At 38.4% G+C, this 576,716-nt stretch overlaps 2 protein-coding genes and 1 long non-coding RNA gene across 8 annotated transcripts; 1 reads left to right on the forward strand and 2 right to left on the reverse strand.

The window, feature by feature from the left end:
• Positions 1-151,036: 151,036 nt before the first annotated feature.
• ALCAM (activated leukocyte cell adhesion molecule) lies at positions 151,037-268,812 on the forward strand. Of its 2 annotated transcripts, XM_027648714.1 has the most exons (17): positions 151,037-151,411; positions 232,817-232,917; positions 235,680-235,899; positions 239,891-239,955; positions 240,360-240,447; positions 241,308-241,490; positions 246,121-246,248; positions 247,889-248,018; positions 253,774-253,886; positions 254,741-254,876; positions 254,952-255,085; positions 256,555-256,687; positions 257,395-257,433; positions 257,749-257,866; positions 259,704-259,760; positions 264,648-264,762; positions 266,489-268,812. In XM_027648714.1, exons 1-16 carry the CDS (start codon positions 151,309-151,311, stop codon positions 264,733-264,735), a joined length of 1,836 nt encoding a protein of 611 aa, XP_027504515.1. In that variant the 5' UTR covers positions 151,037-151,308; the 3' UTR covers positions 264,736-264,762; positions 266,489-268,812. The 2 variants fall into 2 exon arrangements, with proteins under 2 accessions (XP_027504515.1, XP_027504516.1); XM_027648715.1 differs by lacking the exon at positions 259,704-259,760 and having other exon boundaries at positions 151,054-151,411.
• Positions 257,743-286,106, reverse strand: LOC113949741. 4 transcript variants are annotated; one of them, XR_003528544.1, is made up of 7 exons: positions 286,002-286,106; positions 279,892-279,949; positions 268,873-269,006; positions 264,828-264,915; positions 263,618-263,759; positions 261,078-261,155; positions 257,743-257,848 (listed from the first exon to the last, which is right to left on the reverse strand). It is a non-coding gene; the product is annotated as an uncharacterized LOC113949741 (long non-coding RNA). The 4 variants fall into 4 exon arrangements; XR_003528543.1 differs by having other exon boundaries at positions 261,078-261,160; XR_003528546.1 differs by lacking the exon at positions 264,828-264,915 and having other exon boundaries at positions 261,078-261,160.
• A 3,957-nt stretch (positions 286,107-290,063) lies between these two features.
• Positions 290,064-423,559, reverse strand: CBLB (Cbl proto-oncogene B). 2 transcript variants are annotated; one of them, XM_027648732.1, is made up of 19 exons: positions 423,424-423,559; positions 422,355-422,513; positions 411,975-412,225; positions 356,805-356,951; positions 343,855-344,011; positions 339,884-340,005; positions 337,405-337,542; positions 335,735-335,822; positions 333,289-333,420; positions 328,616-328,819; positions 321,461-321,646; positions 318,562-318,927; positions 316,142-316,236; positions 308,498-308,641; positions 303,971-304,059; positions 303,740-303,871; positions 302,341-302,478; positions 299,758-299,877; positions 290,064-293,948 (listed from the first exon to the last, which is right to left on the reverse strand). In XM_027648732.1, exons 2-19 carry the CDS (start codon positions 422,499-422,501, stop codon positions 293,686-293,688), a joined length of 2,919 nt encoding a protein of 972 aa, XP_027504533.1. In that variant the 5' UTR covers positions 422,502-422,513; positions 423,424-423,559; the 3' UTR covers positions 290,064-293,685. The 2 variants fall into 2 exon arrangements, with proteins under 2 accessions (XP_027504533.1, XP_027504534.1); XM_027648733.1 differs by lacking the exon at positions 303,740-303,871 and having other exon boundaries at positions 423,424-423,536.
• Between the last annotated feature and the right edge of the window lie 153,157 nt (positions 423,560-576,716).

Genomic DNA, 576,716 nt, shown 5'->3' on the forward strand with positions numbered 1-576,716 from the left:
ACAGAACTCTCAGACAGTAATCAGAGCCTCCAGCCTGGCAACCAGACTCTCAGCTATGGATAAGAGTTTTGACCTTTGTATTCAGAGCCTGAGTAGGCTATATAGTAATAACTGCTCTTCAGGGAAGGTAAACTGTAGGTAGGGTGATCCCTGTCCCTGCTCCACAGGTAAACTGCAACCTGAGAGCTCTGTGACATGAGCATTATCCCTCTTATAGGAGAAAGATTTGGCTGAAGAAATCCGGAGTGCCCCCTTCCCTTGCTGTAGTTTTCTTCTCTGCTGATTTTTTGTCTGTGTTATCATGAAAATTGGTCATGGAGCCTGCATTACTGAGACAGAACATTAGGGCAGCAGCACATTTAATCTGACTGAGGATGGCATATATTTGCACTCTCTTCTTGTTTAAACTGTGTTGAGTCGTTTGTGATGAATAGCTCTAATGGCCCATTTTCAAATCTGCAGATCAACTATACTGCTGGGTTTTGGTGTTCCAGAAAGGTAGGGTAAGGATTATTGAGGCTTTACAGAGTTAAAGAGGAGATTAAGTGTAACCCACATTGAAGGTATAGTAAAGAAAGCAGAAGCAAAACAGAAAAAAAAAAAAAAAGGAAACTTTAAATGAAACTTTTTAAGTAGAAAAAGTTTGAATTCTTTCTTTTCATTTTGTGATCAAGGCATGCTTAAGACACCTTATGATTACAAATTTTACTTCTCATTGGCAGCAAGACTGGAAACTCTCTGGGAAACTCCTGTGGCCTGAACTGTGCAAAATACACCAATAAAGGTTACTAAAAGGCCTCACAGTACTTGATCAATTTAAATTTTGTTTCTTGTGACTGAACTTTTTGTGTCACTTGATATGTCACACCTGACATGCATTTCCTTTTGCTATGGTCTTTCTGTTAACGTTCAAGTTGCAAGCAGAGGGAAGAGAGGTAGAGATGACGGCAAACAGCCAGGAGTCTTAGCCTTTGAAATGACCCTCCCAAGAGCTTTAAGTGAAAACATATGTAGATTTTTAAAAAATGTAAATAAATCCTTCGCAATTGTTCTAGAATTCTTACCCTTTTTGTTCAGCTTTGTTTCTAGCCAAGAAACTGTCTACATTCTCAGTCTAAACATATCTCCCTTGTCTTTAATTTTTCATAATTAAACACACTTTCCATAGTGTGTAATCCAACTGGGGCAGGTCTAGATGATTGCCTTTCCATGTTGTTATAAATCGAGGCCCTTGCTGCAGAAAGAGGGGAGAATTCTCTGAACATGCCCAAGCAAAACGTGAGACAACACAAGACCCAAAACAGATTTAAATGTCTCTGCAGTTTGTCAATGCCTTCTCTGACCCCGCAGCACTTGGCTGAAACAGCAAACAAGCACAGGTACATCTGGTGCATTCGCTGCAGTCCTGCATGTGCCGGGAGGAGGTGCATCACTTGCAGGTTCCGAGCAGCCTCCCTGCCTGCAGTGCATATCTCGCTGCGTTTTGAGGTAGGTGGGGGTGCCTCCAGAACTTGCCAAAAGAGAAGGGTGGTTTGCAGATCTGCCTTCAGTTTTTCCCGTGCGATCTTAGTAATGATGCAGCTTTCTTCTACGTTTTGCTGGCAGCCTACTTATGTCACAATTTCATAGTAGTCTGTGACAGAGATGTCCAAATTACTAAAGCATTTCTTGTAACTCAGGAACAGCTGAGCCATCCTCCTAGACTGAGGTAAAGGAAGGCTAGAATGAGAAACCTTCATTTGCCTGCAGTACAGAACGGACTTTACTCACGGACCATAATTTGAGTCTGAGTGGAGGTCTGGTTAAGGTTTGGAAAAGTTGTGCAGCACAGACTCTTAAAATCCTGCCAGTTGCCAATGATAGTTCCTCTTTGCTGTTAGATAACTTCAGTGTTTGTAATATTCAAGGAATTTCCTGTAGTAAGCAGAGAAAAGTACAAATGATACTGAAAACTCAGAGACAGTTGTATCTGCTTATCTTAGGTAAAACTGAGAAGCTTTCAAAGAACACTGCTCTTTGTGCCTCTTTACTTCTGGTCACCTAAACACAGAAGTAGCAAAATAAAGATTTTCACTGATAACAAAAAGGGATGTTTGTGGCATTTCAGTTTTGTCTGAAAGTAGTATCAGTTCTGCAATAAAAATTTCATAAATATTTGAATAATTGAGTATCTATATAATTTTCAAAAGTATTTCTATTTCAAAAAGGACCTTTGTCTTGGATCTGTTTATCTTCAATTGAACAGATTCTCTGCATTGCTTTTAACCCCTTTACTAGTTAGCTCACTCTCTTTTTGAACTTAATTACTTTGCTGACATAGAAGATGGTCTTGTGAGTGAAGAGGTCTGGGACCCATTCCCAAGTAGTTACTCATTTCAGAAGCTCCTTCTTTAAAGTCATTATGTGTTTAATTTGTAGGATCATAATCCCCTGAGGAAAACAATGCCAGGCAATGTTCAGTACCAAAATTCCTTCTAAGAGAATGAGTAGTGCTCATCCAAGTGTCATGACACAAGGAACCAGAGTCTCTGCTCGGGAAAGACGTATGAGGGACAGATCAAACTTAGACAAAACCCACTTCTTCAAGTCTTTCACTTACTTAGGACAAGCACAACAGCAGGTCTTCACATATGTTTGCTGTGTGCTTTGAAAGTGCCTGCTCACCCCTGTTGCGACTGAAGAGCTCTGTGACCAATGTCATGGTCAATGAAGCATCTAAGTACAGATCATGAAAACGTAGACCACCGTCCTTTTGAGTTCCTTCTGTCTTCCATTTCTTGTCTCTCTTTCACAGATGCTCTGCCTCCTGATATTTTCTTTGATTCCTGAGTTTACACCTGCAGAATTACAGAGATAATTTTCCTGCTGACATTTCTTGGCTATTTTTCCTGTCCCATTCTAACTTTCAACCTTTCTCTTGTTCTACTTCTGTTCTCTGAAACTATGGTACGTAGTTACAGAGCATATTTCTAGTATTTACCAGGTGTATCTTCAGAGTAAAGGACTTTGACTTCTAAATTTTGGATTATTTATATTATTCCTTGCTTCTCATATGTCTTTTATGGTTTCTTTAGGAAAAAAAAAAAGAAGCATCCATAATGTACAGATTGATACACTGTGGATAAGCACTGGATTTAATCAGGGATTAAATGACTCAGTGTTTTAAATTGGGGAAAAAAAAAAGACAACAAACTTTGTAACTGGAAAGTTTACCATCCATCATGATGTCTATACACAACTGAAGATGTTATGTTAGTCCTGTTAGCAACGCTAACATCCAGCAAGGTAGAGGTCATCTCTCTCTCACACTTCTCAGACTTAAGACCATATTTGAGATATAGTTCATATTTGATGTCCCTGTTTGCATTGTGCTTTCAAAATTTTCAGTGCAAACACAAGTTACAATAAGTGCCTTTCTCTACATGCAGCTCCCCTTTTTACCCGAACAAGCTGCTAAGAAACCAAACAGCCACTCCTTTACCCATGAAAGGGGAAAATGCTGTTCAAGCAGTCTGCAATTGTGTGAGAGCAAACAGGATTGACTCACCAGCTGGTGTGGGTATGCTGAGGCAGAGGTGATGTAATCCCACTTTGACACCAGAGAGACCAGACCTTTGTAGATCCCCAGGTCATTTCACAGAAAAGCAGGGTAGTTTCCACCCTTGGTGTAAGCTAAGCATGCATCTAACTGTGCTGAAACACAGGGGGCTTTTGCTTAGATCCCAGCACTGGTCTGGCTTCCTTTCATCAATGGTGATTAAACTGAGCACAGCCTCCACTGCAGGAAGTTCCTAAATTGCAGAGTGGCAGCAAAGGTAAGTGAATACCAGAGAAAAGGAGCCGTCTGTTGTGCCCTCCTTCTCATGGCTTTTCATTAAACTGGTCTAACATTAATTACATGACGCAAGGCAAGACCTAGTATGCCATTCCTACAATCCATTAATCAAAACTACATGAATCAGGTGATAGAATAGTCCTCTTGGCCACTGTAACTCTAATTTTACCCGTGTAGAGGACAGAGTGAAAAATCAGGTCCACTGACCAATATTTAACTTGGTTTGCTGATCCAAAAAGACAATAAGGAAAAATACGGGTGATGAAAGGGTGGAGAACAAACAGAAACTTAGAACAAATGCACATGAATAGAATGTTTTCCAGTCCATCTTTCTCTCTGCAGGTGTTGGGTGTTCCCAGTTTTTATTCTCATGTGCAAACACAAGAGTTACCACCTCCAGCTCCACAGTTGCCTCATGTTCTTTGAAATGTCCTCGTCCCATAAATGCTGAGCTGCTTCAGAACGAAAGCTCCTGAGTCTTTCAGCGCACCACTGGAGGGGATTACAGGTGGCTCCTCAGAGGAAGGCAACATCACGGGACCATTCTTATAGACACAATGTTAAAGCCAGTACTAAAGAACCCTTAAAGACAGAGTCTGAGTTCAACATTTGAGAAACTGGCTGATAATGTCATTAGGCAGTACTAGCTTTGCAGTCCAGAAGGAAATGTAGAAAGATGAGTGAAAAATCAGAGAAATACAACACAAACACAAAAGGGGGGGGGGGGGCAAGCCCAAACCAAACAACCCCCCCCCCACACAGAACAAACAAACAAATAAGTAAACAAAAAAACAAGAAGAAGGTGTCAGAAATCTGAAAGGCTCCAAATGTGATCTTGTTAGAAATATAAACTATGATTCTGTTTTCTTTGGAAGGGAAACTCAGTAAAATCTCAAAGACATTCAAAAATTTCTCTCCTTTCAAAAGATTACCCACAAATTCCAAACAAATACAACATGAGTTTTGATTTCATTTGTGAGCCGTAGCTTTCTTTGTCCTTTCATTTACCTAAATCTTGTCTCTTCAAGCCCAATTTACTGGATTAACCTTGTTGCTCAGATAGTAAAGTTTAAATCCAAGATAAGCCCCACAAGGGGATTTATGTGAAAAATAACTTTTCAACCTCCAAAGCCTCCCCCATCTCTGACTTAGTCATGGAGAGTCCATACCAGCTGACCTGAAGGCCATACTGGCTTGGTGCCTGGCAATAACTCATGTGTTTCTGAGCAGTGGCCAAAGGAGACTGTCAGGAAACAAAACATATGGAAGCCATTTTTCTCTGAACTGTGGGGCCTACATATTGAAGTAAGAGGTCCAGTAAACACCGATATGGCTCGTCTTCAAAGCAGCAAAGGAAATAAAATAGTGTCTCCTCATGCCTGAGAACTGCTGCGGTAGCAACGATGCAGAGAATAAGCATCAGGAGCTTTGTGCCCATGCAGAAATTCACTGGCATCAGGTTGGTTTGTTCACTCAAAAGGCCAGGCTGCTGAAATGAAGGTGAACATGAGTGACTGTGAGTTCTGGGTGGGTGGCAACGCAAAACTACCACAGGCCAAAGTGAAATAGAATGGACATTGGAGAAATAGCTCTCACAAAGACCAGAAGTAGGAATGCACAATTATGAGGGTATGTGAATTGAATTTTTTAGCATATGAAATATCCCTGAACGTCCTTGGGTATCAGTGTTCTGTTATGTCATGGCACAGCAGCCTACAGATGCTGGTTTCGGAGAACTGGTTGTTACTAGCCAATATTCTGGCTACAGATGGTCTGATTAAGATGATGTCTGCTTAAAATTACGAAATTTTGGAATGGGGAGGAAGCACAATGACCTGCAGTTCTACCCGACTCCAGCATTCAGAAACCTTGAATAACACCTTCCCTTCCTGACACCCTCTCCTTTCTCAATCAATCACAGGACTGACTTAACACCATGAAAGCAGACAATTTCATTTTACAGTCTTTTTATGTGTGTTCTGGTGCTGGTGCATTTAGAACTTTCATTTCCAGGCACTGTGGGTGAGAAACATACTCCTTTAAAAATAAAGTGAGATTCTCAGGCAGTAATCTCTGTGTGGCAGCTATGGTTTTCAGATAAAATTTTTCAGACTAAAGGTGCAAAGCCTGCGACTCCTCACAGACTCCCTGTCTGCACTGGGCCTTATGCAATAGAGCCCCAGTCTGGCTGAGACCCCAAGACATTCACAAATTTTAAGTGATAATATGATAAAGATAAATTATAATGGTTTTCTGTCCTGTTCAAGACAACCCTGCATGAGGACAGTTACCTCACTAAATACATCTGTCTTTAAAAACAACAAAAAAAGACAGTGACTCTCCTGCACACTAGTTGCTAACTGGCATCCTTCCAGGCTCTCTAACTTCACCAGATAACAGAGCAATAAATGGGAGATATTTAAGATTTTAATTTCTGCTAAACCCTGACCATGTGGGATATAGTCCTATTTTTTCTGTGATATATTCCTTTTATGTGAGAAAGTAAGATCCAGTTAGTGCTGGAATCTTTGCAAGATGAGTGTTCACTGGTGAGCAATTCATATTTGCAATATCTGCATGATATAAAAATACCATTAAAAAATATACCTCCTTAAAAAGAGCAATTGCCAAATGCTGTCTTATACATTGCCTTTGGGCCTAGCTGCTTTATTTAGGTTTTGTAAATGTTATTTAGCATTTGGTCTACGCTGCTGCCACAATTCCATTTGGCTGTTACTGTGACTTTAGGTGATGCTAGCCTGAGCTGTCCCATTGCAGCTACCCTGTTGAAGGTGTACCATGGCCCACTTTACAAGAGAGAACAGATCAGGTAGCTTGATGCAAACTAAGGATTATCCCCAGTACAGGAAGCCAAGCGAAAACTAAAAGAAACATTTCCTGATGCCATCTGCAAAGCTATGGTAGCAGAGTGGTTTCCTTGCCCTATACAGGGGGAAAAACAAACCCTTGTTATGTAAAGAAGAAGACCTAGAACCCTCTGTGGTCTAAAGAGTATTTTTTTTTTTGTTTATTCATTAGTTTTTTACTCTGAGCATGTAAAACAGTATTTAAAGTTCAATACAGACACAAGAGGTTACTGCTGGTCAGGGTGTTAATAGCAGCAGTATCTAGCTGTGTGGAAGAGAAAGGCAGTGCTTAGAGAAATAGTGACTCACTGATTGTTCTGGTTTTAGGCTATTATTTATAAAATGTTCAAATTTGGTCAAGGTTTTTCATCATCCAAATCTTTGCTAATGAGGCCCAGAAACTAGCGGCCAGCTGAGTTGCTTTCATGCACATGTACTTCTCAGTGCCTCCCAGTGACAATCAGTGAAAGGGTGAGGGGGAGAGATGAATGAGGGAGTCATTTATTTCTTTTTCTATTTGAGTCAAAATTAGAGTGGATGTGCACTGCACATCAATGTTGTTCCTCTGGAAGGCATGCCTGGACTCTGCAGGAAGACTCTGTGTGTGTGTGTGTGTGTGTGTGTGTGTGTGTGTGTACTGGCACTTCTTCCATGGGACAGAGAGAACAACTATGTTATTTGGTCATGGGTGCTGGGGTTGAGTGAAAGATGCTGAGCGTTAGTGGATTAGTGGGTTATGCTCAGCATCTTTTTCTTGATCAGACGCTTTGTGAGAAAAAGAGACAATAGGGAGAGGGAAGGTATAGATTCAGATGGGAAAATCCCTTTTGCATCTTCCTTCATGTTTAAGCTTACTTTCCTCTTTTTTATTCTGAATGGTTTGAAAGCTATATAGCTGAAGGAAAAATCAAACTCTAGCCAAAGCAAAGCTTTCTACAGAATCACTTAAGTACAGAATAGTCAAAGTTGGAAGGAGCCTCTGGAGATCATTTGGTCCTACTCCCCTGCTCAAGATGGACTCTCTTCAATATATCCATGTCTCTCTTGCACTGGGAGCCCAGAATGGGGCACAGGGATGGCCTCACCAGGGCTGATTAGAGGGGAAGGCTTATCTCACTTAACCAATATTTTGCCTGACGTAGCCCAGGATACCATTAGACGTCTTCACTGCAAGGGCACATCACTGGCTCATGTTCAGCTTGGTGGCCCCCAGGATCCTCTTTCCGCAAACCTGGAAACAGTTTACCATTCCAGAAATGTAAGCTACTTCTCAAAAGAGGGATTTTCATGGGCATGAATCTTTGCAAAATAAAAGCCAAACCACCATTCCTTACAAAGAGGCTTTAACAGTTTTTCTTTTGTACTTGACCCTGCTTTACTGTCATCATATACAATCCTGCTGTTTTTCTCCCTTGCTTTATCGTTAGTACGGGGTTGCAAAAAGTCCTGAGTTCTACTGACCAGAAATAGTAAAATATAGCCCATAGCACAAAAAAGTGGGTAGGAGTATTGGGGGGGTTGAAACCTGTCCTCCTAGGCTCCCTTTCCTCTGGGAAAAATCCAGTCTCACAGAACTGCTACAGAAAATATTTGGCAGGCATCTTGTCACATTTGGAAATCATGGCAGGTATCAGCTCTGCAGCTTGGCATGTCATCATTTCTCCTTCTAAGAGTGACAGTCTTCCCAACACTCCAGTTGCCTCCTAGGGGTTAGGAGAAGGACCATGCCCTGAATTTCTCAGCAAGAAGGAGCTATGCTCACAGCCACATCCAAGGGTACTTAATGCTGTGCCCCAACTGGACACCCACGGCACAGTGCTCCTCTTGGTAAAACCAAGCCCACCTTATTAGAAAGGGCAAGAATTCACAGTTGGTTTGATGAAAAAACTCTTGAGAATTAGGAGTGGAATTTGTCTAGTGCTGTTACCGGTTGGACATTCAGGAAGTGCCTCCAGGAAAGGCCAGGTTGTGGTATCTGATCCATGTGCAGATATTGGGAAACACTGGCTGGAGGATAATGCTGTGAGCATCCTGGCTCTGGGAGCAGTTTCAGGTATTGCCTGTGCTGTAGTTATCAGGTATGTGGCTGTTTAAGTATTGGGGGAGAAGGCAGGAAAATAAAGGTCTTGCAGATACACACAGATACATTCATATATGCCCATTGCAGATCTGTCATTGTTTTGTTTTCCCAGCATATCCATGCACATAAAATACACAGTGCAATTGCTACAGAAGCTCGCAGAGTTTGGTGTTCAGCTATTGATGCTAACAGTCTTGCCTGGTTTTCTTTAGAACTACTGAACTAATAAAGACAGGCTGAGAGGTCTAGCTGTCCCTTCCAAGAGTGCATATGTGTCTGTGTGTATTTTATGGCCAGAAATTTTCTGCAGTGTCTCATTTACTTTTGTGATGAGTTCTAGGCCAGGATAACTGTCTACCTCCAACGTGTATGAGCTTATAACTTTATGAAACATTTTTCACTGATGCTTTGTGGATGACGGAAGTGGACAGGCTGTCTGTGCAACTCCAGAGGCCTCCTAAGTAAGGACTTGAGCAGCTCTGAGTGCCTGCATATGTGTGCTATATATATAGGATTGGTTACTCTTTTTTTTTACTGCATTAAAGCAATTTCACAGACTTACAAGGACAATTTTAAGAATATATGTTCCTTTGAAAGGGGGAAAGAATGAGTAAGCTTCTCAGTTTTCCTTCTGTGCCTGAAGAGCCTGAAGCAACCCTGTGGCCTGTTGCATTATTTCCCCAAACGTAGATTGTAATTTATAATGTTATCCACAGATCCTGACAACAGGGCTACTAGATTGCATCACTAAATTAAACAATGGCCCGTTCCCCAGCAGGCAAATTGATGAATAGAGAAAAGGGCACAGAAGAGTAAAAGTACATAGGAGTTTTGCTCTCTACCCTTTGCTATTTCTTCCATCACAGGTAGGTCCCTTTACAGCAATTTCATTTTAAGAAGGCATCCACTTCAGCTTGACTCTACACCCACATCATTCACAACTATTTAAGCATATCCAGAATGAATTCCTTTGTCTTCTCATACAATAAATATAAAAGAAAAGATATTTAAGAGGATGTTAAAAACCTGATTGAGGTAAAAAAAGTAGGAAAATTTGAAGATAATGAGGCCAGTCTATTCTTACTTCACCCAGAAGATTATAGAGATCATTTATGGTATCAACTATTACAGGGTAATGTGCTGCAATAAAAGAGAATGCAAGATGCATTGGGTAGTGGCAATGGATTGATTTAATCAAAAAGTCTGAACATTTACTCTGAATTTCATTCCCTTTGGCAATTTATAGAAAGAACACAGGACCTCCAGCCAGTTTTCCTCTCTATGCTGTATGTACAGAGTTGAGGCTGTCTCTTATCTATCATGTCTTTTAAACATCAGATGTCTACCTACCTGTCTGCTCAGGACTGCCAAACCCAAGCACTCAAAAATAATTTGTGGACTCTTTTTGGCTCACCCACATCCCACAATGACAACCAAGATACTAGGTTAAAGATCACCAGGGTTTCTAAATTATATTTTTTATCAACCTTCTGTCTCCAGACTAGAAGTGTGCACCCATGTCATAGGCTGTTCTCTGAGATCTGAAATACTTGTCACTTGCTTTGAGAAAAAAGGAAAGCAAGCTGAATTTCCCACTCAAGTTGCCTTCTTCCCACAGCTGGAGCCTAAAGAGAACTCCAAACATCATGGGAAGTCTTGGAAGTCATGCTGCGTGCTTCCAAATCTGCAGTCCTGAAGGGTGTCCAATACAGAGGATTTCCCAGAAGCAGCAACAGACATATATCTATACAGACAACTTCTCTTCTTGCCCCCTGTGCAACTTTTACTTTTGTTATTCAATCCAAAATTAAAAAAAAAAAAGAAGTAGTATCAGGCATATAAAGAATATGTCCTGCTTTTGTATGTTGAAAGCTTAACAGCAAGCAGAATTATTAGTTCAACGGAAAAAACAATTTGACCACACAGAAAGCTCTTGTGTGCTTAAATAGGTCTTAGTGGATTTGAGGGAAGTGAGGGGAAAGGAAGTTTCAGCTGCAAATGACTGTCATACTGTTATGTTTCCAGCCTAAAAAAAAAAAAAAAAATAAAAATAAATAAATAAATTATTTTTCTTTCACTTTAGAAACATAAAAGCAAGAGAGCACTAATATAATGGCACATTTTAACATAGAGAGTGAAACATAGGATCATATTTGATGAAAAGTCACATTCTCAAATCCTTAGCTTACTTCTACTAAATTGGTAGCAAGAAGGGAAGCTAACATCTGATTTGAATTGACAGGTTTGCAGCCAATACTATTTCTCTTCCCACTACTACTTTGTAACATATTTTTGTCCCTGAGAGTCTTTCTATAGCAGTAAGCTGGCAACTGCAGAACCCAGAAGAAGAAACTTGGCTGTTTGCAGAAAAGGATCATTCTCATTAGAAGATGTCAGCTGCCGGCTGGCTGCTGAGATTTAGAAGACCTGGCTCCAAAACTCACATGCTAAGTGCCTCTTTCTCTTTCCTCCATGCTATTTCAAACTAGACCAAGGAAAGTGAAGAATTAAAATGGCAGAAGAAAACTCCTCCAGTATTGATTTTTTGAATAGAGTTGAAAGCATAAGCATAAACAGACAAGTCTGTTTTGCCCTGCCTGGTAGCATCAAAGGAAATATTCACTAAACAATATCTTTCTTCATAATGGATTCACAACAATCCTTGCTAACAAGTACTCTTCCTGGGGCCACATCTACCCAAGTATGTATGCTTGTGACCTTGTAGCCTGTGTGAGTCTGGTTTTACCCAGGACTACTCATTCTGTGAACTCATATGTCTCTTTAGGCCATTGAAATAATAAGGTTAAGTTTATTATGTTGAACAATAACAACAAAGAAATCATTCCAATGGGTTATGGAACCAGAGTTTCAATGACACTAAGTATTAATCCCCAAAAATATCTGCCAGTTTTGGTCCCCTGAATTCAAATAATTTTTTATAACCAGATCTGAATGGCTAAGTGCCACTGCTGAAGTTTTTATGATATATGCATTGCAGTGTGTCTGTCAGGCTTTCAGTGAGACTGCAGATTTCTGCCTGGGAATGAGCCAGCTACTGTATACCAGACTTATGCTCTTTGGGGGTTTCCTGGCTCAGAGGCACACAAAGTGCATCCTGGGGCTATTTCCAAAATATTACTTATAATTTCCCTTCCCTCTGGGTCCTGTAATTGGACTGATGTTAGTAAGGTGCCTGGCTTTTCAGGAAAATACTTTAGAAGACATAGTCTAACAATAATTTTCAGTTTCATTACCCCACCACCATGACCCCATGAAGCAGGGTTTGACTGTATAGCAAGAGGATTTTGTTCTGACTTGACAACGGGTTTATTACTTGTCAGGTAAAAGACTGAATTTTTATACACCTTTCCAAATGCCAGATCACCAAACATATGCACACAGAGACACATTAACAAATGCGTTTTCTGTTCTGGACATACCATACTCATGTATATCTGCATCTTAAGGCAGATATTTTGTCCAGCTAATCTGCCTCTACTTACAAAACCCAGTGTCTCCAATCAAATTCAGTGGATGAAGTCAAAGGCATACAGATTCTCTTTCTGTTCCCCTCCTCAAATGATTTCTGGTACCTCTTGGAAATACACAAAAATATGCTGCAACTAGTTATAAAAAGTAACCACTAATCTCTGTACTCAAGTGAGAAAAACATTAATAAACCCAGAAGCTGGAGGCCTGTTTAGCTTGGACTCACAGACACGCTGCTATGGTATTATGCTTTTGTGTGACCCTACATTCATGAGCCACAAGAGCTGTTTTCCCCCAGAATCTTGTAACCATCATGCAAAATTACCATGTTTCCCAACAGCTGCTAATGATACTTTCGAGGGCCAGGTCACTGCAATGGTGAAGATCCTGCTGTTGGAGATCCCCAGTGAGGCTGTATGTGAAGCTACCTGTACCCCAGTAGTGCCAAAGGCTGAAGTTAAGCTCTGTGGCACTGTCTGCCCCTGTCAGCCTCATTTCCTTTTCCAAAGCATGCAGGGTGTGGAAGGGGAAGTCTAATATAATGAACCTCAGCAGCAAAGGACTACTTTGGACAAGAAAGTGAAGCACAGACAGAAATCTTCACTTGGGAGTCCCTGGTTCACCACCTGGGTTTCAGATGTCCTGAATTAGGGAACTGACTAATAAGCCATGAGATGCTAGCTCTTACAACTACACATGCATTTCCTGTAGGTGAGAGGCTCGACACATAAAATGCACTTTGGTGAGCCAAGAGAGAAGGAGATCCAGAAGTACACTGATATTGTTGTCTCCTCACATACCCACCTTTCCAACAGAGGATGGAAATGGTTCAAGCCTGTAGCCCTGAGTGCCTGGGCAAGCTAGTGATGGTTCTCTTGGGAGCCTCTGATAACAATTTTTCTCTCACTGCCAGGTATATAGACTAAACATCATCCACTATTGGGAGTGGACCTGGCAGTGTTAGGTTAGTAGTTGAACTCAATGATTTTACAGGTCTTTTCCAACCTTAATGAATCTACTATGATTCTATAAGTCCTATGGCTTCATAATATAATGAGTTCAGGCCTAAGGTTGCATTTGAACTGTTAGCCATGTTTCCCTGGCTGCCTCTGACCCAGGATACAATGTACTAAATGCCTTTGAAAATTCTGGCTCCAGTTGCCAAACCTGTGACAGAGGAATTGTCCTTTATCTCACAGCGTTGCTCTAACTACCCAAAAGATTGTGAGGCATTCAGATAAGAGCACAATGGCAAGAAAAATAACTGGGAGTAAACACAAGCATTGCCAAATCCTCACAATAGGATGGAAGCACAGAGCTCTTGAGGTCCCCATTTCTCTTGCTGGGTGGAGGAGTATCAAATGCTGATTCTGCCACTAATCCAGTACCTAACATTGTCTTGAAATTTTGAGGGGAAGAAGAGGTGTCTCTTTTGGGAAAGGAAGGAAACTCTTCTTTGATGGACAGCTTTAAAAATGACAGCTGTATGACACTACCAAGATGTCCAGGATGTTTGAGTTGAGCAGGGGAGATGGATTAGTGGTCAGGGTTTGATGAGCCAGCCAAGAGCGTTTGACAGATTTCTGAACTATATGATGAAAAATGTATACTTTACACATTTTCTGCAATGTATATCACTGCTTTTTATACTAATATAAATGAGGAGAAGGGAGCTCTTGAAAATTCTGTAAATATTCATCTGTGATGATCAACCATCAGTCCAGTCAAGTTCACTGTGATGTGAAATTTCTATCATACAACACTGCTTGCGCTTGGGTTGAACTTAATTAGAGGTGTGCAGCAAAATCTTTCATGCTGCTTTTCCACCACTGGGGAAATTAGATGTCTGTTACACAGATGTTAATAATAACAATGTTATAAATAAGTTTACAGTTGGATCTTTCCAAATTTTCAGCAGCATTTGTCCTTTGAAGAGTGTCACATTGGATATGGCTCCATTATAGCTCAAGAAATCTGTAGTCTTTAGTTTAGCTCCTTTTATAACTGAAATTTTTAAAGTTATCACCAGATGTGTGTAATTACTTAGAGTTGCTGTAAAATCAGACTCTGGGAAAGGAATCTATTATTATGACTGTCATTTTTTTTTACAAGATATGGGAGTAAAATTATGCTTATAAGGTTCTGTTCTGTGATTAATCTCATTGCTGACCTATTAAAGAAATTTAACTTTTTTGTTTACATTAATAGTTGGATTCTGTTTCCTTAAGCCAGGGCCCCAAACACTAGATTTTGCCAGTTTATTCTCTTGGATGGTGAGATCATAATTTTGTTCTCTCACACTCAGCTCACCAGCCCTACCCAATGATTAAGCTGTTTTACTTTGTCTCAAAAAGCTAACAGAATGAATTCCTTTATGGTGGGTTTGGTAAGAAGCTTGCATATTTTTAGTCCTCTATATGAGTTCTATAGTTAAACCAGTGGATCTTAATTGTAGAAGACTGGAAAGTCCGAGGTTTGAACTTCTTTTCTTATCTAAGTTTTTCTTGATAATACCTGAAGTTGTTACACATATAGCTCTGTTCCAAAGCATTTTCATGGAGCCCTTGGAGGGTTTTCAAAGGCACTTAAAGTGGAAGGGGATAAGATATTACAAAGAGCTATTAAAAATATCCAGACATGATTATCTAAAGAGCTTCACTTGCACTAAAACGAGATTCTCAGTATGACTACACTTCAAGAATGGTTATTCACACAAAAGATAAACACTACTGGACACATGTTTTCTCACTTTCCCTGTAAAAGCTCAACTTAAAGGCATGAAAAAGTCTCAAATGCTCTGCAGTGTTATTACTCAGGCTGTATGAAATCATAAAATATCAACTGAACACAAATGGTAAAACTTCTATATTTTACTTCTGCTTCACAAATGCTGTTTCCAGGTCCTCTTTGACTTTCTCCTACTTTGCTGTAAAGTTCTCAGGAGTCTGCATTTCATTATCCCTTCTCTATGAGCTTGGCATTAAAATACACACACTTCTGAGTTGTTGCACTGCACATAAACCAGACAGTATCTCTACCATAGATCTGGAGAATGTACGCAGTGTGTTTTACATATTAAAGATCACTTATCAACTCATACACATTTCCCCTTTCTATTTAACACTCTGGAGTTTAATATATGGCAAAAAGGCCAAACGCATTGCTTTCCTTTTCAGATGAGAAAAGATAACACAAAACTTATAAAGAATGTATGAAGCTCTAAATATAGAATTGGATTTCAGCTATTTTAGTGCTGCTTCCTGTGCAATGGAAGTGTGTTTTACCTCTGGTATGCAAAAGCATTGTGTACTCAGCACGGAGATACAGCATTCAAGAGCCAATGACTAAATGCCAGGCACTGGAGAAGCATGGCAGCACTTCACAAAGGCATTAGCTTGGCTGTTAATGGCAGCTTTACTGTTGGCTTTGACCAATATAAAAATAAAGTAGATCTCTGTGGAATATTGCACTCAAGCGTTCAGAATCTGGTGCACTTAGGGACTATTTTAATAAAATGACGACAATAATGAACTGTAGTTTGACACAGTGTAGGCAATAAACTCAATGAAGTCTGAAGCAAGCTTCCAGAAATGAGGCACCCAGAGCAAAATACATTGACTAACTGTTACATGACCAGAGCAAAGAAAACTTGGGAATAGATTCCAGTGCACTCAGCAATGGGAATAATTCTGGATAGAAAGGATTCTTTCATTCAAATGTCAGTGAACAGACCCAGGTATCTGCTGAAAATCAAAGCAAAACATAAGGAAATATTAACCCTTAAATGAAAAGTACACAGAAACAACATAGAGAACAGAAAGCCAAATAGGAACAGCTGGACAGTCTGTGGGAAGAATCCATGACCAGATTTCCAAGGGTTATTTTACCCTGAGTTCCACAGGCTGGCCCACAGACTTGTGGCCAGTGGGTGCAGCGTAAATGAAATCCTGAGAGGCAGATTAACACCAAAAAGTGAGAGTGGCAAAACACGAGACCCATCAAGTTGTTACCCAGTTAACCATTACCAGTTTTCACATTGGAAATAGGCGTAGCAAAATATAGCTCCTACACCTGGAGAAAACTGTGACTGTTTTTTCCAAAAAAAGTGAACTTGCACAGCACACTAAAGAATGAGGATCTTGAAATTTCAGAAGACCACTTAAAGGGAAAAAAAGGGACTGTGCTGTGTGTCACCATCCTAAGTTTATGAGCTCAGCATCAGCACCCAGACAGACTTTGTCACTTTAGTGCAATAACTTGAAACAAAGAGAGAAACTGGGGGACTGGACTCTGATCATTGTATTCTGGCAGCTAAATGGATCTCCTGTGCTTGGGAAACCTCAGAACTGGATTCCTTTTCATATAATTTTGAGGGGACAGGGCAGTAGCTGGATCTTTGCAAACAGAAAAGGATAAAATAGTACTTTTCACTTAAATCTCACTCTTTGCAAAGAATGCTGGCATGCAACAAACGCTGAAGAGATACTCAAATGAACCTATCAAGCTTCATTCTTAATAAGGTTTTAGTTTAACTCTTTTCCTCAACACGGACTAGCTCTGCTCATCGTGCTACTGCACTCTTATTTTCTTGTGTTTTGCTATTCTTTTCAGAAATTCACTCCCATGCAAGAACTCCCTCCCTGTAAATTGTTGCAGCCATCTGATGGCAACAGCCTCTTTTTCTGAAAACATTTTTGTAACCGAATAATCTTATGTATGTTGATGTTCAATGGCAATACAACCCAAACCAACTTAGTCAGGCCTGAGAATGGGTTAGGGAATCTAAGCACAAGGGTCAGCAAACTAAAAAAATGATCAGCCAACCAAAAATCTTTAGGAAAATCTCAATAGGAAAAGGGAAGCCACTGAAATGGACTTACACATTTCAGACAGCAAATACCTCATGCAGGTTGTCTGCGAGAGTTGGGTGTCTACAGAGATATCTATCCACACAGATATCATATCCATCTACATAGAAATCAATATTTGTCTTTCGCAAAGAGTACCCTCTGAAACCTCCTGAGCATGATGAAAGAATTACTTCATGCATCTGAGAATATTTGCATCTTATTTCCCCCTTCCATGAGGGGCCCTTATCCTGGCGACAGCATCACTGGGGAGGCCCAGTGAGCAAAGACTGCTTGGAATCTTTATTTCACTGTAACAGAAAACAAGGTAGGATGATTCTTTCCCTCCTAATCCCGTTTTTCTTTTTTTTTTATAGCAAAGGAAGAAATACAGTATTAAGACATTGGACATTCCATCAGAAAGCAAAGCGTGAAAGCAAAAGGGATACCAGCAGTGGGGTTCAAAGGAGCCCAGCTTCAAGACTACAGACCCTACATCCAGCCATACATAATGCAGTGTCTCTCTATAGAAGCTGATGCTTCTGACCCCTCAGTAAACATCATTCTAGGACAGAGGTGTGAGCTGAACAGTACAACACCTAGCTAGCACAGCAACAGCAGTTAAATTCTATTACTTTGTCTGTAACCAAGAAACAAAATAGTCAGCAGATTTTTTTATTTCAGGACTGGACTGTTTATACCAAATCCTGGCATTTTTAGATACCTTTCTGGAAATTAAAGGTGCTATTCAAGAAAAAAGACCTTGACATACGAACTCACAGTGGCAGGCGTGACATAAAGCATGGAGCAGGGAAGAAGCATCTCCAGCTGACCATTCACTCATCATATTCCTACCCCTCCGTATCCCCAGAAACGTGCGTGCTCTTCTACTACATGCCATGCTCTGGAAGAGATGAGGTTATACACCAACTCAGGGTAGCCACACACACTCAGAGCAACCAAATTCTCTCAGATATTAAGACTCTGTGGATGAGTGATGATGACTAACTTAATTGGCAGCAGGAACCTGATTTCCTGCAAGCAAAGCATGTAAGTGAGCAACAGGGAATGTATTCAAGTCCTGGAGCTGTAAACTGTTCTTCTGGATCAAGTGAAGGCTATTCTTGGTATAGACTTCAGGATAAGACAGAAATTGTATTCCACTTTCACCTATGTCCCCAGTCTTTAGATTAGATTTGGCTGCTAGCAACAATAGAAGGTGGTTTGAGAGGAGGCTGAAATATTGCACTGCTTGTTAAAGGAGAAATAATGGAAGCTGATATTTATTGTCTGCATTCTTTTCCAGACCTCAGAACAAGTGGTTTGGTTCTTATCTGTACACAGTGACACTAACTAAGGATCAGGATATGATGTCAATTTCATGCTTCATATTTTTTTTCACAAAATATTTCTAAAAGGTCATTCAGGTATTTTGACACATATTTTCCCTGAACTGGGCCATAACAGAGAGATCTTTCGGTTTTTTGCTTATTTTGTCAAAGTTATTTATTATTTTAACGATAAAGATATATTTTGGCAATGTTGACTACAAGGCTTTGTTTAAAATAGATTTCGTTGGCTTGTGGTTCATTTCTGTACTCAATCATGGAGGTGATAGAGAAAATTTTGGCAGCTCTTTACACTGAGACAACATGAAGAGCAATCAAGAAGTGTTTGTAGTCTTTTCAGTTGCATGAAAAATTTCATCTTCTTCTAATCCCTTTCCTAAAAATATGAAGCTTTTTTATAGAAATCAGCTTTTTCCATGAATACATAAACTTGCTGAAACTCCTGTTTTCTATCATTAAATAAAAGTGACAGAAAACTTTCTAGCAGACCTAAGCTTTACCTTGCCTTAAAGCGCGCCAGAGAGTTTTGTTCTTACCCTTCATTCGCACGTACCAGCTTCCCCTGTTTTCAAGAAAATATGTGTGCTGGAGCAGCAATTTCCCTTCCTACAATAATGTGATATTGCTTCTCACAAGCTAAGGCTGCAAATACAAGGAGCCCCCCGTGCCAGCACACAAAGTGCCACGTGGGACCAGAGCTGCGAGGCTGCAGCCCTATAGCTGCATGACCTCAGCAAATGGTAGGACAAAGCTCAGCAGAAAGCACATTGACACTGTCATTGCTTTTGGACAACCTTCTTTTGATTTCTTCAGTCCTTCTTTGCCGAGTCCTCTTTCCTTAGGTTATATGCAAAACAGCTGAACCTCTTCACCTTCCCCTGCTCTGTTTTTCAGGAATAGATGTGGGCTGCACGTTCAACTCCTTTCGCTCCTGTCATGCCATTGCATTCCTGTCAAGCTGCTCCTTTGAATTCCTGCTCACTAGTCTTCCATCAGCAGTGACCTCTGCACTGCTTAAGTCAGCTAACACTTCATTTACTTTCATGTGAAGTACCTCCTGGGTGGAGGATATTGCTAGTGGCAGGTGAGTGAACTCCTGCTAGTCAACTGGTGTGCTGAGGCTGTCAATCTGCCATACATGCCCCCTCCCCACACCCCCTACATGCAACACAGTCTACTAGGGTCTATTCTAAGAATGTGAGAAAATGCATCATAGATTTGTGGGCAGTAATCTTGAGTAGAAAGGAAGTGGTTTTCTCACACTGACTTTGAAGAGCTCCTTCAACTCTATGTATCTGGATCTTGTCACAGCGTCATTTGAGATCCTCAGGCTAAGATACTCTTTTTTGGCCCTCAGATCTTTTGTTTCTTCCTTATTTCCTTGTGTTTCCTCTCTTTTTAGATCTGTGTTTTAGTATATAAATATACAGTGTACAAAATGCAATCACTCAAGAGAGTGCATTTTTCCTCTCTTACATTTCACTTCAGTGAGGTCTAAGTTTAATGGCTCGTTTATAATTTTTTGTTAGATGGAATAGCCTGGTGGTTTGTAGCCTTAGGACAGACATTATGGAATATTTACCATATTCACCTGGTCTATAATATCCATATTTTTAAATAACCCCCTAAGCCTCATTGAGAGCCTAAGAATGCCTAGAGACAAAGATTTCAATAAGGTTCTAACTTGTCTCAAACAAGTTAGAACAGTGCTCTCAAAATTATTTTATGAATATACCATTTGTTTGGGATTGCAACTTCCTTTCTGGAGGTGATTGAACTTTCCATTGCAGTAGACTGGGAAAGTACATGTAGTCAGCTCTGCTGAGGGAAAACTGAATTTCCAGCCGATAAGGGGCAATGTACTAACTTGATTGAAAGCAGCCAGTTCAGAATATGTTGACTTTCTCTGCTACTGCTTCTGTCTTTGTATTTTCTTCTTTAATTTTAATCAGCATAGTCCCTGAAGCTTGTGATTGGTATCCTCTGGAGGAGTGTTTCCTGTGGAATTCAGAATATGCAGTATTTGTTTGACCTCTGCCTCCTGTTGTACACACAGTCATGCCTCACATTTCTTGTCAGGCTTTCTTTATGGCTAATAAATTCAAATATTAGAGAAAATTATTCTTTCTTTCTGCCAGTTGGTCTTGCTTTATGCAAAGATGTTTGTGATGCCCCAAGCATTGTGCTTCTATGGATAATGCCTCAGGCTTCTTGTTGATGTTATGCTAAGTAATTCCTAAGTTATAAAAAACTGGCCTGCAGTTTAACACCAATCTGGCAGTTCTTGAGTGTATTACACATGCATACACACACACACACACATATGCACATGCTCATGTACACGTACACACAAACACACACACCAGGTCTGTTTGCTGAGCATTATTGCTATCTAAACTAGTTTGTTTGTACTGACTCTAGATCAGATTGATGTCCTATTCAATATCTCTCTTTGACCTCAGCTTGCTTCTTTATACATCTAAAATTACATGACTATCGGACACAACAAAATGATCCCTTTTTCCCAGTCATATATATTTCTTCCGACTTCCATGTGTGAATACATGAATGTCTAAGAATTCCTTTATCTGTTTCTTATCTGTTAGTCTATTCTGAGATACTTGGCCTGATTTTTTTTTGTCAAAACCACATAGAGTCAATTTTTTTTACGGCTCATGGCTAACATTACAAGCTCACCTGTCATGAACTTCCCATATAGTATCCTTTACAGTGGCCTGATGTAGTACAGCATTTTAGGCAAATAAAATCCTAGATTTGAACTCGGTTGAAAAAAACCCAGGACCTTTCTTCCTTGTCTGCCTGGATGCCTACGGAAGCCAACTGGATGCCTATTGTAGCATAGCAAGTCTTCAAATATCTTTAATAGAAAATAATAATAATAAGTAATTAGGTTTTTTATGTATGTCTTTTTGTAAATGTGACAGCCTTTTATCATATACTGGCTACTGAATTTAGTAGATTGTGGAAAAATAAAACTGCATGAGCAGCACAAAGAATGAAACCTGCCTGTTTCTGGCTTTGTTTCTCAGCGCACCCTACACCAGTACAGATTCACTGACACCTAATGCAGTTTCTCCTCATACTGCAACAAGAAGACATTAGCAGGGAGTTCTCTATCAAACTGTCTATATGCACTAATTATGTAGGAAACTAGTGTGTCTAAGGCCTCTGTTCCTCCATCAAAAATCACCAGTTTAAAAGGTAAGGCATGACACCAAAAAACAAGTAGGTTAAACAAGATGTTTAACCACAAGTAGATGCAGTTAAACAACACTTCCCTGGAAAATCCAGCTTGAAAACAAGACCAAGAAAAAACATCACTGCTAACTGTAATATTTTATTTGGGATCAAAAATATGCTTTAAAGTAAGATTTTTTGGTAGAGATTTTCACTCAGCTAGGTTAACTTATTCATTGAACTCCCCTATTTTTTAACTTCTCTTTCACTTCTTGCCCAACTCATATTTGATAAACTGTACAGTCTTTAAGTAATTGACAATACGTCTATTCTGTGTCCTGCAAGCATCAAAATGATCGACTTCCATCTGCTCTGCTTTTAAGAAACATTTTGCACTTTGAAGTCCACTAGCAGTGTTTTCCCCATGTTGTTAACAAATTGCTTTCTCATTTTACTTCTGACCCTTCCTGTTGCCTTTCAGTGATGTTTTCCTCCAAAAAAAAATTTCCAGAAAGAGTTTTTTCTCTGACTACCGGCCTAAATGTACCCCTATGCCTGGCCTTCCACTTGCCTTCCTAATGTAAGTTCTGGCAGCTGTGTCTAAATGGGTCTGATATATCCAGTGTGCTGGAGGTAGGCTGCATTAATCTGGGGGACCATACAACTAGCAGGACATAAAGGAATTCCACATTACCATCTTATTCCTAGTTTTGCTGAGTGTTGATTGTAAAAAACATCTCAGAAAAGCAATAAATCTTTGTTTTCCTTCTCATTGTGTACCTCAGCACAGCATTAATATTGGCACTCACGTGGAGTTGTTAAATGCTAGTATTATATGTAAAGCATAGCTGCTTTTACTACTTTTTTAACCCTTTTAAATGCAGTGAACCTAATTTTTTAAATGTATTAGTGAAATGAATTTAAATCAGGGGTTATCAGAAAATCAAAACAAAACCCTTTGATCTTCTCTGTTGTAGTTTATATTCTTAGTATAACTAAATACATTTAAGGGTTTAGCTGGAAAAAATATAGGCTAGGAACCTGAACCCTTCTGGTATTTATGTTTATAAACTCAGTGGAAAGCAATGTCGTTGAGTTTTTTCTTTTCTTTCTTTCATTCTTCACAGGAAAAAACCACACCTTAGAAGCACTGAATCCTGCATGAGTAATACACCTCTGTCTCATGGCAAGGTGTGCAGTAGCAGAAGGCATACAAGGTATCAGAAGCAGATCTGTTAAGTGCTTAACTCCTAGCAACTTTCAGTAGGATTCGGGCATCTCTCTGAAATTTTTTCCATATATACATCACCTGACACTCCTCCCTTTCTGCAAATGCTCTGCTGCCCACTGCTAGTAAAGTCTAGTTCACCGGGGGCTCTTGTCTTTGGAATAAGAAGCTTGTACAATTACACTTACAGCATAAATATCAGAGGACACCTTGCACTCTACACTTCTGGGGACCACATGCTAGAAGAAGTTGGCTGGCCAAGGAGTAAGTAAGTTAAGGGGTACACCCACTTTCCTCTGGGAACCCCAGCTAATAGCAGCTTCCTCAGGCAGGCTGTGGGGTGAAGGGAAGAGAAGAAACCTGAGAAACACTGACAGAAGTGTGGCTGTCATCATATTTGAAAGGATGTGATAGTTTTGGTTGAGCTTCAAAATATATTTCTTTTCTTCTTGACCTAAAACTGGTGGCTTTGCTGATCAATTTAGTTGCCTAGAACACCCAGGAACACTCTTGTTTTGAAATAAAAGAGGAGAAAACCACCCCTTGCAGCTTGAGAATACAAATTTTTCCCCACTTACCACTGGAGAACACAACTCATTCTTGCAGCTCTCATGAGCCCATTGCTGCTGCATAGCTGTCAAGATCCAGAGCACTTTCACCTTACCTGAAAGCAGAATATGTAGTCAAAAATCTCTGTGATGGTACTATCTGTAAATGAGAAAACTAGGGGTATAAATCAAAGGTTTCTGACTTTCATTTCAGTGAACCAGAAAATAGAATTGTCCAGCTTGAAAACAGAGAAAAAGAAGAACAGAGTGTTGGGTATAAAGCAGATGGACAATAGATTAGTTTAAGGATTTAGAGAATCACCACAGGAGATCACACATAAGGCTTTTCAGTACGCCTGTGTGTGCTTGGAGGAATATCCTGCTACACAAGTATTCCCTACCCCCAGATTTCAGTAGAGCAAGGATGAAAATAATAAAGGGTTCAGATATGAAGACAAAAAGATAGTGCCAAGAGAAGCAAATAATATTCTCTCACAATACTAATTTCTCATTTTGCCTTTCCATCAGTCAAGAAACAGACACCTTGTGTAGCCTTTAACCTCATTAAAAGCCAGTATTGTATGAAGAATATCAAACATGCACTTCATATTTAAAAAAGTGTAAGAACAAAATTTTTCTTTTATATTACATCAACAGTGATATTAGCTTTTAAAACTCACTGGAAAAGCTGAGAAGTTTTGCAAAAGCTACTTTAATACAGTTATACTGTAATACGCTTTTTCTTACATACATAGCATGAACTCTGATAGCTTCATACACCATCAAGGTTACTGTAAAGAGGTATTTCTCTTTGGTCCAGCAATAGCATTCTGATGGGCTTGTGGTAGATTATAAGTAATGCATAATAAGTCCTGTCTCCACCCACACACATTCATGATAAGAGCTTTTTTGAATCATATTTCTGAACCTCCCAAAGGAAGAAAAAACTGTAAGACATGAAGTCTGCCTATGCTACCTTTGACTTCTGAGCTCATGCTTTCATACCAGGTATTTTGAGTGTTATAAATCTGCCTGCCAACAGCTGTCTTCCTTAATCCTTCAAGTTAAGTGAGAATATACATTATTAATTGGTTGTATCAGGGTCATTCACTTAATCAGTTCATGCATATCAATAGAAATAACCTCTGTTCTGAATTAAGAAGGAAAAAAAACCCAAAACAACAAGTAGTATAGAACAAAACTCCAGTGTATTTGGATATACATGCATTAGGCTTAGAAATTAAATTCAGCTGTACCCAAAGCCTAAGCATTGATTCCTTAGAGATGTTGTAGTAAAGGTGTCCAAGAAAAAGGTACAAAACTGTCTGAACGCACTCAGGCACGATTTCTTTCCCTTCGAAATTTGTCTTTATCAAACATCACTTATCACTAGTGAAATATAACTTATGACTATTAAATCTGCAGAGTACTTTGAATCTCCATTGCCAGCATGAGTCATGTTTCGCCAGGAAAATAGCTCCACTCTTAATAAGTGCTTAGTTTGTTCCCTCATTTTTCCTTCCATTTAGAAGTCATAGCAATACTTCTCTTGAAGTCCATGTATCGAGGACACAGATGGTGGAAGGGTTCCAGTATCATGACTTGAAAATTAATTACAGGGTTCATGATACCTGTTGTTGCAACCAAAGCACTCTATGCCTCACTCATATGATTCAGCCCACTCCTTAAACACTTGTGAGGAAACTTAGAGGACATTATTTAAGTCTACCCTAACTGCTCACAAGCTTAAAAAAAAATAAAAAAGAAATATAAATTAAAGCAATAGAAGATGAGGACACAAAATTAACTGTCTTAAGGAGCTTTTATTACATTTGGAAAAAACGTACAAGGCAGAAGAGATCAAAACTATCAGGCAGTCCCTTCTTAGAATTATAGAATGATTTAGGTTAGAAAAGACCTCTAAGATCAAGTCCAGCCATTACCTGGCTCTTGGTCTGACCTAACTTTGGATCTGGCTGAGAGTGTCCCATTAGGTTATGGCAAAGGAATTTCAACTGGTCATACAAGACCACAACAAAAACCAGATTATAGTTGAGTGCATAAGGCTACTTACAGACATCAGACTGTTGAATATCAATGGACATGATAAGGGACTTTCTCTCTTGTTAAATAAATAATTAAGGTATTTAGTGTGGGATTTTAATTGTTCTTTATGAAATCAAAGCAGATCTTGGGCCTCTCAAACTGATAAGCAAGCATACTGGACATTTCCAAAACACATTTGTTAAGGTTCAGGCTTAACTATCACTGGGAGGAGAATAATGTTTCCAGCACACAATACGATTTTTATACTGCCTAATATCAACGTAGTTCTACGATGGCTTTTTATATTCAGTCTCTAAGGAACTGAGCTAGAAGGGCTTTTCAGGCTCGCTTGTCAATATAATGGTGCTCAGCCATGCTATAATGCATCTAGGGATTAATTTATTGCTATTAGCAGATCCACCAGGGAAACTCAGGTGGATAGGAAAAAAATTACCTATCAGAAAAGGAGGAGCATCAAAACCTTTTCAAGTAATGAAAGGAGAAAATAGATTGTAACTGAAAATGACAATACTGCTGGAGAAGACTGTCTGTTATGGGTGACTGCTGATGAGCAGGAGAGTGATCCAACCAGTGATGAAGCAAAGCCAGACAGAGATATATCTCTGATTTAAGGGATGAAATCATATCACTATAACACAAGAAACCTCTAGGGAGAGTAACTATGTCTATACTGGAGTGATTTCAACTTGTGTAACCATAAGTAAACTAAAATTAAGCTAACAAGGGCAGGTATTTGTAGTAATGTAACCATGGCAGCAAAAAACTCAGCTCAGACTAAAAAAAGCCCACCTGCTCAAGGACTTGCATAAATACTTACCATTTGGCCCCAAAGAGCCCTGTACTACCATAATTACACCTCTAATAATATCCAAGTTATATATGCTGCACATAAGAACTGCAATAGAGATGCTTATTCAGACTAAAATTCCCTTAAAAGGATCCAAAGCCCCTTGTTGTCCCTAGCAGAATTTCCATTGATTTCAGTGAACTTTGGCTCAGGCCTTTTAACGTTAAAGATGAATGTAACATATTAAATTATTGAACAGAATACTTGGTCTTAATAAGAGCAAATTATTTCTTCAGGGTAATAAAACTGATCCAGCTATAGTGAGATAACTGAGAAAACAGACTCAGGGAAAACTAATTAAAGCATCTTGAGTACAAGAACTAAGTTTCTCCCTCCCTGACATAAGAAATTATTTTCAGAACTTTTAGAAAACATTTATTCTCATATAAAGAAGGTTATAAAAGTGATATACTGTAGTCTTCTTCTCTAGCCAAGATCAGACTACCCACCTTCTATGAAAGGGAGCAAATTGCCCAGAGTGTGCCTCTTGAACACAGAAAAAAATTACTTGCTATTGAAATGTGAAAGTCTATTAAGTGTAGGGCTGTGATTGCTTTCCAATTAGCTCTTAGGAAGTTCTAAGAAAAAAAAAAAAAAGGTGGATCCCCAGGTTGCAAGACAGCTAGTAGATTTCTCACAATCAAGGGTTACCAGAAGACTGTGCTTTGTTTCATCATCTAGACATTTTCCTATTAAGGAGAATAGGATTTCTAGGAGAAATCGAAGGGCAAAGCTATAGAAGGTGAGTTGTTCTTTAATTAGTAAAGGTCATGCTGGCTTTACTGAGGGTCAGCACTCCCCTGCAATGGACACAGGCTATTGTAGTAAATCTGTGTGGGGATTTACACCAAAGTGTTTGAAGAGGTTCAGTGGGGATGTTTAGATGTGAGATTGAGAGGGATGAGTTTGAGACAGAAAAGCTTTGGAGCCTGAACCAGAGCAGTGTGAGGTAAGCCCAATGAATTTGTAGGAAGAGAAAAGTAACTTGTTAACATGATCACCAGGAGTATGACGCAAGGCCCTCCCTTACAGTGACTACTGTGGGTACTTCAAGGCTTAATACAGAGGGGTTAGATCTAAATAATTATTTATGCTGATATTTAACTGCAGATATGTGAGAAGTCCTGCTGACATCGCCAAGCAAATTTCAAAGCGAAGAACAGATTTAAGTGCTTTGCTGGATGAGGGCCAGAGACAGCTGATGTTAGCACTAAGATCACTTTGGAGAGATCTTTTTATTTCTGAATTCTCAGAACATCCGGATCTCTTCCTGGATAGTCTTGGGGAGGATTATCAAGGTAAAGCAGATTTAAAACAGTCAGTTTTAGAATCAGTTAGAACAGAACTTAAGACACTACTTGAACCCCTTTCCATAGACAAGAGAAAAATTTCCTTTATCCCTTAAACAGATATTTTGTATTAGACTTTCAAACAGCTTTATGGGCTGTTTGTTGATTTAGAGGCTATTTGTTAACTGAGACTTTTAAAACAAAACATCTGTGTCAATTCTTATTTCCCTCATTGGAATTGCTTTATAATCTTCCTGATCTTTTTTTCAGGTCAGAAAAAGAACTGTGCCCAAAAGCAATTGCTCAGAAACTGAATTGTAGTAATAAATATTAGTCAGGTATACCAGATGCCCCTTTTTTTGGGTGCCATCCCACAGTGTTTTCAAAAGGTATTTGAAATCAATTATCACACTGGAAAGGAATGTAAAGATGGGCTTCAATTCAGAATTGACTTCAGTACCTTCTAATCCCTGGAGAGAAATTTTCTCCATGGTTTTGTAAAACTTTCTTTCAGGCTATGCTATTTGTTTCAAGTTGTTTTAGACAATCAAGGAAATCCCACTTTAGCAATGGTAGACTACAAAAGTTCTACTGAACTCACAGGAGTCAAGATTTTTTTTCCAGTAGTGTCATTTCCTAAACCCTGGGTAAAACTAATAGAAAAGGAAAAATTCCCAAACTCTAAAATGGTCTGAATAGTTATGGATAAACTGTTGAGAACCAAAGGCCCTTTTAGCCATACAGATAAGGAATGATGCACATTTCCAGTGTACTAACTTTTGCAACTTGAGAATATAATGCAGTGCTAGAACATCTTTGTTAGCATTCATATTTCCTTGAAAGTGTTTCAAGGTCTTACTTGGTTGGAAATAAGGACTTTTGCTGCTTTTTCTTCCATTTCTTAAAAAATAGGCTTCCACAGGTTCTTACTGAAAATGAAGCATTCAGTACAGACTTCACAAATCAATTTTTGTTCATGACTTAAAGACCAACACAGGTTTGTGGAGGTTTTTTGCAACACTAATGCAGCACCGTCTGTTTACTTCTGCTGTTTATGAAGAGTTCAGGACATGGATGGTTCATATGCTCAAAATAAACTCTTGTACAGAGAAAAATGTAGTACTCTTATTCTCTGATACAGATTTAGAATATATTGAAATCTGTTCTCCATCACTGCTTAACTGGGACTTCAGCAGTTCTTAGCTAATTGACAGTGATGATTAGAAAGAATTGCATTATTTTATGTTTAGGGGAGCTACAAAGTTCCAGAGAGAATGCCTCAGCATTCCTGTGACATCTGTGTGAGTAAACAGGAACAACAGATCAAGAGTGGCTCTGGGAACCTGCTCTGAATATTTGTATATTGTATATATGGTTTTGACTTGAGTTTATCTTTGTGTAATGATGAAAAGCTGAGTGATTAGGGTGATATTCTTATCGGGGTACTATTTCTTACTGCTTGTTGCTGCAGTAAGTGTTCAGTGCCCCAACAGCAGCACAGGGGAGATATCTTTGCACAATTCATTTGATCAAAGGGATGGAAGTTGTTCCTTTGATTGGTTGAATTTCCACAGGCATTGAAAAAGGCTATCTAGAAGTACTACCTAGTTTGTCCAGACATTAAAGTAAGATAAAATTACCACAATTGTATTAATGTGATTTTACATTAACAATTAAGTTATAAAATAAAGAATTTCTTCTGAGGTGGTGTCTCTTTGGCACTCAAAAATTTTGCATCTTACCAAAGATCTTAGTTGTATATTTCTTCCTGACTTAACATCTGAAGCCTGACCATGATTTGTCCCTAATGGACTTGGCACCTGCCAGTATCTCTTATTGCCTTACAGTTTACAAATGTTTCTGACAAACACTCTTTCCTCCCTCTGAAATCTGCAAAAAATATAATAGATAGGTACTTACTTTAATTAGTGTTTTTAATGCATCATTTTCAATTTTTTTGTTGTGTTACTTGGTTAATATTTTCAGTGAATTTCCTTTGAAACTGTTCATTTGGAATATTTTGTTCCTCTGGAGTGGGTTTATCCCTTCACTTCTATGACTCACAGCTCATGTCTGTGGGCAACAACAGTGCGTGTACATGTTCTCAACACCCTGGGAGGTAAGCTTACACAATTGTCTTTCATCACTTGGATCAGTGCTTCAACTGGGGTTTCTAAATCCATTCAGTCTCCAAGATTTTCCTTCCTCGAAGAGCTTCTCTAGGCCTGGATCACTTCAGTGTTTATTCTCTTTAAAATAATAGAGAACAAAATTTTAAGAAAGATTAAGGTTTTGGATGAAAGTGAGCATTGTGCTTAATACAGAGTTTGATATGTTGCAGGCATTTTGTGAGATGTTATGACCTACAGTGAGGCATCACCTTTAAAAACATAAAAAATCTTCTTAATTTTCAAAAGTTCAGAGCACTCCTGGACTCCAGCAGCTTTGATGAGAATGTAGAGTCAACTCTGGCCTTCACTGCAGTCAGGAGGATTTTTATCACAGAGTGAGTTTTGGCCTATACATTTAAATGGTATGATCAAATCACTTTCTTTTTGAGCCTAGGTAAGGATTTTAGTTCCTCAGTTTAATGCACTCCAGTTTGAAACATGTGTTCTTGGCAACTGTAAAAAAAGGAAATGTTCATAAGAAAGTTGTACTTTATGCTGAAGTTGAACTTGAAGTGATCTCCTGAGATGTCTTTTATTTGTCTGTTAAGCAGAATGCACATTTATGGTGCTGTATAAATAATAATAATAACGCTATCACCTCTCTGTATTCTGTTTATTGTAATCTGTTTATTCTGCAAAACTCAGCAATGAAAGTAAAAATAGCCTCACTATGTGTTTTCAGTGAAAATCCATACCCATTTTTATTTCATACAAACTTGTTCTTTCTTCCCCAGTTATAAGGCACTTTATATTTAAAGCTATTAAAGAAAAACAAAACCAAAAAAAGATAAAATCTAAAAAACCCAGCCCCCCCCAAAAAATGGAACAAGAAAAAAAAAAAACCCACACCAAAAAAATCCCCCAAGACTGTAACATCATTAAGTAACTGAGCTCCATAAAAGTATGAGGCCATATTATCCAATAATGTTTTTAACTACTTCACAATCAAATCAGTAAAGAGTTCTACCTAAAAATCAGTAGCTGTCAATGGCCCAAGGAATTTAAAAAAATGAGGTGAAACCATAGAACTAGAGGAATTAGTCATGAGACAGGGAACCTTTTACCTATAAATCACAGTGTGAAACCATCTCAGTTTCAATAAGTAGCCACACTAGTTAGGGATTGATGGTCTATAGGGATGAACATTAAAAGGCAATAGCTACCACTTTGTGGTATACAAGATATTAAAGCTATTTCCCGTACCTAAAAGAGGAAATCAAGAAAGTATTCAGATATTAATGTTAGCCAGCATTTGTAAAATGAATAGGCTTGACCTCAGTCCTCCTCTTTTCTAGCAAAAAGAAGAAACTGCAAAAAGCATGTTCTTATTTGTGACCTTGAAATCACCATCTCTGTGGATATTAGTGCAGCAGAAGAAAGAAGACAAGTACATTGGTAAAGAAAAGAAACACAGGGGAGTTGTTCATAACATACTGTTCATAACTATACCCTTTCCATGGATAAATAGTTTTTTCAAAGCTCTCAGGCTGCCAATCCTGCTCCTTTATCACCTGTAAGTATACTTATGGCATATAAAAAAAACTCCTGAAATAATTAAGGGAGAAAACATGACCTGACAGTCTGGGCATTAATCATGGTATTTTATATCAATCTAGTATGAAAGTCATCACCTTTAGAAACTTTCATTTATCAAATTTCCTTTTCTTAAGCAGTTCACAAAGGATTTGCAATAGTTTCCTCATTCCAAGTCTAGAGAATTGCTACAAATGCAATAATCAATATTGGAAACCCCTAACAGCACAATTTTGAAATAAATAACTCTTTACTGTTGCATGAGTTTTTAGTGTACTTTAATGTTGACAGAGACCAGTGACCAGCCTTTGACTGAGTAATGAGTCAGGGGACAGAAGTTTACTTTGGGAAGAGAGTGGGATCACACATGTTTTTAGTCTGGCCATATCGATAATTGATCTCATCCAAAATAAAATAGAGAAAACAGTGCTATGCTTCATTAGCACCTCATTTTTATAGGGATTCTATAGATGGAACGCAGAGAGCTGAAGGCATGACTTCCCCCACTGCAAGCAGAGTCACTCAATGCAGCAACAATCTTGATATCTCCAGGAAAAATAAGTTGATGTCCATCCTTGAAAAGCAAGTGCTCTGAAGCATCTCTCAGGATGCTTCAGCTGTGATCTGGGGGCATGGAATGGCCTGAATGTGAATGTCCTGGGGCGGTGTAGGTGGGATAAGATGCTGGACTGTGCTGGACTACAGCTTAGCAAGCCCCCCTTGGTAACCCAGCCTCAGTATGACCCTTCTTAGCCCCAAAAGCTTCATTATTGGTCAACGGTGCTCCTGTGGACACTACTTAATTGCTGAAACAGTTCATCCAGCATGGAGGATGTCCGGGCATAAGAGAGAGGTAGCATGAAGCCTTATGAACCATTCCAAGACCTCACACCTAACTGGTGCCTAATGAATGGCTCTAAAATTAAAATGGATTTCCCTGGGACTAAGGGAGGTGCTGTTCCTCTCCTGTCATTATGCTGTCATCCATCTGTCTCTCCAGAGTGATGGAGGAGCTGGGTGCCCTGTCTTTTTGAGTGCCAGCTTCTACATGGTCAGTCTCACACAGTGTTGGCTCTTTTTAGGTGCCACATACTGGCACATTTTGGGGAGATAATGGGTTATTTGCATGAAGACTTGCACATTGCAAGCCCTGCTTACATGTAATGCAATTGCTGACCTGCAGTGTCTTTTTTTCCTTCCTTATTTTTCCTCCATAAGCTAAACATAGCAAGACCACATCCCCCCGCAAGACCAGAGCTAGTTACTGAATCTTGTAGCATCTGTCCAAATTCAATACCTGCATCACTTCTGACAGCTTTTGCTATAAAGACCTCTGAAGCCTTTTTGTCCCATTTAAGACCTGTCAGTCCTGCTTCTGTCTAGCCCTTCCTGGCCCTGGGTTGAAGTAAATTATTAAAAATTCCTTACAGACCTACATTAGTATAAATTAAGAGGTAGAGGACATTATCCTGTACAGAGTGTGAATTTTTATTCAAATAATTCTATTAGCATAATTATCTTTTTCAGAAATTAAATGTACATTATTACACTTGATGTGCTACAAATTATAAAAGCAAAATTTCACTTGTAAGGTTGCACAGTTCTCAAGCAATTAGCCATATTGCACCCAGCAAACCAAAATTAAACACATAAATTAAACCAGCGGGGGGGATAATAATGTTAGAAAGGGGGAGTAGACTTTATGTGGTTTGTTGCTTCTGAAGCTCCAACTAAAAATAGTTCTGATGGGAACGGGTCAGACAAGTGGGGTTAACAGGTTTCCCCACATTTTTGTAACTTGCAATGTAAAAATCTTACTTGACAGAACAATTACATGAACTACTTTGCCCTGGGATAATAACATAATCTAAACAAGTCATTTCCTTATATATTCCATGTATAATCTTGCAATCTGTCCCTGATTTTTACAATACGTAGCAGTTATTGGCATTTTAATCAATAGACACATTGGATCTGAACTCAGAATTCATATTTTTTTTATGATTATTGAATGTGTGGTTGCATTTATGTGCAGCTACCTATACAAAAGCATATAGCACTTTATAGACACAACTTTTATTCATTAATTACTACAACCACTGAAATTTATCAACAAACAGAAATATTTGGAGGATTGCTAAAGCATTTAGATAACAGCAGTATATTAAACTGCTTGGAGAATCATATGTATGCTACTGAATCATCTCCAAACGTGTCTTGCACTCACAGGGTTTGCTGAAATTCTTCAAGACCAGCTTCAACATAGAAAATGTCCCATGTTTGAAAAATACACATTTGTTTTACCAAACTTACAGTTATCCCAGTCCCTGAGCTGAGGAACCTAGCTGTCCTTTGCTGTACAAGTGCACACCATAATGATGTGGTGGAGCACACCTCCTTTGCTATCCAGTAGGTCACAGCCAGCAGAGATCAAGAGCAGATACAGCATATTCTTCTCAAGCTACACAAGGGGAGGTTTAGAGTGGATATTAGGAAAAATTCCTTCACTGAAAGGGTTTTCAAGCACTGGGCAAGGCTGCACAGAGAAGTGGTGGAGTCGCCATTCCTAGAGGTATTTAGAAGATGTGCAAATGTGACACTTAGGGACATAGTTTAGTGGTGGACTTGGTAGCATTGGGTTAATGGTTGCACTTGATGATGCTAAAGGCATTTTTTTAACCCAAACAATTCTACAGATTTTCCCTGAAAAATTGTTAAAAAAAAATCCTTTTTTTTTCCAGCCTGTTGTGTAGTGCTTCTAAAAAGAGGCAGATGACAAGTGTTTACCATGAAATGTTCTGGGGTTTCGCTAGTTTTCTAGCATACATCAGGTTATTTGCTTTGGCCTGAAATATACTGAATTGTTTGGATGCTGGTTGCTTTAAGGAGTACCTGTCTCCTCATGGTGCTACAGTACCATGGTGATATAGAAGAGATTTGCCAATTAGGGGAGATTTCAAGAGAGAGGTCGTTTACTTGCTTTTTCCTCACTCCTCCGTCTTTTAGCATGCCAGAGTTTTTGTTTATTCAGGTCCTTACGTCACACACTTTGCTTATTTTCTTTTCTCTTCATCAGAGAGCCTATTCTAATAGTCAAGAAGAATTTGATTTATAGGGAATCTTTTACAAATTAACATTAGGTTGTGAGTGTTGTCTAATCCATACTAAATGCATGGAGTTCTGTATGTAATTATATATGCATCTGGAGAGGAGAAGAGGAGCTTCTGATAAAATGCAAGAAATGCATTTAAATAGCTTAAGTATTTTTGCTATGGTTGGTGGCAGAAAGGGAAAAAATCAGTGCTTTCCACTGTCAAAACTGAGCATAGGAAGAAAGAAAAAGGAAAAACAATTCAGAATTTCTTTTAAATTCATCTGAATGGGATTAAATCCAAGATTACACAACATAATTGAATCAAATTGATCCAGTAACATTTGTATTTCTTCTGTTTTCCAGCATAAGGAGGTTTCCAGCCTGTCTAGAAATAGAAATGCATCATTGATTCAGTTACACACTTTTCTGGGCAGAGAAGTGAGTAGAACTAGCCTCTCCCAGGTCACAGGGCCTGTGCAAGAGAAGCTCAGGGATTTCAGAATATGCCATCATTTCAAATCCCACTGGATCACTATCATGACAAATATGAGCCATTCCGTGCTGAAAGGTTCCGTTTATTCACCTCCTAGCCCTTTGGTCCTCTATAAGTACTGGCAATCTCCTCTGGCAGTAGAAGGACTTTCCCTTGGATTCTCTTTACGCCAAGGCTGGACATATTCTTCCAGCACAGACTTCAAATCTCAGAGACTATAAGATTCAACACCTTAGACTTTTCTAGGTGTAGACAAAGGACAACTTTCCAGTATTTGGGAAACCAGATGTCTTCTGCAAACAATGATTCCAAAACGAGAGGATTCAAGGTTTCAAAATTTATTGGGTTGGTTCCTTAAAACACCTGTGCTCTCCTGTTGTCCATCAGTAGCTCCCTACCAACGCACTGCACTGGAGAAATGGGCTACACCCACATTTTCAAGGGCTGCAGGGGGATGAAGGCATGCCTAAGACATGCTATTACCACTTCAGGTTTCTCTAGAAACCCCATGTGACAACATGTGACAACAACAAGAAGCTGTTGAATCTCATTAGTGTAGTGATTTCCCAAGTGCTGTATAAAGGGAATGGCAATAGGGGTGTATTTGGTTGTGACTACCCCAATTTGCCCACATCCCTAGTAAATCAGCTTCCAGAAGAATTAATTTAGTATTTCCCCCCCATATTGGTGTAGTTATTGTGTCTGTCACAGTCTATTATCTTATTCTTTATCTCTCCAAAGCTTCATCAGCACCAAAGATGGTGATGTATTCACTTACAACACCTGTCTCAGCCCCTCTCTTCAGCAGTGACATGTATTTCACCTGCTCAGCAGCAGTAATACCTCCCTGGACTAATACTTCCCATCAGCCTCCTTCCACGCCTGCCTCAGGAAATAAAAAACTTAAAATAAATAAATAGAGGAAAGAAAGGGAAAAGTTTTCACAACAAAGAGAGGAAAAGACCTGAGACATTAATTGGAAGTTGTCTGGATTGAAGTAATAGGAAGAGACAGGGATGGTAGCAAGGATAGGGAAAGAACAAATATACAGCAGCATTAATGTGAAATCAGAGGTGGTGCAATTTTGCTAGAGTGTCACGTATGTCCACACAAAATGATCAATGACTCAATGCTCAAATGACTCAGTTCTACAATCTTTACCTTTCTACTGTGTTTTATGCAGATAAAACTTGAAGACCTTTAGATATTTTTGCAAAGAATCCAGTGCAGTGTTGTGGTTTGATCTATGCATTGAAGAATATGGGTTTGAATGTTCAAGGGCTCTTACTTTACTCACTATTTGGAGAAGAGCACTTTAAAGTCAGTCTGAAAACTGTATCTCAACCATGGTTTTGATGATCAAAGCATTAATGGGCCTAGGTAACACAAGTTTAATGCAGCAGGATTTCTGTGTTCCTCTAACATTTTTTACTGATCCAGTACAACAAAGAAAGAAAACCAGATAATAAAAGGTGGTTTCATTTGGAAAGCATGCGAGGGAACTCACCAAAACCATGAGTTCAAGTAATGTAACTAGTACTTAGAAGCCATGATAAGGAAAAGGAGAGGGGCAAAATAATGCATACCATATATAGATGTCTCACAACACTTTTTCAGGTATAAATCTTACATCATATATAAAGAAGCTGTAATACAAAGCTTAGAAGATTTTCTGAGGGAATTTTTGTCAGATGTAGATTTTCCTGGCTCCTATTCTATTGCTTTGATCATTAGTCTATGCAAAGTTAAAGATGGTCATAGTTTCCCAAATTCTAACAGGGCTTTAACAATCTTTTTTTTTTTTTTTAATAAATAAATGGAGGGTATTAGTGACATGTTCATGAAGTTTTGCCCAGGGCAGCTAGAATTGGCGCAGGAAGCAAGAGAGACTTTCAGAGTAAAGACAGAGGTGAGATGAAAATGAAAACCATTAAAACCAAAAACCTTAGATAATAATACAGTTTCAAAAATATCAGGAGAGCTAGAGAGAAGGGGGGAGTCTTCTAAAAACTCATTTCTAGCATGTGATAAAAATATTTAGGGCATTCACCAGATAGAGAATTTGGGAAAAGTCTGTATGTGGCTGCAAAGATGACTCCCCAAGGTCCTTTTTCATTACAAGTTACAAGTAAATAGTAGGAGGAGTGTTTTACACAGAGGTTAATATCTTGCTCAGAGTGGCTGAAGAATTTTCAGGCACCCTGTGCAAGGGCAAATAGCCAGTGCTTGTGATTCACATGGACAATACAGTCAAGCAGAAGTAGCAGATCACAGCAGATAAAGCAATGATCCCATTGCCCCACTCCCTGTGTCCTTGGAGGGCTTTACTCCCCCCACCCTGCATGGTTTTCTGAGATTAAGCTTTTGGTGATTTAGCTGCCTGTGCCACCTAGCCATGGTCCCAAATATGGCCTGTGGAGATGGGAAATTGTGGAACTGCGGAACTATTCCTTTTAGCCACAAGTAGGGTTACTCTACTCTTAGCCTTTCAGACACTCTCTCAGCTGTTAGAAAACTCTTAACGTCTTCCAAACTTGTTTTATTCACTCCAATCATACAAAATTTACCTAGTGGTTCCAGCACCAAATGTTTGATTATTGTCCTTAGCTTGACCCTGTGGAGGTGGCTCACACTGGGGTGGACTTGTAAACGCATTTTGGGGGGTCACAATGACTTTGGTCTCCATTTACCCACAAGAATCTGGGTCTTTTCGCATAGTTCTCAAACTTGGGAATGTGACTGAGTGATAAAGATTTAACAAGTTGGGGTTGAAGGTCCTGAGAAGGAAGTACAAATATAAGGAACCAACCAACAGAACCTTGTTTTAAAAAAATGCCTTCATGATGCATTCTCCCTCAGGTGCTAATTTTAGGAAGAAGAGTGATATCCTGTAGTCTTATATATGTTATTTCACAGCAAATTGTGTATATCTAGGAATGATACATCTTAGACATACCAGTTTTTCTTTGCCAGTTTTTGTCATCAGTTTAGATTTGTCCAGGAGTGAAGTGATTAAAAGCAGCAAGAGGTCTAATCATCTGCATGATACTCAAGTTTCTCAAGGCAATTCACTACTAAGGCTACATTTGAAGATTATTTAATTATTTTTCAACAGAACTCAATGCTGAGAAGATGGCAGAAGTATAAGTTTGGCCAAAAGAGCTAGAAGAGACTAAAGCACTGCCTACAACTTGAAAAAAGTTGTTTTAAAAGTAATCTTGAGTGTTTTCTCAACATATAGATTCAAAGGACTTTTTATAATTAGTATCTCTAAAACAATGAAAATCAGTATTATATGAGTGATGGTACTCCCTTATTAGCCAATTATTGTTCCTGTAATTAACTGAGAGCAACTAATCAAACCGATACATCTTTTGAATAATTGACTGATTGACGTAATGACTAGCTTTCAAACGTATTTGTCACTAATTCGTAATTCACATAGGTGAAAACATGCAGTAAAGTCAAGGGCTGCTTGGAATCTGAAGTAAGAGAACAATCCTCTCTTCATGTCCATGTCACGCTGCTGTGATGAAGCAGCCTTTTAAGTGGTCCTTGAGGGAGTTTGCACATTTGCCATTTTGTCATTAGTATACTCAACTCTCTTCCCTCACAGGAGATTGAAGAAGGTGCAGTCAGCATCTTAAAAGGGGGAAGTTACTCCTCTGTTTATTTGACATTTGATTCATATGATCTCTGAATTCTCCATTGGTGAAAGATGCCAAGTTAACAGCCTGGGAAACTGGAGTTTATATTTATCCAAAGACTATGGGAAAAACAAAAGCTAGCTCCTTTAATCTATAGCTGGCTTTAACCTTGAGCATTTTACCAGCAGACTGGTTACTTTACTACAAAACAGTGTTCTAGGGCAACAAAAAGCCCTTCACAAAATTCATCAAATACAGTAAATAATTTTAGCCACAAAAATAGGGGAAAATGCAACAAAATGGAAATATTGTCTATCAGTATTTTTAAACTATCAGAGCTTGCTTTTTCCTTTGATCAACATGTTAGAAAAGGATGAAAAAAAAAAGGCAAATAACTGGCATAAGAGTCACAGAAGTCTGTCATGTTTGTGTTCAGGTGACACCAGCACTAAGAGTTCATAAGCCTCAACATAGCTAACCCAGAAGGACAACTCCTTCAGGAGGTGACTCAAATTTCAGGTGCCCCTGCAAAAGGCTCTCTGCCTCCACGGATTGTTCAGCAGGGCTATGTGGACAGGTTAGCCAAGTTATACATCTCTCAGCTGCCTGAAATTCAACAGTGTGCCCTCTAATACTGTACCACTCTGCTTGAATTAAATATTGGAGACTGATTAAAAAATAGGGGGGACAGTTGTCTCACTGAATTTGCAAAAGTATCTCCATTCAACACTTTTTCTTTATTTTGACACCGAATTAAAAAAAAAAAAAAAGTACTTACAGTGTAGTCCTAATATCCCATTGAAGTTTTAGCACTCAAGACAGTTTTTGTCCCACCCAGATCTAGGTTATCACCACTGAATATTTTACCAAAACCAAAACATATGATGGCTCCAACATTTTGATTACATCCATTGGCTTACCACGGATATCATCAGGCTATTAAATCTTTTGGATGAAAGAAAATTTACTTCTTCATATCATGCAACATGCTACAGATCTGAATCATGACAGAGCCAACTGCTGCCTTGTGGGGAAAGGACCTTGTCATAGATTTCAGGTTTAGATTTGCAACTACAAAGTTAAAGGCTACTCTTTTTTTGGGGACAGGAAAAATAAAAAATGGGATGAGTATGGGGTTATTGCTAACCTAGAGAGAAAAGCAAACATTAACCAGGAATAACTTTAGAGGTGGTTTCCTCATTTTGGTATGTCACTCCAAAGGCAAACCCAAATTCACAACAGAAACACCACTTGAGCTATGTCTTCCAATGCTGGATGAGGAAAAAAAGCAAAGAAGTTAGATTTGAGATCCAGTCAGCTCTACTGACTTGAATATTATCATTGTGAGCAACTAAGATTTGACCTTGAAACAATTTTCATATTTGCACGGAGTGTTCTGATTTGGAACTGCAGATACACAACTTGGGCAGACATCAGGGCTTGACTGTGTTAGTGTTGACTTCTTCCTTCCCTTTTCTGCAGAGATGATTCCTGTGCACAGTCTCAGGGTCGCTGTCAGCGCCATAACACCGCTGCAGATACAGAGGCTCCTGCTGATGAGCAAAGCAAAAGCCAGTGGCCCAAAAGCTGACTCATAGCCCTGACCACCACTGGCTGGTGGGTCCTGCAGCCAAGAAACAGACACTTTTAACTACTCACTCACCCAGACAGGACATATTGAGCCCACATTTGGTCTAGACTTTGTGTGCTTTTTCTCACTCCCCGTGGCAAGTGCAGCTTAGCCCTCACTACTTTTCTACATTTTGTCTGCCTTTGGGACACCGGAATGGTACAACCTCTCTCAAGCCTCCAGTTTGAGCAGTCCTACCGGTTGTCAAATCCGTTTTCAAAATATAGAATCTAACGTATAAAGATCAGAGGAAAATAACAAACCCCCATCTGTCTAACCAGACATCAATGACTGTGTTATCTGAGCACCTTACAAATAAAACATGTCACACAGAACATTTGATGCCGTTTATCTCATGGATGGTGTTTGCAAATCAGCCTTTATCTTAGGATTTTGCAAATTACCTAAAGGTATTTGAGTCAAGGCACAGAGAACAAGGTGAGTAGTAATTGCAGTCATTCAGACCTCATGACACTTTCACAACCCTCAAATAACAAAGTTAACTAATGAGATAGTCCACACTTGTGAAAGGATTCATAAAGAAAAAGGACTCTATTTTCTCTTCCTACACTAACCTTTCAGTTAACTGCTGAAAGGCTCCAGCTGACCATCACAGAAAGTCAATTCTATGTGCCTTAGAGTACCTAAAGCAAAAAAGCCCAACCTGCCATTAAGACAATGTAAAACTCTGCACCCAGATGGAAATAACCACACTTGTTTTACTGCCATGGACATTGTGAAGATTTTTTTAAAATCACTTTAAGAAACTTGATAGAAGACATTTCTGAGTTTTCATTGATCAAAAGCACTTTTTTCAGGTAACAAGACAACAGTGATGCAAAAGCAGTAGGTGGTAGAAAATGTTTCAAGTTTGGATTAGAAGTATGTAGGATGTAGACCACTAAGATGAGCCCTCCTGCGGGAGGTGTTGCAGAAATATTTCCACTTCCAGGGAACATGCTGTACTAGTGCAGAAAATTTCACTCCTTACTCAAACACTGACCCTTTTTTTCTCTCTCTGACTAAGTTGCACCCCAAGGGGCCAGAAGTCTAAGTGGTTTTTTTCAAGCAATTATACATAATTACACAGTGATGCAAAGTGCCATAATATGAATGAGGGAAGACATTTGCAAAGAAGCGATTTTATAATCCTTGCCATGGTGTACGTGGAACATTTTATCCACACTCAATCTTCATATTTCCCAGATTTACGTTATACATCATAGTCATATTATAGGCAATATAATCTATCGAAGTATGCATTAGTTAGTCTGGCTTTTCTTCTAAACAGAGGTCATATAGTTAATTATCAAGCAGTCAAAGGAGTCAGAGAAGTCCTTTTTATCATGTTCTGCTCCATAATCTTCATAGTGCAATATCATCTAGGGAAGGTGCAAGGACTAGTCTTAAAGGAAACAGATAGGCATATTACTATTGTCCAAAAGTTACCATCAAGGTAGCTCTTGCAGCTTAAACAAGGTCTGTATCTGCAAAGACTGAAGCTGTGCAATCTATTCAAAAGGGCAAGCTTCTGTGATATTGATGATACTTTATATGGCAATACTGTTGAGCTCTGCAAAGCAAGGACGAAGAATTGGAAGTATCATCATCCAAAGGAGACACATTACTTATCCTGTAGGCTTGGCTACTCACTGAAGTAGGAAGGATAAGAAAGGAGACTAATTTATATAGCCTGACCTACCTCACATTAACTGTACAGCCACATTTTCTTATTCATGGTAAATGCAAGGTAATCTTTTCCTACTTGTAAATTTATATTCCATCATAACCAATAGAATCTTGTTTGTAACAATTCCCCAACTGTCTGTTCCTTAGAGGAATCCTCTCATCCCATGTGGTAAACAGCCATGGGTTGAGGCTCTTTCTGGGAACCCTTCTATGTCCCAAAGATATGTACGTTTCAACACATTAGTAAAAATCCCACCCCACCACAGACAGAAAACTTATGTTTTGTTCAGAAAATAAAAGAAACAAAAAAAGGACAAATCAACAACTGATTCACAATTTATGACTTGTTAAGAATTTCGCTTCATAACCACAGTCTGTTTCCATGAATTGCTTTAGCGCAAAAGTCAGAAAGTTAATTGCTCAGTTGCAGGAACCTTAGATAAAAGCTGGTTCAGTAACTATAATCACTACAGCCTACCAGAGGTTTGGAAATAAATAACTTTACACCAAAGTAATTGTACTGCCCTCTGACGACTCACTAGTAGCAGAAGGGGTTTGAACCAAAAGGAACCTGTCTTAAGAAAGCTTATGTTATTGATTGCAATTTATTCCAATCAAAACTCCCAAGCACTATAACTTCTGAGCTCTTTATTTCTCTGAGTGTCCATTTCAAGAACATCCTAAAGCTCAGGCCACGGTTTTCAGAAAACAGTGCCTGTGCTGATCTGCTCCCCAGCCATATTCATGAGAGATATACCTTAAATGTCACTACTGCACTTCTAAGAGGATGTTTTTCTACATTCCACTGGAGTCCAGAAGCCTTTAAGATAACATCCACAAGTGATTACATCGTGTCCTTCCTTATGCTTCCCATAAAGTGAAATATCATCTCTAAAAGCTTCTACTCCCTTTTAAGCTCTCTGGGCAGCATCTCGCTCACTTTGCTTCAGATCAAGGGTCTGCAGAAACAGTAACTCCCCAACAGCTCTCTGCACTTTGTCAGCTTCTTGTTGCCAAACCGGACAAGGACGGTGGAAGCTGCAGGATGCATCCCACGAAAGCTGCATTGATGCATAAGGTGGCATGGAGATAAAGCCCAAGCCCAGGCAAGCAGTCCTGATACTCGGCTTTCTTCTCTCTCTGTTTCATGGTTACGACCTTTTTCTTCTCTGCCCAAGAACAGCCTTTCATGAGGACCTGTGGGATCACTGACTGCACAGGGTGGTTTCCAGCTTCCCCAGCAGCCCCCCTTGAAGCACACACTTTTCACAAAGCCAAGGCCCAGAGGCCTCCCTGTACTTGCAAGGGCTGGTGAAGGGGCCTTGAATTACCACGTTACAAAGATGTCACTCATATCCTCTTTGCCTTTGTAGCATGTATGGACTTTGAATGGATCTAGAGAATTGATTTGTCACCTTAACTTGGTGCACTTTTGTCCCTTTACAAATCCTAGCCACCTCTGCCCTGGCATCAATGTGAAGTGTAACAAATGTATTGCAAACCTTAAAAATAACAGTCTAGGTTTGTTCATGAATGCCTATTATGGATATTGAACTCAGAACACAGGTAACTCTCACTTGTATTTGCCCTTTCTCTCTGGCTTCTTTACTTTGACAGACACATTTCCAATATCCTATTATCCTGTATGTTTGTACTACAGTAAGCAGGTATAACTGATTTACCTTTTCTCTAGCATTCATTGCTTTCTGTACTTCCATCCTCTCCCTTCTTATTCATCATTTCTTCTAAACTGAACAAAGTAGTTTGTTAAAAAAAGAAGATTACCTCTGAAAACTACTGTGAACCTTTCTTCTCTTCACTGCACAGACTCTACCTAAAAACCTTTCCTCTACTTTCTATCTCCCATTTAAAGAAACAGCAGCTTTCTAAACAGGGTTTTTTCCTTTGTCTTCCCCAACACTGGCTCTATGGGACCACAGAGGCAGTTGACTTCCAGCACCTTCATCTTTGCAGTGACATCTCACACCCACTCTGTCCCTGGTTTAACAGCCTTGGCCAAGTGGATCAACAAACAGCACAACAATAATACAGATAATTATTCACTAAATATTTTCACATTTTTAGTGCACTTTAGCAACAAAAAAATCCCCAAAAATGTCCATATCAAGTCACCAGTGAGGTCCCACCCAAAACTGTCAACTGACAATGAGGCTATAGGTTTAGAAAGCCACATGTCAGTGAGATTTTCACTACGCTCATGATGCTTCCCTCTTGTTATAAAAAGAGATCTTTTTCTTTGACTTCTCTAAAGATGCAAAATTGCCAAGCCAGGAATGAAGAGTCTTAAGAGATAGAGAGGGTTATAATCACAGAGTTAGTACCATCTCAGAAGTCTCCAAGAGCAACTGCACTTAGGAAAAGAGTTACTCAGTAAACATATGAATCTCTGCTAACCCAAGAATACGATTCATTAGGTACCAACTGACTGTCAATGACTACTCTCTGTTTGTTCTCAATTTTTATTTATTTCTTCTAACTCAGATAAATAAATCTTGTTTTGGCCCTAATGCATGACTCACTGTTCTGTAAAAAAAGCAGGTTAGTAGCAGCGGTTGCCTCAGCTGGGAAGTATCAGGCGCCTCTCTCTATCTCTTGCCTCTTTTGTAGTAGTAACTACTTGGTGTGGTGAAGATAAGAGAAGCGCTATTCAAGAGTTCAAATGCTCCCAGTGAAACTAAAAATTAGGGCCAAGAACAGCCCCAAATTGAAGAGCAGATGTCAAAAAGTCCGCTTCAAACTATATGAAGGGGTAGAATAGAAGCAGAGGAAATGAGAGATAGGAAGATGACCTGCTTTTTCTGTGCTTTTTAACTGAATGATTCCAATAAGCCTAAAGCTTTCTTTTTTCGGTAGTAAATAGAAAGTTACTTCAATGAAGGCCATCCCCTACAGCCACAGGATTCATTCCCTTAAAAAAAAAAATTAAAAGTTACAATTTCCTTTTGCCAGTCTATAAAAGTGAAGGAAATTAAAGTTACAGGGATTAAGCCTGCTGTGACATCTATGCATTCATTCAGTCATGTTGCAGGGCATGGCTCAGCATGAAATTGGGAACTTGTCTGAGAAGGGGACAAAGTGGTGTCCCAGCTTATTTCCTGTGGGGAGCATTTTTTTAGCCAAAAAGGGCACCATTACTTCTCATGGTGACCAGAGATGAAAATGTTAAAACCTGAGGCTGTTGGTGAAGATTATATTGCCCATAACTTGAATGCTTTGGTTGCTTGCTGAGCAGCTGAGGTTTAGCAGCCACATCTAGATCCCAACAATCTCATTTGACTCACATGTGTGTGCACTTCCAGAGTATCCCCTCCCAGTAGTTCATGGAAAAAAATGTTGGTGTTAGAACAGGGATGTAGAGAGGTTGTATAGGTTCTTGACACTACAGCAAGATTTCAGCTTTCCAGCACTGACAGTGGTTCTGCAAAGACCTCTACTCTGGAAGCGAGGTAGCTGCCTAATATGAATCTCAGTATGGACCTCAAAAAGCATGCAACTAAGGAAGTAATATTTTTCACAGAATATTCTGCGCTGGAAGGGACCCACAAATATCATCAAGACCAACTCTTAAGTGAATGGCCTGTATGGGAATTAAACCCACAACCTTGGCATTATTAGCACTATGCTCTAACCAACTGAGCCGTATCACTGTATCTAGTGAAGGATGGAAAACCTTCAAGGGTTTAAAATTGACTTAGTTAATGATGGAAATCTTTGTGCTCATATGTATTCCTCAAGTAAATATGACTTCTCTTAGTTTAGTATAACTGCTTCTTCATGTGTGTTTGTGTGTGTGTATGTACATATGTTTATGTATATATAACTAAAGTAAATTGCATCCATACAGAAATAATAGGTCCTCTTCCCTCACAGAAGCTTAAAACTCTTTTATTGGTTGAAAGAAAATGAACAACAAATCAAGAGGGTACAACTTTACACATACACAATATTTTGTATTTTCAAACCTTTAAAGTACATCTTTATTAGCAATGCACTTTGAAATTTCTGAAATCCTTTCATAGATGGAAAAGTTCTTGAGGACTTTTCTTATTTTAATTTGATCCACAGCCTTATGCACAGAAAGAGAATACGCAGAAATTTTTCTGTGAGAACAAGGAGATACTTCAGGCTGTACACCCGAGAGAAATACAGCTGAGGTTGGTTTAGATTTGTCATTTTTTACTGGCAGTTTGTTTCCCATATGCTGTATCTTTACCTTTTTGTGAAGGTAATGGGCAGAAATATTTCTACAAACCCCATTGTTCTAGGTGATTTGGAGATCATGACCTATTTTAGGACTCTTCTCCACAGCAGGCAGTACCTGGATTGCTTATAGCTTTGTGAGACTACAGTTATTTAGTGGAAGTGTTATTCTTTTGTTGGTGGTGTTTAGTGGCTATCTTTATTTGTGGTTAATATGAGTACTCTTTATCTGAGAATAAAGTTAGGGGAAAACACATTTTCCCTTTTTTTCCCCTTTCCTTTTTTGACATCTTCTCCCAAACTCACTTTGAAAAGTACCATATTTTAAAGAAACTGTGGTTTTCATGTCAGAAATGTAACTTTTCCTCTTCCCACAAATGAAGTTCCCAAATATCATCTTATTGTGGTCTATTGGAAGAGAAGAAGGGAATCTCTCAGTTCATACACATAGGGAAAATTTAAGTAAATGTCAAATAACTTTCAGCATGTTCTCTCTCAGATGCCCCCCTCCCCTGCTGCACATCAGCCAACCCAGGGCCGAGGTGTGATTCTTGCAGTTACATCTCTGAGAAAGTAGTGTAGCTGAAATGTTAAAAAGGCCATAGCAAAATCTTAGATGAGTTGTTGTTTGGGAAAAACATATTTCTAAAACAGAGTAGAGATGAAACTGCAGGACCAGAGGATAATTCTGTGGCAAAGAGACCTAGATGTTCCCTAGTCCAAATTCCTGCTGAAAACAGGGTTAGTCAAGAAGTCAGATCAAACTCATCAGTGTTTATCTATTTAACCTCCTTCAAAACCTCCAAGGATAGAGCCTGCTCAGCCTCTCAGCAACCAACTCCACAGCCTGATTGTTCTCACTAGGAAACAGTTTTGCCTTATATGCAGGCTCATCTTCTCTCCTTTCACTAAATCACCTTTCACTAAATCACCTGCCTCGTTATGCAATGGTCTCATATTTTTCTTGTTCATCCCTTTACTGCTAAGTAGTGCAGAATTTTCTCTTGTTTTCCTTGACAACCCTCACCATTATCAACTCCAGCTGAACACTGATTTTCCTAACACCATGCCTATCTGCCCAGGCAAAGTTTCTAAATCCCTCCTTCAAATGCCTCCCTGCTGTCCACCCTCTGAATATTGCCTTTTGCATTCCCCAGTCGTCTTATGGCTGTGCCTGACTGTGGTTCCCCTCACCAGGCCTGAGAGGAGATAGGGCAGTAGTCAGAGACAGGGGAGGGGATCAGGGAGAAGGAATGGATTGGGCAAGAAATCAGGAATAACAAAAAGTGAACTTTCTCTAGGCAGAAAGTAATTTCTGTGTATTTTATATTCTGGATATCTGACTTCATACTCTGGAGCTTGATTTGCTGAAACGCTGAGTATTCCAGCTGCAGCTGAGCTCAATAGGACCTGAACTCTGCTTTAAACAGATAAAGCTGAGAGCACTGGAAAAATTTGGCTGTAGGTGCCTCAGAGTGGAAAAACAGAATTTTGTCTATGAATCTGTAAAATAGGGCTAATAATATCCCTTATTCTCACAAGGGTCTTGTATAAATAAATGCATTCATTCCAAAGTGATCAGATACCACAGGGATGAGCTCAATAGAAAAGCCCAGGAGGCAACTGAAAATTCTGTCTTTAGAGAAGGGTTTGAACACTATGCAGTAAGTAAGGTTTGGGGCCTCTCATCTGTACAATATGGAGTAAACAAGAGACTGAAAAACTGCTGATTAAGTGAGCAGCATCCATCCTGCATGATGAATGAGGTACAGTCCTTTGGAAAAAATCTGTATGCAACTGTGTCATTAACAACTGAGCCATGATACATAGACATAATGGAGGGGACATTTATCTCCTGATAATAATTTTAATTCTGACATTTCCTGTTTGTTTTGGTGAAGTGACTCTGCAATCTTAAAATTCTTCTTTTAACATAATTTCTGCACACACTTCTTATTTAAAACATTGTGGTTTAATACAGCTCCAAAATGGGTCTATTTTTGGCACACAGCCTTGTTCCATAATGTTGATAAAGCAAGAAATACTGTCACAGTTTACATTTTCTGTTTGTTGTACTTCTCCTGGTGCACAGGAATCCTTATAGCCTTATCAGTGATGGAAAATTAGTTTCTTCTCTGTTTTTGTAGTTTCCATATTTAATCCATTGTATCAATAATTGCATTACAAATGTATGTGTTAAATGTGTATCTGGTATAAAACAGGCAATTCCATTACTTAGGGAAGCTGTATTCATGTCTCCATACACAGAAAAATCCTGGATGATATTATGACAAACAAATGTTTGTCATGAACATTTGTAATGAGAAAGGAAAATTGGGTTGTGGGTTGCTAGAAGGAGTTTAAATAAATTGTTTTATTGCTACAGAAAATTTCAAAAATAAGATACTTCCTAAAGGAAGGTGTAATACTGCTCTCAAAAAAGTAATTTTTTCTTCCTTTAAGCCAAAAGAATTTTTTTAAAATTCCATTCTAGTTTGATCAGACAACTGCATTTAAAATATATCCTACTACAGAAATAGAGGAATTTATGGCTTGCTTGCAGTCTGGCTAGTCTTAATATTAGCTTTTGTTTGAAATGGCACTGTACTATCCTCGTACAACTTTTTGTGAAAAGACAACCCACTTCTGGGGATTTACCCATCAGTTTTTGGACCAGCTTCTCTAGGCACATTAGCCAGTTTGCAGTAAGACTTTTTTTCTCCTTCCTATTCATAGCTGCCAAAATTGAGCTGTGTTTGCTGTGTCTACCACTTGGGAACAAGGTAAACAGAATGCCGAACCAGCAGGAGAGTATACTGATGCACCTGAGAACTAGGCATCAGGGTCCATCAAAACCCTTCCAGAAATAATTCAAAACCTAACCCCTAGTGTCTGCTATTGTGTGTTAATTACCACATCACTAAAGCAGACAGGTTTCTACAAGGGAAAGTAAAAGCATGTTTACATGAACGTAAAATGTCTGAAGACACAAAGAAGCGTCACCTACAAGAAGGGCTTTAAAGTTCGTATCCGGTCAAGTCTAGCATGAAGAAGAGCAGATGGTATGCCAGCATCAGAAACAGCAGCAATATTTTGGGATTAACCTGGCTTTTCTGTAGCCAATGAAGTACAGGGATTATCAGCTTTTAAGATTTTGTTTTTCTTCCTGTGCTTTAGTGTCATACAATTTCACAGCATCTAAATACGATGCTGGTATCCCTCCTTCAGATTTTACACTGGAATGTTTTTGGAAAATTCAAGAAAGAGCTGAAGGTGGCTTAAGCTTCCAACACCAATCTTGTCATCAGACCAAGAACTTGTGTAGGCACAGGGGGGAAAGGAACATTACATTTTCGGAGGAACAAGTATATTCCTATTTTGCTGTCCCATAACTTTTGTTCCTTGGGGTCTTGCCACGCATTTACTGTCAGATTGAAATCCTGCTGCTGAAGTGATACCTACTCTCTCATTGTCCACTTTGCCACCTCCTGAAAACTGCCCCTGTAGCTGAGGTGGCTGGGTGGTTTTTGAGTTACCTTTTGATCATCTCATTTTGCAGGGCAGTATATTGCCATCAATCAAAATGGATTAAGGTTTACTTTAATAAGCCTGGCTGTTAACTGTGTGGGTTTAGGAGAGGCTCCATCGTCCATATTGTGGGGACAGATGTTTCCTGGAAAGGGGCAAGGCAGAAGCTAGAGGTGGAAACTGCTTTGTCTGTCACAGTTCAATCTGCTGCTGAATGTACATCAGTCTTCAGTGGAATATGATGAAAACATAAAAAAAAGATGAGGAACCTACCCAGAATAATAAGATTTATGTGATAACTCAAGACTAATATAATCTAGCCCACAAGATCTCATCCCTCCCAAGAATTATGTCACTTTTCCCAGTGACACAGATCGCATAAGAAATCATTGCTTTTGTGAACAAGGAAATGTCATTTAAATCTAAGCATTTAGCCTGTTGAGGGGAGGTTCCCAGGGACTAGATGAAATTAAAAGGAGGATAAAAGAGTTGAAGGATTTTATTTCAATAAAACTACACTTAGTACTGCATAGTCTAAAGATTAATTTCCATTTTAAAAATTAAAAATTAAACAACAAACAAGCCACAAAACAAGGAAGTGAACCAACCCCAGGTAACACCTTCCTTACTCACTTTCTTGTCTTTAGGTTGGATAAAGGTGCAGAAAAGAAAGAGAAATGTTTAAGCTAATAGGAGACAATTACAGCAGTCAAGCTTTTTTCACACCCACTTTTCATTCCCTCCCCGAAGTACTTGCCACCCAGACAATAGCAGGCAAGATGTGCCATCCATTGTTTCGGTAATGATACAGGTGGGTGGAACAGGGGCTGCTGCCATGATCCCATGACAGAGAAAAATTTCCTATCACTACACTGTCTAACAGCCCTGTCTTGTAGGATCCCTTCCTGCTTCAGCCTCTCCCTCTCAGTACTGGAGCACAGAGGTAAGGCACCACTTGGTCTCCCCTGCCAGGCTCCCAGCTGGTGGGAAGTGAGCCCTGTGCCCTTCTCCCACTAGGGCAGCACTGCAATCTGGACGGAGAAAAGGGGTCACTCTGCTGCTTGTGGACGTGTTTCCAAGGTCAAACCACCTTCCCTTTCCTGGCCCAAAGTGGCCTCCTCTCTGCTTGAAGCTTTCAGTATGGGACTGTTCTCTTCCGAACATAAACCAGAGGTGAGAAAATGCTTTAAACTCTTCAGTCCTTTTCCAGATCTGGGATCCCCCGGGCTTAGCTGAACAAAAGGGGGGAGAATCTCCCAAATGAAGCTTCCACATGCTCCAAATACCACACAGTTTGCCGTGATTTATAGTTGTCAGTAGCGCACCAATGCAATGCCTGAGCCCTGACAACCCTTTTGCTAGACATATGTCATTGCCTTGGCTGCAGCAAGAAGCACCTGTTTGACTTGCAAGGACAGCTTTGGAGGTCTGGGGACCACCAATAAGCAGTCATATCCTGTGGTGTGGGGGGTACCCAGCCATTTGGGGAAGATTTGTCCCAACTAGGTTACACTATTGCTGTGAACAAACCATCTACCAGCCCTGACCAGGAACAGTCCTGCATGGCTTAGCAGAGATTATTGAGATATATGTCACAGGAAACCTCTTTGTGCTACAAGAAAAGGCAGAAAAATCAGCAGAATAATGAATAGATGGTTTCCAGCTTGTTTTGTCAAGCTGTATATTCTCCCGACCCATGAACCACAGGCAATGGAAAGTAATTGGTGAGGTAGAGGTTTTTTAAAAATACATATAGCTTAGAGAAATCTAAGTACTTCAATTGACATCTTATTCAAAAAACCTGCACCCTTTTCCCCTTGCATTGTAAAGGATTCAAACAAGCAATCCTCTTATCAGATAGATTAATCCTAAAATAAGGAACACATATAGCCACAGAATTACATAGGGTTATTGGAATGGAAAATAGCACTTTACTCCTAGAAAATTCATATCTTTGTTGTTGCTGGTCTGTAATAGAAAACTGCATCTGGAACCCCTGGGGTTTTTTTGTGGCAATGTCTAAAGGGAAGCTTTATTTCTTCAGTAATGAGACGCAAAGCCATGTAGCTTGCAAGCGGCTGCATATTTTGCATGCCCTGTGCAGAGGCTGCTTTTGGAAGGCACTTCACCTATACCAAGTGCTGCCACAGAGCAACAGCATAATGGAAATTTTAAGTCCTCTGCCCCTTGCAGGACCTTTCTGGCTGCACAGCACAGGGTTCAGTAAGCAAAGATACAAGCCAATAACAAAAGAGAAAATGCTTTTATTTATTTTTCTCTGATCTCTAGGGTGTCGGTGACACTCAGAACATACTTCCCAAATGAATAATTTCAGTCTTTATGGCTCATTCAATTTCAGTTTACACACTGCGTTTTATCCAGCTTGGGCTCTCTCAGTATAATGCAAGAGATAGCCATTCGAGATACTGGGTTTCTATTCTCCATATATGTAACATTGGCCAGTATTCAAGCCTGGAGACATAACAGAGGCTTTTGTGCAGATATTTTTGGCTGATATTGGGAACTGCTACGATAAAGAGGGATGGAAGCCATCTGCAGAAAACACACACACACACACAGACAAAAGCAGTTTTACTGGTCAAGAAATCGAGGATCAATGCTTTGCTTGAGCTCTGGATATTATCAGAGCTATGCAGAAGCCAGAATTTCTCTCTCAGAGACAGTCTGGGATTTTGAATCTTTCCATATTAGATCAGAACAGAATGTTTATTTTCAGAATTGGCCACACAAATGTTTTTAATTAAAATGTTACTTTCTATTCTGACATTTGTCGTTTATAATTTTTCATTTAAAAGCAAAATTTGCAGCACAAACCACTCCAATATGAAGCCAAGGAGTTCCAGTCTGATCAGTTTCAGTCATTTCAAAACACTGCCTTACAGAAAGTGAGAAGGTTGTTTCACTACTTTCCATTTTGTTCAAAGTGAAATATCATTATAATCAATATTTCCTGCAAAATGTCTCAGTTATAACAAGCTGATACTATCTAACATAAAGCTGCTTCCACCAAACATTTTTTGACCATATTTACTAAGAAGTACTTATCTACACAGGCAGAATTCAGACACCTGATATCCCTTCTGTGCAACTGTTCTTGCTTCTGCCTTCCTCAAACTCATTTCTTATTAAAGCCGCAGGAGGAAGTAAACTAGAAAAGCTGTAGGAGAGGGGAAAAAGACCTAGTGGGAAAAGCAACAACAAATAGAAGGAAATGCCTTATTAGGGACACCACTATAGCAAGCACTCTCTTGCATGTATATTCCTCGTTCCCAAAGATCTGGGGCGGCAAGTGCTGTCTTATGTGGGAGGCATGAGCTGAGCCATGCTGAGATGAGCTCAGCTGAGTTTGCCTCTCACTCATGCAGACTGTGTTTAAGGGCTCTGGAGCCAGTCTGACTGAGCCCTGAACTTGGTTCAAATGAAATATTTAGTAGGAGAGCCAAAAAGATCATCTCTGCACCAGGCACAGACTGGCATTTTGCTTATCCCTGTCCTAGCTGTGCACTGCCAGAAGTGGAAGCAGAGGCACTGTGCTGAAAACACATCCTGCAGGACATGTTCAGCCAGGCTTCCTGAGACATGACGGGGAGAAACTTTCCTGGTGAGAGGCTTCAGCTTAGTTTTCAGCACAACAAGGGTTCACTCAGCTCCTCCACGGCAATGCTTTGTGGGATCAGTCTCTACTTCTCTCTGCCCAGCATCGCCAGCAGCAGCACTGAAAGGGTCAGATGTCAAGAAAGAACTGCTTAAAATTAAGATGTAGGCTCAAGTCCTCACAAGAAGCATGGGAAAATTAGGCACTACCAAATGCCCTTCAGAAAAAAGACAACATGTTGAAGTGGTCAACATACATATTTAAAACTAGAAAATTAATACAGGAGAAAAGAGCAAAACATTAATTTTAGAAGCAATGATTTACAGAATTATTTATGTCCTAGTAAAGCAAAAGACGTAGTCCACACTCCATGAGGATTTATGCACAGCTTTCCTTCTACTGCTGTATCACATGCACAGTTTACTTCAGTCCCTCTTTCCTGCCCCAGTCTCCACCGGTGGACAGTCTGCCCTGAGGGGCTGGAGAGCTCTGGGGGCTGCAGGACAAAGCCCAGCATTCCTTCCCCTGCCCCTGCTGCAAGCTCTACCTGCCTCTCCTCGAAGTCAGGTATGTCTGGATGGAGGCTTAAGGCATGTCTGCGTGGCAGTGAATTTGTAACTGCTTCCATACTCCTTCCTTTTTTCTGCTTTCCCCTTCCCTCTTTTCCACAGTCTGCATGAGGACTATATAAGCAGCACCATAGTGTGGTTCATATATTCAGTAATATATTTACATCAGCTGCAGTGAGGTGGTGCCTCTTGCTGCACCAGAGCTTGTCTGCAACAGCATGGTAGTGACAGTTTGATTCAGACCCTTATGGTGTAATAGCTGTTTATGTTTTGCATCTCTATGAGTTCATGCTGCTCTGTAGCAGCCTTTGAGAAATTCAGGGCAGACTTAAAATTTTTTTCAACTATGGATCCCACAGTCAGGATTGCAGGTTTGGCATTGCACTGCGCAAGGGCAGTCTGATATTAGCTCTCAATTCATACCTCAAGTATCTCAGCCTTTCAAAGAAGGGTGTCTCCAGTGTTTATTCAGGGCATGCTTAGTGCTTCTTGGTAGGACAAGAAGAGTAAGGTATCAGCAATATTGTCTTTGGCTTTACTTTTAAATGAAATACTTCTTGTATGTACAGTCACAGAATATTCTGAGTTAGAAGAGACCCACAAGGATCATCAACTCTTACGAGTACAGGGACTGAATCCGTGACTTTGGCATTATTAGCACCATGCTTCAACCAACTTAAAACAAAGCATGAGGACTGTTGCCTCCCTGTCTCAGGTTTGTTTTGCAGGGTTTCAATTCAGACTGGGACTTGTATGGTGTATTAATAACACAAGTTATTAATAACACAAGTTATTAATAGGAGTTAATAATGGAAGCACAGACACTTTAGGGAATGAGATCATTACAATTAAGAATAAGAGGAGCTTACACAAGAAAATGAAACCTTATATTGGTTAAACAGCTTTAATAATAACCAGTGAGTTTCCACTCATTAAGATTGCTTTAAGTAATCTGCATCAGAGAGATGGTCAAAGAAAATATATTCAGAGATAAATGGAAGAATAAAGCAGGGCAATGAATGGAGAATGAGGTCAGACTTCTTTCCAAATATGCAAATAGATAAACATCGGAACAATAGATTTTCTTCTGTTCTGTTCACAAAGGTGCAGTTTCCTTATCTGAGATCATTGTGGGACTGGTAAGAACACAAGGCTTAATACAAAATCTCCCAGAGGCAGACAAACAGTTTGGCCAGGCTGGCTTTATTGTAGTAGAACCCTTTGTATATATACACACAGACACACAATATATATGTACGTGCATATGCAAAAGCAACTGGACTTATTTTTCTCTCTACCTGCTGTTCTCTTTATACAGAAATATAATTACACAGTTAGAAGAGTGGAAATGGGAAAACAGTAATTTCTTTGCTTTAACTTAATGGGATGTATTATGTGTTTATTTATATGTATAGGGATGTCGTCTGTGTGACATGGAGAACTACTTTTACAGACCTTCAGCCTTCAAGTAGCTTTTAGGTGTCATCTTACTTGTGGTGATGATAAGCAAACCCATATTTCTTTGCAAATCCAACACTATCTAGTACAGGCAGTAGCTAAACTCTAGACAGAAAGAGCACCCAGGTGCTGCAGGTTTTTGCCTCTCTCACCAGTCCCATACAGAATAAGTCTACAAGTACAGAAACATGCTGAGCATCTACTGTTGTTTGATAAGGAGGCCTGAAACCATGTTGTTGCAGGAGAGCTTTGATGGAAGATTGTATTCCCAGGCTTTTTTTTTGAGCTGATAATGGTTCAAAATCTGAACCACGAGCTGTCTGGTTGGAGCTCTCCCTTTCCTTCCCATCTACTCTCCATCCCTGTGGTCCTTCCATTCAGAAGAGATCACCCTTTGCAAGCTTTGTCTGAGTTCACTGCTGTCTCCTTTCTCTTGTTTTTGGGGGTATAGCTTAGGTATTGGGCCTGTATGGAAGAAAACTCCAAAAACATTACACAAAGCAATATGTAAGGGTTGCTGGTGGTGACAGAAGGTCATACAGTCAAGGTCTTCCCAAGGGAGGTCCTGGGTGACCCTGCCAAGTGAGCAGAATTTTCTACCTTGAGTAAAGACCGTGGAATTGGTGCAAGCTCAGCACTTTTCACAACTAAAATCTAAGGTGCCTTGCTTTTGTTAAAATCTGCTGGAATCTGGGTCTACAGTTTCTTACATGCCTTAGAAAACCCAAGTCTTGAGTGTTTCCTTCCATCATACCCTCAGAGGCAGAGTATCCAGGCAGAAGCAGAGCCTACTCTGCATGACACACACTTCAGGTTGGCATCATTTCACTGCCTCTGAGGGTGAGGGGAAAATGAGCACTGGGAACGGCCCTGCCACTCAGACACTCTGTCTTCTATTTATGGTTGGTTACAGCTTCCTCTCAGTATGTAATCACCCACAGGACCCAGGCAGTGAAGACAAGGTGACATGAGCGTTGCTATGAGCTGGACAAAGTTTCCAGGACCCATTTAGTGCCAAGGTCTGGACTACCACATCTCCACTGCCATTTGCTCCTGTGCCTGCTAGACTGATTTTTTTCAATTGCACCTGCCCATTCTGGGCTCATTCCTTAAGTTACAACATACAAAATGAATGCAGTTATGAGTCCAAGTTTTCCATTTGGTTCAACGAGATGAGACAAATGGTCCCTTCGTTATACCCCTTCCATGCAAAGTTTACTTTAGAATTTTTTCCTAGTGCATATCAAATTCTTTCAGAGCCTGAAAAAGCATAACATACAACCATACAGCAAACCTATGGTCCCCTTTTAAAACTATGTTCAAATCCATGCTGTCATCCTGTTGAAGGCAGGACTATTATCCACCTTTCTGCCTCCCTCATTACATCAGCTTCCCTAACAAAAGCAGGGAATCAAAGGAAGCTACAATACAAAACAGCATGTCAAGCTTTTCAAAACAGAAAAAAAGCTAACAGAACTTTCAGATTTTCACTATATTTTACCACCATTAACTAAACCTGTTTCTGAGACAGATGTATTTAATAACCCAATTTCTTTAATGAAGAGTTCAAATCCACAGATTGTGATAGTGTCTGGGACTAGAATGGGAACTGATGACTGTGTCTGTTTGACAAAAGCTAATTCATAGGAATCATCTGTGTGAAAAAATAAACTGCAACACTATTCATAAAACACATTGCCCATGAACAAACTCATGGCAAATGTAGCCTGAATAAGTTTTCACCATTGCTGTTTCCTTGGAAAGACACATCATTTCTTGAGAGGTACACTGAGAACTGCAGCACAAATGCACAGTGACTGGGTGCCAACAGTTCTACCAAAATATATTCCCCAGATAAAAGTTGAAGTTGTCATCCAGAAACGCACAGTCAATATAGATAAAAAATTTGTTTTAATAAAGGAATTGGTGTCACTAGAAAACAATGAAAAGAATGAGCAAACACAAAAATGTAAACAGGGAAAATGTGTATTACATCATTCTGTGTTACTTAGGTAATGATACACGTAATCACAGTGAGGGGGAAATGGCCTGAATGACCAAGAGAGGAAAACTCTGTTCAACTTTAAAATGTCAGTAGTGAAAAGGAGGCATAAAAACCTGAGCCTGAAGGGACCTACATAAATGAATATCTGATATTTCATCCATATGGTTTCTTCCTGTAGGTATCTCTATCCTTTGCGCTAATTAAAAACTTGGTTTTCATGTACTTTGTCTCCCTCTTTCTCTTTACTACTTCACTCTGTTCTTTTTTTTCTGTCATCTTTTATCTTTCCAGATACCTTTCAATTAATTATTTTCTTAAGGTGTATTTTTTTTCCATCCAATGCAGAAGTAATTGACCTTTGTTCTTTTTCTTTCTTTTCCTGTCTTACCTTTTTCCTTTCTTTCTTCATCCCTGTGTTTTTCAGCACTTCTTCTCCCTCCTTTTAGAGAATTCTTCTTGCTTTCACGCTTCCCATTTTGTGGCTCCCTGTTCTCACTCCCTCTCTGCCCCACTCCACCTTCTCTCTTACCTTATCTCTTTTATCACCAGAATTCTCACAGAATCCTTTTCCACAGCCACAGAAATGTTGATTCCTGCCTCTTCTCAGACACACTCTTCTTTCTTGGCAGCCTTTTCTTCTCCAAACCTCTTCCAAATGCATTACTGCCTTGTCCCAGAACTTACAACTGCAAACTTCCTTTTCGCACAATTTACTCATGCTCAGATTCATATACTTTTCCCTACTGTCTCTAAGCAGAAATAGGAATTAGATGCTCTATCCTCTGCTATTGTAATTACACAATTACAGAGCCAGGTTAGGTCCTCAGAATTGGAGATTTCTATTCTGACTATCTGAACTTCTGCTGTCTGGGCTACAAGCTCCGGATCTGTTAGCCAAGATATGAGGCACACGGACCTCTGTCTCCTGCTCCTCCTGAGAGATAGATACTGACCAGATGCCACAGGAGCATATGGATAGACAGGTCTTACCTATGCTGCTGTGTGTATGAGTCTTATCAGCAAAGCCCAGTGAAGACCTCATAATCTTTGGCAAATATTTCTTGGCCCAACAGCTCCCCAAAATAGGGACATCAGAAGTGGGAAAGTAATGAGAAGACTAAACAATATGTCTTGGTCCCTACAAAGAGCTGATATTAGAGCCAGGAACTCAGTTTGTCTCTGCTTCTTTGCCCTGCTGTCCTTCTTCAGCCTGCCATCCTAGGCCATGCAAACCTTCTCCAGCTCTCACCAGACAGTCCTGATCTTTGGAGACACACAGACTCCTGTTTTCCTCAGAAAGACATGTAGCTGTACATCCCTCAAACACATACAGACTTCTTTGCTTGTTTGTATACAACCCTCTCTTACAAAAGCTCTTTTCTACCTCTTGTCATTTTCTGTATTCATATTCCTCCACATTTTTGAGTGCCACTCCAAGCTCACTCACCATTTCTAGACTCCTTTTCTCACCTCCAGCTTTCCTGTACTAACTCTAGCATCCAGAAAGAGTTCAGTCTAGTAAACAGAGCTCAGTGTTGGGCCAAAAAGAAACACATAGCTTGTCCTAGCCCTGTGAGCATTGTGATCTCTGTAAAACTGGGCATCTTGCTGGCAACAGCCATCAACAAGGAAAGGTAACCCAAGCTGGATTCAATTCACTTGAATAAACTATGAAGGTTTGATTTGGGTTTTTTAGGGGGTTTTTTTGTGTCATTATTAGTAATGCTATGTGTACAGGCACCATATGTTGAGGTCAGGTCAGTACTTTCTGGCCCCAGTATGCTTTCAAGGCACCTGTATACATGTTTTTAAAAGCACGGTTTTCTAGGCCATTTAAATATACATTTGTATGTAGAATAACACCATGTAGTCTGTTTTCAGCCAGATGTTTTTTAATCTAGAAGCAACCTGTTGAATAGTCAGGTGAAATATTTTTGTGTTTTTTCATGATACACCTCCACTCACTTATTTCACCCAGATATCATGAAGTGCTCAGCTACTGAAACACTTTGGTCTGAATACCAAAGACCTGGAAATCCAAGGGAGCGATTAAGAAAACCTATGGCAGTTTCTAACATGCCTTTATTACCTCAGTAATGAATTTTGATTGATTTGATGCTAGCAGGTGATTATGAGTGTTTTTAAATCAATTTGCAGCTCAGAAATACTGGTGGAGCTGGCACGATGACAGAGTACTGGGTAACCACGTGAGGTGGTTGTGCCTGGATGCACCACACGGTCATGCTGTGGTCTCACACCGGGTGTATTCTTCGGTTGGTGGTTGCTCCCCATCCACTGGCTGCAGAAACAGTCACATGCAACCAGAAAGACCTATCTCTACTTTAAATGGGAAAATGATCCTATTCCCACTTTTAAAATGCTGCTGTGGGTAGATGTTCAGATAAGGCAGGCATTTTAACTGGTTAGATAATACTAACATTTGCTTTCCCTGCTGCTTTTCTCCCCTTGGTGCTTTGATCCGTAGAGGACTAGTTTGTTTCATTTCAAATACCAACAGCTAAGTGATCACCATGGTTTCTGGCTAATAAAGACCAGACTCAACCAACTGACTTAGTAGGTTTTTTCACTTGCCTTACTTGTATTCTATCTCTCTCTTTTGCCTTTTTCCCTTTTTTTTTTTTTTTTCCAGTGAAATCCTTGCTTAATTCATGGGCACAAGGTTAATTCCAGCTGCTCACTTCCTTAATAGAAATCTTCATCTATAGTGATAGATCTGGAAAGATGAGGGGAAACAAAAGGAGAGCCCTGATGCAGTACATAAATCAGGACATTAGTAAACCAGCCAGGGTTTGTTTGTTCTTTCTCGTTTGCATTCTTTCCCCACCAGTTCAATAGGGAATTTTAGCTGACTGTTCCTTTTGAGATGAGGCCCCCAAAGCCTTCTCTCCTGCCAGTGTCACGTTACTCTCCTAGCTTTTCTACCTCTACTTATGTAAGCTACTTTTTAAATGTTTTGAAGGGATCAGCAACCCCCAAAATCAGACCTCTCATACACACTACCTTAATGTTCATTTACATCTAAAATTCATTCTTAAGGAGAAAAATAAATATTTGTCAGCTCAGGAAAAGCTATGAAAGCAGTCTAAGTGCTAAATGGAACCTCACTACAGGGGAATTAAAAGTTTGGAGGTGTGCTGCTGCTGCCTAGACTACAGTAAACTCATACTTTCCTTGTGTCTTTTTTTTTTTCCCTACTTATGGTTATTCTTTGTAACTATTCTCTATTTACTCTGTATCAGTATCTAAAACCCCAAACAGGGTAGAGGCAACTTCTGTGCAAGACTCTTGAAGTCAAAAAATTAGAGCTACTACAAAATAACTTAAGGGAGCACATGATGATCCTTTTAGTTTGACAGGTTCTGAAGAAGAGCTTTGAGTTTGAAAAAAAATTTTTTTTTTTTTTTTGACTTGGTAAATTAGAGGGTTTAATTTTTTCCAGAAATAAATGTTTTGAGGCTTGGTTTCAAAGTAAGTTTATATTTGAAAATATATTGCATATCACCATATGTTATAAAAGTGTAGCACAAGGTAAAATAAAAAGGCCCAAATTCTTGCACAGTGCTTCAGTTTTAGAAAAAAGAATAGTGTCATACCTAACTTAACAATGAACTTTGTGTAAGTGCCCCTTTTCATTGGGGATTTTTGAATTTTCAGCTCTTTACTGCACTTCATAATAGAATTATAAAAATTGAGGCTTTCAAATATGGGAATGTAAAGTTTCTATGTTTTAGGAAGAGAAAAATACTTTGTGTTCTTGAGTGACATTTATGGGTCAGGAAAAGACTACTGAAGTTATAAAGGAGCCAGCTACTGACTGACTGACTGACTGACTGATGTGTTATCTTGTGTCATGTTTGCCTAATTAATATTTTGCTCTGATGCATATATTTGATTTGAAGAGTTCCCTGCTCTGCAGATTTCATAATTACTCAGATATAAAGATCCAGATTGAAAGAAATTATATTTCTAATGTTCAGTCCTGTTCAGCCAGAGCTTGTCATCAGCCACGGGGAACACAGCCTCTAGAAAGATCTCACTATTCAGTAGATAAGGACAGCAACTCTCAATTACAGTATATTTTTTTCAGTATTTTAATTTCCATTATGTGTTTCAGTGACATTGAGAGTAATAGTCAGGACAAAACAAACCTAAGCAACAGCTCCTTGCCATTGCTCCCTAATAAAAAGGAATGTATCACTTGCTATTGCTTTGACCTTTTGCAATGAGATGTAATGAAGTGACATGAAGAAAAGGGGACATGTAACTACCGAGTTTACACTTGAAAGACTTTATCACAATGCTCAATTGACATCTGTAACTTCCTTCCAAACAACATGTTTGCTGAGGTCAACAAAGGATGTTCTCTTGACTTCAATAAGTTTTGGTGAGGCCCTTCAAAATTATTGCACTGACTACCTGAGTACTCCCTGTGTCTAATGCTGAATAAATACAGAAAATGGATTAATGCGATGGCCATGTGAAAATAAGAGTATGATACTTGCAAAGATTTGAAATTAAAAATACAGAAGGCAAAAAACAAAGACTAAAACTTGGATTTATATTTTTCTTAAATAAAGATTCTTGTTTAATTCTACAAGATGCTATTGGATTTTACCTGAATTTAACAAGCAATGCAATCAAAATGCTTGTTAATCCTGTATTGTTCATTTTGTCTACTGTTAACACCACCCGGAGTCTAGATGTATGTAACAGCAGACAGAATTATTGATTGGTTCTGTTTTGCATTTAACAATGAAAAACCCCCAACATTCAGAGTTCTTTCACAAAATATCTAACTATTAATGAGCACATAAAAGGTAAGAAAAAGGAAATTGAAAAGCTCATCTAGACATCTTAGAAATAAAGACACTTTCCCATCTAAACAGCTTTTGGCAACAATAGTTGGCAGATAACTCTTCTAGCTTCTTCTTGTCTTTGATGTTCTTGCTGCTGCTGTTCTTGACATTTTGATGACAATTTGCAGTGAATCAACAAGTTCAGAAATAAAAAAGATCACTTAATATAATGTTTCATTTTACCCAAACCAGGATTTTTAAATTCCAACCTGAGAACTTTATAAACTTCTACATAAATCTGAAAAATATTTCCAAATGAATATTTAATGGGAATTAATATTTTAAAAGATTTTTAAAAGAGAAATGTTGATTAAAATGTCACAAATAAATATTTATTTCCAATATACTTCATTATTGATACAAAAAAATATTTCCACGTACTTTTGATGTCATAAAATAAGTCTCCCCCTTTACAAAAAAAGATGAAAATATTACACATCTCAGTAAAATAGTGAAGTCATTTTGAGTCAGCTATCAACTGAAAAAAAGTCATGGTACTGATGGATGTCATCTATGTCTTCATATTCATGCATGTAGTATGGATGTAGAGGTCATTCTTAATTACTTTCTAGACTGGACTTCCAGTGTAATACAAGGGAGAAAACTGCCTTTCACTTCCTATTTATGGCCCTGTTATCTGTAAATTTCCTGAAGAACTTTTCAGCTGCCATTAGTAGAGATTACTGCTATTCTTCTACCTCTGCAGCTGAAGTGCCTGAAGTAGCCAGATAACTAGGGGAGTGTTGGGCAAATAGGTAGAAAAATTATCGAGTATGAAAGTGCATCAACATTATTAAGCCCTTACAGAAAAGACTTTAAAATTACACAGAAATCCTACAGGATCAGAAGTCTTCTACACAGTAAACAAGGATAGGATACATACAGAGAAATCTAAACTTTTTTTAAAAAAGACACATAGTCCATTCACTTGTGGAACAGCTGCATACTGGTGTGGACACTTCAGTTTCAGAATACACAAACAATGAAGTTAGGGGACCCTGGAGATGTGATGCCCAGGCCCTCTGACAACATGCCCTATTGCAATGGTTTCTAAGACAGGGAAGCTGCATAACCTTCATGTTTCAAAGGAGACAACCTACATGCTCCAAATGACCAAAGGTAATTGGAATGACTGGAGTTGGAGATCATTACTTTCATGCACTAGTGCAAATAAAACAAAGTCATTATTACAATCTATCATCTTAAAAGAATTTATGACAAAGCAAAAAACACAGAAAAAAGTGGAAAAGAGGTGCTCATTTATATGAGCTTCCCCATTTCCCTCCTTTGGGATAGATGTACAGCTGTGTGCAGTACAGATGTCTCTGCTGTGCACTTAATAGTCAAATATGAGGAGATTATCTGAAGTGGCTAATATAGTTGTAAAAAATATGTAACTTGGTACCGTATAAAAGCATTTTTCATTTGGATTGTTTCTGAGCCTCAGCAATTGCAAATAGGTTCCAGGAAGAGTTTAAAATTATCTCCAAATTGTATATGTAGTGTTTTAATAGGTTTTCAAACAATCCAAATAGATGGTAATTTAAAAATAGTTCCTCCATTCTACTGTGGCTTAGAAAGACTGGAGAAGAGAATTGTCTGATAAAAGGTGGGCTTCCACTCTGGAAAAACTTGAAATAAAAGGGCGGGAAAAAAATATGCATACAAAAAGCAGATTATTTGCCATCACTTTATGGAGTTTTTTTCCCTACTGAGCTTGCAGTTTTTGAAAGAAATGAGATTATTTTCCCAGCTTATGCTTGGAGTGGATTTCACATTGAAGTCACACTCCGGGGTCTACAACCACAGAGATCAATTACACAGGATGGATGTCATAAGCCAAATCTCTCTTAGGAGATAGAAAAGGTGTAAAATAATAAATGGAAAATGAAGAAAAGCACTGGGAAGAATAAATGGTCAAAGGATGATTTCCTTTAATAATACAGAAGCTGCCACAGCCTTCACAATGTCTCATAAAGGCAAACAAGACTTCTTGAGAAAAAAAGTACTTCTTTTCTTCCAAAATCTTCAGTGGAAGGCAGTGTGTATTTGTGCACAGTAGAGGATGTGCCATAGACTCCTACCAGCACCACTAGAACAAGATTGATGATTTCTCTTTAAAGAACAGATTTATTTAAAGCATTCTACATCTATCTCATAAAAAACTTCTATTGTGGGTTGTTTCATGTCCACATGCACAAAATAATAATTACCCTTCTTCCATTGTGTCCTTGGGAAAGGTAGCCCTGACCTCTCCCATTTTTCTCAACAAGCCAGATCAAAATTACAGAAAATACAGATCTCCAATGACCACTTTTCCCATCTTGGCAGACCACTCTCCCTCACAGTTGTCTCGCCCACCATTCCTCTAGCCAGAACTGAGCTGAAGCTTTCTGGTGGCTGTGGCACACATTTCAAATCAGTGAGGGTGTTCAGGAGAGGAATATCTTTCAACCTAGGGAAAAGTAATATAATTTGTCTGGCCTGGCCCAGGATTTTATGCAGAACCCCTAGATCAAATCATCCATGAGGAGGTGAGGAAGTGGGGAGGGTGTTTAGACCCAAACAAAAACACAGCACTCCAGGGAAAAAAATAGCATGTTAAGCTTAGATTAAGACCACTTTTCCATTTCTGGAATCTTCTTCTCTTCTTTTTTTTATTTTTTTTTTCCATTTCCCACAGGCTGCTGGCAGCTGAACCCCCCAAAGCCTTTTGGAGATGGATAGCTTCTCACTTCAACCACTCTTTGCTTCAGGGAATTTTGCACAGGGAAGCACCTCAGTTCACCTCAGTGTAAACTGAATCAACATCAGATATACAAGCTTTGCTGCATCTTTCCTAGGGGCTTGCCTTTGGAGGCTGGTACGTTGGAAGGAAAAAATCAAATTAAACATTTAATATTCTCTAAAAACTCACTAGATCACTGTTTCCACCTTAGTGTCTTATTAAGGGAAGGCTGCTCCTGCCCATCAGCATCAACAAGCAGTGCACCACTCAGACACTAATGCTCAGAAATCTCAGGGAAGTGGATAAAATTAGAGGGAGAAAATGCCAAGTGAAAGTGGTCAATTCATAACACTGGCATCCAATATTAGTTGGTTTAATTAATTGAATGTTCAATTACCCAAACACTCTGCCTTCCATTCTAATGCTGTTTCAAATAATAGGTAAAAAAAAAAAAAAAAAAGCGGCCATCTGAGGAAGCAAACAGAGAAGAAAAATACCCTTTGGTATAGGAGATAGGAAAAAATCAGACATTTGTTAAGGAAATATTTCCCCAGGTAACATTCAGTTTCACATATGATTATTCGCAGAAGACATAGGGTGGCAGTTCAAATGTACACATTGTTTTTCATCTCTGGTTTAGATAAACAATGTGCTGTCATTAAATCATAATGGACTCTATCTGAGGGCTCTCTCTGCCTTAAATTCTAGCAAATTTCCGTATTTTTCTGCTCCAGTGTTAAGAGGAGATTACTGACTTTGAAGCTTCACATGAGGAATTCCTTCTTAGCATTTTAAAATAATTTTTTAAAATTTATTAAATTTTTAAAAATTTATTTATTTTTCTTCTCAATATTTAAGTAGGTTGAATAATTTAATGATGAAAATAATCCTCTAAATTCACTTTAATGAGGGTTTTGTAAAGTCAAACCCTGCAGAAATTTTAGAACTGTGTCACAAACCACATGGACATTAAAACCCGGGCATGGGCATTAAATATAGCAATGATGTGGCTGCCAAGGCACCTCACCTTTGGTTAACTAAATCACAGACAAGTCACAACAAGGGCTTCAGTGAAACGTGATTCCAAACTCAATAGGACCTACGTAAGATTAGGCCCGAAGAGTGAAACTACCCAGATCCTAAAGTATTCCTGCCAAAACCAAGAGGATATTCAGCACTCACTACGTGACAGATAGATAGAAGTGTTTAGTCCTGGGGCAGTTCACTGAAGGCAGCACAAGGCTGTTCAGCAGGAGCTGTGTGGAGGCTGTGTGTTTAACAATACACAGGCTGTGTGTTTAACAATAACCATGAGAATTGAGATCAGTAGACTCCAACTTTACACTGACATTAAACACACCCCAAAAGGCTGTACTGAATGACTACCTCCAAGCTCATGTTCTGTCACCTAACAGAACAACTAAATGCACTGTGAATTTTGGGCCTGGACATACAAAACTTTCTTAAGCACAACCCAAACAAAAAAAAAATTCCCAAAGCCAACCCACCCCCCAACCTACTTACCCAGACAGTATAATGACATGCATTCCAGCATAGTTCTGCAAATCTGTTATGCAAGAACCATGTACCCAAAAACAGCCTCTGGCTATAGCGGTGCTGAAAATATGTTGTTGTCTTTTTTATCAACAAAAACAAGGGAAAAAAACCTTATTTGTAAAAATAAACGTCCAGGTTTTCATTTATACAGGAATGACTTTGTTGTGTGGTATGCCCTTCAATAAAATTATAGCTTAGGTCCACGACTGTGTGCATGTTTTGAGGTCTTATACTGAGTCTTATTCTTTCTTCATTTTAAAGGTATTCAATATTGTTAACAACCAGGAATGTAAATTACAGACATATATCGTCATGTACATTGCCTATCTAATTTTACAATTCCTATTAAATGCTTTAATTACACACAATGGGTTATAAATAAAAAGCCAGAAACACATCTTAATATTTTTACAGAACACCAGAAGCTATGAAATGCCTTAGAATATGAAAGGTCCTCACTGAAAAATAGCTTTCAAAATTTACAAATGAAAAGTCTTTAAGAATTCAAACCCTTAGGTAGCATAGTATTTTTTTCCCAACTTTTAATCCACTTTGCACCACATTAACAGAATTTTAAAAGGTTTGTAGTTTAAAGTCCTTGGTGTTATGCCAGTGTGCTCATATATTAAAAAATACAGTAGAAAGCCATTTCTTTTACCTAATTATGAAGAGAATTAAATTATTGTACTTCTTTATAATAACTCAGAACTTCCCCAAATGCACATATTTTCATTATTTGGTTGCACATTATTTATTTCTATCCTTTTGACCTTATTTTTTTATAAATACATTCTAAACTTCTTCAAGAGTATGGAAAGAATATTTAATACAAAGCAAAGTAATTGTAGTCTGAAGGTTCTGAAATATAACTGAATTGTATCCCTGGGGCTATTTCCTGATAATTAGGTATGGCATAAATAATCATGATTAATTATGTTTCTGGATAGTCATCTGCCTTCAATGAAATATTGTTATCCCTGATAATGCTCAACATAAAATACCCCACAACTAAGTGTATTTAAACAGAATATTTTCTTAAAATTCATGTGCAACTCAGTCACATAGGCTATAAATGGCTTTGATGTTGCTCTGATACATTGTGCCAATGGAATATCAATTCTTCATTTCTGAGCACATTAAATAATATTGTCTGGCAACAAATCAAAACCTAGGAGACCACAATTACACCAAATAATTTGATGAGTTTTTGTTAAATGGGTTTTGAACATGATCTTGATTTTTCTTTTGTCCAGTTTATTAAAGATGTGACAAAGTGTTTACCTATTTGTTACAAACCTTTGATTACAGATATACCAAGAAACAGTACAGGCACATGTATGGATTAGAGCTTGGACAACCAAAGATGATTTTAAAGAAACTTTTTTCACAATAAATTTGTGTGGACCAGCTGCGGTTTTGAATCAAAGCTGAATTTTTATTCTTTGAAAGAATGCCAAGGCCTGTCCTAATTGTCCAACACCTCCTTGTAATGTTTTTAATACTGCCCTGAGGCTCATGTTAAACTGTACAAGACAGTGCCCTGACAAAGGAGTTCAGAAATAAAAATGAAAAACAAAGAGCACAATTAGCAGTACTTTGTACGTGAAAAACCAAAGGGTGGGGGTGGCTCAGAGCTTGACTGTAAGGACCAGACTTCCAGGTGATTACTGACCCTACCCAGTGCACCTTGATCAGACTCGTGTGCCCAGCAGCACACTTGGGCTGACCCATGGCAGAACCAGCAAAGCCAGCCCTCACAAGCACTGGTATCCTTTGCTGTCCTTGAAAATGGAGTGTGGGCAGGAGACAGACTGTGATATGCTGCTCGGGACAGATCCAGAGATCCCTCTTTCAGAGAAGAGTGGCCCCCGCCAGAAAGATGATGAGTGTGTTTGTTGGGAAGAAATGGTCACTGCCTGAGCTGGGCTTCCCCTGGGTTATCCATGTGGGTTTTGCTCACAAAAACACAGATAGACCCTCCACAAACCCAGAAACAGAAGCAAGTGTCGATTCTAGTAATTGATGGCCAGTCCTTCTTTCCTTCTTTGTGTTGGCTCTTTCAGCTGTGACTAAGGTGCTGCCCTCTTTGGCAGAGACATCGGGGACAGAGTCACATTTAAGCTGCAACAAGCTGCAACCAGCACAGTTGAGATGAGCAAACATGAAGATGACTGCTACTGCAGCGGGGTGATCCCTGGAGACCCACAGCTTCAGCAGGCCGGCTGCTGGATGCACAAATCCCCAGAGTTAATGCAGAAGAGGTGGAGGAGAAATGAGGAGCACTCAAGTTTAAAGCAGCAGTCTTAACAAGCCACAAGGTGGAAGCAGAAAAGCCAGAGGGGACAGCAGCTGTCAAGATGAGAAATAAAACGAGTGAAGAGAAGGCTCAGTTGCAAGAAAACAGCAGGAAAGAAGGGGAAAAAATCTTAAAATCCTGCCATGGACGTAAAGAGGGGAGAAAAGGACTAAAAGTGGGTAAAATAATAAATAGGTCATAAAAACCCCACCTGCCAAGAGTGTCAATAAAATGATAGGAGCAAAGGCAAAGGACATTTTCTTGGCAGCAAGAAGCACAGATGGTCAAATATAAAAACCATGAGTCTAATCTGTTTTTTTCATCTGTGTTACATTTTCCATGAACGAGTGCACAGGAAAAATGTGTACCTGGATTATGTTAAGTGTGAACAAACTATGGATTTGTATTCATGAATATTCTCACCATAAAGCCACATTAAAGTTTTTTAAATCCTGTTCAGTTACATCTGAGAGAAGTATCGTAGAGTAGCAATGTATTTGGTGAGGTGTATGCATGAAAGTATGAAGAATTCTGAAGAGATTTATTTTAAGTATACTTACGTTTGCCACATCTTCACATCAGGAGCTGGGTAAAATAATACCCAAGTTTGAAGAAAATCATGGAGTTAGAAGGCTTTATCAGTCACTCTGTCATTGGCTAGAAGGCATTTGTGTATTTAACATACAAATTTGTACTATTGTCATTGATATAATCACTGGTTGTGCAAATGTTCAATGAATATGGCACAAAGTTTCTGCCAACATTCAGTTCCCAGGCTGCAGCTGAACTCTGTCCATGTTCTCAGTGACTGAGAGCATTCCACTTTTAACACTGCTTGAAAAATAATTTACATGGCAGATGTAACCAAGCCAAATAATTGTACCTGACTTCTGCAACTGTGCCTTAAAACCTGATTACAAAATAGAAGAAGCATCTTTCAAGGAGACAAGATTCTGAGGACAATGAAATAGCAGAGTAAAGACCACGAAAGGGACCACCTCTGCACCCTATAAAAGTGGGGAAGAACTGAGAAGATTCTGCTGCCTTTGGAAAGTACAGAAGGGAGCAAATCCCAGCTCTCAGGTCAGCTTGTGAGCCTAGACTTGTGCCCCTATCGACTCTTTACAAGCATCCTGGCCAAAAGCCCATTGCATATCTTAATATTGATGCTGAAAAAAACTATTTGCTCAGTTTTGCTCAGATTCCTTCTCAGGGAGAATGAGCTGTTTTGGGGCTGGGAAGATAACCAGGGGAACCACAGTTCAGGACTGAGTATGGAGTGAATCAAAGTGACACTGTAAATACAGAAATGCAAACCCAAACCAAGCAAAGTAAAGAAGTATCAAAACCTATCTCCATTTCAGCTTTGATGGAGTTATTAGAAGTAATTTGTATGCTTTTTTCAGCCATGGGCCGCAATATGTTCAAGCATTGTACATTAATTAAAAAAAAAAGTTGTGCAAGCGCATCTATGATATGAAGTTGCCCCTTGAAGGTAGTTTGAGCTTTCTTTTCAGAATAGAAGCTTCCTTGATAATTTTTTCCTTTGTTGTGGCTCTGTACCCATTGGCTTGGTCAGCACATACTTGCTTCCTTCTTTGTCATGTTGTTTTGTAACACACTCCTATTTCAGCATGGGGCTGCTTCTCATTCTGTCTTATAACACAGGCATGTGATAATTGGCTCCAGGAAGGAGCCAAGGCATATGTTTCCTTATGGCACTAATTAATTAGTCATATGCACACTTAATACTTAATTGCTCTTGTACACTCTGGCCTGGCTGACTTCTGTGAAGATATCTGACTTTGCACCTATCTCAGCTGGAATGCAAAAGTGAAAAGTGCCAATATTTTTTATAATTGAGAGAAGCAAAATTTCACTAGTCAGACTATTCATTCCTAGCACATCTCTTACTTAAAAAAAACCAAACCTTTGCACTGCATATCTTCTAATGTAAGCAAGCCTGGAAGCATAAAGCATCTGCACTCTACTTAAAACTGCTGATATGACAAAGAAAAACCTCTTCCTCAGGACTTCTACTCTTCTCCTGTAGCATAACAAGTGCTAGTCAACCACAAGTGCTCCTAAGAATGGCTACTTTTAGTGCTTCTTACCAATAACAGGCAGAGGTTTTGCACATTAAGGGTTTTATTTTCCATCTTACAATAGTGACGACCATTTGGAGTTTTGCCCATACTTCTCTGTGCTAATTTTTAGGTATTTATAACATTTCTATGGCACTTACTGCCATATTACCAAAGCCCCTCACACTCATTAATCTCCCATATAAATTGTTCCTTTGTTCATTTCTTAAATTACTTAGAACAAGACCACAGCCTCTTAAGCAGATATAGCAGGAAAAAAGAAATTGAAAGTAAATTAGATATTCTTATTTTCTCATTACTTTTCCACTTTAAGTGTTCCTGAAATAGCCAGAATCCTTAAAACAAACAAATAAATAAACAAATAAGCCACAGGGCTAAATTTTACCCTAAAAAAACGTATAGGTAATTGTGAATTTGCAGCTATGGAGACAGTCTAGCAAAGGGTCATGAAGAGAATTAAGGGACTGGAGCACCTCTCCTATGAGGGAAGGTTGAGAGAACTGGGACTGTTTAGCCCAGAGAAAAAAAAAGATTCCGGGCAATCTCACCATTGTCTACTAATACCTGAAGGGAGGATGCAAAAAGGACAGAGTCAGGATCTTCTCAGTGATGGTCAGTGACAGGACAAGAGGTGACGGGCACAAACAAAAACACAGGAGGTTCCCTCTGAACATCAGGAAACACTTTTTTCCTGTGAGAATGACTGAGCACTGGCACATGTTGCCCAGAGAGGTGGTGGAGCCTTCCTCCTTGGAAAGAAGACATAAACCTGTGCAGTGGGCTCTAGATGGTCCTACTTGAGCAGGGGGGGTTGAACCAGAAGAGATCCAGAGGTCCCTTCCAACCTCAACCATTATGTGATGATGTGAACCCCATAGGATCCAGGTCTGAGTGTGTTTAAAAAGATAGAATGCAGATAAATTTAAAACCAGGGCAAAACATTGCATGACATTTAGGTCATTGTGCAAGCTTATTCTGAGAGGTGAATGGTTAAATATAATCATTAGAGCAAAGTTCTGAGGATTTGTAAGTGATTCAGTGTAATAACTTTACTAATAAATTAATATCAAACTAAAGTTTTTAGATGCACTGGATTTATTAATAAAATTCTGGATAAATGGACAGAATAACTAATGGACTCAAAACAACTAATGACCTCAAAATACACCCAACACGCAAGGACCTGATAGCATAAGATGGTTTACCAGCAAAGAGTTGTGATTGCCATCCTCAGCTGTCTCTCTCTCTCAGGTCCCAGTCCTCCATATCTACACAAACCTCGTCTGCTCTCAAAGCTGATTGACCTCAGTTTCTAAGCCATCATGGTGAATAGGCTCCCATTTTTCTATCAGGTTTTTATTTCCATGGCTCAGAAACTGGTAGGTGAGCAAATGAATGCCCCCTTGTAATGAGGGAAGAAAGGTCAGCTGAGGTGAAAACTTTTCATAACAACACTACTGACCTATGTCTGGGAACCTACAGGAGACTGACTTGTTTATAAGGGCAATATGTACAGAATAGCAGGAATTGTTTGCAGCAAAATCTGATATTTCAAAGACAATATATTGCCCAATTCATTTACAAACTTGCATTTAAATTCATCCTCATGCAGAGTTTGCTACAGCACAGAAATAAGTTTTGACTGTCAATCAAAGTAAGATTTTATGCTATTCCATACCATTGCACAACTGCACAACATGAAAATTGATGGTTTCCAGTGTTTTCTGAACCTCAAATTGCAAGCATAACTCAATACCTGAGTAGCTTGAGCCAGACCTAATTCCCAACAATCTCATATCTTGTCTTTTACACCTGTGAAACGAGATGAGCAAATGGGGCATTGAAGGGTGCTATTTCTTTCTCACTCCTTACAGAGATGTAAGTGAATTCAGCAAAGTGAAGGGCAGGGAAGACAATGGTGCAAATTCAGAGAAAATGAGACAGGAATAGAAGCCCCTATATTACTGCAGAAGGGAAATTATTGAAGGAAAGCAAATCAATCGGCAAGTGTACAGAAATGTCATTGGGAAAAGAAGGGAAAGGGGAGGACTGCAATTTGAAAATAACCATAGCAAAAGTTCCTTATGAATCAGAGAACCCAATGAAGATCAACAAACAGTGAGTGGAACAACTGACTCTCATTGACAACAAGTCACAGCTATTGTTGCTGGGATATATCTGAGATGAATGTAGCCCATAGTATTTTTCCATAGAAAGTTGTTTACAATGTTTCTGCAGCTTAGGAAAAAGAAATCGGAAATACATTTTGTGAAAGATCATTCCGAGAGTTAATGTCTAAAGAAGATATATCCCAGAGAAATCTGTGTAGAAAACCTGTATATTTTAAGTGATGAGAGAGAGAGACTTACCGATAAGCTTAAGTGATACCGACTTCATGTAAAAATCTTTTATCATCACATTAGTGGCTCTGACCCTTTATTGAGCCAAGTCATAAAATCAAAGTTAAATTTTAGAAGGTGATGTGTCCTAAGAAAGTGATCTGACGAGAATTGAAAACGTTCTGGTTTCACTACACTGAAAAACCGCCCTGTCTGGAATTTCATTTTGTGTTTCTGGTACCAGTGGCCAAATACGTGAGATAATCAGGTTGGTGACCGATGGAAGTCTGGCAGCATCAGTGCTGGCATGTCAGTTTACATCATACTGCACAGTATGAGGATTTGAACTGGCACAGACTTTTTTTTTTTTAATTTTTAAAGTTAATTAACCTTAAAGTTTGAAGACCCCCCTGTGCATGCTTTTGGTTTTGATTTTTCAGCAGATCTAGAAGTCAATTGATCGACAGTGCCCAAGTAGCTGGACCTCTGTGTACACTTTTATTGTTCTTATAGTGAAGGAACCATTATAATAAGGACGTTGGGAGAGATTTGCTGTTACACAAAGGTGAAATGCAGTAGCTAGATTCAGCTGAAATGGAGGTAACTTCCTAAGTGTTTTGGAAAACCTTCCTCCCAAAAAACCCAGCCTAATCATATGTGCCCACCAATTTTTGTGGAAAAGTAATTTGTTATACTTCTTTCTAAATTCACTTAGCTTATTGCAGATTCAGGGCTTAAACACCTTTCACACTGCAAGATGACAGCAGAACACCTGTTGGCTTCAAAGGAGCCAAAATTTCATAAATGAGAACTGCGCTGCTCTTTGATTGAAAGAACTTGCTTCATGCCAATGACTCTCTCAGCAGGACTATGCCTAGGGTTTGACTCTCCCATGGGCACAGCCTATGAAAATAACTTCCTGAGGATGTCAGGAAAGTGAAATGCTCTCTGGGGGACCACACCACCCTTCCAAATCTAGGAGTGTTGCTAAATATTATGTCCTCAAAGTGCTTGTATTGCACCACTTTCCAAAGGGCTAAGGATCTGCTCAGCTTTTAAATGTCTCCTTGAGATGCTTGTTATCCCAATGCAAAATAATAATGTTTTAAAGTCACTTCAGCACTAAAATGAACATTAAAAATATACTTACATTCATGGAACAACATTGCAGCTATTTATGACAATGATGATTCAGCACAGAATGAAAAGAGCCTGTTACTTTCCTGAGTCCATTTGCCTCATGAGCTAATTAAGAATTCTCAGCAGGGTTAATACATGAGGAGAAACTGATACTGAGTTTAGGGTTAGGAAGACATAAGTCTTTTTTACACCCTTGCTGAATTTTCTTACTCAGGTGAGTAGAGGAGGACTTGGAGGCTACGGGTGACAGATGTTTAATACAGGATTCCTTACTGTGCTGCAGGAGAGACCTCAGAAGCCAAAAGTTTGCTGTCTTTTGTACTTAGAACTCACCTCACAGAAATTTAGCTCCAAATATTGTGAGGGTAACAGAGGACCAGAAAACAACTGCCTGAAATCTTGTTTTGGGGATTTTGCAATATTTACTGATTTAGGCCTTCAAACTTTCCAGTTTCATTAAAATAATATAACAGTACCTGATGTTCAGACAGAACTCTATCTCTCTTTATTGTCCCCCTGTTGAATCAGTCTCACAATAATTATGTGCAGAGATGCAAAGTGAAATTACTGTAGCAAAGGTGCAAATTCAGCCCAGAACGAAAAGGGGCATCAATTTCAAAGTCTATAACTAGGTATATTTCAATATCAAATGCTCAGCAGGAGGCCAAGAACTTCAATATTTATTGAGCACAGTATGCTTTCTCATTACATAAATACAGTCTTGTGCTACAATACAAACATATTGTTCTTACAAAAGACTTCAGATGATAGTATTTGAAACATTGCATTAACATTCACTTGAGCGTTAGTAGCCAAAACAAATGTATTAATACCTGAACTCTGAGGTCACAAGTTCTCCTAGAAAACACTCACATTCACTACAGTTGTTTTAAATATAATATTTGTTAAAAAAAAAGAAATAATTTGATATTGACATTTCAAGAATGGATAAATTGGCAAAATAAATGTTCCCAAATGATCTGCTAACCTCTGATTGTGCCAATTACCCTTTGCAGAAGTAATTAAAGTAATTTGCAATGATGGAGAAAGAATATGAAATTCATTTCCATTGCATGGTCATTGAACAGTGATAAAGTAGTTGCACTGGAAAAGGATACCCTCAACATGACAAAAATGAGAATTTTCATCATATGGAGCAATTTAGCTTTTCTGGTATGTTAAAATGATCAATTAATATTACATTTAGCCTTTTTACACTTGCCTGGAGTTGACAAGGAATTTATGGTAAGCTGACACATCTTTTGCTTTTGGCAGATGTCGATTGCTCTTATCACTATTTTAAAACGCAAAAGAAATTATAAATGAAGGGAGGAAAAAAGGAAAATTACATTATTTTCAATCCAAACAAAAATATATGCACCTAGCTAGCAAATTCTTGCTAGCTTTATGCCACTGTTGGCTGTTCTTCTCCTCTGTTTATATTATTTATTCAGAAAGTTTATGTTGCTGTTGTGGTGACTTCTAGAGGTAAAAAGTGCAACAGATACAATATTTTCCTTTATGTTTCTGACTAAAGGATGCAATGTTTTAATGTACATTTCCCTGACTCCCTGAACAGCTGGTGGAAAATAAACATTCACAGTGATTCTAGAAAGTCAGGCCACCAGTCATAGTGCCAAGTTATACCAACCCAGTAAAGAATTCAGCAGTAACAGTGGGGATTTGTCATATCACTGTGGGCAGCCAAACTTAGTCTTCCCATGAATGGGGACATGAGCCAAGGTATGAGCCAGCTCTGAATTAGAAGCCATTTAATTAAAGTTAGCACAGTGCTGAACCCAAATTAGCAAGGTTTACTAAGAGGCAGCATATATTCACTTGAGCTCAGCATGGTGATAGAGCTATCTGCTTCCAGCCAAGTTTGCATAGATGATAATCTCTTAAAGCACAATGCTTAAAGAGGACTGAGCCAGCCAAAGAACAGGCAAGGCTGAAGGAGTAAAAAGGAAAGTTCTACGTCCTCTTTCCTTATCTATCATCCTTACGCGAAAAAAAAAAAAAAAAAAGAAAAAAAAGGGAAATACAGCTCAATGGTTACATATATAGTTAGTATTCCAGACCTGTCTCTATCTAGAAACATGATTTCAGGTTTTTTAGAAACATTATTTTTGTTTTATTGAACGTATGCAAATGGAGATCAAAGGAGTAGCAGACTGAACAACTTTCCTCTCCAGCCCAGTCTTTACTGGGGATAGTGGCAATCCCCCTAATGAACTGAATTCACTGGCCATCAGGATCTATATCCATTTGTTACAGAAAGAAAGGGAACTCATGCAAGAGTATCTTACACTCAAAACCTCCACTACATTACAGCTCCAGGTACCAGCTCTTCTAAATTCATATATTCAAAGCAGAGGAAAGAGAACGGGATGTGGAAAACTGAAGAAAACATCCTTTCTTGTCCCAGATGAAGTATGAAAAAATTGTGGTCTTATGCTGCTTTGACAGGCATGTCTGGCTGTTGCCATTAAAATACCACATATGGCTGAAATACTTAGCATGTAGACAATTCTAATTATCTGTTAAGTGCTGTGAAAACATCAGAAACAGCCATGATATTCCCAATTTACAAAGATGTAAATCAAAGCAACAAAAGTTATTGCCACTTTAATACAACAGGGAACTATTTGGCTTTTAATTGCTCTTCTTGATCATTCTCTTTTGGTTTTATTTCTTTTCATGTACTTTGCAACTTGGTTCGGGAACAACTATATCTAGATGCCACCTCTAAAGTCCTTTACATTTCATTCAAACAAGCAATCCAAATTTGAAGCTTTATCCAAAATTTATAATTGGTGTTTTTGTAAGTGTCCAAGTTGTTTCTTGAATCTAGGTAGCTTCAAACATTGGGACCTGTCTAGCTGGATACTCAGTTTTTGACATGCTACAGATTCTCTTTGGATGAAGTGGAAGACAATATGAAAATATAATATGAATAAAATTATGTCTGTGAAGATAACCCCAGAGAAGAGAATTCTGTATGTAAAAGGGCTCATTTACAACTTCTACTAAGAACTAAGGTAAATCAACTCAACAAAAATATTTTTATTTAGAAATTGTCCTCAGAAAATTTATGTAAAAAAAAAAAAAAACCAAACTCCTAAACTTCCCCTAAATATTAGATAGTACTTTTTTTACTATGATCCCTTACTGTGTGTAAAGATGAGTAGATACAGGTCTTCTGTATCATCGGAAAGGAATTGATCAGTAGTCCCAGTAAATGTTTTTCATAAATATTGTTTATTAAAAAAAGAATAAATGCTTCAAAATAAAACTCGTGTAAATGCTACTATACCTGTGAAACAATGACAGGAAAGTTTGACAATTCAGGGTTTGAAGTACCATATTAAAGTTACCTTTGCATAGAGAATGGACTGGCTTAGGGAGTGGAGTTCTGCATCCTGCAGCGTGGAAGTCAGCAAGAATGCTTTCGCTGACTTTGAACCACATAAGATTAAGCTCCTGGGGGAGAGATTGGAGAATTTTCTATTTTTAAAATACTGCAACTTTCAAAAGATAAAACTGCACATGGATGCATTATTTGAGTAGTAACACATGATCACCCGGTTAAAGACTGCAACATGTGAAGGACCAGAGTTATGATTACATGATGTACCTCAGCTTCTGAAATGTTTAACTTCTGACTGAATAATAGTAAAGCCATAATGTTCTATAACATATGGTTCTGTATTTCTGTATTTCATGTTATATTAAAGAATGACTGTGCACATAAATTGTATATATGGGGAACATATAGGTGGATTCCTTCCTATATATATGGGCACACACACATAAAAATTTATATGCAACACAGTCTTGTATGATAATAAAAAGAATAGGTCAGGCTACAGAAGTCTTTCTAAAGAGTTCAGCAGGAATTAACATTTTATCTTCAAGTTTTCTTTAGTATTTTGTCGTTCAAATTTCTAGGGTGAAAATGGAAAATATGCGTCAAACTTGATTTTTAAAAATACGCTTTCAGACAGAGAATTTCAGCTGTGGAATCAAATACCTGCTATTTGAATTTCCAAAGCAAAAAAAAAAAAAAAAAAGGAAAGGATTAGACACAGAACTGGTTGTGTCAAAGGAGAGCTGAAGGTTTTCAGAGTAATGACAAAACGGATGCAATTTTCCTGTTGCAAAGACAACAGAAAGGTATTGAGTTAGCAGGAAACTCAAAATAGGAGCTTCTAAGAAATGTGGAGTACAATTGAAACTATAATCCAAGACTACAATACATTCTCACTTGTAGCTGAGGAAGGTAAAGGTATTGTGAAATGTGAATTCCCCTGAATTCCACCATTCAGTACTGCAAACATTATCCTGCAGGACCAGTAATGCACTGCTAATTATCAGTGGTAATAATTATACATGTAACAAGTTAGCATTATAGTTCAAAAAGTTTGCACTAATGCATGATTAATTATTGCCCTAATTAAGCATCCAATATTACATTTACAAACAAAACTAATACATTAGTTAAGAGTGTGACAGTGCTTTTTACGCTAGATAAAAGGAAGAGGTAATTTGGATAACTAATGCCGAGACTGAATTTGTTGCACACAGCTCACAAAAAAAGGAGTAATTTCTATCCTTCAAAACATTTTAAGAGCATATTTTCCCCCACACCTCTCTCTTTTCAGTACAATATTCAATTGTACATCCTTTTTTTCCCCAAAAAAGTGAAATCACGAAGAAACATTGGGAACTCCAGAGGCCTGAGGAGTTTGGGGGTAGATGTTTTTTTGGGGGATGGGAGGGGTCATGTGCAATCCCCCTACACTGAGAATATATCAACTTTTGCATGTTAGAGCTTAGGGTGCCTTGTGGTGTTTCAAGTTGCAGGAGTTGATGAAATCATACAGCAAACAAGAACATCTCTTAATTAGACACAGACATACACAAGTGTGAACATGTAGAAAAATCAGTTTAGGATGCAGCACATCACAAAGAATGGCTATTCATCCGGTTGTTACTTCTGTATTAATTTTCCTCCTACCATTGCACGAAACATATAAAGCCAGATGTTGTGATAGTGGTAATTTCTTCACATTGTCATTTGGGCCTCAGCAATGAAGGACAGCAAATTGCAGGAAGGAAGACGAGGCCTCCCTACTCACCTACAAATGCCATGATTTCACAGTTTTCCATTTTTAATAATATGCAAATGAGTTTCCTCAGCCAAGATTACTAGATTTTATCAAACACAGTCATCTTTGCTCGAATGTCCCCTCATTATTGGCCAGTGACAGAAAATTATACCTGCATAAGAGGTAGGCTATTTCTGTGACATTTTCCCATCCTTGCTTTTCTCCCAACCCATGGCAGAGTTCCCTTCACACTAGACAGCCCAAATAGTTCTCCCATAGAGCCATGGAGCCTGTGAAAAATATACTGTCCCTTTTGCTATAGCTTCATAGTAATGCCTAAGTATTCAGGAGAACTTATTTGAACATAAATGCAAAATAGTATGTAAACATAGTCCTGAGGCTGCCAAACTGTAACCAACCTGCAAAGCTCTGAACTGAACTGTGCATCTCATAAGTGTCTCTGTGTGCAAGACCTTGAGACAAATATCAAGATTTGCAACATTCCAGTGTGAAACTACTTTAAAAGTACCACTGATGTTTAACTCATTGTACTCTGGTCCAAAAAATGTCATTATACCACAGTCCTGAACCCCTGGATCTCCTGTTGTTGTGTTGCTTTAATATACGTATATTCAAAAGTCTGTTTTAAAGTGTCTTTGAAAAACAGACTAAAAGCTTTATATTGTTTTCAATTAGAATTTGCAGGACCAATACTGAGGCCATGTGCAGCCTTAGGTACTTTTATTGTACAATTCCCTAAATACGCACATCTCTTTTGCACCCTTGGACCAGTGTCCAGCAGGAATTTTTTCTTTCCTGTTTCTAAAATGAAAGGGCATTGAAAAGACTGAGAGCCATACCTCTCTTGCACTCTATGTGCTACATAATTGAAACAACATCATTAAAGCCAAAACTGAATTTTTCCACACTTGTATATACAGATCCTATCCATTAAAAAAAGTAGAAATTTTAAATTACTTTTTCTCCCTACACCCTTCATTCATCTCCTGATTATTCAGTACCTTCCATGGGCCCCAAAGGTGATCCTGGAATTGCTCCTTTACCCCACATGTGGACCTGGATGGTGGTAGCAGTTAGGGGTTAGGGGGAGGCAGTCTCCTGAAATGCAGAGAATCTGGAGAGAAGCAAGACTCTACATACTATAGGACAAAGAAATGTAGGGAAATGAAAGATACTCCTCTTGCTGAAATGTACTCCAAAATCAACTTCTAATCCCTGAGCAAAATCTAAGCTCAGGGTACAGCACAGACTGCATTCTCTCTATTTTTTTTCATCTGAATACTGCCCTGCCCTTGTTAGGAATACATTAGAGAGCTGTGGAATGAACAAATGAATTTCCCCATTTTAGCAAGTGCTCTAAATAAGGGTCTGTCTGGTACACCCTCTCAGGTATCAGTGGGCTTTGCATCACCCTAATATTTGCTTAATGCTGATGAGTTTGGATGCATCTTTTCTATTCACGTCAGTACAACTTGACCACAGCTTTCAAGCTTAGTATAAGCTTAAATGCTTTGTGTAGGGACAGGCTTTATTGAACACACAGTTTAAATTCAGGCGTGGATTTCCAAATGCTTTTCAAAATCATGAAATAAGCAATGCTGAAAGGCATGCTACCCAACCCACTATGTTTTCTTATGCCTACATTTTAATCATGTATTCCCCTGCCCTTTGAATATATCATGTCATGTTTCCATATTTTCAAGCTGGGCTAAGGGTAATGCAGGAAACATGGGTAAATTGCAATCTTTGTTTTTATGGCATTAAAAATATGACATCAGAATACACTGTTTTTTTTCAAATAAAAGTGTCAGATGGATATGCCACAAAATATCCATCTGTAGCAGCAACTCCTGATTTTCACTAGTCTTTCAACTAGTCTTTTCACTAGTCTTTCAAAGTTAAATATATTACTGAAAGAAATATCTTCTGAATTGCAGAATGAGTCAGCAATACCTATAATTTTGGGAAGACAAGCTTTACAGAAGTTGCTTTTGCTTAAGCCATTAGCACCTATTAAATTTATTCTCTTCACTTCATGTTCCAGCTGATGGAAAATGTAGGGAAAAGGCAGTCTACAAGGCATTAACCCCTTCACTCCACAGGACATTTTTTGTGCTTGAAAGGAATTTGATGATTTCAGCTTTCTTCTCCTTCTTAACTTTGCCTCCATTAGGATTGCTTGCATGAATAAGGGGTTGCAGAAACTGGCCCTTGTATTGTAATGTAATCACAGATTGATTCAGCTCTGCAATCAGCCACTCATCTGTGATGATCATTTCAGGGTCCTGCCAAGAGTTTCTGGAAGGCTCTGTGCTAGCTCTATACTGATGACACAAATGACTAAAAAAGTTCTCTATATACTACTTTGCACTAATTCAGATCTCTGTTCTGAGGGAGGGAGAAAGAATCATAAGGAACCATAAAGAACACTGCTTTGCATTAATAAAATATCCATGCATACCATCCCCCAAAAAAACAAACATCGAAAGACTGTAGATAAAAATAAAACCTGTTTGTTGTGTGTTGAGATGTCTGGGTTTTTTGGTAGCACAGGGGGGTTACGTAGGGTGGCTTAGGTTAGAAGCTGCTAGAAGTTTCCCCCCCAGTGAAGCTAATGATAGCTGGCTACAGGAGGGACTTCCTGCTGCTGGCCAAGGGAGAGCCAATAATTGCGCCTCTGTGATAATGTATTTAAGAACAAGTTTGTTGCACAGAAGAATTTCAGCCAAGGGAGAGCTGACTGAAGCCCCCGGGTGGCCCCTCTGCCTCCCTCGCTGTCGGGGGAGGATGGGGGCTGCGGCAGCCTGGCCTGGGCCTCTCAGTACCTAGCCTGGAGCAGACAGCAGCACACCAGCCAAGCCGCCCATGCTGCTCTCAGCAGTGCCAGCTGAGCTGAGTGGCGGCCCCTGCAAAGGGGCGGCCGGGGCCAGGGATGGGGACGGGGTGTGTGGCCCCACAGAGAGTAGCCCCCCAGCCCACTGGGCCTGTCCCACAAGCGACCCGTGCTGGAGCCTGTCCTCCCCAAGGAGCCAAACAACACTGGCAGCGCCAAAGCCCCCAAGGTGAACTGTGAGGAGTAGGGCTGTGGGGGGGCAAGGGGGGGTGCCCTGCAGGCTAGGCAAGGGTGACAGAGTGGTCCCTGCTGGTGGGCACTGTCCTCCCTTCCCCCCCAGCTGAGTTGAGCTGGGCTGGGGCTGGGGCAGCCTGCCATGGTACAGCTGAGCCCATGCTGGAGCAGATGGATGCATGGAAAATGGCCATTACCCTCCATGGAAGGCCCAGGATGGAGTAGAGTCCTTCAAGAGACTTGTGGTCCATGGAGAGGAAAATCCACACTGGAGTAGGCTATTCTGGGGTAGGACTCATGGCCCTGTGGGGGATCCACACTGGTACAGCTCACCCTATGAAGGACCATCGAGATGCAGAGACCACTCCCCACACCTTATGGACCCTTGAGACAGTAGATGTGGAAGAACTACTGCCTGAGGAGTGAACCCACGTTGGAGAGGTCCATCAAGGACTGTTACCCTTAGGAGGGACCCCATGGAGCAGGGGAAGGACTCAGAGCTGTGGCCACTCCTGTAACCCATGGTGAGGATCATGGTGAAGCAGGTTGTCCCCCTGCAGCCCATGGGAGAGTGACCTATGGGACAGCAGATTTGGTAGATCTGTTGCCCGAGGGGTGGGCTTGTCCCCCTGCACTGCTGCGGGGGAAGGAGGGAGAACATGGAAGGAAGGAGGGGTGGGTGGAAGCATGTTTAAGACTGTTTTATTTCTCACTCTTTAGATCTTATCCTATTAGTCATAAATTTTATTATTAACCCCATACTGAGTCTGTTTTGCCTGTGTGACCTCTCCCAGCTCAAAGTGACTTTAGTGGGTGCCTAGAATCCGGCCAAGGTCAACCCACAACAAATTTTGGTGGCCTGTACGGGGAAGTCATGAGGATTTTGAGATAAGGACAGTTACTGAGAGAAGTAACAAGCAAAACAAAAACTGAACGATATTAGAGAATGAAATGATCGTGGGGAATTTTTGCTGTAATTGTGGCAAAGGAACAAGGCATGGATATTATGTTTTGATAGGTTGTGTGTTGAATGTAGAATTTAAAATTCTTAAATATGTGATTCACAGAGGTGAGGAGTAGAAAGAAAAGTAAATCCTGAGGCGACACGGTGCCCCAGAGCAAATTGAGTCAGAAAATGGGGCTCATTTCAAAAACAGTTTAGTTACTACTTGGGCAAGGGAACATGGCATTGAATGGGTATATCACATCCCATATGCACCAGCCACTGGAAAAATTGAGCAGTGTAATCGACTGTTGAAAACTACTCTGAAAGCATTGAGTGGGGGGACTTTCAAAAATTGAGATCAGCACCTAGCAAAGGCTTCATGGCTAGTCAACACTAGAGGCTCCATCAATCGAGCTGGCCCTGCCCAACCAGAGTCCCTTCACACTGTGGATGAAGACAGAATCCCAGTAATTCACTTGAGAGGTATGTATGGAAAAGCAGTTTGGATTAACCCTGCTTCGAGCAAAGGCAAACCCATTCGTGGGATTGTCTTTGCTCAGGGACCAGGATATACTTGGTGGATAATGAGAGAAGATGGAGAAACCCAGTGTGTGCCTCAAGGAGATTTAACCTTGGGAAAAAACTAATTCGTATTCTGAGTTGTATGTTGCAAGAAGTAAGTCACCAGACGAGAAAGATTCGAACTAAGCTGACGCTGGTGCTCAACGATGAAACAGCCTTAGAAGAGAAGACCTGTATAAGCACAGGATATAGGCAAATATGGGATATGAGTGTGACATAAAATGGTATAGAACAAGGGGTGGAGATTGTAGTGGGTTTGTTACCCTACCTGGGAGGAAAAAGGCACTAGGATAGGTCTCCTGATTTATATTTTACCAGTGAGGTATTCCATACCATATTACGTCAGCTCAAATATAAAGAGGTGAGAAGGAAGCAACTCTGTCCTTCTCTTCTGGGATAGCTGCGTAGAATAGATGGCTGTTCTTTGGAGGAGGAAAACTCTTCTCGTGGGGAAGTAGTCTTTGTTGTGAGTTTTCCCTGTATGTGTATAGTGCTTATAGTTCTTTTTTTCTTCTCTGTGTACGTATAAACTACTTTTTCTTAGAAACCTTGGGTTTACGGGGTTTTTTTCTGCCCTCTTCCCTTTCTCTTTGGAGGTGGGGGAGGTTAGCACAGTTTCAGTGGACACCTGGCGTTCAGCCAAGGTAAACCTACCACACTGTTGTTTTGTAAAAAAACCATAAAAATGGAGGGGTTGAGAAGGCTGAAAAAGTAGGACTTAAAGAAGGGCATGTTGTTTGGAATGTGCATTTGGAGAGAAAAAAGATATCCAAAGATCAACATCTCTGAGAACAGCCCATTTACCAATGTCTAAACAGCTAGCAACTAAATGTAAAAGTGTCTACTCAGTCTAATAAAAATGTACTATTATATTATTTACTACAGCATAAAATTTAAAACATTAACATGAAGAAGGTAAACAGAAAACTGAATATTTACTGTGTCAAAGACTAACATTACTTTTCAAAGTTCAAGTCAAATATTGCTACTAATAATACTGACAAGAATTATTGAGTGAAATTATTCTGAATCAAAGTATACAGAAGCACTGAATTTGGCCATTTGTTTCGTGCTTTGTGATATCCATTTCCACTGACTGTCTCATGCTTTGGACACCTGGAAAGAGCCATGGCCTCTCATGTTAGCTAATGGCTAAGACTCTCAGTTCTATGTACAAGGTGACACAAAATCTTTTCATTTCTGGTATGTCTACCCCTCTGGAAGTGCCACTGCTATTTATTTGTTCAGTGGCTTGTATCTGGTACTTTCAACAAATATTGCCCCCACTCTCTATACCCTAAAATGATAAATGCATCACCTGGTGGCTATCCACTAGTTTCTACCTAATACTTCTCTCTTAAAAGGCGACAGAAGTGGAAAATGATTTTCCACTTCAGAAGTGGAAAATGATCATCCCACAAGGAATTCTGAAGAGAGAAGAAAGGACATGTGTAAACGTAAGGATGCAGTGAACCAATCTTTAACCACAAAATGCCCATGTACTCTTGAAAATACAGATAAACCCTACAATGAAGCACCAGCTAAACAACTAAATATAAACCACACAAAGCTGCCAGTGGTAGAGACTCCTTGTATCTGCTCAGTTAATAGTTTTTCTGCAAGCTAGAGTGATTTTCCAGGGTGCTTATAAGAACTTCTGCTAACACGTTTTCCATACGCTTGAAATGTAGCATCAGTGGAAGTGCCAAAGGCTTCATTAACACTGCTAATGGTACCCACCTTGGACAGGTGTGGATGGATCCCCAGGTAAGTAACGGAGACTGGCCCATGTCCCTCTGTAGATGGCTTGCCTCTCTAGAGCAGACTGACTGCACACATGCTTCAGAGCATTCAGCCTAGAAATGTTCAGAAAGAGAATGTCATCTACAGCAGTTTTGTCCAGGGCTCAAATGTAGGGCAAATGTAGGACAGGAACCCCTTGCCCTCCTCATTCTTTACTCTTGACATGAGAGAGCATCCTTTGCAGGACATACTGGTTCTCTATCAGCTCAGGTATCCAGAAAAAATTCATTACTGTGAGGGTGGTGATGCACTGGAACAGGTTACCCAGAGAAGCTGTGGATGTCCCATCTGGAAGTGTTCAAGGCCAGTCTGGACAGGGCTTCAAGTAATGTGGTCTAGTGGAAAGTGCCCTTGGCGGGGAAAGTTCCCCTGGTGGGGAAGCTGGAACTAGATGATCTTTAAGGTCCCGTGCAACCCAAACCATTCTATGATTCTATGGTTTTACTCTGGAAGGTAGAATGCGATTGACGGGTGATGTGGTTGAGGGTAAGGTGAAGTGTCAGGCACTGTCCTGCAGTCAGGATATACCATCCCAGAGCTCCTCTGGCTGCAGCACAGGTAATGCAGTGCAGCTGCAATACTGGTAACTGATGTTCCCACATCAACATCCATGGTCTTTCCTGGAGAATGTGTTCTCTACCACACCTGAGTATAATTTGGTTCTTTCATGAGAAGAAAACTCGCTCCAGCTGTGTACTGATTTGCTACTCAACCTGTGTTAACTTCACTGAAAGACAAACCTCTTGTTAGTGTGAACTAGAAAGGTGATGATATAATTTTCATAGATTATGCTATGATTTTCTGGATGTCCTAGGAACAATTTTTGGCCAAAGAATCTAGACTGGCATTCATCCTGGAACTTGAGAAATTCCTTGCACAACAGGTTGGGTCTTCTGTGCCTAGAAAAGGCCACAAAAATCCCTTAGAAGTATTTTATAATTGCACTCACTCCTTACACAGGTAACTATACCAGCTGGAAGCTGAATTTCATACCAGTGGTAGCAGTGTACCTCCTGAAGTGAGAAGATCTGTTTTACAGACAGAGGCACAATATGACCTATAATTATTAAAGACCAGAAGAGGATTCAGCTCCCCTTTGTGAGCAGTATCACCGACTATTTGTGTGACTTACTGCTTCTCAAAAAGGGAGGTAAAACACTTACAATTCTTTTTAACATCCAAACCAAACAGCAAACTCTCATATCCAACTAAAGTTCCAACAATATTTTCGTTACAAATAATTCAACCTGTTTTTCCTCAAAATAGTGAATATCAATAATTCTCAAACTCTGGAAAGTTTTTCAAATTAACCCACTTTATTGTTGTAAGTCCAGACTTTAAAAATCTAAGTTGCATTTTACTGTCCAAGTATGTCCACTGATCCTCTGAGACTGCTCTTAGTACATGTTATCATTTGGTGTGAGTAAATCAATATTCAGCTGGCCATAAATTGTAGCAATAAATCAGATTTTATGGTGTAAGTTCAGAGGTGAATTGTATGGGGAAGTTCATCCAGATTTGAAAAGTGAAGCAAGATATAAAGGTATTAAAATACAAGGCTCCTTCTCATCACCCTAAAAAACGTCTGAAATTTGGAAAACACTCAATAATTTGTCATTATTTCTGTAGATTGCTCATAATTGGATCCAAGAATAAAGAGGAAAAAAGTCAAGCCAGTACTTAACTTGAAGTATTAACTACACATTGTTCTCCTGTAAGCACTCAAGTTAAAATTATGGCAAATTGGAACAGCAGTTCCCTTCTGAATCAACATTCATTTCTCTGCCCTTCCCTGCTGAAGACTTTTACATTTTGAAGTCACAAATGATTATTTATTTATTCCCCTATAAAATGCATGTATGGTCCCAAAAGCCATAATATAACATTCTGCAGTACCCACAAATGTAGTACTCATTATTAGAAATTATTAGATCACTTAATCTTCTCTGCCAGTTCCTTCTTCCTCTTAAAAAAAAATAATTCACAGTCCCCCAATACAAGCTCACGAAACAATAAAACTAATAGCAATAATAATGATATGTTTGTTTGGTCTTTCATGGCACAGAAAACAAATGTCTTTTGACTTGTATTACAGGGATATACAAAATGGATACAGGACTGAGTCAGTCAGTTCCTTACCCTAAGGATGCTCAGTCTGATAGGAAATGTGTGCTTGCTTTTTGGGATCTGGAAACAACTACAGTAATGGGAAAAAGAAGACACATAGCTCCTGCTCTGAGTTCTTCCCTTTAAGATGAGAGAACAGTTTCTCATACCTTTGACTCAAAAGGCCTCTCTACCAAGAGTGGGATTTGGCTGGATTTCTTTCTTTTGCACAACCAACTACTCATTGCCTGGAGTATTGAAACAGGGCAGTACCAGCTTTCAGTCTGATGCCAAATACACTTAGGACACTCACCTTGTCCTACCTGTGTAGCTAGCTTTATCCTGTTCCTCAAACCCAGCTTTTTCTCCAAAGAGTTATTCATCCACTTGACCTTTCCCATTAGTCCTTTGTGTGTCAAGGACTGTTTCCCTCCCATTACAGTCAATGAGAGTGACTGATTACAAAGGGAATTTCTGAGCAAGAAGAGACAAAAGCAAAGGCATCCTCTGCATTCTCAATCACCCAAGTCATGATATAAGTAACACAATAAAATACAAAATCTCATTCTCCTGGAAAGCAATTATGATGAGAGGTGACGTAAAAAGAATACGAGTTCTGCATGTCCTCAAAAATCCTTACAGTGGTGATGAAATCAAATCTCCTAAGACATCCTGGAGTGAAATCACTTTATCTACTTAGGCTATCAGTCAGCTGGACCTGAATTAGGTGAGCTCTGAAGACTTAATTTTTCAGCTCTGTTCGCTGACCTGAAGTAACAAATTCCTGGTAGGTGTAGATAGTATACTCCAATCCTTTTTCTCAGTTTGGACATCTGAGAATTCTTTGCATAAAAGATAAGATTGTTTGAAATAAAAAGCAAGTACAGGTCTTCACATCTCAGGAAACTCTACTACAACTCACGTGGTGACATTGGAATCTAAGTCATCTAAAACCTGATTGATTCTTGGTTTTTACCAGTGTTAACACCTAGGCTTTTGCCAGTGTTAACACCAAGTATAACTAGATTAGAGAATCACAGTTTGTTATGATTTATTTTAGTTGTAGCAACAAGAGTACACACATGCACAACACCCCTGGGCAGCAGCAATCGTTATTTCATTATTTGATTGTATTGTTGTATTATTTATTACCACACCTGAGGGAGTCCAAGTCAAGACCAATGTCTAATATGGCAACACAAACCTGCAGGTTTTCACAGTATGGGAAATGTAGGTAGTGTCTGAGTCTTTGGACTTAAATTCTGCAAGAAGACCCTGGGCGACAGTGACATCTGCGGCATCTTCTAGAAATATTTCTAGAAAGTATCTCTCAGTAGTTGCCTTCTCTATCTTTATTTTACTGTGAAATGGAGTAAACTTCAGGATTTCAGCACAATCTATTTTCTGTCACCATTGTGCTGCAGAATCACCTATGAAAAACAGGTAAATCAATTTCAGAAGCCAGAAACTGAAATGTTGGATCAGACGAATCAAATCAGAACAAGGTAGGTGGCTTGATCTTCAGGAAACAGTTGAGATATAGCTTCTCCTTCTACCTCCTTTGTCAGGCAAAGATAAAACCAGATTGTTAAATAGGCTGAAATTCCTAACCTGTTCTTTCCCTCCCACTCTTTCAGTACCTATTAGTGCATCAAACAATTACACAGAGACTCTAACACAGGCTATGTAACATATATTTGGAACATACAGTAAAAGAATCTTATTAGCTGGCTCTATTAGTTGAAATGAGCAGGAGCAAAATAGTTAGTAAACTGAGTTTTAGCGGTAGGGCATTACACATCCCACAGAGATAACAGAGAAAATTCACACCTCTTTTAAATGCTGTCAGAATGTAGGCTGGGAAGCATAATACAGCTCCAGGTTACCAAAAAAGGTGGAAATTTAAGCAAAACCACAAAAGCTTAATTCTTCAAGCTAAATTTTACAACAGTGTCAGATTCCCATGTCACTGGGTAGCTGAAGAATCCCTGAAGACAGACAGCCAGGCACAGGGTGGTTTCCTGCGTGTCTTTGCAAACTTCCCACAGAAATCTGCACTGAACAGGGAGACTTCAACCCTTGCGTGCCTCGAGATTCCTTTCACTTGTTCATTTCCAGAAACAAGTAGTAATGGTTGTGAAGGACCAGCCACAGAGATGCCATCCCTTCCTGTCCCATTTGCCGTCTGAGTTACACTGAAATCCACAGGTGCCACAGGTTCCTATTTGGATTTAAATACAGTGGTAAGAAGGAATTAAAAGCAGAGACAGGGAAGATATAGCATCAAACTTTCCTGAATTGAATATGAAATATGGAAATGAAATCTTGAAAACTGTAAGAATTCAAGAACAGACTTTTCGGCTTCTGTGTTCAGATTGGGAAATGGAGAAAAATCACAGAGCAGGATACATTGGCCTGATGGTCCCAGAGTCAAAGCTCAACACAGGGAGAAGTTCTATGCAGAGTTTGGTGTGTAACTATTGTTTATCTAGCCATTGAGGGGAAAAAATCATAGAATGGTTCAGATTGTAAGGAACTTAAATTATCATCTAGTTCCAATCCCTCTGCAATTAGCAGGGACACCTTCCACTAGACCAAGTTGCTCAAACTGCCAGCCAACCTGACCTTGAATACTTCCAGGGATGGGGTATCCACAACTTCTCTGTTAAACCTGTGCCAACGCCTCACCACCCTCACAGTCAAGAATATCTTCCTAACATCTAATCTGAACCTACCCTTTCTTAGTTTAAATCAAATGCTACTCTTCACACTTGGGCACACTTTCCTCATGAGTAGGCAAAAGGAAGGAATTTGGCAACCTGGACAGGACTGTCACCCCTGCCAAGACTACTGAACCACAAAACAACTTCCCCCAGGGATTCTCAGGTGTTTTAAAATTGTCTAAACTGAATTGACAATACCATCTGTACCATTCAAAACTGCAAAAAGCCTTACAGTGTCTAGCCATTTACCAGCATCCCAGCACCCCATTTTTCAGAAATGAATTTGAATTGAATGAGAGTGCATTTGAGAATGCATGTTTTGTGCATGAGAAATCTAAACTTGATTAGTTAATAACCTAACACTGCTTTGTTGTTACAGGAAAACAAGGGATGGGTTGGATGGGTGTGTGTGTCCATATCCCTTTTTGCACAGAGTGAATTGATAGGTCTGCAGACATGACACGAGCATGAATACATTTTAATTTTTGTTACAGCAGCAAGTCCCTTCATACTCATTAGGTCCTTCAGGAAACAGCTTGTCTAAAATTCTACTTGACAAATGTATTCTCAAAAGTGGTCTCGCAAGTTTGTTTCATCTTCGTTAGCAGTTCAACCATCTTCAATACTGATTTTGAGGACAGGTGAGAAGGGAGGGATTCTCTTGCTGACAACTACTGTTGACAATTGTCCTAGTTAGAACAGCTGGGACCAGTTCATCACTGTGTGGGTGTAACCCAAACTGTGTATTCTATACCCTCTGTGTCACTTCCCGGGAATTATTAAGAACAGACCATTTGCAGCAGCTGCACAGAGCACACCTGACCCCTCAGGCTATAGTTATGGGTGATGTTAACTCCCCTCCAGGGAGTCATTAGCACCTCCACACACAGCCTTAGGGGTCATGTCTGCTAACAGGCCACCAAGGATTCCAGAAATATCTCATCCATTGTGGAACTCCCTGCCCTGGAGGAGATACTGGGCATTCCCACTCAAACCTGAGGGTATATAATCTTGGGGTCTTAGGACTTCTGGTACCACTCATGGGATCCAGAGGAGGACCAGAACCTCGACCAGACTGCAACCATCACTCGCACAAACAGGTTTTTCTTCTCCTTTTACTTTTGTACTCAGGAAACCACATGGGGCTCGGTATTGGAGCCAACAAACAAAATTCTGTTCATGCCCCAGGGTGCCAGGTTATACATCTGGGTTTTGTAGGTTAAAACCAATTGTTCATCTGTATAATTGTATTTATTGTATTATTTTTATTAAATTGTTATTCTGACTTAAAATCTTGTTTGAGTTGGGTTCATTTCCCCTGCTGGTTTACCTTTAAACCAGCACAACAATGAAATTTTTTTGTGCGTGTGTGTAACGAGTTTAACATGGACCAAAGCACATGTGAACCAGTTAAGAAGAAATGAAATCTCTCCATACAGACACCTATACTTGTGACTTAGAAAAATACCACTTTGACCAACTAGTATATAAAGACAGGCACAACATGGCAGCTACTAGTGTCAGGTTCTTGATCTAACAACTCAGGTGAAGAAAAAAACAGGAATCTTTTGTTTTCCTGGGCACAAAAGCAAATGGACTGTGTAATTCTGCTTATATAGAACAGAGATTTTTTTATTCCTATCCTATCTGTGGGACCAAATCCTCATCCCTGGCACACTTCACCCTCAATAGATTTTCTGACTGCATAAAGCCATCGTAAATGACCTGACACCAGAATTCTCTTTCTCTTTCCCAAAGTACAGAGAGAATTCTGGTATTGTGGGAATACTAGGGGAACATCTGGTATCCAGTCATCACAGTCCTAAATAAAGCAGCTCATGGTTTAGACAAATTGCTTCCAGGAGTCAAAATAAAGAAGGAAGAAAGGTGACAGAAATACACTCTTGTCTGTCTAACCAAAAGGGTAAGAACATTCTCCAAATACACATGCACATATTTTAGATTGTGCAGTCTAATACACTTTTGCCATGTATATGGAAGACCTTGACATAAATTGATAGAGAGGGTGACTACACATACATACGGAGGGCAATTTTACTCTAGAGCAGTTTTCACACATCTCAGAAGAGCACCACGCAAAGGATGCAGAGCCAAGGGTGTGCTAGCTAACTCCAGAACCAAAATATTCACAACCATCAGGATTTGGGTTTCAGTTAATTCACTCAGCTTATTTTCTCATACATGGCACGAGATCTTGCTTTTGAAAGCAAAGTTACTGTACTCTTTGCCAATCCTCCCCAGAAGGATCAGCTTCACTCAGACTGTTTCTTACAGGTACGATATTGCTCTTTCACTCCTTTAAAGTAAAGGCATTGCTTGAAGAAATTGACCTTAATTTACTTATGAAAACACAGTACTAAGTCAGAATCTGGTACCTATTCTTTGGAAATAACCAGAATTCCTCTTACTTTGCAGAGAGAGGTAAATACTTTATTTTCCTTAGCTAATTAACTTCAATTAAAAAGTCTACAAATCACATCAGATTAATTAAGTAGTATGTGAAAGTACAAGTACATATATTTTGCTTTTTAATGTATTTCATTTGCACAACTCTGGTTATAAATATTGATCTGTTTGGATCATTAACAGAAGTGCAGCTTTAAAAATAGAATGATTAAGTTCAATAAAACCTAAATTTGAGAATAGTAATTTTAGGCTTTTAATACAGCAACCATCAGCTTAGCACAAGCCAGATGCATTGCAGAAGAAATAGATATAAGGCTGTTTCCCACAGCAGCTTCTAAAGTAGAGATTACAAATGTATCTTCAGCTGTTAAGAAGAATCATGGTTTCTTCTGCTAGTTTACCAGAGACAAATTGGCTTAAAAGAGTCACTATAAGTAGATAACGTATGGTAACTTGTGAAAAATATGTTTATTGAGTTAAATGAGAACATTAACCTTAAATGCAATGTGAGCTCTTGCCCGCATACAAAGTCATTGCTGTGAATGGTACTTACTGTTACAACTCGATGATCTCGGAGGTCTTTTCCAACCCAACCCATTCTATGATTCTATGATTCTATGAACTGGGGTAGATCTTGGAGACCTCTGCAATCTGAATCGTCTAAGACTTGCAGGCATTGTACTCTGCCCATGGTCAATCAAACCCTTAAAGATAACAAGGGCATTGAAAGATTAATCATTATCTATCTGTCACTATTTTGCAAAGAAGGTAGTAGAAGTAGTAGAAGAAGCAGGCACAATGAAAAGCTGAAGGAATAAATAAATTATATTTTTCTAGCAAAAAAATACATGTGTGTGTGTTGAGGAGCATTGCAGCAGAGAAAAAGGCCTTGGTGTATGTCCCCAAACTAAAGAGAATAAGGTGTCCTGCCTGAGGAGCCTCTCCATCTAGAATATGGCATATTAAGAAGTCCTGTGCCTCTTTCCACCTTCCAGCCTCTGTTGTGCAGGTACATGCCATGTATGGTCTAGAAGACATGACCTGGCACAGCACAAATTAGGTGTCTACTGAAAACAACAATTTAAAGCAGTCTAAAAGGAACCATCATATCAAGATAGGACTGAACGAATATTTTTCTTGAGTTGACCAAAATTTACTGACATTGACTATAATGTCTGGAAAGATGATATGCAGTTGGAAATTTCACACATTCTTCTTCTCCTTGCCAATGGAATTTCCCACCTTTCTTGTGGATGTACTAGTGATACAGTATAATTTACATATCCTGTATTCTCCTTAAGACTTTGGTTTATCAGACCACAGTGCCTACAACATCTAGAATACACAGGATGCAGAGTGATAGCAAAGTTAAGGGTGAAAATAAGAAAGAAATAGGTATTTGTCTAAACTTTGTCTGCAGCAGAACTTACATTGATGCTATAGTTGGCAAAGAAGACTCTAGAAGAGCTTTGTTTATGATTTGTAGGGTGGATGGCTCAGAATAGCAGGAGATGTGAGCAATGTCCAGCTGTGTAAAGAAAGAATGTAGGACTAAAAAACCCCCACACTGGCTCTCTATCTGGTAAACAAGGGTTGCTGAAATAGTTGAACATTCCCTTTTACTCAGGCTGGAATGAGAAAAGTCAGACCAGCTCAGTTTGCTCTCGCATTCAGCAGCTGGAGGCTCACGAAGTTTCCTACTTGCTGAGCTACTGTCCCCTTAAAACAATCCATTGCAAGTAAATGCTATTTAAATCGATAGTGTGCATTCACAGACAAAATTGGTTTAAAATTTATTACGTGTTGTGGCTCACCATGTCAAGAAAGAACAGAGCACACATCTTAAAAAACAAGCAGGTTTTCTTAAAATAATCAAACATTCAATAAAAGATGTTTATTGTTGCCATTTTTATTTGTTAGAATGGGGAGTGGATTTTTTTACTCTTCCTCTTGCAAGCTAAGCAGTGTTGAATAACCATGAGGAGGATACAGAAATTTGCTTTTTTAACTTTAGTAATAATTTGAATTGTCTTTGAATTTATTTTAATCTTGATTTAAATGTGTAATGCAGTGTATTTGTCTCTGCAGTTCTTGAATTTCCCACTTGCATAAGAAAATACACTCCAGAACATACTTATTAAAGAACATAATGGCTTTGAGGGATTTTTAAAAGCAAAGAGATATTCTAATCTTCTTTCATTGTAGTAGTTGCATACTTCAAATGTAGACAATGTTTGCTTTACAGTTAGTAATTATTATGGCCGCCAGATACAACTAAAAAGCAGCTTGTGCTCTTCCTATGGCTTCCTTCAAGCATTCACTATGTAAGTTGTTACTGAAATAGCTAAATTAAGAAATACTAACAGCTACCATTTGTATGATCTTTCCTCTCCAAACCCCTAAAACAACTTGCAAAAGAGGGGCACTATTGACCTATGTTGTTCTGAGGAGAAGAAGTGAAGGGCAGAGTCATTTGGGCACAAGAATTTGCCCATTTAAGGTGGTTACACTTGTAGGAGTTGTGCATGGAGAGTACAAGCCTTTTCAAAGGCTTTTCTCCACACAGCAGAGGGACTTTCAAAAAGCTTTGAACAAGCTTTCTCTTAAAGGGCTTTTAATAAACATACTCAAAAATGTTCCAAAAAAAAAAATGAGAGAAGAGTGAGAGGACAAATTTGTTAATGCTAAATTATTTAGAAGAGTGGAAAGGATGCTGTATAAAGACATACAGAAAGATGACAAAATAGTGGAGAATAACATGAAAGCTGAAATGCAGTGTCGGTAAATGTGCAGTGATGCATTTAGGAGACCCAATTTAACCCGATGTGTGCAAGAATGGGCTCTGAACTAGCTGCTGCATGTCTAGAATGAGAACTCCCAGTTACAGCAGCTGTTTCCACAAAACATCATTTGGCCCAAAAAAACACCAGGATGCTTCAAAATATCAGGGAGGAAATAGAGAACCAGTCTAAAAACGAAATTATTATTTTGTATAAACCCATGGTGGGCCCATAGGTCAATACTGCACGCAGTTCCAAATTTCTGGTCAGAAAGGTTGTACTGAAGTAAGAAAACACACAGAAAAAGGTATCACAGAGAAAAGAATAGCATCCAAAATAGAAATAACTAGGTTAAGACTCTTTTGCAGAGAAAAGAGATAACCAAAGGTAGATGTGACAGAAATTAATAGAAACATCAATAACATTGAGAAGATCATTATGAAATTATTTGATTTTTCACAATGCAAGAAATAGGGGCAACAAATGACAATATTTTGACAGGCTGAAAACAAACAAAAGAAGGCACTTTTTCAAGCAACACAATTAAACTGAGAAATTCCTTGCCTGAGATTATTTTAAAAAGTGTTATTTCTTACTGGTTCAAAAAGCAACAGGGTCAATTCACGGAAGCAGGTCTATCAAGACTGATAAAACCAGAAATAGTGTTTATAACCGAGTAATTTGTTAAACTACTGACTGCTGGAAGCAGGGAAAATATGTCAGGGAAGCACCATTGTACACTTACTGTGTTATTATGCATTCAGTACTTGACTACTACTGAAAACCAGGCTAAATGGATCTTACTGTCCCTCAAAAATGCCTCAGAGGTCTGAAGATGGCTTGCCTCTAAAAACATTTTTTTGGTCAGTAGGCTTGTCCAAAGAAACCAAATGGATCCTGAACAGAATTTGACTCCACAGACAATGCCAACATCTACGAACGATTTCATCTTGGGTGGAAGGATGAATATTGACCATGTTGAAATCAGCAGGAATTTTGGCACCTCTGCAACAGAAGTAGCATCTCACCTCATGCTACCTGATTCCCAAGACTCAAGTATTCCCAACACATCAGGCTTCTTCCTGGTGACTGTCTGAATAGTCAGCATGAAAGGCAAGAAGATTTTCACAGCACAGAGCATTGCAGCATGCTGTGCTGGTTTTGGCTGGGGTAGGGTCAATTTTCTTCACAGTAACTGGTATGGAGCTGTGTTTTGGATTTGTGCTGAATAAAGTGTTGATAAGGCAGAGATGTTCCTGCAATTGCTGCTAGCACAGAGTGAAGGCCTCTCCTCCTGCTGGTACTGCCTCACCAGTGAGGGGCCTGAGGGTGAACAAGAGCTACACAGCCAGTACAGCTGTACCCAACTGATCCAAGGGACATTCCACACCATATGGCATCATGATCAGTGTATAAAGCTGGGGGAGGATGGTATGAGGGGGTGTTCAGAGCAATAGCCTTTGTCTTCACCGTTAGACATGAGGCAGCCTGGATTTTCTGTGTATGGCTGCACACCTGTCTGCCCGTGAGAAGTGGTGAATAAATTTCTGGTTTTGTTTCACTGGTGCACACGGCTTTTGCTTTCCCTATTATCTCAACCCATGAATTTGCACACTTTTACTCTTCCAATGCTCTCTCCAGTCCTGCTGCTGGGGGAGCGAGCGAGTGGCTGCATGGCATCAATTACTGGCTGGAGTTAAAACAACACATGCTCTTCAACGCTACGTGAGAGAAAGAGCTTAAGAGCTACAAGACTCTTTACTAAAATCGCATACAAAAATGTACTGACACAGTGACTGTGGAATTGGTCTGCTACAGTCAGTCTTATCAACACATCGGCTCTGTTTTAACATTCTGATAGCTGAGGTTGGAAAGCAAAGCTGATTTTGCATCCTAAACAGAGGCATGTAAAATGTTTTATGGGCTTTCACGCTTTATTTGAAGATTATCATAAAGTGAGAATTTTCATACTGCAAAGAGTCTAAACCATAAAGCTTTTACGACTGCTGACAGTTATCACAATTTTTTCAGAGAATGATCTGGTCTGTATTTTCATCAGAATTGAAAGTATCAGAACTTAAGTAAAAAGTCCACATTTTAAAATGAACTGTCCCTAACTGAACAAAGCCTCACTGAAAAAAATTGCATTTATATGGATCTTGTAAGCACATTTTCTTTGGCTTTTTAAAAAACATTTGATTCAAAAGATTTTTTGATTTTTAAAAAATGAACATGTTAGTGGATTTCAAAAAACATTTGATATAGTATTACTCAGGGGCTGAAACATAGAGTTATGAACTAGAGAATGAGTAATCAACCCCATGCAGCAAGGTACATTTACTTTATTAATATTTTCTTGATCCATACCAACACAATAACAGAATGAAAACAGAATCACTGCTTGCTAGGAAAACCTCTCCATAAGGCAGTGTTTTCTGCACATGCCTGATATGGCTCCATTTATCAGTGAGAATCATTTCAATATTTCTCTAGGAACAGCAATTTGCTTAATTGTGGCTGAGCAAGATGGTTGGAAGCTGCTGAGATACAGAGAGATTTTTAGCCATGACAATCCATGAAGTAAACTGATCTCTCCTTGACAGATGAATCAAATTTTTGGATTTTAAGTCTAAATCCAACAGATGAAGCTAGTCCACTGAGGGTTTTAATAATAAGAAAGGGGAAATGAGACAAACTATATAGCTAAATCATTGTAACTAGACAGTTGGAAAGGCAGAGACAGTTTGCACTTGTAACGAGTTAGATCTCATGAAACTATGTAATGGAATAAAAACCTTAACAAAGAATTAAAACAAAGATGGAGGACTTTAATTGAAAACTTGATCAATTAGCACAGAGGCCATAAGAAGGAGGCAACAGAGCATGAAATTTGATTAAACTGAACCATACGTCCTACTTCATTTTCAGCGATGTTGCAAAACTGATGACCTTGAAATGAGAAGACATTAGAGGAGTGTAAAATAGCAGTTATCTCAATGCTGGCTAAAACAGAGAACTGATAATAAATATTGTACTGTAAGGAAGCCCTAAATTAAAATCACATACATATTCAGAATGAAGAGATGGGTAGTCATAAATTGCAGTAATTGACATGCAATCCAAATTTATTACAATGGATCTAGGCAGAGGGAAAGCAAGGAAGTGCCCCTAACTTCACAGATTTGACAAACGGAGCAGATCATGCTCTAGCCCACTGACTACTCGGATTACTTTTTGACAGTTGGCATGTTTCTAGTGCATTAAATGATATTTCGTAGTTGGTAAAGTAGATTAAATTCTAAAGATGTACTCAGCATCTACAGCAACATGGTACTGGAGTCACAGTTCTGTTTTGACCCAAAATTAATTCACAAAAAAAGATACTCCTTCACCCACATCACACTGCCATAAACCTACCAAGACCCTCTCACTTTTTGATAGATGAAATAATAAGTCAACCTGATGATACACTGCTTTGAATACAAGGATGTCTTTGTTCCCGTTGCAAATAGGTGTGGTTCTGCCATCGTTCTTACAGATCACTACAGCACATGCCCATCCAGCTACAAGCCCATATTCTCCTAGGACTAAGTGCAAGGACTCAGACATGTTTCTACCACTATACAGAACCACCAACAGAAGCCCCAGCAACATGGGGCTTACATCTTGAGCTGCATTTCATCTTATCCCAGCTATGAACAGACAAATTATGCCTTTCATCAAAAAAGCCTGCTACAACAAAGGTTCTCCTTTAGTATTTTTTAACTGCTTGGACTGACAAGGAGACATTGTACAGGTTCAGTGTTTTATGTCATGTGACCATGGTGTTTTGCTTCTCTACAGTGCTCTTTAAAATTAGATTTACTGTCATGTGGAAGTACAGCTTAAGTGATTCTGAGACGGATTTTTTCCAATGTAATGCCAGTAAGATTTGAATGAGATCATCACAGATTGCTTTTGAGAGTCCCACTTATTACGAATTCCAAAATAAAACAATAGCAAATGTATACATATATATATATATATATATATATATATATATATATATAGTGTGATGCTTTTGCCATCAGTGTTCTTCTGAGGAAAAGTGTTATGGGTAGAATTTCCTTATGAGAAATTTGCAAGAGATTTTATTATCCTGAGGAGGATTTACAGCTTGTTCATGCACACTACTTATCCCCTCAGTGTAAAATAACCCAATTGCAGGAGGATAATGTCAGTATTGTGTCATTTTCTGCTACATTGTCAAAAAGCAAAAAAAAGAATATTTAATTTTATGTATGGTGGCAGAAAGTGAAAGAAATTTCAACACCTCATGTAACAGTAAATATTGCACTATACTGTCTTGAAAAGAACTAAATCAGTTAAACACTATAAAATAGGTTGTCCACTAATCAACCACATCGATGCTTCTTGCTTTACTGGTCTACCTTCCTCTGCAAAGAAAAAGAACAGGACAAGCCCTGGTGTAATACTGATTTGCAGTGGTCAGGGCTCCAGTACATCCTGTCCTGGGATACCAGTGCAAAGTACATGGAACACTTACAAGTGTTAAGAGTATTTAATTCTTTCCAAACCTTTCATGTGTAGTTTTGCTTTTAATCTATTGCCTTATTTTTAGTTCCCTGTTGAAGAATCTACCAAATATTTTTACCTGCAAATTTCACAGTCTGACTTTCTTAGATCCTTCCTAACTCACTGTTCTATAATTCCGTGAGAAATGGAGAAAGAAAGCTTGCAAACACTGGGCACTTGTTCTCATACATTTGCTTACAGTTTCCTTGGGCTAAGAAAGTACTAGCAGAGGCTCTGATATTCCATTAAGACTGTGGGGGTTTTTTATGTTCTGTTTTTCTTCAGCGTGTGTACGAACTTCCCTTTCCAAAGAAGTGAAAGACACCAGCATCCAGTTACATAAACACTCATCTAAACAATATCAACATGTAAGGAGAAGAGGTATTATTTATGCAAACTGATTTTCTTTCCCTTTTGTTCCAGTGAAGCTTACAGCAATTTGCGTCAATCTGGTTTATGGGTGTCCATGGCTATTGGTTTCTTTCTTTTTTTTTTTCCCCTTTCTTTCATTTCCTTATAGTATCTGGTTCCTTTCTAAATTTTATATCATGCATGAGAGGCAAAATGTATTTATTCTGAGATAGTTCTACTTTAATACATTGCACTAAATGGAGTGTACTGCTAAATACTACTTTTTTGACAGTCAAGTGGGATATCAGAATAAACACGAAAAATATCAACATTCATGGGCTGCTAGGAGGAGGTGCAGTCTGTTAATGCAACATCTTACAAAAGAAAAACCCAGGTAAACAAAAAGAAAAATAACAAAAACAACAACAACAAAAATAGCCAAAATAGATCAGTAATTCACCTTCCTCAGAATTCACAGGCACCAGGAAGAGACCACCATCATGTTTTAAATGTGCACTGATGATGAATGGGCGGTAGGGACAGAAATAGTCCAACAGTCAATTCTTAGAAGGCACTTTTCTCATCAAGCCCACCCAACTTCTGCACTGGTCAGCAATGGCTCACAGGTAGCAGGGGAAAGATGGCAAAAGATGCAATAAGAGCATATAAGAAAAACCTCTACAGAGATTTCTTTGCTAGCAGAAATCACAAAGTGAATAGAGCCTATTCAAGGTAGTTCAGCAGGTGAACTGAGTCGGCACACAATCACCGCAATCATTGTCTCCACTGGCCAGGTATCTATAGAGACTTTGTGCACTCACAACACCAGAGTGTGAAGTGGGAAGCTCCTTCTTTGTGTCAGGCATGAGAAGTACCTTCCTCTGCCTTCAGACAAAACCTAAAGAAGAGGAATCATCAGTATTTCCCTCTGTAAATTGATACAGCCAATTCTATTATTTGTTTGTTTACAGAGGATTCCTTTCATTCTTAAGCCACTGGGACAATCCTTGCTGTGGATTCCACATGCTGATTCTGACATAGGAACATCATATGGACTTTTTTACAACACCATAGGGATATTCACTAGCACTGGTGAGGTTTGCTAAACACATTAAAGTTTTTATTAAAAGAAAATAGAGTGCTCCCCTCTTTTTGGGACAACAAAACCCTGTGAGTCAATGGAAAACCCTTTTTCAGAGAAGACAGAAGAGGAAAAAGCTGGGCTTGGGAAAGAGAAGAGCAGGGAGAATAACTGTAGGAAGGTCCCTTCCAACCCAAATGATTCCGAAAAGTCCTTCAACCCTGAATTCTATGTTGTGCATCCTGTGAAAGACACATACGATGAACAGTCATATCACTATTTTTTTACCACTTTTGTGATTTGTACCAGCCAACCAGTGATCACTCTTTTGCTTTAGCTTCAGTGGACATGTGGGTCCTAAAAACTCAGTGCAAGACCACCTGGAGCCAAATCAGAGATCCTCAGTCTTAAGTCAACTGCCTTTTGAACCCCAACTTGCCTTGCTCAATGAAAGCTATTGCAAAGCTCATTTTATCCTCTGCAAGCCCCTATAGAGCAAACAAGTCTTAGGAGGGTCTTGATGTTGCATTTAGCCAGGCACCACAGGAATTATAGGTAGCCTAGCTTACAGGCAGTCTCCAGGCAGCAATGCAGATAATCAGACAAGCTCTGTCTACGTTACCAAGTAACACAGGCCAATAAGAGAAGATTTGTAGACCTGAACAGATGGTGCTTAGGAACTGGTATCTGCACTAGTTGCACTTCAGAGAGCATTTACTTCAAACTACTTTTAGTCTGGCCCTATGCACTGAGCCCATTGCATTTGAAGCATTACAGGAGCATGTCTCCTGGTTTAGTTTCATCCAGAGAAATCCACTTTGAATACTCTCAGCCTTGTTCATGATGTAAAAGTTTGCTAGGTGTGGACCATGAAGAGATTTATTCCAAAACCAGTCTGAAGTAAAACGCTAATGTGGTTGCATCCATGAAATTTTTAGGAGAAAAGTCAGGGATCTTTCAGACATCTCTGTGGCATGAACTGATTTGGGTGTTATCTCACTGACTCTGGCAGCTTAAATATTTCTTATTTATAAAGCTTGATTAGAGGAAAGAGGGTTTCCTAGGCCTGGAGCTGTTGTTTTACAATTCGCATGGCATAGGTTGAGATATGCTATCTAACTTTAGAAATACTCTTAGTGATATCTGACACCAAAACAAGCACCAGTATAAACTTAGAAATGGGATTATACCTCACTATTTGTTTAAACTGTGTTATTGAGTAGAATCACATATCTTGGCTGTAAAATATGTGATAAGCCTGTAGGATCTTGGGTAAGAAACGAAAAGATGAAATACGGTAAATGAGGTATTTCAGTTCTTAGTTATTTGCATTGTGTTTTTTTCTTCGGGTATTTCCATCCCAATTTACCTTCTACTGATGCTCAGCCTTACTTGCAAAACCCCCAGTAGGTTTATCAACCATTTGCTGTTTTAACCAAGAAATTTGTTCATTTTACTATTTAGTGTGGTGCCACGCTAGCTGTTGACCTTGCACTGTAGCTTCACTTAACCAATAATTTACTAATCTTCTTATTATTTCAAAATTATCAACATTGCTTTTAAGATGTTACTTGAAACAATTAGAGTGAGTACCATTCATATGAATTCTCTTTTTCGAGTGGGTACAGCAAGTCTTTTGATTTTTCCTGCTTATTTTTATCCTCTATAAGGCTTTAATTCTAGTAGTTCTTATGAAAAATTCAAGAACTACAGTTATGTTTGCAACTGCAGCTTCTAATTTATGATTCACCGGTTTTTGAATACCAGACTTAAGATACCTTGCAGCTAATTTTCAGATGTGCTGAATGTCCACATCTGGTGGCAGCTGCTTGATGCTAGTCTGTCTTGAGAATGGCAGAGGGATGGCATGTTATGCATTAGGGTACACATAGCCACAAGATAATATTGCCAGTGGTCCTGTGTCAACCCTGAACTGAGGGAATTAGGTCTTAAGAGTAGGTTGCACAAGCTAGGAAGTTAGCATGGGTTTGTACACATGCCATTCCACTCTCACTCTCTGCGAGAGTTTATTAATGCCACAAATATGAATGAAGCACTTCAACATGTCTTCAAAGATATTGAGCTTTCAAAATAGCTTTGAGAGCCAAACAGCTTCAAAAACGCATTTCTTAGTAAGCTACCTCTCTCATTGCTCATAAAAATGTCTACACAAAGAAGTACTTTGGAGTACCTAGCTTAGGGCTGGATTTACTGGCAAGAAAATGTATCTGTACTCTTAGTCATTGTTCTGTACTCTCATTCTACTAATAGCACTCAGTGTGGTACTTGTGTTTCCAAAACATATGACCAGGCAAGGCTACACAAACATTTCCTTTTTCTTCCTTAGTGTAGAGTTGTGTACACCACCACATTGCCATTTCATACTCTGACTTTGCATAGCAGTAACTTTGTATGAAGGATGCAAAAAGAGCTTGGTTGCTACATCCCTCTAGACCTGCATCTAAGCCAAGCAGAGTTTCTGACACTGGTACATAGCCTGCAGGACTTTGCTGGAGAGATGTTTCCTCTACAGCAATTAAGACCTGCCAACAGTAATGCTTTGCAGGCAGAGTCATCCACTGTTACCAAGCAAAGACTTACTCTGATGTACCTGTTTTCAAGAATTAATACACAGTCAAAAGCTATTTCACATTCAGAAATATTGAATTAAAATAAGACATTGTCAATTTTCATCCCAAAATTGAGAGGAAAGTATAACATTGAATCTTGTTTCACCTTTTGCTTTGATTCAGTTGTACTGAAACCTTGTGTTTTCAGAAGTTGGAGGCATTTAATTTCATTTTGTTATTACCATTAATTTATAAGGTTTCATATTATTTGCATCCTATTCTGCTTCAGCATGATTAAAATAAATTTGTTCAGAGTTTCAGAACAATGTACATCAACATTTCTAATCTGAGATTTTCCTTATAATTGAGAAAAAAAGCACATTTTGAAACTCCAGAATATCTTGTGGGACACTACTTTCTCACTTGCACTGGGTCCTTATTAATGGTAAATGTAAATAAGAACTACAAGCTAGTACCTCTAGAGGATGACAATGAAATCTCTAAATCTCGAGTCAGATACTATTTCTGTACCTTCACATATGAAAAAGAAGCTGTGCTAGGTACCAAAGACCAACACATCACAAAATCATGTCAGTAGTCATCATACAGCTTTTCTTATTTCCTTATTCTATTGCTCTAAGAGAAGCGTTGGATGACAATCCTATCTGCAGTTTACAATTGCTTTTCATCCCAGAAGATCCTAATATGCTTTAGACACCTAAATGTGGTTTGTGGGGATTATTCAATCTGCCACTACCATTCAGGTATCTCTGGCATGAAATTTGGCAAATGTTCAACAAGTTTATTGCACAGAAAACTAGAACTGAATAGGCAATTCACATATCAAAATATAATCATCTACCAGAGATGACACCAGAATTTCAAGATTAAGAATAATAATAACATTATCAGAACACAGAAGTTAACATCTATGTCTGAGGCATTAATGTCTTTTAAATTAGTCTTTCTCCATACCTTCCAAGTACTTCTGGAAAAAATGGAAAAGTAACAGGGCTGTGGGATGCCTCTTCCCTATTATATGACAGTACTACTCTTCAAGAAGGGCTTCTAAGGACCTGTCTCACCTTACTCCGTAAGTTAGAGGCTTCCCCACAGAGCTTGACCTTTAATGAACAACAGTTATCAAGACAGTGTCTTTTTAATATCATTCCATTTCATTAATGTTTCATGCTCCACTCATTGTCCACCACCTGCAGTTATTTATACACTGCCTTTTCAAAGGAACTACAAAACACCCACTTGAAACACTTATTCCTAAAATTTCCAGGCTATGATCCCTGAAAGTGGTCCTCCATGCCCAGTAATGGAAGTTGGTCATTCCCAGGACTTCAGAACATATATCCACAAGCAGGACTTTGGGATCTAAAGCCTTGCTGCAATCTTCCACCTCCCACCTCCTTGCATTCTGTCTTTGTTGGAATAGAATTGAAGATATTTAGTACAAAGGAAAATGGTAACAGCCTGTACATTGCACCCACCCCTGCAAGCAGAGCACAAAGATTCTTAACAAAGAACCTGGCAGAGTTTATAGAATTTATGCTACACTTGCTACTGTGAGTGAACAGACTGAGCCTCACTTGTCACGTACAAAATGCAGGTGGGACCTTTCCTTTCCTCTTGCCAATATTAGGTCCTGGCAATTCGCAGACATGGGGCCAAATAATTATTGGATATTCCAGTTGCACCTGCATTGTTCAGGACCTTGGCTCCAGACCACATCTGTTAAAAGAACAGAATTTGATGCTGCTCTCATTGCATGTATGAACTGAGTCTGCACTGAAAACAGACTGAGCTGTGCTTAGCTGATTCCTCACTGACATACTCATGCGGTATAAAAGAAATTATTTTTTTTTAAAATATAAGTCAAAATCACATCCACCTCAGTTTCTTCATTTTTTGATTTAATTATTTAAAGTGACAAGGCTTAAATGAACTACTGAAAAATGAGGTATAATTCTAGCTGGAACACCATTACTACACTGAAAGTTAATGGCCCACAAGTATTGTCATACTGACACCTTGTTTTCATGTGCTCAGAAATTTCCAAGGAATCATGCTTTGAACCACATTTTTTTCAGATTTGGTGACCTTTCATGTGCTCATTTTGATTTTGTATTTTACTTTTTGACAACATGAACAGAAATGTTTCAAACATTGCTTTATTAAAGGGAGAGTGGACATAAAGAGAAAATTATCTCATATGGCTTATTTAAAAAAAAAATATTTGTACCATTTTTGTCAGTTCTGCCACCAGAAAGACTTAAGGGTAGAAAAATTACAAACGTCTTCATTGTGTGGTCTAGTGAATGAATGTCTTGATGTAGATGGGACCTGGCTGTAAAAAGTGCTCTATGAACATACATAGAATAAATACAGTTTTATATAGGTATAAAATCTTCAAGACATTAGGTTCAAAATCCTGCCAAACTAGCAGCAGTCTTTTCAGTCATGATAAAAGGCTATAGGTTGAGCAGAAATATATATTAAGTCATAAGGATACCTGAATTTTACAGAACAAAAATGTTTCCATTCTTCAGGGCCTCCAGGGAGCTGTCCCTCCATACAATTTCTTCCTCAATAGAACCTGTCTCTGGATCTGCTCCATGCCTGTCAAAATGCAGCACAGGCCTTGAATATGTCTCTTGTGCTACTGTTCAACACAACTGCACAGCGCAAAAAGAAAACTCCAGTTTCATCACAAAAGAGATTGGAAACCCTTGTTTTAGCTTCTAATGTATCTGTTTTCTACACTTCTTGCTTAAAGAAAAGCAAGATTTAGAAGTTGCTGGCTTGAATGGGAACAAGTGTCCAGCTGGTGACTCCCTGGCAGTATGCACAGTCTGCCAGATCTGCTCAGCATCCTACTGAAGCCCCAGGGTGCTTTCTCACCTTACAATGTCTTTCCTTTACAGATTCTCACTGGGGGCTTTCTCCACTCCTTCCAGAGCTACCAGTCTCCTAGGGAGGGACTGACCTTGCACTGCAACTGTTCAGTGCCCAGCAGCAGCCACCTGGGTCAAGTACACTGCTTGACTTTAGCTAAAGGTCCACGAGTGCTTCCTGGGCCACAGTGCTGTGTTATCCTCTGATACCAGGGCAAGAAATCATGGGCATGTGGATCAGTAAAGAGGCAGCTTGCAGTTTGCAAAATAGCATCTGGGGGGCTGTGCTTTGCATTAGCCTTACACACTGAGCAGAGGAACAAAATTAACTCAGTGTCTTAATTTGTTGTTCTGGTACAGCATAACATTTAGCACATTTCCATTTGAAGTTTGAAATTTCTTCTGGTGAGATTAAATGAGACTATCAAGGGCAAATTTTTCAATGCAAGAAATACACACTGAAACCCCCATTACCTTTAATGGAAGCTGCACAGATTTAGGCTGCAACTTACTCCCACATGTTGTTTTAGAAAATCCTTTTTGTCTAATTTTCATCAAGTTTTCAACAGTAGGGTCCCTGCATACATATTAGGAATTCACAATGGAAACTTTCAATTCAGTTTCTATGAACCTTGATAATTATTGGGTGTCTTTTCCATTTTTAGCCTCAAAAATCTGACTTTTTTTTTACTTGTTTTTTCTCAAAGGTGATCTGATAATATGTTGTACATTCAGAAATATTATTTATTAAAGTTAACAATGCACTTTGCTGTGTCACAGGTTATTGTTGCAATGGGTTATGTAGATTAGTACCATTCTTAGTGTGACACTTGATAAGGCATCTAATTTAACAAGTGTTACCACTCTTCTGTTTGCATGCAGCCACTGGGATACATATATCTTTCCCTGAAATGATTGATTTTCTGTTGATGAAAGTTTATTGGAAAACCTAAGACTCCAGAGGCTGTTCAGCTGATGGCTCCGAGTCCTGAATATGGATTTACAAATACATTATTTCTTTCTTTCAATTTGCAAAAGAGGTGCAGAGAATCAGGTCTCCTTTTAAAATGACACAGTAAAAATGAGATACAAACTTAAGAGTGGTTGATTATGAGAAGTAATTCCATTTGAGACTTTGCACATGATTGACATAGTCTATGCTTTGATAAGATTAAAAAAAAAATCTCCAGAGATAATCGCTCATAATGAATCATTTATTATGTATATCTCTTAATTCTAGAGGGGTTGAGGATGAGTGAGCATGAAAACCAGGGACAGAGCTTTATGCATCCCATAAACACTCCTTGCAGATATTTATGTGTCCTCAAGCACCTCTGCATGAAATACAGGAACAAGGACAATTACTACTTTCCTTAAAAGACTTCTGCTGCACAGAAAGTGTTGGTTCTCTTGAGTCTGAATCCTTCCATGACCCCAGAAGGCAAGGTGGGCAAGAACAGGGGAAAGACCAGTAGCATACTTGCAGAGATCAAAAGTAAAGCAACCCTTTCTTTGTCCCACACAACAAAAGACACAGGAGCAGAGCAGCTGGGCTGTGGCCTTCACACTAATTTACCTCAAAGCCAAAAGGAAAGCACATTGTGCAGGGGGCTGGGAACAACTACTGATGGTGATACGCCAGGGAATGCACATCTTCACATTTCTGCATCACCTCTTCTCATTATATGCACACTTGGAGGAGTATTTCTGTTCTGTAGGGTTTGACTGGTGGCTCAAAGCACCAAAAGGTGGTTTATATCTAAATACAGCATGACGTTTTTAAGAATATGGGCCTAAACACTTCTGTCCTTGAACCAATTACGCATTGGGTAAAGGTGTTCTTTTTCTTGGAAAAGGACAGGCTCTTTAACTACTCCTTCTAGGGTCACAGATCAAAGTTCAAATTTTTTTCAACAAACATAAAAGTAAAATTTTGTAGCTAAGTTGTCTGCATACCTTTTTTACAAACTGGCATATGAACAGTCAGCAGGTGCCTCTCCAGAGTAACAGGCATGATATACAGCTCTGAGAGCCATATAATATTAACCATCATAAGCACAGCATGTTTTACAGGCTGCCTGATGCCTTAGACAAAGATCCATCACAATGACTTCCCTGTCTCTGTAATAGCTCCATTTACAATTAGTGTTAGGAGGCAGCACAGCTCACTTTTGTGTACAAAGCTGATACAGGTTTAGATAGGACACTGTGGTAACAAAATATGTCTGAGTGACTGCCTGCAGAAATTCATGCCCTTGTTTTACAGTGCTGGCTACTTGGATTGTTGCAAAAGACCTGCATGGGTATTTTTGTACCTATATATTTTGTTTGTAAAACACCTGAAAATTCCTGACTGTGGCTGTTGACTTATTTTAATATCCACCTTTTGCTATCTGAGCTGCATAGATGAGACTGAAGAGTGGATTGTTTCACCTTCATCAGGGGGAAAAATGCCAGTAGCTAGTGAAGGAATTAGGTAAAATTGGAGCAAAGGTCTGCAGGGAACTTAGCAGGATGGGATACAGGGAGATGTCACATCCACAGCCCACTCCTGGCCATTAGCCCATGACTGGGTTTTCACTATTTGGGGTAAAAAAATTATGCCTGGGTGATGGCAGGAACTTTCCTTAAAAATGTGTGAAAATATAGATCATAATCAATAGTAATTTTCTGTTAATAGAAGCATTTTGCTTGGGTTTGGTCACAGATACCGGACCACTGAGGACACACCACGGAGGTGTTTCCTTGGTGGTCCATGACACATTACCCAGCAGTGCTTCCTAGGTCAGACCTGGGTGTGCTGCAAATTTCCAATTATAAAACAGCTTTCAACAGCAGCAATGTTCCAAACACATCTGATACAAGTGGTGGTGCAAATTCTTTTTTTCTGCTTTCCAGTATTGCAATGTTTGGTCATTACTGTTTGTTCTTTTATTTAAGCAATATACACTGTCCCTGTTGTCTTATTTCTTTGACTTCAAGATCAGGAGAAACCTATTTCCTAAAAAAGCAGAAGACTTCACTGAAATACACACAAAAGTATAAAATATTTCAGTTTACCAGAAATTAGTGAAAGGAAAACAGGAAATTGTTCCTGTTTATCTTTTGTTCCTTTTTATTTAATTGTTTGTTTATTTGTTTTACAAATTTTATAAAACCCTCTTAAAATGATCCTCTCAACCTGCTCATTATTTAAAACAAATCACAGATCACTGTTAATATCATTTAAAATAGTGGAGTATGCAGAATTATTCTAAATGGTGGTTAAAATGTATTATCTACTATGAAAAAGCAGTGGAAAGATACATGTTGAATATTATAGGGAGGTCATCAAACTGAAAGAAATCTACTTTTCTTCTAAAAACAAAATAAATAAACAAAAGAGAAGTATTTACAAAATAAATACACTAAGCACACAACTGTTAGTACAAATCCAAATCTTTCCTAGTAACACAATGGAAGACGTTAAAAATAGACAGAAGCAATGATGAGAACATTTTTATATGTATCACATGAGATTACAATCTGTCTGTGTGTGTGTGTGTAGATTACAGGATATTTCAGGTATCTTAAGCCAAACATTTAATCATGTGAAAAGTCCAAAGAGCATATTTCAAAATAACTTCTAGAAAGAGAGGATACCTGTGGACTAAAAAATGGGTTTGGATCTCTCTCACACTGGCAGAACTGAAGAATGGTAAGCATAACACAGAACTGGAGCAGTCTGTGTCAAATTGACATTAAAATATGATATCTGGTTACTTCACAAGCCCGGGAAGCCACTGGTACTATGTGAGCTTGGGTTAGATTTGTTTTATGCAAACTGCTCTAGTAAATTAAAGGGGTCTTTTAGCAGAGCTCAGGACCGAAATTACCTTCCTCAGCAATAGGCAGGAACTGTTACACTCTTATCCTTCAGTTCTTCTTTCCCTTAGCAAACATTCACCCTGACCTTCACCACCTGAAAGGTCCTGTCCCTGTAACTTTTAGGCCCACTGACTCATGATCTACCGTTGTTGTGCCAGGGGCTACAAAAATTTTGAGACTCCAAAACTGAGACCACTTGTGCAGGAGGGAAAATACAGGCGCACATGCACACAAGCATTTCCATTGAAGATATGCAAAAAATTATTCAGGTGCAGAAACCCTAGATCCTTTTCCTAAAATAGCTCTCAACATACTTATCTTCAGGGACTTTTCACCTTGTGGATGTAATTCCTTAATTAATTACTTCATCTTCTGTCTACAGGCCTGTAAACCTCTTGGCAGATCTGTTATAATACAGTTACATATTCATATGATCCAAGCTTTGTCTCAGTCAAATGTGGTTTTTTATTAATAACAATATGGATTATAATCACAGTTCTTTTGAAGTATTAGTTCAACACACCTAGGCAACATAGATAGCTGCTTAATAAAAAAAAGATAGGCTGAAGCTTCAAAGAAAGACATATTTAAATGTACTTCCTTTTAAAAGTACCTCTGCCTAGTCATGCAGATGCTGCACTTCATTCATAATTAGAGTACGCTTTTACCTCCCTAATGTAGTTTACAGAAGACAAATATTTATGCTTTTCTACATTCACTGAGATAGATTCAGCCCCTATGCTGGTGGTGAAGGGTTCTGTGTACAGTCCAGGGTACATGGGAAGGATACTCACTGTCTGTCCAGTAAAGCTTTGCTGTCCAAATTTGTAGCAACTAAGTCAATCTCCTAGGTCTTCTAGAAGCATGATTGAAAAACAATTTTGCCTATGTACCTATTTAGCTGGGAACCTCTTTGGAAAAGCGGGCCTGTGAGCAGCCATGAGCCTACATGGGCATGCAGATGCAGATGTGGGTGCATGCAGCAAATATAAATAAAAAATCAAGACGCAAATGGAAATCTTTTCAGATCAAAATTTCAAACTGGAGAAGATGGGATGTAAAAGAGTTTCAAGATGACCAAATGACATATTGTAGGAACAATGAGTTATATTTGATATAATTCTGTCCTATATGTTCTTTTTTATTAATCTAGTTGTGCATATTACCTTTAACCCTATGCTGTTCAGACGTGGGATGATTTTTAAAGATATAATGATTTCCCCTGCATCTTTTCTTCTTCTTTCTTCTCCTTCTTAGGCTTGGGATTTGGAAAAATCTGTTGTTGTTGGAAAGCTAAATCAAAGGAACAAGCATGTCTGACAGATCTCCCTGGGCTGATATTCTAATTGCTTGCTAAAGCAAGTTTTGCAACTGACATAGAAGAGTATGCTACTTCACGTCCTGAGATTAGAAACTTCATTATTATGCTAGAAATTCTTATAAAAGATGGTGTTTGTAGAGAAAGATGTGCCTCCTTGGGTAGCTTTGGCAGCCAGTGTGATTTGGCTGCTATGAAACTAGTGTGAATGTCACAGACTTGGCTCCATTCCTGGCTTGTTTTGTGAACCTGCCCAAAAGTTATCACTCAATCTAGTCCTCTTGTTTTGTTTCCTCATTGGTGCCAGGGTAGGGACTGCCCACATATGACTTTGCAAACTACCTGATACAGTGAGTCCATATTACAGCTAAGGAAAAAAAAAAAGGCAAGTCCTCTGTAGGCTTTTGAGCATAAGGCAGAAATCTTTAAGTTCATTCTGTATTCAGTGGGTAACCAATGGAGAAAAGATCACTAGGGAAATAAATTTAGAGTTGCCTGTATGTTTCTAAACAGACAAGTTGCCACATTCTATCATCTTGGGCTGTTTTCAGTCTGGGTAGCTGTATTTACAGATAATGAGGTGCAATTTCTTCAAAGCAGCTTTGAATCCTGCTGCATATGAAGAAATGTTGTAATGCTTTTCATTTTCTTGTTTGTGGTCTGTAAAAAAACAGGAGAACAATAAAAGAGAGTTGATTAGAAAGATATTGGGGGCTATCAGGTGCTCCAGAAAAAAAAACCTCAAATCCTAAATATGCTAATACCTACAGTTTCCTAAAAGAACCAATTTTGTGTCATTTACTTTAGTGCACCCTCTTCATTCAAAAAAATTTTATGGGAGTTGAACTTTAATGCATTTTTTTTGTCTGTGTTGACAATTTGAATGGGTCTTGGGATTTGTGTGTTTGTTTATTTATTTCCTCTTAATTGGATTATAAATGGTCACAGAGCCAATTTACTCTCTAGAGTCTATGATTTAACGATGTTCTGAATCTGTCTCTGAAAGTTGCCCACAGGGGAGCAGTACTGAGAAAGATGCCACCTTCTCTTTTCACAGTGTAATTAAACTTTACATAGCTACCAACAAATTAATTTATAAGGTCTTCCTATCATTTAGATGAAATACAAAATTTATCCCTTCTTTGACATATTTTCAGGAAGCTGGATTTGTTGCTTTCAGATAGCTGACCTTAAAACCAACTCCAATTCCTTACTTTCTCTCCTTTTCTACCAAAATTATTATACTTTGTATAACTGAAAATCCACCAATATTTTGCTACTACATACACCCACAAATATAACAAACGCAGATCAAAATCTCTTATTGGTGAGTTCTTAGATATTAGTCTTTCTTCTTCCTTATATTCAAATACAGCTTTTTGCAAGATGCCAGATTGGTGGTCATCAAAAATAAAACTCAATCCATAAATAAGTGCAGATTCAGCACATGCAGAAGCAGCACAGCTGCAGCCCTGCCAATATTGCCTAATATATTCAGTCCAAAGAGAGACAGAGAAGTTTGTCATGTAGTATGTCACGTGGACTAGGAGACAGAAAACAGGCCCTGGACCATTAGTAAGAATGAAGACTTTGAGGCTATGTCATCTCTGAAGAAAGGATAATACCCCTGGATAATACCAGTGTGAGAAGGGATTTCTGGTACAGCAGAAATCAGTACAGAACAGTACCCAAAGGAAGTGATTCCTCCCACAAAGCTCTGCTGACACAGCCTGTGAATTTAGACCCAGCCTCTGGCATACCCCATCAGTCGTCTCCTCTAATGCTGCAACTTGTAGCTGCCAGCATCTAGTCAACTTATATCATGCTTTAGCTCTCCTACACAGGACTTGAGAAGACCATCTCCTCACTGCTGAGGTCAGCCATTAGAGGAAAGGTTTACATCTCTGCTTTATTTGCAAACTATTGCTTTGTTAGTGCCCTCTATATATTCTATGCCTCAGGATAGGCAAAAGTATTCCATTCAACTGCTTGTATTATTGCCTTTAAGAGGAATGGAGTTAGCCCACAGCATGCCTGGTTTTATTGACTGAACAAATTCCCTAAACTGCAGACACCATGGTCCAACCCACAGTCACGTTTTGGACTGCTCCTGTAAGAAAATTTTCAGGGGTGGGTGAACTGTAAAAACAAACTCCGAAAGCCACAAAGCTGTATTGCTGTGCTGTAACTGAACTTACATATTAGAAAGGAGATTTCAAAAGACTGAAGGATTTAGGGTCTCATTATACTGAAAATAGCTGTGACTTTTATGCTCTTGAGTTTCTGAGGAGCTTTGGAAAGTTTTCTCCTCAAACTTGGGGCTTCTATGCAGTATAAGCAAAGCTGAATCAAAGAAATGAGTGCCTGGGTCAAGACAAAGCCATAATTCCCAAGATGTTGGAGGGAAAAGAGATGAAGACAGAACTGGGTCAGAAACCCAATGTTACAGCTCTGCTGTATCATTTTGGTATCCAGGGAACAGGGAGTAGAAGCCTTGTGCTCACCTGCAACAACAGGTACTGCCTCCAGCTTATCAACCACCCATCAGCTTCATTTAAAGCTGCAGCTGGTCTGATTTTGCAGTGCTCTGGTGCAGGCAAAGCTATCAGGTCACCACCACATGACTGTTCAGATCAATCTGCTGTCTCAGGCAACTATTTTTGCCTATACAGGCACTTCGGCATTCAGGTGTTAGTGAGAAATGGTTTGCAGAAACAGAAATGCTGAACTGGTGGCCACCAAAACCACTGAAATGAACAACTCAATTTGCTGTAAGTGACAGTGCACTGCCTTACCATTCTTAACTGGTCTTATTATTTTAATTCAACATTAGACAGCTTTGAAGCTGAATAAAAATGAAGGCAGAACACAACAGGAAGATAATGATCAACATAAAGTAAATTGTCAAATCAAATTGCAATCATATGGTACAAAATATGAGTTTTACATAAGACCAAGAAAGCGGAGAACAAGGGAATAAAGATTCTTATTATATTGGTTATTAAGGGTACCTGAAACTATGATATAGGTAAAGGACAAAAAGATTAGTATCTACCTCAAATGACTTACATTTCAAACTGAACAGAAAACCCTAAAGAAGTTTTCAAAAAGGAGAAGCAAGTTCTTTATTTAAAAAATAATGCAGGTGACACTGATTAGTTATATGACTATAAAAGATGGGCATCCAAAGCTGTTTGCAGAGTTCAAAACCTTGCCAGATCTGTTGGCTGCACATAACAAGTCTTTAGGAGTTTAAAAATTAAACAAGAGGAAAACCCCACAGAATATTACAGATTCTGTGGATTTGGGGTCTCAGAACTTCTAGGTAAAACTATGACTTGCCTAGGAACCATTCATATTTTTAATGACACTTTTGATCTCATAGATGAGGTCAAGCTCAGTGGAATCATAGAAGTTTTTACAGAGGTACAGTCACTGTGAACCAGAATTCAGGCTATTGGGAGAGTGACAGAAGTTAAGCCACAGAAAGTCACTCCTTTATATTCAGAATATTTATTTAGTGATCACCATCTATGCCTTATTTCTAAGCCACTAAACACAGCCACATGCTTTATGTTACTTTGTGTATCACGCAGCATCACACTAAGCCCTGCTCAATTCCCCTGCATCCATCTCTCACCTGCTGTAGTAACTTGCAGTGATTCTTTGTCTGCTCTGTCAACCCCACGTATTGCATCTGCCTAAGACTGAAGTTTCCTCAGCCCCTTGGGAATAGCAGATGTGTCTGCAGTGTTAATCTGTCACACAGTACATCTAGCTGTAAGTGAAATACCAGCCCGACATGTTTCTCCAGTCTCCAGATCTCCTTGTAAAAAGTTACTATATAACCTTGTGGGGTCATTTCGAAGGACTGTAGCAAATTAACGGATGTTGGCAACCGAGCTGAAAGTAAGCACCCTCAGAAATATGCTGATTTTAGAAGTAAGCAGACTTGAGAAGGAGAACCAACCTGAGAACATAATGCGTAATCCAATGAGGGTATTTTTGTCGATTTACTTTTAGAGGTGATTTGTCCTGTACCATTTAAGTTAGCAACAGTCCCGTGGGATAAAGACCCAAATACAGAATTTAACCCGTTCCTGTTCTGAACCTATGGAAAGACTAAACTGAATTTTGCAAAGGTTATCTGTTTACACAAGGCCAAACTAATGTAAGAGCTGCACACCATAACGAAGAAGACTCGGATAGGTGGTTGAACTGAACAAAGGCAACGGGAATGTTTGTCTACACTGAAATTTCCAGCAGCAAACAGGAGTACTTGAGACAAATTTTTCAAACCAGGTGGTCTGAAGTTAAGCACCCACATTCATATGTAGGCAGTGATGTGACTGATCTGAGCCATGAAGGTTTTAGACAACCACTGCTTACAGCGGAATAACTCATCAAAAATCAGGCCACACAATTCTCAGCCTACGTATAGATTTAATGCCTAAATTAGAAAAGAAATTTGAAAGTCTTGACTTTAGGATTCTGAATCTTAAAAATACTAGAAAACTTTAACATAAATATGGTGGCAAGTCCTCATATATGGAAAATCAGCATAGCCCTACTGGCATAATGAAAAAACACTGATTTTTTAATGAACTGAAGATCTGGCTTTGCAGTCTACTATGGCATTTTTGTGTCCATGTATGGATAATAACTCTATATTGGCAGGAAGAGCTGGAAAGAAACAAGGGAACAGTCCCAGAAAGCAGGAGTTACGGGTACATGCCAAGATCTGCATCCAATCTGCTGTGATATCTTGCACACATCACTCTTATTCTGTGCATTTTCCCAAATAAACATTTCCCTCTAGATGCCTGTTTAGACAGTAAAACTCTTGTCACTGTATAGTCATATAATGCTAAACAGAAACAGATTCTTAACTTGGTTTGTACCCTCACCTATTATTCCAAACACTATCAATGTTAAATATACCTGAATTTATAAAAACAACCCAGACTCTCTGGTTTGGCTTTGTAAAATCTGCCCCGACTCAGCAAAGAAAAAATACACCTGACAAGCCTTGGATCTGCTTCAGCCTAAGTTTACACAGACTCCATGTAATGGATGTAACCACACATGAAATGTTACAATGACAATAAATACACATAAATCTACTAAATTGATGAGCATTCAGTCAGACCTGATTAATGATGCCCTTAAGAGCAGCACCAAGCTGCATTTTCATCCTTAAAAGTGAAAAGAAACAGTTTTAAAGGACATGAAGCAATACAGAGAGCAATTTCTCTTCTGAGCCCTTGAGAAATATTTCCAGTGTGATTCAGCCCATCAATACAAGAGCACTGAATGGCAGCTAGAACTTCAGGAGGTACGAAGTCCCATCAGCTACTCCACCTGCTGGAGGGACAGCAATAATCTCTGCTCCATGGTAGTAAAGGTTACATCTAGTACCTGAAGAGAGACTTACAGGAGAACTCCACATGCCCCTACAGGAACCCTGGAGCAGCTCTGCTTAGCCAGAGGTGCCTCCTTCTGCCTTTCAGATTAATACACCCAGGCAGGACATTTCTCAAGGTCTGAACCAGAGCTGGTTTTCATCCCAACAATGCAAAGGACCACAAGTTCTGATCTGCCTGTGCCAATTCATGTCCTGTCTAAAGTGAGGCGATGAGACCTGCAGTTAGCTTGGAAATGAGACTTGTAGGACTCCTATAACTTATCCTGTGCTCAGACAAGCAGCTCTCTCTGCTAGTCACACACAAGTTTGTGCTGCCAGTGTTATTTAAATCAGCTGAATTGGTTTTCAGAGTATTTAATAAATATTGCCTGCTGGCATAAACGGGATTAAAGAGCTGGAGATCTGAAAAAGCCAAACATCCCTTTTGGCACCTTTGCTCTAATGATGCAACTGTGTCTCTGCCAGTCTCTGCCAGTCTCAGCAGACTAGCATTAATGTGACACTTTGCACAGGAAAAAGTAAATAAACAGATTATGCTCCATCTGATCCACAAAAAGTGGGATCCTATGAAAAGCCACCAAATGCAACTGCAAACAGCAATGCATTGTATCCTATGATTAATTTGCAAACCACTGGCCTAGCCAAAAAAATCCGTCTTTGTGAAGTATTTTTATTTTAACTAATATGTGGAAATGGATTTCTAATTGTTTTCTTCTGGGAGGACAAAGTAGTTCTGATAATTAGGCTACCTAGTTAATTACTAATCCTCTTCAAACATGGCCAATAGTCTGGTTTGTCAACATAGCTTAATAGAGATGGAAATGAAACGTGTCTAATTTTCCTAGCCACAGTAGTTCCAGAAATGGCAGAAGTGTTTATCCTCCCTTTTCCTACTGAGGAGCAGACAGGTCATGGCAAGACCCTGGGCACAAGCACAGCTAAGTTTTGATACTGAGTACCATTAGCCTTCCTGGCTTCTCCCTGCCCTGGTCTATGCCCTTGTGAGGTAATTGTAATACTACTTCCAGGAACAAATATCAATTAATTTCAGTTTGCGAAATCCTCATTGTTACACAATCTCATAAAATAAAAACATGCAAAAGTAACCCCTAAAATATTGGAAGCTACTTGCCATGAAAGGGACTTTACAACATGGTAGATTTTTAGCCTTTGTTCTAAAGAGCCAGCTTTGGAGATTTTCAGCATGACAAATAACTCAATTTTTTCAAAGCAGTGTACAGTGTTTTTGACATAAGACTGACCTCAAGTCATGTCTCTTTTCTGGTCTAAAGGACAGTGCAATGGGCTGGGACACAGATGATTTTTGTTCTATTTTCCCCATTCTATTGTAATCCTTAAGGTGTATCACTTTCCTTCTCTGTGCTGTGGTCACCAGCTGCAAAATTCAGGAAAGCTAAAAGATTCCTTTGTGAAGGAATGACATTGCCACACCCTGCCCCTGCCAAATTACTACAGAAAAGTTAGGCGCTATCATCCACACTAAAAAAAAAATAGAATTAACATGTTTGTTCTAACCATATCATGGAAACACTGATTGCTCTTCAACTCATACACATGCACTCATATTTAATCTGGCCTTTGCAGAGACTACCACCTCCCTTTTGATCATCTTTTAGTTTAAAATGACTAGTGAGGGAGCTAAAATGACACTCCAAACAGTAGACTTACCTAGCAGATTTATGTCTTTGCTCAGTGTAGCAAGCCTTGCTTTTACTAATTCTACAAGACAGAGTGCAGAATACAGGAGTTAATTTCTAAAGAGTTTAGCCCTTCCTCCTCTGCTTCTGTTCCATATGTTCAGAGTCTGAGAAAATCCGGCTTAGTAACCTGAAGAAGGCTGGACTGCAGAACTCACTGCAGAAGGATGCCATAGCTGTGGAGTTGGGATGGCAATTACAGGCTGTACTAGAGAGCAGGGAGACAGGAGTTGAAGATAAGGTGGTGTTGCTGGGATTTGGCTTTTGTTGAATATGTTTTCATGCTTACTAATGTGGCCATTTTTAATTGCATCATAGAAATATTCAAGAAACAAGAGTTGCCAGCCCCAAGCACATAATCCAGACACACTTGTTGCAAGCCAGCAGAAGATCCTCCTCTGAAGAGCTTAAAGTTCAAACAGACAAACCAGCCAAAACCTGAGCTCAACACAACTATAGAGATGTGACATGTCACCACACTGTAAACTGGCAAGGTCAAGACGGAAGGTAGCCCCAAGTCTTATTCTAGTAGTGCATCTAGAGAACTCTTCTCACCTTCCTGCTTTGTATTTTAGCACAATATCAAGCATAGTATAAAGACCAGTAAGGCACCTTTAATGAATCAGAAGGAAGATAAAATAAAATACTGTCTAATGAATAGTCTTCTTTCATCATCATTAGAGTCTCAGAAATATCACCCTAACTTTCTCTTCTTTTTTACATTCTTCTAACTCCATACCTTTAATAAGTTTTAAGGATAACATTTCACAGACCTAACTTTCAGTCTGCAATGGATGAGGCTGAGTACTTTTATTACAGTTTAATAAATTGTTAATGTTGAATATGAATAATGAAATAACTACTGTCATATAACCCCCTAATAACCATTACACAAATATGCATTCTGACAAAATTTAAACTTATTACTAAAATATATAGACTTGCCCTATGCATACAAAAGTAATATTTCTGACACTATTATTTCTAATAATAATTTTATTTAAAATAAAACTTTTTTTTCTAAGAAATGCCAGCTTTTATTCAAATAAAACACACTCAAAATAGCAGCATTCTGCTTCAAGTGTAGCTCTGAAACTGCATCCATCTGCATGCTGACTGGATGCCCATGTACGTACCTCAAGTACAGGTTTACAAGATCTGAAGAATTTCGCCTTGACATTCTGGAAGTGTGCAATTCACACTTGGAATTTTAGGAGGTGGTTTTTGGGGGACTTTTTTAAGTTGTTTTTCCTTTTGTAAGTTAGCTCACTAGTAGCTTTTAACCTGACTTAAAACTATATCAAACCAAAAATGCCTTTAATTAGACAAGATATTCTGTAAAATGTGTTTAAAAGACTTTGCCAGGAACTAGATTTTTACAGCTCTCAGTGTCCAACCATTCTTAGAGATAAAATAACGGAATGAAACTTTATTGCTACAGAGCTATGTTTATAGCTTGACAAGGCCATGTTTATGTCAATGCCACAGAGACTGTTGACAGAAGCCAAAAAACACCAATGAGCATAGTTATGGCCATCCTAGACTTTACCCGGCCTTCAGAGCCTCCATCAAACTTACAACTTTCATACCAAAGACTCACTTTGCAGCAGCTTCCCGGTGGCAAATGTGTAACTCCACACTGGGTTTTCTTTAACATTACAACCTCATTGAACTTGCACATTTAACTTGCTCCAAATTAACACCTGAAGTGTCCATCAAAACATGCTACAATTTTACGAAACTCTAGTGCAGTGCCGTTAGTCACTGGCATGTTTCATCTCACTCTCCATCTCCTATTTTTCATAGTTAATTTCAGGGGAAAAAAGCAGTCCCATGACTGCAGTATAGCTATTGCTTTCTTATGTGACAACCATACACAGACACTCAGCAGGATCTGGGCTGATGTAATGATTTCTGAAAAGTTCCACATTTCACTTTATTAAGAATGTTTGGAGAAACAGCCTCGTAGTTTTACAAAGGATACATTAAAACTGGAAAATAAGACCCACTCAGCTACAGCTCTGTTTCTGTTGATAAGACATCTTTTCTTCAGCCAGAACCTGATTGGAACTCCTTTGTGGGGCTGCCAGAGCCCAGATAGAACCTAGGGAATCCTCATATTTCAAATTTATCATTTTCTGTAGAATTAAGCAGTAACTACCAAAGTACCATATTAAAACAAACAAATAAACACACACACACCCAAACAAAACAACAACAAAAACCAACAACAATAAAAACCGAACTACCAAAACCTAGGAATACCATCTGCTTTGTTTCCTCCTGCCTCTGCCCTGACATTTTTTTTCATATACCAGGCTGGTCTTTTTTTTTCTTGAGGGCAGTTATCATTTGATTATCATCTTGCTGCTCTGCTAGCAACCTGATTAATATAAGCACATCTTTACTTTAGGTCCTATGTGTTCAAGATTAAGCAAACTGTTATAGATGCCCTAAAAATGGTTAAATAAATCAATTTTACAGTAGTTTCATGATTTGTCCTGAGGCATTGTAACATTTCAGGCTGCCAAAACATGAGCCAGATCTCAAGGTTCCATTCATATCAATGGGAAATAAAATGAGATTTAACAAAGACAAAAACTGAGCTGGAAACCTTTCTAGCAGAAGAATCATTTGGATGATAAAAAGATGTGAACTGGGAATTCTTACAAGAGATAATTGAAGAAAGGAATGATTTATCAAAGGCAATTTTTCTTATACTTCTTTACAAGAAGTTGGCAAAAACAAACCAAAGTATACTTTAAAGTGAACATCCTATGCCCTGTGATGTGAATTTTACTGTGATCTCATTCAATCAAGAAGTTTTTCAGAACAGGTAAAATCTGGATTTTTTAGATGTAAAACAAGCAAGCAAACAAATAAAGCAACCAACCCAGAGTTCTTTATACAAGGAAAGGAACATGATTTTCATCTTTGAAAGAATAACAAAGGACAAGGGGATTGGAAGCAAATATTTGATGAACATGGGACACAATGTGTCACATCAAAAGACTACATTTTTAAAGGAATTGTAGAAATCACTGAAAACTTCTAATTGCATATACTAAGAGCCTTACATGTTCCTTGAAAACACTATAATTGCATAAAAATGTAAATGTTCTGAAGGACATTGGCATGAGGCCATGCCCTCTCTTAAGTCCAGCCAGGAGGCAAGAAATACTGGCCAGGGCACACTTTAGGATAGTAGTTTGGAAACCACCTGGTGCACCTGGTGATCAGTAAAGCTCAGGGTCTGAATTGGAACACACTGCTCCACTTTTAAGAGCTTCCAATATCCTAGGACATAACACAGTACACACTAAAGAAAAAGCAAGCTGAGCTCTCATGCCTTTTTCATAACTTCCAGGTGGAGAAAGGCCAGAGTCTCCTTCCTAGGGCTTTCCTTGGAACAAACACAGATGTCTGGCACAAAATGCACATTTGTGTTTTTGCTGGATGCCAAGCTGAAGCTCAGCTTTGCTTGATTTCTCTTCAGCCATTCATCATACAAATGGTCAAGCAATTTCTCTCTCAAGAGCTCCTTTATCAGTTTAAGAACACCTGACCTCTGCTCAGCCCACAAATCTAAGAGGGGAAGAAAAGTGCAGACGGAGATGGTTGCTATTTACAGGCTGAGCCCCTCGAACCCTCATGCACAATGGGCAGCTCAGCCACCACCACCCTGGGCATAGAGCCTGGGCTCTGCCACTCAGCGCCTCAATTTTAGTCACACCAACTGCAGTAGCAATGAAATCAGCCACTCAAGTGACCTCCTGCTGCCTTCACAAGTGGGCATGGTCTTAGCCATCAACTTCTGTGTACCAAACACTTCTGTTTTCTGAACTGAAAACTACTGGCGGAGTAGGAATATTTAGGGGCAACAGCACCTGTGAAAAAAATATGTGGAAGCAGCATCTACCACCACATTCTGTTCTGCTACTTACAGTCCCTCTGCCAAGAACCTCCAGCAAACAGTGTGCATGAAACATTTCTGAATTCCCATGTGAAAGCTGCTATTTTTAATTTCTCATTACAAGATATACAATAGTTACAAACAATTATCAGATCCTGAAGTCTTAGCCAAAATGCCTAAAAAAATTCACATTCTCATTTCCAAAAGAATTCAAAAGCTACATGCTGTATTTTAATATAGCAGACACACCAAAAAAATTTACTGTGTGTGTGCATCAGACTTAACTAGAAGTTCTTGTTAAGCACTAAGAATTGAAATGAAACCTACAGAGCATTTACTTGCAACAAAATGTAAGCAATCAGTATAATAATACTACCTTTTCTGTATTTACATTATTCACAGAAGAGCTGTGTTAACAATGTCAAAGAAGTAATTTGAAGAAATCTTGAAATAAAAATTCCTAAACATGAGAAAATAATAAAATAATATTCCTAACATTTTATTAGAAGCTCCAAGTGAATTGATACATTGAAATTTAGTCAAATATCTAAGGAGAGAATAGCCACTGCACATTTTAATAAAGGTCTCTCCAACATAGTTTAATACTCTCTGCAATACTTCAGCATAATATTTTGATTGCAAAATGTCTGAGTTCTCCCTACAACTCTGTGGAGAGTCAAAAGCTCACACTTCAATCCCATCTTCCCCATTAAAAAATCCACCCAGATAATTTGATTTTAATTAAATCCCTGAAATTCTTCTGAAAAGAATAGAATCACTATGTAGAATTGCAGACAAAATTGAAGATAATTGGTTTTTATGCATGGAAATTTATATTAAGGCAGCTCATGTTTAGAGTGACAAAGAGAAGTTGAGTTAACATGTTGAGTAATCATGTCTGATTAGACACATCCAGATTTGTATACAGGGCTAGCCTAAGATGGCCCTTTTGGGGATAAAACAAAACTGAAATTTGTCCCAACATTTTACATCCCCTCACATACCAAAATGTGTTCTGGCTATTGAAAAACCCAAAAATTTTGCAAGAAGATTGTTTCCTGCTTCCTATTCCTCTTGATTTTTGGATGAGTTTTAATATTATATATACAAAAGTTAAAAAAAAAAAAAAAAGAAGACGGAAATATTTTCCCTAGAAAAGCTTAGACTGTGTTTCATCATTTTAAAAACTTTACTTCAGGTTTTGCTGAGTGTAAATAAAGAGCTTCAGGTAAAAATATAAAACTGTGGTCTACACCAGTATATGACTGAATCCCTGAAACACCTCTCAATTTGGACTATAGGAAAGAAAAATATAAATTATCAGACTTTAAATGTCACAGAGCATCAGAACAATAGACCAGTGATGGCCAAGTCACGTCAATCTACCCCCAAGCCACTTTACTATTAGATAAAATCTTGCCACATTTTTATGTTGCTATACCTTTCTAAAACATTGTTCTGTTTTGCAATTGTAAAGTCTTGGTTAATGGAGAAAAGGGTAGGAATTTTATAGAGACTTCAATGGAATAAGGAAAATCTAATATACTCTTCAAGAGCTTTGTGTCAAGGTGTACTAGTGCACTATGGCTTCAAGTCCATAAGAAATTGCAACACGGTGCCTTCTCTGCTGTACCTTCAGATCGAAGAACAACAATTTTGGGGTTTTTTTCCCCAACAAAAAACCCACAAAAGATGGAAAATACATTCACGAAACAGTAGCACAAGCTTACCAAAGCACCTAAGGTACTCAAATTTTTATTAAATACATACAATAATCTGGAAATGTGAATACGACAACGCAGAATCAAAATGTTAACATTAAGAGAAAATACAGCAAAAATATTCCCAAAACAAAAAACAAAAAATGTATTTTCCATTCAGAACATTGATTAAACAGCTTTTTCCCACAAAATATTTTTATTCAATCACATAAACATATGCAGTAGTCCATCTCAAACTATTTTAACTACTGCTAACAGTAAATGTACATGTGAAAGCTAAAGCAACATGCTGGCTTGCTACACTGACTTTATATAAAAGATATGCATCTTTGCCAGCAACTTATTTCTTACTCTGACTCTTCCTGGAATGTGACTTGTCCAACAAAGCATAACTGCAGAGCTTTGAAGCAGAAGGAAAGAGAGGAGAAAAAATACTAAAATAGCTCAAGGGCACAGAAAATGTGGTGCTCAAGCCAATGGCACAACATCTGCGCAAGCCAGAAGATCAACAAGGCACAGAAACATTTTCTTGTGGTGCAGGGGTGAGCTGGAAGCAATTAGGAAAAAAACAACCACTCAGTGCTACTTACAAGTGTAAAGAAACAGTCATGACTAAAGCCCAGTGAATCAGTGCCTGTCACGGCCAGCTCCCATTTCCAAAGTAATGTTTAAATACTGGTTTGTGGAAGGAAGCCTATGATGGATAAACGTCTCCAGGAGCCACAGGGAAATACAACTGCTCTACAGACATTAAAAACAGCAGTGCGGATTCCTGCTCTGACAACATGGCTAGCAGTAAGGTCTTCGGCTTCCAAGTAAGTTACAAATGGATACTAAAAACCTAGGAAGCCCCTTTAAGTCTCACCCTGGGCCAGCCAGGTAGACCCCACAGGCTCCGTGGCTAGGAACTGAATGCTGATGCACAAAAGCAAGAAGAGGGGTTATGGTGTGGGGATAAAGTAGAAAATGAATTTGCTGAATGGAAAGATCTGCTTGGCCTCCTTAATCCTTGCAGGTTGGAAGCAACTGCAGTGATTCCATAAAGCTCTATCACAGACGGTGCAGTGGTTAAATGGTCATGTCTTTGGCAGGCAGTGGTTCATATTAATAATGTTCCAGGCTTTCAAGAGCAGCCTCTATGTCTAAATCAATTAATTCCCACAGCCCTTGTGTGTGGTAAGCAAGCAATGCTATCTCTCTCTTTTCTGAGATAAGGAAACCAGAAAGAAGTGAAATCTCTACAACAGGAATGTGAAGCAGACAGGACAAGGACCCCATATTTCTTTTGTTTAGAGTTGTGCTTTGAAGAATTTCTCCAGCCTGTTTCTCTCTCCCCTTTTATGTTACTCAGTGTTATCTGTTCAGATCTCAAAAGTGAGTTAAGCACTAGAAAATGTGCAGAGCTGCCGAAACGCCACCAAAAAGGGCTTTCCTACAAGAGAAGAGTTTCATGCCTTGGTCTTGCCATTTAAAAACACCATCAGGTGATATTTGCAAAGAAAAACATGAAAAACATGCAAAATGCAAACTTTTAATTAGAACGAAAAGCTGATACTCAAACATGTAGCTACAGCAGCTGGAACACCAAATAAAGCATTCAAGATTGACATTAATTTGATACATTATATCATTTTATCTGAGAAAAATATTAAACTTATTTGAAAGGCTTGTTCTATTAATCTTCAAAACTACTTCAAGAGAAGGAATTTAATAATGAGGAAGATCTGTGTGGCTGGACCAGGGTAAGACTTCCCAGGGGGCTTCCCAGGTTTTTAGTATTCGTTTGTAACTTGGGACCAAAGATCTTTCTGTTAGCCTTCTAGAAGCAAGTGAGATGTGTGCTGTCTAAGGGGACTAAGAAGATTTATTCTCTTGCTTCTGAGCAGCATGATTTGCTAAGAATTCCCACTGGACTTGCCCGTGCTTGCCCTTGCAATTTATCCAAAGGTATCTTTACTAAAAAGCACAGTGGATGGAATTCCAGCTCTACTGACGCTAGTGGCAAAAACTCCCAAGTATTTTGATGAAACTTCTCTGGTATTAATTTCCTGAGTCACACTACAATTTTGGTCATTATTTGGGGAAAATATCAAAATCTACACAATACTCTTTACAACCAGATGGGAAAACTTACAATATAGGAAATACATCTGTTATGGGGTGTCCATGCACGCAGTCTATAACTCAGGGGCTTTATAGAATAGTTCTATATACTGTGGAGATATGTGAATTAGCATAGAAGGAATTCAACTGTAGTAGTACCGGTGCCTACACAGTCAAGAGAGTTTAAAACTAGATCAGATTTCTGTGTGTTTTGTGCAATATGCAGTGAAGCCATTTCTTCACTGACAAAAAATTTTACATTCAGCACCTTTTATCGGGATGATATGTAAGCTAAATTATAACAAACAGAACCTTATGTTTTAACAAAGACTTCCAATTGGATGTTATAAAAAGACTTCTTATACTGGTTTACTAAAAATCTGTTCCACCTCTTCTTAGTATCTGTTCAACGGTGGCAGCAGATAACTAAGGTTTTTTTAATAGTAATAGGATTTACCAACACGTCTCTCAGCCCAGCATTATTTCTATTTTAAATCAGAGACCTACAGAAAGAATTGAAAGATGAGGATCTGTTCCATACCGTGACAAAAAGCCATGCTAAAAGTATTGATAAAATAATAGGAGAAAAAATAAATTAAGAAATATCTCCAAAGTCTATCATATAGGGTGTTTCACTGTTCCAATAAAATATATAGAGCAAGCTGGTACAGAGCCCAATTATTGCCTTAAGTGCAGTATCAATATTGCTCATGTCTTCGAAGAACTTTCTGAATTTTCCAGTAAGTTCATAAAGCTATTGCAGGCTGTGCAAGAACTGATAAAAAACCTTCACTTTCTGAGGCAAAATATGATGTCCACATCAGAAAACAGCTGTGTTAGACTGACAGACTCCTGTTGTCCCCAGGGTCATTTCTTGGTGAGGTACATTTGTCACTATCACTGTAATTCTGCAGGCAGAATCCTCAGCTTGCACAGATGCTTTGTGCAGTGTCATCAGGGAGAAGTGTGGGCATCCTAATCAGACCTTAAATCCTAATTTCAGGAGAACAATGCAAAGCTATTTACCCACCATGTGGTTCTGGAATCTTCTAGCCTGCAAGAGTCCTTGAGCTGCTGAAGGTGTAGGTAAATCCAAGCAACCAACGTGTGTGAGTGTGTGTGTGAGCTAGGAATACTACAGAGGAGGTAGAGTCAGAGGGACCCATTCTTGGTGTCCTGATTTTTTACCTAGTCTTCTGATCTTCGATATCACTAACTGCTGAAATTAGGGAGGACTGCTCCTTTGAACTGCTGCTGACAAAGGATGAAATGTGACAGCGGCACAGCACAGTAACAGAGTGGCCAGTGCTGGCATGAATTACAGACTCGGTTGACTCTACAGGCAGCATTTGAAGCATAAATAGAAACACTTAGCATTTAGCAGAACAAGGTAAAAAGGTGAGGGTTTCAGACACGAACAGGCAAGGTGCATAGGTCGAGACTCAAAGATATATTAATATCTCTCTATGAATTGACTTATATACAACGTCTGGAAGGGTGAAATAAGCATTCCATGTCAATACTTCTGCAAGTATCACCTGGAGCATCTGCATTCCCATTTTGGTTTCTGACATTGATTCCCTTTGTGCCCTTAGCAAGGCAATAAGCAGTACCAATTACACCACCTGGATTCATGCTGCATAGATCCTTATTCTGCAAACAACCCTACATTGATTCCAACAGGAAAAGATATGAAGTGACATGTTAGACTTCTTGAGGAAGAAGGTTTGCAACCTGTTTTAATATTTTCACTCATAAAAGCAAGAGATTATAAGAATGATATATGTCCTTCCTGCTCTCAGTTGGGTTATGAGATTTAATGTTTTTCCGGTAAAGATTGACACTGAAATCAAGTATTTTAGATAAATTGTTTATATGCCATAAAGGCAGAATGATAATTGGAGATACTCTGCAAGATGCCCCATTACCTCATCTTAGTATAATTTTTCTTTAAGAAAGTGTAGATTATGTTGTATAACTGAGTGTCAGAGGAGGAAACATAGTGGGAATATTTTTGGATACTTCTATATCTGGCAGATTATAAGCCAAGACCACAGGTAGGCAGTGTCTTCCTCCTTGTACTGGTCCCATCACTTTGGTAACTCTCATTCAAACAACCCTGCACTTGGATCATCACCTCTAGCTTTACCTCACTCCTGTACTACTCTACTTAAGCAATAAGAAATAGACACAGACTTTAGGGGACTTTGAATCACATTGTTTAAACTGCAATGATTCTCCTGAACACATGAGAAAGTGTAGCCTTTCTGGAACGACATTCTCTGCTGGGTGAGAATCTTGCATGTGTACATGCAAGCAAAAACAACAGACAGTGTTTCTTCTTCCCTAGGGTCTGAAAGCCTATCACGCACAATTGGCCAGCCTGATTCCACCTAGCTTTTGTGCTTCTGCAATCTTATTTTCAGATATCCACATGTGGGGATAAGGCCCTGAAGTCTTACATCAGATGGTTATGAACCACCATCCCCCACACAAACTCAAAAATGCTGGCACTAAGATATGCCCAGAGAGCACTAAATCTCAGCTTTGAGAGCAAAAGCAGGAATTGATATTAAAGGATTTCAGTATTTGCTACTAATGTTGTGCAAGAAGTTAATGTAGTCAAAGTAAGAAAGGGAGGGAAATGCAATGGTGAACTTATGGGAACCTAAGTTCTAGGCTGGAAAACCTGACTCTTAGCAGTTTTCTTCTGAAAGTCTTACAATTTTGTGATCTATCTCCTCTACTCTCCATTCCACATCTTTTCTCTCCTCAACGATGAATTTATCAAATTTCTTGACTACAGTCTAGAATAGCCCCTACAACTTGCAACCAAAAGTTTTGTTTCCTTTTCCCATCTGTCTGAAATGCTCCATATGTAGAAAAAGAGATTGGAAGAGGCTCTGTAAATCTGAATTCAGTACTACTGAAACCCTTTTAACATAATGTTTAAAAACTTTGTATTATTTTTGTAAGAAGAGCCTTGCTTCCCTTATGCAATTTCCACAAGACTCCAAGACAGAGTTGTTACTACAACAGGTATCAGGTTTAAAGAGCTGAACATAACTGCTACAAAGGAAAGCATTATCCCTATGCACAAATGTATGCACACATAGGGGTATGTATAGATGTGTGTGTGTGTGTGTACCTTCATTTATCTGTAGATATGCCTGTGTTTGTATACATGCCTCCCTCATCCTACCCTCACAGTAGCAGAAGGTAATGTAGAAGCCCATTTCAAAACAAAACAAATTACCTGCTGGCAATTCCATTTTCAAAATGTTTCAGTAAATTGTTTTGTTAAGAGTAACATCATTTCCATCTCACCTAATCATTATTCTAAATACTGTTTTCCTTTTAAAAATACACTGCTTCATACTACTAAGTTTTGCTGATTTATAAACTTCACTGTCCCTAAAGTAGTAATATTGCAGAGCATGGTGATTACATGACTAGATTGGATGTTGCTATGCCTGAACTTCTTTCTGAAAATGAGGTCAGAGCTACAAGGTTGTATTGTCCTCACCTTGAGCAAAAACAAGGACACAAATAACACAGAAGTTACCTATTTATTGCTCACTTTAAAAATGTGTAAAATTACCTCTCCAATAAGACTTATTAATTTCTTTTCTTAATTAATTTTTTTTTTCTCTAGGATATCAAGAAAGTAAGACTTTCAGGAGGGGAAAAGTGAACACTGCTTTTGTACACTTTCTGTATGGATATGTTAAGAAATAGGAGTTCACTGACTATGGCATATTGCTTTCAATCCTGCAAAGGCAAACACAGTTACCATTACTTCCCCAAGCCTGATTCAAACATCCACTGAAGTGACTGGAACTCTACATACTCACTTCTGCAGACTGTGAACCAGGTCCAGATATGTATTTATGTTAATTGTGCAAGGTGGGGCACCAATACTTGTTTCAAAGCTCTTTCTTTCATACTGCAGCTACATCAAAAGTAGAATTGCAAAAGAGCACAGAAAGGCACAATTCAGAAACACATGGACTCTCTTCTCAAATTCATAGGCAGATGCAAATTATAAGCAATGAAAAATAGGAAGTGCTGGATTCAGCTTTCTACCCTGGAACACCACGTAGTAAACTCCCAACCACAGCAAGTGCAGCACTTAGGACTGTGGTTTCTGCAAAGTTTGAACTGAGCTCTTAGTCAGATGTGATATCTGCAGACTCTGTAAATTCCATAGATGAGGTAATCTGGGTCAAACTATGAAGAAAAAAATCCATATTAATTTCTCTTTTTCCCAGCTGCTTTTTCTTCTGCTTTAGAAGTTTTATTCCCCTCATAAAACTATACAGTAGTTAAATTCTTCACAAACACGATGTTTCATAAATATAGCTAAAGTAATATATTTATTAAGAACCCTAACAAATTATTATCATGAATGTATGAACAGTTACAAAAATAATATTAATAAAGAAAGTGCATACACATTTGTTCACCCCAAACTCTCACCTCTGGATTCAGTCAAGCACAAAGTAGAGTCTTCACCACTTCTCCTACCTATGTTTGCAAAGACCATTTCTTTGTACTTCATCACAGGATTTTTGGAAGCATATTTTTTTTCCTACTCAGGTTAAAAAAAAGTTTTCACTGAACATCTGAGGGACTCATCCAAATCTTTGACTATATGTTCCTAAAAAGCTGGATATTTCACCTAAGTCAAAGATGATATAATGCCTCAGTCAAATCTCACTCCCTGTCACCAATGGGTTTGCGAGTAAGCAATATGGACTACAGCATTTTAAGTAAAGACTTTCCATATACTATCACATTCTGCCATATCACAGTTATCTTGTGGTTTATCTTTCAACTGAACAGCAGGCGTGAGTTGCCTTCCACTTGAATTACTTGCATACTCAGAATGCTGTAAGAGTCTCTGACATGGTGTGTATGTATTTCCTTTTCTTTTTTTTCCCTGTTTTGAAGGGATAGCTGGAGACATCATTGTCATTCACAGCATCTAGCAGCTTCTAATCTGACATAAAATCATTCTTTGCCAATATGAAATATCTGCTGGTCATGATGCATGCTGTGTCTTATCTCTGAAGATGTGAATGTGTGTGCCAGATATATACAGCTATACCCTGCTACCTCTTAAAGGTGAGTTTCTCAAAAGGGCAACAGATAGCAGGTCAATGGATAGAGAAATAAATTTTTTCCATAAGATTTGTTGTAGTAAAGAGAAGATGCATTCAGGCACTTAATATATACAGATAGGAACTGTACTCTGCATTATAAGATCTTTCCCACTCATGTGCCATTAACATTAACCAGAAATGTAAGATATTAAAGGCTCAGATGCAAAAGGAAGATGTTGCTTCAAATCACACACTAGACTCCCACACAGTTTTAGAAGCATCAGTGTGATACACAAACAATATTGAAATAGTAAAAAAAGATTGTACTGTATTCAGGCACATCAGTTTTCTCAGCACTTTATATATGTAAATATCGTATTGAAACAAGAAGTACATTCATCAAAATATATGGAAGAAAACATAAATGCATAGTTTACAGCAAAATGCAATCCACATGTTAAGGTAGTTCTGTGATGCCTGCTGCTGCTTGTCAGACCCTCTGCAATACAACTAGGCACCTCAGAGAAGTTTTCTACAAAAGATGGGTGGTAGAAGAGGGAAAGATAGAAAGTCAGGGTAATAATGATGGTTAGCAGGGCAGAGTAGTAAGTGGTTGACAATGAAAAACCAAGACAGCAGGTAGACAAGTACAGAAAACAAATTCCTACTGTCTGCATACATTTAATGCCTATGTGTGGTGGAGGTATACACATACAAGTGAAAGTATTGGCCTCAGTTTTATGGCATGATAAGCAAGCATCAAGGTTAAAATATATGTTCTTTACAAAATACATATTTTTATAAGCCTTATAAGATGCAAATAATTGTTTCTACCTCGGAATGCTTAAAATGAAATGAATGACAATTACACTTCAGTAATGGTCAGTATTCTACTACAGACATTAAAACCAAACCTGTCCATCAGGGAAAAAGGCAGGTGCTACATTATTTACATCGTGCTTCAAGTGGCAGTCACCTAAATGATTTCCAAAAGGTAGAAATTTTCTCAGTGATTTACTTGCTAATAAGATCTATTGGAGTTAAAATCTATTTTCTTGTTGGTACCATCTGAAATTTTATTCTGCCTTCTTTGGAGTATTGCTACAATAAGAAAGACTTTGGAATAATAGAATGTGCAGTAGTTGAGCTTTGAGATTATAAGTGTTATTTGGAAGTCTTGAAAAAATTGTTAACTTCTCTCAGTTAGAATAAAACACAGTAACTTCTCTTTCCAGAGATTTTAGCTACAGATGCAGAAGTGATAGAGAGGTATCATCATTTCTATTCTATAATGTTTTTGCTGTCCTTCCCTAAAAGTCTATGTTGATTTAAGGTTCCTTTCCCTCACAAAATCTTTATGGTAGCTAGCTAGCATAGCTTTCAGATTTTATCTTGCCATATGTTTCAAGTTGTGTGCTTCAGTCTGCATCTGCTGAGTGTCTGCTACAGTATGGCTACAACATCAACACAAAACAATTGGGACTACAGCCTTTATAATAATTACTCTCTGCAGCTGTTGAAAACAGAATATTTTAAAAAAGAATCTAAAAGCTGTAGCTTGTCCCCCCTCTCTCTCTTTCTTTATTTTTATCTAAAGCAAAACCAAGCACATTTTGATGGGACTTTTTGAATCAAAAGATAGAAGCAGATTTTTTTTTAAGGTATTATATAAACACACATCACTTTAGACTATGGAATAAAGGTACATCTGTCTTTCACCATGACAGGTGATTTAAAGAAAACCCTATGTGGAAAAAAATGTTGTAGCACAATACATCTTAGGCGTTAGAAGTCTCATTTGAAAACAATATTAACTAAGTTCTGCTTTTCAAAAAAAATTTGCTCGTTGTCAGAAGCTGAAAAAATTTATTAACAGCCCTAGCAATACAAAGCTCCCCTATCTTATGGTTTATGAAGGCATTGCCAACCTCTTTATCTCAACAGCTAGACAGCAAAAACAAAATCAACCTGTCTTTCCAGTAAATCTATTTGAGCACCTGCGTGTCGTTAGATGTGGCATCACTACGATAGTTCAGAAGCTATAAAGAAATGTACTTATAGTATCAAGTAAGAGTTTAGTTCTGTAGTTCATGCAGAACTGCTTGATTAGACTAATTCATTTTCGATCTGAGTGCAATAACCATTTTTAGCAGTTCCAGTAGTATCATGTTAAAACTTCTGTGATTAAAATGGCATGCTCCATAAGATCATATAAGATTCAGTTGTAAGGGACCTCAGGAAGTCAAATGCAGAATCTCTGTTGAGGGCAGACCAGGTTGATCACAGCTTTGTCCAGCCAGGTCTTGAAATCCTTCAAGGATAGAGACAACACAGCCTTGTCAGGTAACCTGTTCTGCTGCCTTACTGTTCTCTTGGGGAAAAAGTTTTCCTCGTATCCAATTTGAAACTCTCTTCCTTAGACTTCTGTCCACTCTCTCTTGCCCTTCCACACAACGTCTTGATCACCTTCTCTCCTCTCCATATAAAGCTGCCATTATGTTCTCCCAGGCCCTCTCTTCTTCAGATGTAACAAGTCGTGAGTAATAGCATAAATGAAAAAAAGAAAAAAGGTTTTATACACATATGAAAATAGTAGCAGTGAGGGTACAGAGTATTACTACTGCTGCTAAAGCACAACATAAGTTGGCATACTGTTCCATTGTTAAATAGGGGAGAGAACATTTCTGCCCCAAATGATTGAGAGTGCAAATTTTCAAAGGTATTTGAGGTAGCTAATTTCTATCAGGTTTGGTGGAAGCTAAATATCTAGATAGTTTCAGATATTCAGCCATGAGACTCTCAGAAAACATCTTACTGTCATCACAACCAGTGCCCTTAAAGGTTCAGCAAACACAGCAATTTACTGTAAGCATTTGAGCAGCCACATCTGGAACACTTTCAAACCTACAATAAGCACATGCATAAATATTTTCAGACTAGTAGCTAAAGAAAGATAGTCCAAGAAAAAAGGTAGGAAGGCAACAAATACAGGGACAAAGGGTGTGTATGTGATGCTCAGGAATACATTTCAATAATAAACCGAGCTATTTTCTTTTTTAATATGTTAACAAGTCTGCCAAATGAATCCTCACTACTGTGGTGGTGAGAAATTTCATTTCTAAATTTCAAGACTAAATCAAGGAGCAGTGTCAGTGCTTCTGTGAATCCACTGTGCTAAACAATATACAAGGAGAACTGCTCCTTGTATACAGCTGGAGAATTGAATCTCAGTTCTTCTGCTTGTATGACTTTTAAGTGTCTGCAGTTCAGGACATGAACTTTGTCCCTTCAGCATTGCATTAGCAATGGCTTTAAGGTTCTTTTTCAATGACTTCCTCAATACTACTAAAAGCCACCCCTTTCCTTTGTGCATCAGGAGTTGACATAAGGTTCAAATTATTAGAACAGTTGCTATAGCAGCATTGGGAATCTTTTTCAAATAAAATAAGCCTTTTGGTTCATTTTTTGATCTACCCAATGATTTCATCTCATTTTACAAGGATGCTGGTTTTGGTGGGGATTTATTCCATTCTCAGATATGTGTCAGAAGCATCTAGAATGTTCAGACAGGTCTCTTCCTGTTACTTTTGTGCTATAAATATAAGAATTAATAACTAGTAAATAAATGCAAATTATTTCCAGGTCATAAAATGTTATATCCTCATTTTATGAACATTAATGACAATTTAAAAAATGTTGAGGTTCAACTGCCTAGGCAGAATCTAACTTAACAATTCTGTTACCTAATTACATCTTGATTACCTACAAAATCAGCCAGCCAACATGTCTATATGTGGTGAAGTTACTTACTTTCTGCAGAACTTGCACCATGTATTACAAGAGCAAGCGTTGAGAAGATAATTTGGAGAAATGAAAAAAAGAAGAACGCACAGGAAACATTTTCTTTAAATTATTAAACTACTACTTGTTTGAAATATTGGGGAACGAAAGATGTACCGAAGTGAAGCTGATGTGCTGCTAATGTAAGGTCTAAAGGGTAGGTCATTAAACAATGTGTTCTGATAATCAAATTCACCTGAACTGAGTTTAAAAGAAATTATAAGCATTTTCTTACCCCTTTTTTAAGAAGTATCCCTCTCTCTAAGTACATACATCTATATCAGTGTAGATAAAATCAGTGAGAAAAATTTACTATGACGTAACAAACAAAAGTATATCTATCAAAGTAGTGCTATCTTTTTTCTTCTAGTCCAACATCAGAAAAGCACGTGGAAGTGTACTAGGTCTGACCTGTGCACTAGATCCAAGGAGCATCACTTATGAAAAATACATATAAATACTTGCAAAAATAGAAGCAGTTGATCCCACTATGCTGGTAGCTATATTTGAAGTCTTTCTGGGGCTCATTGCTGCTTTTTCTAATTTTCCAAAATTTCACAGAAGCTCCATGGTGAAGACACAGTGGCTGTGCAAGAGGGTCGCTGCAGTTTTTCTGTTTCAATGAATGAGTCTCCAATTCTTAAAGCCAGATAACAATCAGGTATTTAAATAATTAGAGGATTATTTGTTCTTTTTCAGGAACAAGGTGAAGATGGTAATTTCATGAAGCAAGTCTTACTCTGTCAAGGTTACTCCTACCTACTCTGCCTGTCTGTGTTTTCTCTCCAAATAAATGTAGACTGGAAGCACATGGAGAATAATAAATTATGGATAACAACTATAATTCATAGCCTTCATAACTGAGAACCCTCAGTAATCTGCACTTACTCTCCTATGCACCAGCAAACAAGCTATAAATCTTCTGAATGTTGTTACTAATATCCCTATCTTTTCCAGTAATCACAAGCAATATCTCAAAAAAATAGTTGCCTTATTCACTCCCACAGTATTGTGGTACAGTTTGATAACCACAGATTTAGCATTAGTGGAGAGTTCAAACAAAGTTTCAGTCTCAATGGAAATAGGAGCTTATAGTTGGTTACTAGAGTATACACTCATCTAAGCCCTTCGCTTTGCTTATATTCTCTAGCTATTCTTTTCCAAATTGAAGCTGACAGCATAGGAAAATGGGGGGAAATGAAACTAGAAATGTTACCAAAATTAATACTGAATCAAACTCTTTGTATCTTAATTAAACCATAATCCTGTTTAACAGGCAATTTACTTGGTTAAAAACCAGCAAAATACAGCCATTACTTGGGGAGTACGGGAGGCACACTAAGCAAACTATGCAACAAAAAATTTCCATTGAAACTTGCTTGTGGCCTGCTGGCAGCACAGCCAAAAAGGACATCTCTTGAAAGTAAGTGAATACCAGTTGGACTTTTTAGAATCAGCATCTTGCCACCAACAAGAACATGGCTAAAGGAAACCAATTCTGTTATGCTGTGCGTGTGCCTACAACAGCAATGGCTGGTACTAGTTAGGGTACTGAGAGCAATATAATAATAGAAACTCAGAGCAGGTCAACTCACCATGTATGTACAGTATTTCATTAAGAACTTTTGCAACCTATGATAGCTGTATTTAGGCTAAAAGGTAACGAAGATATACTACGTATTCTTCCAAAAACCTATTGCCCTGAATTAGCTAAATTGTTCTCTCACTCTTAAGACAAACAGGATAGACTTAACTAAGTGCATAAATAATTCCTCAGATCACCAAAAATTGATGCAAAAATACTGGTGTCTTTTGACAATCCAGGAAAGTTTTAATATAAATAAATGACAAGTAAAAATCTCAATTTCATATAAACTCTACAATGGTCTGTTTAGTAAGATCAGCTTGCATATGCTGCACAAGTTTGTTAAGACCTCTCAAACATGCCATTGGAATAAATTTGAATAACAAAAATAAATTAGCCCTGGACAGAAGTTATTGAAAGATAATCCTAGTAGGCAAAGTTTTATGTTTAATTTTTTTCTCTAACTTCCTATACTAAAATAAAATAGTTTTAAAGTTAAGAATAAAAAAGACCAAAACCAAGACTATGAGTTTAACTTGTTAAAGAGTGGTTTAGTTCTAAAGCTAATGTATTGTTGATTAGAACGGGAAGGAATTTCCAAAATTTGTTCTAATCTAGTCTGTCCCTCATATACATATATATACAATCATGTGTAGCCAGTGCTGCTGTGTTCCATGTGTTCAAGCAGTAGGAGTCATCAGTAACAGCAGCTGCTCTGCATGGGGAAGACAGTATCCTTCTGAAAAATCAAGACCAAATTCCTACAGACTATCATCCATGAACAAATTCAACACTCTTGAATCACACTGAGTCACACATTTCTGTCCATCTTTTCTGATGAATATTCAATGAGGACGATATTGCCCATCTTCTGACCAGGACTTATGGCCTCGTAACGAAAAGGTCAGAAGTGCAAGTAATTATAATGCCCATTGCATTAACTGCAATAGTCACCCAAGCAGCCAAACAAGAAAAGTACCTCTGTCTCCCATGTTTTCCACACAGTTTTGTCTATCTTCAGTTTATCTGGAGATAAACAGCATATCCTAGAGATTGCATATGTAAGATCCCAATGATGTTTTTATCAAAATAAAAAAAAAAAATCAAAATCACCTAATCATAATTTATTTCATTGCAAGCAGATAAAAATCACATTTAACCAACACTATCTAAAACTTCATGTCTCGGAGGGAGTTTTCTTCAGTAATGTCTTTGAACAAATACCTTGAGAGGGCAATCTGCTGTCACAGGAGGACAATGCACCCATTACAAAGACCTTGTGCCAATGTATTAGCTCTCCTTCTGTCATCTCTGGCTCAGCCTTCCTGCTGCTCTTCATTCTGGTCCTTGTGTTTGGCAGCTATTGAAATAAAGAAGACCACAGTATATGACCTGAATGCAAAGGAGATAAATCAGCATGCTGCCTGCCTCCCATTAATATCATTTTCCAGATTATCCATGGCTTCTGCAAAGGCTCTACAGATACTTTGGGAAGGACACGAAGGATTCAATACCAAAGAGGCATTAGATTAAAAAAAAAATTTTCAAATTCAGACTTCTTAAGGTTTCTCAAAGAAGTCAAGTGGCCCACTTGAAGAGTTTCTCTCAAGGACAGCCTATTCTCAAGCAAAATTCCAAGGAAAAAACAGGATGGTAAAGATTACAGGACATTATTAGCATTTATGAGACATTGTAGCTCTTCCTGAGTCTTTTATAAATCTACTGATTGATTTAGGAATTCAGCACTTCATCTCCTGCCTCAGTTTCCCAATCTGCAAAGTGTGAATAATAATACTGACATTTCTTCTTAAAGTGCTGTTGGAACTGTGTATCATGAGCTCTTCTTAGAAGCTGTGTGTAAGTACTGTTATTCTCTTTTTTTTCCTTTTTTAATATGAGAGGCACTCAGCTATGAGTGAGATAGATGCCATCTCTAAGAACCTCTTAAGACGTCAGAATTTGGTTCATACAATATAAGAATTCATGGTTTTAGCATCCCCCATGTCAGCAAGCAGCAATTGACAATGCAACATTAATTCAGCATGAGCTCAATTATAGGCTCAAATCCTTCTGGTTGCCTTTTAGAGGGTTTTGCTTTTCAAGGGGTTCATCACTGTCAAAAGAGATAGGATTTGCAAAAAAAGGAGCTCACAATGTATGCACAAATTAGTTGCAGTGGTTCAAAAGAAAGTGGAAACCTTTCTACCTATCAGCAGCATTCACCTCAGTAATCTACTACTACATTTATGCCTCTACAGCCTCACCTCCATTCTCAGAAAACTGAAACTGTGTACACTGCTGCCTTGTTTCATTGAAGCAAATTTTAATTTCCTTCCCCATCTAACCCGTAAAAGGACTGTTATAAAATGTCTATATCCTTTTCCCAGTTTCAACTTCTCTTTCTTTTGTTTTGACCTTTATCAGAGTGAGAAAGCAATAATGCTGAAAGATTTATACTTGAAGAACAGGTGAGTGAATGTGAGAAAGGTGCAGAGAACTGTGATTAATGCACTCATTTTGTTTGTTTAAATAGATTTTACAAGTGTCTTACAGAAGAACGGGGGGGGGGGGGGAAGTTTAGTTTGAAGATCAAATGAATCTTCACCATACATCTTACACTTGTAAACATCCTTATCGTTGTGCATATGCATCTTCATATCTTGGACTACATATTGAATATACAATCTTGTTGGTGAATATGTGGCATGACCGCTATTCTGTGTATGTCATTATCTATTAATAAAGTCATATAAAGCCATAATAAGCCTGTTTACTTGTAGTGACTATATAACACCCTTAGCATAGAGTGAATTAAAAAAGAACAAAACAGAAAAGAAATTCAAACAACGAGTCAGACGTAACTCTGTAAGGGACAAGATCTGTTGTAGGTTAGCCCAGAAAGTCAGCTCAGATCCCCACAGCTGCTTGCTCACTCGCCCCAGTAGGATAGAGGAGAAAATCAGAAGGGTAAAAGTGAAAAACCTTGTAGGTTGAGATAAAGACAGTTTAATAGGGAAGGTAAAAGCTGTGCATGTAAACAAAGCAAAACAAGGAATGAATTTAACACTTCCCATGGGCAGGCAGGTGTACAGCCATCCCCAGAAAGGCAGGGACCCATCATGTCTAACATTGACTTGGGAAGACAAACACCACCGTTCCGATCATCCCCTACTTCCTCCTTCTCCCCTTGGCTTTACACACTGAGCACGATGTTATACCGTGTGGGATATCCCTTCAGGCAGTTGGAGTCAGCTGTCCCAGCTGTGTCCCCTCCCAGCTTCTTGTGCACTCACAGTGCACTCACTGGTGGGGCGGGGTGAGAAGCAGAAAGGGGTCTGTGCTCTGCAAGTACTGCTCATCAGTAACAAAAACACCCCTGTTTATCTGCACTGTTTTGGCCACAAATCCAAAATCTACAGGAACTACCAGGTAGAAAAATAACTCTGTGCCAGTCAAAAACAGTACGAGGCCATAGGTGAATTTCCAACAGGAGAATCCCATGCTGCTGAGATCATCATCCAGTGAGTGACTCATGGCGAGAATGAAAACCAGTTAAGGGGTTCTTGATCTTCCTCTTCTTCACAGGACAGTGCACAGAAAAAAAGTGGGGAGAAGAACTGAATAGCAGGTCAAAGGCTTCTAGTCTGCAGACAAGCAGACAGGTAGAAACCTACCTGTGGACTAAGACAAATGGCTTAGCATGGGGGGACAGGCCAAGACATAGGCACACACAGGGACTGAGAGTGACAGAGAACAGCAAAAGAAATAATGGGATGCCGGAGAAACATCTTGTCAATGAGATTTGAACAGCAAGTCTGAAAATAAATTAGAACTCTGAATAGCAGAATAGAGGGAATAAATTGCCCTCTGAAAAATGTCATACACTTAAAAACTTAGATCAAATGCAAGTCAGAAAAGCAGAAAGATCGTGATAAGTCTGCCCTTAGCAAAACAGGTAGACTCTCTTTCTTGTTACTAACTGCATTTTTTTCAGAACATTAATGCCAGGAAGGTTTGAACCTTTTTTGACTGCCATCTCTAGCAAAGAACCATTACACATATACTGACAGAATGTGAATCTGACCTTGAATCTACAGTGTGCCTCTGAATCCACCTCTTGCAGAGCATGATTCTGAGATATCTGATAACAATTGTCTTCCAGCCTTTGAGTTGCAGAGTGCTACTAAACAGATTGGTAAAATATTAGTTATCCATCCTTATCAGAAACTCTCAGCACCCTGTATGAAAAAAACCCCTTGCAGCACTACTTCTATAATTGCACTGATTATTTTAGCCACTGCAAACATACAGGGCAGCTACTCCATTAGCCTCTCTCATAAGGATGCATCAGTAATTGGTATTACTTTCTAAGATGTGACTCAACATGAGTCCCTAATTCAACAACCTGTGGTTACATCTTCTGCCAATATACTCAGTGCCATAAATCTCCTTTCCAATGACATATTTACAGTTTCTTGAAAGTAACAGCAAGGTCATTTTTATGAAAATACATCTCTTGCTATAATTTCTGCAAATAAAAAGTTTCTTCAAGTTTGATTTGATTTTTTTCTAAAATTTTTTTTTTGCTTTAATGTAAAAATGTAATGTGTACAACATTGTAACCTGTTAAGCTGGACCAGAATGATATATTATTGGCCATATTTTAATGTGGATGCACTTGTATTTGCTATAGTAGATTGGTAATATCTTAAAAAAATCTTTCTGGATGGATCCTAACAAATTATTATTTCTTAAGGATGAACTGTTCTGCAAATTTTTACAGAATATCTTTCCTGTGATTTTTGACACATGCAAAAACACAGACTTCAGGGCCACTTATGTTTCAAAATTTTTTTTCCAGAGAATCATGTCAATCTCACAGTGCCTTATTGCCCCATTTGTAAAACAAAAGAATGCTTTTTTTCCCCCTCAAACCACCCTTAGCTCATCCTGTCTACTTAATCTGTAACTACCTGTAGCAGGAGCTTTTCCCTGCTCCAGAATAGCAAAGCTATTTAAAGGGAGTCCAAGCACTTCAGAGCCTTTTGTTCTAATGCAACATATATACTATATAATAATCATCATTTCTAAATGGCTAATTCTTACAATCCATGTCCTTTAGCTCCACATCTTCAAGCAAGTTGTCACATTTCTACTGATTTCATAAAATTCCCTGTTCTCATCACTGTATCCTTCTTCTCAAGGGCTACTTTTACTTTCTGACAAACCAGCACTGCGTACATAAAGGAGATATTCCAATACTCTTCCCCTAAATTGTGCTGCATTCCAAACAGTCCGGTCTTAAAAAATCTTTCCATTTTCAAGCATTTAAAAAAATATTTTGCAAATCTAGCCTTGGCACAGGTATCCAGTTAAAGGACAGAAGATCGGATACATCTTTCCAAGGACCTGCCAACATGGCTCTAAGGAACATGTGACCAACCTTTGGCCTTTTCATCCCTTGAGGCAGGCCTATTCCTACCTTGTGTAACTGGCAGACTGGGAAGAAGCAAATCCATTTATTTACTTCAGAATTGTTCTTTCAAATATGCAAATGCTGATGTAGCACAGTCAGGGCAGACACACTGCAGTGAAGGTTGCAAGGAAGAAATTGCAATGCTGGAACGCAGACAGTGGATTCATTTTAATGGTTCTGCATATATCTAGATTTAAAAAAAAAAGGCATAATTGATTTTCTGCTGACCCTCTCCTCCAAGTTAATAAATGAAAGCTGCTCATGTTAAAAGTCATGCAGCATGAGAAGGTCTGCTACTACCACCAAGAAGGAAAAACTGATTAGCAGGGTTTGAGGCAATACCTGTCACACAAGGAAACTGCTCGGGTTGGGGATGTGCGGAATCCAGTGTGCTAGCATGGAAAACCAGTGTGAACCTGGTACTGTCTCTTTATTTTCATTCCACCTTTCCAATTCTTATTATGTTGCATTGCTCAGAGAAGTAGCACTTTGAAGAAGCTGAACTCTGTAGTGTGGTGAAGCAAATAAAAATCTACTCTACTCAACACTAACTCATCAGTCTTAAATGCTTGATCCAGGTTTGTTGGTTCACTCAAGACAAAAAGGGAAGGAAATTGCTTCTGCGGAAGAGGTAACAAATTTATTTTTGTCCAAGTAAGTCCTGGGCAGGCATGAAAGGCTCTGAGCTGTCTGTTGTCCTGCCTGTCTTCCACAGAGACCTATGAGTTGCTCCAATTTTCACCGGGTTTCTTTAGCCACAAGCAGACCTAAAACCAATTGGTCTCAACTTAGGTGGATAAAGTGCAGGCTAATACCAGCCAAGGATTTGTCCCAAGTCACTTAGTCTTCCATCACTATAAAATTATATTCTGCCAAGAATCCCACTTAAAATAACTGTACTCATTGTAATGAACAATAATGAAAACTGTGAGAATAAGTGGCCATAAGTAGCCCTTAAAAAAACCCAACCAAAATAAACATTTATTTTTCTAAGTTTACATTTCCTCTTCTTTTCCCCTTTCTCCTGCCCTTTTTTTTTTTTTTTTTTCAGATTTTCACTCTTGGATTTTGCTTCTCTTATCATTAGTCCTTGTGTATGACATTATCTCCTTTATCATAGCTAAGAATTCTGTGGAGATGAGACAGGACCAGAGGACTGTTTTCTTGCTTTCTCCTATGGACACAGCAATAGTTGGTCAGGATGAGTTATAACCACTTCTTGCATTCCAAACATTCTATTCAATATGCCTCATTTCTTCCCATCCTTCTTTTTACTGATGTTTTCATAATGCAAAAGAGAAAATACATAACATGCTTTGAATGAGTTACTTCCACTTTTCTCCCCTTGCTGAGGTTTGAAAACTAAACATGAGCACACACTAACTAGTACAGGCAGGCACATTTCACTGACTCGACTATCAGCCTTGCTTCTGATCTTTACATTTGTTTTTATTACCTTTCTCTCACCAACAGAAGTATAAACAGAGAGTGGTTTTAGATTTGGGGTTAAGGATGAAATCTCAGGAACTCTGAATTTTATTTTTTTTAATCACCATTGGTTTTCCAAACAGAGTTGAGCAAATCTGTTCATATCTCTAGGGTTCAGTATCTTCTCTAATGTTGCATGCTGCCAAGCACTTAAAGTTCTCACAGGATCCAAAATCCTCAAATGAAAGGCAGGATGAAGGTGAAAGCTGTTTGAATACCTACCTTACAAAGTGCCACGATTTGAGGCTTAATCAGACCCTCAGATTAAAAATTGCACAGTATCAGTACTCTGATTAGATTTGATCGAGCAGATTTTTAAAATTACACAGGTTATAGGGAATTTTTTTACCAAAACCAGATATACCCTCTGTAAAAAGGAAGATAAAATAAATTTTTAATACAGTGATTTTTAAATAGTCTTTCATTGTTGACACAGGAGAAGCACCTGTGGCCACGTTCATTGCTGCTTTGTTGGATTGCTCCCCACTAGCAATCCAGCAAGGGCACTCTATGAGGAAGGACCCATCTCTTGATGCCTCCAGAGCCCCGATTTGCACTATTTCACATTTCAGAAGCTGTGATGCCACTCCTTATGGAGTGTAGGAACACTAGTTCCTACCCCAGCTCATCTTGTGCCACATAATCCCTGACCAATTACGTACTGCTTCCTGACTGACAGCACGGCAGCAGAGATAAAAGCAGGATGCTGGCCTGAAAGGGCCTCCATTCTCCTTTGTAGCTCTGCCAGGATGCTGTCTGCACTTGTATTGGCAACATGAGTAGAACAGGGTAACAGAGGCCCAGATTTGGTAGCTGGGCCAACTTACACCAGAGCTGACCTTGCAAGAATCGAGCTAGTCAAAGTCTCAGCCACAAGTGACACCGATGGAACAGATGGGGGGATGCTTCCAGGTAAAGCTGTCTCCAAGGCCAATCTCACTCCACTCCTTTGTTAACAGCCCTGTGGAAAGGCTCCTCTGCCCAAGAAGCAACTTCACAAGTCAGGAGTAGGCTGAGCTCTTCTGAGAACTGTGTTCTGTGCTGCTTGAGACATAGGAAAGTCCATCCTGCACACAGGCAGACCAGCTGTGGGGAAGTGTAAGGAGTTGTCTGGACCCATCAAACAGGGCAGAAAACTCAGTGACATCCTAATAGATCATATGACACTATGCTCCCTCTTTTTCTTTCACAGCACACCAATATTGCAAACCAGATGTTGGAGAAGTGCTTGCAGGGTATTTTTGGCAGAATGCAACATCCTGTCAAGGATGCTTCTTAGTACAGGGGGCCCATCAGTTCCTATAGTATTAAGATATTTTCCTGTTACAGTCAGAGACTGTCAAGGACTAGAGAGCACAGAAAGTCAAAGAATTTCCTTCATGGATGCTGAGAAAAGGGGAAACAGTATAGGCATTTTAGCAATGCTAATAATCTCATTCTTTTTATTACAGCTATTTTGCATCTCCAATATATTATCAGTGCTACTCTTCACACTCTAGTATTGTGTATCCCACTGGATTTTCAAAGAAAAATAATTCCTTGCCCTCAAAAGAGGCATTTGTAATGAAAAAAGGAACCCGAAACCTGAAAACTACTTACTCTTACCTACCTTAAACCTGTTACGAAAAAGGCAGAGGAAAAAGGCACCTGAGCCTTCACAAAAGGCAAACAGGTGGCCAGCAAAGTTGATATATACTGGTCCAGCTTAAAGAACTGGATTGCTTTTTCTCTTTATGCACTTTTCAGTTAACATGTCAAGCTATTGTGGCTCTTGTATATTTTGTGCATAAGATCTGCTTATAGTTTAAAATTGTTGTTTTCTTCATGTTTGTTTTTTGTTTGGGTTTGTTTTTAAGGCAGAACACAAACTTTAAAAGACAACAACCACCAGCTATTCCTCCGATTCCTTTTTCCCACGTTCCACTCATATTTTATGAAAATTTCATTTCAGCTGAAAGCATTCTGGGTATTTTGTATATAATACAAATATAATGTTATTTTAATGAATGTTTGTACAGTACTGGTTCTTTAGTTACATTATGTAAAAAACAGGTGTACTGGACATGGGTAATAGGAAAATAAGTTTGTTTCAGAAGCCTAATTGCTATGCTGATGACTATAATAACAACACTGGCAGGCATTTGCTTATGTTTTTGAGTAGGATCATTTTTGCAGTGAAGAAATACTGGAAATGCAGATTCCACCTAGTGTTTTCACTGTAATTCATCAGGGTTTTTTATTTATTCCAAACATATGGGTCTCATTTACTTAGATCAGAGATAGTCAGATTTGTAGATAGCTGCAGAAACCCCACTAAGCAGGTTTTCTTCTTTGCTACAATTGGTCACGGTTCATTTTTAGCCCAACTCTGGTTTTTGACCATTTTCTATGTGTCCTGCATTGAAATGCGTTACAATCTAGAGATGCTGCACCATAAACAGTTGATTTAATTCACAAAGACTTTGCTACCAGTTATCCTCATGGGCCAATACTGAGAAATCCAAAATAAATCCTGACAGATACAAGTATTCTTCTACCACACCTTCTATCTTAATCAAGCAAAATCAGTGAAAGACTCTTCTTGACTTCAAGGTGCTTTGGCTCACATTTGCAGAGCCTGGTGTTTAAAGGTATTTAGGCACCCAAGGGGGCAGGAAGCACCGTGTGGATTTCCCAATTGTCATAAAACATGACTCCAATCCTAGATGATTCACTAACGATTCCTGTAGCTATTTTGTAATTGGCAGTATGTATTACATACATGCTTAACCCTTGGCGTTAGATAACATTGCAATCTGTATTAATAAAAATGACAAGAATCTAAACCCATGTAGATGTCTTCTGAATTAACACCTTTAACTTAGCAGTGCACAGCTAAACTAACAAAATGAGATTTCCAGAAATGCAAGGCTGGATGTTGCATTTAACACTTATCTAATGATTCATGGGCAGCTTCAACAACAGAAGGCTTCCATTTTGCAGACTGTACTGTGGAATGCTCAGCCAAAACAGCATGCACAGATTCACTGACACAATATTAACTATCATCCACTCACTATTAACAATGGATTAAATTACCAGGAGCATTGAGCAGTGCTCTATTCAACAATATTCTCTATAATTCTTGCTAGAAATTTGCTTCCAAAGTGAGTATTTTATGCACCTGTTGTAAATGGGAAATGATGTTTCAGTTTAACAAAAAGCCTTTGTTATTATGCATAACCATTATTAATGGATTACATTTTTAATCCACTTTGTCACATAAATAGAAAATCTATGGTTTGATAGGATTACATATTTATCAAAGATTTTATTGTTATTATTATTAGTGCTTTTCAAACGTTATTTTCTACCTAATTTTTTGTACTAGTGTCTTAACTTCTTCAAAATTAATGTTTACTTTGAACTTTAAAACCAGGCAGTTGCTGCTTTCCCAACAGATCAGTGCCTCACTCATACTCCCATTAACTTCAATGAGAAGAGGAGCATGACCCAAGAAAATAATTTGTAAAAAAATAAATCTATATTCTATCAACCCAATAGGCATTAAAGGAATTAATTACAAACCTCAGAACAGAGGACAATTGAAACGACAGAGCATATAAAGATATCTTTAATAATTATCTTAACAATTTCTAATCACATTTAAAATCCCATAGTTATCAAACACCTGAGTAATCTGAGCTTGAGATGTTTTCTGTTTACTCAGAATTCAAAGAGCTTCTTTCAAGTAAAAGGTAGAAACAGCTTTGAAGATAAATGACAAAGGAGTGAGGGAAACCCTAAACAAATCATAGTTCTGATTTAAGTATTATGTCCTTAATGTAATCTCCCACATTTCTCTTATTTCTTATAGACTTCACACATTCAGAGCAAAAAAGTGCTCAAATAACTTTTCTGAACGCTATCTTAAGCATAAACTGTAAAATTACTTCATATGTTTTGCCTGCTTGAATTGTATAGTTCTATAGCTTGCCTTTTAATCCGTGCACCATGCCACTGGAAATTATTTGCAATATTCACAAAGACTTCCTTATCCCCACTCCCACTGAGAGAAAACATATACTATTCATTATGTTGATGCAAATGAGGCAGCAGTTAATCATCTGCTTTAAAACAAGGTGCTCGGGCATTATTTAATTTCCTAAACCAGCAAGCCATGTGCTTGTATTTATACAAATTGATCTTGCCATTGGCATGTTAAAAAAATCCAACCGTATACTAAATGCAGAGTGAATTCTGGCCTGTAAGCCTTTTCTGTATTTATTTGCACTCAGATCATTTTTAGAGTTGGCCTTTTCTGTCTTTTTTTCCCAGCCACAATCCTACCAGCTTCAACAGGCCTTGTCCATATCACTGAAGAAGGTAGGATTAGGCCCTTAACTTGTAATGGAGCCCAAGCTGTTGCAAAACCAGCACATACTATTAAAAGCACTAGAAATGAAAAAAAATATAGCAGGAATACAACTTTGAACTGTGTTAGATGGCCATCTCAATGTCATTCTATAGAAAGCCTCTCTCAAGATTTTGAGTGGGTCTCCAGGTTTGACAGCAATAAAAATATTAAATATCCATACTAATGAGTACCATACCGCTTTAAAACATGCAAGAAAAAAAAGCAATGAATGGGAAATACTAATTGGCTTCAACAGGAAAAGAAAAAGACTATTGATCTTAAAAGTAATATTTTTTTGGAATCTGCTTGGTAATATGCCCATTGAGAGAAATCTTCTGAGAAAACAAAGGATGACAGAGCTCTGCTGAGCAGCAAGCCTAGAAAGTAAAATATTTTTAAAACTGATTGTATAGTGTGCCTTACACAATAAGAAAGATAATAATAATGTGGAAGAACAGAAGGACTTTTTGAAGTAAAGACAACACTTCAGACTTAAAGTTCTAAAAGTGAAATATGCTTACTCCACTTTACAGAAAACAAGCATGATACTCAAATATAACAAGGTGTGTTATTCTAAACCTACTCTGCGTCACAGTAATGGTTAAGTATTCTTAGTTGCTAGCCATCATGAAAATTGTTTTGAGAATAGTAAATATATTTGCACGACACGCTGGTTAAGTTTGTCTTTGATTTCTGGGACTTTTGGGGAAGTTCCCGTCCAAGAATTCAAATTATCACATGGTGAAGTGAGATAAAGCACTTGACACTTTGGATTTCACTACTAGAAAGTCCCTCTAGAGACCACACGATGTGCATTATTCATATTTTCAGATTTTGGACATCAGTCTTACTTCACATGACAGCGTGGGCTACATGTTGATCACGCTGTACTGCTAGCTCAGAAACTTGCTGTGTGACTTCAGGGTGCTTACTTCCCTCTCTGTGAAACAACACTGCTTACTCAGACCGAAACAGGAGGAGAATAGAGTACTGTGCATGAAAGCGCTGCTTCTGGATTACATTACTTTGACGAGGAATCTTTTTGACCTTTAGGGCAGCCGACTTCCACAAGTGACAAAGGATCCCTCCTTCAACCTGCAGCGCATTTCTTCATGCAACTAAGCGTTGTGAGCTCCCTTCCCTTTACTCAACCCTCTGCTATATTAATTAAATCAGATTAAACTGATCGCTATCTTTTTTTGCTTCCCTTTTTTTTTTTTTTTCATTTTGGTTATGAGGAGGACCCATCACGTTTCTAATAGACACAGCAGAACGGGCACTGCCATTATTATAACATTTTTTAGTTCTGGATTTGAAGTACTGGCATCCAACACGCACCCTGAGCACAGCACCAGAAAACAGACCACGCAAGGCAAAGGAAGGGTAGGTGAAGGGGGGGTCGGGTTGCCCCTTCGCCGAGGCCCCCCGGCTTTCACGACGCCGCTCTTCGCCCAAGGGGCCGCGCTGACAGCGGCGCATCCCGCGGTGGGGCGAGGGACACATCCCGGCAGCACGGAGGGCACATCCCCGCAGGTACCAGCGGCTGCAACCCCGCAGGGCGGCGGACCGGGGCTGCCCGGGGGGCTCCCGCACCCCGCCCGTGTGCCGGGACGGCGGGGGGCGGGGAAAGGGGGGGCCGGGCCAGCGCCGCCGCCGCTGCCGCCCGGCTCCGCCTCTCCCGCCGCAGCGCTCAGTCCTGGAGCGCCGCTCGGCTGCCAGAAGGAAGCCGCCACCTGCTCCGGTGCGGAGTCGCTCCTCGCTGCGCGCCGAGAGGGAGAGCAGCCGCCCCGCCGCCCGCGCCCGGGAAGTTACCGCTCCTCCCGCCGCCGGGGGAAAGCCGCCACCGCCGCTTCCCGGCCTCGCAGGGGGAGAAGTCGCCGCCCCGCTCCGCTGCGAGAGGGAAGAGCCCCCGCGGGCGCGCCGCCCCGCTCCGCCGCTGCCTCCCGGTCCCGCCGCGGGCAGGCGGGATGATGGAGCCCCCCGCCGCCGCCGCCTGCGCCTCCTGCCGCCGCCGCCCGCTGCCGCCGCCCCTGCTCTGCCTCCTGCTCGCCGCTCTCTGCCTGCCGCCAGGTGAGCGCCGGACCGCCCGCCTGCGGGAACCGGGAAGGGGCGGCCGCGCCGTCCCGGCCGCGCGTAACTTGTCGGAGGGGAGGCCGGGGCGCAGGTGGCGATGCCCGCCCGCCGCTCGCTGCCGCCCGCGGGGCCGCCCGCCCTTCTCCGCAGCGCCCCGACACCCACCGCGGGGTCCCTGCGCGGCCCCGCGCCGGGGGTCGCTCCTGCCCGGCGGTGCCCGTCGCATCCCGCTCCGCCTCGGAGGGGATCGGTCCCCTCTTGCCCTCGGGGAAGGCGGCCGAGGGCGGCCGGTCGGTGCCGTCTCTCCGGCGGGAGAGGCAGGAGCTGCCCCAGTGGTGAAGGGGGACCGAGGGGCGGCGGGAGGTGGCTGTCTCACCTTTCCCCGTGGGAAGCGGCGGTGGGGTTCCTCCGGGGCGTTGTCACCGGGCACCGGGCGAGCAGGGGCGGCGGGCGCTGCCCCCCGCGGGAGGGGGAACCGAGCCTCGGCGCCGCGCCAGTTTCACTTCCAGGCACAGCGAGCCGCCTCCAACTTTTAGGCGGTTCAGCCTCTTATGCCCTCCTCGCCTTCTTTGCCGCCCGTGGCCGTGCCCGGCTGCCCGGGGGCCGGCAGCTCCCGCCGCCTTCGCTTTACCGGGGGCACCCGGGGATTGCGGTGGGCGCGGTGCCCGCGGGCAGCGGGTGCGGCCGGAGCAGCCCCGCAGCCGGGCTCCCCCTCCCAGCCGGGCTCCCCCTCCCAGCGGGCAACCGGCTGGGACAGCGCTGCGAGGCTGAGGCTTTGCTCCCGCGGGTCGGGTTCGCGCGGGCAACTTCTCTTTCCCTCCCCGCTCCGTAAAAAGCGCTCTCGAGGCGTTAGGGAGCTAGGAAGGCGCAGAAAGTGCTAAATACCCTAATTGTTCTGGGAATATTTTGGCCATGAGGTGCTTGTAGGCTTTGTTTTGTAAATATTGAGCGTGAAAGTGAAGTCTGAGGGAAAAGCTGTGAAGTGAGTTCTGCATTCAGCGTGGAGACCGTCTCATTATTCTTGTAGAAAGAGCGTCAGCCTGTGGTAAAATTTTGTATTGCTTTAAGAAATGGCTTTGCCTCTATGCGCCTGCCTTTGCAACAGCGGAGGGTTTGCAGAAGTGTTGGAGTTGGTGGTTTTTCATTCCTGGCCCCTACCTGGTTGTTACGTGCTCTCCAGTTAACCATTTACGGGCAGCATGTTCTCATCGACACGAAAGATAAGAACAGACCTTTTTCGCTAGGTGTATTCATGTTTGGTTTTTACAAGCTCTAAGAAGGAAACGAACTACAGCAATAAAATAAGGCTTTTGAATCTGTAATTTCAATTAGAATAGTAAAAAAGCCCCGAACAGAATCAAAAGCAATATTGGAACCTAAGCAGTATGTCAGTCTGTGCTGGTAGGCTTTTGCTTTGTCGAATACAGTGTATAATTACTGTGGGATATAATAAATATCAGTCTCAGTGGCACAGCTTACAAAGAATAATGGTTGCTGTGATGTAGAGGAAGTCTTCAGGAAAGATTGTCCATTTTATGAAATCTTAAAGGCTTGTGGAGTATCCGGAGGGATAAGCACCTCAGCTTCTTAACTAGCAAGACTTGGACCCTGTGGAGAGATTTATTCCAGTAAATACAAAACAGTCTTGCTGATTGTGTGGCTGTCTACATTTTCCCGTTGAAGAAAATGTGAAACCATAAAATGCATTATCTCAAGGGTTGTGTTGAAGGGTTGTATTAAAAGATGGGACTTGTCCAGCTAAATAGGTTGGCAGCAAAACCATTTAGCTTGTTCTTTCTGTTCTTCCTTCGTTCCTTGCTCCCTCAAGGAGAAGCTCAGGCTAACTGTAAGCAAATACATATGGGTAGAAACCAGCCCCACCTCAACTTAGAAACTTTCCCTGCAGTACTGAAAATGCCTGGAAAGTCCAATAGTAGATTTAAGCCTCTAGTTCTCTGTTTATTCTGAGGAATATAAAAGATACGTAAATATAAAAACACCTATAAAAAGGTCTTGATGTTATTGTAGTTTTCCCATTTCTTTCTCCTTGCTATCTCAGCTATTTTAGATGATAGCTAGTTTGCTGTCATCTACAAAAAATTCTGGATGTATTACTCTATCATGGTGGTTGGCTTTTGGGAGTTCCATTTGAGGTTTGGATATGGAAAGCAATAGATAAGCTATTAAAAATATATTAAAATTTTATGTGTCTCGGGTGTAAATATCTCCAGCAATATTCAATCTGGACTGGGGTTCCTTATAATAAAATTTGAGTTTGTTTCATCACAGAATTATCAGCCTAGAAAGAAAGGTACTTATCTTAAAAAAAAAAAATAAAAAAGTCCACATTTAGTACTAGGAAACTAACTCTAGGTCAGACTAAGTGAGAAGACCAATTACATATAATCTCATATTTTTCTAGAGGAAATGGCTGTATGTGAAAAGAAAGTGAACTCTTAATCAGGAGCTAATGATGACCTTTGTAGAGCTTCCCCCTCCCCCTGCTTTCTGTTGAATTATGAACAATGAAGCTCAGAGTCTCTCATACTATAGTTTATTACTAGACTTGCTACACAGTGCTGTATTGCATAAGGGTAGTGAGACTGAAATGTGTAATCTTATTCACGTGACACTCGCTGTATTCTCACTCCTGATGACGTTTTTTCCCTGGTATATCTGGTGTGACTTTGAGCTAGAGAAACTGGATTTCTGTATTAGGATCTGAAGTTCACATGGGTTTTCTGAAACTGAAGTCAGGAAACATCTGCACCATGTGTATGTTTAGGTATGCCATGTGTCTGTGGTCTAGTACAAAGGTAGCAAAGCCAGACTCATTAAGTGAGTTACAAATTATTAAATCAGTTGCTTTGGGAAGTGTTTGATATGTTAGTATTTTTTTCTTTTGGTAGAGAAGTCTTCCAACATAAACTATTTTTTTTGTACTCTCTCCTCCTCTGTTGAGTTTCTAGCACTCAGAAAGCAGAGGGCAACAACAGAAATTATCCAGGTCTGTAAATCCCTGAAATATCAGCCCAGTAATTTTTATGGAAGAAAATACATGTTGTTATGTTCAAGAAATAAATAGGTCTGTTGCAAGTCATGTTTAATTCCAAGATTTTCACTTTTCAACCTTTATAAGAGTGATGCCCTTCCTTACATTACCATCCATTCTCCTTCCTGAAAGTGACCTAGAATGTTAATATGTAATCCCAGAGTAAAATAGCTTCATCTTTCTTTGTAGAAGTTAAGCTATTTTTTTGATGTAGAAACAGGGGGAACAGAATCTCTAAATATTTACGCAAGATGACACATAAAGGGGAAAATAAAGAAAATAGCATTAAGTGGTTTGCATAATGGAAATTAGATCTGTGTAATCTGGATAAAACTGTCTTCTGTATTTTCTTGAAAAAATACTACTTCTGTAGCATGTGGTTGATAGTCTTAAACTATAAGAGTGCTCATTGCAGATTTCTATGACGTCATATCTGATTTCATATGAGGTCCTTCTGCACCATATATAAACAAACATTGCTGTAGCAGCAATAGCTTTAATGTGTTGGCTGGTCATACCACATCGCACCACCATGGGCTTTTCTTAGGTTCCTACCACAGGACTTTCTGGAGAGTTTTTTTGTTTTTTTTTTTCGAAGTGGTTTTGGACTACTTGAGTGAAACAAAAGCAGATCACTGAATAGGAAACCAACTACAGAGGAGCCAGACCTGTCTGTGTATACTTGGAAATCACAGAAATCACAAAATATTCTGAGTTGGAAGGGACCCACGAGGGTCATCGAGTTCAACTTTTAAGTGAATGGCCCGTACCGGGATTGATCCTGCTCTAACCCACTGAGCCAATTTAGCATCAATACTTTGAGATACAGCATTACTTGAGAGACTGAATGTGCTTATTTTGTAGGGGCTGTCATTTGTAATTGGATCTCCTAACACTGGATGATCAATATTCTGTTTCCCCTTGTTGTGACCTGCACTACATGATGATCACAGATAAACTGGCTCAAGGTCTGGTCTGCAGTGCTTGTTCCACTGCTGCTTCACACATGGGAGGTTTGTGGGTTTTTAAATACCATGCTGATTGTGGAAGCTCTTTTTTTTTTCACATCACTAATAGTATGGTTTCTTAGTATGGTCTTATTTAGTTCTGCCTGCTCTGATACAGGGCTCGACTTTATGTATTGGCTTTTGAGAGATATGATTTTTGTCTAAAAACCACACTTTTCAGACTCTCTCTTCAGTGCTACTCAAAGTTCTTCTGAGTTGACTGTGTATAGCTTTTTCCTCTGGTAATACAGTCAGTTTTTATTAGAAAATGCATGTAAACTGCAAGGCCACATTTGTAAAAGAAATGAGGACCTGTTGCAATATGCTAATTTTTCTCAAGTTCCTCTACCTTCGAAAAAAATAGTTACGCTTCCATGCACTGATGCTCAAATGAGAGACTCTTAAAGAACTGTAAATGCTGTAGGGTGATAATTAGAATTGACTCAAGTAGAACGTGATTTTTCCAGGAAAAACTGAATATTAACAGCTCCCCTCGATTTGAAATTGTTGACTGTTATCTTCCCAGAAGACAAGGCTTTGACCTCCATGTTCTTTATCTTGGTATATTTTCTTTAATGGGAACAGGAAGAATATTAAAGGAGGCTGTACATTTCTGCCTCTAATATGTTTGAAAATGAATCTCATCATTTAGAGAGGAGATTGCAGTACACCTATTATTCTGACAGTCCAGTATTCTGGCAGTATCAGATCAAGTTTCTTCCTTTTTTCTTCTCTGGTTTTGTTTTTTCCCCCCCTAGTGGGTTTTACTGAGGATAGTTTGAATTGCAACTGGCCTTACAAGAGTGGATGTTAATCTACTGCTCCAAAGTGGTGACTCTTTTGAGGAAGATCTGCCTAGCTTAAGATCAAGTTGCATTTGTTATCATGTATATAAGTCTCCAGTAACACAAATAAATATTTACTTACTAGAACAACTGCTTCTTTTATTGAACTGGTATATTTATTGTTGATAAGAAATGCCTCTTTTGCGAGGTAAAAAAAAAAAGGGAGAAAGTGATAAAACAGTGGAGAGAGCAAGACAGAGTGCCTTCAGCTTCAGGGTATGATTTTTAGAGGTTATCAGGGGTTAGAACAGTTCTGTAACATTTGGTTAGGAAGCATTTGAAGTGCTTTCAATAGCAATGGAAATATTACGCTTTTGCCTTGATAAGAAGCAAAAAGTGCATTCGGTGATTTAATGAGTGTTTCAGCAGTCTGTTTTCAGTTAGGTTATACTCTGTATAGTTAACCCCTGTTGTGAAGAAAAACTTCAAATGCTTGAACTGCATTCATGAATTGTGTTTTGTGCTGTGGTAGCACCATCTGTAGTCCCTCCTGGCGTTGTTAATCATGGATTTTGGTCACAGCAATTTTGGACCTGAGGGAAAACTCTCAAATAGCAACCAAGGATAGCAGAAGTCCCCGGGGCTGGAGCCCTGGCAGGCGGTCACATTTTGGCATGTGTCAGGAGCTCTGTGTGGCGGCTGTCCCTTCCCTCAGCTATCTCTTGCATACAGTGTACCTGGTGGGTGTGTCCCAGCTGTCCAGGCTGGAAGGTGTTGAGCTTTTAACAGAACCATAGCTGGCATCTTGTAAACTTTGAAGAGATATTGGCAGCTAATTCAATAGAGGGAGCTCCGCTACCTTACTGTTAGAAGCAGCGTGTCTCAGCTTTTCCCAAACCTCTGGCTTCAGCTTGGAAGTTATATTAAGTCTTTCTTTCTTCACAGTGTTCTGTAGTGCCAGGCTTTGTCTCTGAAAGCATCTTAGTTTTATCACAGGCTTCCTGTTGTATGAAGGAGAAGGAAGGATGAATCTGAATCACAGAGTAGGCAAACCGCATAAGATGACTCAATTAGAGATACTTCTCTTTTGCTGCAAGGCTTTGTGTGTGTTTTAGGTGGATACACTACAGAATCAGGTTTTTAAGTGATGTTTCCGTGTCTGAGTAGGGGGGTGGGGGAGCAGGGAAATTGATGGAGAAGCTCAAAAAGAATTAGAATAAAAAGAGGGTATTTCCAGGCATGGAATCAGGCAAGAGCGGTGTGGCATGAAATAGGGTACAAACAGGGTAAGGGAACGATTGACCTAGACTGATTGTTGTAGTGAGAAAAAGCTAGAACACTTCCAGTAACATGTATTAGGTAGAACCTTTATTTAACAAAATCTGTTTTTTCAATAAGTTCTTCTAGGATTTTTTTAAAGGAAAACTGGAATATGTATGCCATTCTGTAAACAAGGTCATTGGGAAAGAAGTCAGCTTAGATGTGCGCTAAATGTCTCTAAATACAGAAATAGGTACATACAGAAAGCAGATAACTGCTCTGCAAACTTATGACTTTGTTTTCTTGAATCCTTTCCTTTTTAAAATATTATTTATTAGATGATTTTTAAACTAATTATGAAGTCCCATTTAAAGGCCACCACTTCTAAAAAAAAATCCTTTAGGTCCAGTCGCCTTCAAGTAAACTTGTAATGAACTCAACATTATTCTTCAAGCAGATGAATTCTGCACAAGTGCCCTTTATCATTTAACTTTCTGCAGAAATTACATTTTTTTATCCAATTTTCTCCAATTTAACTCAAGAAAATAACCATAAATATTGGAGAACAAAATAGATGTAGCTTGTTTACAGCTCGATTTAAGTGTGGTATTTTATACAACTGACTTATATTGGGGTTTGGTTGTTTTGGAGTTTTTTTATGTGAGTTTTTGGGTGGTTTGGGCTTTGGTATTGTTCTTGGTTTATTTTAGAAAATGGAACAACTATTTTTTCAAGAACTCATTGTTGAGTTGAGTGAGTTTATCATGCTAGCCAGGAAGAATTGAGAAGGCTTATGTTTTAGAGAGTTAATAGAGTTCATCTGAAGAGTGGAATAGTAAATGTTCACCTAAGTGTCTGTAACTGGGTAGTCTACAGAGAATGCCGGGGTTGAACTGGGCTTAAAAATGGACAGTTAAATGCAAGTATGATCTTGATGTTATTTGTGAGATGTGGTTCTTGAATTGCAATTTCTGAATTACTTTGCTGTTGATTAGATATCTAGAGTATTAATCTCTGTATTGTTCCCTTTTGGCACAGAATTTTGTAGAAACGAGCATCTGTTTAGCAAAGCAAGTTTTGTGACTCGTCCAGATAAAATCATGTGTGTTTGTTGGCTTGTTCTAGTTATTTTAGAGAGCAGAGATGACTTAACAGCCTTTACCTACAAAGCCATACATGGAACAGAAAAAGGACAGAGAATGGAATATTGAGGCAAGGTTTGAGGAATTTCAGTGTAGCCATGCAACTTCAGAAGAGAGACGGATGCTGAATCAATTCCTTCCTTCTTGATACAGCATATGAAATGCTTGCATATGGAGAAGATGATAGGGTAAATGTTATCTTAAAATTCACACAGTAACATACCATTATGGGATTTGCTTTCTAAAATTGGGGAAGCTGAACTTTTCTGACACTGCTAGCAAAATAGTTCGCTGACAACTGGTGATATATATCCAGAAAACATTTGCATTGTACACTTGACAGCTTTAAAGGTTAGCAAGGGGATAATTTTTCCAACTTTAATTCATGACTGAGATTTTTGTCAAGTGTTTTTAATATTACTCCTCAGTTTTCAAACTTCTCTGCAACTTATTGCTAATCTTGAACCTTACTTACATACAGAAGCAATAAGGAAGTCAGTGTTATGAATGTCCCACCAGCTTCCAGTTTATATGAGTGAATTATGTTTTTTACTGTTTCTGCACAGACAAGAACTTAGTAATGCAAAGTTTTATGGTTAATAAAGTAGTTCTAGTAATTATGGTTAGTAAAGCAGTTCTGCCACAATATATTTTATTGTGTTAAATATTTAGTGTTAGGTAGAAAATATTTTACTCCAGTAGTTTAGCTCTTGACATGCATTCTGTAATAAGACTTTTGGAGGGGTAACTTTTCATAGTTCAGTTTGACCTTGCTCGTCACGCTGCTGTTGAATGATGCAATATGTTCTGTGTTAGCTTTGAAGTTTAAGTCCTTTACTCTAAAGGTTTAACCCCAGTTAATGTAGGATGCCCCACAGCAGCAGATTCCTAAGTGTCTACGTGAATCTCTGATATCAGAGTGGGGCTTCTGAAAGTTCACCTGCAGGCTTGGTAAGGGTCAGGTTCTGGTATTTCATCCAGACTCAGTTGTGTCTGCAGGTCATTTCTTGTCATTGCTTATCACTTTCTTAAGTATTCTGCAGTGTTAAATCCAAAACTTCTGCACAGTTTCTGGGGGCAGCAGGAGGAGTCTAAAACTTCTGAGATAGGAAGAAATTCTTTACAGAGAGGGTTATCAGGCATTGGAATGGCCTACCCAGAGAGGTGGTGGATTCACCATCCCTGGAGGTTTTTAAAAAGAGATTGGATGTGGCCCTTAGTGCCATGATATAGTAATTGGAGTTGGATCAGAGGTTGGACTTGATGATCTTGGAGGTCTTTTCCAACCCAATCTATTCTATGATTCTATGAAATAAGTGGAATGTTGCAAAGATGAGTACCATGGATGTAAATGCAGGTTAACCATTTTTTAGTAGATTAATGGAATTTTTTGGCATCTTTTATGCATCTTAACATAGTGTATGCCTGCTCTGTAAGAAAGTTCTTCCCTTATCCCAAATGAGCCTTAAGCCCTTGATGTCTGCAGGCACAAGGAAGACAGACTTTCTGGCCTGTGTATCAAAATGCTGGTGTATCAGAGGGCTGTAAGAGATGTATTGTGTCTGCCTGAGAGCCAAAGGCTAGAAGCAGGGGAAACAAGAACTGTGGTTTTTTGAGGCTCTTGTTGTGGAAGTGAGAATGTAGCTGGGTGTTGGGGCGTACTGGCAGTGTTAGGCTCTGCAGAGCCTGGGGACTTGGTGTGCTGCTGCAGCCACCATGGCAGCACACCTTGGAGCAGGCAGCTTTGGAGTTACTCTTGGACAGCATGCAGCTCAAGAGCCAGCAGGCAGAAACTCTCTGTAATGGTGGTCACCTATAAGTCCATGGTGGCTGTTTCATTTCCACTACGTGAGAGGGGAAGGGTCTGTATTCCTCCTAAGCAAGAGAACTTCCTACCTTTTGCTGGGGTTATGCTTACTCTCTGAACTGCTGCAGAGAGGTATTTATTTACTTACTTTAGGAGCATCCCATTGTTCCTTCTGCTCTCAGTGGTACACAACACTCTGCGGGTCACTTTTTAATCATTATGTCCATCTGCGCAAGTACAGCAGTGGTAAGGAAGGATGGGCTTCAGCACACCTTGCTTGTGATCTTTGTCTCTCTTTCCATTGTACCAGTGGCACAGGGCACAGAGGAATGAATAACACAGTGCGTTTCTTTAATGAATGCTGAATGGGTGAGTGTGAGCTGCCAGAAGCTTTATCTAGAAAAAAGCAGGGTGTTAGGAGGGGTGATACCTGCACCCGGAGGAGGAGAGGTGGGTGAGTTGTTTCTAGCTGGAATTCTCAGTCCAGTTTTATTAGATGTGGGAGTAGTTTTGAAGACTGAAGTTGATTTTTCAGTCCAAAAGCTTATTAATTTTTCTGGACAGAAGCAGTGCTTTTAAACTGTTTCTCAAAGTGAATTATTCTTGGTTTTACATGTAGTTACTCCTGAGAGCCACATAGAAGCTTCACATTTGGAAGTTTTGAGTGATTGTATATAAAAACCTAGGTCTCTTGGTATGATGGGGTGCGTTCGATATGGATTCTAATTTATAAAAGCTACGTACATAGCTTGTTTTTTGTTGTTGTTTCAGCTGGTTTATAGTCTTCCTGTGAGGTGTCAGCACTGGTAAACAGCAGCGATTGTTCTGAGGAGCTTTCCATGTAACTGTGAAAGAGCAGAGCGCTGAGCGTGCCGGGGACCATTACTCCTTGTGAGGAGGCTGTCTTTGTGCAATAGAGTCAATATCTGTTACTTTTTTGGAAATACCGTACAGTACAGACTTTTCTTCATAACCACAGAAGGAGATTGGTGGTTCATAGCTGCAAGTTTTGTGACAGAGTATGAGAAACTACATAAAACTTGATGGAGCCTTTTAATTAAAAGTGGTAATAGAAGCTTTAAAGGGAATATTGCAATGTATATCTTATTTTGCTAAAGCTTTTCATGAAGTTTGAATTGGATTTAGTTGGCTTTTTTTGTTGTTGGTGGTTTTGGGGGTTTTTTGTTTGTTTGTTTTTGTTTGTTTGGGGGGGTTTTGTCGTTGTTTTGGTGCTTTTCTTTCTTTAAAGCTGAACTGTTACTCTCTTTAGGAAAGGAGGGAAGGATAGCTACTAGAAAACCAGAAGTTTTATTGAGGCTTGCATTAATTCCAGGTGTGAGGTTAAGACCTAAATCTTCCATGTGCTAATAAAATGCTAAGTTCAGCAATGTTCCGCTATCTTCTTCAGCAGCAACTTGAAAGTTAAAAAAACCTCCAGAGTTTCTTTGATTCCCTCTGGTCAAGGAAGACTTGAGGACTGCATGTTGCTTCAGGGTTGTGGGTTTTGTTTGTTTGTGGTTTTTTTTTAATTTAAATATAGTTTAATGAAAGAGGAAGGTGATCAGTGTTCTCTGGAGTAAGTGGCACTGTATGGCAGGGATTTCAAACAGTGGTATTTGTAGACAGAAGGAAGCTGTTGTGAATTGGGACTGATGGTGGCTTGGGAGAACTGCTTCCTTGGACGTGTCAGCACTCCTGGGCTGTTAAGTCAGGGTGGAAGTACCACAGCATGTATTTCATTTAAAAGGATTTGGGTGGTCTAACCTAAACTCTGGTACTCTAGTGGTGAAAAAATTGAGTTTTATGTTTCTTGTGGCATTTGCTTGAGCTATACTTCAAACATAATGAACATGTTATGGCCTCTGGCTGCTTGTTAATACCTCAGTTGCAACTGCAAGGCTACATAATTTTATATGGTCTTCTTCTGCAATGGATTCACATCCTTGGTAGCTTCTATTGCCAACAAGCTGTTCGTGAGTCTGAAATGCTTAATCTTGCTGAAGTTATATTTGCAAAGGTACCAGATGAATTGTATGTTAAAGAGTTCTCCCAGCGTGAGGAGTAGCCAAACTTTACCCTGCAAGGCTTGGAACGGGGAAATTGCCTTATGATCTGAACCTGAACAACATGTGTCCAGGTCAGAAGACTCGGGGAAGTCCAACCTGCACCAGGATTTGCAGCAAGAGTAGCAATTCTGTGAGACAGTATTTCGTCCCTCTATTGCAGGGGGGGACTAGGCTATATTATGACTCTAGAGGCAGCCTGGCAGTGTCAGCCAGCACCACCAGCTACTCCTGCAGCTGAGAAGCATCAGTGTCTGTGTGATTTAGCCCTGGGGCTGAGCCTTTGTGTGGACTTTAACTATGCCTTCTAGGTGGTGTATTTTGTATAGCACCACATGTGATCTCCTCTATTGATGACACACGAGTGGAGGTTGAAAGTTTTGTGAAGTGAGTGAGTCTGAGTTCATCAAATCATAGGAAAGGGAAAAAAATATAAAAATGGAATACCGAAGTTCTTACCCACCAATTTTTATTCTTTTACCATCTGAGATTTAAGAAACAAGGTGTAGATCTCTGGTTTAAAGAAAGCAAAATAACATAATGGAGGAGCTCTTGATTTATAAACAGCATTTAAACATCAAAAGAATATTTGAGAACATTTCAGTCCAATAAAAAAATATATTTTTGCTAGCATATTGTTTGCTAAACTTCACTGTGTCATTTACTGGTATATGTCTCTGTAATATGTAGGCTTTGGAGAGTGAAGACTTTGGAGGTGAGAACAATTAAGGAAACCTTGGGTATTTAGGATTGCAAGAGCAGCACTTTAGATCTTTGACAGGGTATATTAATGTGTATAGTTAAAAATTCAGTTTGCTCCCACTGCTCTGTAAGCAAATATTTATGACTGGAGCATTTATGAAATAGCTGAAAGAGAAGTTTGCTGTCAGTGGTTGGTGGTTGGGCCAAAGATGCAGATCAGCATCTCTGCAGAGAGAAGCATACACGAATAAAAGGTAAAGCGCTTACTTCCACCATGTTAAACCAGGTTTATCCATAAAGCCTATGAAAAAAAAGTCAAAATCATGGAAAGGGGTCTTGGCAACAGAGATGGGGAAGGATGCAGTGTCATTTGGGAAGGCCTGCAGAAGGATGCTGCTGGGACAAGGGGGACAGTCATTGTGGTGGCCAGGAGGAGCTGTAGCTGGTATGTGTGAGGCTTGTCCGGAGAACAGTTGGCTGAACCTGAGGGGAGCCCAGCTTTTGGATCTGGCTTGTCACTTCCTCTGAAGAACTAGTGGGAAGTGGTGTCTTCGGTGGAGAGCCTGGGAGGTGGGGGGAGCAGGCAGGCAGTGGCAGGAGGAAGGAAGCAGAGGGCCCTGGCACAGCCGTGCAGAGCCAGCATGTGCTGCCTCTTCCCCTTACATTGATGGAGGAGGTCAGTTGTCTGCACAGAAAGGGCAGCTGGATTTTGGCTTCTGAGTGAAACAAGTTGCAATGGGACAACAGAAAGCATTCTGGAAAATAGAGGCATTGAGGAGAACCCCTGGTCATAGTATACTGAGAGAGAGGCTTAGAACCAGGTAGAAAAGACACCCCAGGGAGCAGGGGAGAATACAAATTCAAGATAGGCAGTGCCTGCCCTCCCCTGTCTGTATCACCACGTGCTCCCCTGGGTTTGGCAGTCACTCTCCCTCCTCCCTTTCCTTTTACTTGCCATAATTTAGCAGGCTGTCCCCCTCAGTAAAGACCACGTACTGCCACGCCACCATCTCTGTTGTTCCTCTTTTGTCACCCCTACGGTTCAGTGTTATTTCCTGTTTCAGGAAACCACCTCTGCTTTCCCACAGGGATTTCTCAGAGCTGAAGTGTTCTTACCCTGGGCAAATGTAACTTGTGCTCATAGAGTGACCGCCTGGGCTAATGCACCCTTTCTAGGCAGCCTCGTTTCTCCATCTGGAGGTCAGTACAGATAATCTGAAAAGCTGTTCATACTGACAGTCTTTCTGGGGGGAGGAAGAAAAAAACCCTGAATGTTTTCTTCCAGTCCTTGTAAGAGACTTGGTGTATGAGGTAATGTGTCAGGGAAAGGATGTCGTGTACTGAGCATAATCACTGGGTGACCTGGAAGTCAGACTCTGTCCTGTTGGGCCATCAGATGTTCTCGGGGGTGATGTGCACCTTACGCTGGTCATTCAAGATGATCAAGAAGCTCTCATTTCTGGAAAGAAGCAGCCCATGTTCTCACACTGTGTTTTTTACCAATTCTGAAGAAATGACAGATTCTGTAAACTTACAACAGCAGTTTTACTTAGTCACATAATCTAGAAAGTAAGCTAACACACTAGTTTGGGGCCATGATCCAGCATGTGTTTGAACACACAGCTTTGAATCTGAGTATTTAGATTCTTAAGGACCTGATTTTCAGGCTAGAGATCACAGGGCCCATGCAGAGGGGGCACAGGATACAGTAAGCCTTAAGTGATGGTGTAGAGGCTCTTAAGATGCTGAATACTGTCTGTGAGTTGTAGTATCTTTCTGCTCCTTGCAAAGAAGTGGTTTAGGTAGGGAATTGGTCTAGTTCAGTTTTCCTGAGTCTGATGCAAGTTCACCTCTATGGCTGACTTTTTAAGCCTCTGTTTCTAAATTGCACACACATGATTTTTCCATATATAAAATATAATATATGAGAATGGAAATATTTTTTTTTGTGCTTGTCAGCAGGGAATATGCAGCTTACTAAGCTTTCTTGAGTATAATTTTAAATGGAGAAAATGCTTCTATATAAACTGAGATTATCTCATCACAATATTTTTATGATAGTTAATTAAAATGTGAGGAAATCCTTTAGAGCAGATTTACAGTTTTGTGACTTTTATGAGATTTAATATGAGAGATCTATTTTTATAGCTATGCCTTCTTATTAGTTTTGGGATTAGTATATGTTTAAATGCATGGCTATCAAATCCTGTGATGATTACTTGTTTATTTTGCAGTGTAGACTAATTCAGTTATCGTCCCATTCATGTGTTGTTTGTGTCCCACTTTTCAGCAAGATATTGTAGCGTTTTATTGTTATTTCTATTTAAAATAAACTCCCGGAATAGTTTTAATTTCAGCTTGCATTTTTTTAATATTATATTTTAGTGAAGCATATTTTACTAGATTATTGTGAATAATGACAGTTTAGGTTGTTCCAGCTCCTGGACGTCCATTTTCTTTAAACTGGAATATTGTAAAACTTAAGTGAAGGGAAGGATCACCGCAATTAGCTACAAGAGAGTTAAGTAATTAAAAAGTTGTCTTGGCATAAGTGCAATCCTGTAAAATCTTGACTCACTGTGCATAAAACTGTGATGAAGCAAGACCTGTAGAAAGTTTACTGTGAGAAAATGGGTGTTATTAAACACTGCTGTGTGCTCTGTTCTCTTTGCAGTGGACAGGCACGTCAGTGGAATATTGATCTTTAGGCAAAGTGCTTTCCACTTGAACTTGTGTTTAGGCTAAAGAAAGAATTGGAATGAAGATATGAATGGGATATGAATGGACCTAACTATTTTTTTGTCCTACTTTAACCCTGCCTATAATAGCATGACAACATAAATCTTTTAATCACAGGCTCATCTGTCATCTTAAATAACACCTTGGAGTTGTTTGATTGCAGAATTTCCCAGTCTAGGAATAACTAAGGCATGGAAAAGAGTGGTTTGCTGTAAATGTGAAGAAAGTCAGAGTCCATCAGAAGTGAATGTGATGAGGATTCAAAGTCATTCGCCTGGACCTATTTTTGTGAGTGACAATGTGGAGAGACTTGTGCTCTAGGCCAACAGGAGACTACGTAAAGGAATAAAGGATGCTGCTCTTTTCTCCCTGTAGTTTATCAAACACAAGCTTTGGGGTTTTTTGCAAAGATCTAGACAGGAGATCTTTGCCCTAATTATCTTACAGAAATTGCTCAAGAACATAATGTATGTTACTCTGATGCTTCTATAACAGCCCAGGTGCTAGCATGGATGTGCTTACGTGAGCAGACTGCACTCTCGAAAGCAAAGCAAGGGAGAGGAAGGAGGGAGAATTGTTTGTTATGTTGCCAGGAATACACATGCTGATGAGAGCTGTGTTTATATTAGCAGACTATTCAGATACAGCTAATTAATCAGACTTTGTCTACCAAACTATGCCTTGGAGACTATAGTCCTTTTGCAGGTTTTGAAGGAGAAAACAGTGGATGAGTGGAGTCTCATTGTTTATGGTGTTTAATAGAGAGAACGTGTTAAAGGAGCTATGGCTTTTCTTTTTCCATGAGCACATGAAGAAATATGAGAACAGAAGTTAAAACAAGAAGAAAAGAGAAAGGGAAGCAGAAAATCTTTGGGAGAATGAGTGGAAGAAACAAAGGCTAGAGTGTATTTTGTGTGTCTTCTGAGAGAAAAACATTGAAAGGTGGTGGAGAGTTGGATATCTGTCTGTCATCAGAGCTGTGGAAGTAGCATACCTGTTCCCTTTTGGTCCTACCAAAGCTTTGAGTGCTCTCTCTAGTGATGGTGCCAGGAGAAACACAGAATTACAAGATTTTTCTGTGGCACAGATCTTCTTGGGAGACTTTTGAAACAATGACCAGTAATTGTTCCTGACTTGTAGATTCCCTCCCAGAAAAGTAGTAACTTCTGATAACCTTTCATCTCATTTTGTCTCGGGTCATTTACCCAGCAATAACACTAAATACCTTGAGTAGTCCATATAATTTTTTTATGGCAATTTGAGTTCAGCCTTCATTCATAGAGGGAAAGCAGGCAGTGAAACAGATGAACTGTTAAATAAAATACCAGTGTTTCACATACAGGCTTTCATACCGGTGCAGCTGGATGAATACTGAAAAGAAGAATCAGTTATATAGCTGCTGCTTATCAGAAGTTAGCAAATAGTAAATGCAGTTTCATTTTTATAATCAATTACCTAACCCTGGAACTTGTTAGCAAAGGTTAGAAGCTGTAATAATTTTTGTTAAATGCCTGCACATTATCTCAGTGTATTTCTACATGCTGCATTTTAGGGAGATGAGGGAGAAATGTTTCTCTTTCCTGAAGTCTTTTGAACTGGCTTGTGAAAGATGAGGATAAAGCCCTTTGATTTCTAAGCTCAATTTACATTCATCCCACAACAAAGATGATGGTGTGTATTTTCTCATTAGTCAAACACCTTTTTTTTTTTTATTTCACTTGTAAGCACAGATTACTTTCAGCTTTGTGAATTTAAAGAATGTTTACATCCCTGCATGGTTAGTTTAGCCACATCATTGTTCAGAATTTACAGATAAGAGGGATAGTAACAAAGGATAACTCCTCTTTTTTGTTATTTCTATTTTCCTCCAATTTTTCTCAACGAGGATCCAAATTTCCTTGTGTGCAGAAGTTATTTGTTGCTGGTGACCGGCTATGAATGCACTGAGCCATAAAATTGCCAATCTTTCAGTCCTGCTAGCCCATTCAAACCCATATTTGCTGTTCATACAACAGCAACCTTCAGTGTTCTTATTTTGAAGTACCTTCTTATCAAAGATAACTTTGTTCAAATGTTCTAGTATCAGTGTTTGATTTTTGGCTCTCTTCTATGATGGTATTTCTGGGGGCTTCTGCAGGCTTTGCGTCTGGTTTTCTGCTGGATGGCAGCACATCCTGTCAGAGTTGCATACTTCTGCCTTGTTTATTTCAATGAAATATTTAAAACAAAAAGATCTTGTGTGCAATGTAACCCTCAAGTTTTTTTCTTTTTCCTGAAGTTTCTATCTGAAACTGCAGCTATCAGAAATGGTTGGATCATGCTGGTCTGCTAGCCAGATCACCAGAACAGGCATTATTTACCAGTAGGATATTTAATTTTTTTCCTGCTTCTTGGTTATTTTACTTGAGGTAAAATTAATTGTTGGTGAAACTAAAGGTCTTGTACCTCTTTTTTAATGGTAATATTTGTTTATTTTGCCATGAGCATGGTAAACTCTGCTGAAACTGCGTAGTGTTACCTGTTGAGTATTTACTCATTTTTAATACTCTTTAATTAAGAGAAAAATATTCTTGCTCTGTTGATTTTTGTAGTTATTTGTCACAGCTGTTTATTTCTTCTTCAAGGCTAGCTTTCATAGATGAGTTAGTTTCTGAATCACACTGTATCACAGGCCTCCTATTTTCCAAAGAGCATTTCATTGGCATTAGTCAGGCTCTCATTAATTTCATTTGCTGTCTCAGTATGATCTTTTTTTTAAACTGACTTAGTGTTCTGACTACTCTATTTTTAAGTGATAGATACCATCTATTTGAATGTCTCGTCAGTCATTTTAAGTTTGTAGAATTGTCATTTTCTTCTTCCCAGGTCCTCACTGAGAAACTCCACTGCCAGCTGCAGATTGCAGCAGCAGTGAAAATGAAAGCATTTCTAGGTACGCTTGATATCTTTATTTAACCCAGAAATATTTATTTAACTGGAAGCAATGCTAAAAATAGCAACCTCCTGTAGGCCAACTGGCTCCATTGTCACTCAGGTTTCAATATCTGTACTTAGTTGGGCTGTTTTTCTGTTCTCCAGGATCATGCATGTGTTCTCCAGTTGCCCCAACTTCTTGCACAAATTGTGGCAGGGAATCTAGATTGCATAGATGGTTTAGCAAGCTCTGGTGAGCAGGGGATTACAGGGTGAGGCAGATGTCTTCTGGCAGTGGTTTCCTGAGATGCTAAGTGCTGGTTGGGCTATGCAAGGAACCTTGAATGAGCACAGCACTCTGGTGTGGTAAGATGGTAGCTCTGTGTGTGGTGCTATGCTAGGAGTTGATTTATGGATGTTCTGCTCAGCCGCATTGTCAACAAGGCAATTTTCCTTTTAGTTTTGTTGCTGTGTTGTGGAACATCAGCTCAGAGCTGCCTGAGCTATACAAAAGACTTATAAGACTCTTTCTCAAAGTCCTCTGCGGAGAGGAGAAGGATATAAGAGTCAGCTCAGCCCTTAGCTGAGATGAGAGGAGGGGTTTGGATTTTACTGTTTGCCACCGTCACTTTCTCATCTTGGCCAGATGGGGTTGTCCCACTTACAAATGCTGCTGCTGCACTTGAAACAGTGCTGCTGCAGGGTGTCTGGGGGAGCAGTAACTGGCTGACTTGCTTCTGGACAGCTAGAAGACTCAATGGAAGTCATTCCTGACAATGAAATAGTTTAAGTACCCTGAGAAGGACTCTGTTACTGGATGACAGGAGAAATTGGATGGAGGTGAAAAAGCTAAATGAAAGATGAAGGAAAGGGAGGAATGAGGGCTGTTGCAGAATTCTTTTTCATAAATAGATAAATAAATAATCTCTCACTGACATTAAGCAATAAAACCCAGGAATGGTTTCTTTGCTTTCTATTTTATATTTTTCACAGCTTATAAAAATGATATAACTGCACTTCATTTATGTCTATCAATAATTGAGTCTGTAATTAAGGCTTTTATTACCAATAAACTTGTGATTCTGTGTGTACTGGATATTATTAAAGCCCATTTTTCATTATAAATTTTTCCTGGTGATCTGTTACTAAAGTGGGATTTTTTTAATTTTAAAATAAATGACATAAAGCATTTAGTTGGCAATTCGTTTTTTTGAGACTGTGGAGTAGAATACAGCAATACAACAGATAATGATCCAAATGCTGCTATCTTTATTATTTTGTCTCATTAAGGAAATATAGAATTATTTTCTTTGTCAACCGTTAATATAGGTATTGGGGATACTGACTGAATGTGCTTTAAACTCTCTAATGTTACTACATGCCAGTCCTTTGTTTTGCTTTATTCCTCAAAAGCTGTGCAAGTTGAAATGCAAGGCAAGGAAGGAAACTCTAGCAGAGAATTTTCATAAACTGGTGCCTACAGATTAACATGTACTTCTGCAGGTACCTTTTTTCCTTGTGCTTCCAGGAGAAACATTCTACAGAGGGGAAGAATTTAGTGGTATGAGTGGACTCCTGATCACTGTATTTTCATATAGTGTGTGACTTATTTCCTTATAATAAGGAAATAAAGGTACTACTTACAGTTTACTATTAATGTCTGCATTTTTATATTGGAAATACAAGTTAGATAATGTTTTGAATTGGAACTTGATGAAGGAGAGCACACTGTACTGCACAGCAATGGTTTCTGCACCAGCATGATCTGTTTCTTGACATGCTGAACCCTTTTTTCTTCCTACTAAGTGACTTGTTGCTGAAGTTGGACCTGCTGCTTTGAAGACGTTTGTCCTTAAGAGTATATCTGTACTTCAGAGTTTTTGCTCTTTTCCATAGTTTGCGAAAATTGATGCCTGACTTTTTTTTTTTTCTTTTTCACTCCTCCCTTCCTTTTTTCCCCTCTCAATCCCTGACAATCTTGCTGTCATATTCCCCTGTTTCAGTACAGCTCTCATATAGCCTTGCCTCATCAGCCAAGGTAATGAAGAGGCACACCAAGCTGCTCTCAGGATGCACAGTTTCCAGCTAATTGTGTGCTCTTGAATTGTCCTCTTAAGAGAATTATTTCCAAGATGGACTATATGTCCCTTCACATGCGGTTTCAAAAACACCTTTGGGTGTTTGAAGTGCTAAGGCAGCTGTCCAGTACCTTCCCTGGCTTTAATTCATTTACATGCTGTGAAAGTGGAGCATCCTAATTACACCTCATCACTTGGAAGGTCACTTTAGCAGCTCTTCCAATTAAGTTGTCTATATCAGTAAAACAGGATTATTATTTTTTTTTTTCCTCAAATTTTTATTTGACTAAGGCTGAAGTCTCATATCCCTTGGGTAGTTACTGTAAAATGTCAGGAAGTGAAGAAAAATGTGATTTCCTCATGTCATGTACTGTCCTTTCAAAACTCCTTTGATATCAGATTGCAGGGCTTGTTTATTGTACCATTGCTGTCCTTAGTAGAAGTCAGGTCATGTGTAGCTTCTGTCAACTGACATCAAATCACCTGTTCTGCTGAGGTTTTGCTTGCTTACTTTGTCTTAATTTCTTTCACTGATCTTAGAAAGCATTTAGTTTTTTTAGCAGTGTGAGTCTTCACGGTGGAATAACTCATGCAGACATGTCAGTTAAGTTTCACTGTTGCAAATAGCAGGGGTTCTTTGTATTTCTTATTATTAAATGTGCTAAATAAACAAGGAAGTCCCTGAGTATTTCTGATGCTGACGAGCTAATTGTGTTCCATTATGAGGTGACAGCTCTGCTGCTGAGATTGGAGGTGGCAGCTCAGCTGTCGAGATCGCTGTGGCCTGATATCTGCTGTGTGTGTTGTGTATGTAACTTCTTTATTAAAACATTGAACTAGTGAAGTTCTGTACTGGTGTATTTTAAACACAAAATGACTTTAAATTATGCATTTTTACAATTGTGTCTCTGAGTCTGGCATGACAGCTCTCCTCTGGGATTTTTAGTGCTTATAGCAGGAAGCAGAATGGCCTGCTCTAATACATGCAGGAACATGTCTTGGTGGCTGTGAAAGCTTGGTATGTTTGTGTAAGATTGATCGCTATACTTCACTCTTGAGTTTTTGTTTTAGTTTTGCCCTTCAGAAGTTTTACTAGGTTAGTTTTTAAGTGCCAATATAATACCTTAAGTGGGTGTGTTAGATAGTCTTAGGTGCTATGTTCCTTATTGATGTTTGCAACTGGCACTAAATTTTGTTAGGGAAAAAGTATAAAGCTAAGCACAAGGGATCTTTATGAATAATTGTATGCTTTCAAAAGTGTTATGCTTAGCTTAATGCACACTTTAATTCTCCAGAAAGCACCCAAGTGAAAGACACAGTGCAACAAACTTAATCGCTTTCTCTTCTTTACATCTGTCACAGCATCTCAAGTGTTTCTCCTGTTTTTTAATGCCAAAAAAGTGTAAGCAGATCGTGGAGCTATGGAAAAATTGAAAATTATCATATGGGAAGACTTGTGGTAAAAGGAAGAAAGGATAAAATGACAGAAATAAGGAATAAGATGTTTATGCATATACATAAAGTATGGAGAGTAGGAGAAAATACCTTAAAAGAAAGTGCATTCATGAAACTGCTACTCACATAAATGAAAATTTATAGGAAAAAGTATATCTAACTGTTTAAAGGAAATCTGGACCATATAAAACTCTCTTCCATGAGAGTATAATTTATTAAAAGCTTGTATTCAGTAAGGAGTTTGGCTTGTGATAGTGATGGGCTAAATGGAAGGCTGTGCTTAGCTATTTAGTCTTACCCAGGTCTGTTGATAGATTTTTTTTTTTTTTTTTTGGATGATGTAAAGCTAAACTTAGGCTCATGGTGGATCAGCAAATACCATCCATTAAAAGTCTGTAAGAAATTTTTTCCTTACTTTTCTGTTTTAGGTTTAACCCTCAACTTTGAAAGTTCACCAAACTCTAACAGTAAGTTTTTATGGCTACAGGTCAGCTGAGACAGTGAAGTCCTTGAAATTCAATCTTTGGATAAAACTGTAAGGCAGGAGTAAGATGAGTATGTGTGTGTGAAGGAAAGAGATGTATGTATTTTGCTTTTGATTTGGGTACCCCTTCTGAAACAAAATGAGACAATATCTGTATGCTTCCAATGGAAAATCAAAGCATCTTTTTGGGAACCTAGTGCTGCATATTGACCTCTGAACACACGTCATGAAACAAGATTCACACATTTTTATGAGAGAGGGTAAGAATGGATTATTTAAACCACTGCATTAACTAGGCTTGCTTCTGTCATAGCACATAATGCTGGCTCCGCTGTCCATCACTGGGTTTACAGGCAGATTGGATCAGAAGTGCTGATGCACAGACCTGTGCAATGCTGGTTTAAGTAGGGTGAGAAGTATTGAGAGGGCTGGCTTTCTGTGAATCACTGTATTGGTTTTGTGTGGCAAGGTTTTGGTAGCAGTGGGGCTGCAGGGGTGGCTTTTGTAAGAAGATATCAGAAACTTCCTCCATGTCTGATAGAGCAAATTCCAACTGGCTCCAAGATGGACCCACGGAACCATCAGTGATAGTGGTAGCACCTCTTGGATAATGTATTTAAGAAGGTGGAAGAATCTGCACAATGGAGATTGAACAGGAGAAGGGGGTGAGAGGATGTAATAGAAATAGCTCTGTGGACACCAAGGTCAAAGAAGGAGAGGGAGGAGGTGCTCCAGGTACTAGAGCAGAGATTCCCCTGCAGCCCATGGTGAGGCAGGATGTCTGCCTGCAGCCCATGGAGGTCCATGGAGAAGCAGATACCCGTCCGCCTGCAGCCCATGGAGGAGCCCACACCGGAGCAGGTGGATGCCCAAAGAAGGCTGTGAGCCTATGGAAAACCCACACTGGAGCAGGCTTCTGGCAGGCCCTCTGAACCCATGGGGAGAGGAGTCCATGCTGGAGCAGGTCTGCTGGCAGGACTTGTGACCCCTCAGGGGACCTATGCTGGAGCAGTCTGTTCCTGAAGGACTGGACATCATGGGAGGGACCTTCCATGCTGGAGCAGTTTGTGAAGAACCTGTGAAGGTCTCGCATTGGAGAAGTTCATGGAGGACTGCCTCCTGTGTGAGGGATCCCATGGTGGAGCAGGGGAATATTGTGAGGAATCTTCCCCTGAGGAGGAAGGAGCAGCAGAAACGTGTGATTAACAGATTGCAGCCCCTGTTCCACATCCCCCTGCACCACAGTGGGGCAGGAGGCAGAGAATTCAGGAGTAAAGTTAAGGCAAGAAAAAAGGGAGGGGTGGGGGAAAGGCGTTTTAAGATTTGGTCTTATTTTCTTATTATCCTACTCTTATTTGATTGGCAATAAATTAGATTAATTTTCCTCAAGTGAAGTCTGTTTTGCCCACGATGGTAACTGGTGAGTGACCTCTCCCTTTCCTCATCTCAACTCACAAGCCTTTAGTTGTATTTTCTCTCCCCTCCCCAGCTGAGGGAAGTGACCTGGTATCCAGCCAAGGTCAGTGCACCATAACCAGCCATTCAACCCATGGGAAGGATCTGCTTGGTCTTGAGCTGTGGGCATCTGCCACAATGGGATATATGCTTGCACTTCTATGGGATTGGATCCCCTGAGCGTGGTGTTTAACTGCTGGGGCGGGTCATTGTGTGGAACTGCTGCAGAGACTGCTCAGTTCTGTGGAGGGAACAAGCCTCACAAAGTCCTTTGACTCAGGTGTCTGCAGGAATGATCATTCAAAGAACTTCAGCTCTTAATTAGTTGAAATTTGAAAGGTGTTAATAGAAGCTCAGAGCATGAAGTAATTTGTAAGTAGAGTAAAAGCTGCCATAGTGTTCAGATTAATGATCTCTTCTATCCTTTAATCTACCTGTGCTCATACCAGGAATACCAGTCTGAGATCATCTCTCTGTACTGATGCCTGGGGTTGCAATTCTTTCGCTAGGGGGAAAACTCTTCACAAAAAGTGACAAAAATGGTCATACCTGTCTCTTAAAGATGAAAAAACTTAAAAATCCCAGAGTTCCTATTTGTGTGCTGGGTTTTTTCAGCTTGTTTTAATTTATCATATGCATCAAGGACTATGAAGTCTTGTCTGCATATGCCTCATCAGGGTTGTTTTTTCTGTCTAGATAAAAATGTAAATATGTAAGTATAGAAAAGCATCCATATTAAGAATTCAGTGACTGACTTCTTATAATTGAATTTGTCTCAGACTGGGCATTTCTGCTTTAGCTAGTTTAATTTGCATTTGAATAAGTAGAAACTTTGAATTGGATGCTCAATTAGGAAATGGTATGTAGGTACATACTTTCTTACTGTATTCTCCAGACACACTTGTAAGTCCAATTCCTAGTTTTCTTATTCAAAATTTAGATTTGTATTTAAAACGTTTTTTGGGGGGGTTGTTAGTTTTTTCTGTACCAAACTCAAATCTAGAATTGCCAGACTTTAATTAGGACTTCATTTTAGAAGTGTTGGGTTTTTTCTTTGCACTGAAGAGTAACAGGTTTGGTATTTTACTTGCTAGTAGTCTTGAAAAACAGTAGTATCTGGCAAGAAAAATGTGAGTTAAACAGAGTTGGTGCACTGACAAGTCCCAATCCACAGAATTAAATTAGATTAAATTTACTCCAACTGAGCAAAAGAAATATTTCTGTTTATATTTGGGACATGTAGGAGAAGGTATGTAATTTGGAAGTTAGTTTAGTACCACTTTTTTGGGAAGAAACCTTATAGCTTGGCAACACCAGCATTAGAGCTAGCAAATTGCATGTGGGAGATGCGGGCAAATAAATACTTGCTGTTAAACTGGCTTATTAAGTGCTGAAAAAGCAATGGCATGTCACTTCTAAAACATAACTTCAGAAAACTATTCTTTCAGAAATGTATTGTGAGATAAAGAATGAAGAACAGGAAAGGGGGAGGAGAAGGCAAAGTGTGAAGTATGACCAAAGATTAATCTGTACCTTCTCAGGCTGGTGGTGTATCCCCTCTGTTGCATGGAGAAGTGTAAGGGTATCAAGCATGTATGATGCTCCTGGCAGCCTCTAAAACTTCTCCTTGACTCACTGGGCTGCACCATGTTGTTACAGGCCCAATAAAATCAGAGGGGAGAAATGGCTATTTTAAGCGGGAAACAGCAAAAACAGAGGAGAGAGATGCAGAAACAAATTTTCGGTAGATCTGTATTAGGTGTATAAGGGGCAAGGCTGCAAGAAGCTCCTTAAAGGGGAATTTGTTTATAAATTCAGCAGACTGGAAAATTGAGGTAGGCTCAGAAGAGTCTTGCATTTCCAGTTCATCTTCACTGCTAATTTCAGGCCAGAGGTCATGGCACATTTGGGTGAAGCAGGTGGTTTATGTCCACATTGGAATTTCCATTGGGAAAATTTATAGTGATTTTAGTAAGAAAGAGGTGCACATTTAAGACTGGAAGGGGCATCTTGGATCACTAAGTCTGTGTTCACACAGTTACAGATGATAATATAAGTTCCATTTGTGAATTGACTGACTCCCTTTAAAAATTGTATTTTCTGTTATTGCTTCTTCCATTCAGAAGGCAAGAAAACTTCAGCTTTTCAGAATGTCAGTGGCAGTATCTGAACTGTAAATTGAACAGTTTTGTCTCCAGTATGCTTAGATAATAAAGTCTTCTCTGTTAGTATTCCCTTATATGATAGAAATTAACAGAAATGAGCTGTTGAGTTGAGGCTTTACTGTGGTCATTGTACACTGACATTAATACTTTTTCCCCTGGTATAATTCCTTTTTCTATTTCTGTTGAGCTGTCAGGCCATAGTTGCTGTGTCATTATCTGTCATGCCTAAGCTTGTGCTGTACAGCACTTTCAAGTGAGATGTCCTGGAGAACTTGCATTTCTATAACTTTTGTCCTGTTTCTATTACTCCACTCCTAAGGCAATCTCAGATCTTTCCATGTGGTGTTCTCATTTTTCCTGATGACAGCATCACAGCATCTCTCCACTGTGCTCATCCTGCAAGTCTCATTAGCACACTGCAAAGAGCATTGGTGAGAATTGAAATAAAGAATTTTGGTGTCACGTATTTTGAGAAGTCCACTGATAACCTCCAATTTGTCACTGGGCTTAATTTTCTGTGCAGTTTAGTTAGTATTCGACCCTGTCAAAATTTGCTTTGTGAATGAATACAGTGACAGGAGTAGTAGAGGTGTTGGCTTGGTTATGAACTGTATAGTCTCATTGTCTTGACATGAGACAATCTGTAATTGATACAGAATTTTCTTCATATCTTAACTCTGAAGCATGTCTTAACTTCAGAAGGTTAGTTCATTCTTCTAGTATCAGACTCTAAGTACAAGTATAGTGGGGTATTTTGGACCAAGCCTTTTATTAGTGGAGAAAATGACTGAGCTGTGAAAACATAGTGAATAAAGCAAGATGGATATGAGACTTGATGCTTATGTTAAGGCACATGAAAGTGTTGGACTTTTATTCTAAAAACTTAGTCATATCTGTTTATAAATTATTTTCTTACAGCTCTGCAGAAGTGAGCCTGGTTCAGATGTTACTCTTTATATTCTTCTGTTCATCATCAGAATATTCTTTTTCTGTCAGTTTGCATGCATGCAAGAATATGTGCTTACTACAGCTGACTGAAAGGATCCTATAAATGTACATCTGGCTTTGGATAGGAGAAAAGGGTTTCTTCCTACTGCAAAGCATCTTGAGATCTAGGATGTCTTGGATCTCAGAATCAATGCCTGACAGTTTAGCTCACTGTCCTTGATATTACGATGTCTAAGGTGACCCACAGCCTCCCTTGATATTTTTGTTTCCCTTACCTTCTGTTTATTGAAAATTGGAGAAGAATTCGTATAGCTGGAGATACAAAGTTTGGGGAAGTTTTGTGAGGCCTAAAACATAAGAGAATTTTGGAGGTAAATGTGGAATTGCTTTTTACAGCATTTCAAAGGTAGGACATAATTTAATTGCTCTGACTGTATCATTAAAACAAGTTCTTTATGCTTTAAAATATCAATTACATTAAGGGATAAAATTAATGTGTGTTTTATGGAGTGTAAACTCAGTAGAAAAAGTAATGTAGTGAGAGAGAAAGGAGGTAAATGAGAAAGGAAACATATGTGAGAATGGTGAAAAATACCACATGAAAATTCAGTATGATGTGGTTTCCTATATTCAGTTATTGATTTTAGATCTGGTGATTTCAGGCATAGATAACAGCATTTTTGTAGTACAGGAAAAGGAGATCTAAGTAATTTGGAAAGTTTGATTCATTGCAAACTTCTGAATTGAGTGAAGAAACCAAAACTGATATTTCCAGTGTGTCAGTAACAGCTCTGTGAGAAGACATGCTTTTTTCTTTTTATGTACATCCAGCTTTCCCCACCACAAATTTAAAAAAGTTGTTCCTTTTGCTGCTGAGTAACTAAACCTCGAGGGAGCAGAGCAGTGAAGTCCTGATAAGAGATGGGGTGGCTGGACGATTTGTAGAAAAGAGACTGAACTGAAGGATGCCTGGCTCCCTAGAGTCTGCCTACTCGTTTTTGTATTTGCTCTGATACCCTGTATATTCATCAATTATTTTGTTCTTAGTGCTACTGAAACCAAGCGGTTGTTTTTCTGAATGCCCTGCTATTTCTCACTTAGCTGGAAGAAAGGTTGCTCATTTTATGCACATGTGAACCAACATGAAGAGCTGGTTCCAAACAGCCAAGATCTACTCCCCTGTAATTATGAAATCAGAATTAATGATTTTCTTTTTTTAACATGCATCATTTCTTGCCACTACCCATGCAGTTAGTGTAAATGCAGTGATGAAATGAAAAGAAAGGGGAGAAAATACCCTGTCCCCTAATAGACTTAAGTAGAGAATATGCATAATTCTTTGAAGTGACACACAGCTGGACTTAACTTCCAGAAACAGCATTGTAATGAGACTCATGCTAGCTTTAGGTTTGCCTGCCTATAAATTACGGCAAAATGTTTATCATATATTATTTCTACTAAACATTAGCTACCCCAGGCTGCTTTAGTGACATAATAAATTACAGAGAAAGTTATTTCTTTTTTGAATTTACTCAAAAAAAAAAACCAAACAAATCACAAAACCTCAAGAAATAAACAACACAGGTGAACAGCCCAACCCCAAACAATACTGTAACAGGGTTGTAAGGCTTACTGCTTTGGAGTTCAGTGTTGAACTTTGGAGTTAGCAATCAAAACTCTTGTTTTTTCATAAGGCATAGCAATATGGAAGATGAACCAAGATAAGTAGACTGTCTTGCTTTTGTATTCATTTCTTCACAGCAGAAGGAAATTGGTGGTGAAATGATAAAATAGCAGGCAACCAGTGATGACTGGTCCTGCTGAAATCTCATCCTCCTTGGTTATGAAGGAGTTTCCTGCAATAGCCTATGCGTGTAGTATTTCTCTTAAAGCACAGAATGTGCAGTCTTAAAGTGCAAAAACTGGTTTACTTTAGCTTGTTTATTCAATTATGGATTTTTGTTGGCTTGGTGTGTTTTCCTTTTTTTCAAAGAATAGAGATAGATCTGAAGACAAATATGAAAAATATAAAAATATTTCGAAATTTGCTACATTGACTTTACTGGGAAGTGGTAAATAACACTCTTCATGAGTAAAAATTATACAGTAGGGTTGATGGTTTTGTTTTTCCCACTAACAGGTTAAGAAAAATACCATATTAGGCTTTCGGGAAAAAATTCTTAAATCTCTATATTTTACATTCAGATATTAAGCAATAACATGAGCTTGTATGACTTTCTAGTTTTTAGGACTAGCTGATAAATTTGGTAATGGTATTTTTTTCTTATGCTGCAGTAAATCTTCAAGAGACAATGGAAACATGAGATATATACTGAAATTACATCTAGCTGTAAAATAAATGTAACATTAATGTGCTAAACTTCCAAAATTATGTTCAAATCATAAAATCATAGAATGGGTTGGGTTGGAAGGGACCTTACAGATCATCGTTGGAACGACCCTGCCATGAGTGGGCAGGGACACCTTCCACTAGACCAGATTGCTCAAAGCCCCATCCAGCCCAGCCTTGAACACTTCCGGGGATGGGGCATCCACAACTTCTCTGGGCAACCTGTTCCATGTCTCACCACCCTCACAGTAAAGAACCTAAACCTCCCCTTTGTTCTATCACTATATGCCCTTGTAAAAAGTCCCTCTCCAGCTCTCTTCCAGCCCCTTTTGGGTAGGCCACAATAAAGTCTCCCTGAAGCCTTCTCTTCTCCAGGGTGGACAACTCCAACTCTCTCAGCCCGTCTTCATTGGAGAGGTGCTTCAGCCCTCTGATCATTTTAAAAAAAATCTCTGAAATGGAGCTTAAAACATGAAGGGACAAAACTGGGCATCTTTGACATCCTTCATGTTTAATATGATTGCGAGAATTTTTTGAGAAGTCCTACTCAAATAGCGAGATTATTAATTGTGGTGTTATAGTTGTGTGGGAAGAGACTGTTACAAGAATAAATGGCATGTCTTGCTGCCTTTCTCCCACTCCCACCTTCAGTGGGAGTAACGTGGAATGAAAGGATGGATAAAGTGATCAAATAAAACTGGCAGAAAGCATATGTAACAAAATCGGGTTAGAGACTAGCCTGCTGAAAGTAATATATCTGTTTGGTATCTGTGTTGATGAAGACTTTGGACTTCAGCTGTCTAACCCAGAAGCTGAAAAAAAATCTTGAATCTTTCATGAAAATGAAAACTAATGTACTGGAAATGAAACATTAAATGTGAGCAAATGCAAAATAAGTGACTTCACAAAGCAGCTGAAGATGCTCAGCTCAGAATTAGGGCGATTGCTGTTTGCCATGGTGTGATGTTCTGAGGAGTTGGAGACGTGAATCTAAATCCCCTTGGCCAGTACCCAACTTGCAGAATAGGGAGGAAGATCTGTACAGCCATGCCATGTATATTCATAAGTGTTCACTGCAGTAGAAGTGGAGCCTGCACATGTCAACTCCTAGGAAGTATCTCAACCCCCAAAAGAAATCATTTTCTTAGAGGAGAAGCACATCAACAAGAAAGACAGAGAGGGTCATGGCTTTTTGTGATTTTTTTGGTCTCACAACTGGGCTTGCTACTGTGATGTGCTGGCACTGCTGCAAGTCAGCCAAAGAAGCTGAACCTGAGTGTCTGAAACGCTCCTAAGAGTTGAGGGAGAAATAAAAGTGCATGTTTGTACCTATTTTGTGGTTGGTATTCTTTGTAGTGTGCATGTAAAAAAAAATTGGTGGGTAGTGTTTTGGGGGTTTTGGTATATTTTTTGGGGGGGGGGAGTGGATTTGGTGTTGTTTGTTTGTTGGTTGGTTGGTTTTTGTTTGTTTTTTTTTTGTTTGATTTGTGTGTGTGCATGTGTTTTTTTCTTCTTTCATTTAGCAAAACCAGCAAATTTGATTGGGGGAGTGTTTACTTGGAGAATTGGTTTCTACATGAAAAATTATCAAAGCATGAGACAGTTACTGTCCAGCCACAGCTCCTCTCTTTCAAACCTTTTGTTTGTGCCCAAACACATACTGTTCTTGTTTCTGAATTGTGGATTATGGCTGTGGTGTGCAGCACGCTTGCATGAATCTGACATGAGAAAAGAGATTTCTGCTGGAAGGAAAGATCCTTGGAGACATGAGCCCTATGGCTTAATTTTTTTATTTTTTTTTTTTAATTTAAACTTCCTTGCTTTTCTCTATGAGGAGAAAAGGGTGATCCCTTGCTTACTACACTGATAATACAATGTGGAGGCTTTTTTGCCCCAGGAGAGCTGAAGGGCCCTGTATGTTCCTATGAAGAAACATGTTTTGACCTAAAAAATGAACGGTTTATTGTAGTCAGTATTAGATTAACAGATTGCTGTGGTTTTCTGATCTGTTGTTTCAGTGTCAGTTAATTGTCTTGGCTGTGTTTTATAAACAAGGAGCTTTTGGAAGTTTAACCCACAGTTGTATCAGAAGAAATGCCTGTTCACTTAATTTTTTTCATCTCTTGTCAGTGGGTATGCAAATACTAATTTGTGGATGCTGTTACAAACTGATGAAGGAATGTGAGGATATTTCTTTCTCTGCCACCTGAAAGTTGAAAAAAACCCTTTTCCTAAAATTGGAAGCCCTACTTAATTCTTAATTACTTAACCTCCATCCCTATTAGTGAGCAAAGAAGGGAGGAATTAGATAAAATTATTTACTTACTGCTGAGGATTTTTTTCTCTTTTTGTTTTTTCAGGCTTCAAATTCAGGAGTTGCTTAGATTACTGTTTGAAAGTCCAAAGATGTAATCTTTAGAATTTAGGTGGGGTTTTTTTTGCACACCGTTGAGTAGCAGGAAGAAATAGATTGTATAAAGGCGATGTCAGGATCCAGAGCATTAGACTGTTTTTTATCCAAAGTGTGAAGTTTTAATAGCCTTTTTAAAAGCTATTTTGAAGCACTATTCCTATTCTACAAAGGTTAAATTTTACAGCTTTCTGAAAATGGCGTGTGCTTAGGTTATAAATGCATTTTGAATTCTCTAGCACCATCTTAAATGTTAGTGGGGTGAAATCTGAATGGATGTTTTCTGACCAGTGACCAAACCAGTGAAATGTATTTCTTTTTCTCAAAAGACAGTTTCCCCTTTTTTACTGTAAAAGTAATATATATATATATATATTTTTGAATAGAGGAAATGGACATTGGTGTGCAAATGTATCAAGTATACTGTGTGCTATGAATGAAAATACTTGAAGCCTTAAAAGTTAGGTCAGTGAAAAATCCTGAGGGAGAAGAAGATTACAGGCATCTGGTGACAGCTTTCTGACAGACATGTGGTCTGATCCCTCGACATCTGTATCGGACTGAGCAGGGATTGCATTGGCCACTTCTACCTGGCGAATGACTTCAAAATTATCAGGAGATAAAAAAGGCACATAACATCTGTCTAACAAGGAGATATTTGTGTATCTCAGCAGTTCCTTGTGTGTTTTAAGTTTGAGGGTGCATCTTCTTGTGTTCTTGCAGGGGGATTCCCCTAGGCATGAGCTATGACCTTGAACAAAGACAAGGAATTCTGGCTTTTGTCACTTAAGCTTCTCGTTTAAGAAATAAACAACTTTGGTTATCATTAAGGGGTTGGTTTGTTTGTTTTAACTACACACCAGTGAAACATCAGTCTGTTTCTAGTTATTTTTGCCATTATTTCCAGTATTTTTCTTAGCATATATATACAGAATATAAACAAATGAAACTGAGATTGACATTATTTAAAGAGCTTTCTTGGGCAGAATGTGCTGAAAGCCAAAACAGTTCTGGGTTGTTGTTTTTTGGTTTGGTTTTGTCTTTTTTTTTTTTTTTTAAAGGTAGATAATGGAAATTACCACTCTTGACAACCTTGAAGAATATTTGTGACTTATCGTGCTTCATGTCACTATTCTTCTAGTAACTACAGTAACTACAAGTGGCTTCACTTATCTAAGGCTGTGCAAAAAAAAATGGGCTGCAGAATGCAAACAGGCACGAGTGATTAAAAATAAAATCTCATCTATGTGCACAATGCCTAATTTGATTAGGGAGACTTTTCTTGGAAATGTTACCCTCAGAATGTCATCAGTCTTCATTTAGTAGTCAGTGTTGTTACCTACCCTGCAGTGTGTCTGTGCAGCTGATGGTGACTGCAGAAGTGATCAGCCCTTCTGAAGGGCAGGGTAGCAGTAAATGATGGGAACTTTTTTTTCCTCTCTGAACATGAGTGTGTCTAGAATCTGACAAATTGTGTGGCAGAGACCAAGAGAGGAAACACTTTCTCTTACTTAGAAACGGCTTTTCTGGCACAAAAACGTGACAGCTTTTGTGTCCACTATTGGCCCAAGTCGAATGGGCTGGAGCAAATATGCATAGTGAAGGATGTCACTTGTAACACAAAAATAGGGAAGCAAACTCTCAAACTGTTGCTGGGCTTCCAAAACAATAAATGCTGCTCTTAATTTTCCTATCTCAAGTGTTTTTTAATTAATTTTGTAAGCTGTAAATAAATCTGTGATTTAAACTATCCTGCTACATGTTAAGAACCTTCCATGCAAACAAAAACAGAAGCAAAACCACCATTTAAACTGGGTCTGACTTTCTGAAAAGGAACTCTGATTTTATACTGTAGCTACAAATGTCTGTGAATAACCATCTGTTTTAACGGGTTGTGTGTTTCTAACAATAGATCTTTTCTTTTTGATGGTAACCATAGTGAAATGTCATTCAACTTTACTTGACTTCAGAAGAAACCTGGCAGAGAACTTTAAATGGCTAAGCCATTTGTTTAATATAATCTTATGAACTGAGCAAAAATAAAATTCCTATTTATCAGTATGTTTTGTGATGCAAAACATGCTCTGGAAATTCTTGTGAGCTTCTTGATGGTTGAATTCATGTAAGTTAGCATGATAAAACTTTAAATATATTTTCATATGTGCTCTGAACAGATTCTGAGTTCTTTTCTGTGTAATGTCTGAAATTAGAATTATTGCATAATTGCACGGGCTAGTGCAAGCACTGGCAGGGAACTTTCCTAGTTTGGAACTTTCAGATGTCTGTGTTTCGTCGCTATAATTCTATGTATGATAGCAGTTGGCTAATCACAAGTATATGAAAGTGCATGGTTTATTAAGAAAGACAGACTGGTAATAAGACCTGAGGTTTTTTTCCTGTATGATTCAAATTAAAGTAGCCCTTAGAGTTCTTACTGTTTGATAAAACTGTGAATCGGTTTTCTGTGATTCCCTTGTTAAAAACTGTGCAGTAATTAGTAGAACTACAAAGAGAAGCACTCAAGCAACGTAACATTTAACGGGAAGTGTTAAACATGTAAAGGCAATAATACATGAACTGAGTGTTGGAACATGCTGGCAATTTTGTATAATTCTGGAAATGTGGGGTCATAGATTACATTTTTGGGTTTCTTAGCTCCTTTGAAACTTAAAAGTTTTCCATCTCAGCCCAGTGAAGTATTTAGTCTTTCCTTTTAATTTTTTTTAAGTTATGTTATAAAAGAAACATAAAAATGTCATCTACTGAAAAGTGAAGTACAATTATTATCATGTCTGTAACAATTGGGGGGGAAAAGTCTCATAAGCATGTGAATCTGCTCCATAATAATTTATGCCAAGTGTAGAAGTTCAGTAAGCCCTGTTTATGGGGATACACAAAAGATAAAGTGGTCCTACTAAGATGTTCACTGTTGTACTTATGAAGCAGCAATTTAAATTGCAAAGAAAATATGCAGGTTTAGTTTATGGTTTACTACCAAAAAAAATTAGTTCCATGCATCTACAATTCACAGCTTGTTTTTTTTTCTTTATTAACTCCTCCCATCCCAAGTCGGAACCAATGAGAACTGGAGCCATTTCTTATTCACATGAAATTAGAGTGTTGCTGTGGTAGACTTCTCAAATTGGATAACACCTATTTTTCCATTTAAAAACTCAAAGACCTGGATGGATCACACTACTATTAGTAAAAATCTGTAAGATTATTTTCTTTTTTTTTTCCTGAAAACTGGATTAAAGCATTAATGTGGAGACATGGGGAAGAGGAGGGGAGGCTTTTAATGATCTTTAATGTCGAAGACTAAATGTTTGAGCTCTGTTATCCAGCATTTTCTCATCTTTCTTTTTCACCTCCTTCTCTGAGGGTTCTGTTGTTTTCTTCTATTGTGTCTTTCTGCTTTTCCCCTCGATCCCCATTAGGTTGTTGCAGTAATCTCTAGTCTCACTTGACTCCCTTCTGTGTCTGCATCCATACCAGCCAAGGAAAAGGGCAGGTGGTAGAGCATGGTGCACATCCATCAGCCATACACCCTGCTAGGAGCAAAGTCTGACTGGTGTAGCTGTGCCTGAATTTACCTCAGCATGGCCGTGTTGTGCTGGAGCACATGTGGAACTGCCAAACAGCTCATAGGCGTGGGAACCTGTGGCCCTGCCCTGCTTTGCTCACCAGTGTAGACATTTGAATACAAGTTGTGTGTTTGCAATGGTGGCATTGGTGTCGAGTACTTTTTTTCGTTTTGGTTTTTTTTTTTTTTTGTTCGTACAAACCCATCAGTATACAGTCCTGTCAATAGAAAAAAAAGGAAAATACAAGACAAAGTCGAAATTTCCAAAGATGTAAACAGCACAATTTACTCACAAACATGCCTTGTACCCAGGGCACTTAGGAGGTTTGCAGAGGTTTCCTTGATCAGCGGAAGTGTTTCTCACTCATTAATATTTAGTTCAAAGTTGAAAACATAGCAAATTCTATCAGCAGTAGCAGGATTTTTGTTATGATTTCAATCCTCCATTGCAGAAGATGCCATGTTGTTTGGATTTTTCTGCAACTCTTGTTTACAAGTTCTTTTGCAAATGCCTTCTGACTTGTAGTGGGAATCTGGCACCAACATTAGAAGAAGGGGAGGGGAATAAAAAAGCTAAAAAAGCTAGAAGACTTATGTGTTTTCCCTGAAGTGATCCCACTGCTTGGACAGAAGACAGTTGTAGGCAACAAAGAAACTGTGCTTAAAAACGCAAATGCTGTATGGTTTTGACATTGTGTTGAACACTTTTGCCCAAGAGTAATTGTCCTGATCATCTTTATGGAGTCGATAGTTACTTTCTGAGGCATTCATCCTGTAAACCTTTAATTAGAGCACTCAAACACTTGCACTGATGAAATTTAGCAATGATACAGTAAAGATAACTGTATTAAGGATAATTTTGCATTCAAAGGGGTTTTTAACTGAATTTCATAGGAAGACATATAATTTGATCATTTGTTGCAGTAGAAAGGTTATGGGGGTAGTGCCAGGTTACAGGACACTGAAATTCAATAATTTTATGTTTCGTGTCATTTTTGGTTAAGGAAAACCAGAAATCTTGAGCTCACCTGTACCTTTTTCTTAATAACTCTCTTCTCTTTATGATACATAATTTGTCAAAAAACTCCCACAGATATACTCTTTTGAAATTTCAACATGGAAACGTCAAAACTTAAGTACTTTAGCATAAACAGTCTTCCACAAAGTTCTGCCTTCTGATCCATGTGAATGTCATCGTTAATGTTCCTCGGATGTACTATTTGGGCTTTGCCACTGGAGACTGTTGAGAAGGTATGGCTTTGTTGCAGAACAGTGACAACTTCATTGCTGTTCCTCAGGTGAGGATTGTGAAGAGTCCATGCATATTGTTAAGATTGTTGAGATTACTTACGCTTTGTGCCTTGTGTTGGTTCTTAAATACCATTGCCATCTTCTTAGTACAAACCCCTAAGCAGGGGATTATTTTACCTACTTTATTTTTTCCTGATTATGTGCTACAGGGATAATAAACTTTTCAGTCATTCAGTGCATAGCAGCTTAACACTTACTGCACAGCTCTGTCTCATGCATCATAAAACATGCACAGAACTTGTTTCTTGTTAAGGTCTTATCCGGACAGGTTTGCTGGGGAAGCTTAGGGCAAGTCAGATGAACAGGTTAGCTCAGGAAGTGAGAGGCGTTCTCTACCCCAGAATGAGAAAAATACGTGGAGGTTTGCAGTTGTCCATATCAAATGCACTCATTCAGTTGTTTCACCATATTTTTCTGGGAGTGCAGTTGCCCGTAGGAAACAAGTCTTTAAAATGTGCTTTGAAACCACAGAGCGTCACCGGGCATTTGAAATACAAACGACTGCTATCTGACACATTTTCCAGGGTTGTACTGACAGAGGAAAAAGCTCTGTTCTTAACTTAGTCTCCTGACTGCACGTCTGTGCTTCAGCAGTACCTGGGTATTATTTGCTGAAGCTAACTCTTACCTGGCTACTTTGAGATACCATTGTTTTGGCATGTATATTACTTCTTTCAGCTATAGGGCATACTAATACAGGCTCTTTAAAGACCCTTGGTTGTGTGAGCAGTTTGAATGGTTACGTGAAGCCCAGATACTTTTAGGTTTTAGAAATACTCTATGACAAAGTAGGTGGAAAGCTACATGTAAGACTTGTGGTGTTGCAACACAGCATCATGGAAAAAATGGGAGAAGAAGGTAGAGGGTCTTATTAGCCACAGAAATCTGGAATATAATAAACGATGAACTGGAATAAAAATTGCTATATGATTAAGGGAATAAGTAAGTGTGTTTAGTTACTATTAAATTAGCTTACTTCTCTGCATCAAAATTAGGACAATCAGTTAAATTTGCAGTATGGCAATAGCCGCTATACTACTAGTAGTAGAAACTAAATACCAATCTGTGAGAAAAATAAGGAAAGAAACCCATATAATCTCTGCATTTGGACTTGAAGCAAACATACAGTGAGATTTATTTTTATAATGTACTAATTTATTTTTTTAATAATCTTTTTTTAATGAGTGAGGACTGAAATTTTTCTGTTGTGAGAGTGGGGACCACTGAACATCTTTCACAAGCAGCTATTACCTGCCTTTTTTGTCAATTAAATGTTTTCTTTCTGCAAGAGATAACAGTTATTGAAGGTCCAATACCTGCTTTAGCATGTTGCGTGTAAATATTAGCATGTGCAGAATGGGTGTTCCAGATTTAAGCTTGATCTAAAATGTCATGGGAGGCCACACACTCTCGTGTAGCACTTGGAAGCCCAGGGTGCTGAAGAGATCTGTGCTCACGTGGGTCGAACAGTGGGTTTGAGAGTACATGGTTGGAGAAAAGTTGTTGGTTCACCGGCATGAGGCTGATCTTTGCAAGGTTGGTAAATACATGAATGAAGCTCAGTATTCTTAAAATGTTACCGCTGTTCTTTTTGCTGGTTGGAAATTGTTTTCTAAAGGAAACAAACTATTGCACTTTTATTCTTATGAAAATTAGCCTTCCAAAAGACAGTTCTCAAATGTTATATAATTAACCACTTTTGGAAACAAGGAAAGGCAGATTTTTGAATGTATAATTTACACTGATGTCACAGAATCCATAATTCAGGAGTTAAGGGATGGGTTTGTTTGCTCTTGATTGATTGTAATTGCAACCAGATTTCAAAGAAAAAAAGGGTGAAGAGAAATTCTAACGGTAATTTTAACATGGAAAAAATAGACAATGGCACTAGTATGAAAATCGTGACTTTTATCAATGTAAATTGTCTGAATCTTAATATTTTATTACAATATTCAGTGGTGACATCAATCAGCCTTTGACCTTCTCCTTTATTTCGTGCTGATACACTCCTGAGGCTGTTAATATTTTCAGCCCCCCTGAGCAGCTTCAAAGAGTAGTTACCTGAGAGTGGGGGAAGATGAGCATTTTGGAGCTGTTAGATCTCATGCACACCAACTAAACAGAAAAAGGGGAATTCATGGTTAGCTGTGGATCTTGTTGCAAACAGTGTAATTAGAGGGCACAGGATTAGCTGCCACAATGTGCTTGAGCTTCTTGTCTTAAATCAGTCCTGTCGCAGGAAGTCCTTTAAAACTAATCTAGTATAGATGGGAAATGGGACTGTTTAGGTACAGAAGGAAGGTCTGAACCCTTGCCTTCATAGCTGAGAAGTAGTTTGATGGCAGATTGATTGTGGTCATCTTGAATAGGTATACAGTGGCTTATAACAAAAGGGAAGTACAGGAGAAGAATAAATATTTGTACTTCAGCTGTTGTACTGACTATACTGAGAACAGACTAACAAAGGGCTTTGCTTATTAAAGTGACTAATAAAACTCTGCATGGCACAGTGGAAATTCTGGGGAAAGTACCAGGTGTTGACTTTCTCAGTAATTTTTGCCTTTTTTGAGAACGGTTTTTTTTTGTTTTTTTTTTTTTTTCCTTCGGAGGAGGACAAGACAGGTGAATGGTGAACACAAACGGGGCAGAGGCTTTTCATTGACCTCTTGGTATGAATCAGACAGGCTTGGCAAATCTGGGAGAACTGATTACATTTCTGCAGGAGGCAAGGTTGTTTTCAGTGACTTGGGGGGAAAAAAAAAGAATTATTCCAGAGTTTCCTTCTTTCAGAGCCCTTCTTGAAGCTTTTCCTTCAAAAGACCTATGTAATAGTACATAAGCTTGCCCCAGTGTTTACAAGGAAAAATATTCTTTTGTGGTATATATGGATAACACAGGAACTAAAGAGTGAGGACATATTTTAGTATTCATCTCGTGATATGGAGAAATGAGTTACCTGATGGATTTAGAGAAGGCCATTAAAATAGCATTGTTAGGTGAAGAAGTATTACGATTTGGGATTGGAAATTCATACATTGAAACAAAAATCTCTGCAGTGAGAAATTTTCTGTTAGATAGAGGAGCTCGTGAATTAGAGGAAGAGCTGTTGGTCATCTGAGTCTAAATCTTCAGGAAGGCTGTAGTATTTAGAGTAGGTTGCTTGCTTTCTCTTAATGATGGCTGACAGCTGTTTGCAATGCTGAATTAAAGCCCTTGAAGACATGCATTAGCAACCAATAGTACTCAAAAATACATGATAAATGAATGTGGTATGGCTGCTCATTCAGCATATATGTCTGTGTGATGACCATGCATGAAGTTGGATTTATAGTAATACGTTTCACTTCAAGGGAAAACAGCCATAATAGCCATCTGGGTAATACAGTAAGTGATCCTGATTACCCTCCCCAGTGTTTATTCAGGTTAAAGTTTGCTGTATGGCAAGCAACCAGTTAAAAATAAAACTATAAATAATGGTGTTAATCACTGTATAATTTATCTTTGTATTTGTTTATTGCCTTGGGTACTTGATTAGACAGCTCTAACATACAATTAATCAGTAACCTTCAGTGTTAACTTCTCAGCACTGTTTAATTAATCAGTTGTGTTGCAGAGGCTCTGCTGGCTTGGAAGCCAGGAAGTGTGCCATGTAAACACTTTTGTTAATGTCAAGTGAAGGTTGAGATATGCTTTTTTTTTTTTATTAGCTTAATTGAACTAATCAGCTTTTCAGGGCCTAGGTGCAAGTTCTAGAGGCAATTCCAAACAACAGACAAGAAACATGGAAACAATGTGTTCTGTAAATGCTGGAAGGGTTTTGTGTCTTAACCATTACTGTGAGTCTTTTCAAATGTACTGATCATCACACGTTAAAGTACCAGTACAAGGTAAAGACCAAAGTGAAATTGATTATAATAGTTCTGTATTTCATTGAGAGTGACAGTGGGAGGATTGATTATTACTTTTTCTAGACACAGAAAAGGTACCTGCCGATCTAGTAAGGAGGAGTTTCATCTTGGAACTGCAGGTAGTAATGTAAATGCAGGTACCTGATGCATTTTGGATTTTGAATCATATCATAGGATTGTAAAATGATTTGGGCTGAAAGGGACCTTAAAGATCATCTAGTTCCAACCCACAGCCATGAGCAGGGACACCTTCCAGTACACAGGTTTCTCAAAGCTTCATCCCACCTGGCCTTGAATGCTTCCAGATATGGAAGGAGATTTTATAGTTCTTTGGCAGGTGTTTAGAAGAGAATGAAGAGGCTGAGATTTTACAAAGAAACCAAAGTTAAGCCTTGCTCTTTTACAGTGTTATTCACACCCTCAAAATAATATGAATGGTTTTAAAAGTGGCAAGTCCTTGATTACTTGTAACAGTTACATGAACTCGAAAGGAAAATAGTACATTTGAGTCTTAATACTTCGAATTTAGTATAATTTATGAAGATTATAAATGAAGCACCAATGGAAGTGCTGTGTCTATGTGTTTGTATTTCTGTGATAGCACCAAAAGAAAGAGCAGGATAAGGACTGTAAGCACAGCCTGTCTTGATAAGAGCAGACTGTTTGAGGATAGTATTCCCGGGACACCATTCCTAGTAGTAAAATTGAAGAATGTACAGTTTATATTGAGACCAGAATGCTCAGAATACTCTGCTCAGACCTCAACATCGATGACTACTCAGAACACCATGTCTTCTTCTGGCAATAGGATGATGACAACAAGGTTGTTTTTTTTCCTGTTAGCTCATGAGGGAAAAGCAAACATATTTCAAACAAACAAGGAGAAATGGCCAGCAAACGATGACCTGTCCTAAGATTTATGAGGGCTGAAGTAAGCAGCACTTTGAAACAAGGGACAGTGCCATAACAGGTGTTGACCTCAACTGTTCACATGAGAATGGTAATACAGGATGATACATTCAAATCAGTGTCGGGCACAAGGGATGCAGCCAGACCATTTGGGCACATAGGTTTTGGTATTTCCATGTCTGGGATTGCAGGAGTGTCGATGAATGAAATCATTGAGAAAATGGATCAGGTAGAATCAGCTTGGAGATATGATAAATAAATATCACTTCCCTTTTCCATAGAGATCTCTTACAGAAATTTTCTCATTATATTTATCAAGGGCAGTCCTTCCCAGAAGTTACAACTCAGGGCATGCCACTGTGCATCTTGATCATGTTGGTTAGAATATACTATTTAACATATATTCCCAATTCAGTGTGTTCATCTGAAGACAGAAGAAACAGTGAAGTCCCTTTTATACTGGCATTGTATTGTCTATCCCACACCTCCCTTCTGCCTCCTCAAACTGCTGAAACCTTGAGATCCTATCCGTGATATCCCTGACTCACTTCCAAGGAGAATCAGACAGACGTGACTTAATTTCTCCAAAGGGGAACAAGTTTAATATATGGGTTTACTTGCAGTCCTTATCTCTGTTAAGTGAGAAAAATGTAAGTACTGAAGATCTTTGAGGCTGGTAGCTGTGTATCAACTCTGAGCTATTATCGGTCCAAAGTAATTAGGGCTCAGCTGATGGATGGACAGGTACTCAGCTCAGTATGTTTACATAAGCTTTGTTTCGATAGGACACCAGGCTCCGTATATGACTACTGTGTTTATTGTAGATGAACAAATCCCATTGTGGCTTTCATCCAGTGGGATGATAGATGGGGATTCTTCACAGAAAGAGAATGAGAAATAACTGGCAGTACTGACAAAAATACCAGACTGTGAACTGAAACAGTGAGAAGGTGGTATTGCAAAATCAATGTAGCTCCAGTACTGGATAATATAGAGGGGTCATCTGTCTTCTTGCTAGCAGACAGTCATCTACATCAGATACAGCTGAATATGTTAAATGGAAGCCTTATCCAAAAAAAAGTATCAAGGATGACACCACTGAAAAAGACTGATGTTACTCCTTCTACCTGACAGTTAGATTGGGCTGGTCGCTTTCCATCACACAAAAAACCAATGCTGTCTAGAGGTGGGGGTGGGCGAAAGCCTTCTGCTGATAGTAAACTAGTTATAGAGTGCTTTAACTGTGAAGGAAATATTCTCCTTCAGCCTTCCTCATTCAGAAGTGCTGTTTATTAGAAAGAATAATTGAGCACTTTTTATGTTTGTTCTTTGGGGGTTAGCATGACCTACAAAACTACCATATATACAAATTCAGACAGAGGATTCCCTCTGCCAGTATTTAACTTGTGTACTCAAGTGTGTATTTTTCTAATATTCACTGGAATGCTGCAAAGTAGGCATTTTTATTTATTGCACGCATCTGGTTGCTTTAGATAAACTAAGTAAAAAGAGCTGAAATACTGATGATAGTATTTTTCAGCTCGGTCTTTATTTTCCTGTGCTTTGCCGTAAGCTTCAATATCAAACTATTTCTTAGCCTGGAAGTTCATATTACAGTATCTTTTTAATAGTTGGACTAATCTCCAGACATTGAAAGGCTCATTACTGCTGTAAGTCTGGATACAGTGACCACTGCTATCAAGTGCAGCTCTGTATCTGAATTCTTATGGTCCCAAGTTTATGACTAAGAAAAGTAGGTAAACCAAATCACTCAAATACTGAGAAACTTTAAAGTCTAGAGACAGCTTAAATTCATTTTTCACAAATTCCATCACTTACACAAGACTTAATACCTTAAAATTCTAAAATTGATATTGAAGTAGACTTAGAATTACTTTTTTTGTTGTTGTTGTTAACACAGATACTAATTTACCAGCTAGGGGTAATATTTTGTGATCTGTAGCTCATGAACAAGGAGAAGCTCTTTGGTGGTGTAATCAGTGACTGCAGCAACCATGAAATGATGGAGCTCAACATTATGAGGGGATCTCAAGTGACCTGGCATATCCTTAAGGCTGATATTCTCCCCCCATCTTTCCAGCATGAAAATGTTTCAACCTGTTATTTAAAGGAAAAAGTAGGTAGATCACAAGTGAGCTTCAGTTTGAATGGGTAGTACTGAAGAGGTGGGAATAGGGGAGGCTGCAAAGGAGGGATTCAGAATTGTTGCACAGACACACGGTGATTGTGTTAGGAAAGCCAAAGCTCACCTGGAGCTGAAAGTGGAAAGGGACATCAAGGACAATAAGGCCAGCTTCTGCCACTGCTTGAGCAGTAAAACAATAAACAAGGAAAATGCTGACCTGTTGCTGAGCAGGACAGATTCAGTGACAGTGGACACAGATAAGAAGTCCTCAGGCAGACCAACTCCTCAGAGCCTTCTTTCTCTGAGTTTTCATTAGGATCTGTCCAGAGGTCTTGATAGACAAGCTGACCACAAGCTAGCAGTGTGCCCTTGAAGCAGACAGCAAATACTGTCCTGGGCTGCATTACCAGGAGAATAGCACATCTGCCGATAAAAAGCCTTGAGGAGCCTGATGTGATCTCATGGCTGACCCTGGTTTGAGCAAGGGAGCTGACTAGAGACCTCCTGGGATCCTGTCTGACTTGATTTACTCTGTGATGATTCTTTGAAATAGGTTACTTCCTGGATTATTGTCCTTCCTTTACTTCCCTTCTTCATTCGTAGTCTTGATAGTGGATATTCATGAAGGTTACATGAAACGTGTTGTAAGAGAAGAAAAAGATCTTTTGATACCTTGGTTCGGGGGGGCTGTCCAATAGTAAATTGTGTTTGAAAACTAAGAAATATTAGTGCAATGCGATATGCTTGGAGTTAGTCTGAATTGTGAGTTTTTGTTCCTAATGGCAGCCTGTTAGCAATACACAATCCTAGCACAATTCAGTGATTTCCTTCCTTGTTTGGGGAATGTACTGTATTCCCCTCTGACTCTTCTCTCCTCCCAGACTTTACTACAAAGGCTTGTGTCACAGCATACATTTCTTGTTGACACAAAATAGCAGGAATCTAATACCATGTACTTGGTAGTCTGTGTATCAGAAGTATTAGATACCAGACACACTGGTGCCAAACTAACTAACAAAATCATTTATCAGATCACTTTAGGGGGGTTTTCCTGCATTGGCTTTACCACTCTTTGAAGAGTGATGTAATAGGCTCTGGATAACTTCTTGTCAGCAGGGAATACACAATACAATGTCCAGCTTTTGAAATCAAACCTCTGAGGGTCTCTGTGCAGAGAGCTGTAATGTGACTCTAGAGTTCTCAATATAGACAAGTCCACTTTCATAAAAAGGCAGTTTAGTATGAACGACATATGGAAAGCACTAAATCTTCATGTTCAGCACTCCCCCTCACCCTCATTTATTAAGAAACATTTCTCAATTGTGCGTTTTTCAGAAGAGGAAGGACTTAGGCCAGGTCACTTGAATCATTGGAAGGAGACTAGGTAGACAACGCATGCATACTATATATATTTATACTATATAAGAGAGTTGTGCTATATCAGGAGAATGCTCTAAATTGTTGATCTTTTATTCAGTGTGGCCTCTATTTTACATGTGAATTACAGTTGTAATGGTGTTGCTCCTAGCCAGCCATGAGTTCTTTGTAACCCCTTCCAAAAACATTCTATGAAAACATCAATATAAGAAAAAGCATATATGCCTTTCGATGTATTTGGTATGCATGGGTCTTTAGAAACCCTTACTTTCACTGACAAATAGCCCATTTAAGTAGGTTTTTTTTTAAAAAAGCCATTATACTTGCAGGTATCGTGTGCTTTGGCCTTCTCAGAAAAAAGTATACTGAAATGCCAATTTCTTTCGTGGGTTTTGTGTGGTTGATTGTTTTTTTTCTGTGGGTTCATGACCAGAGACTTCTGTTCTTCGACTACATCTTTGCCAGAAGATTTAGAGGGTAGAGTTTAAAAGTCTGTATGCTAGAAAGCTTGACAGGTCTTATTTACAAATCTGTAATTTTTCAGTTGTTTGATTCCCACTCCTGAAACTTTTGTTATTTTATGATCTTCCTGAGAAGTTGTTGACAATTGCAATAAGAAATATAATCAGTAAAGACAGTAGTACTCAACATTCTCTAAATGTGCCATTAATTTTTACCTTAATGTTCAGGGGTATTACTTTGAAGAAATTCTGTATTTCAGTTCTATATTTCTGTATTCCTGCTTGCTCGTCCTGCAGATGTCGGGTTGATGACCTGAGATGTTTGCAGAAATGTTTGTGTGTCTCTCACGCTGTGACCCTGTACATAAACACCTTGAACTGGAGTCTGATATGACCTTTTAATGTTCCATGTTTGGTTGCAAGTTCATTATTCCCCTAGATGTGAAGTCCAGGCTCTGTAGGCTCAAGTCTGTGTTAAACAGTTGATTTTTCGCTTTTATTTTGTTCAGCTTCTGTGCTTGAAAAACAGAAATGGTAAAAATGCTCTTTCTGGGTAGCTTATATTGATGTAGCAAAAATGCCTGTAAACTGGTTCATTTTAAAAAAGTCTTTGTTATTTAAAAATAAAATAGTATGAAGTATATATCAAATACATGGGGGTCCTTACGTGTGCAAATTTTTATATTGACTTCAGCATTTTTACAGCACACCGGTACATGTTTTGCAATTAATTTCAAATGGAAAAAGGATGAAAAGGCAATTTTTTCCTCTTTGTCAGCTAATTTGTTTTCTCCAGCATTGTTGAAACCAGTGTAGCATATGTGTCATGTTGTCTGCTGGATTTATAAAGCAGGATGTAATTAATTAAGATGAATATCTCCAGAGCTAGTTTCTAGATCGGGTGGAACCTCTGGCCTTGTCCTCTGCTTTGAATGTGTGTCTGTGCTTTTGGTGGGTGGAACAGAGACATCTAAAGAAGATTTAGTGGCTTTCATTTTGTTCGGAACATCTAGTCTGTTGCTTGGGGAGGGCAAAGTACAGGAGGAAAAAGTGGCTGGATGAGCTGTCTGGTTTTGCTTGTCTTTGCCGCTCTAGTCTTGGTAACTTTATGGTGAGGAAGTATGGCCTGAGCTCCTCTACAGAGAAGAGAAGAAGGTAAATCAATATGATGTAAGGAGCTGGAAAGCAAGATGGGGAACCAAGGACTTCCTGCTAAAGCTCTTGATGCTTCCATGACCTAATGCTTTTCCTCTGTCTCTTGGAGCGCTGATCACTCAAGTAGTCCCATTGCATGAGAAAATTAATTCATGTTGGTGAACCAGTTAGTATGCAGTGTCTTTTCTTCATTTGCTTGTTGGCATCTGTGAAGGAGCAACCAATACACTGAAAATTACCCCCAAATGTATTTTTTTAATTGCCACATAAAGTTAGATGACTTTTAGTCCAGAGTTCTTATGATAAGGGAATTCAACTGTGTCCCAAGTCTCTGCAGAGTACTGTCTCTTTCCTTCTCTGACTTCTTTAGCGTTTCCCATGATATTGGAACTGAAGGGCAGGGAAGTGGCAGAGTTAGCCTCCAGTCTGTTTGCTCTTATTTTGTGTTCAAGAGTATCTCAGTTTTGAAATAAAAGGTTTCATTTTAATGACCACAAAGAATTGACTAAAACAGTTGTGTATACAACAAAAAATAAAATCCTGTGCAAACCCACTGTATCCGAGTGTGTCAGCCTTTGTGATTATCTTCTGTGCCGTAATCAAGAGATTTGTCCTAAGCATAGGAGAAAAAGCCAAATCCTCTCTATGCATCTAACCCTTCTGGAAGAAGCTGGTTTTCTGCTGCACCTCAACTACTGAATTCAGAGTCTGAATATGGCACTGGAAGACATCCAGGGTAAACTCACAGTCTGTTGTCATGTGTCTTAAAAAGACAGCTTTAATACTGACTGAAGAAGGGATGTAAAACATTGGTTGTAACAAGGATTTGCTCATCTTACAATTCTCACAAAATAACTGCAAAGAAAATAAAACTCTGGAGAGAATACATGTCCAGAGAACTTTAATACAATATGTTGATATAATTTGCACCAACTCTGCTATTCTTCAACCTTGATTCTTGGGTGGCAGTACAGATTATGCTTCAATAATCCCATTCAATTCTTAATTCTTTTGCTGTGGGTAAAAAATTCAGACATGGGTATTGGGTGCGTGAAGTCCATTTTCATCTCATCTACCATCAGGTTAAACAGAGTTAACAACACGTTACCACATAAGTTGTGCACGTTTTTATGATCTCACAAAGAAAGAATGGCAGCATTTATTCTTTCATGTGAAGGGCCACGTACTGGTTAATAAAGTTTGTAGTTACTGATAACAGTGACAACAGTGAGTTGGTTTTGTGCAGATATGTGAGAAAATTAAATCCCTTTAAATGTCCTCCAGATCAGTAGATATCAGCTGATTTCCGTGTTCAGTAGAGCAGATATCCATCCAAATATCTAATATTGATATTCTGAGGAGGCAGAAAAGCTGGATAGTAAATAAAGCAGCTCCTTCCCCCTTGTCCCCAAAGGGTAGAGAATGCTGATTCGAGTAATACTGATTCACTGGCAAAACAAACGTGGTCAAGTGTGTTAACACAAGTCTACAAAGAAGGACTTACTACGATCAGACATCAGTCAGAGATGATAGTGTGTTTAAGCTTTGAAAATAGTAGTTTCTTGGCTGTGTCTCAGAGTAATTTCCCTCAGCTCTTCACTGCTGTGGGAGATAGTATTCAGTCAGAATCAGTTAGGATGAGTTGTTCTTGAAGAAATGCTAGGAAATTTTAAAAATGCATGTTAGAAGGAGAGCTCAGATCATCCAGAGATGATCATGACAAAATCACCAAGAGCCAACAGCTCTGTAAAAGATGAGTAGCAGCTTACTATGCTTGAGGGAGGGCATGGGGAGGATGACTATGGTGCTTGGGATGGTAGCTAGAAATAGATAAATATTAAACTGTATTGTTGAAATTGCTAGTCTCACCAAAATATTCCTAGATAAATTTTACCTGAAAACAAGTGAGAAAAATTTGTGACTCTTCCTTTGAAACATAAACTTTCTCTGTCCTTTCTGTGAATTATAGGTAAAAATTTTCCTTTTTTTTTTTCCTGTGTTGGAGAACACAGAATAGGAGAAAGGACTTGTTCTGTTAATCCTAGCTGTCTCACAGGAACAGACTTTTCTTTGAAAAGTCAGCTGTTCACAGATTCTAAATTTTTACAGTCTTAAAACTATAAATAGATTTTTTTGTTTTCTCCTACACATTTATTTACTTATTGTAAGGGCCAAATCTACAGTGTCACAAAAGTTCACTAGAAAATTTCTTTGGTCGTTGATAACCAGAAATTGTGTTACTAATTCTAATTATTATTAGTCAAAGCTATTAAATTAATTTGAAATAGGAACATAAACCATTGCATGCCTTTTTTGTCTTAGTTACTTGTGGTAATGGTGATATCTTTCAAAAATTATGTAGATTTTTAACTGAGATATCTAGAGAATCTTTATATGTAGTTTGCTTAATATCAATGTCTTTATGAAATAAAGTTTTATATGTTGTTTTCATTGTTATATCTTCTAAACACTTTGAATGTTTTAATACCACAGACTAGATTAAATACCTGTGGAGTGTTCTCTTCTGTATTCAATGTCTGTGAAATATCTTCTGGTCTTTGGGAAAAGACATCCATCACTTACATTATCATGAATAGTAATACTCTCAACACTGATTTTGCAAATTTTTCTTTTTTTTTTTTTTCTAGTTGTGTACATTTAAAGATATTGGTAATGCTTGCAGCAAGTTAATGTCAGCATTTTCACTAGAAAACTTTTACTTTTTGTCTGCAAAAATTCTGAGATACTGAAACTGCTTATTCATCATTTCATCTTGCAAACCAGGGACTACACAATCAGCATTGGTATTTGTATTGGCCTGACAGAAGTGAGGATGCCTTTTTTGCAAGTGTATGAACCAAATTTTGATAAATATGTGAACAGTCTTTGAGGCTCCATAATATTGTGTTGTTATTTTGTGTATTTGGGCTTCCTCAGATACCCGAAGTCACTCAGCTGAGGGAGGGGGTGAACTGCGTGAGTAGACCTGCAGCAGTAACAGGTGTGGATTCACTGTGTGGCCCTGCTCTGTAGGGAGGACCATTGCTGGCTTCCAGTGTGTAAATGTTACCATCCAAGGGCAGAGCTGAGAACAGTTGCCAGCTTATACACAGTATATTTTACTGTCAGCTTCTGTTGGTAACTTCTTTAAAATGGCTGTTGTCTGTTTGCGATTTTTGTTTGTTGGCTTGTTCTTGTTTTTTTACAAAAAGTTGTGTCGGGGAGCTTTAGGTTGGATATTAGAAATAGGTTCTTCACCCAGAGGGTGGTTGGGCACTGGAACAGGGTTCCCAGGGAAGTGTTCACAGCACCAAGCCTGACAGAGTTCAAGAAGCATTTGGACAATGCTCTCAGGCACATGGAGTGACTCTTGGGGAGGTTCCTGTGCAGGACTAAGTGTTGGATTTGATGATCCTTGTCGGTCCCTTTCAACTCAGCATGTTCTGTGTTTCTGTGATTCAGTGAAATATTTTGAGTACCATAGTCACAGGAGTTTATCTGACCTCTTGAGCAGGTGTACATCTCAGCCAGCTGTCTGTTCACAGTGTCTGTTCACAGTAAAGAGGGTGTGATTCACTATGAGGAAGACTATTCTTTGTTAGTTCCCGAGAAATGTCTTTTTCTCTTACCTGAGCATAGAGGTGATGCTGAAGTGGTATAAAAGCCCATATTGAAGGTAATTACAGCTAGGTAATATTAGCTCCACCTGAGTTTACTGCTCTGTTAATTTTTCCTAGAGTAAGAAAAATTTTTCCTAGAGTAAGAAAATGGCTGTAGATGGTTCTGTTGTGGGTTAAAAAATACAGTGCAAATCAGCATACAAAAAAAAATCAGTGAAATTTTTGAAATGCATACTTAGCCCTGATAATCTTTATGTTTTAAAGTGAGAAAAGTGGGAGCTGCTGAAGAAGTGAAATGGAAATTTTAACAGCACGAATAGATAAGCCAAGAGTGGTAGTATGTTCAGCTCCATTTTTGTTGTAGGTTTTCTGTATACTTCAGATGCTGGTAGAAACAACTTCTTTGTACAGCTCAAGGACTGCTCATGAATCAAAAGTAATTCGTATGCTAAAAAACAAAGAGGGTTTTGACATTGCTAAAACATGGGTAACAACATTCACAAAACTGAATTTACTAAACCACATTTTGGAGAGATATACAAAAGATGCTAGTCTTGATAACTTTCTAAGAAAACTTTACATAAAATTTTATAATACCAAAAAGTCTCATTGCAGATTAGGAAGCTTAAGATCCTCAAAGTATTTAGTGATTTAATAGAGTCAGAAGAAATTAGGATTCTTAATTTTTTTAATGTTCTTTGAAATTTGTTTTTATAGCATGAAACAGTTTTCATGGGACATGTTAGTTTTACCAGTATTTGGTATCGAAGCACTTTTGATTCAGTTAAAAATTAATCAGTTTAAATTTTTGCCATCTAACCTCTTGTTATTCAGTTTGCTTCTACTTCCTCACCTTTTTTACTGGTCTTTTTCCTCCCAATGCTATGCTTGTATCTGCTTCTCTCAGTGATATTTATGAGAGGAACGGCACATTTCAGATTGCTCTAGAATGATGTTACTTAAATAGTAAATCAGCATTTTTTTTCCTCATACTTATGTTGGCAGTATGTTTTGCTTGGTTTCTTGCAGATCATGTTACAAGAAATGTTACTTCTTAGCACTTCTTCATACACAATGGTATAGATAATTTCATCTTTTACCTGCAGAGTCTATTTCTTTTGCTTCCCTTGTATCAAGTTCAGAATAGTTAATCACAGCTTCAGGAGATGAAGTGCCCTCTCAGCAGCTGCTCATGTGTCTTGGAGACCGTTGGTCTGGGCATATCTCACAGTGCTGGCGTGATTCTTCCTAACAAGTAGATGGTGATACTGGTTTCCCACTAAAAGTCTTTGATAAAATCCACAGAGGTGGCTACTGAAAGGGCAAATAGCACCTATTTTAGCAATCAGGTGCAGAGTTTGGAAGGGGGGAAAAAGCTTTCTTTCACAACTTGAAATCGCATTTCTTTTGCTGGTTTTTTTCTTAAAATACTCCTTTTAACAAAACTGACATTCAGAGGATCTTTCTTCCTGTGGTCTTAATCTGACATTGAGTTTCTTAATGGAACCACCCTTTGAGCCTTCCAATTTTGATTGGTTGTAATTCTTCTCTTTCCAAATGCCTCTCCTGTAGCTATCTGTTCTGCACAGAGAGTTAGTGTTTCAGATCTTTCCTTACACTTCAGGAGGCAAATTTTTCTTCTTCTCCCAGCTGTTATTTTTCCAGTGTCCAGGATTCAGTTGAAAACTTAATTTGCCCTTCAGTTAATCAAGGCTCTGTCCTGCTTTCTTCCTCATCAATATCCGGCACATTTTAGCTGAGTGGGAAATTGTTAAAACAGATTAACCTTAACTGTAGATTAAGGATCTAAAATGTTTGCTGTGGTCCTCGAGGGGGAGCCTTACAAGTTTAAAAGAACAGCCTGTCCTATTCATTTAATGGCCAGCTGCTTCTTGAACAAACTTTGGGATTGACAAAGCCTTAATTAAATTGCTTAAATTCTCAGGTGTGGATCTGATCCAGCACTCATTGAAGTTGATTGATATCGGCAAGCTTTAGACAGACCCAGGTCTAACACAAACGAAATATGCTAACACTGCCTCAACTGTCACACAATAATTATAAAACAGCTCAGCAACTTCTTTCTGTCTCTACCTGGAAAACAATGGAGTGGCTTGGGTTTTACACCAAATGGCAGCTGGAACACAAAGTCTCTCGCATACTCTGCTATAGTCTCTGGAGCTGCATTTTTATTGTTTGTAATCTCCACGTTACTGTAAAACTCTAGAGCAAGAGGATATTGGGTGATTTTCAACCAACTTTTTAACCTTGCATTTGCTTTCTGTCTTGAAATTGTGTTAGAAGTTGTCATTCCTTAAGGGAAAAGACTTAATACATGAAAATCAGTCAAAATGAAAGGTCTCCATTAAAGTCAACACCTGTCTAGTATTTAAGTGTTCTTAAACTTGTTACCTAATTTAAAAAGTAGGATTAGAGAAAAATGTAGTATTTCACTGTTAATAATTAAAAATTCTCTTGAAAGGACCATGCATAACCTGATCTGGGCTGTCCTTTGAACAGAAGGTTGCTCTGGATGATCTCCAAACCCCCGTCAACCCAGACTTTTCTATGAGTCTGTGTTTCTGCAGTATCTTCATGTCCACGGTGGTATGTGGACCTAGAGCTGGCTAATCCAACTCTCTGCTCATGCTGCTTTGTATTCCCACCTCCTCCAAAAACCCCATATAAAAAAAGGTTATAAGTGATGCACAGCAGAAAAACTGGGAGTGCTGCTTCTGTACTTGGTAAGAGCAAGCTTTTTGGAGCATGTTCCTGTTAGCATTTTAGGCCTGCAAGCAACAAGTGGGAAAATAAAGGGACACTGGGAGCGTTAATGGAAGTCCTGGAGACATGACAGCATATGCAGCTAAGTGGAGTAAAGAAATAACTTATTACTTTCTTCATTTTAAAAATTGTTTGATAAACCTTAAACTATTAGATTGTTTAATGTGACGTGGAGGACTTCAGGTGTGTTTGACAGCAAAAAAATATGTATTTATACTGCTTGCTTTTGTAACACTCAGTTTTTAGAGTGCAGTGAGATTATGTAGGGAGACTGACTTTAGTGAAAAAGCACATGAGTTGGGTCTATAAAGAGGCCCCTGTGTGGTTTTTTCCCCCCGTAATCTCCCGTCGTGTGTTCCTTCCTTATGGAGATGAGTCCAATTCAGGTTAGCTTTTAGCTGGGGAAATGTGGGCTGAGTTACATCCTGAACTCTTAGTTTATGTATACAAAGAGGGAACACTTGGTGCTCTAAGATTTTCGGTAAATGGGCTGGAAAGAAGAGAAGAGGGAGGGAAGTGTGAGGATTGTAGCTATCAAAAACTTGTCTTGTGGATCCTGCAGAGGTTGGGGAGTTGCCTGATGACACCTTGCGAAAGCTGGGATAATACTCTTAATTTACAGTGCACATCTGTTTGACATAGACTAAAGGGCCTGTACTCTTTAGCTGGTTTTCTAAGATAAGTGGCCTAAATTCCTGGAGCAAGCTGAATGTAGTTTAACAGCAAAGGTTAAACTGCATTTTAAATAAAATTTAAATCCTTGTTCAAAATTTTTGATTCAAAAAATTAAATTCCTAAATGTGTAATAGGATTTTGTTTCCTTTTCTCCTAGGATATCTTCAGAGATATCTTCAGATAGTAATAAAAAAATGTTTATTTGTTTTATTTGACAACTTGCAGCAATGAATTTGCTGAGTTGGGATGGATTCGGGATATTGGTTGGGTTTTTTTTTTCTATCTCCAAATATGTTAGTCAAAAATCTGATATAATTAATGGAGGATTCTATAGTTTTGCACCAGATCACAACATTTCACTTATCTGTGATAAGAGAATTTTGGGGGAATCTTATGTTGTGTAGAGACAAAATAATCTTAAGTAGTGGTGGAATTCACTGTACTTAACCTTGGGATGCTGAGCTGGATATCTTCTCAGAGTATGATTGAGGGGCAATTAAGGAAGTCAGATTTCTCCATTGTATGGCACTTTGATTGCCCAAAAAGCAGTACTGACTCTCTAAATTTATGTTAATGGCTGTGCTGCCTTGCTCATACACACACGTATCTCTGACTGAATTAATGTTTTTGAGAAGGAGTCTGATTTATAAATGTTATTTTTAACCAAAGTAAAATATTTGTGTCTTTTTAAGGCTTTTTGTTCTATAGTAGCTGTTACTTTAACTAATCCTTCCCTATAAAAAGTAAGAAAATTACTGTCCAGAAACAGCTTTACTAGCTGTACAGTTTTCAGGTTGAAATCATGAGGTTATGTGGTAAGACCTGTAGAGCAAAACAGACTATCACTTGCTTATGGCTGATCATCCTGCACCAAAGGATGCAGACTGTGCATCCTTCCTAATGCTCCATTTTTCAGCAGCCCTTGGTGGTAGCATCCCCAGGGGTTTGCTAACAGAAGAACTTACAGGGAGATGTCATTTGTGTAAGCCAGACCTAGAAAAGCATGAAAGAGCTATTGCTCTTAGTGTCTGTTTTGTCTGAACTCCAGAGCTACCCTTTGTGCTCTTTTAGAGCTTGTGGCTGTGAGCCCAGGACTTAACAGGCTTTAGGATCTCATGGATTTGTGAAATGTGCTGTCCCTAGGAAGAAAGCTGTCCTTGCCTCTTACCCCTTCTCATTTCCCTCAAGCTACCTTTTCACCACTTAAACCAACCAAGGTGCCACAGCAGTGACATATTTGGAATTTAACTCCTGGGTTAGTCTTGTTTGAGAAGGTGAGATCAGTCTCTGGCCCCTTGTAATAGGTGGGTTTGCCCGTTCCTGCACTTTCATACCTGGATTTGAGGGAGACCATCTTAAAGAGTGAGATTTCCAGGTTTCTCTCTGCAGGTGAGACTGCTTATGAGCAGCAGGTGTGACCTGTTCCGCAGTGGTGTGCACACCATGTGGGGTCTCCTGGCAAACCCAAGAGCCCAGAAGCAGTAGTGCATGGCATGCCATTCCCAGCTCCATGGTGCAACTTCTCCCTTCGAAAGCATACTGTCTGCTGACTGGATCCTACTTCCTATGGCTACTTCATGGACAGGGAAACTGCGGGGAGGTGGGAAGAAGAGATGGAAGAAATGTTTTACCTTTCATTTTTTCTTTTTGCCTGGCTTGTTTTGCAAGGCATTCATGGCAGTCTGCCTCCAGAGATGTGGAACGCCTGGTACAGTGGAGGCTGAGTCTTCAGATTGCTTTATGTCACTATAATAGAAGCCCTAACAGTACCAAAACTTGAAATGCAGAGAGAAATTTTGGTATCTGAGCAGTATGGAAGATTGCAAATCCGTAATAACAAATAAAAAATATGCTGACATCTCTAAAATCAAGTAGATTATATGCGTATTTTAATACTTACTCTGCTGACTACTTTTTGCTGTTATGTAATTTTTGAACAGAAAAAATTAAAGAAAGTGAAAAGGAGTAATTCTGGTATTTGCACACAGTGATTTTAAGTATAGTGGAATAGCAATAAGCTGTTAGAAGAACCAATCACTGTATTGTAGTGGAAAAGTTATAAAATCTTGCTTTCTGTAGTTTTCAGACAGGCAGCCGAGTCAAATTAAATTGTGTTTAGAACCTGAGGTTAATACCTAGGAGACCTGGAATTGCATTTGTAATATAATGTATTATGGGTTTAATTTTCTAAGTAGCCGTGCCTCCAAGTGACACTTAAAAGCAGCAGCTTAAAGCTGTTGCTTCCCACATTATGTTTCATGAAGAATGAGCTAAAGCAAAAGCTGTTTTGTTTTTCCAAAACAGAAAATGGGGGATTGTTTTCACAGCTGGGTGCCAAATTATAACAATTTTTTTTTATTCATTGCGATTAAACTTGGAGGTTAGAATCTCAGAAGCAGTTTGTAAGTTCATATTTCAACTTATAGTACATACAGAATGACTTAAAGAATCACTCGAAAAATTATTATTGTGTTTGTTCAGTTTATTTATTCCCCAGATATGTAATGCTGATATGTCATAAAACCCCAGAAAAATCTCATAGAGTTGTCGCTATCAGACCTGTTTCAGATTTCTCTGTGGAAATTGGTGAATTTTTATACTAACTGTGCATTGATGGGGGTTATTTTGCAATGCCTATAGAAGCTGGAATAAACAGCATGTTCTGGTTACTCCAGAGGCAACTACTCCTCTATGTATCCCTAGAGTGGAAATACAGATCAGCCAAAGGAGCATGTGTGTTGTAATCCAATAACAAAGCATTCGGTGAAATTTGATGTGCCTCGGTGGACCTGGGTCTCTGATATTGCTTCCTGTGTTGTTCTGTCTTAAACCCAGTTGTGTTGGCCTGTTTTGGCAGAAGGCAACAAAATCTCGAAGATCTCTTTGAGTTTGTTGTGAAACAAGGAATTCATTAGTCTGAAAGGTACTGAACACTGAGAGTCCCGTGAGTTGCTTGGTGAAGACTGAAGGCAGGAGAAAGCTTTGGGCAAAATTCTGGGTTTTTTGTCAAGGTTTCTTTTGTTCCCCAAGGATGTGGATGTTTGCAAGTTGTTTATTGTGTTAAGTGTAGGTAGGCATTATGTTTGAAAACCAGCCTGTTTTAGAGTTCGTTTTGACTTTCAAGGATGCTACAGAACAGGTTCAACTTTCTTCATAATCTGTAGGTAAAGCCAACACTAATTAATCAATAAATATATCTACATGCACTGTATACATCTGAGGAAAGTGTTGGATGAGAGAACAGCTGTCCAACTTTCATCTTCCTACTTGGGCACCTGGGATAGATATGAATATACTTAAATGAAAAAAAACCAAAAACCTAGACTTACGAAGGCAGAGTTATCTTTATGAATTCGAGCCCTATTTTAAAAATAAGAGTTGGGTTTGTGTCTTGGTTCACTTAAATTTCTTACCGTAAAAGACTTAGCATTTTTGGTTGGGGTTTTTTGTGTGGTTTTTTTTGTTTGGTTTGGTTTGGGGTTTTCTGGGGGTTTTTTGTAATTTTCTTTATATGGCTTAGTAATCTTTCAACTCAGTGTGTTGTGTTGTATGGGTAACTGAAACCCCTGTAGGTAGGAAGATCTGTAAGCATAGTAGGCAAACTATGAAGGAAGATCTTGGGTCTCAACCATTGAGATAGACTTACACGAGCTGAGAGGGCTTTATAAAGAACTGTTCTACTCACTGGAAACTTTCCCAGATGACATGCACAGGATCTGAAGTGTGCGCAGTCAAAAGCAGACAGACTTAAAAGACAGAGGTGACTACATTAGGTAGATGCACTGAGCTGTAGCAAACTCTGGATGGATAGCAGTTGAAAAGTTACTTTCTTAAATGTAGCGAAGAGGTTCCCTGTTGAGGAGCTTCACAATTTTCCTAACCCTATTAAAACATTACTTCTCACACAAGACTCCTTTTTTTTTTTTTTTATTTCTCCTCCATTTTTGTGGCGCACAGTGTCATCATTGTACTACTGCTGCTAAGCTTTTCATTTTGGGAATGTGTTTTTTTCTGCATGGTAACTTTATAGATGGTTTGTTACAAGTTGGTTTTATAGTGCCCTTCATACTGAAACTCTAATGATTTAGAAAATAGCGGTAATTGTTTTGCATTAATGAAATACGAGTATTTGCCTTTTTGCCAGAACAGTTTCTCGTCATTTATCAATATGTAACTTCAGTGTTTAACCTAGCAGAGTTTAAAACTATATAGTTCATGAATAATTGAACTGCACACCAGTAGTCAAGTGTTAGATCATTTTACTGTACTAACAGAATAGTGATTTTTTTTATAGCATATAATATTTAATCACAAAATATTAGAGTTAAGCAATTTGCCTAAAGTGCTGCATGCGCAATGTTTTATTTTTGGGTGGCAGAACAAGAATGTTTGTCCTTGTTCTTTATTCAGAGCTTTAGCCAAAACACCTTACTTTCTGTAATATTCATAGATTGATTGTGGCTTTTTATTGATACTCTGCTTGTTACTCTACATATAGTACATATAATTTTCCTAGCAGTAAGTCATTCAAATTAAGGTATTCAGTTTGCACCAAGTCTGTCACCCTGCTTTACATGTAAACTGACTGTTGTGCTTAAGAGAATAAATTTAGAAGCAGCATAAAAGATAATGCTATAGTTTGTTGACTGGCTTGAGCAGGGAAGGAAGGCGAGGACATACAGATTTGAAATAATTAGCTTTTAATGGTTTGTTCTGGTGGCCATAACAAAATTTTCCGTGATGATTTTAAAAGCATACATGCTGACATAAAAAATGTAGAGGCAGATCTTAGTTGCTCCAGTGTGGGTCTGGAATGACTCTTAAATTTCAGTGGTTTATGCAGCTGCAACTGAAATCAGAACCCAAGTCATAGCTATTGTGTTTCATCTTCTCTTCATGCATTGAAAGGGAACTTGAAGGCTGAAATCTCAAGAAATTGTAACGGTTTCACAAACTTGGGTTGGTTTTTGGAGCGTCAGTAATATATGAATGTGAGATAGAAAAGAGAATTTTGTGATATCTGTCCATATTTACAGTGTGAATGCATGTATACATAAACAGGTGTGTAGGTACATATATACCCTACACTTAAGCCACTTTCTCTTTCCAGAAACCCTAAATATAGAATCTCTATCTGATTCTTAATATTTTGAAAAATCCCATCTTCATCCCCTAATTTGAATATTTCATACCGTTTTATTCCTCCTTCCAGGAATAGATAGCTGAAATAATTATGCAGAGACTAAATCCTAATAGATGAAAGATTTGACATCTTTATAGGCTTTTGCTTAGATACAGGTACGGTTCTGCAGAATTGTGTAAGGTTCTTAGTAAATCAGAATTACCACTTGCTAGACTGGTCACCTTGGAACAGCTGAATTGGATCCCTTGTCTTGTTTTAGACTGGTGACAGGGAGAGGGAAATTCATAACCTGGTGACAAATGTGGTATTTCAAAAGTAGCAAAAGCAAGTTACAGAATACACCTAAATGCTGTTACGTTTCCCACACATAAGTACTGAGATATGCCAAAATTTAATTTTTTTTTCTTTTTATTTTCACAGGGAAGTAAGCATATAAAATTCGAAATTTTGTAGCCAATGAAGAAAGAGTATGTTTAAGGACGTGTATTTAAATACTTCAAAAGCCCAAAATATATCATAGATATCTGTGAAATGTAACTTGTTTTAAAACCAGATATGTTGATTCCATCTCACACCAGATAGAAACTTCGAAGTTATCCCTCCAAAAAACTGATAACCAGAATGTTGATGTCTGAAGAAGATTGCACATGTATTTGTTTTAAAAGTGAATATGTAAATCTTATAACTAAAAATATTTTTATTTAGCTATCAACTATCAGAGTAAAGTATTTGGCCTAAAATATGTAGTGTAATGCTAATAAGCTCTAGTTGATTTTCTTTTGGGTTTCTCTTTGTCTTCTGGCTAGGAACAGTGAGTGTTTTAACATTATTTCACATTTATACAACCTTTCCGCAAGGATTTTTTTTTCTTTTTTTTTTTAAATCAGCAAAAGAAGTTATTAATGAATATAATGTTATCCACTTGTTTAAAAGCAACTGCCATCATGGAAGAATGTAAATTCTGTTTAAAATGGTGTATCCTGTGTAAACAATGAAGTAAGAAATGCAGCACTCTGTGTTTGGTGAAAGACAAACCACAAGTTGAGGTGATGAGCTGTAGTTCTGAGGAGAGAATTAGTCAAAAGACTCTTCTTTACTTAGTGTAAAATACTAATGCATAGATGTGTAGACATTTAAAAAATCCCCAGCAATTCACCTAGGATCTAAAAGCCATAGGACTGAAGATGCCTGCTTAAATGTGTTCTTCACAAAAATTACAGTGTGAAATTAGGTAGAAAAGAAAATCGTATGAGTGTTATCCTGAACGTACGGCTTCTTTGAATACAACAGAGCCAAAAGGCTGCTTGTTAATATATGGATTTACTTCTCTCCAGTGGCTGTTTCCACAAGACAAGAGTAGGATTGTTTCTTTGATAAATGAATTCAAGAAGTACAGAAGAGGCAGGAAAGCAGATGTGTCAGCACATAGCAAGTGTCCTTCTGAAAACAGCTGGGTCCAAGGTTTAACCTATCGTTAGATTTTATGCTTCGAATTAATCTGCACAGTGAAATCTGATGAAAAGTACAGAGTAAGGTGTTTTTTAGTAATTATTCCTAAGCATGTGTTTCTGTTATGATAAGTGACTACGCATAGCAGTTCTGGCGGTGCTGGAAAACAGGGAGAAGTTTTGTCCTTGATTTGCACTGATTACAGCAGCTGGCATAGGTGTATTGAGCTACCTATGCCCAAACCAGCTCGGATAGCTATTATTTTACTAAATAGATGCTCTTTATCTCTTGAGGGTTTGTTAGTTACAAAAAGTCTTGATGTTTTTACTCTTTAGTAGATAGATTTAGCAAGCTTAATGATTTTCAAAAAATAAACACATGAATTAAGAGATGCATTCATTGTCTAAAAGACTGCAGCTTTCCTACTGTTAGAAGAGCTTGTAAAGGCTGAGGTTCATAAGTGGTGTAGGTGTGCATTCTGATTTTTTTTGTTGTTGTTTGTGTGACAGATCTGTGTTTAAGGTGAGATGACAGAGTACCTCAAGAGGTGTCTTCAGTGCCCTGAAAAATAGCTTTTGAAGCAGTTTCGTTGTCCAGCTCTAATAGTGTGATTTATGGAAACTCGCTGAAGATAGATAACGTGGTTTCTTTTCAGAACTTTGAATGCATTGAGTATTTACTTTCACTAATTTTAGAAGATGCAGGTGTGAAGACTTGAGAGGAGAAAGTTAAGTGCTGATATGGAGAGAGCTTTGTCTGTCCACTCTCTCCCTCCCCTCTGCTGGAAGGGGAGGCCAAGGTTGAATGATCCTCCCCAAATTGCATAAAGTTGGTTTATGACTTTGGAGGGTGATATAAACAAATACAGCTTTCAAAGACATGTCTGGTCCATGGTGTAAACTGCACTATCTAATCCTACTGGGATGCAGGGGAGAGGAGACAGTGTGCAAAAGATGCTTAGAGACTAATATAATATCACTGTTGTTATTTAATACAGCTTATTTTATCTCCTAGTGCCACCACTTTCACTCTTAACTGGCATCACACCCATCCTTTTGAAGAGTGTTTCTTTTGCCACAGTTAGGTGCTGTTGTTTTGTGAAAGGTGGAACTATTTAAGATGTTGCAAAGCTGCTCTGTTGCATGTCTTTGTAGTCTTCAACCCTCCAAGGCTGTATTACCCAGCAAATCAACCCACAGATGTGTTCTTCTATTAACCTCTTAGAGCTGCAAGTAGATAACTTCAATTACCAAGAGTCCTGCTAGTGCATAGATTATGTAGCTTGGACTTTAGAATATTATCTCCCAAGCAAATGTACAAAACTAAATAGCTGAAGCTCCTAATCATAAAGCGGGATAAATTCTGCATTGCTGTTTAAGCTGTACTTTTACTTATCTGACGTGTATGCCAAAGGCCAATAGTCTGGAGTTTTTGTTAAGTCTTTATCATTTACCAGGGGTAGCTTGTTTTGGGTTTTTTTTTCCTTCTGAATGTTTTTTCTTGATTGACCGTCCGTATCACTTGTGTGCTTTCAAGTAGTGTTTAAGTAGTCCTTCTTTTCTTTGCCATGTCAAAGAAAAAAAAAAGCAGAATCACTGCATCTGTCTTGGTTAGTAGGTTGACACTTTGTACTTAGGGTTCCTGTAGTTTGTAAGGAGAAGTACCTTAACATTTCAAATTCAATGTAAATCTTTTCTTATTCAAAAACATTGTCAGTAAAAGTGGAAAAAAATATCCTCAGAGAGTGCTGCGGTAGAATATGAGCAAATCAAACATACTTAATCTTTTGCGGGGATTGTAAGTTTTGTTTAGGTCTGCTTTGGCTCAGGGTGGTTCGGGATGGGCTCCATCCCCATCTTTCTGTCAAAGCTTTTCGGGGCTAAGTGGAGAAGGGAAAGGCGCTTAAGACATTGACGTGGAAATAAGCAGCTCTGAGTGTGCAGCTTTGAATGCCTGCTGAGGGCAGGACTGATGAATAAAGCGTCACCATTTTTTTCATTGCTCATTTTTAGCAGAGCCTTAGCACTCTGGTGAAGATTTAAATACTAGCTCATAAAGATTAAGAGTTGATATTTTTCATCAGGAACTTTTCCCTAACAAAAAGTCAGAGTTGTACCTGCAATTAAAATGAGGTACTACTCAGCTACAAGCTTCGTGCCCTTTGTCTTTTATTTAGCTCATATAACTTTTCATTTGGTTTGTTGAGTTTTATATGGAGAGATATGTCTTGGTGTACCTTGGTACAAAATGAGTATTTTCTGACAGCTTTTCTCTCAGGCAAGGCTCTAAATAAAGGAAAAAAAGGGAAACAATATTGACTGAAACACTAATGCTGTACACTGGTAATGCTTGGGCGTACTAGAAATAATGTGTCTCTCAACCCATTCTCCTGAAACGTCCCTTGATTCATTTTAATGTCTCTCTTCATTCTTATTAATACATTTTGTTGTTCACTACAGTGCTGCCACATTGTGTTACAAGTACCAACACATGAAGTCCGTTCTGCTCTCCTGTCACCTTGGGGTCACTTCTGGGTCCTTTCCAGCACGAGGACTTGTCCCTATGTGTCCTTTTCCTTTTTTGCTGGCACTTGCTCCAGAATTTTTTTCCCCACAATATATTACAAAATTATTTTTTTTTTGGGGGGGTAGCATCTACTCTCATATTCAGAATACTCTGAATAGTTCAGCATTGTGATCCCAGCACCATTTTCCTCATATGTTCCTTTATCAGGTGACTTGCAATAGTATTTTGACAGCTTTTAATTTTTTTTTAGGAGAATGATGTGTAATATCAAGTTTTATACTATCAGTAGATGTCCCTAAATAACATAATGCATTACCTTTCAGTGGGCTTTAATGTTCTTTCAGAGAAATAGCTTAAAGTCTGTGGTGTTGCAAGTTTGAGGTGTTTTACCTGAACAGTTTCAGAAGATACCAAAATCTTTACATTTATCAAGGCTTAGAATTATTACAATCTCTAAAATAGTTTACAATGTGTTTCATGTATGAGCTTTAGAATCTGAATGAATTTTAAAAGCTATGCTTTTTAACTGTTAAAAAATTAGTTCAAGCTTTGTAGTCACAAGTCATTAATGTTGAGGGAGAATAAAGATTTTAAGCCATTTTAACATAAAGTGTGTTCTTTTTACAGTTCCCCCATTATCTTAACAAAATGAATGAGCTTTCATTAGGAAAAAGTAAAAAGTACAAGATTAAAGTTGATGAGCTAAATCAGGGTGTCCTGCTTGGTTGATTTAAATCCATGATTAAAATCAGTGATTTGATTTAAATCAATCCACTGTTCTTTCAGCCAGTCTGAAAGGAACTGTTCTTCATTTCCTGCCTAATTAGAATTGCTTCTGTAAGATTAGTTAGGACTGTGCTTTGATACAGCAATTCTTCTGCACTCTGAATTCCCTGAATGTTGGTTTTGGGGTCAAAGACCTTTTTTCCTCTTGTTTTTCTGCTTTTCAAACAAAGCTTTTAATGAAATGATACTACTGCTAGAACAGTATAACACTGTCCCTTAATGGCTGGAGATAAAAAGCAGGTCTACAACCGTAGCTTGCCTTGTCTGTTAAGGGTCATTTCAGCTGATGACTTCTTCAGAGAGCAGGGAGGGGGTTGGTGCTCTCTCATATCTTCCTGCCATCCATCCATTATACTGGAACTGATGTTCCCAGATGCCTGCCTCCCTCAGAGCCTCATCTGTGCATCCTGGTACCTTCATTAAGTAAATGAGGGGCTGGTTTTTTTCCATGTCATCATTCCCATCAGTGTGTCCACTGAAGATGAAGTTGGTGGAGATCTTGTGGAAGCTTGTCTCCTCCTGGGAGCCTTGCAGACTTCTCCAAAGGGTGGATCCTTTACTAGCCTGTCAATTTAAACTTGTTTTGCATCCTTTTTCTCGGTTGGCCACTATCTTTTATTTATTTATTCATTTATTTTCCCCTCTTCCCTGTCTTCATGATGCTTCTGGATATGAAGTATTTCTTATTTTCCTGTGAAACTTAAATGGAAATTTTCAAGTTCTTAACTCATCATCTTGCTGTGGGGGTACCTGTGAGCAACAGTCACACAAGCTTCATTGTCCTTTGGTGTAAAGAAAAGCCTCTAACACAACTCTAAAGAAGGTTTATTGTACTAACTGTAGTCCAAGGTTTTTTAGACATACAGAAGCATCCTATGATGGCAAACCACTTCGTTCTTTGAAGTGTAATTAAATAGCAATTTCTGTTGTAGCTATTGTATCCCTCTTGAAAAATAAAGAAGTGATTTCATCCTGGTGCGAAATCCAGGACAAAAACAGACTATTTATTTAGGCCTATATAACATGTCATTTAGACCTATAAGCAGATTTCTTCAGAAAAGCCTTTAGTTGTTGACTTAATTGCTTTGGTTGGTCTGGTAGACAAGTTCTAGGAAGAATGGTCTTCTCTAGCAGAAGTGTGGAAAACCAACCCAAAGTAATCATCCTGTCAAATGCTGCCTGCCTGGCCTTTGCCAGTCAGGAGAACTTTGTGCTGCAACTTCCCTGTAGAAGAAAAGGGTTTTCAATTAGGCTCTTTTCCTTTGCTTTTCTTCCTTACTTAGATTGGACAACTGTTTAAAAAAAGAAATTACCATATACTTCAGGTCTTTGGAGTACCTAATATTGTGAGATACAGGGGAGGCATGGAGGCACCTATGAAATATTACTTTATTAATAATGTGCAGAGAAAATTATTTGAAAAAATACTACTACCAGTTCTGAAAGCTGCAGAACTTACCTTTACAGTGAAAATGAAAAAATCCGTGAAAGCTTGCTCATACTTAGGACAAGAAAAATAATGTTTTGTTAGCTAGAATATAATTTAAAATATGTTATGGGAATTTACATTTTTCTGAAGAAAGAGCTGCCAAATCAAATTAGTTTTGAATTCAAAAACCCTCTTGCTGAGGGATTTTGACAAGCCATATGGTACTCTCTTGCAAACACCAAGGCAAGGGAAAGTATTGTGTGGGCTTTTATCACATTTTAGTCATTTTGAGAAGAAAATATGTTTTAATATTTTTATATGTACAATTTATATTGCAGTTTAATGAGAAAGAAATGGCATGTACCTAAGATAAATCTAGATAATGAAAACCTACTCAGATGCATTCAGCTTGATTTAAGGTGCCTTGTTTTGATTTTAGAGCCCTTAATATATTGAGTGGGTTTTTTTAATGGCAGTGATGGATATTTATTTTATGTTGGACCCATTTCAATACTGCAGCAGCCAATTTCAGGTACTTATATGGACTGTCTAGAGAGGAAAAATAATTCTTGCAGCAGCTGTTGGTGCACAGAAGGCAGGTTCAGGTGTGAAGCTACTTTTGGGGACTTGTTGATATTTCATCCTCAAAGCAGAGGCATGATGTTTATTAAACAGTACTTCAGGATAATGCCAAGGGTATAACATGAAATGCTGTTATAACTCTGCAGCCTGATGGTCTGTCACCCAGTTCAAAGCTTTGTGCCAACTGTCCATTGCTTCTTCCTACCCATCCCATCTCTGCCACAGCTGACTGCCTTCTTCATCATTGCAGTCAAGGCACTGTATGTGTTTTAAAACAAGGATAAAAGCAGTTATGTCCAGGGAAAAATGTATTGGGATTCACTGGTGAATACAAGGAATCTGTAAGTGGAGACTTTGGGGTTTCTTATTGACTTCTTTTTAAAAGGTACTTTTAAGACCTGTTTCCAGAGGTCCAGCTTCACAGCATTTCTGTGCAGAAGCTGTGAGTTCCTGTTCAAAGGTCCACATCCTGCTTTCCAAAAGGAGGAAAGACTGAGAACCAGCTGGTGAGCAGGGGATGCACTGCAGCCCTGCTCCAAGGGGTCTACACCCAGTGCCTGCACCAGGTCTTCACTCTTCTTTACTGCATCCCTGGAAGTGTTCAAGGTCAGGCTGGACAGGGCTTTGAGCAACCTGGTCTAGTGGAAGACGTCCCTGACATGACAGAGGTATTGGAACTAGAAGATCTTGAAAGTCCCTTCCAGCCTAAACCATTCTGTGATTCTGTAACTCTGTGTTTTGGTTTATGCTGTGAACATCTATTTTTTAGTCTGAATTTGCATATCAAATGCATTTAGGAAAAAGAAAAGCATATAAAAAAGTTAAAGCAAATCAGCTGAAAAAGCTGATTTCTACCTGTGAGAGGCTAAAGGCAACTACTGCTTTGCTGGAAGGTGGCATGGGTTGCTCAGGGGTTTTGTTTGTTTGTGTATGTGGTGGAGCTGGTTTAGGGTAGGTTTTTGTTTGTTTGTTTCTTAAGACCCAGTTAAGACCAACCGAAAATACCATTGATTCCCACTGTACACACACAGTCCATACCACGTGTTGTGAGCACATACATGTGCTGTGGCATCCCTCCCTTATGTCAGTCAAGCTGCCACTGACATTTCTCCAAAGACACTGATCTGTTACAAAGGGCAACTTCTAAAGAATAAAACTTCACAAAGTCACTTTTATCTTCACTGTGCAACACTTGTTTCCCATTAATTTAGAGTAAAAAGGCTTGTTGTCAGTATCAGGGCATTAAAAACATACATCATTCCCTGAGCTGTTCAGACATGGTCAAAGCTCACATAAATAATTCTTCAGCCTTGATATTTTAGGAAGGGCACCATCTGGCTCCAGAAAGGAAAAAAAAAAAAAAAAAAAGGATCCAGAACTACTAACTAGTTTTCAGGTTTTCTTTAGAATAATTAGGTATAGGAGCATTTTTTAAAATATGTGTGCTAATTAGTGCATGTTTTTACAGAAGGTAGAGACTATTAAAAATGTTCTGCATCCTCTCAAAAGACAGAAGACTACAATTTTGTCTTTGGAGGCCAGATCCTTTGACCCTCTGAGCCATCCTAACATCCCTCCTGACACTAAGAGATGGCTTGAAGTAGCTGCAAAATTATTTTGACCTTTCAGAAGTGTTTTCTGCCAGGTACCCAGGATGATTGTATTTCTCTTGATACAGAGTTGGTGGTTAGAAAGTGCTGTAGGTAGTGGGTGCTATAGGAGTTCCCTCAGGCATGATGGCCTTAGAGCCACAGCACAGCAGGATAACTTGTGACTGACTGACTGAGGGATGCCTTCAACTTACCAAAAGCTGAAGCAGTCCCTTGCTGGGAGAAGTAGGGTACCTCTCATTCTCTTTCCTGTACTGTGGCATAAAGATGCACTCAAACACTCTGCCTTTTGTAAAGGATCTGCTTCAGCCAAGCACTGCAGTAGCTTGTGTGCTTGGCCCACACATGGGCTACATAGCAAACACCTTGTCTTCAGTGATTGTTGCAAAATGGTAATTCTCTGAGTAAAGAATTAGTGTCTGTCAAAAAATGGATAAATAGCACTGTACAGGTAAAAGCTCCTTTCACAAATCAAAATAACAACTCAGGAGACCCATCTTCTGTGTTCCTGCTCAGGGAGAAGTGGCAATATGGGCAGCAGCAGCAGCACCTAGACAGGGAAATTGGTAATTATGGCCCAAATATGTAGGTCAAAACAGGATGTTCAGATGTACTTTAAAGTGCAGTTGGGCATTAGTGCAGTTTACAGGAGCTTGATGCACTGCAACAGCTGTCATGCTAACTAAAACACGGCTGCCTTCTCCACAGAGTTTCTGACAGGTGTATGGAGAAAGCAGTGACTTCCACACCAAAATATGTGTTTACAGAGAGTTTCAATGACAGCATAAGTGCAGCCACTCTGCACTGGAAGCCACGCATCTAGGGCGGGCTACTCTGAAGGAATTGTTGTTTACTCAACCATTCAGATCGAAATCTGAAATTACAAGCATCCAAGTCTGTACAGTTGCTGTAATTTCTGATACTGCTGTTCAGGACTGTGTTGACGTGAGTGGCATGTAGCAAACACATTCCCTATAGCCAGAGTAGCATATTACCCCAAAGTTTCTCTCTTCCTGCAAACTACGTAGCAGGTTTTGTTTGTGGCATAGGCACATGCCATGCCTGGAGTTGGGGGACTCACTGGGCTGGGGTTATGCTCTAGAAGTGGCTCCATGGGGTCCCTCCTGCAGAGGGACCTGGACAGACTGGAGAGTTGGGCTGATTCTAAAGGGATGAGATTCAACAAGGCCAAGTGCTGGGTCCTCCACTTTGGCCCCAACAAGCCCCTGCAGCGCTACAGGCTGGGGACAGAGTGGCTGGAGAGCAACCAGACAGAAAGGGACCTGGGAGTGTGGATTGACAGGAAGCTGAACAGGAGCCAGCAGTGTACCCAAGTGACCAAGAAGGCCAGTGGCATCCTGGCCTGGATCAGGAACAGTGCGGCCAACAGGTCCAGGGAAGTGATTCTTCCCCTGTACTCAGCGCTGGTGAGGCCACCCCTGGAGTGCTGTGTCCAGTTTTGGACCCCTCAGTTTGGGAAGGATACTGAGGTGCTGGAGCAGGTCCAGAGGAGGGCAACAAGGCTGGTGAAGGGACTCAAGCACAAGTCCTATGAGGAGAGGCTGAGGGAGCTGAGGTTGTTCAGCTCGGAGAAGAGGAGGCTCAGGGGAGACCTCATCACTCTCTACAACTCCCTGAAAGGAGGTTGTAGCCAGGTGGGGGTTGGTCTCTTTTCCCAGGCAACCAGCAACAGGACAAGAGGGCATGGTCTTAAGCTCTGCCAGAGGAGGTTTCGGTTAGATATTAGGAAGAAATTCTTTACAGAAAGGGTAATCAGGCACTGGAATGGGCTGCCCAGGGAAGTAGTGGATTCTCTGTCCCTGGAGGTTTTTAGGATGAGACTGGATGTGGCACTTAGTGCCATTGTCTATTAACCACGGCGGTGTTGGATCAGGGGTTGGACTCAATGATCTCAGAGGTCCTTTCCAACCCATGGTTCTGTGATTCTATGATCATAAAGTGTTCCACATAAGGTTGGTCTGAGCTGGATCCCTGAACAATCATTTCATTGTGTCTCTGTATTATCTTACAAATGGGGTCTTGGACTTTCAGGACTCTACCACAAAGAGTATAACAGGGAGGGAAACCTAGTCAGCTGATGTTTCATGCCCTCACCCTTATGATGTGGCACTATTTGTTCTTGAAGATAAATAGGTGTATAAATATTTGAAAGACTAAACTTCTCTTTTTTTTTTTTTTCACACACTTACAGTAACTCCCCTTCTGGGCCTACATATAGGCCTTACAATGTATCCTGCTTCTTTTAGACTTCATAGCAGCATTGTATTTGCAGAAACCAATGCCTATGTTTTAAAATTCCAGAAAGTAACTCCTATATTTAAAACATTAAGAGAAATCCTAATTTGCATTTTCTGACCGCTCATGGTTTTCTCCAGAAGGCATCTGAGACTTACAGCAATTTTTTCAATAACTGAACAGTACCTATATGGTCTAATGGTATATTGGAAGATTGTTGTAAGCTGTGAGTGCGTTCATCAGGTCTGAGTTCCAGTTGTGTGGTCCTTTCCAGCATTGTTTTCTATGTTTCATATTATTTTAAGTAGTGGGGGGTTTTGTAAAGACAATAAACAATTCATGCAAAGAAGAAAAGTAATAGCACATCAGAAGCTAGTTTGTATATGCATGTACACGTGTAAATACATATGAGGCAGAAGCAGAACCTGATACTTGGCAGCATTTCATACCTTCACACGTCAGTAATATCCACAAGTAGAAATGATTGACACTAAAGTCACAACAGCCTTACATATCTTCATATCCATGTGTCTGTTTCACCACTGAATAAGAGTCTGTGTAGCATTAATTGTTCCTTTTTGTGTATTGCTTGCAGTTTGTGCTGCTGACACACCTGTTAATTTTCAGCATACTGGTTAAGAAAGGCAGGCAAATACCAAACTTCCAGAAATGAAGGTGATATTGATTTCTCCTGTTGGTGAAAGTGCACATCTGCTTCAGCTCATCCTCCTAAAGCAGGAGACAGTTGCCAATACCAAGCCTGGCTGCAGGCATCTGTGAAATGTAAAAAGCTGTGTCTGTGAGGAGCCTATTAAATCTAAAGAGAGCCACAGAGGAGCTGTCAATCACTTATTTTAGCATAAATCACAAGGATTTATAGCATTATACTTTCAATGAGCTTTTCCCCTTTCACACCTATGTTGTTGTGCTATCAGTGAAATGATAGGTCTTGTTTCCAGGTAACAAAGACCTGTTGATGATTTGAGGAGGCTAAATTCATCTCATCTGCAATGCTCTCTCCCTTATCAGTAGGCAGTTGGAAAAAAGGTGGAGCAGCCAAAAGCTGATCATCAGCTGCAGGGGTGTCTGTCCAACGCGTTCTGTTGAAAGCATGTACAACTTTTTCCACCCACTCAGTGTTACAGAAGGATAAATCTGTCCTTCATCTGTACCCTTTGAAGTTGTAAGTTCTGCAAGGCCATTTTTTTTCTTTTGAGGTGATTAGCACATGATTTTCAACACAAGTAAATGAAGCTCATTCACTGAAAATAATGTTCTGTACTCATTATACACATTACAGTCACAGGTAATTATTTACTCTGTGGTGAACTCTAGCTGGTTTCTTTGGAAATAAACACTGCTAAAACCAGCAAGCAACAGGTCTGGTAAGTGTGAGTGCGGTAGGCAGTTGTGACAGAATGCTGTTAATCAGCTGTGGACCACACAGCCTTGATGAAGGGCAGGTAGGAAGAACGCTTTTCTGTGATGCACAGTATTGGATGCACAGTTTTGAGTACCTGTCTCAGCAACGTGTCGATGAGTTGTGCACTTCTGCAGGTTTTCTATCAAACTTACGTTCATCAAATATTTTATTTCTTATTAGGGTGTATGGGATTATTGCAAGCAATATAGTTGTAGCTTCTGCAAATGTTTAAGAACACTGATAAAACTGATGGCTTCTTCTCACAGGGTCTTCTCTGCTTGCCGGAACTCTGTTTGCTGCAGGCAGAAGGGACTGTGGATAGCAGACAGCAAGCCTGTGGCAGAAACTGGGGAGTTGGACCTTGGGATAGTTTTGAATGAGTAAGCAAATGCCCAGATGGGTGTGCAGATGATGGAGAAGGGTGGGTTTGCAGATCTGGAACACAGTCAGTGATCTGGCCTTTTTCTGTATTTTAGGATTCCTTGACAGAGCAAATCATGATTTGAAGTAGAGGAGCAACAAGCATGATTAAAAAAAACTTATGTTGTTGAGACCTGTGAGGCATTAATTTTCAACTTCCTAGAGAGGTAGAAGGGAAGTGCCTGTTCATGTAAGGAGGACTGTGGGCTAGGCAGACAACTAACAGGAGGACAGTGATTAGAACAGAAGGAAAGTGGTCTGCTGTTGAGTTTCCTTTGCATAGAAGGACTGTGGTGGCATTGATTTAACTATATCAGTTTTTCAAATTTTTTTACCTTGTTTTTCCTAATTTTTTTTCCACTTAATTTATTTACTTTTAACTAGAGTGATCAGTGTTATTTTTTTTCCCCTCATACTTTGCATACCTTGCTTTCTGGTACCTTCATTTTTCTCCTAAGACTCCTTCAAGCTTAAATAAGTGTACAATAAGCATACATATTTTGGGAAGTTGATATTTTGTAAAATATAAATTGTTACTAAGTTTTCACTTAGCAAGAAATTCGGTAATTTTTTTTATTTACTTTTATAGTGGGAGATATGGATAATTCCTATCTTTTCCTGTACTGCCAAACCTATCTATGCAATTTTCACTAAACTGAAGTTGAAAAGGCACAGGGGCAAGTGAGGAAAACCAAGCAGTTTTAATGCTGCTGTTGGCTTTGCCAGTGTGGCCATGGAGCCTTTCCATGTGTTTAATTTGGAGTAGCTTGATTTAGCGTCAGATTTCCTCTATGATGCTGTAGGCTTTGTGTGTGTCCTTGCATCTGGCTGATACTAGGGAGTAGAAAATAGTGCTTATTGGCTGCTTTTCCAAAGCTAAGACTTGCATGGATTCTCTTCCTTTGTTTTGATGCAAGACTTGAAGCCTGGATCAATAATACATGCCTTTCTTAGATTGTGCTTAACCCCTGAAACAACTGTATTTGGAAGGTCCATCTGTTCCTTCTCCTCTTACCTGATTATGGATCCTCAGACCAGAATCTAAAGGGATGTCCTTACAGGGGATACTTGTATATAGATGAGCTCCCATATGCTTTGATGGTGCTGTGGACCATAGTGTGTGTGAAAGAAAACTTTTTTTTTCCCCTGTGTTTTTGATAGTTGGAGAGGAGCACCCTGGGTCAGGGACTGAGGGCCACTTCTGTTTTTGGTTAAGTGCCAATCAGACAGAAGTCTTAACACGGCTGTGATTGCATCTTCCAAGAAACAGCAGTTGACCAAGTGGGATGCAATGACCATCCCCTTGTCTTCTTGCTGTTTCTTCTTGCTGGTTTAATCTCATGCAGGCTGATGGGAAGAGTTAATGGCTATGGTAGGAAGGGAGCCCAAGTGTCTCACCCTATGAGAAAAAGTCCCTTTGCTTCCAGCTGCCCGTGGGAGGAGCCAACAGGTTTGGATCCACTTTGCCATCTCCACTCCACCACCATTTCCCAGGCCTCTCACTGCAGTGAAGCAGCAGCGTGTGCAAGGGGAAGGATATAAGCAGCAAAAGTTCATCCTCCTTTTTCAGAAGGTCTTGTCTTCTCCCTTGGTGTGCTACCAATGGACATTGACTTAAAATCTAGGACAACAGGGCAAGTATACTGTTACTTAGAGTCCCAAAACAAAATCATAATTCTGATATGACAAACACAAACTGTTTATCCTTTTATTCAGCATTTTTATATATATCGTGGGTTTTTTCTACACTATTAGCCTGTGGGGTATATTCATCCAGTATCAAGTTATGAAGAAACAAAAAGGACAGCTCTTTTTTTAGTATGATACTGACTTTTTTTTTTTTTTAAGGAAAAAAGTATTCAGAGTAAAATATAATGGGGAATTTTAGGTAATTATTTTTGAGCTACAGGTTTTATTGGACTTAATAGAAACTTTTAAGTCCCTTTAAGCTATTGGATACACAGCAGCATTGCTGACTAGCATAATGAGAAGATAAAAACAATTTGAGTAGTTTTAGCAAACGGAGATGTGCTTTTGAAGTGCAGCTGAGAACCATGACAGGAGTATGCTGCAGGAGCAGCCAGGGGCTAACCTCAGAAAGAGCGAGAAATTTCACCAAGCCACAAAGGCTTTGTTGATCCCATTTTGTCTAATTAGGAATACCTAAAGTATACCTAATTTTCAGAGTAAAACTCTTTGCAGTATTGACTCAGAAACTGTTTTCTGAGTCACATTTGCTCCTCATCTCTTGGCAGATAGCTTGTATCATCAGACTTTAGTAAGCTATAACTCACATCCCTGGCAGATGTGCCTGACCATGTGTAAAAAAACCACACCATATGCTGGAACTATTTTAATAAACTGTTCTCAAATTTCTAGTATGTTAAAAAAATAAATTAATCATAGTTCCTTTAGTCATGGCACCATCGTGAACAGAAGTATTTTTAAGCAGATATGTTGGCCATTTTATCTCTTCCTCTGAATGATGAGAACTAACCTAAAGCAGTATTTTGTAAAAATTTGCATCAAAGAAAATCGTTAATAGTGGCCTTTCAGTTGCAGCATCAACTGTGGGAAAAATAACTGTTTTCCACTGTATGGTGCTTATAAAAATCACAGCTGGGCTTTCTGATTCTGACCACAACTTGCCAATGTTGGATGTGTCTTTTGACTTGGTCCACCGGATCTTGTGGAAACATTCTTTGCTAGCCTTGTACTAATTCAAGCATTTTAAAGTAGGTAGATGTTTTTTCCCTAAGTCTGATTTGCTTGGAATTACATTACGTTTTTTTCCTATTTACAGCAACACTGCTATATGTGTAACTTTTTTAAACCTGTAAGATTTACTCAAAGGACTTGAAAATTCAAATCCGCAAATATGGTTGGTTTTGGATTAGCACTGAATCTAGAAGTAGAGTTATGTGATTCTGAGTCAAAAGCTAGGGTTTCCAAAAAATGGTGTGATTAGAAGGCCATTGAAATCACAGTTGATGTTTTGGAGTGGTGTTTTGGGAAAAGAAGCTTAGGTCTTTCTCTTTGAGAGGAAAATCTTGCTATAACAAAGCACATGTGCTACAAAGGCACTCGTGGCTCTCATGGGTTTTCCTTCCAGTTCTCTAGTAGATTTTGGAGCCTTCCTGATTTAAAAGGGAGTGGATTAAAAAGCAGAGCTTTTCTGGTCCCATTTCAGCACTGTTAGACTTAGCAGTTTCCTTTGTCTTCTTGGATCTGGGCATTGGAGCAGAGGCTGAGGTGGTAAGGCAGGTAAGTTGATGTGCTGACACAAGCAGTTCATTTTGTGGTAGCATTTTTCATCAGTTACTGAGCTTTGAACTGCTCATTTAGTCTCAAGCTTTGCAGAGGCTAATGCTAGTAACAGCTTTTTTATGTAGTTTGAAAGTTTTGCTGACTTGGAAAGCAGTATCTGTTTCACTTTAAATGACAACAATAATGCCTTTAATGATGGACATTCAAATTTTAAAGGAGTATGACTGTGTACAAATCTCTTCTGTGTACCTATCAAAAATTTTAGGAACTTCTGATGATTATTATTTATAAAATGTCATGATTATTGTTTTATATATAACATTTGGAGTTCTTAAGCTGACAAAAGATTATTAGTCATCATTATTTAGATACAATCTAGGTGTTTTGGTACATTTAAACTGAAGAAGCTTTTCTTCTGTATGTTCTCCAGTGTACTACTTTAGCAGTAATGATGACAGAAAACGTTCAGAGAAGTGCTCAGTGTGAACCTCCCTAGGGTAAACCTTACACTAATGATAGCCCTTATAAACTACACACTGTGGCATCCACTACAGAACCATCTGCTCTTGGAAGGGCATAACTTTCTAAGACCTCTACCTTGTGGAGAAATTTCCTTCAATCTTTTCAAAAGCTTCTGCTAAAGTAGTTCCAAATCAAGCTACATGCAAATCTTACAGGAAAGCAGGGTACATACAGATTGAAAGCTGTATTCTAGCGTGGGAAGTGGGGAAAATAGCCACCAAACTACTGAAACAGCTGAATGTTTTGAAGTCTTGGAGCCGAAAGTGCCCTCAGTGAAATAAACAGCAGTTGAGTAGTCAGGTTTGTGAACAGGCACTCACCACTCAAGAGTTCTATTTGGTCATGTTGTGGGACTTGGAAAACTGTTGGTGAAGTGCTTCATGGGATTTTGGACCTAAACTCATGGAGGCTCAGTCTGGAGCTCACATTTAGGATTATGTAGAAAGCCAAACTATATGCATGTGTAGGAAAGCTGTCTGTCCTGTGCCGTTCATGACTGGCTGAACTACAGAGAGAAGAGCCAGTGAGAAGCATGCACTGAGCTCAGTTCTCCTGAAGGAGGGAGCTGAGGATTTCTTTACTGATTAGGTGAGAGAGCCTGTTTAGCCTTGGCCAGATGGGACAAGTTATCTCAACTAGTTTCTAATTATAGCTCATTTCTTTGTTCTGCTAAGGAAAACATTTGGTTTATATGGAACTAGAAAGGAGTGATTGTTAGTATTCATGAGAGAGGATTTCTGAAGTGCTGACATGTTTCCTTCAGGATTTTTTCCTCATTCATAAAGAAAAACTCTGTGTGTTTTAAACACACTTAATGCTTCATGTACGGTGATGATAGCTGAATTCTGCTGGCACCTAATGCCTACTCTCTGGCATTTTCAGTATCTCTTTAGCTTTAAATACACTGCCTGTTTCCTGATGTGTACTGCCTGATGCCTTGATGTTGCTGGATGCAAAACCGCATCTCCTTACTCTGCCTGAGTACTTTCCAAAATCAGTGTTAAGCACATAAGTGTGTGCTCCTGTTTATGTGGGTTTGGCTACTTGTGTCTTTGAAGTTAAGTAGGTGTTTATCTGACAAGTGTGTCAAAAGGAACTCAACATCTTCCAGAGCCACAACCATTTTTTGAGTTGGATCTTCTCCCTTTACTCCCTTTCCTCCCCCCCCCCCCCCCCCCCAAAAAAACCAAACCCAAAAAACTCCCAAACAAACTATGAACAGTCACGAATGTGCAAGTTACTTCACATCTTCAAAGAGCTCAAGTGAGCAGTGATGATTCCAAAGGGTAATTGCTGTCCATTTCATCAGTGCTTATAAAATGATAAAGGATTTTTTTCCTTTGGTGTTAAAATTGCCTGGGCTCTAATATTATTCAGGGTTAAAACTAATTGAAGAAATACTGTGATAAAGTATAAGAAACCCTTCAGCAAGTTCTGTTACGTTGCTTTAAAAGTGTTTGGTGCATTAAATACTGGTGGATATGTTTATCTGCAGTTAGTTTCCCTCTTGGATAGTATCGATGATTGTCTTGTAACTAATAGTCCTTTTGATGTCATAGTCACCCACTGTGTGGATTTGTTTCACTATTTAAACAGGTAGAGATAAGAAACAATATACTGCTTATATAAGCCATATCAAGTAACATATCAACAAACACAGACCCCTTTGTTTTTTAATTATATTTGTGTGGTGAAGATAATCAGTGTTTGAATTTTCTTGGAAGTGTTTGCCCTGCTTCCCTTTTTTGATGCCCAGCATATGAAACAAGGAATGATCATAGCCACCCAGCTGAAATAGGCGTTGCCATATGCATGAGTTTTGATAACACAATCCTTTTTTTCACTTGCTTTAACCAGTCCTTTGGCATCCTGAAGTGTATCTTGTGTTTTCTGGCTATGTCAGAAGATTAATGACCACTGTGAGCTGTGCATTGGACTGCCTGTTGTAGCTCATGTGAAAGAGGCTTGTTTTCACTAGAGCAAGCTGGATCACAAGGATGAGCTTGTTGAGAAAATGCAGGTGGGCTTCTGTTGCAGAGATGTACAGACTCAAGACTGGGCAATGTCTGGCTCCCTGACTGTTGTGGCTCAGCAAAAAGGATTATTAAAGACCCATTATATTCATACAGGTTTTACCTTGTTTTTCAGCTGACTTTGTCAGGCCCAGGTGGGGAAGTACGAGGTCCATGGCACGTTTGTTGTGTATGTTCTTCTCTTTACCACTATTGTGAAAGTCTTGAAGGCCTCCTAAAGGGCTTATTGAAAAAGTGACTTTTTGCCAGGCAAGGAAAAGGGAGGGAGAAAGAGTAGTTAAAGCTGAGTCCTACCTGAGGAGTCTGGCTTCCATGCAGCACAGAAGGAAGCTCTGGAGGAGAAGATCCTTGGTGCGGGGAATTGGTAGACACTGAGTTGAAAATAGCCAGTGATGTACCCAAGTGGATGTCAATAGGACCTATGTGTATGCCTACATAGTTGAAATGCCTCTAGGAAGTGGACGGCAGAAAGAAAAATCCACCTGTTTCTACTTCAGAGATGACAGCAAGCAACTTGATAAAATATTTATTTCAAGAGGCAGAGCTTTTTAACCTCCCAAATTATATTTAGTACAGGCTAGTCTGGGCTACCTGGAAAAAAAGGGAGGGCTAATGCCACAAGTAAAGATTTGGAGTACTAGTTCTAATTTAGAGTTTCTGAAGTAGTTAACTACAGCTTCTGAAGTAGGTGCTAAATAGACATAATAGCTCTTGAGTTTGGACACTTCCATTCCAGAAGCTGCTAATTGACCTCTCCTGCTCAATGCTGCTGATTGCTGCGAAGAACCATAGCAGCAAATATATCCTGCTGTTCTCAAGTAATGAGACCTTGCTCCTTGGGTCCAGAAAGTGTAATAAAAAGCGTCAGTGCTGAACCAGCCAGGGCAGAAGCATCAGCAGTAAAAAATTCAGTGCAAAAGGAAAATACCGGACATCTTTGTAGATATAAAATATAATTTAAATTAGTGGACTCCAAGATACTGAGGGAGGTTCAGCTCCCCAGATTTCCAGTGCTTTAGTAACTGGAATTTAGCTGTGCTGTGTGGCAGCTGAGCAGGCCAGTGAAGATCAGTCTCGGGCAGCACCTCTGCTAGTCGCAGTTTTCAGATATTCATAGTCTCTTGCATCTTAAGGGTGTTCAAACAACCCTTGTTCTGTTTTACATTTTTCACAAAAATATGACTCCTAAGCACTTAAAAGATGTGTTTGTGGCAAGAAGAAGTTTCGGTATTGCAAAAGGAAGATAGAGGTGGAAAACATGGCTGCTTTCCTCACACTTCCTACAGGTTTTGTTATTTCCTTGGAGAAGTATCAGCTTCCTGATTTTTAGATACTCACCTTCTATCCATTCTTCATATATGATCCTGATGATTTAAAAGTAATAATTATTCTGAAGTATGATCTGCCTCATGTACTCTTGCTAAAGATCTAAACTAACAACAGCACATCCTCTACCTTTAAGCTTCTGTTCAAGATTTTTTGTTCTGTCACTCAGATGTGTGGGTACTGTTTGGTTCTTCCCTTGTGAAACACAGGCAGAGAGGGGGATAAAGAAGGATGCCAGTTAACCCTGCCATGGGGACATGGAAAGCACTCTCATTAAGAGCATCAATAGCTAATGTCATCTCAATTTAGCAGTGTCCTGCTGGGATCTTTCTCTGAGCTGTCATACCTCATGCTGCTGCTTTCTTCCCATGTTTGAACCTGTGTGGAAAGGTTTAATCTGGCTCAGAGTTTCTTTAGCACTGGATCAAAGAGAGGGGAATGAGGTAAACCTCAGCCTGGTCAAACCTGTATGTAAAGAAATGGAAGAAAAGTGAGTTGGATAAACCTTATATATAGGTGTAATTTAGACCTAGCAAGTACAGCTTCTCTTGTTGTACGTGGGACAAGATCTTGCCTCTGAATTACTGGTGTTATTAACAGCACTGACTCAGTTTTATATGGCAACATCTGAAAATTGTGTAAGGAAGCTGGCTGAGCTCTTATTAGCTAGAGAAAGGTGCATCAGAAATAGAGCAAGGCAGGGCCTGATGTTCAGTGACATCTCGTAGTGTTATTCCCTACAGTTGCCTTTGTGCCCTCCTGCAGTTTATGAGAAAAGAGGGCCCTGACATTGACCCCGTGTCATGTTAGGGCACAGAGCAATTTGTTATGTATTTGTAGATCCTGCTTTTATTTTCTTTTTCTTAGAAAGAGCTGGAAATTATGTAAAGAGCTCTCAGAATATAATGGTCGATGGTAGGCACTGTCATATCAATAAACAATCATTTTGTTCTCTTTTTCATCCCACCTTTTTTCAAATATGTCCAATAGCAACAGAGAGAAGAATTCCCAATTCTGTTGAGGTGCTTTTTTTTTTTTTTCATTTCTTAAATACATAGGTTAATAGGGTTGTTTTGTGGAAATTACTGCAGTTCCTGCAGGGAAAGTTTGCAGTTATTCGATTAGTTTGCAGTCCTTGAATGTCCTAGATTTGTTGCCACTAAAGTGGGATGAGAAAATTTTGCAGCAGGACCTCCTATATTCCTTTAAGGACTGTTTCTCTGCATTTAAAGTAAAACCTGTGTCTTTCTGGTTCTGTGTTAGCAAATTCTTAGAAACCTGTATGATTTTAATATAGGCAGAATTTATGGCACGTCATGATTTTGTGGTGGTTTGTTTATCTTAAGAAATGCCTTTCAGTTGAAAGAGGATTTCTAAAATCAAAGGCCAGTCGTTCCTTCTGTCAGGCTGTTCATCAGTTACCTGCTCTGAATGCTATAAATGTAAATCCTTTCCAGAAACAGTTTCATTCACCATGGTGAGGCTGTTTCTTGAGTCTTTGGTAGTGTACACTTGCTACCTTAGCAATTTTACAGGGGCTAAATGGGTGTCTAGGTGAGAACAGTTCTACAGATTCTGGAGGACTTTTTTTTTTTTTCCTAATGACAGGGAGTATTTCCCAAGACAGGGATATCTCACAACAAGAGAAGCAGGTTTTGGTTTTCCGTCTGGTTTTACCATTGGTTTTACCATTGCAGAATTTCAAGTTACCAAATGACACAACTGGAATTTTAACAGGTAGAACCAACTTACTAACTGAATATATATTTGCAAGTCTGTTGTAATTTTTCACTCATGGGAGAGAGGAGCCAAAAAAGGACAGTTTTTTCTAGCTCTAGCTGGAGTGAAAATCAGGATGCAACTTACAAAAATTGTGTTGCTCTCCTGGTGATCAGAATGAGGATGATTGCAAGGAAGGACCAAGGGAAAATTTTGTTTCAGCTTTGAAGTCCACTTATAGTTCGATTTTTGTAAAACATTGGTCCTATTTCCATGAAATTGAAGTTATCTGATTTCTTTAAAAATTTCTGTTTCATTTTTACAGACTGCTCTTAGCACCATCTAGTGGAGTGACTGTTATTGTCATTTAGAAAAGAGCTGGTCTCTATGAACCTTACAGCAAATTAGAACATCGAGTCCTTATAATGTGAATAATGCACCTAAAGCATTTTTGTGACTAATTATATAACAGCATCAGAAGAATAACAGTTCTTTTGTTGAAAAGGAGCAGCAGGAAGGAAAGAAATTTTAAGATAAATGCAGGTAGTGGTGCCTGTTATATCCTGTATTCCTTTAGTCCATTGAGCTCCAGCCTGCTTACCTGCTTTTTTCTGCCTTAACCATGTGATGCCATCCAGGTTGTAGCATCTCTAAGGAAGGATTTTGGAATACTATTTCTTTGTGCAGTACAACACAGCACGAACCACAGCCTCATTCATCACTGTGATACAAATGATAGATACAAGCTGATGCTAACAGTAAGCTCTGAAGTCCTCACCCGACAAAAATGCTCTGGAGTCTCTCTAGTTTAAGTTGCAGGCAAGGAACTCAGTGTTTGGCTCCTTGAAAAGGCATAGTTTTGTTTAAAACAAAAAACAATTCTTTGGAAAACCTCCCAATAGAGTGCCTGTATGCACTTGATAGAATTGTTGGGTCTTCCCAGCAGCTGCCTCAGGACTTGGGAAAAGCAAAGGGGTCTGTGGCTCAGGTCTTTGGGGGCACAGGGCTGTAGAAAGAAGCCCTTAATCTCCAGAAAAATTAATCTTTCAAGAAGGATTGGTTGTTTCACCTCAGGCACACCTGGCTACATCACCAGCATCCTACTACTTTTTTGTAAACAAGTTTTTTTTGGCAGCAAGGCCTTGATTTCAAATCTACAGTTGCAAATGGAGAGAAAAGGGGGAAATCCTGAGTCACTGGGCAGAAAACCCTGACGAATTGCAGATGTACAGCTGAGAGCAGGCAGCCACCACACTCTCTCAGTGACACTGGGCAAGCACTAGAGGCAAAACTTCTCTCCAGTATAAGGAGCGGAGAGCAAGAGGCAAATATGGAGAACAGGAGCAAAGCAAAGTTGCGTTGTAGCAAATGCACCAAGTTGTAACATCTTCCCCTTTAAACTTCCTTGCTTTTTAACATTTCATCACTTTAAGGTCTGTTGTTTTTGTTCAATTCACATGTTTTGGGACAATGAAAATAAGTGGGACGGTTTTATTCTGTAAATTTATATGCATTAGCACAGTAACATTGTGCTGAGGTTTCTAAAAAAGTTGTTCTTAAATAATTCATGGAAGCATTTCACTTCATTTTTCCAAAATCTAAATGTGCAGACTAGAGGTCTTTTTTCCCAGGTTTTAGGGAAGACAACATTTTAATATCATCATTCTCTTTTCTTTCTTCCTTATTCTAAGTTTTTAATGTAGTGCAGCAGTCAAATTATCACTTGTCTCCTGACCTCCTCAAAATATTGCATCGCAATGTAACTTTTCCAGGCAGATGTGTCTGGTATTTCAGATGAAGTAAAATAAAGGTTTAAGGACTTCTCTTTTCGAGTTTTTAAGTTTGAGAAAATAGCTGTGGATAGCGACTGTAGTGAATCTATTCATCTAGTTGAGTGGGTGCAATCCTGTTTGGAAATCCACTTGGTTTCCATTGACTACAGCAGGAAACATGGGTCTGGAAAGGTTGTAATGTTTACTTAACAAATTTAGTGACAGGAATCCTGTTTTGTTAGAGGTTTGAGAATAAATCCTATATGCTGGAAAAAAACCATTTGCAAAGAAGGTGGTGCTGCTTTGTGTAATTTGTGTGAACCAAACATTAGCAAGCATATGGGAATTCAGGAAGACACTTAAAATTGTTTCTTCTCTTTCTGTTTCTCCTCTAGCTCTGGGATTGTACACAGTAAATGCAATATATGGAGATACTATAATTATGCCTTGTCCTCTAGAAGTACCAGAAGGTCTTATGTTTGGAAAATGGAAATATGTAAGTATAACTTACCTTTATATTTATTAGAGCTGTTACAAGATGATATGTATTTTTTCTTGTCTGTGTGTGAGTTTACAAGAATACAAATGATAGGATTTCTGTCTGAGATACGAAGGCATTTATTCCTGTGTTTGTAAGACTTCAAGATTCCAAACTGCATAATTTCTGCCAAGCACAGATTAGAGGATTGAGGAATTAATCTCGTTGTTCAAGAGAAATAATTATTCAAGAGTTCTCTGCCAACCTGTATTAGAGCTCTGGCATGTTACCCAGTTGGTGTCTCGCTTGCTTGACAGAGCCATCGGTGTACATTTAAATACTTTTGAAGTAGGCTGCCTGAAGCAGAGCTTGCTTTGTCCCTGGGAAAGCACTGTCCCCGCGTTTGGTTGATCTGACAGTCACTCGGAACTGTTTCATGCTTCATTGTGTCTCATGCACAGCAAAGAAGAGAGCAGAGCTGACCTCAGTAGAACTGCTGGTGGTTTCACTCTGCTGTTTCTGGCAGAGATCAGAGGCAAAAACGTGGGTGCTCTCTTGGTGTGTTGGTCAGCCTGCTTATCCTGTACAGGATGAGCTTCTCCTGTATGTGATCAGTATCCCAGGTCAAAAGGAGAATCAGCATATCAAAGTCAAATGAAGCCTGGAAGCATATGTGGATAAAAAAACCCTGGGATACCAAAACCCTTTTGTTTCTCAGACTGACATTGAGACAACAGGTTTTCCTGCTTCTGTGAAGTTCACCTAAATATCCTCTTGTGCTCAAAAAAATGTTGCCTACAGTAATAGATGATTTTTAGTTTGACAGTGGATTTAAATATTATGTAGTTCTTTCTCTCTCTTTGCAAATGGCATCCACCAGCCTATTTTACAGCAGAATATCTGCCACTGGGGGCTATGTCCTATTCCCCCCTGGCTACTTCCTTTATACCTTCAGGTTTGCAGCTGTCCACTCAATAGTTCTTTTCCTGCAGGCATGTTTGGGAAATGAAATCAGAAGACTGTGGAGAATGTTTCCCTAAAAAGGGACAGTAAAACTGTTTCATATGAGCATTTAGAAGGTGGAGTGCTTACATTTTGCAATGTATTTTTTAGTCTGCTGACTTTTTGGGGAAGACACAAGTCCATCTCTATGAAGATGCAAGGATATTCTGAGAAAAATAAATGCATTATCTCTTTCCATTGCATTTGGATTGCCTATGTTGGACAAGTACCAAGCAGCAAATAGAGATGTTACAGCTTCTTCTAAATGGAAAGGGACACAAAACCTAACATACAAAAAAAACCTAAGTTGCTGTTGTATGGAATTTTTTGACACAGCCCATAAAACCAAGCAAAAGTGATACCCATTCTCCCAGGGCAGCTCACAACCTGGCCACGCTTGTCCTGGGGCGAGAGGAGGGTTGGATTAGAATTTTTGGTCAGGTGATTATTTCATTGGAAAAAGGAGGAACTCTGTTTTCTGCTCTTCTACTTTGGGAGGAGCAATTTGAGTTCCTGGTGGGAGCCCTGGGAGACTTGCACCCTGGCAGGAGCAGGCGTTGTGTCGCTTCAGTGTCTGCCTGGGTGCGCTTGCGCTGGGTGCGTGTCCAGAGTTAAGAGTTCACTCTCACTTGACAGCCAACTTCTTGTGTATTGAGCCAATGCAATGTTTTCTTTCCTGCGTGACAGACATCTAGACAAATCCAAGAGTTAAAAGCAGGAGAGGGAGAAAGACTGTAAGGGAATTTAAACTTCTCAACTAGGTGATGCCTCCTGCTCTCTGCCCTGCTCTGGCATCGTTCATCTCTTGTCACAGCATCGTCATGCTTTTGTGAGCTCTGCATTCAAACTGAGGTATTGTGCTGGGAACACTACTAACATCAGTGCTGCAAGGTATAAGGGATAAAAGGGAATGAAAACCTTTTCCAGCCCTCAGCACAATACTGAATGTAAAGGTAGAGTCAATGTTTCACCTCACTTTAAAAACAGACGATGTCCCTCCCTGCTCTGTGCCTGTGTTTGTGTAAGGAGGGGGGAATCAAATCCCCTAGATCTGCCTGTATAACTTTGTCCCTCATAAAATAAATATTTATATGGGAGGTTTGTACAAGGCTGTCAACTTTGTATTCCTTCTTAGGATGGCAACTGCATACTGATTAATATAAGGAGGATGTCTAGAAAATGATACTTTGCAGATTATACTGACATGCAAAATAACAATATTTGATTGCATGTATAGTCCCATGCTACAAGCTCTCGGGTCCTTTAAAAACAAAGGGGAAAAAAAGCTAAAAACTAATTTAGAATAAAATAGGCAGTTATGCCTGATTAAAATCCTGCATTTGGAATGAAGTCTGAATATCCCAGACAAACAATATGAATATGTAAAACAATAATGAAAAAAAAGGCAACTGAAGCTTTTGAGCCTAGCTCACACATGCTTCTATTTCAAATACTTTTTCATGCAGCCAGAGGCAAGTGGTGCCAAAAACACCAGCCTTTATCAGAGAAAGCCCTTTACTATGCTGAGATTGAGCCAAAGGATTGAAATTATTTTTACTAACGATTTTCTCAATGTGTACTGTGGCAGTCTTAAAGTAGCTCTCAGACTACACTGAATTTCTTCTGTGTACAGCAGAAATTAATCAGGAAAGAAGCCATCGGATACAGTTTTCAGATTTTTTTTTTTTTAACATTACAGGTTTGTACCAATTGCAAATCTTCAGGAACTTCTAAATGAGTGTTTATGCAAAATAGAGGTGTTTATCCTTTTATTATAGGAAATGCCAAATGGATCTCCAGTATTTATTGCCTTCAGATCATCAACAAAAAAAAGTGTACAGTATGATGATGTACCAGACTACAAAGACAGGTTGAGTCTCTCAGAAAACTATACATTATCCATCAAGAATGCAAGAATCAGTGATGAAAAGAGATTTGTATGTATGCTAGTTACAGAAGATGATGTTTCCGAAGAGCCGACGATAGTCAAAGTTTTCAGTAAGTAAATCTAGTTGTTACTGCCATTAACATTCATCAGCATCTGAATCATAAATTACAGAAACTTTTGTTTAAGGCAAAGATTAAAGCCAAGAAAGTAAGTTTGGCTGAATAAATTACTAAGACTAGCAAATTTCTGTAGCTTTCAAAAATATAATCTACTGGTGGCATTTATGTAACAGGACTGCCTGCACTTGCAGTTTATTCATGATAAGTGCTGGCTCAAAGAGAATTTTAGGCTTTGATAATGACTCATTTATGTGATGTCATTTGGCCTTGGAAATGAAAAATGTAAAATTAGCATTGATTATTTTCCATTTGTTCTCCGAGCAAATTTTTCTGCAGGAGGGAAACATTAACTGTGTGCGGTCTGTAGTTAGTTCAGGGGAGAGGTTTAAAGCGGCTCTGAGCAGCTAGTGTGCAACAGTATGGACCGTGAGGGAGAGAGCAAGAGACTGGAAAACGAGCCACTAGCACCAAATGCTTACTTTGTCCCCTGCTGAACTACCAGGAGGAATACCAGTCTGCAGTTCTCTCTTAGAGCATGGCAGGTTTATTAGGGTTTGGTATCACCACAGCCCCACTGCAAGGCTGGTGTGCAGGGCGAACCCCAGCGTTCTGAGGCACAGCCCTGCTTGGAGCTCACACAGGAGCATGAACAAGCCTGGCCTCTTCCTGGGGCTGATTCAGAGCAGCAACTTAATCTGCCAAACCCTGACTCAGCCTGTGGAAGTGTCCATTATGGCTTTTTAGGGACACAGGTCTGTGACTGCAGTGTCTTATCTTCCTTAGCCTCATGTTTTTGTACGGGTTTTTTTTGGCCTATCTTGCTCTTGAGATGCAGATTTACACAATCGAAGTAAGTATCTGTTGTGGGAACAGGCTGACTGCAGGGATGGGCAGTTTCAAAGAAATCACACTGAAAAAAAGATACATGCTTTGGAAAGGCAGACTTATGCTTCTGTCAGGGAGTCGTCAATGGTGTCTAGGCAGAAGTCTGTCAGTGGCATAAATGAGTTTGAAGAAAGCTTAGGAGCCAATAGTAATTCTGTCCCCTCATTTCACTTTCAATTTGACTACAAGAACAATCGAATTAATGACAACTGGGAGGTGTGTGCTCAGAGCACATGTAGTAAGCACAGTGCTCCAAAGGAAATCATAAAGAATTGTCATGTTTACTTATTGCACAGTAGTAAATATGTAGATGAGACAGTGGTATATGGTGAAATGAAGTGCTAACTGCTTGAATTACTGTATACTGTACTAAGTATTAACACAATGCTAGCTCAGCCATGGAGCCCAGCTTGTCTGTTTTATTGTATGCATTAATACTAATAGAGAGAGCTTCCGCTTACTAAGTTAGATAAGAAGTGAGGATGCCATGTGTAATATGGCCAACTTAGTGCTGCAAGAAAAATTACCTTTGCATTTTTTCATTTTGAGTTCACAGCTTTATTTGTGGTTCTCTTAACTTTTCTTTGCATTTAATTTCCTTGAGTCTGGTTTTTTAAGTTTTCATTTTGTGTTGCTTGGTTGCTTGCTTTAATTGCAAAAGAGTAGCTGGCAAGCTTCGTTTATTTAACCAGTGGAGCTTCTAACTCATTTAACCACAGGTAGAGAGCTAGCCTGCAGCAGTGTGACACTCATAAACCAAAATCTTGTGCACCTGAAACTCAGCTGCAACCCAGAAGTCATGACTGATGCTGGGTTTTGCTGGAGCTTGTTATGTCCTCAGCTGTGCTACCTGATTAACTCAGAACTAACGAGCTGAAATGGCTCATTGTGCAGGTACCACCTGCTAGTCTCACTCACTGGACTACTCAAACAAGCACTACCAGCTTTCCAGATGGATCCTGTCAGCATCTTTTTTTTCCCGGAATTAAATGGCCAGTTTCCAAAGCAGAGCAGCCCAGAGGATGTGAGCTGCTGTCCCGCTGCACTGATGCTTGGCTTTTGCAGGAGATGAACTCTTTTTCCCTCTATTATAAGGCCTATATAGAGTTGCAAAGTACTCTGGCAAGCTCTTAAGCCTAGAGATAAGCAGTGTGCTGAAGTTGCAAACCCACCAAAGTGGGCTCTGCTGCTGCCAAGTTTAAATTTTTCCCCTACTTCAGATGCTGAGCTGGTAAATGCCAAGTAAGTCTTTTATAGTGAATTACCTTGGTGCTTGTGCAGCGGCTGTGGGGATCTGGCAGCAGATGTTTCTTCTTGGAGGCTGCTCTCAGAGAGCTGGTAGTGGCCTCTCAGCTGGAGCATCTACTCAGTTACCAGAGCACTCAAAACAGGGGGAGCTCCCCATAGTGGCCATGGAGCATGGGGTCCTCCCTTTCCCTCGGTAGGATCATGCGGGACAGGAGCATCCAAAGCACCAAAAAGAGGGTCTTCTCAAACAAATGCTGGGGGAGATGAGAGATGAAAGGAAGAAAGGCTCAGGTGGGGGAAGGTGTATGGCTTGGTCATCTGGTGACTGTGACAGGCAGCCAACTGCAAGGCTGTTTATGGGACCTGAAAATCTGAACCAGAAGGCCTGTTAATGGTCTTGTAAAACCATATTTGCTTGAATTGACATGAAAATGTTTTGTTCTTGACAGGTTCTTACAGAAAAGAGAAATAAACACACATATATCTCTTAAAAAAAAAAAATCTTTATTAGCCCTCTGAAAAAAATGTGATGGGTTTAGTGTGTAGCTTTGACTGTTTCTTTTGTTTGGTTTTAGGGGTTTTTTTGCCACAAGCAAAGTTGTTTGAAAATGTCAGATGAATAGGTTTTATTACCTTTCATTTTCCTTTTGAGCTGTTTTTGTTTTGTCCTGGTGTAGTCATCCAAGTGAAGAATATCTGTGCACTTGTGTGCACACAAATTGCAGATGCACAAAAAGAAAATGGATTATTGTGAAAACATACAGGTTTGCTATCTCTGTGCCAGCAGGAGCAGTATGCCTGCACATTAGTAACTTCATCAGTGTGTGTAGAGATTTTGGCAAGATAGTGGTGAAGTTCCCTTTGGTCTGGGATTACTGACATACATACAGCATTTCATACAGAGCTTGCTTTGGAAAAAAGGTTTCTGTAAGCTGACATCATTAAGAATGTTTCAGTCTGTAAAAGTATGCTTATTTAAGCAGTATAGCTGGAGTGTAGAGGCTTTCCTCAACTGTATAAACATTGATTTATTTTTTCCCCCTCCATTCTTCTGTTCTTCTTTTAAAACTGTGGGTAAAACTGTCTCTTTTGGAGATAATAATTTGCATTCCAGGCTTCAGGCCAAACTGTTGTAACGGACAAGTTTTATATAGTCTCTAGAAAGTAGTCTTTTGTGATCGAAACACTGATAGGTCCTCTACTTTGGCAAGCTAAGAGGTCCATCTACCATAATAAAATTAAATAAGAATACATACTGGCGCTGAAGGAAAAGTTGGTTTTGTTTCTTTTAAGAGAGTCATAACTAACTCAGAATCAGTTAAAATAATTACACTTCTCTCTATCATCTGAATTTCTTAAATGTAATAATCCCAGTTAGGAAAAATAAGCATTAGAAGAAGGATTAGGTTGAATTTGTTCCTTTATAATGTCACAGCTCAGCTACACTAGTATCTGCAGAAAAGCTGCTTTTTTGTTGCTATAGTTTCTGTACCACTGGCTCCTTCTCCAGCATGTGTATCGTGTAAATTTATAGATGGGATCAGGTCCTCTCCTCCTGGGTGCTGAACTAGTCTGTCTGGCTAAAACATGTATCATCAGAATACATGGAATTCATTATGGGAGGTATGAAACATTTTAAGGTGATAGTTTATACTTTTCAATCCATTTGCTAATATTGAGATAGAAGTAGGTCACTTTTTCTTCTTTTGATGGGAAAACGTAGCTAAGACTGTATCAGGCCAGATTATTCTTTTAGTCACAAAGTCCACATATCTTTTAGTAATTTTGCGTTTTTCAAAGAGCTGTTTGTTCTCCCTTCACCAGTACTTTTATCCTATTTATGTTTTAGAACAACCCTCTCAACCAGAAATCTTACATCAAGCAGACCTCTTAGAAACAGAGAAGCTACAAATGGTAAGAGCAGCATTCTCCCTCAAAGTTATGTTCCTGATGGCTGCCTGAAGTCTCTTTACAGTCCAGAGAGAGGTGATGGCTCAGAGAGGATGTGTGTGCATGCACACACACTTGCCTGTGAAAGATTGTAGTCTATAGCCAGGTTGAGCACAGAGAAGTTCCCTCGCCACAGTATTATTTATCAGTAGTATTTATCCCTGCCTGATTCTGTGAACAGGCCATCCTGATCTTAGACCCACCACCTTCTTCCAAACTGTACCTCAGCCTCGCTGATTCGATTTGTCCTATTTAAGAAAAGTGGTTGAGCATTTCAACTTTCTAGAAATTTTTACCCAAAGCAGCATAAATAAAAATGTTAAAACCTAGTGGAGAAAAACAGTGACTAATTCCTGTCTGTTTTGCAGCTTGGGGAGTGCGTTGCAAGAGATAGTTATCCCGAAGGCAATGTTACGTGGTACAAAAATGGGAGAATTTTGCAGCCCGTGGAAGATGGTACGTTTCGGTAACGGCCGGTGGCCCTGAATCCACAGACGGGTGTATGCGTGAAGAACTGTGTTTATAAGAGTTGCTTTGCTTTATTGTAATGTATTCTTCCTTTGAGAAAAACTGCTCATATGGAAAGATGTAGCTGGAAGGAAAATTTAGGCTTTTCTGAGTACCCAAGCTATGTCATATAATCTCTTTCAGTTCCACTTTTAAAACCACATCATGGGGAGGAGGGTTATCTTTGTTAATGCTATCGCAAAGCTATTCTTGAGCCTATGTAACTAGTAGAAACCTGTATCTAATTTCCAACTTCCTATAAGATATTAACTGTCTCAATTTCACACCTGTCCAATACTCTGTTTTGGACTATGTGGATCATCATCTTGTACAGATATTTATTTACCAGGATATTTAAGAACAGCTTTTTTTTTTTTCCTTTTTTCAACTTTGAATTTGACAGACTGATCAGACCACAATATTTTATCTTCCATAAACTAGAGAGTGCTTAAAAGGTTAAGATATAAATATGATCCTACATTCTTTGACATAATTTTTGATGCCTTCTTTCAGTCTTACAAATTAAGCTGAGATTTGTATTTAAAAAGAAAAAACAGTTGGCAATTAGTTTTTTGTTTGGATTTGATTTAAAATGTTTAGCATGTAACGAATATGTTGTTGATAAAATGTTCCTGGTATAACTGGTATAACTAGCAGTACTAGAGGAAAACATTGTACAGTCTCTTGGGTAATGTGCCATGTTGCTTGCATGTTTTTAGCCTGATCACAAATACAGAGCAGGAAACAAAATACAGGAAAAAGGTTGCAAATTCTGTCTCTGTGACACCGAATCATTATTTCTTTTTCAGTTGTGGTTATAAATTTGCAGAAGATTGTGGACAAATCAACTGGACTGTTCACCATGACATCATCTCTTCAGTACATGCCAACAAAGGAAGATGCAGATGCCAAGTTTTCTTGCATTGTGACTTATTATGGACCATCTGGCCAGAAAACAATACAGTCTGAACCAATTGTCTTTGATGTTCACTGTAAGTTACTAAAAAGCATCTTCTGCTGTACAAAATCTACCTCGGGGTGGGGGAAAGCAATCAGAAGAGGTTTACAAAATTGCAGAGACAATTACTGCTTGGCTATTGAAATGGTTTCTTCAAAGTTGATTTGCATCAAGAAGGTCTGAGTACATTGTGTAATTATTATCTTCAGATTTACCTGAGATTTCTTTTTTCCTAACAGTGAAATACTGAATATCAACATTTCATTGACAAGAGGAAAGTACTAACCATAAACAGTTACAGTGAAATGGGCTTTTGAGGACTTTAAGAGAAGTTATACTGGTTGATTACAGTGACTCTCTGCGACCCCTGAAATATGCAGTAAATACATAATAAAGTTTTTAGTAAATTCAAATGGTTTTCATCTTTGCAGAGTTAGCACCAGTTAATGCTGGCTGTCTACCTTGCACAGAGTGCTTCTTTACAGCTATAAGATGCTGATTTTTATATTTAAAATGTATAATTTGAATATTGGTATACTTCTATGTAGAGAATTTGTGTAAATAATTGCTTCTAACGGGACTGAGTTCTAGACCAACTGTCTTACTGTGCTACTGACGTATGTGGACATGGTAATTCTCTTTTAAATAAACAAACCAGACCATTGGCAAGGAAAGGTCAGAAGGGGTGGCAGCACTTAGAGTCAAGGGGAAGAAGCTTTTCAAAGTGTTTTAAAATGACACTTCTGAAGGAGCATAGAAGTCAACAGATCAGAGAAGGATATAGAGGAACAGGAGATATGCAGTATGTCCAGTCAAGTGTTACCCCTCTGTACACTTCAGCTCATACCTCATCTTGCAAAAGAAAAGTCCCTGTTTTCGGAATGACAGGGTCTAAGTATACAGTCCAGCATCTAATAGGGTCTTACTATACATTATAGGACAACCCTGTAATCCAGTTGAATACAAAGAAAATAAGTAAGGCACTGGATTCTCCACATAGCATATGTGCTCCATTGCCTTGAAAACAAAAGCCAAAGGCTGGAAGTGGCATGGTATGTTCTAACTAGAGGATAGATTGCTTCTCTTTTACAGGTAAAGTCTCTTGAGCCACAGAGTAGGGCATCAGTTTTGACCTTGGTCAAATACAGCCAAACCTTGGAGCAGCTGGTCTTTGGTTTTCATTAGCTGTTTCTCCAGAACGGCAACCAACAGAACTAACGGAGAAGAAAACCTCTGGGACAGCAATTGTTACCCATGGAAATACCATAGATGTATCAAGCCTGCAGATGCCTATTCCATCACTTTAAAACTAGAGGCATTTCTTATTTTTCTGTTTTTGCTGTAAAGTAAAAGTAGAGTAAACCTTTCCTCATTTCCCCACCACTTTCATGCACTAGGGTACTTCTTCACCTGTTTGAGGGTGGTGAGGCTCTTGCAGATTTCTGGGCTGCATGTGCTACCTGCAGTTACCAGTAAGAACTGCCTGATATGAAGGGAAAAAGGCTACATGCCTGCAGGAAAGTCACAGGCCATGTATAACATGCCCTCTGTATTAAAGATTTAATGTTTACTAGACTAGCTCTTCTAATCCTGCTCTGGTAACACACAATTTAATTATTTCCTCCAGTGTGCTGCTAATTAGCGAGTAGTGGGAGGCTGGCACACCCTTCAGTAGTGAAGAGGCATCAAATATGAACTTTGGCTTCAGAGTATGGGGTTACCCAATTTTCTGAGTATTTTCATCTTCTGTAACTTCATTTCCTTACTCTACTTAAATGCATCTTCAAATAAATTCATGAAATTCTTTGTTAATAGATGTCCAAACTTCAACAGATGAGTTGTGTGACTACTGTTAGTTGATGATAATGATGTGTCTGATTTTTTTTTTATTTTTAATTTAGTTCAGTGATCCTAATTAGTTTCTTTCTCAGTGAATGTGATTTTTTTTTAATGAGTCAAATATAATTCAGATGAAAAAAACTAGCAGACTCCAACTCTTAAGAAATGGAAGTCTTTCAGCCTTTTTTTTTTTTAGATTAACTGCAAAGCTATCATGTTCTGCATCTCTAAAGCAAGTAGAGCAAATTATAAAGACCTTCTGTTTGTTCCTTGCAACTTAGTCATTTATCCTAAATAAATGGGGAGAGCATGCTTAACTATGGCTACACAAGATGTTTTTAAATATATACCTATTCAGTCAAGATCTAAGAAATGTTTTACTATTTGGTTTGGGTTTTTATTTTATCTTTAGGTTTCGGTTAGTGCAGACTTTAGTACTCAAATGTTTAATAGCTAGTTGACATCCTGAAAGCAGCCAGCCTCTGTAACTTAATATGAGAAGAAGAGTGAATTAGCACCTGCTGAGTTGGATGCTACTTGGATAGGGTAATTTAGCTCTGCCAGCAGCAGTTACCAGCTCTGGTTTGCTGCTGCAGCAAGGAAGCTAAAAAAGTAGCATGAGTACTACAAGAGAATTCTTGAAGCTGAGGAGTTAGATAGTATCTCAGATATCTAATTATCTAGGCTCCAGTTATGTTGGGTTGTGCTTTGCATTAATCCATGTAAAAAGATAGTGTTTGTCAGACAGACTTTCCAGTTATGCCCTGTTGTTATAGTGTCTGTCTTGTTACGGATAAACTGCTTTCCATAACAGATTAGAGCTTCCAGCGTTGGTATTTTCCTTGAAGTTGCACAGTGGCTGCGGCAGGTCTGGGATAGCAGCATCCATTTGCTAAATAACTACCTTTTGGTGCTGGCTCCTAGAATTTTGCTGTTGTAGAAAGCAGAATCTTGGGTTTGCAGAAGCAACAGGTAAAATGGGCCAATCGGTGATATTTGCCACTGAGAGGCAAGATAACCAGGCTGCTCCTGTATATTAGTGAAAGCAGGAGAGCACATTACTCTGCCAAGCAGCACACAGCATTGTACTGGACACCTTCTCTTCCTGTCATTAGGTTGCATCTTCCTCAGAAGAGTCACCTCTTCACCTTAGAGAACAGTTTAATTAGTCTTTTGGTATTTACTTCTGTGGATTTTTTTTTCCAGTTTAGAGAACTAAATTAAAAATTTGCTCCTGGTTGGTTGCAGTAGATAAGAAGTGTAAGATCCTCCTACAGGTGGTTTGCAAGAATGTTACTCTTGTTTAACTGTATCCAATTTTAATCCTATGCTGTTCATCTCTGTGGGAAAACCTGTTCAAAATTTAAATTCTAATGTCTTACTCTTTGTAAGTCCTCCCTTTTTAGTCTTGAGACAAAACCTAAGCAATTCCAGGACATATCTAGACATCCTTTATGATAACTTTTCACGTTTGGTCACCTTAGCATAAACTTGACAGAAGGAGGAACAAGTTTTATAACAGCCCCTGAAACTGAGTTTTTTGGCCCAGCAGCCACCAAGAGGTGTGCATGTCATTCCTGGCCAGCTATTTCATTGCATCTGTTCTATTCCATACCAGCAGCAATGCTGGAATTCCGTTTTCTAAGCAGGCAAAGTTGTGCTTCAACTCTGAAGGTACTGAGGTGGAAGGTCGTTTGGCTGTGGAAGGGAGCCGAGGCTATTGCATCTGAAGGAGGGAGGATGTAGCTTGTTGGAACAAACTACCCCTCCTTCTGTGAGGAGGGGTGAGATGCTGTGCTCTGTTAGGGCTCTCAGTCCAAAAGGCCACAATCAAATGCAGCTCCTGTTATTGAGAAATCCCATAGCAGAAGACAGACATGATAAATGCCTTAAGGGTTGGAAGGGCTGTAGAGCACACGCTTCACTAAACACACAAAATCACCTGTCAGGCGAGGGTTTCTCTGCTGTGTAGATTTTTTTAGTGTCTGATAAGGTGCACTGTACTGTATCTTAATGCAAGACTGGCATCTTTGATGGAATTTTATTTATGCTTCAAAATTAACACAGCGAGAGTCATCTGCCCATATTGTTTTCTTTAATTTTGTTCACTTTACTTTGTTTTAGAAAAATTATATTTAGGCCTCTACTTAGAAAGAATAGCATCTGTTAAAAATACTCTATCTTTGCCTCAAAAAAAATTACAAAAGTAAAATGTAAGTTATAGTTCAACTTCACTGAACATGACAGAAGTACGTTACATTTACTATTCTGTTGACTATGTTAAGGGTCCTATTATGTTCACCAAATTCATCTTTCTGAAAGCCTGTAGTGATCAGCATATAGAATAGTCTGCACATAGTCGCCTAGTTAATATTTCTTTCTTTTTAATGCCAGAAGGCTATTATCTAGTACTATTACAAGGCATTGAGAGCTTCAGTTGTTTTTCTGATTGCTGCAGTCCTCCAAACAGGGAACTTCACAGAGGACAAGTTAATCCCTCATAATGAAATCACACCATGAAGTGGTTCATACTAATCAGGGCTTCTTTTGCTTTTAAGCAGATGACATGGTTGTAATCATTGCTGTTTCAGTTACAGGTATTTTGGTGAAGAAAAATGAATTTTATGTCATATGACTTCTTTACACTTAATCGGCAAAAATATAGAAAGATTAACTTCAAGTTCTTTTATAAAAAGATCTACACATGCGAATATCTTCTCCTGCAGGATGATAAAATTGCATTCTCTTCGGCCATGAATATCATATGCATCGTTTTGCTGGGTGGATTATGCAGAAGCTATTAAATGTGTACATTATTTTCACAGATCCAACAGAGAAGGTGACTATTCAAGTGCTGTCACAAAGTAGGACCATTAAAGAAGGCGATAACATCACTCTGAAATGCTCAGGAAATGGCAACCCTCCTCCACAGGAGTTCCTGTTTTACATTCCAGTAAGTCCTGCCTTGCTGTCAGTGCCTAGTGAAATATTCTGTATCATCCCTTCCTACAGACATTGCTACATGTCAGTGTATACGTGATTTTATAACAAATGAAGGAAGGAATTCAATGCGACAAACACTGACGACAGACATTGGCCATTATATCAGGCCCTGAGAACTCCTCACCTCAGTTGGCAAAATATTTTTGAAAAAAAGTTGCTCCTTCCCCACAGCCCACCTGAATTTTTCAGAAGTTAGACCTACTAAAAATTACAAGGCTTCATTTCCCATCATTATATACTTTAATAAACAGCTTTGATGACAGCAGTTTAGCATCTTGAAGAAAACCATCTCATCTGTTGTCATAACAAAGTGAAAGTACAGGAAATTAACTTAGCTATTTTTTGGACTTTCATAGATGAATCTTTGTGCAATTTCTTTTCTTCAGTTAATGAATTGTTTGGTGGCATAAAACCACAAAAACTAATGTGTGTGACCGCACAGGAGAACAAATCTGTCAAATGTGTAAGACACAGACTGAGAAAAATAAAAGCTTTGTTACTATTAGTCTTCTTAGTATTGGTGAAATCCACAGACAGATGTGGCTTTATATTCCAAGACTTCTGGCCCTGCTTCCCATGTCCTGCTTCTTGCTCCTATATTATATCCCTTATTTGTTCCTACTGCAGTAGTGAGCAGAGCTGATCTTGAGAGAAGCCAAAAGAAGTGGCATGTTTTCAGGTGTTTCAAAATCAACATGTCACCATTTGAGCATAATTGTCATCTACTCTGGACTCCTGGCATGTCTGAGTTGCTGAAGAGCAGCAAGGGAAACTGGGAGCTGAAATCCTCTTATCTCAGAATGGCCATTTAGTCATCCTAAGAACTCACTAAATACCAGGAAAAAAGTGTATGGTATCTCTCCTCCACTATCACAGTCAGTGAGCTAAACACCCAAGTTTGCCTTATCTTCTCCCTGGTACCCGATACTAGTCCTTTTTCTCAAGGAGAGCTGGAGTTGGTGATTTCTTTGCAAGACTTATGGGTATTATAAATCTCTTTCTGGATTCAGAGATAGGAATTAGGGTATCAGTCTGTGCTTGTTTTAAAGCTGATCTTTCTGTCCATTGTAATCGGGGAAACTGGGGAACTGGACAGCCAGAAAGCAACACTTACTGGCTAATTCAAAACACAACTGTCTGTAGATAACTGCATAGAAAGTAGTGTATATCCTAACAAGTTCTGTATCATGATGTGGATAAAGCAAGGTTTGCTTGTGCCATTCAAGGTGTGTAATGCAGTACAGTTCACTTAATGATCTTTCCTCATCTGAATTTGTCATATCAGAATCAGATTTAAAAACACAAAATGTTTTGCTGCTTTGATTTCTGCAACACTTTTATTCGTAGACTGTGTCTTTCTACAAATGATTTAGTCATTCAGTTAAAAGAGTAAGCTTGTAGGTGTTTTTTTAGCTATGTTGTCATGTAGGAAGTAAACCTTACTCTATTTAATAGGTAGTTCCACTTCAGTGATGCTTTGTCTGTGTGTATTTTGGGGTATTTCATCATTTTTGTAATAAAAAATCCTCAACAAAAATTAATGGTTTTAGCAGGCCCATATACAATAAATGTTTTGTTTTCCATCTGCAGGGAGAAACAGAAGGTATAAGAAGCTCAGATACTTACGTAATGACAGATGTCAGGCGGAATGCAACAGGAGAATACAAATGCTCTCTGACTGACAAAAGCATGATGGATTCAACCACCATTACCGTGCACTGTAAGTCATTGCATTTTGCACTCCTGTCTAGGATACAAACTGACCTTGGACCTTCCAGAATGCCCTCTTTGCTTAGTTAGGTAGATTAGTTCAGTTGCTTACAGGAGAACTGAGTGAAACAGTTGGTTTGAAGTAGTGTCTGGTCATTTTTCTTTATTGTAATGTATTTCTGCTTGAAAATCCTAACTTTCTGTATTCATTTGCTTAGATACAGATTCACTTTATGTGACTTTTGTATAGTATATGATATTATTGCACTGTCACATACAGTGAGAATTTTGGTATTTTATATATCCCTCATGTGAACATATACGTGGCAGATTATTCTCCTCCAGCTGTGCCTTAGAATGCACACAAACACACAAGCTGATCCACAGTGATATCACTGAAAGTCGTTCTTCATAGCCAAGTTCATATTTACCTCAATGAGGGTAACATGTAAGGAGTGTAGAAAAGAGACTTAGGAAGTAATTTTGTTCACATAGGAAAAATTGCTTCTTTTACTTTTCCCAGAATCATGACAGCTACAGAGCTCAGTAAATTTTCTTTAGCTGGATACTATTTACTCACACTATCAGCAACACTTCAAAAGCAGCCATTGAACTGGTTGAACCACCGAAGCAATGGTTACTTTTAATTTCTTTATGTGAGAAAACAAGAGCAGGAACTCTTTCAAACTCTGCTCTGCTATCACAGGCTGTGAAATGAGACTCAGGTGGGTGGTAGTAGGTTTTCCCTAAAAACATTGATGGTTTGTAGTCTTCACAGTAGCACAAATACCTTTAGTAGTTGACAGGTTCAGAGAGATCTGATAGGTAATGAAGTTTAAAGGCTTCTGCAGTAGTTATACTTTACATAAAAAGAAATTTCGTGTTTGTATACTTGGTTTTGAATTTTTTTTTTCTTGGAAGAGTTACAATACATGCATAATATCACAGAATCACAGAATATGCTGAGTTGCAAGGGACCTACAAGGATCATTGAGCCCAACCTCTAGCCTTGCAGAGGACCAGCATGTGCCCAAGAGTAATATATCTGTACATGAATAATTACACTATTCCATTTAATGTGTATTTTGCCTTTAATAAGATCATCCACTGTCATCCTATTCCTCCCCCCCTCTTTTTGCCAAGAGTTGGTTGTGTAAGATCTGAAAAGAACCCTGTGCTACTGCCTCCTAACTGCCCAATATCAAAAGTAGATTGCTGGTCTTTTGCTCTGGTATGACTGACCCTTTTATTTTACTCCAAGTGTCTACTTATACTTTGATAAATAGTTATTCTAAAGAATGGCTTCCTCAGCTCCAAGTGATTTATAACAAACCAGTTTTCCTTTCTCTATTTTCTCTGCATGTTGGAAGAGCTTTAGTATGCCAGAGAAGCATGTATTTTCTTGGCACAAGTCTTTCCAGTGTTGGCAGCTAGTGCAGCTACTCGGAACTCATAGGTACACTGTAGCACCCTATTGCTTCTCTTCACTTAGGATTCATTTTGTTATGTTCTGTTTTTCCAAAATACCGCTACCTGCAATAAAGCCGTTGTTTAACTGAGGCACAGTGGCCTGGAATAGTTCTGTAATTCCTGAATATCCAGACAATGCCCCGTCTTTAAGGTATTTTGGTGTCTTGCCTTATGCTGGTCTAAAGCATTTCTGCAGCACATTTTTTCCTCCTTCAAATAATACTTACTATCAAATCCTACTTTTTCTCCCTCTTTTGCTTTATTGCTTACCTTTCCACATATAGATGAATATTTCTGTCTATGCTGTTACACCTGAAAAAGCCTTGATTAGGAGTCAGGGCTTTCCATTTCTTCACATCCAATCTCAGCATTTTAGCTTTTTTATTTTCTTTTTAAGAAGCCCTAAACCACGAACACAAGAAGAAGGCGGCAGTATAATAATTTTGGTTTTAATCTGGGAAACTATTTATAGTAATTTGTTATATTTTCAATGTAGTGTTTTTTCACAAACAGATTTTATTGAGCATTATAATTACACTGGTTCCTTTCATTGTCTAGGTAGAGAAAGCTTCTTGCTGGTATGAAAAAACATTGTCCTGTCATAGCCCTCAAGTATTTTTGTAGGAAAATATTCTGGCTGAATACTGAACTCTTTTTTTTCCAAGGTGAATATAAATTATAAGACTCACGGAAAGCTGAAAATTTACAGTAAAGCATCTGAGTTACCTGTAATGTTTAGGGAAATACTTTATTTATAAAGAAAATTACGGAGGGAGGCGAAAGATTCTCTTACCTTACCCACAGAATATAAAGGACAAATTGGACAACTCAAGCTCTTGTCCCTCAGAGCAGGATTTGCTCAGCCAGGTCCCAATGTAAAGTCCAGCAGAACTGAGTACTTGCAGTTGGCATGATGTGTCCCTCAAGAGAGGGAGCAACAGAACGGGATTTATGTTGTGAGTTTGGTTTTTTTTACACTGTGTTGTAATTTTCCTACCGGCTCTGATCCTTGAATGAGTTCATCCAGGATCAGATAAGTAAAACTGGCAGAGGCCAGGAAGTAACAGGCCAGGGCAAAAGGCATTTGCAACCACTTAAATGGATAGAGAAGCACACCCTGTGTGAGGCAAGGAAAGCAACTAACAGTAGAGGACCTTCCCTCAGTTATAAAGAAGCAAGTCTTTCAGCCCACGGTCCCTTTTCATTACCTATTGCTATGGGGATTTGAAAAACTTGGTCTAGTGTTGATGTGTCCCTGCCCATGGCAGGGGTACTGGATGTAGATGATCTTTTAGGTCCCTTCCAGCCTAAACTATTCTATGATTCTCTAATTGTTTCTGCATGTAGAACTCAGTATGGAGTAAATAGATCTGTGGAACTTCTTCTTTGTGATGCTTTTCTTTCTGCTAAAATGTGTTTTCTGGGGAAATAGTTTTGCAAACCTTCCAGTAAATTAAAGGGTTTAGAAATTTAGCATTTATGTTTCTCTATAGATATTTTTATAGCCTTGTCTTGTCTTGTCTCTTCTTTCAGTAAAGTCATTGAAAATACCTTTTGAATTTTACATGGAAAAATCTATTCTCAGTATACTAGGAGAAGTTTCTGGTTTTCTGCTAATATATTTATGGAGTTCAGACAACAGGAAAGTATTGTGCATAGTTTTCCCAGCTGTAGCACAGTATTCCATCAGAAGTCTCTGTTAAATGCTGGGAGTCTGTCCTGTATGTGCCACAGAGTTTCAAAACTGAAACATATGCTCCAGTCTTCCCCACATTAATTCCATATCTCTCTCACATGATGTGGTAACGTGTGCAGAATGCACTATATGTCTCTTCCCTGCACTACTTGGTATGCAAAGACAGCACTGAAATCAATGCAAGACTTCAAGTGAGACCACATTAAGAGTGAGCATATATTGAAAATGCTGCCTGATGAGAAGCTTGTTTCTGAATAACATTTTAAAGCCAAACAGGAAATGTACAGAAAATTCTTGCAGAAAAGTTTTTCTTTCAGTGAAAACAAAAATTTAATTTTGACAGTCTAATGTATGCAAGAAATATTTTCTCCTCATACTTCTGTACCAAGGAGAGATTACTTACTAATAGAGCATAAAAGTAGAGAGGTAAAAGTATCTACATCCCATTTCTTTGTGAGCCCTACAGATAAACTGGCAGAATATTAATCCAAATCAAATTGCTCATGTAGAGTTCCTAGAGGGGATCCTATGTTAAACAGTAGCTTAATTCTGTACTTGCCTCATAAATCACCTTGCAAATACTACTCTGAGCTATGGAGTTTGTCTCATACACTGTAAATTTTCCTGAACTTCTGTAGCAACCAAGACCACTGTGTGAGAGGGATTGTACTCTCAGTTATACCGCAAAAAGAGGCTGGGGCTGCACATGCATACTACCCTGGAGGAGTACTGGGCTGAAGGATTGCTCTGGGCTCAGTGTCAGTCTTGCCTGAGATGAAGGGAAAAAATTTCATGAGTTTCTGTTTCTTATGGTGTATGTGAGAGGAATGCCTCCTGTATGGTCTTTGGTGATCTTGGGTTTGAGGTGCTGTCCTGCTTCAGAGAACAAAGGGTTTAAGTAGATGTTGAAGGAAATTCACCTTGAGGGAGGAAAAAAAAATCTTAGCTTTTTTCTTCAACCACCCCTCTGCCTTGGTAGATGTGCTTAAGAGTAACAGCAAGAAGAAACACATCCCGTACACCATCGAAATCTATACACTATCTCACTGGATGAGTCTTGTCTTTATTTCTGTTTTTGTTTTCTGGAAGCCACAGTAACATAGTTTGGTTGCATTTACTACTTCCAGGAGGCAGAAGGAGAAATCCCTGTAGGAATACAAGAAACAAGATGCCATTTTATCTCTTCATCAAGATCTTTGATTCATTTGCAGATGAAAGTACAGTTCTTGTGACCCCTTGGACTAGACATTAGGCTGGTAACAAAGATAATAATATGGACTAGTAGTACAGGATGAACCCTTGTTGTTCCCTGAAGTTCTACCTTTAATTACAGTGGTGTTCCCAGGGCAACCACTGAATGAAGCCAGTAGTGAAGTTCAGTGTTTTGTTAAGGAAAACTCACTTTCCTGTAGCAACTGTGATTTTTGTCTGCAGCTTTTTTTCAACTCTGCTTAAAAACCAAAAGGATGCTTTGCAATCCTTTTTCAGCAAATTCTCTATTTGTGATGAAGTCGTGTGCATCTGAGACTGCACATGTATGTGTGTGTGTATGTGCACTCATCTGTGTTAGTCATTTGACCAGGCAACTTGGCTTTCAAGCAAGGCACTGTGAGAGGGGAAGCAAAACAGATTTAGCTTGGCAAACCCTGCTTTTTTTTTTCAGTTTGGGATTTTCTTTCAAAAAAAAAAAAAAAAACAAAACAAAACCACAAAAACAACAAAAACCAACCAACCAGCTAACTAAAAAACCCCACCAACATTGCCAGCCCACTAACACCTTATACTAAGAAAAATCTAGAGCAGTGTTTCGTGACATGTCTGTTACTGGCTCTCACCATGCCTTATGTCAAACACAGCTATCCATGACTGCAATTTCCCTGGAGCTTAAACGTGTCAGGCAGAGCTTGGACTCTTTTCAGTTACACAAAAATAGCATTTTAAGTTACAAATGAGAACAAATATATCAAGGGGCCTCATGTGCAGCCCCCCAAACCTATAATTCAGACTTCTCACTTCAGTCAGTATCATGTCTCATGCACCCTCTGTTTGACCATTGTCATCCCCTCCAGATTCTGAGGGTAAAAATCATCGTTTTATCAGATTAAAGGAAATTACCCCTTGTCCTCCTGTCTTTTTCTTGACACTTACTATTTAGGTTAACCTGTCCCCACCTGCACGAGTTCTCCCCTGAAGATGTATTTCTACCTGGCCCATACCAAGCTACCCTCACAGGAGTCTGTGCTTCCCCTTTCAAGATGCACATACTGCTGTGTGAAGTACTTCTTCAACTTCTTGTGCCTACTTTGTCATTCTTTCAGCAATACAAGGTGAAAAAAATGTATCCATTTGTCTAGTGATTAGTGAGGTTTTGCTTTTCCTTTTAGCCTATAATTACAGCAGAAATATGAATGTTCTGCAATGCCTATTTTAGAATAATTCTCTCATCTCCCTTACTTGTAAAATTGACTTAGATTTTATTGAAGAAGTGAAATCTTGAATTTAATGAGTGCAATTAGTCACATTTTCTTTTCTTGGTAAGCCTTTGAAATGGGCCAGGCTTTCCGAGATTAACTTTTGACAAATGTTCTTTCTATCCCAGATTTGGATTTGCAGCTTACTCCTAGTGGAGAAGTCACAAAACAGATTGGAGAGGCCCTGCCTGTGTCATGCACAATTTCTTCGAGTAGAAATGCAACTGTGTTTTGGATAAAGGTCAGTAATTCATCTACTTCATGCTTCATCTGAGTATTCACCTCTTCATATTATTGCTGCTACTTCAGTGTTTTGGAAGGAAGGAAGGAAGGAAGTTGTTCATTGGGCTTTTTAAAGAATATTGTTAAATGGGTCTTATGCATATGGCTAAAATGAGAGCTACTCACTCACAGTGATGACTGAAAATCATTTACTGTAATTATCAGTTCAGTTTTCAAATGCAGAGAAGTAATGCATACTGTAACACAAACATAACTTTTTTGAAATAGACTTCAGAAGGCCCTTTGAGAATCAGGTTCCTCTAAGAAAGAAAGCAACCCCATTTGGAAGAATTTTGGTGCATTGTTTTCTCAGAGTCAAGCTTGATCTTGTTTCCAGTAAACATAATAAAAGGACAAAGCAGGCTGAGAGATCAGATGTTAGCACTGGGTGTTGAGTGGCTGGTACCAAATCTGCAGTGCTGGAAACTTGAAATAATGATGTCTGATGGTTGTTTATGAGCATATGTTGATCTCAGAAGCCTGGCCCAGAGTGGAGTTGCTTGCGTTTCAAACAGTTTGTACCAGTAGTGGTTTTGGCTAATCTACTAGGAAAGCTCAGAGCTAATAACTATGCCCTTCTTTTGAAAGCAAAGTTGTTCAAGAAGAAGGGAGGTGACTCGCATAAATCTCCAGTAGTTTCCACTTTTCATGCTGTATATTGAAATGTAATTTTTAATGGGGAAACACCTTAAGAGTAAGGCTCCAATTTGCCAAAGCATGTGAAAACTTCTGTTGAAAGTAATCATATTTTTAATTTAGGGATTAATGTATCGTGAGTTAATCTCTGTCACTTCTAACTCCTTACTTTATCAGGACAATACCAGAATGCAAACAAGTCCATCATTTTCAAGTCTTCAGTATCAAGATGCTGGAAACTACGTCTGTGAAACTACTCTACAGGAGGTCGAAGGATTAAGGAAAAGACAGACACTTAAACTTATTGTGGAAGGCAAGTGAGCAGATAGTTATGATGATTAATTGTTCTTTTTGAACAAAAGGATTAACTGTAATATTGTTCTTGTAGGAAAACCTCAAATCAAAATGACGAAGAAAACCAACACAAATAAAATGTCTAAAACAATTATCTGCCATGTGGAAGGTTTCCCCAAACCAGCAGTACAGTGGACAGTTACTGGTACTGGAAGCATCATAAATAAAGCAAGTATCTTTCTTATTACTTTATTCACCTAAAAATAATGTGCAAATTAAAATCCAGGAACATTTTTCAGATAGTGAGATTGAAGAAAATGAGTCTTTTTTCATTTATCTAAGAGAAGGTTAAGTGGTAGCTGTAGCTACATGGTCCTTACAAGGATGATTTTTTTATGATAAAGGTTTTTTGAATAGAGCAGGTGAAGAGGCAAAGGAGATTCACTGGCTACAAGCCAAAACTGGAAGGAAAAGGTTACAAATGAAATATGCATTTTTTTAAGTGAAGGTACTTAGTGTCTAATGTGCTGATTTTGCCATTGCATAAAGACTTTGCAAATATTGGTGGAACTACAGAACTTATATTAGAAAGCAAATGGGTACTTGCTGTAGGCATTAACTGGGTGAAATGCAATGAAATGTGGCATGTATGAGTCAGAAATTACTTTCAGTATCGTTCCTTATGGGCTTTGCAGCTTTTATCCTAATTTTTATAGTTGCTTTTGTATGGTTATGCCTGTTGTTTCTCACTGGAAACAGAACGGTAATGCATTCATCCTGAGGGATAAATAAGAAGTACCCATATATAGCAGGGAAAATACCTGGAAAATAACCAAACTGAAGTATTTTGGTATTGATTACCGCATCCCATGCAAAGCATTGCTACATTTTGCCTTAGCAGGAAGAATAAATGAGACCTCTCTACAAACGTTCAGTGACTGGAAGTACAATGCACAGTGCTCCTGTAGATTTCATTTTCAAATGAAATTTCATATATTTTCAAATAGGTTTTGCTTTAAGCCTACAGAAATTATGTATAGCTGTCAAAATGTGTCCATTTACTTGAAGCTATAGGGCAGGATTTGTCTTGAAGTTATACAAATGATTGAAAATCATTTTCTCTGGATGTTGCATTAATCCAAGAATGATGTACAGCAAATTTAAGGAACAACACATCACTATTACAGTACAGCTATTGCAGGTGCTACTAAATACATGTAGGTTTGCAAAATAATGCTTAGTGTGGAAACAACTTGGAAAGCTGGAAAGCGGAAAACTTAGAACAGTTCTTTTCCTTATAAAGATATAAATGAAAAACAGCAAGATGGAAAGAAAGGATAGCTTAGAAGTTTGGGTTTTTCTTGAAGAATTTTATCACTTGGAATATTTTTTTGAATAGTTGAAAGAAAAGCAAATACAGAATGTGGTTACCTTTCTTTAAAAAAGCCTCTTTATCATTGATCTTCCAGTGCACACTATACTGTCTATAACTAGATATGTTGCAAAAGTGTTTTCTTTCAAGTATTCACATTACCATTTAATAAAATAATGCATATTTCAATTGCTATTGTTTGGAAAACTGAAGTATTTGTTGAAAGTCATTTCCCTCTGAATATTTTCAATGTGTAATACAGGTAGTGCATGTATTGTTTTTTGCTTTTTTAAAGGATACTAATCTTCATTTTTTACCTTTTCAGACAGAGGAAACAAAATATGTTAATGGGAAATTTGCCAGTAAAATTATAATTGCTCCTGAGGAAAATGTGACTTTAACTTGCATTGCAGAAAATGAGCTAGAAAGGACTGTGACCTCCATGAATGTCTCTGCTAGTGAGTGTCCTATAAAGATCATTTCCTTAAAGTTATAGTTTCTCCTAAAGTACCCACACATCTCACTGAAATGAAGAGTAGGTCTGCTTAGTAATGTTGATACAAAGATATTTAACCTTTTTGTCTTAAGTCAAGCAATTGTAAATCCACTCTGGATCGGTAGTACATAAAATTTATTGATAGCTTTCTAGATGAAGTGACTTAGTCTTCATGACTTTCTTGGCTAGCTATCTATTTACAACAGTAAACAATATAACAAAATAATACTACAACATAATAGTGCAAAATATTGCAAAATAATACTTTATTAACAAGAGAGAAGTCTTTATTTATTATTAAATTAACATAATGTTTTAGTCTCCAAATTCCAGTTTATTACTACCGGTATGACTTGACTCACAACAGAAATAAGCCAATACTGGGCTTTAATCAGATGCCACTTTTCAGTGATGAAAGGTAGTGAAAAGCTACAGTTTGTGGAAGGGTAGCACACTTTAATATTACAGATTTTGAGTAAGATTCTTCAACTGGATATATTATATTACAAAGGAAACAAACACCTTTGTTTAAAGATGAGATTAATTACCTTGTTTGGCAAACACTGCATTAGTTTCAGTTTTTGTTATTGCAGTAAATAGGCAATTAAAGGTGATGTTCAGGTCTAATACATTTTGTCTTTAATTTAATTTTAACATTTTTCATTTCAGTAAGTATTCCAGAATATGATGAGCCAGAGGATAGAACTGGTATGTATGGTTTTGTGTCTCTATAACCCTTTCTTTTGATTGTCTTAGTCAATCATGGCACAAGCTATTTCAAATTAAGTCCACCTTTGAGGGACTGTGGAAATTTTGCACTGACACTATGTAGGTCTTGAACTAAGACGTGATTTTCTTGAAGCTTAAAAGATAAAAGTACATTTAAAGAACAATGCCTACATTTTTTGTTTTATTTATTTTGACTTGCTGACCCCTTTTCCTGTTTCTGATGAAAATTCTTTAGAACTGGTGTAATGTTTTACTTTGTCATAACTCATCTCTAACTTTTCTTCTTTGCTTCAGATGACAATAGCGAAAAGGTTAATGACCAGGCAAAGCTAATAGTGGGAATTGTGGTCGGTCTTCTGCTGGTCGCCCTGGTTGCAGGTGTTGTCTACTGGCTCTATGTGAAGAAATCAAAGTAAGAATTTATGAAAAACTTCATAATAAATTCGAAAAAGAATAACCATAGGCAGACGTGTATGTTCACCTGTTTTCCTTCTTGCAGCGTTCCAGTAGTCATGGGTGGGGAAAAGCTGTTACAGTACGTGCACTTAATAGAAAAAGGAAACTTGATACCTCTGGTTGGCTTGTCCTAATGCGTAACAGGACTCATCTCCTGGAGGTGGGGGTCTAAGATTTTCAAAGATTTTAGCTGTAATGAGGTTGTCTTTCCTGACAGCCAAGTCTGTGCTGGCTCTTGCATTTAAACATAGCACCTACTACTTAATTATGGAACTTGATGTGTGGGAGTCTGTGTGGCTTTGCTGGTGCTACAAACTGTCTTCATCATTTCCTTTAAATATTGAATAACTTACAGAATAAGACTAAACCATCTCAGGGAGAAGAGTTGTTTTGTTCATAGGTACTTTGAGATCTCTGAAGTAAAGCTGGTAAAGGTAGAGCATGTGTTGCTGAAAAGTCTGGAAGCTATTATCCAAATCAATATGCTTTAGCCATCCTAGGCATAGAACGGGATTTGCCAGTGAGGCCTGCTTGCTTTCAAGTTTCTTCGTTATCGCAGGCTCACTTCAGAAAATAAATTGGATGATCTCAGGAAGTGACCACGTTTCTGCATCCTTTTGAAGTTGGTCATGACTGCATGCCATTTGGCCTTATCCCTGTACAGTTGTCTCCAGGGAGAACTGAGGGCAGGCTTGCTTTCTGAAGGGCTCCTTACAGCTGCTTCTTACCAGGGGAGATTAGGGTAGTTATGCATAACATGCACAAATCAGTACAGGTGTAAAAGTAGTCTTAAAGTTCAATTGTTCTTTCTATGGCCTTTCATTAAAATTAGATCAAATTAGATCTAAAATATACCAGTTGGATTTTACTATGAACAAATGTGTTTTCATTTATGTTATCCTTTTTTTAGATAATACATAAGGACTTTACTTCAGCCATAAGTGATCAGATTTTGGAAGTTTTTCAAATACAGAATTGTTACAAATCACCCAAGCACAGAACCACACTCAAGATATAATACATGGAGGGGGTTTTTGTAAAGCTTATACTTCTTTTGGTAAAAATTAAAAAGGATAACATACAGTGCTCTTCCACTCACATTTTGCTACTGTTGTGATAATATCTAGAATAATTTTCTTTTTTTCGTTCCTTTTTGAATATGTGAATGTGGAATCATAAAACTGGTTCACTGGTTTGGGTTTTTGGGGTATAAGGAAGGCAGAGAAGGTAAAATAAGTAACTTTTCTTGTACCATTATGTAGTGTGGGGAGAGCTAACAGCAGTTGTAGAATATAACATGAGATTATTAACTAAAATAACTTTTTCTGCTTCAGAGATAACATACAGCATATTCTAAATGGACAACACTTACTTTCCTCAAGCTTAGAGGAAAAATTAAAACTAGAATTGATTAGAGAGGTTCACTGGAAAAAACCCCAAACTTTTATAGTTATATAATAGTCTCCATATTTGATATAGGGTTACTGGCTTCTAAAACCCTTAATTGATGCATCATCATTGACAGTCTCCTGTTCTCAGGATATATTTAAGTTGATCTGCTTTTTGTACACCATACTTGCAAGAGGAAGCAGAGTGCCAGTACCTATTCTGACAAAGTTTTCATTATGAGTTAGAGCCTAGAAGTCAAAGTAGACCACGTAAAAAGCACCTTATGCCTCTAGACACAATCTGTGTCTAATGACAACCCCTCCATCTCTATACAGGCCAGCAGTTCATAGTTATTTTTTAAACCCACCCTTGACCAGTAACTCAACTAATCTCTATCCCCAAAGTGACGCCAAAGGAAAGTCTGAGAAGGCAGCAGCACAGAACTTTGCAAGTCTGCCGAGGCAAGAAAAACATTACTTTTTTGTTATTGGTGTTGTGGTTTGTACAATATTCTATTGTCTTGTCATCCACACTAAGTAGGAATTATACTTGTAGCCTTGGAATATGTTCACAATAAATCACTTGTACAGTTGTTCACTGCCTCAGCTCCACTTGATGGAAAAACTGATTATTGCCACATACTCTTTTCAGTATGAATATTATCCCATAAATAAGGGACTCATCTGTATTCCACATCCTGCAACCCCCTCTTAAATAAAGAGTTGAGGCTACCTACCCCAGCATGCCTTGTTTCTCCTTCATCTGAGCAGAAGGCCAAACACTTGTTCTCTGCAGATTTCTCCTTTTTCCAAAAAGGATGTTGTAAACTAATCTGCACTGAACAGAATATATCTTAGCACTTCAGCATATTTCTAAAATTTTTGTGTCAGACCTCAGTTGAGTGATTCTAGGATATCCATCTTCAGTAGATCCTTCGTCTATGAAATTTTCACCTTGCCAGAAACAGCTGAGGGTACAGCAGAAATTAAAGATTTGGAATGGAAATAGTGCACTCAGCAGCACCCTGTACCCTTGCTCTCTAGTCATGGAAGTTCTGCATGTAGATCGGACCTTTGCCACATTTTTGTGCCTGAGGTCTGGAGATGCACAAATCTCAAGTCACATGAGGCTGGATTGAGGTTAAAGTGGTTTAAAATCTGGTGAAGGAAAGTTCAGCTGGGCAAGTTGATGCACAGCAGCAGCCTTAAGATTGTTCATACTCAGAGCACACCAAACTCTTCAAATACTTTTTAGGTCCCAGTAGTCAAAAACGTTACTAGTTTCTCTGAAACTGAACAGTTGAAGCATAGCAATAAAAATATCAGCCTTTCTGATATTTTATAAGAAACAATAATATGAATCCAAATATGTAGGAAACTTGCTGTATGTTATGAAAAAGACTCATTTGTATTGAGTTTTGTGCTGTTCCCTTCCAGGGAAAAGACATAGTTACATGACACAAATCCTCTGTAAAAGGCCACCACATAAATTAAAAAATTGCCACCAATTTCTTGGTGACTGGAATATTTTTCTAATATCTCTTTTTCCTTGCTGATGGACATTGAAAATAATTGGAGGAAGTGCAAGGCAAGATTGGGGTAAATAGGAGGAGATTGCCGATAGTCCACATTTGGATGTACAGATCATCAGCTCCTAGAAAATTTTTTGCATCAGTGCAGTTGAGTGTCTGATGTGCCTTTCAAAAGGGATACAAGCTTTAATGAAATTCTTGGCTCTTGCTTCAGCATACAGAACTACACTGATGTCTGTCCTCTTACCTGTCATGGTCTCAAGCTTGGGTAACAAGGAAAACCAGCACTGCCTACTGTCTTCTTAAACATTGTTGAGGGCAAGGCCTGGACTTGCAAGATGAAAAGAAATCAGAAATTAAAACCCTACAACAATTTTTGGGACACCTATATGCAGTCTGTATTTACAGTACAACAGGCAAAACAATTGACATGGAAAATGTATCTGAACAAAATCTATTAAAATAGCAGCCTCTCAAAATGCATACATTCCAAAGAAAGCTAAAAACCTCACTTCAGTATTACTTGCAAAGAGATTTTGATTAGGAATCTCTGAGGATAATTATTTTCCTGAAGAGCAAGCATAGATATGTGTAAAGTATGAGTCATAATTTTAGCTCAGAATGATTCATGTTTTACAAATTAATTTAAAAAAAAAAAGAATAAGTAAAGCCATATTTATACATCCAACTTCTCACTCCTCAGAACAACAGGGCCAGAGCACGGGAAGGTGTGGGCTTTGTTTGTGGAGCTGCAGATAATGTTACAGTGTGAGAGAGTGCTCCAGGCCTGGGCAGAGTGGGCTGTCTACCCTTTCTGGCAAATCCTCAGGAATATTTCTGTCCATTTGGACTACATTCCCCAGCTGCTCAGATATCAGGAAGTTGCTCTTGAGTTGCAAATGGAGTGAGCTGACAGGAGTTAATGCACGAAGAGTAAGGAACAACTGTTGTTGAATGTTAAGCTGGCAAAGGACCATTTGTCCTGTGCCTCAATCACCTCAGGAAGCGATGGAAACCATGTTTTGAGACATTTCTGTTACAAACCCAAGCCACGTCTGTCGAGCCCTGAGGATTGGTGCCATGCCAGAGTCGGCTGTTCCTCTGCTGTTGGCAGAGCACTGCCAGTGGATCACAGTGCTGCAACTTAGCACAAAATTACTCTTGTGTCTTTTAACGACACTATTTAAACAGCACTAAAAAAGGCAGCAGTATTGTTTGTGCTAAGGTGGTTAATCTGCCTAGATATTGCTATTTGGGGAACAACAAAAAAAAGGGTCAGCAAGGTCACTGAACCATCATAAATAAACAGCTGCATTTCAGTCTCGGGCATTGAGAATCGAAATCCATCTGATTGTCAGACATGAAAAACTGCTGCTACTCTCATTTCAAGCAAGCGGTTTATAACATCCTCAGAAAGAGTTCTGGATCTCCTGCCTCTTTCAAAGTCACAGTGTTCCCCTTTAGGTCTCCCGTTTTCACTCATTGTGGCTTTAGGAAAATAGAGGTGACATTTAGTTTCATTGAATGCAGAACTGAAATAGAGCACTTTATAACTCAAAACCTGATCTCATTGCAGCATCTCCTAGCTTTAATCACTGAATAAATTTAACCTAATCAAAGACCAGTAATGCTGGTTACAGTTCCCTCTGCTGTTAAGTGTCAGGTCATATGAGATTCAGTCTGCTTTGGGCAGTGTAAAACTCTTGATAAGAGGCCAAATAAAAAGGATCACACTGAGCCATGCCAACAGTCTATCCAGTCTGCGAGAGCAGACATAAGTGGTTACATGAGGACAGACGTGCAGGATCGTGCTTTCTTACCTCCAGCTCATTTCAGCTCAGGTAATTGCCTGAGTACAGATTCTCTCAGCTTTTCATCTCTTTCCCTGTTGTCTCCAATTTTGTGAGACTTATTTATGGAAAAGACTCATTAGCCGCGTGACAAGCCAAATTATGTGCTCAGCCTAAACCAAACATTTTTTTAAATTTAAATTAAAAACTTTTTTAATTTTCAAGGGATTTTTTTTTTGAGGGGTTGTTTCTTTTTTGTGAGGATTAAAGAGATTTTTGAAAGGTTATTAAGAAGGTCAGTTATCACAGAAGGTCAGTCTCTGCTGAAGCACTGAATTTTATTCTTCATTGCATTTCACATCCTTTCCTTTTAAAGCATATCACGTGTTTCAGGTTTTGAATACCAGAAAAAAGTAAAATGTTATTGCACAATAGAAATTTACCACTGTAGAATAAGTTACTAATACTATCTCAGCACGAAATTAAATTTGCCTGCAGTAAAGAGGAGTCCAGATCTTTGCAGTAAGTAGGTTTTCAACACCAACACCTTTCTATCAATTACACAAATATAATAGAGGCACTCTAAAACCAATCGTAAAAGGCAAATGCAGTTTTGAAGCATTAAACCTTAGAGCCATTCAGGAAATAACCTCCTCTAAAACAAAAAGCATTTTAGAATGGTGCCATTCAATGTAGTCTCTGGGCTTTGGGATCCAGAATCCCATGCTCTCCTGGCACTCCACCTCAAGAGCTGCTCCCCAGCCCAGAAAGCAGCATTTCAGCACCAGTCCCAGAGGTGTTGGGAATTAGGTGCATTTGCACCCCATCAGAAGCCTTTCAGAGACAAAGACTAAACTGTAGGTACCGCTCAAGGGTACTTCAGCTCAGGGCACACACAGTGCGTAGCCACTGCTCACGGCCTCTGCTCAGATGGAGGATGTGCACAGAAACACTCCACCAGCAAAAATTCAGATCAGCGGTTTGGGGAGGTACATACCTGCATGGTGTCAGCGTGACATGTCACAGTATCCTGCTAACCTGTGTCTTCATTGTATTTTGCAAGTCAGCGTCACTGCGGGTCTTTACCCTGAACCAAGGGCGAGCATATGCATGAATCTCTCACAACAGACCTCACTTTTCTGTAGGGGAAACAGATTATCTGTAGAGAAAATGAGTATACGATAATCTGCTTTGACACAAAGGATTTACTTTGTCCCACTCAAACACATTTGCCCATTTACATTTTAAAAATTGCGGCCTTCAAAATGTTATCGCAGCACTGCAGGAATCTTTCACCTTGGCAGACAGTGAGGCTTCTCACAGATTAAATGAATGGCATAGTGGTTTTATTGTGCTAAGCTAAACTAAGCACTTAACTCATTAATTCATCTCCACTACTTGCATTAAGGAAGACCTACTATTTTAAATGAGGCATACCTCTTTTCCCTCCCCCTCAAACATCTACACAATTTCGTCTTTGCCCAAAGCTTGTCAGTCACAGCTAGCACAGATCTAGAAACTAGAGTGTGATTTTTTTTCAGTGTTGCCAGAATTTTCATGAATTTCTTCACATTTAAAGAGCTTCCGTTTGGCACGGGCTCTGTAAGTCATTTACTACAAGTACACAAAAGATTGCTGTGTTGATCAAGATATCTTAGCCACACTTGTAACATTTTAGTACGCCTTAAAGCAAACTCTTGTTTTTTGAAACAAGCTACACAATTACTTTGTCAGGAAACATGGATCTCCACAACTGGTTTAACCTTACTAAATGTCTGCTAGCTCAGGATAATTCTGAATTCCTCAAGAGGTAAATCAAACACACAGAGCCCTGCTGCAGTACTTCCTGTGGTACCAACACCAGTGGGGGATCTGGTGCCATTGGCCTATTTACAGACATATGCAAACCTGCTGAGAACAGAACCTGTCAAAGTTTCCTGTTTGAGGGGAGGAGGCAGTGTCATTAATGTGAGGATGGAACAAAACGCTGTAGACGTGCAAAAATGACCTTCTTTTTTACATTATAGGACAGCGTCAAAACATGTAGACAAAGATCTTGGAAATATAGAAGAAAACAAAAAACTAGAGGAAAACAATCATAAATCTGAAACTTAAGAGAAAATGTGTCAGTCATCATTCCAGGTAAGTGTTTAATATTGCAGAATTTAACATCCCTTTGTCCACCATTTGTGGAATCTGTTGCTCACCTTCCAGAGATGAGGCAGAGGGGTCACTTTGAGTGGTGTAGTATCGGGACAGACAGACTCAAGCTTCTGGCCAGTTAAGAATTTGAAGCTGCACACCGAGATATTAAAACAAGCCTGACATCTAGATGTAACTTAATACTTGGCTTTATTTTAATCCACGTATTTGCAGAAATGAAAATACAAATTTATATAATGTGTCACTGTGGTACACGTGTGTGTATGTGTATATATGAAGAATATGTTTAGGTAGAGTTAGAAGGTTTCAAGTTGTGACTTGAAATGTTTACAGGAACCTTCTCTTACTGAAAAGCAACAGTTTCCAAGTTCTTAGTCAGCTTTGTTCATCATTAGTGCCAATGGCATGAAACTTCCTTTAGAACAAAACAATTCTTTTCACTCTAGATTTTTCCATACTTATACTAGGGTCAATTTTATCCTGTAAAGAGACACTGTATATTACGTTTAGTATGAAAGTTTCCCCTGCTGGGTTCTGTGCACCAGCGATTCGGTAGATGCCGAACTTCTACTGGGAGTTACAGGAGCACTACAGAGCACCAACAGCACCACCCTGTGCTCACACACATATACACCACTGCTGCATGTAAATATGCCACTCCTCTTAGAACCCAAAGTAGGGGTTTAGACCATTCTTATGGCCAGTTTAGGACATTTAAAATCTGTGGTAGCCCAAGAGTCTGGAAACCAGCTGACCATACAGAGGTTTGTTCAGTTAGTCATCAGCTGTTCTTAAAAATGAGAGTAGTACCCGTTCAGTAGTGCTGCATTGTAACTTCCTCCACAGGAAAGCTGTAGGCAGCCCTGATTTTCAGGGATCTTAAGTAAATAGCATTGGATACCTTCTTGAGGTAGTAGGGTTTTAAAGCATGTAGTGGAACTGTGGTATTTCATATTTACATTAAAAGGTTTCTTATTTAAATAAATACAGCTGCCATTAATAATACCGGTATTGTCTGGTCTTATACTTTAAAGTACAAGCCACAAGTTTTGCGTTAAATATTCAAAATTCACTGAATTAGATAAAGCACTTATACATTATATAAAGAGATGCAGCATTGCTATAGGCACTTTACTAGTAATATCACTGTTTTATAATTTGAAAAAGGGAATTGAGAATATCAAAATTATATCCTATAAATGATTTAAAAGTAGAAAAGAAGTAGATTTGTATTTTGAAAAAGTTGCAGCATAAATACCCAGCATTCCTACTACAATTCTATGGGGAAAATCTGTAATCTTTTTGCTTAGGCCTTCGTCTGCATTTTTTGCCTGGTCCTGGTACCTTCTGCAGCATTGTGATATTGAGGTGATTAGATGAAGTTAGCTGGGGGTATTTATTTAACACAGGAGTTCAAATAACATTGTGTGCCTTCAGTACAATCGTTTACTCTATATTTCTTCAGATGAGTAGATCTACATAAATGAAACGGACATAAATCCATTACTTACCAGATAAACTTACTGGATTTACTGGGAACAATATTGCAACAGCTACTCTTGTCATGAAAGAAAGTGTTCATGTCATTGAACAGCAGAAGAAAGTACTATTCATGTAGCTGTTTATTTTAAGGTTAGATACTGAGTAGTTATGATGGTTAATATACTTTAAAATGTTTAACTGGCTTTATCTTTCATATTTTCAGAGAATACATATAGACCAATTGAAGCATGAACGTGGATTGTATTTAAACATATACAAAGAAGTGACAGCTATTCATGGTTCAAGTATTAAGCAGATCATTCTACCAAGTTTTCAAAGGATTTTAGACATAATTATCTCAAGATAAAAAAACCCCACAAACTAATTTTGGCAACAGCCATGATAATAGGTCACCATGTTGTGTTCTGTTCGAAATATTTTTTTGTAAATGTCTGCACTGAAGATTTCTTTTTGTTTGCCTTTATGTAAATTTTTTACGTAGCTATTTTTATACACTGTAAGGCTTTGTTCTGGGAGTTGCTGTTAATCTGATGTATAGTGTAATGGTTTTTATTTCAATTGTTTTTATGACACCCTTTGAGCAGGTACATGTCTAGTTCTGGTTGTTTTCAGTGAAGCCTCTGGTTTGTAACAAGTACCTACAGTGTAAGATTGTCTTAAAGGAAAATGTCAAACTCCTTTTTCATTCTTTGAAGTCATGATAAAGCAGAAGGGTGACAGCTGTGACAAGAATAAACTAAGTTGTTAATGAAAGTGAATGTTTAAAAAACCATGCAAAGCTAAACAAGCCAGAAAGGGAATAAAGAGGTTCCCTGAAGAAGTCTGGGTATTAAGCAAGGAACACTATGAAAAATTCCTAGCCTACATACAGACGGTGGCTAATAATCCTTTCCTTCTAGAGCAAGACACATTTTATTGATCATTATGAGTCGTCTTTCATGTTAGCATTAGGATAAGGAACTGGAATTCTGGGTTAATTTTGATTCCTTTATGTCATTCGCTGCCTTAAAGTACTGTAAATTGTCATTTCAAAGAGATACCAGTCAGAATTGGAACCTTTTTTTAAAAAGTGGTCATATCAAAGCTGCATTTTTTCCCACAAAAATAGAATATATATATTTTTTGTGTGTTTTTGTTAACTATGCTACAGATATTGAATGCACCTTGAGATAATTTTAGTGTTTTTAACTGGTACCTAATTTATCAAACAGTACATATAATTGTAACAATGAAATGTCTATGTATCTTTAGTTACATTCAAGTTTGTAACTTTATAAACATGTTTTTTGCTTGAGGGAATTTTTAGAATGGTACTTGATAAGAGAAGGTTTTAGGTGAATGGCCAAAAGGAAGTCGTACTTAAGGGAGATAAGTTTCAATTTATCTGGAAGGTTAGTTTCTGGAAGAAGGTAATAGGCATCTTTGATGGAGGGAAACAGTAGATTAAGCAGAACATCAGGTTTCCATTTACAAATATCCAGGGAAAAAGTAAGTTTTTATAGACTGGTAGGCAAAAATAAATAAATAAATAAATAATAAATAAATAAATAAATGAAAAAAAGATGGACGTTAGGAAATGTATTTTGCCACTTTTGCATTATTTAGGGGAAGAAAACACTGTTACTTGTAAATTTGTAAAATGTTAAATGTCTGGGCAGTAGTGACTGATGTCTTAATAAAAGCTTCCTGTAGTGCATTGGCATGGATTAAATACATAAGATGTCCTATAAGCTCTATGCTGTATAAAATATTAGAGGGAAATCCTGTTATATGCCTCTAAACTTTAATTTGTTACTGTTTTATTTGGCAAAAAGAAAAAAAATTATAATCTTGGTCAATATTTAAACCAAAGTAAAATGGGGGAAAAACCAAAGTAATTTGTTTTGCATGGCTAAGCCATTCTGTTATCTCTGTAAATATTGTGATTTTTTTCTTTTTAGAATTTTGTTAAAAAAATTCTAAAATTTTTAAACACCTCTTTTTCCAAAATAAAACGTGAACACACAAAAAAGTTACTTTATATATAAATATATCTTTTTCTTTTGGTGCAAGAACACTGCCAAGTGATACACGTTTTTTAAAAGAAAAAACAAATTCAGTGGGCATGACTCTAAATGGGAAAAGTTATAACAGAGTCCTGTGAAGGAGTGTGCAAATATCACCTGTCTTTGTTTGTAACACTACAAATAGTTCTTAAATACAGAGAGGAAACTTCCAAAGATAGGGAAACTTCCAAAGGGAAAGCATAGGGAAGGGCTGAAAATTTTCATACCATTGTCAGGGGAATACAGGGCAAAGGAGAAGAAAAAAAGTCCTTCAGCTTCCACAGCTACAGAAGAAGGAATAAAAACCAACTCCTCGCCTTTTGGGATTCTGCTAGATCTCCTATGCACTTTAAATCGTCAGTCCTGGGAGCTGGGCTTTTCACTGCTCCGAGTTCACTATAGGCAAGTTTCAAGAACCAAGAGTGCAAAAGAATTAATGTTTCTATCCATGCCTAAACAATAAAACTGAAGTATGTCTTCACTTGCTTGTCTGAAATCTCAGTTTACCAGAACACGCACGAGCACAAGGGAGGGCACTTACCCAAAGCTCACACTGCTGCTGACTGTAATCCTGCAAATACCCCTCAATAGTCGCCTGGGATGAAAATTCCAGCAAAGCCAAGAGGTCTCTTGGTGTGGGTTTGTGGACCTTCTCCTGGACCACAGGGTCAGGACCTAGGGAGCATAAACACTCGCTCAGAGAAAAGCACGTGCCCAGCTGGCACACAAAACTTTCCCAAAGTTCATCATGGATGTCTGTGCTTGTGACCTGGATTTAAAAATTACCATATCAGTGAAACTTAGGGGGCCTGTTCAAATCTGAGTTTGTACACCAGACCAGAGTTCAACCTTAGTTTACTTCACACAGGAAGAAAAACAAATCCCTGCTTACAAATGGTTTAAAAGCACGGCAAAGGGGAGCAGGGGAGAGGCCACCCTCTTGCTTTACAGTCAGGAAATAAGGTGATTTGTGGTGTCTGTTCATGGCTATGCTGGAAACTGCCACTGAGCTTGGAACAAACCAACAGGTTTGGCTGCATGCTGCAAAGGCAGCGTCCTGCAAAAACATCCCACAAGCTTCCTGAGCAACTCTGTGAGTCCTCAGAAGCAATAATACCAAAACTATAGCTGTGCTGCAGTGGATATGAGCCACTATTAAAACACACAGAAACGTTGTAATGGTGCAGCCAGAAGGTGAGGCCTTCCGGAAAGGAGGAAAAAAAAAAAAGTACTTAAGGTCAACACAACAAAAGGCAAAGCATCAGGGACGTTTTGTACTGGTTCTGGGTACTACAGAATATCCTCTGTCTGAGGGCTTTGCTGCACCTACAACTACTGCACTGCTGGGACCAGCAGCTGGTCAGAGCCTAAACGGGGAAAGCGCTGACCTGACTGCTGCTGGCCAGTGAAGCAAACACTCCACACCTGATTGTCCCTGTATTATCCAGGGCTTGCCAGCATCAACCCAGCACCACAGATGGTTTAGGCAATATGTTACACTTTTCCCTGGACAGCGAGTTTTCATCCTGTCACGTTTCGAAAAACGTACAAATAACTCTAAATTCTATACTGATTATTATTTGAACATTATGAGATACTAATGTGAGTTTTATCCACAAAGACATACAAAGAATGACTAAATGTAAATTTATTGTCTTTGTTTTTTATGATAAATTTTGTCAGGGAACATCCGATGTTCACCTAATAGCTTCAGCTGCTGGCTGTTGCAGTTAAATCTGATTTACTTGTAGTACCACATGTAGCTGGATACCTTCCTGTTGACTTCATATTTAGACAGCCATATGTCTGTAATTATCTCGGCTAAGATTAAGCAATGACATATGAAATGAGATCATGACCTCCCGTGTCAACCACATCTGTGCAAATGTTTTCTGGGTTTCCTTTTGACAAGAATGCATCTGCATTCAGGTGTCTGTTTCTAAGAATTGCCCAGTACAGGGGTTTCAAACAGGTTTCTCCTCCAGGCAGAAGGAGATGGAGGGAACACAGGAGGTATATAACTTTGAGTTATATGCTTCTAACTCCTGAAGGGCTCCCAAGCTCTTCTGGAAAAGGGTAGCATCCTCAAGCTGGCACAATTCAGTGCTGAGCAAGGCTGACTTCAGCCTTCCCTCACGGTGGTCTGCCAGAGAGGGAGGGTGAGAAGGGAAGTAGACAGGCTGCAAACAAACCAACCAACCAACCCACCACACACCCCTCTTGGCTGTGTACACTTCATATGTAATGCAGCACACACATTCAGTAATGATTTGCTACATTTCAAATTATTAGGGAATCAGAAGCTTATTACTTATTATCAAATTATGCCAAAGTCAATTTCTAAAACAAGACTAACTCCATCCACCCAGCCACTCACAATTCTTTAAATATCTATAAATGTAATTCTTACATTTTTCTCATTTACATTCTAAATAGGGGCATTTTTTTCTCTTAGCAACAAGGCATTCACTTTGATGTAGTAATGAATTTCATCTTGAAAAGGTAGAGCCTGACAAATTATTGGGAAATTTTGTTCCTTAGTGAGAAAACAGTAATGTACCTCTCTCATCACTCACCTACTCCCTCCCAGATGTTTTGCCTCTTCTTATGCTCTACCTGGTGATACAGCTAAGGCTTCTGTTATCCTCTGTTCCCTGTCCTAGTGCTCATTTCCACATCCCCTGTTCTGTATGGATTGATTCTCTGCTGCCCTTGCCATCAGTTGTTTATTTGTAGGACATCCAGCTCAGAAATGACAAAGCACCTTGAGATAAATACCAGCAATTTAACACAACTGTAAACATGAAATGGACTGTGAAACAGGAAAAAAAAATGTAGAAACAGACTAAACTTCCCATGCTGGGGCTTCTACGTGTTCATATCCATTGTTTTGGAGTCCCTGTGAAGTTTCCCTGTTTTGGGAAAATAGCACAAAAGTGTAACCCACACTGCAAAGGCTCAACTGAAATACCATAACCTACACTTGTAACACCAATGTGCCTTTTTTTTTTTTTTTTAAGGTACTGGAATGTCAGCACAAGTCTTATGTTAAAGGATGTAGACTTTTTGTCATATATTCAGTCCACACAGTTGTGATGCAAGGATTTATTGTATGCTACCTAGTGCTGGACTTGAGAGAGCAGAGGGAAGAAAGTAACATCCTATTGCTCTAAAAAGTAACAGATTAAATTCCATTTAAATATAATGATTTCTACTCATATGCTTTTTCTTGGAAAAAGCTGTCTCTCTTTCAATATAAACCTACATGCAACCTCACTCAGATAAATTCTACAATATAATAACAGAACAATTATAAAATTATAGAGAATATAATAATAGAACAATAATTATATAACAAGCTACATAATGAATCTTATATTAAAAGAGGCCAATTACAAATCCAGAACAATGCTTCCCTCAGCTCAAACTCACATCACCCTAATCCTTTCTCCTCCCTGCTCCTCGAGATTTTCATTAGAACAGTTAAGTACCTGAATGGGTACATCACTGAGGTCAGTTTGTTTTCTCCAGGCCTAGAAAGCAGATGCAAATTCAGATTGTGTTGTGTAGTGTTCAATAATGTCTACACACCAGATCAGAGATTTCATTAATATTTGCATCTGCCACAAGACGAGCTATTCTAGCATGGACAACAGAATACATTTAAAAAGAAGAACATATAATTGAATCTAAATTCAGGAAATGAAATGAATTAAAGAATCAAATAAAACCTCATATAGACAAAATATTTCCACTAATTCAATTGCAAAGATGTTGATATAAAATATCTCTCTGGTTTTATTACTCCAAATAAAGAAAGATCACACTCATTTCCACAAATTTAAGAAAGTAAACACAACAAACACAACCGGCCAAAGTGACTACACTTGCTAAACAGAAAGAAACATGCTATGGAAATCAGATCAGACAGACTTTCTGATAAAATTAGAGTTAGCAAGATTCCAGTGTGTGGAATACTCAGCCTTTTGGCTAAGATCAAGTGCAGTGTCTATGATAAGGTAGTTTCAATTCTATGTGCAATGTTTTTCTAACCCCCACTCACTGCACTTGAAGTAATCCATTTTGCAGTTCAGTCTGGGTTTGCTGTGCCTCCTGCTGGGTCTCAGATTTTCCTAATCCAAACCACATGAGGAAAAACAAGGGGAAAGCAGAGGGTTTTTTAACTGAAATTTTTACACATATTAGAGGTGGGGATAAGAAGTACAAGTTTGTCAACGAAAGTAATCAGTGGTCAGAAGCTCTTGAGAAAGTCATATTTGTGAGCCAGCTTCTCTCACACTGCCTCCGCCTGAGAAATCAATTGTTTGGTCCTTCAAAGAGGGAGTGTGGAGAGAAGGGAAGAGTAAAACCGACAGTAAATAGGAGCATAACTCACTATCAGTTATCGTCAACGACAGCTAAATATTTTTTTTTAAAGTGCAAATTTAAAAAAAAAAAAAGTGAAAAAAGAATCTGAGATGGGAATGTTGCTGTGGTCAGTGCCCTCCAAGGATGCAGTCCTTGGACAGGTGCAGTGCTCCATCTTAATGCTCTCTCTACCGCTCTCCCTGGAGCACTTATTCAAACATTTGCTCTCTCCTCATTAGGTATATGCTTTTCTACATTTACACTAGCTGAAAGGTGCTAATAGCTATCACCTTGGATCTGGTGATACAAGGCAGTCAGAGCAATCCTTTATAAAGCTGCTATCTTTAGTGGCCATCTTTAGCTCCAGCAGAGGAAGCCACTGTATCTCTTTATATAGCTCCAGTGAGGGAACAGTCTATAGTACTGTGCAAAATTAAATTCAGCAAATTAACAAATCCATCTAGTTCCAGTTGCAGAGAGTTGGCATTAAGCAGGTTATATTTGCTCCCAAAGTTTTAAGGAGGGTCTAATGGCTGAATCAGCAGTAGCAGCACCTGGTACAGAACTTGCTTAAGGCCTAATCTGGCCTCAACATAACAGCAGGTACCAAAAGAACTTTTTAAACATTTGTGTTTCTCCAACTTGTACAATTCAACTCAGAGCTCAGAGATGAACTGAGAGGAAAAAGAAAAGCTTTCTTGGGATCTGTGGAAATAATTAGGTTGGACAGGATGAGCTTCTTCAACTCCAAGAGATACGGTGACCAACCCAAACAGCTCAGCTTCCTCAATATACATAATACTGCTTTTATTATAATAATTCAGCCTTCAGTCAAAAAACATTTACATAAATTTACATGAGGAAAAGCATTCAAGTGCGTTTCAAGGTATTATTAACTAATAAACCCTTCTCAAATGGTATTTTAATGCACTCAGTTCTTTCATCCAACTAGATCTTGACACAAGACATGAGTATAATAAGTAATCCAGCATAAAAATGCATTACTCACCATCCCTAATAAATCCATTTGAAATAAAAGTCATGGCCATTTATTGCTGGCTGGGCATATGGTAGAGACATGGCCAAAGAAACAGTGATTGTGGCTGTGGTAAGCAGCAAAGGGGAGAGAATTCCTAAGAGGGAAAACAGCCTCTCTTTCCACCATCCTGAAGGGAATTTTAGTGTGAAGATATCACAAATAGCACACCCATTATGTATTGCTCATGCTCATCCACATGGGAAAAACTCTAAATTCTGGCTAAGGCTAAAACTTGCACAGCAGGACAGAGGTGGTGCCTGACTCAGGTCAGACACTGAGGAACCGAGATGGAACAAATAATGAAATGACTCATAAAACATTAAAGCTGACCCAAAATCATCAGAAAATAGTCAAAGGAAATTAAATCAGGAATGAGAATTTTCTCCAAAAGAAACTATATTTCACAGGAAGAAAAAGTAACAGGCTACTCAGAATAAAAACCAAACAACTATCTGCAAAGGCAGCTGTAAAGTATCCAGACAGATTTGGGAAGCTGATTATAAAGTTCCAAGTAAATAAGCAAACCCCCCTGCTCCAAAACAGGAACCATAAGCTGGAATCAAAATACTTACCAGGACATATGAGAGAACCAAGACAATTTAGATCATGGAGGAACTAATGAGCTACAAATGAGAATAAAAGAACTTTTTTAAATTAAATTAATTCCTCCTTTAAGGAGGAATTAAAAAGATTGCAGACTACTATGGAAGACAGCCTAAGTGAAGGAGGAATCAGACTGGTATTTAAGATAAGTTTACAACACATATTTAGTGCCTCAGGTTCTACAGAGACACAGTCATGCAAGGTCCAGTTTCAGAAGAATCACCTACTGGGTTGCCTCAGGATCTGACTCTCCTCCTTTACATTGCAGGCTTAAGACCTAACTGATAGGGGCTATAATGCTTATTGATTGATCAACATATTACTAATAATTAACAAATCAAATAGCCTAATTAACTAATAAACAGACTACTGTTATCAATTCCCATTATTTGGTTTGCTATTGCACACAGCTACAAAGCTGTGGCATATCACTGCTAAATCCTATTAACTACACACAACTACTACTGAAGTACAAATCCATCATCCTTCTCTCCCCTACATCATTTAACCTTAAGGTGCAGGTGATCCCTCTTGCCTCCGCCCTCCTACACCAGTCCTTTCCAAAGCAGACCTGACTGGTAGGTGAGTGAGTTGCCCCAAAGGTACCCTCTGACATCCTGGTAGCCTTGGGTCAGTAGGATAGCTACACTAACATCTGCAAAGGTTCATACTCTTACCGGTGGAAAATCTGCCCTCTTGTATTTTTTTACCTGATCTTTATGTTACTTTCCATTTCTCCACTTCTGAACCCTTTTTTTCCCCTTGTACCTCCTTTCCTCCAGCCAGTCTCTTCCCAAATGAATGTTTTTCTAATTACTACTTTCCCACTGGTCCCAATTCTGCTACATCTGTATCCAAATTCAGTGGCTTCAATAACAATAATGAAGCAATCTCAGCTTTACCTGGTGTTTCTGATACATTTCTCTGAGGAGGGCGGGGGTAGGCCTTGCAAGACAAACTCCCCTACAGCTGTCTGGCTATCTTTAGCTTACATGCCCTCTAAGAAAAATCATTCCATACTTGACCCTTGATACCACTACCCCATTCCAGTTAAGTACAAAGCACTTTCCCATCTTCTGCATGAAGGGTGTGCATATGACAGCAACATGTTTGTCAGTCTGTTTCTGTTCGCACACATCATCCTGCTCTCTCTTTGCTGATGGACTTGCATTGCCCTTGGTGTGTCTTTCTGATAATCTACAGCTTTCCTGCAGAAACCTGAGAATCCAAGACCTGGTATTCCAGCAGGACATTTTACTCCCTCCCATAGATTAATTCAAAGTGATCTGAGGGAGGACAAAATTCATAGAGGTCGTGACCAAATGAATTGTGTAGTAGACAGAGGTACCCTGGCTGTTACGTAGCACAGAAAATGAGTAGATTTAAATCCACAATGCTGAAATTCAAAGAGGTAGAAGAAACATTGTTTTGTTCCCATCCCCCTCGAAGCTGAAGACCATTGTTAATGATGGTAGTACACAACAGAGCATTTGCTGTTCAGAGAGAGCATCCAAAATCAGTCAGCAGTGCCTGAAGTAACAAGCAGAATCAGAGCTTGCTGCTTTGAGCTGAGAGCAATGTTCACCCTCTCACACTTCTTGAGCCTGAGGTAGAGTGAGTGAGCATGCTCCAAGGGAGAAATTGTCCTGCTTGAACATATCTGGTACAGGGGAACATTTTAGGTACAACATAAAACACCACAGTTAACTTTAACGGGGGTCTGACTGTAGACAGTTAACTTCATTAGCCACGAAGATCAAGCAATCACCACAAATGTACCCTTCTGATCCCTAATCATTCTTGACAGCAGGTGGAATTTTGTTTTTTGAATTAGCAGTCCGTCTTCCCTCACATCAGAGATCATTTCCTCCCATACAGCCTCAGCACCTGGAGAACACAGCAGCGTTAATAGGTTTCATTTCCCCCTACTGATGCTGAGCAGCCTGTGATTAATCACAGTGTCACTGGATCCTATTCTGATGAGAAAAGTAGGCTAAGCATTATTTATATTTCTAAATGTTAGGCCTTTGCAATATGGTTTTAACAGTCTGTACCCTGAATTTCTGTGATGCTGATTTGTATGGCAAAATGCCAACGGTTTAGTATGTGGAGATCTGCTGGACAATTCTCAGAACTGGCTGAAAGTACCTGGGCTCAATAAAAAATTTACAGGAATTATTTTCTCTGTTTCTTCTAAAATCTGTTCTCAGTAAAAACCCAGATGCCATTCCAGGTCACACTACATTGCCAGTTGCTTCTTGCGTGCAATGAGCCTCCTCACAAGGTGCTGGTGACATTGCTTAGTTTAATACTTTCCAACAAAAAGGTTAAACTGTCAGAATTGTTCAGAACTTTTTCAGCATTGAACTGGGCTGTTCTGCCTATAAAGCTTTGTGCAACAGTGAGCTCAGAGCCCTCCAGCTGGGACATCTGCCCTCCTGAGTGGTCACCTCAGGCAGTTGACAGCAACCTACTAGCATTTTCCAAACATGCAAGTTTTACCTCATTCATTAGAGACAAATATTTCCCTTTTCCCCTACTATTATTTTTTATTGCAATTAAATGATTTGATAGTCTTCTGCCTGGTTGTTTACAAAGTCTCAGTGCTATCATATTTTGCAACTGCTCAGAGTCCTTTATGTTCAGAACCTCATGAGGAAGTCAGACACTATAATTTTATTAACAGTTTCTTATTGAAAGCAGAACATCAGACTGAAGCTAATCTGTTCTGTTGACACAACAAGCTTCAAACTCCTGGCCTACTCTTTCCTAATCAGAAGCCTAATCAAATTTTACTTGTTAATATGATCTGATTATTAACTGGCCCAGGAAGGAAACATTTTTTTCCCCCTAGTTATTCAAGTCAGGACCCTCCTGGGCTTAATGCCTAAATCCAGACACTGGCAAGTGGTGGTAAAGACCTACCATCCTGTTTGCCAGGGTGGGGGTTTGTCACCTCTGCAATAAAGGATAAAACCAGCCATGAATGAGCAAAAGCCCAGCAAACATCTTCCTTGCGGAAAGGCAAGGGCACTTCCATAGGTAGCACTCTGGGCTACACTGAGCATCAGTCCCACTGTCTGATGGCTGAACAAACAGTAGCAACCATCACAGTTAAACACTACTGCAAAGGTCAGAGGAGGACAGGTTTGGGGGAAATGACAGGAGATTAATATCCTCAACACTTTTTCTTGTTTTGTACAACCTCTGTTAATAAATATTCTGCACTGAAAATATACACTAGATGTGTATATTTGTGTGTATACAAGCATTATATATTACAAACACGGTAAGGTGAAAGATGAAGCAGAGGAAAAAAATGCCTAGTGAATCCTGCCTTGGACTTCAGTTTCCATTGGCAAGCACTCAGAATGACTGAAGTGACTTTTTGGCTCTCCTGTTGAGACAATGCTACTGCTTGTAGATGGGGGAGGGAGGGCAAGGGCTTTGAACATTTCTGAAAAATGTGCACTTCTTCAGAACACAATCTCTCAAAAAAGGGAGCAGTAACTAGAGTGAGATAAATTATAACATGCTTCCTTCACCACATAGCAGCAAAGATAAACTCTCAATACAAATAACTTGATTTTTCTTTTTTTTTTTTTTTTTGGAAAGAGAATGAGTAAACAAATCCATCTGATGATAGATGGATGTCACCATGGATAGTTCAGGAAACAAAGTATTAAAAAAATAATTCTAATTACTGCAAATCTTACTATATTTAAAGCATTTGGGGATCATCTATCAAAATTAATCATCTATCTAATACTGTGATTAGAGAACCACATTAGAACAGGATACATCTTGCATTACAAGGGAGCTTTCCAAATTAAAACTAACGTACAGGGGAAAACATCATTCCTTTGAGCTTTCACTGAAATCTTAGTCAACTTGTAATTAATATGCATACAGGATGACTTGTAACTTGGTGGGTCATGTGCCTTTAAAAACTTGGTAATTTTAATGTCATTTTTATTAATATGATTAATGCAAGCCAGTTTGTCTGATGGGAAGAAACAGAAGCAAATCAAAGTTAGCTGTCTGCTTCATTTAAATTCAGATTGGTAGGAATATACACTGTTCTCTGGCCTGAGATATCAAACAGAAAGAGGAAGAGAAAAAACCCCACACCTCAGGGAAATTTAACCATTATTTACTGAAGAGGGTTGGAAGTTGTCATCCATCTAATGGGGCTTGTTCAACCGAACTTTGGGACATAATCGTACCTTCTGCAAAATGCCAAGATAATGGATAAGGATTTCAAAGGAATTTTATTAAAAGACAATATTTTGCAGGGTGTAAAAGACTTTTAAATTGACAAACACCCTCCAATAGTGACCTAGAAAATCAGAGGGACAGTTTAATCCATACCGTCTTGATTTAGGCTCACTAGACTCACAAAATATCTGCTGAAACATAGGGCTGCCATTTATGACAAATAGAGCTTCTCCTATAATTTGACACCCTATTATGAATGAGCATGCAACACTGCAACTCAAGCTCAGGAAAAGAGGAGATAGGAGTGGTTGGCATCCCTGAAAGCCAAGCCTGCAGTGTCTCAGATTAAAACATTGCAGAGCATCATTTCCACTCAGCCAGAGTCCTTTTGCTATTGAACAGCACTAGAACAGGATGAGACTGTGAGCCCCAAGTCTACATGCAGCCTGTTGAGACAGGTAATATTCACCCTGCAGCACTGCTGCAAAGTTGCCCCTTTTGCTGTGGCTGCGTTCTCTCTCAAAGCCCCCACAGCTCCTCTCCCTTCCCCTCTGCTGCTGGCCCTGGCATGGCATGGAGTAAATGCCTTGTGCATGCCAGTAATCCTGCAGAAAGTCCATTTTTTTTGTGTGTTTGCTACACATTTGAAGATTGTAGGCAGAGCCAGCCTTGTTTTTCAGTACCAGTTTTATCTCAGGGTTTATAATATACCTGCAGTAAACCCTACTCACATCAGGAGGATGCATCTGTCCTTGATGTCCTCCTGTGCACAGGCACAGAGCAGGGTACTGAATGTGCAGGGGACTGGGTTTTTCAGAAAAGCCCTGGGCAAGGCTGTGTATAGGCACAGAGCCTGGCCTGTGCAGATCTGTTCAACTCACTTATCAGGAAGGTCCTTCACCAGAGGACAGAGTTAAGCCCCTTATTTTATAGGACACAGGCTTCTAGTAAGACACTGGTCAAACAGCTCTGAAGTGGAGAAATCACTATCCATATACTGAACTAATTCTGAACTCAGAAAGTCTTCACAGAGAGAAAGCTGAAAGAACGGAATGAAACCAGTGCTGAAGTGAGAGCCCACATTTGCAGGCAAGCACTATAGATACTGCATCAGCACTGAGTCAGCAACTAAGGCTCGCAGTAAAAGTTTGGAAACAGCACGCCTTTGGATAGGTTAAGTGCACTAGACAGTCCATACTTCATCCCTAAAGCCATCTTCAGAAGAGCTGTGCTTCCACCTATCAAGCAGTTCCCGGACTCTGCTTGTTGTTTCTGCTTTTACTAACAAACCCAACCACAATGCAGTTAAGGCTCTTTCTACTCTCCCCCTACCTGTTTATCTCTAGTCTGATGTCCCTCCTGGAAAGCCTCTCTGCAGCTAGTTTTGCTCCTGATAGAAAAAATAAAAAATAAAAAAAAAAATCAGTCTTCCTGCAAAAGTCTTTTTTTCCTGTCATTAAATTCCCTTCAAAGCTACTCAATGGCTATAAATTTCTCCCACTGGCTTGATATATTTACCATAATTTTATCCTCTATCTTCACTGCTGCTGCAATTCTACCTCCTCCTTTCCATCTTCAACTTTGCTTTATTTAATCATTGGTCTCCCATTTGCTTTTGATCTCATGGCCATTAATGGGTTGTGATATGACTTCCAGTCTTCCTTAAGCATGCGATTGGCACAGGTAAGTAAAACAAAAGGAGGATGAAAGTATCCAAGTTCTTGCTTGACCCACACGCTCTTGAAAAAGATGCCAGCAAATGAGTGTGCAGGTAATATCAACAGTGTGTTTTCAGGACTGACAGTACCCAGGGTGCACACAGCACTTTCTGTAACAGAGAAACCACAACAGCTGCAGAGCTGATCTTCCATCAGAGCACATTTACAGTAAATTTTTCATTTCCAAGGCAGAGCCAAAGATACCAACCCTCTACAGCCAAACAGTGCACAAGAATATTAAAAAAAAAAAAAAAAAAATTGTGCAGATAGCACACAAAAGAGGTGGCATAGCATTAAACAATCTCTTCAAACAACACTGAGCAGCTTGAATCCTCTCCTGTCGAATAACAACCAAGTTTTTACAAGGCAGAAACTGGATCATTTCACAGCACACAAACATACCACATTTCAATACAAAACCTCAGATTTGCTAAAAACGGGAGAAAAGATTGTAGAAAAGAAAAAAAAAAAGGCAGAAAAAACCCCTCCATTATTTTCCTGGTCTATAAAATGAGTCCCTTCTCTTTAACATCAATTCTCTGCACTATTGCAATCTGCAAGCTCTTACACATTTGAGCAGGTTTTCATATGCCTAGTTCAGTGGGCTCCTGTTTAAAGTGAAACTACATGTTGTTAACAGTCATTGTGGAGAAAAGTAGACGAGTTTCTATCATTTGCATCCTCTGACTCACCTTAGGAAAACAGCTTTGCACCACAGCTTTCCTGGCTATCACACTTTACTACAACCCAGGGTACATGCTAATATTAGCATTTTCATTTAAAAAAATGAGATAAAATAAAAAAAGTAACAGGAAAACAGGGTATCTCAGGCTGATAGCAGCAGTCACATTAGGACTGCCTTAAAAAGCAGCCCTCATCTGGTGTTGACAAAGAGCAGCAATGGGCTGATCCATTGCAGTTGTATGGCCCACACCTTCAGCAGCTGTACTTCTGCTCATACCAAAGACCACTGCATGCCTTCTTCCTGAGACTCCTCTAAAAGTGTATTTAACTTGAGAGATCCCATATGTTCACAGCCCAAGACTCCTGTAATCGAGCATTTTGCCTGTAGGAGTTACTATTCAGCATCACTTGGAACACTGAAAAGGTGACAGAACTACTGAAACATACAGACAAGTATGACTCCAGCTAAAAAAAAAGACAAGCCACTGACACATTTAAAAGTTTAATGCTCTCAACACAGCACTGATACTTTGTGCAGAAAAGGGACAACTGCACTTGAAGCAGTCACTTACAGAGCTGGCCAGAAAGCACACCAGGTACTTCAGGCTGGCACAAACAGCCAAAGAACAGCTGCTAATGAGACAACAGTTGCTCACTGTGAAAGAGAGAATGGGTAAGAAAGAAGCAAAGTGTTGTTATTGTCACTGAATCATAGAATAGAATCATAGAATCAACCGGGTTGGAAAAGACCTCTGAGATCATCAAGTCCAACCTTTGATCCAACACCGCCGTGTTCACTAGACCAAGGCACTAAGTGCCACATCCAGTCTTATCTTAAAAACCTCCAGGGACGGAGAATCCACCACCTCCCTGGGCAGCCCATTCCAATGTGTGATTACTCTCTCTGTAAAAAATTTCTTCCTAATATCCAACCTAAACCTGCCCTAGCACAGCTTAAGACCATGCCTTCTTGTCCTGTTGCTGGTTGCCTGGGAGAAGGGAGCAACCCCCACCGGGTTACAACCTCCTTTCAGGGAGTTGTAGAGAGTGATGAGGTCTCCCCTGAGCCTCCTCTTCTCCAGGCTAAACAACCCCAGTTCCCTCATAGGACTTGTGCTCGAAAATCCCTAGGCAATGAAAATTGTAAAGGAATAGGAAGATCACAGTGTGACATGTGAGGATCTTGAAGAGAGAGGCAAAAGCTCTCCACAGCTGTGGTGGCCAGTAAGAGCGCAATGGCCAGTAAGGGTGGAAAGATACAATTTCAAAATTTACACAGGAAAGTCTTAATAACAGCAGAATAGTTTCATAATGAGCAAACAGAAGGGATGAGGGAAGCTTAGAGACTGTATAAGATGAACCAAGAGAAAAATACGAAGCCTGAGTCTGAAAGAAGTTGAGAGGAAACAACTAGCCAAACACTGTGGGAAGAGAGCTGCAAGAGTATAATTCAAAAATGTGCATCTGTTTTTATTGAGAATGGGACTGGAAACAGAATGGAGGTCCCTAATAAGGTTTATGAAGTATCCCCATGCCATATTTCAGGTGTTTGCAAATTAAATCTAATTGTTTTTCATAAATACCTTATATGTGAAATATCTGATTAAGGTCCCTTATATGACCTTAATCACAGAATCACAGAATAGTTTTGAGTTGAAAGGGGCATTTAAAGACCATCTAGTCCACCCTGTTTTGCAGTGGCAGGGACACCTTCCATTAGACCAGGTTGCTCAGAGTCCAGTCCAACCTTGCCCTGAATATTTCCAGGGATCGGGCATCCACCACCTCTCACAACAACCTATTCCAGTATTTCATCACACTCACTGTAATAAACCTTTTCCTTATATTTGATCCAAACTGATACTCCTTTAGTTTAAAACTGTTACCTTGTCCTACTGCAACAGACCCTGCTAAAAAGTTTGTCCTCATGTAGGTAACAGTGCTCCTTGCATCACATACAGAAAGACAACCTATTAAAGAAAAAGAGATAATAGTTAGGGGAGAGAGGAAACAAAATGTAGACACCCACATGATGAGAAGCCCTGAACCTTGGCCCATGTGAATTTTGTTTTTCCAGCACAGGGAGGCAAATGCCATTATTTTCACCTACTCTTCAATTTTTTCACGACATCTCCTGCTGAACCCATGATGGTTTGACTCTCCCTTTAAGCTGAACTAATCAAATTCTTGTCTTTGCAAAATGACCAAAAGCCACCAAATGAGAAGGCCTGGAGAAACAACAAAACTGACCCTGTAATGCTTTGTTCCAACACTTAGAGTCTGGCCTATCTCCCATTGCTCATAGTACATTTGTAGAAAGGGGAAATTTCTTATTCTCTAGAAAGAGGAATAGGCATTTTGCAGCTTCCAGTCTGCCATCTCCAGCATCGTGCCAACCTTCCCTTTCAAGAGTGCAAATAAATGAGCTACACTTATGATGTGTATTTAAATTCCAATTATCATACAATTACGCTACAACTATGCTTCTTGAGAAACAATATGCTCTTACAGCATAAACAAAACATCATCAAAATTATGGAGATTGTTTCTTAGAGACATAAACCATCTTCATATATTTATTACTGCTTGCCACAGGGATACTACTTTACACCCAAAGGATGCTTCTCTCTCTGTATGTGAGTTCTGGTATTACCATTCCTAAAATAGCTTTCAAAGCATTTTTAAAACCAATCTTGTGGAACCTGTCCCCTGCCAAACTAATCTGATAGAGCTTTCATAAATATATGAGGTCCTCCATTCCCAGTGGGGAAGGGAAAAGTCAAATACCTCAGAAACCACGGATTTCATTCCACAGAGTTTAAAAATATACAGAACTTCATTTTTAAGTATTTGAAAATAATTGTCAAACCCCCACACAAACCCAGACAACTAAATATTCTGTCATTGTCTTTATGGGGTATTTTCAGTTTCAGTCTTTAAGTCCAATTTCTCTCTAAACTCAAAGGCAAGTCCTAGCAACATTTCCTCTTGTCAGGATATGGCTTTGTAAAACCAATCCTTTGGTTTAAATAAGGCCCAATTCATTGATGTAAGTGTAGAATGCAAAAAAGTGCCAAAGTCTTAAGGACTTTCCCCTTCTTATTCTCTAATCCAAGAAAGCCCACTGCCATTACAGCTTCAAAGTAGCTGACATGCAGCCCAGAGATCAGGCAAGCATTTCCAAGCTTATTATAGGTTGGTTTTCCGGGAGTCTCCCTCTCTACATGTTATTCAGTGGATATGCAAATGAAGTATTGTCCAATTTGTTCTCGAGTTTCTTACAGAAATGCAGGAGTGCTCTCTTTTGTACACTCCTAAACTGCCCTACTGGCCTGGCTCACAAATTTCTTCAATCTCTAGATGTGTTTCCGTATTTAAACTGAGTGAAACACACATAAATTGTATTTCTTGAGTGACAAAACTCACAGAAGTCTTACTAGTACCACAGAAAATAAAACCTCTACAGTACAAAGAGACCTCTCTAAACCTCCACAGTTTAGAGAGATTAATTATGGAGAGACATAGAACTAGAGAAAGGGCACCTCCCTCCACTGTCTCTCCTCCATTCTGCCTTATACACTCTGAAACACCTGTCTAGGACATATTACAGAGTTTCTCTACATAAATATATTTAAATTGTGAAATGAAAAGCAGCTATGGGTTTTAGGTGCACCAACTGAGAAATCTCAAAATATGCTGGAAGATCAGGAGGTCCCTTTTGAAACTGAGGCATCCCAATTGCCCCCCAAATAATTTCATTATATTCTGTGCAATAACAATTTTCAGCATGCCTGATGGCCGTGTGATTTATTGCCAATGATGAGCATAAAGCATAATCACAGCATGACTGGTCTGTAGTGGGAAAATTATTTCCACCACTGCACTGAAAAGTGAAACCCAGATTTCAATGCTGAGGAAAAAAACCCACAAACTTCCATTTCAAAGCAACCTGTAAGGTTTCAACATTTTCTAGATTTAATAGGTTCTCCAAATTGGGCTCTGATAAAAAACTGCCAAATGACAAATAAAGTTTCTTTGCTTAGTCATTCATTTGCAAGATTTGGTGAGCTTTCTCACTACCAATTTCAAACCACACAATTTTATGAATATTTTCTAAACTTAGATGTCAACTAAACTTGCTTTAATTATAATATAAAGAACAAAAGAAAGACCCACTCTTTCTGAGACTTACTATTTAATTAAAACAGCATTAAATGAAATTATTAAGTTGTATTATCTACCACCACTTGTGTTTTAGCTAATTATGTTATTTACAGTGAGAGAATTAAATGAGAAAGAATTTTGGTGAAAGAATGGTCATGACATGAACCCTTTTCTTTCTTCCTTTTTTTATTCCTTAAGAGTTTTTTCCTTCTCTTCCTTTGCAGGTACCTTTGTCACATCCCTCCTTCCCATTTCCTCTGAGAAACCTTTGTACCCTCTTATCACTAATGTGCCAACAACAGATATACAACAGGGTCTTGTTCAGACAGTGTAACTGCTGAACAAGCATCAGTAGGTTGGTATCATTTCAGAAAGTACAGAGGGAGCAGAAGTTTTCCTAGTTGTTTGTTAACCAAGAAGAAAAAAAAAAAAAAAGTTGGAGAATATGCAACTCCCTCAAAGCCACTATTTAATATATAACTTGAAAAGGCAACAAAAAGATTACCAGCATCTTCCTTTTTTAAAAAACAATAGCTTCCAAAAACTCAAAATAAAAATTTCTCCACCATAAAACCTACTCTCTTAATAAATAAATAAATAGATAGATACATAGATAGATAGATAGATAAAATGCTTCTCCAGAAATCCTTTTTATCCCACAAACATGCTACTAACACATCAGGCAACCAGATCCACACCATATATCTCATACAGCTCTCTTGACAGACTTTGCTAGTCTTGAAAGAAAGAAGACCAGGCAGCCTCAAGAGGCATGGATATTGCTGTAATGGAGACAGCTCAAATACAACAATGATACAGTATAAATAATACAAGGTGCCATAAGGGCAGATCATTGAAAAATAAATTTCAGCTCACCCAACCAAGAAAAATCAATCCACATTGCTAAGAGAGTTTGTACATCAACAGGAGTCTCTTTGTATGAGCTGTTATTCCACACTGCTGTACTCATCACTAGCAAGAAATTAACCTTTGTCCTGTGCACCCCATCAGAGGAACCTCATGTACTTCACAAGGCAAAGATTATTAACCACTAAATAAGCATGGAAATGACATGAGTTTCTGGATAGGTTGAGTATTACAGCATTATGCTCATGGCACCACACACGAATACAGCAAGTTACACAGCCACAAAAAGTGAAAAGCATACCCACATCATCTTTGAACAAAGCCACAGTCAATTTTAATTTGGTCTCAGGCCCTTAGAAATTGTTAAGGAGTGTGGTTAAAAAGGGAACCAAAAGCCAGTTTGATGGCAGGTTCATAGCCTGCAGTGATGCCCCAGTCAGCCAGTATCTCAACATCTTAAAAACAAAGCACAGATACAATGACGGCTCTGCCTCTCCTAATAATCTTGGAGACTGTTTACTCAGCAACACCAACACATCACAGGAAAGGATGCCAATGCCTGAAGACAAGTCTGTTTAACTCCAAGCCAGCTTTGTTTATTGCTAACATACTTCTTGCTAAAACCAAACCTCAAAACATATAGAAAAGCCTTGTGGGGCCTGGAAACCACATGTTAAATCACAGGTAAAAAAAAGTTGCAATGAGAACCGACTGAGCAGCTTGCCATATAGAATTAAAGAGCTGAGTCAGACACCACAAGGGGTGGGGGTGAAGAGCAGTGGTACAAGGGTAAACACTAAAATAAGGTTATTAACTATGGTACAAATCACTTTGGAATGATACATGCAGGAACATAAAGTCCATTCCACATAACTATGCTCTGCCACGAAACAAGATAAGATCTCCCCCACTTCAGTGTACCCTCACACACTCAAAGTTGCACATTTGAGTGCACAACTCAAATTCCCTCTTTCATCCACACTCTGAAATGTGAAACTTGTCTAAAATGTCATTCAGATATATGCTTTTATCTTCTCTATGGGAGAATGTTCAAGCTACCTGATACTTAACTCTCTGACAAAGGTGTAGAGGCAATCAGCCACTCATGGTAATCAGCACATCTGCAAGTGAATTCCCAAATTCACTGACACATCTTACAAAATTTATCCCTTCCACCTGCACCTCACTTAGTACTAGAAGTAATTAAATACATTTCTGACTTTTCAAGCTACAAACAAAATTTGTTGGACAAACTCCTTAACTCTCACATTGAGACAAGTCATCTCAAACACAAGGACTGTTCCTAGGAGATGTCTTTGTTTCTTTTCACATATCAGAAGCAGAATAGGGATCTGCTGAAATAAGATTTCATCTCTGTCCCTGACAAGCAAATCATGAAACACAAGAGTGCATTTCCAGGTCAAGAAGGGAACAGAAAAAAAATGCCAGTGACATTAACACAGAAAACAGGCTCTCTCACAGAATTCTAAACGCATTTTGGATGACCATGCTCACAGGGGCCATTTGGATACAGCACAGAGAATCTGTCTAATGGTTGAGACAGACAAGGCCAGCAGAACACTTTAGGAGGCATCATAGAAAAAAATACAGATGTAGTTTCAAGCTGAGATGGGAAACTGCCAAGGGTCTGCCCTTATGTAGATGAAGGATGTGGTAGTGGTTGATGTCACAGAAGAGATTTGGGAGGGAGCAGATAAGGATGCCAAGTGATACATCTATTGTGGGACAAAGGTAAGCTGAACTTGGCCCAAGCTATGCTGTATGAGAGCAGGATAATTTGAATTTTAGTGTGTGAGCCTAGATAATAAAGGTACTAATGATAACAGCCATAAAGTAAAAAGAAATAAAGCTTTTAAATAATCATTCAATAATTTTATATGGACCACACTGAATTGGTAATGAAGATGTAAACAAGAGGAAACACTTGAAAAGTCACATGTTCAGGCAAGATAATAGCTTCAGAAAACTACACCAGTCACTACCTTGAGGTATTTCTGAATGGCTCATGATGTAACTTATGTTTGTAAAGAATTTGAAATTCAGGGACACTCAATTAGCAAATGAAAAAAAGAGTTCTCTGTAGGGCACTTATTGCACTGTGGTCTAATGAAAACTAGAGAGCATTTATTATTTTCAGTGTCCTAATCACTACAGATGCACAGAAGAAAGCTATTTATTTCAGAGTAAATGTATGCCCCTCCCCAGCTCCCTATGGAGGAAAACTTGCCTTTTGAAACACAGATGAATGTAGTAGTTTGATTATGGTGCAGATTCACTTTCAGCAGATTCAGCTACCCAAAAGGAGCAGATATTTTGCAAATCTGAGTACCAAAGAGCCCAGGTCCAAACTCCCCAGGCTGGTATCATTTGGAATACTCCCTTCTCCATGCTTCACCAGAGAAGCATGTACATAAATGTACATATACACATCCTTCAAGAACCAAGATGATGAACTTGAAAACAGGTGTTTCTACTGAAATCATTATAAAGCTTTTGGTTGTTTTACTAGCATCAAAACACTTTGAGAGGAATGCTACTTCAAACTTCCCTCTGCTGCAAAGACCCTGCCATCCTGTACCAAAACACTGAGTCTTTTAAATAAGTGTGTCCTTGGAAAAGGACACAGTAATTGAAGACTGGAATAATCTTAAGAAATACTCCTTTATTTGCACTAGATAATAAAGCCAGTTCACAATAGCTAAATCTTGCATGCCAACAGGAGAGAGGGGCTTAGGTTGTTATGATAGAATTATCTTCTTCTACCTAGTTCTCTGCTCCTCTCCCATCCTGCTGGCTACCATGGCAGTTATTGAAAAAAAACCTCTTTTTCAACAAGTACTGTTTTAGTTGGACTGGCTGATTCCTTCACAGATCAACACAGATGCAAGCAGCTTCACAGTCAGAAGATCATTCAATGAGTTTGTGCTTTTGCTTCTGGCAGGTCTAGGAAGCAAAAATCCTGTCACAGTTCACAATATTCTGAGGTTTTTAAATTCCTTAAAATGTTCCGGATAATTATGCAATCAAGTCTCACAAATTTAAGATTTGTTTTGTGATTTAAGATTTGGGAATTAGGATTTATTTTGAATAAGAATTTCCACTGCTAGACATGAAAGTATCTAAGGACAAATGGAATGTTTAGATGCCACAGTAACACACTATTTTAAAATCTAAATTTATGATTTTCCTGATGGAGACTCATTGAAACTGATAAATTGAGGTAAGTATCTTGTACAGAATTAATGACTGGGTCTATCAAACAAAAATTCCCGGAACAGTCCTAGAGCACCCAGCTGCTAAAATTTGATTACAACACAAGGTGACAGCTGACTTTCACATCAGAAGAATAAAACTGGAAGAAATAGGCACCTAGAGTACTACAGACAAATATACCAAACAGTTAACTTCTCAAATTAGTAATATGACTAGTGACCTATATAATGGGCAAAGGTTTAACACACTGAGGAAAGTACCATGAAAATCTCTGCACTGAAGGTCTAATCCAACCTGCAGGGTTGGGGTTTAAATAGTAATAGTTGTATTGTCATGCATAGTACAGGGGTTAGATTTTTCCAGAATGCTGGAATACAGTAACAGGGAAAAAAAATATTTTATATGCCTAAAATATTTTTTCCATTAAGAGTACAATGTTTGAGAATGTAAATGCATAGTATATTAAAAAAATATCAGTGCGAGTTTACTGTAATTTTCTTCAGGAAAAAATCCTATAAATTAATATCCAGTCAGACTATATGTTCACCACTTTAGATTCTAAATATTTAATGGTCAGCATCTTTCTGACATACAACTATTATATGCACATTCCAAAGTTACTGGTAGTTTATAAATTTTTACTACTGAAATTTAGAAATGAGGTAATGTATGGGAATATAAAGCAAATGTCTCAATGTAGTGGTTCACCTTATTTTAGAACAAGGCCTCATTTTTGTGACTTACAAAACAATGGTTTTTAAGGCCCCTACACAGGACAGGACATGTTTCTAAAGTGTCGTATGAGAAGTGATAATATTCAATAACAGAGAGAGAGTCTTGAAAAATCACGGACCAACCCAACATTCTCTTAACATTAATTTTATAAAATACCTTACATGAACAGATAAAGAACTTGAGCATACATAATAACCAAAATTTAAAAAGAATGTTGAATAAAATATAAATTAATTGAACACATCACTAAGTTTGCCACATGTTAGACAAGTTTATAAAAGGCATTTTCAGATAAAGTAGTTATTTGAAAGAAAATCCTTCAAAATGGAAACTACTGAAGTCCTTTTTCAAGAAGTCACTCCTAAAAGCACTAAATTCCAGGTCAACAGGTAGTACCTGAATTTGCTTTGAATACGGTGTTCATTTGCTTCAAAATTTGTCAATATTTAAGACACAAACTTAAATGCTTTCAGGTCAGAGTTGTCAGTGCAAAGTAAAGCTTCAAGCTGAAAATTAGAGAAATATAACAGAAGAAATGATCCTGGTACAAAACTTCCTAAATTCACATTATAAAAAAGCTGTGCCAGATGCACTCTTGAGATATTGAACATTAACAAATTTTACCAGTGGCCATTTTAGGGTTCCAGCCACACCATTAACATGGTTAATTATATTAAATTAAATTCTCTTATCCCAATTTAAATTCTTTCTACTCATAGTCTTTGGAAAAGATCCATGCTGCTGATGTCCACTTGCTCTGTTCAACTTCTGATTCAGCCAATTTGCTCAAAATGCAGTGATTTTACCAAAAGGAGAGAAAAGATGAGGCCAACAGACATCACAATGATGGTCTAAATGCTGAAATATTGGAAGAAATACGACAGCACATGTTTCTGAGTTTAACCAACTTTGTTCATCCAAGCACTCTCACTCAAGTCAGTCTTCCTTAAAGTTATACATGTGCATAACACACTGCCAGGCTCAAACCCTTAAGTCTTTCAAAGGTTAAAATATGTTTAGAGAACTACGTCTTTAGAGACCTAGACTGCAGCCAGATTAATTTATTTTAAGCCTATTAATTCCTGCAGAGTAAACATCAACACTCTAGCAAAGCAATTTCGCTCTGTTTGACTTTAAAACTATTAACCAAAACAGGCTTGAAATAGTCTGCATTTTCCACTATTTAGAAGTGTTATTAGCACTCATTTAAAGATTAATGGAACTCTTTTCAAGTTACCACTCAGAATATTGCTCACCAAGTTGTTTTTTTAACACATAATGAACAAAGTAAGTGTCACTGGTGGTCACAACCAGAAAGGAGAAGGAAAACTTTAAAAACCTTAATCTATCAGGCAGTAGTTCCAGCCTCTAATTGAAATATAAAGATGTAATTTGTACTAAGCTTCTGCATAAAAAGAAAGAATGAGTTCTTCATAACAATTCAGAATTTCGAAACTGAATCTGCACATTGTTCATCCTTGTAAAGTGTTCTTTTTTTCACTGTCATCATTGCTATGCTGGCAGTTATGCTAGAACCTCATTTCAGTGATTCCAGTACAACCAGAGTTTATAATTTAATAGCATGAATCATTTTGAATTTATAGCTAGCTAAAATGCTACAGTGATGTTGTAAACAAACCAAATGAACAACAGCGTTTCAAGTCTAGACAAAACTTATTCCCAAAACTGAGGAAAGAGATTAACTTGAACTATAAAAGCACAGAATATAACTTAGACCTAAACTTTTCGTAAGTTGTACTTGAAGAATGAACAAGTAAATGAAGTTGCAAATGCTCTTTTCTGGAACATAAACTCAGAATCATTTGCTTAAATCAAAACGGAATAGAAGTTCTTCCCTATACCCTGAATTGTCCTGAGCATTTTTTATCACCGAAGCAGATTAATGATATATGTACTTCACTTTGTGATGCTACAAAGTAATTTATTTAATTGGTTTTAAGAATAAGTTCCTTGGTGAAACAATGGACTTTGAGACAGCACAGTAATTTCCAATGGGTGTTCTCAGTTACTCTGAATCCTGCAATTCAGCCACTTGCTGTCTTCTAAAAAAATCTTTACAACAAATGAATTGGCTGCTGAGGTCTCATCCTGTAAATGATGTGACTTTTAACACTTGCTCAGCGTGAAGAAGAACACTAAGAGCTGAAAGGGAATAATGAATATATACTTCACACCCAGCTTGGCACACTGTGAAAATTTTCATATACTGGTCACATCTCAAAATGCGAAAAATATTCTAACTACCACATGGTATTATTTTTTCAATAGTATTAGAATAAAAGAAGATTTCAAAGTTTCCTAAAAAAACAAGAAAGCAGCAATCTTAAGAATTTTTCTGAAAATATTTGGACTGTTTACTTTGAGTGTACTCAGAAAAGAGTTGTCTTCTCTCTCTTTTCTAAAATTCAGAATATTTTTAATTTGGCTTGCATCAATTTGGGCTCAAAAATGAATCATCAGAGTCTGGAGTACCACTAACCACATAAAGCAAAAATGTATTTCCAACTAAGCAGTTGGAAACTGAGTGAAGGAATTTGGGTATTAAACACATACTCGAGAATTATAAAGTGTACAGGGAGGGAGGACATTACTAAAGAATTTTGCAAAAAATATTGCTACAGTAGCATTAGGAATGAACAGTGCATCAAAGATTTAAAGTTTCCAAGTTAACACAAACTGATCCAAGCCACAATGAACCACAGGATAATCGCTTAAAAAAAAATTAACTGCATTCTATTTTACAGAAGTTAGACCTGGAATTTACCTGAATACCATTAATATTATTCAAATAGATTCCTTCTACTCTGGCATGACTCAGGTCACAAAGAACTGGTGACATTAGTGTGTAATCAAAACACAGTATTACCATGTGCATTTGACTTTTTTTAAACATTTGCAATCAAATACTCAAATTTGAAAGAGATTTTACATGTAAGAGCTCAGTATCACTGCTGTATGAAGTATTTTATTTGTTGTTCGGGATTTTTTTTTTGGAAACTGTAAAGACCTTGGGGACTACAGGTCATGGAACTCATGTTAAACAGAAAGCTGCCCAACATCACTGTCAAAATACCTTTAAAAAGGCAGTTCATAGACAAAATAATGCATTTTACATTCAGATATTTCCTCTCCCAAAAGCAAAGGAATCTCAGAAGAAAAAAAAAAAATCAGTAGTGAAGGCCACATACTTTTTGCATTTGATGAGCTGAAATGCAAAAAAAACAATTAAAGCATCTTGTAAGAGAAAAACAAAACAAAACACAGAACTTCTGGAAAGTGATGATTTAGTTGATGGAGTGGTCAGCATGGAAACTGTTGGGAATGCTACAGCAGAACTGACCACAAGTACAAGGGAATATGAACAGGAACATAGTACAGGCACAAACTAGAAAACTGTAACTTGCCAACTTGTAAACAAGAAAAAGCATTTCACAGATTAAAAGTTCTAGGGAAGTAAACTTCTTTAAATTACTTTGTCAGTTCAACCCTGATTTAAAAAAGTATGGCTAGCAAAAATACATAAGCCTCAGCATATTTATAAGTCTTGATCAGAGCAGCCATGAGCCTTTGATAAACGGCTGGAAACAAACACCCTTCTACTAAGGATGAAAGAAAAATATTCCATTCTCTTCTTCCTCTCGTTCCCCAATCCACACATGTATCTGTAGAATTATTCACAGGCTCCAAGAAAATCCTGATGCTGCTATAGGTTGAGACGTGGAGAGACGGGTGGAGGAAAACAGACAAACTCTCTTAAAATACTACGGGCCACGTCAACATTATTCTGGGCAATTTCAAGTGCCCTCTTGACTTCTTCAAAGGAATAGCCCTCTCCCATAAGTTTTGCAATTTTTGCATCCACATTTTCCATGGAACTGTCAGAGCTGTATGCTTTCCTGTGATGTATTTCTGGTGCAGTTCTCCGAGGAAGTGGTTTAGGGGGCCTGGCTGGTGCTTGTGAACCATCTGTTTCAAATAGAAGAGATAGAAATCAATATAAATTGGCTTAAGGTTTTTTTTAAAGGTAGGTCAAGCCTCATGAAGCAGTTTAAACAGTAAAATACTAAAGAAACATGAAGAAATATTTTAGTTAACTGATATATCTCATTTTAAAATTTGGGTAAAAGCTGAAGTCCTCAAGAACATCTAAAATAGAAATAATGTAGTAATATACTAGTTTAATAATACGAAAGGAACATGCAATTTACAATTTGGATTATCCAAAGTTGGAAGAAAAAGAAACTATGATGGAACAACAAAGATAGTGAAAATAGCCAGTCAAAATTTTAAAGGCTTTCCACTCTTAAACCCACAGCTCGAAAACTTTTCTTAGTCTAAAAAAAACCCCAACCAACAAACCCACAAACAAAAAAACCCACCAAAAAAAAAACAAACAAGCAAAACCCAACCACAAATTTGATCACAATTTTATTGAAGACTGCAAGTTTCGCAGAAGAGGAATCCAGACAAATGTGCCCAAGGGAGAAAAATCCTTCACTTATTGGTACATCTTGGAGATTCTGTTCAGTCAATTGCAGTTCATTTTATGCACAAGAGCTACACCTAAGTACATAAATAACTGGTTTCTCGAAAAAAACTCTAGTCCAATTATTCTCATAGTGGGAACCGAGCATGATCCTCCCTCTCCAGTGTCCCTTTGGAAATTTCTCCCCTTTCCTTATCTTCTCTGGAAAGGTTACTTTCACAGTTGATGCTGGTGGTTGAGAATCCTGATGTGCTGGTGAAAAAAAGCTAATATTCAAACTTGCTAATCTTCTCAGAGTCAAGAGTTTTGTGCTCAAGTAAACTTGGTGCTTTACTGAAACCTCCTTATCCTCGCTGATTCCCCAGTAAGAAGCTTAAATACAAGCAGGCATAGTGCAGAAAACACTTTCAAGAGCAAAGTATTAAAAAAATTTAAAAAAGTCTTTAATCCCTCAAAAAGGGTTCTAAAGAGTCTCATCAACAGTGACTTTGATAAAGATAAATTAGAGGAATTTCTGGCTGTGATACTTCCTGTTTACTTATACTGACAGCAATGGCATTTTGCAGTGTTAAGTACTTCAGAGACAGTTTTTTAGGGATGGAAGAAATGTTATATTTCTAGTATTCTTGTTATAACATGCTACCTTATCATAACACTGGATAGAGGGAACTACAATTCAACTGAGTGCATTAAACACTTCAGATGAACGAAAACAGTTCACACTAGTGCATGTCTAATGTTTTTCCATCCATTCAGATGAGTGTTGCTATAAAATTTCATTCCACTTCTTAATTCAGAGAACATAATAGTACTTTTAGCAAGATGGTGATATTGATATAACAAATGCATGAAAGAAATTTGATTAAAGATTTATAGTAAGGAGCTACAACCTACAGACAGTGAGGGCTATTTTGCATTTGTTTTGATTTTTTTCTCTCTGAAGATAAGAAGACTTATGTAAATGATAAGCATTCTAATAAACACACCTGAAGCAGATCCAAACCTGCTAAGAAGGTGTAGTAGATCCATGAAACACACTGGTCTGAGAAATTAAATGTAGCTCAGGAAATGTGGCTAATCACTAAAAACCAAATCAGAAACAAGTTCAAATTTCTCATTTCACTTATTTTAGAAAACTCAAGACTGTAAAAGAAGAATATTCCTTATATTTAAAATAATGGAACATCAAGTTAAAACCAATCAATTTTCTTTCACAATCATTTCAAACTATTTTCATATGTACATTTCATTATGGAATTCATTTCTAGAGTATGAAACAAAATTAATTTACAAACTTTAAATTTCGCCGGGGCTTGAAGCACAGAAGAAATTCCTTGTGCATAGATCAGATCCTTCTGTGTGCATGTGTTACATGAGGATATATTTTTCTCTACTCAGTCTAATACAGGTTTAAAACTGAAGTTATTTCTTGTTTAAAACCTTCCTTTGCTGAAGCTTTCAAACAAACTTTATTAAGCAATCACATCATTTAGAAAGGTCATTTTTAATTCTGTCAGCAGATTTGCAGCCATAGGCATTTTATTCTAACTACAGTGACATCTCTCTATAGCACAGATACTTTAAGATCTTCAGCACTCTCTCTCTCAATTCCCATTATTATTTTTTTAAGCGCTGACAGCTCTTTCAATATCTTCACATCCATATAAAATTTTAGCTAAAGCTGGGTATCATACTGGATCCTGAGCTTAAAGATACTAAGCCTAAGCTGCATGTCCATCTGGACACTGAGATAGAGGTATTAAACAGGACTTTCCTTCCCAACTCCCATCCTCTCTGATGTTCCAGCCACCATGGATGTCTAACTAAAAAATTCAAATAGATTTTCTAATTGTGAAATTCAATTAACAGTTTCTAAAGCAAGGAGCTTCCTCTATCATTCACATTTCTGTAAATCAGCACTAGATTTAACCCTTGGTTAGTATAAAGGCAGACACAGGCCCATTTAATAAATGTTCAAAACGCATGGAAAAAGTAGTGAGAGCTCTGTGGCACAGTGGTAAGAGGCTATTTGTAACGATGACAACTGTCCACTCCTCTCTGCTGTGAAATGCCCTTCTTTTCTTCCCTTGCTGCTTCTCCTGTACGTTCCATGGTCTTTCACAGACTGAGAAGCGCAAGAGAAGTAGGTGATGGAGGCTGGCTGTGCAAGGCCCTCTGCTGAACAGTGGCAAGCAGCTACATCAATCTGACTGGGGTACAGGAACAAAGTATACTGAGGGGACACCTGCACTAACTCAGGGAGCAGGGAGAAAGTGAGCAAGGAGTCACTGCACACATCGCTCCATCAAGCTGTTAGGCACCATCTTCGTATTCTGCATTACCGTGACACATTATTGCCCCTAATGTTAATTGAAATCAACCCTGAAACAATATTTCTGTGTAAAGGAATTTAAATTTACATGCCAAGTGTTTTAATCAGACCATGTGAGTGAACAGGTAGCAGGTAAATATACCTAACTAACCATTTGAATCCATTTCTTACAGAATAGCTAAGTTCAGCAAAATATATCTATCTTAGAGGCCTAATTTTCCTTTCCCTCTTATCATTGGTTGTGCTTAGGTAAAATATGCTAACTATTGGCAATATCACACAATCACAGAATGATTTGGGTTGGAAAGGACATTAAAGATCATCTAGTTCCAACTCCTCTGACATGGATGTGCAAGAACATCTTCCACTATCCCAAGGCTGCTCTAAGCCCCATCCGACTTGGCCTTGAGCACTTCAGGGATGATGCATCCACAACTTCTCTGGACAACCTTTCCTCACCACCTTCACAGTAAAGAATTTCTTTCTAATACGTAACCTAAGTCTGCCCTCTCTAGTTTGAAGCCATTCCCCCTTGTACTGTCACTACATGCCCTTGTAAAAAGTCTCCAGCATTCTTGCAGGCTCCCTCCAGGTACTCGAAGGCTGTAATTAAGTCATGGTGAAGCCTTCTCTTCTCCAGGTTGAACATTCCCAACTCTCTTAGCCTGTTTTCATAGGAGTGGTGCTCCATCCCTCTAATCATGGCCCTCCTCTGGACTCGCTCCAACAGGTCAATGTACTTCCTATGCTGGGGATCCCATCACCTCCCTCGACCTGCTGCCCACGCTGCTTTTGATGCAGCCCAGGATATGATTGACTTTCTGGGCTCTGAGCACACATTGCCAGCTCATGTCCAGCCTCTCATCCACCAGCACCCCCAAGTCCTATCTCCTTCACTTGCTCTTTCTGTAATAATTTTAAACAGTTGTATATAAAAAGTTTGAGAAACCATGCCTTTGGAGTAGTTAGTTGCATAGCTGAGTACTATCTAAGTGTTCAATACAGGATATCTGGCTGAATTAGAATAAATTTCTCATTACACATTAACAATTCAGTTAAACATCACGACAGCAATCTTAAAAACAGTGAAAGTGAGGCAGAGAAGTTAAAGGACACCCCATGCTACTCTAGGGACCCAGTGGCTAAATTATAATTAGATTTTAGAGTCAACTCCATTTCTTTTTCAGCTAGTTCAAAGAATCACCTCACAAAAGCACTGAATTGAAGAATTTCCTAAGTGAACTGATTAGTTCAGAATAAATGCAAAAGTTCTGAATGCAGCTACACTCTCTACATTGTCTTTTTAAATCATAGATGAAGGTGAACCAGTACATCCTGAAGCTCATCAGTTCTATCCTTTGGAATTACTGCCACTGTGAAAACAACTTTCCAATTAAGAGAATGACATGATCTATCACATAGTTTTCATTTAATTGAAATTAAACAGAATATCTTGCTGCACATCATGCTGACTTAGAATGATATTTATAGCAAAAGTTGACACGTGTTTTAGAAGATGGTCGTGGGAAACATACAGATAGAAAAGTATATATTAAGTGACATCAGAAAGCTCTAAGTTCTTAAGCAGCAAGCAGCCTGCAGTAACTGAGAAAAATTAAAAACTGTTCTACTACAGAATTGCAAGAAAACTCCATAGCTTTAAAAGTAGTTACGTCATTGTCTTAATTTGTATTATAAGAGAACTTAAAGCATGTTAAATAAATCAGTTTAGCACTGTAAGACAACCAGATCCCTCACAGTGTCACATAAAAAACACACACTATAAACCCTTTTTTTTTTCTAACAAAGGGAAACAAAAAGAGAAACACTCATATTTGTAAAGGTATTCTCTCAAAAGTGATAGCATTTACCAAAGGCATCACACTAATTCTCAATTATGCTATTCATTAAAAAATAAGCCAGCCTGAAGCGCAGTACAGAAATTTCCCATCATTTAAGTTGGAAACGATATTCTTTTTTTCCTATACCCCAGCAGAGTGAAACTATGTATTCCTGAGAAGGAAACATATAATTACTACTAATAAAATTTATCTTTTTTTTTCCACTTGGGAACACTGGTGATGGTTACAGCTGAAAGACTAGAGTTCCTTCCTTTCTTTATGCAGTCTTCATATACAACTCCCTCTTATCTGGAGAATGATTAATGGTCCAAAACATCACTTTGCTGTTTCTTTTTGTGGTCTCTCCACAGAGCAAAATAATGTAGGCGGGACAATCCTTCCCCTTCACCATGTACCATGCACATCTAAATGAAAGAATATTTGTCTAAAAATTGGTGAAATTACTTTGAAATACAGGTAATTCTATTATTATTTTAATTAACGTGAGTAGTTTTTCTTTAAATACTATTCGTGTTGCCTGAAAACCATATGGGAAATTTCTTTGGCAGAGGAATTACTTCTACTGTAGCTGTTCCATTGAAAAGGAAGACAATATTAAGTGGGTTTGGTTTTTGTCATTTTATTAAGAAACTTCTTAAAATTTTCTTAGAAATTCAGACAAACATATTAGCAAAAAAGACCAGAAAATAATAATACTTTAGAGAGTGAAGCTACTATTTTTTAAGGAGAAATGAAAGCTGAAAACGAGATGCTTGTGCTACTTGCAGGACTTCTGATCTCTTGTCAGCATTAAAGGTGGCAGAAAAACCTCTGCCTTTCTCAAAAAATAAGAAACTAGAAGTCACATAAGCCTTCAGTTTGGCAGCTGTTAAAATTGATGCTGCAGTATCTACATCAACAGACAACAGGTAGCCACTTCTACCTGGACTGTAGAACATTAATCTCTGCTATCCTTTGATAATATCATACTTTTGTAGAACAGTATTACCATTGCTATTTGATGCCCAGAATGACAAAAAACTCATTGGACTTTACAGATGAAAGTTGTTTGCTTCATAAAGCTGTAATTTTCTAAAGAACAGTTTTTTGCCTTACCTGAAGATGGGGGAAGTTGATCATAGTCTTGAGATGTCCTATTTGTTTTGACATTTTCTCCAGTTACTCTACGAGCAGGTGGCAAAGGAGCATGACCAGTTATTGGATCAAAATGGGGGTCTGTAACACCAGAACAAAAAAAGGTATCTTAGAATAATTAGAATTATTATTTGAGGGATGGCTGATGCAAAGAAGCTAGGATTAAAATAGCCTCCCTTCACAGAGAGGAACCATGAATCCAGAGGTCTCCCCCAACAGCACATGCATATGGAACATATACATCCAAATTAGCATTAGCTTATTACACATATAAGCACGTTTTGAAGTGGTCAACACCAAGAGCACAGCTCAAAGTTGGTCTATCCCGCACTGACCGTGACTCTTCTGTTCACATCCATGAGGAACTTTTCAATTACCCGACACTGACACTGAAGTGTGGCTGGCAAAGCATGGGAGAGTTTGCAATGCCTGAAGCAACACAATCAGAAATATCCCAGTTGTTCAGTTTGGTTAAGAATCCATTACACTCCTATGTTTTGCAGTTCGCATAGACTGCAGGGTGGGTTTCCTATTGATACAGTCCCAGCCATGGGTAAATATTACAGGGACAGAATTTAAAAAATGAGATAAATATATAGTCCTGGTATATTGCGTCTTCCTTCTCTTTTTTTTTTTTTTTTTTTTTGGCTACCAAAGATGCAGTTGAGCAAGTGCAGCATCATCCTGGATCTGGCTTCTGCTCTGGACTCGTAAGAGTATTTGTATGTGAGTGCAACTTTTTGCTGGTGTTGATGATGAGATTATTATTCTAATCTGACAGGCTCTGATGGTAGCTGAGAAATCACCCTCAAGACTTGTAGGGAAACCAATCATCAAAAGCTCATCATAAATCATCTACAGTAGATTATGTGACAAGATGCAAAGTGAGTAATATGGTTTTAGAAATACCATATAAATAAAAAAAGACCAATTCACACAACCATGCATGCCTAAGTAGATGCATACACTCCTAAGATTAATGAAAACTGCTGCTATAAGATTGTGTCCCCTATGCAAACATGAAGAACAATACCTGGCTGTAGATACGTATTCCACGTATTTTTTAAAAGCTATTAAATGTTTTTTAACACTATCAGTGATGTTTCTTAGATTATTTGGAAGTAACACTTAAAAAAAGGGCTTCTATTTTTCCTCTCCATTCTCATTAGAATTGAATGGTGCATTGTGTGTTTCTGCATCAGATGGTACAACTGAGCCACCCATTCAGACTGGACTGTTGAAGATTACATTATTTTATTTTGAAGTGCAGAAGATAAACTAATTTTCTTGGCCCTGTGTTTATGAAGATCAAGCTATAAATTCTGTAGTGTGCTGAGTCTTTTTACCTAGATGCATTCAGAGGCTTATATGAGAAAGTAAAACACTGGGCTGAATTTACATAATAAAATATACACAGCTTTGGCAAATCACTCAATGTCAGGCCTTGAGTGACAGCAAAATATACATAATAAAACCATTCCATAAAAGGTAACTGCAGTTCAACCTAAAGCAGCTCCCTTTCATACCACAGCAAGTACCATTCACACAGGTCAGCCAAACACCTGACAACCTGGGAGGCCATTATGGAGTTGCACGTGACTGTTTGCCATCTACACTCTGGCCTTCCTGTGATACCACCATCAAAATATTTCAATTTATCCTTCTCCTTATAGCTTCTAATAAAAACAGATAAGGGGAAGATGACATCTAACCACAGCACAAGGTAGATCATCACTGAAAATATTCACAGTAAACTTAAGATGCCAACATCCTTAGGAAGCTCACACAAAGAACAAAAAAATTCACTTCACAGCAATGCACTATAACCCACAAAAATCCTGTTGTAATCCATATCATAAACAGCAAGTGTTTCAATTTAATTAACCTGACAATCAAATGCCTTTCAACTCAGAGACAAAAATCATGAATTGTGGAAGTAGCTTTTATACCTTTCACAAGCAAAATACCACACAGAAAGCGTCACAGGGATTTACAGGGAGAGATGGATGAAAACTTGACTTAGCAAAAAGGTTATTTGACTTTGCAAAAAGGGTATGAACCCCAGGACCCAGCAACTGTGTTCACAGCTAATACAGTTTTGTGGCAAAATTTTACAACAGTTCTAACAAAGCAGAATGTTCTTTTCCCTTATTTTCTAGCTTCTCCATAAGTTTCAACTAGAAAATAAACAGCATGAACTATGGTTTACTATTGAAAACAATGGAGCTGACAAAAGGATACAGACTAGTATCACAGATTACAACAGAAAATTTGGCACAAGTTTTAACTCTCACCAAAAAAGTACAATTTACCAAAATCTCTTAGCCTGGTATAGAAATATTGACCTTATTTTATTACTTTGTGATAATGAAAAGTGAAGTCTTTCTATCTTCTGAGTTGCTTCACCTCCACCATTAAAAAAACAGATTTTTTAATATTTTTGTATAATGAATTCTGAAGCCTGATGACAACTTTATCACTGAACAGATAAGCTTCTGAAGTAAAGGAAAATGAAATAAAGTGTTGCTTCCTCTGTATTCCTACCAGAATGAAGGAAGAGTTCATGTCCTGAAGAAGGTCGGCTTCCTGAGCCAGCAGGTTTTGTGTGCTCAATCATGCTGTGCCGAGCAGGAGGTGGTGGGGGTGGCAGTGAAGGGGGTAAGTTATCAAATGTCTCTTCGCCTGCATTTCAGAAACGAATTATTAGATGAACAAAACTTCATTAAGAACTGCATAATAAAGAATGAAGCTTAAACTTTATTTTTGTCTGGCTGCTGAGGCCTTTACTCCCAGGGTTCATCTAAGCAGTTCAGTGACTCCAGTAATGAAACTGCAAAGCTAGGATTGTACTACACACAATCCTCTTCTAAAACATGCTCTGACTGACCTTTTGCAGAGCTCAGTTTCTTTTCTGGGATGGGAGAAGGGATTGTTTTTAGTGACTCGATTGCAAAGAATGTATTAGAAGGACAGCTTCACTGACTATCATTGTAGAGTAACAGCTGTGTTTCAGCAGTTAAGCAAATATATTTATATACAAATGCCCGTGCTGAGTACCTAGGATCTGCTACATTTATACAGCGCATTATCTTTATCTGCTGTTCTGAAGCTCCAACTCCAGATATAAACTGAATTTTCTAGAGTTTGGCAAAAGAATGTAACCCTTAACACAAAGGTGGTGCAGACAGGACTGGAGTTACCAAGCAGTGTGATTTTTATGTGTTCTTTTGCCTTGAATTCTCCTGCAACTCAGCAATACTTCAGGGACCAGAGAGAACATAGTGCAGGAACAAGGTAAATGTTCAAAAGGTGTTATGGAACCAGAAAATCGGATGATGACACATCCGCACAGACACAATCATGCAGCTGAGTTTGTCAGTGAGAGTAGGGGTGGTGGCCAAGCACAGCACCAGTATATATGCAGAGATCAAGGATTTTTATGTAGGACAACAGAACAGAAATCAGGGTTGGCAAAAATAGCTTTTGGTGACTGTATACAGCAGTGAGTTTTGAACTGTCCTTTGACAGTGGAAAAAATCCTGGAAATAAACTTATTGATTTAGTGGTTTGGGGTTTTTTACATAAATACCATCTCTTTGGCATTTTTGTACTTGTTAAAATAAATGGAACTATTTAAGCTACAATAGGAAAACCCCTCCAGTATTACATAAAATTGCAATGCTCAAACTTCTTAGTAGAGACAAACAACTAATATTTATTTTAGGGAAAATGTTTTAGTGTGCCTTTTTGTCTGTCTCATGTGAGGGCTTACAGGCAGACTCCAAGTACAGATCACTGACACAAATATCGACTTACAGCTGTAATATTTAGCTCATAGCCTGTCTGGTATTCTTAGCATACGTGGTTGTTTTTCAGTAAACATGGCATTTAGTTCATTTAGGCAGTGTTAACCATTACATGTAATCAGCAAAAAGTCTGCAACCTAAAGGGGGCACCAGAAGATCATAATCGGAGGGTGTCCTGCTGAGCAAAGAGCTGTGTTTTGGGTTGTCTCTGGTAGGAGGTCGTGCAGGTGGCAAAGGTACCGGAAGAGTAGGTGCATCATAGACATCTCCTGAATGACACAACCACAAGAAGTGAATGTTTTCTTGCTGTACCCCTAGAGTAGCACAGAGTAAATTTTCTTGATAAACAGCGAAAAGTAAAAACATACCTAATTCAGGATGTTTTGATTTCTTTATGTCAGAAGTAGCACTGTGTGTTCCATTTGTTACTCCAGCACATTGACCGTTCTCACACACCCTGAAGACAGACATTAAGCAGGAAGCAATCAAACATTTAGCCAAGCATTAATTCCCAGAATGACCAAGTACTTGTGCTGGTAGTTCAGTACATGGAAATGAATGAGATACAATAAGCTGTGCCAATTTTAAAATGTATGGGTTTTGATATTGAGAGCAGATACTGGTTAACCACCAGTAAAACTGCTTTGAAGAATTATACTGCTTTCTTGGTGAGATACTGACATGGTTTAAATAACTTACTCAAGGCTAGAATACAAGTTAGAGGAAGAACTAACATTAAACACAGTCCTCACTTCAGAGCTCAGGTCATTATTTTATTCACACAGTTAAGTCACAGACTCAATCCCATTTTGCCTTCCCAGATGTTGAATTTTCCCTAGCAGAAATATGAAAAAGATTGGTGTAGATTTTGGTTATGATCCACACCAAAGTACACAGAAAAACCATTAAACCAAATATAAGAACAACAAAAAAATGCAAACAGAACTCAACTACACACCACTAATAATAACAAATTTCAACTAAACTCTTTGCTAAACATTAAAAAGCCCCACCAAACCCCCCAAAATTGAACTATCCAAAGCACTTTTGCAGGAACCTATTAATTTCTGTATCAAAAAGCTGAGTCTTGCTGACACTAGTATCACAGTTAACTGATTTTTTTTTTTAATGGAAGCATATTATACTCTCAAAATTAAATAACAGTATCAAATTGAATATGAAACTCATCCAACCAAACAGTACAAAGTGCCTATAATCTTGTCAAAAATGCTGATTTATTTTTGTAAGATGACTTTGTTCAAATATTGCAGGGAAAAACATAGAACAAGCCTTTTCAGAGTATTATATATTGTTTAAAGAAACATGAAAGAACTAGGAAATTAGTCCTGTCACTGGAACTGTGGACCCTGCATATTCAGAAAAAAACAGAGTTTCCTTGGAAAAAGGCCACCATGCTAAGCAATTCCAGCTTAAAAATAAAAATCTCAACCCACCACACACCATTATTACTAAATATTGGGAAATCTGCTAGAGTTAGCTAAAATTTCAGATCTTGGGTTTTTACCAATAGTATTAATACGCATATCAGCTTTTGCCATATGGAAAGGAGGAATAAAATAAAGGTCTGGAATCATTTAGAATACATAAACAGGAAAGAGGAAGTGAAAAACTGTGTTTGTGGTCCCCAGAGTTACAACTAGGAGTAATGAAATAAATGTAAGAATAACTGCAAGATTTAAAAAAAGAAACCAAAACAACAAAACTACCCTAATGATAAGTGCAATTTTGCTATGAATTCATTCCCCCAGAGAAGTGGTAGAGGAAGTTTGCTTCTATCTTTGATATTAGATTGGTTCAATCTTTCAAATGCAGTGGATACAACACTTCCTTTGACTCCTCAGCATATACACTAAGTACTTAGGAATATTTTCTACTTTAATTTTAATCTATTCTGCATTTTCAATAATGTAACTAGCCACAGGTAGCAAAGTAATTTAACATGGCACCACTTCAGAAGTATTCAGTTCATAAGGAGCCCAGCTAAGTAATCAGTTTACAAACAATGCTGAAATACCTGTTTACATCAACAGTTAACTCCAAAAAGAAGGGCAACAAATGAGTACTAACAAGGGAGCCTTCTGTCCTTCTCCTTTTTGGAGAAAGCTTTACTAGGAAACAGTAGTGAATTTAATAATGTAACATTCTTCTAAAAGTAGCCTAATTAGTAGCGCTGAAATTATGTCCATCCATTTCTTATTGCTGAACTTGCCCCATACCTGGGAAGAGATGATCAGCTGTAACAAAACAGACAATTAACTGATCTGCCAGAAATTAAGACAGAATAATTTTTTATATTATTGTTGTAATAGTTTTAGCATTGTTGCATTTACTGGTAAAATGAAAAGTCTTAGAGGCAATACAAATTTGGGAGTAGGATGGAAGAATTACATAGTTTCTAAATTTCAAAACATCCAGAAGATTTTAGAGGGCTCTTTAGCTTACTGAAAATTCCAAGTACTATGCAAGAAGTGAAGAAGTAACACTTAGGAAAGAAATAGAAAGTGACATTGGGGAAAAAAACTGAAATGTGCTAAAAATTTATGACAATTTTAAAAAAATTAAAAAAAATGTTGTTAAGAGTTTTGCTAAACAATACTGAGAAGTTTTCTTGAAATAAAAAACCCCTCCCCGTGAGATTTAAAGAAGTGCCTTAAAAGAATACGACATCAACCAGAAACCAGAGTCTTTCTTGAAAGATTTATCTCAGCTTTTGCATCTAAGCAGAGACAGTTAAAAGAAGACATTCTAACTATATAACTATATGGAACACTAGATTTTCTTTTTTTCTTTTTCTTTTTTTTTTTTTTTTTAATGTTTAGGAGAATGGTTTGAGTTAAAATTCTTATCAGAATGTATAATAAGAAGAGTTGGTGGTTTTAATCATGGAGCAACCTAAATGGCAAACTGAGGTATTTTTTCTGTACCAAGTCCTGGATTCATGCCAAAAAAACCCCACCATGTGCACAGTAAATACTGCAAAAAACTTTAACTAAGCTTTCCATTTACAGTCTCTATTAATAATTCTAAGGGCCTGCTAAAATCCTGTACCAGCCAGTTGAATGCACTCAATTCTTTCTTTCTGCAAAAGAGGCTACAGAAAAATGATGAGTTTCTATTTTCCCAGCTGGTTATTTTCTCAAGAATCTTTCGGTTTGCATCATCCCCCCCTCCCCCTTTTTGGCACTTCGTTTTACATTGCAGAGGTCTCAGACCACGCAGACCCAACTGCTTCTGGGTGATGTTAACTCAAAAGATGTCCTGCAGGAGCTCATCTCATGGGCTGCAATTACTAAAGGGCACTCCAGCCATAGGACCACGTTAGGGCTTGTATGAATCTGAAGCTTCCCAAAACATACAGTGTGGTTGCGGGGTCCTTGGAGTCAACTGGTCCCCTTTGCAGGCTCTCTCCTATTGCACCACAATACTTACTAACCCAAATAGTCCTCAGAAGCTGCTCTCTTCTGCTGCAGAAAACTTTCTGTCTAAGAAAGGTTACATCCTGAGTAACTTTGGTCATGCAAGCAGCTCAGCCTCTATTAGATGACTTTACATGGCACAAAAAGACATTCCTATGCAGAAGCACATTACAACCCCATAAAAAATGGCACAGGTAAAAAGGATTAGGACCTTGGAATTTTTTTTTATTTCCTACTTTTTTGCTCAGCCAACCTTGACAGTTTTATTCAGCATTGATTTTTTTTTTAAAGTCTCATACTGTAGATAAGAACTTTTAAGTACTCAAGTTCATAAAGCTTAGACAACTGTGTAATATTCATGTCTATGCAGTAAAGACTGGATCAGCATTTCTAATAAAGACAGAATTTTTAACCTGCATGCAAGGAGTAATTATACTATGACCTTTTTTCTACCTCTTTTAAGTTCTGATTAAAGAGGTCTAAAAATTATAATTGGCTAATTTTAGGCTGAGAAACATGTTGGGCTTCACTGATGGTACGTCTTTGAAGCACATTCTGACAGAGGAAAAAATGGCTATATGTCACTGCAATTTTTAATCACAGAAGAGTCTAAACTTTTTAGATCAATACTTGATTTTAATATCATACTTTTGACCTACAAGACCAGTAGAAAGTTGCCCCCTTTTTATTTCTAAGACTTATTCACTTAATTCCAGCCATTCAGACTATTTTATGAGTCAAAGTCCAAGAAGTTCACCAGGAATGACACAGCTTTCAGTTGCCATGTCCCTTGGCTCCAAATCTCCTTGCTATAATTCATGAGTAATTCAGAACTGTGAAAGTTTGGAGATAGTGTTTTAGAACACATTTAAGGCTAAGGAGATATATTCCACTTGTATTGAAAAAAGGTTCTTTTCCTGAGAAGCACAAAGAAAATATGCTGCCAAACAGGCTCAAGAAGCTAAAAAGGCATCCTACACATTGGACAAGAGAATCAAAGTATGTACATACAGTTGCCAGTTCACATACTTTTCAGTACTGCATCACTTCTTAAAATGAATTATATATAAAATGTGAAAGTTTAAGATTTTTAAAGCTGACTTTGGGAATTTCAGACACAAAATTCTCCTTAAAACTAAATTTGAAAGAGATGTGGGGGTTGAATCTCCTGGTCAGTTTTGAAAACCTCAGCCTAAGGGTTAAAAAATGATCAACTGCAGAAATAGCACTCAAAAGCAAAAAATATCCAGTTCTGACACAAGAGAGATACAATGAAGTGAACTTCACCGGTGGTGGTGGTCAAAGGAAACAGAAGCATAAGTAATCCCAGCTTGGAAAGATAAGACATTTCAGAAGGCAGGCAAGCTTAAGTCTTTAGAAACATTGAATCCAGTTTAATATTGGAAAAAGCAGTGGCTTTGTAAATAAGTTGCTTTCAAGGCTGCTAAATTACCTTACCGAGCAAGAGGTTTTATATGATGACCGTGAGGTGGTTGTGAGCTCAGTATTACAGGATGTGATGAAGGAACTTTGTATTCATCATCATCATCTGTATGATCCCTTGATTTATCAGACAGAGAATTTGCTGAAGGACCAGGGCACCTAAGGAGATCACAAAGAGATTGTTTTGTCTTTAACTGTTATGTAGTTGACCTCAGATAATACAGAGAATACTCTTCTTTAGCCCAAACATCCGTAATAAATGTCTGCTATATATAAGGACACAAAAACACCATGACAAACAAACTTGTAATGTTACTGGCTTTTTTTGTCACTGAGAATGCACAGAGAAAAGGGCAGCTGACCTCCTGAGAGTTAAACAGCTACTTTAAGCAAGCACAACACAGCAGAGAATTGCAAAGAATTAGAGTACTAAATAGGCACTTGGAAGGATTAACCTGTTTGCACTTATCAAAAGAACTAAACAAAAGTTAATTCAGGGCATAAAGCATTGAGCAGGGCTTAGTGATGCAACACTCACCCTTTCAGTGCTGTCTTGTACCACCCCTAATACTATAAAACTCCTGGAATTTGCATTTGTTTTAAATTGGTTTTATTTCAGACAAATGTTGTCTTTAATTGTCATCACAGACAGTGATTTATATCACTTCTTGAAGGCAGTGGAAGCCTAGGACAGAAGTAGACTTCACAATCTCCATTTACAGGTAACAATTTCTGTTGTGGAGATCACTGTTGGGTATGAGATTTCTTTTAAAAAAAAAAAAACCTAACCCCTACTTTGTGGTTTTCTGCTATATGACTGTAAAGAGAACGATGAGCAAAAATTTAATTTTAGTGGGCAGTCTTGAGAAAATAATTTTGTTAGCTATTAACAAGCTAAACGTGTCTTTCGGCCTTCAGAAAATACAAGTAGCTAGGTTATAGGTCTAGCAATTATCATCATCTACTCTTTTATACACTGAGCAGTTCTGTTTACAGCAATTACTCCAATTTGTCAAGATAAATAAGAAACTCACAAAACATCTAAAATACAAAAGCTTACATTAAGGATTAAATCTAATTTCAGCTTGATCATACATGAAAACCACAAAGAGAAGTTTGATTCTTATACTAGATAAACATAAAGAGCAGTATGTGTATCATCTGGCTATTACATTATGCAGTGAATAGAGGAAGGACCTTGAATAAAGATGTGCAATGCATCCACAGCCATCTGGATTCATGGGTTGAAAGTATGGCTCATGGCCCCTGAGCTGAACGACATGCTACATTACAAGATACTACTTCATACACCACTTAAGAAAGTTTTTAAGGACTATTAAGAAATATAAGAAGGACACAATTCATTTTACTGTAGTCTAATTAGTTTGATTTTATCATAAGGGCAAGAGTTGAAATCACAGGCCAGGCCTATTTCCCAATTTTTTCAATACAAGCAGCTCCTGACTCACAGAGCACACTTCTCCACAAAGGAAAAGCACGAATCTTTCACTATTGACTGTAGATGATACCACAACTTCAGAACAACCATGTACTCTGTGAACAAAGCCAAATAACTAACAACCAGGAGTACTAGCCAGTCACTGAACTAATTAATACACAAAAAAGGGAGAAAGAAAAAGAACAGAGAAAGAAAAGGGCAGATATGCTGCCTTTTTTTTTTTTTAATATATTCAAGGCCTAGAGCTCCCTACCTACTTGTAACTTCTCATATGCTTTCCTTCAACCACTGTTATACTTTTGACTTCACAAACAAGCTCCAGAAAGATGGGAATCCAACTTCTTTTGCAAAGACACAGCAGCCAAAGACAGAGGAAAGAACATTTATGGTGCTCAACTGCAAACTCTATATTGCAGTTTTCAACCACGTTGTGCAGAGGGAGCAAAATTTCCCACAGCAAAGTGGTGTGAAATTGCTTTTTCCATCCCTGATTTCTTAGATGGACAAGAGGCTTGTGTCACTGATGTTCAGACCTTTGAGGAACAGAATGTAAAAAAGTAGTGGGACAATGAGAAATCTGCATTATTCTCAGGTAGACAGCTGAAAGACCAGCAAAGAACAAATTATCTCATTTCTGTGGCTGTGTAATCATTCTTACCGGCAATCCAATGTGTTCTGGAGATGTTGGGGTTTTTATATACATATATTTGAAGATATATATCTATATATACACACACATACAAATACAAAGATATAAGCCTGTGTTTTTCAGAAAATTATTACAAATTGAATTGCTGCTTCTGCAGATAGCAATGTTACAAATATTAATCACTACACCAGGAACGTCCAATACTGGCCAAACCAGGCTGGTAGTATTGTTTGAAGCCCTCTTTAAAGGCTATTACTGGGGAAGAAAAAAAAGCACACAACCCCCCTCCCCTTCTCTGCTGAGAAATTGTTACTGGTTTTGGAGTTACTGCTTCTGAATACTGTGGAGCCTTAGAAAAGTCCTTCACACTAGTAAAGTCTTTGTTTTCCTACCTTTAAAGTAAGGAAAATACTTGCCAGATTGTAAATATTATGTGAGTAATATCTGAAATGTAAAGATCTGTAAAGCAGTAGAAGAGTTAGAGTACTAACATATAGCTAATATACTCTTCATTAGAGTCCTAAAATTGTCCTAAACTTTCACATTATTATTTCAAAACTTTTATTTTTAAAAAAAAAAATCACACTTCTCTTTCAATTTACTCCAGTTGTAATGATATTTGATTCCAAATTTGTTTTGCATTGTTCTGCTAGATGTCTATCTCATTTTCTCCATCATCATTGAAATTGCTTCAAGATCAAACTGAATTATTAAATCTCTATTGTTCTAAGACTAACTCTATTGTTCTACACAAAATCATCCAGAAAAATAAACAATTTTTTGTAACTAAACAGTGAACATTGTCATTATAAGCAGAGAGATGAAACATGCATCTGTTTATCAAGCTGGTGAAGTTTTCCATGATTAACTTTACAGTACTTCATTGTTCTTACATCCTTATACGATTTGTGTACAGAGGAATATAAAACTGACCAGTACACTGTATTTATATATTCTCTAGTATCCATTTCTACTCCTTAGGTGGAAATACTTTAAAAATTGGAAGTCAGAATTATATTCTGGTTTGTTGAAAAAAAGGCTGGATGTCAATCTCTTATACCGATAAGCACCAAGGGCCAGAGGCAAATTAGGAAAAGATCTGAGAATTCATTTTTGTTGAGCCACTAAATGTCCATCTGAGCTGTAACCAGAACTCCAGGGAAACCAACACCTCATGCTTATTTAGAAGTATTTCCGAGAAAGGTTCACGTTCCATCATTTACTGATAAACTGATTCACAGAACTTAATCATGATGAACTTGCAGCCCATGTATTTCAGTCTGGTCAGGAGTACGGTTTTGAAATTAATCCCTTTAATCTCCCCACTTTACCACACTGATTTGCACTGAGGAATGCACAATCTGAATACATTTCCAATTATACTAAAATACACGATACATTCCAAGCAGGCCCTTACTACATTCTGATTGTTAAAGAGTGTTCTAAGTCATGGGACAAGACTACAGCCAGTTGAACTGCTGCCCCATAACGTGTACAATACACACATCAGCTCCTTACTCTAAACTCCTTTGTCCTACGCAGAGTATTACCTGCTATTGCAGACAAAAGATTTAACTTTGTAAGGCCTCAAGTAAACTCTGTTTCAGAACAGTAAGTTTTAAGTTCCCAGGCAACCAGCAGTAGGACAAGAGGGCACAGTCTTAAGCTCTGCCAGGGGAGGTTTAAGTTGAATATTAGGAAGAATTTTTTTCGTGAGAGAGTAATCAGACATTGGAATGGGCTGCCCAGGGAGGTGGTGGATTCACCATCCCTGGAGATTTTTAAGATGAGATTGCATGTGGCACTTAGTGCCATGGTCTAGTAACCACAGCAGTGTTGTATCAAGGGTTGGACTTGATGACCTCAGAGGTCTTTTCCAACCCGGTTGATTCTATGATTCTATTCTATGATTCAGTGACAATAACAACATTCTGCTTCTTTCTTGCCCCCTCTGTCTTCCACAGTGAGCAACTGTTGTCTCATTAGCAGCTTGTTCCTTGGCTGTTTGTGCCAGCCTGAAGTACCTGGTGTGCTTTCTGGCCAGCTCTGTAAGTGCTTGTTTTAAGTGCAGTTGTCCCTTTTCTGTACAAAGTATCAGTGCTATGTTGAGAGCATTACGTGATTCTATGAAATTTTATGGACCACATGATCAAATCAACACTTGCCAACTGCTCATATTTGTCACAGAGCAAGCTGCAACACAACAAGAATTATGACAGAACAGTTGAGCACCCACTGGCCTGTCAAACTATGAGTAAGGACACATTGTGTCCTCCAGTGCATCATCTCTCAGATGTCTGGAACCTGCATGTCAGCTATGCTCCTAATGTCACTAGAGAAGTGCCATGCCAAAGGCTGATTTCAAGGGAACCAGGACTTTCAAACCACAGTTGGCTTTAATGGAACTATGTTTTCCCCTTCAAATTTTTTTAGCAAAACAGAAGAGACGTCAAGAGAAGAAATACCTTTTGGTGCTACTTTTCCCTCAACTACCTCAAAGCAACTAAATGTTCCTAATACATTTATAGACTACAAAAGGCACTTGGAATTGGATGCCTCATTACATACTCAAAAATCGATGCTCCCTCACACAAAGTATCTCTGTGGTATACAGCACTTTTGAGACAAACAGGTCAATTTTCTACTGATGTAGCAAAATGGAAGCTACTCACTGGCATAAAACAAACACTATTTAACTTGAAAATTTTAAAGTTTTGGGAAAGAATGGTTCTGTATCTTTGACATATAAGTTTTATATTTTTTTTAATAACAGAATAACAATTTGATCAAAACTGCTAAAAAATCTGACATAATTACAGCAGTCCAATTAAAAATAACTATTTTCACATGTCAGGTCTGCAACATAGTGGCTGAGCGGAAAATAAAAATCAGATGTTTGGTTAGCAAAAGTCCCACTTCTCATTATTAAAGTACAGTTAATAATAATTGCTTTAGTAAAATGAAAAATGAATCAGCATCATTTTCAAAAAAATAAAAAGAACTCCAGTGCTTTTCTATGAATGTACTTTTTAAGGGGGAAAAAAAAAAGTCATATTTGTAACATCAAATTCAGTAAAAACTGAGCAAACAAGTTAAGTAGGAGCATTTTAGAACTGTGAAGTTTCAAGTAAGGGCCATTCTGCCTCCTCGTTATTTAGATTATGACATTTCATAAATGATCAATGTATCCTTCAGTCAAATGTTTGAAATTACAGATTGATGATAACTAGAAAGCATAGAATGCCTTGGAGCTGTAAAAAACAAACTAGCTCTCAATCCACAACACTGCAGAGAATATAGAGCAGGAAAAAATGAGAAACTTGCACCAGATTAACTGCAGTACCACAGCTGTGGAAAGTAAAAGTATTTTGAATCAAGTACAGTTCAACATATTTATGAGTACTTAGCAGTCAATTTAACTGCTAAGGAGGAAAAATACACTGTAAAAATATTACAACGTTTCAAATGAAATCATGTTAGGCATTATTTGGGTTACCTTTTTGAAAGCAATTTTTGTGGTTGGTGTAAATGTTAAACCTACTGAACTTGTTATTTTTGAAGACTTTTTTTTTCCTCCCTCCCCAGTTTTTCCACCTACATGTTGCCACACAGTATTATAGATTACTGGGGTATTTCCTAGTGGTAACAAAAACTTAATTTAAAACAAATTTTAAATAGACCTATTAGTGTTTCAAGAAATGACATACAATGATCAATTTTTATTTTTAACAGTCATTCCATGTGACATTTTAGTAATGAGAAAATCTGAAGTTCTTACCCCATGTTATGTATTGGTAATTTTACATTTTAAAAAATAAAAATTTAAAACATTCTGTGTAATTTTTAAAAGGTGTGACTACAAAGCCGAAACACAAATGAGAGTTAATTTCTTCCTCAAAAGTCAGTGGGATTTGGTTTTAGCAAATGAAGAATATTTTCTTGCTGGAATACATCAGTTTTCCATTCAGAAGACTTTGGTCAATGAAAACATTTCTTTTGACCAATCTGAAGTCACACATTCTAGCCTTGGATTGGCTTGACATGGATTGAGTGCCACGTCACATTGTTAAAATATCCTGTGGATTTCCAGTGAATACTGTATACAATGTACTTTGATTCTACGCTAAATTTGCAAATATCTGAGTAAAAAACGGGATTCTTATGAAGAAGACTGTTACGGTTTTTCCACACCATGAAATACAAAAATAAGAATCTTCCCCTCTTCAGAGTTCCATTTGCTCTGGCATATGAAAACTTTCCTAATTTTTCTATCAGTATTGTTTCCTCTTTCTTACAGAGCATAGAACATCCCAGCTTTTGCATCGTATTATAAATGAGTAGACTAGAAGGGGACTTGATTACATGGGGTATCCAACTGGTACTCCTGTGATACCCTCCCTCCACCAGGTTACATCCCAGCACTGAATTACAGCTATGTCTGGATAATGTCCTAAAATTTCCTTTTGGACTGAAAGCAAGCATGGAGAACTTCACCTCAGCAATTGCTCCTCCTGGAAACAGGTTTCTGAATAAAAAAAGTCAGTGCTCCACTGCACCTTTATTCTTGTGGTCAGGAAGAGAAAAAACAGCATACTAATAAAAAGCTGAATTATATTTGTCTTCTATGTTAAAGCTAACTGAACAGAATGGGTGTACACTAATGAGAAAGTTCTCAGTACTAATATGTACTGACTGTCCAATTATTTTATTTAACAGCAAAAATCACAAGCAGTACTCTGGAAAGAAGCTGTAGGATAGCATTAAACATGGTGATATGCTCCAATTTCCTTACAAAAACACAAAAAAGGACAAACTATATTATAGGACTTCCAAGTTTTTTTACTTCAAATGTATCTTGTTCTGTACAAAATCCTGTGTGATTCAGAGTCCAAAGATACTTCCTATGCGGGCAACACCTTGGTAAAAAATACACAGTCATGTTACTGGAAGATTAAAAATAGTCTGCAACTTGAAATGACAAAACTTCCCAAACCATATTTTAGAACTCAGGCAGGTTGATCCTATTTAAAATTATATAGAATGGTTTTGTCTGTATGGTTTTTTTGCCACAGTAAAGAGCAGATACTGGTGTGAACTCTGGATAAAGCTCATTGTGCAGAAATCCTAGAAAGCATGACTTGATTAGGTGCAGAACACTGACAAATCATATTCTTTACCCTTAGCACTTTCCCCAGAATCTGTCATAATCATCCTGTGATAAATAGCTCTGACCACACTTCTGCTGCAATAGTAGGAGTAAAACCAGACAGGACCTGCTCCCACTGCCAAATGCTTATGAGCAAGACCTTGCTCAATTCAGCCTCTTTTCCTATAAAAACATGCTACGTTCAATTAATATCAGAACTGCTGCCACTTAATCAATACAATTTAATGTGGTTTTACAAAGGGAACATAAAGTTCACAGAAAGCATATCATCAAGTTATATTAGTTAAATTCTTTCATTTTCCCTTTTTCTATTGAGGACCAGAGAATCGGTGCTATTATCAAACATTAATTAACACATTTCTTTGACAGATGAAGTTAACTTACTTTATACTAGGGATGATGGAGACAGCTGGAAGAGGGGGTGAAAGCCGTGGAGGGACATCATATTCTTCATTTACCAGATGACCATTCGAAAAAATCTACAAATCACACAAGTGTTACAATGGGTATCTCCTTCTGTTCCTCGTCATGGATATTCATCAACTAGGTATTATACAACAGACGTTGAGAAGACCGTGCATAAAGGCTTTCCTGCAAGTTCATGCTACAGAACTTTTATCTGAAGGGCCTCTGATATCTGTTTCAGCTCACCCCTTTCGGGAGCTGTAGAACATGTTAGCTTAAGACTTCACGAAAAGAGGAAGTTTCTCATCACAGTTACTAGTTGGACTACTCCGTTACAGCTGAACTGCTTGAGGGAAAATTAAGTTTTCAAGATCACAAAGTGAGAGAGATGAAATGTAATTGAAAAGCAACAAGTACAGTATGCTAAACATTCATTTTTTTAAAACTCAGTGTTACAGTGCCTGCCAGAATCCATCCTATACTCACAGGATTGTCTTCCCTATTCTTGGCTTTTATCAATAGCAAAAAGTTTATATTACAAATGATATACAAATCAGGGATAAAAATGCATTCCATGTTTCCCTCATGAATGTGAATACAGCCTGAAATGGTAATTCAGAGTTGTCTGTTGCTCCCTTTAATCAAATGGCTTAGAACTATAACCATGAAGATGACAGTTTAAACAGTACTTGGTTAAAGATTTGTATATGAAACTTTTCCAGACTACAACGGCACTTCTACACTGAGTGGGTATTCTAATTTCAGATGTATTCATTCCATTAGCTTCAAAACTGTGCCAGACCATAACTAGAATACAACATGAAGGTATAGTTGAAGATAGAAACCCAGTATCCTTTTAAAATCAGATGGAAAGCTATAGCATTTTTAAACAACAGCTTAGTTCCAAGTAAAATATATAATATCATAGACAATTTAAGCACCTTTCATCATAGATGTCTTCATCATAGATTACTTTCTATCAATAGCAACTGAATTTCAGTAACGTACTTCCAAAATAACCAAAACATCCACATTAAAAAAACATCTTAAACTGGAGACAGAAAGGTTAAATAGCTTGTGATCTTGGGAAAAGCAAATAGAGAAAAAAAACTATTTCTAACTATCATGACTTAACCACAAATCCATTCGTCTTAGCACAAGTTATGTAGTCTTCAAGCAAAAAGAAAAAAACACGAGTATCAGCTTTGAGTTAATAAGATCTACGACTAAATTACTGAGCTGCTTTGATAAAACTGATTAGAGCAGAACTAGGAATTTTTTCTTAGGCCATCATCATTTGATCTCTTTTCAAAGTTAAGCCTGACCAATTGCACGTGGCCTTGCAAGTGCCTGAAGCTGCTCAATGCCAGAACTATTCCCTCTAAGCTTTCCTCTCCAGATATCTTGAAGTAACATATAGAAACAATCCTTCCTTTTTTTTTTTAACAGAAGAAACATCATAGTAATAGACATGCAACTGAGAACAGTAAAACATATTTTTCCTGTGGGTGACAAGCAAATCCCTACCCAAACCAACCCAGACAATTAGTGGAAAGGTTTCAAGTGACAACTCTGAAATGGACTATTACACTGGACATTTGTCCAAGAGAAGTTATAACCTGCTATAGACAAATTACAACACTGTACAACTTCAGCAACTGGAGTTCTGATTTAAGTACAAAGGAGGAAAAAATTCTGCTAAAGGCTGTGCCACTGACCACTTTCAAGGATGCTGCCCATATAGGCAGTGGTAAAGACACAATAAATCATTCTACATTTAGCCTGGCTTTATATTATCTTTCTTAGGGTCAAGGCAAGTTAGATCTTTCTTCATTACAGTATACTGAACATCATGACTAATTTAAAGTTCTTTTGAAAGTAAGCTTTAATGATGAACAATGCAAGTAACCTTTAGAATATTTAGTTTTTATGTTAATGCACACAATATATGTGATAATTTAAGTATACTTGTAACTGAAGAGGTTACTAGGTCCTCACCTACAACAGAACTAATAGGAACATCTATTCCATCAGCAAATGCATACAGAATTTTGGCATATGACACTTCCAAAGTGGACCTGAGATATTATATAACTACGTTACAGCATATCATGGACGATTTGCTAAAAGAATATAGCACATCTAGAATTTTCTCTCCATGACATTTTCTGAGGGTTTGATGTGAAAATTGTAACTCAGACCCTCATGTACTTTTGCTTTACAAATTACAATATTTAACAAACCATTTCCTTATGATCAGCTTATTACTAAGTATCAACAGTAAAGACTCAGAAACCACAGGTCAACACTGACCAATATAAACGGTGTTTTAGCCAATGCAAGACAACGCTGCAGTAGGGTATCAAATAAGGATTCAACATCCAGTTCATGTGAAATACCTTGGCACCTTCTGCAGGCAGCTCGTGACGTCTGTGTTTCCTCATAAACCCTGGATCAGAACTTACGCGGTTGTGCCTTCCATTCACGTTGGAAATTGCAGTCAGTCCTGGTTTGGGAGAAGCATCACTCCCCACTCGACATCCTACCAACTGACTTGTCCCAAACGCATCTCTGGGACACCATCCTTCGAGGGGCATCGGCTGGTCTCTGGAAGGCACACTTTCTGGATGATGTAGGTGTCTGCTTATCCTGTTGTCTGGTGGAATTGGTGGAGGTCTCTCTGGTGGGGGTGGTGGAGGATCTCGCAAGGGAGGTGGTGGTGCTGGCAAAGGTTTGTCTTGTTTCCTCACCATACAAGGAGAAGACTAAAAAACACAGTAAGTTAAAAGAAAGTTAGATACAGGCATGGGTATTTCTGAGGATCAAGTGTGGCTTTACCAGTTCTAATGGAGATATTTTCTTGCCATCACAAGAGCACTTGCCAGTAGGTTAAATGTCTGCATTCTGCAGACAACCTGGCCCCTGTTCAGAAAGCATGCCTCTATTTCTGCTGTTCATGAGTAACACAAAGAAGGAGTGGAAAGCAGAAAAGACAACTAACTGAGGCATGTTTAACTGGTCCATAAGTTTTTCCAGTATCCTTGGCTTTGATCATTTGAATCACTTATTCATCTGCTGAAATGTATTCTGAGGAATGCTTGGAAAAAACAGACTTCTTGATGCAGACAAAAAATCTCCAAACAAAGCAAAACCAGTATCCCAGGGGAATTACTTGGTGACAGCGAATGAGCACAAAAAACAATAATCAATGATTAGGAAGAAAGTAGAAGAAGAAACAATTATTTCATTTTTAATTATATACCTAGGGATGACTCCAATCTTTACATAACATGCATTGTTAGACTGCCCAATTTGTTTAATTGCAGTTCATTTTTTCAGGTAACAAGATAATTAGTATGCAGTTATATTTGCAGTTAGTTCATCTGCAAACAACTTTTGCCAAAATACTTCCTTTCTCAGAATAGAATTACATCATAAATGGTTAAATGTTTTCTAAAATTATGTATACTATTACTAAAAGACTGAAAACCAAGTTATCAGGAAAAAAACTTATACAGGTAGCTGCATAGTTTCTAAGATCACAAATCTGACAAAACCAAAACATTCTCACTAAGAATGGTTTATAAATGGTCTTTTACAAAGTAACAGTTGGGTCAGGTTTTTATGAATGTTTTATCTCCAGCTACCAGAATAAAGGCAGGGAAGATTATTTCCCTTGGAATGTGTAATTTTCTTCAACTTTGGTAAGCCTTCATATATTATTACCATTTCAAGAAATGGAGGTCACAAAAGTTTTAAAGTAATAATAACATTTACTTTCGCTTCACTGATTAGCCCAGCACTATTCTTCAAGCAATACCTTAACACATAACTTGAATTGAAAATAAAGTTATTTTATCTACAGGTTTATTCCTATGAAAAGGACAGTATATAAATAAAGAAGCATTTAATTCACTGCTAGTTAAGAAAAATAGTTATTCTCACTGTCAAGACATGAACATAACAGCTAGATCCAGATTTTTGGTTATAGCTTAGTTATAAATTATAGTTTTTAACTGCAGAAATATAGAAAAGTTTTTTTGACTGAAGTAGCAGTTTTGGCAGGACTAAACCATCTTTTTCTTAAATATGAAAATTTTTTAAGTATGAAATTATTCTTTGTTGCCCCCATTCTATTTTCCTTATACTCCCCAAATATTATTTTTTTCCCAGGAAAAGTTTCACAGAAAAAAGAATTTTCAAAATATTAAAGCAGCATTAATGGTATTTCTGTTTTTCTTTTTTTTTAAAGACATGAACTCTGTAAAAAATGCTATTGTAAAATTAATTTTAACGGATGTGGCATGTACTTTGTGTATATCTTCCGTGCGTAACAAATTCCTCTGCATAAGATAGGAAATTACGAAAGAAGATTAAAGAAATTATTCAAACTTCTATTTTTTCTTCTAAATTACAAACCACTAGAATCTTAAAAAGATGTTGATTTTCAAGCTTAAAGTAAAAACCTGACAAAAGAAATAGGGTACTTCAAATGGGATTATTATGAGCACATGGGTTTCAAGTCATGGTTTGAACTTGAATTTTTATTCATCAACCAAAAATGAAAAATTTAAATCTAACTTGTTCTGGCTATGCAGCAATTACAAAAAACAATCTACTTGTAATGGAGAGCAACAAACAAATGCTTATCCACTCAAAAAATCATTGAATCTTTAGTATCAATTGTTTTACAAAACACAGTATACAACTTATTAGCTATAGAGTCATTATTATTTCCCTTGAAACTTGAGTCCTATTATATGCCATTTAAGCTTCTGAAAGCAGTGTATCTGCACATATTTTTCTTGTAAGGACACTGTGGAAATTGATCATAAATCATCATGAGAGGAAAACATATAATTTTAATGAGATAATGACCTTTAAATCTATTTTCAGGAAACTTTAGTTTCTATTTATTTTCATTAATCGGAGTTTATTACAGAACTGATCCATTACTGCAATGTCTTTAAAATTCTGACCATAACCAAGTACAATATAATCATCAGACAAAATGAAGTCACATTTGACCAACACATGCAGCCAGAAACATTTAACTACATAAGGTATTATGGAAAGAGATAAGAGACTTCATCAATGTGGATCTAATCTAAAATTTCCCTAAGCTAGAAGGAAATAAAGTTCTTTTGGACAGAGTTAACTCCCGAAAAAAGAAAAAACATATGGAAAGTTTTGAAACAGTCCATCTTCCAAAACAAACAAGAAAGTTCACGTAGAAAACAATCAAATACAAATTTTCAATATCCTTATATCAAGAAATGATGGTTCAGTAAAACTCACCTTTGGTGACCCAGTTGGACTGGCACATGGTGACCGTGCTACTCCCTTCTGAATCAGATCCAGACGAGGAGGTACAGGTGGAAGACTAAGATGTGGTATTTGCAGGGGGTCTGGAAGTGGTTTTCTTCTTTGTGCAAGAGGGGAAGATCCTGGGGAAGTCACTGGTGAATTTTGCCTCTCATTGCACTTCAAGACAGAACAAAAATAAATTACTATTTACCTGATGATCAAGTATACAACTTCCATTCCACAACTAAAACGATAATTCAATAATACTTACTAACAGTCATTTATCATAAAGGACATCTGCTGCTCTTTCAATTAATAGACAGTATAGGAGGTAATCTTACGGCTACTGAAAAAGAAGTCTACAAGTCATTCTACCTCAAAATTAAGACCCACACTACCTTGTGATGAAAACAGAATATATATGCCAGCAATTTGTATAAAAAACAAACAATTCTTGTCAAACATGAGGAAAAAATCCACAAACATAAATTCAGCTGTAATACTGCTACCCTTGATAACCTTTTTATTAATAGAGAGTACTCAGTCTAAAGTTCTGTAAATTGATTTTAAAACCTGGACATCTATGATATTGTGTGTTAACTACAGCCCATTTTTACATCACACTTCCATATAAATACTATGTCTTCTGAAAACTTACGATCCAAAATCATCAGTGAGGTGGTAAGCAAAGAAGTTAAATCAGCAAATAAACAAGGAAGGAATTTCAAAAATCCTTTTAGAAAAATTTAGTTTATCATTTTAGCAAATACTGAACTAATACCACATAATGTTAACATCTCCCTCCAGTGACAAATTACAACTTTTTTTCTTGAGTTGCCCTTCCAAATTCATCAGAACCAAAGATTTCAACCCCACCAGTTTTGCAACTACTCCCTGATCCTCATCTGGTTCAGTTTTAACAAACACAGTTCAGGTGTTTGCATAAATCAGTTTAAGTTATTTCTGTGAGTTCACTGTATGAATTTCAGTGCTCTGTAAGTAAACCTGGATATTCTGTGCTTTCCCTGGCAGCAGACACAAGTGGCTGGAAGACATTCACACCAAGTATCAGCCTTGGGTCACTTGGGCACTGAGGCATCCCACTGTTCTGTGCCAGAGCCTGCCTGCAGAGGGCGAAAATCTGCCACCTTCTTAAGGCAAGCATAAAAAAATCGCTCATAAAAACACACCCATCTTTAGGCAAAGCCACATTGATAAAATCTTCCCCCTCTTCTCATAAGTTTTTTCTCACAAATGCTGTACATCCCACGGTGATAACTGGGATGAGACTAGAAAGTTCTTTAACAAGGGAAACAAGTAAACATTATCTGTCTTTACATACAGTGACTATATTAAAGAAACTTCATAAATTCAAAAGCAGATCCAAGAAAATGATCTAGTATACTGACTCCTTACTCAATGCTCTGTACTACAGCTTCATTTAATATCCTGTTTTATACAAGTGGGACTGCTACCACATTTCCTTCAAAAATAGGAGACACCATGGTATTACTGTTGACAGGGTAAGAAAATGCAAGAGAGGGGTGAGGAAGTGTTGAAGAGCCAGAAGGCTAAGGTGCAATTCCATTGTTAGGTTGATTTTTTTTTTTGTTCCTATTTAGAGTCTTCCTACTTGGTCTACAGCTTTGGGTAAGCTCAGTGTCACAGCTAAACATTCACCTTCAAGAGATGGAGCAATTGAGGATTTATGCTCTTCCTTGCTATCAGAGATTTTACAGTTTCTCTCTTCAGTGAAGAAGTGGTTGTAATGTCCATCCTAAGTGACTTGAATATAATCTTTAAATTGTCTTTGTTTCCTTCAGCTGGTGAATGCCCCTGTCCTTGACTGGAAGACCATGAAGATAAACATGAGTGACTGAAGTGCTTACCCTCTCTGAACATTATGGAAAGCTGAATAACTAAGTTAGATATGTATCTCACGAGCATGCCTCAGCAACTGTAATTATAAAATTACTATAAACCAAATCTCAATTCATTTTCCTTACCAGAAAGCATCAGTTAAATAGCATAATAAACATTGTATCGTTTAATAGCATTAGTTTTCAAAGTTTAGTTATAACTCCACCAAGCATTCCCAAAAGCCAAGAACCATGCAATATACTATATTCAATGGATTGGTTTCAGCAGACAGAACATTAATTTAATTCCCAAATTACCAGAAATAGAACCAAATAAGCAAGTCACACCTCCAAAAAGATGCAATTATTTAAAAAAAAATGAAAGTGCTCTACTTAATTCTCAACATTTTATGGTGTTGCACAAGATAATGCATTTCAGTCAGCAGGGAATTGTTCCAGAAGAACAAACTTACATGTAACAGGAGTTGGAAACAAAGAATAAGGAAAATAGGAAATACTGGAAACAGATTACTGGACAGGAAACATTTGTTTGGAATTTAAGATGTTCTAATTGTCGCACCATCACATTAATTAATGCAATTTCCTCAGAGGGCAACATGACAATCTCAGATGTCACACTGCACAGAGCTGTAAGAATCCCCAGCTAAGTGAACAACACTGTAGTGATATCACTGAGAATATTGGTCCCTAATTCTATATGGTGACCTTCTCTTACACAGTTCTGCTCTAAAGAATCATTAGGCAAAATGATATGCTCATCCCTCAGTGAGCCCACTGGTTCCATCCATGTTAGACTTCTTTTCTTTTGCCATAACAGTCTTAGCTCCAGCAGAGACAAAAATCATGGAAATATTCACATTTAAAATTCAGTAGGGACTGATGCTATTTTCTGATTTACAAAAACGAGTGGTTGAAAGACACATCTAATATGGAATAGGCATTAACAGAAATTAGAATAATATGAAAATTCATTTAAAAGTTTCAAGATATTTAAAACCCGACTGTTCTTAACACCACTGAAGCAAGAGATTTAATTTATGTGATAAACTTCTAGTTCTGTATATATTTGGTATTTGGCGATCTGTACCCAGCACACTCTATGGATGGTAACCCACAACTACCAAAATGAAATGGAAAATTTTCAAAGCAGTGAATGTGTGAAAGGACTTCAAGTTTACATTAATGTCTTGTTATGCCTTGTTTCAAAACAATAAAGTAATCTTTCAGTCTCCTGGACTACTACTGCCTACAGCCACTATGCTATCACAACATGCTGTGGCCCCAGAGATTTCAAAAAAGAAACTGATGATGACCAACAGGTTAAAGAGTAACTTATAAGGCACAAGAAAACAATAAAAAGAAAAAAAGGAAAACAGTTGCAAGCAAAAGTAATTTCTCTTCCCGCACAAGAAAGCTTAATCCATATCACCTACTGGTGCTGAACTAACAGTGAAAGCTTTGTTGAGACAAACCACAAATTATGATTCCTTGTTTAGATCTACTGATACTAAAAATAAAAAATAAAATAAAAAAAAATATTCCACAGCAACAAAAAGATTTTCTTCAGTATTCACCATCAGATTTCCATCATATTCACATTATAGAAGTCGCATATTTTTCAGTCCAACCCCATCCAACCTGACCAGCTGCATCAATTTGATGTGTGTTGACAGCCAGGCCAACAAGATGGCTGCATCTCACGTGGATACCAAAGCTCTAACGGATGTACACAATACCTACTCCTTTTGGTAGACTCCCTGAGGACAAAGAGATTTAAAATGTTTCTGTTTGTCACCTACTGAAGATTTCTGTGTATTTTGTATTTGCTGGAAATAAATGTGCAACGAGAGAGTACAGTGACAAAAAGATAAAACAAGCAAGTGATTAAGACAAAAACTAACTCAAATGAACTGGCAGTGACAGAAGACAGACCTTCAGTGTACAAAGGGGCTCTGCTGCAACACACACAGACCTGTGCAATAAAGATGTAATTAAGGAAAAGAACACAGACTCCTTTGTAACAACATGGACTTGATCTGGTTGGCGTGACTGCTGCCAAGGGAAAAGCAGCTGTGACTTCCTCTGCAATTGTACTGCAAAACGGACCACACTTGTGTTATTTCATCAGATGTATTTATTACTGGGACATACTGGTATCAGTTTGCCTGTGGCAGATGTCAATTCAAGAAAAAGCCTGCTTCCAACACTGATTAAAATTTCTAGTCAAGATTTTTCTGATGGAAATATTAACAGTCAGGCTATTGAATCAAGGATCTTGGCTTCAAATACTCAAATACTTTTCTCCCAGATAGACAGATATGAAAAGCATACTCAACACAAATCCTAACAAGTGACTCACTGAGGAATACTATCCTGACTGCTGGAGCAAAATCATAAATTGCATGAGACATTTAAGAAGGTCCAAGAAGACCTACACCAGAAATGGACTTCTCATTTCCAAGTGGTTCTCTGAAGTTTCTTTATTTATAATCCAGTAAAAGTAAATCCCATATTTGGTATTTCTTGTTAAGACAAGACAGATTAGTATTATCTGGACTTCAAAATTTATATGAGGATATAAAGTTACATCACTCAACACTGATGGTTGTAAACATTTTTTTACAAAGACAGGTGTATTCCCTATTTGATCTTTCCTTTGCTGACCCAACAAAGTGCACGTGGAGGAGGGAGAGGGAGTTAAGCCTGTCAGAGTCACGACCACACTGCCAAAAGAATCAGTAAAATGTATCTTAACTAGGGAAGGCACACTGCCTCCCAGCAATTACACCTCTTTCAAATACTAATACTGAGAAAAGGAACATTTCAGGCAAGAACTGCATTAGTTAATCTGATACCACGAGGCTGGAAATTTTTCAGCAATAAAACAATTAACAGAGGCTTTTGACACCACTCTTCATCTTTCTTTCATAAAGAAATATCTGAAAACAATTTGGAAATGAAAAAAAAAAACTAAGCTGCTTGATGAGGCAGATAAACAGACTAATTGCAGTGGATTTCTCTAAAGCCACTGTTACAGCTGAACTGCTACTGCTGCTGACTCATACACAACACCTAACAGGAATGATTCATTTTTCTTTGTATCCATCTACTCATTCCATTAAACAATTGAGTAAGGAGCTTCAAGATTATTCTTTTCCTTGAAGCAATTTCAAGTCTGAGGTCCTCCAGTGCTTTAGTTCAGATACCTCTTGCAGTTTCTAAGCATACCTCAGGGATAAGAATGATAAACGGCAGAACTAGTATTGTTCTGATATCTGATTGATATATTTCCTCAACACATTATGAAGCCCCACAATCACTTTCATCAGAACTTCATGTCCCCAAAACTCTTTTCCTCTAGCAAGGTTAACATCCCAGCTCACTACTAGCCAGATTTTTCTCAGAATATCATATGGTCTACCCAGGTGATTTGAGACAAACGCAGCCCATTTGACTGTCAAGGATTAAGAGTTTTATGTTGAAAAACCATACAGTAGTCCTTGCAACAAAGCAAGAATGGAAAAATTTGTTCATTGACATTACTACAGTATCAGCAGGGTGGCTACAAGAGCTAAATTGTCTTTGTCATCAACTTGCATTGTCTGAACAAATTAAGTTGCTACAACACAGTCATTATGCCGTATCACGTTCCTATTAACAGCATTAACAATAAACAAAAGAAAATGTCAAAAAAAGTAAAGTTTTACATGTCAGAGAAAAAAAATAATTTCTTTTAGCAGGCTACAAAGAAACCCTACTTAAGCAGGCAAAACAAGTAATGATTCAAAAAAGACAAAGCTGATGAAGACATTACCAGTAAAAAGCGTATGTAAGCAATGTTATATTCCACACGTGGTATGGTTAAGAGCATCACTGCACAACCACTAGTAACAGTTTTAAGATGAAAACAGCAGCTGAAAATCACTAAATGACCCAATAATTCAAGAATTTCAAGTAAGGACTTCAAGAGGTTAACAGAGTGAAAAAACCCTGTTCCTAAACTTTAGGAATAATTAGTAGGTTTCTTTCACAGCAAGGCACTTAAGCACTCGAGCACTTGGTGGATACCAAAGACTTATTGTAAAGCCTATTGTTCCTTCCTTTGATAAAAGCATAATGCATTTTTGCCTTATCATGGAAGTGATAGTGTTATAAAAGCCCATCATTTCAAGGCTATCTCACAGAGGTCAGGCTGCAGACTACAATTTAAGTCCAGGCAGGAAGGATAAACTGTTCCCAAGGGTAGACCGTGTTGTATTACGTACACAACACAAGAATGATTCATAAGCCTTAAGAGGTTAGGAAGGATATCAGAAATGTGTATATTAACTGACAGATACTCAGATATGAGGGTGAAGCAGGAGTTGGGGTTTTTTTAATAAATAAAATGATAAGGAAATGGAAGAGCAAGAATTACAGAATTAATTCCAAGGCAACTGCTCAATCTAGATGACCTCAGTAAAAGGTAAAATCTAGAAAATGCCCTATCAAAATCAGTGTTGCATAGACTATGACAGTATCTGTTCCAGGCTAAAATACAGTCGTGAAAATTATCACTGTAAAATAAACTTTTGTTAAGATAGTGCTTATTTATCAGTAATAAAATATCCTGTGACCAAAGAAAGATCCCAAAATTTAACACAGATCACTTTGAGGACAAAAAACATCCCAAAGCACAAAGTCACTATGAATAATCTCCAAAAGCACTTTTCCCACTAAAAGTACCTAACACTTAAAAAATAGAAAAAACATCACAGACAGCCCACTTGAAACATGATTAAAAGCTACTTGTGAGCAATATGAATTGGCTGCCAAGTCACCTTTACAAAGTAATAATATTTATAACTTGTTTAGAAACTTAAGTTTAATCCTAAAACATTCTCTGCATGTGTATACACACAGATGCAAAAAACTAGTAATATATGTATATATGAATCTTTTTGTTCCTTACAAATAAAAGCTCAGGGAATTGTCCCTACAGTGTAGTTTGGATAACAGCCTCAGTTGGTGCAAACTCATGCTTTGTCCATTATAAACAAAGTTAACACAGTTCCCATCAGTTGAGAATCTGGAATAATTTTTTCTCCTATTCAACTTCAGTGTTAATGTAGTATGATTGATGCATATTTTTTTTTTCAACCCCAAAACTGTTCAGTGATTTGATGAAGCCTAGAGAATGAAGTGCAAGCTCTGATTTTTTAAAGTTACAGGCAGTTTAATTTACAAACATCTAACTTTAGCTGTTGTACAGTGCTTGAAAACTTACCTTTCGGACTGAAGCCAAACGATTCATCATTAAAGACTCTTCTCTATCATCATCATCATCCAAGTCCAACATGGGCATACTAAAGCTATCAATAATACTGCAGCACCTGGAGTTTTCATCCCTTGGATCAAAGGGATCCACAATGATTGGTTCAGTTCCTTTGATTTCACAGCGGCAGAAAGGACAGCCTTGGCCATCAGATTCCTACAGCAAGACAAAAAAGCAGACAAATTTTAAAAAATAATAAATAGAAATAATTTTAAAAATAGATTTAAATCTTTCTACAAAGAAACATCCTTAACCAGTCTCAAAAAGCTTCTAAGGAAGTAGTGGAGTGAACAGGGAACTGATTAACAAATATTTAACTGTTCTAATCTTAAAATGACTGCACCTTTACAATCTTCTATCTTCACTTTAAGGTTCACTTAAGAATAACTAATCAAAATGCAACTATTAAATCTACAAAGTACCAAAACAGTCTTAATATTACAGGTCAGGAAGTAACACCTGGCCTTTCAGGCTTACCATTTTGCTATATCTTCAAGAGAAAGAAGGCAAGGTGTGTAGACAGAGACAATGCATTTTATTATATATCTTTTATATTAAAGGTAAAGTATTTCTTTTTGATTTGAAGTTAGGAAATGCAGATAAGCTTTACGGCATGCAGCTCTTATTTTCTGAAAAACATATAAAGTCCATCATGGCTGCAACATTACCAGAATTCAGCAATATGCATTCAGACCACCTAAAGCTATAAATATCTTTTTACATGTTTAACAAACCAGGACTTAAATACTTTTTTCATATATTATATAAAACAAGGATCTATTTTCATATGTTATCAGAAACAGGAACCACTTTAATTTTAATCTTTAAGTGGTGTGTGTTCAATGATTTTCAAGTAGCTATATTCAGTTTCTATTATTATTCCAAAAATTTATTTTTTCCTCATAAGAAGTAACCAAAAAGCCTTTAAAGATTTCAGACTACTAATAAACAAAAATATAAGAGAAAAGTCTTTCAAGCATTTATAAAGAAATATTTCCACCAAGAGGCACAATGTAGAATTGTATAAAAAACTAAAACAACAAAACCCAGGAAAACCAACAAAAAAAACCCAAAACACCTTGAATACTCGCCCCCCTCCCACCAAAAAGGACAAAACATAAACCAAACCCATACCAAGAAGAGCCCTGAAGCTTTGAGAGATCGAGGCAATTCAAAGTGAAACCAGAAATCACATCATGTCGTATTTGTACTAGGTAGACAGACAGCTAAAAAGGGTATGTACACCAAAATTAACTCTAAACAACTTACCAAGACTGTAATATAATCAAGCAAGCAGAGGTTTTTGATATCTCAGATGCAAGAACAGCTTTAATTTTTTTCTAGCATTATTTTTATCTTAACACTTGCCAGTCTTACTAAACTGACAGATGATTTTACAGTCTATGGAAGAACTGTATCCCAGATAAGTATAAATGATGTCTCCTGACAGTCTTGTCTATTTGCATGACAAGTACTAGATTTTCATTCTGTATAGAGATACTTGTACTCTACTTTTAGCAACCTAATTACAAATAACTGGTCAATATTTCTACCTCAAAGAGCACCTCCAAATTATATAGTCCTACTGCCGCTGTCGAGTGAACAGAAGTCTTCCCTTACTCTATACATTTCCTTACAGATTAATTTTCTAGAAGTAGCCTCATTGATGAGGCTTTTAGTTTTCAAGGCTTTCTTGTATCTGTGTTGGAAAATAGTTCTGAACTAGCAGTTCCCGTCCTTTCTTTTCAAAAGTATTGGTAGTAAATCACAGTAGCAAAGACGTCTTTTCAACAGTATGAAGACAATTGAGAAAATAAAACAGATCCGAGATGTCTGTATGAACACACATGCTTCTCCATGCCCTCAGAAAGGCTTTTAGAACACTGTGAACCTTACAGTGCAGCATGTATGCCCATATGCTTTTAGAATCAGGACCAGACATGTAGTTTTCAGACAAGAATAGATTTCCATGGAATAAAATGAGATTTTACTCCTGTTGCATAACACAAAAAAAAACCAGGTAAACCAAGTCTTCTTTGGGAGACTGATCCCCATAAAGGTGAACAACTCAATCATCCTTAGTATTCTATGCAGATCTGATGTTGCATACTCAATTTTTTCTGCTTAGTGAAAACATCTGTATGGATCTCTTGAGGCATGTCTAATGAGCCATTATGCTGCCAATTAAACATTAGCCCACCAGAAGCTTGCAACAGCTGATGCTGTTACAGTGTAATATTTCTTCGTTGCCTAATTATACAAAAGTTAAATTTATAATGAAGTCCGAAATGTACCTGACCAATTACAGCTGGTAGCAATGTTCTGATGAAGCCTGATGCTTTCAAACATGTCAGTTCTGAGCCTAAAATGCTTTCACAGAATCACTGAATCAACCAGGTTGGAAAAGACCTCTGAGATCATTGAGTCCAACCCATGAGCCAACACCACCCTGTCAACTAGACCACTGCAGTGAATGCCACATCCACTCTCTTCTTAAATACCTCCGGGGACAGTGAATTCACCACTTCCCTGGGCAGCACATTCCAATGCCTTTCTATAAAGAATTTCTTCCTAATATCCAACCTAAACCTCCCCTGGCACAGCTTAAGACCGTGCCCTGCTGTCTCACTGCTGGTTGCCTGGGAGAAGAGACCAACCCCCACCTGGTTACAACCTCCTTTCAGGGAGCTGTAGAGAGTGATGAGGTCTCCCCTGAGCCTCCTCTTCTCCAGGCTAAACAACCCCAGCCCCCTCAGCCTCTCCTCATATGGCCTGTGCTCCAGTCCCTTCACCAGCCTCACTGCCCTTCTTTGGACACTCTCTAGCACCTCAATATCCTTCCTGAACTGAGGGTCCCAGAACTGGACACAGTACTCCACGTGTGGCCTCACCAGTGCTGAGTACAGAGTTAGAATCACTTCCCTGGTCCTGCTGGCGACACTATTCCTGATACAGGCCAGGATGCCACTGGCTGCCTTGGCCACCTGGGCACACTGCTGGCTCATGTTCAGTAGTGGTCCTCTTCCTGAATCCCTAGCCATCAGTCAAATTACTGAGGACCTTAACTTCTCAAGTCTCCAAAATCAGAGTACATCACTGGTACAACACTGGACCATGGTGCTACCATGCCATGAGACATCCATCAATCAAAAATACAAAGATTTCAGTCCTTCTGCCCTTTCAGCTGAGTCAAAAAATCCCAAAACCTACAAGACCTCAGCATTTTTCAAAATTTTTTAAGTCAATGATCAATGTAGTCAGACCTCCACATCTGTCATTCAGAATGAAACTTGAAAGAATAGAGGAAGCGTACTCCTGAAATGAGAAACATTGTTCCATCTCAGCAGCTGCTTAGTAGTGAAATAAATATTCTTATTTGGGTATGCCTCAAATGGAATTTCTTCAGAATTTCTGATCTATGGGCAATTGGAAAGATTTGTGTTTGGAGCATCAAACTCATGTATCACAAAGAACACAAAATTGGAAACTGAGAATACATCTTTTTCAGCAAGCTTTATTGCTAATGGAAGAAAAACCCAAATGATACTTCTGATATATCGTGTTGGTTTGCCAGTGATGCTTTGTCAATTAGATAGAAAATTTCTTAATTAGAAAAGAAGAACTTGAAGACATATCTCATACAAAAGAATGAAAACCCATTAACTGAGACAAACTCATTTAAAACCAAGTAAAAAATGGACTACAGTCAAGGATTGTTTTTACTCTTCTCACTGCAGTTGTAAGCAAAGAATGGTGCCTAATTGTGGAACAGAGTCCTGTCTGACAACTGGATGACCCTTACTTCTCCCTATAAAATACAGATAAGTAAGAAGAAAGAGGAAGGAAAGAAGCACAGTTGATGCACCTTGAGAAGCACCTATCAGGGGAAGTCTGAAGCTGTAAAATGACCTCTGCTTTCAATATTACTTTTTAGGTCAAATACTTGTCAACTGTGCTGAACTAAAGGTACCAATTCTCCCATTTCCCACAGGTTAGTATATCCATGAACAAGATGGACAAAACACCCTAACCTGTGTCACCAGAAAGTCTCTGTGTTTTTTGGGTATTCTGTAAATGACATTGAGAGAATGGAGTTTCCCCTCCATTCAATGTCTTAGTCCAACAGCCATCTAAAGCAAGGTGGTTTAGTGCTTTGCTTGTTATTAACGTGAAACACACGAATTCTGAGTTGATTTTCCACAGGCCACTTCATGACTTGTACTACTGACTGAATCTTTCCCTCACTGAAGTCATCTCTTCTCCATATAAAATGCTCTCTAGTTAGTTATCCATTCCCAGCTGCTACATGTCCTCTTTGTGTCTTTTGAATACATCATGAAGTGACCTGGGTGACTGAATTGGCACCAAATGCCCAGCTTGCACTGTCTGAGTAGGTACTACACTCAGGAAATAAGTTTCCACTCAGTAGCAGTCAGCAAATGACCCTGGCAAGACTACTTCTGGAGCTTTGTTTTTCACAGATTTCTGGTCTGCAAAATAAAAAAGTTTATCATTTTAAATATACACATCCTTGTACCTGGAAGAGTAAACATTTACCCACACTGTAAACAGGAATGTAACAGAGAAATCCATCCTCTTCTCCAGTAACTGAACTACAACAGTACCTGCCACGCTGTAAGACAAGAAGTGCACATAAGGTGTCCACAAGGTTCTATCTTCACATCCTTGTCATTCTCTGCACAGATTTTACACAGCTGAAAAGTGGAGCCCATTTCACAGTACAATTCATACTGTTCCTGTAACAAAAGAAAGTCAAGTGATTATTCTTTCCTGTGACAGGTTCACAAAGAATACACTTAAGCATTAACAGTGACAAGCATTTCTCCAAGTGCCCTGTTTTCCAACCTGCTTTACTTATTAGACAAGGAAACTCTTGCTACTGATCTATTTAAAAGCCACACTAAGGTAACTGAAACAGCTTACATTTTTGCTCCTTCAAATCTAAGAGATGCTATAATTCATGGCACAAAACGTTTAAATACCTGTGCCTATTAGGCTTTGTACAGACTTCTCACATGTAACTACCACACAAGGCATACATCCTGTTTTTCCTTGGCTGCATTTAAGAGGAAAGGAGAACGAACATATGGTTCTAAGTGAGAAATTAAGTGATGAAGGGGAACAAAAATTGGGATTTCCTTTTCTAGGTATGAATTTAGGGTTAATAAAAGTATTGGACTGAAAACTGTCAACCGAGAAGGCTTTCTGCCTACAGTAAGGATGTAGTATGGTAGTATGGCTCACCCGTGTGAAGAAAGCATGGCAAGAATACACCCCAGGATAACGTGGGAATAGCCATGCACAGATCATTCAGTACTTTGTATCCTTACAAGACTGACAGGAAGGTAAAAGAACATCTTCAGGAGAATAAATAATAGATAATACTTGAATCCAGGACAGTTTTCTAGAATTAGGTATTGTTGGGGAACTGACAATTAAATGCATTTGTATAGAAAACCAGCTTTTTTTAGTCTTGAAAAACCAAATTTTGAAAGCCTAAAATAAGTAGAATCCAGGTCACGGGAAAATAAGCATCTACTGCTAAGTAAAGGGAGAGGAGATGAGGCTAAGAAAAAGAGAAAATAAAAGACAGTTCATCTCTGCAGCTTTAGTCAGTATGTACTAAAGATGTTTATGATAGAACTCTGGCAAAGAATCCATCTGCAGCAATACAGCCCTGCAGCCACTTTCATGCCATCTTTTCATAGTTTAAGCAGCTCTAGTGGCAGCTTTAAACCTCTTCAGTTATGTATTATTTAAGGCAACATTCACATAATTCAGACTGTTGAACAACCATCAAAATCAGCTAATGATTTCATAACTACAGCTTCAGAAACAACTGGATTCATTCAATGGACTCAAAATGACTGGCTTGTGAAGAACAAGTTACTCACTGATAATGTGCTGCTTCTCCTTTCCTCGAGAAAAAGATGTGGGGCTACAACATTGCTCTCTGCAACACAAATACCTGATAACTCTGCATTACTCTTTCATTATTATTTTAAGGCTGGAGGGAAAAGAGGGAAGTCAGATATGTGGAAGTACTCAGATTTTCTTCAGCTAATTGTTTCTAGGAACTCTCTTGCTTACAAAACTAATATCTTCATCATGGTATTCCTGATAATACCACAGATGGTAAAGTATAATTCTTTTCTAAAATATTTCTGGAGGTGGAATGCATACAGAGCACTCAGAATTACAGAAGATTCAGCATGCCATCCAGTCTGTTCTGAAGAAATAAAGACCATCTGAAACAGTATGGCTTGTATTTAGCCTGACGTCTTTCCTTCAACATATCATCCTCAAGTCTTCCAGACGCTTTTGTCAGGAAAAGAGCTCTACACAGTATGCCTTAACCTTCTAGTGTTAATGTCAACACCATGTTTATTCAGGCATTTGTCTTGTGGTGGCTACTTCCTACTACTTTACTATTGAACATCTGCACATTAATCATATCAACACTTAACAAGACTATACACAACTACATATTCTAATTTTCTCTGCAATTCTCTGCAAAGTGACTCCATTTAGGCATTTAATTATTTTATTAGGTTTTTCTCTGACCTCTCTTTTAATTAGCCCAACAGACAAAGAAGAAAGGAGAGAGACCCTGAAACTGGTATCTTTGCAATGTATGAACTATATTGTTCCTCCTGGACCTGCCAACAAACTGTACAATTCCTACTGAGGCTTCAAAAATATTATTTGATTGTCCTTTTGTTTCTGTATTCCCATCTGCTATTAGCAAGGAAAGAAGAAGGTACATAAACCTGTCACATAAATATCAGAAAAAAGTTTAGTAACTGTTAAAACACTTCTCACTTGGAAGAGGTTTACAATAAACAAAACTTTGAAGACAAGCAGTCTGCATCACCATCAGCTCTACAGTTTAAAGGATTATTATCCTGTCTTCATCTAAACTCTTCTATCAACATGTTTTCACTCTTATGAATTTATTGCTCACATTTTAGTAAAAGCTTATTATCACTGCTAGATGAGAGACTCGGGGAAGTGAAGATTACAAAGTAACTGACAAACTCTGCAACATACCTGTGTGACTTTTATGTGATCATGTGGTGTGGGTTCACATAATCCTGTCAAATCAGGATTATAACTTCTTCCATCTGGGAACAGATAGCTGCATGACAAGAAGACTGTTATAAATATGCACATTTCTTTAGCTTTATTACCTAAGTCATACCCATAAAATTTCACAGGGGCAGAATAAGTTCCAGGAGACATTAACTAAAATGAATCATCTTTCCTCAGCCATCTTTTTTATCTTTTGGGTTGCTACAATACATGCTGAATTGCTACATATGCATTTTGACACATGCTCAAGACTATTTATAAAAGCACAGGAAAGACTCTGACATTACATGCATAGCTACCACTATAATGCATCTGAGCTTTGATTGGCAGATAACTCTGTAGTGGTATTCAACAGAACATTATTTTAGATCTTTGTTTCACAGTGAGCTTATACTTGCATATGTTCCTAATGATTTCTCCACTGAGAGCATCATGCTCAGAAACACCACAGACCATTTCAAGTACAGCAGCAGAATAGAAGGTAACACACATTTGTGTATATCAGTGTGTATTATGAAACATATATCATAACACTATATATGTGCATGTCTGTGTACATTATGACAAGAATCTGTGCTAAGAATCCACGATGCAGACTGGACTTTACACAAGAACTGATGGGGGCATTTCAGTCATGTAGGAAATTACCAACAGGTTAAATGATACCACAGAGACCCCGAGTTGTCCTATATTTCAATTTATGTCACCTGTAACTTGGAAACAGTTTCTTGAAAGTCTCATGTTATTCAGCCACTCAATGAGAAAGTCACATTTTCAGAAGGTACAAAAACTTCACTCTGCAATATTCACAGCCCTAGTTTCTCTTTGCTCAGTTTTTGTCAAGGAGAAACACTACCAATATTAGTTTGTTTTTATTACAGGTATGAAATCATCATACCTGAAAAAAAAATACTAGACTGTGCAGGACTGAGAAAATCTGCAAGATTGCAACGGATTTTGCAATCTTTTTGGAGGATCGATCAATTGCCTTTCTTTTTTCTTTCACATTGGATTTATGTATATATATGTGTATTTATATTTATATATAAATAATTTTGCATATACCAAAACATGTATCTCAGTCAAAAGATTCGGACACCAAAAATTTGACTGTTACTTCACTCAACCTAGTAAAAATGTAATACCTCCCCCTATAAACCTAATTCTCTAATAATTATAAATCTTTTCAGTAAACTATTAGAACATGGAAAATGTCCTGGCTGCACAATATATAAAAAAGCAATTACATAGTTTTCACATCATTGTCCAGAGTTAGACACATGAGTAACTGGCAGTAGTAACTGCTCAATAAGCTTAAGTGCATTTGGGACTCTTGGGGGAAGCAGGGAGGGATCAATGCAACAGCTGTCTGACTTTATTTTCTTATGGAATTACTTGCCACGAGATACGACTTTGGTTAACTTTCAGTAACTTTGGTTAATGGAATTAACTAGAAAGAAAGAAGTGTTTTTCAAATGAATAAAAAGGATGGTCCTTAAACTCCAAAGAATGCTAACCACAATATCCAGATTCTCTGCTTTAAAGACCTTTACCTACCCATATAAGTATTAAAAGAACAAGGAAATGAGGATTTCATACCCATGGTGACTATAGGAATTTGTACTTACAATCCTTCCCGGCTGCCATCGATCAAAGCTTGAAACAGAGGTTTATTGTGAGGTATGGTCTGCAGTATGTTCCCATCACCAGTCACATACCCAATGGCCCACTGTCCCAGGCGAGTGCAACTCAGTCTGAAAATGTAGCTTGATAAAAACAAGACAAATAAAAAGTCAGTGTTAATCAGAGTTCAGCAAACCAAGTGAAGAGAGCAAGGATGGCCTCTGGTTAAGGCACTGAATTAGGTCTCTGAAGATTTGCCTCAGATTCCCAGTTCTGCCAAGTGATCTTTGTATAACCATAAATAAACCTGCATCTTTTACACTGTCAGTTTCTCATGGGCAGAAATAAAATAACAGCAGTTCCCTACTCCCAACTTTTCACCTGCTTGCTTTTTAGTTGTCAAAGTGAAAGCCACACATTCACTGTGAACAGTCACATTTAGCCATGCCCATAAACCTCTTTGAGAAGAGTGTATTAAATTATCAAGTTTGCATAGATACAACATACACCTTTTGTGCACAGGCAGGCCAACAAACTGAACGAATGGAAGAGGAAACATAAAGCATCTTTAGATACCACAGGAAAGGTAAAGATAAATGATAAAACAAGCTCTACTAGCAATGTTAATTTTCTGTGAACCTGTAGAGGTGAACACAACAGAAGAAATATCACTTATACTTCAGAAAATAGCAGATATTACCGATACAGTTGGACTTAAATTTAAATATTTCTGTGTGTACAGGTGATAGCGGGGACTATAAATAATGTAGACAGAGAGCACAATCAGAAGAAAAGGAAGATTACAGGCAACAGTATTGTGCATGTAGAGTGTTTCTTATTAAAAACTCTAGTCCCTTTCATGTCAGACACCATCTCATATGCAAAAACCTCACTCTGAAAAGCATCCCACAGTGAAATACCACAAACTCAACTCGGTATTATAGAGCAGCTTTTCTTAATTATACATCAATATTTTATTTCCTTTCAAACTAATATGAGAAATCTAAGCCTCCCTGAAGTTTGACAAAGCTCTTGCAACCTTCAACAGGACTCACATTACACTGAAGTAGTAAGCATTCATTTGAACAGAATCTTGTAATTTCCAGGATGTTTTAGTCAGATTAAAGAAGCAATTTCACTTCATATTTCCTCTTTCACACTCCAGCATTTCACCTAAGCAATTCAGAAAGTAATTTTCTGATATGCAATAAAAAGCTATCATAAAACTAACTCTCTATTTACAAGAAACATGAAAGCAACTTTGGATAATTTCTCTATCATAGAATTGGGATCAATAATAGAGAAAATACTAAGTATAGCAATCACTCTCAAAAGCAACCTAGTTATCTGACCAGTAGTGACCATGAGTACCAAGCTAAAAAACAGTGTTATTCTATCAGAACCAAGAGATTTTTGTACATATGCACTTGGTCACTTGGGTAACTTAACAAGATACAGTATATTGTTTGCTAAAAATCAAAAAAAAGCAAGTACAGAATATGGATATAACTGTTGCTGGACACCTCTAACAAGTTTCAAAACAATGCACTTTAACTGCATATACATATGATTCTGCAGCAAATGTAGACAAGTAGACATTAGGGAAAATCTTCATAACTGTAAGATAAAACTAGTAAACTAAAAAGTAACTAATATAATCCATTAATGGATTTTTATTTCTCCAATCTGAGTGAAGAAAAAAATCCACAACAACAGTGAAATAAATGGTAAAAGTTCAGCTTTAATAATTCGGTATGTACAGCACCACATAGACATTATTTAAAACCTCTACACATCATGATCTTTTATCTGACTGATGGTTTTTCTAGGTGAAGAGTTTATGATATAGAATGATTACAGGCAAAGAAAAAAGAAATATGAAAAAAGGAGCACATAAACACTGATTAAAGACGTAACTTGAATGTGTTACCATGAAAGATATTAAGGTGATTTTTACTCTACTATTAAGTAAAAATTCAATGTAAACTTTGAAAAGCAACTTGTATTTTCAAATATGCTTTTCAAGAATGCATTGCTTGTTATACCTAATTCAGAAAAAGAAAGGGAAAGCAATGTATTTTCAACTTCTTTCTGTTTATTTGTACTTATTTAGACTTTAGTGTGCTAATACGGCATTTTTTTGCTTAATAGCACTGCAGAAGGACTATGGCCAGATAAGGTTTATAAAGTTCCTATGTCTTAAAATTTAAAAGGTCAGCATTTCTTAAATGTGTAGTTCAGAGCTTTAGTATTCAACTATTTGCAAAAATACATTTTGATATAAATAAAATCACAAGTGTAAAAAAAGAAGCCTACTAGTTCTCTGATTAACTCAGTTATGGGGGGAAAAAAAATGCCAAAAATTCATTCATGCTGCAGTGAATGTTAAATAACATGCAATATAGAAGTTTAAATCTAGAATAATTATGTAGGTTCTGAGACAACAAGTTTATTTGTAAAGCAATAAGCAGCAAAACCTCTCACCTCCCAGGCTTAGAGCTGTATTTTTGCAGCCTTGCTTTCACTTCATCATATGTCAGGAATGCCATATATCCAGGATGTGTCACAGCTAAGAAGTTCCAATTCCTTAAGATTGAGCCCCATGGCTAAAAAGAAAAAGACAAACAAATAAACAGATGCAGCCAGGTAGTTTTGTATTTCTAATAAGGTTCAAGTCTGTATGGCAGAGATACCTAGAGTGTTTTAGCTTCAGTTGAAAAATATGCATTTTTGGTTAAGATCTAAATAGTACAAACGACCGTTCTATATACCCAGTTTTGCTACAAGTGTTCCTTCAAAAGAGTTATTCCAAGAAAATCAACTGCAAATTTTTGGATAAAGATTTTAAGACCTTGATTTTAAGAGACCTTCTATTTGTAGCTACATAAAATATTAAACATCACGTTTAGTTAGAACCTGGAAAGTATGACTCCATGATGGTTTATTAAAAACACAATTAAGCCTATTTTTGAGAGGTCCTGAAGCACTTTCATAGTTAATGGTAAGTAACACTAACAAATGAATCCTAATAAAGCCACTAATTTGAGCTGTCATTCCTTATTTATTCTCTACTTCTTGATCTCTTCAGTCACCATAATGGTATTACAGACAGAAAACAAAACAAATATTGACAACCCTTCACCAGAGTCTTTGCTGACCTGAATAGCAAATGCTTCACAAAATTCAGTGAAACATGCCTGATATGCTATCACTTTGAAGAATACAGATCAGTCCTTCACTGTAAATTAAGGATGATTTTTTTAAATAGTGGAGTAATACAAGTACATAAATGTCTGTTGCCAGCATCTGCAGAGTCAAGAAACTGCCTCTGAATGGTTTGGGGATTTTTTTGTATCTATTTCTCAAAAGATCAAGGCAGGTGAAGTTAAGCAACACAAGACAAGAGGCTTGTGTTCCTATGTGCCCAGCAAAATCCCTTTAAAAGAACTTCTAAGGGCTGATCAGGTTGAGATGAAATGCCTGTGTGACATGCTCAAGCAGATTATCCTAGTAGTTCTGCTTGAGAGTAGGTTACATTTCTCAGGCAAACCCTAACCACTACTTAAACACAGATGAATACCTATTTATTTTAAAATACCTCTTCAAATCCGAACACAGAGTAGAAGACAGGTTTCAGCACAGAGGTCATAAGAAACCTAAAGTATTCGAATTTGTACAAAGGTAAGGGGAAAAAAAAATTCTCAATCCTAGACAAAACTCCGCATCTTGCCAGCTCCTTCAACAAGCTCAACAAGGCCAAGTGCAAGGTCCTGCACCTGGGTCAGAGCAATCCCAAGCACAAGTACAGGCTGAGTGGAGAAGGGATTGAGAGCAGCCACGTGGAGAAGGTCTTGGGAGTGCTGGTGGACAAGAAGCTGGACATGAGCCAGCAATGTGCACTTGCAGTCCAGAAAGCCAACCACATCCTGGGCTGCAACAGAAGGTCAAGAGAGGTGATTTTCCCTCTACCCTACTTCTGATGAGATCCCACCTGAGTACTGCATCCAGCTCTTGGGCCCAAGGACATAGACCTGCTGGAGTAGGTTCAGAAAGGGGCCAAGAAGATGATTAGAGGGATAGAGCACCTCTCCTATGAAGACAAGCTGAGATAGATTGGATTGTCCAGCCTGGAGAAGAGAAGGCTCCAGGGAGACCTTAGAACATCCTTCCAGTACCTAAAGGGGCTTGCGAGAGAGCTTGATAGGGACTTTTTACAAGTGCATGGATGATAGGAAAAGGGGGAATGTTTTTAAACTGGAAGAGGGTAGGTTTAGATTAGATATTATGAAAAAATTCTTTACTATGAGCACGGTGAAGCACTGGAAAAGGTTGTCCAAGGAAGTTATGGCTGCCCCATGCCCGGAAGTGTTTAAGGCCAGGTTGGATGCAGCTCTGAGCAACCCTGTCTAATGGAAGGTGTCCCTGCCCATGGCAGGGGGGTTTGGAACTGGATGATCTTTACAGTCCCTTCCAACCCAAACCATTCTGATTCTCCTCTCTGAGATGGATGTGTCACTGTCACTGAAAAAATCAAAAGGCAAGAACTCATAGCTTGCCATGCATACACAGAGTATTACAAAAGCAGAAATGCTAAATGGAAAAAGATTTGTATGCTTTCTCTTCTATGGAAATATTTTTGTATTGAAGGACAACTTAAAGGAACATGTTAACAGTAACAGAATGAAGTTCTTTTCCTTCAAAGCATCTAGATATTCTGCCATGCTAACTTTCTTTCTGGTCAGGGAACACAGCACTTAAAGTTGTGCTTACATATAGTGTGGAGGCAGGGGGAGCAACTTCATTTTTACAGGATCTCCATAAAAACCAGTCTTGCTTTCTCCTGTGAATAAGCATCATTACAAATGCAGCTTTTCTGTAACACAACCCACAGTTGGCAAAACAGTGTTTTGATTACCTAATTGGGATTTTCTCTCTGTGGGTGTATGCACACTGTTACAGAAGCTGTTTAGAAACCAGAGAAGCAAAACGTAACCTCTGGGAGAGGTTCTCTGACCAAGTTCAGTGCAAGTTCACTTCAACAGTCATGCAGCTATTGCACCAGTTGGTAATCTGTTTGTCAAAAAAACTGTCTGCTTCCTTGTCAAATTAAAAGTTAATCCCTACCAGTCTTCTCTCCTTACTTGTATCAGTACTGCCAATCCCCTTTTTCTAGCAGAAGGCAAAATAATGAATCAAACCACCAATGGCCTCATGAAGAAAGAAGGTGACGGATGTTTGCGGTTAAACTAAACAGAAAGACTACTGACACCATTAACATTTTCAACTGTGATAGTTTTGACTCTGATCAAATTCAAAATGCTCTATACTAAAACCATTAATCACCTCTGCCAAATTTTAACATCAGCTTCATAATGACATCCTTTCCCATGACAGCAAAACTAAGACAGCTAAACAACGATTATCACAGAACAACGTGAAAAACAGAACAAACATAGACCCAGGTTCTGATGTAAAACTGGTATTTTGAACATATCTCCAGCAGGCTAAAGAATAATCATTTAGGTTGGTAATGATCTCTAAGATCATGAAGTCCAACCATTAAGCCAGCTCTGTCAAGTTCCCCACTAAATCATGTCCCTGAGTGCTTGATAATTCTTCCAGTGAGGAATTTTTTCCTAACATCCAGTCTAAACTTCCCCTAGTGCAACTTGAGGCTCTGCATGAGTTCATCACTTTCGAGAGTAAAGAAACTAAATGATCAAATAAATAGTTTTATATCTCAGTGATTCCTATATACAAAAGAAACATCCAAAGTGACAAATTCAGAATCAATACATCTAATATGGATGCAAACCAGCACAGCCTTCTGTATTGTCTAAAATACCTCAAGTATATTCTGCAGAAGGGACGCAAGGTTAACAGAGGTACATAACACACATAACAAGCTTATTTCAGATAAATATTGCCTATTAACAATAATATCATTAATGCTTTTCCCAAACATGGTTCCTTATTGTAAATAAATGGCAATGCATTAATGACAAAAATATGTTCATAAAGAAAAGAGTTAGGCCTACATTTAGTCTAAAAAAAAAAAGTAGTATGTAACTTTCCTTATGTGTTTGTAGAAACACTTCATGTAAGTATACAGAGAAACAAAAGCACAATAAAAAATACAACTAAAACTTAGACTACCTGGAGGTCTGCATTTCTAAGAATGTTTTTAAAAATAGTCAAAAGTAAGCAGCAAACACAAAGATATTGTAATAACACTAGATATGTGCAGAAGTGAAGTAGGTGTTGGTGCTGTTTTCAGTTTTTCAGATGTAGGTGTTCCTGTCTCAAACATCGCTGAAGGACTAAAAGAAATGCACAATTTATATCTGAATTATAGCGTTCCGGTTCTTTCAGTTTTTCAAGAAAATCTGCTTCCTTGGTCTCAGGGCATTAAGCTTCTCAAATTCACATAAGTATCTAAAATTTTCAAATCTTACCTGAAATAATCTAGTGAAGATATCAAATTCGAAAATTGAAATGTAGTCATTGCAGGTCAAGTCAATAGTAGATTTAAGAGCCATTGCTTCCAAACCAGAGCTAATCTGATGAACTTCATGAAGGCACTGCCTGAACACTTTCCATGGCACTATAGTTCTGTGAAAGGGGCAGAAATAATAAATTCAATAAACCCACATACTTAAGACTGGATACCTCCTTTAGACATCAGAACTGAACTGAAGTGGAACATTACTTTGGTTTCTCTACAGACAAAAAAAAAAAAACATTAAAAACTATTAAAAACTTCTGAAAGCAGCCTAAGCAAATAAAAGAATGGTTTACCTTCTTTTAAATACAGTCAAAGTGTCATTTATTTCACAATGATAAATATTCAAGCTTCCATAGAAGGACAATAAAAAGAACTCTGAAGAAACTGAAATACCCTGCCAAGGGTAGCAACCAATCTCATACCCTCAAAAATAATGGAACGGTCCAGTTCCCTGCCTGGTAAGGAACTCCTTTATTGACAGTCTCTCTTCTCAGAATGGTAAGGATCAATTCAGTGTCTGCTGTGATGAGATTTATTTTTTTTAATAGTTCAAGTTCATAAACACTGGTCAAGTAATATGACTGCAATCAACCAGATACCACTGACAGTGGTCGAAGCCCTGTCATAGCTCATGACAGTTACATGAATTTTAATAGACAGAAAATTAAAATTAATACACAAAGCCATGTTCTGTCAAATTCAGTTTCTTTTTGTATGGTTGGAGATAATGCAGGTTAGTTATTTTATCAACAACCTGTGAAGTACAAATTGGATACTGCCCCCACTTTAGGAGAAACCCTCAAGGTCATTCAGCAGGTGAAAACTGGCAAGGTAGCTGGGGTTGATGAAATTTCACCTGAAGTCTGGAAACATGGGGGCCTTGCACTCCATGCTAAATTTCATGAGTTTGTGGTGTGCTGTTGGGAACTAGGCAAACTGCCATCAGACCTTCAAGATGCAATCATCACTTTGTATAAGAAGAAAGGAATTAAATCAGATTGCTCAAATTACTGTGGTACTACTCTGTTCTCCATTGCTGGCAAAATCCTGGTAAGAATACTCTTGAACAGACTAATACCCATTATAGCTGAAGGAATTCTACCTGAAAGTCAGTGTGGTTTCAGAGCCAACAGGAGCACCACAGACATGGTGTTTGTTCTCAGACAACTGCAAGAGAAGTGTAGGGAACAGAACAAAGGTCTCTATGTAACCTTTGTCGACCTCATCAAGGCTTTTGATACTGTGAGCAGAAAAGGTCTGTGGCAGATTTTGGAACGTTTAGGTTGTCCCCCCAAGTTCCTTAAAATGATCATCTCACTCCATGAGGATCAGCACGGCCAAGTCAGATATGGCAACACACTTTCTGAGCCCTTCTTAATTAAGAATGGTGTGAAACAAGGCTGCGTTCTCGCTCCTACCCTATTCACTGTCTTCTTTAGCATGATGCTCCAAAGGGCCATGGCAGACCTCGATGATCAGGACGGTATCTACATTCGATACCGTACTGATGGAAGCCTTTTCAACCTCAGGCGACTGAAGGCCCACACTAAGACCTTAAACCATCTTGTCCGGGAGCTGCTTTATGCTGATGACGCCGCCCTCGTCGCCCACACAGAAACAGCTCTGCAGCGTTTAATATCCTACTTTGCAGACGCTGCTGAGCTCTTTGGGCTGGAAGTCAGCTTAAAGAAGACTGAAGTTCTCTACCAACTGGCACCTCAGGAAGTCTTCCATCATCCCCCTATCACCATTGGCGAATCAGAGCTCAAATCAGTCCAGCAGTTTAATTACCTAGGTAGCCTCATCTCCTCAGACGGTAAGATTGACAGAGAGATAGACAACAGGTTAGCAAAGGCATATAGAGCTTTCGGAAAGCTTCATAAAAGAGCAAAAATAAACGCTTGAAGAAAAGTACAAAGATCAGTGTTTACAAAGCCATAGCGCTGTCTACTCTTTTATATGGATCCGAATCATGGGTCATCTACCGCCACCACCTGCGTCTCCTAGAACGCTTCCATCAACGCTGCCTTCGGACAATCCTAAACATCCACTGGTCAGATTATGTGACCAATACATCTGTTCTAGAACAAGCAGCAGTCACAAGTATTGAGGCCATGTTGCTGAGAACAGAGCTGTGCTGGGCAGGGCACGTCTCCCTAAGATCTTGTTTTATGGTGAACTTGCCACTGGCTGCCGCAAGAGAGGAGCCCCGAAGAGAAGATATAAGGACTCCCTGAAACAACATCTCAGCCTTGGCCACACTGACCACCATAACTGGTCTACTCTGGCCAATTGGGAGGTCTGGAGACACACTATCTTTAACGCTGCTGACGCTTTTGAGAAAGCACGCAGGACCACTCTCGAGGAGAAAAGACAACGGAGAAAGAATCGTGCCTTGCAGAATACACCATCTAAGGAGTCTTTCTGCTGTGCCTTTTACAACCAGACATGTCGATCTTGTATTGGTCTTTTTAGCCACCAAGGCACTTGTAACAAACGTGGGTAGAGCCCTTCCCAAATCTTCGTTCGTGAAGCCCAGCCATGATGACTTGTATTTGGAATCTGACATGAAGTTGATCACTTGAATGTGCTTTATTTCATCACTCTCAAAACTATAAGAAATTTTTCAAGAATAGCAATTCTTCTCATGTCCTAAGAGTCAAATCCAAATTTTTCAAAGCCATAACATCTTCTCTTAAACATGTTCTGCCTCACACTGAGGTCAGATTAAAAGATATTTTAAAACATTTTAATTAACCAAAATATAACCAACATATAACTATTAACCACTACAGTGGTTCAGGACAAGATCTCACACATTCATATTAATATTTTGTTAATAACTGCTAAATCAACAAAAGACATAGGCCTCACAAACTCACATTTCTTGCCAGTTTTATTAGTCCAAATTGCCTTAGTTTTTCTAGCTATTTTCTCATGCAGAAGATATATTACTTAGCATAATGGGTGGGAGAAGACTTATTGTATTAAGTTAGTTTTGCATAACAAATAATATACAGTTTACCTAAATTAAAACAAGTAGTAATTTGAAGAACAACACTAAAGACACATTCCTGCATTTCTATTGCAGAAGACATTCACTAAACTTCTAAGTGCAAAGAAATCTACTTGTTACATGGAGGTTTATACTGAGAAAGTCATAAATGACAAAATGGGAAGTTTAATAGATCTCAGCAGATACTTTCATCTGTGTATGAAAAACAGGAAACCACAAAGAGCTGAAGAGAGATACCACATCAGATGCCATTTAAGAAAGAATGCACATCAAATTTTCATTAGGGTAAAGAGAGAATGAAACACTGCACTAAACGCAGACAAAAAAAACCCGAAAAAAATGTCAGTGCTTCTGTGGTATTACGGTTGCCTTACTTCAAGTGCCTACTGCTTATTTAGCTCCTGCAACCCTGGGTCTGAAATGTTTTCTGCTTCTCTTTGTAAACCATCCTAAATGGCTACAGCACTGGGATCATGCTGAAACAGGGTTAGAAAAGTTTGTGGGGTTTTGTGGGCTTTTTGTTTGTTGGGTTGGGGGGGGGGGGGTGGGGGGGTTTTTGGTTTTTTTGGGGGGGGGGGGTGTTTGTTTTGTTAGGTTTTTTTAAGGGTTAAGACAATAACCCTTAAATAAAAAACAAGAGAGAATCTATCGGATAGTATCATAATCATACTACACCTTTAGAACTGTTTTTTCATGCCTTGCCCAAGACAGTTTCAGAAAAACATGTTCGTTAGATGCAATTAATAAGTAGGATCTTCAGCTATCTATTCACTAACATCCTGCACCCCTAAAACCCCACCAGCAATAGAGGAAACAAACAAAAGTCTTCAGAAGAATATGTTTTTATAGCTCTGTTTGCTAAGACTTTGGCTAAGATGGAAATCAGATGTTGCGAAATGAGTGACCAGCTAATGAAGTAACATCTAAGGTTATTTTGTGAGATTCCTCCAAGAACAAGTGTTTGAAATACTTAAAATTCACTAAATTCAGCAGATTTTTTTTCCTGCAGCTTTGTGGAATAGGTCTTTCATCGTTTTTAAATAAAGGTAAGAATTGGTTGTTGAAACACATTAACTCCTATTTCTCAACAGCTACTTTTGTAGAATTATCATTCCTAAGTAGTTTGAAACAGCACCAGCCAGGGATAATTTCTACCCCAATGTCTCTCTTCAGTTTACATCTACATATTGCTGAGCTCTTTCGAGACCTTGCAGACTGCACACACTCACTTGAAATGAGGGTGTTACTGAGTCTTCGCAAGGTGAAGGTTTCTGCAACATCCTCTCCTCCAGCTCCTACATCAATGAAAGCTGGTGACCTTCCAGGTACCCTGAGAAACACCCTCCTCTGGCAGAGATCTGGGAGGGATCACACAGAGTGGTTCCCACGGTGACGAGGGGGTGAAAAGAGCCTTTAGTAGATGGCTGGCAAGTCGAGTTTCTGTTTGAATTAACGTCTCACTGTTCTTGCTGTCTTGTGTTTTAGCGGATATTCAGCCTTTGAAGGCACCTGTTCGTTATTCAAATCTAAAGAGTTATTTTAATCATTTGGGGAGGTGGCAGGGACAGTGGGGAGGGAAGGAAACAGGACCAAGCAAACCGAGGTTGAGATTGGGACTGTCCTAATTAATAGCACACTTAGATTGTTGTTTATATATTTATTTATATATGTAAAAAAACCTGCCCTTATAGGAAGAAAAAAATTGAATCCTGTTCATAATGAAACACTGCCTCCTACATTCAGCTGCTGAATCATAGAAGGTATCTCTTATAAATATTTTCAGGGATCTTTCTCCTTGTAATATTTGCTGCATTGTGCCCAAATGACACCCTGCACTAGAGGTTGGCAGGTATTCTGCACATGCCTCATGCTATTAGGCTGACCTCTGGATACTTGTCTAGGAGGAGATGAGTCAGTCAGCTCTGCTACAGCTCATCAGAAAGATGTGATTTGATGTCTTGGTAACATTAGTTCTCTAAAGAATCAGGTTGAGGAAGTGCAGTTTCTGAATATTTTAGGTATTTTGTCGTAGTTATGTAAGCTATCCCTTGGAGTAGAAGTGTCCATGACTGACTCCAGCTGAGATAATGTTCCGGGGAGTCTCACAGGAGAGGATGGTACTTTCTATTAGTTCAAAAATCTTCAGAGATATTATACTAGAAGGAAACAAAAATATGAAGAAAGCAGAGATGGACAGGTTGTACAGTAGAAAAAGGACATGAAGGACCTTTTACAAGGAAAACCTAATTTTTACCTGCCAAGCTTTTAGGAAGCTATTTATCCATACAGTGGTACTTTTACTGCCTTTCCTCCTCATTAGAGTAGAAATCTACGCCAATTTAAGGAAAGAAAACAAATGACCCTGAAAAATGTTTCCTGAAGAGGTTTCCTGTGTACCACTCAAATCAACAAAACTATCTGGATCTTGGTATTTACCTTGGGATTGTCTTCTTAAAGACTCCTATCAAAAACCCTAAAATAAGCCATTTCTCCTCTCAAAAACCCTAAAATAAGCCATTTCTCCTCTCAAAAACCCTAAAATAAGCCATTTCTCCTCTCAAAAACCCTAAAATAAGCCATTTCTCCTCTCAGAAACCCTAAAATAAGCCATTTCTCCTCTCAAAAACCCTAAAATAAGCCATTTCTCCACAAGCCTCTCAAAATGACAATACTTCTCCCCCTTTCTTCTGCAATAATAAAACTAGTAAGCATATTTGAAGAATGATGAATTCAAAAGTGTTCTGATCCAAGTATAAGTGTTTTAAAAATACCATTACATAGAATTGTATCTATTTACTGTTATTGTCACACATCAAAGTGAAGTATCACTCTATAATCTCAAATACAGTGTTTTAAACACCACCCACACAACCTCCATATGCTTAAAGGAAAAGGATTAGTGTCTAGCACGTGATTTTCAAGCAATTTGCAGAGGAATTTAGGTCCTCTCTTCCCTCCTGCCCTGATCATGTGTACATAGGATTTTCTTAAACCTCCTGAATGCTGCTTACATTATTAAAAAGCAAAATACACTAAAATAAATCTGGAAAGAAAGCAAATATTTTCTGAGTGTGCAGAGTACAGCACTTGAGTAAAACTGCAGAGATGCAGCTACTCTGGAATGTCAAGGGACACTGCTTCCATTTGAACCAGAACAGACCACAAGAATGTCTAAGAAGGTAAACACAGTACCTGTATAACTTAAACTTACAGGGAACATTTTTGTCTGCAAGAGACTTTCTCAAATGTTGCCAGAAAACACAACATGAAAAGGCCATTACTGTATCCAGAGCAAACTCAAAAATATTCAAGCAAATACTGACCCAGATAGAAACAACATTCTTTGTAAGACTGCAATGAGCAACGTGGATTTTGATTTATCACCAACAAACAGAGTATTTTCTTAAGACTGCTGCTTCAGTTTTTAAGTGGGAGGCCACATGTTTTCACTGCTTCTGAACTGTAGAGCAAATAATTGACACACAGAAGGCTTGAAAAGTTCAATCCTAAGGGGAAAAAAAGGAATTCTGCCATATCGTGCCAATACAGTCATTAAATAGTGACATCATTCAGAACAAATATAGATGACTGTAGCAAGAGAACAGAGAAGGTAAAAGAGAAAATGAACCTTATGAAATGGGGAAAATACATCACAAAAAAATCCACTTCCAAAGCTGTGTAACAGGACATTGCTGGAGAGATAGCAAGCTCCTTAAGAGATGCAGAAGTCTGCATTTCCTGAAGTGTCCCCAACGGGATACACTTATCTATACATTTCCAAGTCTGATCTCTAACAACAAATCCAAAGCACACCACATTTTTGCACATGCTTTTATACTTAAAACACTGCCTCTCCTGCCTATCCATTGAGAATCTGTTCTCCTGTCTCACCATCTTGTGTGCCAAGTATTACAAGTTTCTTTTCTTTATCTTTTGGACATGCAATTCACCAAATTCTTAGCTACCCAGAATAGCTGGGAAGACTGTTGTCCTTCTCTGTTTTTTAATCCTATCTTACAACTTTTCATTGACTAGCTCTTCTCTATAATATTATCTATCTTCTTATTCAAACTTGTTCATCTTGCATTTGTATGAAAAAGGGTTAGTGAGATTTATGTCTCACTAACACCCAGGGAACAGCACCTTCTGTCTCTAGCTCAAGTTTAAACAAGCATATCAATAAGCTTATTTCCTGTGCTACTGATCAGCCCAGAAACAATGCCCCATTCCTGTTTACATCCTTCTCTTTAAAAGTTTCTGTTGCCAAAACACCTTCTTGATGGTGATGAAGCACTTGGATCACTGCCTCTTCCACTTTAATCTCTCTTTGCCTTTGGTTTCCCTTTACACTTCAGTTCCTACCCAGATTTGAAGCTCTCCGGGCCAGGACCAACTCCTCAGTCTGTATTTTTACAGTGTTCAGGCAACACTTGGGCTCTTGGCCACTATCAGCAGCAAGAACAGAAAATCAAGTAATAAATTAAGGGGATTAACAAGGTGTTAAAATTTAGCTTATGTGAGGTCTCTCTAACTTGAAAACATTTAGCTGCCAGATAAGTTGTGCATTGTGGTCTGCCTGTTTTACTGCTGCTTCTCTGAACCCAAGCCACTGAGGTTATGACTGTTCTATCCTGAGCCAAAAAGCACTGGACCACAGCAGAACCACAAGTACTCAAAAGTTTAGAATATCAATTTGAAATACACTGTTTAACTGCTACTGAGAAATCAATAGCCACAGTTTTTCAAAAATTCCAATAAAAAAGATAAATAATTTCAGGCCTCATCTGGAAAAAAGTATAGGAGCATTAAAATAGTAATGTTTTTGACCCTAGCAGTGAAAGAATTTCTGTTTTCTCAGAAACTAAAAGGTGGGAGGAAATCAATTAGTCTGGCAACAATAACAGAAATGCTTCAAAATTTTTTCAAGTTCCATAATGAGGAATAAAAGCTTAAAAGTTAAAATAAATGGCATAACTACAGAGAATTGAAAATCTAAGAACACTGACATTTTGGTGGTGATTCATTCTGCAAGACAAAGACAGCCACAAATCACAAATTTCAATAGTTACCAAGCCCTGCATGACTTCACTGTAGCTTTCAAATTCAGAAGCTGAAAGATCTCTTAGGTCATCTCACCCACTCTCCTTTTCAGTTCAGGATTGCTCCCAGTGGTATTTTGCACATTTTTACTCAGAACAGAAAACTAGTAAAAGATGTAAGGTGCTATTAAAGTGAGTGAGGAATCAGGGGAAATTATCAAGCACTATACAGTAATAAAATATGGATAATGAAGATGCTATCAGATTACATTTTATATGCATATTTACAACCCATTGGGGGTTACTAAAGTATTTGTAAACAAATGTAACTGCTGACTACATGCCTTACAATTTCACAGTTCTGTTTAACATTACAGTTTAGCTGTACATTAACTAGCACTTGCTTAAACACAACTATTATGCTAAAAAATGGGTGAAGATTCACTCCACTAAAACCACTTGCTCCGGTAATTGTACTCAAGCAATCAGGACAAATCCAAAAAATCACATCTTCTCAATTTCACTGTTTTCCTCCTTTTGACACTGCCAAGCTCTTTCTTCATATAGGTCTTCATCTAAAATCTTTACCTTAACTGCCATGGTGTAAAGCTTGTGTCAATTTATTCCTTAGTTCTTTTTCAGCCAGGTTCTTTATACACTTTAAGAGGTTCTCCTCTCATAGCCTGTGAAAATGCCAGACAGAGCCTACTCCAGTCATTCAGCCTTTTGAATGACTCCTCACATATCCCTTAACTTGGATACTTACTCTACTTTGCCCTTGCAGAGAAATCAATTCCTTCATTTTTTCCTTCTTCATATTGCTGTTACCGCCAGATCCCATTATCTCCCACCCCATACATTCCTACACCGCACATTAATCTCTCCAGATCCTTACCAAACATCCAATAACTTCCAAGGTTTCCCTCTCTCCTCTGAAACTTGCAATACTGGAAAAACCTCACAGTTGTAAAGGCTCTGTTTGCTTCTTTTGCACTCTGCCTATGTGAGGGCTGATGATTACCCTTATCAATATATCTGTTGCTCTCACACAGCATTCTCTTCCAGACAAGCTTTTCTAGCCACTGACATTATCTAGAAGTTTTGTAGAGGTGTACCAGGAATATGAAAGTTTAGGAAGTATTTGAAGGTCAAAAATGTGTGATTATCTTTGCACGTTGCTCTGAGGGAGCCATTCAAATTGTTTGCTGAGTTCTATTTCTGTGTTTTCTACAACAATTAAAAGAGCAGCTTAAGTATGATCGAAGACTTGAAATAGCCTAGACATTTATTTTGCTCATGAGTTTGAAGCCATGTGCATGTACACCTAACTAGCATTAAAAACAAAAAGGACTGCATCCTATGACACTTACTAATAACAGGATAAATAAACTTAATTACAGCTGCACAATTTTACAGCAAGTGCTCAGAAAGACAAATGTAACCAAAAAATTAAAAGTTCCCCATTCAGTGGAGAACGGGAAAGGATGAAATCAATCTATTTTTTTAAACTACAAACTGGAATCAGGAAAACTGTATCTTTTGGATTTTATTCCTCAGCAAATTACACATTTTGCTTTCTATAAATGGAACTGTAAGTCACATTTTAAAAAATGGAAAGCCAAACAGTCCACTAAAAAATACAAATGACTATCTATGAGCTTCTTGCTATTTAGAATATTTAAAATTAAAAAATAAAACAATTCAAATATTTCAGAAAGAATTCAGTACAGAAAATTGATTACATAAAAGCTTCCAATTAATTGTGTTTAGAGACAGGAAGATCATTTTCACAATAATGCTATGTTGAAAAAAAAGCATAAATTAATCTAACAGTTCAAATTCCATCCTTCCTATCAGACCATCATAATTATATCTTGTGCTGCAGTTTACCCATCAGAAGCCAAGATCCAACACAACTTACTTTTTATTTATGCTCTAATCTTGAGCTGCATTACTTAGTGCCCCCAAAGTGAGTGCTGCTTTTCACAAAAGAAGTGAAGAGTCCAGGCTTGCCCTGTAAAATAGAGATGCAGCCAGGGAACACACAGTATAATTCCTCTCTGTATTCCTTCACTGCACTGCATACCTAACTAGAGCTGGAGGTGTCAGAAACTCCTAGGGGCCTACCTTTAGACAGCCAGGTTAGAAAAAGATTTTATCAGTTGTTTGCAACACCCAAAATCTTTATGCAGGCTCTGCTTCTAGGGAAGTGATACTAGCATATTTGCAAACTAATTTGTCCTAACAGGCCCGTTGAAAAGGATGTGGCTTACAGGCATACCTGTCTATATTTCTAAATGGATTAGAAAATAATTAATGTTTAAAAAGCTTCAGGCATTTTGTTTAATAAAGGGATTAAACATAATGCCAAACAAACCTTTTTCTCATCTGTTTATTTGACATACATGTTGTTACATGTTTTACAGTTACTGAAGAACAATTAACTAAACCTGAGATAACTGCAAGGCTGCCAAGCACAGTCTATTGTTCACTGCTTAGAAGACAGGTAACTCAAACAGTTTAATTTATTAGAAAAGATCTGGGAACATCAGTGACAGCGGTTATTTACCTAGTCTGAAAGTAGAGCCCCTGACCAGAAAGAACTCAAAAAACTTCCAGGCTATACTACAAAAACAAGGTTACATATGTAATTAACTGGATGTTCCCAAACTGCCTTGATTCCTAAACATTCCTGATTTTAACCAAAAAAAAACCCAAAAAAACAACAAAAAAACCCCAACAAAAAACCAACCAAACAAAAAACCCCAAACCAAACCAAACAAAAAATACCCCACCCAAACATCCATGTGCTTGTCATGTACAGGTGTGCCCCCATGAAAACAAACAAACAAAAAACCCCAAACAAACAAAACCCAACAACATAAAAAATAAAATAAAACAAACAAAAAAAGCCCCCACAAAACCCCTATCAAAGTACACATAGAAGAATGGAGCAGATCAGAGGATTACTACTGAAAGTTCACATTTAAAGTTGCATTCTATACAGAAATTTGCATACGCAGGAAAAAACAAAGCCTAGAGAAGGCATGGCAAGAGCTCCAGGGCTCTGAAAAGTATTAGAAATAAGAGCTCCAGGGAATGAGTTAGGGAAATTAAGAGTCAAGTGTCAGCAAGAGAAAGACAAGGGTAGAGCAGAGTTGTTCAGATGAACCGATGCAGCTGAAAAATGCTTCTTACCAACCCTGTTGCGATAAAAACTTACTACTATGTTACAGTATCCCACTGTCTGACACCTCAAGTTATCTCCCAGTGGAAACTGGCAGAACCATTGGAAGAAAAGCACTTGAATCTCCCACAGACAGTAGAAGTTAGTCAAGAAACTCAAAGAGGAACATCACAGTGAATAGGGGAGCTGAAGAAATTGGTTCAGACAAAATGATAGAAATAGCAGCTTGAAGATGAGATCTGTAAATCCCAGTGACAGAAATGCAATTTGTGATCAAGATAGTTGGTAAAGGTCATTCAAGGACAGAGCCCAACAGAAAAAGAGAAGGACCACAAAGAAATTTTCATTCTCAGAGCTGCTAAGCAAGGGGTAAAAAGAGAGGAAGAGAAAATAGAAACAGTGAACAAACATGATCATTAGTCATTTTTTTCAAAGATCCTGTTTTTCTTTTTTTGACTGACATGTTTTTTAAAAGCCTCATCTGACAGAAAGCCCTACATGTCATGTAAGTTAATCCTTCAGAAGACTTTAGTTGAACTTTTGCAGATATTTTGAAAATGATATTCACATTAAAATGGGTCACACAAAACATGGTCAGATTCCTTTTCTCTAATAAAAAAGAAGACTGATATAGCAACTTAATCACACTCTAATATTATTTTCACAGGAAAGAAACTTGTCAGAAGAATGAAATTACCAGACAACACTATTATGAAACCAAAAAGCTAGCAGTAGGTGTGTTTAGACTAGCAAAAGAGACAAGGAAGTGAAACTGTTGTAAATTCACACTGAAAAGAACTGATTTGCAAAAGTGCCAATCTACTATGCTGGTATTCTAAATAAAGCATGTAAGACTTGTTTTAAAGAGCTGCTCATGCTCAGAAAATGCAACACATTACTGCGGGAATTGTTCTGCCTACTTTGTGCAAGAAGTCAGACCTGATGACCATAATGACTGCTCTATTATAATGTAAAATACAGAAACATCCTGCCTCTGGCATTCCTCTTATGCCACTGTTATACTTATAAACATTCCATATGATAAAGTGAACAAGCTACACATCTTGTATTAGCCTATATGTGTACTATAAATTAAACTTCTTTTTCCAGAAACAAACCAAGAATACAACAACTTCTACATTTTCACTATTGCATTTGCTATATGGATTGACTCACATATCCACGCTCCACACATTTCATTCCACTAAATACTGTAGTAGTTAGAAAGTTAAAGATGGGATAAGGAAACATACTGTCCATGAAACTAATATCAAAATCCTAATTCAGACTTTAGAGCTTTTATTTGTAGCATAAATATGTAATATGAAAGGACATGATTTGCCCTATACTTTGTGGAAGCAATGTATTATCTTCACCAGAGAGTGGAACAAATCAACTTTGTGCAATAAGACTGAGCACAAGTACCCTTGACAGAACTGCCCATATGTTTTTATTCATCCCTTAAGTGAATTACACTGAAAAAAAACTTAAAACAATGAATGTAGCCATTTCAGCTAATTTAAAGACTTGTATGAGAAATTACCTTTAAAATGCCCACCAACATACTTAGAACCATTATTTGGGTTTTTGAAAAGTTCATTATTTTTCATGCTTATGAGTAGAAAGAATTAAGGGTTTGGCAAACTGTTACTACTTACTTCTCTCCAAAGAATTTCCTCCAGAAATCTGCAGCATCAGCTTTGGTGATACGGAAGTTATCACCCTGGAACTGGCCATTTGGAAAAATAGCCTTGATTTCTGCTAGCATGTGGCTGAAGATGAGAGACAGCTTTGTCAAGTTTCTCCTGTGGATATAACAGAGGGGGGAAAAAAAAAATCACATCAAATCCTTAGAACTGAATAAGTTTAATCAGTCTTTCAGTATTTCATATATTCTGCATATTTTTGTAATAATCACTGTGTGACACAAGAAAAACACTGAGGTTTCGACTGAAAACACAAAGAAACACAAAACAGTAGTTTGTGTTTCCATGCGCTTCTGAGGATGTATTTATCACAAGTCTTCATGAATATAAAATCATTTCTTTGGCAACAGAACAGATTTGAGTTTTCAACTGCATATTCAGATACCTTTCTTGTGCATTAAGCTTCTGTGTTTCTATTTCATTTCATCATTGCAGAAACAAGAATTTACACTAATTAGGCAGCAAATACATTAAAAAACCCTCAACCGAGCAAATAAAAAAAAAACAACAACAAAAAAATCAAAAACATGCACTCAAAAAAATCAAATTACAGTCTTGTATGTGACATCGAACCTATTTCAGTCCAGGTTTCTAGAAATATAAACAGCACAGAACTAGATTTACTCCCTTGTCCTATGACAGTTTTAATCTTTTTTTTCTTTCCAGTTTTCTCTAACTCCACCTACTTCCTATTCTCCTTTTAAATGTTCTGCCTTTAGTTAAAACTTGCTTTTAGTTTTCGCTAGTGTGTTAGAAACAAAAATCCAGCTTCTTTGCTATCAGCTCAGTTACATAAGCTTTCTAGACTTGTATCAGTTAGTTAAAAATTATTTAGTTTTTTTGACACAGAAATCCCATTTACTATAATGCAAAGAACCCAGAATCCTTAAATACAAATCACCCTTTTGTATGGAAAAAAATCTGTGGGAGATGGTGAGGAGATGAGAGAGAAGGACAAAGCAAACTTTATGAGAATTTACGCTTGGAGAATCTTTAGATGTTCCGTGGAGTAAAAAAAGGGTATGTCCCAGCTAATACATGAAAAAGACACTACATAGGAGACTGAAGGATTTGTATTCTTTTAATGGAGTATTTTACTGAGTTAGAAGTGGTGTATGTATGTCAAGTCCATTCTCTTTCACCAACTCAGATACTACATAATGCCTCAAACAATTTAATAAAAAACACATTAAAATGCATATCAATCATGTAACTTACAGACTGCTTAAAGACAATACTTAAATTCAAATTTATAAGTTCCTAATCACATGGACAGATTAAGATAGACTGTTTAACACGTGCACACCAAATAGCTTTCAGAATGCTCAGAATCTCAAAAACAGTTGAACATATTTCCTGGGATCTTCCTAAAAGAACACTCAATTTAGCACTGAAGCAGTAATTATTTCAACTAAATCTGAAAACTTATAACAGAGATTCCTGTGGAAGCTGTGTGGTAGATTTTATTATAGGTTTTACTACCAAGAAAATAATGATAAAGATTGCTGTTTTGAAAACATAAGTAATTTAAAACAAACAAAGCAACCCCTGATGAATACACTCTCCCTCCCCTCAAGATTAAGAATGTTTGCAGGGCTAATTCATTCAGAGTCCTTTAATTCCTCCAGTATAATCAGATGTCTGTAATTACGATGCTCAATAACTCCTTATTTTCTGGATTTGTTCCTTGCTATCCCCCTTCCTACTTCCTTTGTACTTTAATTAAACACACGTGTTCTTTATTATTTTACTCCTCAGAACTCAAGCCTGATGCAAAGGAGCAAGCAACAGCTATTTTAATGTGGCTTCCTCAGCCTGCCCTAAACCCAAGATTAAACAAGAAGCTTTCTGTACTCAGGACAGATGGGAACATGACTCAGTGCAAGTTTGAACACAGCTCTGCCTTGACTGGTACAGTTAATGCTCTACATTAATGTACTGTGCTGCAGGGGTTCTTTTCAGGTACAAATTCACCCAGTGAGATTGTTGGACTCATGAGCCCCGTAGTGAATTAAGGGATGAAGTCACAAAGAGGTGCCATCTGGGGCACTTCCTTGCCCAGAGGGAAATACGTGTGTCTGTATGCACATGTCTGTGCAGATGCACTGCCTGTTAGGTATAACTGCACAGTACATGACCAGAACCAACAGCTGGTAGGATCTGGACAGCAAATGAACAGTATAGAGAAGCATCCAAATGGTTCTATCTAAATCACAAAGCCTGTTCCTTCCCTCTTTGAACGGCACCAGTCACTAAGTGCATCAATACACTTTTGTTTCATGATACAAGATCATAAAGAAAGGAAAAAAAGTAAAATTATTTTTTGTTTGCATTTGTATAAACAAGAAAAAATGTTTCAATATCAGGCTAAGATACCTTCTTTTTATCTGACTGCAAAAGTGAAACTTGAAACCAACTAGAGCCTTATCTGTGCTTGAACATATATTGCAGCATGTACACACAGAAGAAAATGGCACATTCTTGATAATTTATAAGCAGGGTATCTGGTTTTTTCTCCCTAACTTTGATTCTTACTCTACCAGATGATTATCTCAAGTCCTTCTTTGGTATCAAATAGCCATGATAAATCATGTCTTAATTTTTCACTTACATATTGTTTTCTTTAGAACAGCAAAGCACATAATGAACCATTTTGGCTTAGATATGCTTATGTGATACCACATCTCAGTACCTTCTTGAGACAAAGATACAAAGCTCAGCGATTTCAGACCTGATTTTCAAGAATTATACAAGGCGCAGAGACGATGCCATTGGGGTAGGTCAGTGACTCTCCCTGTCCATGCATTTCACTTGTCTGAAGATGTTTTTCCATTTCAGCACATGTACTTTTGAGGTCTTGGGGAGGAGCTTTCCTAGGACACCTCAGGAAGCACATACTGCACTTTATCCATTTGGCAGTCTGTGCAGCCCCATTTTTCAAGTTCGGATGACTCCCTTCTTTCCCCCCCATATGAAGGACGAAGCAATGTCAAAAATTTTCTATCTTATTTTCCATTCATAAGTGTAAGACAAGGTATTTAAGTCCCATTTATTTGAAAAACAAAACAAAACAAAACAAAACAACAAACCTAAAACAATCAGCTTTGGTGTTTTGGTGAAGAATTCTAATAGAAGCCAAAGAACTGTTCAATCTGAGCACCTGTTTTAGATTTCATTCCTACCACCAAGCTGTAATGAAACCAATCTTGATCACCTCAGTCTATCTCTTGCAGTAACAAAGGTTTTTCTTGTGGTCACAGTAAAGTGATGAAGTGGCAAAGGGACAACAGTACTGACAGGTCAGTGTCACAGAAGAGCTGAGCAGATAGATACACGCTCCTGAGAGACCCTTTGACTCACTAGATTCCAGCAACTGAGAGATATCTTAAGAGATCACCTTGGAGCTACAGTTCAAAAAAGTGACATCCAAATTATAGAGAAACAATGGCTTTAGGGTCTCAGCAGCGAGCCTTCAGAGTCTAAAATTTTAATATAATTTCACTGGCAACCGGGAGCAAGTTAGAGGTTGAATTTCTTTCCTTAGCTGTGCTAGATCTGGAACAGAGCATAGAGATCTCCTTTTTTTCTGTAGAGAATGGATTTTATGCTGATGAGAAAAACCTTTTCTTTCCAAAATTAAAAATAAGCAACACTGCTTTATACCAAAGTGAACCGAGATGATCATTCTCCACAATGTAATAGCTACTGTAGTAAAATACAAGAATATTTTCACACTAAATGATGTTATATTAACTGCATTTTATGTAACACAGTGTAGATCTCTTCCATATTACTTGTAACATACTCAGCACCTTGTAGTTGATATTTTTCCTAGGATTCATGCTTAGATTTTGTTACCTTTGTTTTGCCAAGTCAAACTGATGCCATACAGTTCAAACCCCTTGTAGAATTTGATTCCTGAACTATCATTTTTTCAGTCATAGTCTATGATTTGGTGACAAACCTGCTTGCACATGACAGATCTACTGAAGAACCAACATGGTTTAAATCAACCCCAGAACACGAGATACAAAAATTAAAACCTGAATTTTTATTTAGTATAAATTTGTAAAAGTCTACTGAGTCAGTAAAGATCTTTTGTCTAATCAGAAGATGCATTTTTTTAATTACAAAATTAATGTGTCTTTTGGAGTTACACCTAATCAGTAAGATTTCTAAAATTCAGACAGTAAAGTCTGAAAACAAGAATTTTGAGTTTATTCACTACTCAGTAGATTTTTATATTCTGAATCAATTTTCTCTTCAAATGCAGGGAGAGGGTTAGGATGCAAAGATTTAATAACTGAAGGACTTTTCAAAGACCAGTCACATGCAGTTTGAAAACAGGGTTTAATAATGGAAACATTACAACATCCCAGCCACACCAGAGCAGCAGCACCTAGTAAAAGGCCTGAAGCAGTCTTACCTTCCTGGATTTACTAAACAGGAAAGTGAAGCACAATCAGCATTCAATAAGACAGATTAGTTTTGTCTGTGTCAATTTTATAATCACTGTATGGAAGTTAATTTTACTTGTTGGAAGGCAGTATGGTCCAGCAAATAGGACTGCACAGGGAATCAGGCAGTGTCACTTCCCTTCTGCCACTGGCCTGAATTATGAGGTGGGAGGAACACCTGAGTCCAGGCTGTACTGCCTCCCTACGTGGATGAACAAAGCAAGATGCTCAGAGAGCTCCAAATTTGGAGAGCTCCAAATATGCAGCCTATACATAAATATACAAAGTAAAGTGCCCTCCCTGATCCTTCAGAATTACTGGATTCCGCAGACAGTCACACCAAGACAAAGTCATTTTAGCAATACATACTTGTAATTCACAGAACAACTTGAAAATGCATAAACCTATTTACATGCTACAAGGGTATATCATTTCTACTTTCATGTCTGTATATTACTATGACCACAAAAAAAATTATTTTACAATATTTCTAGGAAAAACATAGTCTGGAAGAAAAGTCTGACTGCACATCTTTGCAGCTATTTATGTCATTCCAAAAATTAGGTTATTGCTGGATTTCCTTCTTCATTGCTCTAGTAAGTCCTTAATCTTTCCGCATCCACATAGATATACTTTGTCAAACAACCACCTGCTGTAATAAACAAAACTTTCCAAGATCATAATATATAACTGAATCATCTGGCACAGAAAAACAGTCTTTAGAGCTAGAATAAAATCCATTTGACAGCTAAAAATATTTCCAGATAGGTCTGACACAAACATACACCAAACTATCACTAAACAACACATAATTCCCCTCTATTTCTTATTTAGAATAATTATACAAAGACACTTCCGTTAGCTGGCAAAACTGCAAATCATAACTGCTTAGGAACCAAGATAAAACAAAGTCTGAAATGTGAATTTCATAAAGTGAATTGTTTATTTTAACTTCTAAAAAATCCATCCCCACCAAATATTAAAGCTTCAAAATCCAAAGCATATGTACAGAGCTCATTTCACATAATTAGCTATATTCAGAACAGCTTTCTGATTCTTATGCTCAAGTTGTGGTAGAATACAAAGATCTTAAAAAATACATGTTACTAATCCAAAGGAACAGAATAGAGTCTTTTGATTCAGGTACAAAGGAGAGAAGCAGAGCCCCATGTTCTGAGCTCTGTCACTCTGCTCTCCAAAGTTCAGAAGTTATGTTTTCTGACCTAGGTTTCCACTGTGTGAAAAAAACCCCCAAACTTTCCAAATTACTTCCCATTTTTATTTTGCCACCATGAGGAAAAACATAGCTGCCCATAAAGCCCCTTGACATATTATACTTCTGCCATTAATTATTATTATGCATTAAGTCCAGGACAAATCACAGAACAGAAAAAATTCTGAAGAAATATGTGAAGTTTTGAAGATCTCTAGGAGACATAGGAACATGACTAACAATCATATATGCTGCTAGCAGTTCACTCTTGAGAATCCAGTATAGCCCTGACTCATTTATCCCTCTTCCTTCTCCAGAACTTCCCCTTCCACACACAGGAAACAAAGGAAAAAGAAGTAGCAAAAAAAAGAAAAAACATCACAAACCCCTCCCAACTACTTCTCCCCCCAAAACAACAACAAATCAAAACCAACAACAAAACAAACACACAAACCAACCCTCAAAAAACCTCCCCAACACTTCTTTAGAAACCTACAGGTGTAGAATACAGTCAGACAATAGAGCACTAACAATGGAGCGTTCCTTAACACTTCAGAGGAAACAAAGGAAACCAAAGGTTCCTGTCAACATGCTTGCACAGAAAAAACTGCCTACCATCCTATTTGGCAATCAGCTCGACTCTGCTTCTGTGTCATGATTATTTTTAAAAGCTATATAAAGACAAGGTATTGTTCAGGTTCAGGGACCAAAGTATATGAGCCTATTCTTGGGATAAAATATCCCTGGGACTAAGAATAATCATGAGCTCTATTTCCTACTTGTGCTGCTGACTCATGGAAGGAACACATACAACTAACTTAACTTCGCCGTGCTTTAGTATTTCTCATCTCTAAGTCCCCTCCCCCTAAACAAAACCTAAAAAACTGCCTTAAACATGGTGAGGTTCAGCTAATAATTAAGTTTATTATATGTTAAATATGAAAAACAAGTATAAAATTGTAAGAAACTAGCTGGGGGCAACTACTACTTTTCCTTGAATCCTGGAGGAGCTGAGCTTATTGTGTGTAGGAAAGCAGTATCCTTCCTTCAATTCCTCTCCTCCCATCTACAGATTGCAGGAGTATTGTGTATCTCTATTCCAGCTGTGCTATTCACAATGGATACCTAAAGGAAGAAATGTCAGACTTTGGGTAAAATTTGGGCAAGGATGTTTGGAAAAACAAAGAGAGCTGATCACAATGTCAGCTTGAATTTTCCTCCATCTTTCCCTATACTTAAAAATCATTTTACATTGATACACCAACTTCCACCACCTTCCTTTTGTTCCCATATTTTAAAGACCAGAAGAGTATCAAAATGGAGAAAGGTAATTCTTAGAAGAATTCAAGATTTCATTCCATCTTTTGAAACTGCTTATCAGCTGCCATTGCTTCTACAGTAGATATTTGCTGCCCTATTTATGCAAAAACAAAGAATGAACTTAATATACAATATCTTAGTAAAGAATATAGAATATAAATACAAAGGATGGAAAATGGTTAGAGTTTCTCCCAGTCTATGACACTCTCTACAAACTGATAAGTCTGCTTTTTCATTCATGAATTGGCACGCCAATAGACCACCACCATCTCCTAAGCAAAGTTCTATCCAAGGATTATATTTGCTTTTTGCTAAACAAATGCTCCATACAGCAACAGTCATGAACAGCTCTCATCAGCTGGGCTTTACAGTCCAAGTTTTGAAAATTTCACTACTTCCAGTTTTGTCCAAGGGACAGTTACCCACACACATAAATGTCTCAAGGTACTCCTAAAGCACTTTAATTTCTTTCCTCACTAGTACTCCTGTATGTGAGGTAACAAATATATCCATGAAATGAAAATGTAAGGAGTGTTAGCAGGAATAAGAAATACAGGAAATACAGTCTGCATAAAGCTGAATGTGAGTCATCAAAATGGAAAAAGGTGTGTTGACAAGCTAAAGATCTAATAGTTTTCCCCATAAATAGTTATTATCTGTAATTACTCATGCAAAAAGGACAGGGGTTACCCCAAAAAAAGCCTCTAGAGAATGCTACTCTCTGAAAAATTTGCATAAAACTGATCTGAATATTTACAAGTATATTTTGTGAAGGACAGTCAATCCTATGACATTTTAAGTAGCCACATAAACTAAGAGCTAACAAATTTATTGATTTTACTGTCAAAATTTTTAATTGAGCTACTAGATCATCCTTACAAAATACATTATTCAAAATACTTAATCTGACATGCACAGAGATTTAAAAGAAGAGCTAGACACTGGTCGTTCAGTTTTATTTACTACTTTTTAACAGTCAGTTGCTTTTGCACTGTGGTCCCACTCATCAGTATCAACCTGTTGTTCAAGCCCTGTTCTACTTCCTCCATCCTCCTCCTACAGACACCTTTGTCTGCCAAGATCCAATGCTATTAACTGAACACCAACTTAAGTATAAAGCCAAATATCTGTATGTACAAATGAAACTACAGATATCACAGAATTCCTCAGGCACAACAGTGAACCCTGTCTTAGAGAAGCTGAATTAAGTCACTGAATACACAAATATGTAAAACTTTTTAAAAAACATGAGTGAAGTAATATGAAACAAGGAAGACATAATTAGCATCTTTTTATCATCTTCCAAAGCTTTCTTCAAGTGGAAGGAATACTCAAAAGAATGCGTGGCCAAAATAAGCAGTCTTGAAGGCATAGGGGTGGTTGGTATAATTTTTTAGTACCTGATTAGGCCAGCAAACGTCTTGAATTGCACTGCCAAGTGAGATCACTCCTTGTAATTCATATTATCCATGTACTAGAAGTATAACTGACAGTACCAACAGGTGTTAATATTTCCCCATATAATCATCACCCTCAACTCCTGTACAGATTACTTGGTTTGGAGATTATCCATGCCATGGATAGAGCACTACTGTGCCAGGCTAAGCAAAGCTGTATGCAAAAAGGGACACTGCTATACATGGAGCAACTCAAGTGACTGGAAGGGATAGGAGACTGAGTTTGGCACAAATCCTGCCACAGCCAACGCAGCAGCCCAAAGGCCAAGGAGGGCACAAGGAGGTACTGACGTGACTAAATCCTTTATCCGCTTGACAGCAATCTAGTATGAGCAAAGGAAAGTGGTTTAGTTCTGTGTCACGCTTCATCTAGTTTGCTGTCATGCAAGAACTCAGGAAACTCAGTGGTTGTGAGGTGCTAATACCAACAAAGCATGTGTGCCACACAGAACCTCGAGTACATCTCTTCAAATCCCCCTCTGCCTCCTCTTTGAGCAGCAAACAACAGATTATGCTGCACTTTAAGGGGTTGTGGTATGCTATTTTCCTACACAGCAATAGTCCAGAACATGTACTGCAGGCTTGTTCTTTAAGAATTTTCTACTTAGATTCTATTACCCCACCTTAAAAGATGCTGTTACGATGTTTTCTAAGTAAAATAAACTAAAAAGAGACATCATAGTAATGAGGATCCCAATACAAAGTACTTAAATTCAAAACCTACTGAATTCTGCAACAGTATGGTTCCTTATGAAGACAAATTTTTCTGATTGTTAAAAAGGTTAATCCAAAATTTTTCAGGCTTATGCTCTCATCATACTCAATGACTGTGGAAAAAATCTGCAACACAATTCAGCCATTTCTGAAAGCAGGACTGGTAATCTTTTTCGCTGACATTAAAAAGTTTTGGCAAACTAATATGCATATATGCCTTTTTTCATACATATAATTCTCAAACTCCAATTCTGATACTTAACAGGAAATGGTCTTTGGATCATATGTGCCTCCCAACAATCTTGGGAAAATTTACACGAGTTTGGCAAAATGATGAAATTGAGGGAAATCTTGTCCAAGAGGGCCCAAAAGTAAATTAAAAATTCTCAGCTCCTAATCCTCAACTCACATTAAGTCAACTAAACTACAGTTTAGTATCTGATTTAGATACAGTTAACTAAACTACACATGAAACACTGGCAGACAACAACTTAGTTTGAGCTAGCCTGCAGCTGTGGAACAACTCTAACTCTTAAGTAGAGGGCTTTTAATATCAAAGAGGGTAGAATAAGAAAATTCTTCTCCATTTCTCTCAGTGAAGCCCACAACAAACTCAGAAAGGAAGACAAGCTGTTTGATTCAAGAGCAAAGAAGATAGAAGCTAGAGAAGGGAGATGGAAAGAAATAGATGGCAACACAGAACTCAAGAGAAACTTGATTTAAAAGGTATAATAATGCAGAGCAGCATAGGAAAGCCCATGAGAAAAGGTCAGCACTTTAGAGAAGAGTCTGAATGGCATGAAAAAATTAAACTATAAGGAGATGTATCAGACACCAGGAACGAATGCATGTATTTTACAGTTGCTAAGTGAACATCTATCCTGTGCATTCAGGCCTACCCAGGCAATAGTGACATGGTATAAAAAAAATCTCATACTGTATTTAGAGATGATCACAATGTACAAATCCAACGGGGACCAACCATGGTCACACACAGAATCTTATTCCTGGCAATCCTTTTGATATCTTACCTTTCCAGTTTTAATTTAGTTTCATGAGTCGCAAGAAGTGTAATAGTACTTTTACTGATCAGATTATCTTCTGATATAGATAACTAATTTGAATGGAAATTTTAAAATAACTTAGCATTTATTTTCATGCATTATAGAGTGTATAGAAGCATCAAACTGTTGTATTTTTTTCAGATTATTTTTAAAAGTGCCATAACCTCCAGCAGTCCCTATTACCTGCTGTGTCACATGTGATTTCCACTGAGTGCAAGTTAACAATATTGCAAGTCAACAAGCTGTTCCAAGACTGGCCAAAAGGGAATTCTCCTGGTTGAGCTGCTTCTGAGACTTGATCAAGAGACAATACTCAGCTGCACATTTCGCCCTAGAACTCAACTTTTTCTTAAGTCCTTGGATCTTACTTTTTGAGACTCTTGTACGTAATTTCTTCCACGTATTTGTTCTGTTGCAGTGGTAGGAGCCCCTCATTGCAAGCAGAACTCATTTTTTTACAAAAACCAACCCTCTTCATGCCATGTATCTTCCTGTCAAAAATATCATCATTAAACGAGTAAATGAACTCTCCAACTCTACATATTTTAACAAATATTTTTTTTTCAAAGACCTTCAAATATATAAAAATAAGAATTTTGACCCTAAGCCCTGAAATGAGATTTCATGTAGGCAGACCTGCATTACAGCATTCTAAGCATTGTCATTAAAGTATTCTAAGGGTATTTTAGGTATTTTACATGAAAACATGGTGTTTATCAAAATGGAAATCCAAGTGAGAGCTACATAACCCACCAAAATATAATAATCAGCCTTCAAACCACATCTCAAGTTATTGAATTCCTATCAAACATAAAATAAAAATTTCCATTTTCTCAGATGCACTTTAATCAAATTCACCTGAAACCGTTCACTGAAAATGATTTAAACATTACTTAGTGCTGAGATGCAGCTTGTTTGCAACATTCAGATAACAAAAATCTGTGTCGCATAGCTAAGCAGTGTCACAGAAATGCATATGGCACAGAAAAATACAAAATAAGACATATGAAGTACTGAAACTGTATGTGGGTCTCAGAACAATCACTGTGGTTTTATTTATTGAGAGAAAAAAACTTTCACTGAGAGAAAAAAACTACTATCTCTGGCCAGAACAGTAAACAACACAAATCTACCCTATTCCCTTTCATATATACCCTGAGGCAATCAGCCTCCTGTCCTCTCAAATATCAGGAGCACATCTAACCCATTTAAAACCAGATACATTGCTGCCACATTGTGTTAGGAACTTTATCTGTAGAGAATTTGCAAGGAAAGAAATATCAAATACTTGGTTCCAAATTGCTACTTGAAATAGTTTCCTGATGCTATTTGTACTTACAGCCCATGAGGATCAGGTCAGCAGATATCTAACAGGACAATTAGGAACAATCTGGCACCAGCTGGGATTACAGCACAGACCTTGGGAAAAGTCTAATAGATTTCCTCTTTACAACAAGATGTGTGATTTCATACTAACTAGAAAAGAAATAGAACTGGTTGAAATATTTGAATGAGTAATTTGGACAGGGTAAAGGCAGGCACTAAAAAAACCCAAGGATATAGTTACGCAGACAGGTGTATTTTTCATGAAAACTGAGGCAGAATCTTTACTTTCAGGAAGTACTGATGTCAAATTTCCAAACAGAAGCTGTTCGTACAAATTAAAATAAAGCCTTTTGCTTCTTCATTCCTTATCCCCCATGAGAAGCAAATGAAGAGAACAAAATAAAAAAGATTGAAAAATTCTTTGCAAAAAATTACTTTCTTTTTTTTGGTCTAAAGTACAGTAACCAATGAAGACATTTATACCCTGATCTGCTAGCTAAATTTTTTTCCCCTTTCAACATTAATAAGCTTATTCTATTTCAATGACTACATTTATGAACATGGGTCATCCCCCACTGCTTTCAACTAGTGGCAGTATTTTCATATATGGACACCTCAATATGGGAGACAATCAAATGTTTTAAAGAAAGTTGCATAGTCATGACCTAATGATGTGAATAAATAATTGGTGTAAAAAAACCTGGAAGCAGAGGGCAGGTATTAAGGGCTTCTGCTTGACATGGAGGGAAGTACCACCTGAGTTATGCAGGGATCTGCTCTCCTCAGCACATTCGTGGGAAAGCAGTGAGCAGCAAGGCAAACAAGTTTGCAAATTTCATTAAGAGATTCAAAGGCTATAAGGCTGACAAAAACCTGCAAATAGCTGCAGAGTGACTGAACTACAAAAATGAAGCTCAATATATGAGAAGGTAAAACCATGTATCTGAAAAAATAATCTTGTCCTGATGTACAAAAGGTCAGGCTCTGAGCTGTCCATTGCCTCTCAGAAGCAAAACTTTTTATTATGATGGGTAATTCCATGACAACATCTGCTCAGTGCTCATCAGCAGTAAAAACCCAGATCAAATATTATGAATCATTAGCAAAAGAACAGAGAACAAAATAGAAAACAATTATACCATCATATGGAATCACAGTCACCTCTTACCAAACCAAATATGTAAGAGATTGAAAGACAACAAGGATTATCAAAAGAAAGAAATGTCTACAAACTGAGGAGGAACTGAGTATGCCGGGACTCTTCACGTTGTGTGAGTAACCCTGATATATGTCTGTAAATTTCAAGTGGCATAAGAAAGATGGATGAGGACTGACAGTAACTAGAACATCTAATGAAGCTGACAGGAAGCAAGCTCAAAAAATCCCTGATCCTCAGAAGTTGTTGCGTAAGGATACTTTGGAGGCAAGTTTAAATAGTTTTGAGAGGAAACTGGGAAAACACCAGGAAGAGCAGCTTCAATGAAGGTTACTGGAGTAAAAAACACAACAGGTTCAGGAAATCCCTCAGCTAAAAATGGCCAAAGGCTGGGAGAGTACTAGGGAAATGAACTAAATTTTTAAACTAAATTTTTAATTATTATACTTATATATATATTATTACAGTTATTAAACTAAATTTTTTTAACTAAATGTTTGCCCTATTTATTCTTCCTTAGGTATCCTCCTCATCCTCACCACAGAAAACAAGAATGACTATGCTGATTCAGATCTGGGTCTGTCTTAAAAACAAAACAAGGTACTTAAGAACTTGGTTTATATAGGGCACCCCCCTATGTTCATAAGTTCACTTATTTCACTCATTCAATTTGATTGCACAGAACTTTTAATATCTTATTGCTCATAAACCAACTTCAGATGCCTTGGTGAATGGAAGTATCCTACAAATTGACAATCACTCTTTTTCACCGCCGTAATTGAGATTGAAAAGTTGAAGTTGCCCAAAAGGCAGCCTGTATCACAGGTGCAGCTGTGTTCCACCAGGAAGGTGGCCTGGCAAGATCTGGCAGTAGGAAAGGGCAGGTGATGGTGCAATACTGCATGAGGCAAAGACTGAGAGAAGTACCAGGGCTGACGAGAAGCAGAGCCCTATTCTGTGCTTTAAAATGAGAGATGCGACAAGAACCAAGAAGGGCACTTGCCAACCCTGGAGAAGTGAGTAGTGTTAAGAGAGCTGATGGTGAAGTTGAATCACAGATGTCTTCAAAGACAGTCAGCTTCAACAGTGAGAGCCAAGTAAGATAGCATTCCTAAAATGAGATGAAGAGGCTCATAAAGGGCAAGAGTCCAAACAGGATAAGAAAAGGTTATTACACCACAGCTGGAGTGGAAACACTCAAATTCGAAACAACAATGCGAAATTCTGTTTTACTCACTGCTAAATTTTATCACATGCAAGCTATTGGAACAATACACATGAATAGAATCACAACTGGAAATAAAACACGCTAAAATTCCTTCTGGTAAAAATAGCTTTTAAGGCATGAAGGTTCTAACAGTCACACCCGATTTTTATTCCCCTGAGACTAAACACTTGTGCAGTTTTGCCTACCAATACAGTTCATTTTGCTACTGGCAAAAGTAAAAACTTTATGTGATTATGGTTTCCTGGAACTATCAACCAACCTCTGAAAACAAATTGATTTCAAACAGGAATGTAAAACTAAAGACAATAGTATTCTCTCAAACACCAAAGCATTCCAACTCCTGCTTGTAAGAATAGCAAGTAAGAACAGCAGACACAACTTGAAACAAAGAAAAATCTCAGGCTACTAAGAAACCCAGCTGTAAATTTCTAATCACTTTTTTATGAATCCTCCTTAAAATCACTACGCTATATATCCTGGCAAATTCTCACCACCTGAAAATACTTATATTAAGATCATATGAAATTGTATATACTATCTTTAGTGTCCTTTAGTTTTTGGACCCAACATTTCAATTCCTCTAATTACTTGAATGCTGTAGCTAAATTTAAATATATATACATTCTTAAGAACCACTGGGCTAAAATATTCACAGTCAAAAACATATTTCCACTCCTATTTTTTCAAACAGTCATCCTGGGATAGGAAAGAAGCACTAACTCCCAACATATACCACGTATTTAATTGTCCTTTTATACTATTATTAATAAAACGACTGTTTATATCTGAAGTGAAGGGAAACAGAAATAGAAAAATAAAAGTGCATTCCTTCCATCTCTGGGAAGCTTAGAGCACCAGCTACCATGTCAGGTGGTCTGCTGAGGTTTGGCACAGTTTGAAATATCCTTGGACAAAGAGCTTCACTTGGTGTGGTGTATTTGGTGTTGGAAACCACTTTCACCCACACCAGCAGTTTTTATCCCATGTAAGAGACATCTGACATGTACTGGCTGCCATAAATGCTATTGTTGTTATAAGTCATATCTGAGTTACTATAACAAATACTTGTGATCAATAGCTATCATATGATCTTAACAGTCAAACAAATTACAAGGCCTCTATCAACTAAAGACTGAAAAAAAAATCATTATCAAAATAAGAACTATTACAGTCAACTACAAGAGTTAATACTGGAGAAGTTTGTGCAGCCAACTTTAAAAACATCTCAATCTGTATCAGAAAAAAGACAGTGTTCTTGAGAGTTTTTGTGCCCCAAGTCCCTGCACAGCCTGCCCTGTCCCTGGACAGCTTCCCAGAAAAAGCAACGCCCTGTAGACCAGTTTCCACCAGAAGTCCCACAGTACTTCTTCACTCCTCCTATTCCCTAATGGCTGAAAGTAAATTTTTCTTCTAGCTCCCAGAGAAGAGAGAGGAAAGACCGTGGCAGACAGACAGGAAAGGGGAAACAGAGAAGGCAGAGGCCGAATAGTTTTCCTGGGGCTTCTTGCTTCCCACCCACCAAGCCACATACCATTGCCCCACAAGGGAGAGACCCCTCTTTAGCACAGGAGATAAAGCAGTATCTGACATAGAGCATTCTCTTACAGAACATTCATCCATGGAAAAGACTGAAGCAAAGCATGAAATATCCAGCATGTTGCACTCACGTGCTCTCATACCAGTCTAAATCCCACCAGATCACAGTAAATATTTAGGAAGGGAAAGAACCTTACTCTGTGTTAATACCCTGAACACAAAAGTTCCCAAACACTTCTCCAAAGAGCCTGAGGATTAAAAAGCCTGACTGGTATTGTCATAGTGACTCATTGCTTAAGTTGAGAATATTAAAAGATTAGCTAGCCAGAAGAAACTTTTTTTTTGCCCTAAGTGACGTTAATTAAAAGGTAAAGAGATCTAGAAAAGGTATTGAGAGAAAAATAGCAGAAGAGGGAAATAAGCAGGACATTAAAAAATGCATTTTAAAAAGGTGAGGATTAAAGAAGGATACAATAAAACTCTTCGAAAGCTGAAAATGAGAAAAGGATAAAAAGCTAGAAAGGAAAAGTGGAGAATCTATGTTTCTAATTCTTCCTTCAGAACTTTATAGTTCACATTTTTCTCCAAGTTTAGTCACCTTAACTGCACACATAATCCACAGCAGGCTCACTTGCTAGTAACAGAAGATTCATGACTAACAAGGCACAGTAAGTTTGGATTTCAACAGCTAAGTAACACCTAGTATATCTGAAAAGTTTGTTTCTGTCCCAGGTATGTGAAGAATAGCATTTCTCGCTTTTTCTATAGTCTGGTTGCAAAGAAAATGTCTAGTAATAACAGCAACAATGTACTAACACTGAGCAGTTAATCAACACCTTACACTAGCTGTACATAACTCTCTTAGGAGAATATGAAAGCTATTTCTTCCCAAAAGCAAGCCCTTAGTATATGTTAGGAACAATGTAAATTTTTTTGGATTGAGACTGTGCTAAGCAGCAGCTTCAATTTGCAATATTTACTCAAAGAATCACATCTCTGGAAATAAGAAAATGATTTTAAAGTACTTAATTCTGAAGGGTCTGCTCTAGCTTTTCTTAAATGTTTTTAACAGCATGTTTAAGCAAAATGCCACTGGGACAACATAGCTCCTTTTGGAAGAAAGGGCGATCCTAAATAAATCATTGCAAATCTAAATTCTCAGGTCACTTAATGGTAAATTTGAATGAAGCAATAGGAGTGTGTTCAAGAGAGCGACTGCTTTTCCTACAGATGAGAGTTGAGCCCCCAACTACAGAGTTTAATCAGTCAAAATGGAGAACATTTCAGAGAATCTCCCTGAAACAGGTGTGACCCTCTAGGCAGGTGCTGTAAGGTCACAGACATTTTGCTGCAGGTTGGGAACTTGAGCCTGTCCTGTGCTGTTTGAGCTTTCCATGCTTGTGCCTGTGCAAATTAACCACCAACAAGTGTAAAACATCACCAATTCCAGCTTTGTACAGGTGCAACTGAGTATGCAGGTACTGCTTCCCTATGACTCAGGGCCAATATGTTTAATGCCATGATCATATACCACCATTTCTTCCTCATGCAAAACAAAACCGAACCCTCTACAATAGGTATTTAAGTACTCACAATCATTATTTTTATCATCATGGCTGGGGGGAGAGACAGAAGGGGAGATCCTGGAAGCATTAAATAAAAAAATCCATTCCATTTGTATATGGGAAACTTAAACCCACTTTCAAGCTGTACTGAAGTAATTTCACAGTCAATTCATAGAACTCAGCAGATTCTGCTGTAAACAAGTCTTGGCTGAAAACAATGTTCATCCCACTATAAATCTGGTGCTATATTCAGATGGCCTACATTCTACCTGGCTTGCTGTGTGCTTATTTTTGAAAACTCATGAAAGCAAGGCCCATTGAGAACCTACAACTAGGAGAGAGGAAAGGAAAACCCAGCACATTTCTAAATGCCTTTGATCTAAAATTATGCTTTTTCCCCAGACAATAGGACTGTCATAGAAAAAACACTTCCCTTGACTTAAAAATATAATAAAATCATAGATATTTATGCTTTGTTTCAAGAATTATTATCAGAGCACATTTTTAATAACAATTTTCTACACTTTACTACTTCAGATATATACTATCTTGCAAACCTACAGAACTGCAAATATTTCCACTTAGGGTAAGACAGAAATTTCCCTCTGGTTACCCAACAACTTTCTCTGTTAAAAAAAACCAAAAAACCAAAAAAAACAAAAAAACCCACAAAAACCCAAACAAAAACAAACAAACAAAAAAACCCCAAACAAAAACAGGTAACCTAATTATTTTTGTCTAAAAATTGAAGATTTGCAAAAGTTTTGGGTCAAATATTTGTAAGGAAAACATTCAAAAGCAGCTTTTATAGAACTTATGGAATCTGACTTATAGTTGACACTATTCTATAACACCATAAAGTTAAGACCCTTTCAACATGCAAATTCAGGAAAATCCTGAAATAATGGAAAGGCACAGAATATAAACCACCGTACAACTTCGGTAGTAACAGCTTACAAACATCAACATATGTCATTGAAACATTAGTCCAAATGCAATTACACCTCAACATTTATCACACTGCAAGGACTTATTCACAGATCCAGAACTCAAAGCGACACTATTGCAATGGGAGTCACAAGATCTGTGAGTCCAACAGATTAAGGAAGAAAGGTTTCATCTCCAATGCTAAAAGAATGTGCCTTGTATACAGGAATTAATTTGCATTCTCTGCAGGTACCCTGCCTCTACCACAGCTTTATGTGAAGCAAATATCTCATATCGACTTTCCATCAGTTTTATTAGCACCTCCTATCATCCCTCTCAACAACAAAGCCATCTCATAGATTCAAATAAAAAAGAGAAATTCTCTTTTCATGAATGGCTACAGTCTGCAGCACCAGCACTATCGACTGAAATCTTGCCCCTCTTGCACAACAGGGATTAAAGAGAGAGAGAGGTCACAAGTATTACTCCACAGTTTATTATCTGTCTTCTGATAACAAGTAATAAATTCTTAACCTAATTACTAATCCTTAACTACTTGTATAATGATCAGCTTCCATTACAATCAATTGAAAGAGTAATAGTGATAGAAAGCCAAAAAGCAAGACCAAAATCCTCATCCAATGCTTCACTATTCATACAGGTATCCTGGGATTAGTTTTCTCTGTGTCTGAAAAAGTTTCAGCTTGTGGTGAGGGGAGGGGATTGGCTTCCTGAAACCCCATCAGAACAAGTATATTTGTTCTGGAATACCTTTGGGACACTTACCACCCCTTCTGCACCATCATTCACCCTCTGGAGATGATGCAGCTTGGCAAAAAAATCCCTTCAATAGAGAACTAAAGACTGTGAAGTTGGTTCACTGCACAGGAGGAGGTGATTCTTTTACTACCAAATTCATAAAAATCATAATACCAACAATATATGCAATATATGGTGGGATTTACCTGAAATCCATTTAATAAAAACAGCGTGCTGTTTTTATGTGGTAAATTGCGTGGTAAATGTCACATTAGCACATTATGTGAAAAAAATAACATTCTCTTCTGCTTCTAACTTTACATCATCTGCCTAGCTTACCACATTTACCTCTGCCCTTTGGTATTTTCTTTAGATTACTTGTATTCATTTTAACATTTATTCAGTTGACTTGAAACGTTTTTTCAGCTACAAGTAGGAGTGAGGTAAGTATCGGCTATAAGTCGATAAAACTTGGTCAGAGTCCATTTTATTACTAAATACAAAAATGGCCATCAGTGTTAGAATGGAAATGACATCCAGGGAGAATTGATAAGCAGGGATCTGACTCAGGAACATTCTTAAGGCTCACAGACAACAGTGAAACTCAGTAGATGTTTAATCGTTTAATTGTCAGAAACTCAGCAGATGTTTAATTGTCCAAGTGCCTGGTCAATTAAAAAGAAGCCTAAAAACACCAGAACTAACCTACAAGAAAAAGTTAGTGGTGATTCGACTCAAATGTCTGTAATGGTCATTTCTGTTAAAGAAAATATTTCAGTTGTGAATACCTGCATCTGCAAGCAAGAAAAAGAAGTGTAAAGGAATAACAGGCTGTGATTCTAAATAGAGGGCAAGAAACAATTCAGCATGCACCTTTTCTAATAAAAATGTACCAGAAATTTTACAGTGTCAAAACCCAAATATTCACTCTCAAAAGCACAGAGCCTTTTCAGTATCTGTTGAAAACACTGCATTATCTCAGAATGTAACTATGACACAAATATAAGAACTATAAATAAAATTACATCTGTAGCTTTTATCTAAAGTAATCAGACGTTATGCATGAGAATATCAAATCCAGAAGGAAAACATCAGGTTTTGATAAAGGTTGAGATATTCTAGGGTTTTTATGGCACTAAATTTTGCTCTAAAAAGAGACAGACCAGTTCCTAGCCTAAAAAGGGAGAAATGTCAAACTTCATGAAGTCCATCTTGAATTTCCAGCACTTCCATTCTTTTTACAGGAAAGGTCGTAACATGCAGTCAACTATTAAACCATGAGAATTTGCAGGAAAAAAATTTCTCCTTTGCATATATTTACAAAGTTGCCTATTTTGTTTAGAGTTCACCAAATTCATTTTTCAGTTTTACATGTTTTTTCAAGAAAAAAATATGAGCCCCTACAATTTAACTACCAAGCTGCAAAAGCTCTCAAAACAGAGGTATATAACGGAAATTTTGACATATGCTTAGTTAGAGACTCTCTAGTCAGTACTTGTTTGTGCAAGTTCTTTCCTTTTAAAAGCCTTTTACTTTTTCATACATGATTTTCCTGTAAAATTATATACTTGGGATGGCTTTTTCCTCTCTGCTTAAAACACTGAGGTACTCTTGCCTTACAGAGGTTGTTGGCTTTTTTCCTTATCTTGGGGAGAAAAAAAAAAAAAAAGAATAAGTTTTCTTACAGATAAGAGAAGTTGGATGTCTACCACTTAATTACTTTGCATCCAGCACACGTGAAACATTGCCAAGGCAAAGTGGGAAGTGAAAATAGAAAGCAGAAACAACTTTGGACATATGTAAATAGCTACTTGAAGTAAGGGAGAAAAAAGGCTTGCCGGGGTAATTGGTCAGTCTAAAGCCATATGATGTATAGATCTGTAAAGATACTTTGGTGCTAAAAGCAGTATTGCATTTTAAATGTTTTTGGAGAGTTGGCAAGTCTTTCCTGCTTATATTCTGATGGAAATAAGGAATTATTTTCCTGTCTTCCCACTGATTCTTGCACTAACTTTATAATATTTGACTATATTTCACTTTTGCAACAGTCAAGTACAGTGGGAAACTGCACTTTTTTTCTTTTCTTTTCTTTTTGCTCTCTGGATCATTAAAGTTGAAGCACAATATCTAGCTGTCTTTTCAACTTACACAAATCAAGACTGGAGTTTCTATAACACTAGATAAGTATTCTTGTGCATCTTAAGATGGATCATTTACACTCCTGGTAAGGAAGGTGTTAGCACTTGTGTTACACAAATGACTGAGCAGTTATGCAGCAAACAGAAAAGCTCCATAGTTCACCTTCACTAAGAGGTTGAGAATGTTTAGAGTTTTAATTATTGTTTTTATCTTTCATAAAGAGCAGAAAGCAGAGACAAAGTGGCTAAGAACATTAATCAAAACAAAATTCTGATTCTACAAACACACAACAAAATGGAAAACTGCATGGAAGCTTTATCTCACCACTGGACCAGAGGTACTGAAAATACATAGTACCCACCAAAATATCATTTCCCACTTTCTTCCCTTCCTGTCGAGGGGTGGGAGGGGGAAGAAAGAAAGCAAGTACACAAACACACCCACACGCAAAACCAAAAGGTTCAGCACTATCTCACCCCACTCCCTTAACTTATCATGTGCACAAGTTTACAAGACTCTTTACAATTTCCATGAACAGGAATGAAACTATCATGATCAGGAGTACAATCATTTTGCCAAAGTGGTACAAGGTTATCCTACATCACATGATACAAAAAGCAGTTTACTCAGGTTTACTTTAGTAAGCAGACATTTCACCTCCAGAGCTGATAAACAATTCCCAGTGTGTTTTTAGTTTGCAGTAAGAGATGAAAGAGTTACAGAAATATGTTTTGTAGGTCCTCATTCCTGTAATAAAAACAAAGTAGCAAAGTACTACTCTACATGATCTGTACAAGCAAGCCCATGAAGGCCTTTTAAGTTCCATCCAACCCTAAAAAGATGGATCTCATTTAACTGCTTTAAAAAAAGAAACATCACTATTTGTAAATTACATAGAGTAAATTAATCAAATGGAAACCACATTCTTTAGATAAAAATTAACTACCACGATGCATCCTGTGTTCCATGGTTATCTATACCATGATAATCTATACCATATTCATAGTCAACAAATCAAAATTCTTACTAAGAAAATCTAGTTCTTTCCATCAGTATTCTCTATAGAATTCAGAAATGCAGCCCTGACAAGATCCTTATTATATAAACAGGAAATGGAGCAACAGGAAGTCAAAGCAAGTGTACCAAAAGTGGTCCAAGACATGAAACTAGATGGAGGCTAAAAACCAAGGATCCAGGTCTTTCTTCTCCCCATCAGAAAGCATCAGATAGGAAAGAAAAAAGCATCTGCCCTGTTGTTTGAGCCATAACACACCACTGGTATTTGCACAGCAGTTTAAGAACAGGTGAAGTTTTGATACAGTCTGCACAAGTTTTTCCCCCACCTCCCAATCTGTAACTTCATGTCAACTATTTTTGCTGTGGCAGAAGTAAATGCTCACATATTTGCCAAAGACCCTTCAGTAAATGAAGCAACTACTTTTGGTCTTAAACTAAAAAAGCATATTGTTCACATAACTTAGATCCTTCCCCACCTATTTGTTTAAACAGTTTCAAGTTCTTTAATAACAGCTGAGCCTGTTCTCAGTATCTTTACCTGTAATTTTAGAGAGAATTTTAATTTCTGATTTCATGTATTTAAAACATGTTTCATATATTTTCATTTTTCCATTCTACTTACAAAGTGCAATCTGTTTGGCATCTACAAAATTTTCTTTAAATGTAACATTATCGAGGTAAAGCCTGAAATGGGCAGAGAGCCCAAGCATGGTTTTGTGGCTTGGACTGAGTTCAAACAAAGAAAGTAGTACCAAAATCTGAAGGCAAGGAAACCCACCTATTCAAGTCAGCACCATTATCAAAACAACCCTGAAGCTCTTCTGCTCTGTGCACCCACTTTCTCTATAGATGCTGCAAAAATAAGGGCCAGAGCCATTTTGTCCTCCCCAACGTGTGATATTGAAGGACAGTGATGACAGTCCATAAATTACTCCATCTGCTCTTTTCTACAGTGGCATTAGTGACAAATAACCACTAAAACAGGCCTAGTGTATCCCTGCACAGACTCTCTCAAGCAAGGCAGGTTAGTCACTACAGTTGCAAATGCACTGCCAGATTTTTTCTTATTCGATGATAAGGACCACAGACTCTATGTAAAAAAAGTTCAACTGAAACATCATAGAGGTCTCCTTCAAAGGAATAACTATCATTCCACTTTGCTGTAGTGCAAACTAGCAGAATCAGAGCCAGTTAATTAAAAAGCCACATAAATTACATGGTTATGTTTTGCTACCCTGCTGTGCAGCTTGACAGTCACCAAGTAAGGCAAAAGAGAAAAGCAGGGAAAGTATTTGTAAGTGACAAATTAAGGACTGTATTCTGCAATCAAGAAGCAGTTAATGATGGAATTATTTTATAGATGTCTCGGGAATGAAGGCTTGCTCACTGGCATGTGGAAGGATTACACAGTCTGGCAGAATAGGCTGGGCAAACAGATGAGGAGATAGTACACACCAGGAAGGGTACTGCAAGAAGTTACACACACAAGAGAAAACAGCTGATTAGTTTAATTAAATCCTTTTTGTTCAAACACTTTTGTAAGGAAACATTCTCTATCTCTGTGCCAATATTTTGACTCTTTTTTTCAATAACATTTTTCACTTATTTTATTATGATTTATTCTTTTCCAGGCTCTATACCATCCAGAGAGTAAAATCTCCCTGAATCTCTTCTTTCTCTCTGTGCCTCTGTTGTATTAACTAGTTATAATCTTTTCTCAAACAGTTGTCCTGAGTTTATTATTTCATTCCAGTGCAATGACCAAGAAGTCAGACTACACTGTCAGAAATGTCCACAACTTCAATCACACAATAGCAAAGTCTCTCTCAACACATGAATGAACACCACTTAGTTTTTCTTTCAAAATACTGATTATTTAGCTCTATTGTGACACAGTAGACAGCATGTAATCAGGAACAGTGCACTATTCATTCTGTGAGCAAATATAATCATGTATAAAACATACAATTTTTTAAAACAACCCTTCAGAGCCCTGAGGATGACCATTCATTTGAACAAAAAAAAAAAAAAAAATCAAACAAGGGAATGTTTAACCATATTCCAAGTTTTGGAGTGCCCATGAAAACTTTTATAGCAATGACCTTCCACAAAAGTTGCACTACATTAGACATGATTAAAACTTTACAATAATTGCCTTCAAGTTGCCTATATATTATAGCTAAAATCGAGTGGCTTTCTGATTTAGATCACAGATGCTTCACATCCAGAGCTCAGAGTTTTCACCCAGAACATCTGAACCTTAGAGATCTCCGCCTACGCTATTTCCAAACATGTTTTTTCTTTTTTTGCTATTCACTAAGTACAAATACATATTTACAAATACTGATACTACTTTTCCCAATGAATGTTTAGTGTTATTAAGACCTTAAGTTCTGACAATGTACTATCTCTCAAAATACGTGTTGTTTCCGAGGAAAGATGGTTAAAAATACTTTAAAATTTCTACAGGTTTTTTCCCCTATGCAAAATACTTCAAGTTAAAGGTCTTTGTTTTAATTTTAGTCAAACTAAATGGAAAATTAAAAATTCAAGACTCTACAGAGTATATTACTCCATACCATCCTCATCTCATTAAACCTTTGAAACAATTAAGCCAAGTTTGGTTAATTAACTCAGTTTTGTGACTCAAGTAATGCTACCAAAGGACTATTGCTACTGTTAAAACACAGATTAAAGCTACTGTAGCAAAACCCTGCCAACTAGTATCGAACACTGGAATTTTACTCTTCTTCCTGAGACGTAACATAACATCAGCTCATGGTTCACATATATTTTATGACTACAGGAGGAGAGGAAAGGTAGAAGAGAAAACTCTGAGAAGCCACAGTCATGGCTGATTTATACTCACTACTGAAAATGCTTAAGTGATTTCTAATATCATTACTTTACAGCAATATCTTACCATGACTGAACTTGTTCCTTGTCTGCATCTGTTTTGGCATATTTTGGTGTTTACAAACAAACCATTTCATAAACCAATCACACCTCAAACACTTTAAAATCATACTATAGGCAAAGAATTAATTTTTACCTAGAACACTAACTTTTTATTAGCATTAGATAGCTTCCTATATGTAAGAGAGCTTAGAGATTTTTTCTTCTTTTTTTTTTTTTTTCTAACTATTTAGACAAAAATTGGACTGAAGAAATGAATGACTTCTTGTTTCAGCTAATAAGGAAGCTTTTCAGGACAAGGGGACTCTGAAGAACACTTTGTAAAGTTTGTGCTTGAAATAATCTTGGTTTTTTCCTTCCAAATGATACACACAAGCATGAGACTGTAGGAAGACAGATTGAATACAAAATTGGATTTTCAACTGTACAACCACATTTTCTAAAGTAATATTCAGAGTGTCAGAAAATTAACAACCCATTTAACACAGATTTTTAAGAACTAGTATTTGTCAGTTTTGAGGCATTAAAGAAAAAAATTAGTCACAATAGTATCATCACTACTAAAATGGTTTATTATGCATAAGTCTAATACTTTGTTTCAGTAAGTTTCTTCACATCATAGTAATGAGTGTTTCTACTCCTTTTTTTAAAAAAGCCTAGACAGTAAAAATATCAGTCTACTGGCAACAGTTCCTAGGAATAATAATCTATGAACAGAAAAGCAAGGAAAACCTGCTGCTTCAATGCTTAGCAACAAGTCTGTGAAAACTACCATCATCCAAAGTATAAAATAATCATGTATTTGTTTGCATAGAAAACTACTACAGGTTGATAAAATTTGATTAATATGCAAACATTCAAAAAAACAGTGACATTTATTAGAGTAATATGGTAACATCAGTTAAGGCAATGATCTTCAGCAAGTTCACCCTTTTCTGATAGCAGTTTCCATCACTAATCCTTTCATTTCCTTTGCTGTTGTACACCTCCAATGCCACTTGCATTTGGAACTTTGCACTATATAGAACAGAGCACGGAGGTTCCTCAGAGATGAACTGAACCTCTTACAGGGTAACGAGCACCGTGAGTTGGCCACAGAAACGTTACAGCAGCAGCTTTTGCCATGACGTGGAAAGCCTGACAAATCCAAAACTATTCTTGTAACAGTTAGGTTATTTCACAATATGTTAAGATCATTATGACATCTCTTGGGTACTTCACACAGTTACTTTAATAGATACAAATTTCTTTCCCACAAATAAGTTGCTGCCCTCTCCCCCCCAGTTGTACATCTCAAAGCTGACAGTGCTACTCTACCCGTCTGTTCCTAAAAGTCCCTGAGAAACATCACACACCAGTTCCTTCATTCATTAATTTATTTGCTGCTTGCAAAGACAACTGAATGTTTTCTTTCTGATTACTTACTTTCCCTAAAATTATCAAGCCCATTATTTATGGCACCAGTAGCAAGCATTTTCTCTAAGGAACAAATACAAGGTCTGGGATTCTTTTTTGCCTACTTTTGATACAGTGTTTGACATTTTCATACCTTGAGATGGGGCTCAGTTTTCACTCCAAATTACATCTTTAGACATAGAAAGATGTCAGGTTCATCTAATTTTTGGCTAAAATTAATTTTTGAGAAGTGATTAAATATCAAGGGATTTTAACTGTGATTAAAAAACCACCTATAAGTAATTCAAAACTTCATCCTTAGAATACACTAGTTCAGAATTTTTGCAAGACAGAGAATGGAGAAAACAAAGGCTAACAGATAGGTCTAATCTTTTTGTTTATTATGACAATGATGATTACTATAATGCAGCCTATTTGAGAATTAATCTGGTAGAAGGAAAAAAGGCAGGTTATTTGGTTTTTTATTCAAGACACTATTCATTGGGGTTTTTTTAAGCTATTCTGCCTAGCAGCTGACTAGATTAATTTTTGTATTAATCCAAATAAGAGATCTTTTCCTCCTCACTCTAACTGTCTTCAAGAAATATTAATCTTTTACTTGCTCCTCTACAAGCTTAAAATCATTGGTTTTGTGACAAGTACATACTGAAGAGGAAAACTGAAGATTCCTTTGCCTAGGAAATGAAAAAACAGATCATACAGAAATAGAACCTCCTACACAAACATACTTTAAATACATTCCTTAGAAGATAGCCAGTAAGCTATTAATGAATGGTCACGAAACACGTGAGAAGATATACTTCTCTGAAACACTGAAAGCACTCTTTCTCTGCATGTACCACATTTGTTACTAACATCAGAAAAAAAGTTTTTCTTGCTTATATTTAAGCACACTATTTTATAGTAATTTTTCAGATTGATCCTGCTCTTTGGTGTTAAAAAGATGAAATACATGATAAAGTTCCTAGTAATGTCAGTAGAAATAATACGTAGCAGTTGTCCATGATCATATACACATGGACAGTAGTATCAAACAACGACAACAGTTTAACTGTTCAGGCAACTAGAAGTTTCCCTTCCAGAAGCAAAAATCAGTATTGGAGAAAAGTCAGTTGGAAAACAGAATTTCAAAGCACTGCCTGAAAAGGGAGAGAAATAAAGGAAGACACTCAGCAGCACGAGCAGCAGCAAATGTCCGGCAGCAGAAATACTGAAATTGCTGTTGGCGTACGGACACAGCAAAGATAGCCATTATAAAACAATGTTACAGCCTCCCACAGTCAACCAGCATAGGTAAAGATCCAGTCCTGTGCTCAGACTACACAACAATCGGATTTCAGAACATATTGTACAATTCCTAATGTTTCAGATGACTAATCTTCTGGCAGTTGGAGCACCTTCTGTTTCTCGTACTTCCTTACCTAGTACTCCTGAAAGATCTCCAAAAAAAAGGCAGACACATACTCGGGTTTCCTGCCAGCCGGCTAAACAATTAATGAGACAAAGCCATTCTTTGGACATACCTCATAGGTCTGTAACCAATTCCACTATTTCAAATACAAGATGAACATTAAAGATGCTCCCAGAAGCACCTGCCCAGCTCTTTTTCGGTTACAACAGTACTCTACTTAGGCTAAAAAAGACTTTTAAAGAGGCTTTGTGTAAGCTAAGGTGGTTTTTCCCTATCTGACATGCCTACATCAGAAATCAAAAAGTCACCCTCAATTAAAACAGGGCTCAAGAAAAGACAGCACTTCTCAGCCTCTTCTGAAGTCACTAATCTATAATGAAGACCCACGAAAGCTGTTTCAGTTGTGAGCCTTTACAGGGTGTAGGCACAGCAGAGGTTCTTGCCCTTGTAGGACACTAAAAGGATTGCCTCTAAAAGTCACCTGGCATTCACAAAGCTCTTGGCAACTATCAAATTCTTGACTGAACTGATGCTGATGTGGAAACCTTCAGATATGTCTCAATCAGAAAAACAAAACTAATGGCTGCTTAACTTTACTGTTATTCTTTTCATTTCCCCATTAGCAGCATCCCATTTGCATGATCATGCAAATGCCCTGAATAAAAACTACTATTGCAAAGCACTTGGACACTACTGTGATCAGTTTTACTAATGCTGGTGTAGAAATAAGTAGTTTAATATTCAGTAATGGATAAGGCAAATAGGTAGAAAGAAGTTTGAGACTACACAGTGCATAAGTAAAGTAAAAAATATGGAATTATTCTGAATTTACTAGGAAATACTGATGTTAGAGTGTGCAGTTATATCATATAATATGACATAAATGAAAATTGTATCCTAACGCATATATATAAAAGCAGTCCTGAGGCGTTTTATCAAGCAGATCCTCAGAATAAAAGTCTCCTCTCCTGAAAGAAGTGGGATGTATCTTTTGTATCAAATGCATAAGGACAACTAAAGAAGTATCCTTGCTTTTCTTAATATTTAAACGCTTGATATCATATCCTTAGTGGTTCTAACACTTTAAAATTCTTGTTATTTTGGCACAGAGCCTATGAAGCAAAGAGCAACAGCAGATTTGCAGGGTTCTACTTTTGAAACATTGAATAGATACAGAATAGAGAATTATTTCAACTGTATTACTGGTTAGACTATAATCATCAAAAAGATAGAACGTCACACTAAAAAAGAAAGAATTTACTGCCGTTGTCTTGCATCTCACCTGAGTGTGTTAAGCTTAAGACCACCTCTTTACTTAAACTTCAATCACGAGGTTGTATGAATACTGATGGTGTGCTCCCTATAGAGACAGACCAAAATAATTTATTTTTCTCCTTGTTCAATATTAGTGCCTTTGATATATTGAAATATCAGTATAATCTTAAAGAAATCCTGACAAGGTAGTCCACTGTATTTAAGAGATCCAACTACTATGTTTCGCTCTTCCACATAGTGCACCTGCTTCAAGTCATGGATGTAACTCATATTCCTGAAATAACAGTACAACTTTGGCTTATCATAGAGATTCATAGAATATGCTGATTTGGAAGGGACCCATCAGGATCACTGAGTCCAACTGCTGGCCCTGCACAGAACCATTCCTAAGAATCATACCATGTACCTGGAAGCGTTGCCCAAATGCTTCTTGAAGTCAGACAGGCTTGATGCTGTGACCACTTCCCTGGGGAGCCTGTTCCAGTGCTCAGCCACCCTCTGAGTGAAAAACCTTTTCTTGATTGTTTAAAAACAATACTCATTTTAACTGACTGATGTCGTTGTTTGACTAGTCAGAAATACTTATAGAAACTGCTGTATATAGTATCTGTAGTTCTCTATTACAAATGCAAATGGTTCTTAGAAGATTTGTTAGACAACAGTCTAGTCTAAATCAAAATTAAACGCTTTAAAAAAAATTTTACCCACCATGAAATAACTCAGCAAGGACAGAGTAGCAAAGGAGTGCTCCTTAAGAATCCTAGCACAAAAATATACTCTATTTAGTGACCAAAAGGTTCCCTGAATAAACTATTTTGGTAGTAATAAGCTATACCTGAATATTTTGGCAAATATCTCAGACTACCTTGCAATTCCATTTCTGTTCCTGTATCACCACAAGTTTTACTTTACTGTTTCAGTAAAAAGGACTTCTTCTGCCGGTCAGTTCCGGTCGCTAGCAGAATCACTAGCAGTAGATTGCATCGAACATCTATTTGCCTACTGTTAATGTTCTCTGCAGAAGCTATTAGTTCTGTTAATTTAGCACAGAGAGGCCCCAGTCAAAACTGAGGCCTTTGTCAGGCTTGGTACAAACCGTATCAGGGAGCCCTAAAGACTTTCAAAGAAGGATGTAAGTCTGCAGATGACACAGAAACTGGCAGAAGTGGCTGATACCCCAGAAGGTTGTGCTTTCATCCAGGGGGACCTCGAAAATGGGCTGTCAGGAACCTCAGGTAGTTCAACAAGTAAAAATGCCAAGTCCTGCACCCAAGGAGAAACCACCCCACGCAGCAGTACATGCTGGGGGCCATGCAGCTGGAAGGTAGCTTTGTAGAAAAGGAGGTGCTGGTGGACATCAAGTTGAACTCAAGCTGGGAACACTCCCTTGCAGCAAAGAAACAGCACCCTGTGCTGCATTAGGAGGAGTGTCACCATCAGGCCCCACTTGGAGCACTGCATCCAGTTCTGGGCTCCCCAGTACAAGAGGGAGACACACCTTCTGCAGAAAGTCCAGCAAAGGGCCACAAAGATATGGGAATGGAGCATTTCACAGGAGACAACTAGGATTATTTAGCCTGGATAAGACAATGTTCAGATGAAATCCCATCAATGTGTAAAAATGCCTAAAGGAAGGGTGCAAAGAGGACAGAGACAGGCTTTTTCAGTGGTGCAAAAACAATTGCTACACACACCTAAAGTTCCAGTCTTAACATCAGGAACCACTTTTCTCCTGTGAGGGTGAACAAGCACTGGCACTGGTTGCCCAGGGAGGTGGTAGAGTCTCCATCACTGGAGATACACAAAAGCCATCTGGCCACAGTCCTGGGAAACTGGCTCTGAGTGGTCAGGCTTGAGGAGGTTGTTGGAACAGATGAGTTCCAGAGGTCCCTTACAACCCTAAAACATTCTGCAATTCTGTGATCCTTTTTTATTTTACAAACTCGATTCAACATAAATAATAATGATGTAAGGTCATATGACTCATTAATTCCATGAATAAATGCATGATTAGTAGTATCGCACTCTGACAATAATCTAATAACAAAAACAATGCAATATCAAGAAGTTTACGCTTATTTTTTTAAGGTGCAAGCATCTACCAGTATTTTAGTTGATCCTGTAAAGACCCCAGGTCACTGTATGAAAGAACTGGTGGAAGTCTCAAAATATACATATTCATTTATGATAAAAAATTGAGAACAAGGTATACCAGAACCAATGTTTATATATGGAAAATTAATTATACCAAAAAGCTTCAGTTCATTTTGATTGTCATTTACTATTACAAACTTGAAGTCATGCCTGAGTACTCTAAAATTCATAGCTCGGTCTTCATCAGTACATGTCACACGATGTGTATCTAATTTTCCAGAAAATGGTACTTGCTTTAAACACTAGATTTAGCAAAGCACATCCTTAACTTTAAAACAAAATAGAAGCATCACTTTTGGAAGTGACTGTGTACATAAAGACTCAACTCATTATTTCCATGTCTGATGCTCAAAACAATATGCTAGTCAAGCAAGGACACAATTATCCTGATTGGATCATACTCAGGATACAGCCTTGGAATTGAAATAACACTTTCATAAGAAAAAACTAATCAGACTGACAGACACGAGATAGCTGCTTTAGAAGTAAAAGGGGGAGTGAAATGTTTAACTTTCACAGCTCACAAAGTTTTATATACATTTGGCATGGGTTAAAAAAATCACTTATAAGTCTTACAAAGGTGTTTTACTAATTTAAGCCTAAACATCTCTTTAAAAACAGTTAGAAACCTACAAAGTTCCTCCCTATGCAGTACTTCTGTAATGCAATAGCACCCTGAATACCTTCCCATACACTGCAGTCCATTGACTTTTGTCTTGAAGGTCTGTGAGGGGAGAGGAAGTTTGGAACTCTGGAGGGGCTCCTGCTCAGCACATACTCAGCAACAGCTCAATAAGGGGCTGCCCCTGTCAAAGCAAGATTTAATCAACAGTACTTGAAATGTAATTCAGACTGCTGTGCTAGCAGAATTCATCCAAACATCTCACAGGGAGGAAGCAGACCATGACAAATATTTCTTTTTACTGGCACTATACACAGAGATGAACAGCTGTTACAGTGAAGTATAAACCTGCCTACTATTTTCAGCAAAAGCAAAAGGACAGTCATTCTTTGAGCTCTCTGACGGTAGAAGTTGTTGAACTGACATGCTCTGTGCTGCTGTTTGGCATAACTTTGGAGCCTACAAAGCAGACTTTCCAGTTTCATGAAAGCTGGCCTTCTCTCCACACTGAAGGGCATAACTGTTACAGATTCTATAAACTGACTATATGCCTTTCATAACCCAGAACATTAATGGCAAACTGTTTGCCAAAGTGTAACAAACAGTGAAAATTCAGTAAATGTGAATTTAAGGTAAACAGTTTTGGAGAAGATGCTGTGGAGGACGCTGGGATGACACGCAAAACCACCTGAGGGAGGCACAGGTATAGCCTTCCCACAGTGTCAGCACTCCCACTTCCACAGCCTCTTGCTCCAGAGAGCAGACAGCATCGACAGACACAGATCAGTCCTCACTGGTTTAATTCACCTTATGTTTTAAGACATGGATTCCCTCAGAGCCTGCTTACAAGACTGGTCTGTTTACTGTAGCCCATGTGGAAAGCCCTTTCAGAAGACTGCTTTACAAACAATCATGATGATTACTGGTATGGCTCAGACAGCAAATTCAATGAAGGACCTACTGAATTTTAAAAGCAGCCAAGTGTTCTGGAAGGTGCAGTGTCAATAATATCCTCTATTTACTGAACTACAAGAAATTTTCAAGAAAAAAATAGCTGTATTAAAGGAGCCATGAAAAGTTTTGAAGTTCATATATTAAAGTCTCCAAGTTTAAAAAACATAAAACTAGAATCGCATGCTATTGCTAAAAGAGTTATGTTTCATCATAGGGCCTTTAAAATTATTTCACCCCACAGAACAGCTTACTTTGAATACCACAGTAAAATTCAGAAAATATAACGTTGTCAAGAAGGAACACAGACATAAATATTTTTAAATATTAGAATATGAAAGTGAATTCAATTAGCAGCTTCAGATTGGGAGTAATGATTTTTCAAAATAATAGAGCTTTGCATTGGCAAAAGTTACATAGTGTGACTCAAAACCTATATTTTATGGAAATGAAACAAAATGAACAGAACATTTACATTTGAGATTTTATCTATTTATCTTCAAATGCTAATGTTCTGCTGTTTGTTTTTTTTCTTTTTTAATAGGAAACATAAACTAAGATATTTTATTCCTATACAGTTCTAGAAAGACTTTACACATGTTGGTTTCAAGCAACTTTAAAGTGGTCTGGAAGCATCATATTCATTTTTACAACACCCAAACTTAAATAGCTAAAGAAGAACCCTATTTAAAATTATACATTGTCCTTTAGAAAACACTTAGTTCTCTCTGCACACATATTACTTGTCCAAAGACAAGTTTATCCATTTGCTTTAAAATTCTAAATTTTAAATTAATTTAAAGTAATTTAAATTTTAAATTAATTTGACAGACAACTAAACAAACAATCCCTACCATTATCAGGCATGATAATGAAGTACATGCACATAGAAAACTTAACTATACGCACATCTGGCAACTGCCTAAACACAAATAACAATATCTCAAAATATTGGCCAAAAAATATGAACACCTTGTAGCAAATACAAGGAAATTATTCAGAGGACTAAAGCCCCAAGGAGTTACAATACTTGCCATATTAAAAAGAAACACAAAATAATACATATAGTGGAAGAGAAGTATCTCAGAAATCTACAGCAGTATGTGCCTTCCTAAATTTAAAGCCAGCTTTTCTGTATTTTACTGACAAATACACATTTTACTAACAAACTCATACATGTAAATTGGGTCACTGAAGCTAAAATCTCACTATTTGTAATCTAATGGACTGCAAACACTTATGTCAGCAGGCATAATCAGCTGGATCAGCTCAGGTAACTAGTCCTCACTAATCACCTTTCCTTGATGACTGTTTGTATTATACACTTCCCTCCAGAACACAATGTGAGAAACTAAACTCCTGTGAGTAAAGACAGAGGACTGGTCAAGAATATCTTCTGAGTTATTTCAAATCAGTAGAAATATACGTGAATTTGAGACTAGAGTTCATTAACAGCTCTTCAAGAAAATAAGCATGTCTTACACATCAGAATACATCCTGAGCTTTAAAATGTCAGTCTCTCACTGTGTTATATTTATAGTCTAGCAAATTAATATTCTGCTCTTCCAAGCATAACTAAATCCTGCAGCTTAGACATCTGCATGGCTGATGAGTTTTGAAGTACAGCCTTAGAAGGGCCACATTCACCTTCAACATGGACAGACCACTTACAGTGAAGGACTTCAGGACAATATTATTAGAGCTCTACCACCTTCAGACATACCCTTACATGAAATGCCGTAGGATTTCTTCAGACTTTCTGTAACTCTACCTTTTCAATTATCAGCAATACTCTCTCTTGAAACACATCTGGACCACGGGTTGTTTCCACAGTTCTTCCCTACTCAAACCAGGGGAAAGAAAGCCATGTTGCTGTACCTCAAAAATCTTGCTCTGCTCTTCTTATTTTGAAAGTCACAGGTTGATTTTAGACTAAGTAGGCTCAATAGCCTATGCCTATGGCATGGCTGAAAAAAATCAGAATTATATTATTGATTTTTACCTATTTACATAATTTTGGTAAACCTTTGGTCTTCCATCTACAATCTGCCTTCTTGCAGCTCAATTGTACACACCTTTCTGTATAAAATGTATAAATTTGCAGACAAGATCAATTAACCTTGCATCATGCTAGCTGCCTTCTTTCCTTCAAAATGGAATTATATTAGCTCAACAATTTTTATAGTTTAAAGACTGCATAAAAGTCAAGCTGCCTTAGCCACTTCCTCATCACCAAGGAACATTTTTTTTTCAGTGTACCTTCTCCCACACTAAGTTTCTCCTCTGTCCCAACATCACTCATTTCTCATAAGTCACATTACCCAAAATAAAGTTTGCTCAGAGGTTTCCTCTCGAGTCATTTAACACCAAGCCCTAAATTTCTGTGTGGCAAGGTGAGCTTTACCCAGTCTGGGTTTTCAGTGCTACCATCATCCAGCTGGTATCTATTAAACACATGAAGTGGATCACAGCTCAGCAAGGGCAGCATCAGACCTACCCCCACACTCAAGCTCCCCTCAGAAAAAAAAAAAAAAAAGGGGAAGAGGGTGAGGGGAAGGCTGGGGGAAAGGGACAGGAAATCTCTGTTATCAATAGACAACATCCTGTTAACTTCACTCACATGAGTCTATGTGATATATACTCAGTAAGTGTTAAACTGAAACCAGAGCCTATTAAAAAAAAATTGATTTGATGCCAGCTGCTACAACATTAAAATAGATAATATTTTAGGACAGTTATTTATACATAGCTATGACTGCTCTCTGCAAGAACCAAAATAAACGACAAGAGAAAGACCCTCCCGCAAACTTGTGAGGAAAATAAATTATTTCTCTTCCCCCCTGCACCTCCAGTCCCTAGGCAACCGGCTGCAGGTGACCCTGTTTGAGCAGAGGGGTTGAACCTGATGACCCCAGAGGTCCCTTCCAACTTCAGTTATATAAATCCTAAGATCAGCAAGCCTGTCCAGATGTAAAATTGAAGAGTTGATTCTTCAATGCTAAAACCAATTACTTTTTCATAAAAAGACTGAATTTCTGTTATAGAAAGGTAACTAAATAAATATCAGCTCAAAAGGGAGTAAGAGATGAAAAAGACTCCCAAGAGATCCAATTTCCAAGCTGTGAGAACTGAAATTGTGTGAAATTAAAACTACCTTCTGTGCATCCCCTACTGTGTCCTGGAGTACTGTCTGTTCAGGAGTTGCAGTCCAGCTGGGAGATTTTCTCCACTGAAAATAGAGACACTCGACATAAGATACTGCAGAACTCCCTACACTCAGGCAGGCACAGCAACTACACTATCACAGCCAACTCAAGGAGAACCATTTCTGTCCTAAGGGCAAGATCACTTTGAGAACAGCATTTCTTCATTCTGAAAATAACTGAGGCCTGTTCAACTTAGTTTTGAAACCTTTACTCCCTCTCCATAGACTTTTGAATACCCAGATTAATGAACGGAGGTTTAATCAGGAGTGAGTCACCAACCTCTATTGCTCAACTTGCTGCCTGTTACACATGCTGTTACAAAACACTGTATCTTACCTATGATACATATAACTAACTCCAAAATACTCTATTTTCAGTTACTGTAGCAGAAACTAAGTTTATTCTCCTGTTTTCAAAGAGTTAAAAAGAAATACTTAAAACTGATTAAGTTCACTTGTTCAATAAACAAAATCAGAAAATCTAACTTTTCATGTTAATTTAATGATGCACTGTGGTTCTACTATTATTCATTATACCCACTGTGGATATGCACAATGCCAGGCAATTTCTAAAGAGTTTTTAATCCATCTTGGCAACCATCCACATGAAAAGCAAATCCGACCTAGTAACTCTACATCTAATGTGCTAGTTTCTCCAGGAAAGATTGTCCTGATGTTACAGCAAATCCCTAGATCAGAAAGGGGTTCAACAAAGGCAAATATCTACTTATGTATCCTCCCCCTTCTAATAAAAATATGAAAACAGCAAAATCTTTAGTATGGTACAGTGATACAGTAATATAGAAATCAAAGCAGAAGCCTGATGATCTGGAGACACTGTTCCTGGCACTGCTATGAACAAGCTACATAATCCTAGGAAACTTACTTTCACACCTCCCTGTATCTTAATTTCCACAATTTCTAGTTAAAGAAAAATCTAAAAGCATTTTTATCTTAAGAATTAAATACCATATAAAAGCCAGGAATAGGATTAAAATCCCCCTTCTACTTATTTCACACATAACACTAACAGGTGGGCCTTTGTGTAATATATATATAAACCACTGGGGGCTGAGGGTAGGAATCAAATGCTTCTGAATCCTTGTCTACACGCTGGACACTAGACAACAAAATTTTGCATTAACTTTGAGAAACACAACATAATTATTTTAAAATATTTTTTAAAATCAAGTCTTCACATGTATTCTTCTTTTGTCAGGTTGTAGATCAGCACATGAAAACCCATCTGTTAACTTTGAGATGCATAAACTAATTCCTCATATAAGCTTATTAAAATAACTACGCAAAACTTAAACAAGAGGGGTTTCTTTGACAAAAAAACTTAATCCTAGAAAACTATTTTCCTAAGTCAAACTTTAAAATTTAGAGCAATTGCATCTCCAACAGTGAGATGAGTAATATTACCTAAAACTGTAGTATGCATCTCTCTGTTATAATATTTGTGTCAGCTGGAGTGATTTCCCCACATACTCCAATTCAAAACAGTCCAGTGTGAAAAAAGTAAAAGCTCAACTTCCTTCATCCTTAACTTGACCTCTCTGTCAATATTACAGATGGACAAAAACTTTGCTTATTCAAATATATCGGGATAACACCACCTTTCAAAGAAGCAAAACTCTGTGTGTTGACAAATTGTGACACATGTATTCAGATATATTACTGAGGCAGTCTTTGCCCTGAAAATAAGCTTACCCTGCAAACAACAAGATGCACAGGCTTCCAAAAGCATGCACTAACAACGAACAGTTTTTGGAAGGAATGGTGGCAGGAGCAGCAGAGTCAGTAGTTCGGACGGGCAGGATCTCATTGTTCAGAAGATTTCTGGACAGCCATTGTCCAGCATTTCCCTTAAAACTTATGGTGTGGGACAGAGAAAATGAAACCAAAGCACTTTAATTAGGTCACTGTAAGTTAAAATGAACACATGACAAATTAGAACTTTACCGGTGGGTAAATTAGATTTGAATAATTTTAGCTACTGAAAAATTCAGCTAATAAATATTATTTAATTCTTCACTCAAATCCTCCAACTAGCTTTGACTTAACATAGGTGCATAAACATAGGTCACTCTTCAATTTACTCACAGATTCTAGATTAAATAGATACCATAAGCCAAATGCAATCAAATTAAATTATACACACTGAAACAGTCCTTGGAGAGAGCTATTGACTGGTAACGTTGATTTTTCAGGAACAAAACACTGATATCACATATAGCAAGGGGACATTAAGACATGTCCAGTCACACAGACAGCATTTTGTGTGTTCTCCTTGTGAACTCTGTCTATAAATTTGATAAAACTATTCTAAATGACTATGCCTCTATCCCTAAAAAGAGATTCAGAGAGAAGGAAATCTGAGGAGTTGCTTGCTTTTATACTAACTGGCTACTGATCATGGGCTACTAAATGCATAATGTTATAACAGAAAACAGAATAATGCTACTCATTTCATGCTTATTGTTTTTGTCAAAAAGCCACAGGCCACAAAGATATCACGTTCAAGTGTGGGTCATGTATCTTTCCCCTCCTTCACTCTTCCTCGGCAAGCTTTTATCCTCCAACCCTCTCTGGCCATATCTAACACCTTTTAAGACTGTTATAAACAAGAGCAACACAAAGTCAAGTTGAATATATCCCAACTCTGACTTCACCAAATTCAGTCCACTTACTTAAGGAGGAGTAGAAGTAAACTGGTCTTCTTTTAACACTCATCTCCATTGTGCTGCTTTGCCACATTACTTCACAAATAAAATTCCAAAATAATTTGCTGGTAATATTCTATTAATATTTTGTTCTGAGCAGAACAGTGAGAAGAGGTTTCTACTATTTAATTTGGAAAGCACAAATTTAAGCTGCATCATGTAGTGGTTCACATGCAGATTTCTCCACAAATTATACTGGACACGGCACATATTGAATTGCAAAGCAAAGCAAAACTCCCAGTGCAATCAAGTATCTAAGTTAAAAAGCTAAAGCATAAAATAAATCTCTCCAAACATAAAAATCTAACTACCCTTTCTAACACCACTTTGAAGAGTTAAAGTACTACACAAATAAAACTGCCACTCAAATATTAACAACATCAAAAAGAATAAAGTAAGCTTTCTGTGAAGGTCTGGTGAACACTTGCTGGACTAGCAAAATAGAAATGTTCTCTAATTACTCAAAGATGAAAAAGTATCTATTTAAATGCATGTGATTGTTTGAATAGTCCTTGATGGGACAGTATTATTACTACCTAGTTCTCTCCATTATAAGCTAAAGAGTATGTAAAATCTCTACTGTCAGTGTAAAACTATATTATAACACTGCAGTCATGGGCAGCTGAATCTGCTGACTACAATACTTTTTCTCCCCAGGGTGCCATACATTCATCCTAAATTCACAGGGGAATCAAGCCTTGTGGAAGAAGGAACCCTGGGGACATTTTAGCAACACTGCAGTGGGGAGGGAAGGCTAATTATGAAAATGAGGCAGAACTATTACAGTGGGAGCTCCAGGGCATGTAGGACTTGTACAGAAATGAAAGTAGTTGTAAAATAAGAAATATGACTAAGCCAAGGCTATTTGAACACCTTTTTTGTTATCGTGATGGGCGTGTATTTTATCATCTTTCTAGTTACTCTTGAATGGAGTATACCATTATAAATAAAAAGTAATTTCCTAATGTTAAATCCAGAAAATGAATGGTCTTAATGAAAAACTCCAGAAGGATACACAAAACCAGTATGTTATCAAGTACGTTTTATTAAGCAGAATCAAATCTCTGTGGAATTTAAACTGCTCTTAAACTTTTCAAACACATAGACTTGCATATGGGCCCGTCACTGTTACAGTATTATTAGATGGTATCTTAAAAAATAAAGGCCTAGAAGAAATTTTGACTTTGCCTGAGATTGCTTCCATCTTTGATTTGGATCATTCAGAGGAAACGTGAATGTGAGCATAGGCATCAGGAATTTAATCAAATATCAGTGCACTCTGATGCGAAAAAGACAGAAGCACTTAAAAACATGAATAAATTAAGTAAACAATCACATTTTGCAGATGGAGAAAATAGGACAGAGACCTTTCAATCACATTTATGATCATCATCCTGCAAAGCTATTTACTGCAGAACACAGTAGTTGCTGACCATCTATGCATATTTACTGCACTCTAAATTAGAGCTTTACACAAGATGTAATGCCTTAGTGACCTGCAGACTTCATTAGACACGCAATTCTCTTGGACTGACATTAAAAGGAATTCAGACTACAGTGATTCATTTAATCAGAGGGGCAGTTGGATTGTGTATCCAACACATTAACTTTCCATGAACCCTGCTAGCTACCTGATTACATCCAAGCCCAGGTCATCACCTAGATCCTTCTTCCCACTCCAATCTCCACCCACTCTCAAAAAGGGACAAAAGGTTACACTACTGTTTGCTTCAGGTTTCAACCTCTCCAGCTCATGGAGGAGGCTAAACTCTTGCAACATCTGGGCTCACTGTTCTTTGCAGTCAGTGTTTCAGGTTCCAGAAGATACTCTGAAGTTTGGACAGTTACAGTTGGTTGGTGGGCATGCATTAACAGGGGGTTCAGAACAGAAACAGGAAATCTCAAGTTGCTGTTGATTCAACATTCTTTTACTTATTTTTTTAATTGTATTTATTGGGTATTAATATTTATTGGTGTTTCCTAAGGGAGGCATGAAAACTAAACAAAATGTCAGCAAATTGCATATTTGCTGTCACTATGCATATTACCTGACATATTGCACATCTAATTCCTCTCAAGAGGTTTAAGTAAGCCATGAGCAGGATTCATTCCATATAAAACAATAATTAGAAGAATAATCTACCACTGCAGAAATGTGAGACATCCACCTGGATGTCCTAACATGACCAGCAGAGCTGCACAACAGAACTGTTTTTACAGCAATGTCCAGCTCACACAGAGGAGTTCTTTCCAAGGGTGTCAGTTCTCAGCTCGGATTTCAAAATGTGGAAGACCATTGATTCGCTTATCTTCAAACTGCAGGCTTGTCTAGTCGGCCTGCTGTTGCTCAAATGAAACCATTTGCCATTTATATGGAGGCTTGTAGATGGCATTCAACCGAACAGGGCTGAAAATATATTCATTCAAAATAAAATTTCTGTCCAACAAATATAAGCACATCTAAATAAATCCCAAGCTTATAACAACAACAACATTTTGTTTCTGGCAGGTAGCTTTTGAAACTCTAGAAGCAAGTTATTGTTTCTGCACACAAACAAAATGTTTGAAGTCCATCTATTTCAAAACCCAATCTGAACTGGGCTCCTACACAGACGCCCACATGCTACAGAATCAGTGTGTCCTGCCCCGTGGTTCATCCTTAATAAACACAATGATTACTCGATTAGAGAAAGGCTTCTAGCAAGAAAACATTATAACTTGGGGGAACCCAGTTAAACATAAGAAAATACACCCCATTTCTCAGTATATAAAGAAGAGGAGGTACCATTTAATTCTAGACTATTACAATGATAGAACCTCAATCAGCTGAAACAAATTCAATGAAACTGCAGGCTCCTCATACTCTAACACGATTATTAGAAAAACATCACCACTTTTTAACCCGGGCAACAGTCATAATCCCAAGCACAAGGCCATCTTCTTTTACTACAACCTCTTTAAAATTCTTCAAAAACAGTGGCATCCACTATAGCTTCAGTACACTTAATGGTGAGGTACTGCTTCAGAGTTAAAGTTTGAAGAGTCTATCATGACACCATGCCTCTGGAAATCTTCCATTCCACTTGCATACATTAATTTAATTCAGTTTATGTTCACCTGGCAAAAAGTCACACTTGGAAACTATGATGGCTGAGACTGTGTGTAAAGTTCCAGTGCAGACAACTTTCATATGCAGGCTAAAACAAGGCTCTTAAAATAGGGAACTATTCTGGAAATGCTGACACATCTTCAACACTGTGAGTGGGCGCCAATATAATACACACATTGTGCACACATATGTTGCTGTCTTCCTGGGAAGCTTAACTGAAAGCCCACATGGTTGATGTGGGACAGCAGGAATGCCTCTTTGAAAGCACTCACACTGCTTATTCATAGTACCTCAAATGAAACCCAAGGCATATGGCAAAATTATGCTATTTCACAAAACACTGCTTGTGACAGTGAACAACCCTTTTGAATCAAAACTACCCTTGACACTTCAATAAAAAAAAACCCAACAAAACACCTTGATGACAGAATTTAGACACAATATTAAGCATTTAAATAAAAATAAATCTTAAGAGCTAGAACTGTGGAGGTCATCAACACAGTTTAATAAACTGAGTTCATCCATTACAAAAAGTCTTACTTTGGTTGTTCTTTTTCCACTAAAGCACACACCCACTATAGAGTGTCAGACTCCCAAAAGAGTAATGAAACAATAGATGAGCCATCTGCTGTTACACAAAGCAAATCAAAAATCCAGGAATAGAATATATGGGAGTTGTACTGAAATAGCATTACCTTTCCATTTTCTTTCACTCTAGATTCTTAGCTAAGCTTTTACAAACAAAAACAAACAAATAAAGCCACCACACAGGAAAGTTGTAAGAGTTTCCAGATCTAAGCATACAGGGTAAAGTAGGACATGAAACATCCTTTGAGACAATTTTTTTCCCTCTCTTGGCAACTCTAACCCATACAATAATTTTCCAGTGACAAATACTCTGCCTCCTGTTAATACATCAAATGGCTGGCACTCATGGAACTGGTGTTCCACAAAGGTACGGAAGGATATGACAAGTATCTTAAATTGCATATCCATGGATATCCACATCTTAAACATCTTCACAGCTGTCAGCTGATTTTACTGTAAGGCTTACTTTTCACTGTCCCTTCCCAGGTTATTTATGCACATCAAGTGCAAGGCAGACAGAACTCCTTAACAGGCTTAAAACAAGTGTGAACAAATAACTGCCCAAGGAAAAGATCGCCTTGGAAAGATTTTCTGTGGAGTACAGGATTACCCAAAAACTAAGTACAAACAAACAAAAGAATAGTACATTTACATGTCTTCTCTTCCCAACAGGTGCCTCAAAGTGCTTTAACAGAAACAACTCTTCTGTCCGTAATATTGGAAGGATTCAGCCACTAGACATTTTTACCACGTTACAACAGACACTAAGAGATAGGTCTTGCTCTTTTTTTCTTGCTTTCTTTATGCTGAGTAAACATAAGCTAATTTATTTCTCTAACACTTCACTAGCCATCCTGTTTCCAGAAGCTGAGTGGCTTGTGCTTATTGGTTTTGAGAAAGCATGTCAAAAGTCCTTTCAGTAATCCACTCCAGTGACAAACTGCATTCCCAGAAATCACACAATAAAAGACTGATTTTTAAAACAAATGTCCAACAGTCTGTACCCTAAGTTCATTTTAAAATATATTTTAATATTCTAAAAAAAGAGTCTCTTTTACAGTGCTCATTACAGTGTAGCACTAGCAACACTGAATTCATACAGTACAAACAAATGAAAACTCTGAAAAACCCTCAGTCCTTTCAGAAAGGGATTTTGCATTCATATTTCCTCTAAGCCACTAAAAACTGCTATGTGGTGTTCAGACATTTCTCTTCCTGCATTGGGATTCATTAAAGATTATTTCAAAGTGACTGCTGGGATCCACGATCTTCACAAAACAGCTTCCCTCCCCCATTCTTTTCTTCCTCCCCCAAAAAGTAGAAAAATGAGAGAAAACAAGCAACTCTCTCAGTGGCACTTAGACAGCTTCATAAGGCAAGGTTCCTTTCAGACAATCATTATGGGCCTGTCAGTCACATATGTGTGTAGTTAATGAAACCACATACACACAGACTGGAGGACAGCTGTGCACCGACTGGGTCACCACTGATCCATCCTCCTGAACACCCCCCAGATGAGCACTGTCTTCTTACATTACTGTGCTCTGCAAGTGATTAGAGCCCCATTCCTCATAGGGCATTAATTATCAGGATTAACAGTAAAAGGAAACACATGAACAGGATGCTATATACTTTTTTTTTTCTGCTTTGAATCTTTGTGTATTTGGTACAGCTATGAATTAAGGAGTAAAAAGGATAGGCAGAGATCTGAACAAAATAGTACAATACAGGCTTCCAGTCTGCTAGCCTAAAGAAGCTCATTTAAAAAAAATACTGGACAGGATTTCAGGCTGCTGACATATGACTTTCTCAGCAAGACAAAAAAAATTGTCTATATATGCCACATTCTCTATTTTCCCAATTGCAATACAGAGTATATATCATTAAGTTGTAAAACCACTGAAGCATTAGCCACTGGGAATGAGCTGTCAGTAAGATGCAGTTATGAAGTGGATTAAAAATTCCTATGAAGATAGAACATACAGAAGCCTTTACAGAAGCCTTTATCAGTGCTCCTATCCACCATTACTCTGCTGCACTAGCCAAACAGCACAGAACCTAAAAACTACTCTTAATTCTAGGAAGGCCTGAAAGTGCTATACTGTGAATCAAATGGCATAATATTTCCATCTAAGTGACCTACAATGACTGAGGTAACCAGCAAAAACTTACCTAACTAAAAATAAAGCAGAGGTGTTCCAACCCTGTTACAACAAAAAAAATAGCCGCAGCCTTTTCATTATGACCCTGGCATTACTGGGGTGGCCTAGCAACTGAATATGCATTTTTCCTATTTTAGTATTTCAGAGCTGAAATCTAGAACAATATTTTGTTACTAAAACCCTAGAGTTTTCTTCTAGTATCTTAAAACCAAGTACTTAGAAATAAAGAGACAAAACCAAGCTAAGTTATAAGTCATCTCCTTTATTGCTGGCATATTAGGCAAGTGGATGTTCTTAACAGAGACTGTCATCACTTTTAATGACAAACAATAGTTGGAACACAGGTTCTCCACTTCAGAAATTTCACAACAGGCTGAATATTTTAACAAACTCAAATGTTTTCAGGCTCTATTTGTTTCATTATAGCTTCCTTAAACATGCATGACATTTATAGAGTATTAAATACAACTTACACAGTTCTATTCTAAGTGTACTGATGGAAGGCTTATGTACCATATTTGCTGAAAGTTCTAACTTTGACTTTAAAGAAACTGTTTATTTTTCTCTGTCAAATCTAAGCATTCTCCAAAAATAAGAATGATGCTCAAGGAGTTTGATATTAAACCCTAAAGTAATCTAGTAACACAATAATTTCATTTTTTACAAGTTATGTAATGACTAATTCTCTGTAGCCCCACAAACTGTTTAAAATATTGTCATGAAAACATCTGAAGGTGTTTCTCTTCATCCCGCTAGAGAGTAGTTAGAATTAAAGGCCTGCTCTTGGATATACACCTGTAAGGTCACACAAATAAATGACTGCTTTTAAAAAAATTAAGCATTGTTCTAGCAAATGTTCTTAGGTACACGATGTTTTATTTACTGACCCTGCATTTCATACTTCCCATGATGGACATTCATGACTCAGAAACAACTCTGAGATGAGTTCACAGAATATTCTGTTGGCTGAGGACCATTTTCTATTGGAACAGTTTGAAAACAGATGCTAATACATTTGTCTGTCTTGCATTAATGCCCTTCAGCTTGTAACGGGAGGCAAATCTTTTCTCATGCAGTCATTTCCTAAATAATACAGTATTGCCCAAAATGACCTATTTTAAACGTGATAACTAACAAATGAACTTCTCTTAAAAAGTAAGATTTCTGATATAGAGTTAATGAAGGTGTTTGGGGTTTTTTTCAGGACAAATAAAGAGGTTAGCAAAAGCATCTAGGATATCACTAAGGCCTGGCACTCACACACAAAAAAAGAAATAATTAATCTTATTAAAATGTTTCTTCATTCATAGCATAATCAAGACTATAATTTGTTACAGAATATTCCTCTATACAAGCTAGGGAGTGATCCCAGATTTTCCACTAAGTATGTAGGTTTTAGTTCTTTGAATGAGTTAGTCAACAGATACAAGAAAAAGAGATGGACACTGGGCTCCAGATATAACTAATCAGGACCTGCAAGAGACACTTACTTTACTCACTTATAGACAAGCCCATAGATCCTTTTCTTTCTCCTAATCCAATCCTGTAATATGTCAAGTATTATATCTCAAGGGTCTAGATATTCTCCACTCTTGATCATATCAACACAGACACTGTGTAATACTTCGGATTTGAGCTCAAGAGAAGGAGAGACAGTAGATAATCAAGAGCTGATAAGACTTCCTTAGCTTACTATTCAGTATTACTCCCAACAGAAGACACATTTACATTATGGAAGGTAGGTGCAAAACTGGGGTTAATACTTAAAATGAGATATGGTGGTGGATTTTATTTCTATAGACACATCTGTTTAATATCACAGACAGAACAAAGTAAGGCTCTAACTATTGCTAATGACAACTCTGAGTAAGATTTGTGCAATAAATAACAATCTTCATGCATATTTTTTGTACAGAAGACAGGAATCATTTTCCTATTTATTGTTGCTTCAAGTTTCAAAGCCATATAGTTTCACTATTTTAGCTTAGGGGAAAACAAGATCATGTTTTGTGAACATTCCCACAATTGCATCTAGTAGAGGAAAAAAATGAAACAATTATTTTTCCCCTCAAATTTTTCTCCCACTGTACAGTCATAGAGGTTGCCAAAGACCAGCCAATAACAGTAAAAGACTAACTTGCCAGGTGGATTGTTTAGGTTCCCAACAGAGTCCTGATATATACAATACATCAGACACTATGCTGAAATAACTTCTCCACTGTTTTACCATTCAAGGATAAAAAAAACAAAGTCCTGTTGCAGAGACATCACATCAACCTTACCCATACAGAAATTAAATTTAGCTCAATCCATATGTTACCATTGATTATAATCTTTCATCATGTACCCCGGAAATGTGTTTCTTACACATTTGCTACTTTTATGTTTCCCCTATATCATACCAGAGAAAGTAAAGTAATAATTATAACCAAATATTACTAAAATGAACTAACATCATTATTTCTTCACCACTTTTCTGATCTGTCAGGGTATTTGCAAGAATAAAGTCAATACATTCTTCAGTATGTATCTCACTTAACACAACGTTAAGAATTGGATAATAAACAGATTATGGTGAAAATCTTCCATTAGAAAACAGGATAGTTCTTTGATTCTGACATGTGAAATCTGAGCAAATGACGGGGAAAGTACACAATATTTTATCATATGCTAGAGACAAATATAAAAATATTTCAACAATGAATACCTTGGTTGCAAAACAGAAAGATTCAAAATATGTTAGTCATCTATACAGACACTGATGACAGTCACCTGGCTGCTTGCTCAGGGAGTTTTATCCCTCATATAAGTTCACTTACTGACTTCTTTTTCTATTTGTGCTATGTGTTAAAAGACATGCTTCTTTTCAGACACAGTTTACTCTTGGTACTTTCTGTGTACTACTTGTTCTGGTTTTTTCAATTTTTTTAATAGTTGCATTCATTGTACAGTCTTTTGTGTAAATATCATATTTTCTTTCAAATCAAGCAAATGGTACTCCTAAACTGGCCCTCAAGAGAACATGCTGTTAAATCATCTGGAATTGTTCAATATAAAAGAATGAAATATGCCAACATATTAAACTTACAAGTAGCAGAACTGTTTCATGCAGACAACACAAACATACATATTTAACTATAAGTCCTTGTTCCTCCAGTATCAATTAACAATATTAAAGCTTTGACTGATTCCAGAGCATGCACAGTATTATTGTAGAATCTGTAAAGACAAAGTTAACTTGAGAATGTGCAGCCACTGATAAAAAGACTTACTAAATAGTTATATTAACTCTGTCATTTTTAGTATGACTCAAGTAAATTCACATTATTAATACTGAAGCAAAGAACAGAATAGGAAGAAAAATTATGTCAAATGATCACAAAGTATTTTAAAATTATCAAAGTACTCTCTTCCTAGCACAGCAGACTTCAGTGGAGAGTTCCATCCATTGTCCTCTCCATCAATAACTCACTCTGTCTCTCTTGTTTTGAACTCAGGCTTCAGTTGTGTTAATCACAACATGTACTTTCACCCCTTTTTCAGATTAAGGTTATTTCTTACTCTGTACAGGGTAGTGAAATGGTCTTTACCAGGTTTTGATGCACAGGGAGCATGTCTTTTAGGCTGATTTTTGATCAAGCATTCTTTAAATAAAACGATTACCACTACAGCATGTCTGTTTTTATAAACTGGCTTTACTTTACTTTCAAAGAGCTTCTATCGACTAAACAGCAAGTGTACCACTTGAAAGTGATTATTCCCAACTTCCTTTTCATTTCTTCATAGCATAAAAGCAGACTTTTATTCTTTCATGTCTCTAATTTTTAATGGAAAACAACGCCACAGAAGATTAGGGAAAGGAAATCATTTATTTTTATAACCTGAAAATAAAATTAGATGTGCTTATATATTTAGGCATACATTTCATAAAAATGGATGCTTTCTTTTAAAAGCTTCCTCTGCGTTTTTTCTTGCATGGTAAGTACCTTCCATCCCACAGGCTAGTGTTGAGAACATCCTAAACCAAATACCTTACCACTGAACATAGAATACTTCTGACAGAGAAGCAGAGAGTAAATTTTTTAAGAATCAACTGCGCATTCAAAAGTGAGTCATGAAAGATCCATTCAGGTCCATTACTTTTCCTCACGGTAAATTCAGGAGTCAGTGCTGTCTCTTCTTCAAAAAGTTCCTGAAGTTGCTATCTTGATGAGATCAGCTGGACTTTATCATACCTAAGGACATAGCTCTATTTATAGCTAGTGACCATGGCCAGCCTCCACATGCACAGCTGTTCCCTACAGAGACCATGCAGACAAGTATAGTGAAGGGATGTGAAAAAAGCTGTTACAGAGCAGAAATGATACTATTATCCTCACTGCCAAATGCACTGGAGTATTTCCAGACCCCTCTGATTAAGAGTACTATATTTTCAGAAAACCACCTATTTTCCCCAGCTCACTTTACATGAAATGAAATCACGTAGAAAACTATGCCCATATAGATATTGCATCAGTCATACTGTATAATCCTAGTTAGTAGAACTGTCATTAGGTTTATCATAAAAGAAGTTAACGTGTAACATATGAAAAGTCTCCAGGACTGATTCCCCTAACTTTGTGCTTTTTGAGACCTTTCACACATGCACAAAGTGGGTATAAATCCTGTGGCACCTTAAAATTTGGCAACATTATCATGTACACTTTTCACAGGTATAAATGGTTACAAAAAGGGCAACAAGGAGGATCTCAGAGTATGTATATCCCCTCAAAAGCAGCTGAACTGTGAGATGTGACTGTCAACACCACATTATTTGTAAGATGATGTTTGAAAGACACCTTGCACTAACATAGAAAATGCTGTCTGATTTTATAAGACTGAAATGTAAAAGACAAAGTGCACATATCTCTCCTCTACACAACTAGATACAGATGAAGGATCTAAATCAATTAGAAGAATTTACAAGCCATTATTTTTTCATTACCATCTTTTGTGGTTTTAAAATCCTTGTCTTCCTCTGCAATCTGAATAAATAGTTGCTTTTAAGTAACTCTGCTACTATTACTTCCTTTGTTCCCATTTAGCAACACCCTCCCCCCCCAAGCAGTGAAGATTAAAAAAAAAAAATCTAAAAACTTAAATTTTGCCTTACAACTACTGCAGTCACACAGGCTGTTTGCATTTATGTTGAGAACAAGCTGTCATAATACCGCCTTACCATTTGTAACCTCCACGCATTCTCACCTGCCCTCTGCAACAAGAGTCCCTTTGTTTGAAAAGTGTGTTTGTATAACATTCCTTGTTTAATTTAGACTAGAACCAAAAATAGCAAATGGCTTGTGCTTCACCAAGTCTGCACTGAAGCTCAGTTACTCATGTGGGTCAGGTACACCAAGGGGCTTATTAAAGCTGTTTGGCTCACATCTGGTTTTATATCACATCTAAGGAACAAGGAGGGGAAAAGGGGGTGGAAATTCTCACCATAACATAAAAGCTTAAAAAAAAATTCATTGCATTTCCTCTTCCCATGCAACCCCACTCAATCAGTCATCTACTCTCTTTTCCTCAGAAGAACCCTCTTTCTTAGAGGCTATTTATTGTAGCCAAGTTCCACTCCCAATTACCTTAATATAGGTTGTACATTGAAGGAGAAGTGTCCTCTTTTTCCTATAGACAGCACAGGAGTTTTAAGCAATGAGTCAACACTCCAGAAGACATTCAAGCAGATTAATGCAACTACCTTTCCTAAAAATCTATTGAAGGAATCATCTAAAAATACAGGTGGGGGAAAAAAAAAACAAATACTAGATTTCTTTCCCTTAGCTTCAGCAAGATTAAACAGTCAATATATTTCATCTCTAAAATGTGTTGACATAGTTTAAAGTAGAGGGGTTTACATATCATGTTAAGCAACAGATGGATGACATGTACAGCCTAACTGTTCAGCTCAGAATTTAATGAAGACTAAAAACTACATAATATGCTAGGAAAATGGAACAAGTCACAGGATTCTAGGAAGCCCGTAACTTTTACTTTATTCGACAATTATCAAGTTATCTGTGTGATGTCAACCAATAGCCAAAACTGGCTCTACGAAAAGAGCCAGTAACATCCTTTTGTGAATCTGTACATTCTATTTGTCAAACAAGAAAACCATCAGCCAAAACAATCTTAACTTGTCCAAATAAAATCATCCTGAATCAAAACTTTACTCTTCCTGATCCTTCTTTTAATCAACAAAACTTCCTCTGCCTGGAGACACAAACAAGTTGTGAGGCTAGCTGAGTTATAAACTTCCTAAATTCCTACAAATAAAACAGCAAGTTTGTGGTAGAACATGAGGTAATTCAAAGAAGCAGGGTATGCTAGCTTACACTTACCACAGGACAGAAGTACACAAATGGTTGTTACTGTATTACAGCTGGAATACCTGACACTCATCCTGATGCTGTTTTAACTTCTCATCAAGTCCATATTTTCAGGGTAAGGAGGGAATACGCCAGAAATTTCTGCAGTAGAAAGGTCTCTACCAAGAATGCTGTGTAATTTGATGTGCCAGTTCAAGGACTTGATTCAAGAACCTTAACTGATCTCAATTGTCAATGCAGACTTAAGGAAGAGAAATGGCATATTCTATAAACCCGTTAACCAACATGAACAGTAACAAAGGAGAACCTGATCTATTGCTTGAACTGTAGATAAGACCTCCTCAGAAGCCTGAAGAGAGTATAAGAATTCTGCACTAATTAAACATTTAAACAAGCTGTACAATTTAGAAACACACAATTTGAATCATGACATCAAATTGCCAGATGCACAAGAGAATTTAGTAAGACTTTCTATACAGAAACAGGAGTAGTTTTGTGATCACCTCAAAGGACTGCTTTGACTCTGACTTTCCCTATGTGCACATCTGTTTCTACACTGGCCCCAAAACCACTTTAGCTCTTCTCCTCTTGCCACCTTCAAACAAGTACCACCTACTACTTAAGAAATACCCATCTTTCTTTTTACCTTCCACTTCTGGAATGCCACTTAAAAATAGTCAACTTACTTTGGCCAAACGGAGAAGCATTTAAGATATTGTTAATTATACACCCTGGTTTTATACTTTTCCACTTCTCCTCAAATAAAGGGCATACAGCAGAAGGCATGCAACATTAAAACAGTCAATGAATAAATTTCATCAAAAGATGTATTCTTCCAAGGACATGATTTACAGGTAAGCACAGGAAACCTCCCACTTGTCTCCATTAGTAAAAAGCAGTAGTGTTAGCCCTGAAGATCATGTCCAGCATCTTGAACGAATCCAAATGTAATCTCCTCACTGCCACTTTATTCCTCCTCTAGTCTCATTATTATAACTGACGTGCTTTATTTCTACACCTGGCTAACACATTTATCTGAAAAACTGCCATTCTACGAAGTTTTTACTTTTTCTGGATGCATAATTCTGGAATGCAGCAAGAAGAAAGGAAGTTTGGACTTCACAGAAAAGATGTTTTCCAGCTTTATTTTACTTCCCAATAAACAAAGAGAACCAAAAAAAAAGGGGCCCAACAAAAAACAAAACCCTTGAAGACACAGAAAGCCTTTTAAGAGTAGATGTACCTGAATGAGTAGTTTTAATAAACCTGGGTTAATAACCTTTTAGAAAGTAAAATCTGTGACAAAAAGATCGTAAAATTACCTCATTCATACTGGAACTTCTGTGAAGCCTATATCTAGTACAGCTTACAGAACTTACTGAACCATCATCTCCTACTTCATTAAGCAAGAGGATCGAGAGGACATAATTTCAAAGTAGACATCATAGCCAGAGGACAGATGCAGTTCAAACACAACAAACAAACCTGTAAACCCTGCTTTCTCCACTTAGCAAGATTCATCCAATACAGTACAGAACAACAGCACCAACTACTCTTAGACATGTATTTGATATGGAAACAAGGTAGAGAAGCAGCACTAACACAGTGTAAGCTCTTGTACATAATCTGATGGGCACATTATCTTGTTTCATCCACAGGTTCTTTGAGAATTAAAATTTATGACAAATTATTCACAATGGAGTAACTTTGGTGTCATCAGACAAATAAAATCACATGTATATGTGCACTGGTTCCTAAATGTACCATCACTATAGAAGTAAAAATATTATTTAATAATGCTAATAGATTAAAATTATACCAATCAAATATATATAAAGAATGCTTCCAAACACAGCCAGTTTCTCTTTTCCATGATGACCTTCTATCCAGAAGCCAAAAGAGAAATGAAAAAAAAACAACATAGAAACTGTCCAGGTGTCAACATTTGCCTTGCCTTTTTTTTAAAACTGACTACTTCCCAATACTTCTACTACAAACTGACTATTTCAATTTGACATTCATTTTAGAAACATCTTCAAAAACATATCTTTAAATGATCGTTCCTATGATTGCATCATAATGCTAACAAATAATGTATTTAGGTTAATGTAGGCATATTTGGAAGCAAATAAGCTAAAAATATTAACGACTTCTTTATTAAGTTACCAAGAATTAACATGATTAAGTGTGTGGAAGCACTGTTTTGCTTTTTGCTCAGATACCTAGTCATAGGGCTCAGCAAACAAGTACACCTTCAGTCAACTTTAAACTACGACACACATACAGATTAACCACTACCAGTAGACGAAAGAGGGTGCACTGAAATCATAAAGATGTAGCTTTAACTTGGAATGGCATGAGCTGCTGAAATAATGCTTACAGTTTTTTTGTTTAAGCAGGTTGACATACAGTCAGAATGCAGGTTGTATAGGAAACACAGCTAAAAATTCAAACACAGGAAAAACACTTCTATTGCCCTCCTTTCCTCAAGCTTCAAACTCCATCAGTTAGGCAAAATAACACAGTTGTCACCTTCTGAAATACAAATTTAGAGAGCCTGAAGTAGTTATTGTGATTCAGTGCACTTCATTAGTATGATTTGCTTTAAAATCCCTCCTCTAATCATGTCACAAGAATGATTCAAATAAAAAGACAGTAAATATGTTAACTGTACCTTCCTCAAAAACTGTCTGCTTCACAAGACATCCTTATATCACCACTGTTACCCTAACACAGGAAAATGAAGCAGGTCACTGGAAAGAAGAAAGCAACTAACAACTAGATAAAATTACTAAAGACAATTTCTGCACAGTCATTCAAGCAGTAATAGCAGATATTCTGAAAAAGTGACACTGAAACTGGCTTTAACTTATTGCTAACTGTAAGCAAAACCTTACGTAGATGGGGCTTTCATACAACACAGGTATATCAAAATAGAACCTGTTTATATAATGGCACCACTTGTCAAATTTCCCTCACAATAGAAAATTCTTATTTCCTTTGCAACACAATGACTTCTGCACATACAACAAATGGGATACTTAAAAAAGAAGCCACAGGTTCCATGCTGAACAATTCTTCCAGGCATTCTGGTAAGAATATATCTACACCGAAAACGTTCTTTTACATACCTAGGAATTCAAACACCAAACACATTTATCAAAATCTGTACTTGTCACTAAAACAGCTCAAACAGTGCATTTTGCTCCTCTTGGAGCATTTTCTCTACATATATTCCCAATTGGACAGTCTTTACTTACTTTAAAAAAAAAAAAAATTCCTTAGATGTTAAGCAAACTTCAGATACCCTACCAAGTACAGGAGACTACCACAGTATACTGAACAGCTATCATCATTGCTAAAGATCTGGAAGGAACATATGTATAAATCAAACATAACAGCAGTGACATTTACAAGAATGTAGACATTTCACTGCTTCTACCAACACTTTCACCAGCTGTAAAACTATACTGCAACCATGCCTGCCTCAGAGCTCAGGTGTAGTCAGAAGAACAGGGATTCAATCCTCCATTCACTTTGTTTCCCACTCCCCACTATCTCCTCTAAAAAGAGGGGACTCTGGAAAGAACATCATCTCTCTTATTTGCACAGATTTAAAGTTATACGACACATGGCAAAGACTAATGGCCACAAGCACTGTTATATCCCCTCCTTCCCAAAACAAGATGGTAGATTTTGCAAAGAATTTCCTGAAATACTATTTTTAAAGTATTAGATAATAAAATCAAATATTAAAAACCTCTTCAGTTACCACCAAGAGTACAGATAAAGCAGACATTATTCCTTTTATTAAAACTGAATCACTGCAAATCAGGAATCCGTTAGGTTTCTGATACAACTTCTCAGCACCAAACTAGCATTATCATCACCTTATGCTAACACCACATAATATCTGAAAAATGTGAATATTGTTTTCTCTCATTCCATCCCTTGTGAAAGCTCCAAGTCAACATCCATCACGGCTCCCACAGTTTTAAGAACTGGGGTAGGGAGGTCAAGCTCAAGCCAAGTTAAAAGTCACTCTCTCTACCACAGGAAAAACTACATACTGCAGGGCCCCGTGAATAAGTAATTACAATTAAATGAATGTTTTATGAAGGAAATGCACTTGGTTTTAAAGGTCACAAAGTGACGGATAAGAGCATACAGTGGAACAAATCCAGCAAATTCCTGATTGACCTGCAGGGTCAATGAATCCAAGCAATGAATGTTTCTGCTCTTTAAATAATTAAAAATGTCAAAACACAATGGCTGCAGACAACAGTGTTAAGAATGCAGACAGACCCAATAATCTACTTCATATTTTAATATTTCACTTACCTGTCCTGTGACTGCTCCTCATACATTCTTTCCTTTCCTTCTTTGAAGAGTCTTATAGCCCGTTTTGATTTTTTCATAAGACTGTCAATGTAGATTTTAAAATATTCGTTCTCACTGAGTTGTGCAAGTTTCTGGTTGTCATCATATTTGCTCAGTATAAGTCGCAAATGTTGGTAAGTGTCAGGTAGAATGTCAAGTATGTAAGGTGGGCTGTTTTTGAGTTGAAGCTTTGGGTTTTGGCACAATCTTACCTATAAGCAAAAACAGGAGAACGTAAAAGACAAGAAATACGTTGGGACAAAAACTGATCTGACATCTTCAAACTTATAGGTGTAACATACTTCTCTAATCTCCAGGCACACAGAAGTAAATCCTACTTAATTTATATTCCGTGAAATCCCAACATAGACTCTAATGTCAAAAGAGGCAAAATTTGACTTAATCTTGTCACATGTATAAAAAGCAAACAAGCTTACCTACAAAGTTTGGGGCTTTTCCCTTAAAGTAAGAATGTCTTTGCCTGCCTAATATATGATAAGGAGCATATTATCAAAACACAGCATGCAACTAAAGCCAAGAGCAGTTCTTTCATAGAGATCTGTTTGCTGCAAGTTAACTTACCTATGGATGTTTAAGCATCTACCAAGAACTGACATTCTAAATTACTTTGTCATCTGATGGCTCTCTCTTTTCTTTATCCAACAAACAACTTAGAACCTACAGGAATTTAAACACATTATTTTTCAGCTCCTGGTTGTACTAGAAGTTTGGTGATTTGATCTTGGCTGGATGCCTGGTGCCCACTAAAGCTTTTTTATTATTCCCCTTCTCAGTGTAAGAGGGGAGAAAATACGTCATGAAAGGTTCATGGGTCAAGATGAGGGCAGGGAGAGATCACTCACCAGTTACCGTCAAAGGCAAAATAGATTCAACTTGGGGAACTTAATTTTACTACCAATCAAATCAGAGTAGGGTAGCAACTCCCTTCCTCCTGAGCTTAATTTTATCCTCTCGACCTCCTTCCCCCCAGTGACGCATGGGGACGGTGACTGGGGGCTGTGGTCAGTTCATCACATGTTGTCTCTGCCACTCCTTTCTCTTCAGCGGGAGGACCCCTCACACTCTTCCCCTGCTCCACCATGGGGCCCCACCCACAGGAGACAGTCTTCCACAAACTTCTCCAACATGAATCCTTCTTGCAAGTTGCAGTTCTTCATTAACTGCTCCAGCATGGGTCCCTTCCACAGCTTACTGTCCCCTTCAGGAACAGGCTGCTCCAGCATGTATCCCCTGCTGGGTCACAAGTCCTGCCAGAAAATCTGCTCTACCATGGGCTTCTCTCTCCACGGGTCCACATGTTCTGCCAGGAGCCTGCTCCAGTGTGGGTTTCCCATAGTGTCACAGCCTCCTTCAAGCATCAGCCTGCTCCATCGTCAAGTCCTCCACAAGCTGCAGGTGGATCTCTCCTCCACTGTGGACCTCCATAGGCTGCAGGGCACAGCTGCCTCACCATGGTCTGCGCACCAAGGGCTGCAGGGGAATCTCTGTTCTGGCACCTGGTGCACCTCTTCCTCCTCCTTCTGCACTGACCTCGGTGTTTCCAGACCCATTTCTCTCACATATTCTCACTGCTCTCTTCCCTGCCTGCAACAGACTTCTGCACAGGCTCTACCACCATCATTGATGGGGATCAGCAGCAGGTCTGGCACTGGCTTTATCAGATGTGGGGGAAGCTTCTGGCAGCTTCTCACAGAAGCCACCCCACAGTCCCTCTGTTACTAAAACTTTGCCATGCAAACCAAATATAAGATCATCTTAATGGACTTGGAGTCCTCATGTTCCTAAATGGCACAAATATTACTTGATTAATATATATCTTACTTAAAGAATAAACTTTGATTATTTGAACAACTTTATTTCAATCTAGTCTCTACTGGAATTGTTTCTGGAAGAGAAAGGTACTCTCTTTTTGTTTCCTGAACATCTACAAGGTTAAAATTGTCTCCTGGCTACTCAAATTCTCTTATAGTTTGTTCTGTAATGTTCTGTTCTAGAAAGCAACAGAGATCAAAACTAACAGGTAGTTTTTCAGTGGTATTGCACTGAGCTGTCTATGATCAGCTAAAACATTGAAGAGGGACACATTCTAAACATGTGCGTGCAGCTGTACATATGCAAATACTTACAAAAAAATTAAGTCCATGTGGTATAAAAGTTTTATAGGCATCATTTGGAGATTGCCACATTATATATTAGTGACTTTGACATTCTTTTGAGGTAACTAACGAGGTTGTAAAAACATCTTAATACTGCTGAAACTAGATTCCTATTCTGACTAATGTATCAACTTCAAAAAAGTGCAGTCTTGAGCAATTCTGGAGGAGAGGGAACAAACTTGTATTCTCTAACACTCACCTCTCTAAACTCAAAGCTTTATCACTATTGTTGATCCCTCTTGCAATTTCTAGATCTAACCATTAACAAATTTACTGCCTTCAGACTGTTGTCACTAGCAGACCTTCAGGCACCACAAACAGCAAAGTAAACACATCATAGTTTTTTACCCTCTGAAATATACACATAAAAACACAATCAGGCAAGCAGACTTAGGTAACTGGAGTCATAGAGAGAAAAGTGGAGACAGAATTCTGACTGGACAAAAGTCAAGCACTAACAAGTTTTTAAAAAGAAGCCCAGCACCACTGGAACTGCACAAACTCACAAGTACTGTAGAAATGCATTTTATCCAAAACAATATTTAAGACATGACATTTGCAATAGCTCCACTCATTTCACTGATCCATTGTTATTTTAGTAATTGCTATTATTCTTTCAACTACTAGACCAAGTAACACATCAGGAAGCCTTTTCACAGAGAAATTTACAATCTCAGTAGGAAAAAAACGACAGCCAAGGGGAAGCAGGCAAATATGAATACACAAGCATAACACTGTTGAACATGTTAGAGGGTAGTTCAGGGACTGAACACCAGCAGTTCGGTATTTCTAGATACAAACAGCAATGTTTCACAGCAAGGTCTCAAATAATTTAGTGGTTCATAAAAGAACTCCTCAGTTGAGGAAGAAGATAGAAGGAAGTAAAAAAGAGTAAAATATTAAGATACCTAATCATCTCTTGACCTGGTAATAAAGTCTGGAACTGCAATCCGTAAGTGCAAAGAGACTTTGAAAGTGAAAATAACTTGTTTATATTTCATGTGATAAAGATAAGGTCACCAGGATAAATAAAGGGACAACAGGGTCCCAGTCGTGGTTTAGGACATGTCTGAAGTAGCATTCTCAAAGAATAAAGGTTGGATAGGATGGCATTCTTTCAAGGTCAGAAAAGCAGAGCTGATCTTACATAGAGAATAGCAAAGCCTGGATGGAATGAGAGATTTAGGTGAATGGATTGACCTGAAAGATTCAGACTCAACTTCTGAAAGAGCAGTTCAAGTAAAGGAGTTGCACAAGTGAAGGCAGGATGATGGCGTCACACCAGAAGATCAAGAAAGGAGCTAACAAGAGAAAATTATGGAAGGAGATTAAACATTCTTTTTTCTTGTTACACTGAAGTTAAGTCGACAGAATTCTTTAAAGAGATTTCAGACATCAGGCAAAGAATTTTGCATGTGCAGGCAGATCTGAAAAATCATCCATGCAGAGACATACATGAATTTCTTTTTCTTTTGTAGAAGAGTAAGAAGAACTGGACTCTCAAACACAGAAGTGAAAACCTTTATGAAAAGCATAGATGTTTTCCCTCTGAACTTCTGTTCTCTGCAATTTCTGATTTAGTCAAAACTTGAAACCAGACTGACATTCTTCACAAAGCCAACTACAGGTGACACAAATCTGTATCACTGATTAGGCCTTACAACTTTATGAAGCAACAAACACAGGGGAAAAAACCAGCTGAAAGATGGTGACGTTTATTCAGAGGAAAAAGTCAGCAATGAAAGCAGACTGCAAGCAAAGAAGGCTGCAAACATTTTGAATTACTTATTTTATAACTTAAAACTCATGAAAAAAGAATTATCTTCCTGAAGTCTATCTTTTCAATCAGATGTGCCAAGAAGCAAAATATAAGTGGTTTCATATATTAGAAATACCATTAAAATATAAAAACAACAGGAAAAAGCAAATTGCTTATGCTGATGGCTGAATTTTCAAAAGTCAGTCCATTCAAGTATACAAAAAGAATATCCAGTTATAAGGAAAAACTAAAAAAAAAATTAAAAAAATAAGTTTCTCTTTCATAAGTTGTAGAAAGTCTTCAGTCCAGTGTCATTACATACAGCCATATACACATCAAAACTGGATCCTGTGGTCAAGATGGTTTACAAGGCTTCACCTTCTGATGAATTTACAGAGACAAATACAGCACACTACCAGAACCTTCAATTTCAGAATAAGCTTTTAAGAAAGTCACACAAAAAATCTTCTGCACTTCAATTAGCCTTATACATTCTAATTGAAAAAAATGCTATCATCAAGTCAGTGATCCAGTGAAGTAGTACAAGGCTTTCTTTATAAAGTACACAAGGTTTCAGTTGAAAGGAAGTAATATTGTAAAGAAATGGCTGGTAAACCATATGGTTTCCAGAATGAGGATGTCCTGACACATACCACAGCAGTTCACAATTAAAAGTAAGCAACAAGAAATAACACCTGCTGACGCAAAAGATTTACCAAGATCTTTCTTCAAAAGAAAACAGAACTCAAAACAAAACAAACAACCAAAAAAACACTCCAAAAATAAAGACCTCTATATTGCACTTTACAAAGCAACTCTCACCAACACCTTAGGAGCGGACATGAATCATATCACTGTGTGATTTTTGTATTGTTTTGACTGGAAGTAAGCATGTACATATTTAGGAAGCAGTGTAAAAAATTAAAAGCAGTCAGTCAACAAGTTAGTCAGAAATGTCTCTCTTGTTGAGGTAAACTGAGACAAAACTAAGCTCCTTCCACTACCTCACTCAGGGAAAATCCAAGTACTTAATCCAGAATCACAGAAACAAGAGAGCACAATTCTGATTGCGAAAAAACGAGGCATTTTCCTAATCTAACAGAAACTGCTTTTGAAACAGTTAACTTTGGAACTTTTAGACAAGCTTACTTTAGTTCCTTTGTAGAAAAAAAATCAACCCCCTCTTCCCTCCTCTCTTCCTCCACCACTAACCAAAATAAATATGACTACTCATAACATTTTTTAATATGTTTGACTCAAATTACAAGGCATTATTTCATAGCATCGTCAAAGATGAGAGTAATGGAGGCCTATTGTATGAAGACAATTTCTTGCAGAAAACTATTTTCTATTCACTTTTTAAAGCAAACAAAGTTGAAAGCCCCGTTTGACAAAAGAACTTTTGTTCAAGCAAAGTACAGCAGCCTTAACACAACCTGCTTAAACACCTAATGCTAGTCAAAGACAATACAAGGAAAGTAACTCAGCTAAAACAGAGTAAGTATCTAATGAGTAGGACATCCGCTTAAACAGAATGAACCAGAACAATCGGAGCATCAGTGCTCACACACTCCCAAAACTACACTTCAAAAACCACCCAACTGAATGAGTGCCTTCTGCCATGCTGTAGAGAATTGTCAAAGAATTAAAACTCTTTGACACACCACAGAGAGCACAAAGGTAGCTCTGCAGTTCTCCAGAAAACCACAACACAGTGCTACTAACAATGAACTCTGAAAAAATTAATCAGGAGGGACTAGCCAGGACAACGGTCAAAGTCTGAACATAGATTTCTTCCTGTCTGAAGTTCCCTTAACTGCAATGCATTTTATTTTTCACAGAAAGATAGAGAGATGGCTTTTCTTTCTGAAAGAAGCCTTCTCATCAGAATGTAAGTAGAGGTGACCCAATCACCAGTCTTTTTGCCTGAGAATACAGTAAGTGCTTGTTCAACAACAACCACACTACAACCGACCCATATGTTTCCATACTGGAGGCATAAGAGATAACAATCCTGATGCTACATACACACAAGGACGGTTGACTTCGGAGAGCAATTTTACTTTCTTCCAACTAGAAACAGAGTAGCTTCCAGTTCTGTTTACTATTTTATTGTTTTTCCACAAGCAGTGTATGCAATACATAAGACTTCCTACCAACTTTGACCACAGAATCATAGAATATCCTGACTTGGAAGGGACCCACTAGGATTAGCAAAGTCCAACTCCTGGTCCTATACAGAAAAGCCCCAACAATCCTACCATATGCCTGAGAGCATTGTCCAAGCACTTCCTGAACTCCAGTAGGCTTGGTGCTGTCCCTGGGGAGCCTGTTCCAGTGCACCTGGAAAGGAACCTTTTCCTAATATCCAACCTAAACCTCTCCCAACACAGCTTCACATCATTCCTTCAAGTCCTGTCACCGGACCAGATTATACAATGAAGAATAGCATGGTTGTGATTGATGACTGCCTTTTCTAGATCCTTTGGAACAATGACATCTAATTGAATCGGAGGGTTGCACAGTAATGTAATGATTACATAAAGCATTGCAAAGAATATCCAATGCACACATAGTTTTAACTATCACACTTAATATACTCAGATGCTTAGAGATGTTAATTTAAAGTAAACCACAATACTAAGTTGCAGAGGTAACACAGCTTTTACTCACTAAATCAAGAGTATGAGCTTTGGACACGCACTCTAATTTGCTCTTGAATAATTACTAAATAGCCAATCAAACTGCCATCCTCATTTACCCAGTCAGAGTCAAGCAATTGGGAGGGCCATGACAAAGTGCCCAAATAGTTTAGGCAATGTTGTTAATCTTCATAGTAGAAAATTTAATTACTTTCAGGCCCAGTGCATAAGAGTACTGAAAAGTCATTGAAAGTTGCTGAAATATACCTGTTCTAAATATCCCATTCAGAATGTGTCACAATTTTATCAGATTGAAACCCACAGGACTGAAATGTGAACATAGTACTGGTAACTCTAAACAGCCCAAGCAGTAAACTGACCTAACTACTCCCATGTTTACATAACAGTCATTCTCTCCCAAAGTTGGTCTCAACATAATCATTATCCTCTAATAGTAATACACTACTAGTCTCTAGGTTTTAAAAACCATAAGGTTTACAATCTCAGAAAAAAAAAACAACCTCATGTAATTTAGTTTAAAGGAAGACTTGAGTTCTTTGTTAACAATACTGATTTTTTGTTCACAGGAACTTTCTGAAATAGACATCAAGCTTTAAAAACAGCACTTTGCTTGCTACAAGTCCAGAGATATATGGTCAACTTTCTCATACAATGCTAGCACTGGAACGCGGGGCTAGCCTTCCAAACCATAAAAGGAATATTATCCTTTGCATTGCAAAGGCATTAAACAAAATATTTTTGGTTCTTAATGGTAAAGCTACTGCTTACCCATGAGAAAAGCAGCAGGGAAACTGGACATTGATGTTAATGGTTGATGACCCTTTAGCAGTACAGTTAGTATTGTAAACTCACATTAAAAAAGACATACCGGTAAACAAAAAATGTACAGATCTCAATGGATGAAGTATAGAAAGGGAAATACAGATATAAGATGTACAGATAACAATCCACATTCACTGATTACTTACTAGCAATTTTTTTTTCTTATTTCCTGCAAGCATATTGCTTACAGTAGCTTTTACAAACAAGGCTCTAAGCAGGAACACTACTATAATGTTCTGTCCTGCTAAAGAACTCTTTTTCAAACCCCTGGTTATTTTCAAACTGATATTAAAAGCTTAAAGAGAAGACACTTAGGCAAAACCACAACCTTCTGCCTATTCCAACCTAAAGCATCAGGCCATGGAAAACAGACATTATGAGGAAATCCAAACAATTTGAAACCATGACACAGAATCTACTCCACACAAAGAAGTTTACCTAGCCAGAACTTTTATACACACCATAAAACCACTCTCACAGTATAGCTCTTACAGGGTAGCAGTATTTGTAGTATTGGTTAATCCCTTATTGTTGCAAACAAACAATTCATACAGAAAATCTCACCTGCCAGAAGAAGAAATTACAGAAAGAAATGAAGGAAAGGTAAAGCAGAAATTATTGAGCTCTGCCCTTAGTTTTTAAGGCTGCTCTTTTTTCATTCTTTGGTCAAGATAATAGCTTTGCTTTGTTTCCATTCTCCATTTCCCTAACACCTTTAGAAAACGAGAAAACTTTAGCTACCTTACTGCAACAAAAGGATGGTTATCACAGCTACTACAGTTAAAGAATAAACAAGAATAATGACTGTTGTTACAACAAGCAAAATAGGCCTCAAAACCACAACCTCACTATGGGTGGCACCTCACTGACTTGACAGAGCTACCGCCTTGGCTAGGTATTAATTTGACCAGTGACCCACCACAGAAATTAGTCATAGAACACATTCCAGAAATGGGATTTGAAACAACAGTTGATCAAGCTGGTTTCTATTTCTGATTTTAATCCCTGGGTTTGATCTAGGCAGAGGAAAAAATGACCTTCCTGCACCTACTGCCACACAAGGCTAAGAGATTTAAATTTGTTTGCCAGCATATTAAATTTGCTCAAACACATCCTTTTGCTATAAGTATGAAATACTAAAAACTCAAGCAGCAAGCTACAGCATTCTCACATTATGACATCATCCTGTCTGGTATACTTTAATACAATTTGGAAATAAAATTTGATTAACTGAAGGCAGCTTAAAGAGGATACATTAAAGATCCAAATTGAGGACACTTATCCAGTAAAATGAAAAAGGAAGCACAGCACAACATCCAGCCTTTCCAGTGACTTCTACTGAACAGGCCTTACTGGTTGTTCTGATGGGCTATGACAAATACAGTTATCCTATACTGGCTGAATAAAAGCAATCCACAAATCCAAGCAGTGGGTTTAAAGACAATACACAGACAATATACAAACAAATCAGGGTACAACCTTACTGTATAGATCTGTAAAAGACCTGACACAGGGGGAAAATGAGAGCTATACACTCCCCATGCGGTTTCAACAACAAACCAGGTTCCTAGTTTCCAAGCTGAAAACTTCCTTCTACTGAGGAAGAGCACCTACTTTCAGAGATTCATATTTGCATTTCTTATTACAAGATGGTCACTCTTAACAGCATCCTGATCACTGATAGAAAAACATCAACAAAGTTTTTGTGATAATAATGATTTCTATCAAGGTTGGGGTTTAGGTTTATAAAGATCATCAGAAAATGCGGTGGAAATACAGATGCTATTCTTGGAGCATCAAAAAAGTAGAGCATACATGAACACAGACAAAAACTTTGAAGTTACCACCTGTAAAGACATATTACAAGAAATCATCTCCACCATGTCAGTGTAACTACTTATGAACTTTAAAAAATGTTAAATAATTTACAAGAGCCACAGGGAAAGCAAGTAGTTAGGCTAAACCACAAAGAATCACTGAGAGAAAAAGTCATAACTCTCTTGCCATACAGATCCAAGGCCAACAGGTAGTAATCCTCACTGCTCAGCAGTTTCAAGAGGAAGCTCTTAAGTATCAACCCATGTGCAAAGCAGAGTGCCTGCATCTCCTGAACAGCAATCCATGTTATAATCAAACTGTTCCTACCACTGGTAAGGAACTCTTCTAGATAATCTACCATCATACAAGCTGTCATTTCATATATTACTAAACAAAATGTATCAGGCTGGTGCAGAGAGCTATAAGAGTTAAAAAACTACAGCCTATTCCCTCACTTCCTGAAAAATGAGTTTCAATACAATATATCTATAGTTTCAAAATTAAGAGGAGAAGTATTTTTAAGTCATTAAAGTGCAGAACAGATACTTAAAAAGTTAGGCATACCATACTAATCTGTTTACTAAACTGACAAGAGTGACATCCCCCAGTCCCCACGCACATTCCTAAAAGCACAAACACATCTATGTTGCCATCACCAACGTGTCTCACAGGAGGATTAGCTTAACTGAAGTTTCATACTTCGGAGGTCTTGTTTGCAGACTAACAGTGTGATCCAACACAAAACACACAGAATATGTGATTACAAGTCTAAGTTAAGCAGCTTTTGGTTAGGACAGCTCTTCAAGTTTGAGTCATTTTAAAGGATCTGAAAATAACAATAGCCTAAGGCAAACACACACATTTGTTTTCCTTCCACAAACCAAGATTAAAAAAAACACAGCCAGAGGCCACTGGAAAAAAGACAAAAAAAAAAAAAAAGACAAATGGTGCTTAAATAACCTAAAATATAAGTCCCCTTATTTCCCGAGGCACACACAGCACAGTAGTCAGAGCTGAGGAAGGAGCTGTTTGCCCATGTGTACCTATTTAAATAGTCCCATTCTTCACTGTGTATACACGAATGAATGCACGAGACACCCACCACTTTGTCCATAAGCTTCCAGGTCTTTTCCACAGTCCTCCGGTCGGCAGCTGCCTGCTTGGGGGGGCCCACAGCATCCTGAATGGCATCGATGAAGCCCAGAATCCGTCCCTTGCGCGGGTTCCGGCCGTTGAGCGAATTGGCCATCTGGGAGCCAAGCTGGCCGCAACGACAGAGAAACACAGACTCACAAGGTGCTCTGAAAACATCTTGTCACAGAACCCGGCGCAGCCTGCGAGGCAACACTTCCTTCTCCACGGGCAGGAAAGGGCAAGATCAGGGCATGTTTAGGAACAAGCTTAACTTTTCACGACAAACAGCGTAAACCCACCTGGCCCGGGTTTACATTGGCAGAAGCGATCCCGGATTTATCGTCAACACCGGCACGGGCAGACGGGAGGGGGGAGCACACCCGCGCCCGGCTCCGCGCCCCCATGCCCGGCCCCGCACAACAAAAGAGGCCGCGGCAGAGCGGGGGCAGGAGGAGGAGGGAGCAGGGAGAAGCAGCGAGGGCAGCAGGCAGGCAGGCAGGCAGGAACCCGCAGGGCAGGCGGGGGCAGCGGCTGGCAGCGCGGACCTGGCTCCCGGCGCACACAGATGTACGGGCTGGCGCGGCACGGCCGCGTGCCGAGGGCGAGGGGAGCCGCCGGGAAAAGCCGGGGGCGGGCAGGGAGGCTCCTGAGCCCCCGCGGCCGCCGCTTCCCCCGTCCTCAGCCCGGAGCGGCCAAGCGTCTCTCCGGACGAGGCTCTGTTCTCTCCGGCGGCGGCGGCGGCTCCCCTGATGCGGGAGGCAGGCGGAGCGGAGCGCATCCCGCCCCGCGCCCGCGCCCCGTCCCGGCTCCGCGCCGGCCGCCCCAGGGACTCTGTCCTGAGCTGCCGCTGCTGCTGCTGCCGCCCCGCAGGGAGCCGTGCGGAGCTGCTGCCCCGCCGCCCGCATCGCCCTCCCGTAGCACAGCCCAGCCCGCCCAGCGGGCGAGTGGGAATGTGCGCGCGTGTGTGGAGAGTCCTACAGACACATGCAAGAGAGACAGACAGAGAGAGAAAGAGAGAGAGAGAGATGCACACGCACAGGTCTGTCTGCGGCACCGCTCGCAGCCCCCGGTACGCTGTGGTCTCCCCGCACTCCTGGGAAGTGAGGCTGGCTCGGCGGCGGCCCCGCTCCCTGTGCCGGTGCCGCTCCCGCCCCCTCCCCGCGGCGCGCTGGCGGCCGCTCCTCTGCTCGGAACATGCCCACCCCCGGCACAACACTCCGTGCGCGCCTGCGCGGCGGGGCCAGAGTGGGAGCCCCGCCCCCTGCCCGTGGGCGGGAGCCGCCTCTACACAGTAGCCAATCACGAGGGGACACTGAGCTTGATTGACGTATCCGCCAGCAAATGGGCGTGAAGCTGGGTACGGGGCGGGGTGGTGGCGGGGTTCGGGGATCGGGATCGGGAGGAGGCGGGACGGAGGGGTTGGAGTGATGGGAAAGCTCGCTAGGATCCGTGGTTGAAGCCAGAGAGGGGCGGTTCCGGCCCCACCTGGTCCCGCTGGCGCGGGGGGCGGCCTGAGGCCTTTGGGGCAGCGGGGGTGCCTGGTGGGGGCTGCGTTGGCGCGCACACTGACATTGTCCCTGGCTGTGGGGTCTCCAGGGATCCCTGCCTGCGGGAGCATTCGGTGTGTGTTAACAATCAGTAGTCATTCTTGCTGCCTTTGCGCTTCCCCTTCGCGCTTCTGGGAGTTTGTTGGGTTTTTTTGTGGCCACTAAGAACAGGAACTTCTTCAGCTTCTGTTTGTCTGGGTTCTTCTCTTGATTTTTTTGGGGTTTTATTTTTTTTTTTTTTGGGGGGGGGTGGGGGTGGTGTTTTTTGTTTGTTTGTCTTTGTTTGGTTGGTTTTGGGGGTTTGTTTGTTTTGTTTTGAGAGGGAGGGAGGTATGCTCCTAAGCAAGTGCTGAGATTTCCATGCTGGAAATGGGCTGGAGAGCCTCATGAAGCAACCAAAGGTGGTGAGGGAGTATGTACACACCTTCTAGTCAAAAACACCCCTTCAGGTATGTTTATTTTGATAGGAACACTTGCCCTGCAGATATGGTAAATGAAACACAATTGATGAGTCTTTAAACTTTTATTTTAGGGCAAGTTTTCCACTCAAATTTGTGTATTACCTGTGAATGCTGGAAAAAATGAGGCTTACCTGCACAGGGTACAAGATGATTGCCTTCAGATTCTTCTGAATATGTTCCAGGGAGTAATTATACTTTGCAAGAGTTAATATTCTAATTATTTATCATAACAGGAATCAAAAATGCAACACTTAAAGACTTCAATGCTATTTTCTAAAGACAATTACATTAAAGGAGGGCTTTGAAGTTTTGGTTCAGCAAGTATGTTTTCCATAGTAGTTTTCTTTGTGAGGATTTTTTTTTTTAATGGATTCCCCCTTTTTCCTAATATTTTGTAATTTTTCTGACTTTTGACTTTTAGTAAAATAGGAGTCAGGAAAAACAGTAGTAAAGCTTGTAGAGTATTTCAGTTTCCTTTTCTTTATATTGTAATTTATAGGCGTATAGTGCAGATGTCTTCCTGTTGATTTAAAATGTTACTTTCTTGGGCACACATACAACAATAAAATTATATCAATGTCTTCCTCAAAGGCCTTGTTTCCCTATAGCTTTAAGATATGAATTGGCAGTTACTTGCCTTAAGTGGATTGGAAACTTCTCATTTTACTGTAGGCTCTGTAAACTGCTCTCTTCCCTGTGTTGTTTTAAATGTGGGTTTAAAATTCTTCTCTGGCAGGTATCTTTGTCCTTTTTTTTTTTTTTTTTTGGATCTCAGCTTTCATTAGATTAAGTTGGTAGTGACTGCTCACTCTGTTGCTATTTCTTGTTTGGTTGTGAATAAAGCAGAGGATTTGATGCTTTTTCTGAACTTGTAAAATCTTTGGTTCTTTCAATTGTTTTGTTCCCATTGTTGTTGTGTCATTCCCTTCATATTCTGCACTCTGCCAAGAGCTATGATCTGTGATTCCACTTGGTAGCTGTCTGAGGCTGAGTCATGTTGTCTTGCAGTTCATCTGAGTACAGAGCCAGCAGGAGCAAGCAGCTTGGTTCCTTACATCCCTCTGCATCTGTATTGTGTTATTAAGAGTTCCCCAGTTCGATGGGGAAAGTGAGTGGTTTTCAAACAGTGTTTTTTTATGGCTGATGCTGTACAGTAAGTAGAGATATTCTGGGAATTGCAGTCAGCGGGTCATGTGAGTGCATGTTGGAAGGAAGCCAGTAGGAAGAAGCAGGTGAAAGAGATACCTACATCTTCAGTATCAAGGCTGTTAAAGATGGGTCAGGCTTTTTTGTGCTGTGCTGTGGAAGGACTAGAAGATGCAGCATTGCTTTTGTGGTTTCAAGCACACATGGTGACAGGGCTGTTTAGAAGACAGCTGAGAGGTGAGTCTGAGAGAGGAGGAGCAAACAGCTGCTGTGTGAAGTTCAAGGCATGTGTTTCTTAGCACTGGAGATCATAAAGACTTGGCTTTCCCAATGGATCCATGGGGTGCATAAGCATAAAGGGTGGTTGCTGAAGGTCCTGGCCACCTGGAATATTTTGGTGCAGGCCAGCAGTAGTATGTTAATGTAGATGTCCAGCAGAACATGTGAGGATATTCCTACTGCCCAGCTTCAGGCTCTCTAACACGCTAAATTAAGGAGCTATTCTGCCATGAATAGGTGCACTGAGAGACCACAAGGTGTTTCAAAGCAGAAACCTAGGTCAGGTTCTTGGATTCTCTGGGAAAGAGCATCTTGCTGTTTGGTCTATATGCAAGGTGCATAGGTAAGTTTTGTGTCTAATTAGGCTCCAAAATTATGTATGTACAATTAAAATGCCTCCACAGATCTCATTTATTTATAAGCTCTCCAACTGTTTATTTTATTTCTCATTATAATAGAGAACATGACAGTTTGGATCTGTGTTTTAATCACTGCATGAAAACACTACAGAAGGGAAACAAGGTAAATCTGAGGCAACAGATTTTGAGAATTCTATGTTACATGAGACTGGTCCTCAGCCTAGTTAAGGTACTAAAGAGTCATGTAATGATGACATCATTAGGATGTCATGCAGGATTTGGTAAAATTCTGTAGTAAAATTTGTGGAGTGAAGGTGATTGTGAGTCAGGATGGGATAAAGGAATCAAGACAGTGTAAAAGAAGCCTTGTTTTGAAATCTTTAAGTCCCTTTGTAAAGTAGGAATTTCAGATCTGAGCATTTTAGTGAAAGGCAAGATCATGTGACTTCTTGAAAAGCCCAGCTGCTTGGTAGGGAGAAAACAGATACAGGAGATTAAAATTAAAATAACAGTTACATTCATCCATTGCAGTATTTTCCTATCTGTTAACTGGTTTGGGTTTTTTTTCCGGGGGGGAAGGGGGATTGTTGTTTGTGCTTTTGTTTTAGTTTTTGTTTGGTTTGGTTTTTTTTACTTTCCTGGTGACTCATTTCTCTGGAGTTCTTCGACAGCCTTATGAATGAAACTTCGTGTTGCTTCTCTTGAATGAATTCCATCAAAGAGCAATTGACAGTAGTTGGAAGCAAGAGGGATGTTTTGGTTTGGTTTTCTTTGTTCACCAGCTATTAAAATATTACTGATTTTCTGCAGTCTGTCAATACATGTGGTTTGGGAGCTTTTGTCATCTGTGTGTGTTTTTTGCTGTGGTACGAGTGAATTTTTGCTCAAATACACTGAAACATAAGAACAACGAAGAGGTCAAATGTAGGTTTTATTTATAGCAACATAAATAAGATAAGCTTAATATAGTATACAATGTGCTGAGTTAAGGGACAGTAGCAATGCTTGTAATAGCTTAAGTCATCTATTTCAAGATTTGAATGGGAAGTGACTTCTTGCTAGTTTTAACACAATAGTCAGGCTCTAGCAGCATCCTAAAAACTTTTAAAATAATTTCTTTGCGTTATGACTGAATGTGTACATATGTGATGAAAAGGCAGCTGTTCATGGGGGTGTAGCATTCTGCAGTGTCAGGCAGTGGTTTAATGGCTGAGCTCTGACAAGGTCACCCTCTTCTCAGCATGTACCATCCCCAAGCAGAAAGCAGCTGGTCTCTCTTTGGTGGGAAGCTGAGACTTGTAAGGGCCACTAGAACCTACTGGCATTTTGGTGCCCTAACTTTATCTGTTCTGTAAACACGTCAAACAAAACAAGCAACCAAAAACAACAAAAAAGGAACCCACATTCCGCAACCCAAACGAAAAAAAAAAAAGAAAGAGAAAAAAAAAAAGGAAAAGCTAACTATTGTAACAACAGATCTAGTACTATTTGCTTAAATACATTTTTGCTAGCCCATTTTTGATATGTATGTCTTTTGCACACCCTCTTCCCCCCGTATCCAATTATTATATAGTCACCTGTAATAGTTGTTAAGAATATTCAAGTGGAGCAAATGTAAAATCCTTTCATGTTATTATTTTACAGTGCCCTCAAGGATGCTAGGCTCTTCAGATCTAAAAAAAAAACTCCTGTTGTTAAGCTACAAGCCACTGTTATGGGTAACTTTTAATGTAGATTGCAATGTATTTACCTTTTTTGTTGTAGCAAACTGAGAAACAGAAAGCAAAACCAATCACCTGTGGCACTAAGTATTCTCTTACTGATAATTTAAGTTGCTATAATAATGCTTTTCTTACCTTAGTGGATAATTACTTACAGAAAATTGGTAGTAACAGTGGCAGTTTGTTGTCCAATTATTATCTGGTTAATTTGGCTACCTTTAACTATGTTTTCTCCATTTACTTAGCTTCTGTTTTTCATTGTCATCAAGTAGTCAAGCTTTCTTTTTAGAAGATTTTGTTAGTAGTTTCTAGAAATTAAAAAATATTGTTTTCGCATGTGAAATGTGAATAGTGTAACAGTTTAACCCACTTTGCTGTTGAACTACTGTAAGAAATAAAAAAAAAAGCACTCACTGCTTTTCAAAGTTTCCATACACTGTAAAAATCCATAATTGCTCCAGCAAGCTGTTGCAGTACAACTGGTGCTAATGCAGTGTTGCTGCGTTAGTTCCCTCTGCTGAGTAATTAAATTCTCTTTTCATCCTTGATTTGGAAGATGAGCTAAATTTAGGTCTGTCTGTACCTGTAAATAAAATGAGCCAGGCTCTGTTCTCAGGCCCTGAGGCCTGGCAGGCTGGCAGAGGGCTGGTGGCCACCATTCTTACTGAAATTGCACCACCTTCACCACCCCCTCACACCCCACATCCAAAACACCTGCATCCAAGGAGTGACCTGTGCTGACCCTGAACCTCCCTGGGATTTGTTTAGGAAAACACCTGCTAACATGGGCCAAAACTGCTAGGGACTATCTTAATGATCTAACACCACATTTTGTGGTGTGCCTGGGTTGTTGTGGCTGTAGTAACCACACAGGTATAGTTGGAGTTTGAGTGCATATGAATAAACACATGTGTGCATACACAGTGTAATAGGGGATGTTTCATCTTCATTAATTTTGGTTGGGCTTCAAATAATGAAATTACTTTCAGCTGGCTTCTTGATGAGTGAACTCCTTAAAGGGCATGCTGACAAGAGTTTTACTGACTAGGGCTCTTATGCTCACGTTTTCCAATCTTTCATTTGCCCTAGGAGCAAATCAAGTATAATATTGTTTCCCATGCAAAATACAGCACAACCATTTGCTTGACTATGAGTAATTAAAAAATACATTTTCTGTTTGCAGAATGAGTATGAAAACTAATTGTGGGGCCAGGCCTGTGTTTGTGTATACACCTCACTAATGAGTTTGTTTGCTGTAAACTAGATAGCCCACTTCAAAACACGTCTCCACCCTAATATATTGTATTAAAAAAGTGTGTCAGCTTAATTTTAAAACAATCTAACCCTCAGGGAGCAATTTTACTTGTGTTCTTCTGTCTCTTTTCTGTTATTAATTGCATCCATCTGCCAGAGCAGGTGCAAAGGCTTTAACTAAGTCCTATAATTTTAGCACTACCTCTTGTATTTACTTCATCTCTGTGATAGCATAAAAAAATCAATGTCTATATCTTTTTTTCCTTTTTTTTTATTATTCTCCTTTCGAGTGCAATGATCTTGATTCTTCTCAGTCTTGATCTGATGAAACAATAGCAGCAAACATTAGCTCTAACATCCTGTATAATATCCTGCCAAAATACAACCAGGTTTTCTTGTTTGACTTGAGAATTAAGGGTCTTTTGTTTTATTCCATTCAAATAGCTCTACTTTCACCAAAATGTCTTAAGTTTTTCAAATTGGGTAAGTGGTTGTTAAATACACCCAGGGACTTTGCATTGCCATCTTTCTCTGAAGTAACAGTTAAGCTTTGACAGGAAACAAACCTGTGTCTATGGAACACAGTTTAGCATCAAAAACACTTCCTCTGTGCTTTTGCAAGTTGAAATAACCTCAATTAGTGGAGATTTGAGCTCTATTACTAGCAGCTTTAATTGAAATGGTCAAATGAGATGGTGTCATATAGGCTTTTTTTTTTCAGTAAACAATGTTTTCAGTTGAGTAAGACAGTGTCTTATAGTTAAACAGGGAAATAATGCAGTGCTCAGAAATTGTAGCTTAATCATGATGATTTATTTCTTAAATTACTTTTTCTATGCCACTCATGGTAGCTTCTAATGTTCTTGTCCATCCTTCTAAAACAGGACAACTTTTTGTGCTATAATCTGTTTCACTGTGAATTTGTGGTCTATCTTATTTCCTGTGTACTTCAAGGTCTACCAATATTGTTTGTGAGCAAAGACAGGAACCTTTTGTCTTTGACTGGTAAACATGTTGGATTTTTTTTTTCCTCTGCTTACTTACCTTCATTTAAAATAAGTTATTTTTTTCCATATATGCTTTTACGGAAAGTAAACCATATGTTTCATAAGGCAAGTCTCTATTTTAATAGAACTGAGTAGTTTTTTACCTTTTGCATAGATCATTTGCAAACACAAACTGAATGCATTTGGTATTTGTAATTATTTTCTGCATGCTTCAAAGCATTCAGTTATTTTCAGGCTGAGCTTATAAGATTTTTGCATCAGTTGCTCATTCTGCATAATGCAGTTGGTGACTGTATTTTTCTATTTCATTACAAGACTTTTTTAAAGAGGAAAATGAAAACAGTGAATCAGACTTCTGGGGAGAGGAATAAGTGATTTTTACCTTTTGAAAATGTTCATTTTAATGCATCAAGAAGTCGTATTTTGAGCAACAGTGAATACTACATCAAAATGTGCTTTTTCATTATTCTATTAATTGTGTTGTGTGAGAGAGTATAACATTTGTTTCCATTAAGTTTCAGATTAAGGCACACTGTGTCAAATGAAATAAAAAGAGGTCAAAGTAAAGCTAATAACGAAGTGAAGCTTGAATTAATGTCTTTAGCTGAATTTCTTTCATTTTTCTGTCTAGTTTTCAATGTATCCAGTTCTACATGGATACATTGTAAACATTTACATTGTTTAGGCAGTCAGGAATTATCAAGCAGAACATTGTGAACCTTGTATCAAAATGCACAAAAGTAGTTTTAATTAATAGGAGTGTGATTTTATTTTGGTTTGGGTTTTTCTCCTGTGCAGTTTTATTTACCTGTGTTTTTGTTTTGTTCAGTTACCATTCACTTGCTGGTAAGTGCAAAAGCAGCTACACTGGCTCACAAGCCTGTTGTGCCAGTATTTTCCTCTCTCCTTTCTGTTGTTCTTGCTTTTTTAGAAAGGGTCTGGTATTTTACAACTTTTCTTCAAATATTGTAGTACTATAGGGGACAAAAAAATGTCTTCTTATGTAGATCAATTCTTCTCAAACTCTTGTTTCATCAGAACTGGCGATGCTAAGACAATTTCTCTACCTATCCACCAGTCATCCACGTTCAATGACAGCTCCTCATAGGCTTTATCCTGCTTTTGTGCAAATTAGCCACACTGTGTTCCAGTGCTCACTTTTTAAGGAATGAAGTATTCATTGTATCTCTGAACAACTGTATAATTTTGGCACCAGGTACAACACACGGTTGGTCCTCAGTCTGCCACATTAAATGAAAATTTCTCATCAGTTTTTCTACGTAGATATGAATAGAAGACAGTCTTCATAATATTTCCTATATTGTCCCTGATTTTGAAGTTTGGCTTGTTTTTATGTTTTCCTCTTTGTGACAGAAAGAGTCTAAATGCCTTTTCTCACAAGAAATATTGTTAATATTCTTACATGTCAGCAGTGTGAATAGTGTGTCAGGCTTTACTTAGTCCGGTTAGAAGGGAATATCAGCTACTGAGTTTTTAATGTTTGATGTCTTTGTCCAAGACTACAAAGAAAGGCTGGAGGAAATAGGAAAGTCCTGTGTCTTGGAAATTTTTTTCATGTGTTTTTCTTTTATCTATAGCCAATGTATCCAGAATTTTGAAAAAAAATATAGTGATCTGATTAGATGCCTATTCATGAATCCTTGAAAAGGCAGGCTAATCTTATAAAGGCAGATATTTGGTAATTTCTGAAAGTTTATGATATATGAAGGTTTCTCTTTTTGAAGGTGCATTGAGGTGCAGAGTTGCTTGCTAATTCTAAAAACCTTGAATGCTTTCATCTGCTAGTGCCTGGTTTTCTGAAGTTGATCTGGAACAATCACTTCACTTCTGCCAGAGGTACATCTCAGACTGTGTGTTTTTCACGTGTAGCATGCTTAAATTTTGTCAGATTGAAGGGGAATAATACTGGCTCATTAACTCCTCAATTCCTCTGTACTATATGAATTGGCTTTGGAATTGTTCTGTCAATAGGTTTTTGGATTATTCTTTCTAACTCAAGGCTATAACTGATAAATGATGACACGCTCAGGGAGGGCTCAGTTGCACTGAGCACTGGGGGGGCTGGGTCCATGTACACGGAGCCTCAGCAAAACTCTCCCCATGCTGTTCATGTGGATATAATGTGTTTGCTCCTTCCTTTGCTGTCTGACTTCACTAATATGGGTGAAGAGACTATATAGCTTCCAGGGGACAAAGTCCATATAGTGGAAGGATTGAATCTTGGCTTTGGCTTCCAAAAGAGAACTTTAAAAGGCATCTTCTGAAGAAAACAGATGCTTTAAAATAGAAAAGTTAATATATTCAGAAAACTTACTCCTTCTGGTGACAAACAGAAGCAAAGCATAGTATTGTTCTTTTTTTGTACAATCTCAATGCAACTTTTTGAGATGTATGGGAATTCTTACCACCTTTCTTCTTAGCTCTGTGGTCAGCTAAAGCAGTATAATGGCAGGAGTAATTCACTTTGTAAACCCTGAATAAAGGCACATTCTGCTACTCCTAAATTCAAAGCTTTTCAACCTGATTTCTTAATCTTGCACAGCCTCATGACATAGTAAAGTCTACAGAGTTACCCTGGCTTAGTTCAGCAGACTGTCTGTTCCTGTACAACTGCCATATCCCCTGCCTGTGTAGAATATCTGTTTTAACTTTCTGGCACTGGAATTATAGGTTGTTGTGACTCTTATGGAAACTAGGCAGATCTGCACTTTTAGAAAGCAGAGCATGGTAGAGTGTTTGACGGAGTGCATGCCAGTTCAAATATTTTAAAAATGTGGAACACTTTGTAGAGGAAAAAAATCATAATATGCATCTCTTTCTTTTTTTTCCTTTGGTCAAGGCTGAAAATATTCTCTTTTGGACTTACTTCCCTTGACTCTTTAGCTTTCTATATTTATTTTTCTTCCACTTGGCTAAATTATACCAGTTGGATTTTAAATCTATCAAACATGATTACTGAGCACTGAAGCCTATGAAGAGTGTTGTTGGTTGAGCCGAAAAGCAGAAATACAGCAGGTAAACTGCTCAGAAATAAGATGATTTGGACAGTAAATAAAATATTTTTAAAATCTTCAAGGAATGTAGTGATTATATAAACACCCTCTTGGAAAAAGTGTTCAGTTCCAAGTCCTCTTGTGCTACTGTGTGAAGGCAGAACTTTTATCTTCAGATGCAGTTGTACCAATGACCTCTGAAGGAGGAAGAAAGGAATTGAAGATGAGGCAAAATAATGGGAGAGAGCAGTCAGAAGATGCTCTAAACATCAAGCTGAGATCAACATCTCTAAAAATACAGGCTTGTGGCTGTAGTTAAACTCCTTGGTTTCACTGACATTGTCATACAAACATCACCCTTGGATCTTCTTCCAAGTGCTCTCATGTGTTCATGATTTTGGATGAGTTGAGGGTTCCCTTCCGCAGCCAGATGAAATGAGTAGAGTTGTCTTCAAATAAATGACATAGTATTTATACCAAGTACCTGTTCCTTATAGAGGTGTAGGTGAAAAGTTTATTACAGATCAGCATCATGCTGGTGGCAGCAATGGTGTGAAAGCAGTATGTTGTGTAAGACTTCGTATGGTTAAATCGAATGTATTTGTTTATCGTGTTTTCCAGAGTTTCTGAACCCTTCCTGGTAGGTACCACAGATAAAGCTAAACTGTATATACTAAGGTGTTGGTTTAATAAGATACCTATTTCTGTAAGAAAGAAATATGTGTTCTTCACCGTTTATGCAAATAGCACTTGAGCAGCTTCTCTGGCATTAGAGAAGTCGCAGTTTACTTTTAAAGAATGCTTGGTTACTGAGATAGCAAAATTTGACTGAATACTGGAGGCAATGCCTGGGAAGTGAGTTTTGAGCTCAAAAAATTTTATGTTCTTTGTGAATATTTGCCTATAACTCCTTCATCCGCTGAGTAGAACAGAAAAATGTCATGAGATTTGTTTGTTTGTTTGTTTTTAATTGGGCCTCCCAACCAAAATTTAAAATATTAAAATACTCTGTATAAGCTGCTTACGAATAAGAAGTAGGATAAGAATTATTCGGAACCGTGGCAATAGTTTAGAATCTAATCAATTAGCTGCAGTTACAACTCTTCTATGAAATGGTGTACCCACAAATGCAGTTGTTATGTGAAGCCTTGTTTGGATCTTGGTTGCACAATTTTATTGTATTTTAGTGGAATTTTAATGAAATCATGGAAATAATAATGTCAGATTAGTCCAAACAAACAAGGAGTATTCTATTAGGTGAAGTTACTACAGGCTTATAGGAATACAAGTACCATTTGGTTTTCACTCAGCTGATGTTCTTTTTCAGAACGATAATATTATAGAATCAGCATGAAAACCATTGGTACTAATTACAACTACTATTTCACTGTATTGCGTGAAGCATTTAAGCACCATGTAGTCTGAGAGATCTAATTTTACATATTGTCAAAGCTTTTTTTTTTAATGGTAGTCATTTTAATTATAAGAATGTAATGGTACTATGATATTTTTAAAATATATTGAGCCTTTTTCAGGAGAGATATAAACTTAGAGTAAATTAACATTAGTGGGACTGTCTTGGTTTAAACCAAAATGTAAAATGTAGCTCTCCAGATCATCTTGTAAATGGTCAAATTTTGTGGATTTATGTCTTTAGTGGTGCTTAATCACTTTCTCTGTGTAGTGTTGTATTCATTGTCTCATTTTTCAGCTACTTATGTATGCTTAAGCTTCATCTGTATCCAAGTATGTTGTTAAAATAAAGCTAAATTTTCAAGGGTGGTTAGCAGCATTAATGTAAAAATACATGTTTGCAAATTCTCAGTTGTTTGGGTCTCTCTGTCCACGTCTGTATATATGTGTGTGAGGTATAGAAAAACAAACTTAGGCAACATCAAACATCTTGTTCATACAGGCAGAACTTTATCCTGTATAAAGTGGATATCTTTGGTTTCACAGTTTTTCCATGGATAAGCTTGAATGAGCTTGCTGAAATGCAGCTTTAAATCTTGACTGCTTGGTCGTAGTTCTCAAAAGACATTTATAAAATGGACACCGAGGACTGCCTAAAAATAAAACTAGTTCAATTTCTTTGAATTTTTTCTCTTTTTGACTTAAATTTTATCCATAGAGCCAAATAAGACAATTTCACCTTCTCCATGTACAGCAGGTGTGACTGAAAGAAATGGTCTTTTTAAATAGCCATGACAGTCATAGTTATTGCAAAAGGGTGAATGAGGGAGAAAAATGAAAGAAATTAGTTGGAAAAAAAGACTAGGAACAACAATGACTAGTAGCATGATAACTTACAGTAAAGAGAAAATTACTTAAACCATTATATGAAAGCCATGTCCTTATAAAAACTTGTAGTGGTAATACCCTACATTCCGTCCTCACTCTACATTATACTGGCATGAGAACTCAAGTCTGTGTTCACCATTAAAATGAAATTAAACCTCCCTTACTTATCAGACCTAACATCAGATCTTTGACACTTTTTGAAATCAAAATTTTTACTCATGAAAAGATGAATAAACCTTTTTTAGAAATATACAAATCATGTAGATCTTTACATCTTGTTTTTAAGATGAGGAAGTTTACTTGTATCCTTAGGGTGGTGTATTCCTGTATTTGCCCTTCCTGAGAAGCCCAGTGAAGTCTTTTCCATAGGGACTCCACTGATTATAGGATCATGCCTAGTTTTTACACAGATCAGAAAATACCATATTTCAAGTGCATCTAATTTTCTCATATGCTTTTGAACTGCACAATTTACTAAGATCTTGAGTCTGTCAAATTCCCACCAGCATTCTTAGTTTGTCTTGGTCATTATTTTAATTAAACCTATTTTTCATGACAATACAAGGGACAAGGGGGAAATAATTGCCCATCAAAGTGATTTTTTTTTAAGTAGTTAGACTCAGCAATAAATAATTAAACTGTTTAGAAGAGAACTTCAGTAAAAATCTAAATCCACTTTGAAGTATTGGAAAAGGCATAGAAGGAAGGTCTGCCCTTTGTTTCTGTCACTATTTGTTCTTTTTTTCTTCTATGCCCTTTTCTTCTCCGCTCCCTAGAGGCCTTTGCTTACAGTGTGATGGTGACATTGTGTGTATCACAGAAAAGCAAATACAGTAGTTCAGTTGTAATCTTTGCTCCTACTGCCCACGTAGATTCATGAGCTCTCTTCCCTTAACTTTGTGTATTCGTAACTGGAAAGCTTGGAAGGAAAAAATAAGATAGAAAAGTGCCTGATATTCCTTGTTTTTCAAAGGTGACAAAAAAAATATAACCTTCCCCCAAAAAAACAGATTTGAAATGGTCCCTGCCAGGTTCCTACTGATTTTTCCTGGAGAAATGTTCTGGCTTAGATTTTACTTCTACTCAATCTGTTGTCTTCCTGCCTAGCCTCCCTAATCTCCCACATCAGTCATAGGCAGAAGTGCTGAGCTTTCTATTCCCTGAACTAGATTATGGAATTATACACCTGCTGAATAGGAGGTACTGTATTGATATTGTTGAATAGGAAGCAAGACACTCAACTATGACTAAAGGCATTCTGTGGGTGGGCTTGCCTCTGTGTCTTCACGGGGCTTTGGATTCCACAGTAGTATGTCTAATGAAAAAGAAGAATAAGCAGGAGAACTGAGCTCACTTTTCTGCAGAGCATTTATCTGGAGCACCTTTCTTGGGTGAAGCCCTGCTGTGGGCTTGCAGCTCCTAGGATGCATGCTGCTAGTGGTCAGTGCTGGTCAGACACAGTGTGAGAACTTCACTGTGCAAAACCTGCTGTCTCTGATTGTTTCAGATCACTTTGGTATTAGTCAACTGGCTGTTCAGGACAACTCAGATGGAAAATCTAATCTGCAAAAGATGTTTTCTGTAACATCCTGGGAACCATCTCAATACCCAACACTTAGTGCTTTCTTTTTGTGTGTGGTCAAAGTTTCCAAAATATATGGATCTCTTCAGTGGGCATATATTTCTATTCATTATTTCCTAGTGCCAGTGTGAATGCTTTAGCTTCAGAGGTACTGAAAGGCCTTTTTACCCTAGTGGGTGACATTTTCATACAATTGAATATGCAAAGCTGAGGTGTTGCATTGTACAAAAGCATCTAGATCCACAGAAGTCTGCTGGAATGAATAATAGAGCATGTCCACTGTGACAGTGGACTGTGATGAGACAGTTACTTGTTATTGTGTGAGACTGGATGGACCACTTTCTGCACTATGAGCCTGTTTACTAGTTTACTGGGCACTTTAGGCATCAGAAAGAAATACTATAAGCATGATTGCAAACTGTCACTGCAAAGTGTCTGTTGGAGTCCAGAAAATAAAATTAGAAACAAATTTTCTTCATATTGAAGGCAAGGGCTATTGAAATTCATATAATGTAAAGAGAGAAGGATTGTATAGTCATGCTATTTCTAAGCTATTTTCAAACAAGTCTGTCTCCACTTCCTGTCTGCATGAGTTTGAAAGAGCTTGTAAATAGGTTGCCTGAGGTGGGGTGCTTGTCTTGTGTCTTTTTACTTGCTGCTTTCACTGGTCAGTTTAGCTGTAACCTTATGACTTCTTTAAAAACAGGAACAAAAAAGGGCTCTCACGTCTGTATCTGCAGTTCTGCACTGTCTACCTCTACCACTCCAAGGCCAATACAGCTGGTCCATTGAGAACTGCTCCAGGGAACTCTTCCTCTAAAACTCTGCAGTCCTCAACCAGCATGAGTTCAGTATTTCCTGAAACAAAACTTCTTTGCTCATTTCAAAATTAATCTGTTTATTTTATGGGTGATGGATCTTTGAACCAACCGCAGCTGATAAGAAAAACGAAGAAAGCCCAGATACTTAGCATCGTATTGCTAGTTTGCTGTGTATCTGTTCCTGCACTTTTGAAGCACATGAGCACCTTCTATTCACTTAGCTATGGTGAAATTCGCTTCCAAGAGAGACCTTTCTCACTTCCTTCTGGGCTGGCAAGAGTTTCCTGAGTTACTATCCTCAACACTCCTGCTCTGTAACAAAGGCAGGTGGGTGGGTGGCTGACTTCTGTGAAGAGGGAAGCAGCCCCTGGTAAGGTAACTACATGTGTATGCTTTCAACTGGATGCCCCTGGAAGGCATTCATGGGACACATTATCCCTGACAGTACCCTGCCCCATATACAGGCAGACAGCGGGGAATGAGAGAGGTGCTCAGTTTTGTTGTTTAGCAGTGTTGTCTCTGCCAGTTTATGCAGGAATAGAACAGAAGGTTGTCTTGAGAGAGCTACTTTTTCTTGAAGTTTCTATACTAAGCTGAACTGCTATCTTTGATTCCAATCATCTTTTTTTTTTTTTTTATGACACCTAGAGATAAGGATAAAGTGCATTCCCAAAATAGAGGAATTGTGTGGTGCATGTTCCAGAGCTGTAAAATTTCTTGAAAGCTTTGGGATGCTAACCTAGTGAAATCTCAACTTTGGTAAAAGTTGAATGCAGGAACTTGCCAGCATTCACTTTTTCAGTTGTTATTGCTCTGTTTATTGATCTTTTAAGTATTGCATATTTGATGCAATCTGTTTAACTTTTAACCTCCATCAGGTATGATAGTGTTTAAATCGCCCAACTTGCTTAACAGGAGGACAAAAGAAGAGAGGGGAGAATGAGCTTGAACAGCAGGGCAGGCATGAAGACAACAAATTTAGCTGACTTCTAGAATTGCAGCTGGAATGTTGTGGAATTTGATACAGATGGAAAATAGAAGTCGAAAAGCACAAAATTTCCAGTGTGGGTGCCATTTTGAGTAGGCTGTGTGGGTGGAGAATGGTGCTAAATGCCAAGCAGGCAAGTAGAACCGAGAGTCTTTCCAACTAGTAACAGACAGCTAGCAATGGGGGGAGAGGGGGCTGGGGAAGTGGTTTAAATGTCTCAGTGCAGCTGTTTTGTCATAAATCACTAATACTTACCGGTAAAGCTTGGCTCATCTGCACTTGCTACTTTCTTCTCCATAGAGTTCTTTTCCACAGTAGTTTCAACATTATTTTTATCGTATCCCTGTTTAATGTCTTGCTGTGTGTAACCAGATGGTTCGTGTGGCTCTAAATCTTTTTTTGATCAGACTGTATGACATATAGCAGGTCAAAAGTGGGTTTGAGTATTTTGGTTAACTACCATTCTTCAGTATGAAAGTAGCATTACTTTTAAGAATGAAGTGCTGTTCCTTACAGAGTGGGCACATAATATTAGTGTTAGTGGACATCTCTACTCCTGCTTTGTTCTCAGATTGTCAGTCCAAGTTCTGATGCTTTATTTTGGCATCAGGCCTAGGTCCAGGAGCACATATTTTCATTTGCTCCAGATGTATTTCCTGTATTTTCACGTGACTCTCCTTTAAAAAAAAAAAAAAGAATGAACATGCAGCAAATAATTCATAATTTTTAAAAAAGGTTTTCCCTCCAGTAACTTTTAAGAGGCAGTTCCCTGCCTTGAGACACATGACAATATTTAAGCTGTCTGGTATGTTATCATACAGAGGAAAATGGGAAGGGCAAAGTTATTCTACTTGATAGTCACTAAGTATTGAGAGTATCCTTGTCTACCTGTCAATCAAAGGTGGTTCCCAAATGACCTGAAAGAATCTGTTGTTCAAAATGGACTTGTACCCCTTTGATGGCAGAAATCCTTTGTAATAAATGGTCCAAAACTTTTCTTCCCTCATGTTAGGTTTTAGATGAAGCTACAAAAGGTTTTGAATATTTGTATGATTAATAGTTCTGGATCAATTTTGAACTAAGTGAGGGTCATTATTAGCAAAAAAAAGTGTTCCTTAATTTTTCAGAAGAATCCTACTGATAAAATGCAGAGCACTTCTGTTGTAATGCAAACAATTTAACTCTGTGTGTGTAGGAAATGGGGTATAAGGGTTGTAATCACTTGGTTTTATTGTTCTAGGAGAACCCTTTTGTTAGTCTCCAGCTTATGAGAGGAATGTTGTAGTTCCTGCAGTCCTGTCCTCTACAAAAGACTACAAGAATCCCACACGGTAATATTTAAAAATCTACTTTCAACTACAGCTGGAAAATACTAACTTTTTGCATACTAAGTATGCTAATGTGGTGCATACCAAAAGTGGAAATGACTCAGTTCAACAAAGTTCCTAAGTTTATTGGTGGTTCCCTTCAGAGAGAACTGACACTGCAATATATGTGGTAATTACCTCTGGGAAAGAAGCAGTCACGTTCTTGTGTTTGAAATTTAGTATTTGAGAGCAATGTTGGGTGTGAGGTAGTAATTAGGAAGTTATTTGGGATGCAAAAGCAGTGAAATGGGGATGAGTCTTTATATAGGTAGAAAGCATAACCGTGTGTTATTGTTCATAAATAATATTAACATCAAGTTTTCATTTCACTGAATTTTAAATTATAACTATAGGGCTTCAAGAAAGGAGGTCGTTTCTTCTTTTATCCTACACATATGTAAAGGATTTGGAATGCAGTCCTGGTGCTTGCAAGTTTTCCCACAGCAGCTGGTGGAGAGACGTCATAATGCTGATGTCTGTTCACAACTGGTTGTGTTTTGAAATCATAGCCCAAGCAAAGGGAAATGCATAGTTTTACCACCTCTCCCAGCCATCGTCACAAGAAACATTGACTCAGGCACACCTGTGAGTCAGAATTCCTCTAGCTTCCTTCCTGCAGCCTCATAGTAGTAATTTGCCTCTTATTTCACCTATAACCTTTACTGCTGTTCTCAACCTCTGCATTGTCTCTCTTAATCTGAACAGGCAGCAGAAGTGAAACTAAGCTGTCTCTTACTGTCCTCGTCCAACCCATCTATTCTGAAAAGAGGGCAAGCAGTCAGAAAAGTACTCTTCCTCTGTGCTTGAGCGCAAAATTTGAGTAGACAGTAAAGAATTATAAAGGGATTTCTCTTTTTCTCTGAACTGATAAGTAACCAGGTCATAAGCTACATAAACAGGAACTGGACTGAAGAAAATCAAAGGTCACAATGTTTCTTAAATGCAGTGGAGAATCTTACACAAGCAGCTTTGTGGAAGGATAGTCCTGTGGTTTATTTAAATTAGTTTCCTTCCCTCTTGTTTCACAGGCAGTTGTGCTGTTGACAGGGCCTCTGTTTTTGCATTACAGTTTTACTTTTCAGAACATAATTTGCTATTGATTTTTAATGTCCTCTTAAAAGCACTAACTCTTTCAGCTTTTTTTTTTTCTAATGTGAGCCATTTATTTAGGTGCTTTTCTTTTTTGGTTGTCTGCCTTAGTTCCTCTGAGGGGCCTGATAAAAGTGCTGAATTACCTGTTTTGCCGAGATATTTCAAGCTGCATAACTGAAATAAGAGATAATTTCAGAAGAAAAATAACATCTTTGCATTGATTATTGCAATGGTAGAATATCTAATTAGACATGCAGACAATAATCTCTAGTAAGTGGGAAAAAAGTCCACTCTACAATATGTTTAGACATCAGTAAGAAATGAAATGAGTTAACAACAGGAGAAACAAATGGTCTGTGGTTAATTCAATCACTTCCTTTGCTACAGAAAAGCAATCATCAAGTTTTAGAAGGCTTATTCAGATGTGACAGGGACAACCCCTAAGCAACAGTAGCAGGAACATCCACCGCTAATCATTTCCCTTTGCCAGTTTTTATTCCAGTCCTGCAATTGTTCTGCTCACAAAAAGGAAATATGAAAGACTGTTTTGTTTGAGCAATGACAGTTGGACTAAATGTTCAAAAATACAGCTGCCAAAACTTCTTAGAGATTTAAATTTTTATTAAAAATACTCTATAAGAAAATACAGCATATGTAACATAACTGGCAAACCTTGTGCTGAAGTTATCTTTTGCTTTTCTGTTATTAAGCACAACCTGCTTCAAGCTGGGGAATACTGGAATAAGAAGTAAAGATGTTAAAATGCTAAGCACCTTTTGTTTTAAGAGAAGAGTGGGACAGAAAGGAGAATTCTAGACAAGTTTTGGTTTCTTAAAATTCAGCATGGTTTCAGCATCCATAACATATGGATCTGATTTTGAGTCAGATGAAGAGATCAGAAAACTCATTAAAAAAAAAAAAAAAAGAAACATTTTATCATCTAACCCAAAATCTAGTAATGACAGTCTGAGGGCTTGGTCCTGGCAGATCTGAAACAACTCTGATCCTGTTTCAGTATCAAGTCTGAATTTGGCTGTTGTTCAAAATACAGATTAAGAGAGTCCATCTGTGGCAGATTTTTCATTTTAAACAGCTTATTCATAACTTGATAAGTAGAGTCATTATTTCCTCTTCACCCCACATGCCAGGGCTTTTATATTGTGTGGACATTTCATTGTGCATTAACTTTTTGGACACGAAAATGTCCTGTTTAAATTTGTGAATTCACTATATAGAACTGTTCTTTCTCTTTTTAACCAGTTGAAGCATCTCTGCAAGTATTTAGGAATAAAACCTTAAACTGTTTTTCTTTGTACACACTTCACTCTTAGCAACTTGTTGAAAAGTTTGGCATTGTTGAGCAAACAATTCTTTGGTATGTTCTGCTTAGGTTGAGAGACAGTCTGCCTGCATTAGATATTAATTCAGGACTTCTTACCTTCAAGGACTTGTCTTCCTGAGCAGTTGACAGTCTTTGCTTACCTGACATCATCATCAGTGGGCAAGAAATTTTGCAGTAGGTGATTGCAACCCATTCACCAATGACGCACACTGAAGTGGCTCGAGAGGAATAGACCAAAACTACACAGTTTTCAAGGTAAAAAGGGCGGAAGAGTTAGGTACTAGGAATCCCAGAGCAAAAGTAGCTTCTGTAATGCGACATGATGTCTACTGCTGTGGTGCTCTGTCAGTGGATACTAGTCACATCTTTATGACATTTAATGAAAGTTTTCAAAGAAGCCTCTTAATCTGATTATTAACAAAAGATCAGTACTTCTGCTAATGGTAACAGGCTTTCAGTATAGCATCTATGCACTGCAAGAAGAAAAATGCATTGTTTGGTAGTCTGTATTATAAATATATATTATTTGCTGTATTTCCATCTTTGGACAGAATTTGGATCTTTATTCTCTTTAATCCCTCTACCAGATATTTTTACCAGTTACATTCTATGATGGTTTATGATAAGCTTCTAGCATTTGCAGAAACTCTTTCTTAAGCACCTAGTTATTTTCTATAGTCAAAATGTTTTGATTTCGTTTGTTTTTGGTTGGATGTTTTTGCCATAAGCCATGAAAATCTGCTAGGACAGCTACTCAAAAACTGTGAAACAGAACTAAATTCAGGGGAAGAAATAGAGTAGTTAGTACATTACTTTTATCTTGAGTTGTTTTCTGGTTTTTGGGTTTTTTAAGTTACATTTAATTTAAAGGCTAACATACCGAATCTCCAAGTGTAGGTGGAAATACTGAGGGCAAGTGACATGAAGTAATAGATCGTTATCATCTATAATCTCTTCCAAGCACTTCTTCTGTCAGGTGAGTAATGAGTTTGCAAGAAGTCTGTCAAGTGCAGCATAAACTATGAACATGGTTCAGTTAAAAGGAGGTATATTGTATTAAAGAATACATTTTACATGGGTATTTATAAATATATTTATCAGATTATATTCCTTTAGTAAGCTATTTGTGATAATTTATCTTCTATGTTATTGCTGTTTGTTTTATTAACAGTCTGTCTCTACACCTGACCTCATATGCTCTGTTAAACTGAATAAGAGTCTGCATCAACTAGCAGCAGGAGTGGGATTGATAGTCCATTCTCTCTCTTCCCCTTTTTTTGACATTTACCACTAAAATTTATATGTTTGGTAAGCACCTCAGATATAAGTTTTTGACTGCCTTCTGGCCAGTCTACTTTCAAATAAGCCTCACAGGATCTGTAATCCACATTACACAGACCATTAATGGATGGAATTCTTTTCAGAAGCAGGAAATGGTAGCAGCTGAATAGGAACATATTTTTTCACTATACCAGAGGTTCAAAGCATACTTTCAATGCCCTAGCATGTTTTCCTGTTTGTATTTTTATTTCTGTAATTTATTCACATGCTTTTGAAATGAGCTTCTGCATGATTTTCTCCAAGAATTGAACCACCAACTATTTGTGTCAAACTCTTACCTGTAGAAAGTATTTCACCATGACTGCATCATTTTCAGGATAGGTATATACAACTTAGCAGGCAAAGGTTTAAAAACCCTTAATTTTATTGCATTTGGAAATATAAGTCTCTGTGAAAGTGACTTACAATCTCGAATGATTAGAAAGTGGCAACGGTAATTCACTGAAAGTAAGTGTAGCTCATTTTTTAAAATACACAGAAATCATATATATATAGTATTTTGGAGACTGAATATCTTAAAATATCTGGCAGCTGTGGAAATCTTGTGGTTTCTTTTGCCACATATGTTGGACAGTATCCTTAATGAGGATTGTAGTCATTATAAATTTGTGTTCTAAATAATTTAATCAGTCTCTGGCAGTGTGGCTTCATGAAGATCTTGACTTAGATTTTGAAAGATGACTGTGGTTACTTTTCAGGAGTTGACTTAAATTTGGGAGCCTCAGGTTGCCTTTACAAATAGGAGTTAGAAGCCCCTATTATGTCCTTTCTCTTAGGTGGTTTATATGAAGCCATGCGTGGGTGTTCCAAGCTAACCTTATAAAAGAATTTTCTATGATATATTCCAACTATGTGCATAAGTTTGGACTGGGACACTTAGATGCAGGAAATCACTGATGAGTTTGCAGGATTGACATCTAGAGGAAAGAAGAAAATTGGGAACATATGGTGAACATAGTTCTAGCTCTTTGCTGGATCGTTCCTGTGAAAGATTAATATGTCAATGTTATTTACAGTGAAGAGAGTGTTGCCAATCTCTCCTGGTCATCCAGTAAAACAAAGCATGTCTGTCTCTGTACTATAGAGGTGAGTGAAGGAACTTTGCAGCCTGCACCACCAAACCCAATCCAACTGCAACACTACAAATAATTTCCACTGCTAAAGTCTTTGCTTCTTTCAAGGACTCTGTTCCAGTGTCACCTTAAGCATAATAAGGCCTGGAAAACATAACTGATCCTTTTCCAATAAAAATGTCTCGTTGTCCCTTTTTTGGGAATGCTATAAGGAAGTATGCTGTGTATAAAAGGACTTCCTTCCAAATTTAAGCAGGAAGAGAAGTACAAGTTTGTATACAAGGATGGAATTAACTGCAAACTTTCTTTTCCTTTCTTCCTCCCCTTTGTTTTTTGTTGGTTGTTTTGTTTTTTTTTAATTCTGTAGCTGGCGTCAAAATGGCAGCAGGAGCAAACTCATGTTTCTGTGTACTAAGAAAAAGGGAATGGGAACTTGAGGCATCAGTGCACATTCTTCATAGGTTAACAAGACAAAGATCAAGGCAGTTTAAGATCTGTGTTCAGTCTTTAGTGCTCTTCATGAAGCTGCTTACAAAGGGCTTCCTTTTGTTTTGGTGCAGTATAATTTTTAATGCTGCTGACACACTTGGATGCTGAAATTCAACCTCTGGTCATTCACAGAGCAGATAGACAGCTGCAGTTGTGTTTTCTTGAGACTGTTCCAGAAGTTATACTTCTCCCTGACCTTTGAGGACCACTTATTTAAGAATGTGGGGAACTTGGTGTCAGTATTTATACAATCCTTGGACTCTTTTCTAAGGTTATGCAAAATGTCTTGGCAGCATTGTCATAGCAGCCACCTCTCACTTGAAACTGAACACTGACTATGAATTTTACACACAGCTGCTTTTTCTTTCAGACTTGTAGAGATTGGAACTGGTGACCTGTGGGTAGAAATGCTTTGTATGCCAGTATTGATGTGCTTATCTAAAAGGTAATTTTATTAGAGTATAATTGGCAGTGGCAGTGTAGGGAGGTAATTTCATGCTTAATTTTGACAGTTAAGTTAGGTGCCTGTTTCTTTCAAGTAAGGTGGGGGAGGGGAGCTGGGCTCATTAATTTAGTTTTCTGAATTGTAACAAAGAAGTCAAAAGCTGCTTAATCCTCTTAAATATGTACACTGTACAAGTCTGTAGTGCTTGTGAGTGAAGATGCAGCATAAAGAAGTCACCGAATATCTATCTATGCCATCATCACTTTAACTCCTTTACCATAAGTAAATGTGCAGTCACTTTGACTGTAAGTTCTTGAGGATTGGGAGACATTTAAATATTGGGATAAGTATTGGCATATTTTTATTCACTTTAGGCCATATTATTCCACTTTTGTAGAAACGCAGGATCTTAGAATCTGGTCTTAGTGAACAGGTATGAATGCTTATGGTGCTCTGCTAACATTTGATTTATTTAGTAAAGGAATGCAATTGAACTGTTTTAGCAGTATTTATAGTTTTAAGAGCTCCTGGAGAATAATAGGTGAAGACAGGAGAAATTAAGGTTTTACAGTAATCCTGTTCCTTCTTGAGCACTTTCCTTATAATCTATACTAGTATATTATAAGTAACCCTGTATGTATTCCAGTTCTTAATGAATCATCCTGAACATAAAAAGTAAAGCTTCCATTTATGTAGAAAACTGAGTAATTTCTGAAACTTTTAAGGGTTTGGAATTGTCCAACAGTGTGGTTAATTCCCATGTGGTGTATATTTCTATTCCTTTTTTTGGCGAATGAGTATATTTTGGTTCCTCCTTAACACTTACAGGAAAAGGAAGCAACAATGCTATTAGTGCTCTGAGTCTGGCTTTTTGTTTTGTTCCAGACAGAGTTACTAGCCATGAGAGTGAGTATGTCACTTGGCAATTTGAAAGGCTTTACCTCCTTGAAAAAGTACTTACTTGCAGCACCCTATAAGGACATGAGTTCTTTCTTGTTGAGCAACAAGTTTTTGCTAGTAGGGACTGTTATTTTTGTCTCTTGGAATTTTCAAGTTTTACAACTTTATACTTTTTTCACAGCACTTTCGTGTACAGAAAATTTAGGGATCAAACTGCATCAGTAACAGAATAGGAAGCAGTTCAAACAACAGAAGTATTTTATCATTGCCTCTGTAAAACAAAACAGTCAAACTGGGATTAAGTTTCAAAGGTTCATTTCTGAGCTGTGTTAGGTTTTAATTAGTGAAAGAACCTAGTGATTTTCATTCTCATTTATTTGTCTATACTATAGTATAGTATTTACTATACTAAACCCGCATAGGTACATTTTAGGTTAGACTATCACTTCAACTCTAATTCCGTGTTTACAGTTTTTCAAGTTTTACTTTATTTTAAAAATATATTTCAACTAGTATCAATAATAAAAACACCTTGATAAGTAAAGTTTTCTGTCTGAAATAATTGCATCAACGTAATAAAAAAATGTAGGGTTTATTTACTTAAATGCCATTCCATCCTTTAATACAGCAGTTTTTTAGTAACATCTCTGCAACTATATTTCATTCTAGGGAGGTTCTGAAGTCCTTTTTCCCCCTCCGCCCTTGTAATATTTCTTCTTTTCTCTAAACTCAAAGGGTATAAAAAAATAGATTAAAAAGGTTTAAAACAATCCCTCTGAATCATCCTTTGTTGGACAGTGACTCCATAGTTCTGGTTTTCCCCATTTAAAAATTACTAAGGACCATATCATACTGTCCATTGCAAGGAACACTAATGAATTTTCAGAAACCATGGCTAATTTGTGTTGTAAGAGGAAGGAAATAGCAACGTATGAAGCATTCTGTCTTAGTAGAAATCATACCACATTTTCTCAATGTAGAGAGTCCTGTGTGATTTTGGGGGGGTGGGGAAGGTAAATTTCTGCTTACTTATACAAGGAGCAGCGTTGTCTTCTCTCTTAATTTTATTACATGTTCTACAATGTCTGATGTAGTTACCTGTGCTCTGAGGTCCAGCTGTGCTGATTCATGTGATTACCTTAGGAACCCCTGAGTCCACTGTTAAAAGAAGCTTCTGTCACAACAGTAAAGAAACACCTGAGAAATGCACCTCCTAAGCCCCCCTGCAACAGAAGTCGGTTCATTCTTGCAACTCATTATTAAAAATGGCAGCTTCAAACAAACCTCTGATAGTTGCATGTTTGGGGCTGCCTAGGGCTGTCTGTTCTGAAACAAATAAATTAAGCCCAACATAGAGGTTGAGATGGTTACTTAGAGACTTTAAAAGTCAGGTGGCCATAGAGCCTGTATTTCTTAAACAAAGTATCTTACAGAGCCTAAATTCTGTGGTCTACATCATATCCTGAGCTAGAATTTGAGTCTCAAACTCTGATTTCAGCATAGCTGGCTCAGAAAGTTAAAAGTCTGCAGAAACATGCTAAAGGGTGACTTACATACTTTATAATTCTGCATGCCTAGCATGTGGTGGTTTCAAAACAGTCTGCATTAACAGGAATACCCTATAGAAACTGGTTTTGTAGCAATGCAATGAATTTTTGGAAGTTATCTTGTCCTTTTATATATCCTCAACCTCATACATTCTCTCACTCTCTTTCCCCATTAAAAGGAGACATTACAAAGTTTGTTGGTTCTTACTTACTCTTTTTTACATACTTTCTATTTTAATATGAACAAAGGTTTTTCCTCATGGTATATGATTCAAAAGAGCAGTCAACCGTTTCTTTAGCTCTAAAGTTGTTAAAACGGATTCTGGGTTAAAAAGAACTGGTTCCCAGCCTGTGTCTATAAACAGTTGCTTCAGGCTAAAACTTGAGTTTCCTTTCTTGAAGGAGCCCAGGGGAGGGATCCTTGTTGTGGCCAGATGTGTTGCATGATTATCTAATGAGGCTCACCCTCTTCCCTTCTCAGTTGAGTTCAGTGCTACCTGGTCTCAAGACTCTCAGTACTCAACCGCAGGCTGTCATGTTTTGAGAGTGGCTGTGTTCCCCATAAATTATATATGGATCCCATTTTGCTGTCTCAAAATGGGTTAGGTGGTGCCAGGCATTTAAATTGTTGCACAATGTGGATGCTCAATTGTCCCCCCCGATAATACGAATAAAATGAAAGCCATGCTAATGCCATGAGCCATTTTATCTTACTTTTCTTTTGTAGTCTGGTTGTTACTAAATGCCACATATTTGGTGAACTGTCCTAATAGAACACATTGCTTTTTAATTTAAACAACTGAATTTTTTGTAAGTCCGTCAGTAGCTATTTTTATTTTTATATGCACATTGGATCAAGCAAATTGCAGCTTGAAGTGGTTGTTGAAGTCTCTATGATATCAGCAAATGACCTAAGTGTAACTTTGGGAAGTTTTTTGCACGAGTTCCAGGAGCTGAAGGGCAACTGAAGTAATAAGTGATGATGACTCATAAGGAATAAAAGGAGCTGAAGCAGGAAATTACGGGAAAGACTGTAAGCTATGGCTTTTCCCCTCTGTGATTTTAGGACTATTTTTGTTGGAGAAAAGGAAACTTTTACATGTCTAGAGAGAAGGCGAAATGACCAGGCAAATAGATATCCTTAGAGAACAACGTAGGTGAATGAACCACTAATGACTCCCAAATTCTGGTGCAGAAAGAACCAGGAACTGGCCTTTTTATTTTCTTTTCTCTTTTTCTTTCTCTTCCCCTTCCAGTAATCAAATGCACTGAGATTAGAATGCATCCATACTGCCTTCAGTTGAAGTTATTGTTAGTTTGCCACCAGATTCTTCAAATTAGAGCTACTGAAGGAGTTCAAGCTCCCCTCAGTATGACTGGACTGTGAAAGACTGTGAAATCTGGCTTTATAATTTACTGTATCTGGGGTGAAAGATGCAAAACGTTATGACCACTGTCTTCCTGAGCCCTGTTACATATAGAGATATGCAAAAGCTGTTCTTGAAATTAGGATAAAAGAAGACATTACTGCTTTCAACAAAACAAACATAGAAATAACAAAAGCAAGCTAGATGTAATTTCTCGTTAGTATAACATGTCTTCCCTTCCAATGTCTGTCAGATTTTCAGAAAGCTCTTTTTGAGATGGGCAGAACTGCTCTATATAGCTGGCTGAATTTGAGTGGGTGTCTGTGCTTGTGTATCTTCAGAGACCTAGCAGCCAAGAAAGATTTGATCATTTGAAAGACAGAATGAAAAAAAAAAAGTATTTTGAGGACCCTCATAAGACAATTCTTGTATTACAAAAGCTCTCTTCCTACTCCTTACTGTGAACGCAGCAAGAAAACATTTACCTACACCTTCCCTGTGTGTAGCCTGTGTTAGCATAACTCATCCACGCCCGCAAAGGCACACAAAACTGTTTTGCTTCGTGCTGGAATAGTGCCATCCAGGAGTAACAGCCAAAAGAAAAAATTCCTTTCAGTGACATTCATTGCCCTAAGCCAAAAACAAAGCAGAAAGATAGACTTTTCTCTTTACCGCTTGTGAAGGTAGAGGCAGTGCCAATATAAACCATGACTGAGGCTCTGGAATGACGCAAGTCCACGTCACTACTACAATTCAGTGATGCAACCTGAGTTTACGTTACTAACTTAAGGATTCAACCAGTTTAAAGCTTTTGGATAATGAGAATTATCTGAAAGTATTCCTGTTGGTTTATTTTCCTCATTAACATGTGTTTCCTACCCACATCTCATTCAAAGCAGACAGTCCTGGTTTGCTTCTGTTTGCTCTGTGAATTTGCATAAGGACCATTGTTTGAATCAGCACTCTGATCTAACACTATAATGAAACACGTTGAACTCCCCCTTAGAAACTGGGGAGGAAAATGCTGATATGTTCATATAATGTATATTGATATATACTAAATTAACTGATGTTAACCTTTTAATGTGGGGGGGAAAAAAGCTTGTAAACATGAAAAGCAATAGGTAATTTCTATGTCATCTTTGGGGAGAATGTGCTGTTCTGTATCTTGCTTCTCTACAAACTGCTCAAACTTTTAGAGTTATGATGTCAGTCATTAACCGATCGTTCATTGCATTATGTGTTCCCCCCAAAATAGATTAAGTACTGAGCATGAGACCAGACAGGGAAATAATGCTAACATGTCAAATTAACTTGTAAATAATTTTTTTGGCTGTTTTGTATGTACTTTGTGAGCCCTGCTGTACTTCAGTGAGAAGACTGGATGCTACTACAGCATCTTCCTTTTTCACAATACCTTATGGACATCAGAAGGAATGGCAGATTTGTAGCTGATACAAAGGCTCTTGTTCTTCTCCATCCTCCCCTTATTTATTTTTTTTTTTTGGCATGCAGTCTTAAAGTGAAAGTCACACTTTTCTGGCCTTTAGCAGCTTGCATGGTGTTCTGGGCAATTGGATATGGAGAGCATACTGGAACATCACTTGTGCTGTCATCTGGACAAGGCTGGATTGATGGGTCGAGGCCAATGGCATGAGGTTCAACAAGACGAAGTTCCAGGTCCAGCACTTGGGTCACAATAACCCCATGCAGAGCTCCAGGCTTGGGGCAGAGTGGTTGGAAAGCGGCCCAGTGGAAAAGGACCTGTGGATGCTGGTTGACAGCTGGCTGAACATGAGCCAGCAGTGTACCCAGGTAGCCAAGAGAGCCAAGGCATTCTGGCTTGTGTCACAAATAGTGTGGGCAACGAGAGCAGGTACTGGTGAGGCTGTACCTTGAGTCCCGTGTTCAGTTCTTGGCTGCTCATTACAAGAAAGACATTGAGGTTCTGGAGCATGTTCAGAGAAGGGCAATAGAGCTGATGAAGGGTCTGGAGCACAAGGCTCATGAGGAGAGGCTGAGGGAGATGGGGTTGTTTAGCCTGGAGGAAAGGAGGCTCTTTCACTCTCTACAAGTACTTGAAGGGAGGTTGTAGCAAGGTGGAGGTCGACCTCTTCTCGCAGGAACTTGCAACAGGACAAGAGGAAATGACCTGAAGCTGCACCAGGGGAGGTTCAGGTTGGACATCAGGAAGAATTTCTGCACTGAAAGGGTGGTTAAGCATTGGAACGGGTTGTCCAGGGAAGTAATGGAGTCACCATCCCTGGAAGTGTTCAAGAAATGACTGGACATGGCACTTAGTGCTATAGTGTAGTTGACATCAAAGCTACCTGCTATTTCTTTGCAGAGCTATCTACTTTTTGGCTAACTGCATTAAAGATAAAAGCTAAGAAACTTAAAAACTTATATTAATTCTCCAAGTAGTAATCATGTCACTAAGGGGAATGAAACTGCAGATGCCTTTGTTCATTATTTACGAATTTGGTTCAGCATTAGACCCTTATACTATTTCTAAGTACCTTGATATTCTTCTCTGAAAAAATATAAAATTGCATATATAGCATTTTTCTATTGCTGAAATAATTCCTTTTGGTTGGATTTCTTGGATAATATTGATGCTGCATTTTTCTAAGACCTTCATCTTGTTTTAAAATTTATAAAAGCATCCACAGTTCAACACTAGTGCATGCAGCCTCTACAATCAGCATGTAATCTGAGAATCTGGCCTGTTCTTTTCAAACCAGACAGTGCCTACTATCTCACAGCACATTTCTGTACATATTCAGCCAGCTCATTATAAGCATTACAGCTTTTTTAACACTGAGAGATTTATGGCCTAGAGGCCATAAGAAAACAGAGGCCACAACTGTGGCTTAAATCATGACTTCCACCTGGGGCCACTGCAGAAAGCAGAGGAAGACTCAGATTCAGTCTTACTCCCCTTTTTGCTCTGGGTGGTTGTTCTGGAGGGTACCTACTAGACAAGGTACAAAGGTAAAGTTTTAGATAATGTAACAGAGTAACAACAAAATTATCCTATGAGTTCTGGCCAGAAGGTAGAGAGGAAGACTTTCAGAGAGAGCTGAACCTAGAGAGTTTCTTCAACTCCATCTTCCTAGCCATACATTCTTATTGTCTCTTATATTGAAATAGTCCAGAAGCAGTATGAGTTCTTGTCAAGTTCATGCAAGTATTAATTATTCTCTTGGGAAAAAATCCAAACAAAGGCTTATTGGTGCAGAGGATGCAAGCAAGTTTTATGTTTTAGAGGTATAGATCACCCCATGGTTCTACCTCTTGCTGATGTTATTCTAATGAAGACATATTCAAACTACTGTCTTTTCAGGTGCTTCAGCAGCTAAGTGTATTTTAGTATGTTTGATGATATACTCCATGCATCAGAGCTGCCAAACACTTAAAAAAGGTGCTACATTGAGGAGGGGGTCAGTATTTTTTTCACAGTTGGTGTAGAATGCACCACATTTACAGTAGTCTGCCACCTACGCCAGTTTCCCTCAGTTGAATCTACCCCATGCTCAACTTTAGAAATTTATGTAAATATATCAGTATCCTATTTCTACAGAGTAGCTATTTGATCTTTCAGATTTTGTCTCGTTACTAACTTCAGTGAAATACTTTTCCTCCTAACTTCACATTATTTCTTGCCGTTTCTGTCATTTTTCTCTAAGTAATTCTCTAGTTCTACAGTATAGGAATACAAAGAATATTCCCAGTCTCAGAGCAAATCTAAATAACAGGAATTTCAAGAAAAGTAATTCTAATTGGTATCTTATTTATCTGTTATTCTAGCAAAGGAAGGTCCGTGATAATAATTTTGCCATTCAGGTCTCTGATTTGCCATAGGCTCAGAGTTTAGGCTCAGTGCAAACTTTTGTTACCAAGTGACTAGCAGAAGTATGACTCTTGTGTACCTTTTTGTAGCGAAATAATTTTGTCAGCTTTAACCACTTAAGCCCCTTCTCAGGTTTATTTCTGTTGGTGGCAAAAACCAATCACTCAGCCTTGAATACTTTGAAGCTAAATAGATGAGCCCACTCCCAAAGTATCTTGGCCACACCCTTGTTAAATGAAGTCTGCTGGGACTGGCTCATCTGACCTTTGCCACGTAGGAAGCTACATAGGAAATGTGAGAACATGGGGTTTGTTAACATCAGTGGAATTTGAAGCTTAAATTAATTGTTTTGTGGGTTTCTTTCCGTGGTGAAATGATCTCAGTACTCTCTAGTGGTTTACTCTTTCCTCATGCTTTCTCTAGGTGCTGTGAAATAGTTTTAGATTCTTTGTGAAGTAGTTGCATTATGCATGGCATGTTGGTGTCTTCCAAGTGCAGCAAGATGCTGTTGGTGCCACTTTATAAACTGTGAGCTTATTGGAACTGACAGATGCTTGAAAACTGATAAGTAGGTATTCTTTTGCTCTGCAGTTGTTGTTGAGGAGTACAGGCTTCCTTCATCTTGTCTGTTTTCAGGAAAATAACTTAGATTGATTCTGAACTCCGTCCCCTAGGCTTTCTTACCTCTGAAAAAAAAGTTCCAGTGCATATGGGTAGACTTGATCCAGAGGAACACTGATGAGTGTTTATTAAGACTTAACAACTCCCTGTGTGAAAAATATACCTTCATGTGAATTCAGTGTTTCCCTCATGTCTGAACTGAATATTTGGACCCATCCTTGAGCTTGAATGCATTTTTAAAGTAATACCTTCTTATGTGAGACATGTTAATCTCCTTGTGCAGCTAGATTACTGTAGGGAATGAGGAGACAAATAACATGTTGGGTTGAAGGAGGGGAGCTAAAGTGAGTGGGGAAAAATGTGGAGCAAATTCAACAGTTTACAAAATGCTGAATTTTTCTCATTGTCTTTGCAATTTGTTTTCTGAATTTACTGGTTAAGGGATTTAATTAAGTCATTGAACTTGTTTCCCTGTTGGACAAAAAATCTTGAGTGTATTTTTATTTTCCCTGTCTTTCTCTTCTTATATATCCAGTAGTAGAGACTTATGAAGTTCTGATTTTTATTTTTTTTTTGACCAATGCCAAGTAGGATTATCATATTTTCTTTTCGGTTTTGGCAATTATAAAATATTCTTTTTTGAAATAGTAAAGAAAGTTTAGAACATATGATAAAAAAAGGGGGGTCATTTGAAGCCGTACCTTGAAAAGTGATGAGAGATGTGTCATTTTAGGATTTTTATCTTACATCATGTTCATTCTTAAAGGATCTAGGATTTAAATGCTACTTTATCAGATTTTTTTTTGTCCCTTGCTAGTTCTGGAATATGCTAGTTTGAAGTGACAAATCTTGAATTTTTTTCAAAAGTTTTTTTCAAAATTTGAATAAAAGATATTTGGTTCTGAAAGGAAAAAAGTCACAGTCACTGTTATTGATGCTCTTGGCATTTTTTAATTTTTTTAGTAGAATGTAGAAGAGAGAACATGCTAGAATTTATACTTAGTTTCAAAGTCTCAGTTAACTGTATACTTATCAGTGTGAACTTCTCAGACCGCAACAGTTATTTCCTTAGTAGTCAAACTGGTTTCACTGTCTTTACAAACTGTTTCAAAGATTTGGGATAGGAGGGATACACCATCTGAAATATCTTAAATGCAAGCAAGAATCTCACCAACTGTTTTGAGCTGTGAGTAGCAATGCTTCTGGAACACTAAGTCACTTTTGCTTAGCTGCTTAGTTGTGATAGAAGATCTAGTCTATGTTTACATTGTTTTTTGTTTGTATAACATTTAAAAAAAAGTTACCATTAAAAAACTGATGTAAGGATAGTAACTGCAAGGGCCTAAAAATTACTGATTTCCAATGAGTTACAGTGACAAATCCTTTCTTTCATTCGTGTGAATGAGTATAGAAATCTTGGGGAAAAAGATTGTGTTTTTATTATATCAGACTGTGACAATGCACAATGGTTAGAGTGAGTATTGCTTAATTAACATAATTTAAAGGGTAATAGTTCAAGTCTTTTATGTTTAGCTTGATCTGCTGTGTTAGTGTGTATTCAAGACATTGGAGTGTTTCTGTTTTAAATTCCTTTATTTTGTAGAGTACTCGCCTCAAGGGGTACTCATGCATAAAGAATTTGTGGTTAATTTCTAAAGTAGTTTTTTGGAATTACTGTGTACATGCAAATCCTTGTAAGTAGAAAGGAAATAGTTGTTGTATTTTATTTAATGTTACTTTCTATGGGATATACTTCAGTAACAAGTTTCTGTGAGTCTGTGTATGTGGCCTTAGCTAAGATTTATCGTTCTTGCCTTGCCCTAAGAGTCTTGTCAGACAGAAAGAGTCTTGATAGAAAGGTGTCATTTAAGGGGATACCTTTTGTTGCCTTGCAGAAAAATAAAATGACCTAGTAGTATCAGTACAAATAAATGTTTCTTAAATTTTGTACTAGTAATGTGTACACAAAGGAAATCCTGCACAGAACTTGTCAGAAGCTTGTCCTGGTTGCCCAAAGCTAATGATGGTAGAGCAATGCAGGCTCATGCAGGGGGATAACTGTGGTCTTGTGTAGATTCTGGGACTGTGTGGATTTGCTTCTATTGTTGCCATCTACACAATGTGTTGAGCATGGAGTTTAGTTTTCGTATCTATAATATGGGAATAATCATCCTCCCCATTGGTAATGCACATCTTATGATAAGTAGTTGCTTGTTATGTTGAACACCAGCTGCAACCTATTTTCATTTGTTGTCTTTGGTGTGATTGATCACAGCAGAAGCAGATGTTAGGTCCTACGCAGAGGGGATAATTCAGGATGTGCATCCTTTAGAACATTTTTTGTTAAGCCTGGGAGAACTGGCAATAGTAAATTCAACGAGTTGCAGACCAATAACACACACTGTAATATGCTATTCTGTACTTAGAGCAAATAGGTGCATTAGTCCCAGGATATTGCATATTTTAAACCATTAAATAGCCATAATGGGGTGATGTATTTGTATAATTACACCTAGTGGCAGGAACAGAATTTGGAACCTGTGCCTGGGCACTTATAAGGGCTGTGCCTGAGGCAGCTGAATAGAACCAGCTGCTTAAGACTGTGATAGGTACATCAACTATACTTTTAAGACACCTCCAGCAGCTTCTACTTCCTACCGCTGCTGTTCTGTCAAAACTTGCTCCTCTGGAGAGCAGTGGTTCTGTATTATCTTGTTTCCAACCTCTTAAAATTCAGATTTAGTCTTTGCCTTTGAAACTGGTAGTTGTGGTAGTCTGTAGTGTTATATTGTTGATCTAAACCACATTTTGGGTCTTTAAATATCAGACAACAAGATGTATCTCTAATAAGCTGTTTGTTTTTTTTTCTTAAGAGAAAGAAATAAAATAACCCCAAACAACAAAATAAAACCCCAACAACTGAATACAGAACTTAGCAGTACAATTTTCCATTTATAAGAAAATAATGGATATCAAAAATACTATTGCATACTTATTCACTTATTCCTGATTTGGTCCTTTTCCACTCTCTGGCCTCTAAGACTGCTCACTGCATTTAGTCTTTGCTGAGCATATACTTCCAGTCTCAGTCACAAACTGTATTTGGGCAAGTGGGCTCAGAGTGTGCAGATCTGGTGGTGAAATACTGGGTGAAACCATAATTTCTAGACTAATTAGATGTCATTTCTAAACATTCTCTTTTGGTTTCTCATTCCCCTGTTGGTTTTAAACCTGGAAGGTGAACTGTCTTTTAAAGCTAGTAACTGATCTGTAGTGATTTTGTGAATGTCTATCTGGAGATTATTCTCTCATAGGAAATCCCCTCATCTCCTTTAAAATTGAACTGTTTCCTTGCACTAGATACAAATGGGTAGGTTTGGTATAAGACTCAAGGGGACATTAATTTTGCATGTGTATATGTATGTGTTCCTGTTGCAGAGAGGCTGGGAGGTTATTATTCATACTACTATTGTTTCTGCTGCCTTTGACAAAATAGCAGCTGGTTCTACTAATGAATGTTTAAGGTGCCCATTTTTTCTCTCCAGTCTCATCCATGCTGCAGGGAAATATATTCTGAAGGGAACATTTCATGACACAATTATTCATGAAATGACAAAATAGTTCCCCAGGTGTAGTATCTGCTTTATTTCTTTGACAGAGGTCTTTCACTCTTTCCTTCTCCCGTGGTCAACCTTGTGAAAGATAGGGATGAATAATGATGGGAATCAAACCACCTTGAACTTTGGACAGATTCACATCTGAAAAGGAATAGTGTAGTTTCCTGAATGCAGAGGAGGGTTTGCAAAAATCGTTTGGTATTCCTCTTAGCTTGCCATTGGGAAAGTTAGTAGTAAAACTCCTAGAGTTTGAGGAAAACCTGGCTATTGCTAACATTTAACCTTTGTCATTCAGGTTAGAAATTACTTATATAATAAATACGTATCCATCTAGTATTGGCCATGATACCAAATTGTTTTCTTGATCAGTGCAGGCTGTTGAAATTTAAACTGTTTCTAAAAGCAGTTGACTGACTGAAGTATTAAAAACATTCACACACAATTTCACTTATTTTAATGAAAATAACACAAAAGCTCCACTGGAATAAATATAAAGAATAGATCACTGCTTTAAACTGCAATAATTATAGCTTCACAAGTTCACAAAACCTAGGTTAAGAAATAAACACTCCAATAAACTATTGTTTTTGACTTTTTTTTTTTTATTGCATTCATGCTTTAACACTTTTCTCCAGAGGTCCTATAATTCCTTCTACTTTATTTATAAATATACAAAAATATTCAGTTCAGCTGTGTGATTTCATCAAGATTTTCTGAATATTATATTACTTCTAATGAAGGTTAGAAAATCCGATGTGACCTGATACTTATGCCTTCCATTACAAATTCATTCAGTATCTTTTGAACTTTTGTCCTGCTTGCTCTTATGAGTCATGTTATGGTAGCACCTGTAGGAAATCAAGTACTGTATTAGGACTTTGTACTGTAAGAGAACACCCTCTCTTAAACTGCCTGCTAATTCCAGTGTAGATTTACATGGTTAGTTATTGTTTTCTTCTCTCCTTCTCCCAGCTGTCACCAAGAGCTAAGAATTTAGGTATTGTTTGCTTATCTTTGGTGTAAAAAAACCCCCAACCAAACAACCAAACAGAAACCCCCCCCAAAAATTAGTTTATCATAAGGGATAGTATGGATCAGGGAATCAGAGGGAGATATACTAATAAGGAGGTATTGGCACTTCTTTGTGTGGCATGTATCTCACAACAAAGCAATGGGTGAAAGCAATGACACTGCCACCGCTGGCCATCCATTTTTTGGATGTATGTAATGGTGATGTATAGTTTGAAACAGGCCTTACTGGCTCATAAGCTCCTGAACCACTGCAGGTGATGCAAATGATGCTTTTTATTTGAATGAATGCCTATGTGCTTTTCAGGTATTTTTGGGTCATCTCTAATTACTTACAGCCCTTTCCCATTTTGCCTTCTTTAGTACCTTGCTAAAACCAAAAGAGCTAGAGGATCCAGTTTTATGGTCTCTCACGGAGTTTCTGTGCAACAGAGACACTAGTAATGGAAGCTGCTTAGCATTATCCATCTCTTAACACTTGGAAGCATTGGTTCTGGGTTTAGTTTCCTTCCCTCCTGTCCACCTTTCACCTTTTTAAAGGATATGGTATCAAAACAGGTAATGTTCTTTTGAGTTAAAATCACTGATGGGATAGAACAACAGTACAGATTTTTCATGATCCTTTCCCTGAAATGAAGAAGTAAAAGGAGACGAGGGGCTTATATTACCTACAATAAATCTGCAGGATCCATAGGCATCTGTACTGCTTTTATGAGCACATGTGCAGTCACAAACTGAAATTAGAGAGAGTTAGTAACACTGTGCTATACAAACACCTCTCTCCTTTATCATTTTCAAAGCACTGTGCAAACACTACATGTAACTGCAATGGTCAGTGGTAATTTTACCTAGCTCTTTATTTTGCAGTTTGAACATGCATTTACCTATTTTATTGATCCATAAATGGAAGCTAAAAGTGAAAAAAAGTCCAAACTATCTCTACTAAAGCAAATGGGGAGGGTCTCTACCTCTTTTAGAACAAATTGGGTCATATTATGAGCATCTTGCCTGAGGCCATGTAATAAATAGTTTATACAGGTAGGAGTGGAACAAAGTCACCGTGTCATTCTATAATAATGTTCTAACTGCTCAAAATCAAAAGCATAGCATTAAATGTGTCATTTTTTAATGTCAACTGTGTATTTTTTTATGAAGCAATCATATTTTAATTTTTTTCTTTTGGTTTTCTAATATTTAAGCGATTCTTAAAGATATATGGCCAAATTTTGTCCTTTGTGCAGCTGAAAATTAGGTGTATCCATAAATGCAGTAATGTATCTTGCATTTTCCTTGGTGTATCAGAGAGCAAAGTTTGACTCTTTTGATGTTACAAAACCCCCAAGTTCTCTTTAATGGATGAAGTCTAACGGCCATCTGTTTATTAGTGGTTTTAATGCTGAGCTGTAGATTTGGAATAAAGAGTAAATTATTCCTGATTTCCATAGTGCCATAAAGTAAGTATTTAAGAAAAGATAAACAAAAAACAACACAAGCCCCCAAATGTTTTCTTCTTTGTATCTTTTTTTATCTGCCTGTGAGTTTTAGAGGAAAGAACTTTAGATGGTAGGAATGATTTTGCGTTTGCTTGTGACAGCCAAAGTGGGTTGAGCTTTTGATTCCATCTTTAGACTCCAGTAACGTACCTGAGGCAGCATTAGTAGGAGATGGAAAAAGAATCTCTTCAAAAAGATTCAGAAATCATTTTGATAAGTCTGTATTTCCTTGCTTGACTTGACAGTTTTATTTCTTTGTAGCGCCACTGGCTATTGCTGTCTTTGATTCTTCTAATTCAACATACTGCAGTAAAGCATTTAATACCTTACAGAATCTGAAATTGTTTTTACTAAGGCAAAGCCAGGGGGGTGAGGGTGGGGGAGTGGGCAGTGAGAAGCAGCAAAGGTGGTGGGTTTAGTAACAGCTGCAAGTAGCTCATTACAGGGCTTTGAGTTTTGGTTCCTGTTGGATCCCTGTGGTAATTCAGCTTTAGGCATCAGAAGTCTTGGGAGATGGTGACATGGAAGCCTCAAGGAAGAACAGGAAAACAAGCTAAAGCAGGTTAAACAGTAAGAAGATATATATGCAGTAAAAAGAAACATGATAATCCTTGTCTACATCAATATACTCATTGAGTGGGTTGGTTTTTTTCCCCTCCAAAACCACATATAATTATTTCAGGTATGATATGTGGCTTTTGATGCCATGTGTTCAATTTGAGCTGCTCTTTTTCCAATTGCACGGTAGTGTGGGAAGTAATGTATCAGAGCTGCCAGACTATGTCCCTCTCTTTTAAAATAGTTTGCAAGTGTGTGTAGAGTCCTGGTTTGTGCAAAGGAGCCAGAATGGAAAAAAGTGCTTCCATTGTTAGTTTCAAGATCTGTACCTTCTGACTTGCTCCTTACAAAACAAACAAACCAACCAACCAACAACCAAATCCTCCTCAGGAAAAAAACCCAAACAAGAAAACCCAAACCAATAAAAAACCCTAAACAAATAAAAAACCCAAACAAACAAACAACATACCCCCCAAAAAAACCAACCAAGCATAGCAAAAACAAAACCACCCCAAAACAAACACTTGGAAGTCTTAGGCCAGAAGGAGGTGGTTATGGTAGCCATGAAGCTGGTCACGAGCAAAAATAGTGGTAGTTCTTTGTTGCAATGGTAACTATTTGTGCCTGGAATTGCTCTTTTCTGTATTAATAGAGGGATGTCCTCCTAAGTGGAGGTGGTGAAAGTAAATTATTAGTTGCTTTCTGGACTCTTACTGGAGTTTTATGGAAAAAATTAATGGAAGAGAAATGTGTTCACTAGGCTTTGGACTTTTCTATTTTTATTGAAATAAGAGTAAAATTTTATTTTATTCTTCCATCAGCTCTATATTCCTCAAGGACTCAGGAGAAAGAGGAGGGGCACTAATTTGTACAGAACAGTGGCAGTACTGGCTGTATGGATATTGCTGATGTGCTGCTTAAATTTGTACATCAGCAGTTTTGACAATGATAACTGGTATGGGAAAGGTCCTCACACATCACTGTGCTGGTGGGATGACAGTCAAAAAAGGGTTGCAGCACCAGACCATTTTTGTTTTCTTATTCTATGTGTTGAGGAGAGAACTACTGGGTGTGTCCAAAGCTTTCTGAGGAGCTACTCTTGTGTCTGACCCTGTTGTCTCATTTACATACTTTTTTAAGAGTTTTGGCAAAGCTCTTAATAAGGCTCATAGAAGGGTTGGAGAGGAAAGAAAGTGAAATTCATGAAACAGCAGAAAAGGCAGAGAGGCAAAGCCTAGAGGGAAGACAAATATGCCATTTGGGGATTTTTGAGGCAAATTGCCTTCTGAGGGAGGTTGTATTCATCACATACTTTGCTCAGTTGCTTAAAACTAAGAGCTATTTTGAAACTACTAGCCTATGTCATATACCTGTGCATACAACACGTCTGCCCTGCTGCACTTGCGTTTACTTGAGAGTCTGATCATCTTCTAACTAAGCAAAACGCATGAAAATAATGCAGCTAGTCACCACTGCCAAAGACTTGTAAGTTTTGAAATCAGCCCATATCTTCTCTGTAAGTCACTCTGTTTTAATTTAAACCTCGTGCACCACACAAAGACATAGTAATGCTTCTCTTTGCTTAAATGAAGTGGTCCATTAAGTAGATCTAGCTATGGGTCTAAATCCAAGCCTACAGTACCGGGGCAGTAAATAGCTTTGGATTTCTCTACAACCTGGTAAAGCTTTAATTTTGGAGCTGGGGTGTTTCCTCTCTTCCATGTAGGAATATGGACTTGCAAGTATGCTAGAAATCAAGATGACACAAACTTGCAATTGATTCCTGTTTTGTGGCCTCTCACCAATTCTCTTGGTGATATCCACAGAGTCTTCTGCCAAAATCCTGACAATTACAAGCTGCTGAGACTTTAAAAAATGGAATTCCTGTAGTTAGTCCCTGAGTCATTAGGTACCTTAAATGCATGTAACAGCCAAACTTTAGATATGAGGGCATTAAAATTCATGCTGTTATTTATTGCTGTCAGTGTGTACATATGTGACACGGGATATTACTGAATAGCTAGAGCAAGATAATGAATTCTGAAAAGTACTAGAATAAAAACATGGGTGCTTCCCTGTTATCTTAAAAGCAATCATAACTTTTACCAAGAAAACAGACTTTTCTTTTAGAACATATCTCTGCTCTTGGAAGTAAGAAGAGAGAATATATAAACTATATAACAGCCCAGGGACTTGATAATCAGTTTTGGTACAACAGATTTGTAAGTGGTGGGGAGTGATTGGGGGGAACATTCTGCTGCTTTTGCTGTTTCAGAGTTATAACTTTGGAAAATGAAAAACTTTATTCTTCTTGCTGTAATGCTTTTGGTGTTGGCACTGCTGGGCAAGAGTAATATTCACTTACCTGCTTCATGCACCAGTGAAGTTTTTCATGGCACTGTGTGTGCAATTAGATAATACTTCTGAAATCTTCAGTGTCCATTGGTTGGACACAAGGGAGAACTTGTGAGCTTAAGAAGTGCAACAACAGGTAGAACCCCAGTAGATGATCTGTGAATTAGAGAAGCAGTTTGACATTCAGATCAAAGGGAAAAAACAGGCAGCAGAAATGTGAAAAGCTTTTCCTCTGAGACACTGAAGTGAATGAAACCTAATTTGAATCTCTTCATTAAAGTAATGATTTGCAGATGACATTCAGCCTTCTAGGCTGTGCAAAGCTTGATATCAAATCTAACCATGTTTGATTCTGAAGAGGTCTTGGATTAAGAGTTCTGCCCACAGGAAACTGTCTGATCAAGAAGGCTTTGAGCTATTCAGAGGTTGTGATTGTCCTGCAGGCTGTCCTGTCAAAATAGGACCAAGATAGAGACAGAAAGTGAATGCTTTGTGTCCTAGAGCAGGGGGAAGGAGAGAAAGAAAGGATGGGAAGAGATACAAAGGTTTGGGGAGGTGCTGATGCAACCGCTGCTATAGGTACTTGTTTTTAAAATGAATGCCTTGGAAGACTGGAGGGGGAACTAGCAGAGAGTGGGTGGAGGAAGGAGGGCGACTTGCTGTTTTCTGTGGACAATACATCAGTCCTTATTCCTCATGACCTCCACATTTCCTTGTCCTGCCACTTATTTCTTCTTTAACTGAAATGACTAAATGGCAGTTACCCAACTGCTTCAGGAGTGAAATACTGCTAAAGCAGGGGAAAAAAGTATGGTTGTGACACACTCACATCTATTCATCTGGCAAAAGAGTGTGACAGCCAGTCTCTCAGCTGCTTCAAAGCGACAGGTGTCTTGCGGTGCTCGTAAAGGCTGACTAATATAAATTTTCCAAAAAGTTATGAATATGTCTGTACCCATAACATAAGTTAAAGATTCATTATGAGAGATCTGATAGATTCTTTATGCAGTTATTTTTCCCCACCCACACTGGGACAGCTTCTCCTGCTTAGAAAATGAAAGTGAGAGTGGCAGGTCAGATGGAAGAGACATTTTATATATCTGACACCTAGTTAATTTTTCACATCTGAAAGTCACGTACATGTTTTGAGTGCTTTATTCCTTGAAAGGTAATTCATCAGCTAGGCTATTTTAATAACTGCTTCCCACTAGGAAGATTTAATAACTGGTGCTTCCCACCACCCCTACTACCCACCTTTTGTACCCACTGTACTTGGAGGTGACAAGTCACACTCTGTGCTCAGCCTAAAGTTTGAGTAGTAATACTTGAAAATGTCTGTCTTATATAAGGCATGGAGAGTGTTTGTGAACCACTGATAAAAGGTGCTTAGGATGTAAAGCAAAGAACCTTTTCAGTACTGAATACTACCCCGTGTGCCTGTCAATGAAAATGTTTGCAAGCAGCCTAGAAGTAGGAAGAAGTAATAGAGGCCTTCTTGAGATAACTGAAGCAAGCCTCATGTTTCAGGCCTTAATCTTCATGGGAACTTTAACCATGCTGATATCTGCTGAAAGGTTAACCTTGAAGGGCACAAGCAGTTGAAAATGTTTCTGGAATGCACTGATGGTAACTTCCTGATGCAGCTGCTGAGGGCTCTAACAAAGCGTGGCACTTTGCTGGGTCTGATACTTAAAAATGAGGAAGAACTTGTGAGAAATAAGAATGTTAGGGCAACCTTGGCTGCACTGAGCATGGGATGCTGGAATTCAAACTCCTGAGAGAATGAAACAAGGCAGGATTACAATCCCTAGACTTTAGAAGAGCAGATTTTGGCCTTTTTAGGAGTCTCCTTGGAAGAATGCTGTGGGATACAGTCCAACAGAGCTGTTTGGGTGGTTTGTTGTTGTTTTCTTCTTAAGGACTGCCTCCTCTGAGTTCAGGAATAATCCATCCCAACATGAAAAAAAATGGAGACTTGTGTGGATGAACAACAATCTCCTGATGAAATTATACATAAACCAAAAGCGTACACAAGGTTCAAAAGGTCAGGTGGCCCAGGAGGAGCATAGAGACCAAATGTGCAGGGACAGGGTGAAATATGACCACCACAGGAACCAGAACCCCACCGAAGTCTCATGAAAATGTTACTAAATTATAGCATTTGAACATAAAGTTATAAATAAAACTAAGTGGTGGATTTTCCATACTTTTACGAATGAATAAGTGTTCTGACTTTTCAGTCAATAGATGAGTCCTGATATGTGCCTGTGGATGGACTAGTGAACAGTTTGCAGAGCTAGCAGCACTGCACGACTTTGAAGACAAGAGATAAAAATTCCCACCCCATCAGAGACATCCTACCTATATCAGGGATTTTTTTTAATCTATCTTGTAGCTACAATGTAGAAATTCTCATTATAGGCTTTTTGAGGATAGTAAGAGAAGTTAAAATAAAAGAGTTAAAACAGTGTATCACATAACAGGCAATAAAATAACTTTTAAAATGTTAAACACTTGATTTTTTCGTCTGTGCATCATGGACTGAGAACTGTTTGATATGCACGTGACACTCTCATACCAACTGAAATGCTAACATTTTGGTCAGCATGGTCAAACTGGTGATGCTTGTCTTGGGTATAGTCCCTGGGACTCTTTCTTGTGTGTATAGTTTTTCTGACAGAAGGTAGGAAATGGTTACTTGGGCAGCTAGCCCATACTGCTGGGTTTTAAATGCCTGGCCACATGTAGACAGAGATATTTCTACATCTGTGGGGTTTGAGAGGGGGAAAGGAAGTGGTGTTGTAGCCAAACCTCTTCTGTATGACTGCGTGAAAACATTGTCTACAAAGAGAAGTATCGAAATGTGACTTTACTTGTCTGGATCCTTTTAGTCATGAGACTCTTCTGTGTGTTCTTCCACCTCTCACAAATATGATCTCTTCTGACATTCTCTTCCTGTGTATTTTCCTAACTTGAAAACTCCTATAGGTGTAAGGTAAAAGGGGGAAACTGAATAGTGGACACCTCATGTCATGGGAAAAGTTCTACACTTTTCTTTTATGCCTCTACCACTGTCACCAATACTTCAGCTCTGAACTATTTCATCCCCATATCAAGTTTAAATATTAATGCAAAGTTGGTTTTGCTTGTTACTGGCTCATCTGGCTATTGATTTCGTTGATTCTTACTATTTTTTGCTCTGGCAAATCTGATCAACTGGAAGGACAGGACACGTCTTCAAGTCTGAGAGGGGTACCTATCCTCTCCACATCTGGTTTTAGGGAACTGCTATATAAGACTGAACTCATATATTTAGTAACACTGTTTGTGTGGCTAATGCATGGTTACATATAGTAAATTCCCAGTTATCCAAACCTCCATTTATAAACAATCTCTGTAATTCCATCTTCTCTTGACTGCTGATCGTTTGACCTCAGCTTTATCCAAATACACTGGATAAACCAAATGTGGTTTGGCAACCAGGCTTCTATTATATTTAAGCTTGATTCATAATGTGGCAATAGTCTGGTAATGATACATATCCACTTTTCCATAACGTACTCACAAACCTGTGGATAAAACATGACTGCATAAATGCTAGGAGTGTTTTGCTTCAAATTACAGTGGTGGGAGAAGAGAATGTATTTTTAAGATCACACAAAAACACATTTCCTGATTACTCAGTTACAAAGGACTGTAAGAAAGGAAGATGTCTCTTCCGCTAGTGTTCAGCAAACCTCTTTGGGACAGAAATGCACCTTTCAGGCATGAGGAGGAAAACTAAGAAAGGAAAGGTGTGCCTGCCTCTCATGCAAGTATACACAGCTCAGAGCAGGTATCAGGAAGAGGGAGGCTGGTGCAGTAAAAACCAGGCCTTGGAGATGGGGAAAAAAAAAAAAAGATATTTTTCACAGAGTCCTCAGGAGGACTTTACAGAATTTGCTACAGCAAAAAACACAAATGAACTGATGGCTGGAAAGGGAACACACCTGAAAAAAAGGGATCCTTCCTACCAGCAGACAGGCATATTTGGTTACAGTATGTCTATACTGAGATTTTTTTTTTTGCATATATCTATATCATGTTCTGAATATATTGTTCTATTAAAGACTTGTGGTGTACTTTGAGGAGTTCAACTTGTGGGAGAGGTTCAGGAGGATTCACTAAAGAATCCTCTCTGATGATAGTGATTTTGAATTTGAGAGGGTTTACAAAAATTCCTTCCCGAGGAAAGTAAAAGTTTAAGAAGTCGTGGGATTTTTGTTTGTTGTAGAATTGATTTTTCTCTTATCTAAAGCAGAGATTCAAAATTCTATGAGTATTTGAAATTTGAATACTTTCAGGCGAAAAACCTTGTGCAACTTCATCTATAGCCTAGATTGAATTTCCACCAACAAAGAAATGATTGTGAACTTACTGGAAATACCATTTTTCCATGGAATGTCACCATTGTCTCATTTAATGAGAAGATCCTGCCTTTCTAGAAGTTATATTGGCTTACTGGATTTTATTTTTTCTGACTGCTAGAGAAATTCCTGCTGATGACAAATTGTCTTTGTATGAAGTGTGAACCACACTCCCTCTGACCAGTTGTGGTTAGCAAAGTTCCCACACTATTTTTGCAATAACAGTGTTTGCCAGACTAGTCAGTCCAAAATTCTATTAAGTATGTTTTGCCTAATGAACCTACTCTCCCTACTTCCTCCCTTTTCTCAATGCAATTTTTAATGGAGTCTAATATAATTCCTTTTACCTTGTCTAAAGCCTTGGCTTTTTTTTTTTTTTTTTTTTAGGTAAAGCACATAGATTCAGAAAACTCAGATTCAAAGTGTAGTTTCACTCCAAGTCCTCATAGCTATCACTTAATGTTCACATCACTGTGTTGTGGAGCCTCAAGTGTTTCTTGACTTTAGGTAATTGCAATAGATAGAGCTGAGTCTTTTTCTATCCCTGCAGTTGAGAATGAACACTTTGGTTTGGATTTAATGTTAAGATTCCTGTTGAATTCAGAAGGGAATGGCTGAATATCTAGAAATGACTGGTGGATCTTTGGTCTGTCAAAGATGTGGTTAGGGAAATCTCTCGCTCTCTCACTCCATTAGTGTGTGACCTTCAACAAGTCCTTCTACTTCTGTTTTCTCCATTTTCAGTAAAGGATGATAATAGTTACCAAATCTCTTAGGTTTATTGTGAGAATTAATTGACTAATAATTCTAGAGCCCTTTAGCTCATCAAAAGATAGTTCAAATTCTTATTTTTTTCCCCCTCTTATTAATGACCTAAGCTAGGTTTGAGCTAATGAATAAGAGGTGAAAATATATATCGCATTTATAGTTCCAAGAAACATCCAGCACTTCTAAATCATAGAGAGGAAGCACAGATTGTTTGGCAGGATTTCCAACTCTGGCCATGAATGATTCTTACTGAAATTGCTGACTCATTTTTCACAATGTTTTATGTTCTTTAAAAATCTGCATGTTCAGTAAATCACCCTGAAACTCCAATCTTACCTAAATTAACAAGTGAGTTTTATCAGGCCATTAATTCAGACTTTTAAATATTTTATACAGCTGCTATAGATTTGTGTGAAGTATTCAATATGGTTGGTCATCCTGCATTGATTTTAAAATTCAAAAGTATCAGCCTGAGCTTTAACAACACCTCATTGGTTTGAACCTCCTTTGGCTTAATGGTCTTAATTTGCTTTAACTGACACATGTTCAGTGAGGAAAATTTACAGACTCAAGTAAAAGTGATGAAAGGCAACAGAATTGTACAATAGCTTTAGGAAACAAAGGATGTGGGATAAATGAAGATAAAGTGGATTTGGGCACAGTCCAGTTGGAAGAGATACAGATCAAAAGAAACAAGTATACATGATGCTCCCAAAAGCCACAGGTAACTTGTTGCCATTTGTGCCTTTGGAATTGAATTAAATGTGCCTCCTCTTGAATTAAACAGCAAATCTCCTGATGATTTTGTTGGAGTAAGATCCTCTGTTATCTTGGTCAGAAAGTCCATCTTTCCCAGTGATGGGCTGATGCCTGACAGGTTACTGTTATTCATGTTCCTAGAGTTGATTGATTGTGTCTTTTTAGGGATGGATACCTGTATTGTTTTCTGTTAGGGAAATGTTGGTTTTGGAGAATAAGTAGTGTTTTGTCTGGCCCAAAACACAAGAGGGAAGACCAGTACAAAATAGAACTTGCAGCTTCTTTCAGACATTTCTCAGTCTCTTTAAAATACCTGCTTCGCAAACTTGTAATATTTTCTCTTTAAATCGCTCTGGAATTTACACATTCCAGGACTAACCTGTGCTTTCCACTCTCTACTTTTACACTTGTGGAAGAAGTAATATCAGGTATAATATTAGTAGCCTGGTTTCCCACTGTAATGATAGAGAATAGCATGGCCACAGAAATGGTACAGAATGGTTGGATCTTGGAATAATGTCTCTCATTGAATTTTGTTGTCCTTATTAATCACTATTATCTTTTGTTAGTTGAAAGTAGAATGATATCTTCCTAGCTGCAAACTGCTACGTGTGATGAAATGCTCAACTAAGATCTCTGGAGGAATTAACTAGCCTTCTTTTCTGTTCATGACATGGTGCAATGCTGAATTTATGCACAAACATTTGGATAGAATCTGTTTCTTGTTTTGTTAGCATATCTCTGTAATTCATGGTTCTGACAAAGGAATTAAATGTTTGTGGAAGCAGGTGCTTTTCACGATTGAGGAGGAGATTGATGTCTGGTCTTAAAGCACCATAAACATGATGGTGGGTCTTTAGAAGTTACATTCTAAGAACAGGTGGGCTAATTGGCTCTTTCACAACTCTGACAGAGAAAGCTGACAGTGGTTGCTGCCCCTGTCATCTTTCATGTGTAAGGAAAATTCTGTGATCATACTGGTATAAGCTAATGTCTCACTCTTATTGTCTGGGAAATCAGGAGCAATTTCTAATTATTTTTTGTTTTGTTTCATGGTGTCATTCTAGTGAAAAATTTCATAAATGCACTCAATTATGAGGTTTTCTTTAGTACAAAACTTGTTCGGGACAGAATAGAAATCCAGCACTTGAACAACCTGAGACCCTACTCTTACTTCCTCTGCAACTAGAGATGCAGATGGGAATTCTGTCTCTATAAAGGGACCACGTGGAAATACTTCTTCACTTTTATGGAGAATCCAGTTTGAAATCCCAGTCTGAATTTCCACGTTATGTATTCTCTCTGTTTTACTTTTTTCCTGTACTTTCCCAAGTAAACTTCCAAGCTTTCAAAACCTTCACATTTTTAAAATTCCCCCCGCTCCCCCCCATTATTTTGACAGAGACTATCTTTTGGTGTGGTTCTTGCAACAATAACTGGCATGTATGATCAAATTTCAGACTGATAATAGTAAAATATCACTTCATTTAATACTTTTCGTCTGTCGATATTTTTAGACCTTTTCATAAAAGTGAAAATCATTTTTACGCAGGCAAAACCTCAAAGTACTGAAGAAAGAAATAAATCTAGAAAGAAATAAATCTAAATGCCTGGATAGGACTAGACTATCTTACAAGAGGCAATGGAAATGTACCTGCCGGGGGAAAAAGGTCATTTGCTCAGAGGTAGTATTTCTGTGATGTACTTAACTGGGAGAAAATTGTTTCTTTTCATTGCCTTTTGTATTCGGGGTACTGCAGATTGCTGTGCAATAATGAATTAGGCTGCAACATGTCTGTAAGCAAATGTAGCTCTAATTATACATTCGGTAAAAACTTGCATCCTATCTAGAACATATTATAAAACACAAGCAGCCTACACTTTTATGATGTCTTGTGTATTCTTCCAAAAATGTTAATAATTTAATACATACTCTTAAGTAAGATACCTGGACAAATTCATTCAAAATCCTTAAGAGAATATTACTTATGCTCGACTTTGAGTAAATAGGTATTGTAGGAAAGAGTAAAATTTATTCAATGTTGAATCAGCTTCAAAACTATTCACTTGCCAGTGAGGATTTCCCTCAAATTTGGCAAATGTGTTTGTTTGTTTGTTTTTAATAAAAGATGAATTTTTTAAAGAATCTTCCAACCCACTGCTAGAGTAGGGTTAGCCAGGCCAGTTTATCCATCTGGACATGAATATCTCCATGGCTGGAGAGGAAAGAGACTCTGGAGCCTCTCTGGGCAACCTGTGCCAGTGCTTGATCACCCTCACAGAAAAAAAGAATTTCTTCTTTTGTTCATACATTTAGGGTTTTTTTTAATTTCAGTTTGTACCATTTACCTCTTGCACCAGTATGTCTTAGTATTGCTGTACTTTCTCTGATAGCTCTTACAGTTTGTATCTGTAAAAGTTATCAAAACAGTTATTTTCCAATTTTTGATTTTGAAAATGTTCACTTCCTAACACCCCAGTTTCCTCAGGGAAAACAGATTCCATACAACTAAAGACATTAAAAAAAAAGGTCAGGAGTGGCATCAACAGGTGCAAAAAAGATCTTTTTCTAAGTAGACAAGAATGATTTAATTTGCTTCTGTTGTGATTGTGCCATAGTTATAATAGAGTTTGTGGTGTGGTGAAGGGGAGATAAAAGACTTCTGAAACAGGAAGAGCTTTATTCACAATTCTATGTTTTTTCACATAGATGAAAAAACTAGTGGATCCCGTAAAATCATAACTTTAAGAAAGAAAACCATAAGAATATTTGTGTGTGTGTGTCTGTGTGTCCTCAAGAATGAGGGTGTTACAAGGTTTGTCCTTCCCCCTTCGGGTGAGATGATTCAATTTTGCAGTCACAGCAAAGTCACTCTTCAAGGCAAGCACCCTTTCACTGTATGGCTCATGGCACTGAAGCTCAAACTTGGCCCTCCAGAGATTCAGGGCAACAGGTTAAAAATGTATTTTTTTACACTACCATATTTTCTGTGGCTCTGTCTTGCTGTGCCTCCACACTATACTCTCTTCACAACTCTACTCAAATTGTTTAGTGATGTTGGTGGGGAAAGAAATCTGAGGGAAAGTATGACTGGTTTATATCTACTGGTTATGATCCCCTCCCTCCTGGCTGGCAGAACCAAATGCAGAGTGGGGCCATGGCTTTTCTTATCTTTGAGAAGTAAAATATGATTATCTCTATAATGCCAAAAGCTTGCACTAGTCCTAATCTTAACTATTAGCATGGAAAAGGCTTCTTCCCAGGCCATTGCAATAACAGCCAAAACTCAATGCATAACCTCAGTTGTTATTCCTGAGCACTTCAGAGAAATGCATTGGTTAATTACTAACTATTATTACTGTCAGCTGGTACCTGTTTAAGTCTGCAGTTTATTTTACTGCAGCCTGCTGTAAAATAATTCTTCTGTTCCATGATATGCAGATGTTTTTCTTAATTCTGAGCAACTCTAGGTGGAAGTAAACACACTGGTTGTTTTTAATGGGAAATTCTTTTTTGAACCCTTATTTCTCAGCTATGTTTCCCATCTATTCTGTCTCCTACCCATTCTCACACTGTCTGTGAACTTACTGCTACATTCTGTGCCTTCATTCTACTACCTACAGGCAGCAGAAGTTGTTTCATACTCTTGCCGAGGTGGTATCTCTAGGAATATCTCCATTTAGTGATCCCCTGTTATTCATCCTTGCAGCAGTAAATGCTAAAAATGCAAAACCTGATTATTAGCTATACCACTATCTCATGGGAGCTCTGGTTTACTTATTTCAGTAACTATAACGACATCCATGCCTTTCATCTGAAGGATATCAGTATGATAATGAGCCTGTATGAGTAATAAGTTATCCAGTTAAGTGGCCAAGTTGTGTTGGAATAAAATAATTTCAGATCTACCAAAATCTACTATTTACCTCAATCTAAAATGTTTTGGGGGTTTTGGGGTTTGGTTTTCTTTCTTTTTCCCTGGATTACATAAGATCTCTTTCTTCTTCATTAGGAATTTTACTTCTGTTTTTAGAACACAGAATTTAGAGTTGTAGAATATTTTTTTCTGTTGTAATTCTCTGTGGGAATTGCTATGGTAAACTTCTAGCTGACAACTTCAAATGACACTTTTACTAATTTCCGTAATATGTCAAGTAAAGAATTTACTTGGTTTTATTATTCTGTCTTGTTGCAAGTGTTTATTTTGATCATCACAACCATATTTATGAACTATTTAGAAATCACTTGGACCTGACACAGGTCTACTAAATGGATTCAGTGTTACAGAATCTTCTCAATTTAAGAACTGCTTTTCACCTTTCTGTTGAGAACCTCAAAGAGGTATAGTTTATTATATCACATCATCCCTTAACCTTAAAGACACTTATTCACCTTATATTTTATTCTTATTAAAATAAATGTTTTATAATGTAGCAGTTGCTAAATGAATTCTTCTAATGACATAACATGTTCATAGTGGCAATTTAAAAAAAACTGTAAATATATTTCCTACAACAGTTCAGAGAAAGGTGGGGGGCAGAGACAAAATAAATCCACGAGAGGTTCTAGAATGAGGTAGCAGAGATTTTGACTTCCAATTTTTTGTGAAGTATAAAAAAACAAGAACAATACCTTTTCTGTCTCCCTCACTTCTCTGCTTCCCCCCCCAACTCCCCTCCTTCGACAACCCTCAAAGCATTAAATTGCTTTCTAGTTTTATATAAACAAAGTCCTAATTTATTACACAGTGGCAAGTAGAACAGGGGATACAGTGAAGCTTTAACTTTAATACAAAACCCAAACAAACAAATCTTATCTCTATGGCTTTACAGTTTTGTATGTGTGTCTGTGTTAGAGGATTTTGTGTTGGTATTGGATTGCTAAACTGTTCATAATTGAGCATTTATGAGCACTTGCTATATACAGAGTTTCTGATTTATTAAATGGGCCTAGTGGTCAAAAGATATATGATTCATATCAGTAATATATGTGTCTGGTGGCATATGATTTATTAATCAAGTGAGTGATTTTCCAGTCAGGCAAGTGCTTTGTGAGTATGACTGATTTATAAGTGTAGAAAATAATGGATAGTTCATGTACCTGATTTATAAGTAGTGTTACTGTCATACAGATGGCTTGGAACTCAATATTTTATACTTTGGATGTAAATATCTATTTTATTAATAAAAATAGACTGATTTATGTGACTGATTTGTAAATCTTGATTCTAGATTTTAGCAGAAGTCATGCTCTGATATGCTTTATTTCTCAAACAGGCTATTTTCCAAGGTCCAGATATTGTTATCACAGTTTAGTTTATTGGTATTTACTTTACATTCTTCTTGTTTTATGTTCTTACCAAGATGAATTACTTTCTTTATCCTTTCTAGGTACAGCCTTGATGAATGTTGGATATGGGTGATTTTCTATCACTTCACACCTTCTCTCCTAGTGATGCTTTCTGCACAGCCTTCATGTTTACCAATAATTTCTCACCTCTCTTTTTGTCTGATGCCGCTTCAAGAGCATCCAGTGCTTTTTCTTAGTAGCTGCATACAAATTACTACAGCAAACAAACTAATGAATGGGTAGAAACTGTAGCCAAGTATCGATAAAACTTCACAAATCTGTTAGAGGCTTGGGAATTAGAGCTCTAAACCAAGTACTTTGAGGTACTTTCAGTTGCATAATTAAATCAAATAGATTTGTTCCATCTGAGATCAAAAGGAAAAGAAAATACCCATAAGGTGGATCTTTCTGTGGTTTTCAATCAGCATTGGATTATATCTAAAACTTATATTGCACTATTTAATTTTATTTTTTTTCTCTCCATAATGTTTCTCTGTTGAAGACCCTTACTCAGTTTTTATTGAAGTCTGTACCCCCAACATATTCTTGTTACCAGTGGAAATCTTGAATGAAAAGCAAAAATCTTTAGCTTTTTATTAAAAGAAAATAAAAAAATTAAATCAAGCTTTTAACAGAAATGATGCATCATATTTGAGTCCATTTTTTGTATAACTTAAAAAATATTAGTAATTTGGAAGCTTACAACTAATACTTTACACAAACATTCTCTGATTGAGCTATTGATAGTGGGAATTTAGGTCATTATTGAAATGCTTGCTGTTGGTCATCTGTTTTTGTTTGATGATTAGTGGTTTAATCATCATACAGTCTCAATAAACTGCTGCTAAATGAGTTGTGATTACAGTTACTACAAACATATGCAGTAACAACAACACAGGCTTACTGATTTTTGGAGAAATTCTGTAGATGGGTCAGGAAGATGGGAGTAAGTGAAAATTTTCAGCCTGGTTGTATATGTGGCATTGCAGCAGTTTCTAAGGCCCTGACTTAGCGTGTGCCTCATTTTTCAAGGCAACTGTCAAGGAGAAGGAAGAACAGTTTATTTCGCACTAAAGTTAGGGATGCTATAAATATTATGCTATATGCTATTATGCTATAAATAGAATTGCAACATACCATGAGAGAGAAAATGGGAGCCATGACCCCTTTAGTTAACGGTTAAATCCTTGGCTGTTTCAACAGACATCGCAGTAAGTACAGCAGCTTACTGAGAATTGATATCACAGTGGAGGTAGGACATGATCAAGCAAGATTGCCATGGAATAAAAGCAAACAGAAAGGGTCAGAAATGCACAACCTTGCAGGAGCAGTCAAATGTCACACAATCACATCCTCACTTGTCATATCCCTGATCTGTAGAGCTTAAGGTGGATAAGATAAATTGATGGGGATGGAGAGGAATCCTGGAAGTCCACAGCAGTAAAGGCCAGAGGCAGTGAGAATGAAAAACAAATATCCCAGTCCTGTGATAAGTGGATGGTTACAGATTCATGAATGAAACTTTGTTCATATTCTCCTTTTCTAATCTTCTGTCATTTCGTTTCAAACAGCACAAACTGGAATAAACTGTAAAGGGTTTTGCATGGCATAAAATTTAACCAGATCTTGTATTAATTAGAACAAGCTTGAGTAGCTTCAGATCTTGTGAGTAGCATTATTTTTATGATCAAATTCATGTTGAAGATATTCCCTAACAGCACATTAACTCACTAAAAAATCTGATAAGTTTTCGATGAGCTACAAAATTGACTATATTTCTTGCAACATTAATTATAATTTAAACTTTAATATGCTTACAACTGTTACTTTAAGAATAAAAGGACAATTGAAAATGACAGAAATGGTAGCGTTTTATGGATTACACTTCATTTACACTACCATATTTTTAAGTTATTGTGGGATTAAATACTGTAACTTCAATTTATAGCTGCCTGGAAAATTTCTGGGAGTTTTTGTATAATGAAAATTTGCAGCTGGAGAAAATATTTAGCAATAATTTTCTCAAACACTTTGAGAAACTCACTCTGTACTGTGAAAATTGAAAAGAAATATTTTGATCTGAGTGAAATCTGAACACTTGGCTTCACAAGTCACAGAAAAGTGGAGTTTGGTACCAAACTGGTCTTCAGCTTAAGACAGTGTTAGAGCTTGGGGCTTTCTCTCTGAACTACAATATTCATGACCCTTTGTTTCCTGCCTTGGCCTTGGTCCTATCTGCCCTTTGACATGTACACCTAACCCTATCTATTGACTCTGAGTCAGTCAGAAAGAATGGGCAAATAACATCAAAATACAATTATCAGACCTAGTGCAGTAGATGTGGTGGAGGGAATTTTGTGTCTAGTTAGTTCAAAACATCTCTGTTCTGTTTAATTTGGAAAAAATTCTTTTAGTTAATTTTTAAATGCTAGAATAATTTTTATTTATTTATTTCTGGAGATATTCTGTATTTTCACCTTTTCTCTTACCTGTATTTCAAGTTTACATTCCAATTCATTAAAAAAATCTTAGAATTTCTTATAGGACAAAAACAATTATTCACAGTGATTTTCACCTCTAGCTGTTTCATTAATGTTCAAATAGGCACAAGGCTTTGAATTCATGCATTCCTCTGAGGGTCTTGAGGGTCTTAATCAGTACTTGTAGTAGGTTTCTTTGATTCCAAAACTGAAAGGACAACAGATTGTAATCGCAGCTGGTGTAAACTATTGCTGACTGGAGTCTCCCATCACCTACATCAGTTCTTTGTTAGTCTCACTGGTTTTGCCTTCTCATTCACCCTTTACATACACGAACACTTTTACTGGTGTTATGTAATAGCCTAAGCATTTTTGTTTACTTCCCACTTTTTACTTTTAATGTTTCTAGAAATAAATGCACACAGTACATGTGACTGCCTTCTTTTCTATCCTTTTCCTTAAAAGGGTTTATTTACTTCCCATCATCAGGTTATGAATATGGCCTGTGAATTTATCATGAGTTCCAGGATGTTCCTCACAGCTGTAACTCCTGCATTCTGCTCCAGTACTTTTTGTCATGAGCCATTTTTAAGATGAAATTTAATGAAAAACATCCGTGGATGAATTACTCAGTTCTGCGTGTGTGTGTCTGTGTGCGTCTTAGGACTTGGGAGGAGAGATCTTTTGGAAATATCTGTTATTGGCAAGCCATTAAATTTCCCACTAACACAAGGAATCCTACAAATGTGACTAATGAGTGAGCGTAATGTTTGTGTAGTGCGTCATCAAGAGATATACACTCACGTCATGTGAACTTGCTTCCTCTGCCATAGAAACGTAGTGAGTGTATTATTAACTCTTCTTCTTCGGACTAAATCTTTGTGTAGATAGGCTCCTGCGTTTAGGCTCTTTTTAAAGTAAAAACCTATTGTGGCTTCTGTGGTAACATACCAGCTTCAATAAAGAGCGCAGAGCCACTGGAAAGACACAAAGCAGGCAACCAGGACATAACCCCCTATGTGTGTACTCTCTCATTTGAAGGCTTCACTTCCTTTCCCCTTTTGAATCAGCAGGTATAGAGATGCATGAAAGTAAACCACGAATGCTGTGATAGGAATGGTCAACAAAATTGTGCTTGAACCTCCAAGGTTCAGCTCCTATCTAAGGCCAAACACAGAAACTAGATTTATTTCTGTATTTTACCGAAGGTGTTTGCCCATTTTTCCTCTACACATTTGCTTGTATTCTGAACATAAAGCTGAGCACATAAGCAGCAGGATGCATTGCATTGTTAAACTGCATCACAGTTACTTGGATCCAAGCACCAAGCTCTACAGTGACCACCTAGGAGGTGCACGTTGCTGAATAAGCATAATGACTGATGGAGTTTAAATTACACGGCTACTGGACTACAGTGTTACTGTGGTGTATGCAATTCCAAATTCATTTCCAACAAAACTGAACCCCAAACAGTGTTGAGATATGGAAATCTTACAGTGCAATGTGTTGAGCTGCAATGTAAGTAATGTATTTAAATATTCAGATAAACATTATCATTAGGAGCTTTCTTGGAAAATTCCGTGACTATAGCAGTTAAATAGCTGGCTTTAGCTGTGAGAGACAAAAATCTTAAAGCAATACTTAGCACTTGAAGGAATACGATGTACAGTAATGGTACTAATTTGTTATTGTCTGATCAATAATACCGAATAATAGCCAACATTGGACAATGTAGTGATACCTGAACCAGCTGAAGTTTGGGGTGGCAAGTTTCTTATTTAATTAGTTAAGTTTATGTGGGAGTTCCTGATAATGATTTACTCATACTAAGAATGCAGGGTGGACAGCAGCACAAGCAAGAAGATGAAAGATCAACAGTGAGGCAAAATCACATTTGCTTTCTGTGGCTTTGAACCACTCCTGTGATAACATCAGAGGCTGGTGGCTTGCTACTGTCCTTAAAGCCAGTGAGATTTCATACGGATTTTGGGAAACATTGGAGTGGGTCACCGAGTAGACCTCAAAATTGTGAACTGTTACTGCAGCTGAAGTTGCCTTAGAGCTTTCATGTAGGGTTTTGGAAGAGGTCACTGGGAGGCTTTAGCTTCAGGTGCTTACACTAGTCCTCTGTGACAGACTATCAACCCCAGGGTATGTTTAGCACAAAGTTCTCATGCACAACTCTGGCAGCTTAAAAATGATGAGTTCAACCTAAGATGCCAAAGCATAAAGTGAAACCATTGAGATGCATGTATTTCTTCCTATTGTTCTCTAAGGATGGGTAGACTGCTCAGTAAAATGATGTTGTAAACTGCAAGAGAATGATTTGCTAGAGCTCATCTGTTAAATCCATCCATTTCATTTTAGTTAAAACTCCCTGGTTTAATTCAGAACGCTGTCTGAACTGAGAGCAGGTTGGATGCTAAGTCTGTAAGATGGCAAACCAGGGAAGAGCTTGAATAAGATCATTTCTTTAAGTATTCTAGGTTATATTTGTAGCTGCACTTTTGTTGTTTCTACAAACAAAACTGCATATTTTGTTTGTTTGATATAAATTTGTTTGTTTGTTATAAAATATAAAAAGGACTGTTGACTTGTTAGCATAGTATTTAGAAGTCATTGTGGGCCTTTTAATGACCTCAGTTCCACATTTGGGTTACTAAAAGTTGCATTGCTATGAATTTACTATAGATACATATTTCTTTACTGTTGTAAGCCACCAGAATGTATCTGATTAGAGGTAAATGTTATAATTTTTTGAGAGCTGAAGGTCCAACTAAGGTTTGTGTTTATTTGCATGTGCCAGTCAGTGGAATAAGGAGCGTGTCCAACAGATCTGTTTGGGACCAAATGTTGTGCCTGATGTTAAAATTGTTCCTTTGTTAAAATTGTGCGAGGGAATTGAAAAGGGGGAAGGACTTGGACCATTACTCATAGAATTTCTAGTGATGTCTGTGATTGTTAAGCAGCAGTGTTCTGGAGAAACCAGCTTTTCCCTCCCTACTTTGAAATATTAAAATTGGTAAAAGTCAAATACCTGGCTTGCATCATACCTTTACTGTTTGATTAGACTACTGTCTCTAATAAAATTCAGCTTAAAACATGAGTCATAGTTTGTAGAAGAATGATGAACTTTAGTAACCACTGTAATAATCCTCGTGCTTTTTTTGCCCACAAGTATACATATGTAGGTTTGATTTCTTATCCCTTGATATCCAGGAACATGAGCTTGGATGAACATTATATAGCTACTGTGGTCCTGAAAAGATTTATGTGTTTGCTCACCTTTACTTATATGATTTTGATGATTTTGCTGAATTTATTTAGATAGATATGCTCTTCATTCAAGGAAATGAAGCAGCAGCTGTTGTTTGTATTAAAAATTTTATTCAGCTAAGGAGGTGTAAGGCCAAAGCAACATCCCAAAATAGTGGAATACCTTCAGTTGTTAATATAACAATAACCTTTCAAAGCTGGTAACACAGTTTTGTGATTTCCAGTGTATTTTAGTGTTATACATTTTTTCCTGTGCCAAAAACTGAGAGCAGATGCTCTGGATTACTGAAGCTGGCAGAAAATGGTGAGTGGTTGACTAGTGCCAAGATAAAACATCTGTAGGACAAAAACTCACCACTGAAATCTGTGCTTTTGGGGAGTAATTTGCTTAAACAGCTCATATTTATGTCAGCAAAACCCTCAAGAATGTTTATCGTTAATTGCAACAACATAAATGTTGATAATCAAGGACTTCAGGAAGCATTTACAGAGATGACAGTGTTCTCTAACTAAATTATTAAACATCATATTACTTTCACATATGAATCCCAATGAGCTTCTGTACTAATGTGCCTAGGAATTACTTGGAACTGATTACAGGAAAAATAATTCTTTGTGAGAAGGTGACAAGCGTGGCTTTGAAATCCAGACTTCTAAAAAATTAGTGACTTTCTTTCCTGATGTTTGCTTAAAGGGAAAATGAGGCAAAAATAGTGTTGCTGAAAATATTTTACAGTAGAGTGAGTTCAAAGACAACAGGATACCACTACAGTAATAATGGGGGAGGAGGACGGGTCTGGGGACCTGAGTGGGGGACATCCTTTATTACATTCTCTGCTGCAGGGGTGTGCCATAGAGTCTCCTTGTAAAATCCATGGTATCCGTAAATAACAGGAGAGAGAGAATTAAACGTCTACTCGTTAATGCTTAATATTTTACCAGCCCATCTTTCCAAGAACAAGATTTAGGACATGCACGTGGTATGAATTGCTTTTCCTGGAGGAAGGGGGGAGAGAGGGAGGGGTGAAATTAGTCTTTCATGTGTTATGTGGTGCTGAGGTATGGGAGAAGGGAAGAGAAATGACATCTGGCACTGATCTCAAACATCCACACAATGAAATGAATAGATCATCACTCCATCCTTAATTTTTGTTTACTAGGAATTCCAGTTCTTTGCTGGACTTGTGTCACCATACAGAATAAATCAGTATGCAAGTCAGGTTATGGTACTTATGGTACATTTCTTTAATGCAGAAAGTGAAGAAACAAAAATGCTTGTATTTTTAGCTTATTTTAGTTAGAAGAGTTAGAAGAAAGAAAGTTAAACTCACCATCCTTAAGCAGCACCTCATCTTTTTATCACATGCTCAACTGTCTTAGTAGATTCAGATCTAGAAGAGGATTTGTCTTTGCTGGCCTTATTCCTGCTACATAACTTAGAATTTTCTGTTATGGCAGCTCTGTGAGGATTAGCTTTTAATTGCTATTTGAAGTCTTGGTCGCTGGGTGAATGTTTTTGAAAATGGCAGGCTTTGCAGTGTATTTCTAAGGAAACCAAGAACAACCATATTTTAACCTCTGAATGTTTCACAACTAAAGACTGTAATTTAAGAGTTTCACGTGCCTGGTCTGGTTCATAACCTAGTGCTTTAAGGTATAATTGAGCAAGTAGTGATGACTACTGATCTACCTTGCATTACTTCTTGAGGTTTAGATTGTTTCTGCCAATTTATGGCATTATGGGGGAGGATGTTAGGTGTTCTGAGACATCTGGAGCTTGAGATCCTTTTATTCAGAAACATGCATCAGTGCCCTTTTACCCCATTTATTCTCACTGGGGTTTTTTTAGTTGTTTTTCTTAGCCTCAACGTGCTAACCTGCATTTTACCAGCTGAATTTGCATCCTTCTTTTTTTCAGACTCCTCTTTTGCTTTTTTTTAGGATAATTTTAAATTCTATTTGTATCCTCAGCATACTGGCAATTACTCCCAGCTTGATGTACCTGCAAAATTAGTAATCTTACTGTCTTTTTCATCAGCCAGTTGATTAAGGAAAGCATCAAATAGTCCTGTACTTAGGATAGGTCCCTGTGGAGCCTTGTGGCATGTATTCCAAAGATGGTTTCAAAATCAGTTCCCATAATGAACTATACATATTGGATAATAAACCTTTTGAAATTACTTTTTATATTGCTTTGGGAGCTCTAATGTGTGGTTTTCTCATAAATTTTGTGTCATAATATACTACCTTAACAATTAGTTCTTGAGTTTGCTTGAGTGAAGAAGTTTACTTTGACTTGTTTTGTTGTTTTTTTTCCTTCTAAGAACACAACAAGCTGTAAGATTGATAACAAGGCCCTTTTGGTCATAGGGCACTGTAAGTGAAGGGAACACTTGAAGAAGCACACTGCTATCTCTAAGAGTGACAACGAAATTAGAAAATTCCCTAATATCTGCAATTATACACGCTGCATCCCAGATGGTAAGAAGATTAATCTGATTTATGGTCATCTGGTCCCATAGGCTGCTCATGATAAAAGTGTTCATGACCCTTCTTTGATGGCTTGTAACTGCTCTGAACTTGGAATAACTGTTTTACAGAGGGATCTTCCTCTTACCTTAGCAGGGGTCCTTATGCTAATAAAATTTCTTCAGTAAGTTCCAGTAGTTGTTATGGATAGGAAGGATGTTATATTTTCCATTTTTTTACTGCTGTGCTCAGAGAAGCTCAAGGGAATGTGTTTTCAGGGGCCACAGAGAAGCAGATAGGGAAATAATCACCTTGCAGAACTTGTGCAAGGGGCCGAGTTATTGACTGCCAGAAGTCATACAGATACTGTAAAAGGTGGCATAGCATATTCTTCAAAATAGAGGACATTTGATGTAGTAAGTCCATCCAGTACTGTGCAATATAGAGTTACCAGTAAGGGTCTGAAAGCAGTGCTGCAAATTTTATCTGTTTAGCTGGGCATGGTGCCATACGACTGTCAATATCTGGACCCAAGCTGGTTGTTTCCAACCAGTTTGGATGTGTACACTGTGCCTTATTCATGCTACTGTTTCCAAGGTTTCCAGAGCAGTCCACAGTACTCTGGTTTGTCTGTAGTCAGCAGCATACACGTGCCCGTACCTGATATGTGCTGACACTGTCGCATCAGTTCAGCCCAAGGTAGACTTCAAAGTTTACCTTTATTTGCTGCTAACATCTCACTTCTTAACTGAAAGCTGATGTTTTGGTACAATCAGAGTTTTGGCACCCTAGATGGTTTCTGAGTACAAATCAGAAGAAATGCTCGAAAAGCAGAGATTTATCTTCTAGGCATTTTTGAGTATGGTGTCAGGGTGCAGAACAAGCTCTATGTGTGGATCCAGCCATATACCAGTCTCAGCCTCAGAACGTACAGAAAATAACTTAAAAGGATGCTTTTCTGCACTTTATTAAATGTCCTGCAACCCCTGTTAATGAAAACTGGTGTCTGCTGCTATCTGCAAGTGGTGTTGTCATGAAGAAGGGAGTCCATTAACCTCACCCAAGTTGGAAGGTCTTTGCAAGAAGACTTGCATAGGTTTGAATGGATTGAGAGAAAGAAGTGTTGTGCTTTAAGCAAATAGCAAACGTCCCGAGCATATGAAGTACCAATGACCAACAACCAGGTGTTGAGCTCACAGGCTGAAATATTTTGCACTTCTTAGATCACTGTCCTTAGTGGACCCTAAGTCCTGCTGAGCATGCATCAGGGCCTTTGGAGGCCTTCTCTTGATGTTGAAATTTCCTTTTGCCACTAGAATGAGGACTTAGCTTCCAAACTGGTTACAGGATATCAGACAAGCAACAATCTCTTATGGTTGCATGAATTTTTTTGTGTGTTTTTTAGCGATCTGTGTCGCTATCACATTTGTGTTTAATAAGTACCTTAATAAATAAATATTTGATAACCAAGAAGAATCTCTGGCACCAACAGTGAAAAAGCAGCAGTACAGGTATAATGATACATTCCTGCTTTTGAAAAATGTCCTCCCCTGTGCAGTTTAAGACTGACATTTAGTGAAGGTAGTTTTCATAGCTGGAGACCACCATGGCTATAAGGGAAATTTAGTACCTCTAATTAGAGAAAATAACTGCCTTTCACTGCAAACCTGTCCTTAGTAATTGAAGAATAATGTGTTAAACCATTATGATCATTAAATATGTGAAGAGGAGGGTACACATTTCAGTTTGGCTTCTAAAAAATGGCTCATTAATAATTTAAAACCCTTTGCTTCAGGGTTTTTAAACGCCTAACTAAAAATTAGATTCCTAATTACATGTTAATAGTACAGTGGCAAAATGGGAGGGAAGAAGAGAATCATAATTACTCATTCTCCCTGGCCTTATTTCAGCAAGTCATTTAAACACATGGTTTGAAACCTGTAGTCAGAGAAGAAAAGGACTACAGGCACTAAGAAGCATGAAGAAAGCAATCACAGGAAACATGAAACTGCGGTGTGCAAATGTTTTTCTGTAGCGCTTGCTCTTAGAAATGTGTGAAGGGTTGAGGTTCTGTTTGAAGAGAGGTTCTGAATTTGGAATGAAACCAATATTGGAGTGAAGTGTCTTTTCCAAAGCAAAATAGAAACAAGCATACTATTCTGTATGAGTAGAGATTTATTATCAACAGAGTGAAACTAGTTCATTTGGAAAGGTGACAGGAGAAGGCTGTCTGGTGCACTGGCTTGTTTCCGTCATAGATATCCATATGTGCTTTTTGGGAAAGGGAATGGCTTGTGTTCCTGAGATTTGGTCTTGGATAAATATGTGTACTGAATTGCCTAAAATGTGGTCATTGACAGATAGAAGTGGAAAGGGTTCTTGCTTTTTTAAGAAGGTTTCCTAATGCAGTGTTCTTTTCTATGAAAAAGTGGCAGCTTTTGCTGTTATATTTCTGGTGAATGATGTATGTGCTAAGTACTGGTGAAGTATTTTACTGCACTGGTGAAGTAGTTTACTGCTTTGACTTGCTCCTGCTTGCAAAATACAGCATTTTATTAACTTGTAAAGACCTAGAGAAACCTTTTAATTAACTTAGACAAATCAGCATCCCTAACTTTTTTTATGTCATTAATGCTCAGATTTCTGCTCAGTTTTCTTCATTGTGTCCAGGTGGCCAGAAGAAAAGTGAAGTATAAGATCAAAGGTAGCACAAAGTAAGAGCGCACCCAGCTGTATTTTGAGTCCTCCTCTGACATGTTCTTTTTCCATCAGATCATCTTAGTGATGCCCTTGCATGTGAAGGATAATAGAGACCTGTGATGTGTCTGCATATTGCTAGTCTCTTGATGAATGTTAACTGACCAGCTCACCTTAGAGTTGCTGAAAAATATTGTAGGCTTTTGCAGGCTTTAGAATTTGCATTGATGAATCTGTGATGGAATCAGGAGATTCAGACACACTGTCTTTTGTCTCAGAAACTAACATGTCTCAGCTCCCTACTTTAGGAGAGATCTTTTCTTACTATTTTCTATGAACTCTAGGTGGATTGAATGTTTTTCATCTTGTTCCCCATAAATTCTTTGGCTAGTTTCAGGAAGACAAGTCTTTAGCTTTTTTATGGTCTTTTCACTGTAGAAGCAAAATGACAATATGTTCTATATTTTTCTACAGTAACAGAACATTTGTAGGCTTGTACTGTTTTTTATGTGAAAGGGAGAACCTAATAGCAGATTCTCCATTTATAACATTACATATTTTGGTCTCCGAAGGTTAGAATTTTTCCCTGGCTCATGAAATTTGTGTGTGACCTTGTTCCATCTTTGTGACATGTTCTTCTTTCAACAACATTCAAAGCAGAATACCATCATTTTCTGTAGTTCAAAGAGGTATTAACAGATTAAAACTTTCAGCCATACAGGCAACATTTAATTTTACTGCCACAAAGATAAAGCTCCTCTTGCAACAGAAGACATGGCAAGCAAGAAATAGAAGAAGGGAAACAGAGAGGAAGACTTGCTGCTCTAGCCTTTAGGGTGGTGTGGTGAAGTTATTAAATGGTGCTGGAGGGAGAAAAGCTCATTACCCCAGCAGTTTTCACTGCCTTACATACAGTGTGTTCTTGGAGGGACGATGCCCATAAGTTTGGTGTTTTATACAAGTAAAGGCCATGGAAGCATGACCGTGTCGCAGTCCACAACAGTTTATGGACCTAGACTGCAGCAGATCTCATCAATTTTAGGGCTGATCTTGCTTGTAAATTAAATTAATGCCTCTTTCACTAGAAATGTTGGGACTAAGGTAATAACTAAAATGAGAACCTTTTTCTTTGTCCATGTGTGTTGGTTTTGGTGGGGATTTTTGTTTTGGTTTGGGTTCGTTTTTCATTTGTTTGTTTTGTTTGGTTGTTTTTTTCCCCTTAGTCTTCCAAAAGATACTGTCATCATTTAAATTTAATTTGACTTTGTGGACAGTGACACATCTTCGCTGACTTTCATGGGTTTGGGCCTACATCGTCTGTGATGTGTTCAGAGTGGGACTGAAGGGATATATCAGGATGCTCAGTAACGTACAGAAATCATCTTTGCCAGCTGTTCCCTGTGTGCTGCAGGCCTGTATGAGCTGTGTGATTTGCCACACGCTCCCCTTGGGGACAAAGCACGCTGATAACTCTGTGTGCCTTCCGGTCTCACCCGATATTCTCTGCTGTAGAGCAGCAAGGCAGCAACTGAGAAGCAATTGCCAAGTAATTCAGAGCACTACAGAGTAATTGGACTGGATCCCAAGACTTACTTAGTGAATACACAGCACAGCTACTCAAAGGATTTCTGAACAGTCTATGTGATTTATCATAATATCCTCTTTTAAGGTTTTTTGTGTTTAAAGTAAATACAATGAAAATAATGGCATTTCTGGGGGAAGCCAGGTCATCTTATATCCATATTGTATTTAGTCAAATAAGTGCAGATCCTGTATTTTAATATCTTGAGTGAAGCAGGGAGTTTCTCTCTGGTCATGCCTAGGGAGAGGAACAATGGGGAGAGTTAATCGTTACCTAAGGCAAGTTATTGCTTTCCCTCAGCTTTCTTCCCTTCCTTGGTTGCCCAGCCTGAGCGGAGACTTTCTTACACATTACATGCACTTTCATAACAAACAAGTTCAGCAGAGAAAGAAATAAGATATGCTGTAATTTGGGGAAATAAGTGAAATAACTGTTTAGGGAGAAGAAAAAATACTCTCCACATCTAGTTACCCTTCTGGCACATAAAAATGTTAACCTAATTTTATACATACATTTATCTATACTTTTTACTGACCAATCTTTATAAACAAAGGCCCAAGTCTGCCAAAAAGCTGAGGCTGAATACACACTGAATACCTATGTTTGTTGTCATGAAGACTGCAAAAGTAAATTTTAGTCAAAAAGAATAAAATCTCTTTTCTTGGAATTCAAAGGAGCTTTGACTTTCACTAAAATTACAGGAGACTTTGAATTTTTTTTACCTGTAGTTTCTAGAATAATAGTATTTTGTACTTGTACAGCTTTGAAAGCACTGTAAAAAGGTGAATAGGAATAAATAGAGAAGTCTTAGAGATGGAAGAAAGCAGGAACACAGACGAAGAACTGCATGCCACATCTTAGAGATTCAACTGCAGAGCAGAGAACTGAGACCAAGTGTTTTGATTTCCCAGCTGGTACTTGCCCTGGAGTATATCCCACTGGTGAAACTATTAAACTCATCTGTTGCTTTGCCAAAAGAATAATCAGCTGCTTTCCTAGTGTTTGCCCTTCTATAAATGACCTAGGTGAGAAAGAATTCTTGCCATGAAGAATTTAAACATAGACTAAAGTCTGTGAAGAGACTTGGGTGATGGATGTAAATAGTTTTAGGACTTGGTGATTTGAGAAGTTTTTATAGGAATTGGAAGTGTAGTACACTTTTATTTGCAATAGGATTTACAAGCCACTTCAAGGACACTGTAGAGTCCTCTGATATGGAGAACTGTGAGTTAAAACAGTACAAACAGCTATAGGAAGTCTTTAAAGTTTCTTTTCTTTTTAATCTTTACCTTAATACTGGAAGTAGAGATGCAGACAACCTATTTTCAAACAGTTCCAATTATTTATGTATCTCTAATTAACCTTTATTATCATAGGTATTTATGTATTCAGAATTCTATAATCCCACCAAAAAAGTTAAGTGATTAACAGCAACAAGTTTTACTGCAAGTCCAATAGTTTATGATGTCAAACACAGATTCTCCATCCTATATCAGTTGTGCAACGTGGCCTTGAGCCTTGTATATCTCTGAAGAGATTACTCCAGAAAAGAGAGGCTATCCAATGTCATATGGCAGGCTGTAGGCAAATCATGGCTGAAAAAGGAGCATGAGCAATGTGTGTGTGCTATATCATCCAACAGCCTGCACTAAGAGAAACTGGGTTGGAATGGAAGCCCTTCCAGTCTTATGAATGTTTGTAGCAACTTCTGCTGACCAGCACTCCCCTAGCCCAGCTAAGACTAACGTGTATCTCATTGATATACTAAGGGGATATACATGAAGAAACAGACTTTGTCTAATAGATGAAACATAAAGTGTTAGAGAGAAGGGAGGGAATTTGGGAGAACACCAAACTCTGTTCTCTCCTCAACCAGAGGGAGAAATGTGATGCACTGACTTCAATTCCTACAGCAGCAAAACTTGAGACATCTACACTTTCCATTTATTTATCTCTCCTGCTTCTGAAATAACTTAAAAACAAACAAACAAACAAAATGAAGTCTGTCTTGGGCATAGAAGAGTAAGCTCTTTGCACTCTTCATGCATGTGTCCTCGTGGAAGTTACCAGTGCCTCTGCTGAAGGTGAACACAGACATTTTTAAGCACCATTAGGCATATGAAGCAGCAATATTGTCAGTTCTTCAGATTTTTGTGGTGGTTTGAATGAAGTCTCAGGTTTCAAAACTGTTGTTATAATCTGAGAATCTCTTTCATCTTTTGAGAAACTGATGTTCCAGTCCACAGGTGAAGTAGAGACAAAGGTTTCTGTCATTCTCCAGCATTCAAAAGCTAAAAGGAAAATAAGAATACCAAAGTCATGACTTAGAAATCCAACAGCTTAACTTGAGTGTTTGGGCTTTGGCAATACTGAAACAGCTTTACAGCAAGATGACTGAAGCAGATTACATCTGATACAGGAAGTTCCTCCTTCTGCTTTCTGTAAGAGGACTTCTTGAGGGTTGTGTTAAAGAGCACCAATAGATTTTGTGTGCTACAAGGATGGGCTGTGCTTTGTTTGGAAGGGATCAGGTGAAATGAACAGTATACTTGAATGCAGATGGAAGTTGGATGGTGTGTCCTATTTGATTTCTTGCACAATGAACAGAAAAGCTGATTTTAATCTTGATTTACTGAAGGATCTCTGAGAGAAATCTCAGGGAGTGGAAAGAGCTGTTAGTCTTGCACAGTTTGCATATTTTGGCCATGTATTATTTTTTAGTTTTCCTGGAGAAAACATCTGCTCTCAGATCAACCCAGGACTTTGACAGTTTTTAGAAAATAAGCCATTTCCAAAGGCTGACTTCTCTGAGAACAGGCAGTAGTTTGCTTGAGGGGAAGGGAAAGAATGCACTTGCTGTCTCCTTAATATCATGACTTACAACTGACTCCACTATCCTTTACATGAGATGATAATCCTCTGAAAGCCCTTTGAGTTCAGTGGGATCAAGGTTACCTGCAAGAGGTTTCTTTAGGCTGCAGGCTGTCGAAATGAAAATCAGTGAGGTCTCTTGTTACGGCTGAACAGAGAGACCAGCCTCTCTTTTGCCTCAGGCAAAAGATAATAAGTCTGTGCTGGAAAGCAAATATAATCTGCTTTTCTGATATTTAGTGGTGATAATGTCCAGGGATAAGGGCTTCACTGTGCTAGACACTGTTAAGTTTATCTCTGCCCTGCAGAGCCCCTGTTCATAAAGACTGCGAGACACAGCAAGTGTTAGTACAGAGCTATAAGTACAGGAAAGCTGAGTTTGTCTTTGCATAAATTAATAATCATAATGATCTTAATTGACACAAGAGAGGCACTGATCTAACCAGTGCCAACCAGCAATAATCTGTCAGCAACAAAGCAGCTGGGACTCTGGTTCAGCTATGGTAGGGTGCAGACATATCGTCTGCTCTGCCAATGTAGAACCTCAGGAAGAAGAATAGCAGTTGCTGCTGTCTCAAACTCCTTTTTCTCCTCCCTTCCTCCCCTCTTTCTTCTCTTTCTCTTTGCTCTCCCTCAGATGCAGTCTGCTGCCACTTTTGTACAATTGAACAGAAAGGCTTGAGGCAGAGAATTACAAACGAAAAATTCCCATTGGTGTGTGGCTGAGGGAGGGGTCAAGGCCAGCTGGCTCACTTTTAGCCTTTCCTACCTGTCTCTTCAGGCAGAACACCACTCCACACAGGCAACTTCCCACCTGCATCAGACCCTATAAGGACACTTACTCTGATGATCTAAATTATCCTTGCCCTTTAAGTTCACTACATTGCAGAAAGAGCAGGCAAGCTAACCAGCTCCTTATGGCTTCTCAGCTTGCCCACATTTCAGAGTGACTTTGGTGTGGCTGAGAATTTTCCACTTCTCCAGACATTTCACCCTTTTCTTCCATTCCTCTGCTATGCTTTATTCTGCCTCAGTGCAATCCATGTATCTAGATTTTCAGGGAGAGAACTTTTCAGATGGGACACTTGTATCTTTTTTCTTACTTTGAGAGGGGCCTGATAAAGCAATAAGTCAGACAATATTACAGCCTGAAGTCCAGTTGCTGGAGGAACTTTCAAGCTGTGTCAACTTTCTGTGGACTGGCTCTCCTGAGAAACTCGGAGGAAACACTTGTTTGCCCAGCATTTAAAGCAACAGATTCTAATTCCAGTACCAAGGCATTGCCTTAGCAATACAGAGGAAAAAATTCTTTCCCTTGCTGGGGGGAGTATGGAGAGAGGGAATAAGAGACAGGTAGATGCTGGGACATGTAGCCAGGCAGAAAAAAAAAGGGTAATGGCTTGTGAGCAAGGGATTTTGAAACATACAAAAAAAAAAAAAAAGAAAGTATTGATCAAAATCAGAATCACTTAAAAATGTTCATTGCAGAACTGCTTGTCAGGCAGTGTTGCATTCAGACAAAAGCTGAAGTCACTTTCGAGTGTTGTTGCTTCACTAACCCATTTGTGAGAGGAAGGTCAGGGCTGGGTATTGTTCTGATGGGTTTGACAGCTGTTTTTTTTAATCCACTTCCAAAGAGTTTAGGTGGCAAAACCCCATCTACTTCCCTTCAACAAGGGAAGCCTTTTTTTTTTTTTTTATTTATTAACAGTAAGCTAAATTTATCAACCTGAAGATAAGGAGAACTTGCTGAATATTTTAAGTTCTCCTGAAAGTCTGCAAATTCTGGTAACCTGTTTCTCCCTCTTATTGGTTTCATGGCCTCCATTCCCTCACCTCATTCAAACACCTGTAAAAACTCTTGATGGGGAAGGTAAGAATTGATTTGAGCCCATTGATGTAGAAAGTCAAATTTATCCATCTTGATTTTTCTCCTGCTTTGGCTAACGAGTGGAAAATTGCTCTTTGCTCCTATCAAAGACTCAGAACTACACTTTTTTGAAAAAAATAAAAATAATATGAGTTCATGCTTATTGGAGGGACCATACAACTATTTGGTTGTTGTAACTTTTATTTGTAGGAGTCGCTCCCCTCAGAAGCACATGAATTGAATTGACTCATAAACTCAATTGATAATGTAAGTTTTGTGTGTGTGTCCTGTGGATAGGAATTTTCCATGTCCCCTTATAGGAACCTTTTATGGTCTTCCTGCACGTGACTTATGCAAAGCCTATTTTCAGTTAGTCTTCTTACCACTGTGCTTCAAACATGGGCAGAGGCAAGAGAGGTTTTTCAAATCTGAGCTGAAACATTGCCAGTTTTCTCTGTAGTTTTCACAGGAAATTTAAATCTCAGGTCTTAACCAATTGTAATATTTTTTTCGTCATGAGGTCAACCCAATGACTTACCTCGTCTATGCATGCATCTTGCTGACTGTATAGGCTTCTTTTGGCATCTCATTTCAAGGTGGTATTTCTCATCATTTCCTCTACTGTGTTATAATGTTTCTTTGAGGGGTTAAATAGCTACTGCTTTACCATAACAGGGGCTGAATTTCACTGGTGCTTTGACAATGCAATCACAGGACATAGGAGAACATGAGAATGTTTGATCCATTTGGGACAGTGGGTTTAGTGTGAGATGTTTGCCTGCGAAGAGAGCCCCATGGAAGCACTAGAGAGGTCAAGGAGCCAGGATATAGAGAACACAGGACAGAATTAAATTAGATGCTGTGATGAAGGATAGAAATACAAAATACAAGCAGATCAGAGACTCCTCTGGGGACCAGCCTGAAAAAAAAAAAAAACAAAAGGCACAACTGCTTTTTAAACTGAATGATACTGCAAAAGGTGTCTGATTGTATTATAGGGTACAGATACAAAGCAATTTCTTCCAGGGCAAAGAGGTTATTTTTGTCACTTTATACTGTATTGAAGAGACCATATCAGAGCATTTTCAGAGTATAGATGAGCTACATTTTTAAGGTAAGAGTGCTTGGTTTGCCATATGTGTGAAGATATATACCTGGCATGGGGATAATGAAACACTCTTTCTTGGGTGCATCAGTTAGACACTTTCAAAAAGTAAAATATGTACTTTGAATCTCATCCCTTTAAACTTAGCTGCTTCTATAAAAGCTTAGCAACAGAGACAAGCAGCACATTTGAAAAAGTTTCTATAATAATTTTTAAGAGAGGTTTGGTCAATAAACAAGAATTGGGGCTGACATCTATCTTTCTGAGGAAGGTGAACTTTATTTATTTTCACTTTGTGTAAGCTACCGCACCACCCAAAAATCATTAGAAGATGCAAACATATTCTTTTGGGGCTCTGTCAGCTATCTTGAAAGAAAAGAAGCTAAGCATATGAATTTATGATCCTTTGTTTTCTGGGTTTTCTGTGAAATCAAAATATTGCTGTCTGTTTATATATGCATACTAAAGATGAGTAGGTGTATAATGCAGATTTGTGGATTTTTTTTTTCTGCCCAGACGCAAGCATGAGAGGAGGGACAATGCTGTGGGCAGGCTTTGCATGCAAATCTCAGTTCCTTAACTCAGTCCACACATCTGTATTACAGCTGTCCTCTACTTTTTAGGAAGCTCTCACTTAGTTTGAGAAACCAGATATGGAAATGAACTGAACACCTACATCTGAGAGCTTGAAAGTCCAAAATTTCTTTTCCTTTTTTTTTACTCCACAAGAAGCTTGTGGTCTTAAAGGGTTGCTGGATATGCATTCATAAAAAGCAGAACTTGTTTTGTAAAGTTCAGGATCAAAACTATCATTCTGACTTAAATTAGCTAAAGTTATGGGAGTCTGATTTTGGATGTCATAGAAACACAGACACTGACTATAATTTTAAATCCAGGTTCATAATCTCCATAATTGAGTAGCAGCAAGTTTATGGGAAAGTAATCTTTAGTGACTGGTTGATTAAGTTCATCATCCCTTTCTTTAGTGTAAAGATGCAAACCCCTGCACAGTGCTTTGGAAGGTGGGAGCTCTGTCTGGTGGAGAGCAGAGTCTTGGAAAGCCTCACTACACTGTTGGAAATGAAGGCAGATGGGGTGTACACACAGCCTGTGAGCATGATTGAAAGTGTTTTGGAGTGTCACTGTTCATTTGTGAGCTCTCATCTAGGTAATATGATCATTCCCAAATGCCTGAGAGACTTTACAGTTCCATCCTTTGTGTGCTGTCATGGCTGCTGTAGGCAGTGATGTCACCTAAACTCATGTACTGTGCAGTGAAGTAAGTGAGGCCCTGGAGATGCATTTTCAAGTCTGCTTTAAAGTTTTTGAAATCAGCTGGTCTTGTTTTATGTCTTCTAAACACACAGTATCTGTAGATAATTAACTCGTTGTAAAAAGACAGTTGTTATGGAAAAGCTGGAAGGCACATTCCTCCCTCAGGCTAGGTCTGACATGAGGTCTGCTGAAGTCGCATCAGGCCATCACGTAATTTATTTTTAATTTACTGAATATGTCGCCTTGGGGTCACATTATTGCGAGGAAATCTGAGGTAATTTATGTCATGTCTGTGCAATTTCCACACACAAACTTGGGGCAGAGGCATTGTGATGTTGTGATCATCGGTAATAAAAAGGGAGACCCTTCATAAGACAGTGTGTCTCTCAAGCTTCCTGTGCTGAGTGATGAATTACAGGGACACAGAAGAACTGAGGATTCTCCTTAAGTAATTTGTAGAGATTTTCCTTTCAAAGCCGTCTTCTGAAATGTCAGGCAGTAAAACTTGCCTTACAAGAGTGCTGGCAATTTTCCTGAACCCTCGGGGTCTTAGCCTGTGATCACAGGTGTTATCTTTAAACAGGGGGTAGGAATGACAAAACCAATGAGGTTGAACACCCAGAGTGGAGCTCTGCCTGAAGGAAGTCAGAAAGCACCACAGCACAGAACAAGGCTCAAGATTCAATGACTTGTGTCTTACTTGTGGGGTGCTCTAGTGATCCCAGAGCACTAAGTGTTGCTGGCAGGTGCTGTCCTGGAGTGACCTCCCCTCATTTATTTCAGCTTTAGGCTGAAATTTTAGAATCAAAATCAAAGCAAAACAAAACACCTCACCCTTACCAAAACAAGAGGAAACATTCTTAAAAATGTCTTGTGGGTGTTTAAGGAGAAAAAGTTATCTTGGGAATTATGAATTTGCAGAAGGCAAACACAGGTGATCACAGTAGGTATGAAGATCCTATTAGATCAGGAAAGCCTTAGTGACCAAGTAAGTCTGTGTTAATCAAAGACAATACTTCAGTGAGAAGACTTTGGGTGAGTTGGGGACAACAGAGAACTTGTATCTAATTTTGCATCAGAAATTAATTTGTGTGTAGAAATGGGAATAGATGTGAAGCTGAGCTACCCTAATTGCAGGTACAGTCATTGAATTTACCAGAAACGTTCTTACCCTTTCATCTTTTGCTGGTTCATCTATTTTGTACGCTTTGACCGAAGCAAAAAGGTCCTCAACGACAGCAGGCAGCCAACTACCTTTTCTCATTTTTTTTTTCATTTGCTGGATTATGAAAGAACATAACCAGACCATAAGTAATGATAATCTCTTCCTGGAACATCCTGAGACATTAACAAACAAATACTGTGGGGTGCTAGGAGATTCCTAATGAATGCAAGGACTTCCTGATGGCTTTCCTTGGAAAGGAGAACGCGATGAGGGAAGTGGCTTGTGCATGATTTCAATTGCATTAAAGGCCATTAGCAAATATCTTGAAGTAGACTCATTTGAGTTTTATTTTGAAGGTTTTGTCTCCCTCATCTGTAGCAAAATTCATTCAGTCAGGCAGTTATGACAGGAAGGATATGTAACAGACTTTGTGCAATAAGTGTTTAATGTTCACATCTGTATTTTCTCAGCATCACTCTGACGCTCAATCTGTAAAAGAAATACTGGCTTTACAAGGACCTAGAGTCATAATGCCCCGAGAATTTACTTTTTCAGTTTCAACAAACACAGGCACAAAATTTAAGAGGCAGAACGCTCATATTTCCATGCTTTTTGCATGTGAGGAGGACAAGAAAGTATCCAGACAATGATTTTAGTATTGACAGGATCCAGCAGATGGGTACATTATTCCTATTATGTTCTTCTGGCAGACTTTCATGGTGATAGTTCTCAGGGTACAGACAATAGCAGGGTCAACGCATGACCGTGTTTCTGTGAAGTAGTGGTGCCTATGATGTATTGGCTTTAAGCCTGCTTTATTAAGTTTCTTCTCCTGAGTCAGACCCTCAGATGTTGAAAATAATTGTATCCTTGGCAGAGCATCTGCCCCTTGTTATAAATTTTTTAAGTGAGAAAAGAAAATCAAAGCTAGTTGGATGCAGCCATGTGTGTATTCCTTGATATAAATTACTGACTTGCGCGCTCCTCTACTTTCACTTTACCTCTTTGGACAACTGATACGTGACAATTTCTAACAATACTTGACTAGATAACAGCCGAGTATGGCCTAATCTGGGTGCACCATGTACATAAAAAAGGATTGTTGCTGCCTCAGAAAGATACCAATGTAAGCATCACCGAGGAAGCAATGAAAGGTGATATTACTATAATTAGGTAACAGTGCAAAAGTAAATTATTTCAGCAAGTTACCACTGTATTATAGTCTACTTGGCTGGAAATTTATAGTATTATTGTCACAGAAAGTCAAAGTGAATAAAACACAGCAGTGAAAAAAGACTAACTTAGCTATTGCTAAAGGTTTTAGGTAGGAGTTGTATCATGGAAATAGACTTAGGCTGTCCATATCAGAACGGATTATTTTCTTGTCTACCTTGCTAAGGTAATTGCACATTTTCTTACCGAGTTGTTAGTAATTTGGACTCCATGTTCCAGTTTTCAAGTGTTATGTGATGACCAGAAAGTATCCGTGCATGTGTGCATGTGTGTGACAGATGAAGGGCACAGGCCTGACCTCTGGGAGGATGAGTTCTGAAGGATGCTGCTGGTGACAGGATGTTAAGTGAGTCGATGAGCAACAGGCTGAGAAGTTTGGACTAGAGCCTAGGTCACTTCACTCCCCCTCCCTGGTGCTTCCTGTTTTGAGGGTTTGCTTTTCTAAGGGTTCAGATCCCAAATGCCTTGGTTGAAGTGCATCTCGTAGTAGACGAGCTTTCAAACAGGCCAGCCACTGTGACCTGGACTGTTGTTTAGCTGTGCTTCAGAGGGATCAAAAAGATGAGTAGGAGGGGATGCAGCTAATGTGCTGGGTGACCTTCACTGAGTGACTTAATGTCATCACATCTCCATTTCCAGTAATACGAAATGAAGATTGCTACACACGTCTAAAACTGCTGTTTAAGTTTCTGGATATGACCCATTATTTAAATGTAGATGATAACTCTAAATGTTTCTGACTTTCTGAGACAGTCTCTGAGATTTACACTATGCACCTACTCCTGGGAAAGGAAGTCGAAGCATGCTTAGTAAAATGGTAGCCCCAATTTGATGCAAAGTAAGAAACTCCATTCAAAACTGATAAAACATTTAAATCCTCTGCTCTTAGAACTGATTGAACACTTGTTTGTAACTTCATACTTTAAGTAGCAAAACTGAGTTTTACAGTTTTGTGTATAAAGAATTACAGTGAGCTTATTCACACTATCAAAAGCAGAAAATATATATAACATACATCTCAGCTTCTTCTTCAGCATAGTGTAAGATTCAAAATGATGGGACCAAGGATGATTAAATCTTTCTCACCCCTCAACTGCCTCCCCCAAGTACGTTTTTGTTAAATTAACAATGTTGCTTTTACTCAAATGAAACATGTAATAAAGGTGGAGAGTGCTATAGGAAAGGCAAAAGGACTGGTCAGCAATGCAGTACAGGTACAGACTCCAAACTCTAACATCTGATTTGTTTTGCTTTTCAAATTCCATTTTCTGCTTTAGAAGCAGATTGTGGATTCAGGAAGCCAGCAGCTAAACAAGCAGGGTCATGGAAGAGAAATGTGTGAAATAAACCTCAGGAATATGGAAGCCCAGTTGTCTTGAAATCTTTGAAAATCAGTGGCTTTTTAAGTACCTTTCTTAATGGAGCAGGGTATGTTCAGCTATACCGCAGCACTTTTATATTAGGATATTGCTTATTTTGAAGATTAAATATTGCCTTATATATCCTTTTCTTCTTTGCAGCTTTTGTCGAATTCTATGTAGTCTTATTTACACTTGCAGGAGGCTTACATCTGGATGAACCTTGTTGGTCTGGGTGCTTCAGTTGGCACAAAAGCTGTGCTATCTCTGAAAGAGCTTGTGATCTAAATAACTATGGTAGGAAGATCTTCATTTTCTGCAGCCTTGTGTATCTGTTGACATTTGCACAGAATGGATAGATAGAAAATACCAACAGCTTTCAATTAATTAGCAAATTCTGATCTTTTAGTGAGACTTTTCCCCAGCTTCTTGGAAATAAGAAGGGCAGCAGGAGCAACGTTTCATATCTGAAGTGCAGGGTGAGATTTTAGTTTTGCAGCACACTTAGAGCACAGGAAACAAGAAATGTGAGGATGCAATCATACCATGTTATCCTGCTATTTAGTTACCCAGTGGCACTGCAGCCTTACTACTGCAGGCTGTGAGTTTTGTCAGCTGTTAAGCTGAATTTAACTTCATCTGTTTTGGGTGATGGATCACGCAAGGAAACACAGAGTAAAGATAGTAGTGAGTCTCTGACAGGAAATGTTCTTCTCCTTCAGGACTGACCCAACTTGGTGACACTAGTGACAAAGGCCGTTTAACACAAGTTGTGGGATCTGGCATGGCAGTGAGCTGTGTGTCACTTGCAGTGCTCTGACTGCAGAGGTGGGGACCTGTGTGGATGAAGAGAGTAGACTGGACTCTCTCAGCTCTGCTACCTGTATTCCCGATGGCCTGCAGGGAATCCTGCAGGAAGCCAAATCCCTACTTCTACCATGTGCCTTCCATTATGCCCAGGACCATTATGGCAGAGGCAGGGCTGTCTGCTACAGGGGCAATTTTCACCCAACTTTAGTGTCGGCTTTCCTACCACCCCCTGAAAAGGAATTTTCCATCTGCCGCTTGTGCCAGGAGTCCAGACACTCTCCTGTTAAACATTTGACTCCAGCAGAACCTCAGGCAATGAAACGAGTTTTGCACATGGAATTTCTCATTAGGTAAATCTCCCTTATCACTACCTAAAAGCTTCACCCTAATAGAGTGGTGCTGACTGCCCTTTGAGAAACCTCTCTGTGGCTTTGACATGTTGAGGCCTGAGGCTCAAGTGGAAATGAAGGAGAGGCAAAGGACCATGGATGGAAGCAGTGTTTTCTGCTTTTCACGTAATTAAGGTAGACAGGGAGGCCTGTAACTAACTCTTTTCTATTTAAATACTTTGTGTGCAGCTGTGTGCTATTCTGATTTTCAGGGTAAATATCAAATGGAAAACATTTTTCAGGAGCTGACCTTGTATAAATGGCCAGCATGTGATGGTACCTCCCCTAGGTAGTATTACTTTGCATGCTTCTGCTCTTCCAGTGTGTACTCAGATTTTGTCAGGGGGAAGTCCTTTCTTGCACTTGTGTTTTCGGGTGTCCTATTTTTCTTCATCCAGTTTTGTCTCAGACCCTTTTTTCAGAGGATACAGCTCAGTTGTCAGGGCTCGTTTTCATCAGGGTTGAATTCATTTATGAAGGAATAATCTGTGGAGCACTTATTCATTATACAAAATTCTCACACTGTCCTAATAAATTTCTCCCTAATAGTAAGCATAGTTTAAAAGGATCTGAACATAAGCTGAAAAAAATTCCTTCCTAATAGACTGTGAACCTATTCATATAGGTTGTGTTTGCCATTCATGCTCCAGTAAAAGTGTCCATTAAATGTAAGACCTGCAAGCTCATTTTTTAGGAATTAATAGTAAACTTTGTCTTGTACAGTCTGTAGCAGAATTTTACTTAACAGCAGATTTTTCCTTGGGCTATGGGGGATTGTCTACCAATCTGTTCCTTTCTACCCTATTCATAACCTTGTTCATAGGCTATGGTAGAAATGGATGTCTAAAGCAATAGAAGTGAAAAGGCCAAGGCAGACATTGGGAATGGTGTGTGTTGCAGACATGCACTTGTCTGTGCTTGGAATTTTAAAAAAATATATTTGAGAGGCATTACCTTTTGAAAAGAAATATATTTGAGAAGAAAAATGCTGTAGTGTCTATTATCTACATTCTATAGTAGCACACTAAATCAGACTGTCAAAACTATGCACCTAGTTTCTAATTTGGCCTCAAAGTTTGCCTGCTGGCTGGAGGTCAGCTGCTGGGTTATAGGGTTGGTCAGCTTAGATGACAGATCAAATCCATATGCCTACCAAAGCGGGTGAGAGGGGAAAGCACAACTCTTTAGTTGCCTAAGCAGCAAGGACCCAGAAATTTCATTCCCAACACTGTCATTGACTCAGCATATATTCTTAGTACAGTCATAAGGTTAACACTTCAAAGAATGTCCAATCATTTTGAAGGTCTCAACATCTGAAAAATCTTGGTTCTTCTTTTTTCTTGGAAATGCGATGAACTTTTAAAACCACTATGGGAGCAAAGTTATCAAAGCAGCTTGTACTTTACATATGGAGAGATTTACAGTTAGTAAGCCCCACAGTTTCCAAAATTAATAGACATTTTTGAGAAGGCTGACTTTATCTTCTACAGATCTGTTTTTATCCTGTATAATGGACATAGTCATACCTTATAGTTTACATAGATATTGCAATGCATGATTAGTGTATGGAATGCTCCATGAACCTTGAATGATGAATTTTCCAGATAAAATTCAAGACGTTTTTTACTCTATCAATAACTTTGATGAATTCACTCTTCAGAGACTGCTCCAGTCTCCATTCTCAAGAATAATCGTGCAACTGCTTTTTTCAAGGAAGGTACATATGTTAGGTGGTGCTTATACCAGGACAGTACCCCTGGCTCATACTCACTGTCATGTGGGAAGGCACTGGAAGTTGGGGGACCACAGAGTTCCATTATGAACAGTAATTCCTTGCTCTGCCCTGACACTGAGTGTAGCTTGAAGACCCTCTAATGCTGGGCCAATGTCATGAGCTTCTGTTCCCTGGGTGCTTTGGGGGAGCTATTTCCTTCTGGTAGATGAAGCTGTTGGTGGATCATAATCCTTTCCAATTGTGATATCACAGGTGATGGTATTCCAGCTACAGAGTTGGAAAGAGAAGAGTATCTTGGCATTGTTTTTCAGTCTGTTTCAATGGCATTTCTCCAATTTGCAGTATCAACAGTGAATGCATTATACAAAAATGTACTAATGATAAAAATGCATTATATTTGTTTAGACTCTGAAAAAGAAAAAAAATGTCCTGTTCCTTCTCTTGCAACTTTAAGCATAGTCTTGATAACTAGCTAGCTCTCAGTTTGTCAAATTAGTGGCACAAGCCAGAGGACAGTGTCTGACTGGACATCTTTTTCTTGTTTTGCACTGGAGCAACATCACTGTGTTTGATTATTCTCTTAGCATTCATGACATACAAAATCAAGCCTATCTTTCAGTCTAAAGTTTGTTTTCCTAAGGGTAACACCTGTGACTAGAATCTGACTTGTGCAAAAGGCGGATGTTTGTATGAATATAAACCCAAATGCAACTGTGGAAATGGAAGGGATAGAGAGACCACTGTTACATTTAGCAGATGCTTGTGTCTGCTAAGCTGTTAGTATTCATGCAAGTTGCAATTATTTTTTGCTGCCTTTCTTTCTTTTTTTTTTTTTTTTTGTAAAACTGTAGTGGAAAAAAGTGGTGTCTGGAGTCATTCTACTTTTTATCACCATCCAGATCAAAGGGCACAAATTAGGTTTGTGTTTTCACAGAGAAGATTGATGCTGACACACAGCTGTCCTTTCCTCCTTCTCAGCACTTCAAGGCTGAATGTTTTGCAGATTGTAAGCTTGGCCCTGGTGAGGAGTCTGAAATAAAACTTCTATTGTCTGAAGCATTTTGGTGTTTGCTCTAAAGAAATCATCAAACTTGGTTGTTTATTTTTTCTTCTACAGGAAAGGAGGGGGGATGGGGTAGTTGTGCATGCATCTGTTTGCAATCTTAGCTTTAAAAGTCAAAAAAAACTAGGCCCCACAGTCCACCTGAAAACTGTGTTCACTGGCAGTCTTGAACGAGGGACAACATATACTTTGTAATCAGTTTATCTTAAAAAATTGTACAGATTGAAAAAAAAAATCAATGGTGGTGTTTACCACTTTAAAGTTAAAAAATGTATTTTCAGACATCTGCACGAACACAAATACTTACTTCTAACAAGGCCAGAACACTGCTATTTAAAGTTCTCTTTGTAATCCACTCTTTCTTTCATCTCTTGGATTGTGTTAGACATGAGGAGCTACTGAAATAGTGCTGTGCTGATATGAAAGGTTAAGGTTATCTCAGAGACAGGGTGTATGGTCAGTTTTTTTGCACACAAGGCAAAATTAGCTTAAAGCATGACAAATCTTTTGCAGCTCAACTCAATGAGTGTGGTCTACATATTGTATCAGTTAAGGTTTCTACCATAGTGTGTACATGGAAATATTGATGGCTAAGGGGCAATGGTAGAGGTGTCTTCAGGACAGAGTAGATGCTGTGCTGTCTGTGGCCCTAAAAGTATTGCTAATCTAGGATGTTGCTATTATGAATTATCTAGTGATAGAGCAACAGCAGAGACCTGTAATGGGGTGTTTATGTGTGTGTGTCTGTGTCTGTGTATGTCTGTGTCTGTGTCCCCCCTTAAACTTCCAGGGATTTATTTCTATTTCCTCTGGTGTGTAGATGTATTTGCACAGCTATAAAGATACAATACTTCCTAATACTAGTTCTTCCTAAAATAATGAAGGCCGATATTAAGAGCTGATGAGAGAGCTGTAGAACATGAATAGACACTTGTTGGCATGTATTTATCTGCATGCATATACATAAAACAAACAAAAATCAACATTGTACTCATCATTGAATTGGAGAGATATTCGGTGTTAAGATTCCCACAGTGTCAACCTGTAGGCATGAAAAAGCTCATTTTTCTCTGCAACTGCTCATCATCGTTTTTCTCTTGTTTTGCTCTTTATTTTAGGCCTTTTGAAGCTTCCTTCTACAGGAGAATCAAAGCATAAAAAGAAGGATTGCCTATTTGGAAAAGTCATAGTATTGTTATCTCTAGTTAATTTGGTTTTAGGTGGAAAAGCTGCTACAGTGTAGTATTGCTATCAGGAGTTGATTTGATTTCTGTAGGTGGGGATGGGATCCCTGTCCAAAGCATGCAGGTTGCAGGGTCTCTTAATTCCCCTATTTTATGAAGATACAGTGGTCTCTTGTGGAGAATAGAGTTGTCCCCATCATCTCTAAAGACAGCAGCTGGTTCAGCTGGGCAAAGCAGTAAGAGACCTACATGAAGACAGGGAGAACTTAAAACTCTGGAGAGGAGGGAAGGCTCTTCTGGTGTTACACACCAGAGGAAATCCCTGGTGTGGAGTCAGTAGGCTGTCTTTATGACATTTCATTCTTTGGAGTTCTCTCATGAGTCTCACTGGATTAGTTGCTCTTTGCTAAAATTCCTGTGTCACGTTTCAGTCTGTTCTTTCTTAATTTCCTCAAGCAGGCTGGTGCATTTTCTTGTTTACTTAAATCTTTGTCTCTCCATCTCAGGACAATTTTTTCCCTCTGTAGCTATTAAGTTACACACAAGGTCAGATGATTACTCAGAACTTCCTGGAAAGCCTCTTGTTTGTTTTAGACAAAAGTACTCAGGAAGTTTCTCAGCTCTTCCAGTGGAGCTGTCCTGGCAGAAGCCTGCCAATCCTCAAACTGCACTCAATGCATTTTTTGGAAGATGAGCTAAAATAATTTTTAGTCCATCACTAAAACCAGGGTATGTCAGCATTGTCCCATATATTTTAAACACTGAGACTATTTTAAAGATCTTGTGCATTTCAGTTAATACAAAAATGTCCCCTCGTTCACTGTGATGGCAATGTGATGGGCTTTTTGGTGTTCCCCACCAAGCCTGCCATCTTCAGACTAGCATGTTCCAGGTCCAGGCACAAGTTTGATGCCTTTGCAGCTCATCTCCCCTTTCCACACACAGGCTTTCAGTCTTACCCAGTTGGCGAGACTTCACCCTGCTTTAGACACTTTCTGCAAGGCGCAGACTCAGGGAGCTAAATGTATGTACTTTAAAGAAGATAAAAGGAGAGGAAAAAATAAACCAAACACAAACTCAGACGGCTTCTCACATGGATTCTCTTTAGGTTCACAGCCCCTGGTGGCTCATTTCAAAGCACTTGAATCTTTACAATTAGGCTGAATGCTTCCTGTGATTTTGGGTGATGGACCAATCATTTTAATGTATTTATATATTGATGCTATATGCTTTTCTTGCAGCCCTCTCTGAGTAGAAACACACTGATAGGAGCAAGAGAGTTCCAAGGGGCTGTTGTGTGTAGTTTGTGTGTAAAGGTTTAATTCTCCAAACAGCCATCAAGCTGTGGAGAATTAAAGGCAGAAGGCAGCTCCTTCCTGCTTCTGCACCTCCAAGTCCTCCACACATACACGATGAGAAGCTTGTGGGAGGGAGGTCTACAAGCTGTTGAATTCAGCTGTTGCCTTAGAAACGATAACTCTCTGTAAACAAGGCCAGCCACTACCAATATGAAAGTGCTACTGATGTGGCTAAATTAGTTTAGACACTACTGATGCATGAGAGCACTTGCAATACTGTAAGTTCTGTTGGCATTTTAGCTTCAGCCTCCATCATTTATGTGACACTTTAAAAATGGATTATGAGAGCTACACAGAAGGGGCCTGTACTGACTTGATTTCCATGAATTGGTCAAATATTGCTGTTGTAGACTAAATAATTTTGCAATCAAGTCTTTAGTTTGCAGTCTGTGTGAAAAAAGGTGGAAGGGAAGGAAGCTGGGACCTGTGTTCAGCTTCAACAACAGGACTGGAAGGTCTGATGGACTCTGAGCTGTTGCCTTTCTGGCAGCCCTGAACCTCACAGAAGGCTTATGTGTCTGAAGGAGGAGGGTGAATCTCAAAATGGAGTGTAATGATTTCCATGGAAAAAAACCCCTGAAATAAAATAAACCCACAAACCCCCCAAGCCCCCCAGAGTACCTGTGCCTCTGCTACATTGCTTTTCAGCCAGGTGAATCTTGCTACCAGAAAACGTTTGGTGGAACCTAATCCAAACGCTTTGGGGCTGATTTGCTTTCCAAATTATCAAGACTTTGTATTGCTGCTTTTTGGCAGCTGTTCAGGCTTGTATATTCTGTAGATACACCACTGATTTGTTTGGGTCTTTTTCTCCACAGAAAAGAGGGTACTGCCAGAAGACAGAGCAAGAAAAAATAACTTTGTGTTCAGCTCAATGAATTCAGTTCAACTGATGCTGGAAGAGTGAGGTTTTTCTGGTTTTCCTCCTGGCATGCCAAGAAGGCCTTTGCAATAAGGTAGGATTAGGCAGAATGTAAGTGCAGTTTATCATTCTGGTTGTTTTATTGTATCAGGAAACCAGGAAACTTGGTTTAGCAAGTGGCTTCTGCTAATTCTAGATCCCTGTCTTTTCTCTTTGAAAGCAGATCTTTGAAATTTGTTCCAAAGTGTCATGAAATACTGAGTTATATTGAAACTGTGGTTTACTGCCTCTCACAAAGTATTAGTCAAGACAGAAATGATGAAAACTAGTAGTACTAAGTGTGCTCTGCTCTTTAGTATTCGAAAGTCATCAAAACTGGGTCATAACTGCTGCTCATGTAGAACTTTCCTGGTTCATGAAGTCAAATTCAAACTCTACTTGGCAGGAGCCTTTAACTTTGAACCTGCAGGCTTTAGATTATAGTTGCCATTTAAATAAAATAATCTTGTATTATTATTGCAGCAACCAAAATTTGTACATGTCTTCTGTCTTTATGAAAGGTTGGTGCCAAATTGTAGTAATTTATAGCTATTTTAAAACTGGATCCAAATCCCATAAATATGTTCACAAGGCTTATGATAACTGTAACTAGTTAACACTTTAACTACATGAGGGTGAAAAAAAAAAGCTCATTTCAACATTTTAGCGCAAAATTTATAGCTTTCTTTTTGTTGGACAAGTTCTAAATATTTCTAATGTTAGATATTACAACTTCTTATTCATTTTTATGTGTGGAAGGGCATGGCATCTTTCTCTAGTCTAACTTTTTACCCTTAATGCTTCTGAAATTGAGAGATTAATATTATTTTGGATCCTTAATCAGAAACTGGCCAGACATTAACATTCAAAGCATGACAGTAATTCTGTAATAACAGGAAAATGATGGTCAGACCAGGCAAGTAAACTCTGTAGTAAGGAACAGATTGCATCCTTGAGGAAAATACACAGTGGTTGTGTATTTTTACTGTGCTGATTCTTATTCTTGTGTTTGTGATGTCTAAGAAGTCAGAAGTCAGTTATATACTGGCATTAACAGGTTTTGGTATTTAGTAGGACAGGAGAAGTCTGCCAACTCATTTCACATGGACCAGTTCACAGTCAGACGCTGGAAGGTTACAACTTCATGTCTGCTAATATGGATTTGTTTCAAACCAGCAGACCAGAGATGGAGTGATTTGCTTTCCTTTACTAACTACCTTAATTCTCTCAACTCTTGCATTCTCTCTTTCCTAGACTTGATTATATTTGTCGCGCAATGCATTTGTGGCTGAATGAATATGCATGAAGTGTGCACCACTTGTTTAGCAACTGAGCAATTGGTTATGAAAATTGCCTGCTGGAAACATTTTCTACTTAGGCAGCTCTGCTTATGCTGTGGTTTTTTTGTTTTAACTTGCACCCCCAGAATTTAATTCTGAGTAAGTGATCTTGCTAATAGGTATCCACTCAAATTGTAGGAAGCAATTTGTTTATTGTGCCTCCAAATTGATAAGGATGGATTGTTTGTTCAATAAATCTTTTGGTCATCCACCCTGTAGTTTGCTTGCCTAACAAACACTAGGCTGAGCCTCTTCCTTACCTGGATGTATGTTTAATGTTTCTTGAAATTATTAGCATATATTGCCTTCCTTAGGCATAACTTTCCACACACAGTCTATGAGTATTCCTGCAAATAGTGGAAGTTCAGTGTTTCCATGTGTAGTAACCACTCATCTTCAAGTTCCTGGAAAAATAACAAGGGGGGAATAAAGGAGGCCAGAATAAATTACAACTGGGAATGCATGACTCTATCTTTGTATATTATTTCCTTGCTATTCTGCCATTCTTTGAGTTTCACACAGTCTCATGCTTTTTAAGACAGAAAAAACTCAATAAGACTGAAGGGCAATGGAAAATGCTTAACTGCTTTAGCGATAGAAGCATGATCTTTAATTCAGATTTCAAGTGATTTGTTGGGCTTATATTTGAACTATCATTTAATTTGTTTCTTTAGGAGACTAAGGTTATGAAAGAGGAGTTACTGAATGTTTTACTTGTAATGAATAGGCTAAATCTTCCCAGAAATTCTTGAAAGCACAAGAGTTCAGTACTAATAGCAATAACTATGTGTTTTATAAGCTTTCAGAGGCATTATGTCAATCTAGGGTGAAAGGAATTCGTTACATGTATCTCAAGGAATGGCCATCCAAGTCTTGCTTTTCCAGCAGAGGCTTGGTAGTATTTCCTTAATAGCAATTCACCTTAGGAGACTCCATTTTGTATTTTCAAACTTAGGTTTAGTTGTATCAATAACCTTCAGGATAAACACAGAATAACATTTCTCTTATTGCTCTTCTCTGCTTCTGGGGGAACTCTGCCAGTAATGCAGAAGGGTAGTTAGGACTCTATGGCTCAGATGGCTCAGCTAACCAGTACCATTTGTGATGTCTGTGTCAGATCTCTGAGCACTCAACAGAGTTATTTTATACTCACTATGAAACCCTCTGTCAGAAATATATTATTTTGAATTACCACCAATCAGAGCTGAACTACTGATTAAAGGGGATATGGTTTTGTATGCTGTAACCTCACATTTGAAATGAGGAATGTGGCAATTCTAAGCAGGTGGAGTGCCAGGCTTGCTTCTGATATGCATGCAAAAGTTGAAAAAAACCCCTCCCCGCAATATTAGATTTTATTTGGAGAGGTAGGTGTGCAGAGATATGTACCTATTCCTAATATTTAAGCTTACGTTCCTTTCAGTGGACATTCTTTATGCTTTACTCTGTCAGGTACTGTGCAAGGACTAGATTTTTCAAAAGCATAGGTAAGGTTCAAGGAATAGCTTCTGCAGCCCTTTCCTGTGTGAAGCTGAGTTTTGGAAATCTAGCAGCTGCTTAATACTTTCTAAAATAATTATTTACAGCTTCCTGTACATTTTCATCTCTGTATTCATTTTTTTCCTGTGAAACTTCAGATCTCATGACAGTCCTTTCTTCTTGGACTATTCTGGCACAGACATTATGCTGTCAAACAGCTGATTTCATTAGTAGGGGAAAAGACAAGCTCTAAATTTACTGTATGGGCTTTTCAACAGAGACTTGCCAGCCTAATCTTGTGAAACTAAGACATTTGATTCATTCTGCCATTCAGTGGAACTGCCTTATCTTTACTGTGTTTGACATTTAACAGCTCAGTTGAATTTGCCCAAAAGAGTGGGAGGGAAAAAAAAGGCAACTAAAATTGACTTTCTTGGTAGATTAAAAGACAACTTTAGCTGGAACAAGTCACAGCCAAGATGCAGCAGCCACTACTACTTCCACTGCTAAGGAGAGCAAGGAGCAGAGACCACTGATATCATTCAGATGAAGAAAGAGGGGTGACATGGCCTGTAGCCCTTACTGCACTCACCAAAGACAAATCCAGAGCAAGCCTGAAATGGCATTTGTTTTAGTGATGCTGCCTTGGAGAGTCATTGAGTATGACAAAAGCAACAGAGGGACCTGTGTTGAGCTGAATTCAGATCCTCCCTGTGGAGCCACTTCTCAGCCAGAGATGCTGATATATGTTCTGCTGGATTGTGGCTTTCCAAACACTGCCTCAACCATGTTTTTATTTTTTCATATTGCAAGTGTCTCAAACTGACCCTGTTAAAGTTTCATGTTGGCTTTTTGAGGTTGGTTTATTGCCAGAGAGGTTTTCTTGTTAGCCTTCTCTTTCTAAGGGGATAAGGAATTCTTAAAGCCCTTTTCCATCTGTATGGTAGTTGTTTGAATCCCCAATTGTTACCTAGTTACCTACCCTCTGGAAAAACCTCTCTTATTATTTCCATGACCTGGACTTGAAGCTCAGTTCTGTTTAGCATACTTATAATTATTACCAAACACTTTTATGGTAGAAGAAGAAATGGAAACTTTGCATTTCTACAGAAAGACATTTTCTGTGTGTTTGACTCCACATCCAGTAACTGGGGTTATCTCAACAAAGAACAAAACTATCAGTTTGCTAATTACCTTTTCCATCAAACCAATTCTACCTGCTTTTGAGAAAAGCCCTAACTTTTGGTTTTCTGTTTTTCAAGAAAAAACCTTTTTCTTAGGTGAAAAGTCTTGGGATTTTTTTCACTTTTTTTTCAAAAAGCCATAGCAAATCTAGATGACACAACTCCTTGTGGATTTTTGTTTGTTTAGCCAAAGGTAGAGGACCAAGGTAGAAAAAGAAGCATCATTATTTGTTTACATTTGTTTTAAGAAATGCAAGCTAAACTTCAAGAATAACAGGATCAGTGGAGGCTGATCCTGGTTATAGACTCTGTATTCCCCTCCTTAACTATTCTGACATCACGGATGTTACTGTTTCTTGAACAAATATGGATATTAATGTAATTTAATTGCTTGTTATAGATCCTAAGAATAAGGAATGCCATCCTTAGAGGAAGTATAACCTGGCAGTAAGCCAACATGCCTTAGATTGAAGTGTTCTAGAGGGTTGGGCAGTGTCCCAACCCACCTCAGTAATTTTTTGTAACGTTTTATACCAACACTACCACCTACAGGAGTTCAGCAAAAGGGATACTTCATTTTATAAAAATACAAAATAGAACAGAAGTAAAGGCTCTTTCAGTATGGTCTGACCTTCCTCAATATCCAGCATTTGGGGGTAAATCCAGGAACTATTAAGACGCAATTCTTGCCTCATGAATCCAAACATTTCTATGGAGAACCATACTTTGAGAAAGGCAGTTCTTGTTCCATTGTAACCCACTGTGCTAGAAATTTCAACTCTCTTGCTCTTCAGGTCTGAAGTGTGAGTAAGCATGTGTGATTTAAATTAAAACCTCACAAATGACCATAGATCAGAGGCACATCTGCGTTAAAAACTTGGCTTAGGTTAATGTGTACATGACTATTTTTGGTTTATGTGTAGGTATACAACAGTACCGGTATTTTAGTCTGTGTGAAAGTTTTATTACCCACACAGATGTTGTATATACTTTCTTGCTTCTTAGTAAGCTGCCCTTAGGCCAGCACAAACAGAACTGTCTGAAAATAGATGAAGGGGATTTAAAAGAAAATACATCATTACTTGCGGTATCTTTCAGTCTTACTGGACTTTGAGGGATTCTGTTTCCATCCACCATCATTGCTTACACTATTTCATATTATTTCAAATTATTTATCTGAAGAAAGGAAATTGTGAAGCTGTAACTTTACAAACTCCACAGCATGAATGACTAGTTACATTTCCTCATTTTATCACTTTCTTGTCGGTCATTGCCAAGCTGAGAGAGATGATCCATAAATAGAAGAGAAATATAAATTGCATCTTTAAAAGAAAGCAGTGCTAAGCATTGTTGTCCTGGGCAGCAGTGCACTTAAAATTGTGCTCAAGCTCAGTGGATTCCAGTGAAGCTTAGCTAGAGAAAAGCACTAGGCATAGTTGCTTAGCACCCTGTGGAATCTGCTTTTCAATAAAATGCACCAAAATGGCAATTAGATCATGCCTATCAAAATTGTCAGTGAGAAATACATTTATTGAGCGTTGTTGTGATGGCTTCTATACTGTGCTGTCCCATATCCTCACTGGCATTTTTTCCTCTGACAGCTAGCAAAAGCTTAAATTTCTGAGGTGATACCTATTGGATTTTCTCCAAATGTTTTGTTTGTGTATTTATATCCCCCAAACTTGCTTGGAGGTTTGCTCTTGCTTTTACAAGAATATTTCAGGCTTAGTCCATTGATAGTGTCATCTCTGGAGGTACTTAAATCATGTCTGTAAACCTGACTTCCAAACGTTTGGCCTGAGTAGAACATTTAGGACGGGGTTCCTGGTTAGTGTGTTGACCATGAAGTGGAGAGGGCAACCTGAGGAGATTTACTTGCTCAACCGCTGTTGAAGTAGGTACCTGCACTTCCCAGATGGCTGGAGTGTTTTCAGTGCAGCTATTGCTCAGAAAGAACATTCTTTGTTTATTAAAAAGAAGTTAAAGGCACCCAGGGAAACAGGGCAAGAGAACAATTGATTTCAATATTTAATCCATAACTTCACCGCTCTCTTTTCTTTAGCTCTTCTAAGCTATGATGCTTTCTGATATTTTCTAGTTAAAGAGGTAAAATGAGAACTTTCAAACCTTTTTAAAAGCATGTGAACCGTGGAAGGAGGCAGCAAAAGTCTGTTCATGGGGGAGCCAGGCAGCAAGACTCAGGGGCTGAGCTTAAATACATAGACAAAACTCATAATAAAACATTAAAATAGAGAAGTAAAACTGACTTTGCCCAGAACTGTTGAACAATACTTCCTGTCAGCTCTGAGAAAAGCATTTTTACCAAGCAATACAATATAAGGTTACTGATGGTCATCTTATCTATAAAGAGTCTTGAATAGCTGCAGTTCACTGCAGGACGTTGTAGAAGCCTGTTTTCAAGCTACACATAAAACTATTGCTGTGAGATATCGGAGGAGTTCTCGGGAATCTCTGCTATGAGCTCCAAGCAGTAGCATTTGGGAAGCTTGTCTTAATTAAATTTCAGACATAAGCAGACAAAAAAAAAACAAAACCCTGAACAACCAAAAACCAAAGGCGTGAAAGAGAAAGAAAACCACTGAAACAATTGTTGTCTGCAAAGTCAGACATACAAAAGGTCACAGTTCTTGGTTCTTCCCCAAGATCCCTTGGGTGTTTAACCCTAGTATTTTCACAATCTTCTCTATATTAAACCTTGTAAACCACTTAAGACACTTAAAATGAACAGTGCCGATGTCAATTTATCTGTCCTTGGTGGGGGGGTTAAGCTTCAGGTTGACATAATACTTTGTACTAAAAAGTTCTGATATAAAAAGATTGATTATTTTGAGTAAGCATATTAATTTTTAAAATTAATTAATTTAAAATTAATTTAAAATACAGCTGTCAGTCCTTCTCATTCTACCTCTATTTAGATTGTAAGAATGAGTTAATCAAACACATGGTTTCCTTAATGTCTCTAAAACTATCTTTAAAATCAAATATCAAATCACCACCATTCCCAAAATCACTGTGTGTTATTTAGTCTATTTGCAAATACAAATGTGCTATAATTATTTTGTTAACCTCTAAACTTGCACTGGGCTTTGTAGATAGGACCTTACAAAGTATGATTCTCTTCCTGTGCTGATGAAAAACTCATCCATTGGCCAGCCTTAATACCTCAGCATGATTTTGCAGATGAATCTCAGCTACTAGCTGGGGACTTCTGTCTGAGGGATGCCCAGTGTCCCTCTTAGAAGACCCATTATACTGAAGTGTCCCAAATGTGACACTGTTGTCCCTTCTTGTGCCACTTTGTCTGCAGGCCTACCTCTTAGCTAAGCAGTGCCAGAACTTTGAGTTGGCTTCTTAATGATGGACACAATCAGTAAGAGAGAGTCTGAGTGATAGTAATGTATTTTTTGTATGTATACTAAGAGAGTGATCCTGGAAATGGGATGGTCACAAAAAAAATGCGAACACTTTCTCAGAAACATGAGCTCCAAATTGTTCATAGGAAGCAAGTCTAGTTCAAGACCTGACTCTAAACTGTGAATTTAGAGAGTAATTCTCAAGCAGCTGGCACAGCTGCTTCTCCAAAGCCCACTGTTTCTGTGTAAAGCTTTGCATAATATAGGTGAGCAGCAAAATACCAGCTTTTCCTAAATTTTCCCAGCAAGGACACCTTTCATACCAACAGTTGATGTTGACATTAATGAACCAATACGACACATGACTCGGTGGGCACAGGGTAAGACCTTGTCATCATTTGCTCCACAGAAATGACTCTGTGCATGCCCTGATTCTCAACAACCATCAGTAAGTGAAAGAAAGCTGGGACAGTCTGGCTCTACCTGGACAGAAGTCAGGGGACCCTTGACTTGCTAAACCAAAAACTTCCATGTGGTCACTTGCTAACCAGCTGCTGGTGCACGGGACCTTGTGCACATGGCAGAGATCTAATGAATCTGTAGCCTGAATTTCATGCGTTGCAATTCAAAAGTGCATCTATGAAACTACTTGATGAAAGACTTAAAAGGTGGCTCGTGAACACTGCATTTGGTTTTACGAAATTACTGACTTTTGATCGCTTCGTTGTTAAATTGTGAACAGCATTAACTAGTGGTGTGGGTTTGGTGAGTGTGTTGCTTCCACGAGCTTTATGTTGCTGTGAGGCCAATTATGTCTACATGGCTAGGTTAATTCCTAATTTGTGCAAGAGTGAGGTCAGAATCATGTAACCTCCCTGAGGTTAAGTGGGGGATATGGTAACTGTGCTATCTTAAGTCACATGTATATACTGATTGTGCTGCTGTATGTGGCAATTAGTGAGATCTTTAGCCCTGTTTATCTGTTGACACTAAGAGAATACAAAAAGCATTAAAAGGTATTTGGGAATGGTACTAATTTGTTTGTTCCTCTGTTGCAGCTCATAAGGATGTTGATTTGCATACTGGCTATATTCCTGATTTGTATTTTAAAGTTATTTCATTTCCTGTTATACTTGTAATGCAAATTACCTTTGTATATAGAGGAATACTCTGTCCTCTGAAAAAATGCTAGAAGGTATTCTTTCAGAAGGGTAGGTTGCAGGTAACATTTTACAATAGCTTTGTTTTTTTCTGTTCTGATTTTTTATTATTGGTGAAAGTGAAAGCTCTTCTTAAACCCCAATGTGTAGCTCTCTGCTGCACCCACCACAGCAAACTCCTCCTAACAGCAGCTGAATTCTTTAATTGAGTCTTTTACAAGATCAGCTCCAGGCAGACAGCAGGGGGAAATACATTGCATCAGTGGTCTCACTGAAGTGGACTTCACCCAGAGGAAAGCAAGTAGGATTGGACTAAATAGAGTTAGGAGTGTTTAAGGAAAAAATAATAATCCCCAAACTGGGACTGAAACTATTCAGGCAATCTCAGCTGTAATTACTACTCTGTCCTTAGCTAAAATGATGTTAGGATATATGTAGCATTTTTCATGTGTGAATTGCTCATCAGATTGCTAATTGTCTCATAACATAGACAGCTCCTTGCCTGAATGTGGCTGCAAAAGGGTGCAAGGCTCTTTCCAATAATCACACATTCAGGCAGCTATTGCAATTTTCTTTTTATTTTGTGTCCTTAAGAGATGATGCTTTTGTGACCATACTATACATCTCTACTTGTGTGCCTGCCTAATGTCAGAGCACTTTCAGCAAAATATGACATGGCACTAGAGGTACAAAAGATTCAAATTTCCCCAAAATTTTTTGAAAATAGAGACTAAATTCAGGAAAGAGACTCAGTTATGATTTCCACTGTGAGAAAGCCTGTAATTTTTCCCATTTTCCATGGGATGACAGAGACTTTACATGATACAGGCAGGGAGACATCAGGAAAATCTTCAGGCAGTCTTTACCTCCTTACATGTGAAAGCATCCAATCAGAAGACAAAGAGTGATAGGAAACCAGATTTCGTTGCTTGCAATATACTGTAGGAAGAGTTAATCCTGGCTCTTAAAAACACAGTGATTCTGAGGCAGCTCCCCTCCAGTAGGGGAGAGGCAAGAAGACAGAACTCAGCCTCTGCTTTTTCAAGCATGCAGTAAATTACTTTCCTTGTCATCCAAATGTGTATCATGAAAAGAACTGAGACTCTGGAAAAATAACCAAAAAGACATTTTCTTGTTGGAACATGCTATTTAACTGGAACACGTGCCTTTTTCAGTGCTATTGCACGTAAAGATGTTGTAAAGCAAATACCGATGACTGTGCCTTGTTTGCCTAAATATTTGTCTTTTGTTTACAATATATTTTGCATTGTATTCTGCAATAAGAAAAAATATAGGAAAAACTTCTAAATTTGATCAAAGCAGAACTTTTTGATAAGTCCAGAGGTGGGTCAATTTAGATTTTATGAGAAAATCAGTTTTTCTTTCAGATTCAGAAGACAAAATAAATTTCAGAAAGCTGTAATTTCCTGTAGATCACAATTTTAGTTTCTGATTGCTACCACTATCAACCAATGTGGCCGTAAGGAGCCTTCTTCCTCAACACTCTATCTAGAAAATTCCTTGTAAATAATTTATACCTTGTATTTAACTAATTTAATGATGGAGGTCTAGCAAACTATCTAGACTAAAGAATGCTAACTTGATTACTTTTATCTCTCTCTATGTATATTTGTGTGCTTTCTTATGCCAGTGGACATGAGTTGAAAAGGCTATTTCCATATCTAAAACATATATGCTAAAGGGGGAAGAGATATGTATAGGGCTGTTATTGCTAAATTCTGGGAATGCAGCCATAGACTCACATATAGTATAACTAGCCAACTTTTTTTAATTTCTTTTTTTTTTCCTTCTGATTGAAACATATGCTTTGATAAAAATGTCACTGTTACCAGAATTTTGTTTCTCAACATAATTCAAAGAGTTTTTCTGTACAAATACATTCTTGTTTTCTTCCTTTAGATTCTCCTAACAAAGTTGTAACAGTGATAAACTCTTATGTATAGAGTAAGAGAGCAAAAACATTGACATGGCAATTTTTAATTATTTTTCTTCCTTTTTTTTTTTTTTAATTTCAAAGGTCTGTTGCAATTTGGAGATTTTGATGGCAGAAACAACAGTTACCAAGTCCATGTTAAAAACAATTTTAAAGCTGCAAAATCTTGAAGAGGGTGAAGTTTTCTTTGATTTGGACCTGTGTGCACATCACAAAGTAGAAATGGTAACACTGCAAGTCACTGTAATCTCCTAAAAATCAAGCACTTTCAAAACAGTGGTTTTCTTTCTTGAAGCTTTAGAAACAAGTGCAATGATATCAACTTGATCAATTTTTGTAGTGTTGCTTGAAAACTGAAATAACAAAGATGTGCTGAATTTCTCTACTAGAGAAGGAAGCACTGGAAAATGGTTAAGCTCAGTTCAATATTTTTAGCACTGAAGGAATAAAATATGCTATTAAGGGGATATAATCCTAATTTTGGCTAAAGAGAAAATATATTAAAACCAAGTGGAAGCTTATTATTTTTTGAGCCTGTGGTTGTGGATTTTTTCCACCTGGGAGATAGTGTGAGGACGGAAAGGGAAAAGTAATAACCTGTAGAACTGTAAAGTGTCCAAGGGATTTCGTTCTCACAGGCACCACATAAGTGACAGAGGCTCTGCTTTTCTCCTTTCTGTTTCACTAGGCTATTCTTGTCAAAATCTCTGGATTACCCAGTTTTGGGGGAGAAATCAAGCTAAAATGAAACTAGAAGATGCTGAGACAAGGCAGTAATTTAGCACACTAAACCATAGTTATTTAGAAATTACCGAGTCAGTTGCATGAGAATTAGTTCTGGCAAAGCTGCTCCCAGCAGTTTGCCATGTACCTGGCAGTACAGCAGCAGTCACTGGCACTGGAGAGCCAGTTTGTGGCATGGGTATGAAGGGAGCTGGTTCATTTTTTCCACTTGTGAGTTGTGTAGACTTGCGTGGGACACTGCCAGGTCTGGCCTGAACTGAGTAACGATGGCTGGAAACTGTGAGATCTGATTTGGTACAAAACCCGCACTCGCCTCCACTGTCACTTCATTTCTTTATTAGTCACCCAGGGCTGGATTGCTCATGGGAGCCTTGTGTGATGGTAGGCTGGAGGTACTTTGTGGTGCATGTTGAGTTGACCCTAAAAGGTGCCAAGTGCTGTGGCCTTAATTCAGCTTAACACATCAGCATGTGTGTGAAGTTAAATTTTCAACTCTGCTCACTGCTGGAGGAGGAGTTAAGGACTTCATACACTACATAAAACTTCAGTAGCTCCCCTTGTAAATACAGAGGAAAACTTGAATTTTTCTTGTTATACATCTGAGAGGAGCTGGAGTTCTAGATGTCTTTCTAAATCAGAAACCTAGAGTAATAAAATGCATTGCACCTGCATATTTAGTCTTGACCTTTACTTACCTTCAAGCTTTTCTCACATCCCTGTCCTGGTATTTTTAATCTAAGAAGAAATATTAGTCTGTTGCAGCTTCCTTCTTCACCCTAGAAGTGTGAAAGAAGTGCGAGTTTTACATGTGAAAACACATTACACCAGTGGTAAGACAAGTGTGAGTGGTGGTAGGGTGAGGGAGGTGAGGTAAAGCGACTTATTGCCTGGCTGAAGAGGTGGACAGCTTGTGAATTGTTATTGAAGATTCATCACCCCACCATTAGACAGGCATGCTCTGTGCAAATCTCTCCTCATAAATAATTATTAATAGTAATCCACTGTAGCTACAGAGTTCAGATGTCAATATTAATGAAGTGAAACTAGCAGTGGCTTTCGGTGTGAATTAAGTGTTGACCATGGCAGTTGATGTTAATCACTTGTGAATACCAGTGAGGTCAGATGCATGCAAATGAAAAAGATCTTTCTCAAACTATTGCCTATGGCTTTTTTGCCAGCTATCTCATTCCTTTCTAACGTTTACCTTTTGTCACCATCCCACTGGTAGGTAGAATGGTACAGATGGGTCTGTGTAAGAGCTCATGTGCCATAAATATCTGCTCCTGCCTGCTTTTGGAAAAGGATCAGTGTCACCAAGAGTGTACTGTGGAGTGAAGCAAGAGTGCAGGGTGGCATATTGGTGAGGCAGAAATTGCATATAAATTAGTTGAAGCGGGTTGTTTTCTGGGAAGTTTGAACGTGTGAAAATGTAGATCTATGTGGATATACAGTTCAAGAAGCATAGGAAAAACCTGTAATAAAACCAGAAATGATCTAACCCATTTCGAGTAGGCGTTTGTCAAAATCCACAACAATCTGGGGCAAGACAAAAAATTTATGTCAGAAGTCAAGCATTTCCTTGCATGTAATCCTGGTTGCTTGCAACGAATATTCACGGTGGCTTTGTTCATAATTCAACATTTTTTCTAGCCAGCCCTTATCAGAGTGTATTTTGGTTTTTTCTACTCATAGGCTTTTCTCAGGGTCACGTTTCCTGAGAGTGTGCTAACTATCTTCCTGAGGACTAGAGAAAGTCATGGCTTGGACTAGGCTGCTGCTGCTGCAGGGAGCAGAAGTAGAAGTAATGGTGAGGGCTGAGAAATGGGGACCGGAGCCGCATCTTTCTTATTTCCTCATGTAAATTATGTAGTACTCTGTGGCTTCCTGCAGCTTTGTTCTCTGCTCCTTTGGTGATTTTCTGTTTCACTTTCTGCCCTCTTTTATGAACCATGTACAGCTTTGTCTCAGGTAGTGGTGGGCCTTATAGATTGTAGTATGGCTACATGAACACAGGGAGAGGAGTCTTAAATGGAAAATGAGACTCTTGGTGAGCATTGTTACAGTCCTACAAAAGCAAGCACTTTTGTGGGACAGCAGCCCCAGCAAGGTCAGCTCTCCCAGAGAATGCAAATGCAACAAGAAACAAAAGGGGAAAAAGAAATCAAACAAGTGGGTGATTCTCACAGGTTAACTGTTGTGTGCCTGTATGGTTTGAAGAACTACTGGTGTCAACTAGGGCTTTAGGGGTCTGGAAAGTTGTATTTTGCTATCCTTCAGCCTGTGCTCACCTTCACAAGGGCACAGTGGAATTATCTAACCTTTCATTATTGCATATAGAAGCTTTGGTTTCAAAGACATACATTTCCATCACCAGCTGCTAGCAATATCTCAGTTTTCTGATTACAGGTGTGTTCAACGAATATAAAATTCATCCCTTCTAGATGTGCTGCAATGAGCAGTGACTTACCAGTGTACTGATGTTTTGGTTTTCCCCATGGTGAAATTCTAGAAGCAAAGGCAGAGCAAACAACACCACTACCCAAGTTTGTTATTGAAATGTGAGTGAAATCCGTGTTCTCCGCAACAATCTTTCCCAGAATCTCTTTTGTTCCCTCTATGGAGAGCTTGACAAGCTGTAAGGAAGGCTTACTGGCCTTCCACCCTTTGGGGGAAGTGGGTTCTACAGTAGAGTTTGCCTTTTTTTCCTCAAGAGTTTTGTGCTTGTGTTTCTTGCATGTGTCTGTGTGTGGACAGAAGGAAAATGTTCTCTTTTGTGGCTGTTCCTGTACCAGAAGGCACTAGTGCTCGCTGTGGACAAGAGCCTTCAGTCAGGCTAAACTTGGAAACAAGACAACATCAGTGTTTTTTGAAAGCACTGTGTTTTGAAGAACCTGCCACACCCACCTGCACTGGGAGGAGTAAAACCTGGAGAGTGCATAATGCAGAGTGGTTACATCTGAGGGTTTGTATTCTCTCCTAAGTCTTAAGGTAGGACTGCTGTCTGTGCTTGAGATACACGGACATCACTGTTGGCAAAGTTTTTCTGTTAAATAGCGACAGAAATGCCCATTCAAGTCTAGAAGATTTCCCTCCCCTCAGAAAAAAAAAAAAACTTCAAACACAGGCTGCAGTCTTCTTAATCATCCTTGCTATTGATCTTTAGAACGTGACTTTGAATGCTACCATCAAAGGGATCATAGACAAATGCAGTCTCCTTTTCTCACACAGAGATTCTTTAGGCCTTATGATACAAAAAAGTTGAAAGTGTAGAAGAAATGTTTTAAGATACTGTCATTTCATTTGAATTGTCTCAGTTATGGGAAAAGGCTTTGCATTTTATGAGAGTAATTCTAATTTCTATTTTAAGGATCAATTGAGCTTTTAAGACTTTGGCCCTTGTTGAAGAAAGCATCACCACAGGAAGCATTGTTCAAGGCTACGTACCTTACAAAAGCTTTACAATCCCTATGGCCACAAATCACCTGTCCACCTAAAGTGACACTACCTGTTAAATTGATGATTTCCCAATTTTAGTGAAGTCAGACACATCACAACACACCTGCATTTTCTGTCTGGAATTTCCCACATAGACTTAAAGCCAAATCCCATGGTTCATGAAGCACAGTACAGGAGTTGGTGTGGTACAGAGAGGGGTTAACCTTCTGTTCTCCTCTTCCTGGGACAGTTTGGAAATTGCATCTGTTCTTGGCATATTTTAGAGCATCCAAAAGGTAATGTTTATCTCACATCAGCTATAACAGTGCTCTGTGCTCTGCTCTCAAATACTCCATGTTCAAACTATTCTCCATGTCCTACCACAGCCAATGCCCCTGTTCTTAGGTAGGAACTTTGTTGGTTTTATACTGCTTGGGGACCCAGGAAATCTCTACCCTTGTGCTAGGACACAGGAGTAGCACAGAGGAGAAAGAGTGTGGGATTAGATTCTGATCCCTCAGGTATTGTTATAAGTTGTAGTTCTCTGAGTAGGTGTCTCAACCTTTATGTGGTGCATTGAAATCAAGACAGTTTTGTGTAAATATAGATTTTGTCTCATCTCTCCCTAAAATTTAATAGGTTCTTAATTTTATTATTTGAATTTTATAGATTTATTTTTTCAATAAATAGAATGATGATTGAACCAGATGTGCTTTGAGATCTTACTTGGTGGCTGGCATGGACCTTTGTCTTTGCATAAAGCGTCTTTTTCCAAGGTCTTTTGAATTGGACTATTTACTAGTGGCTGCAAGAACTTGGGATTCTGCCAATTGGTTCTCCCTGCCTTAATCTTGTTTCTGAGTGTTTCAAGTAATGTTTGTCTGAACCGTTTTTTCATTGTGAATTGTTTCAAATGAGTCTGTTGAGTCCCCCAGCCTTGCAAATCGCTTTCATTTAGAACCACAAATTTGTAAGAGCTTGCCCAGAGAACACAAGAGCAAACAAGGGGGAGACCCTTTCCTTCTGAACCTTCCCAGGTTGAGTTGAGTGTTAGCTGCCAAAGCATGTAATTTTAAGAACTTACAGAAACAATCAAAGCCTAGCTTAACTTTACAGTTAAATCCCAACCTTGCTAACAGCAGACTCAGGCATGAATGCCACATGTTGTTATGCTAAAGAGTTTGCTCAGGAGCTGCATTTCCATGCAGTGACCCCTAAAAAATTCACTAGAGATTCCATCTGCTTCCTGCTGTGACAACATAACATTGTCTGAGGGAGTGAGAAGATGAGCTTACATCGCCTTGCCAGCACTTGAAAGCTGTTAGAGGAGACATGTGGAGAGATATACGGGTCACATCTTGTAGTTCCATTCTCCTACACAAGATCAAGAAAGATATTTATATATGTAGAAAAGCCTGAAAACCCCCACCATTAAATTATTAACTGAGATTTCCCATCAGCACTACTGAAAAGAAGTGCTTGGGTTCTGTATGACCTCCATGGGTATGTAATTAAATTATAAATTTTATGCTCTCCAGTCTTCTTAAAGGACTATGCGTTTGGAAACAATTAAGACTAGTCCAGAATATGTCAAAACTATCCTAATAAGTTTAAAAGCAGTGTAGACCTACTCAAAAAACAACTTTTTGTGCCCACACCACATGTTTAATGCAGCAGCATGGAACACTGCAGAGGTTAATTGAACTTGGGTGCCAGACCTGTGGCTCACTCTACCATGGCTACAGTGGTAGGATCCTAAGCTCATTATTGTACAGTTAGGAACATCATGTTACTGCAGTCACTGATGTGCAGGCTCACCTTGAGAAAAGTTTGACCAGAAGATAGATATGTAGTAAAGAATTTATTAAGCAACTTTTGGTCCATCTGGTTACAAATTCTAATAGCTGTGATGCGGAGAAATAAGGTTCACTACAAGCTGATTTCATTTAGGATACAAGTAAGGTGGAGATCTGGGGCCTTACAGTTCCAAGACAACATAGTCCTGTGAAGGCAGAAACATGATCATCTGTTGTGGCCTGTTTTGTTCCTTATTAAACTCCCAAGCTCACAAAGAAACGGGGCATTTTAAATCGTATAAAGTATAATTTATAAGCATTTCAATAAGTTTTATTAATAGAAAAGATGTAACAAAATATATAACTAAAAATCTTCCTGTGTATTATATGTTTATTTGTGCTAGTTGTACTTATGCAGCTATGTTTTTCCATTACCATAGCTATGCTGGTAATCCTAGGAACAGGAGTCTTGGTCTGTTGTGAAGTGTTTTACATGCTGATAGACTGTTATAATTGGTTGCCATACTGTAATTTTATTTCTCTTCATGAAAAAAGCAACCTTTTCATAAACGAAACCTTTCTTTTGTAGCCTTCTATAACAGGAGATGATAAGCTCTTCTTTTTTTTTTTTTACATGGGCCTCGAGAGAACACAGAGCCAGAGGCTCGTTAACTTTGTGTTGGAATAATGACCCCAAAGGGTAAAATGGGAAATTGCCTTAGCAAACTTTGCCAGTAACACTGTGATCCACAAGAGACTTGCCAGGGAAGAAGCAGAGGTACTAGGAGCATTTCCTTTTCTGTTCCAAACAGACCTATAGGAGATGCAATATTAGGTGTATTAACTGTTTGGTTTTGCTGGGCTTTTGCCTGTCAAGCCAACCCTGCCAACCACAAATTCCATGTAGTGCCTGGGAAGTATAAGTGCTTATACAGGGCTGAAAGTCGCTTTATGGACCCTGAACATCTTCCACTTCTTGATCTTGATGACTGTTAAAGAGCCCAAATTGTGTTTTGAAGCACAACTATCAACTATAGGATTGATAGCTTTTTCATAATCCCAGCATTATAACTTCAGGTATTCTTTAAACCTCAGGAGCAGATGATGGTATTTCAGAAAAAACTTGGGGTTTTTCATGGCAGAGAAGGAAATAAGAGAAACTCAGGAAAAATATAGTAGAACTGTAATTGTTCTAACCCAGAATATTTTCCAAGAGGCATCAGTGTTTTCTGAGGCATGCTCAAGCTTAGCAGAACCCTTTGGAATGTGCTTCATTGAGAGATTGCAGTTTTATTAAAGTCTTTGTCCAAAAATTTAGATAAGCCAGAGCATTTTTTCCCTTTAGTTTCCTTTAGATTAGTTTCTAGTATTCTTCACTCAGATTGGCTCATTAGGCAGGTTGCTTTGTCATAAACTCTTGCTTCAGGAGAATTTCAGCAGCAAAGTTGGAGGTTCCTGCAGGAAGAAAATAGGTAGAATCAATGTTTTTTTCTTATTTTACCCCTGTCTTTTATTCCGTAGCAGAAGGAGCAATTCAGAAGTCCAAGTTTAAGACATAACTTAAAATGGAAATAACCAGTAATTGTGCCTTATTAAAAGACATACTGTTTTAAAACTTCATAACTAGGAACCCACTTGTGCAACTTATGGATCAAAATATTATGGTATGTTAATTTTCAAAAGAAGAAACCATACAGTACTCACTCTGTGTGGCTCTATTGATGAGGAGGAGTGAAGGGGTATTTATGATGATTGCCATGGGAAGATGAGGGTGCAAAATTACCCCCACTGCTGCTCTAAAGGATTGCAGTTATATGTGGAGACATCCTGAAACAGGGGAGATCAGAAATGTGCTAGCTAGGAGGTTGATGGAAATACATGCAGAGAAAATTATTCACTCCAAAGTCACCGACTGACATAAGCTGAGAAGAGTGGTGGGTTATTTTTCTCCTCAGGGTCACTACAGCCTATTGAAGGCACAGTGTCCATGTGTGCACAAGCATATAAGAATGCCCAGTTTTCCTGTACCTATTGTTTTTCTCTGTCTTTCATCTAAAATTGCCAAGGCAATTGCCAAGGCAATGGATCACTTTGAAGATAATGAAGGAAACGCTGAACTTGGTGCAGCTCCCCGGGGCAGTGCATTGAAGGTTTGATGCAGCTGCATCGCTGGAGAGACTCGGGGTGTTCTTCTCTTAGCTGGAGTTTCTCAAGGGCTGTGGATTCATGCCAGGTCACTGTGCTGGAATGTTGATAAGAAGAGGCAAAGCCAGATCAGCATTTGTCAGGATGGGATTGAGTCTCCAGCCAACTGGAGATTGTAGAAAACAGTATTCATGCATGCTGCCAAGATCAAACTTATTGTTTTCTGAAAAATCCAGGATTACTTCTAAGCTAGAGATTGATCTAGTATTGGTATATTTATACTCTAAAAACTCTTGCTTTTTTCATGTTGTAGAGCTACTGCTGAGACGTAATCAAAGTCAAGCAGTAACATAGCTATGCTTAGTCATTGGCAAAGAAAGATGCCAAATCTAACAGGCTGAGCAAGTCTAAAAGTTGTGTCTTTGTTTTGATTTTATTTTGAAAACTGAATTACTGATAAGTGCGAGAAATCTGTGGATAAAGAGTGCATTCTGAAGCTGTTTTTCCTGAAAAATGATACAGAGTAACTAATTCAACCATGTTCTTGCCAATAGAGACTTTATATTTCCATGTGGGAATTCCAACATCTTTTCTTCTTGAAGAAATGACCCATGTGAAGAGTTTGAAATAATGGAATAACTTAGTCTAGAGAAAAAAGTACCGTGTCAGGAAGGATGGGGACAAAGTAACTTTTCATATATGCTGCTGTGAAGTGAAAAGGAATATTTTTCTTACAACATGTAGACTAGGTAGAGCAGGAGATAATGTGCTTCAATTGCACTATGAGAAATTAATTTGTCTGTTGAGAAAAAACTCCTTATAACAAGTAAATCATCAGAATAAATCAACTGCAAAAGTTATAGAGTCTCTATATAGTTAGAGAGTTTTAAGAACCGGTCAGGTAAGCATCAGAGAAAAGTGAAATCAAGCTGCACTTGGGACTGATTAGTTGCCTTTAAGTTCACTTCCAGCACTTTTTCAATGGCTTGTTACTTGCTATGGCAAAAAAGGGGATTAAAATGAAGGTTTTTGTTACATCAAAGGACCATGACAACAATTTTCCAACCAAAAAAAATCACTGTGAGAGATACTATCTTAATCTAATTAATGCTGTTTAATAAATAACTAAACCAAGCACAGATATGTTTGTGGGAGCAGGGAGAGGAGAGGAGTGGAGCAGAGAAGCATGTTGGAAGGCGAGAGAACAGAGCCTGTAATGTGCTTAGCCTGTGGTTCCAGTTTAGAGAAAAGTTGCATCTTGTCTACTTTTCCTCTTAAGTTATAGGAGGGAAAAACACCACCACCACACACCCAAATGATCTAACAAGCTCCCACTTCTGCTCCACAGTAGATACAGAAAAAAAGTGAATGACAGAGCTTTGCCCTGTCACAAACTGGCTGGAGGGAAACAGATCTACTATGTCCACAAGAGATGCTGCAAGGACTCTTTAATTTTTAATCACATGTTAATCTAGAAAAAGGTTTAACCAGTGCCTTTCAGATCCCATCTGCTCCGGCAGACCCACAGACAGGCCTGGAGACCAAATTATCATAACTTCTACAAATTACAGAATTACATAGCTATAATTGCCATGTCACTGCTACAACCATGTCCATACAACATACAAGGGAGTGTTCAGAATAAAGCCATTTATCCTTGATCCACATTGCTGGTGTAATATTTTGCAATAGGGATGGAGGCTCTTTGGGGCCCTTTTGCATTACTGGGATCTACCTCTTCTAAAAAATTCTCATTGATTTTTTTGGGGTTTTTTTGTGCAACTTCCTGAAATACATGCTTTTAAATATAGAATATTCAACAGTGACATTTTGCTCATTTGCCTTTAAAGCTTTCTCTGCAAATCTCATTGGCATTTATCCCAAAAATATGTTAAAATTATATCCTTGAGGAAACTGGTTTAAAGCTTACTGGAAAAGAACTGATCTCTTTTGTTTAATTTTGGTATATGCCTAAGTAAGCACAATCTGTTGGTTACAAGATTAAAGTATGTCCATAGAAAACTATCTCCACTAAAATATGTACAAGGCATCATAACCAACCCAATGCCCTACCCAACACTTGAGCTAATATTTTCCTGTTGATGTTGAGGAAACCCTTTTGGGAAAAAAGAGAGAGAAAAATGTATTTTGGTGTTTCTAGTGACAAAATATACTATTGCATTTTTTTTTGTCTTGAAATTTCTGTTAGGAACAACCATATCTCATAACTGCTGCAACCAGGGCCCCCTACTGTAAGTGATCCTGACAGTAAACAGCTGGTGTGATCTTATCACATGTATTTATGTGACAAAAAGACAATACCTCCCTTGATATTCATATTGATATTCCCTTTGACTTCTACTGCCTCCAGAGAACAACTCATGCAACCCTGATGTGCCTTGAACCAACAGCAATACCCAGTAAAGCAAAAATTACCGTCATTAAATTCTTAGCTAATAACATGTAAACTCATTAGTTTACATTTAATTCTGAGAGAAGATCTGTATAGCCAGAAATATTGCCAATAAATTGAACCATGCTGTCTTCAGATTAGGAGACTGAAATGTGACCTTTTTTGCATGCAGGAGTTTTGGGACAGCGTCTGCTGAGGGAGGTCTGGCAGCTGGACCTACCATTGTTTCCACTGCCTGAGAGCTTTCCACTTATAGACTAAGTAACCTCAGCCTTGAACTTTGTTTATACCACAGGAGTCATGTTCTCTATGACTCACAGAGCCTTTGGCAAACAAAAATATTTAGCTTTTTTTGAAGGGTGAAGAGGCTTCAGAGCAATGCTGGACTGAGGAGACACTGAGGAGAAAAGGAGAGGAAAAATCTTTGGGAGAAAGCTGTTCACATAGACTTCTGGTTAAAGAGAGAGTCTTAGATATTGTTCAGCAGCAGGATGAAGTGAAGAAAAATAGAGGGAAGTTTGGGAGCAGGGGTGAAAATTCATAAATAAAAATCTATGGCTGACAGGGCAGAAGAGAGTTGCCAGGTGCCTGACTGAACACTGAGCATCCACATCAAACATGAGGTCTCTGGATATGGCCTACTCTCAGAGGCCACAATAGGATGCTGAAATTCCTCAAACTCTTTCCACCTCTTCAAGTCTCTTCATTAGATGTTGGACAGGCCCCAATGAATAACATAGGACAGATTTTAAGTGTAAGAGTCACCACTAATCAGAAATTGCTTGTTCTCTGCCCCATCCCCTCCCTCCAAAAAATAGTAAGAACCCTAGAAATTCATAGGAAAACCATAAAACATCTTTTAAAATCATTCTGCTATCGTCTATGTGACCCGAATAATAAAATCTGTGAAAATTGGTAATTTGCCCTAATCAGGCTACCTTGTGAATAGTGAGAAGAGGGTGAAAGGTAAGTACTGAGAAGATAAAACAAGTGCTGTGGAAACAGACAGGAATGGAAAGCAATAATTAAGAAAGCACTACTGTATCATCTCAGACATCCAAATTCTTGATCAAAGTTTGTTGCCAGCTGATGTGGAAAGAGAAGGGAGGACATAGGGGAAGAGCCAGGCAGTGAGGGGCAGCCTGTGGTTTCCCTGAATGAGGTGTGTCTGTATAAATCATATGTGTTTTGTGCCTCCTTGCCCACAGAAGGACTCAGGGGAGTCCTTCCACCTTCCCAGGCTTAAGGTGTCCCTGGGGGTTGTCGCAGAGCCATGTAGCCCAGGTCCCTCAACACAACTGCCGCAAATCTTAGGGAAGCTTATCTCCAGTACAGAGGGACAATCAGGCAGGAAAAAAACTATCCATGGCAAAAGTGTTACAATCCTTGACAGTCATCTTCCCCTCTCAGGCCTCTGGAGAGCAGAGAGGCTGGAAGAGGTGCCTTCTCTGCTTGGGGTGTCTGCAAGTATCATTTTGCCTTCAAGGGAGTTTAGAGTGTACAGAGGACAGTAAATCTAGTTGTGGGGGAAAAGATGGAGACAAGACAGAGAAGGAGGTAAGAGGCTGACAAAGATCATGTTAAGAAGACTGTGTTAAAGGTCTTGTGGATGTGTATGCTGGAGACATCATAGTACTCTGATGGAAATGGTGAGGTGGGTCAGCTTTCCATTGTATCTTGGCTATCTTTCAGCTGATAGGAAATGTTTTCATTGGGCAGTGTCCCAGAATTACTATGACAGTTTAGCAGGCCCTGCACAAAGTTCATGGCCCTTTTCTCTTTTGCAAGAAAAATGCAATAAATGGCATTACAGTCCTATGTTGGAATATTTTGAAACAGAGTGGGTCTGGGATAAGGCTAACTCAAAATAGACCAGAATTGGTGTTAACTGTCAAATTCATGTGCTCATGCAGCCAATGAACAGAACATGACATTGGTAATAGTACTGTCAGATTAGTTTCAGTCTAGCTTATATCTTGATCCTTTCTTTGGTGGTAAAGCAATTCCAGCCAGAGCTGTATAAACCTGGCGTTCCTTGTCGAGCCATTGAATAAGAAGCACTAAGTGGTTGACATGTGTTAGTATGCTTACTGTGCTTCATGCAGATAAGCTTTTTCACAGGTAGGGAAAATAGAGTCCCATATTAACCAGGGCTTTAGAGGGGCTCTGTGGCAGAGCCCTGTAAGGCATAATAGAAAGTAATTTACTGGCAGATACCTATTCTCAGTCACAGCAGTTGGTTTAAGTGTTAGTTTATATTCACCGAGGATCTGGCTGTGAGACCTGGTTTGGCACTGTTATCCCATATTTACACTAACATAAACCAGCTGGAAATCACCAAGGATTTGGGGTGTGGTTCCTCACAGGGAACACTCTGACACCCATGTTGGTTTAGTGTTTTCTTGGGAGAAGTGAACAAATTCACAAGTGGAATAGAATAGAAAATTAAGAGTCACTTTTTGGCAAGAAAGCTGCTGTTACCATAAACCAATAAGATTTATATGGCAGTTCTTTTTTTTATTGGTATGTCTGAGCTGCAGTGACATTATTTGAGCAGTGCATTTCCTGAGGACAGCATGTATATGCTCACAACTACAAGATTCCTTTCCTTTTGTGTTCAGTTTAAACAGGTTTAAAAAAATTATTTTTAGACTCGAGAGAGGAAAAGTATTCTCAGTGTATGTACATGCCTTTCGTCATACAGCAGCTAAGATGCTCTTTTATTTTCAGTAATGCAGTGACATAATTTCACTGTCATTAACAAAAGTAATTATTTGTCTTCGAATGGGAGCAAAAAAAGAGACTGGAGGTAGGGTTTGCTCGTGGGAGGAGATTCAGTCATTTTCTTCTGAGCTGTGAACTTTAAAGAATGAGCCATGCTTTTACTATGTCCACTCTGCCTTGCTGAGTGGAGACATCCTTCCCCCGCCTTCTACCTAAGCCTTACTAGAAGCATCACTTAAAGGACACAAAATAGCCTACTTGCAGCATTGTGTCTATTACAAGGTGAAGATGCTGGAGCGCCTCATATTTGGATTAAGTTCCAGTTCATTTAAAAGTTCAGCTCAAAGGCTGATGGTCCTGCAGCAGCTGAGATCTGTTGGTGTGTCAGAGCTTACAGATATTTATTTATTGGTCTTTTAAAGGACCTCTTGACCCTGATATTCCCTGAGCCTATAGTGCTCTGTTGCACTGATCATTTCCATCCCCAGCTCTCAAAGGGTAGTTTGGGTTCAGATGCTCATGTTGTGGTGATGGAATTGTGAGGACCTTCATCAGCTGCTGAAGTAATTGGCCATTTTAAATTTAAACTACATCTTCCCCTAGTTCCATACTTTACCCAAGTGCAGTTCAAAAACCTGCATAGGATTACGATGCAGTTTCAGATACTGTTTCTGGAAGCTTCTGATGCTCAGATACAGGAAAATTGGAGGAAATTCAGCACTCAGCAACACAGAAGGGCTGACATGATTGCTTACAAGGAAACATGAAAATGTGTGATGCACCTAACTTGGCTAAGCAGCAGCTGGTTCAAGTGCCAGATGAAGACAAAGGAGAGGAATAAGTGTGGGCATGTGAAATGAGACAAACACGGAGGTAGGAAGCATTTAGACTGAATAGCGGCCAGTGTTATGAAGAGAAAGATCGAGGTGATCGGCAAGTACTAACTTTTTTCATACCAGAAATTCCTAGCATCTCAATCTCCTTTCCTGGGAAGAACAGGCTGGAAAAAGAGAACAGGCCAAATAAGAAGGGCAGACAGGTTGCAACCCAACTTGTTCCAGGTTGTATAATTTATGTATTAGATGTAGGATAATTCTCAAAGAAAATGGTGGAAACTCCATAAACGCAAAGACAGGCTAGTGTACCAGGGAATGCTACACAGGAGTCCATTAGGAAACTGTAGAAGAATGTATTAGATGGTTTATTAAGACTTGTTCCATTTCTAAACTGTGAAATTTATGCCAAATACACTCAGAAAAGAAAAAGAAGTTAAAAAAAAATCATAAGACATTATGATTTCCAGTTGTATTTACTTCCCATTTTGTTCCAATGATTAGACAATAAAGTTGGCAGCTTTTATCCCTCTTAATCCATGGGTCACTGAATGTACCAGTCTCAAATTCTAGGGCTCAGTTTGTGCCATACGGATTTCTCTCTGATGAGCAGCTCCAATGACAAGAGTTTGCAAGTTTTCTAACTTTCCTTTCTGATTTTTTAATTCTTTTGGGTGTGTGCAGCCAATACATCTTTCCAAGGTAATCAAATTATCATTGTGTTTGGATTATAGGAAAAGAGGTAAGAGTACTATTAACAACAGCCCAATAGTTGTTCACAGCCTGTGCAGTCATACAACACTGTGACACTTTGTGTAAAAGTATGTCCTACTGCCATATACCGTATCTCTTGTATCTTTTGTCTTTGGTCTAGTACCTAGGGATATCAAAAGTCTGGCAATGTCTGTACTTACTCTTTTCAACCTCTCTGAAGCTCAACCTGCTGCAAAGGTACAGGAAATTTACATACCACATAAACAGTTGTATAGAAGTCTAATACAAATTCTTATTGTGATTGTCAAGTTGTGATAAAGTGATTATATGCTCAAGAAACAAGGACCTGGACATGTTTTTATCTTTTGTACACTTACAAAATCTGGTACTACTTACCTCATTTTCCTAATTATAATCCAATGAGATTAGGAGAGGCATACTTTTTTTCCCCCCCACACTCCCACGATGCTTTTTGGGAAACCCTGCTGCAGTAATGATTCCTGCTGACTAACAGATTAACAATTTTTGATGAGTTCAAGAAAGCACTTGTTTCTTTTCCTGGAATTTTGTGGATTCTGTTAACACAGTCATTGAAAAGTTAAACAAATAAATTTAGCAGCAGGAACATTACCTCTAGGATTCTGTCTGGCTAGCATCAGTGACATGAGTCTGGAGAGAATCTGTCAACAGAAGAGCAAAGAGTTAAGTTCTGTTGTAACTTTGTGTGTTTGTTCCTACTGAAAACAGTAGCTGTATGGAAGTAATAGAGTAGTACTTGGCCTTAAGCCTTTCTCAACAGCCAAAAAGGGCTGCATTATCTGGATATTCTTTTGCAGACTTTCCCCCTCCAGGAGAAAACTCCATGTACTGGATGTTCTTGAAATGAATGAATAACACTGTGAACAGCCTCACAATTAGCTAATCTTGTCTAAAATGAGTGTATTCCTAAAGTGTACTTAACCTTGCTGGTATGATGGTGTTTAAAACCCAGCTACAGTAGACAGCTCTGAACTGAACCACTGTAATAAGGAGATAATTTGTAAGAGGAAACCTATGAGATTTAAAAAAAAAAAAGTGATTGATGAGTCGATGCAAGAGTGAGTGGAGCCTAAAATCAGAATAACGCAGTTAATTTCTTCTCTCTGTCTTTCTGCCTGTACTTGTCTTTCTTGGGTGAGGTGGGGAGTCTACAAGCAAGGCTCAATTGCAAATCTAACATCCCTAAATAAATGTCTTAGATATTGATCCAGGAATTGTCAAAGAATTGATCCTTGCCTGGAAAAGAGTGCCAAAGCCATTCATCAGAGGGGCAGGTGAAAAAACTAGGGTTGTTTTGCTGTATTTTGTGGGGATTTTTTAACATCTTATGAACAGTCTGACTGGGCACTTTATTATTAATATTTTCCACCCCATCCACTTGCACATGTGTTTTTAAAATAAGGGAGATGAAGTAAATTTTTTTTAATCTTTTCCTTTTCTGCAGTCTATTTAGATGAAAGAGTCTGCAGTAATCACCATTAGGCATCTGGTTACCCCCACAGAGTGGGCATATGCCTGATTTTGCATGTTCTCCATAAATGTTCTTGGACTTTGCCTTTAAAGATGTTAAGCTTACAGCACTGTGCCTGAAGCTCTGTTTATTGTATTTCACGCTAGGATGAGTGAGAGGGGGTTAATAAACCCGTGCTTGTTGTTTCTCTCCATGTGCTCTTCCCTGACCCTGGAGCTGTTTGGTACGTCTGGCACAGCTGGCAGTAGCTGGAACTCCAGCACTGCTGGTGCTCATTCAAATATCTGACAGGGTAAGTGGAAACAGGTATACTTGGAGAACACTGACCACTCTCTCCTTATATTTTATCTTTGTTCCCAACAGCTAAAAAGGAGGACATGCAAATTTACAAATCGAATTTAAAGGGCGTGTTTTAAAATAGAGAAAGGGGCAAGTTCTGCTCTCTTTTCAATAGATGTGTGTGCACAGAAGAGTTAAGCCAGCTTACCTGAAAGCAGGACATGCCATGGATTTGGTTTTAGCAAAGTAATTTTCTGCGTGGAAGTCCTCTTGTCTGTCTAATCATGATCTCTTTTGTCTGAATTTAGTTCTGTATAATTTTAAAACTCTGGTGAGAATGTTCAAGGTCTTTTGCCCTGATTTATTATTCCCTTTAAATTGTTTAGATTTAAATACTTTAGGAGATTAAGAGCATACTTAGAGGAGGTTAATCATGGTGACTTCTCTGGCCTGTGTGATTTCCCATTGCTGGCTCTTATCTGGCTATACAGACTGGCTATAATTTGGACTCAGAATGATCTGACTGTGCTTGGGAAGAGCTTAGGATAGCATAAGATGAGCCTTCTTGGTCATGGATATGGAAGATTTGCCCACATCACCAGGAACAGAAAGGTCAACCTGTAATACTTTGCTGTCAGTTTTCAGGCTCCACCTCAGGGAGTTCCTGAGACTGCTTGTCCTCGGTCTGTACTTGGGTGTATGTTTGCGTATAAACAACAAAGAGAATAAGCAGGTTCGACCTGGAGAACGACTTCAGATTTGCGCTTGACTTGGAGTGTAAACATACCTTTAAAGGCATTTGAAGAAACTGCAACTTGTGCTTAGGATGGCTTGAGAAACTGCAGAAACTTGTATCGCCCTTAGATACAAATCTTAACAAATACTTCCCAAACACTTACAGAGTCATTGACAGGAAGAGTGTGGTATGTGAGGGATGTGTTTCAGTTGAGGTTAGGCTAATTAAGAGTGATTTAAGAACAACAACTATGTATTCAAGCCACAGAATCACACAGAATCACAGAATATGCCAAGGTGGAAGGGACCCACAAGGATCATGGAGTCCAACTCTTAGCCCTGCTCAGGACCATCCCCAAGTGTCACACCATGTGCCTGAGAGTATTGCCCAGACACTTCTTGAACTCTGGCAGGATTGGTTCTGTGACCACTTCCCTGGGGAGTCTGTTCTAGTGCCCAGCCACCTTCTGGGTGATGAATCTTTCTCTAATATCCAATAACCACTCCTGACCCAACTTCAGGCCGTTCCCTCGGGTCCTGTCACTGGTCATGACAGAGAAGAGATCAGTGTCTGCCCCTCCTCACGAAGAATCATTAATCCATAAAATATTTAAGACTGTATACAAACAGACTGAAGTGCCTAAAGGTGCAAATATAAATTTATTTAGATATTTAAGACATTGCAAAAAAAAAAATCCAACCCCCTAACACCCTAACTCCATCTGTATTAGTTTAACTGTCCCTGTAAATCTGGACCCTCAGATATTCCAGAAATGAGAGTTGTGTAAATGTTCTGCAAACCCATAGGTAGCTAGGTAAGTGAACATTGGAGAGTTGGGAAAAACTTGAGACAGCCCAGTAGTAAATTGTGGTCATGGATTTCTATCGTTGCTGTGTTCTTCTTAGCAAGCCAGTGATGTAGCTAGAGCATCTCTGTGGTGCCGTGTCAGGTTATCAATGACAAAAGACACCGTGCTATGAGAGCTGTACTGAAAAAAAAAACAAAAAAAACCAAAAAAAAAACCACCAAACCAAAACTCTGCTGGAGTAAAAAACGAAATACAGAAGATGAAAGAAAATCTCCTGAAAACACTCCCCCCCCCCCCCCCCCGTTTTGAAAGTTACTTTTTCAGCACACTAACATTTCTCAAATGAAAAAACTGCTGATTTCTTATCTATGTGTTATTTCTCTTTGTAATGTTATGGTATGCTACAGCTAACATGCATCATTTTGGGTAAAAAAACCCCAGACTACTAGAGAAGTCAAGAAAACTGTCTGCATTTTAATTTATTTAAAGTAAGTAAAGTTACCACATTTGAGAATTTTGCTTTCAATTTTTTTTTCCTTGTGTAAGAAGCCAACATAAGACCAGGAAAAGAAATGCTCATATTTTTATGTTGGAACATATCCATTCATGCTTGTACTGTATTTCAGAGGTGAAAGAATAATGGAATCTCCTTTAGACTTTGTTTAACTAAGAATAGCTTCATTAAGTTCTATAAAAGCAGGGATTGCCCAAAAGGCAGTGACTGCAGCAGTGGAAGAGGCATCTTAAGAGTCTTCTACAGACACCTTCCCCTAAGGCAATGACAAAAGAAGGATAAACTCTTTCTACCTCCGTTTTGGTGAACCTATGCACCACTTCTTGTGCACACAAATAGTTTGACAATAACCAGCAGATAGCTCCCAGGCAGCAAAGATGGAAGTGCCAACAGCCAGCAACTGTGATGTGAGAAACTAATGTGGAATATTTATCTTAATTTTAAATACTACTGTGTGGAGTAGTACCTAGGTAATTCACTTTGTAAAAAATGTGAAATTATCTGCCTTTTCACATCATTTGTCAGTATAAGGAGGTCACCACTGTTTTGTTAACTTGTTCAGTTTATGTATGATGTACTCATAATGTTACTGCAGTCACATGGGATGGTTTTATGAGGGCACAGGTGCATCTATACAAAGATATATACAAAAACTATGCACAAGATTTAAGTGCTTGTGCATAGTTTATGGTTGTGCAGGTTCATATGTCTTATTTCAACTTAGAGTTGCATTATAGTTCATGAGATGTTCAGAAGTACAGATGACTCAATTCAACTGGCAACATTTTCTGATTTTGTTTTTTTAATGTTCCGTTTCACTGTGTATAAGCGCTGCTGAAGGAGCATTGTGTAGGTGGAATTACTTAAAGGTTAGTAAGGGTGATGTCACCTAATGGGACTGTTTGTTTGGCCTCAACAGGATAGCTAAGCAGTAAAGTATGTCTGATTTCTTTCTTCACGCAAAACTGATGTGAAAAAGTTCTCAAATAAAGAGTAGTTCACACAACACATGGAAAAGATTAATGGTAAGAGAACAGTCCTGAGATAAGAGAACCAATATGTAAAACCAAAGCTCAACCCATCATCTTTATTCACCTTTATTCAAATGGATCACTGTTCAATCTCGGGAATAATTGCATTAAGGTGTTTAGGTTTCTTTTTCCCCAGAATCACAGAAATAAAGATATTTCCATTTAATTGGTGCCCTAACTCAATGTCAAAAGAGTGAATGATGATTCTCTGAGAAAGACCTTCAAAAACTATTTAATCTTTCCTTGCAAATTTGCTGCTATTTCTCTTTTAATATGTCAGTATGAATTTTAAGAGAGACATCCATTAATCATGTCCCAGACAGGTGTCTAATTGGGGACATATACACAAGTAGTGGAGATAGGTTCTCTTCTCTTTGCTGAAGGGTTAGATAAGAGGGGAGAGAAGAAGGACAGAAAGATGGGAAAGAATAAAGTAGACAACAGAGCTGAAAAAAGAGGAAGGGAAGAGGTAGGTGAGAATGAAGACATGAGTATGAAGGAAGGAAAACAGTCTGAGAGGAAGGAACTAAGAAGCCTCAAGGGAAGTAATCTTTGACACTGAGAAAGTTGTCATTTTCAGTATGATTATTCTGAGATTGATATCTGAGGCTGAGAGAGTCCCAAGTGCGTGAGTCGAGATGTGCCTGTGGTTGGGTTTCTCATGAGGGGTTCGTGTCACTGTGTGCAAGATATTGCCCTCAACTGGGTGAAATGTACGTCAGAGATGTACAGGTTGTACCAAATGCACATCTCAAAGTACTGGAAATCAATGCCAAATTTCCTTAATTTCTGAAAATGACTTCCTGGAAAAAATAATATACTCTGATGCAAAATTGAATAAATCCTCTCAGTGAAAGTATTCTTACTGGAAGTCTATGGAAATGAGATGAGGAGAAAAAACCTCCCAAACAAGCTTCAGTTAAGAAAATATAATTTTCATTTTTCCATATTCAAATGAAATTTTTATTTATTATTGATAAGGCTGAATTTTGTTCCAAGACAGCACGATATTAAGGTGAGCTGCCACTATATCAGCTACTGCTTCCATCCATGTCAAAGACTTATGTTTCTGAGGTACTCTGACAACAGCCTGGGGCTTTTTTACATGGGAGTGAAATGATAGGTGAATAACTATATTTCACAGAACCAAAGCAGAGAAATAAAATGTTGAATGTATCTATGAAAAGTTACACAAAAACTGCAAACTTTTAGATGTCCAATGGATGAGCACTTTATGACAGGACAAGGAGAGAGTGGTTTTGGCAAGATTCTATTTAGGATGTGCATCTTTTCACCAGGGCTTAATCATCAAATTGGTCAAGATACCTTTGCTGTTTTCCTCACTAAGCTGTTTTCACACTAAGCTTTTGTGATTCAGCGCAGAAAATCTAAAAACTATTGACACAAGGGCACTGTTTGCAGAATCATTTCCTTAGGTATAATTAACGATGCAGTCATGCTCACACTCTCAATTCACACGTAGCGAGTGAGGTGGCAGAGTAAGAGTGAAGCTGAAGTATATGAAGATTGATCTTTTTCCACTCCTTGCTCTTCGTTTTTGAACAAGCCATTTTGATATGTTGTTTTTCTTGACTGCTGACACCTACCTATGTCTTAGAGTGGGAATGGGGGGGACAGTGCAGATCTGCTCATCTCTGAAGAAAAGAGATGGGGGATTGCATTTCAGGAGACCAGAACCATTTCACTGGTCTGAGGTGTGCTAAAATCACATCCATTTTGCTACATCCCTGTGACCTGCTCTCCCCAGCTTGGCTGCTCAGTATTCTGGTATAGCTCTAAATGCTAACTTCCCCTGACTTGTGGTTTTTGCATGTACTTACCTCTGTGTGACTTTGAACTGGTTTTTATTTTTCCCAAGATGCCCATACACTACCAAGGTAATATATAAGATCATTTGCTTTAGAAAGAATCGGGTCTTTATCCTTTATTTTGTTTTTTGTAAGCCCTTCACTATTCTAATGCTTCCTATAAGTGGTGAGGGTTTGTCCTTTATGATCACAGTTTTCCATGCACCTAAAAGTGTAGTGATATATTGCAAAAGTAGGTTTTTTGTCTTGAAGTCACGGAGTACTCACCATGATTTAAGGGAAAATAGTTTCCCTCTTTTCCCTTAACTCTTTTATATTTTTAATACATAACTTTTTTTTTTTTTCACTCATGGGAATTTGCAGTATGTGACATGGGTAAATGGAAGTTAGAAATCCTAGAAACCAGTGGAGAAGGTATCCAGTCATCTTTTGTTTCTGACAGTACTGGTGGGAATTCTCTCTCCTACTTGTCATAAAAAGTCTTTTGTACAGTTTCCCTCTTTCTTTAGGCTTTAATCCAGCAAAGCACTTCCAGCACCAAGTGGTCTCATTTGCTTTCAGTGACAATATTCACAGACTTAACATAAAGCATGTGTTGGAGTGCTTTGCTGGGTCAGGGACTGCTTTACTTGAGCTGCATACCAAGTATGCATGCATGTTGTTCTAGAAGTTTCATAACTCAGTTATAACTCAGTATCAGTTCTTCATTGTACTTGGTATTTTCGTGCAATACGTGTTTGCAGAAGAGCACAGATTTCCAAAAACACATGTGAATAGAAACAGATGTGCACCTAGCTGTGCTCATTAGAGATGTGATATTCAGGGAGTCCTTTCTTGTACAGCTATGTTTGCAAAGAACAAACTCTGCATTTTTTCCACAATTCATCCTGTTTCATTTTGAGATTTCAGAATGACAACTTAGGGAAATAATCAATAAAGTAATTAAAATAGTCAAGATTTGCCAAACAGTGTTCATGCCAGGCATGGTGATTAACACTGAATTTCCCACTGAAAGTACCACTGTGTACTAACATTACTTGAAACTTATCCCTGGTTTGCTCAGGTCTCACCATCTGTCCATTTGAATTTTTTTATTTTTTTTAAAGTGGCCTAGCTACACGAAGGGTCGAGAAAATAACTTTTTAGATGAAGAGACAGGTCAGTAGCAAGCTAAGGACATCCTGACATAACTCCATTGCCTCTCCATGCAGCATTTGGAGCTTTGCCTATACAGGGCAGAGCTAATGTGTGCTGGCTGTCAGCAACCACGGTAGCCTGGCCTCCCGTCAGGTTTGTGCTCTGCGGAGACCTTCGAGTGTTACCGCCTACTCAGACTATCAGGATCCATCTGCACACACCTGAGGGCGTAGCCCAGGGTTGTTCGTGCCAAGACATGCTAAAAGTATGTCCACGCTGCAATTTCTGCTCCAAGGTAAGGTAAATAGCAGAGGTTTTTGGGAGCCGCCCGCCAGAAGCAGAGGTTTTGGGAGCCGCCCACCAGAAGCGATAGACCGACAGCTCCCTGCGCTTGGCCGGCTGTTCGCATGAGCTGGTCCGCAGAGTGCTGGCTCATGTGTGCCTTTGTCATACGGCAATCGCGATTTCCCTAAATGCCAGGAACAAAACAGAGACTTATCTTGTGCTTAGAAGGTGATAAATTAAGGATCCATGTGACACAGAGAAGGAATTAGTCTCAAAGTCAAGTGTTCCCTGAGTCATTTGAAATAGTAACCTATGCTGATTTCACGTTCTACTTTTTTTACCATTTGGTCCTTTATAAATAATCTTCTAATCAGAATTGACAGCTCTGGTGTGATATTTGGGATATCTCAGGCCTGAAAACAGTTAATGTGGAAATAGTTAACTCTGAGAAAGACACTTAAACTACAATTTCAGTTAGACAGACAAACCTTCACAATCCCAACCCTCCCCAAAATCCCGGACACAGAGTGGATTTTGATCCTGTGCTGACTGCATTTGAAAGCACTGCATAGAAAAAAGTATTTTTCCCTTTTGGAAAACAAACAAAACCCCCACACCTTATAAATAGTTAGATAACAATTGTCCTAGAAGTTTCGCTTTTCTATTTTGTTTATCAACAAACATTTTGGTTATCAGTTGAGAGCTTTGATGAAACTCAAACCTGAAAATTCTGTTCCATTTCTCAGTACTGTAGGTATTTTGATATTGATAGTGCATGTTTCAGTGGCCACAGTTCCTGAATGGGGAAGACGTAATCCCTCTTTTGTATGTTTGAAAAAATACTTTGACCTCACTATTTCCAAAATAGAAAATTCGTTTTTAAACCAGGTTTTTCTTTCGTTGCAATTGCCTATACAAGATGAGATAGATTAAAAAAATAAAATCATAATTTAACTCAAAGTGTCATTTAGAGCTGGGACCCTACCCTGCATAATGACAGTGCAGCTGTGGTGTCTTGTGGAAGACACTAAAATAGAATCAGCCTGTACTTCCCACAAAACCTCCTGTGCTCTCTAGGGCAGCATAATCGGGAGTCTTGTCTCAGCAGCCTTCACCAACCACTAAACCAGCTCTAGTTCCCATCTTAATATAGAAAGAATGGTGATTTTGCACACTGCTGGGCATGGTGCTGGTGACCCAGAGGATGGTGATGTGCTACTGACTTCTACTGAGGCATACACAGAGTTTGACCATTTGTGTCAACTGAGGGGATGGGGGAGACAGTTACAAAATGTGTTACTGTGGTTAAAATTCCAGGTTCATTCTTGTTAAATTTCTTGGTAGTTAAAAATATATATGTATTTTCACTCCTTGTTGTGGTAGGATTAGTGTCTAGGTGATCCAAGACAGGATCTTTATAGTCCTCTCTTCTTGTTCTGTAATGTTGCTATCTTTGGTAAAGAGATTCATGTCTTGTTCATGCTGGATGAGATGTGGCTATAAAAGAACCAGTGTTTCAAATGTGGTTTGCAAGGTTCTTTTAACATCTTTCTGAATCTGAGATATCTTTATTCTCTTTCTGAATCAAATAACAAATCCATTCCAAAATTTTGTCTCTACTAACTTCTCTCAGAAAGGGACAAACCTTATGATAGTGGAGGTACCACAAGAAGACTGAGTTAAGCTGTACATTTAGTGTGACCGATGCATTGCACTCTTAGCCAAAGCAGTATGAGGAATTATGGCAGATGCTCATGCAAGATTCAGCTGAGGAGGGTGTGTGGGAACCTGGGATTTGGTGCAGAAGAAAGTCTTGACCTTTGTCAAGATAAAGAAAGTGGTATGATAGTCAATGATTTTTAGACAGCATTTTTGTGTTTGTCTCAGATGTGGTTTGAAGTTTTCACATTAGAACATGTTGAGTAGCTGACCATGGTCTGTTAAACATATCTCAAAGATGTTAAACCTTATCTCTGCTTTAAGACAAAAGTAAAATTCAACACCTTTCAGTCTCATCCCAGCTAGCTGGGGTTTTGCCTCAGGCTTCTTGTCACTACCCACAAAATGAAAAATATTGCCTCTAGTCAGGGGATTAGTGTGAGCACTCCCTAAACTGCACATCAGGGAACATTAGATGTGTTTGGTGCACCACCCAGTTAACATTTTAAGCTAACTTGCTGGTTTTTTCTGAGGTGGATTAGGGAAAGCTCCTGTGAAGCAGCTCTCCCAGCAGAACAGTGTGTGTTTGTGACACACACCTCATAATTTTGGGGAGTGATTTCCAGCAGCAGGTAACAACAAATAGGAAATAGCAGGGAAGAAGAGATACGTTTTTCAGTGTTGCTACTATTTGGTCAGGGTAACCAAATGTCTGCAGTCCACAGGCCCCAATTTAATTTGTGGGAGAAGGGAGATAAGAGGTGCTAGGGGCAGACAGAGATCAGACATGTAGAAAGGCAATGTATTCAGATTTATTTGTGAGGGTTTTTTTGCATGATCTCTATCTTGCACCCACATAAGTGTTCTATTTTCCATGTGCCTCCATCTAGAAGCATGAATTCTGCCTCTTCATCTTACTGAACCTTTTATCTGTAGCTAGCTGAAGATGCACCTTTTCTTAGCTGATGCTCCCCATGATTGCTACCTTCTTTAAATCAGGCCCAGAAGGTGTTTAGGAGAATTTTCTTCTGCTGCTGTTCTTCCTCTCTCCACTATACATCACCCTCAACTATATCTGTGTTGGGAGTCTAATGAGCTAAAGCCAGATGTTTAAAACACAGATAAGAAGACAGAAGGATGTTTATGCCTGGGGACAACAGGGATATATCTTTTTTTTTTTTTTTCCTCTTAGTTGTACATCTCCTGCACTTTAAATTGGGAAGTATATTCACTTTTAAAGAGAATAGCAGCTCTACCATTGGGTATGCCTGTAAAGGGCTGTTAATGATTTATGTCACTCTTTATACTTTAACCATTCTAATGTTGTTGTATTCTGAGATCAAGGGCTGTGCTGGGACAAAAAAATTTCACACTAGCAAATTAAAGGGGATCTGAAAAACACATGCATTCCCAGTTGTCACAGCATATTCACCAGTTGTCTGAAAGTATGTGAGAATGAGTTGAGATACAAAGAGAGGGGAAGAAAGTAAGCCTCCTACACCTGATTTTCACTTTCCTCGAGTCAGATAGATGAAAATCATCCCCATGTCATGTCTGTATCATATCTGATCTAGTTAAAGCTTTGAAGAGTTGATACTGTAGTGTTAACATTAACCTGACTGACAGAGTCTTTCCTGGAGTTGACATGAGCAAATATATCAAGAAAAAGATAAATTAATCACTCTGGTAAGCTTCATTAGTACCATCCTGGACAAAAATGATATTGCATCTCCCATGCTAACCAGGAATACCTCTTCTGTGGAGGGTTGTGCCTGAGGGAAAAATAGATAAGAAAGTGGATTTTGGGAGTGAAAAACTCTTTATACTAAGTGAATTCAGAGGGGAATAATTAATGAGACAGATAACTGAATCTTCTGTTCTGGAAATAAAAGTACATTTTCTCTGCAAATTCACCAAAAAGCATGACCCTTAAATTCTTCTGATTCATGTAACATTTCACCTAACAGATGAGGATAAACCTATGAGAGCCTCTGGAAGCAGTAGAAGCTCTTAGAGGAAGTCTGAGCCCCGAACTTTTCTCAAACTGTCTGTATAGATCTGATCACTGCTGTATTTGCAGAGTACACAGAGCAAAACCACGCTTTCCTGCAAGTCACCATGGACTGCTACCTCAATGTACATGTAGGTCTACAGTGTTTATTTAGACCAATGAGTTTGAACACCTGATTGTCAGGAGTCAGAGGGGAGGGCTCCTGTTTAGTTGTATGGCTTCTAGACAAGACCGACCAAATGTTTCCTACCCAAAGCATTTCACAAAGGTACTGTTTTACTTGCTTTATGAAAAAGTATGTGCTAAAACATACAAGCTGAGTGGCTTTGGGGCTGGAAAGCAAGTTAATGACAGACTGAAAAGAGAAAATCTCTTTTCCTGATACCCTGGTATGCTATGCTTGGCACACCAACCTTCTCTTTCCTTATGTCCTACAGCACAGTGGTCTGTAGCCTCCAGAAGGCAGCATTCCACAGTGGCGGGTGGCAGTGGAGGCTCCACTGCAGTACAGGCTTTTGTCTCATGTGTTTCAACATCCTGGTGAAATGCATTCCCATTATTTTGGCTGTATATCCTTAGTTCCTCATCTGCAGCATCTTCTGAATCTCCCTTATTCTGAGGGAAATGTTTTTATTAAAGCCACAAACAAAACACATGCTGGGTCACTAGGCCCTTGAAGGAAAAAGTGAAGACTAGCATATTATGTATGGGAGGGATGACAAACTAATACAGGCTATAGCATGGACAGCAGTAGATGTATGGTTGGGGGAACTTGCTGGATGCAAAAGCAGTGAAAGATGATGACTCTAGAAAAGCAAAAGCAGTCACATGAGAGCTATTTACCAAAAAGTAAGAAGTGGGATTTGTGAATTGTCATGCTTTTTAGCCTTAACACCAGTTTTAGAGCCTTGCTGGGAGGGGAGGAAGAAGCTATAAATTGAAACGAATCTGATCATCAGTCAAAATGTTTAAGTGAAGAAAAATATATGGAGGTCTGCCTGAATCATCAAGAAAATGTAATGGACTGGGTTTTTCTCTATGACTAAGGAGTTGTAACTCATGACTGCCAAGTGAGAAAACAGCCTATTGTTCTTTGTTGAAAACTGGAAACAAAAAGATCACCACATTTCTTAACTTTTTTATATTCTTCAGATATTGATGCTTAATATAATTTATTATTACTTCAGCTACCCAGGGTTCTCAGGGCTCTTTAGCTTACAGAATGAGTTGATATAATTATCAGTATTGAAAAAGGCCTTATTCTAAACCACATAGAGGGTTCAGGGCAGAAACACATACGTAGCATACACAGCTGTACAATCCTGTCTGTCATTAGGTTAGCTGAAAAAGCCCCATTTTGTTCCAGGTCTAGTGGGATCTCTGAGTGTAGTGTCTCTGGAGCAGTCAGTTTAAGTACTGAAATATGAACTTTTCACTCTGTGAGTGTATCTCTAGGTTGGGGATCTGCTTTTCAAATATATTTCCCAAATTTTCTTCTGCAGGTATTGCTAGCACCAGCAGGTCACACACTGGTGAAGTAGAGGACTTATTGCTCCATCAGAAAATTTTGCAGTCGTCTACCTTCTAGTTGTAAATTGGTTATAAATGCCTTGTCTCACACACAGTGAAGTCACATACCCCCATGGAGAGTCTGAAGCAGTGTTTATTCACACACACTCTAAGGAGAAAGCTGCATTCCTATTTCACATTCTCTCTGCTAAACTGAGTTTTCCAGTCATGCCCACGTGAAAGCCTGAAGTCTGGACCCCAGCAATAAGGAGCTGTCTTCCACCACCTGTGGGTGACGCAGAGGGAAGAAAGATTATGTGTGATTTTTGGCTGAAATGGCACCTCCCATGCATTTCAAGTATATGGGTGAATAAACTGTGACTGATATTAATCTTTTGTGTGGTATAGAGGTCACGTAATCACACTGAGAGCATTGTGAGTGAAGATATGTTGCGTCAAGTTGTCTCAATTTTGTCTTGTAAAGCATCAAGGGTGAGCCACATGTAGTACTGATTATTAACTGTGGTGTTACTTGTATACCAGGATTGTGAATGCTAACAAACTTTCCTGCTGATCACAATAGAACTGATGTCTGATAGGAATCTGAATTGGGTTTCTTTTTCATCTGTGCTACAAGAAGTTTTGGTCAGGAGAATGAAAACATGTCTCTACTGCTGTTAAAGCTAATGAGAGGTCCAGAAGCGTATCTAGAAAAGTTTACTGAAGGACTATGTGAAGACATCATTCATGAGAATAGCAAGGTAGGATGAAGTGAAAGAATTTAAAAGAGGAGAAATCCTGTCACCTGCTAGAGAGAACTGAGTCATATCTTCTAACTGATGTAGCCCGTGGCATAAAATGTCATGGAGTAATAAAATATTGCAGAAATTCAGGACAAGACATTCTCTGAGAGGCTGGGCATAGACCCGCCTGACTTGATTGGATGTTGCTAGTGTTTGCCAACAAACGGGGAGGTAGTTAGCAAATACAGGATACCCAGAAGGGGAACAATAGCAAATGAAAAAGGTGTTTGCCTTTGTCAAGTGACCAAGGGTTTGTGAGCAAACCACAACTGGGTAATACAGCCAGAAATACTTGAAAAGCAGGTATTTGGTGGTCATTGGTATTGACACAAAAAAACGAAGATATTGGGGTTTTTTATTTTTCACCATAAGGTAGCACTTCTTTCCCCTGCCTTCCCAGTTTTTTTAATATTAAAAAGGTTTTTTTCCTTTATATCCACACTTAACTATTTTCAAAGGGAAAGTAGTATCTGCCTAAAGTGGTTAAGGAAGCTGTTTACATATTTCTACATCCCTGATGTTAGTTAATATTTAAAGTAGCCTTCTTGAGGCTACAGAGGAACCTATATATGAACACTGAGCTTTCTGCCAAATACATCTGGCAGAAAGGTTACCAATACATTTGGTTTTGAATGCAAGCACCTGCTCCAGGCTGCAATGCTAACATTTGGTATCTTTGCATGTGATGTCCTTGCAGCTCTGTTGTATATATAGTGCATGCATGTTGTGCTGGTAAATATTTTTTTACTCTCTATCCTAGAGAGTAAAATTGTTTAGCTATAGAACAGAGAGAATTAGCAATAGCAGTGCTCTCTTCTGTTCCAGCAGTGATAAACATTTCACTGCCATTATGTTCAGCTTGGACTATTTTGTAAATATTCTGAGCTCCATGTGCGAGTTGTCATTGCTCTAGTAATCTAGCTTCATCTTGCAAACTTTTATCCAGAAAATTAAACCAACGGGCCTCAGTGGGACAAAATGTGTGAGGAAAGGGTACTGACAGGCATAGCTGAAGAAATGGGCCCTTAGAGAATGCTGTAATATTTAAAGTCTGAGATAATAAAGTGGCACAAATGTCTCACTAATAGATAGTAATGTGTTATGAAAATTAAAACACCATTCTTGAAGCACTGGGCTGTGTTATACAGAGTTGTTGGGACATAGAGTGTCAACAAACATATGCTTTTCAGATGGCACTAAGCTGCATTTTGACAAACTTTAAGTGTTTCCATTGTCATAGTCTTTCTTTAAAATTATACGTCAGGCAATGAGTATGAAGCAGCTGTCATATTCCTGATGGAAATAAAATCCCTACATTTGTATTCAAAGCTTACAGTGCCTATCCCGGTACTATGAGAAGATACAAACATCAGTCAAAACCATCTGTTACTTGTGATGGATTAAAAAGCACCTGGTCTAAATACGCACCTTTTACAAGGTTAGATTTCAGCCTAATTTGAAAGTTTTTAAAGCTTTCAAAGTTGAGGGTTTTACTGAGCCTTAGGTTCATCCCTTACAAAAAGTACATAATTGTGTTTCTGTTTTCATGGCTGAGCTTTAAAGCATCAGGAAAACATCCCAACAGCTTCATGAATCGAAATAGATTTGTTGCCCACTGAAACCAGCTGAATGATAGACTCATCCACAAATGTGGCCCCAGACATTTACATTTCAAGGATCAGAAGAAGAACCTAAGTTGACTGGAGCAGCTGTTTTACTACAAATAGTTCATCTGCCTGCACTAGAGACCAAGGACAGTAGGTCTCTGTAGCGAGGCCTCATCTGCAGAGTGCTTGCCCTGAGGAAGCCTGTCAGATCCCACAGGAACTGTGTTCAGACTGATAAGTTGCGTCGTCCTGGGCCTTGCCATTGTTAGTCCTTGATCATTTAATCTGTCCTTCTGCACAGATGGGCAAGGGACTTTTTGGGGGGCTGGGGGAGCGGAATGAGAATGGTGGTACCCATGTGCTGGACATGGATCATTAAAGTCAGCATTAGCAGATGATGTAGGGCTCAGGTGTCTTCTTGGCGGGATGTACAAGTAAATTATTTATATAAATAAACAGTCATCCAAGACAATTAGCCGCCATAGAGTGAAGTGTGGTCTATGCTGGGCTGTCTCTCCCTGGGTTACAGAGCCAAGCTCTTGTAAACAGGGGTGTAAGTGGGTCAGTTGTTTATTGGCCCTGCCAAATCAGAAATTGTACTTTTGGCTCAGTAGAAACAAATTGGTTGTGACTGCAATCATCTTTGTCACCCCAGCTCTAGTGTATTCCCTTGGATAATGATCCTTAGATGATGTAAATTAACACAGTTCCTCTAACAGCATAGCTTGTGCCTCTTCAGTTATGTTGTTAGCATGGATATGCATGGATTACTGGCATCTGCATGTCTCCTGCATGGTTGTCATTGTATATAGCAATGGGGAGCAAAGACATCCTGGATTATGGAACCTTTGATATTCTTGTTTCTGAATGAAGAGGGGCTCATGTAAACCAGCTCTAGTGTCTTTGTACTATTCGGTGTGCTCCCATCTGGAAAGGTTTACAGGCACAAATGCCTGGAGGCAGCTTGCATACATAGGCAGAATAGTTATGAAGAGACGGGGCTGCACTTGTGGTAATCCACCCTGTGTGTGCTGAGGAGCGCTGGAGAGATTTGTAGGAACAGCTGCGTGGAGTCAGCTCAGGACCAGCTCTGAGCCTGAGCTGGCTCTAGGCAGAGCAACAGAGCAGGACTGCACGGTGCTCCATGTGTTCACAAGTGTATTTTCAGATGGACGTAACCATACTCTTTCCACATCTGCACCAGCTCTTTATGCAGTCAAGGCCACATAAACACAATTTGGTGCCTGAAATAATAAGCCATGTTGGACATTTACTGCCTCAGTGGGCTCTGCATCCTCCACACAAAGGATACATATATTTCCGTATGCACAGGGATCTGTTACATGCCTTTGGAGAACTGGATCTGTGTCCATGTTAGACAACTACACAAGTGCAATCATATCAGTTAGTATGTGACTAAGTAACCACAGTTCGTTCAGCTTTCAAATGTTGAACAGAACTTTTAGATACATGTATTCAGGGTTTTTTTTGCTGCTGTGCTTCCTGACGTCCTGGTCAAGACTTAGGCTGAAAGTAGTAGGCTCCTGTGTGAGAGAGGGAAGTGAACAAAGAACAGCTTCTTCCAAGAGCCACTTTTAGAATTCCAATTGAAAGCAAAACTTTTCCGAAGACCACTTCAGCCTTTTGTCTCTGTGAGAGGAGTGCTTTACCCCTTCCCTGTGCATCATACGTGAGCAAAATTGACATATTTTTTCCTGGCAGAAAGTTGTTTTCTTTGGGTTTATTTTGTGTCCTGTGTGCATTTAACTGCTGTGTGGAATTATGTGAAAGGGGCTTTTTTTGAGTGTGTCTGTTGTCTCAGTCAAAGCTTTAGGCTGCCTGTATTATCTTAGCAGTGATTTTATGTCACTAAACAACAAGCTATTAGCACAACTTTGCCACTGCGGTTTGTCACACTTTGTGTGTCACTGTGTATATGTGCTTTTTTTGCTAAGTCTCATCTTTCCCAGCCTATAGTCTGGTCATTTAAAGTGAAGTTCGCAAACAGCATAATAATGCTGAAAAGCACAAAAGAGGGAGCTAATGGCTGCAGCTGCTATTGTAAACCTGATTTCCACAGGCTCAGTAGGGCTTGGCATATCAGAGACAAGCTCAGTAAAAGGGGCCCTGCTGCTGCAGCTGTGCCTGAGCAGTTGGATTTTTGTTGTCAGCCTCGAATGGAAGTTGGGCTGTGGAAGCTTGTGACTGCCTCCTGCAATGCACTGAGTGGTCTTGGCCCCACTGGGAGCCTTACATGCTACAGCTTCCCTGAATTCAATGGAACATGGTACTATGCAGGAGGCCAGCGTAAGCTCAGGCTCCAGGCGAGCACTGAGGAAGGTTCGGGGGAGCTACTTTGTGGTTCGTCCTCTAAGAGAGGACATCACAGCCCCAAGGACAGTAGAGGAGAATGGAGGCATTAATTTGCTGCCTAGCTCTGTTCTCCTATGAGAGCTGAAGAAATCCCCCTTGTGAGAAGTAACCTATACCAACTCAAAATTCACAGTGTCCTTCTTAGGCCTCTTCTAAGCCTCTGATTTGCCTAATTAGAGAAGAACATAAGGCCTTGTGCTCCACACGCTTTATGAGTATCTACTACTGGTGTCCACCTGGTAATTCTGCTTTTTGCATGTAATCTGCCTTGATGCCTTCTATTTGCTGTCATGGCCAGGGATAGGTTCAGGCTCTCAGTAACTTCAAGACACAGCGTGGACCATGGAAAGACTAAGCAGTTTTCTTTTATCTTCTCCTGTCCCTCTTCTTCCGTGTTATTGCTGTGCACTCCATGTCATGTGAGAGACGAGAGTAGTCTCAATGTATACCCATCTCCTCCCTAAATTAATGTTTAAGGTATTTGGAAGCACCTGTGACATTGAGACTGAAAATGGAGGCTCAGTTCATCTCCAATATCTTGTGTGTCTCTGCAAATACAGTGTTTTATTCTTGTATATATGCTGGCTGTGCTGTGACATTGTGCATGTTGAAGAGGTAGATTTCCTTGAGACTTTTTGGCATACATAAGCCAACACTCCATGGGCTTCTGTTTATATGGACTACGACAGGCTGGTGGCTTTCCTTTCCTCTTTTCTGGTCTACATACCTTTCAAAATGTAATGCAGTGCATTTTTTTATCAGACATACCAATGGGTGCCATCTAGTGCTCCTTGTTAGATGATTTAGGCCCACAGTGTTGTAGTGTAGAGCCTTCTCTCCCCATTTCAGGCAAATTTGAAATAGTCTCAAGGATAATTAAGTACTTATAAACTGGCATCAGGGAAGGGAAAATCTATCCAAATACTGCCCAGACTGTGGGAAATGAAAGGAAAATTTGGCAACTTCATAAGCTAACTAATCATTTAGCACATACACACTGCCCTGCCAATGTGCATTCCAGTATCCACAGATAACCTACAGCATATGGCATTTGTTGCCTGGCAGGTATGATGTGGGCAACGTGTGAGGCTCAGGTTATTGCAGTGGAGGAGAAGGAACTCCCAATAGAAGGTACAAACCTGTAGGAAGTAGGTATGGATGTTTACACACTAGAGAGATAATTTTTGTTGATGAAAATGTTACAGTTGTTCTATGGCGAGGACCTGAATTACAGAGCAGAACCTCTGTGTTGTTTCCATGGCCCATGTTGTGTATTATTTGAACATCTCACAATTAGCATGCATTTGTCTTGGTCACACCTTTTGCCCTTCCTTGCACTGCTGGTGTAAGTACTGTCCTTCTTAACGCACAGTTGGTATTATTTAAAAAGCATTAAAATTCAAAAAATTAAGTATATCTAAAACTCTGTCCTTATGTGACTTTCTCAGAGTCTCATAGGAAGTCTTCTGTAGGGAGGGAATGAACCTGGTCCTGCTGATTTGCAGGGGAGCATTTACTTACACCAAAAGCATGGGGTGCCTTTGCCAGCACTGAGCCAAAGAGACTGGCAGGGGTTTGATTTGGTTGGTGGCTGAGCCTACCAGATCAGTCTTACATAACAAAAACTACTGCATTGCCCAGTTCAAGCCAGAGACTCCTTAATGCTATTGCTCCCCACTCAGAAAAAGAACAGCAGTTGCCCAGTGCTGCTAGTGATACATCCTCCTGCCTGCAGGTAGCAAGCTGGAATAAAGGCATCACTCCACTCCACATCTTAAGGACTTACACTGTGAGGCATTGAGTCATTTCCACAGAGAACTGAGTGCTTTCAGCTCTCATTAAACTCAAGTCAACCACCACTGAACCAGACTCTTGGTCTTTGTAGTAAGGAGGGCAATTTGAAGTAAGGCACTGTGTGATGACAAGGAAGGGAGTGGACTTTCACTGAAAACACAGCTGGGAATTTTTGGAGGGAAGAGCACTATTTTAAAGATTTTAAAGAGAAATCCTTTCTATTTTTTGGAAGTGAAAATTTGAAAACATTTAAAGGAAAGCAAACATCTTTTAAAAAATATATCTATACTGAAAAGAATAAAAAAAGTTCTGATGAAAAACTTCTACCAACTCCTACTCACTAATTGCATTTAGCAGCAATGATAAACATCATTCTTAATTTAAAAAAAAAAACACACTTATAAAGTTTAAAAATTTTCTTTCTGAATTTTTTTTGTCTGATGGTAATAATGTGGTCAAATCAGTTCAGCTCAGCTTCAATTAAGAAGATGAATGTATTGAGACTCCCAACAAGGCTGTCTGTCAGTAGCACGGGATTATATGATCCTGCCATTTGGCTCTGTGTTTGCTCTTGGTGAGGCTTATAATTTCATCACCCTCCCTGAAGTTACATTTCATTCTCCATAAATTCTTTAGTGCCTCTTTAAGCCTCTCGTATTGGAGCACTTTGTCTTCTGAAATGTCCTAGTTTGATCTGTCATTGTGGTGGCATGTCACATTCAGTTACTGTATGTGTCTCACTAGGTACAGTGTAGTGCTGGCTGCCAACATAACTAATTGTGAGTGAGTCTTGCTCGTGAGGCAGTTTGCTGAAAAACACAGCTGAGAATATTGTTTTCAGAGTATCTGCTCTTTGAACTGTCTTGGCATCAGTGAAATGCTTCATTATAGAGAGGCATAATAGAACTGTGGGCTGTATCCAGACTGGAAAACTTCTGCCCGAACTCCCCACTGTTGCTACCTTTGGTTCAGCTCTGCTGGTGATAGCAACAAAGGGGACAAATGAATAGACTGCTGGTTCCCAAAGCTTTCAGAACGACAGTCACGGTTGTGACTGCCTCAACCTTCTGCTCTGCTGGCATTTGTCCTCTTCAAGCCGGTGTCCCACTTCTATTGCATAAAATGGCTACTGTTGCCTGCTTATCTTCCCTGGTCCTTCCTCTCCCGCATGCCTTGCTCTGTGATCCCCATGATGCTACCAGTGCTTTTTTTTACCACTCTGCTGCTGGCCCTGGCCAGTGCTTCTGCTGGGACTAAGTGAGCAAGCCCAGCAGAGCATGTTCAGCTTGATTTGATGCCTTGCCCGCAGCCCTAGTGTGCTTCATCAGCTAGGAACTGGTGATGTGAACACAGCTCCACTTGCAGCTTCTAGCTTCTAGCACAGACATTTCATCTTGTGCCAAGCATGTCAGTGTGACACTCAAATTTAGCATGCCAGTCACTGTTTCTTCCCCTGATACAGCTCAGCAGAGAGAGTGGGAAATTGTGGCAAAAATACTCTATTATGTTGAAAGAGAGATTGATAGAGCCATTAATAAACCTATTGCTAGCAAATAACACTTCTGTATAGAGAGACTAGGATTGCCCTTTGCAATCATCTGTCCCTTCTTTGTCTCTTTTCTGTGCTATCTCTGTGTATTTTTCTGTAACATTTATTTGGAACACCTCTGTCCTATTGGTGTCCCAGGCTTATGAAAGTCGAGTTCCTCTTTAAAGAGAAGGAATTACACCTTTCTGCAAGCCTGCTGTACAGCATAAAAGGTTTGGAGTTTTAAATTTTAGCTTTTTGAGCTCACCTTTGGTAGTCTGAACCACTACAAATGATGTACAGGTAGTTTGAATGATACAAACTGTGCCTGATGTAAATCTTGCTCATGTGATCAGTCCTCTCTTTTCCACCTGAGTGGCATCATAAACAGTGTTGCCACCTGAAGTATCATCTTTTGCATCTGAAACAGCAGTACATGAAATTAAGGTTGTTGTTTGCAGGTGGTCTTCAAAGTCAGGTCACCCCACCAGCTCCAACACTTCTCACAACATGAGTATTCTAATTTCCCCCTCCCTGCCCCCAGCTCCATACTGTGGGGTTATGTACAATAACACACTTTGGATTTCCTTCCTCCCCGCTTTCTCAACCTGTAGAGTGCTTTTGAAATACACTTGTGAGTGCTTTTCCCCTGCAACCATGGAAGATAAAAAGAAACTGTCTCTATTGAAAATGGAAAATCTTGCCTTATCATTCCTCTAACCTCTCAGGATCTGCAGCCTAAAGAGAAACATTAAATATGCAATGCTGTGAGAAAACTGGAAGAGCTACAGTTATGTAGTTCATTTAATATTTTAAGGATATTCTCTGCCTTATTAACAGCTAGATGTAAGGCTGTTAATAAACAAACAAAGTCAATGAGAAGCTGAGGTTTAGAAAAAACCAAGACCTATCATGAACTTAGGCTGAATATACCCCTGTGCTTCCTATGGATGTGTGTCTTCCTTTCCCTTCACTGTCTTCCTCCTGGAATGCAAGGTCGTTTTTACCTGTTAAGATTTAATTTTTAAAATATCCTTTGGCCCCAAGCACAGAGAAATGGATCTGAAAGGGAAGCATGAAGCTTTGAAAAGGGCTTCTTTGAATTTCTGCTATACTAGCTACTAGTACCTATTCTCAGGAACTTATTGCTGAGTACAGATCTGCCTGGGAACTGAAACTTCAATGTGTTTTAGAGCATATGCGAACCACTATGCTCAGTATAGTACATCTGGTTATGGTTTTATGCAATATCATTGTCATTTCTGAGTCTTTTCTATGTAAAAGAAAACCAGCAAAATCACTAAGTATCTGCAGGAGAGGAGAACTATTAGTTGTTAAGAATTTTTTGCAAGTACATTTTGACCCTGAAGCCATACAGGTTTAAAAATAGCATTGCTCGAGTTTTCCGGGAGATACAACAATAGCTTGAGGAGCAGACTCTAATAGTTTAACTTCCTGAATGTGCCTACACACCAAGAAGAGACTTGTTATATCAGTAGTGATAATTCTCAAGGTCATGGGCATTTGCTACTCTAATCTTAGTCTGCTTTCGCTATCGAAGTGGGCTGACAGCTGTGTGCATGTGTGCTGTGAGTGCGAACTGAATTCAAAACACACCATGCAACATGCCCTTATTTTCAAGGGCATGAAACTAGGTCCTCACCCTGTGTTGCCTTTCATTTAGAAGGAAAAAAAAAAAGAGAAAGAAAAGTGGGGGTGTTGGTAGTCAGACAGCTGAGTTTTGTTAGCTTCAGAAATATTTAATTACCTCTTTCATCAAAGGCATTTGACACACAAATGAAGGAAGAACCAAAGTGATGTGAAATACAGTGGACAACTGCTACATACAAACAGGCTTCAGGCTTGGGGGCCTTGGGTGACCTCGACTTTTAACATCAGTATTCTATTAGATCTGTACAGGCCTGTTATGACATTACAGCCTTTTAAAATTTCAATAGATTAACTTGTTCTGTTTGTTTAGGTTTTGTGATTTGTTTGAGGATTGTTCTTGTTGGCATGGTTTGAGAATTATTAGGTGGAAAAACCTTGAGAGTGACCTTAGATGTGATGGAGATGCATGTGATAAGAAGAAGGTTTTGCTGTGACTACTTTTTTTCCTCTTTTAAGTGGAATGATTGTGATTAAAGGTGGGTGAGTATCACTTAGAAAAAGGCAGGTTTCCAAATATACATTCACATACAACTGCCTTACAGAATGCCTGACCCCTTTTCTCTTACCACCACAGATTTATTTCGTAAAAAGCTTTAGTTCCCAGGAAGGAAAGTGTTATAGATACTCCTGCCAACATATATCCATCTGTGAATGCTGGTGTGAATATTTATATGTTTGAATCAGAACATGGAGAGGGCTGCCTGTGGCCTGGGAATCATTCGGTCAGGAAGCAGATGGCTTTGTGGCTGCAGTGAGCACACAATGCGAGTTACTGGGACCAGTCATGAATGCTTCCTAAGCAATATTCATGATAAACACTGAATATGTTGTGCAGTCTGGAGGAGAAGTATGTTTATATAAATGAGTTTTTCAGTATCTCTTCATTTGTAAATTAGACCGTTTCATAACATCAGGTGCACCATTGACATGTAAATGGAAAGGCAACCATTCTGAATACCTAGCCAGGTGTCAGCTAGGTCTGATGCAGCAATATAGCAAGCTCTATATGTGTAATTTTTGTTGAGAACTCAGTGGTACATGTTTTTAATTTACGAGGAAAAAAATTGGTTTGATCTGTACTCAATGACAATATTACTAGATTATTCTGACCATTTCAGTGGTTGACTTGTCATGTGTTCAAGTCTCAGAGATCAGAAGTTCATTTTTCACTGAGAAATGCTGCCTCAAATTTGGAACCCCTTTTGTTCTGACATGTCTTTGTTACCAGTTATGGCAGACTTGACTTTGCTATTGCCAAGGCTTCACTTGCATTAAATGTTTTGCATCATTTGCCTGCACTGTATGTTAAGTTTTATAATCTCTTCAGGTTCAGACAGCCCCATACATATGTCTAGGTTCCTTTTAGATCCATAATAATAAATAGATTAGTTACAATTAAAATATACTTGTATATGATCATGTTTTTACTAGAGACAAAGCATAGTGTTTTTTAATCTAATATCAGGATAGTTCACTTTGTATAAATACATTTACTGGAGCAAATCAGTTCTATCTTCTGCTGGATCAGCATTGGTGTTTCTGGATCTTAAAATGCAAGCATGCCCTTCAAAAAAAATATTGTTTTCTTTGTAGGTGGGCATGAAATTCAGTGCATCTTTCCCAAACTGAAATTGCATAAACATAAAATTACTTTAAGGGAAGAATTGGGCCAAAGGTGGTATTTTTAGTGAGTATTTTGACTACCATGATTGTATTTTCTCATATAATAATAATGATGGTGATTGCAGCTTGCTTACCTTAAACTGGTCTCCATCATTCATTTGTCTATAAATTGAGTTTAAATGCAGATTCAGTTCTAGGTGGAGAATTATTTCACACAGCTTTTCCTCTTCTGATCTTTTATTCAGCTGAGCTAGTGAGATCCCCTGCTTCCATTTCCAAGGTTTTTCCTTCATCATTGTCTTTGAATAAAGAACTGAAGAATGCTTTGATACTTTCTTTCAACCTAAAAATGTTTTTCTTAACCTTTATAATACCTGTGAGGAAACTAATGCTCCATTTGTAATATTGTATACATGGAGAGTGAAACTTTTTTCTCTGTTTCCTCCAAGCAGGCTTGGAGTCTGTATTGCTGGGGTGGAGGTAGGTGAAAAGAACATGCTTGCCAGCTCACAGGCAGAGCACTGAAGCAGCCTCCTCCTTTACCAGTCAATGTCATCATCACTTGTAGAAAAACAACTAGTCTTGTAGCTTTCCCAGTGTAAAACATTGTGTTTGCTGGATCCACTCACGATCCGTGGCACTACCCCTTCCCTTTTACAGGTACCTATTATATGTCAAGCATAGAGAAGATTTAAATGTTCTCCAAGTGATTCTAGGCATACCTCAGCCCTCAAGACCTTCAGTAAATCTTACTCCAGCATCAAGCAGAACAATGAACTGCATTACAAAATGTTGTATCAAGAGTAGCTGTGCTGATATTCTCCTATCTTCAGATCAGGAGAGGGGCAAAAATTGCCACCACGAAGAAGCTCACTCATACTGGGGACAAATGCCACCAAGTACTTAAGGCTTTTGTACATTTCAAATGTTTTGCAGATTGCAAAATTCCCCATGATGATCTGGGAAGGGCTATGTGACTTCAATTTTGCTCTGAGATGATCTGGCAAGGATTACACTGTAAAACTGTAACAGATCTGAGATTAGAAACATGGGTACCTGAGTTCTCCCCAGGCAATATAGGAGGAACCTCAGTATTTTCCCTCTTGGCAGCTGTAATGTTGCCTTTGTCTTGCCCTGAGCTGGCTGCACTAGAAAAGAAAGGTTGTTTTTACTGTCAGATCAAAACTACCAAAACCTCCTCAGTCTGTCATCTAGCAGTGGTTTGTCTGTCAAGTTCAGTCTTACAGTGTCTGTTCTCAGGTTCTCAGTCCTGTGATGACTTTAAGATATTTATCACACATAAATTGTATCCCTCTTTGTGGAAATTTTGTATTTTTTCATGTTCCACCTATGGCTGTTGTGATCTTGCACCATTGAGCAATCTATGGAACAGGAACTCCTTGTCTTCTCTTTTAATTATCCTGCCTGATGAAACAGGATTCCATTATTTAATTACTCCCCACCCCCATCTCCCCGCCCCCCATACACACTTTGGTTAACTACAGTCACCAGTATTTTATGTAGCACCCTTCTTTCCCTTTAGGAGTCCTGGATTCCTGGTCTGAAGAGCTGTAATCCCAGAACCGTAACTACTGCATTTTAGCAGGTTTTATATTGGTGTTTCAAATAATTTGGTTAACAAGTGGCAGCCAGTGTAAAGCACAGAAAACCAATTTTTGTCATACAATGCTGTGTAATTCATCATAGGAACAACTTTAAAGTGATTGCACTGACTGGCAAGCAACACCGTTTTGCCCTAAAAGAGATATAGTCCAGAGGTCTGGATGCCAAACCAGACTTCCTGCATTCTAGATATTGTATCTTACACAGCCATACATAAAAATTACATTGGCTAGGAATACACCAACAGTCCTTAATTGTGTTCCAGTTAGAGTGAGGGATATTTTCTTGAGGGTACAGTTTCAAACGCCCTGAATTAGTTATATGCAGCATCCTCCTGCCTGGGCCCAAACTCAAGAATGATTTCTTAATGCAACAAAGAAATGATGGATTAGCATTTCAATATGCTGTGCCAATCTGATGAATTGTGTGGTAATATCATTCCCAAACTGCCCATTTACTTTAAAACAACTTTAGTCACTGTGTTACCACGGAAGACATTGATTTTCTTCCTTTTATTTATTCAAGCTAAAAGTTAAGAGGAGCACTGGGGAATTTGTTTTGCCTAAGTTGATGTATTGGGCATGGCTGGGCAGGAGATAACTTTCTTCATATCAGCCTGTATAGTGCTGTGTTCAGAATTTGTGGCTAAAGCAGTATTGATAACCAACTAGTGTTTTGGCTCTGGCTAAACAGTATTTGCACAGTGTCATGGCTTGCTTTTTTCCCACTCTAACTCCTCTGTCAAAGAGTAGGCTGGTGGTTGGGAAGTGACACAGCAGGACAGCTGACCTGAATTGACCAAAGGGATATCCTATCCCATAAAATGTCATGTTCAGCAATAAAAGCTGTGGTGGAGCAAGAGGGAGGTGAAGGCTTTTTCTTCCAAGGTGGACATTGCTCAGAGTCTGGTTGGGCATCGGTCTGCTGGTGGGAGCCAGTGAGTGACTGCCTTTGCATTGCTGCTTTGTATCTTCTTTCCTTCAGCTACTAGACTGTCTTTATCTTGACTTATGAGTTTCCTGGCTTTTGTTCCTCCTGTTTTGTCCCCCATCCCAATGAACAGGGTAGGGTGAATTAGAGGCTGTGTGGGTGCTTGCTTCTGGTCATGGTCAATCCACCAGGGCTGAAAACTTTTTATTTCTCCTCTACACAAGAAACTTCCAGCAACACTCTCGAAGATGCTCAGCCTGACTCTCTGGTCAGGCTTGTTCCTTACCCTCCTTTTCCCATTGCAAGCCAACCCAATGCTTGTCCTATCCCTTATCTTTCTCATGGCAAAATCCCATTCTGCATCCAGTTTTGAGGAGAGCTGAATCAGACCTCTATTTACTAGCTACAGTAAAATTAGATTTTTCCTAGCTGAATCAATTGTGGAGTCCTTGAAAAAAAAGTTTGTAAGGGACAAATGTGACTTTTGATAATAAAAAGTATAAATTATTGTTGAGTACTGTGGGGATATGGTGGTTCCTGGTTGGCACATTATAAGGGCTATAGGCTAGAACTTGATAGCAGTACTCTAGCTATATACCATCTGCATTTTTTTAATGACAAAAATAATCACAAGTTTTCTGCACTGCTGTCAAAATGCTGAGCCAACATGCCAATCTGGGCGTGTGATCTGGAGTTCTGGTCTGGCTACATCATCTGTGCTTTTCAGCCAGTTCCAGAAGCAGATTCTGTAATATTGGTGAGGTCTGATCCAGGAAAAGTGCAGATGTTGCAGTATGTTGCAAGTACTTTGGCAGTTAGAAAGACTCAGTCCAGTCCTTGGGCCCTTTTCTCTTTGTCTTACATGACACTTATAGCACAGAGCAGAAGCAAAAGTAGGTAGTCCAGCAGAAGCAGGAATTTTCCCAGTAAAGGTATCCATACTGTTGGTCAGAGCCCCTAAGAGCTCTTAATATTTACTCTTCTAACATTTGCACTACCAAAGAAAAAAAAGATATTTGGCTGCAGCGCAGATCCTTGAACCAGAAACAAATGACTGTAGCTGAGGTTAGGGTGTCAAGAGAGATTTATAGGCATCCTCTTTCCTTAGTGTTTGCTTTCATATGTACTGACAAGACACTTCTAGTCCTCATTGACTCTGACATGACCTGGTCAGATTTGCTCTGATAGCCATAACAATAGTAAATTTAGAATCCTGTGTTGCTATTCTGGGGTGAGATTAACATAGAGAGTTTATCTTTCAAGAAGGAGATCAGTCAATTGCAGATGATACCTCAGGTGAGCTTTAGTAAATCTTACTCTACATTGTGCTGTTTTTTATCAGAACTGCTTTAGCAGTGAGGCAAAGAAACTGATAGAGTTGTTCCAACATCTAGCCAAACCAGTCAGTTAACTTCATTCCACAGGCTTCACATTAACACTGGAAAGTTCACTGCTGTGCTTTCTTATGAGACATGCATATGGGGATTGTCATAAATCCACCTGTTGCTCTAGTCTTAGTGGTATTAAACTATAGAGAAAGCATCAGTCTTTTCCCTTGCACTTTATTTGTGCTAGGCCATGTTAGTATGTGACATCTGTTTTACACAGTGCCTCATGCAATGTATCAGTTAATGAGATTGGCTACACTGAAATAATTTTTGGATCATTTAGGGATATAAAGACTAAGCGAGATAAAGTGGTATTAAATTATGAAGTTAATAAGACTATTCCATCATGAAAACAGCATGCAAAATTCTGCTGTAACAAACCTTTCCAAAGTTAGTAATAGAGAAAACACGTCTTGCCAAATGCAAATGCTCCATTCAGACCTGATCTCCACCAGTTCCAGTGAGGTATGGTTCATAATTACTGCTTGTGTTGCTCTGTGGAATTTGTGTGTGTTGATTTTTACCTTGGATTTGCTGTTAAGCTTGAGAATAATCAAAATATTTAGTGCACTGAAATGGAAACCTCTTTTGGCAATGCCTTTCTTCACATGTATACACGATTTAAAGAAATAAACTCAGAAATTTAACTTTACTTGTGTTACAGGCAGAAAGATGATTCTTAGAAGTCTTTTGTGAAAACTCAGATTCAACAGGAGATGATTTACTTTACTTCTATTCATCTGTAGCACTGCAATGAAACATGGGGAAGATGCTTTTATGAAAAACACCACCGTTTCAATTTTAGAAAATGAAATTTAAAAAATCATCCAGTTGTGTCATTTGCATCAACCCATGACTATGTAGCTTTCTGCATCAACACTGGTTGGTGCCAGCAATATCGTATCTCTAGCTCTGCTATTTCTTGGTCTCCAGTGATTCCTTAGTACTGTCCAGAACCTGGCTACCAAATGTTTGTACAGGAAAAAAAAGGTCAGCTTTCCATAACCTAATGTGTGATTTCTCATTCACAACTTCTATAAAATCACACAGTTTTGGGATCCCCTATCTCTTCTTCTGCTTGAGTCTGAAGTCTTCAGTGTCTTAGAGAATAATTTCAACATTCTTCTGCCATTTTAACACACTATTCCTTCAATTTGTCTCAAGTATTCGAAATTTTTATTCAGTGCACTTTGTAATAACTTGGACTTAACATTTTTTATATTGTACAGAGTAACGTCTCAACTACAAGAGAGCTCTGTAATTACTTTAGAGATCAGTGAAGGATGGACAAGCATCTCGATACATGCACTGTGCTTCCTCTTCAGTAATAGGAGATTGAGAAAGATGTGGATAACAGCCTGCATGCTGAAAGCAACATTCAAATTCAATTGAAATAGTAGAGTGGGACTTAAGATAGTAACATGCAGAGGTATCTACTGGACTTGAAATCTGTTGTACTGTTTTGTTGCATTTTCCCCAAAATTTCTCAACTTCTGCTTTTACTGTACTCTGTAATTTTGCTCTGTAAATTCCATGACAATTCTAGATCCTGACCTATGCTACCTCCTTTCAAGTAAACTCCATGGAAGGAGTTTAGGAATACTTGATATAGCTGCCAGAGGCAGGGAACAAAGGTCCTTTAAAACCACCTCTCAGCTCCTTCTGCTCAATACCCAAGGTATATTTCTTAATGCTAGCTTCATAAATAAATGAGAGCTTATATATTAAAACAACAACAACACTAAACACAGCTTTTCTTGTAAAGCACCTGGGGAAGAGCTAACCATTTATAAAACAAAATTAACAGGTTATTTAGCTAAATATACTAACAGAAAGGCTTTCCTTCCTACGGTGGTGTGAACAGAGAAGAAACACTCTTTAGCACTCACGCATTTTGTCCTTGGTTGGTATTGTACATTTTAGGTTAGAGAATCCAACAAATTTATCACTGGGAAGCTTAGAAATTGCTGGCATGCTTGCTGTGCCTATACTGGTTTTTAGGGCAGCTCCAGGGTCTCAAGACTTGCTTCAGTGATACAAGAATGACTGGAGCACACCCAAGAGAGCAGGTGTCTGAGTGTGCATTAGCTCATCTAGCCTTCCTTGCACAGGCTGTGCACATATGGGCAGGACATGGAGCATGCAATGCCCATAAGCCCTTGTAAACTTGTTCTTTCCCTGTGCTAGAGGTGTAGACATGCTACCCCTGCTTTTCTATCGAGGACACAAAGAGAGGATCAGCAAAAGAAGAGGTCTTGGAGTATTGTGGAGCAGCCTTCCCAACACAGAGTACAGGCTGGCCTGTTTCATTTGCCCTGGTTCTGGAAATACTGCGTTAACTTCTTCAAGATGTCATATCTCCTCTATGCCACTCTACCAAATCTTAAGAGTTCAAATAACAAGAATGTCCAGTAAACTAAAGATTCCCTTGGGGCTACTGCAGTGGTGGGGACCAGACCAAAGTGAAGCCATTTCTAGGGTGGAGAAATAATAAAGAGCTACTTTGTGTTCTCCCAAATGGAGCTGAACCCAGAGCTTATTAACTGCAGCTGGAAAACTGGTTCAGAATAGTAACATGTCCTTTAGTAAAAGCATATATCATCTGTGTTAAAAACAGGTCTCATCCTTCTCTTTTAATGTTCTCCAGGCTCTTGCGACTACTTCAAAGTACATTATTCTGTAGGCATTAATTTCTCGGGTCTACATAAAGACACAGCTTTTTAATACATCTAAGTGTCCTTATTACCCCTGGCATTGAACCCTGCAGGCCTTCAGTCAAACTCAAGGTAGAACTCCTGTTCAAGCCCCCAAACTCCACCTAGTTACACCCTTGGGGGACAACAGAATGGTACACTAAGGAGAGAGGCTTAACAAAACACCCACATTTTAAAATGTAGAATATAACAAATCTATGTTAAGCATCAGATTTTTGAAAATTCAGTCTGATTCTGATTGTGTCCCTGGGTTTGATTTAAATTCCCGGGAAAGACCAGGTCTCTCCATGTTGCTCTCTGGCAAGAAATGGACTCCTTTCGGCTGAAGAATTCCCCTTTGTTAAACACTCTCCATCACTGCTTGCTTGAGTGAAGAACACTGCTGTTTTAACTGATACTATCTCAGCCTGAGTTTTTAAAGCCCTCACTCTTAGTGTGTTTTTACAGAGCACGTCCAAAGCCAAACACATTCTGTTGACTGAAGGCTCATTGCTTCCTTCATCAGACCGGCTGAGGGATTCTGTATTGCTTGATCTCACATTTCTGGGCAACCCTGCCAGTGTCTATGTCTTCCTACCAAATGGATTACTTAATCCCCCAAGAATACTGGGTACAGATAATATCCACAGAGACATATGAAATTCATAGTAACTGTACAAGCACTTTTCTGCAAAGTACTGCAATGTGCAACTAAGATTCTGGTTAGTTGCTGGAAGCTCATTCAATTCACTCATTACTCTGCTGGCAATGTAGAATAGTTCTGCATTAGTCATCTGATGTTATGGTGACAGAAATGAGCCTGCTTGTGCAGACTTCTGCCCTAGGACTCAGCCCTGCCTCCTTGTTCACCCTGCGCATACCTGTATTCAATCATGAGACTTCAGAGGTGCACCAGCCACTTCCCCTGCTGTGAAATGCTGCTGTTTGCTGGAAGGTACTGAGAGAAATTGCTTAAATGTCCTGGGAATGAACCTTTGGGATGGTACTGCAACTCTGGCAGTATGCAGCTGGATGTTGCCTGCATTCCCTCCTGTAGGGTGTTTGGGTTAAGAGGATGAATTACACTTACTTGAATTTTGACCCCTGGCTTCTTTGTTACCACCAACTCAGCTTTAAACCATTGTCAGGCTTTAAGAAAAGGGCTGATTGTTTGGATGGGATTAATTCCTGAGAGATCAGTTATGTTGACTATGCTATGAAGACAAGCCTAAGGTAGTAGATTCTTCCTGTTGCTCTTGAAGTCTTTTTATAGAGATCCTGTCTGTCCTCTTCAGGAGGAAAGCTAGAGGGAGAGTGTAAAGAAGTACTCATGCTAGAAATGAAAGATGGAGAAGAGTCATCTCAACCTGTAAATGCAAGGGTCTGTGTGGTACACTTCATGGTATGGAGGAGAGGGTGATTGTGCACTGGCATTCTGTCTGTGAAGATGCAGTTTCACTGCAAATTTTATTAAATTGTCAATCTTTCTGTTGTGGTAGATGGATTTTGCAGAAAACTTCCACATTACTTGATGGGATAATGGATTGCTTTAAAACCACAATTTGTTTTTGAAATGTAAGCCTGACTTTACCGTTTTTTTCTGCAGCTATTAAGAGCTTAAGACATTGATTTGTCTGCTCAGGCTGATTACCAGAACTAAAAGATAGCCTAAATTCTCTATGGCTCTGTCTAAACAGAAGTAGCCTGACCTAATAACATATTTCCTCCTTTGTCTACATGTTAACTCTAGAATTACATTGCTTTTCTGTGCTTAGCCCTAGGATGTAAAAATTACCTCCCTTCCCATATGTTTTGTTGAGCAAAATACAACTTGACAAATATCTTCCTTGTTTAGAAATTCTAAGAACTGAACTTTAGATATACTTCCCAAGAGGATAATTTCTTGTCCCTTCTTTTCTACTGTCTTTCTACCTACTTCTTCCTTGTCATGATGTTTAAAAGGAGCTTATGCATTTTAATATTTTCCAAGTTGTGCAGAGCTAAAAAAAGAAGAAGAACATGCATCCATGGCAAACCTCAGAGCTGCTGAAGTTGTGTGGAAGGCAAACCGAAATGTAAAGCCCAGTCTCAGCACTAAAGGCCCTAGGGAAGCTGGAGGGCCACGTGGGGAGAGGGTTATGGTGTTTGCTTCTGCTGTGCCTATCCAGGGCGGGTCGAGGTCTCTAGGAAGCAGAGGAAAGTGTTCATCTGTCTAATGTTCCCATGAGGTGGAGCAGTGCTATTTCTGTTTTACAGATGACAAATGGATGTCTACACAAAGGCTAACTGTAGTCACTGAACACAAAAAAATGGCTTCTTTGTCTGAAGGAACCTCTCTGTTTCAACAAGCTGTAGGAAAAACAAAGATTCGCTTAACTATAACCAACCTTTTTTAATCTCCCCCACTTTCAACCTCCCCCAAAGAGTGAGCTTTTCTGGGTCATGCAGAAATGATTAAATAGTACCTTGGAGCAAGGAATGTCTCCCACTCCTTATAATTGCCAGGCTGGCATGCTGGCCACTAGACCATCTTTCCTGACTATTGTTCTGCTGCATGTAATCATTAAATAAAGTTTTCTTGTGGATATTTATGTAGAGTGCCTATGGTACTTCCACAGAACAACTGGCAGTAAAGTCTCTCTCAAATCACTGTTACCACTGACTCGACTTCTTTAGATAATAGTTGATAAAGTTCAAAACATTAATTTCCACCAACAAACAGGAACTGGAAGCCTAGGGAGTTAATAGGGCTTTTTCATCTCAGCCTAACTCTCTGATCTAATTTCAGATAGCAGGAAATATGCCAACTTTAGCCGCTAATTAGAGTTACTCTTTGGAGATTATTTGTAGCAGACCTCCAAGCTTCTTATAACAAAAATGCACTGACAGTCCTGCCAGCATAAATATGTTAGCTGTTTGTAGTGTAGAGGCCATTTGAATTATGAAATGAATTGTTACAAATAGCTTTAAAATATATCAGACTTCACAAAAAGTGATTTTATCTGGAAACCATGGTTCCATAATTCCCCTGAAACAGTAAGTGTGGCAATGTTGCCGGTTTTGTCTCTTTTCCTGCAGGTGCCAAAATTTTTTAAATAATAAAAGATAAGGTGGTATTAGCAATTCCATTTTATTTTTCACTTGTTCTTTGATCCTGTTTTTGAGAGCATTCTTGCTACCATATTCTGCTGAATTCTGGTTGTATTCACATGGGGTTATGCTTCTACTCCACCCTAGAATATCTCTTGCTCTCAGAGAAAACAAGGTACTCTTTCATCGTGGCGAAGAAGTCAGTGAGAACAATGTTGGGAATAGAATCACATCCCCTCTTCAACTGCTGTCCATTGCTCATTCATGAAGATGGAAAAATATGCCATTACTGATTGTGCTCTTGCTTCCATGCTGTCTAAAGAGCACTGCTGAGGAACACATAGTGCTTCTGAGGTAGTGGGGGAAACAGTAACCCACAGGAGAAAGGGAGCACAAATGTCCTAGACTTTTGTGTTTTTCATGTGGGTTTTTTCATTGCTATTGGAAAAAGTTGTCAGAACACCTTGCGTGCTGTATTCCTGGGGACTTCCTTTTCCTTTGCCTTCTCTAAATCAGATTCCCTGGCCAGTCTACAGCTTCCAGGGTGATTTTCACATCACCGAAGCTGAGAATTGAAGTGCATCACAGTTTACTTGGAAAAATGAGCATAGATCTAACGATACAATATGCTTGATATATTGGGAAGCATTTTCAAATAATTTTTTTTTTTATTTTCAGGCTTTTGACTGTGAAAATATTTAAGTTAGTTGAAAATCCACTTTTCTAACAAAGGCAGTTTGTGGAAAAGTGTTGTCCAGCCCCCACCTGTGCCGCCCTTTATGTTCCTTCTTTAAAGTAGTGGTTTGCTAGGTTTTTTTCCTGCGTGCATCTGGCATGTAAAATTAATGTCTTGTTTAACCTGAAAGTTTAGGGATGATTGGAGAACTGGAAGAATGACAGAGAAATCATACAAGCAAAACCAAATTAATGTAAGAGGTGAAATTTGTTTTATTTTGATTCTCCATTGCTACTCAACTGTATGGCCACTTAAACTTTCATGATATGAGACTACTGATATAAAATGAGAGAGGTTCTGCACGGGTGGTGGTTTTATGCTGTGCCCTGAACATTTAGGGGCAGATTTAGAAAAAGTAGGTTATGTCATTGTGCAGGAACGGTTTAAAGTCTTGGTCCCTTTCCTCAGTGAAATGAATTTAGAAGAGCTAAGAATCCCAAAAGTTGAAATCCCCTGCTGAGCTCATATACCCTCTTCCTCTGAGCTGTTTTGGTGATTAGGCTGCCTGCCAACACCTCTGTGTCAATCAGGCAAGTATAATGATCTTTAAGTATTTAAACACTGCTTCAGTAATTGTCTTCTCCATCCTGCCCCATGTATTTGTACAGCCTGGTTGTCCATGCTGGAGGGTGTCTTAAGAGCTGTCAATCCCTGTGTGGATTGTGAATGGATCCAGATCTGCAAATGACTATGCAAAACAGAAGGCAGTAGAGTATCTGGCCCTTTGTTCTTTTTAATTAACCTCTGTAGGAAGAAATACCTTTGAGAGAATTATTTCAACTCTGACCTTTAATGCAAGGATAGGGGAACTGCCAATCTAAGGGGAACTGGAAAAGCGCGAGGAAGATGAATACTGGTATTCCTGGATTATCAATTAGAAAAAAAGGGGGGAAAAAACAAGTAGAAGGTTGTCACTATTTTGTTTTAATTCTTATAAAGGTCATGACCTCCACTACTTTAGACCACTATAAGGCAGATATGCAGATTTGTTGAAAAAAAACCCTCAAGGATGGAAGTATTTCCTTTTCTTCATTTGCATATGTACATGTCAGGATGGCAGGAATTGTAGCTGTGGCCACGTACAAGGAAGTGACCCCAGCTCACAGTGCTCAGGTGTGCACTGCCACCTGCCAAAGCTGTGTCCCATCATGACAGTTGCTCTACACTGTGGGAGAAAATGGGGAGAATACATGGGGTGAATTATATCCGAGTGCAAAAGGTACAATGTACAACAAAAGATGCCGTGGCGCTCCCAAAGGAAACACAGTTAGGAAATTTGAATGAACTCTTGCTTGGTCGCTTCGGAGAAGACATCAGTGCAAGCGATTTCTTTGAAAAAAGAGTATGTGGGTGGCTTGGCCAGAAGCAATATTTTGGTTTGGTCTACTGTAGGGAATTATTTTTTTCCCAAACTCACCCAGCCAGCTTAATTTAGAACAGATTTAAGTTACACTAGGGGTAATGTTGGTATTAAATGAGTGCCAGGACTGGAGGTGAACTTCAGCAACACTGTGTATTGGGTATTGCTTAGAATTTGGATCCCAGAGTAATTCATTAGAAGTCTAATGTAAGGAGCCATAATTTTCACAGTGTGAAACGAAAAAGCAGGGTGAAGTGACAAGCAGTGAGCCGGACAGTGTAAAATAGTAGGTTGCATGTACATGAGTGACAGTTTTATCTTGCTTCTTTTAGTTGTCAACTTTGATGTCCTTCCCTTTTTTGCGTGCAAACTTGTATCTACCTATTTTTCTACTGTTTTATTCCATGCAACATAGATCACTACACCTGATCTGTTTGACCTATTAAGTTGCCTCCCTGAACTGCTATAAGCATAGGCATAGTGATAGGTAGATGCTCTGGGATCACTAAAAGGTGTTGCCTAATGTTAGAATTAATGCATTTTAGTCAATAATAGATATGGGATGTCCCAAATCTTCATTCGCAAAGCCTAACCATGAGATATAGGATTTGCTTCCAAGTGCCTGGACAGCCTGATATTTCAAAAGCCAGCTTGTTTGCCACAGAATATTTAAAACATCTTAGTTTTCAGAAAGTGCTGACCTCACTGAGTGGGATTTGAAAAGTTTAAAAAAGGAGATGGGAGGAGCTCAGCTTTGTGGTCTTTAATTTTCAGAGGCCAAGCTGTGGGCATGGAATGCCCAACTGTAGGTCAAGCCCTGCTGCCTCCAAAGATGTCCTCTGGGAGCAGCAAAATCCCCAGATCGAATCCAAAACTACCATCACACTGGATCCAACAGTACTGTTATTTGGAAAGCCAGCTGGAGATACACCGTGTACAGAAATGCAGGGTGTACCGAAGTGCTCCAGAGTAAGGTGTCACCTTTGACTCTGTGCTCCTATGTAAAAAAGAAATTACATGAAACAGTCACTATAAAATACAGATCTGGATTTGGGCATTAATACAATGAGATGAGGTAAAGCAGCTCTCAGACTTCATTTGTGCTTGGCATTTTATCTAAAAATCACTTTCAGTGCCTCAGTTTGGTCTCCTTTTGTACACAATCCCTGAAAATTCAACCCTGCTTTCTTGTCTTGTTTGGGTATTGGAAAACACAGGTTTCCAAATGCATATGTGAAACTTGAGTGGGTAAATGGATTGCTCTGCAGACCTGCTCAAGGTCTTCAATGGGGCGTGAGCTTCACTTTGCTCACCAAGCCAAGGTGCAGTGTCAGCAGTCCAATCTGCATTAGCACTCTGAATCAATGAGGAGAGAAAGGCTTTTCTCCTTGGGCATTTAGTTCCTGCTCTAAATAGCCCTCAGGAGCCTGCTCTCTCCTCTCACTGCAGAGAAGGCCAGGGAGGACAACCACTTTACTTATAAGCCTAAACTGGATCCCAGCATTCATTGCTGACCGCTGTTTCCCACAGCCTGAAATGACTCTTGCAAGGCCTCCTGGCAAGGCTAGATCCACTGAAACGGCCTCACAGATCTACTCTGGGGGATCTGCCAGCCTGTGTTCAGCCTAGTCCTGGGTGGCTGTAAGTGCCACTTGGCTGCAGCTCCCAATCTGGGCTCCTGAGTTCAGTTCATGAGATAAATCACTGCAGTAGATGTGACGCTCTGCTGCTGAGCACAAGCATCATGATGACGGGCTGTCATCACGGTGGTGTCATGCGTTCACAGACCTTGAGACCTGAACAGTAGCAGCTAAGCACAACAGCCTGTGGGGAATGATAAGCTAAAGCCGTCATTTGTCACAATTTCCTCTGAAATCGGCTATCCCCCTGCCTGGTGCTCAAGCTGTACTTCTGTGTTATCTGCCTCTCCAGACAGGAGAATGTGGCAAATGCAATATCCCTGCTCCATTAAGATCTTTGTCAGGCTCACACATTTAAAATATCTGGAAGAGACAATCTCAAGCTTCAAGGTTTTGTGTTAGCACCTGACAGCGGGCCTTTAAGGCTGTTGTTACACCTCGGGTTCAAACCAAGGGGCAGCAAATTGGATAAGTCTAGTTCATTCAGGACAGTTCTTGAGTTGTTTAAATTGTGGGCACCATCCTGTACTGTCCAAATGTATGGCATTAGTGGCCCTCAGAGAATAAAAATCAATTGTTAATGAAAATACATAATTTTCTGCGTAGATCACTTGTACTCATGCTAAGCCCTGGAATTTTGAAATAATCTTACTCCTCACATCCAGACACATTTGAATTGTGCATAACTTAAATATTTTATTCATTATGGTTTCATTATAACAATCACTACTCATAAATTTTTTGTTTCAACCTCTTGTTATTCAAATATTGTATCAAAGAAAGAAGCATGATGATTTCTTTTAACAATAAAAAATGTCTTATCCCTTGGGCATCAGTTAAGCAAACTTTCATCAGTTAAAGATTGGACTTGAAATGTTGAGCTCTTCCCCTGTCCTATGCACTGTGCAGTGACGAGGCTTTTTGCCATTTTCCTGCTGACTTTTACACAGCTAAATCCTAAAATATTTAAATGTTATTTCTGAAGCGCTGTGAGGAGTGGTTCCCGGGCCTTCTAGCACAGGCAACAAATGTATTTTTCCGTACATGAGGTGAAGCAGGGGAGTGGATGCTGAAACCCCAGTAGAATTTCAAATGTTGGGCCAGGTGAAGGCTGCAGATACACCAACCTAATTTCCAAGAAGTTAGAAGCACCTAAGTCCATATAATGCTGACAGCAAGCCTGTCTGTCATTGTTGTTTTAAGTGTCTTCAGTATTCTGTATTTTTCACCACTACTAAGCAGAAAACACTTTTGTACAGTGGATGGTTGAAGCTTTCTGAGATGTCATAAGTTTTTCTGTTTAAGAAGAAATGTAAGAACTCTTAAATGGCTCCATTTCTAATACAGCAATGTAGTGTTGTTGCAGGCTTACTTTTTCAAATTTCACAAAAATAAGGATCTTCCATCTCGGGGGTTTGGTTCTTCAGCACGTTTACTGATGCATGTGTTTATGAGTGGGCACACACATAAACACAAATTTTTTTTTACTGGCTGCTCAATATGGAACAGTGTAGTTTGAGGTATGGAATTTGTTTTAGTCATCTGAAAATTAGATAGATAGCCTAAACTGTATGAAAACAGCCAGGACTTCTGTACTCAGTCAGGAGAGACAGTCAGCTCCAGGAGATTGCTGATCACTTGGAGATTGATTTCAGGGAATGATTACTAAATACTAGATATGTGTCTTTCTGTTCGTTAAAACTGGATAGAGTAAGTCCCATCTCAAGCGCCTAAGGAAACTTGTCTAACTACCTTTAATTCTTATTACCATTCCTTAAGATATTACGATATGCATTATTTCAGAGTATTTAACATGTAAAAAGGAAGCATACCAGAACTGGAAGCAGGGACAGGTGACCTTGAGAACAATATAGAGACACTCTCCAAATATGCAGGGATTCAACACTGGGCCCAGTGCTGAATGGGACTGGGACCTTTTGACAAAGAACATGAAAAGACTGAGTTACTCAATGTTTTGTTTGCCTTTACTGGTAAGACTTGTCTTCAGGAATCCCAAGTTATTGAAACCAACAGGAGCAAGGAAGACTACTTTTGCTGAAGGAGGATCAGGCTAGGGAACATATAAACAAACTGGACATACACAAGTCCATGGGACCTGAGCAAATGCACACATGAGTGTTGAGGGAGTCCAATATCATTGTGTGGCCTCTCTGCCTTTGAAAAGTCACAGCAATTGGGTGAGATTCCTGAGGACAGAAGAATGCAGATGTGCCTTGTGTCTTCATGAATGATAAGAGGGAGGATCTGAGTGTCTACAGGACAATCAGCCTCCCCTCTGTCCCCGAAAGGTGATGTTGCAAATAATTCTGGAAACCATTTCCAAACATAAAAAGAACAAAGATGTGATTGGAGTTGTCAGATACATGAAGGGGGAGTGATGTCTGACCATCCTGAGAGCCTTCTATGATGTGACTTCTCTTCATGAGTGAGGCGAGAGCAGTGGATGTTTAACTTGACTTCAGTAAGGCTTTCAATGCTGTCTCTCATAACATCCTCACAGCCAAACTACTGAAGCATGGACTAGATACATGCATAGTGAGGTGAATTAAAACTAGCTGAATTGTGAGGCTCAAAGGGTTGTGATCAGTGGCATTGAGTACAGCCAGAGACCAGTCACTAGTGGTGTGCCCTGGGGTCCAATGCTTCTTAGTGTCTTCCTTAACCACCTGGATAATGGGGTAGAGTGTAAGGTCAGCAAGTTTGCTGATGACACAAAACTGGGAGGAGTGGTTTGTACATGAGATAGTTGTCTCCCATTCAGATAGACTCTGACAGGCTAGGGAAATGGGCAGAAAAGAACCTCATAAAGTTCAAGCAAAGTTCTGCATCTTGGGTGAAATAATCCCATGTACCAATATGTGCTGGAGACGTACTTGAGAAGCTTTTTAGAAAAAGGCCTGGAGGGCCTGGTGAACACCAAGGAGAATGAGCCAGCAGTGTTCCCTTGTGGCATTGGGGCCTGCATTAGGAAGAGTGTCACCAGCAGGTCGAAGGCGAAGCCCTGATAAGACCACATCTGTAGTGCTGTGTCTGTTTCTGGGTTCCCCAGTACAAGAGAGATATGGATATAATGTAGTGAGTTCACTGAAGTTCATCTAAGATTTAGGGACTGCAGTACCTTTTGCGTGAGGAGAAGCTGTAAAAGTTGAGATTTTTTAACCTTGTATCATATCCATGTGCATAAATGCCTCTTGGGAGGGAATACAGAAAACAGAACCAGACTTTTCTCAGTGAGAGGACAGAAAACAACAGTCACAAACTGAAATACAAGACATTCCGTTTAAACATTAGAAAAAGGCTTTTTCATTGGTATTGTACCCTGGAACAGATTCTCCAGAAGGTTTGTGGAGTCTCCATTCTTGGAGATACTCAAAACTCAACTGGAAATGGTCCTGGACATAATTTTCCAGCTGACTCTTCTTTCAGCAGGAGAGTTAGAATAGACAATCTCCTTAGGTCCCTGCCAGCTTCAGCTGTTCTGTTACTCTGTGATTGTTGAGAGGCTTAGAAGTTTTCCAGAATGCCAGCCAAACCTTTCTTTGTCTCTCTTATCATTAACAAAACAGTAAGAGTTCTCATTTGCAGCCAGTCTGCCTCTGAAAATAGGAGAGTGTGAAATCCACAGAAATATTGGAGAAATGCAGAATATGTAATTGTTGCCTTTTTATTATTAACAGGTAATTAGTTTGATTTTGTTTAATGACAAAGGAATAAATAGCTCCTGAATATATAGTTAATGCACAAAGAAAACCCACAAAACTGATGGGGTAGCAGCTTCACAAAGGAACATCTGTTAAAGAAAATGACCTGCACAAAGTCATTGCAAGTCTATTATTCACTAACTGGCTACCTATTGAGAACTAAATGACACAAATGAGTTATAGTCATTGGCTTTTCATCTCCAGCAAAGTGGGCTCAAACCCCTAATAAGGCACCAGGTGAAAAGGAGTCTCTAAGGCCTCTATTCCAAATCCCGTTATGCACCATATAAATTAGCACATTAGCAGGCTTGCCTCAAGGGAAAAACAGGACTAGGACAGCAGGTGTGTCAGGCAGCACAATTGAGATGCAGCAGCAGAGCAGGCTGGTGCTTTTGTACAGTGCCAGGCTGTTTCATGACACCTCTATTGATTTGTAACTTTCAAGAGCACTAGGCTGACTCCTAAAAACCTCATCTTCTGTTACATCAAGCAAACCCTCCAAGAGGACAAAAAAAAATCATTGAAATTTATGATTAAATAGGCTAAGTAATACAGGATCCTTAGGTATGAAAATGTTTGTCAGTAGTAATTTGGAATAAAAAATGATTCAGAAAACAAATGAAGGACAGTCTGTTTGCATTTTTTTTCTCTTCAAAGGCCACTCAGGCTGCTGTGAAGACTACATTGTGAGTGAGAGGAGGAAGAGGATCTATCAGTGATTAGCGTGCTGTTGTACACAGAGGGTGATTTTTACTGTGCTGGTGTAGATATACGAGGGAGTGAAAGAGTGCAGCGACTCTGAGACAGTTTTGTTAGGAAAGGACTTCTGTTAACAATATGAATAGAGAAAGGAAGTGTAATCTTAGCACTATACAGTGGGGGAAAAAAGAGTCTTTTTAAAACTTTCAAACTTCTGAGAATCATTCCCCTACTACCATAGGTTAATGCTATGATACTGAGTGTTCTCTGTATTGTAGGCCATTTGTCTTTCCTACAAAACAGCAGTGAGGAACAGTCAGAGGAATTCCTGCAAGCTGCCAAGCCTGGCAGCCTATGTTTCCCAACCTACCACACTAATGCAAGATGTCATCAGCTCCAGGGTACAGAGCACTAGATACCTGTTTGATTCAAAGTTCAAGGCTCTCGTACCATATGTATTTACCTGACAGAGCATCAGAGCAATGCAGTTACTCTCAGAAAGCTCTGGGAGAGGGCTTCCTGGTAGAGTTGTATGCATTCAGAGTCACATTTCTAAGGCTCAGCTGAATTATTCCTGTTGACAAAGCAAGACTGATGTATTGAAGTGAAGTACTGATAAGAAGAGTAGAAACACTTTGTTTGTTCTTATCAGGAGCTATTTGCAAACCTGCCAAACTGGAAAAGCCTTTTTTCCCCCCATCTTTTGCTTAGCAATTATAAAATTCTTATTAGTGCATAACTATTCTTGTTGTTGATTAAGAGACCGTCTCACAAAACTCTGGATTAAATTGATGTGTTCACTGCTTTAATCTTGGGGAAGCAAATTAATCTCTCCTGACATTATGATGGCATTACTGGCATGACATAAAGAATTATATTGGCAGAAAGATACAGGTGAAGTGCAAAAGCAGAGATCCCAATTAGCTGTTGTGAAATAAATCACAGGTGCCCTTCAACCCTTCAAATATTATACATTGGATTCTGTCTACAGTCTGGATACAGTCTATCTAGCTTTGGATCTGAAAAAGTAAAATGAGCGCAGGTATTGAAAAGGTATAAATGCCCGGAAGTACTAGTGAGTATTCATTAATATGGTCCTAAATTTAACTCTGCAATTGACTTGAGTTCTTGAAAACAAGAATTCTCTTTCATAGAAAACTGTCAGTGTGTTGCTCTTGTCTCCCAAGACAGAACTGAAGAGAGACCTTCTGAATTTATTCACATGAAGAGATGACAAGGGAGAAGAGATATGTGAAAACTGAGGATTAGGAAACATGGATTAATACTGAACAAATTGGAAGGCAGTTAGGTGCATGTTGGAGACAGCAGCACAGATCTCTAGCAGATTTCAAGCTTCGCTTGAGTTACAATCTCCTAAATGCTCTAACCATCACACTGTAGATTCAGCCTTTGTAGTTCACTTGAGGTTAAATGTGACTGGGCCAGAGAAAAAGTGATCCTTCACTTTCTCCATTGACTACCCTGGTGTGACACTAATTTTTTTTACCTTCAGAAACTCTATCCAGTGCAAGGTTAGCTAGGACCCCAAGGAGAGCCAAACAGTCTTCCACTGAAGGCCCAGACGCAAGTTTTGATACATCCTTCTTGAGAATTACTTGTGCCTAATTCTGAGAGACTCTCTCATCGAAATAATATTGTCTGACCAAAAATAAGTGCATAAATCATTAGTACTAGACTCATATAATATTGAGAATTTTAAGATCTGAGTCTCTGAATAACTTCAGGCACTGTGATTTAAAAACACTGTTGTTGAAGTCTTGTTTCTTTGGTGTAGGAAGATATCTTTCCATCTTGGAGATACTTACACAGAAGCTTTCTACAAAGTTGTGGAAAATGCTGACCTTTTGCACAGTTGTTGGAGTTGAAGCTGGAGATCTCTTCTGTAAAAGTATGTGTGTGTTTGTGTATGTGTGTGTGTGGCACAAATGCCTGAGTCTATTGCTGCCTGCAGTAGAAATTTCAGGTAAGGAATTACCTAAATCAAGGTTTATTCACTTGCCTCGCATCAAATTTACAGTGTGATTTATTCTTGGTAAAGAAGCAGCAAAAAATAATTTCATGTGCAAGGAGCCAACAGCTTCACTGAATCACATCCCTCTGTTGAAGTTTTGACTTGAAGCAAGTAGGGAATGTGCAGATGGAAACTCAGCTTTTCACTGCTGAATTTAAGACTGGTTTTGTTTATCAATGACCCTGTGGTCAATATTTTATAATAGAAAAAACTGATTCTGATAATACAGTTGCTATGGAAAGATTATTTAATTTGTATTAATTTACACAAATTCTCTGTGTCCCATAGCATCAAGATGCTGTTATAGAAGAGTAATTATTCTCCATCATGTTTCATATGAAATGCTTACCTTGCAGATGATCACCATACCAGTTACATGCCATCAGTCCATGGCAGTCTTTTGAAGGAGGCATATGGCTTGGTGGTCTGCCAACACAGGGGGAAATCACATCATCAAGGAAAGGCCTTGAGACCCTTATAATCCCATTTTAGCCCTTTAGCAGAACCTTAAATAAGGTCTGAGATGGTCTTAAAGAAAACTAAGATGGTTCATTCCCTTTGAACACTTCCTTTGACCAGAGGATCATTTCAGCCTTATGAGTTGTTGCTATCAAAGTTAATTCTTAATAAACAATTGCTTCATTCATGTATCCAACATATTACTGTTATCTAGCATGGTAACTGGGAACTGCTGCAATATATCTTAGAGACCACAAACGTAAATCTTTAACCCAAAGAAATATGAGATTACTCTTTTCATACATCCTTAGGTGTTGTAAATACGGAAATACTATTGACAGTCATAACATGAAAGAAAATCATCTAGTCTGTCCTTCTGCCTTAAGGCAGGATAAGCAATACATAAACTATTTCTGACAGATACTGTCTAATCTGTTTTTAAAGACCTCTAATGATGGAGACCCCAACACCTCCCTAGGCAATCTTATGATGTACTTCACTTCCCTTGCAATAAGATTTCAGCGGGGGTAGAAGAATACTTAAAAAACAGGAGTTTTGAGGAAGCAAAAGAGAAAACAAGGCTTACAGTCAAAGCCAATCCAATAGAGGTTTGTAAAAGCAAGATTTTTTAATGTGGATTATTACATAAAGGATATCTGAGGATAGTGGGATGCTGTAGTATCAGGGATAAAATAGTTCCCGTAAAAAACAGAAAAGGTTTGTTTTTTTTTTTTTTTTTTTCTATTCTCTGGCAGTCTACATTATTGGGAAAGCCTGGGAATACAGAAGAAAATATATTCTTTGATCACAGTCCTAACATTAAACCAGTCTAACAGAGAGTTGGAATTGTAGTTGCATTAAGAAGACTTAGAATACCACTCAT

This window comes from Corapipo altera, unplaced genomic scaffold (genome assembly GCF_003945725.1).
Source record: "Corapipo altera isolate COAL_440 unplaced genomic scaffold, ASM394572v1 58, whole genome shotgun sequence".
Taxonomy (NCBI): Eukaryota; Metazoa; Chordata; class Aves; order Passeriformes; family Pipridae; genus Corapipo; species Corapipo altera.

Excerpts from the sequence above, each read along its gene's own strand:
- ALCAM (XM_027648714.1), top strand. The coding sequence starts at position 151,309 with ATGATGGAGCCCCCCGCCGCCGCCGCCTGCGCCTCCTGCCGCCGCCGC. Across the intron at positions 240,448-241,307 it reads TTTGCAGCCCGTGGAAGATG|TTGTGGTTATAAATTTGCAG; the intron begins GTACGTTTCGGT and ends TTTCTTTTTCAG. Across the intron at positions 257,867-259,703 it reads CTCTATGTGAAGAAATCAAA|TGACGCCAAAGGAAAGTCTG; the intron begins GTAAGAATTTAT and ends CTATCCCCAAAG.
- CBLB (XM_027648732.1), bottom strand. The coding sequence starts at position 422,501 with ATGGCCAATTCGCTCAACGGCCGGAACCCGCGCAAGGGACGGATTCTG. Across the intron at positions 328,820-333,288 it reads CTTGTCTTACAGCGTGGCAG|GAATCTGATGGCCAAGGCTG; the intron begins GTACTGTTGTAG and ends GTCTTGCTGTAG. Across the intron at positions 302,479-303,739 it reads TCTTCTGGTGCCCCCTTTAG|GCGAAGAGACATTTGATAAC; the intron begins GTTGCAGACTTT and ends TCTGAAATGCAG.